Source organism: Castor canadensis, chromosome 4 (assembly GCF_047511655.1).
Source record: "Castor canadensis chromosome 4, mCasCan1.hap1v2, whole genome shotgun sequence".
Taxonomy (NCBI): Eukaryota; Metazoa; Chordata; class Mammalia; order Rodentia; family Castoridae; genus Castor; species Castor canadensis.
Genome location: NC_133389.1, coordinates 68,605,682 through 69,182,397, shown reverse-complemented (window position 1 = coordinate 69,182,397; position 576,716 = coordinate 68,605,682). Strand labels below are relative to the sequence as shown.

Genomic DNA, 576,716 nt, shown 5'->3' with positions numbered 1-576,716 from the left:
TGACCCATCCTGTCCTTCCATTTGGATGTATGAAACATTAGAAGTCACTGTGCTTCCTGATAGCCTCCCCAGTCTCCCCATGTGTACTATGCAGATCAAAATATCATCTTTTTCCTAGGATGTCAAAGTTGTGTATGGCCATCACATCCTATATTCCCTGTGAAACCTCGTGTTGGTGTCACTCATTTCTAATACAGTAACATAGAAATGGAGCATTTACAAGAAGGCTAATGTCAAAGAATGTGAAACCAACCAATTGTGGTAGTCATGTCTATAGCCCCGGAACAGCAGGTGGTGAGGCAAAAAGGTAGCTAGTTCATGGTCAGGTGGGCTACATAAACATACTCCCTCTCAAAAGGAAAATATAGGTAAACACATATTCGTACAGAGAGACAAACACATTGGAACCCACAACCTCTCCAAGGTGACTCCATACCCTCCAATCTTCTCTCAGGAAAATAAGCTGCTGGTAATTCTCTCAACTTCATGGTCCAAAGGACTCCAACACCACTCTCTAACCTTACCACACAAACCCCTGGCCTGAATCCAACCTGTTCACTTACAAAGGGACTGGAAATAAGCAAGTAAGGCCTCATCCACAGTCATGAGATTCTGGGCATATGTGTCAAATGAATATAAGGGCATGTTGATCTCAGGACTGGGAAAAAGTAAGGGGCATGATGTGGGAGTCATGTGTTCAGAGGTCCTGTGGTAGTCCCATGCCTATGGGGTAAGTACCAGTACTAACTACCAACTGGTTTCTGGAGAATCTTGATGAGTTCAATCCTTAGAGAAAGTAGAACCAATATGAAAGGGGGAAAATGTGGACCCATGGCAACCACATGCTATGCCCTATAGATGCATTCAGTAAAAAGACAGGAGTTTTCCACCACAGGGGGACTTGCTTCTGGATAACTCTTAAGCAGATGATATGCTCATTTAAGTATAGCAACAAAGCCTCTGTTTCCTTCAGAATATTCTTGCCTTATGCTCAGTTATAAAGGACACCAGACTGAACAAAGTCATGTCCTGGACTTGCCATTTGGATATGCATTTGGAGTAACATTGGGAGATCCATAGCAGGACCTGATCTCTGTTGTGGGAAACAGATTTGGTTGGGATGGATCTCTGCATGTCATGAACATGGATTGAGAGCTGATTTTATATTCTGTACCTGCCTGACTTTTTCCCTGCTTCTTCCATGAGGAGCACAGAAAGGATAGACCTGTCTTCTGTGGCAATGCACATCCTGGGGCACTGGCCTGCTGTTATTAAGGAGGGCTGGGCAGAAAGGCCTGAGCCCCACTCACTAGACTACAATTATAAACTTACAATGGCATCATGAAAGCCTATGTAGCCTGCTGCGGTCTTTCTTCAGCTTGTGTTCCTGCAGCTACTGCTCATAACCAATTTCTCCTGGCACCCTAGGCTGCAGGAGTCTGGGCTATGAAAGGGGCTCCTGATAAGTCTAGCAGCCCTGTGGAAGAGCATGGGATAGCTGGGAGCAGTTGGCAGCTCATATCGTTCTGAAGGATCTTTGGGTGTTAACAAGGAAGGATTCAGGCTGTGTCTAGGAGAAAATCGTGCTTGAATTCTGTTACAGGAAATCCTGTTGTATGAGTTAAGTTCAAGTTGTACCTGGTTATAAGACTTGACCCTGCCTTCTTCCTCACTTGTAATTAGGCAAAAGAGAGTTCTTTCAGTTCAGGTTCACCAAAAGACCCAAGGGACACAATTTATAGGCATGTCCTATACATCAACTTCATGCTAGGGAAGAATCATCTCATTGCATCCTTCAAGGGCAAGGTGGATACTACATTCCACCATTTGATGATTCTCATGGTTGCTTTCTAGAAGTTTCTGAACTTGTGGGAAATGTTCTGGACTCCCTGGGTGTTGATCCTAGATGGAATTAACTGCATTCCTATGCAGCTCTCTCCAGTTCCCCTCCAAGGAGATATTCCTTGAACTCCTAGACTCCATTGGAGAGGGATTTGTAAACTCTGCACTCTCTGAACGTTTTCTAGCATTTTTGAGCCAATGATCTTTCTAGATGAGGATTTTGTCTTGGCTGCCTCCCTTGCACTTTTACAACCTTAACCTCTTGTCATCACTCCCCTCTCTGGCTACCACTGCCCTCAGCTTTCTTACAGAGTGGTGCCGATAAGTTCCAGGGATAGCCTTGTGGGGAGTCAGCCTGGAGAAGGCAGATATGCACAGAAACAACCAACATGAGGTGTAGCCCTAACCTCACTGCATGGCACTGATCTCAGAATCACTCATTGCTGTCTAGTTGTCCACAGATCATGTACCACCTTCCCCTTCAAGTTTGAATCTCTCATCCCTCATATGGTCTAGTACAGAACAACCACCCACATAATAGGGCTCAGGGCAGGGTTATTCCTGTCCTATGACGGTCTCCAGACAGGATTTGGGGTGGCATATATACTTCGATCAGGTAGGGCCTTAGCATTTAGCTTATGCAACCAGGTCTCTGCAGGAAGAGTTGCAGCAAAACTGACAGCACAGAGTGAAATTCTTCCTCTTCATAATAGTGTGCTCTGGGTACAAAGGATGGGTTCTTATGGGTTAGGGCTGGAGGAGAGGTCCAGATCAGGAGGGCTGGGAGATGACTTTATAGGAGGTATATTTTCAGTTATAGGTGGACCCCTCCACTTTCCAGTTTATGCTAATACAAATTATGAACCTTAAGGCTTCCCTTAGAAAAACACAAGGCATGATAGTACATGGTGTCCCTGAGCCAAAGATGTGTGGTACAAGAGAATCTACACTCATGCATTGTTCCTCAAAACCAGCACTATTAGGACCAAGTTACTGTGGAGCCCTCGGAGAAGGGAATCACCACCAGCTATCAGCTTTGCAGGAGGCATATCCTTCCAGGTGACTTGTGTTCTAAACATGATGCAACACCATTCTTCCCTGAAGGCTCCCACTGGCTGACCTCCTGCTACGAAGATTCAGGCTGATGATGCTTCATCACTGGCTGCCTTTAAGCAGAGTACAGTCATCTCAGTGCCCAGAGGTACCTGCAGAAATTGTGGACACCTTGCCTGTGATTAGAGCCCAAGTGATCCCTTCTCATGTGCTCTTACACCAAGGGACCCTGCATTCCAAATCACTGTCACCCCATGTGCATTCAGTTTACACCCCGGATGCTGACTAAAGTTGAGAATGAAAGGTCTGAATAAAAAAGACATCATTCACTGTCTCTACATTGGTAACAGTAAGGGTTTTGTCTCATTTCTCATTGCCTTTATTGTGATTCAATTCACCTGGGGAGGGAATGTACTTTTGGTGTTTCCTTCTTACTGTAAAATGATGACCAAATAAACACCCGTGTCTGCATATTGTCTCTTTCTGGTTCTGAAGATACCTGGACACACATGGAGGAGCTCCACAAAAACTTTCCTGGGAATAGGATCTAGAAGCTCTGGCACCATCTCCGCACTAGAGGCAGAACTTCTGTGGCCAAATGATACCAAGGGTTACCACACAATATTCTCAACATTCTGTGAGATAGGTAGTCTTGATTTTCAATTTTTTTAACTTGAGAAACACCAGGACATTAGTGAAGCACACCTCTGGATGTTTCTCTTAGTGCATTTCCACACACAATGAGGTCATGAAACCTCTTACTCATGAATGGTTTAATCTATTGATGGAATCAAAGTTTGTACATACTATTGGTAGACAGTGGAAAAGCAGGGTAGAGTCTATTAGGAGAGGAAAGTCAAGGTAGGCATGCCCATCAAGATTATATCTTGGTCTTAGCACCTTTCTGTTACTCTCTCCTCATGCTGGCTACAATGTGGTGAATAAGATGCCTAGAGAACTCAACAGGCCTCTTCACAACAGAAATTGTGGGCCAGCAAAAGGATGCTACCTCTGCCCAGAAACCTACACACACCAGGGTCAGGAAAGGCCATACATTGTGCTACACAGACACCCAGTTCAAGGACAGGCTACCACCAGTATTGCAGGCATCCTGGGCCCTAAAGCAGTATAGGCCAGCCATATACCTGAGGTTTGGAGACAGACCACAGCTCCAGCCAGGGATAGGCAGGACCGATTCCCTGGAGAAACCTGGGAAGGTGTATGAAATGGCTTTGACCCTGCCAACACGTGGAGCCCCCAGACATGCAAGGGTTGAGAACAGGCCAAGGCCTCTGAGCTGCACACACCTGAGTGCTGTGACAGCACTCAGTTTGAAACAGGGCACAGCCTCTCCCATGCAGATACTAGAACCCCTCTAATGGCTGTTACACATGCAGTCAACCTGTATAGAGACAGGCCACTGTGTCCCCCTTATAGACACCTAAGGTGAGGGTACTGGGTCTCTGCATGAAAACACCCATAGCCCTCCAACATCCTGTGCCCTCCAGTCACATGGAGCCTGCCCACATCCTCTGTACTGTAGACATGTGGATATGGGGAACAGAAAATAACCTTATCTCTGTAGATGCAGGTGCACCAGGGACAGGCTACAGCCTCTGCCCTGCAGACACTATAACGTGGGGCATCCTTTGCTATCCACACAACTAGGGCTCAGGGAAAATGCATCACCTCTGGACTGCAGAAACATGAGAGTCAGAGAAAGACCATCACCACAGCCCTGCAGGCATAAATGCATGGGGGACAAGCCAAGGCCTCCATCTTGCAGAAACCTGGAGAACTTCAGCAACCACTACCCTCCACACACCTACAATTAGCAAGCACAATAAATCCTCTACCCTGCCTATTCCTAGTGTCAGGAAAATGTTCATTGCCTCTGCCCCATAGGCACCTGAGACAAGGATACAGGGTGCAGCCTATTCTCTGTAGATACCTTCATGGTGGAACACACCATGTCCTCTGTCCTCCCTCTGGAGAGGGTTGGATCAGACCTGTACATGTACACATGTGAGCAAGAAACAGACCACAGACTTCCCTGCACACACCAGAAACAAAAAGTAGTCTCTGGCATGCTGACACCAAGGGACGAGATAGGCTGTGGCTTCTTCATAACAGTACCCTGAGCCAAGAATAGGCTTCAGTTGCTGCCTTACAGACATCTGGATCAGAGGACAGACTAAGACCTCTGCTATGTGGATATACAGAGGCCAGATAGGAGGAAGATGCTGGCATGAAAATAAGTGACCTGGAGACATCTGTTGCTACTGCCCTGCAGACACATAGATTCATCATGGCCTCTGACATGAAGACACCAGAATTCCTCCAGCATGGTCTGCCTTTAAGAAACCCAGAGACCAGGGAGAAGACAAAACCTATGCTCTGAAGATACCCAGAAAGGGGGAACAGTCTGAGGCCTCTGCACCACTGCAGATATTTAGGCTAGGAACAGACCATAGCCTCTGCCATACAACACCAGAGCCAACAAGTGGTCTATGCCCTCAAGATACCCAAGGAAAGTACAGGTTGCGTTCTCTGCCCTAGAGACAACTGCAATCCAGGTACAGGGTACAGGCCACAGCTTCTGTCTTTCAGACTCCTGGGACAGGATAGGCCTCAACCACTGTCTTATACACAACTGTAGGCTGTAGAGATGATGTATTCTCTTCTCTGAACAATGCAGAGTGGGGAGCATAGCCTCTGCCCTACATACATTAGTGCTAAGAAGAGGCCACTGCTACACCTTAGCTGATATATGGGAGCTGAGTATAGGATGCAACATCTGCCCTGCAGAAAACCAGAGACAGTGATTTGGCACTGGACTCTGCCCTAGAGACACCTTAGGGTCAGGAACATGACACATTTTCTGGCCTGTAGACACCATGCACACTCAAGTGGTCTCTGTCCTACAGAGTACCCTATAACAGAGACAAAATCCAACAACCACCCTGCAGACACACTCAGGGTGGTTAACAGCTTAGTCTTCTTGAGAACAACTGTGGCTAAGGACAAACTGTGGTCTCTGCTATCCAGACACCTGTGGGACGGAGACAGGCTGCAGCCTCTTCCCTGATTATACCCAGTCATGAAACAAGGTACAACCTGTACCCTGCAGATATCTGGATTCCTCCAGTGACATCTGCCCTAGAGATAATTTAAACTCTTTCCAAAGCCTTCCAGGTTTCTGTTTTTTCTCCCACCACTTAGTTAATAGGGATTCCATGACACAGTAGAAATTTTATTGCAAAATGAGCAACTACCCTAATACAGGAAAATCATGCTGGTATCCAGGTCCCGAGCTGGGTTGACAGCTAGAAGGTAGCATGGCATCATAGGTGAAGGTGCCAAGAAAGGCTCTTAGGAAGTGAGAAGAGTGAGTACATGACTGGAGTTGTTTCAGGAGAATGGTATATTCATAACTCAAGGTGTGTTCTGCAAACAGCAGAAAGATCTGTGGTAGAAGCTGTGGGGTGATTCAGAGTCTTCATTTTACCATCACCTCCAGCTGGCACTTTTTGTTTACCATAAGCTAGAGTGGACAGTTCCCTGAGGACACAGACTTCTGATCACAGTGTCCTATAACAAGCTCATGCTGAGAATATTTGCATTTGCATCTGCCCCTCCTCTGAAGCAAGTTTGCCCTGGGAGGACTTTATCACAGAGTTAGCACCCAGAGCCAGTGGGTGTGGTAGAAATGTTTATCCTAGGGTCTGGAACCACTTCAGTATTCAAAGAGGGCTAGTTTTATTCTCAGAAATCAATTTTTCCCTCATGATGCCATGCAAATAAAATTACACTTAAGCTTGGAGTCTTGGGTTCCTGAGATCTGTCTCATCTTCAACCTTCATATAATCTCCTTTCCCTTGAAACTTTTTGGCAAAAGATATAACTGTGCCTTTCTGTAGCACTCACAACATTACTTTAAGGGTCAAATGAGATGATGAATGTGAAAATGGTTTTACATGTGGCTGGCACAGGCAGGTAGTCAACAGATGGCTACATAATCACAGAACTTAACGATATCATTTCTAGATTTTCAGATGATAGTCCCACATTGGAATTTACTTGCTTTCATGCTAGCAACGGCTAGGCCGTGCTCCTCACATTTAGTCAGTCCTTGGAAGCTTGTGCTTTTATTTTGAGAAGTGCCATTTATGCATGCTGTAGCATGGTTATTTGAGTAACTTATATATTTTATACCTTGATTATGTCAGTTGGAGGAACTTTATACTATGACTTTTAATAACATCTATAAAGAGTTTTATAGTGTCCACAGCATATTATATTATAAATGTACTCAAATTTATACCTGTGCCTGATGCTAAATGCTTAGCTGGTTTTCAGTTAATTAATATAAAATCAGTGCAATAACATTAATGCATATTAATTTTTATTCTGTTACTTGATTGGGTTTGCTGAGACAGAATTTTAGAGGTAAAATAATTGGGTCAATAATTGGGTCAAATTTTATAAAGCTCTTTCAGTATATTTTATAATGGCTTTTATAAAATTGTAATCATTTAGGCTAGGGGCTTGTGACTTTTCAACACATTCTTCACAGCATCCAGCACAGGAATCCTCCCATATGTATAATTTTGCTCTCTGCACTTTCATTTACAGAGCATCAATGGCTCCCCAAAAGTTTTAAATATTAAATGGGTCATTTAAGAAGTAAATAATTTTATATGTTTCAAATTTTATGGCATTCTGAATTGAATGATATCTCCTTCAATCTTGCCATAAAATGTACCCTCTGTTACTTATTAATGGTCCTTCAGTGCAAGAAAGGTGATGCTGAAAATGTTTTTGTGGCAAATTATCATCTATTTTATTACTATTTATTTATAATCTATTATTCTTCTGAATGTATAAACTTCATCATCGATATGTTTATGTAGGAAAAACCACAGAACATGCAGGATTTGACATTAAACAGAGTTTTAGGAATCTACTAGTAGTCTTGTAAAGTATCCTCCTAGGATAAAGGGTGATGACTGTAATAGGTCCTGTTCATTGTTCCTGTTTGGTACCAAGGTGGTTCTTTATTTTCATTTACTTTTTCTTTACAGGTGAAAATGATATAATCTTCTGAATTACTTTAGATATATAAAAATATGAAAATAACTGACAGACTAAATCAAATGTTTCACAGACTTAGTTTTTTACCTGTCCCTGCACAATATGGTGTGGGATCCCTGGAAACTTCAGGCTGATCTCAAATCCCTATTTGGTTTTGATGAGCTTGAAATGGAAGAAACCCAGAATTTTTTAGCTGAACTAAAGAAAGTATGCATGTCTGTTTGCTTCTGATACCATAGGGTCTCTACTTAAGAGTGTCACTACAACAGTCAGCCCTCTCTATGTGTGCACTCCACATCCATGAATTCATACAACAAAGACATTACAAAACTAATTTGCAACTGCACTGAAATGGAAACACTTTTCTTCTCACTATACTCTAAACCATACAGCATAACAACTATTTGCATAGTATTTATATTGTGTGAGCAATTATAAGAAACCTAGGGATGATTTAAAGTAAGGAGGAGAACATTGTAGGTCACATGGAAATGCTATGCCATTTTGTGGAGAAGACTGGGATTGGGATGGTTTGAGGGGGTGGAAGGTGATTCAAGTCTGCACCAGGAATAAGCCCGTGGCCATGGCCATAAAGAGGATAGGCACCAGCAAGTCAGAGACAGAGCTTTACCAGACTTCCAGAATGCAATGTAGTCACTTCCTCAGGAGGGTGGTCTACTGAAAGAAGAAACTGGTGGGCCTCTGCAGATGCAGACAGAGTCCATGCAGGTGAGGCCTTTGCAGGTGGGTTTCTCCCTGGAGAGCCACCTGTAGGGGAGAGATCAGTAGAGTAAGCTGGATGTGTGTAGACAGTCTCCCAGACAGTCTTCTAGGTCTAATGATTCTCTTCATTTATCTGTAGGAGACACTGGAGCTCCTCTCAGCCACAGGAAGTCAAACCATGCTACCTCCCCACATTTAGTAAGAGCAGACTTCTCTATCAAAAGGACCGCATCTGAGCTCTGTGCATCCATGCTCTGGAAAACTAAAGGAGGAACCCACATCTCACCATGTTATATCCAATGACCAAATGCTGCTATGTTTTATCTTACCTTACCCTTAGGGAATGTTGAATGGAGAATGGAAAGTCCTCTTACTTACCTTATTAGTTGAAATTTTTGGTGCAAAGTTTGGTGTATAGGCAAATTATGATGCAACAAAGAAAAAGGAACAGCCTTGCAAGGTGGCTTGTGCCTATAATCCTACCTACTTGGAAGGCTGAGATCCAGAGGATCACATTTGAGGCCAGTCTGGGTACATAGTTCTGAGACACCCATCTCCAATATAACTAGAGCAAAACAGACTAGAGGGATGGCTCAAGTGGCACAGCACCTGCTTAGCAGAGAGCCCTAAATTCAATCCCCAGCACTCCCGCCCCCATAAAAAAGACAAAAGAAATGCAGGAGACTGTGTGTCCCAATCACTCTGATTGAGATGGCTGAGGAACAGGTTGCTGAAGGCTACACTCCCTTAGACAGACTCCCTCTCCTATATTCCTCTCTTTTTCTAACCTGAGGTCTCTCCTGAGGAAGTCCAAGGTTAAAAGCTATGAGTGAGTGGGTTTCAGAGAAACACCTCTGACACCTGCCTTCCTTGATTTCCATCTGCCACAGCCCATCCTCCACCTTCTACCTTCCCCACTAGGGCAGAAAGAGCTGCTCAGCCCTCCAAGCAACAGTGCCTGTGAGCCCCTTAGACTTCAGAAATCCTGCTCCTTCCTCTATTTGGACTTTTTCTGTGACCATAAAAGTCAACAAGTGAAAATAAAACTCAAAAAGAAAAAGCAAACTGTGCATCATTGATCTATCAGTCATTTTGCTGAAAGGAACTCCACAAAAAAATCTCTACAAACCTGACCCAGGTTAAGCCACACATTCTAGACAAAGTGGTTGAGAAGGAAAGTCACTGACAAAAATTTGCTTAATGTAACAAACACTCTAGAAGCACATACACCCTGCCATGATACCAAATGTAACCAGGCACATTAATATGTATGCAGAGACCCTTAATTTATACTGAGCTTTATTCTTCCAGGGGAAATGCATCCTGGATTATGGAGGCCAAAAACCTAATTAGAAACTGTCTCCCAGAAAAAGAAGAAATCAATGACATTAGACAGAATGGAATCCAATTTAAATGGAACTATATAAACAAGAATTTATGAAACAAAAACTCTTTGAGAGGACCAGATGTTTGTTCATGAGTTCTCAAATATAGCAAGACCTGCCACTGACAGTGAACTCTACATCACACAGATTTGAGAAATGTTAGGATCAGAACTATGAAATTGTTTTGTACAAAGAAAGAAGAAGTGGTAGGAAAAGCAATTGTCTGGGAGCTTCTCGCATGTGTATGAGAGAAGTGAGAAGGATGAGATGAGAGAAGGAGACAGAGAGAGAAATGAGACAGAGAGAATAAGAATGAGAATGAGAATCACAACCCCTTTGGGGGAAATCCTCCTACCCACAGACTACTGTCACACAGTGATTCCCAATTTGCTAAGACTCTCTCAGAATGTTTTACACATGTGGCAAAGGTCACATTTTATTGACACAGTGAATTGGTTGGGGTTTTTTGTTTGTTTTTCTTTTAACTTTTACATTAAGTTTCCCTTTCTTTACAATCACCTTGCAGGGAAAATTATCACATATAGCTCCAAAGAACAAATGCCCCTCTAGAAATTCTGATTTGTAATTTTAATTCTATAGGACACATCTCCTAAGAGATCCAAACAAATTCCCAGATCAATGTCTTCCCCCAACCCTTAATCATCTTTTCTTTTCCTGCTTATCTTGAGCAGGTTGTTTAAAACCATCACTACTGTGTTCTTTCTAGAAGCACATACATTCTGAGCTTCTGTGCCCAGAATAAACATGTGGATATGTGCACCTAGGAAAGCAGGCAAGTATCAGGGGCACAGAATGGGCACTAGTTCATAGATGGTCCTGGCAACATAGTAAGGACAGGAGATGAAACTGAATCAGACCATGATGTATAGTCCAAAGTGGTGCAGCATCTGCATCAGCTTGGTGTGCAAGTGGGCAAGTTTTACCAGGTAGAGGGTGCCTCAGACATCCTCATAACTCTCCAGTGACTTATGTTGATCAGCTGGATGGTGTAGTGCAGGAGATTTTCCAGCACAGCCACTGAGATTCACTTCCCACAGAAATTGAAGGTTGTGAGCTAGGAGCAGTGGCTCAGGGCAGGCAGTGTGGTAGTGACCTAGGGGCCCATGATCCCATAGTCATTTAAGACCAGGTCCCACATGATGGTGGAGTCTCTTTCTAGCAGAACTTCCAGGGGCTCAGCATCAACGTTGTTCACATTGATCCCATTTAGTTCCAGGTCCTTTAGCTGACTGATGCTGAGGCACTGGGACAGATATATCAAGTAGGACTCCCAAAGCAGGCAGTTGATGATAGAAAGGGTCTTCAAGGGGATCTTTAGGTACCTGAGCCTGTGGTCCACATGGCCTTCAAAGCAGAAGATAGAGTCCAAATGTAGCTGCTGGATGTGATGCAGATGAGGAATTGAGAGCTGAATTGCTTTACACACTGCTTCTCCTTCTCCAGGGAAGTGTCAGGAAATATATGGTTGCAGAAGAATAGAAATCTGATGCAGATCAGATATTTGGCTAATATTAAGAAATCTGTCTTACATAAGAAGCCAAGTTTCTCAGGGTGAACAGTTTCCAGGTACTGTTTACTTCCAAATAGTTCAGCTGCATGGCACTGGAAACATCCTTAGCTCCATACAACATAAGTGTAGTAAACCTTTTGTTTACTTGACCTTCTCAGTGAGGGAGGTGAGCAACTCATCATGGCTGCTTTTCTTGAGGCACAGATCTATGAGCACCTCCACAGAAGCAAAAGGCTGTTTTACACCCATTTGTCCAGGATCCATTTACTTTTCCCTTTTTCTTCAAGAGCTGGGTGGCCTCTGACTCTATTGTTGAGCACAAACTAGCCCTGATTCCAGACCATATGGTCCAGAAGTCCTGATGAGAACTGTTGCATAAATCATGTCCTTGTAGTTCCACGACCTGGAATGAACATTCAGAGCAAGAGGTATGGCCAGCCCATTGAGCACAGCTTGGAAGGTCCCCTGGTGGTGTTCCCAGTCTTTCTTCAGGGGCCACAGAGGAAGGCAGGAAAAGGGCAGGGTCTTGCTGTGACTCCCATCATAGGCCACCCAGAAAAGAGGTGAAAAAGAGCTCCATGGACATCTCCTCCTCCAGAGCAGCGATGGCCTGGGCCTTGTCTTCTCCAGGCTCTGCCCAGTCAGCTCCAGGAATCTCATCCTAATAAATCTGCTCTGAAAGGAATTCTTTTCTTCCACACCTCACACCTCACACCTCACCATATGACCTTGCAAAGGAGAGAAACAGACACTAACTTAGCAAGTTCCCTGGTGTTCCCTACTGGAACCACCAATCCTTAGAGATTCAACAAGGTCTAGCAGGGACTCTGGAAAATTCCCAAGAACTCAAAGGGGTAGGAGAGGGGGGAGTTCAGGGGAAGGGAGGAGCTTGGTATGTGCCAGCATATGGCCACTCCCACCTGACAACATTGGGCAAGGGATGGAGGTAGTGGATAAACTGAAGAAAGGGTGCTTGGGTAGCAGATACAATGGCAAGGCAGGGTGAGTTAAATTAAATAATACATTTTATTCTTTTTATTGGGAGAAACCAACAGACCAGAAACAGCTCCCACTGAAAGACAGTTTGCTATCCACAGTTACCCAGGAGAAAACACAGCATGCCACATAGGTCAGGAAATAAGAGGGAATAAGGGGAAATGTGAACTTGATCTGTATGGGGTTTTCCAAGGGAAGAAACTGGTGAGGAAGTTCAAGAAAGCTGAGAATCAATGAGTTTATATAATTTCACCACACTGTGATTCATAAGCGCTACTGGCTTTGCCTGGTACCTAGACCTGGATGCCAATGCCCCAGAATCTGAATTTTTCACATGAAAATTTTGTTATTCATTAACCTAGGGAAAATACTCTACTTTATGTATGAATTCTGTGAGGCTGATACATACAAATGGTAAAATAAGGAGAAAGAAATAAAGCACACAAAGTGTGAGACTGCATCCCAAGACAACATATAACAGTGAGAGAAAGGCAGAATCAACAACAAAGGAATAAATCTATGATTAGTAGGGAAGAACCCTTCACAGATATCTCAATAAAACTGAAAAGGTGCATGTTTCAATCTGGATTATGGCAAATCTAAAAAATGTCCTCATCGAAACAGCAGGCATTTTGTGGAAGTTATTTTGGGAAATAAATTTTTCAATACAATTATCATGAAGTTATCAGCAGTGATAAAACCATTCCTCCTAGAGTGTCTGTCCAAGATTAGTGCATTAGAAGGGGAAATACAGCAGCAAATTAATTCTGGCAACATCTTGGTTCAGGAAGCTGAAACTCAAACATTTTCCAGAGAGAAACATTGAGGATGATTTGGAATCTTCACTGTGGATTCAGGAAGGATCTTGAGGACTGGCAGAGTGGCTAAAGCAGTAAGATCACCTGTGTAGCAAGCCTGAGACCCTGAGTTCAAACCCCACTGTCACCAAAAGAGAGAGGGCAGAAGGAAGGGAGGGAGGGAGGAAGGGAGGAAGGAAGAAAATCAGTCATGAAGGATCTAGAGAAAGTGCTGGAGAAGAAGACACACAACACAACTCAGAAAGTGACTTGAGAGATCACAGATTCCGTAAGTGCTGTACATTATGCAGGAGGTCCTAATACCATCATGGACCAAAGCTACAGAGTCACTATGGGATGGGGGAAATAATTGTGCCTCCCATCTCCTCAGTGAGAGAAGAGAAAGCAGCTCTTCTCCACCAAGTACTGGAAACTGTTCATCTAGTTGTAATATTCGTAGCACAAGGCTATCCACCCATCTTACACAATCCTGCTTAATGAGATCCAGAGACAGTCATTCTTCTTCCTCACTTAGGCTTTCACAAAGAAAGGAATTGAGAAGAGTTGAACATATGTGGAACCATACCAACATGTTGAAGAACAACCATAACACTTACAAACCACACAGAAAATCAAAAATTCTAGATAAAACTGCAGCATGAAAGAGCTGGTAGTTGTCAGTGTTTACTCACTTGCCAATGGGGCCCATATATTTTACTCTCAAGTAGAAGCAGGACATCAGCTTCTAATATACCCTATTTTCCCAAAGCACTGAAAAACAACTATGTTACAATTTACCCCCATGAGAATAGCTCAATCCACAATCCACAAATGGGAAAAGTGACTGAAACATGCAGCATTCATTTCTGTCCAGTTTCATAATTTACAATTTTGTTTTTCTTTGGGGGGCATGATACTGGGGTTTGAACTCAGAGTTTAAGGTTTTGTAGGCAGGGACCCTAGCATTTAAGCCATGCTTCCAGCTCTTTTTGCTCTGGTTATTCTGAAGGTGGGGTCTTGCTTTGTAACCAGGACAGCATGGACTGTGATACTTCTATTTTATGATTCACAACATCACTGGGAAGACAAGAATACAGTATCACACCAAGCCTTGTTCTATTCAGATAGAGTCTGGTAAACTTTTATGTCCAGGCTGTCCCAAAACTGTGTCAATCTCAGCCTACTGACCAGTTTGGAATGACATGCACATGCCATTGTGCCAATTTCTTTGTTAAGAAGGGTCTTGAGAAATTTTTGTACAAGCTGACCTCAAACCACATCCTACCTATCTCAGCTTAAGCAACTAGTAAGGATGGAATGCTGTCATACTTCACAAATTCTAAGGTTTAAAGGAAGAGATTCAGGACGGTTAGATAGTAGAAATAAAAGGATCCCCAAAGTCAGAATCTTCTGTCTCTTTGTTCTGAGTTCTCACACCTAAGAAGCTTTCCAACAGTGAAAGATCTGGGCATACATACTACAAACAATCTCAAAGTTGCACAGGGAATTTCTGAACCTCATAGCCATGGCATGGCTTTGGCACTGACTTGAAAGACTTGAGGGGATGGCCAGTGGTCTGGCTTGGCTTCCATTCAAGGTTCACTGGAGCCAGACTCTCCTAACTCAACAAGAAGGCATAGGGTATTTGATTTAAAGAGCATCTTAGGGTCACTGAGCCCCTTTGGCCTAGAGATGGAAACATGAAATTTCTACCACTTTATCCACACCCACACCAAAGCACAAGATTTCTGCTGTCTACTGTTCCTTGTGGCCTAAGGATCAGACAAAGAGGATCACTCCCCAGTAGTCACCTGTTCATGTTTAATCCTCATCTCAATTATAAAATGACAATAACAACAATCTGTTCTGCAATCACTGTCTAAAAATAAAGAAAAAAAAGAATGTAACACCTCTGGCACTCACTGTTTCTAGTACAGAGTGAACACTTAAATCAGTGTTTCATAGTATTGTAGCTGACATAAAACATAAAATGGATTTCCAATAGAGACACAGACAAAGCACATTGCCTTTGTCTTGCTCTATGACTCACAAAGCAGCTTAAATAACATTGCAAGTCAAAGCATTGTTCTATGTGCCAGGTAGATGTGTTCAGGTTTCCAAACCAATACCTACCCCAACCAAGATGGAAAGTATGGCATGCCAATTAATCTGTTGTTGATACACAGCTGGACTAGACTGACTAATGCAGGAGAAACATGACAGCTGCATTAATTAGTATTTTCTAGTTTGTTTTCCCTGTCTATGTCCTTTTCCAAGATGGCACTTGTCAGGTTTCAGTGCCTCATTTGTAGTAAACCAGGATATAAGAAAACCTTTCAACATGTAAGACCTCAAAACAAGCTAATAGCAAAAATCAGTAGCAATGATAAAACAACACCCTAAACATAAGAAAACAATTTGTTTAATGGAACGAAAAATATCACAGAAATAATAAAAAAAATTCCCTTAATTAAAGGATAATAGTCCTCAGCTTAGAAGAACTTAAAAAATTTCTGTCAAGAGTAGTAAAATTTTGAAAGGGAAAATGGGCAAATCCACAATAGTAATGGAAAATAAAAGTATATACCTCAAAGACTGATAGAACAAGCAGATAGTAAGGGTATACAAGATTGTACTGGATAGTTACCAAACTACCATGTGCAAAAACCAAAGCTGACCATGTGTAGATCATTAAAGAAAATCTCAACAAATTTCAAATATATGAAAACATATTGATAGACCACTGTGAAAGCTAGAAATCTGAGAAACAAACAGAAATAGAGAAGGCTAGGAGTGTGGCTCAAGTAGTAGAGTACCTCCTAGCAAGCGAAAAGTCCTAAATTCAAATCCCAGTGCCACCAAAAAAAAGTATAAATGGTAAATTCCAAATATGCAGAAGCTATAGTCTTTCAAATAACTCAAATCTCAAAATAAAAGAAATTTTACTAGATATGAAAACACACTTTTAATTGAATGATAATGAAAATGGAACATATGAAATCTGGTGAGATGAAACGCAATTAAGAAGATACACAAGGGGGGAAGGAAGGAAGGAAGGAAGGAAGAAAGGAAGGCAGGCAGGCAGGTTATCTGAAGGAACAAGGGTACTGGAAATAGAGAAGATGTGCTGGAATGCTGGTGAAAGGGCAATGGGTAGCAAATGTCACATGTGAAAATAAGGGAAATATTTTAAAAAGGAAATCTCATTATCATGAACTGCCTAGCTCTGCAATGGACAATATATATCGAGTCATTATGATATTTGAAAACAAAAATTGTCATATAGCTTGAGTGGGTACAATCAGGCCTACAAGTGATATGTTGCAAACTAAATCTGCATCTTCCTAACAGGAAATCAATGGATAATTTATATAATGAATGAATCAGATACACTACTATAGATGCATCATTTAAGGATATGATGATCAATTCACAAGAATTTACTAAGTAAGTTTAAAACAATTCATTCTGGGGAGTGAAAATGGGAAGGAGCTTGGCTAGCAGACTCTTTCCAAGTTACAGCATTAGTTCTTATGGATATGAAAAACCTTTGCAATAGAGTTATTTTTCAAATACTACCTACGAATGATATGGTAGAATGATCACTATGTGAAGATAATTGTATCTATGCTCATACAAGTTCATATAAGTCTATCTGATAAAGAATTTTAAAGCTTTTATAATAGGTATTTGTGATGAGATGATGAATGGATTTTTTTCAGAATTATTTGTAGCTTCTAATGTTTCTTGCAAAGAAAACTCTTGTTTTTTCTAATTAGCAAAAAGTTATTTTAAAAAAGTACACAATCAATAAAAAAGATATAATGAGTAGATAAAAATTTCCAAGGTTCACATCCATAAAACTTCAAAGCCACATTTTACTACAATGTCTAGATAACAGTTACAGGATGAAGAAAACTATGTATGATATAGGTAAAATTTTCAAAGACTTGTGCAACAGGGAGAGCTAATTCTGAGCTAGAGAGTTACATATGGAGATTTACAGGACTGGGGGTGGGGTGTTGCCCACTGGTAAAAGCACTATCCTAACATGTACAGAGCCCTGGGTTTGAGCCGCAGCACCACATAAAACAAAATAAATGGAGATGTGCTTCTAGTCTGATTAATCCCACATCACCCAAAATCTATCTTCACAATGTCCCTGTTCATGGAAGGTTGACTGGTGTTGAACAAAAATAACTATCACCAGAATCTTTAGTCTCAAAATTCAGGTGTGGGCAAAAAAGAAGGGATCCACTTCATGATGTCAAAATTCCACAGGAATCCCACATTATGTGTCCTGACAGAAACAGAAAAAGATCAGAATCTCTAACTTTTTCCTTAATTTTATAATAGAAATTTACATGTGGGAAGACCTACCCAAAAGTGGTGTTGGTTGTTTCTCAGCAGCATATTGAACACATGTGGCTCTAGTAGGTTTCACACTTTGAGGCATCCACATCAACACCAACACCATTTAAGAGGCAAAGTAATGAGGTTGTTGGTGTTTGCACGGAAAAATTTCTCAGATCTACATTAGTCCTTGGATCTAATAACAGAAGAGGGGACTTCAATTTTTTAAAAGGTGCTTTAATTGACAAAAAAGCATTGTCATTTATTTTAAGACATATATTGACAGCATCTCTGATCAGAAAATCTTACTGTATTCAATCCTCCACACCATACATACAAAAAAATTTAATCAGAAAATCTAAAATCTGAAATGATCCAAAAACTGAAACTTTTGTGACTGCTGAAAAGAAGCCATAAGTGGAAAACTCCCATGCCCTAAAATTTGGTTTTGTGCATAAAATTACTAAAATTACTGTATATCTTCAGGCTAGGCACACAAGGTGTGTGAAACACAGAAGAATTTTATGTGTGTATTCAGGTCCCATCCCCAATGTAGCTCATTATGAATATGCAAATACTTCAAAATCTGGAACCAAGCTTTTCAGAAAAGAGACACTCAACCCGTATTTACAACCAGTGTAGAGTAGTAAATTCAACAAAAATATTTTTATAAAAGGGAAGGACTGTGCCTAATACAATGCTTTACCTTCCTTTAATTTTCATTCTTCACCTACATCTCAGTCCCTGTCCTGTAGATCTCCCCCTGCAGGTTCAAGTTACTGAGTGTGAGCCTGCCTGCCTATAGCAGAGTCCTGAGTCTTACTTGCTATGACTGTTTCTCAATCCAGGCATCCTCTTTTCTGCTCTGTATGGTGGAACAGGAATCATTCATGAACTGCCCCAGATCCTTGCATGGAACTGGCTCTCCTGTGTGTAGAGTAAGTAAGTGTTGAGCTGGGCATATTGGTTAATACCTCTAATCCCAGCACTAAGGAGGATGATCCTCAGTTCCAGGCCTGCCAGGGACACATAGTAAGGTCCTGCCTCAAAATAAATATAAAATTTGCTAAACACCTAAATAAAGTCATGTATTATAGTGGAGGTGCAACAAATGTTGGCTAATTGATAGTGTTTTTTAAATCTGATGTCTATATTTTCAAATCACAGCAACTGCTTTTATGTTACTGTTAATTCAACCATAATTTCTTTTATTACCTTGGTTTATAACCCATAATTTTTGCATTGTCATCAAAGCCTTCCTTTTTAACTAGGTTCTTTACAAGTTAGGCTCTGAATCAGCAACTAAGAAAATTTCAGGTGTGAACAAACTTCAGAGTGTATTTAGTTCAAACCCTCAGGATAAAAAAGTAAAACCCCAAAGAGTAAAAATAATGTGGCAACGTCCCTAACATCCTTTTGGCTCATGGAGGGAAAGCCACTGAGCAAATGTTGCCAGCCTTCATATGAGCTCACTTACCATATGGCTGTTGGATTTCAGTGTTGTTGTCCACATCAACTTGCAGTTGGAATTCTATAAAATTTCTTTTAAATTTGTTTCTCAGAGTCTCCTAAAGGAAAATAATATAGCTTAACAAAAAATAATTTCATCATATTCTTTTATTGAATAATACTTCTTAGATTTATTCAAACTTTTGTTACATAGGGAAAACACACAATGTATGTGATTCAACTTGAAAGAAGTTCCAAAACATCACAATAAATAATAGGCTTTGAAAAACAAAAGTAATGATTATGAAAAGTTGGATTATAATTTTAATTATGCAGTAATACTATAACAAAAGGTGAATTAATTAGTGGTTTATGGACAATTCTTCTAATAAAATTACTTAGTGATCTTTTACTGCTATAAGATTCCTTGCTTTATCTTGCCTTATCATGGTCAGTTGTGAAGAGAGTCATTGTAACAAAAAACTCTAAAGAAGGACTTCGGCATTTCCTAAGCCAGCTCTTAAATCCTGAGATGGGCAAGCAATGCCTTTGAAATATCTTTCATTACATCATCTCATTATTGCTGGTTCCAACATAGTCTCTCATTTGCAATGGTTTTGCTATGCAGACTTATCCAAAATTAAAAAGTGGCATGCCTATTTCTTTAGAGATAAAAATACTCTATCATAAGAAAATAATTTAAATGAAATGTATAGCTACAGCTGTCAGTTGTAACATTATTGTACTTAGTATCCACAATATTCTCTCTCAATACTAATTAAACCATAACAGAGAAGGGATTGGGAATCTGACCATGTCTCACAAGGGTCACTAGCAGACTCTTAACGGTGGCATAGGAACTGAAGAACAATCACTATAGCAAACAGAGGAAAACCTTCAATCCTCAAATTCTGTCTTCAAGTAAAATAGGGGTGAGATTGCTGTAAATAATAAAATAACTCAGTATTTCAATATATTCTCACCAGAGATTATAAATACTTAATGCAAGCTAATGCCAGCCATGCTGGTCAAAAAATGTACAGAGACATGAAGAGGTCTGAATGCTACTAATGCAAATAATTTAGAAGATATATAAAAATATAAAATCTGAAAATAGAGAATATATACACACATGCAAAAACATTTAAGTTTATGAATTTATCTAAATATACAGCAAGTTGTTACAACTTAAATAAGTATCAATATCCAAATTTATTTTACATACACACACATATTTACTTTCCAAACACCCAAGAAAAGACTGGAAGTGTGACAAAAGTGGTAAAGCACCTGCTTTGTAAGTGGGAAGCCCTTAGTTTAAACTCCAGTCCCACAAAATATAAAAAAAACAAAGAATCAAATGCCTAAGAAAAATTGACTAGGCTAGCATATAAGAAAAACACTCCATGAGCACCTCACTGCACAGTGAGGCAGCCATCAAAGAACACTAGAGTAACATCAGATGGACCTAGAAAAGTCTTTCCAGACAAAATGAGAGAAATTTGTTTCTCCCTGCTCCTATCCACTAAATACCTCTACATCCCTTGGAAAAGTGCAAGAGACCTCCAGCAAGAGGAGAGAAGTGGGAAGATGAAGACAAACAGGCCAGGGACCTCAGGACTACAGGAGTAACACAAGGAAGGAGTCTTAGGACCACCACTCAACAGAATTTGACAAATCCCTGTATTGCCCAACCAACAGCCTAGTAACAGAAGGAGGCAGGGCCAAGAGCACCACCCCAAGTGCAAAGTGTTGGAGAAACTCCTTTTGAAGACCGATTGTGGACATGACTGAGATGCCAAGGGCCAGAGGATGTAAGTATTTGTTGGTGTTTGTCTGCACCTTCTCAGGATGGGTGGAAGCCTTCCCTACTCAGTCTGAGAAGGCCTAGGAAATGGCCAGGTGCCTGTTAAAGGAAACCATTCCTAAATTTAGAATACCTGTGGCAGGAAGGCAGCGAGGAGAAAGGGAGATTAATGACTGCTACAGTGAAACAAAGGAAAACTAGATTTGGGGAATGTTACCTGGAGACCAGAGAAGGGTCACCTTGTCCCAGAGGTTAGAGCAGCCAATGAAATGACATGTGATTATACATGGGATGAGCTGAACCCCCCCATTACTGTAACCTGCCCTAAATGGTGTATAATGAAAGCCCCCTTTGTTCTTAGGGCTCAGCCTTTGGACTCCAGTCCACTAACTAGCTACCGGCTTGCTTAATAAACTTGCTTCCTGAAAGTTTTTGTGCTCTCCCAGTTTCTGTCTAAGCCCTCCTACAACAGTGATGGTCAGTATATTTGTTTTAACCCAATCTATAGCCCTTGGGAGCAACAGCTAGAGGTCTGAAGCTTCACGGGCACAGGGGAGCTTATTAGCCTGACACAAGTTTACAACCCCAAAAGACCACTATTATATACTTTGGTGTGTGCTCTGTAATACCTAAGAAGTCCATCTATTGACCTCAGGGTATTGGAAACACCTGCAGAAGCCTAGCCTGGGAGAAAATTTATATGTCAAATGATCAGTATATGTGCTGGGAAGACAGCTGCTCATGTAATGACACTGTGGAAATATAAACTCCTAAATCAAGATGATGCTCTTTGACCCAGAAATGGGTCATTTCTGAGCATGAAAGGGGGGAATGTGGCAGGAGGGGAAGGGAGATAATGAGTGCAACAGTGCAAAAAAAACAAAACCAGATTTGAGGAATGTCAAGTAGAACATGGGGTGAGACCACAGAGGGTCACCTTGTCCCAGAGATTAAAATGGCCAACGAAATAGTATGTGACCATGTATGGGACAAGCTGCACCCCCCCATTTCTGTAACCTGCTCTAAATGGTATATAAGGAAACCCCCCTTTGTTCTCAGGACTCAGCCTTTGGATGCGAATCCGCTGAGTTGCTGCCAGCCTGCTTAATAAAGTTGCTTCCCAAAAGCTTTGGTGCCCCATCTCTCTGTCTGAGCCTTCCTAAAACACACTGACCCCAGGGTGAGGTGGAAAGTTGGCTGGACCAGATGGCCATGGAAGGGCCCTAGTCAACCCTGCTTAGGACTCAGTTACCAGCAGGATCATCCTGTGTTAGGGAAATTCCTCTTTCTGGGAGTTAAGTACCAAATGTGCCATGGAATCCCTTCCAGCTAAATGGAGGGATAACAAACAAACCTAGAGAGCTTTGGGCAGAGGGGAATGTGGAATGCAGGAATGGCAGTACTGAACTACAGGTCCTGCTGGGGTCTGCAATGGGCATATCACATCCAGTTCCCCGGCACTGTAAAGGGAAACCCTGGAGTGAAGGCCTGGGGACGGACAGCTTCCCTGAAAACTTACAGCCAGCACCTTGTAGCCTTCTACACAAGCCTCTTGTTGGCCTTTGAAGTACTTGCTCCCCTTCAAGTGGAGGGGACCCAAGGCCACCCTGGTCCTTCACGGGAGCTTTGACTGGAATACTCCCCATGGCACCAGCTAGGGACATAGCTGGAGTCAGAGACCGGGTATCCCTCAGTGTCCCTCAGCCCACATGGCCAGACCTTGGAGAGACCCAGGCAGGTTCCGAGCTGGCTTGAAATGGGTATCTGAGCAACGACAGGGGTGCCCATGTACACAGCGCACCCGTGCCACCATGCCACCCTCAGCCCGCCATAAACGCCTCAGTCCCTGCATAGTCGCCCCAGTCCCCACCGCAATAACAGCGAGTCCACCCAACGCTGCTTACCCTGTGAGGAGTTTGACTGCCAAGAAGCTCAGAGCCTCCATTGTGCCAGACAGCGCTGGCACACGGAGTCATTCACTTCTGCCCTCCCAGGCAGGACCAGTGGAGGACATCACGCCAGCCCAGAAGATGACCCTAAACCCGGTGGGCGGGGTCGCGGGCCACTCAAGAAGAGGTGGGAGCGGCCTGGGCGGGCGCTCACTGCTTACGTCAGCTCTGCGCCGCCTCCGGCCCCTCCCCGCGCAGCACACGTCGCCGCCCACCTCAGCTGGTTCAGTCAGCCCTGGCCCGCCCCAGCCCCTGCATCGTCCTGGCTCCGCCCCGGCCCCGGCCCCGCCCAGTTCCCCACTGGCCCCGCCCCCTCCCTGTCCCTGCTCCACTTTAGGAGCAATAAATAGCAATAAATAGCCCTGTGCATTAACCATTGTAGGTTTTGGCCAAGAAGATTTTATACTTCCTAAAAGTAAAATTTCCCACACATCCATGTATATTGCAGCACTATTTACAATAGCCAAACTATGAAAACAGCCAAGATGCCCCACAACCAACAACCAACGAATGGATCAAGAAAATGTGGTATTTATACACAATAGAATTTTACTCAGTCACAAAGAATGATATTTTGTCATTCACAAGTAAATGGATGGAACTAGAGAACATTATCTTAAGCAAAGTTAGCACGGCTCAGAAGGCCAAAAATCACATATTCTCCCTCACATGTGGATTATAGACCCAAAACAAATACAGTAATATTATTGGATATGGATCACACACTAAAGGGAGAACACACACAGAAGAAACAGGGAAAGAAAAGGAAACCTAAAACTTCAATGTGGTTGATGTGCTCCCTGTTGAGGAGTGAATAAAGTAATCTTAAATTGGCAAAGGCCACTATGGGCAGGTGACCAGGAAATAGTGAAGAGGTCTGGTAGAAATGAACCAATGTGGTTTGTAATACACAAGAGCATGGAAGCAACACTAGGAATCTCTCTGTATAGCTATCTTTATCTCAAAGTAGCAATAACGCTATGTCTTTCTTATTATCTCTAATGTTTTCTCTTCAGCATAATCAGAGAAGAGAGCAGAACAGATTCTGCCCCAGAGGTGGCACAAACAATATATATGCATTTAAGTAAATGTAAAAAAAAAAAAAACAATAAATGAAAAAAGATTTCTGGGTCAAAGAATAAATGCATATGTAATTGAGTTTCATAATGCCAAATTGTTCACCATAACGCTGTAGCATTTTGCATTGTTCTCAACAATATGTATAAGGTTTCCCATCACTTAGCCAAAAAATTTTATAATCAATCTTTTACAAGTCTAAGAAGTAATACATGGAAGGCTGTTGTATATTTAACTAACATCTCTCATTATGAATGTTTAAATTTTTTTCATTTATTTGTGTCCTACCTACATCTCTGTTTTCTCTCCATTCTCTATTCATACCTATCTAGGTTACTTCATCATCCTCTCTCTTTCTAAAAGCATTTGGATTTTTATTTTGCTTATAGTATTATTTCTTTTTTTTCTGTCCAATTCTTACAATTCTTTTTTCTTTTTTGTCATTCAACAAGAATTTTGTTTTCTTCAAAGCCAAATTCAGCAACATTTTCCCTTAGCACATCTGGATTTTGAGATACAGGAAGGAAAATATTTTCTTGCTTTTTCTACTAGTAATATGCATGTCTTCATTATGCACATCTACATTTCTCATCCATTTGACTTATTCCTGTGTGTACTGTGAAAACTTACACATTTTTTTCTTTGTCTTTATAGCCACTCAATGACCCCAACCCCACTCATAATTGTTTCCTTTCTTCCACTGGTTTGAGATACTGACTGTATTGTATTCCATATTTCCATATACAATTGGCTTTTGGTTTTTCCTATTCTAGTTCATTGTGCTTCCCATAGATTCAAATTTTTTTTAAATGCTTTAAAATCTATTTTAAAAACCAGGCTTACCCATCCTTCATGCTTTTCAGGGTTTCCTGGGTATTCTTGCTTTTTTGTTTTTCCAAGTAAACTTTATAATCAATATATTTGGTTCTAAATCAAAACATGATTGACATAATGATGTTGAATCACCCTGTCTAATAAGGTGGTATGTTTCCATTTGTACAATTCTACTGTCATGTGTATTTGTAGAATTTTACAATTTTCCTCATGAATGCTTTTTAGATATTTTCTATAAAGCTTTTACATAGGTCCTATTGATCTATCTGTCATATATTGATCCGTTTATTGATCATTCAGTAAATCTATCCGTCCATTCAGATGCCATTTATGCTATGAATATGTTCTTCTGTTATGTAAATGTAAAAGAAAATATCTCACACAAATTATCATTGCTCATGACAAAATTTAAGTCACCATTGATTTCTGTACAAATGTTATAATACCTTATTACATTACAATAGCCAAAAGGTATATGATGCCAAGCCCTTCCATATCACAGTTTCCTTGTTCAAACACAAGTAACTTGTAAAGTAAATGAAATATTATGAAATATTTTCCAACTGCTTGTGGATAAAATAGACTAGAGAATGACAAACCTTAAAGATAAATAAGCCTATGGGCATCTCAAATCATCCTCTGTTGATTTAAGCCTGTGTAATAGCAAAGAAAAGATCATGGCTGATATGATAAGCTCAGATAAAGACTTACTTAAGATTACAACTGAAGGAAAGAGTTCCTTAAAAGCCAATACATAATTTTATTCTGGCTGAGTGGACTCATGTGGGGAAGGTCATGAGCATTTCTGTGTGGCTGCACAACAATTGGGCTCAAGGACAGCCTTAGTTCCAGGGACACACATTAAATGTTCTTAAAACTGGAAACATTCTCATTCACCACAAGGTTTAGTGCAATAAAAGTTGAGACCTGATTTTCACAAAGCATTAAAATGAGGCCACTAAATGGAGGAAATGGAATTAAGTTCAAAGCACTGAGTTCTTTTTTAAAGTGGAGTGTAAGGAAATTATAACATCTCAATGCAGCTACTGCGAGACTCAGAAGTCAGGTAGTTATCATGGGCCCCTATTAACTTATTTCCTATATTTCAAAATATAATTGGACTTTTTGTAACAAATGTAAATTAGACCTGTTTTTTGGTACAATAATTAGGGGCTCTTTTTCCCAATTAGTTGATATGACAGACATTTTGTATGCACTGAATTAGCTAAATCTCCTTAACTCAAGTCCTTAACAAAAATAAAGCCAAGATCTTGACAAAAATAAGTTTAAGTTCTTCACAAAAATAAAGTTGAAGTTTAGGGTAATAAAAAAAATCATTAAAAACTTGCATTTGCAAAAGTTAGCAAAAACTAATAATATTACAATTTCTTCAGCCCAAAATGATGATACAAAAGGCTTAGAAAGTGACGAGAAGCAAAATAGCAGAGTATAATGATTATTTGTAATATATTGATATAGAAATTCTGTTTCTTATACTTCACAGAAGCCAGAAGGCTTCCAATTCTCAGCAATTGACAAATTTCAAAGATAAACTATTTAGGCATAGATTTTTTTTTAAAACAGATTCAATATATAGTGGTACCGGGGTTGAACTTGGGGCTTCACACTTGCTAGACAGGTGCTCTACGACTTGAGCCATTTCACCAGTCCACTTTGCATTGCATATTTTTGAGAAAGGATCTTGCTATTTCAGTCTGAGCTGGCCTCAAAACTCAGTCTTCCTGATCTCTGCCTCCCCAGTAGCTACCATATCCACCATAAAAATAATTTTTGAGCCAGGAGTGGTGCTGCACACCTCTCATTACAATGGGGTTGAGGCAAGAGGATCAGGAACTCAAGGCCAGAGTTGGCTCAAAAAACATACAAAAACTAGTAACAGGTATGTTTTGTTTTGTTTTTTTATCATATATGGCTATGCTTTTTTATATGTTAAGTGGAAAGACCTCAAAGAATGGAAAGACACTCCTTAACACAACTTTTTCACCCACAGATACTATTTATATAAAACATTCCTGGAGCTTACACCAATAAAAATGAGAAGAGGCACAGTTAATTAATTTTGATCCTTTTTTAGTTTTATCAGTAAGTTCTGTTCATCAGTGGACACATGGAATATGTGAAAGACAAATCACTTTGCTTCTTATTTAGAAATGTCTTCTCAAAAAAGATTTACTTCTCATACTTAATGATTTTATAACAATAATTAGAATATATTTATACTGTTTTGATTATTTTGCAATTGTTGTAAGAACTCAGTGCAGAAAATTTTCTTTAGATAGATTTTTTAATCAGATTTAATTTCAAGTCTTCATAAAAGACTTTCAAACACAAAATTTATTTTCAAGAGAACAAAATTTGATATAAGACTAATGAGGAAATGTGAAATTAAAAGAGTAAGGATGCAAAATTTCTACACATTATAAAATGGTTTGTCCAGTGTCAGCTCAAACCTCTAATCCTAGCTTCTTGGGAGGTGGAAATCAAAAAAAAATTGCCCAGGTAATTTTTAAAAGGTAAATACCCAATTTTTATTGGATACATTTAAAATGTCGATGTTTATAAGATGTCATGAATTACATTTTTTAAATGTTTAATATGAGGAAACTTTATACATGCCAACTTTGAAATGTGAGGACATACGCAGTTTAAAAAATTCTTTCAAAGTGTATTCTCAGAGCTTAATAACTGGCAGGTATATGCTACCAGTTATACCAGAAAATAGCACATGTATCTGTAAACTGTCAGGCTACTCTGAGTAGTATATGAAAATAATTTCAGAAAGTGTAAGTTCAGCTAACCTAATGAAGTAATCTCCTGATCATACTGAGTGGAGCAGAGAAGAAGAGAAACTAAAATATTGCACATTTTTCAAAAATAACATGGGGCACTAAGAAAAGGAGTGATTTGTAGTTCTGTGACTCTATCTAGACCACAAAAACCAACCAAACCAACAAAATGAAGTTCATCTGCAACCTCATTCTCTGGACGGTCCTGCAAAACAGTGAGAAGTTCTGCCCAGTTGGCAGAAGCACCTGCAGCTGTTAGTAGCCACATTCATGCCCCTTCTGAGGCTGACTGGGCAGTCTCCTCATCACTGTCTGTACCTGACAGTCCAAGCTACACTGCCTGCAACACAGACATGCACCTGCCATCAACTCCAGGTGAAAGTAAGTTCAAACAAGTACAGGAATCCTTAGCAATCATTAAGGGAAAAGTGCCCTCAGGACCAGGCTTCCTAGCAGCAGAATCTGTACCCAGTGGTGGTGGTAGTCCTGGCCCTCCCCTCAGCCTATGAACTGGAAAACATTGTAAAAATAGCTCCTAATCCCAGTGCTTGCTGATCTGAAAATTGCAATGTCAGAATCCACAAATCCTGGCAACATGTTTTCTTTCTTTTTTCTCTTTTTCTCCAAGGCACATCTTTAGCTTAGAAAATACATAATATTAAAAATAGTAGAGGACCCAATCTGATGGATAGGTCTTAGCTTGGCAAATCCATTCATGAACCACTTTTTGAGGATTTCAAAATTTTAATCTCTTCATAGTTAGTTGCCTGGGTGTACTCAGAAATAATTCACCAAACAGTGCATTCCATATCCATAAAAAGCACTCCATATCCATAAATGATAATATACCACCAACCATTGAATCAGGTGGGTATAACTACTAAATTCAGTTCCCGGATCTCTGATTTTTATTTCCTTCCAATGTAAAACTTTGGGAACATGACCAAAGAGTCTGAGTTTTAAACTAGGTCTAAGATGATTCTTAGGTATTTTTGAGAACCACTGGTTAAAGACAATAAGCAATGTCAGAATGATACAAAATTCTCATGGTTTAAAAACATTAAAACATAAAGGATTTGAAACAAAGAAAGATAATTTTCCCTCATTTGCTTGAACCAAAATAATGTACCTTTAATTGAATATTCTATTGAGACTTTATAAACACACACATACACCTGCACACATGTGTATTTTTCCTTAAATATAATATACTGAAAAGTCACTTTAGTTTAAATGTTTGATAAATCTTCTTTCTTAAGAGTTTGTTCTATACTGAAACATATGCATACTATCTGGTATCACAGAACTTTAGGGAACATTTTTAAAGTTATATAATCTAGACCATTTTTATTGATGAATAAATTGAAATTCACACTTGGTAAGTATTATACAATGTAAATAAGTGACTAACAGCAAGAGCTTTGGAAAAGGCAAGCCTAAGCTTAAATTTTGGTATTTACTAATACTCCCACTAGCTTCAAAATATAAACACAAGAGATGTATGTCCTTATTTGATAAAGGTATTATTATTGATAATACCTTTATCACAAGGTTACTAGATAGACTAAGGTTGCATTTAGCACAGTATCTCAAACAGTAAAAATGGAGAGAAAAAATACATACCACAGGTAATGTAATACAGACAAAACTGAATAAGAGACTGTCTAGAGCACAGTAAAATTAAACTAAGAAGGAAAGTTAATATATAAGTGAAAAATGATTCTCCCAAGCCTGAAACAGAAAAAAAAAGAGAAACCATTCAGACAACACTGAGAAAATTCCTTTTTAAAAAGTCCCTTATAGCCAAAAGGCTAGACATTGGAGGCACTGGGGTTTGAACTCAGGGCCTCTTACTTGCTAGGCAGGCACTTTTACCATTTGATGCACTCCACCAGTGAACAGGCCAGACCTTGTCACTTGTGGTACTTCCATTGTCTTTCCCCAACACCTACCCTACCCTCTTTTCAACTATCAGAAGTCAGAGGGTCTCCAAATCTCTGGTTCCTTGAGCTGTCTTATTTGCTAAACCAAAAGCAACTCTCTATTTTTGACTTACATTGTTGGCAGTTTCCTCTTAGAGGAAGGAAACACAGAATATGTGCTTGAGCTCTAAAGGGAGGAGTGAGGATGGGGAATTTACTCTGAAAGGCCTTGTGAGGACCACAGGGGAGAACAATGGACACGGTCCCAGCAAACTCATCTCAAAAGTTTCAGGAGCAACAAAACAAATGCAATGGTGGAAAACGCAAGCACAAAATTCTACTTGCATTATTTCAGTAAATAATGACAGGAAAGGAAAAGTGGTCAAGAGAGGAGAAGGAAGAGGAGAAGAGAGGGAGGAAGGAGAGAAATGCCCAGGGCTCACAAACTTTGATCAATTATGTGTTTATTTTTATTTAGATTAAAATGTTTTTAAGTTTCTCTGGAGACTGCTTCTTTGATCCATGTGTTACTTGGAAGTATCTTTTTAATTTCCAAGTATTTGGGAATGCCTGTTGCTGACTTATAGTTTAATTCTCCTGTGGCCTGGGAGCAGTCCTTGCATGTTATCAATACTTTTATACATGTTAAGTGTGTTCTATGGCCTAGAATGTGGCCTATCTTGGTGCATTATCCCTTGGAATTTGAGAATGGTTGAATGAGTGGCCTTCAGCTGTCTGATAAATTCAGTTGGTTGGTGGTGAAGTTCAGCTCAATTACCTCCTCACAAATCCTGCTGGATTTGTCCATATCAGATAGGTTATTGAAGCTTACAACTCTAATAGGGGATTCATATATTTTTCCTTGCAGTCTCATCAGTTTTTGCTTTATGTATTTTGATGCTCTGTTGTTAGGTTCAATACATCCATGGTTGTTGACTTTTTTGGAGAACTGACCCCTTTATAATTAAATAATGTCCCACTTTGTGTCTCCACTTTTCTTGCTCCAAAGTCAACTCTATGTGAAATTAGAATGCTATTCCTGCTTTCTTTTGGTTAGGGTTAACATGGTGTATCTTTTACCGTTTATTTGCTTTTGACCTATGTGGGTCATTATATTTAAAGTGTGCTTCTTATAGACAGTAGAGAGTTTAGTCTTATTTTTTGACCCAAACTCTGTGATAATCTCTTTTTATAGCATTTTCATTCTGCTGCCCCTTTTACTTTTTAAAAAATGGTTGCCTTAGAGTTTGAAATGTGCAACTATAATGAATTCAAGTCCACTTCACTTTCTCTTCTTACTTTTGGTGTAATGGTATTTGAACTCAGGGTTGACTAAATTACCTTTTTAAAATAATTTTAATGATTTTTGGGTGGAGGTGGGATTGAATCCAGGGCCTCATGCCTGCTAGATAAGGACTCTACCTCTCAGTCCCCATGTCCAGTTTTAAATAATATTCTATTGCTTCATGGGTGGCATGGATACCTTATAATAACAAAATACAAAATGTAAAGCAAAAGGTCTCAGTGTGTGACTCAAGTGGTACAGGGCCATGGCTTGAATCCATAGTATCTTTCTTCCACCAAAAAAAAAAATACATAAGAAAAAAGAAAAAAAGAATTTCTTGTAGTATTTCTTGTAAATCAGGTCTACTGGCAACAAATTCCATCAGTTTTTCTTTGTCCAAAAAAGCTTTATTTCTCCTTCGCTTTTGAAAGATAACTTTGCAAGTACAGAATTCTTGATTGGGGATTTTATCTCTGAACATCTTAAATATTGCTCCACTCTTAGACTCAGGCTGTCACTTGAGCAGGCTATAACTTGAGCTGCACAACCAGCCTTGTTTTGCTTGTGTTATTTTTTTAGGTATGTTCTTGCTTTTTCTGGGGCTGGGCTCAGACCAGGATCCCTCTACTTATGCCTCCCACATAGCTAGGACTATAGAAATGAACCACCATGCATGGCCTTTCTGCTAGAGTTTTTATCACTCACACTTGTCCACACAATCCTCCAGTAATTTGTCAATTACGTTTCAGGATCCCTTACCTGGGCTCTTGTTCCCTGCTGCGTTTTCTTCTCTACTGTGATTCTCTGTGTTCACCTGTGGCTCTCTCTAATTTGGAGGGGCAGCACTTTGTTCTATAATCTTATTGCTCTTATGTTTCTAAGAAGAGTTGGTGGATTTTTAGTTTGTTAACACTTTATTCATTGTTAGGACAGAATGATGACTTTCTACATACTTGACTAGAAACTGAAAGTCCCGTGACTGACGTTTTTTCTCTGTTAATCTTGGGCACACATAATCTGACATTCAGGAAGTTTTCTTTTTTTTAACTTTGTACAGAAGTGTGATTCAACCCAATAAAATCATCAAGCTATGATGTGTGTACAGGAACCCCATAATAATTGATCACAAGGAGGCCTTGCTTTACTTCCCAGTAGGAAATACTAGTTCTCACTAGATGAAAATATTGTAGGGCAACAATATGTGATCTTCTTGCTTGTTGAACTTCTGTGCAGAACAGAGATGATGAATGCTATGAAGACAGTTCATAGATGGACACTGACTTTCAGCAGTTCATTCTCATTTTTCCTTCTTTTTTATGACCATACTGGGGTTTGACCTCAGGGCCTCACACTTGCTAGGCAGGCATTCTTCCACTTGAGCCATTTCACCAGCTCTTATTCTCATTTTTTTCAGCAAATATTTACCAAGCATTTTTCACCAGCCAACTAATAGAGTTCCAAATTTCAAGGAGACTGATTACCAGTTACTTGTGAGAGGCCAACATATGAACAAATAAATATAATTTTGAGTAATGAATGTCACAGATAAATGTAATCAAAACTCAGCAGACATGATTAATCCTTCTTCCAGGTTTTTGCAGGCTTGAACTCCAGGGGTTGCTACCTGGTCTTGAGTTTGTGGGTGTCAAACACTGTAAGAGCACATGAAGTAGACATACTTATCAATTTAGGACCAGTCTACAATGCCAGTATTTCCATCATCAAGCCAATTATGGACATTCTAGACCTATTCTGGCTTGGCAAATTCATCATAACAGGAAGCCAGCTGAGCTACGTTAGGCTTGCCAAACTTTACAAGCCACCTGGTAAGTCTTCTTAGTAGTGGCAGGAATGTGTCACTGTGTGTGTGTGTGTGTGTGTGTGTGTGTGTGTGTAGAGAGAGAGAGCTATGATAGATGATAGATAGATAGAGAGAGAGATAGAGAGATAGATGATGGATAGATAGACAGATCAATCTCCTATTGGTTCTGTTTCTCTGAAGAACCATAACTAATTTAGTAATATATCACAATTCTGAAGAACTTGTAAAAGATGGTAGCCTGAGGAGGAGAGCTATGTGAAAAATGTGATTTACTCTGCTTACCACCAGGCAATGCAGATGTCATGGACAGATGTCTTGGACAGGTGTCTTATGATCTCTTATGTTCTTTAGTTGTCTGGGCATTTGTATTGTCATAGTTGCCCAGGGTCTTCTACAATCATTCCACAATCACTCTGTTTTTAGATCCATACAATTTCATTCATGATCAAATATATGTACCTTCTCAATATGCTATAATAGTGTTTATAGATTTCATAAAGAGCTAGTACTAAAGAACTCATGCCATAACTTACATTTTGGTTTTTTTTCCTGACAGAGAATCAGGTAAAGAAAATGGGCATTCTGAGAAGAGAAACATAAAGTCTTTTGGATCTCTTGTTGCAATCTCTGTACTAATTTCCTGTTAGAAAGCTTTTACATTCATGGTCTACTACCCTCTGGTTTAGAATGTAATTGTATTCCATGAGGATTTTGAGAATCACATTTCTGAGAGAAATAAACTTTCCCAATGTTTCCAGGGCATTTCTCAGCAATGTGTAAGTCCCATCATCTCAAGCACTGGGTTTACTGTTGTTGGTATTTCCTTGGGTGAATGAGGACCACAGGTAGACCAACAAGCAGAGGCAGAGACAGCTTCCTGGGATCAGACTCCCAATGCCATGATGAAGCCTGTAAAGGATTTCTAGGGGCCAGATGCAAGTGATGAAAACCAGAAGTATGCTGGACCAGTGTAGCTTCTGCAATATAGTCTCACTGACAACAGAAAGAAACTAAATGTAAAGGCATCCATTTGCTATAAGCAAAATGCATTTTTTTGGAGTTGGTTCAGCAATGACTCAATAATTTTCCATGATGTTCCTAGTTAGGCTCTCACCATATGCTGTACTTAGGGTTTAAAATAAATTCCAGTGTTCTAGGAACTGTTGATTTTTACTCTTCCTGCCTCCATTTTTTCTAACTTCAAATAACAGCTGTCTGTTCCAATATATAGAATAGTTAGGTATTTCAGTTCAAATCTCAGCTCACAAAACCAGATGTGCATGATCAGGTCTTGCTTTGTTAAAGGGTTTCACTTCATTTTTTCTGTAACAGTAGTTATTTTATGTCTCCATTCACATAGGTATAGAAATTTAATTGCAGTTTATTCACGATGAACCATTCTTACTCTTAGGTTTGTGTCTAAGCTTACTAGTCCCAATGTATCTGGAATGCCCCATCTGATCATTGATATCATCTGTCTGCACAGGCATCCTATGAAAACTAACCCTCTGTGTGGTCTTTCATTTTCATCATAGGAATTGGAGATATCCTTCTGTGGAGATATCCTCATTTCTATCCAAGTGGTCCTTCAGGCCTGGTGGCTCTGAAACTTTATTATTCTTGACTCACAGGAGTCACTCTCCTCCCTAGATGTTCTTTCTCCTGTAGAGTAATATTGCTTCCTTGTTGTTCTAGCCAAGAAATAGGCCCATTTGATGTTGGATTCTACAAATTATCAGGAGAATCTCAGGGAGCAAGTGAGGGATTAATCCACATTCCCCCTCTGTTTTTGTGCTAGGGATCAAACCTAAGACCTCATACATGCTACATAAGCACTCTACCACTGAGTGATAGTTCCATATTTTGGAATTTTTTTCTTCAGTGCTGGGAATTGAACCCAGGACTTTGTGCATGCCTGGAAAATGTTCTACCACTGACCTGCACTCTCAGTCCTTGGTTTCTTGAGATATGGTCTCACCATGTAGTCTATGCTGTCCTTGAATTCACAATCCACTTGCCTCAGTTTCCTGAAAGCTGGGATTACATTGATGAATCACCATATTCAATCCATATCTACCATTTTAAACTCTGCTTTTTAACCCTCATCCTATCCTCAGAGAGGGAGGGACTGCCTGCTTGTCTTCAAAAAGCATCCTACCAAATTGCTTTTCTATGCCACATATTTTTTTTGTATTCCTTTCAATTGGCACAGGATGAGGTGAACATCAACCTGGAGAAGAGGGAGGAAAAAATGTAGGATAAATTATTTTAAAATTGTTAATCTGTATGTGAGGGCAGTGAATCCATGGAGACTGAGTTAATATGTTGTTTCTAAGAGAAGTTACCTCAAGAAAGGAAGGAATGAGTGAGAAAAAATAAGGAGATGGATCAAGGACATTATTTTATTAGAAAATTAGTGACTATCCCCATTTCTGCATCTTTTACCCTAAATCCCATCTTTTACAAAGCTCCTCCTATGGTCCACATAGCCCTCGTGAGAACTTTCAGGAGTGAGATACATCGTTATTTTACTATTTTACATTTGAGCATAGAATATGGCCAATTTTAGGTAAATGAGTGGATTCTTCCTTTATTCTACTTTTGAGGCTCTCACTATATGTAGCCCATGCTGGCCTTGAGCTCCTGATCCTCCTTTCTCAGCTTCCTGAGTGTTGAGATTATGGGTGTACACCATAACACCTAACTACATTAATGGATTTTATAATTCAATAAATAAAAAATTATTTTTATATTAAATGAGTGATGAAAGCGGTGGGCATAACTGGATATATTAAAGCAGTACAGGGCTATGTGTACAATAGGAGGAGCTTTATAAATGTTTAATATGTGATAAATGAAGATTAAAAATTAATTTAATATTTTCTTTTGCTCAATTGGTAATTAGCAAATGACCAGAATGTATACATTACAGGATGCATTTCATTAATAATAGCCAAGTTCATTACCCAAGAACTTAGCTATTAGATATTGTTAGCACAGGAAGAAAGAAATGAAGGAAGGGAGGAAGGAAGAGAGGGAAGGGAAGAAAGAAAGAAAGAGAAAGAAAAAGCAAGGAATAAACAAACAAAGAAAGGAGAGAAGGAAAAAAAGAAAGAAATTAGGAGCAAAGGAAAATAAGAAGGAAGAAAAGAAAGAAAGATGCAAAGGAAGACTGAAAAGTGAAAGAAAGAAAGCAAAGAAGGAAGGAAGGAAGGAAGGAAGGAAGGAAGGAAGGAAGGAAGCCTTCCAGTGAGGTGTGTTAGGGATTCCAGACTTTAACTCCTTGATTAGAGGTTAGTACAGCATTGAGCTGACCTACACAATGGATAATTGAGATCAAAGGCTATAAATTCTGATGTTTGCTTTTAAAAAGGCAACTGTATTCTGAACATAATGGCTTGCAACTTTCTTTTTTTTTTTCTTTATTATTCATATGTGCATACGAGGCTTGGGTCATTTCTCCCAACTGGAATCTACAACCTGAATTCATGATGTCTGTCTTGGTTTCTGTTCTTTGGCACCCTTCTCCTGGTTTCTGGCTTGATTAGACAACAATTAGAAAATTTTGGGATAGTTGACACCAATCATTAAAAAACAATGATTTGTTTATTTTTTGTTTCTTATATATTTCAAAATGTTACTCTTAAATGAGTGTTTCTATTGGCAGGTAGGTGCCTGCAGGATATAGTGTGTGAAAAGCTGTCTTGCCATGGAGAGACAAAAAAGACAGATAAAATTTGTTTTCCCTTTCAGGTTCATTGTTCTGTGACAAGTTCCATTTTCTCTGCTGAAAATACAGATCTTAATACAGATTGCTGCAAGATTAACTTGAGACATGAATGAAAAGACTGACAAATGTCACAGTCACAGTCAATACTTACAGATTTATAGCATAAGATTTTTCTCTGTGTCTTTATGTGGATAATCAAACACCAGGAGAACCTAGGGCATACTCAATTCTAAGCATAATGCATGATTGCTATGCAGAATTGATGCATAATTGCATATGTCAAATGGATGCATGATTGCATTGAGCTCTAATCTAACATTGGCTTTTGTTTACTTATCAGAGGACATTTTATTATTCATATTCTAGGGTCCCTGTGCTCATCAGTAAAATAGATGAGGGTACAGAGAAGGTCAAATACAGTGATGGACACATAGACATTCCATAAAGCTTACTATTATTGTTTTTGCTATTTTATGTGAAATCAGATTAACTTGATAATACAGTCCTTATTCAATTATACACCTAGAGATTTGGCCATGTTTCTTCTCCTTTTTGCAACTTAGAAGTGTAATCCAAGTTTAACTTAAGAATTCTGCTTGGGTTACAAGGTATAAAGCAAGGGATATACACTTATGGGTAGACTGAGCTGGTTTGACCAGTTTTAGACATTTGTTTTATATTTAATTTATTCATCATTCTGGACTTCCAAATTATACTCAGTTATATATTAAATGATTAGTTTCATATGCCTAAGATCATACGACATTCAAAGGATTGGGGCAGAACAGAGTTTGTATGCAAGAGCTTTTTCTAGTCCCCACCTTGCCTCATGGGAGGTTTTCAGTTGATTAATTAATCAATGAATGTTGAATCTGAATGTAGAAGATATTTCCCCAAGGCAAAATAAACTTGTTTACTTCTAATTATATAATTGATAAAGATTTTTTCCTTTCATAAACATAATGTTCAAAGTGTTTTTCCTTTTTTTAGCTAAAGATATAAATAAGGGAATTGATCAGGTTATATTTGATATCAATGAAGGTTTGTGGATTTTTTTAACCTTCTAGTACATTGATAATTTCAACTCAATTTACTAACATGAATTTTTGTCTTCACTCTGCTCTTAGATTTGGAACTGGATCTTTTTGAAGGAGACATCAGTCTCAATGGCGTGAATCACAACAGTGCAAGAATGATTTTTATTAATCACTGAAATCTAAACACAGACTAGCTAAGAATGAAAAGAAAGCTTGAATTCTGTTCAGCCCAATAATTTCTAAAGGCACAGAATCAGGGTGACACATTTATCCAATAAACACATTGTCCTTGAAAGGACTGAATTTGCCTTTCTGTTTCAAATATTGCCATTCCATCATCTTTTCCACCTTGTACCTTTCCCCATCCAGTTGATTTTTTTAGTGTTACTGGAGTTTGAGCTCAGAGCCTACTACTTGCTAGGCAGGTGCTTTATAACTTGAGCCACTTAGACAGACCCAAAGTCACATTTTAAATAAGCAAATCACCATTTCTTTCCTGGCTTGAAACTCTTCAACAGCTTCCTATTGCATTTAGAGTAACATCTACATTTAGCCTAGTGCTCAAGGCCTTCATGGTTCAAGTCTTGCCTTCTCCTCTTATCTTGTGTCCTCCCCTTCTCTATCCTTTTCCATTTTTCTCTCCTTCCTCATTAGCTACTGGCCTCAATACATATTCGAATTATACCACCTTGGAACCACCTCAGAACCAGAATAACAATTGTTCACTGTGCACTAAAGGACACCCCCAGAGCCCCTTTCAGTCCTGCCACATCTGATTGCACAGTCAGAGGCCTATCCTGACCACTTTGTTTAATGTACTCTGTCCTCCATCAGCTTGTCCACATCTCTCTTTTAAAATTCCTCCCCAGCTGTTAAATTCAACCTGTTAAAACTTCATTTTCTCTCATACCATTTGTCTCCCCGTTATATTTAATTTCCATGAAGGTAGAGACCTTGGTGAGCTTATTGCTAAGCTTACCAAGAAGAGGAATGTGTTGCCTGGATGGATACATTAATGAAACATTAATCATATTTTTCATTATAAAATTTTAAATCCTTCAAAACTTTGAAAATTTTATCCTAGCTCATGTCTCATTTTTATGATATAGTACGATTCAGATTTTTGAAGTTTTGCTGTAACTTCCTTTTTCTAGTGTTTTTAATTTCTAAAAGTCTGCAATATTTATAGTTCAGTTTCCAATAATCAGTTTTTGCATTATTTCTTCACATTTTTCAACAAAATCAGTGCGAGAACTTAATCTTTTCTTTCTAGAAACTTTATCATAAGGTGAAAAAAGTTCTGGCATACCCAGAGTTCATTTGGGAGAACTTTAAACTTCAGTCATTTCAAGATGCACTATTGATTGTTTTTGCCTAATTCATTTAACTAGCTCTTTCACATTTATTCTGTTTTGGCATGCACAAGATAGAAATTCCATCACTGGAGAAACATATAGATGGCCTTGTACCTTTCCATATGTTCTAGATGATATCTTGGTTAGTACACACCTTGGAGTATGCAAAATTACTGTATGTTCCTAAGAGAACATGGTTGATCACAGTGTTTACTTGTATGGCATTTAAGGTTATGTTTTTTTTTCCGCTGTGTGGTTGTGTATATGTGCTGTAAAAAAAAAAAGAACCAAATGAACAATGAAAAGATCTTGAATGATTCTGCCTGAATATTTTCTAGTGTTTTGATCAATATAAAGATCAATTCATCTAATATTTATGATCAGCTTACTTTGTATCAGATGCCATGAACATAAAGATTAGGAATCTGCTCTTTACTTTAAAGCAGTGTTTTCCCAGATATTCAGGTTTTAAATATGAGTGAAAACATAAAAAGAACCAACCAACAAAATCTTAGGGAGTCATAGTTTTGCCAATATTTTATTTTGCCAAGTCAGGAATTTAACAACAGGAACCCACTATCTGTTATCATTACCTTTTCATAAACTATATAATGTTATTAGGTGAGTATTAAACTACTCAAAAGTCAGAAGAAGAATCTAATCCAAAAACTATGGGTTTTTTTTTAATTGTACTGGAACTGAACCCAGGAACTCATGGTAGGCAAGTGCTTTACCACTGAGCCATGCTTTCAGCCCTTGTGTGTCAGAATGTGTATGTATGTATGTATGTGTGTAAATTTTTTTGAGATAGGGTCTTGCTAACTTTGTCCAGGTTTGCTTTGCACTTGAGATTCAACCACCACTAATTGCTGACTATCTGAGATTTCAGGCATTCATCACTAGAACTATCAAGGAACTTTTTGCATATAAGAAATATAGTTGTGATGAGAAGTTCTAAACATGGTACTCATTTTATCTATGGACTGATGACTGCAGTGTCACTGACCAGTATTAGATTGGGAGATACTATTTAGGGGAAAATGACATTTCCTAAAAGATCATACATTTCAATGGAGACTTAGCTAAACCAAAGTTGAATTGTAATACAGTGTTATGAATGTGATTAGCAATACATTCAAAGAGCTAATGAGAATGCATTGAAGGGACATTTAACTCCACCTAGATATAAAGACATGTGTACCAGGGAACAGGTGACATCATGAAGCAGGGTTACCATGAAGGTTGTGAGTGTTTTACATGCTGGTGTAGGGGCACAAGTGAGGCTGATACCAGGTTTGCTTCTGTTCCCTAAGAGGCATTTGTTTCTCTGCCTGAGCATGCTGTTCATTCACTTGGCCACCAGTGCTTGCAGCATTGCTCCTGCCCCGATGAGGTGTCTCTTGCTAATTGGCACAAAGGCACCATGTGGGTTAGTGTAGTCTTTGGAGAAGGTGCTTTAGGCACATGGACCACTGTGTGCAAAGGCATAGAGAAGGGTGAAAATGCCTATCTGAAATTTAGATTGGGAGTGGGGGATAACGCTATTGAGCAGGTAGGTGAGACCCAGATTGAAGAGAACTTTACTTTTTCCCATATTAGAAAATTTGGTATAATCTACTGCCATACAAACCTGAATGCTCCCGATCTCATCTGATCTTGGAAGCTAAACAGGCTCAGGCCTGGTTAGTACTTGGATGGAAAAAAATTGGTATATATACCGATGGTAAAGTAGAGCTATCAAAAAAACTCATTGTGAAAAGGGTGCTGGTGGCTTCCACCTATAATCCTAGCTGATCAGGAGGCAGTGATCAGAAGGCTTGAGATTCATGGCCAAGCTGGGCAAATAGTTCACAAGACCCTATCTTGGAAATACCCAACACAAAACAGTGCTGGAGGAGTTGCTCAAGTGGTAGAGCACCTGCCTAGCAAACTTGAGGCCCTGAGTTCAAACCCCAATACTGTCAAAAAAATCATATTGTGGAAGTGAGGAAGTTATTATTGCATTTTAGGATAATCTCACTGGTTATAGTCTAGGAGATATGTTATTTGTGGGGTGACAGACAGTAAGGAGATTAAGTAGAAGACTATTGAAGAAATTCAGGGAAAGAACGAAGAGTTTTGGAACCAAGTCTCTCTCAGGTGGGATAGACAAGGGTGGATAAATCTAAAGAGATTAAGGAGACAATTGTTATATTTGTTAATTGAGTGTAAGAATTAAAAATAAGGTCTTGGGTGACTGGGTGGATGCCAGTGCCTTTAACAAGAATGAAGACTATATCTTAAATGGGGTAGGATAGAGAAGTATGGTGGAATTTAGTTGCTGGTGTGTAGAATTTAAGTTGCATCAACATTACAATGGTAGATATCAAATAAAGCGCTGACATATGGTCTAATAATTCAAGATAGTGAAATATTTGGGAGTTATTGGGATGGAGAAGATGAGGGAAGCTATAGGAATAGATGAACATGTCTCATGATTTTCTTGGATAGAACTGGAACTCCACAGACAATTGGAACTCATTGAATGATCAAGAAGATTATGTTGAGTGGAAGAGTAGTGAAGAATAGAACTCAGCTCAGAACAATTGTTTTGGAACAACTGTTTTGTTTCCCCATGCCCTCTATTTTTCAACAGCTTTCAATTTATTGCCTTGTGGCATTTCATTTTCATACATAGACACAATGTATTTTGGCACTGTCCACTTCCCCTCATTCTCTTGCTATCTCCTCTTTGTCCCCTCAAGACAGACTTTTGATTATATTCATGAACATCCAATCTTGGTAGAAGCCTATTCTGTTTTGGTTTTGTTTATTTTGTGGCACTGGTGTTTTAACTCAGGACTTCAAGCTTGCAAAACCGGTGCTCTACCACTTGAGCCACAATTCCAGTCCTGAGGCCAATTCTGTTTGCAACACTTTCACATGTATTCCCGTATTTAATCCTCAAAACAACTCAACACAAGGTGGAAAGTCTCCTCTTTAGATTAGCATGTCCCATTTTCATGTGTTCTAAAACAGTGAGGTGGTGCTGAGATGGTCAGTGCCACCTGCCTTCATTTAAGGAAGCATTAGATTTCAAATAATGATCTAAATATAATAACAAATAATACAAAATATTTTGAGACAACTTGAATAATATTTGACAAGAAGTTATTTTAAACCCATGATGTGTACATTAAAATTACTAAATCTGGAACAGAAGTTCCAGAATGCCATGCACAGTATTCCATCGCTCCTTTCTGTGCAAGTGCAAAGGGTCATCAGTGATTTACTGGCCACTGATCCTATTAATACTGGAATACATCATGGGGTACTCATGTCACATCCAAGGTGAGGAATTCTCACAGAGTTGTTCTAGGGAACTTCCCAAACCCCAAGATCCCACCAGCCTGGCCATAATGCCTCACATAGCATATAACCCACAGGAGGTCTGTGAATCTTTAGTGAGCAAAAATTCAGTGAGACAATGGCCACATATCTCATATTCAGCAGCAAATATACCAGGGTGTTGTCTGCACCAGCCAGGTTAAGCTGCTGCCTCAGTGAGTTATGTCTTAGCCATCCTCTGCAGCACTTTTCACCTTGGCTTTCTCCACAAGAAGCAGTTCCATTGCACCTGCTGTTTGTCCCTCCATCTTTTTACCCTGTGATCATCAGCATAGTGATGACAAACAGAGGAGAAGGGCAGTTAAAGAATAAATGTGTCTGACATCCCTCTCCTCAGGCTGCACATTTAGAACCATTACATACCTGGTCTTGTGGCTCCTCCCTACATCCTCTGTGCAAACAACAGTGGGAGCTGACTAACAGCAGTAAGAACTCCAGGGGTCCATTTTTGTCAGAAAAATCATTCCCAGGGGCAATCCCATGGTGTAAAAATAGCACTTACACCTTAAAAAGAGCTAATAATGGAAAAGGGTGGCTGGGAAGTTTGCCATCCATATTGCTGGGATGTTTTGCTGCGTGGCAGTCCAAAAGACACACCAAGGAATGAAAAGCAATGAGGCTCCAGTAAAAGGGATGAACCTCAGAGACAGATAGATCACCAATTTGTCCTTTCCAACTGACAAATCACAATGATATATGTTTACGGTGATGCAGTTTGATATTTGGCTGTATCTGTATCCTGTGGCATGATTGAATCATGCTAATCAATATTTCCATAACCTCAGAAAGACACTTCCTGCTGGTTCTCAATTATGTAAAATCTAATGAAGATGAACCAGAAGGAGAGAGAAGGAGGATGGTTACCAGAGTGTGGGGGGTGAGAGGGAGACAGGGAGGAAGGGGATGTTGGTGATTAAAGAGAACAGCAGGATGACCATGGTCAAGAATAACGCACTGCCTATTTCACAGCCACTAACAAAGTCCATCTCTCCTGTATCCCTGCAGTGTAAGAGGAGAGCCAGAGGAAACTGGGTTCTGTGGATCCTGACATCTTGGCATGCAGATTGGTCATATATGAACATAAGCTCTTGTAGGAGGTAGCCAGGAAGCACTCCCATTCTGCTGTGTGACCTGCTCCCCTGATCCAGAGGCCACTGCCCAGTTTTGTGCAGGGGGGCGCTGATCTCCAAGGGTTTTCCCACAGGGGCTTCCAGTCAGAGGTTGTGAGGTACCACAGGACTTCCAAACCATTCTATGCAGAGGGGCTGAGACCAAATAATGTCCAAAGCTGCCTTGAGCACAGAGACCTTCCCTCCATGTATTCCTTCTGCTCTTTTTGTTTCTTCTCTTATGTTTCTGGTAGAGCAAAGACCTCTGAACTGTCCTTGACCTCACTGAAAATTCCCATCCCTTCCCACCATGCTTTTCTAACATCTATCCTGACATTTGTGAGGGGATGACATTTATTCAACACTGTACTGTTTGCTTTACTACTGTCCTAATAATAAACATTAAGCTTGCTGGCGATTTGAAGTCATCATACGTGATGATGCAAGGAACAGTTAGTGTGTAAGTGGTTTTCAATGTCTCTATTCTTTTTTATTTTTTGGATGTTCCTGAGGTGTTATGTCAGGGTCTGACATGCTGTATCCTGAAGCCATGCCTCTAGCCTTTTTTTGTTCCTTTTGATTACTTCACAGGTGTTATCTTGTGTTTGGCCTCAGGCCAGCCTTCTACTGCTATCTTCATTATACAGCCTCCCACATAGTTGGCACCATAGCTGTGGTGCTGTGTACCACCATTCCTGACTTATCTATTAAGATGGGATATTGCTAAGTTGTTCCATGGGCTGACCTCCAACTGCTATGTTCCTGATCTCAGCCTCCCTAGTAGCTGGTATTACATGCCTGGGCTACAGCACCTGGTAATTATTTTCTTCATAGGATCTATAGCTAATGTCACTGGATAGGGAAGGTACACACTTTTCAGTTTTTGAAAGTCTATTATTCTCCACAAAAGTGTGACCAGGATTGTTTATGCATCAGAAGTGTGAAATCCTGTTTCTACAGTGTATTCACCACCATCACTCTGTCATTGTTCTGAGTCCTGGCCAGCTAGGTATTTGGGAAATGGAATACAATGCCCAAATTGATGCACCTGAAGAGCTCTCTATGGAGGAGCTGAGGTGCAGTTCTCTCAGGGACTTTGTGTGGATCTATCAACCCTGCATGCACTCTTCCCCACAACACTACCTTGGGATGAGCACAGGTGGGGAAGTCAGTGAATCTGGACCTGTGTGTAGTCTCCCAGTCAACAAGCCTTCAACTGCTCCTGTTCTGCACTTTGCTCATGCCCTTTCCAGTCCCTCAACTGTTACCTTAACCTGAAGGATCATGTCATGGCTGGGATGCATCCCACCAGGCATGTGGCAGCAAATCTAATGAATGGCCCTTCTCTGTCTGGGATTTTCAGCTGAAAATTCATTTTCTAGGACAATGAATCATGAACTAGATTTACCTCACAGATAAAGTTTGACACATGTGAGCTCTGGCAGGGAACAGTCAGGAGTGGGAGGGACATTAAAGGGGTTGAAGGGGACAACCAGGTGGTTCCTAGTAGCAGTGTACATTTTCCTTTAGAGCATTTAGCTACTCAGAATTTTGTCACAATGACAAAGTTTCTAAAATAAACAACATTGGCTGGTCCCCATTACCTTATACCTATAATCTTGGCTACTTGGAAAGTTGAGATCTGCAGGCTCAAGTTTTAAGGCCAGCACAGGCAAACAGCTAGGAACACCCCACCTCAACTAATGGCTTGGTACAGTGGCAAAGGCCTGTCTTCCCAACTGTCAGGGAGGCTGAAGTCAGAAGGATCATGGTTCCACATAGCTGTGGAAATAAATTTTTGAAGACTCTCTCTCAATGGAAAAAATCCTGGGCATGTCACAGCTATGGAGGGAAGCACAAATAGGAGCATGTCCAACCAGGTAGGGCTAGATAAAAAGGAAGAATCTGTCTCCAAAAACAACCAGAGCATAAACTGCAGGAGGAAATGCACCAAGGAGTAGAGTGCAGCCTGCTTATGAATCATGACACCCTGAGTTTGAACCCAGAACATAGAAGAGCAAAAAGAATCAAACTATGTCATGCACTTCAGCAACCCTGAGGCTGGTCAGGAGACCATCCAAGACCAAACCCCTCCCAACTCCTCTCAGACAAAATCTGTTGTGACTCTGCTTTCCCTCCAGGGGTACAAGGGCTGATTTTTGCCACTTCTGGGCTGTTTTCACTGGGGAGAGTCAGGCCTTTCCTTTTTCCCCTGACCTGTCCTACTGCTGGACAGGGAACAGAGGCTGGAACTCAGAGTTCCTGGCTGGGAGGATGTGTCTCCTCTGGATGACAGGATCACGTTACAGAAAGACTTCCTGTGCAGCTCTGTTCATGCTGGCTAGGACTGTCTGCCTTTAGACAAAGATGCCAGAGAGGCAACTTTGCTGCCCTCATCTAGGCTCTTTGTTTCACCAACAGAGCTTCATCCTGACCACCCAGGAGACTTGCTGGAGATGTTTCTGTGCAATTCACTTTGGACAGGTTGCTCAAAGCACCCTATCATTTGAGCTTAGAGTGGAATCCAGGTCCTGCCCATTCTTCTGTCCTGAAAATGTCATGTGTGAAGATCAAGACCCCTATCTCAGGTTGTCCAGAGCTCACCTCTTCCAGACCATAGCTTATTCTTCTTCTCACACTTAGTGGAGAAGGTTTGGTAGTGTCATTGCCTGTTTCTATGGTAAGACTTGTAGTTTCTAGCTAAGAAGTCAGGGAACAATTTCCCACATGTGATGTAACTTGAAATTCGCTAGGTATGTGAACTGCTGAGTTCCCTCCTAAGCTCACAGGTTGAAGTGTTTTCTTGGAAACTCTTTCCCACTATCTGTGGGATGATACAGGCAGAGGTGAAGCCTGAGCCAGGTCAGGGTCTAGCTTTACACCCTGAAGAGAAGCACTTCTGAAGTCCCAGGTGTCTGGCCTTATCAACACAAGATCTTCTCTACCTTCCATCCAGTGAATCTGCAGTTTCATGGAGAAAGGAATGATTATGTCACCTAAACTAGGAATCTGTTAGGGATATTGGAACAAAGGCAGAATTCATTGACTCTTCATTTGTTCACTCCTCGGTGTCTCCAGACTGCCTTCTCCATTAGGACTGATGAACTTCAGGTATAAACAGACAAATAGATCAGGAGGTGTCAGCCACTGAAGGACAGTTTACTACTCACAGTTTTAAGAGTAGGAGTTACATTTCAGAGAGGGCCACATGCAGTAGGTGGGGTGGTTCAGGGGCAGGAGGAAAGGGGAGATGTGAGCAAGATCCCTCATGGCCTTTTCACATGGGAGAAATGGGGCAGGGGGGCCATGCAACTTGTGTTCTGGCCGGAAGCCCAAATCTTGTGGCTGCACACACAGGTCTGACCACTTGCCCAAATAAGCCCAAAATAGCCACAGTATTGAAGGTCAGAAAAGGGGGTTTTATTATGCTACATGAGCAAACTACAGGAAGAGGCAGAGTAAGCACTTAGTCCATTTTCAGGACATACATATTTCACTTCATGGAAATTATACCCCATTGCATGTATGACCCTTAGAACAGGGGCAGCCATCTGGGGCCCAAGTTCAAGCACAGGCTGGTGGGAATACACACTGCAAGTTCATACATCTGCTTTCTGTGGCTTCTTTTAACACCAAAGTCCAGTGTTGGGATCAAAGAATCTATGTCCCCTCAACTTAGAATACTCATGTCTGCCACCTTCAAGGAAAAGCATGATTGCCCTTAGAAGTAAGTGACGCTAACCACAACAATAACTTTCCCTGGGCAGGTGCTCATATCCAGGTTGCCCATGGCTATCCTAGTGAGACCCCACTTACTCTAATTATTGCTTCCCAGCCCTCAGAGCAAGGCTTCTGTCTTCCACCTCTGGATGAGAAACCTGAGGCTCATCTTGCTTTGCTGACATGCCACCAGCTGGAGCCAGTTTTGAAGCCCTGTTCCCTGACTTCACAGCTCATTCTGAAGCATGCTTTCTGGAGGACAGACCTGCACATGTGGCTTGCTATTAATAAGCATCTGCAGCCCAGATCAATCCCTGTGTGCTAGGTCCTTCTAGGGCCAGGCCATTCCCTTCTCTGGGGCTTGTGTCTTCCTGAGCCACAGGAGCCCACACACAACTTGTTGTGACAGTGGATCACAAGGTCCCCTGTGCCTTCATGTCCTCAGTGTCTCTGCTTATTCCTGGACACCCAGAAGGTGGATATTGAATGACAGAAGCCCTGAGTTCAAATCCTACCACACTCCTGGCCTATCTCATTCTCACTTCCAGCCTCAGTTTTTTCTCCATAACCTGAAGTACACTCATCCTCAGGAGTGCCACAAGTGCACATCAGGCATCATCATAGTTCCCTGATGACAATAGTGACAGGCATCCAAAGTTTGGGGGTAAATGGGGTGTGGCCCAGGTGCTTTGTCCAGACCTTGCTGTGTCTTCCTTGCAGGCAGGCAATGGACTGTTGCACAGTCTTTCCCTGGGCCTCTCATCAATCCACAGGGAAACCACCATGCAGAGGTGTTACACTGGAGCTGAGTGTCCAGGACACAGGCAGAGAGGGACACAGCCTCTTCTGGGATGTGGGTATGTGGGCCCCAGGAGACCAGACAGAGACTATTTTCTCAGAAGTATATGGCAGAAAGACCTGACACACCTGTGAATGGGGACTGTGTATGGGATCCCAAAGTGTGATAAGTAGAGTTCCAAAGGTGAGGTATAAGGGGCCAGCAGACAGAAACTTTGACAGATATTTGGCTGAGCTAAGCAGGCAGAGGTCCCCACACTCATGGCTGACAGTATAGTGGGAATTCCTAGAAGCCATAAGAAACACATGTGGTGACACATCCCCTGGACAAAGTAGTCAGAGGAGGCTTGCATAAATCTCCCGAATGTATTGAGAGAGCAAGCAAAGGATTGTGGAGTGTTCTTGGCTGAGGGAACAGCAAGTGCTAAGGCCCTGAGGAATGTCATCTGCCTCCTTAGAGCTTTGAAATGCTTTGAAAGCAGTCACATCCTTCACTAGCATCCTAAGATTGATGAGCTGCCATAGGCAGGATCTAGGTCAGATGCCTGGCCCTGGGTCACTCTCAGATTCTGTGGCTATTGGTTCTGACCTCTCATTTGAGTCCCCATGTCTCTAGGACTGGTCATATCCTGAAACTTGTGAGTATGGCAAAGGGTGTGTAGGACAGGTTTTGAGGTGATATCATGAGAGGACAAGAGATACTCCTCAGGAAAATGATCAGCTGAATTTTTGCACACATTTCCCAGCATGCTGGTACCTTATACACCCATCCCCTGCCTCGCACAGAAGCACACACACACATATGCACTCTTATTTAAAGAACTCTTATTTATATGAACTTTTATTTACAAAAACTCACACATGGACTCACACACAGATATTCACACATTTCCACTCACAAACACATGCTCACACACGGATATATTCCTACCCTCAGATACACATGAAGAACACATACACTCTCACACACTCATAGGCTCATTCACATACCCTCATGTACACTCATAAAAACAGGCACACTTGGTTCTTTTCAAGTCCTCAAGAAAGTTTAAGAGTGACACAGTCCTCAGAGGTGTCCTACAGGCTTGTTGAAGGACAGCTTCTCCACCTAGTTCATATGCCCAAGGTCAAGCTGCTACTCGATCTGGTCCTCACTCACTAGGTGCCAGAAGTGACAGCTTCTTGCCTGTCTCACCAAAGTTATGGTTTTCTTGCTGCCACAATAGCCTGTCTGTACTCTGTGCCAGGACAAAACTCCTTTCTTCCCAGACTTCCAACCTCCCATGTGGCCTCAGAATCCTGACCCTCTGGAGATGAGGAGAGGAGTCATGTGCAACAAAAACAGAGTGGGGTGAATGACAGGGAGCCCTGGGGATCACTGGGTGGATCACACCAAGGGTAAGGAAAGTGGGCACAGGTGGGGAATGAGACTCCAGGTTCTTGTTAGCAGATCTTTCCCTCACTAATGGTGAAGGTGGGGTCAGTCCTGGGTCAGGGCCATTCTCGTGTGAGACATGCTGACTGGGAAACTCGGTGACATGAGGCAGAGGAACCTGGGTAACAGGACATTGAGCCTGGAAATGTGGAAGAGAGTTTGGGATACAGTTGTGACCCATGTGACATAGGAGAGGATGATGAAAGGGAAGTGAGCACATGAGTAAGTACATTATATGCAGATGTCCCATCACTGGAGAGGAGCTCTGCAATCACATTTGGAGACACAGTTGAAATGTCACAGTGGGAGTTGTTCACACAGGGACTGGAAACCCCCATACCCAGCTTGATCCTGGCTCTAACTCCTTAGCCCTTTGATCCAAGGTCTCCTTCCCATTTCCTGTGGTCACCCCAGGCCTTGGTCTGCTGAATCCTCTTCCTTCAGATGCCACAGCAGATGGGTGAGGATGTGGTGTCCTGTTCCTTGTCTATGACACTAGGTCTGTATTCTGCTGATAAGCAGGTCCCTGTCTAACCTTCACAGATGGAAAACAAGTCTGAAAAAGGGAACTGTCTGCTCCTCCATAGGAGCCAAATATAGATGGCCAAATATCTGGCATAAGGCTTCCCAGAGAGGAAAGTGTAGGCAGAGGCTCAGGGTCAGATGAGCCTCTGGTAAAATGGACATGGCCTGGTGAAGGAGGGAAAGGTCTGTTAAGAGACAGGGCTGGAGGGTCCCAGCAGTCAGTTGAAGAAGCTGAACTTGTCCTGAAGTGGGCAGGATCAGGGATGGATGTTAAGGGGAGCAAGGACAATACAAAACAAAACCCAATAAAAGTACATGTTTAAAAATTCTGACTCAGTTGAAAGATAAATATCTCTTAGTCATTTTCCTTGGATTTGATTGCAAATGGTTTAGAAGGATCAGAATTCCAATGACAAAATTATAATAGCCATAGGTAAAATTTTGAAAAATGGTGTAGCAATTAACAGAACAGTCATTTCCATTGTATACTGTATTTTAGGATAATAATTAGAATAGACAGCATTTCATCAGCACCATTAACCTCTCTGTGTTATAGTTATGAAAAACTGCACACAAACCTGCAAAAACTAATGTTTACTTTGTAGGACACCAGCTTGGTATAATGTTTTTCTAAACTTTGCATTTTAGAAGGCTTGTATCCTTGCAGAATACAAATACAAAAGAACAAGAAATAGTTAGCATCACAGTTTTGTGGACACCCTATATACATATTAATTTAGTTGTTGCACTTGGAGTAAAACCTTGAGTTTCTGGATGGGTGAAGTAATAGATATAGCAACATTCATTAAAATCAAAATCTTAGATTTCCCACAAGTTAAGGAGACAGTGCCAGTGACCCCAAATAGTTTCAATTTTTGACAGTATGAAAAATTACACTATGTTCCTAAGAGAATATGGTTGATCACCCTGTCAGGGACTTCTCATAGGAACTCTCCAAGTGTGAGACCTTGGCCTCTTATGCCACATCATCTCCTCCTTCTGACATTAGCATCAGGCAGCATCAGAGGCTCTAGTAGGTGACACTGAGAGTGACAAGGAGTAAAGATGAATGTGACCCAGATGAAGCAGACAAGAAGAGTTGAAATCTCACACTTAAGAATATCTGGAGCTTGCCAGGCATGGTTCTTAAGCCTGTAATCACAGCTACTTGAGAGGCAAAGATTGGTAGTGAAACCCAACTTAACCAGTAAGCTGGGCTTCACAGAGTGTGCATGTCATCCCAACTATGATGGAGGTAAGTAGCAGGATCATGGTTCAAGGCAGACCCAGGGAAAACATGAGACCGTATCCAGAAAAATGAAGAAAAATGGCTGGGGGCATACCTCAAGTGGTAGAACACTTACCTAGCAAGCATGAGGCCCTGAGTTCAAAGCCTAGCATGGTGAAAAAAAGCAAAGAAGAAAGAAAAAGAGAGTGATTTGTGCTCTTTACATACGAAGGTTTCAAAAAAGGGAACCCTCAAAAAATGAGTGTGTCTTTATTACTGAGGAATTGCTGTACCTCAGATAAAAAAATCCCAATGAGATCAACTTGTGTTAAATCATCAGAATGATCTATGAGTTCAGTATTAAATAGTCAAAGCTGTATTGAATTCAATTGAGATGGGAACTGTGGAGACTAACTTCCCTATTGATGACACAAAAACATTCTAAATAGACATTATTTTTCAGGTCTCTCAGGTAAGGGAATTGAGATGGAAATAGCTAGAAAACAAATAACCTGCCAAGGCCAACTCAGTAAGTGGCCAGCCTGGGACCTGAAGCAGATGAGCTCTTCAAGCTCCAGCTTATCCTAGTGCTTTTTTGAACAGGGTCTCACCTGGACTAAAGTGATGCTACTGCCTCAGCCTCTGGAGTACCAAGTAGTGGAGTAACAAGTGTGCATCACAGTGCCTGACTTCACCAATCTTAGGACAGAAAGTACTGTTCATCACATTCCTAATCTGCTTGTAAAAATTTTCTCTACAGGGCCCATTAAACAATTCTAACTCCTCAGCCACTTTTAATCAATAATCCTGGCTGCACACACTTATCCAACCACTCTTCCCACCAATCCCTTACACAAATCATGGGCTGCAACCAGGCTGGTCCCTTTCTATTCCTGCTAAACGCCATGTGTCTTCCAGCATCCAAGTGTCTACAAGGGATTTTCTTGGCCTATTGGTCTCCATGTATGTACAAAGGCAGTTTATTCATCGCTAATCATCAAACACTTAGGATACTCATAAGATTGGGTCATAGGATGTCATTTGTAGAGGTCAAAATCTTAATTCAACAAAAATGTTTGTTAGGGCTGGAGGAGCAGCTTAAGTGGTAGAGTGCCTGCTTAGTAAGCATCAGGCCCTGAGTTCAAACCCCAGTACTATCCAAAAAAAGTTTGTTAAAGAAATTGTTAAGCACAGAATGAAAAGGGCTGCTGCCACAAGATTCTCAAGGACCTTTGGCATGTCATGCATCTTCTTAGAAGTCTTGTGATGCCAGCTTACTCACAAGGGTCCATTCCATCATTACACAACTTGTGGTCAGGAGAACACCTTCTATTCATCCAACTTGATGTCCTGAACTCTACCTGCACATGTTTTCTTTGTTTTGCCCCATGATGTCACAAAGGAATCTACTCTCCTCTCACTAATTCCTTCAAATATTTGAAACTGCAGCCTATCCCCATATGATGGCCTGGCTCTTCCTGGGTTTCTATAGTGAAATATAAAAACATATTGATAAAAGTGAAGAAAGAATTGTTACATCAAAAATTGTGAATCCAATTGAGTTGGGTCCCAGGAAGAAGACTAGTAGGTGGCTCCCCCCACACACTTGGACAATTTCCACCTGCCAGTTGCTAGTGCAGTGTTGCTTCCTTTTCCATGGAAGGGCAGATTTGCTCCACCTCCAGTCCTTCCCCCACTCCCAATAAGTACATGTGTCTCAGGTAAGGTTCTGAGATACAGCTATGGCCCACATCATTGAAAATTCCTTTCACTGCACCCAGCATTCTTTCAAAAGTTTATAAATTCTCAATAACTGTATCCAAAGATACTGAAGTGATTGACATGCCAGTCAAAGAAATAAAAAATGTAGCTTAAAAATGATTAAAGGAAATTCAAACAAATAGATGAATGAAGTAAGGAAGTCAATTCAAGAACCTGGTTGAAAAGTTCAGCAATGTGGATAAGAACAGGAAATGTTGAAAATGAAAAAGCCAATAAACCAAATTTAAAATCACAGGAGAATGTATCATCAACAAAGTAGCTCAAGCAGAAAAAAAAGAGTATCAGGGATTGAAGCAAAGGTTAAGGAATTCAGATGGCAATAAAGAAAAAATAAGCAATCATGATCACAACTTTCAAGACCTAGGAACATGATTAAAACACCAAACATAAGAGTCCATGTGGTAGAAGGAGCCAAGATAAAAAATAAAGAAATGAAATTTACTCAATGAAAATATAGCAGAAATCTTCCCAAATCTAGGGAAAGATAAGGACAGTTATGTAAAGGAGGCAGTTAGAACCACAAATAAGACATGACCAGGAAAGAACCTTTCTAGGTCACAATATAGTTACAGCACCAAGAATACATAACAGAGACAATTAAAAGCTAAAAGAGAAAAATGCTAACTTAATTACAAAGACAAACTCATAGGAATTAATTAGACCTCTCAGCAAAACTCTGAAATGCAAGAAACATGGAATAATATATTTCACACAATGAGACCAAATAAGTGCCATACATGATTACTATATTCAGCAAAGTTACCCTTTAAAATTGATGGTGAAAGAAGATCTTCCAAGATAAGCATAAGCTATAGCAATATATTACCTCCTAGCCAGCACTGTAGAAGATACTTATGGGAAGCCTACGCAGATGAGGAAGAAAGTCAGTCACAATCCCAAGAGCTCAAGAAAGACTAAGTTTCATAAGAGAAAGAGGAAAACAAATTAGGAATTAGGAAAGAATCAAACATGTTCAACTCTAAATCAGCAAAGATGGTTCCCTAAGATGAAGAAACCAGGAAGAAAAAACAATACTCAAATCAACCAGGAAAAACAGCAACAAAATTACTGCAATCAGAAACATCTTTTAATAATAATGCTAAATGTAAATCTAACTCTCCAAAACAGGTCTGGGTGATTGGATTGCATACAAGATCCAACTGTTTGTTGTCTGCAAGAAACATACTACAATGGGAAATAACACAGATTTAAAATGGAAAGGATGGAAGATGATATTCTAAGCAAAAGAAATCTAAAAGCAAACAGGAGTAGAGATATTCAAAAGGCAGACTTCAAGCCTGAGAAGAGATAAGGTCATTATATACTAATAAATGGAACAATCCAACAAAAAGATAGAACAATTGGGAAAATACATGTACTGAGTATCCATGTACTCAATCTCTTAAATCAAATACTACTGGATAAAAGGGATAAATAGGCCCAAATACAATAATGGTGGGAAATTTCAATACCCCCCTCTCACCAACAAATAGATAATCTAAGCAGGACACTGGTAGCTCACACCTGTAATCCTATCTACTCAGGAGGCAGAGATCAGGAGGATTGTGGTTCCAAGCTAGCCTGGGTAAATAGTTCCACAAGACCCTATCTCACAAAAACCCTTCATGAAAATGGGCTGGTGGAGTAGCTCAATGTGTAGGCCTTGAGTTTAAGTACCACAAAAAATAACAAATAAAAATATAGATCATCCAGGCCAAAACAAAGAAACTTCAGAGTTAAACTGCATCACAGGACTTAACAGGTAGCTATAGAATATTCTATCCAACATCTGTGGTGTATACATTCTTCTCAGCAGCCCATGGAACATTCTCCAAAACAGCTCACATTTTTGGTCATAAAAGAAATATTAACGGCAACAACAACAGGACTGAAGGTGGGGCTCAAGTGGTAGAGCCTCAGTTAAAAACCTCAGTACTGCCAAAACCAAGTATTAACAAATACACAAAAAATTGAAATAATTTCTTGTGTCTTATTGGATTATAATAGAATAAAACTGGAAGGAAGCAGCATGAGAAAATACAGAAAACACACTAACACTTGCAGATACAATTCACTTCTGAATGACCACTACGTCATTGAGGAAATAAGAAAAAAAATCAGTACTTCTTATAATCCAATGTAAATGAAAACAGCAGTAACCAGCATCTGCAGAATACAGCAAGCAACATTCTAAGAGGAAAGCAGATAGTGATGAGTGTCTACATTTAAAAAATAGAGATATGACAAATATATAAACTCAAGGTTGATACACCTGAATTCTTTAAAAGAATAAGCCAAACCCAAAATTAGTAGAAGGAAAGAAATAATAAAGATCAGAGCTGAAATAAATGAAATGGAAACCAAAAGAAAAATACAAAGGATCAATGAAACAGAGCTGGCTATATGTAAAGATTAACAAGATTGACAAACACTCAGCCAAAGTAACCAGGTGAAAGAAAGAGAAGACCCAAATTATTAAAATTAGTGCTGAAAATGAGGCTACTGTAAAAGATACCACTAAAATACAGAGGAGCTTTAAGGAATATTTTTTAAAACTATACTACAATAAATTGGAAAGGCAAGAAGAAATGGATACATTACTAGACACAGTTGATCTACTAAAATTAAACCAAGAAGATATAGGAAACCTAAATATATCTGTAAAGAGCAATGAGACTGAAGTAGTAATAAAAGTCTCTGAACAAAGAAATACCAGGACTGGACAGAAAATACCAGGACTCACAGCTGAGTTTGACCAGACCTTTAAAGAACTAACAACAACGTTTCTCAAACTATTACATCATATAGAACTGTAAGAAATGCTTCCAAACACATTATATGAAGCCAGCATTATTCTGATACAAAACTCAGATAAAGACAGAATAAAACAGAAAGCTATAGACCACATTCTTCAATGAACATAGATACAAATATCTTCAATGATATCCTTGCAAACTGAATTCAACAAGACATTAAAAAGATCAAATACCATCATTGAGTACATGTACATGTAATCTCAACATATACATGTAATCTCACAAATATGTGTAATCTCAACATAAGAAACCAATAAAAATAATATAGCACAAAATTAAAATAAAGAACAAAAATTGCATGATCATTTTAATAGATTCAAAACATACCTTGGACAAAATTCAACATCTCTTCATGATTAATCCTGAAACAATTAGGATTATAAGGAATACACTTTTAACTTAATAAAAGCAATATATAACAAATGAATAGTTATCATTATGCTGAATGGTAAAAAGCTGAATTTTCTGTAAAATTAGGACTGAGACAAGGATGTCTACTCTTACATCCCTGAGTCAATACAATCCTAACCAGTGCAAGAAAGCAAGAGAAAGAAATACAAGTGATACAAAAAGGAAAGGAAGAAGTCAAATTTTCCATTTATAAATGATATGATCCTACATGAAAAAGACCTGAAAGAATCCAGCAGAACACACATAGATACAATAAATGCTTTCAACAAATTTGCAGGACACAAAAGTAATATATAAAAATCAGTAGTTTGTCCATACACCAATAGTGGACTCCCTGAAAAAGAAATCACAAACACATTCCCATTCACACTAGCCTCAAAAAACCAAAACAAAAACAAAAAAGGGCTGGGCACTGGTGGCTCATGCCTGTAAGCCTAGCTACACAGGAGGCAGAGATTGGGAGGATTGCTGTTCAAAGCCAGCCTGAGCAAATTGTTCAAGACCTGATCTCAAAAAAGAAAAAAAAATCACAAAAAAGGGCTAGTGGAATGGCTCTAGGTATAGGCCCTGAATTCAACCCCCAGTACCACAAATTCAACCAAAGGTTTTGAAGATCTCTACAATGAAAGTGGTAAAACACTGAAAGATTGAAGAAGACACTAGAAGCTGGAAAGACTCCCATGTTCATGGATCAGAATATTATGAAAATGGTTATACTATCAATAGTGATACAGATTCAAAGCAATTCCCATCAAAATTCCAGTGACAGTCTTCATGGGATTAGGAAAAACAATCTCAAAATGCATATGGAAGTGCAAACCATTCTGAATAGCAACAGAAATCCAGAGTAAAAAGAGTACTGCTTGAAGTATCACATATGACTTAAAACTACATTACAGAACCATAGTAAAGACAACATAGCACAGTACTGGTGCAAAGAGAAACATGTAGACCAATGAAACAGAATAGAAGATCCAGAAATAAGTCCACACAGCTACAGTCATCTGATTCTCAACAAAGGTGCCAAAAACATACACTGGAAAAAAGCTTCTTTAATGAGTGGTACTGGCAAAACTGGATATCCATGTGTAGAAGGTGGACACTACATCTCCATCTTCACTCTGTACAAAAATCAACTCAAAATGGATCAAAGACTTTAATGTAAGACCTAAAACTGTGAAATGACTACAAGAAAATATAGGGAAAACATTTCAGCAACTTTCTGAATAGGACAGCAATAGCTTAGGAAATGACAGCAAGTATTGACTGACTGGCAGCATGGCTCAAGTGGTAGCATGCCTGCATAGAAAATGTGAGACCCTGTGTCCAAGCTCCAATACTGCACTAAAAAAGAGGAAAGAAAAAAAAAGTTGGCAAGGTTTCACAAGTGAGACTGCATCAAACTAAAAAAGACTTCTGAACAGCAAAGGAAACAATTACTGGAGCAAAGAGACAGGTATGGAATAGAGACAATCTTTGCCAGCTGTACATCCACCAGGGGATTAACACCCAGGATATATAAAGAACTCAAATATCAAGCACCACAATATCAATCCAATAAATTATATGAGCAAATGAACTAAGCATACACTTTTCAAATGAAGTAATACAAATGGGCAATATAAATACATGAAAACATGTTTAACATCTTTAGCCATCTAGGAAATACAAGTCAAAACTACACTGACATTCATTCTGACTTCAATCAGAATGGCTGCCATTAAGCAAAAAAACCCCAGCAAATGCTGGTAAGGATGTGAGGACAAAGGAACCCTTATACACAGCTTTGTGGAATGCAAAGTAGTTTAGCCCCTATGCAAATCAGTATGGAGGTTCTGCAAAAAAAAATTCAAAACAGGACTTCCATATGATCCAGCTATACCAATTCTGGGTATATACAAAGAGGGACCAGGTCAGCATGCAACAGGGATGCCTGCATTCACATGTTTATCACTGTAGTACTGGAGACCCAAACTGAGGATGCATCCCCTGGACACCTGTGGTGGAAAGAAGGAATGAAACAGCTGGTAGAAATTTAAGACTGAAAACCAGAATCCAAATACATAATATGCTTATCTATAAAAGCAAGGCACATAAATCTCAGGCAACTTGTGTCCTCTAAGGTACCTGTGTATCAAGGCAGTAGAAAAGGAGTGTTAAGTCATGCAAAACTCCTGACTCCACCCTGAGATCTGTCCAGCAGCAATGCCACCCAAGTGGTGAATGAACACACTCAGCTTTGGTGAGCACTATGAGCATTAATAGACTCAATTTTTATCTGAGTCAAAATGCAAGGTGTGGAAAATGTGGAAGAAATAGTTTGAGTTGAAATAACACTATAAATGGCAGGCACAGTGAGTAGAAATAAAGAAAGCAAATAATGTCATTGATTTCCTCAGTTGAAGTAGAATGGTTTCATGGAAAACTTACAAACCAAATATCAGATGTTTGTCAATTAAAGGATGCTAAAGATGTCAAAAACATTATCAGGGTAATGCTAAAGACAAAGCTATCTGATGCTTCTTAAATGCCAACCCCCCACCCACATTCACACAAACATGGAGAAAGAACTATAATAAATCCCATCTACTACCTATGGAAAACACAGCCTAAATTATATGGAAGATCTTGTGCTCATTTATATTCTTACACCAAAAACTCATTATAGTAATAAAAGAACTTCAATAAAAACATGAGTCCACAGTGAGGAACACAAATGTTTTAATCATTCTGGTTAATATTCACTTTGGATTAAATTAAAATTCTGGGAGAAAATGTCCTCTTTAAAACAGAATGCCAGCAAAACCAAGTATATGGAAAGAACTGAATTTTAGAACTTCCAGCATATAAACATGAATGTTCAATTTTGGTATAAAACAAAAACCAAGATGTGCACAAGGTGGAATGATGGACAGTAGTATTTTCAGAGGAAGATCATTGGAGAAAAGAATATTTTTCCATTCTCAAAGTATCACTCTCCACATTGCTTAACAGTTTTAAGGAAAACAACAAGTCATTTTCATGAGCTCCCACAGTGGATGCCTCCTTCTCCAAGTGACAGTCCTAGATAGAGACATGAGTGACAAACACTGGTAGGTCTTGGTCTTCAAGTAGGATGCTACAGGAAGCATATGGAATTAGCTATACATGGGATTTGCTAAAAGTTTAGGCTAAATTAAATTTAGCCTAAATGCTGAGGAAGTTATGAGACAACTGAAGAATGTGGGCCATGTTGCCAGACACCTGACCTGTCCCCTACAAACAGATCAAGGTCACCACAGTCTGACAACAAAAAAGAGAGGAGACAGTTTTGATTCAAAAAGACTAAAAAATTTATCTTTTTATTCTTTTTCAACCAAAATGTCTCCTCTCCTTTGTTGTATCATTTATGGTGACCCTGACTGAAGAAGATAGGTCAGTAGTCTCGTTTACTGGTCTATATTCGTAATGTGTCTGAAAATTTCCTGTGCTTAAATTCATGCTAAACATCTTTAGCAAAAACACTACAATGCTAATACTGCCTGCTTATAGCATTTGTGATCCTGAAATGGTCCAGTTTCATCTGTTCTTTTCTTCCTGCTGTTCCTGCCTTTGCTTTTCTATAGAGTGGGAACTTCAAGGGGTGGGATTAAGGTCACTCAAAAGTGGTTACAGACCTTGGTCTTGGTCTCCGATAGTAATCACAATTAGAGGCTCAGAAACTGTTAATTTCTCCAATAAAACTGGCCTTTTGGAGTGTCAAGAGACATTCATGGTTCTGAAATTCAATGATCATGAAAGATGTCTTCAGTGTTCTATTTGGCCATTCACTTGGTTTGTTGTTTTATATTTCTTCAAGTGTAAAAGGCACTTTCTGTGATGCATATTTGTGTAAATCACCATTATTTCTTCTTGTTCCAGCAACATTTGGTATCTGAGAGAGGGAGATAGAAATCAAATGAGAGTCTTGGTCAGGAATGGTTGCCAGGAAGTACTCCCAGTGATAACAGAGGACAGAGACAACCTGAGCTCCCTTGTGAGAAGGAGCCGAATTGCTGGAATGCAGGCTGGCTAAAGTGGAAGGTGGCATCCACAACAATGTAGAGAAAACCCTCCCGAACTTTCAATTCAGCTTGTGGTACAGGAATCAGGGCCCCTTCCTTGTCCCATACAGAAGCTTGTGGTCTCAGCCACATTCCTCCTATCCTTTTTATCCTAACCAAATCAAGGGCTTTTCACGCCTCTCAGTGCTCATTGTTCTTAACACCCAGGATACACATTCAGAAACAGACTGCTGTGGGAGAGAGAAACAACTCTTATGACTCCAAAAAGGGAAGAGAGGGTGGGCAGTTGGCAGAGCCATAGGAAAGAGAGATAGCAGGCTTCAGACCACATCCAAGTCCAGTCCCACCTTTATTAAAGAGGAGACAGTGATGCCTGGGGGCTGATCTTTAACTGACTCTTTTCATTAAGAGTTCATGAACACCTGAACTCTTAAAAACACATGAACTCTTAAAACCTTGGAGCAGACTCTCTTCATAAACATTTAGGAAGAGCAAGAAGGCACCCAATGGGAGCAACATACACAATGGATGTTGGGTCACCTTTTCTAGACAAGGACAAAAAATTTAAAGAAAGATTCATAGTGTTTTTCCACAGCAGATTAGGAAAGACAAGAACAAGGATTCACTAAAAATGGAAAGAATGAAGGGAGAGCAGTGAGTTCAACCACAGCACAACTCTTTTCTCTGAATTCCCGAAGACTATTCCACACCAGGTCACACCACAAAGCATTTCTCGGAATAGTCTCAATAGCTAGACCCATAAATCTCTAAAACAAAGGGACTGCCCTGTGTTTTACTGTACTCTTCTCTGTTTGTATTTTTCTTTCTCAATATTGCTCCTTCAGAAAAGATTCCTTTTAGTTTTTCTTGGCAGTCAAGAATGGTATAGAAGCTGGGCACTGGGTTTCATGCCCACCTGCTTAAGAGGCAAAGCACAGGAAGATCCTGGTTCAAATCCAGTATGGGCAAATACTTTTAAAAACCCTATTTCAAAAATACTCTACACAAAAAAAGGGATGGTGGAGTCACTCAAATGGTAGAGTGCCTGGGTAGCAATTGTGAGGCCCCAAATTCAAACACCAGTATCACCAGAACAAAAAATAAAAAGAAAAGAATGACAAAGAAGTTTAAGTGTAAAAATATTTCTTGACATTCAGTTTTGATGTATTATTATATGTCCTTCAAGGAAGGGAGACTGAAAAGCTTTATGTGGGGATTTTCTCTGACCAAAAGTAAAAATTTTAAATTGTGGTCCTAATCACATTAGAGGACTGGGAAGTTAGCAATATATAATGCAAACTGCCAGATTTATGGTAAAAAATGAAAAAGAAAAACTAAAAACCATTATGTGTAATTGGAGGAAATATTTTTTTGGACACTGAGTTTTAGTGTAGGTACTATTTCTTAGTTCATCTTGTTACCACTTTGTGCACATGTGCTTCAAGTATGGAGGCTACAGGCCAAATTCATTCACCACCATGTTTTTCTGTGATATGCAGAGTTTTGTGAGAGGGAAATACAAATTTCATCAGCAGTTAATGGATGTCAGCCTTTTCTATGGAGTAAGCCACACAAGTGGGAAAATTCCATATTGACAACTTGAGATCATCATGAATCAGTGTTCCTAATGTTCTAAATATGTTAGAATCACTTGAGATCTTCTTAAAATTACCGATGCCCATATGTCATCCCAGACTATTTACATGAGACACTCATGTGTGCATTCAAGGCACTCATTACCTCAGGTGCTTGTATTAGGGCATCTTGATCTGGAGATACTGAACAGACCACTGATTCCATAACTTCATTTCATCTCCCCCATCTCTCTCATCACTAGCTCCTGACTTACTGGCTCTATGGATTTTACTCTTCATTCTGAGAGTTTGAAGCAAATCGTCCTTTTGTCCGTTGAAATGGATTGGTGCAAAGCTCACCTTGTTTTTTCAATCAATCATATTAGGTCATGATATACATGGGGTTGGACTCTATCTTACATTAAGTTAATTAAATAAAAGACCCATATTCGCAACCTCCAGATTCACTGGCATTGTATTTTTGACACCTACCTGAACATGGTAAGTGAAAAAGGAAATAATGACAGAACACAGACTACCTAAAGATCTCATGATCATTGCAGTTGTGAAGTTGTGCAATTGGCATCTCATTTTTGATGATTGTCCCTTCACAGTACCGTTTAATATCCTCCAGGTAATGTAAGAATCCAAGAGGTAAAGACAATGTGTCCTGGAAAACCCATGAAAATGGGCACAGGGCTCTATACACTGGGCTGAAGATAACAGTGTTCCCAGGTCATTATGTGCCTCCCACCTAAAGCCCAGCTTGCAATTTAGTTTTTTTTAATCAGAGCACATTACTGTTAATTTTAACCATTTTCATGTGCATGCCCAACTTAAGAATAAGGGATTGATGTGGTCTGGTTCCCTGAAGCAGGCACAAGAGGAGAAACTGAACAAGTAATTTTAAAGGGCATGGACCCAGAAGAAAGAGGCAGTGGAACTGGGAAGCTGGGAAGACAGGTGAAAAGCCAAGAAAGTATGGGGTTATGGGAAACTATATGTACTAAGAACCTCAAATAATGCCCTCCATAACATGAGAATAACATGGGTTGGGCTTACCTGTGACACTTAAAGTATGAGGACGACAGCACTGGGGAGAAGCATTCAGAATGCAAACAGGAGATGTGGATGGAGGACCAGACAGGCTAGCAGTCCTCAGAAATCCAAGGTAAGGATAGATAGAGATTACATCACTTGTCAGACTGAACATACCTTAAAGAGAAAACACAGTAGAAGAATGAGCTCAAACCTACATTGAGAATCATAAGGATTAAGTGCATCCAAGAGCCATAGGGGTGACTACCTCAGTATGTTGATCCAGGGAATCTGCTCTCTATTATGCGCTTGCTGAGCAATAGTATTCTTTTGATAACCTTCTGCTTCAGGACATCTGGAGTGTCAATAAGCCATGGTGAATCCCATGTGTGTGGTCAACTGAGCCTTCTGGAACATCACCTTCTAACTTGGGAGGTTGTTTCATTCCAAAGAAAGCATTCAAATTCAGCTCTGAAAACAAAACCATACCCATTGTTACCTATGTCCTTACTGGGGTATACGATGGACATAAGGAAAAGAAAGGCCAGGACAAGGAAGCCCAGGAGGGACATGAAGTCTGAAGACAACTTTGCTATTTCCGTAATACAGATAGTTTTAACATATCCAGTCAAGTTAAGATTGCAGAAGACAAATGTACTTGCAATTTATTAAAAATTCAAGAAAAACAGGACTAGTAAAACCAAACATCTCCCAAGAATATGAGACAAAACCAGGGAATGACACCAGATATGGGCTGTGCTCTTAGAATGGAAGAGAGGATAAAAATGAAGCAAAATCAAAATCCACAGAAAAGAAAACTGGGGGAGAATAAACCTAAGGAATTATTATCCCATGCAAAAATATTTGATATCTTTTCAATTGCACAACAGGTATAAAACACCTACCACAAACGTAATACATGGGTTTCAGATACAAGTTTCATTATTCATATCTGGCGAGTACATCATGTACATATACTTAATTATCTGAGCATGAATTTTTACATTAGAAACAGGAGGAATAAAATATACTATCACAATTACTATTTCAGTCAGTTGAATCAGAAATGAAATAAAAATATGAAAATAAAATGAAAAGGAAGATGCTGTGCAAAGGAGATGACCTGTTACACATTAAAAAAACTCATAGCACAGGTCAATAACTGAAGATGTACAACAAACTTCCTCCCCAAATGTCACCTGAGCAGTCTTACTGCACTACAATCAAATGAAGGCTAGCAACAGATACTGTGTCTGAGCCAGGTGATGAGTATTTGTTGAGAAAGCAAAAAGCAAAAGGAGGGAAAACACAAGCCATATGGCTGATGAGAAGACAAGCAAAAAGCAAACAAAGAGTGGGGTGCAGGGAAATTAGTTGCATGTGCATAGCAGGCCAAAAAATGCTCTTCGTATAGTAATGATAACATAGGGTGCACTTACTTATGACACTAAAAATGTTGGGACACCAGCGCTGGGTGGGAACACAGTTCACAGTACAAACAGGAGATGAAGACAGAAGTCCAGACCAGGTGGCGGCCCATGGAAATTCAAGGTATGAACATGCAGATATAACAGGAGCTGTTATAAAGGACAAACCTTGAGGAGAAAACACAGTAGGGGGATGAGCTCAATCATACATGGAGGGTCACAAGCAGTAATAAGTGTATCCAAGAGCCACAGGTGGGATTACCTCTTTGTCCCAGTTCAGTGAATCTGCATCCTATTTGGCACCTGCTCAACAGTCGTTTTGTCTTCAAGAGCTTGTGTTTAAGGACGTTTCTGGCATCAATGAGGCCATGTTGAAACCCCAGTGTGTGGTCACCTGAGCCTTCAGGAGCATCACCTCCAGCTTCATTTCAGAGTAGGCACCTGACTTCAGCTCTGAAAATACAAACACAGACATTGTTCTCTATGCCCTGATTGGGACAGAAGAGCATCATCAAGGAAAAAAATGTAGGCTGGGACAACATAGTCCAAGGCTGGGAGAGGAGGCCTATAGACACACATATTTTCATGATGGTTGATGTTTCTCACATATCCAGTAATGACAAGATGGCCAGGAGCCAAAGGCAATTCCAATTTATTAACATATTCAAGAGAAACTGGACTAGTAAAACCCAGTATCTCCCAAAAATATATGGCAAGACAAGAAATGACACTGGCACAGGCTGTGATTTTGGAGAAGAAGAGATTTTAACACCAAGCAAAATCAAAGTTCAAGGAAAACCCTGCGACAGAAACTAACTGGGGGAGGTTAATCCTGGGAAACTTACAGAATTTGCGTAAGTATCTGATATACTTCCTGTGTGCTCAATCTGTTCAGAAAAAACACCTGCCACAAATATATAATGTGTATGGTCCAGATACAAGCTTCATTCATTCACATTTGCTAAGGATAGAAATGTACATGCATTTAATTATAAGATTTCACCAATTCTTACATTGGAAAATGGAAGGATCTTATATGAGATTACAATTCCTATTTCACAGAGCTGAAATTAGAAATTGTTGAGAAATATGAGAAGAAAGTAGATAAAGAGCTTGTGAAAAGCAGATGGCCCGTTAAGACATCAGGAAATGATAGTGTGGAACAATAGACCAAGGATTCACACTCTACTTGCTCACCAAACATCCTCTGAGCTGGTTTATTGCTCCAGCATCTGTGGAATTCAAGCAGGAGACAGAGTAAATGAGTCCAGTTGCTGAGTATTGTATGGGCTTGTGGGAAGCCAGTGGCAAGGAAAAGGCATGCCAGATGGATGGCAAGATGGTTAAATGCTCCAAGTTATTCACACAGGTCAGGCACTGCATGTCCCCAAAGACTCAGGAGTACTTCCCATAGGAACACTCCAAGTGGGTGACTTAATCCCACATCACCTTCCACGTCCTGACATCACCACCAGGAAGGATCCATGGGCCAAGGTGTTGTCATTCGGAGTGACACCGAGGAAAGATAGGCAAGACCCAGATAACGTGGACGTGAAGAATTTAAACCTCAGTCTTAAGAACATCTGGAGCAAACCAGGGGTGGTGGACCAAGCCTGTAATCCAAGCTACACAGGAGGAAGAGATGGCAAGGACAGAGTTTGCTAGTGAGACCTATTTAAGAAACCAGGCAAGAGGGGCTTTGTGGTATGCACCCGCCATCCCAGGCTTTTGGAGTCTCTGAAGTGGTAGAGGCCCTAACATATGGGAGGCCCTGAGTTCAAATGCCAGCAATAACAAAAAGAAAGACGGAAACCTTTTCTAAAAGAAATTCTCCAGCATGGAATGGGAACACTGAAAAAGGCCCCTGGCACAAGATCCAAGTGCAGCCCTGCCTTTTACTAAAGTGGAGACACTCATTCCTAGGCGCTAAGCTTTTAATGAACCCATGTGACTTCTTCACAAACCTGGAGCAGACCCTTTCCATAAATGTGGATGAAAAGCAATGGTGGGTCACCTTGGCTACACAGGAAAAGTTTGGGAGTCCTTTTCCAAGCAGATCAGAAAAGCAGAACAATGGAGAATGAAGGGAGAGCAGAGTTCAACCAGAGCACAACTCTTTTCACTAATTTCTGGAAGGAAATTCCATACCAGGTCTCCCGTAAAGCACTTCTAGGAAGAGCTCGAATATGTAGACCCACAGATATTTAAATCAAAAGGCACTGCAGTATGCTGCTGCCTTTTTCCATCTTCAAAGCACTCCTTCAAAAAAAGATCCCTCTCTAGTAGTTGATACCATTCTAGAATGGCATAGAAGTGTAAACATACAACAACTTACTACATTTCACATTTGAGGTGTATCATTTTTTCATGAAGGGAGGACTTTTATTTCATGAGTTTTGAGGATTTTTGTTTCAGGAAAATCATGGACGAAAAATAAAACTTTTATATTGTGGTCCCTATCTCCTCAGAGGACTGCCAAGTAAATGTGGCAGAAGGCAGGCTACAAGTTTTATTGGAAAATGAAAAGGAAAATACTAAATTCTACCATGTGCACTTGAAGGAAGTTCTCTTTATACTTTCAGTTCCAATAGAACTATTATTCTTATCTACTCTTGTACCCAAACACTTTGTGCACATGTGCTACAAATACGGGGACTACATGGGCCTCTCCCATCCATCTCCACGTTCTCCTGTGGCACTCAAATAGTTTTGTTCAGAGGGGAGTACAAATGCAATCTTTAACGGATGCTATGCTTTCTCTATGGCCTGTGCCACACAGCTGGGACAATACCATCTTGTCAACCTGCCAACAGCTTAAGTCCATGCTCCACAGTTCATGCCATATATTACAGTCACCTGGGAGCTTTTTCAATACACTGATGAAATAACCACATCTCAGACTATCAGAGCCTGCAGTGGGAACTTGCCTGTGTGAGTCGGCATTTGGCCTTGTAGGAAAACTATAAGGAACTGAGGCAAAGGCCTCGGAACTGGACTGTGCCTGTGTGAGGTGGTATCTGGCCATGTAAGAAAGCTCCAAGGAACTGAGGCAAAAGTCTCAGACCAGACCTTCCCTGTATGATCTGGTATCTGGCCTTGTGAGAAGGCCAGACATCCAGAAAAACAGTATTCCAGGTTCCCAGATGGCTTCGTATCCTTCAGAGGTAAATAAGAAAGTTATGTTGACCATGTGCTTCTCTTGCTTCTCTGTTCCCGTTTTAAAGGAGACATAACAAAGAGTTAATTTTAACTGTGCTTCCCTGTACTAATATAACCTTGACATGTAATACTTGGCATGCTTTTTCTGACCAAATGCTGTGTAAAAGGAGTTTATAAAAAGCAAAGGATGCTTCATTAAAGTGGCTATTGAGCAGGATTCAGTAGTCCCCTATCTTTTTCAGCTTCAGTCACCCAGATTCTGCAGGTAAATGGCTTACACCAGACTATTTCATGAGCTCCTCCATTCCTTCTTCCCGGCAGCATGATCTGAACATAGGGAACGGACCACTCTCGTTCCATCCTCCCATCTCAATCATGCCTGGTTCCTTACCTGCTGGCTCTATGGATTTTGCCATTCCTAATGACAGTTTCAAGCAAATCACTCTCATGTCATCTGCACTGGCATACCCTGATGCAAAGTTTGTTCTATATTCACAATCAATTTTATTGGGTCTTCATGTAACTGACCCCTGACCCACATCCCTTTGAGTGACTTAAATGAAAGGCTCTCTTAGTCTCAGTCCTCAAGAGTCAATGGGGTTGTATTTTAGACTTGAAGTTGGACATGTTAATGGAAAAGACAATAAGGAGAAGGAGAAGACAAGGACTGCCAAAGTTGTCCTTAATCTATGTGGGTTTGTGGTACTGCCCTTGGCATCTCCTTTTGGACTGACATAACCTTTAAAGTTCCACTCAGTGTCCTCCAGCTAACGTCAGAGTTCATGAGGTAGAGATACTGACTCCTGATGAAAACATGTACATTGGCCTAGGCCTGGAGACATGGTACTGAGGACAACAGTAGCACCAGGGCCTAGCCTTCTCTCAACCTTATCCCCAGTTTGCAATGTAGTTTTTGATGATCAGGGCTACTTCTCATCATATTAGCACTTTTCATGTGCAGGTCCAATTTAAGAATTCATGAAATGACATGGTCTGTTTCCTGAAAGCAGGCACAAGAGGAGAATCCCACACTAGACACTGGCTTAGGGCATGTTTCCAGAGGAAAGCTCCCAGTGGGAGTCTGGGTGGCCGGGAAGACAGAAAAAAAGCCAACAAAGACTGGGATTCTGTGGAATCAGTTGCGTGTGCTCAGCAGGCCAAGATACTCTTCATACAGACAGGGCTTACCTATGGCACTTAATGTGTTGGGACACCAGAGCTGGGTGGGAACACAGGTCATAGAACAAACAGGAGATGGAAACAGACATTCAGACAAGATGGAAGTTCATGGAAATTCAAGGTATGAACATACAGAGGTTACATGAGCTATTGGACAGGACAAACCTTGAGGAAAAGCATAGTAGGATGATGAGCTCAATCCTACATGAAGGGTCACAAAGAGTAAGCACAAGAGCCAGAGGTGGGATTACCTGTTTGTCCTAGTTCAGGGAATCTGCATACTATTTGGCACCTTCTGAACAGTAGTTTTCTCTTCAGGATCTTCCATTTTAGGACACTTGTGGCATCAGTGAGGCCATGATGAAACCCAGGTGTGTGGTCACCAGAGCCTTTGGGAGCATCACCCTCCAGCTTCATTTCAAAGAAGGCCTCCAAATTCAGCTCTGAGAATGCAACCACAGACATTGTTCTCTATGTTTGTTTGTTTGTTTTGTTTGTTTTGTTAGTTTTACTATAGTCAGTTAGCTAATACTAAATTAAACACAGACCAGGGACAGAAATAGCATACATACACTAATCTAAAACCAAACACACCCACAAAACAAAATTAAATTAAGGGAAAGAAAATAGGTGACTGAAACCATCAATAGTCTATCAAGGACATAGTTACACAGTACCAAATGGAGCGATGGGAAGACAAAAAAGGGATGGAGACCATTCTTGCCTCAAAAATAATTTAATAAGAGGGAAATAAAGAAAATGGATACCCAGTTCCAGACTCCAACAAAACAAAGAGAAGGTACACCAAAGAACCCAACAAAGCCCATAAGAACACCTAAAAGAAGAAATCCTGCAAGTAATCACTGAGAGTTTAATGGAGATGTTACTACACATGGTCAAGCAAAACATATAAGAGATAGTCAAGAAATTCCAAGACACCAAAAATAAAGAATATGAGAAGACACAGAAACGAATAAATGAACTCACAGGAGCCCTAAATAAACACCAAAGTGAAACAGACAACACTATAAATAGAGAGAGAAATGAATTAAGGGCAAAAATTGACAATATTAAAGAGGAAGGGAGCCACAATATGGAAAACCTCAGAAAAAAGAATGAAACAGAAATGCAAAACAATATGGAAGGCCACTCTAGCAGACTACAACAAGCAGAAGACAGAATCTCAGAACTTGAACATGAAACAGAATTTAAAGTAAAAACTGAAGAGCTATTAGTCAAACAACTCAAGACCTGTGAAAGGAACATGCAAGAACGCACCAACTCCATCAAAAGACCAAACCTGAGAATCATGGGCATTTAAGAAGAAGAAAAGGTGCAAGCAAAAGGAATTTGTAATATGTTCAACAAAATAAAAACAGAAAATTTCCCAAATATAGAGAAAGCTATGCCCATTCAGGTACAGGAAGCCTTGAGGACACCAAACAGACTTGACCAAAATAGAACTACCCCACAACATATTACCATTAAAACAAAAAGCACAGAGAATACAGAAAGAATATTAAAGGCTGTAAGAGAGAAAAAACAAGTAACATACAAAGGCAAACCCATCAAAATCACAGCAGATTTTTCAACGGAAACCTTAAAAGCAAGAACTGTAAGGGCTGAGGTATTCCTCACTGGATGAAAATAACTTCAACCCTAGGATACGCTACCCAGCAAAACCATCATTCGAAATAGATGGAGGAATAAAAGTCTTCCATGGTAAGCAGAAACTAAACAATATATGACCACCAAGCCACCACTACAAAAGATTCTCCAAGGAATTCTGCATACAGAAGATGAAAGCAATCAAAACCATGAGAGGACAGGAAGTACCATACCACAAGAGAAGAAAAGACAAGGAAACAGAGAGTAACACTGATGCAGCTGCATGCAATCAAACCCTTAAACCACAGAAACAATGAAATGACAGGAATCACCACATACATATCATTAGTAACACTGAATGTTAATGGACTTAATTTCCCCATCAAAAGACACCGTTTGGCAAACTGGGTTAAAAAGGAAGATCCAACACTTTGTTATTTACAGGAGATCCATCTCATCAACAGAAACAAGCACTGGCTCAGGGTGAAAAGCTGGAAGAAGATTTACCAAGCAAATGGCCCCCAAAAAAGAGGCAGGAGTACCAATACTTGTATTAGGCAAAGTAGACTTCAAACCTACATTGATTAAATGATATAAAGAAGGACACTCCATACTAACAAAGTAGAAATACACCAAAAAGAAATAACAATTTTCAACCTATATGCACCTAATGTCAGTAAACCCAATGTCATCAAACATAATCTGAAGGACCTAAAACCATATATAGACTCCAACACAGTGGTACTGGGAGACTTTAATACCCCACCCCCTTTCACCAATAAATAGGTCATCAAAAAAAAATTCAATAAAGAAATTCCAGAACTAAATTACAAAATAGATCAAATGGACCTAGTTGATGTCTACAGAATATTTCATCCAACTTCAGCACAATGTACATTCTTCTCAGCAGCCCATGGAACCTTCTCCAAAAATGATCATATATTAGAAAATGGAAATAATCCCATGCATTCTATCTGATCATAATGTATTAAAACTAGAACTCAACAACAAAAACAACAGCAGAAAATATGCAAACAATTGGAAGATGAACACATTGCTCAATGACCAGTGGGTCACTGATGAAATAAAAGAGGAAATTAAAAATATCTGGAAGTTAATGAAAATGAAAACATGACCTACCAGAACCTATAGGACACAGAAAGGCAGTCCTAAGAAGAAAGTTTATAGCCATGAGTGCATATATTAAAAGGACAGAAAGATCTCAAATCAGTGACCTAATGCTACATTTCAAACTCACAGAAAAACAAGAACAATCAAATCCCAAAACATGCAAAAGGAGAGAAATAATAAAAATAAGGGCCAAAATTAATGAAATAGAAACAAACAAACAAAACATACAAAGAATCAATGAAACAAAAAACTGGTTCTTTGAAAAAATAAACAAGATTGACAGACTCCTGGCAAACCTGACTAAAATGAGGAGACAAAAAACCCAAATCAGTAAAAGCAGAAATGCAAAAATGGTGATAACAATAAACACCATGGAAATCCAGGAAATCATCAGAGACTACTTTGAGAACCTATATTTCAATAAATTTGAAAATCTTGAAGAAATGGACAAATTTCTACATACTTATGACCATCTAAAATTGAACCAAGAGGATATTAAACACCTAAATAGATTTATAACACAAAATGAAATTGAAGCAGCAATGAAGAGACTCCCAAAAAAGAAAAGGCCAGACCCTGATGGATTCTCTGCTGAATTCTATCAGACCTTTAAAAAAGAACTAATACCAACTCTCCTTAAATTTTTCCATGAAATAGAAAGGGAAGGAACACTGCCTAACTAATTATAAGAAGCCAGCATTACACTCATCCCCAAACCAGAAAAAGATACCTGCAAAAAGGAGAACTATAGGACAGTCTCCTTAATGAACATAGATACAAAAATCCTCAATAAAATAATGGCAAACTAAATCCAACAACACATCGGAACGATCATTCAACACAACCAAGTCAGCTTCATCACAGGGATGCAGGGGTGGTTCAACATATGCAAATCTATAAATGTAATACAGCACATTAATAGAAGCAAAGACAAAAACCACTCAATCATCTCAATAGATGCAGAAAAAGCCTTTGATAAGATCCAACATCACTTTATGATAAAAGCTCTAAGAAAACTAGGAATAGAAGGAATGCACCTCAACATTCTAAAGGTTATATATGACAAACCTATAGTCAACATAATTAATGGACAAAAACTGAAACCATTTCCCCTAAAATCAGGGATGAAACAAGGATGTTCACTATCCCCACTACTATCCAACACAGTCCTGAATTCCTAGCCAGAGCAATTAGGCAAGAAAAAAATGAATACAAATAGGTAAAGAAACTGTCAAAATATCCCTATTTGCAGGTGACATGATCCTATATCCTAAAGTCCCAAAAATCTCTATCCAAAATCTCCTAGACACCCTAAACAGCTACAGCATGGTGGCAGGATACAAAATCAACTTACAAAAATCATTAGCTTTTCTATACACCAACAACAAACAAACTTAAAAACAATACATGGAAACAAAGCCATTAACAATAGCCTAAAACAAAATCAAATACCTAGCAGTAAACTTAACCAAGGATGTGAATGACCTCTACAAAAGAACTAGAAAACCTTGAAGATAAGAAATTGAGGAAAACTACAGAAGGTGGAAAGACCTCCCATGCTCATGGATTGGTAGAATCAATATTGTAAAAATGGCTATATAACCAAAAGCAATCTACATGCTCTATGCAATTCCCATCAAAATCCCAATAACATTCATCACAGAGATCGAAAAATCTACCCTAAAGTTCATTTGGAAACACAAGAGACCGTGAGTAGCCAAGGCAATACTCAGCAAAAAGAGCAATGCTGGAGGTATCACAATACCCAACTTCAAAGTCCATTACAAAGCAATAGCAATAAAAACAACATAATATTGGCACAAAAACAGACACGAAGACCAATGGAACAGAAGAGAGGACCTGGATATGAATCCACACAGCTATGACCACCTTATTTTTGACAAAGGTGCCAAAAACATATGATGGAGAAAAGACAGCCTCTTCAACAAATGTTGCTGGGAAAAGTGATTATTCATCTGCTAAAAACTGAAACTCCATCCATGTTTAACACCCTATGCTAGTATCAACTCAAAATGGATCAAAGACCTTATTATCAGACCTGAAACTCGGAAGTTTGTACAGGAAAGGGTAGGGAATACTCTGGAAGTAATAGATATAGACAAGGACTTCCTCAACAGAACCCCAGCATCTCAGCAACTAAGAGAATGGATGGACAAATGGGACTATATAAAATTAAAATGCTTCTGCACAACAAAAGAAATGGTCTCTAAACTGAAGAGACCACCCAAACAGTAGGAGAAAATATTAGCCAGCTATACATAAGACAAAGGACTGATAATCAGAATATACAGTGAACTTAAAAAACTCAACTCTCCCAAAATCAATGAATCAATAAAGAAATGGGCAACTGAACAGAACTTTCTCAAAAGAAGAAATTCAAATGGCCAAAAAACACATGAAAAAATGCTCACCATCTCTGGCAATAAAGGAAATGCAAATCAAAACCACACTAAGATTCCACCTCACCCCTGTTAGAATAGCCATAATCAAAAACACCAACAACAACAGGTGCTGCAGAGGATATGGGGAAAAAGGAATCCTTGTACACTGCTGGTTGAAATGTAAGCTAGTGCAACCACTCTGGAAAATAATATGGAGGCGTCTCAAAAATCTAAACATAGATCTGCCATATGATCCAGCAATCCCACTCCTGGGGATATACCCAAAGGAATGCAACACAGGTTAATCCAGAGACACCTGCACACCCTTGTTTATTGCAGTGCTATTCACAATAGGCAAGTTATGGAAACACTCAAGATGCCCTACTACAGATGAATGGATTAAGAAAATGTGGTACTTATATACAATGCAGTTTTACTCAGCCATGAAGAAGAATGAAATTTTTCATTCTCAAATAAATGGATGGCTCTGGAGAACATCTTTTTGAACGAGGTTAGCTGGCTCAGAAGACCAAAAATCCTATGTTCTCCATCATATGTGGACTTTAGATCTAGGGAAAATGCAGTAGTGTTGTTGAACTTGGGTCATATACTAAGGAGAGAGCACAGCACATACAGGAGGTATGGAAATGGGTAGGAAACCCAACACTTGAAAGTTTTTGATGTTCCCTATACAGAGGAGCTAATACAGTAACCTTAATGCAACAGAGGTCAATAAAGGAAGGTGAATAGGAGCTAGTGAAAAGGTCAGGTAGAGATGAATCAATTCGGGATGTAATACACTTGTGCATGGAAGCAATGCTAGGAATCTCTCAGTGCAGCTATACTTATCTCAACTAGCAAAAATGTCTTTCTTATTATTGCTTATGTCTTCTATTGAACAAAATTGGAGAAAAGGGCAAATCAGGTTCTGCCTGGACTCGAGGGGGTGGGGGGGAGAGGGAGGGGATTGGGGCCCAGGGGGGAGAAATTGCCCAAACTATGTATGCACATATGAATAAATGAATAAATGAAAAGAAAATCTTAATTAAAAAGGAGGAAAGAAAGAAAAAAACAAAAAGAAAAGCACCTGAAAAAGAGAAGCACACTCTCTCAGCCCTCAGATTCCACCAGGGCTCCACCACGCTCCCCTTTGTATTTTCCTCAACTAACTTTTGATGAACCCCACTTACACCCCCAAAAAATTGTCAAAAACAGTGTGCAAACACTGAAAATCACTACTGGCACAAAATCCAAGTCCAGCCCTGCATTTGCTAAAGTGGAGACACTCATTCCTAGATGTTGAGCTTTTAATGAACCTATGTGACCGCTTGACAAACCTGGAGCAGACCCTTTCCATAAATGTGGATGAAGAGTAATGGTGGTTCACCTTGTTAGACAAGAAAAGTTTGAGAGTGCTTTTCCAAGCACATCAGAAAAGCAGACCAAAGGAGAGTGAATGGACAGCAGTGAGTTCAACCATAGCACAACCCTTTTCACTAATTTCTGGAAGTAATTTCCACACCAGGTCACCTGTAAAGCATTTCTAGATAAAGCTCAAATATCTATAACCACAGATATTTAAATCAAAAGGGACTGCAATATGCTGCTGCCTTTTTCTGTCTTCAAAGCGCTCCTTCAACAAAAGATCACTCTATAGTGGTTCATAGCACTGTAGAGTGGCATAGAAGTGTAAACATACGACAACTTCCTGTGGTTCATTTTTGAGGTGTATCATTTTTCCTTCAAGGGAGGACTTTTATTTCAGGAGTTTTGAGGACTTTTATTTCAGGGAAATCACAAACGAAAAATAAAACTTTCATATCATGGTCCCTATCTCCTCACAGGACTGCCAAGTAAACATGGAGGAAGGCAGGCTTCAAGTTTTATTTGGAAATAAAAAAGAAAAAACTAAATTCCACCATGTGCACTTGGAGGAAAAATTTTTATACTTCCAGTTAGAGCTATTATTCTTATCTACAACTGTACTCAAACATTGTTTGCACATGTGCTACAAATATGGGGGCTACATGGGTCTCTCCCATCCATCTCAGAGTTTTACTGTGGCACTGAAATAGTTTTGTTCAGAGGGGAGTACAAATTCTATTGTTAAGGATGCTGTGCTTTCTCTATGGCCTGTGCCACACAGCTGGGACAATACCATCTTGTCAACCTGCCAACAGCTTAAGTCCATGCTGCACAGTTCATGCCACATATTACAGTCACCTGGGAGCTTTTTCAACACACTGATGCCCTAACCACATCCCAGATTATTTCGTGAGCCCTTCCATTCCTTCTTCCTGGCAGCATGATCTGGACATAGGGAATGGACCACTCTCATTCCATCGTCCCATCTCAATCATGCCTGCTTACTTACCTGCTGGCCCTATTGATTTTGCCATTCCTAATGACAGTTTCAAGCAAATGACTCTCGTGTCATCTGCACTGGCTTGGCCTGATGCAAAGTTTGTCCTCTATTCACAATCAAATTAATTGGATCTTGATGTAATTGACCCCGAACCCACCCAATCCCTTTGAGTGACTTAAATGAAAGGCTCTCTTAGTCTCAGACCTTCAGAGTCAATGGGGTTGTATTTTAGACTCAAAGCTGGACATGTTAATAGAAAAGGCAATTAGGAGAAGGAGAGGACAACGACTGCCTAAGTCATCCTTGATCTACCAAGTTTGGGGTACTGCCCTTGGCATCTCCTTTTGGACAGACATACCTTTAAAATTCCACTCAGTGTCCTCCAGCTAACGTCAGAGATCATGAGATAGAGATACCCGATCCTGATGAAACTATGCCCATTGGCAAAGGCATGGAGACATGGCACTCAAGACAACATTGGCACCAGGGCCTAGCTTTCTCTCACCAATACCCCAGTTTGCAATGCAGTTTTTTGTAATTGGGGCTACTTCTAATCATATTAACAGTTTTCATGTGCAGGTCCAATTTAAGAATTTGACAACTGACATGTCTGGTTCTGAAAGCAGACACAAGAGGAGAATCCCACACTAGAGATTTGTCTAGGGTGTGCTCCCAAAGGAAGACTCCCACTGAGAGCCTGGCTAACAGAAAGATGGGCAAAAAGCCAACACAGACTGGGGTTCTGGGGAATTAGTTGCTTGTGCTTAGCAGATAAGAGCTGCTCTCATACAGTAATGAAAACAACAGGCTGGTCTTACCTAGGGCACTTAAAGTGTCAGGACACCAGCACTGCCTGGGAACACAGTCCACAGTACAAACAGGAGATGGAGATGGATGTCCAGACCAGGTGGAGGCCCATGCAAATTCGAGGTATGGACACACAGAGATTAGATGGGCTGTTGGACAGGACAAACCTTGAGGAGAACACACAGCAGGAGGATGAGTTCAATCCTACATGAAGGGTCACAAGGAGTAAGTGCATCTAAGAGCCACAGGTGAGATTACCTGTCTGTTCCAGTTCTGGGAATATGCATACTATTCGGCACCTGCTGAACAGTAGTTTTCTCTTCACGATCTTCCATTTCAGGATATTTGTGTCATCAATGAGGCAATGGTGAAACCATGGTGTGTGGTCAAATGAGCCTTTGGGAGCATCACCCTACAGCTTCATTTCAAAGCAGGCACCTGAATTCAGCTCTGAAAATACAATCACAGACATTGTTCCCTGTGCCCTGATTGGGATAGAAGAGCATCATCAAGGAAAGAAATGTACCCTGGGACAACAGAGTCCAAGGCTGGGAGAGGAGGCCTATAGACATCCTTATATATTCATGATGGCTGGTGCTTCTCACATATCCAGTAATGGTAAGATGGATAGGAGGCAAAGGTACTTACAATTTATTAACATATTCAAGAGAAACTGGACTAGTAAAACCCAGTATCTCCCAAAAAAATATGGCAAGACAAGGAAATGACACTGGCATAGGCTGTGATTTTGGAGAGGAAGAGATTTTAACACCAAACAAAATTAAGGTTCAAGGAAAACCCTACAACAGAAACTAACTGGGGGAGGTTAATCCTGAGAAATTTACAGAACTTGCATAAGTATCTGATATACTTACTGCATGCTCATTCTGTTTAGAAAACACACCTGCCACAAATATATAATGTGTATGGTCCAGATACAAGTTTCATTCATTATTCACATTTGCTGAGGATAGAATGTACATGCATTTAATTATCTGATTTCACCACTTTTTAATCTGGAAAATGGAGAGATTTTATATGAGATTATAATTCCTATTCCACAGACCTGAAATTAGAAATCAGTGAAAAAAGTGTATAAAAAGAGCTTGTGAAAAGCAGATGGCCCATTAAGACATCAGGAAATGATAGCATTGAGCAATAGAGCGAGGATTCACACTCTCCCAGCTCCTCAAACATCCTCTGAGCTAGCTTATTGCTCCAGCATCCATGGAAGGTGACCAGGAGACACAGTAAGTGAGTTTGGCTGCTGAGTATTGTCTGGGCTTGGGGGAAGCTAATGGCAAGGAAAAGGCTTGCCAGAGGGATGGTAATACAGTTAAATGCTCCAAGTTATTCACACGGGTCAGGCACTGCATGTCCCCAAACATGCAGGAGCACTTCCTATGGAAACACTCCAAGTGGGTGATGGGGGCCCCTAATCCCACATGACCTTCCACCTCCTGACATCACCACCAGGAATTGTAAATGGCTCAACATGTTGTCATTGGAGTGACACTGTGGAAAGATGTGCAAGGCCCAGATAAAGTGGATGTGAAGGGCTGAAACCTCAGTCTTGAAAACATCTGGAGCAAGCCAGGGGTGGTGGACCAAGCCTGTAATCCAAGCTACATAGGAGGCAGAGATGGAGAGGATGGAGGTTGGAGTGAGACCCCATTTAAGACACCAAGTAAGCAGGGATTTGTGCTGTGCGCCTGCCACCCCAGGCTTTTGGAGTCTATGTGGTGGTAGAGACCCTAACATGTGGAGGGTCCAGAGTTCAAATGCCAGCAATAACAAAAAGAGAAAGATGGAAACTATTTATTACAGAAATTGTCAAGCATGGAATGGGAACACTGAAAAAGGCCACTGGCACAAGATCCAAGTGCAGCCCTGACTGTTACTAAAGTGGAGACACTCATTCCCATGTGCTGAGCTTTTAATGAACCCATGGTGACCTCTTCACAAACCTGGAACAGTGCTTTCCATAAATGTGGATGAAGAGCAACAGTGGGTTACCTTGTAGCCAACAGGAAAAGTTTGAGAGTCTTTTTCCAAGTAGATCAGAAAAACAGAACAATGGAGAGTGAAGGGACAGCAGTGAGTTCAACCAGAGCACAACTCTTTTCGCTAGTCTCTGGAAGGAAATTCCATACCAGGTCTCCCATAAAGCACTTCTAGGAAGAGCTGAATATGTAGACCCACAGACATTTAAATCAAAAGGGACTGCAGTATGCTGCTGCCTTTTTCTGTCTTCAAAGCACTCCTTCAAAAAAAGATCCCTCTCTAGTAGTTCATACCATTCTAGAATGGCATAGAAGTGTAAACGTATGAAAACTTCCTACATTTGACATTTGAGGTGTATCATTTTTCCTCAAGGGAGGACTTTTATTTCAGGAGTTTTATTTCAGGAGTTTTGAGGACTTTTGTTTCAGGAAAATCATGCACGAAAAGTAAAACTTTCATATCATGGTCCCTATCTCCTCATAGTATGCCAAGTGAACATGGCAAAGGCAGACTACAAGTTTTATTTGAAAACGAAAAAGAAAATACTAAATTCCACCATGTGCACTTGAAGGAAGTTCTCTATGTACTTTCAGTTCCAAAACAGCTATTATTGTTATCTACTCTTGTACTCAAACATTTTTTGCACATGTGCTACAAATATGGGGGCTACATGGGTCTCTCCCATCCATCTCTGTGTTCTACTGTGGCACTAAAATAGTTTTGTTCAGAGGGAAGTACAAATTCAATGTTTAACAGATGCTATGCTTTCTCTATGGCCTGTGCCACACAGCTGGGACAATACCATCTTGTCAACCTGTCAACAGCTTAAGTCCATGCTGCATAGTTCATGCCACATATTACAGTCACCTGGGAGCTTTTTCAACACACTGATGCCCTAACCACATCCCAGACTATTTCATGAGCCCTTCCATTCCTTCTTCCTGGCAGCATGATCTGCACATAGGGCATGGACAACTCTCATTCCATCATCCCATCTCTATCATGCCTGGTTCCTTACTGGCTAGCTCTATGGATTTTGCCATTCCTAATGACAGCTTCAAGCAAATTACTCTCATGTCATCTGCACTGGCATGGCCTGATGCAAAGTTTGTCCTGTATTCACAATCAATTTTATTGGGTCTTGATGTGACTGACCCACGACCCACATCCCTTTGAGTGACTTAAATGAAAAGCTCTCTTAGTCATGACCTTCAGAGTCAAGGGGGTTGTATTTTAGACTCAAAGCTGGACATATTAATGGAAAAGGAAATAAGGAGGAGAGGACAATGACTGTCTAAGTCCTCCTTGATCTATGCAGGTTTTGGTACTATCCTTGGCATCTCCTTTTGGACTGACATAACCTTTAAAGTTCCACTCAGTGTCCTCCAGCTAATGTCAGGTTCATGAAGTAGAGATACTGACTCCTGATCAAACTATGCACATTGGCAAAGGTTTGGAGAAATGGTGCTCAGGACAATACTGGCACCAGGGCCTAGCTTTCTCTCACCAAGACCCCAGTTTGCAATGTAGTTTTTTATAATAGGGGCTACTTCTCATCATATTAGCACTTCTCATCTGCAGGTCCAATTTAAAAATTCAGGAACTGACATGGTCTGGTTCCCGAAAGCAGCACAAGAGGAGAATCCCACACTAGAGATCGGTTTAGGGCATGTTCCCAGAGGAAAGTGGCACTGGGACCCTGGGTAGCTGGGAAGACAGGCAAAAAGCCAACAAATACTGGGGTTCTGGAGAATTAGTTGCTTGTGCTTAGCTGACGAGAGCTGCTCTCTTACAGTAATGATGATAGGCTGGGCTTACCTAGGGCACTTAAAGTGTCAGGACACCAGCGCTGCCTGGGAACACAGTCCACAGTACAAACAGGAGATGGAGATGGATCTCCAGACCAGGTGGAGGCCCATGCAAATTCGAGATACAGACACACAGAGATTACATGAGCTGTTGGACAAGACAAACCTTGAGGAGAAAACAGAGTAGGAGGATGAGTTCAATCCTACATAAAGGGTCACAAGGAGTAAGTGCCTCCAAGAGCCACAGGTGGGATTACCTGTCTGTCCCAGTTCAGGGAATCTGCATACTATTCAGCACCTGCTGAACAGTAGTTTTCTCTTCACGATCTTCCATTTCAGGATGTTTGTGTCATCAATGAGGCCATGTTGAAACCCTGTTGTGTGGTCAACTGAGCCTTCAGGAGCATCATCCTCCAGCTTCATTTCAAAGCAGGCACCTGAATTCAGCTCTGAAAATACAATCACAGACATTGTTCCCTGTGCCCTGATTGGGATAGAAGAGCGTCATCAAGGAAAGAAATGTATCCTGGGACAACAGAGTCCAAGGCTGGGAGAGGAGGTCTATAGACACCCTTATATTTTCAAAACATCATTCTGAGTGAGGTTAGTCTGGCCCAAAAGACCAAAAATCATATGTTCTCCCTCATACGTGGATATTAGATCAAGGGCAAACACAACAATGGGATTGGACTATGAGCACATGAGAAAAGCGAGAGCACACAAGGGAGATATGAGGATAGGTAAGACACCTAAAAAATTAGCTAGCATTTGTTGACCTTAATGCAGAGAAACTAAAGCAGATACCTTAAAGCACCTGAGGCCAATAGGAAAAGGGGAACAGGTACTAGAGAAAAGGTTAGATCAAAAAGAATTAACCTAGAAGGTAACACCCACGCACAGGAAATCAATGTGAGTCAATGCCCTGTATAGCTATCCTTATCTCAACCAGCAAAAACCCTTGTTCCTTCCTATTATTGCTTATACTCTCTTTACAACAAAATTAGAAATAAGGGCAAAATAGTTTCTGCTGGGTATTGAGGGGTGGGGGGGAGAGGGAGGGGGTGGAGTGGGTGGTTAGGGAGGGGGTGGGGACAGGGGGAAGAAATGACCCAAGCCTTGTATGCACATATGAATAATAAAAGAAAATAAAGTCCCTTATAGTCAACAGTCTAGACATTGGAGGCACTGGGGTTTGAACTCAGGGCCTCTTACTTGCTAGGCAGGCACTTTTACCATTTGATGCACTCCACCAGTGAACAGGCCAGACCTTGTCACTCATGGTACTTCCATTGTCTTTCCCCAACATCTACCCTACCCTCTTTTCAACTATCAGAAGTCAGAGGGTCTCCAAATCTCTGGTTCTTTGAGCTGTCTTATTTGCTAAACCAAAAGCAACTCTCTATTTTTGACTTGCATTGTTGGCAGTTTCCTCTCAGAGGAAGGAAACATAGAGTATGTGCTTGAACTCTAAAGGGAGGAGTGAGGATGGGGAATTTACTGTGAAAGGCCTTGTGAGGACCACAGGACAGAACAATGCACAGAGTCCCAGCAAAGTCATCTCAAGTTTCAGGAGCAACAAAACAAATGCAATGGTGGAAAATGCAAGCACAAAATTCTACTTGTATTATTTCAGTAAATAATGACAGGAAAGGAAAAGTGGTCAAGAGAGGAGAAGGGAGAGAGGAAGGAGAGAAATGCCCAGGGCTCAAAGATCAAACTAGATAAAATCCTTGAAGAAAATTAGGAAGAGAAGGAACATACCTCAACATAATAAAGGCTATATGTAACAAATGTACAGCCGTTATATGGAAAAACTGAAAGCATTCCTTATAAAATAAGGAACAAGACAAGTGTGTTCAATAGATAGGTCATCCAAACAAAAAATCAACAAAGAAATCCTAGAACTAAATGACACCATAGATCAAATGGACCTAATAGGAGTATACAAAATATTTCATCCAACAACAACAAAATATAAACTCTTCTCAGCAGCCCACAGAACTTTCTCCAAAATAGTTCATATCTTAGGGAACAAAGCAAGCCTCAGCAAGTTTAAGAAAATAGAAATAACCCCTGCATTCTATCTGATCACAGTGCAATAAGACTAGAACTCAACAACAAAAACAGCAGCAAAAATATGCAAATAATTGGAGGCTGAATAACACTTTACTCAACTATCAGTGGGTCATAGAAGAAATACAAGAGGAAATGAAAAGATTCATGGAAGTTAATGAAAATGAAAACACGACCTACCAGAAACTATGGGACACAACAAAGGCAGTCCTATGAGGAAACTTTATAGCCATGAATGGATATATTAAAAGGACAGAAAGATCTCAAATAAATGACCTAATGCTACATCTCAAAGGCCTAGAAGAACAAGAAGAAGCAAAACCCAAAACAAGCATAAGGAGAGAAATAATAACAAGGGCCAAAATAAATGAAATAGAGACCGAAATAAAAAATGCAAAGACTCAATGAAACAAAAAGATGGTTCTTTGAAAAAATAATCAAGATTGAAAAGTCCCAGGCAAATCTGATCAAAACAAGGAGGTAAAAGACCCTAATTAGTAAAGTCAGAAAAAGAAAAGGGAGATAATAACAAACACAAAGGAAATCCAGGGAACTATCAGAGACCATTTTCAGAACCTATATTCCAATAAAAATGGGCAAATTTCTAGATACTTATGACAATCCAAAACTGAACGAAGAGGATGTTAACCACCTAAACATGTTATAGATTTATAACATGTAATGAAATTAAAATAGCAATGGAGTCTCCCAAAAAAGAAAAGTCCAGGACCTTATGGTTCTTTGCTGAATTCTACCAGACCTATAAAGAAGAACTAACACCAACACTCCTTAACCTTTTCCACAAAATAGAAGGTGAAGAAACACTGCCTAACTCATTCTCCAAAGCCAGTATTACATTCATCCCCAAACCAGACAAGGATACATCCAAAAACAAAAATTACAGGCCAATCTCCTTAATGAACATTAATGAAAAAATCTTCCATAAAACAATGGAAAACAGAATCCAACAACCTATCAGAAAGATCACTTACCATGACGAAGTTGGCTTCATCTCAGGGATACAAGGATGGTTCAACATATTCAAATTAATAAATGCAACATAGCACAATAATAGAAGCAAAAACAAAAAACACTTGACCATCTCAATAGATGCAGAAAAAGCCTTTGATAAGATTCAACACCGTTTCATGATAAAAGCTCTAAGAAAACTATGACTAGAAGGAATGTGCCTCAATATTATAAAGGCTATTATGACAAACCTATAACGCACATCATATTTAATGGGGAAAAACTGAAATCATTTCCCTCACAGTCAGGAATGAGACAAGGATGTCCACTCTTCACACTCCTATTCAACATTGTCCTGGAATTCCGAGCCACAGTAATAAGGCAGGAAGAAGAAATAAAAAGAATACAAGTAGGTAAAGAAATAGTCAACATATCCCTGTTTGCAGACAAAATGATCCTATACCTCAATGACCAAAAAAACTCTACCCTAAAACTTCTAGTTTCAGCAATGTAGCAAGATACAAAATCAGCTTACAAAAATCAGTAATATTTCTACATATCAACAATGAACAAATTGAGAAAGAATAAAGGAAAACAATTCTATTGACAATAGCCTCAAAACAAAATCAAATACTTAGGAATAAATTTAACAAAGGATGCAAATGATCTCTACAAGGAGAACTACAAACCACTGAAGAAATAGATTGAGGAAGACTACAGAAGATGGAAAGATCTCCCATGCTCATAGGTTGGCAGAGTCAACATAATAAAACTGGCTGTACTACCAAAAGAAATCTACATATTCAGTGCAATTCCCATCAAAATCCTAAAGACATTCAGCACAGAGATTGAAAAGTGTAATGTAAAGTTCCTTTGGAAACCCAAAAGACCATGAATAGCCAAGGCAATACTGTTCAAAAATGATCAACACTGGAGGTATCACAATACCCAACTTCAAACTATACTACAGAGCCATAGCAATAAAAACATCATGGTACCAGCACAAAAACAGATATGAAGACTATTGTAATGGAATAGAGGACCCAGATATGAATCCACACAGCTATGCCCACCTTATTTTTGACAAAGTTGCCAAAAACCTATGGTGGAGAAAAGACAGCCTCTTCGACAAATGGTGCTGGGAAAAGTGGTTATCTGCCTACAGAAAACTAAAATTAGATCTATGCCTATCACCGTGTACTAGTATCAACTCAAAGTGGATTAAGGACCTTAATATCAGACCCTAAACCTTCCTGTTACTACAGGAAAGAACAGGGAATACTCTGGAAACAACAGGTAGAATTCAAGTGGCCCAGCAACTAAGGGAAAGGATAGACAAATCAGACTACATGAAATTAAAAAGCTTCTGCACAAAAAAAGAAATATTCTCTAAATTGAAGAGACCACCCACAGAGTGGGAGAAATTATTTGCTAGTTATACATCAGACAAAGGACCAATAACCAGAATATACAGAGAGCTCAAAAAACTAAACTTCCCCAAAATCAATGAACCAATACATAAATGACAACTGAACTAAACAGAACTTTCTCAAAGGAAGAAGTCCAAATGGCCAAAAAACACATGAAAAAATGCTTACCATCCCTGGGCATAAAGGAAATGAAAATGAAACCACACTAAGATTCCACCTCATTCCTGTTAGAATAGCTATCATTAAGAACACCACCAGCAACAAATGTTGGTGAGGATGCAGAGAAAAGGAACCTGCATACTCTGCTGGTGGGAATGTAAGCTAGTACAACCACTTTGGAAAACAATATGGAGGCTTCTTATAAAACTAAACATAGATCTGCCATATGATCCAGGAATACCACTCCTAGAGTTATACTTGAAGGAATGAGACTCAGGTTATTAAGAAAGCACCTGCACACCTACACTTATTGCAGCACTACTCACAGTAGCCAAACCTATGAAAACAGCCAAGATGCCCCACTACTGATAAATGGATTAAGAAAATGTGGTAATTATACACAGTGGAATTTCCTTTAACCAAAAAGAAGAATGAAATTTTGTCATTCACAAGTAAATTAATGAAGCTGAAGAACATAATCTTAAGGAAAGTTAGCCAGTTTCAGAAGGCCAATAGTCACGTGTTCTTCTCATATGTGGATTATAGAACTAAAACAAATGCCGTAATATTGTTAGATATGGGCCACACATCAAGGGAGAATATGCATGGGAGGAATAGGTTAAGGGAAGGATACCTAAAACTTGAATGTGGTTCACTGTAGAGGAGTGAATATAGTAGTATTAAATTGGCAGAGGCCACTATGGGAAGAGGACTAGGAAGTAGTGAAGCAGTCTGGTAAAGATGAACCAATGTGGGTTTCAATACACATATACATGGAAAAAATGCTAGCAATCTCTCTGTACAGCTGTCTTTATCTCAATGTAGGAAAAATGCTATCTCTTTCTTATTATCTCTTATGTTTTCTCTTCAAAAAAATCAGAAAACAACTGGGTGGAACAGGTTCTGCCTGGAAGTGGGGGAAGGGGGCCCAAACAATGAATACACATGTAAGTAAATGTAAAAACAACAAAATACAAAAAATTATAGAACAGGAGGGTAGTACAAGTCCTGCCTGGTTGTGCAGTTGGTATAAGTGGGAGGGGGAAGAAATGGGGAAAGAGTATGGGAGTGTGAATATAGTGCAAATACTGGGTACACATATGTTTAAAATGAAAAATGATACATTCAAAAACTATTCTAGGAAAGGTGGGATGGGGAGATAAAGGACAATGATGGAGGGAGTAAATTCAAATATGAGATATACTGTAAGAATATTTGTAAATGCCACAATGTACCCCCATCCCACACAATAGAAAAGAAAATCTTTGAAAAAAGATGGTGAGTATGGGTAATATACTTCTTAAACAAAAATGAACATAGAAATTTTAAACCTGTTGAAATCACCATAAGAAGGGTACTAATGTAGAAAGGAGAAAAATAAAGGAGATGAACAATTTAGGTTATAATACACAAATACATGGAAACATCACAAGGAAACTCCCTGTAGAGCTATCTAAAACAAAAATGCCTTGTTTTTCAAAAGCAAAAAACAGGGAGTTAAAACAGGTCCTATGTGGGGGCTGGTACAAATGGGAGAGGGGAAGATATAAGGAAAGTGTGAATGAGGTTGAATGTACTGGAAATACTATGCTCTCATGTATGAAAATGGAAAAAATGAGACATGTTTAAACTACTCAAGGAATACAGGAGAATAAAGGAGAATGATGGAGGAGGGTGAATCCACTATGGTATATTGTAAAAATTTTTGTAAATATCACAATGTACCCCCAATAAAATAATAAAATTGCAAAGGAAAAAAATTAAAATATACCTAATTTTATGAGTTGCATTATAAATATTATAGAGAGATGGATGATATGGAGATAGAAATGATATAGATACAGAAATATGTGTATATATAAAAATGAGAGAGAGAATGAATTGGCTCATATGACTGAAGTCTGCACAAGAGACTGGCAAACAAAAGAACAGGGAAGAGTTGTTGGTTGAAATTATAACTCAAATTCAAAGGGGTCTGGAGGATTTGATTGGAGAATCTAGTTTTGGTATTTTGCATATCTCTATTACTACATCATGCAACAGGCTAAAAGTACTCTATGACCTAAAATTGAGTCTGTATTGGTTGTAAATCTAGGCAACTCAGAGAAACAATTACAAAAAACCCAAATCAATTCCCAAGCCTTACCTTAAGATTCTGTTCCTCTAAAACCAGTTTCAGTACTAAGACATCAACTCTGAAAAAAAAAAGACAAAGGTGTTTATTCTCTCCTCTCTTATTCAATGCAGTGCTTGAATTCTTAGCCAGAGAATCAACCCAATAGAAAGAAATAATAGGGATACAAATAGGATTAGAAGAACTCTACCTATATTTGCAGATGATACAATCCTATATTTAAAATACCCTAAAAACTCCATCAAAAACTCTTAGATCTGACAGGATTCCAAGATGGCAACTATAGGGAGGAAGCAGAAAGCATACTTCCTAAAGTAAAATCTTGGAGAGATGCTAGAGATACACCTGGCAGGAAAAACCACCAAGAAGAGGCAAAACTCTGACACCTCCACACCCCCAGCCCACGACTAGCATCCCCATTCCATGTTAAATGGAGGAACAAGGAAGGTTCCCATGCCACCAGATGCCAGCTCGTAACCTGCTTGGCAGACTCTCAGGTGAGCAAATAAGCAGCAACCGGTACTCCCACAGACAACCCTGGGACAAATCAGCATAACCCCCTGAACAGACTGACCCCTGCCCAGGGAAAACAAAAGGAAAAAAACAACCTAAATAATAAACAAACAGCTGAAAAAAAAAAGACAGGTAGTAAAGAGGGTGGGGTGCCCTGAGCTCTGCAGAGTGGGAGAGGGGCACTCCCCTACGTGAACTGTAAATAAACAAGTGGATCAGAGAAGGCAAGAGCAGTGGCACCTGCCCAGTAACCTTGGAGTGGGGAAAGCTTGTAACAGTGGCTGTCATGTAGCAGGCTCCACAGGAGAGTGGGGGAGGGGCACAACCCCACACCAACTCTAAATTAAAAAAAAAGACTGCAATTGCAACAGGCAAGTAGGGCTGTATACTGGAAAAAACAAAAGGGGCATGCATCCAGGAGAACTCTAAAGAAACAAAGCCTGTGGGGCTGGGTAAGTGTAAAGCTCATTCCTGAGATCTGCAATAAATAAATCCTACAGGAGCAGCTGGCTGATAGTAGGTGGCAGGTGAGACACAGCCTCAGAGAGACATTCACAAAGCTGTCTCCAGACACATTTTTTTTTCCTTTAATGAGACAATGACAGAAATACTACTCAAACACCAACACTAGGACTGGATGCTGAAACAGTATTGCATTTGATCTTGGGATTTTTTTCCCCTTCGATGAGACAATGACAGAACTACTAATCAGACACCAACACCAGAACTGGGTGCTGAAGGATTAACACCAAAACTATAAAGACTGAAACTTTATTGAATTTTAATTTGGGGATTTTTTTCTTTTTATCTTCTTTCTGTCTCCCTAGTGCCTGTTTAGCTCACCATTGATTAGTACACTATCTCTCCCAGTTTATTTCTTTGGCTCTGTTTTGTGTGTGTGTTTATTTGTTTGGTTTGGTTTCTTTCCCTTTTACTTTACCTTCTTTGCTTTCTCTCTCCCCTCACCCTTCCACTCAAGATATCACAACTGTTATTATTACAAGCTAGACAATACTGAATTACACACAGTACAGGGACAGAAACAATACCAAGGGCAATGATGGGAAGATGGAAAAAAAGGGACACCATTTTCCCCCAATAATAAATTAGTACAGGAACTAGAGGGAAATGAAGAAAACAGATACCACTATGCAGGCTCCAACAAAATGAAGATAAACTTTGCCAAAGAACCCAATGAAGCCCACAAGAACACTCTGAAAGAAGAAATCCTGCAAATAATAAATGAAAATTTTATAGAGATGATACTGGATATGGTCAACCAAAATGTACAGGAGACAATAAAGAAATTCCAAGACAACAAGAATTTGAGAAAGCACAAGAACAAATAAAAGAAACTATAGGAGCACTGTATAAACACCAAAGTGAAGCAAACACTATGATAAATAAAGAGATAGATGAATTCAGGGCGAAAATAGACAATATTACAGAGGAAGTGACTCAGGATATGGAAAACCTCAGAAAAAAGAATGAACCAAAAATGCAAAACAAAATGGAAGGCCAATCCACCAGACTAGAACAAGCAGAAGACAGAATCTTGGAACTTGAAGATGAAATGGTAATTAAAGGAAAAACCAAAGAAATATCAGGTAAACAACTCAAGACCTGTGAAAAGAAAATGCAAGAACTTACTGACTCCATCAAAAGACCAAACCTGAGAATCATGGGCATTGAAGAAGGAGAAGAAGTACAAGCAAAAGGAATGCATAATATATTCAACAAAATAATAACAGAAAATTTCCAAAATCTAGAGAAAACTATGCCCATACAGGTATAGGCTACCTCCAGAACACCAAAGAGACCTGACCAAAATAGAACTGCCCCACGCCATATTATCATTAAAACAACAAGTACAGAGACTAAAGAAAAAATATTGAAGGCTGTAAGAGAGAAAAAAACAAAAAACATGCAAAGGTAAACCATCAAAATCACAGCAGACTTCTCAACAGAAACATTAAAAGCAAGAGGAGCTTGGGTGAGGTCTTCCAGGCACTGAATGAAAATAATTTCAACCCTAGAATACTCTACAGAGCAAAACTATCATTCAAAATAGATGGAGCAATAAAAGTCTTCCATGATAAGCAGAAACTAAAACAATACATGACCACAAATCCACCACTACAAAAGATTCTTCAAAGGATTCTGCACACAGAAAGTGAAACCCAACATAACATGAAAGGGCAGGCAGTACCAAACTACAGGAAAAGAAAAAGCAATAAAGTAGAGAGTAACATTGTTTTAGCTACACACAATCAAACCCTCAAACAACTAAGACAGCTAAATGACAGGAATCACCACACAGATATCAATACTAACATTTAATGTTAACAGACTTAATTACGACATCAAAAGACACCAATTGACAAACTGGATTAAAAAGGAAGATCTAACAATCTGTTCTTTACAGGAGACCCATCTCATCAATAGAAATGAGCATGGGCTTAGGATGAAAGGCTGGAAGAAGATTTACCAAAGGCAGGAGTAGCAATACTTATCTCAGACAAAGTACACTTCAAACTTACATTGATCAAACAAGATAAAGAAGGACATTCCATACTAATAAAAGGTGAAATAGACCAAGAGGAAGCAACAATTATCAACCTATAAGCACCCAATGTCAATGCACCCAATTACATCAAACACACTCTGAAGGACCTAAAAGCATATATTAACTCCAACACAGTGGTTGTGGGAGACTTTAACACTCCACTATCAACAATAGATAGGTCATCCAAACAAAAAAAATCAATAAAGAAATCCTAGATCTAAAACATACCATAGATTAAATGGACCTAGTTGATGTCTACAGAACATTTCACACAACTTCTACATGATATACATTTATCTCAGCAGCCCACAGAACCTTCTCCAAAACAGATCATATCTTAGGACACAAAGCAAGACTCAGCAAATAGAAGAAAATAGAAATTATACCATGCATTCTATCCAATCACAATGTAATAAAATTAAAACTCAACAACAAAAATAAAGACAAAAAGCATGCAAACAGCTGGAAACTGAATAACTCATTGCTTAATGAAAAATGGGTCATTGATGAAATAAAAGAGGAAATTAAAAGATTCCTGGAAGTCAATGAAAATGAAAACACAACATACCAGAACCTATGGGACACAGTAAAGGCAGTCCTGAGAAGAAAGTTTATAGTCATGATTGCGTATATTAAAAAGGCTGAAAGATCTCAAATCAATGACCTAATGATACATCTCAAACTCCTAGAATAACAAGAACAAGAAAATCCCAAAACAAACAGAAGGAGAGAAATAATAAAACAGAATAGCTGAAATCAATGAAATAGAAACCAAAAAAGCCATACAAAGAATCAATGAAACAAAAAGTTGGTTCTTTGAAAAAATAAACAAGATCGATAGACCCCTGGCAAACCTGACTAAAGTGAATAGAGAAAAAACCCAAATTAGTAGAATCAGGAATGCAAAAGGGGAGATAACAACAAACACCATGGAAGTCCAGGAAATTGTCAGAGACTACTTTGAGAACCTATATACAAATGAATTTGAAAATCTTGAAGAAATGGGCAGGTTTCTAGATACTTATGATCATCCAAAACTGAACCAAGAGGAAATTAATCACCTGAATAGACCTATAACACAAAATGAAATTGAAGCAGCAATCAAGAGTCTCCCAAAAAGAAAAGTCCAAAACTTGATGGATTCTCTGCTGAATTCTATCAGACTTTTAAAGAAGAATTGATACCAACCCTCCTTAAACTGTTCCATGAAATAGAAAAAGAAGGAAAACTGCCTAACACATTTTATGAAGCCAGTATTACACTTATCCCAAAACCAGGCAAAGACACCTCCAAAAAGAAGAACTATAGGCCAATCTCCTTAATGAACATTGATGCAAAAATCCTCAATAAAATAATGGCAAACCAAATTCAACAACACATCAAAAAGATCATTCACCATGACCAAGTAGTCTTCATCCCAGGAATGCAGGGGTGGTTCGACATACGAAAATCAATAAGCATAATAAACCACATTAACAGAAGCAAAGACAAAAACCACTTGATCATCTCAATAGATGAAGAAAAATCCTTTGATAAGATCCAACACCATTTCATGATAAAAGCGCTAAGAAAACTAGGAATAGAAGGAAAGTATCTCAACATTATAAAAGCTGTATATGATCAACTGACAGCCAGCATCGTACTTAACAGTGAAAAACTGATACCATTCCCTTTAAAATCAGGAACCAGACAAGGATGCCCACTATCCCCACTCCAATTCAACACAGTACTACAATTCCTAACCAGAGCAATTAGGCAAGAAGAAGGAATAAAAGGAATACAAATAGGTAAAGAAACTTTCAAAATATCCCTATTTGTAGGCAATATGATCCTATACCTTAAAGACCCAAAAAGCTCTACTAAAAAGCTCCTAGACACCATGAACAGCTATAGCAAGGTAGCAGGATATAAAATCAACATAGAAAAATCATTAGCATTTCTATACACTAATAATGAACAAATAGAGAAAGAATATATGAAAATAATTCCATTTACAATAGCCTTAAAAAAAATAAAATACCTAGGAGTAAATTTAACAAAGGATGTGAATGACCTCTACAAGGAAATCTATAAACTCCTGAAGAAAGAGATTGAGTAATACTATAGAAAGTGGAGAGATCTCCCATACTCATGGATTGTTAGAATCAACATAGTAAAAATGTCTATACTCCCAAAAGCAATCCACATGTTTAATGCAATTTCCGTCAAAATTCCAATGACATTCATCAAAGACATGGAAAAATCTACCGTTAAATTTATTTGGAAACACAAGAGACCACGAATAGCCACAGCAATACTCAGTAAAAAAGAACAACGCTGGAGTATCACAATACCCGACTTCAAACTATATTACAAAGCAATAGCAATAAAAACAGCATGGTGCTGGCACAAAAACAGACATGAAGACCAGTGGAACAGAATAGAGGACCCAGATATGAAGCTACACAACTATAACCAACTTATCTTTGATAAAAGCACTAAAAATGTACAATGAAGAACAGAAAGCCTCTTCAACAAAAACTGCTGGGAAAACTGGTTAGCAGTCTGCAGAAAACTGAAATTAGGTCCATGTTTATCACCCTATACCAATATTAACTCAAAATGGATCAAGGACCTTAATATCAGATCTCAAACTGTAAAGTTAGTACAGGAAAGAGTAGGAAATACTTTGGAATTAATAGGTATAGGCAAGGACTTTCTCAATGGAACCCAGCAGCTCAGCAACTAAGAGACAGCATAGATAAAATGGGACTTCATAAAACTAAAAAGCTTCTGCTCAACAAAAGAAATGGTCTCTAAACTAAAGAGACCACCCACAGAGTGGGAGAAAATATTTGCCAGCTACACATCAGACAAAGGACTGATAACCAGAATATATAGGGAATTCAACAAACTAAACTCTCCCAAAATTAATAACCAATAAAGAAAAGGGCAAGTGAAATAAATGGAACTTTCTCAAAAGAAGAAATTCAAATGGCCAAAAAACACATGAGAAAATGCTCACCATCTCTAGCAATAAAGGAAATGCAAATTAAAATCACACTTAGATTCCACCTCACCCCTGTTTGAGTAGCCATTATTAGCAACACCACTAACAACAAGTGTTGGTGAGGATGTGGGGAAAAAGGAACCCTTTTACACTGCTGGTGGGAATGTGAACTAGTACAACCACTCTGGAAAAAAATTTGGAGGGCTCTTAAAAACCTAAACATAGATCTACCATATGATCCAGCAATACCACTCTTGGGGATATACCCAAAATAATGTGACACAGGTTACTCCAGAGGCACCTGCATACCCATGTTTATTGCAGCACTATTCACAATAGCCAAGTTATGGAAACAGCCAAGATGCCCCACTATTGATGAATGGATTAAGAATATGTGGTATTTATGCACAATGGAATTTTATGCAGCCATGAAGAAGAATGAAATTTTATCATTCTCAAGTAAGTGGATTGAACTGGAGAGCATCATTCTAAGAGAGGTTAGCCAGGCCCAGAAGACCAAAAATTATATGTTCTCCCTCATATGTGGACATTAGATCAAGGTTAAACACAGAAAGGAGACTGGACTTTGATCACATGATAAAGTGAGAGCACACAAGGGAGACATGACTTCAGCAAGATCACAACTGAAGCAAACCTATGAAGGATAAGGATGCATAGAGTTCTTTACCACATTGTTGATGTTTGATTCATTTTTTGCCACAATGCCTACGATCCAACTTCTGCTAAAGACATGCCACCTCTCAACACATCTCACATTTGACTTCATCCCTTAAATGAAGCACATTCACTGTTACCTTGTTTGGGGCAACATTTGTTTCTTTGGGAGGCATATTTTCACAAAGTTGGGCACAAAGAAACACTCAACAGATCACATAAAAAGTTAAACAAAACAGAAAAATACAAGAGCTAGACGATTGAGAGCTTCACCAATAAACTGAGCTATGTAATGCATAGGTGGGAATTTAAAAGTTTTGTTTTTGAATTTTTATGGTGTGGATGATAGCTCAAGTTAGAGTGCTTGCTGGCAAGTGTGAGTCCAAGAATTCAAAACCCCAGTACTGAAAATGGGATAGCTCAATGCAGAAAAGTAAAACTATATACTCCACACTGTACAAGTATCAAGTGAAAGCAGATTAAGGACTTAACATAAACCTGAAACTTTGAAGCTAGTACAGGAAAGTGCAGGAATACTCTGGAATTTATAGCATAGGCAGTAACTTCCTAAATCAAATCCCAATTGGCTTAGCCACTCAGAGAAAAGATTGGCAAATGGGACTGCATGAAACTAAAAGGCTTCTGCACAACAAAAGAAATGGTCACCAGAGTGAAGAGGTGGCCCACAGAAAGGGGAAGACAATTTTTGCCAGCTGCACATCTGATGAGGGATGTACTATGGAAAACAGTATGGAGGTTCCTCGAAAAACTAATAGAACTGCCATTTGATCCAGCAATACCTCTCACAGGGATATTCCCAAAGGAATGTAAGTCAGGTTACAATAAAGGAACATGGACACCCATGTTTATTGCAGCATTAGTCACAATAACTAAGCTATGGAAACAGCCAAGATGTCCCACTACTGATGAATGGATTAATAAAATGTGGCATTTATATACAATGGAATTTTATTCAGCCATAAAAAAGAGTGAAATTTTATTGTTTGCAGGTAAGTGGATGGAACTGGAGAACATCATCTTAAGTGAAGTTAGACAGGTTCAGAAAGCCAAAGGCTGCATGTTTTCCCTCATACGTGGAATATAGGTCCAGTACCAATACAAGCAATATTATGAAAAACTGGTCACACTAAGGAGAGATCACATACTAGAGAGGGAGGCTGAAAGAAGGAAGTTAAGAAGGTGAATATAGTTATGTACTTCATATACAAGAATGAATATAGAATTTTTAAATCTGTTGAAATCACCATAAAAGGGGACTAAGGTAGAAAGGAGAAAATTAGGGGGAATAAACTAATTAAGGTTGTAATATATATATGGAAATGTCAAAGTGAAACGCCCTGTACAACTATAACAAACAAAAATATCCTTTTTCAAAAATGGAGAACAGGGAGGCAAAACAGTTTCTGTCTGGGGTTGGTACCAGTGGGAGTGGGGAGGATATAAAGAAAGATTTTAGGTAGGTGATTGTGAGAGAAATATTGTGTACTTGTGCATGTAAATGGAAAAATGAGACCTGTTGAAACTATTCTAGGAATTGGGGGAGGGCAGATAAAAGAGAATCACAGGGTGTAAATTCAACTATGATTTTTTAAAAAAATATTAAAAGGCAAGAAAATATTTCTAGCATTCAATTTTAAATTACTTAATTACTTGGAAAATATATTTATATACAGTCAAACAACATCATGAACAATGTCTTTAAGAATATTTTCCAACAACAAAGATAATGCTGTATATTTTCTTTTTTAAAAAATAAATCCCATCTCAACCAACAGATTACTGTGGAGCATATATCTTTTGTCTCAGTTGCCCAGGAAGAAGAAATATAAGGATCATGTCTATGGCTAGCCTGAGCAAGAAAAAAAAGTAAGAGCCTACCTACAAAACAACTAAACCCAAAAAAGAACTAGGGTTATTGTAGAGAGCCTGCTTACCAAGCACAAGGCCTTGACTTCAATACCCAGTACCACATCCATAAAACAAAGAGAGAGAGAGAGAGAATGAGAGAAAGAGTTAAATAAAAAAGCAAACCTAAAATTCTAGGACAATTTCTTTTCAAATATATTTTACCACAAGAGATAAATATTCAACACTGAACTCCATGGGTAGGAAATATAACTGCATTAATTGTCTGCTACATGTGGCCAAAAGAATTACAATTTAAACTACTAGAAAATCTTTGAGATTCAATACAGAATTTTATACGACTAGATAGTAACAAAGTCAATGTTAAGCACAAACACAAATAAATGAAACATGCCTGACAAGGAGACTTTTAATAGATTTTGTTATGTCAGTTTTCTTCAAATGTTTTATTCTGGAATTTTTAAGTCTATAGAATCATTCAAAAATAGCATCAAGACCTTCCATCACTATACCATGTTACTATTGAATCTAAAGAGAAAGGAAAGGGTCTTTTCCCACATATCGAGGAAACATTGGGTATATTCAAGAAATTTAACTTTGATATATTATGAAACATTCACTATTGAAAATTTTTAAATAACAGTCAATAATCAAAGTACACCAATTTCTCTAATAATGCTGTTCTCTTTTTTATTTTTTGGTGAAACAGGGATAAAGTCAGGGTCTCCTGCTTGCTAGGTGTTTCACCATGCACCTAGCACCTTTTTGTTTTAATGATTTTTCAGATATGGCTTCAGAATGCCATCATGATATCTACAGATTCCTGTGTAGCAGAGAAGACAGGTGCATGTCACCAAGCCAGCTTATTGGTTGAGATAAGAGAACTTGCTGATTTTTTCCTGGGCTGATATCAAACTTGATCTTCATGATCTCTGCCTCAAGAGTAGGTGGAATTATTGGCATGAGGCACCACTCCTGGAAGTCCTGTATTCTTAGTGTGGGCAAATGGGTGTTAGTTCTGTAATATGAATAGAAAAATTCAAAAAACTTATAAACATATGTATTCGTTGTGTTTGTGAGTGTGTGTATGTGTATGTGTATGTGTATGTGTATGTGTGTGTGTGTGTGTGTGTGTGTGTGTGTGTGTGTGTGTGTGTATGTATGGTTTGATAGGGAAGAATACCAGGCCTCGGACATCCCACTCTAAGACTCAACTACCACTGAGGTACAACCTCAGCCCTATATATACTTGTAAATTATAACCATAACTCACCTCTTTTGCAATCACTAATAAATTCTCTCATTTTGGCACAAAGAAAACCTCAAAAATGTCCTTGCAAAAGAGAATATGGCCTACTTTCTCTGACAGTGTAATTAACAATGTAAACAGCCAGGCACTGGTGGTACATGCCTGTAATCTCAGCTATGGTAGGAAGCATCAACAGGAGGCTCAAGATCCCCAGGCTGGTCTGAGCATAAGAGACACGATCTCAAAATTCAAAAAGGTTGGAGATGTGGCTCAAGACATAGAACAGGTTTTAGCAAGCATGAACCCATGAGCTCAAACCCCAGTACCTTCCAAAAAGAAAATCTAATAAAGGAAAGCCAGGAGAGGTAGCACAGGTCCATAATCCCCACATTTGGGAGGCTGAAGGAGGACCATGTGTTTGAGGTCAGCCTGATCCACTAGTGACAATCTGTGTCAGAAAACTACAAAAAAACAGGAAAGGAGAAAAGGAATAATAACAGCACAGGGAAAATAAACTTGGAAAACTTAGAGAATGATTGGTAGAAAATAATACTAATACATGAACCATGTGATGCAAAGATAAGACCAGCTGAAGAAAAAAATCATGGCCTCCAATGCTTTTATTTCTGTGTGTGAGTGAGTGTGTGTGTGTGTGTGTGAGAGAGAGAGAGAGAGACATTGGGATTTGAACTCAGGCCTTTGTGTTTACAAAGCAGGTACTCTACAGTTTGAGCCACACCTCCATTCTATTGTGCTCTGTTATTTTGGACATGGGTTCTGAAGAACTATTTGCCAAGGCTGACCTCGAACTACAGTCTTCCAGTCCAGACCTCAGCCTCCCAAGTAGCTATTTCCCTGTTAAACAAAGACCTATGGTTTTTCTTTTTTGTGTGTTTTTGCCAGGGCTGGGATTTAAACTCAGGGTCTCACACTTGCTAGGCAGGCAGTCTATCACTTGAGCCCTGCTTTCATTCTTTTCTAAGCTAAAAAAAATGTAAGAATTCTTCAAAAAGGAAGTTGCATAGAGAAGTTTATTTTTTTATTGTTTTATTATTCATATGTGCATACAAGGCTTGGGTCATTTCTCCCCCATGTCCTCACCCCCTCCCTTACCACCGACTCCACACCCTCCCTCTCCCCCCACCCCTTCAATACCCATAAGAAACTATTTTGCCCTTATCTCTAATTTTGTTGAAGAGAAAATATAAGCAATAATAGGAAGGAACAAGTGTTTTTGCTGGTTGAGATAAGGATAGCTATACAGGGAGTTGACTCACATTAATTTCCTGTGTGTGTGTGTTACCTTCTAGGTTAATTCTTTTTAATCTAACCTTTTCTGTAGTTCCTGGTCCCCTTTTCCTATTGGCCTCAGTTGCTTTTAAGGTATCTGCTTTTAGTTTCTCTGCATTAAGGACAACAAATGCTAGCTAATTTTTTAGGTGTCTTACCTATCCTCACCCCTCCCTTGTGTGCTCTCGCTTTTATCATGTGCTCAAAGTCCAATCCCCTTGTTGTGTTTGCCCTTGATCTAATGTCCACATATGAGGGAGAACATACAATTTTTGGTCTTTTGGGCCAGGCTAACCTCACTCAGAATGATGTTCTCCAATTCCATCCATTTACCAGTGAATGATAACATTTCATTCTTCTTCATGGCTGCATAGAATTCCATTGTGTATAGATACCACATTTTCTTAATCCATTCATCCATAGTGGGGCATCTTGGCTGTTTCCATAACTTGGCTATTGTGAATAGTGCTGCAATAAACATGGGTGTGCAGGTGCCTCTGGAGTAACCTGTGTCACAGTCTTTTGGGTATATCCCCAAGAGTGGTATTGCTGGATCAAATGGTAGATCAATGTCTAGCTTTTTAAGTAGCCTCCAAATTTTTTCCAGAGTGGTTGTACTAGTTTACATTCCCACCAACAGTGTAAGAGGGTTCCTTTTTCCCCGCATCCTCACCAACACCTGTTGTTCGTGGTGTTCCTAATGATGGCTATTTTAACAGGGGTGAGGTGGAATCTTAGTGTGGTTTTGATTTGCATTTCCTTTATGGCTAGAGATGGTGAGCATTTTTTCATGTGTTTTTTGGCCATTTGAATTTCTTCTTTTGAGAAAGTTCTGTTTAGTTCACTTGCCCATTTCTTTATTGGTTCATTAGTTTTGGGAGAATTTAGTATTTTAAGTTCCCTATATATTCTGGTTATCAGTCCTTTGCTTGATGTGTAGGTGGCAAATATTTTCTCCCACTCTGTGGGTGTTCTCTTCAGTTTAGAGACCACTTCTTTTGACGAGCAGAAGCTTTTTAGTTTTATGAGGTCCCATTTATCTATGCTATCTCTTAGTTGCTGTGCTGCTGGGGTTTCGTTGAGAAAGTTCTTACTTACACCTACTAACTCCAGAGTATTTCCTACTCTTTCCTGTATCAACTTTAGAGTTTGTGGTCTGATATTAAGATCCTTGACCCATTTTGAGTTAATATTGTTCAAAAAGAAGTTACAGAAAGAAGTTTAAAATAGTTTGGAGGCAGTATTCTTTCTTCTAAAAAGGGAATCAAAAGAGTAACAGCAAAGTGAATGCTTTCCAAGTCTTATTGACTAACTAAGCTTATGAAGGCCTTTTCACCATGTTCACAAGAAATTTGGATCTGCTGCTCCCTTGGAGAATAGCACAAGGACTTGCTTCCTGTACCATGAGGAAGAAAACTGGAGAGAGGACTCTCTGTCTCCCTAGGGGGACAAGGTGAGGGATCTGTATCTAAATAATCCTTCTTAGGATTAAAGATGCCCATGCATTTCTGCTGGTGGGGCCACAGCCCATCAAGTATGAACACTCCATAAGGAACCAGAAGCTTCTCTCAAGGTGAATAGGCCAATTTGGAACAAATGTGCATTTGTGCCACTTGAAAATCCTGATGGGCAGGTGGTATTCCTTTCAAAAACTGACTCAGTTCTCACAGGGTAACAATGTGCTAGATGCTCCACCTTCTGACATAAATGCTTTTCTTACAAAAATACATGTTTCTTCAATTCACCTGAATAGTTCTATTTGGAACAAAATGTGTGTTTCTCTTCCTTGAAAAACCTAAGCTTCAGGAAGTCTTCCTTTCAAAAACTAACTCAATTCTCACAGGAACAGTGTGCTATATGCTCCACCTTCTAACGTAGATGGTTTTCTTTTGAGAGATACATGTATTTCTTCAACTCAGCTGAATAGCCCTATTTGGAACAAAATGGCCTTGGAAACTTTGAAGCACAGGCAGCATTCAGTCAAAAACTAACTCAATTCTCAGAGAGAAACAATGTGCTAGATGCTCCACCTTTTAACATGGATTCTTTTTTTTTCAAGATATACATGTGTTTCTTCAATTCAGCTGAATAGGCCTAGTGGGAATAATATGTGCATTTTTCACCATAGAAAACCCTAAGTTTCAGGAAGTATTCCATTCAAAAACTAATTCAATTCTCACAGGGAAACAATAGCTAGATGTTCCACCATCTAATGTAGATGCTATTCTTTAAGAGATAGATGAGTTTCTTCAATTCAGCTGAATAGGCATATTTGGAACAAAATGTGCATTTCTCCCCCTGAAAAACCTAAGTTGCAGGAAGTATTCCTATAAAAACTAACTCAATTATCAGAGGGAACAATGGTCTAGATTCTCCACCTTCTAACATAAATGCTTCTCTTAAGAGAAATACATGTGTTTCTTCAATTCAGCTGAATAGGCTTGGAACAAAATGTGCATTTGTGCCACTTGAAAATACTTATTGGCAGGCAGTATTCCTTTCAAAAACTACCTCAGTTCTCACAGGGTAACAATGTGCTAGAAGCTCTACTTTCTCTGTTTCTATAACTCAGCTGAATAGGCCTATTTGGGGAAAAAATGTATTTTTGGCCCTCTTGAAATCACTGATGGGCTTTCAGTATTCCTTTCAAAAATTAACTCAGTTCTCACAGGGAAGCAAGTGCCTTGATGCTCCTTCTTCTAACTTTGATAGTTTTCTTTTGAAAGATACATGTGTTTCTTCAATTCAGCTGAATAGGCCTATTTGGAAAAAAATATGCATTACTCCCCCTTGAAATCCCTGACTGGCAGGAAGTATTCCCTTCAAAACTCACTCAATTCTCAAGGGAAACAAGGTGCTTGATGCTCCTGCTTCAAAGTAAGATGGTTTTCTTAGAGAGGTACATGTGTTTCTTCAACTCAGCTAAATATGCCTATTTGGAAGAAATTGAGAGTTTCTCCCACTTGAAATCCCTGATGGGCAGGCAATATTCCTTTCAAAAACTAACTCCATTCTCACAGGGAAACAATGTGCTAGATGCTCCACCTTCTAACATAGATGCCTTTCTTTCGAATGATACATGTCTTTCTTCTAATCAGCTGAATAGTCCTATTTGGAACAAAATGAGCATTTCTTACCTTTGAAAACCCTGATGGACACCATATTCCTTTCAAAAACTAACTCCATTCTCACAGGAAGCAATGTGCTAGATGCTCCACCTTCTCACATAGATGGGTTTCTTTCGAGTGATACCTGTGATTGTTCAATCAGCTGAATAGGACTATTTGGAACAATATGAGGATTTCTCACCTTTGAAAACCCTGATTGGCAGGCACTATTCCTTTCAAAAATTAACTCAATTCTCACAGGGAAATAATGTGCTAGATACTCCACCTTCTAATGTAGATCATTTCCTTTCAAGAGATACATGTGTTTCTTCAATTCAGCTGAAAAGGCTAATTTTGAACAAAGTGAGGGTATCTCCACCTTGAAAACACTGATTGGCAGTCAGTATTCCTTTCTAAAAGTTACTCAGTTCTCACAGGAAAACAATGTTCTAGATGTCCCTGCATCTAACTTTGATTGCTGTCTTTCAAGAGATACATGTGTAACTCAGTTCTCACATGAAAACAATGTGCTACATCATCCTGCTTCTAATTTAGATGGTTTTTTTCAAGAGATACATGTGTTTCTTCAACTCAGCAGAATAGGCCCATTTGGAACAAATTGAGCATTTCTCCCCCTTGAAAATCTGATAGGCAGGCATCATTACTTTCAAAAGCTAACTCAATTCTCACAGGGAAACAATGTGCTGGATGCTCCACTTTCTAACATTGGTGGTTTTCCTTCAAGTGATACATATGGTTCAGCTGAATAGGCCTATTTGAAACAAAATGTACATTTCTCCCCCTTGAGAACCCTGACAGGTACGTAATATTCCTTTCAAAAACTAACTCAATTCTCACAGGGAAACAATGTGCTAAATGCTCCACTGTAATGCCGTTTACCAGTGGAACCTGAGTATCTGAAGCCAGAAGAGATGAGCAGACTACTGAGTCCTGCCCAATAGACACTTTAATGAAGTATATGTAGCTTTTTATAACTCCTTTTACACAGAGAGCATTTGGTCAGAAAAAGCATGCCAAGTGTTACATGTCAAGGTTACATTAGTACAGGGAAGCACAGTTAAAATTAACTCTTAGTTATGTCGCCTTTAAAACTGGAACAGAGAAGCAGGAGAAGCACACGGTCACCATAAGTTTCTTATTTACATCTGAAGGACACGAAGCCATCTGGGAACCTTGAATATTGTTTTCTGGACACCTAGCTTTCTCACAAGGCCAGATACCAAATCACACAGGCACAGTATGGTCTGAGACTTTTGCCCCGGTTCCCTGGAGTTTTCTCACAAGGCCAAATGCTGACTCACACATGCACAGGCACAGTCTGGTCCTGAGGCTTTTACCACAGTTCCTTGGAGCTTTCTCACATGGCAAGTTCCCATTGCTGGCTCTGACACTCCACCTTCTAAGGTAGATGCTTTACTTTCAAGAGATAGATGTGTTTCTTCAACTCAGCTGAATAGTCCTATTTGAACAAAATGTCTGTTTCTCCCCCAAGAAAACCCTGAAAAGAAGGAGTATTCCTTTCAAAAACTTAGTTCTCACAGGGAAAGCAGTTGCTTGATGCTCCTCTTTCTAACTTTCATGGTTTTCTTTTGAGACATACATATATATCTTCAAATCAGCTGAATAAGTCTATTTTGAACAAATACGTGTTTCTTCCCCATGATAAACCTGATAGTCAGGCACTATTGCCTTGAAAAACTACAACAATACTAACAGCAAAACAATGCACTGGATCCTCCACCTTCTTATGTAGATGGTTTTCTTCTGAGAGACACATACGTTAACTCAATTAAGGTGAAAAGGCCTATGTTGAGCAAAGTTAGGGTTTCTCCCCCTTGAAAATCCTGATAGGCAGGCAGTATTCTTTTCAAAACCTAATTAAATTCTCAAGGGGAAACAATGTGTTAGAAGCTCCACCTTCTAATGTTGTTGGTTCTCTTTCGAGAAATATGTTTCTTCAACTCAGCTGAATACACCTATTTTGACAAAGTGATGGATTTTCCCCTTGAAAACCCACTTTAGCAGGCAGTATTCCAGACAAATTTTGCTCAGTTCTCAAAGGGAAACAATGCATTAGATGCTCCTGCTTCTAACTTAGATGATTTTCTTTTGAAAGATACATGTGTTTCTTCAACTAAGCTGAATAGGCCTATTTGGAACAAAATGAGTGTTTCTCACTTTTGAAAAACCTGATTGGCAGGCAGCATTCCTTTCAAAAACTAATTCAGCTCTGATAGGGAAACAAAGTGCTAGATGCTCCTGCTTCTAACATTGATGGTTTTATTTTGAGAAATACATGTATTTCTTCATCAGCTGAATAGGCCTATTTGGAACAAAAATGTTCATTTCTCCCCTTTTTCACCTGGATAGGCAGGCAGTATTCCTTTCAAAAACTAACTCAAATCTCACAAGGAAAGAAAATGCTAGATGTTCCATCTTCTCACATAGATGGTTCACTTTTGACATATACATGTGTATCTTCAACTTAGCTGAATAAGTCTATTTGAAACAAATGTGTGTTTCTCACCCATGGTAATTCTGATAGTCAGACAGTATTCCTTTGAAAAACTAACTCAATTCTCACATTGAAACAATGCACTGGATTCTCCACCTTCTAACATAGACGGTTTACTTTTGAGAGACACGTTTTGACTCAATTCAGCTGAATAGGCCTATGTTGAACAAAGTGAGGGTTTCTTCCCTTTGAAAGCCCTGATGGACAGGCATTGTTCTTATCAAAAAATAACTCAGTTCTCACAGGGAAACAATGTGCTAGATGCTCCACCCTCTAACGTACATGGTTTTCTTTCAGGAAACACATCTGTTGACTCAATTCAGCTGAAAAAGCCTATGTTGAAAAAACTGAGGGTTTTTTTCCCCTTGAAAACCTGATGGGCAGACAGTATTCTTTTCAAAACCTAACTGAAATCTCACAGGAAAACAATGTGCTAGATGCTCCACCTTCTAATGTAGATGGTTTACTTTCAACAGATACATGTGTATCTACATCTCAGCTGAATAAGTCAGTTTGGAATAAATGTGCACTTCTCCAACTGATAGTCAGGCAGTATTCCTTTCAAAAACTGACTCAAATCTCACAGCAAAACTAGGTGAGAGATGCTGCTGCTTCTAACTTAGGTAGTTTTCTTTTGAGAGATATATGTGTTTCTTCAACTCAGGTAAACAGGCCTATTTGGAAAAATTTGAGCATTTCTCCCCATTGGAAAACATGATGGGCAAGCAGTATTGCTTTCAAAAACTAACTCAATTCTCACAGAAAAACAATGCCAGATTCTCCACCTCCTTACATAGATGCTTTTCTTTCAACAGATACATGTGTTTCTACAGTTCACCTGAATAGGCCTATCTGGAAGAAAATGAGCATTTCTCACCTTTGAAAACCATGATAGGCAGGCAGAATTTCTTTCAAAAACTAATGCAATTCTGACAGGGAAACAAGGTGCTAGATGCTCCTGCATCTAACTTACATGGTTTTCTTTTGCATTTCTCCTCCTTGAAAGCAATGATGGGGAGGCAGTGTTCCTTTCAAAAACTAACTCAATTCTCACAGGGAAACAAGTTGCTTGATTCTCCTTCTTCTAACATTGATGGTAATCTTTTGAGAGATACACGTCTATCTTCATCTCAGCTTAATAGGCATATTTGGAATGAAATGTGCATTTCTCCCCCCTTTGAAACCTGATAGGCAGGCAGTATTCCTTTCAAAAACTAACCCAATTCTCACAGGGAAGCAATGTGCCAGATGCTCCTGCTTCTAACTTAGATGGTTTTCTTTGGAGAGATAAATATGTTTCTTCAACTCAAATGAATAGGCCCATTTGGAACAAAATGTGCATTTCTCCCCCTGAAAACCCTGGTGGGCAGGCAGTAACAGTTTCAAAAACTAACTCAATTCTCACAGGAAAAGAATGTGCTATATGCTACACCTTCTAGCATAGATGATTTGCTTTCAAGAAATACATATGATTCTTCAATTCAGCTGAGTAGGCCTATTTGAACAAAGTGATGGTTTCTCCCCCTTGAAAACCCTGATTGGCAGGCAGTATTCCTTTCTAAAAGTTATTCAGTTCTCACAGAGAAACAATGTCCTAGATGCTCCTGTTTCGAACTTAGATGGTTTTCTTTCGAGAGATACATGTGTTTCTTCAACTCAGCTGAATAGGCCTATTTTGAACAAAGTGAGGGATTCTCATCCTTGAAAACCCTGATTGGCAGAAAGTGTTACTTTCAAAGACTAACTCAGTTCTGAAAGGGAAACAAGGTGTTAGATGCTCCACCTTCTAACTTAGATGGTTTTCTTTCAACAGATACCTGTGTTTCTTCAACTCATCTGAAGGACTATTTGGAACAAACTGTGCCTTTATCCCCCATTATAACCCTGATAGGCAGGCAGTATTCCTTTAAAAACTAACTCAATTCTCACACTGAAACAATGTGCTGATTCTCCACCTTCTAACGTAGATGTTTTCTTTTGAGAGAAACACGTGTATCTTCAACTCAGCTGAATAAGTCTGTTTGGAACAAATGTGTGTTTCTCCCCCAGGATAACTCTCAAAGTCAGGCAGTATTCCTTTGAAAAACTAACTCAATTCTCACAGTGAAACAAGGCTCTAGATTCTCTACCTTCTAATGTATATGGTTTTCATTCAAGAGACACATGTGTTGACTCAATTCAGCTGAATATGTCTGTTGAACAAAGTGAGGGTTTCTCCCCCTTGAAAACCCTAATGGGCAAGCAGTATTATTATCAAAAACTAACTCAGTTCTCACAGGGAAACAATGTGCTAGATGCTCAACCTTCTAACATAGAAGCTTTTCTTTCAAGAGATATATGTGTTTCTACAATTCAGCTGAATAGGCTTATTTGGAACAAAATGAGCATTTCCCTCCCTTGAAAACCCCGATGGGCAGGCAGTATTCCTTTCAAAAGCTAACTCAGTTCTGACAGGGAAACAATGTGCTGAAAGCTCCACCTCCTAACATAGATGGTTTACTTTCGACAGATACATGTGTATATTCAACTCACCTGAATAAGTCTATTTGGAAAAAATGTCCTTTTCTCCCCCATGATAACCCTGATAGTCAGACAGTTTTCCTTTTAAAAACTAACTCATCTCTGTCAGAGAAACAAAGTGCTATATGCTCCTGCTTCTAACTTTCATGGTTTTTTCCTAGAGATACATGTGTTTCTTCAACTCAGCTATATTGGCCTATTTGGAACAAAACATGCATTTCTCCTCGTTTAAAACCCTCATAGGCTGGCAATATTCCTTTAAAAAACTGCACCACCTTATAACGTAGATATTTTTTTTTGAGAGATACATGTGTTTCTTCAATTCAGCTTAATAAACCTATTTAGAATAAGTGAGGGATTCTCCCCATAAAATCTTTGATTTGCAGAAACTATTCCTTTCTAAAACTCACTCAATTCTCACAAGAAATAATATGCTAGATACTCTTGCTTCTTACTTAGATGGTTTTCTTTCAAAAGCCACATGTGTTTCTTCAATTCAGCTGAATAGGTCCTTTTGGAACAAAGTGTGCATTACTCCCCCTTGAGAACCCTGATGAGCAGTGAGTATTTATATCAAAAACTAACTCAATTCTCACAGGGAAATAATGTGCTAGATGCTCCATCTTCTAACATACATGGTTTTCTTTTGAGAGATACATATGTTTCTTCAACTCAGCTGAATGGGCCTATTTGGAACAAATTGAGTGTTTCTCCCCCTTGAAAACCCTGACAGGCAGGCAGTATTCCTTTTAAAAACTAACACCATTCTCACAAGGAAACAATGTGCTAGATGCTCCACCTTCTAATACAGATGCTTTTCATTCGAGTGATAGATGTGATTCTTCAAATCAGCTGAATATGCCTATATGGAATAAAATGATGATTTCTCACCTTTAAAAACCCTAATTAGCAGGCAGTATTCCTTTCAAAAAGTAACTCAATTCTCACAGGAAACAATGTGCCAGATTCTCCACCTTCTCACATACATACTTTTCTTTCAAGATACACATGTGTTTCTACAATTCACTTGAATAGCCCTATTTGGAAGAAAATGAGAGTTTCTCACCTTTGAGAACCATGATTGGCAGACAGTATTTCTTTCAAAAACTAACTCAATTCTGACAGGGAAACAAGGTGCTAGATGCTCCTGCTTCTAACTCAGATGGTTTTCTTTCGAGAGATTCATGTGTTTCTTCAACTTAGCTAAATAGGCCTAAATGGAACAAAATATGAATTTCTTCTCCTTAAAAACCATGACGGAAAGACAGTATTCTTTTCAAAAACTAACTCACTTCTCACAGGGAGACAAGTTGCATTTTGCTCTTCCTTCTAATTTTGATGGTTTTCTTTCAAGAGTTACATGTCTTTCTTCATCTCAGCTGATTGCGCCTATTTGGAACAAAATGTGCATTTCTCCCCCTTTTGAAATGTAATAGGCAGGCAGTATTCCTTTCAAAAACTAAATCAATTCTCACAGGGAAGCAATATGCTAACAACTCCTGCTTCTAACTTAGATGGTTTTCTTTTAAGAGATACATGTGTTTCTTCAACTCAACTACATAGGCCTATTTGGAAAAAATGTGCGTTTCTCCCCCCTTCAGAACTCTAACAGGCAGGCAATATTCCTTTCAAAAGCTAACTCAATTCTCACAGGGAAACAAAGTGCTAGATGCTTCACCTTCTAAAGTTGGTGGTTTTTTCGAGAAACATATGTGTTTCTTCAACTTAGCTGAATAGGCCTGTATTGAACAAAGTCATGTATTGTCCCTCTTGAAAACCCTGTTTGGCAGGCAGTATTCCTGATAAATTTTGCTCAATTCTCAAAGGGCAACTTTGTGTTAGATGCTTCTGCTTCTAACTTAGATGTTTTTCTTTCAAAAGAGACATGTGTTTCTACAACTCAGCTGAATAGGTCTATTTGGAACAAAATGAGCATTTCTCACCTTTGAAAAACCTGATTGGCTGGCAGCATTCCTTTCAAAAATTAACTCAGCTCTCACAGAGGAACAAGGTTCTAGATGCTCCTGCTTCTAACTTTGATGGTTTTCCTTCAAGAAATATATGTGTTTCTCATCTCAGCTGAATAGACCTATTTGGAACATAATGTGTTTTTTTTAACCCAGATAGCCAGGCAGTATTCCTCTCAAAAACTAACTCAAATCTCACAAGGAAACAATGTGCTACATGTTCCACCTTCTAACGGAGATGGTTTTCTTTTGAGAGACACATGTGTTGACTCAATTCAGCTGAATAGGCTTATGTTGAACAAAGTGAGGGATTCTCCACCTTGAAAACCCTGGTGGGCAGGCTTTATTCTTATCAAAAACTAACACAATTTTCACAGGGAAACAATGTGCTAGGTGCTCCACCTTCTTACTTAGATGGTTTTCTTTCAAGAGATACATGTGTTTCTACAAGTTAGTTGAATTGGACTATTTGGAAAAAAATGAGCATTTCTCCCCCTTGAAAACCATGAAGGTCAGGGAGTATTCCCCTCTAAAAGTTACTCAACTCTCACAGGGAACAATCTCCTAGATGTTCCTGCTTCTAACTTACATGGTTTTCTTTCGAGAGATACATGTGTTTCCTCAACTCAGCTGAATAAGCCTATTTGCCAAAAAATGTGTGTTTCTCCACCTTGAACACACTGATGGGCAGGCAGTATTCCTTTCAACAATTAACTCAAATCTCACAGGGAAACATCGTGCTAGATGCTCCTGCTTCTAACTTAGGTGGTTTTCTTTCAAGAGAGACATGTGTTTCTTCAAGTCACCTGAATAGACCTATTTGCCTCAAAATTTGCATGTCTCCCACTTGAAAACCCTACTGGGCAGGCAGTATTCCTTTCAAAAACTAACTCAATTCTCACAGGGAAACAATGTGCTAGGATCTCCACCTTCTAACACAGATGATTTTCTTTCGAGAGATACATGTGTTTCTGCAATTCAGCTGAATAGGCCTATTTGCAACTAAATGAGCATTTCTCCCCCTTGAAAACACTGATGGGCAGGAAGTATTCCTTTCAAAAACTAAATCAAATTTCACAGGGAAACAAGGTGAGAGATGCTGCTGCTTCTAACTTAGATGGTTTTCTTTTGAGAGATATATGTGTTTCTTCAACTCAGGTAAACAGGCCTATTTGGAACAGTTTGAGCATTTCTCCCCCTTGGAAAACATGATGGCAGGCAGTATCGATTTCAAAAACTAACCCAATTCTCACAGAAAAACAATGCCAGATTCTTCACCTTCTCACATAGATGCTTTTCTTTCAACAGATACATGTGTTTCCACAGCTCACCTGAATAGGCCTATCTGGAAGAAAATGAGCATTTCTCACCTTTGAAAACCATGATAGGCAGGCAGAATTTTTTTCAAAAACTAATGCAATTCTGACAGGGAAACAAGGTACTAGATGCTCCTACATCTAACTTAGATGGGTTTTTTTCAAGAGATACATGTGTTTCTTAAAATCAGCTAAATAGTCCTAATTGGAACAAAATATGCATTTCTCCTCCTTGAAAACCACAATGAGGAGGCAGTATTCCTTTCAAAATCTAACTCAATTCTCACAGGGAAACAAGTTGCTTGATACTCCTCCTTCTAACATTGATGGATTTTTTTCGAGAGACACATGTCTTTCTTCATGTCTGCTGAATAGGCATATTTGGAATGAAATGTGTGTTTGTCCCCCTTTTGAAACCTAATAGGCAGGCAGTATTCCTTTCAAAAACTAATTCACTTCTCACAGGGAAGCAATGTGCTAGATGCCTGTGCATCTAACTTAGATGGTTTTCTTTGGAGAGATAAATGTGTTTCATCAACTCAGCTGAATAGCCCTATTTTGAACAAAGTAAGAGATGTGCCCCCTTGAAAGCCTTGATTGGCAGTCAGTATTCCTTTCTAAAACTTACTCAATTCTCACAGGGAACAATGTGCTAGATGCTTCTGCTTCTAACTTAAATCTTAGATGGTTTCCTTTGAGAGATACATGTGTCCTTCAACTCACCTGAATAGGCCTATTTGGACAAAATGTGCATTTCTCCCACTGAAAACCCTGATAGGCAGGCAGTAATCATTTCAAAAACTAACTCAATTCTCACAGGTAAACAATGTGCTAGATGATACACCTTCTAGCATAGATGATTTGCTTTTGAGAAATACATATGTTTCTTCAATTCAGCTGAATAGGCCTACTTGGAACAAAGTGAGGGTTTCTCCCTCTTGAAAACCCTGAATGGCAGGCAGTATTCCTTTATAAAAGTTACTCAGTTCTCACAGGGAAACAATGTGCTATATGCTCCACATTCTAACATAGATTCTTTTTTTTCCAGGAGATACATGTGTTTCTTCATATCAGCTGAATAGGCCTATTTGAAAAAAATGAGCATTTGTCATCTTTGAAAGCCCTAATTGGAAGGCAGTATTCCTTTCAAAAACTAACTCAATTCTCACAGGGAAAGAATTTACGAGATGCTCCACCTTGAACATAGATGGTTTACTTTCAACAGATACATGTGTTCTTTCAACTCAGCTGAATAGTCCTATTTGAACAAAATATCTGTTTCTCCCTATGAAAACCCTGATAATAAGGCAGTGTTCCTCTCAAAATATTACTCAATTCTCACAAGGAAACCAGTTGCTTGATACTCCTCCTTCTAACTTTGATGGTTTCCTTTTGAGAGATACATGTGTTTCTTCAACTCAGCTCGATAGGCCTATTTAGGAAAAAATGTGCGTTTCTGCACCTTGAAAACCCTAATGGGCATGTGGTACTCCTTACAAAAACTATCTCAGTTCTCACTGAGAAACTAGGTGCAAAATGCTCCTGCACTTAATTTAGATGGTTTTCTTTCAAGAGATACATGTGTTTCTTCATCTCAGCTGAATAGACCTATTTGGAACACAGTGAGGGATCCTCCCCTTCAAAACCCTGATTGACAGGCAGTATTCCTTCTCAAAAGTTACTCAATTCTGACATGGAACAATGTAATAGTTGCTCCTGCTTCTAACTTAGGTGGTTATCTTTCAAGAGATACATGTGTTTCTTCAACTCAGCGGAATAAGGCTATTTGGATCAAATTCAGAATTTCTCCCCCTTGAAAACCTAATGGTCAGGCAGCATTCCTTTCAAAAACTAACACAAATCTTGCAGGGAAACAAGGTGCTAGATTCTCCTGTTTCTAACTTAGATGGTTTTCTTTCGAGAGATATATGTGTTTCTTCAACTCAGCTGAGTGGGCCTATTTGGAAAAAATTGATCTTTTCTCCCTTTTGAATACCCTGATGGGCAGGAAGTATTCCTTTCAAAAACTAACTCAATTCTCCCAGAGAAACAATTTGCTAGATTCTCCACCTTCTAACATAGATTATTTTTTTTCTATAGATACATGAGTTTCTACAATTCATCTGCATAGGCCTATTTTGAACAAAAAGAGTGTTTTCACCTTGAAAATTCTGATTGGCAGCCAGTATTCCTTTCAGAAAATAACTCAATTCTCACAGGGAAACACTCTGTAGATGCTCCACCTTGAACATAGATGGTTTACTTTCAACAGGTACATGTGTTTCTTCAACTCAGTTGAATAGTTCTATTTGAACAAAATGTCTCTTTCTCCCCCATGAAAACCCTGATAAGAAGGCAGTATTCCTTTCAAAAATTTACTCTATTCTCACAGGAAAACCAGTTGCTTGAAGCTCCTCCCTCTAACTTTGATGGTTTTCTTTTGAGAGATTTATATTTTCTTCAACTCAGCTCAATAAGACTATTTGGGAAAAAATGTGCATTTCTCCACCTTGAAAACCTGACTGACAGGTGTGACTCCTTTAAAAACTAACTCAATTCTCAGAGGGAAACGATGTGCCAGGTTCTCCATCTTCTAACATAGATGCTTTTCTCTTGACAAATACATGTGATTCTACAATTCAGATGAAAAGGCCTATTTGAAAGAAAATGAGCATTTCTTACCTTTGAAAACCCTGATTGGAAGGCAGTGTTCCTTTCAAAGCTAACTCAATTCTGACAGGGAATCAAGGTGCTAGATGTTCCTGCTTCTAACTTTGATGGTTTTCCTTTGAGAAATACATGTTTTTCTTCATCTCAGCTGAATAGGTCTATTTGGAACAAAATGTGCATTTCTCCCCCTTTTTAACCCTGATAGGCAGGCAATATTCCTTTCAAAAACTAACTCATATCTCAAAAGGAAACAATGTGCTAGATGTTCCACCTTCTCACATAGATGGTTTGCTTTCAACAGATACATGTGTATCTTCAACTTAGCTGAATAAGTCTATTTGGAAAAAATGTGCATTTCTCCCCAGTGATAACCATGATAGTCAGGCAGTATTCCCTTGAAAACTAACTCAATTCTCACAGCAAAACAATGCACTGGATTCTCCACCTTCTAACATAGATGGTTTTCTTTCTAGAGACACATGTGTTGACTCAATTCAGTTGAATAGGCCTTTGTTGGACACAGTGAGGGTTTCTCCCCCTTGAAAACCATCATGAACAGCAGTATTCCTTTCTCAAATTTACTCAACCTTCACAGGGAAACAATGTCTTAGATGCTCCTCCTTCTAACTCAGAGGCTTTACTTTCAAGACATACAATTGTTTCCTCAACTCAGCTGAATAAGCCTATTTGCAAAAAAATGTTTGTTTCTCCACCTTGAAAACACTGATGGGCAGGCAGTATTCCTTTCAAAAATTAACTCAAATCTCATAGGGAAACATGGTGCTAGATACTCCTGCTTCTAACTTAGGTGGTTTTCTTTTGAGAAATACATGTTTTTCTTTAACTTGCAAAATAATGTGTATTTCTCCACCTTTAGAACCCAGACAGGCAGGCAATATTCTTTTCAAAAACTAACTCAATTCTCACAGGGAAACAATGTGCTAGATGCTCCACATTCTAACGTTGGTGGTTTTCTTTCAAGAAATATATGTGTTTCTTCAACTCAGCTGAATAGGCCTATATTGAACAAAGTGATGGATTGACCCATTTCAAAAATAAGTCAGTTCTGACATGGAAACTAGGTTCTAGATTCTCCTGCTTCTAACTTTGATGGTTTTGTTTCCAGAGATACATGTGTTTCTTCATCTCAAGTAAATAGTGGTATTTGGAACAAAATATGTGTTTCTCCCCCTTAATAACCCTGACAGTCAGGCAGTATTCCTTTCAAATAAACTCAATTCTCACAGCAAAACAATGCACTAGAATCTCCACCATCTAGCATACATGGTTTTCTTTCAAAAGACACATGTGTTGATTCAATTCAGCTGAAAAAGCCTATATTGAACAAATGAGGGTTTCTCCCCCTTGAAAACCCTGATAGGCAGGCAGTATTCTTATCAAAAACTAACTCAATTCTCACAGGGAAACAATGTAATAGGATCTCCACCTTCTAACACAGATGCTTTTCTTCAAGATATACATTTGTTTCTACAATTAAGCAGAATAGGCCTATTTGCAACTAAATGAGCATTTCTCCCCCTTGAAACCCCTAATGGACATGCAGTATTCCTTTCAAAAACTAAGTCAAATCTCATGGGGAAACAGGAGCTAGATGTTGCTGCTTCTAACTTAGATGGGGTTTTTTTTTTTTTTTGAGAGATATTTGTGTTTCTTCAACTCAGGTGAACAGGCCTACTTTGAACAAATTGAGCATTTCTCCCCCTTAGCAACCATGATGGGCAAGCAGTATTACTTTCAAAAACTAACTCAGTTCTCACAGAAAAACAATGGGCCAGATTCTCAACCTTCTCACTTAGATGTTTTCTTTTGACAGATACATGTGTTTCTACAATTCACCTGGATAGGCCTATTTGAAAGAAAATAAGCATTTCTCACCTTTGAAAACCATGATTGGCAGGCAGTATTTCCTTCAAAAATGAACACAATTCTGACAGAGAAACAAGGTGCTAGATGCTCGTGCTTCTAACTTAGATGGTTTTCTTTTGAGAGATACATGTGTTTCTTCAACTCAGCTAAATAGGCCTTATTGGACAAAATTTGCTTTTTACCTCCTTGAAAACCATGATGGGGAGGCAGAATTCCTTTCAAAAGCTAACTCATTCTTACAGGAAAACAAGTTGTTTGATGTTCCTCCTTCTAACATTGATGGTTTTCTTTCAAGAGATACATGTTTTTCTACATCTCAGCTGAATAGGCATATTGGAATGAAATGTGCATTTCTCCCCCTTTTGAAACCTGATAGGCAGGCAGTATTCCTTTCAGAAACTAATTCAATACTCACAGGGAAGCAATGTGCCAGATGCTCCTGCTTCTAACTTAGATGGTTTTCTTTGGAGACATAATTGTGTTTCTTCAACTCAGCTAAATAGGCCTATTTTGAACAAAGTGATGGATTCGCCCCCATGAGAACCCTAATTGGCAGTCAGTATTCCTTCCTAAAACTAACTCAATTCTCACAGGGAACAATGTGCCAGATGCTCCTGCTTCTGCCTTAGATGGTTTTCTTTTGAGAGATTCATGTGTTTCTTCAACTCACCTGAATAGGCCTATTTGGAACAAAATGTGCATTTCCCTCCCCAAAAACCCTGATGGTCAGGCAGTAATCATTTCAAAAATTAACTCAATTCTCACAGGTAAACAATGTGCTAGATGAGACACCTTCTAGCATTGATGATTTGCTTTCGAGTACTACATGTCTTTCTTCAATTCAGCTGAATATGCCTACTTTGAACAAAGTGAAGATTTCTCCCCCTTGAAAACACTGAATGGCAAGCAGTACTCCTTTCTAAAACTAAATAAGTTCTCACAGGGAAACAATGTGCTAGATGCTCCTGCTTCTAACGTAGATAGTTTTCTTTCAAGAGATACATGTGTTTCTTCAACTCAGCTGAATAGGTCTATTTGGAACAAATTGAGCATTTCCCCCCCTTGAAATCCCTAATTGGCAGGCAGTATTTTTTCAAAAACTAACCTCATTCTCTCAGGTAAACAATGTGCTAGATGCTCCAAATTCTAACATAGATGCTTTTCTTTCCAGGAGATACATGTGTTTCTTCAATTCAGGCGAATAGGTCTATTTTTTAAAAAATGAGTGTTTCTCATCTTTGAAAACCTTAATTGGCAGGCAGTATTCCTTTCAAAAACTAAGTCGATTTTCATAAGAAAACAATGTGCTAGATTTTCCACATTCTACCATAGATTATTTTCTTTCAAGAGATACATGAGTTTCTACAATTCCTCTGCATAGGCCTGTTTGGAACAAAAAGAACATTTCTCACCTTTGAAAGCCCTGATTGCCAGGCAGTATTCTTTCAAAAAATAACAATTCTCACAGGGAAACACTAAGTAGATGCTCCACCTTAAACGTAGATGGTTTACTTTCAACAGGTATATGTGTTTCTTCATCTCAGTGTAATAGTCCTATTTGAACAAAATGTCTCTTTCTCCCCCATGAAAACCCTGATAAGAAGGCAGTATTCCTTTCAAAAACTTACTCTATTCTCACAGGGAAACAAGTTGCTTGATGTTCCTCCTTTGAACTTTTACGGTTTTCTTTCAAGAGATACATGTGTTTCTTCAACTCATCTCAATAGGCCTATTTGGGAAAAAATGTGCGTTTCTCTACCTTAAAAACCCTGACAGACAGGTGGTGCTCCTGTAAAAACTAACTCAATTCTCAGAGGGAAACAATGTACCAGATTTTCCACCTTCTAACATAGATACTTTTCTTTTGACAGACACATCAGTTTCTACAATTCAGATGAAAAGACCTATTTGGAAGAAAATAAGCATTTCTCACCTTTTATTACCCTGATTGGAAGGCAGTATTCCTTTCAAAAACTGACTCAATTCTGACTGGGAAATAACTTGCTTGATGCTCCTCCTTCTAACTTCTATGGTTTTCTTTCAAGAGGTACATGTGTTTCTTCAACTCAGCTGAATAGGCCTATTTGGAACAAAATGTGCATTTCTACCGCTATTAAATCCTGATAGGCAGGCTGTATTCCTTTTAAAAACTACTCAATTGTCACAGGAAAAAACGTGCTTGATGCTCCACCTTCAAACATAGATGGTTTTCTTTAGAGAGATACATGTGTTTCTTCAACTCAGCTGCATAGGCCTATTTTGAACAAAGTGAGGGATTCTCCCCCTTGAAAACTCTGATTCACAGAAAGCATTCCTCTCTAAAAGTCACACGATTCTCACAGGTAACAATGTGCTAGATGCTCCACCTTCTAACTTAGATGGTTTTCTTTCGAGAGATACATGTGTTTCTTCAATTCAGCTGAATAGGTCAATTTGGAACAAAATGTGCATTACTCCTCCTTGAAAACACTGTTGGGCAGGCAGTATTCTTATCAAAACCTAACTCAGTTCTCACAGGGAAACAATGTGCTAGATGTTCCATCTTCTAACATACATGCTTCTCTTTCAAGAGATACATGTGTTTCTACAATTCAGCTGAATAGGCCTATTTGGAACAAAATGAGCGTTTCTCATCTTTGAAAACCCTGATTGGCAGGCAGTATTCCTTTTAGAAACTTATTCAATTCTCACAGGGAAACAATGTGCTAGATGCTCCACCTTCTAACGTACATCATTCTTTTTTGAGAGATACATGTGTTGACTCAATTCAGCTTAATATGCTATTTTGAACAAAGTAAGAGTTTCTCCTCCTGAAAAACCTGATTAGCAGGCAGCATTCCTTTCTAAAACTTACTCTATTGTCACAGGGAAACAATGTGCTATATGCTCCTGCTTCTAACTTAGATGGTTTTCTTCTGAGAGATATATGTGTTTCTTCTACTCAGCTTAACAGGCGTATTGGGAACAAAATGTGTGTTTCTCCTCCTTGAAAACCATCATAGACAGGCAGTATTCCTTTCAAAAACTAACTCAACTCTCAAAGGGAAACAATGTGCTAGATGCATCACCTTCTGATATAGATGGTTTTCTTTCCAGAGATACATGTGTTTCTTCAACTCAGCTCAATAAGCCTATTTGGAACATAATGTGCGTTTCTCCACCTTGAAAATTCTAATGGCATGTAGTACTCCTTTCAAAAACTAACTCAGTTCTCACTGATAAACTAGATGCTAGATGCTCCTGCACTTAACTTAGGTGGTTTTCTTTCAAGAGATACATGTTTTTCTTCATCTCAGCTGAATAGGCTATTTGGAATAAAGTAAGGGATGGTCCTCCTTGAAAACCCTGATTGGCAGGCAGTATTCCTTTTCAAAAGTTGCTCAATTCTCACAGGGAACAATGTAATAGATGCTCCTGCATCTAACTTAGGTGGTTTTCTTTCGAGAGATACATGTGTTTTTCAACTCAGTTGAATAGGCCTATTTAGGACAAAATGTGCATTTCTCCCACTATTAAATCCTATATTCAGGCTGTATTCCTTTCAAATACAAACTCAATTGTTACAGGGAAACAACGTGTTAGATGCTCCACCTTCAAATGTAGATGGTTTTCTTTCAAGAGATACATCTGTTTCTTCAACTCAGCTGAATAGGCCTTTTTGAAAATGTAAGGGATTCTCCCCTCGAAAACTCTGATTGGCAGAAAGTATTTCTTTCTAAAACTCACTTAATTCTCACAGGAAACAATGTGCTAGATGCTCCAGTTTCTAACTTAGATGGTTTTCTTTTGAGAGATACATGTTTTTCTTCAATTCAGCTGAATAGGTCAATCTGGAGCAAAATGTGCATTACTCCCCCTTGAAAACCCTGTTGTACAGGCAGTATTCTTACCAAAACTAACTCAAATCTCACAGGGAAACAATGTGCTAGATGCTCCATCTTCTGTCATAGATGCTTTTCTTTACAGAGATACATGTGTTTCTACAATTCAGCTGAATAGGTCTATTTGGAACAAAATGAACATTTCTCCCCTTTGAAAACCCTGATCCCCAGGTGGTATTCCTTTCAAAACTAACTCAAGTCTCACAGGGAAACAATGTGCTAGATGCTCCACATTCTAACGTAGATGGTTTTTCTTTGAGAGCAACGTGTGTTTCTTCACCTCAGCTTAATAGACCTATTTGGAACAAAATGTGCATTTCTCCCCCATGAAAATCCTGATAAGCAGGTCATATTCCTTTCAAAAACTAACTCAATTCTCCCAGGGAAACAGTGTGCTAGATTCACCACCTTCTAACATAGATAGTTTTCTTTCAACAGAAACATGTGTTTCTTCAATTCAGCTGAATAGGCCTATTTTGAACAAAGTGAGGGTTTCTCCCCCTTGAAAACCTTAATTGGCAGGCAGTTTTCCTTTACAAAACTAACTCAATTCTGACATGGAAATAAAGTTTTACATGCTCCTGCTTTTAACTTAGTTGGTTTTCTTTTGAGAAATACATGTGTTTCTTCAACTCAGCTGAATAGGCCTACCTGGAACAAAATGTACATTTCTCTTCCTTGAAAACCATGATCTGCAGTCAGTATTCCTTTCAAAAATGAGCTCAATTCTCACAGGGAAACAATGTTCTCGATGCTCTTCCTTCTAACATTGGTTGTTTTCTGCACCTAGACTGAATAGGCCTATTTGGAACAAAATGTGTGTTTCTCCCTGTTTTAAACCCTGATAGGCATGCAATATTCCTTTCAAAAACTAACTCAATTCTCACAGGGAAACAATGTGTTAGGTGCTCCACCTTGTAGTGTAGATTGTTTTCCTGTGAGTGATACATATGTTTCTTCAACTCAGCTGAATAGGCCTATTTTGAAGAAAGTGAAGGATTCTCCCCATTGAATGCCCAGATTGGCTGAAAGTACTCCTTTCTAAAAGTTACTCAATTCACACAGAGAACAATGTGCTAGATGCTCATGCTTCTAACTTAGATGGTTTTGTTTCAAGAGATACATCTGTGATTCAACACAGCTGAACAGGCCTATTTTGAACAAAGTGAGGGTTTTTTCTCCTTGAAAACCTGATTGGCAGATCATATTCCTTTCTAAAAGTCAGTCAGTTCTCACAGGAAAAATTATGCTAGATGCTCCTGCTTCTAACTTAGATGGTTTTGTTTCGAGAGATACATGTGTTGCATCAACTCAGCTGAATAGGCCTATTTGGAACAATATGTGCATTTCTCTCTCTTGAAAACCCTGATAGGGAGGCAGTATTTCTTTCAAAAACTAAGTCAATTGTCACATGGAAACAAAGTGCTAGATGTTCCACCTTCTAACATAGATGCTTTTCTCTCGAGAGATATAAGTGTTTCCACAAATCAGCTGAATAGGCCTATTTGAAACAAAATGAGAGTTTTTCACCTTTGAAAACACTGATTCCCAGGCGGTATTCCTTTCAAAAACTAACTCAGTTCTCATAGGGTAGCAATGTGCTAGATTCTCCACCTTTTAATGTGTATGGTTTTCTTTCAAGAGATACATGTGTTTCTTCATCTCAGCTGAAAAGGCCTATCTGGAACACAATCGCATTTCTCCCCCCTGAAAACCCTGACAGGCAGGCAGGATTCCTTTCAAAAACTAACTCAATTCTCACAGGGAAACAATGGGATAGATGCTCCACCTTCTAACATCAATGCTTTTGTTTCAAGAGATACATGTGTTTCTACAATTCAGCTGAATAGGGCTACTTGGAGCAAATTGAGTATTTCTCACCTCTAAAAACCTTGATTGTCAGGAAATATTCCTTACAATAACTAACTCAACTCTCACAAAGAAACAATGTGCTAGATGCTCCTACTTCTAACTTAGATGGTTTCCCATCTAGAGATGCATGTGTTTAATACAATTCTGCTGAGTAGGCCTATTTGGAACAAAATGAGTGATTCTACCCTTTGAAAACCCTGATCTGCAGGCAGTATTCCTTTCAAAAACTAACTCAGTTATCACAGAAAACCACTGCGCTCTATGCTCCATTGTCTATCGTAGATGGTTTTCTTTCGAGAGGTACATGTGTTTCTTCAACTCAAATAAATAGGCCTATTTTTAAGGAAGTGAGGGTTTCCACCCTTGAAAACCCTGATTGGCAGGCAGTTTTGCTTTCTAAAAGTTATTCAGCTCTCACAGGGAAACAGTATCCTAGATGTTCCTGCTTCTAGCTTAGTTGGTTTTCTTTTGAGAGCTACATGTGTTTTTTGAACCCAGCTGAATAAGCCTATTTGAACAAAATGTGCATTTCTCCACCTTGAAAACCTTGATAGGCAGGCAGTATTCCTTTCTAAAATTTACTCAGTTCTCACCGGGAAACAATGTGCTGCACCCTCCTTCTTCTATCATAGATGTTTTTCTTCCAAGAGATACAGTGCTCCCACCAGTCACTTGAAAGGAGCTGTTTTGAACAATGGTTATGTTCTTGACACTTGAACCCTGAGAAGTAGGAAGTATTACTATCAAAAGGTAACTCAATTCTCAGAGGGAAACAATGTACAACATACTCCTCCCTCTAACACAGACTGTATTGCTGCATAACATACATGTGTTTCTCCATTTCATCTGAAGAGGTTATCTTTCATGAAGTGAATGATTCTCCCATTTCAAAAAGCTTTCAGATAGCAAGAATTCCTTTCACAAGGTAACTCTATTTTTTCAGAGAATCAATGGGCCAGATCATCGTGCTTCTAACATAAGTGGTTTTCTTCCAAGATACAGAGCTTCTTCCTTTCACATGAGTGGAACTATTTTGCACAAAGCTTATGTTCCTCACACTTAAAAACCCTGAGAGGTAGGCAGTATTTCTTTCAAAAGGTAATTCGAATCTCATAGGGAAACACTGTGCAAGAAACTCCTTCCTCGAACACAATACTGTATTGCTACATAACATACATGTGTTTCTCCATTTCTTCTGAAGAGGGTTTTTTTTTCCAAAAGTGAATGATTCTTCCCCTTCAAAAAGCTTTAATATCACAAGTATTCCCTTCACAAGCTAACTCAATTCTCACAGGGAAACAATGTGCCAGACCCTCCTGCTTCTAACCTAGATGGTTTTCTTCCAACATATACAGTGCTTCTTCCATTCACTTGAATGGAGCCTTTCTCCACTAAGCTACTGTTCCTCACACTTGAAAACCCTGAGAGGTAGTCAGTATTCCTTTCAAAAGGTAGCTCAATTCTCCGAGGAAAACAATTTCCATGAAACTCCTGCAATGAATACAGATTGTTTTGTTTCATAAGATACAGGTGTTTCTCCATTTAAACTGAAGAGGGTATTTTTAATAAACTGAATGATTCTCCCACTTCAAAACGCTCTCAGACCTCAAGTATTCCTTTCACAAGATATCTCAATTCTCACAGGGGAACAATGTGCTTGACACTACTGCTTCCAACATGGATGGTTTCATGCCAAGAGATACAGTTCTTCCTCAATTCACATGAATAGAGCTATTCTTCAATAAGGAGATGTTCCTCACAATCCTGAGAGTTGCACAGTATTCCTCCCAAAGGTAACTCAATTCTCATAGTTAAACAATGTGCCAGACACTCCTGTCATTAACAAGATTGTATTGTGCCATAGGATGCATGTGTTTCTCCATTTTATCTGAAGAGGGTATTTTTCATAAATTGAATGATTCTTGCTTTCAGATCACAAGTATTCCTCTCACAAGCTAACTCAATTCTCATAGGGAACCAATGTGCTAAACTATCCTGATTCTAACATAGATGGTTTTATTCCAAGAGATACAATGCTTCTTCCATTCACTGAATTTAGCTATTTTGTACAAAGGTGATGTTCCTCACACTTGAAAACCCTGAGAAGTAGGCAGTATTCCTTTCAAAAGCTAACACAATTCTCCCAGGGAAACAATGTGAATGAAACTCCTGCATGTAACCCAGATTTTTTTGTACCATAAGTTACAGGTATTTCTCCATTTCATCTGAAAAGGGTATTTTTCATAAAGTGAATGATTCTCCCAATTCAAAACACTTTCAGATAGCAAGAATTCCTTTCACAAGGTAACTCTATTCTCACAGGGAATCAATGGGCCAGACCATCCTGCTTCTAACATAGATGGTTTTCTCCGAACAGATACAGAGCTTCTTCCTTTCACATGAATGGAACTATTTAGCACAAAGGTTATGTTCCTCACACTTAAAAACCCTGAGAGGTAGGCAGTATTCCTTCAAAAGATAACTCAATTCTCATAGGGAAACAATGTACAAGAAACTCCTGCCTCTAACACAGACTGTATTGCTCCATAAGATACATGTGTTTCTCCATTTCGCCTGAAGAGGGTCTTCTTCTAAAAGTGAATGATTCTCCCCCTTCAAAAAGGTTTCAGATCACAGGAATTCCTTTCACAAGCTAACTCAATTCTCAAAGGAAACAATGTGCTAGACACACCTGCTTCTAACCTAGATCGTTTTCTTTCAAGAGATATAGTGCTTCCTCAACTCACTTGAATGGAGCTATTCTGCATAAAGGTGATGTTCCTCACACTTGAAAACCCTGAGAGGTAGTCAGTATTCTTTCAAAAGGTAACTCAATTCTCCTAGGAAAACAATTTCCATGAAACTCCTGCAACTAACACAGACTGTATTGTTCAATAAGATACATGTGTTTCTCCATTTAGACTGAAAAGAGTATTTTTTCATAAAGTGAATAATTATCCCACTTCAAAACACTCTCAGACCACAAATATTCCTTTCACATGGTACCTCAGTTCTCACAGGGAAACAATGTGCTTGACACTCCTGCTTCTAACATGGATGGTTTCATTCCAAGAGATACAGTGCTTCCTCAATTCACATGAATAGAGCTATTCTTCAATAAGGAGATGTTCCTCACAATCCTGAGAGTTACATAGTATTCCTTCCAAAAGGTAACTCAATTCTCATAGTTAAACAATGTGCCAGGCACTCCTGCCTTTAACAAAGATTGTATTGTGCCATAAGATATATATGTTTCTCTATTTCATCTGAAGACAGTATTTTTCATAAAGTGAGTGATTCTCTCACTTCAAAATGTTTTCAGATAGCAAGTATTCCTCTCATATGCTAACTAAATTCTCACAGGGAAACAATTTGCTAGACCCTCCTGATTCTAACATAGATGGTTTTCTTACAAGTGATACACTGCTTCTTCCATTCACTGAATTTAGCTATTTTGCACAAAGGTGATATTCCTCACACTTGAAAACCCTGAGAAGTAGGCAGTATTCCTTTCAAAAGGTAACACAATTCTTCCAGGGAAACAATGTGTATGAAACTCCTACATGTAACCCAGATTGTTATGTTCCATAAGTTACAGGTATTTCTCTATTTCATGTGAAGAGGTTATTTTTCATAAAGTGAATGATTCTCCCACTTCAAAATGGTTTCAGATGACAAGTATTCCTTCACAAGCTAACTCAATTCTCACAAGGAAACAATGTGCTAGACCCTGCTGCTTCTAATATAGATGGTTTTCTTCCAACAGATACAGTGCTTCTTCCATTCACTTGAATGGAGCTATTTTGCACAAAGTTGATGTTCCTCACACTTGAAAACCCTGGGAGGTAGGCACTATTCCTTTCACAGGTTACTCAATTTTCCTAGGAAAACAATGTGCATGAAACTCCTTCATCTAACTCAGATTGTTTTCTTCCATAAGTTACAAGTATTTCTCCATTCCATCTGAAGAAGGTATTTTTCATAAAGTGAATGATTCTTCCAATTCAAAATGCTTTCAGGGACCCCCTCCACACCTCCAGCCTGCACAGAGCATCTCCACTTCATGTTGAATGGAGAAACCAGGAGGGCCCCCGGGCCACCGCCAGACGCCCACGCCCAGACGGCTTGGGAATATTCAGATGACAAGGTGAGCTTAGTGGTACACAGTACTCCACAGACAACCCTAGGATCAGCATAGCCCCCTTGGACAGACTGACCCCCACCCAGGGACAAAAAGAAAAACTGAGTAATAACCAATAAGAACAATAAAGACATGTAGCAAAGAGGGTGGGGTGTCCTGAGCGCTGACAGGGGAGGAGGGGAATCCCTCACAGAACTGTAAATAAACAAGCTGGGCCTGGCCAGAGAAGGCAGGAGTGGCAGTGCACGCCCAGCAACCAGGAGCGGGAAAGTTTGTGAGAGTGGTGGAGGGAGGAAAACTGCACAGGAGAGGAGGGAAGACCCACTTCCCACAAGAACGATAAATAAACACACTGGTCTGAGAAAGCAGGTGCAGTGTCACCTGCCCCAGTGTACTTGGAAAGGAGAAAGTTTGTAGCAGCAGCTCCTGCACAGGAGAACTCTGAGTAAACAAAGAGATAGCATAGATAAATGGGACTTCATAAAACTTAAAAGCTTCTGCTCATCAAAAGAAATGGTCTCTAAACTGAAGAGAACACCCACAGAGTGGGAGAAAATATTGGCCAGCTACACAACAGACAAAGGACTGATAACCAGAATATATAGGGAACTTAAAAACCTAAATTCTCCCAAAACTAATGAACCAATAAAGAAATGGGCAAGTGAAATAAACAGAACTTTTTCAAAAGAAGAAATTCAAATGGCCAAAAAAACACATGAGAAAATGCTCACCATCTCTAGCAATAAAGGAAATGCAAATTAAAACCACACTAAGATTCCACCTCACCCTGTTAGAATAGCCATCATTAGAAACACCACAAACAACAGGTGTTGGTGAGGATGTGGGGAAAAACAAACCCTCTTACACTGCTGGTGGGAATGTAAACTAGTACAACCACTCTGGAAAAAAATTTGGAGGCTACTTAAAAAGCTAAACATTGACCTACCATTTGATCCAGCAATACCACTCTTGGGGATATACCCAAAAGACTGTGACACAGCTTACTCCAGAGTCACCTGCACATCCATGTTTATTGCAGCACTATTCACAATAGCCAAGTTATGGAAACAGCCAAGATGCCCCACTACTGATGAATGAATCAAGAAAATGTGGTATCTATATACAACGGAATTTTATGCAGCCATGAAGAGGAACAAAATGTTATCATTCGCTGGTAAATGGATGGAATTGGAGAACATCATTCTGAGTGAGGTTAGCCTGGTCCAAAAGACCAAAAATCGTATGTTCTCCCTCATATGGGGACATTAGATCAAGGGCAAACACAACAAGGAGATTGAACTTTGATCACAAGATAAAAGCAAGAGATCACAAGGGAGATGTGAGGATAGGTAAGACACCTAAAAAATTAGCTAGCATTTGTTGCCCTCAATGCAGAGAAACTAAAGCTGATACCTTAAAAGCAACTGAGGCCAATAGGAGAAGGGGACCAGGAACTAGAGTAAAGGTTAGATCAAAACGAATTAGCCTAGAAGGTAATACACATGCACAGGAAATTAATGTGAGTCAACTCCTTATATAGCTATCCTTATCTCAACTACCAAACACCCTCATTCCTTCCTATTATTGCTTATACTCTCTCTTCAACAAAATTAGAGATAAGGGCAAAATAGTTTCTGCCGGGTATCGAGGGGGTGGGGGGAAGAGGGAGTGGGAGGAGTGGGTGGTAAGGGAGAAGGTGGGGGCAGGGAGGAGAAATGACCCAAGCATTGTATGCACATATGAATAATAATAAAAAACAACAAAAAATGCTTTCAGATCACAAGCATTCCTTTGCAAGCTAACTCTCACAGGGAAACAATGTGCTGGACCATTCTGCTTCTAACATAGATGGTTTTCTTCCAAGAGATACAATGCTTCTTCAATTCATTTGAATGGAGGGAATTTGCACAAAGGTTATGTTCCTCACACTTAAAAACCCTGAGAGGTAGAGAGTATTCCTTTCAAAAGGTAACTCAACACTTATAGGGAAACACTGTGCAAGAAACTCCTCCCTCTAACACAGACTGCATTGTTCCATAAGATACATGTATTTCTCCATTTCATCTGAATAGAGTATTTTGTAAAAATGAATGATTCTCCCACATCAAAACCTATTATGGTTGCAAGTATTCCTTCACAAGCTAAGTCAATTCTCACAGGGAACCAATATGTTAGACCTTCCTGTTCCTATATAGATGGTTTTCTTCCAAGAGATATAGTGCTTCTTCTATTCAAATGAATGGAGTTATTTTGCACAATGGTGATGTTCCTCACACTTGAAACCTGAGAGGTAGGCAATATTGCTATCAAAAGGTAACCCAATTCTTATTGAGAAACAATGTGCACAATACTCCTGCCTCTATCACAGAATGTATTATTCCATAAGATACATATGTTTCTGTATTTCATCTGAAGAGGTTATTTTATAAAAATGAATCATTCTACCATTTCAAAACGCTGTCAGATCGCAAGTATTCCTTTCACAAGCTAACTCAATTCTCACAGGGAAACAATGTGCTAGACCCTCCTACATCTAACATTGATGGTTTTCTTCCAAAAGATACATTGCTTCTTCCATTCACTGAATGGAGCTATTTTGCACAAACGTGATATTCCTCACACTTGAAAACCCTGAGAAGTAGGTAGTATTCCTTTCAAAAGGTATATCAGTTCTCCTAGGGAAACAATGTGCATGAAACTCCTGCATGTAACACAGATTGTTTTGTTCCATAACTTACAGGTATTTCCCCATTTCTTCTGAGGAAGCTATTTTTCATAAAGTGAATGACTCCCCCACTTCAAATGCATTGAGATCACAAGTATTCCTTTCACAAGATAGCTCGATTCTCAGAGGGAAACAATGTGCTAGACCCTCCTTCTTCTAGCATAGATGGTTTTCTTACAAGAGATACAGTGCTTCTTCCATTCACTTGAAAAGTGCAATTTTGCACAATGGTTATATTCTTGACACTTGAACCTGAGAAGTAGGCAGTATTCCTATCAAAAGGTAACTCACTTCTCATAGGGAAACAATGTACAAGACATTCCTGGCTTAACACAGATTGTAGTGTTCAATAAGATACATTTGTTTCTCCATTTCATCTGAAGAGGGTGTTTTTCATAAAGTGAATGATTTTTCTACGTCAAAATGCTTTCAAATTGCACATATTCCTTTCATAAGCTAACTCAATTCTCACAGGGAAACAATGTACTAGACCCACTGGTTTCTAACATAGAGATACAGTGCTCATCAATTCACTTGAATGGAGCTATTCTGCAGAAAGGTGATGTTCCTCACACTTAAAAATCCCGAGAGACTATTCACAATAGCCAAGTTATGGAAACAGCCAAGATGCCCCAGCACTGACGAATGGATTAAGAAAATGTGGTATCTATACACAATGGAATTTTATGCAGCCATGAAGAAGAACGAAATGTTATCATTCGCTGGTAAATGGATGGAATTGGAGAACATCATTCTGAGTGAGGTTAGCCTGGCTTAAAAGACCAAAAATCGTATGTTCTCCCTCATATGTGGACATTAGATCAAGGGCAAACACAACAAGGGGATTGGACTATGAGCACATGATAAAAGCGAGAGCACACAAGGGAGGGGTGAGGATAGGTAAGACACCTAAAAAACTAGCTAGCATTTGTTGCCCTTAATGCAGAGAAACTAAAGCAGATACCTTAAAGCAACTGAGGCCAATAGGAAAAGGAGACCAGGAACTAGAGAAAAGGTTAGATTAAAAAGAATTAACCTAGAAGGTAACACCCAAGCACAGGAAATCAATGTGAGTCAATGCCCTGTATAGCTATCCTTATCTCAACCAGCAAAACCCCTTGTTCCTTCCTATTATTGCTTATACTCTCTCTACAACAAAATTAGAGATAAGGGCAAAATAGTTTCTGCTGGGTATTGAGGGGGGGAGTGGGAGGGGGTGGAGTGGGTGGTAAGGGAGGGGGTGGGGGCAGGGGGGAGAAATAAACCAAGCCTTGTATGCACATATGAATAATAAAAGAAAAATGAAAAAAAAATCCCGAGAGGTAGGCAGTATTACTTTCAAAAGGTAACTCAATTCTCATAGTTAAACAATGTGCAAGACACCCCTGTTTTTAACACAGATTGTATTGTGCCATAAGATACATGTGTTTCTCCATTTCATCTGAACAGGGTAGTTTTCATAAAGTGAATGATTCTCCCACTTCAAAACTCTTTCAGATAGCAAGATTTCCTTTCACAAGGTAACTCTGTTCTTACAGGTAAACAATGTGCCAGACCCTCCTGCTTCTAACATACATGGTTTTCTTCCAAGTGATACAATTCTTCTTTCATTCACTTGAGGGGAGGTATTTTGCACAAAGGTTTGTTCCACACATGAAAACCTGAGAGGTAGGCAATATTCCTTTCAAAACGTCACTCAAAAATCATAGGAAAACCAAGTGCCAGACACTCCTGTCTTCAACACAGATTGTATTGTGCCATAAGTTACGTGTTTCTCTATTTCTTCTGAAGAGGGGATTTTTCATAAAGTGAATGATTCTCCCACTTCAAAACATGTTCAGATAGCAAATTCCTTTCACAACATAACTCTATTCTCCCAGGGTAACAATGTGCCAGACCATCGAACTTCTAACATAGATGGTTTTCTTCCAACAGATACAGAGCTTCTTCCTTTCACTTGAATGGGACTATTTTGCACAAAAGTTATGTTCCTCACACTTAAAAAACCTGAGAGGTAGGCAGTATTCATTTCAAAAGGTAACTTAATTCTCATAAGGAAACATTGTGCAAGAAACCCTTGCCTCTAACACAGACAGTATTGTTTCATAAGATGCAGGTGTTCTCCATTTCGTCTGAAGAGGGTATTTTTCATGAAGTGAATGATTCTTCCATTTCAAAACGCTTTCAGATTTCATGTGTTCCTTTCACATGCTAACTCAATTCTCACAGGGAAAGAATGTGCTACACCTTCCTTCTTCCAACATAGGTGGTTTTTTTCCCAAGAGAAACAGTGTTTCCTCAATTCACTTGAATGGAGCTATTCTGCAGAAAGCTGATGTTCCTCACACTTGAAAATCCCAAGAGGTAGGCAGTATTCCTTTCAAAAGGTAACTCAATTCTCCTAGGAACCAATGGGCATGAAACTCCTATATCTAACACATATTGTATTGCCCCATAAGATACATCTGTTTCTCCATTTCATTGCACAGGGAATTTTTCATAAAGAGAATGATTCTCCCAATTCAAAACCCTTTCAGATCACAAGTATATCTTTCACAAGCTGACTCATTTCTCACAGGGAAACATGGTGCTAGACGCTCCTGCTTCTAACATAGATGGTTTCCTTCCAACAGATATAGAGCTTCTTCCTTTCACTTGAATGGAGCTATTTTGGCAAATGGTGATGTGTCCCCACACTTGAAAACCCTGAGAAGAAGGCTGTATTCTTTTAATAAGGTAACTCAATTCTCATTGGGACACAATCTGAAAGACACTCCTGCTTCTAACACAGATTGTAGTTCTCCATAAGATACATGTGTTTCTCCATTTAGCCTGAAGAGGATATTTTTCAAAAAGTGAATGATTCTCCCACTTCAAAACACTTTCAGATCAAAAGTGTCCTTTCAAACCTAACTCAGTTCTCACCGGGAAACAATATGCTAGACCCTCCTGCTTCTAAAACAGATTTCTTCCAAGAGGTACAAGGTTTTTTTCATTTCACGTGAATGGAGCTATTTTCCACAAAGGTGAAGTTCCTCACACTTGAAAACCCTGAAGGTGACAAAATTCCAATCAAAAGGTAACTCAATTCTCATACAAAAATAATGTACAAGACACTTCTGCCTCTAACTCAGCTTGTATTGTGCATAAGATACATGTGTTTCTCCATTTTTTCTGAAGAGGGTATTTTTCTAAAGTGAATGATACTCCCACGTCATAACACTTTCAGATCACAAGTATTCCTTTCACAAGGTAGCTCAATTCTCACAGGGAAATAATGTGTTAGACCCTCTGGCTTCTAACATAGATGGTTTTCTTCCAGTAGATAGAGTGCTTCTTCCACTCACTTGAAAGTTGCTATTTTGCACAGTGGTGATGTTCCTCACACTTGAACCCTGAGGGAGGCAAAATTCATACAAAAAGTAACTTAATTCTCATAGGGAAACAATATTCAAGACACTCCTGCCTCTAACACAGATTGTACTATTCCACAAGATACATATATTTCTCCATTTATTCTGAAGAGGGTATTTTTCATAAAGTGAATGATTCTCCCACTTCAAAATGCTTTCAGATTGTGAGCATTCCTTTCAAAAGCTATCTCAAATCTCACAGGGAAACAATGGGCTAGACTCTCCTGCTTCTAACATGAATGGTTGTCTTCCAACACATACAGAGCTTCTTCCATTCACCTTATTGGAGCTATTTTGCACAAAGGTTATGTTCCTCACACTTGAAAACTCTGAGAACTGGGCAGTATTCTCTTCCAAAGGTAACTCAATTCTCATAGGGAAACAATGTGCCAGACTCTCCTGCCTCTAACACAGATTGTATTGTACCATAAGATACATGTGTTTCTCCATTTCACATGAACAGGGTATTTTTCATGAAGTGAATGATTCTTCCACTTAAAAACACTTTCTGATTGCAAGTATTTCTTTCACAAGCTAACTCAATTCGCACAGGGAAACAATGTGCTAGACCCTTCTGCCTCTAACACAGATGGTTTTCTTCTAACGGATACAGAACTTCTTCCATTCACTTGAATGGAGCTATTTACACAAAGATGTTTTTCCTCACATGTCAAAACCCTGATAGGTAGGTAGTATTCCTTTTAAAGGGTAACTCAATTCTCACAGGGAAACAATATGCAAGACATTCCTGCCTCTAACACAGATTGTATTGTTCCATAACATGCATGTGTTTCTCCATTTCATGTGAAGAGTATATTTTTCATAAAGTGAATGATCCTCCCACTTCAAAATGCTTTCAAATCGCAAATATTCCTTTCATGAACTAACTCAACTTTCACAGGGAAACAATGTGCTAGACCCACCCTCCTGTTTCTAACATACATGGTTCTTCAAAGAGATACAGTGCTTCAACCTTTCATTTGAATGGAGCTACTTTGCATAAAGGTGAAGTTTCTTACACTTGAAAACCCTGAGAGGTAGGCAATATTCCATTCAAAAGGTAACTCAATTCTCAAAGGCAAACAGTGTCCCAGACACTCCTGCATCTAACACAGAATGCAGTGTGCCATAAGATACCTGTGTTTCTCATTTTGTCTGAAGAGGGCATTTTTCATAAAGTGAATAACTCTCCCACTTCAAAACGCTTTCAGATATCAAGTGTTCCTTTCACAAGCTAACTCAATTGTCACTGGGAAACAACATGACAGACCCACCTGCTTCTACCAGAAGTGGTTTTCTTCCCACATACAGAGCTTCTTCTGTTCACTTTATAGAGGTATTTTTTACAAAGGTTATGTTCGTCATACTTGTAAACACTCAGAGGTAGACAATATTCCTTTCAAAAGGGAACTCAATTCTCATAAGGAAACAATCTGCAAGCACTTCTGCCTCTAACACAGACTATATTGTTCCATAATATACATGTGTTTCTCTATTTTGCCTGAAGTGGGTATTTTAAGCAAGTGAATGTTTCTCCCTATTCAAAGCACTTTCAGGTCTCAAGTTCTCCTTTCACAAGCGGACTCAATTGTCAGATGGAAACAATGTGATAGACCCTCCTGCTTCTATATAGATGGTTTTCTTCAAAGAGATATACTGCTTCCTCAATTCACTTGAATGGATCTATTCTGCAGAAACCTGATATTCCACTCTTGAAAATCCCGAGATGTAGGCAGTATCCCTTTCAAAAGGTAACTCAGTTCTCATATTAAACAATATGACAGACACTCTTGTCTTTAACACAGATTGTATTGTGCCATAGGATATATGTGCTTCTCCATTTCTTCTGAAAGGGGTATTTTTTATGAATGAATGATTCTCCCACTTCAAAACGCTTTCAGATAGCAAGTACTCCTTTCACAAGGTAACTCTATTCTTGCAGGGAAACAATGTGCCAGACCATCCTTCTTCTAATATAGATGGATTTCTTCTAATAGATACAGAGCTTCTTCTTTTCACATGAATGCAATGATTTTGCACAGAGGTTATGTTCCTCACACTTATAAACCCTGAGATGTAGGCAGTATTCCTTTTAAAGGTAACTCAATTCTCATATGGAACCACTGTGCAAGAAACTCCTGCCTCTAACAAAAACTCTCTTGCTCTATAAGATACATGTTGTCTATATTTCATCTGAAGAGGTAGTTTTTCATAAAGTGAATGATTCTCCCACTTCAAAATGCTTTCACATCGCAAGTTTTCTTTCAGAAGCTCACTCAATTCTCACAGGAAAACAATGTGCTAGACCCTCCTGCTTCTACTATTAATGGTTTTCTTCCAAGAGATACATTGCTTATTCAGTTCACTAAATGGAGCTATTTTGCACAAACATGATGTTCCTCACACTTGAAAACCCTGAGAGGTAGGCCATATTCCTTTCAAAAGGTAACTCAATTCTCCTCAAAACAATGTGCATGAAACTCCTAATCTAACACAGATTGTTTTGTTCCATAAGATATAGGTGCTTCTTCATTTTGTCTGAAGAGGGTATTTTTCAAAAAGTGAATGATTCTTCCACTTAAAACGCTCTCAGATCTCATGTATTCCTTTCACATGCTAACTCAATTCTCACAGGAAAACAATGTGCTACACCTTCCCTCTTCTAACATAGATGGTTTTCTTCCAAGAGATACAGTGCTTCCTCAATTCACTTGAATGGAGCTATACTGCAGAAAGCTGATGTTCCTCACACTTGAAAATCCTGAGAGGTAGACAGTATTCCTTTCAAAAGATAACTCAATTCTCCTCAAAAGCAATGTGCATGAAACTCCTAATCTAACACAGATTGTTTTGTTCCATAAGATACAGATGCTTCTCCATTTCGTCTGAAGAGGGTATTTTTCAAAAAGTGAATGATTCTTCCACTCAAAATGCTCTCAGATTTCATGTATCCCTTTCACATGCTAATTCAATTCTCACAGGAAAACAATGTGCTACACCTTCCTTCTTCTAACATAGATGGTTTTCTTCCAAGAGATACAGTGATTCCTCAATTCACTTGAATGGAGCTATATTGCAGAAAGCTGATGTTCCTCACACTTGAAAATCCCAAGAGGTAGGCAGTATTCCCTTCAAAAGGTAACATAAATATCATAGGAAAACCAGGTGCCAGACACTCCTGAATTTAACACAGATTGTATTGTGTGCCATAACATACATGTGTTTCTCTATTTCATCTGAAGAGGGTATTTTTCATAAAGAGAATGATTCTCCCACTTCAAAACGTTTTCAGATAGCAATTACTCCTTTCACAAGATAACTCTAACTCACAGGGAAACAATTTGCCAAACCATCATACTTCTAAAATAGATGGTTTTCTTCCAACAGATACAGAGCTTCTTCCTTTCACATGAATGGAACTATTTTGCACAAAGGTTATGTTCCTCACACTTAAAAACCCTGAGAGGTAGGCAGTATTCCTTCAAAAGGTAACTCAATTCTCATAGGGAAACACTGTGCAAGAAACTCCTGCCTCTAACACAGACTGTATTGCTCCATAAGATACATGTGTTTCTCCATTTCATCTGAAGAGGTTTTTTTTCTAAAAGTGAATGATACTCCCACATCAAAAAGCTTTCAGATCATAAGTTTTCCTTTCACAAGCTAACTCAATTTTCATAGGGAAACAATGTGCTAGACCTTCCTGCATTGAACATACATCATTTTCTTACAAGAGGTTCAGTGCTTCTTCCATTCACTTAAAAGGAGATATTTGGCACAAAGGTATGTTCCTCACACTTGAAAACCCTGAGAAATAGGCAATATTCCTTTTCATAGGGAACTCAATTCTCAGAGGGAAGCAATGTGTTAGACCTCCTGCCTCTAACACAGGTTGTATTATTCCATAAGATATATGTGTTTCGCATTTCATCTAAAGAGGTATTTTCATAAAGTGAATGATTCTCTCACTTCAAAACGTTTTCAGATTCCAAGTATTCCTCTCACAAGCTAACTTAATTTTCACGGGTAAACAATGTGCTAGACCCATGTGCTTCTAACCTATGTTGTTTTTTCCAACACATACAGTGCTTTTTCCATTCACTTGAATGGAACTATTCTTCACAAAGGTGGTGTTCCTCAAGCTTGAAAACCCTGAGAGATAGGCAATATTCCTTTCAAAAGGTAACTCAGTTCTTCTAGGAAAACAATGTGCATGAAACTCCTGCAACTAACACAGACTTTATTGTTTCATAAGATACATGTGTTTCTCAATTTCATCTGAAGAGGGTATTTTTCATACAGTGAATGATTCTCCCACTTCAAAACACTTTCAGAGAGTAAGCATTCCTTTCACAAGTTAACTCTATTCTCACAGGGAAACAATATGTAAGACCATCCTGATTCTAACACAGATGGTTTTCTTCCATGAGATACAGAGCTTCTTCCATTCATTTGAATGGAGCTATTTTGCACAAAGGTGATGTTCTTCACATTTGAAAACCCTGACAGGTAGGCAATATTCCTTTCAAAGGGTAACTCAATTCTCAAAGGGAAACAATGTGTGAGACACTCCTGCCTCCAACACAGATTGTATTGGCCCATAAGATATATGTGTTTCTTCATTTCATCTGAAGAGGGTATTTTTCATCAAGTGAATAATTCTCCCACTTAAAATGCTTTCAGATCCCAAGTATTCCTTTCACAAACTAACTCCATTCTCCCAGGGAGACATTGTGCTAAATCCTCCTGCTTCTAACATAGTTTCCTTCCAAGAGATACAATGCTTCTTACATTCACTTGAATGGAGCTATTTTGCACAAAGTTGATGTTCCCCACACTTGAAAACCCTGAGAGGTAGGCAGTATTCCTTTCAAAATGTAACTCAATGCTCATAGGGAAACAATGTGCCAGTCACTCTTGTCTTTGATACACATTGTACTATGCCATATGATACATGTGTTTCTCCATTTTGTCTGAAGACTGCATTTTTCATCAAGTGAATAATTCTCCCTCTTCATTATGCTTTCAGATCCCAAGTATTCCTTTCACAAACAAATTCCGTTCTCCCAGGGAAACAATGTGCTACATCCTCCTGCTTCTAACATAGATGGTTTTCTTCCAAGAGATTCAATGCTTCTTCCTTTCACTTGAATGGAGGTGTTTTGAACAGAGGTTATGTTCCTCACAATAGAAAACCCTGAGAGGTACAAAATATTCCTTTCAAAGGGAAATCAATTCTCACAGGGAAACAATGTGCAAGACACTACTGCCTCTAAAACAGATTGGATTGTTCCATAAGATACATGTATTTCTCCATTTATTCTGAAGAGGGTATTTTTCATAAAGTGAATGATTCTCCCACTCCAAAACGCTTTCAGATTGTAAGAATTCCTTTCAAAAGCTATCTCAATTCTCACAGGGAAACAATGGGCTAGACTCTCCTGCTTCTAACATGAATGGTTGTCTTCCAACACATACAGAGCTTCTTCCATTCACCTTATTGGAGCTATTTTGCACAAAGGTTATGTTCCTCACACTTGAAAACTCTGAGAACTGGGCAGTATTCTCTTCCAAAGGTAACTCAATTCTCATAGGGAAACAATGTGCCAGACTCTCCTGCCTCTAACACAGATTGTATTGTGCCATAAGATACATGTGTTTCTCCATTTCACGTGAACAGGGTATTTTTCATGAAGTGAATGATTCTTCCACTTAAAAACACTTTCTGATTGCAAGTATTCCTTTCACAAGCTAACTCAATTCTCACAGGGAAACAATGTGCTAGACCCTTCTGTCTCTAACCCAGATGGTTTTCTTCCAACAAATACAGAACTTCTTCCATTCACTTGAATGGAGTGTTTTGCACAAAGATGTTTTTCCTCACATGTCAAAACCCTGATAGGTAGGTAGTATTCCTTTTAGAGGGTAACTCAATTCTCACAGAGAAACAATATGCAAGACACTCCTGTCTCTAACACAGATTGTATTGATCAATAATATACATGTGTTTCTCCATTTCATCTGAACATGGTATTTTAAGCAAGTGAATGTTTCTCCCAATTCAAAACTCTTTCAGGTCGCACATTCTCCTTTCACAAGCTGACTCAATTATCACACACAGGGAAACAATGTGCTAGACTCTACTGCTTCTATATAGATGATTTCCTTCAAAGAGATACAATGCTTCTTCCATTCACTTGAATGGAGTTATTTAGCAAAAACGTGGTATTCATCACACTTAAAACCCTGAGAGGTAGGTGGTATTCCTTTCAAAAGGTAATTCAATTCTCATAGGAAATAATGTGCAAGACACTCCTAGATCTAACACAGATTGTTTTCTTCCATAAGATACATGTGTTTCTCCATTTCATCTGAAGAGGGTTTATTCAAAAAATGAATGATTTTCCCAAGTCAAAACACTTTCCTATCACAAGTATTCATTTCCCCAGATAGTTCAATTCTCACAGGGATACAAAATGCAAGACCTTCTTGCTTGAAACATAGATGGTTTTCTTCCAAGAGATACAATTCTTCTTCCCTTCACTAGAATAGAGCTATTTTGCACAAAGATGATGTTCCTCATACTTGAAAACCCTGAGAGGTAGGCAACATTGCTTTTGAATGGAAACTCAATTATAATAGGGAAACAACAGGCAAGAACTCCTGCCTCTAACACAGATTGTACTGTTCCATAAGATACATGTGTTTCTCCATTTTGTTTGAAGAGGTCATTTTTCATAAAGTGAATGATTCTCCCTCTCAAAACCCTTTCTGGTTGCAAGTATTCATTTCACAAAGTAGCTCAATTGTCTCAGGGAAACAATGTGCTAGACCCTCGAGCTTCTAACATTGATGGTTTTCTTCCAAGAGATACCTTTGTTCCTCCCTTCACTTGAAATGAGCTATTTTGCACAATGGTGATCTTCCTCACACTTGAACCCTGAGAGGTAGGAAGTATTCCTATCAAAAGGTAACTCAGTTCTCCTAGGGAAACAATGTGCAAGATCCTCCTTCCTCTAACACAGATTGTATTGTTCCATAAGATATATGTGGTTCTCCATTTCAGCTGAAGAAGATGTTTTATAAAAGTGAATGATTCTCCCATTTCAAAACACTTTCAGATCACAATATTCCTTTTACAAACTACTCAATTCTCACAGGGAAACAGTGTGCTAGACCCTTTGGCTTCTACCATTAATGGTTTTCTTCCAAGAGATACAGTACTTCTGTAATTCACTTGAAAGGATCTATTTTGCACAATGGTCATTTTCCTCACACTTGAACCCTGAGAGGTAGACAGTATTCCTATCAAAAGGTAATTCAATTCTCATGGGGAAACAATGCTCAAGACACTCCTGCCTCTAACACAGATTGTAGTTTCCCATAAGATACATTTGTTTCTCCATTTGATCTGAAGAGGGTGTTTTTCATAAAGTGAATGATTCTTTCACGTCAAAATGCTTTCAGATTACATGTATTCCTTTCATAATTTAACTCAATTCTCACTGGGAAACAATGTGCTAGACCCAGCGGCTTCTAACATAGATTGTTTTCTTCCAAGAGATACAGTGTTTCCTCAATTCACTTGAATGGAGCCATTCTGCAGAAAGGTGTTTTTCCTCACACTTGAAAATCCCGAGAGGTAGGCAGTATGACCTTCAAATGGCAACTCAATTCTCATAGTTAAACAATATGCCATACACTACTGTCTTTAACACAGATTGTACTGTGCCATAAGATACATGTGTTTCTCCATTTCATCTGAAGAGGGTATTTTTCATAAAGTGAACAATTCAAAACGCTTTCAGGATAGCAAGATTTCCTTTCACAAGCTAACTCTATTCTTAATGGAAACAATGTGCCAGACCATCCTGCTTCTAACATACATGCTTTTCTTCCAACAGACACAGAGCTTCTTCCTTTCACATGAACGGAACTTTTGCACAGAGGTTATGTTCCTCACACTTAAAAACCCTGAGGTTAGGCAGATTTCCTTTCAAAAGGTGATGCAATTCACATAGGGAAACACTGTGCAAGAAACTCCTGCCTCTAGCACAGAGTGTATTCCTCCATAAGATGTCTGTGTTTCTCCATTTCATCTGAAGAGGGCTTTTTTCTAAAAGTGAATGATTCTCCAACTTCAAAAAGCTTTCAGATCACAAGTATTCCTTTCATAAGCTAACTCAATTCTCACATGGAAACAATGTGCTAGACTTCCTGCTTCTAACATACATGGTTTTCTTACAAGAGATTCAGTGCTTCTTCCATTCACTTGAAAGGAGATATTGGACACAAAGATTATGTTCGTCACCCTTGAAACCATGAGAGGTAGGCAATATTCCTTTCGAGAGAGAACTCAATTCTCAGTGGGAAACAATGTGTTAGACCTCCTGCCTCTAACACAGGTTGTATTGTTTCATAAGATATATGTGTTTCCCATTTCATCTAAAGAGGTATTTTTCATAAAGTAAATGATTCTCCCACTTCAAAACCTTTTCATATTCCAGGTATTCCTCTCAAAGTCTAACTCAGTTCTCACAAAGAAACCTAGACCCTCTTGCTTCTAACATAATTCTTTTTCTTCCAAGAGATACAGTACTTCTTTCATTCACTTGAAAGGATCTATTTCCACAATGGTGATTTTCCTCACACTTGAAATCTGAGAGGTAGGTTGTATTCCTAGCCAAAGGTAACTCAGTCCTCATGGGGAAACAATGTGCAAGACACTCCTGCCTCCAAAACAGATTGTATTGTTCCATAAGATACATGTGTTTCAACATTTCATCTGAAGAGATTATTTTTCATAAAGTGATTGATTCTCCTACTTCAAAACTCTTTCAGATCAAAAATATTCCTTTCAAAAGTTAACTCAATTTTTACAGGGAAACAATGTGCTAGACCCTCCTGCATCTAACATTGATGATTTTCTTCCAAGAGATATATTGCTTATTCCATTGACTGAATGGACCTATTTTGCACAAGGGTGATGTTTCTCACACTTGAAAACCCTGAGAGGTAGGCAGTATTCCTTTCAAAAGGTATCTCAATTCTCCTAGGGAAACAATGTGTATAAAACTCCTGCATCTAACACAGATTGTTTTGTTCCATAAGATACAGGTGTTTCTCCATTTCGTCAAAGAGGGTATTTTTCAAAAACTGAATGATTCTCCCACTTCAAAACACTTTCAAATCACAAGTATTCTTTTCACAAGGTACCTCAATTCTCACAGGGAAAACAATGTACTAGACCCTACTTCTTCTAACATGGATGGTTTTCTTCCAACAGATACAGTGCTTCTTCCATTTACTTGAAAGGATCTATTTTCCACAGTGGTGAATTTCCTCACACTTGAAACCTGAGAGGTAGGCTGTATTCCTAGCAAAAGGTAACAATTCTTATGGGGAAGCAATGTGCAAGACATTCCTGCCACTAACACAGATCATACTGTTCCATAAGATACATCTGTTTCTACATTTATCAGAAGAGGTTATTTTTCATAAAGTGAATGATTCTCCCATTTTAAAATGCCTTCAGATCACATGGTTTTGTCTCACAAGCTAAATTAATTCTCACAGGGAAACAATGTGCTAGACCCTCCTGCTTCTAACATACAGGGTGTTTGTCCAAGAGATACAGTGCTTCTTCCATTCACTTGAATGGAGGTATTTTGCAGAAAGGTTTTTTGCTCACACTTAAAAAACATGAGAGGTGGGCAATATTCCTTTCAAAAGGTAACTGAATTCAATAGGAAAACAAGGTGCAAGATCTCCTGCCTCTAACACACATGGTATGGTTGCATGAGATACATGTATTTCCCAATTTCATCTGAAGAGGTCATTTTTCATAAAGTGAATGATTCTCCCACTTCAAAATGGGTTCAGATCACTAGTATTCTTTTCACAAGGTAGCTCAGGGAAACAATGTGGTAGACCCTCCTGCTTCTAACATATGGTTTTCTTCCAAGAGATTCAGTGTTTCTTCCATTCACATGAATGGAAGTAGCAATATTCCTTTCAAAAGGTAACTCAATTCCCATAGGGAAACAATGTGCCTCTTACACAGATTGTATTGTTCCATAAGATACTAGTGTTTCTCCATTACATCTGAAGATGGTATTTTTCATAAATTGAATGATTCTTCCACTTCAAAATGCTTTCAGATCACAAGTATTCCTTTCACAAGGTACCTCAATTCTCACTGGGAAACAATGTGCTAGACCCTCCTGCTTCTAATTTACATGGTCTTTTCCCAAGAGATTCAGTGCTTCTTCCTTTCACTTGAATTGAGATATTTTGCACAAAGTTTATGTTCCTCACACTTGAAAACCCTGAGTGATAGGCAGTATTCCTTTCAAAAGGTAACTCAATTCTCATAGTTAAGCAATGTGCCGCACACTCCTGTCTTTGACACAGATTGTATTGTGCCATAAGATACATTTGTTTCTCCATTTCATCTGAAGAGGGTATTTTTTGTAAAGTGAATGATTCTCCCACTTCGAAACACTTTCAGATAGCAAGTATTCTTTTCACAAGGTAGCGCAAATCTCACAGGGCAACAATGTGGTAGACCCTCCGGCTTCTAACATAGAGATACAGTATTTCTTCCATTCACTTGAAAGGAGCTATTTGTACAGTGATGATTTTCCTCACTCTTGATCTCTGAGAGGTAGGCAGTATTACTATCAAAAGATAACTCAATTTTCAAGGGGAAACAATGTGCAAGGCATTCCTACCTTTAGCATATGATATATTTTTCCATAAGAAACAATGTTTCTCCATTTCTTCTGAAGAGTGTATTTTTCACAAAGTAAGTGATTCTCCCACTTCAAAACATATTCAGTTCACAAGTTTTCCTTTCACAAGCTAACTCAACTCCCACAGGGGAACAATGTGCTAGACTATCCTGCTTCTAACATAGATGGTTTTCTTCCAACAGATACAGTGCTTCTTCCTTTCACTTTAATGGAGTTATTCTGCACAGATGTGATGTTCCTCACACTTGAAAACCCTGAGAGGTAGGCAGTATTCCTTTCAAAAGGTAACTCAATTCTCCTAGGGAAACAATGTGCATGAAACTACTGCATCTAACACAGATTGCATTGTTCCATAAGATACATGTGTTTCTCCATTTCATTTGATGAGGGTATTGTCCCACTTCAAAATGCTCTCAGATTGCAAGTATTCTTTTCACAAAATAACTCAGTTCTCACAGGGAAACAATGTGCTACACCCTCCTGTTTCTAACATTGATAGTTTTCTTCCAACTGATACAGAGCTTCTTCCATTCACTTTAATGGAGCTATTTTGCACAAAGGTTTTGTTCCTCACACTTGAAAATCCACAGAGGTAGGCAGTTTTCCTTTCAAAAGGTAACTCAATTCTCATAGGAAACAATGTGCAAGAAACTTCTGCTTCTAACACAGATTATATTGTTCCATAAGATACATGTGTTTCTCCATTTCATCTGAAGTGGGTATTTTTCATAAAATGAGTGATTGTACCACTTGAAAAAGCTTTCAGATCACAAGTATTCCTTTCAGAAGCTAAGTCAATTTTCACAGGAAAACAATGTGCTAGATCCTCCTGCTTCTAACATAGATGGTTTTCTTCCAAGAGAGTCAATGCTTCTTCCAGTCACTTGAATGGACGTATTTTGCACAAAGGTTATGTTCCTCACACTTGAAATCCCTGAAAGTAGGCAACATTCCTACCTCTAACACAGAGTGCTAGACACTTCTGCCTCTAACACAGATTGTATTGTTCTATAAGATGTATGTGTTTCTCCATTTCATCTGAAGAGGGTATTTTTCATACCCTCATCACAAAGGTGATGTTCCCCAGACAAGAAAACTCTGATAAGTAGGCGTATTCCTTTCAAAAGAGAACTCAATTCTCATAGGGAAACAATGTGCAGGACACCTTTGTCTTTAACACAGATTGCATTATGCCATTAGATACATGTGTTTCTGCATTTCATCTGAAGAGGGTATTTTTCATAAAGTGAATGATTGTCCCACTTCAAAATGCTTTCAGATTGCAATTATTCCTTTCACAAGCTAACTCTATTCTCACAGGGAAACAATATGCTTGACACTCCTGCTTCTTGCACAGATGGTATTTTTCCAAGAGGTACACGTGTTCCTTCAACTCAGCTGAATAGTGCTATTTTGAACAAAGTGAATGTGTCTTCTTTTTGTAAACACTGAGAGCTAGGCAGTATTCCTTTTCAAAACTAACTCAATTCTCATAGGAAAACAATGCGCAAAACACCCTTCCTTCTAACACAGTTGGTATTGTTCCAAGAGATACCCATGTTTCTCTAAATCTTCTGAGTAGGGCTATTTTCCATTAAGTGAATGTTTCTCACACTTAAAAATGGTTGCAGATATGGAGTATTCCTTTCACAGGCTAACTCAGTTCTGCTAGAGTAAACATTGTCAAGACACTCCTGCTTCTGACATAGATGGTATTCTTCCAGGAGATACATGTTTTTCTCTAATTCATCTGATTTGGGCTAGTTTTCATAAAGTGAATGTTTCTCCTACTTAAAAATGCTGAGAGCTAGGTAGTATTCCTTCCAGTAGCAAACACAATTCTCATGGGGAAACAATGTGCAAGACTCTCCTGATTCTAACATTGATTGCTTTGTTCCAAAAGATACACGTGTTTCTCCAATTCAATTGAATAGGGCTATTTTTCATGAAGTGAATGTTTTCCTACTTGAAAACACTGACATACGGGAACATTCCTTTCACAAGCCAACTCAGTTCCCATAGAAAACAATATAATAGACACTCTTGCTTCTAGCACATGTGGTATTTTCCAAGAGATACATGGGTTTCTTCAAATGAACTGAGGTGCTATTTTGTACAAAGTGAGTGTTTCTCTCACTTGAAAATGCTGAGTATTCCATTCACATGCTAACTCAGTTTTCATAGGGAAAACATTGTTAAATGTTTTAATTACATTGTTAAATACTGCTTCTCTTCTAGATTGTGTTCTTCCAGGACATACAAGTGTTTCTCCATTTCAGCTGAATAGGGCTATTTTTCAAAAAGTGAATATTTCTCCCTCTTGAAAATGCTGAGAGGTAGGGAGTATTTCTGTCACATGCTAATTCAGTTCTCATAGGGAAACCATTGGCAAGACACACCTGCTTCTAACATAGATGGTTTTCTCCCAAGAGATACACGTATTTCTCCAATTCTCCTGAATTCAGCTATTTTTCATAAGGTGAATATTAATCCTACTTACAAAAACAGACAGGGAGTATTCCTTTCACAATCTACTCAATTCTCACAGGGAAACAATGTGCTAGACACTCCTGCTTCTAGCACAGATGGTATTGTTCCAAGCAATACACGTGTCTCATCAATTCAGCTGAATAGTGCTATTATGCACAAAATAAATATTTCTCCCACAGGAAAATGCTGAGAGCTAAGCAGTATTCCTTTGAAAAGCTAACTCAATTCTCAAAAGGAAAATATGTGCAACACACTCCTGCCTCTAACAAAGATTGTATTGTTCGAAAAGATACAAGTGTTTCTCCAATTCATCTGAACAGGGCTATTTTTCATAAAATGAATGTTTCTCCCTCTTGAAAACGTTGAGAGCTAGGCTGTATTCCTTTCAAAAGCAAACTAAATTCCCATAGCGAAACAATGTGCAAGACAGTCCTGCCTCTAACACAGATTGTATTGCTCCACAAGATACACATGTTTCTCCAATTTGTCTGAAGAGGGCTATTTTTCATTAAGTGAATGTTTCTCCCAGTTGAAAACACTGACAGAAAGGGAGCATGCCATTCATAGGCTAACTCAGTTCTCATAGGGAAACAAGACACTGCTGCTTCTTTTTTTAAATTTTTATTTTATTCATATGTGCATACAATGTTTGGGTCATCTCTCCCCACTTCCCCCCACTCCCTCCCTTACCCCTACTCCCTCTCCCTCCCTTACCCCCTCGATACCAGGCAGAAATTATTTTTCCCTTATCTCTAATTTTGTTGAAGAGAGAGTATAAGCAATAATAGGAAGGACCAAGGTTTTTGCTAGTTGAGATAAAGATAGCTATACAGGGAGTTGACATGCATTGATTTCCTGTACATGTGTGTTACCTTCCAAGTTAATTCTTCTCGAACTAACCTTTTCTTTAGTTCCTGGTCCCCTTCTCCTATTGGCCTCAGCTGCTTTAAAGTATCTGCTTTAGTTTCTCTGTGTTGAGGGCAAAAAATGCTATCTAGTTTTCTAGGTGTCTTACCTATCCTCATACCTTCCTTGTGTACTCTCGCTTTATCATGTGATCAAAGTCCAATCCCCATGCTGTGTTTGCACTTGATCTAATGTCCACATATGAGGGAGAACATACAATTTTTGGTCTTTTGGGCCAGGCTAACCTCACTCAGAATGATGTTCTCCAATTCCATCCATTTACCTGCAAATGATAACATTTCATTATTCTTCATGGCTACATAAAATTCCATTGTGTATAATTACCACATTGTCTTAATCCATTCATCAGTAGTGGGGCATCTTGGCTGTTTCCATAACTTGGCTATTGTGAATAGTGCCACAATAAACATGGGTGTTCAGGTGCCTCTGGAGTAACCTGAGGCACATTCTTTTGGGTATATCCCCAAGAGTGGTATTGCTGGATCATATGGTAGATCAATGTTTAGATTTTTAAGAAGCCTCCAAATTTTTTTCCAGAGTGGTTGTACAAGTTTACATTCCCACCAACAGTGTAAGAGGGTTCCTTTTTCCCTGCATTCTCACCAACACCTGTTGTTAGTGGTGTTTCTAATGATGGCTATTCTAACAGGGGTGAGGTGGAATCTTAGTGTGGTTTTTAATCTTTATGGCTAGAGATGGTGAGCATTTTTTCATGTTTTTTTTTTTTGGCCATTTGAATTTCTTCTTTTGAGAAAGATCTGTTTAGTTCACTTGCCCATTTCTTTATTGATTCATTAATTTTGGGATAATTTAGTTTTTAAAGTTCCCTACATATTCTGGTTATCAGTCCTTTGACGTGTAGCTGGCAAATATTTTCTCCCACTCTGTGGGTGGTCTCTTCAGTTTAGAGACTATTTCTTTTGTTGAGCAGAAGCTTTTTAGTTTTATGAAGTCCCATTTATCTATGCTATGTCTTAGCTGCTGAGCTGCTGGGGTTCCATTGAGAAAGTTCTTGCCTATACCTATTAATTCCAGAGTATTTCCTACTCTTTCCTGTACTGAGTTTAGAGTTTGGGGTCTGATTTAAGATCCTTGATCCATTTTGAGTTAATATTGGTATAGGGTGATAAAGATGGATCTAGTTTTGACACTGCTGCTTCTAACACCGATGGCTTTGTTCAGAGATACAGGTGTTTCTTCAATTGAGCTGAATAGTGCTACTTTGCACAAAGTGAATGTTTCTCCCACTTGAAAATGCTGACAGATAGTGAGTATTCCTTTCACATGCTAACTCAGTGCTCCTAAGGAAAACGTTAAGACAATTTTGCCTTATGCATTGAATGTGTTCTTCCAGGGGATACAACTGTTTCTCCATTTCAGCTGAATAGGGCTATTTTTCAAAAAGTGAATGTTTCTCCCTCTTGAAAATGCTGAGAGATAGGGAGTATTCCTGTCACATGAAAATTAAGTTCTCAGGGAAAGCATTGGCAAGACACTACTGCATGAGAAACATAGTGAGACAACATCTCAAGAGAAAATAGAAAATATCATTTGACATCTCAAAAATTCTTCTCATTTTTTATTAGAATGTATTCAGTATACAGGGGGGATTTATTGTGCCAATTCCCAATAGTCTTACATTGCACATTGACCCCCCACCATCTCCCTGCTCCCACAAACACTGCCCCACCCTGCTTAAAGCAATTGCAAGAGGTTTCCTCCTTCTAGTTCATGTATATGAATATGGTCCATCAACCATATTTCCTCACTTTCATCTCCTCCATTCACCCTCCCATAAGTACCCACACTGTAACTATTTTATAGTCCTGTCTTTCATTATTAATTCCAAAATCAATATTCAAAGGGGTAGTTTGTGATGTATATCAACTATGAATATTCCTAACTTTGGTCAGTTCAACCCCCTCTGTTACTCTCCCTTACCCCTTTCTCACAAACCCCATTACCCAACAGTTTTCAGTACATATCATTATGTCCTCTACCTGCAGAAACGTAATGCATTTCAATATTGTTGACTCTCATCATTCTGTTTTAATTTCCTTCCTCCTTCAAGTGCTATAGAGTAATTACACTATTATAAACATTCTACATAGGAATGTGTACACCATGTTTGTTTTTGTACATACATTTATCTTTTGGATCTATCTTCTGCATATGAGAGAAAACATCCCATCTTCGTCTTTCTAAATCTGTATTATGTCACTTAACATATGTCCTCCAATTCCATTCATTGACCTTCAAATCACATAGTATCTTTCTTCCTTATGGCTGCATAAAGCTCCATTGATATATACACCACATTTTCTTAATCCATTCATCAGTTGTAGAGCATCTGTGTTGTTTCCATAACTTGGCTGTCATGAACAGTGCTGCAATAAACATTGGTGTGAAAGTATCTCTATTGTATCCTGAATTACATTCCTTTGAGTATATGCCCAAGAGTGGTATCACTGGATCATATGGCAGTTCTATTTTTACTTTTCTTAAGGATCTCCATACTTCATACTACAACATAATGGTTGTACTAATTTACATTCTTGCCAACAGCATATAAGGGTTCCTGTTTCCCTGCATCCTTGCCTACATTTGTTATTGCTTGCATTCTTGATGATAGCCATTCTAACTGGGGTGAGATGAAATCTCAGTGTGGTTTTGATTTGCCTTTCTTTTATGGCCAGGGAAGTTGAGCCCTTCTTCATGTGCTTATTAGCCATTTGTACCTCTTCTTTTAAAAATTCCCTATTCAATTCATGTGCCCATTTCTTCATTTGGTTTTTAATTCTTTGGGTGTTGAGTTTTTGAGCTCCCTATGTATTCTGGATATTAGTCCCTTATAGATGAACATTTGAAAAAGATTTTCTTGCATACTGTGGGCAGCCTCTTAAATCTGGTGGTGATTTCTTTAGCTGTGCTAATGCTTTTAGTTTCATGTAATCCCATTCATCAATCCTGAGTCATTTGAGTTCTATAAATAGGAAGTTATTGACTATTTCTATAAGTTCCAGTGTATTGCCTGCTCTTTCCTTCACTAGCTTCAAAATTCCTGATCTTATATTGATGTTCTTGATCCACTTTGAATTGTTACTTGTACAGGGTGAAATAGTTGCATCTAGTTTCAGATTTCTACATGCAGATATCCAGTTTTCCCAGAAACATTTGTTGAAGAGGCTGTCTTTTCTCCATCATAAGTATTGGGCAACTTGTCAAAAATCAGGTAGACATAGCTACATGGTTTCATATCCGAGTCTTCTATTCTATTCCACTGGTTTTCATGTCTGTTTTTGTAACAGTATGAAGCTGTTTTTATTGCTATGGTTTTGTAGTATATTTTGAGGTCAGGTATTGTGATACCTCCTGCATTGCTCTCTTTGCTCAATACTGCCTTAACTATTTGTGGTCTTTTGTGCTTCCAAATGAATTTTAGGCTAGATTTTTCTATCTCTGTGATGAATGCCAATGGAATCTTGATGGGGATTGCATTGAACATGTAGATTGATTTTGGTAATATAGCCATTTTCACTATATTGCCCTTGCCAATTCATGAGCATGGAAGCTCTTTTCATTTTCTGTAGTCTTCTTCAATTTTTCTCTCAGTGGTTTACAGTTTTCATTGTAGAGGTCTTTCACTTCCTTTGTTAAGTTTATTACTTAGTATTTTGCCTTTTTTAGTCTATTGTAAATGGAATTGTTTTCCTATATTCTTTCTCAGCCTGTTGGTATATAGAAAGGCTACTAATTTTTGTAAATTTATTTTGTACCCTGCTACTTTGCTAAAGGTATATATGATGTCCAGAATCTTTTGTGGTTCTCAGGACTTTAAGCATAAGATCATGTCATCTGCAAATAGGGATAATTTAACTTCTTCCTTTCCTGTTTGAATTCCTTTTATTTCTTCTTCCTGACTTATTTCTCTAGCTAGGAATTTCAAAACTATGTTTAATAAAAGTGGAAAGAGTGGACACCCTTGTCTCATTTCTGACTTTAGAGAAAATGTTTCAGGTTTTCTCCAATTTAGTATGATGTTGTCAATAGGCTTGTTGTATGTAGTCTTTATTATGTTGAGGTACATTCCTTCTATTCCTAGTTTCATTAAATTTTTCATCATAAAAGGATATTGAATTTCATTGAAGGCTTTTTCTGCATCTATTGAGATGATCATGTGATATTTTACTTTACTTCTGTTAGTATGCTTTATTACATTTAATGATTTGCACATGTTCCTCCATTCCTGCATCCCTGGGATGAAACCAACTTGTTCATGATGTATGATCTTTTTGATATGTTGTTAAAATATGTTTACCAGTGTTTTATTGAGAATTTTTGCATCTAAGTTCATTAAAGAGATTGGCCTGTAATTCTCATTTTTTTGTTGTGTTTTTGTCTGGTTTGGGGATAAGCAGAACACTAGCTTCACAGAATTACTTTGGCAGTGCTCCTTCCCTTTCTATTTCACAGAAAAGTTTGAGCAGTGTTGGTAAAAGTTCTTCTTAAAAGGTCTGCTGTAATTCAGCAGTGAATCCATCAGGTCCTGGACTCTTCTCTTTATAAGACAATTGCTGCTTCAATTTCGTTACTTTTTACACATCTCTTTGGGTGATTTATATCCTCTTGGTTCAAATTTGGTTGGTTATATGTGTCTTTAAATTTATCCATTTCTTCTAGATTTTCCTATTCATTTGAATACAGGTTTTCAAAGTATTCCCTAATGGTTCCTTGGATTCATTGGTGTTTGCTGTGATGTCCCCTTTTTCATTTCTAATTTTATTAATTTGGGTCTTTTCTCTCCTCATTTTAGTCAGATTTGTTAAGGTCTGTCAAGCTTATTTATCTTTTCAAAGAATCCACTTTTTGTTTTGTTGACATTTTATATATTTTTTGGGGGGGACATCTCTATTTCCTTGGTTTTGGATCTGATTTTTATAATTTCTCTCCTTCTGCTAGTTTGTGGTTTAGCTTTTTCTTGTTTTTCTAGGAATTTCAGATGCAGCATTCTGCTGCCTACTTGAGATCCTTCTATATTTTTAATATATACATTCATGACTATAAACTTTCCCACTAATAGGGCCTTTGCTGTGTCCCATAGGTTCTGGTAGGTTGTATTTTCATTTTCATTAAATTCCAGGAGCATTTTAATTTATTCCTTACTTCTTTGATGATCTACTAATCATGGAACAACATCTTGTTTAGTCTCCAAGTGTTTGAGTCTTTTCTGCTAGTTCTTTTGTTGTTGAGTTCTAGCTTTATTCTGCTGTGGTCAGACAGTATACAGGGGATTATTTCATATTCCTTATATTTATTAAAACTTGCTTTGTGACCTAAAATATGATCTATTTTGGAGAAAGTTTCATGGGCTGCTGAGAAGAATGTATATTGTGCAGGACAGAATACTCTGTAGACCTCTCTCAGGTCCATGTGATCTATGGTGTCACTCAATTATAAAGTTTCTTTGTTGGTTTTTTTGTCTAGATGACCTATCTCTTGGTGATAGTGGAGTATTAAAGTCTCCCACTCTCACTGTGTTGGGGTGTTTCTGGGTTTTTCAGTCCAGTAGTGTATGTTTAATGAATCTGGGTGCACCAGCAGTGACTGCGTATAAGTTAGCAATTGTTATTTCCTCTTGATGTATTGCTTCTTTTATTGGTATGAAGTCTTTTTGTGTCTTCTGACTAATATAGGTTTGAAGTCTACTTTATCTCATACAAATATAGCTTCTTCTGCCTACTATTAGCTTCATAAATATTTTTCCACCCTTTTATCCTAAGCCAATGTTTGTTTCTACCTTTGAGGTGGTTTCTTGTAAACAACAAATAGTGGGGTCTTCCTTTATAATCCAATTTGACAATTGATGTCTTTTGATAGTGGAATTGAAGCCATTAACACTCAATGTTAATATTGAAAGACAGGTGGTGACTCCTGGTATTACTTGTTTTGTTGTCAAAAGGTTTTATGTGTGTGCAATTAATTATATGCTACTCTCTAATTACTTCTATGCTCTTCTCTTGAAATTCAATAATTGCCATCCTTTCATGGCTATGTTTATTTTCATCTTCTATGTATAGGATTGCTTTGAGGATCTCCTGGAGTGCTGGCTTAGTGGTCATGAATTTAGTTTCTCTTTATTATGAACACTTTTTATTTCTCCTCCAATTTTGAATGCTAGCTTTGCTGGATAGAGTATCCTAGGATTGAACTTGTTTTTATTTCAGTACTCAAAACACCTCACTCCATGGCCTTCCTGCTTTCAAGATTTCTGTTGACATATCTGCTGTTATTTTGATGAGTTTACCTTTATATATTATATGATGTTTCCCCATTACAGCCTTCAGTATTCTTTCCTTGTTCTCTGTGCTAATTGTTTTAACTACAATATGCCATGGAGAGGTTCTATTTTGGTCATGTCTGTTTGGTGGCATAGAGACTTCCTATACATGGGTGGGCATCTCTTTCTTGTGATTCGGGAAGTTTTCTGCTATTATATTGTTGATCATGTTTCCTATACCTTTGTCTTGAACCTCTTCTCATTCTTTCAGGCCCATGATTCACAGACTTGGTCTTTTGATGAAGTCACATAATTCCTGTGTATTCCATTCACAACCATTCCATCTTTTCTCTAAGTATTCTTTTGTTTATTCTAATATTCATTTTGTCTTTGAGTCCTGAAAGTCTGTCTTCTACTTCTTCCAGTCTCCTTGAATGTCTTTCAACTGTATTTACTTGACTTACAGAACTTTTTGTTTCCAGGGTTTCTGCTTGATTCTGGTTTTTTGAGACTTTTCATGTCATTGTTAAGATCCTCTTTTGCATCTTATACTGCCTTATTTATTTCATTTATCACATTCTTTATCATTTCCTTGGTTTCCTTCTTATGTTTGTTGAAATACTTTGAGTTCATTTAGTTGTTTCTATGTCTTCTCAAGTTTTTTATCCATATGGTCTTAGAATTCATTGAGTTGTTCTTTTAGGTTCTTTTAAAGCTCCTTAAGCATTCTTGTTCTCATTCTTCTGACCTCAGCAAATGAGGATTCATCTCCTTCACTGTATACCAAATCCTCTATTGTGTGATTGTTAGCCTTTTGAAGAATTATATTCCCCTCCCTTGCTCTAGTCCCCATGCTTCTATTTTGAGATTTGTGCATGTGTTGTTGATTAGTTTGTTGGGTGTTTTACTCACCTGTTATCTTTCCTTTGACTTAATTTCTATGTTCTTTCTAGCTTGGTGTTAGCTAGGTTGTTGTATCATTCCTGTTCACTGATCTGTAGGTACAGCTTAGCAATAACAAACTCAAGATTCAATTCCAAAGTAGTTATTTGCTATACATATATATTGGCAGTATTATCTATAAGAGATTAAAACTTAGGTACTAAAAATAATGTCATTGGGGCAGAAATGAGGAGGAATGGGGATGGGGAAAGGGGAAGAGAGGTGAGGTGTGGGGACTACAGGGTAAAAAGATACTAATGTGTGTAAAGGTGTAGTTCAGTCACTGTGGAGTAGTGTGCTATTGTAAGGGATTGTAGAGGGATAGAAAATATGGGAATAATGTATAAAGTTGGTATAATAAACTACTCAGGAAGTGGTTTGTGAGGAAGAGATAGGGACAGTGGGAAGAAAGGGAGGCTGAGAAGATGAGGAAGATAAGGAGAAAGAAGGAAGAAACGGAGAAAGATGAGAAAAGACAATGTAGCAAAAGAAGTGAGACAAATTAAAATGTCAGCAGAATGAAGGAAAATTGTCAGTATTAAAAATTATTTAAAGTCTGAATTTCTTCCTTGTTGTGGAGAGGAGTGGGTTTCCTCTGTGTTCAATGAGTACATGGGGCACTCCCCTCTGATTTCTGATCTTCAGGTGATCTGCCCCTCCTTGGGATATACTGGGATAGGTGGCAATCAGTATTTCCCCTTCTACCTCTACAGGTTTGGGGGGGAGGGTTCAACTCAGAATGCTCTGATGCAGGCTCCTAGAAGAGGGTAGGAATAATATTCAGCTTGTTTGAGTAGGCAGGTTCTCTGAAGTGGTCCCTCTAGAGCTGATGTGAGAGGAGCAACCTGACCCTCCTGCCCCCTAGGCAAGCCTAGGAGCTATAGCTTAAGTTGTTTATTCATAATTTCTCTGGGAAGGCAATTAGTTTCAGCTCACTACTAGATTCTCTGAAATGGTTGAATGAATCACTATTTTCCACAGGTTGTGCTCAGGCTTGGGGGCCTTCTCCAGAGCTTTGTAAAGAGGGGCAGGGCTGAACTTCCATCCCCCCACCAGGCAAAGCAGGAGATTCCACTCTATTTATTAGGCCAAAAGCTTTTTCCTGTAGAGGTGAAATCTGGGCCCACAGGCTGAGCTGGACTATGCAGTTTCCTCCAGGACAAAACACGCAGGAAACTCACCTAAATGGGTTCTTGTCCTCTCTTGGTGGTATCAGAGGTCAGCATTTCTGAGTCCATGGTTCTTGTTCCTTTTCACCAGAGTCTGGGTTTACCCACACACTTTCAGGGCTCAGTCTGCAGTCCTGCACATTGAGTTTTTGCAATTCAGAGAGAGAGTGAAAAAAGAGAAAGAAAATAACTGCTTCCCAGCTGCAGGTGGAGAGGCTGCAACAGCACAAAAGTGCCACATGTCTGGGGCTGTTTTACACTTTTAAAAACTTATTTAAAGGTAGGTCATTGTAGATTCGGTCTGCCTATATATTGGCAACCAATTATTTGGTGGACTAGCCAGATCCCCTATCCTTGCTACCACAACCTAAGGTTTTCTTTCATGTATGTGAAAGCTCAACGTTCTAGGATCTCTCAACAGTCCACCATATTGGCTCCTCCTCCCATAATTTTGAATAGAATAATTTCAATTACATTATCAACTGTGACCAAATGATAAGTATAAATTTAAGAACTATAAATATTATTTTAAGCTAATATTTCATCATGGAATAAATGGATCATGAAATTGTGAGTCATGCATTTTATTGAGGCATTTAAATATAAAATGTCAAATTATACTTATTTTTGAAAATACATATGGACTATGTTATTATGAATGTAATATTAAGGTAAAGATTAAACTAAAAATAAAGACAATATAAAGCCACAAATCTTCCCTTACTCATATTAATTCTAAGACCAAACCTTAGAAAGCTGTAGAACTGCAACTTTAAAATTGGATTTTTACTTTTATGAAAACCTTCAACCAATCACCAGTGGTTCTAAACAAAAAAAAAATTGCCTCAAAGCAGGATATGGAACATGAGAAATTGTTAGTTAATCCATAAAATGAGTCCAGGGCCAAGATAAAGGGCCCATGCAGAGCTAACTGCCTATTTCTGCCTTTTCTGTCTTCTTCTGCAAACAGATTTCCCACTATAGATGCCCTGCTGCCCATTCCCTCCTTTCTTTGTCTCCCTCTGTAAGCTGACTTTCTGAAACAGGCCCCCCTGCTGCTCCTACCTAAACAACCCCAGGTCCCCAACCTCAGTGTGAGCCCACCTATTAGCAACCAGCACGGTCTCTGCAACCTGAGACCCAGCATGGCCCTCTAAGAATCCTGTGATTTCACTGCTGGAGGTCCAGAATTTTGAGTATGAGCTCATCTGGGACATCCTGCATAAAGTAAAATAAAATAAAAATCCAAGTTCTCCTACTTCTCTGAGTGTCACTTCATTTCTTGTCTAACAATATTTCCACACTTCTGGAGGCCACAGTGAGATACCAACTGTTCTGACCCCTTGAGTCACCAGCTGGCAGCTGGGCTGCACCAGAGTAGGGAGAGACTCAGGACTGAACAGGGTGGCATGCCACCTGATGATATTCTGGGTCCTTCTTCACCCTAAAGTTCCAACCCTCTGAGTAGTCTTGCCATGATTGGACTCCAAAGAGAAGTGGACCAACTGACCTGGCAATTTCATCTGGACTCAGTAAGCCCCAAGGGAAAGTCAGACCTCATGCAGGTCCCATTCCACTGGGCAGATGAAGAGTCTTATCAACTCCTAGTATTCTCTGAGAGGAATTCCACAGGTCATAGACTTTCCCAAAAGGGGGGGAAGGAAAACTGTAATAATTTCTGGTGTGCATGTGTGAATGAGCAGCCTACTTTGTCCTTATTTTGGGTTTGAGTTTGTAGCTCCATGGCCGAAAGGCTATGGAGTCCAAGTGGGTCTGTCCTGCAGTTTTGTGGTGATCCTCATATGGCTTAGGGTGGCATCAGGGCAACCCGATCTAGAGTCACAAGTCTGACCCCGCCATTGATGCTAAGAGGCACCTACAGTCCTTCAGGACACAGTGAGGAAGATACCTGACAGGTCTCTTCTCTGGAAGGGGAACCCATCCTTGTTTGTCTTTGTGCCATCAATTCAGGGAGTGAATACATAGGGTAGATATAAAGGACACCTCTAACTGCCATGGGCAGAAGTTTCTCAAAACCCACAGTCCTAGAGTGTATGCTTAATAATTTTAAGAAGGGATTCTTGGGAGATTATGGGATAAAAATGTCTTCCAGAAGGCTGTGCACACTGCATGAGTTTAAGTGGCTCACTTTTGTGGTCAACAGGTCCCTTGAAGGTACCCTAGATTTGCCCACTGTCAGGGCCATTTATCAGGTCATAATAGGAGCCCCGATCAGTTCCCCTATATCTACTCCTGGCATCAGGTGGCTCAGACCATACCGCCTTGTGTCCAATTCTGCACCAACAAAAAGGGACAGCGCAGAGTTTTCATGGACCAAGTAATGAATCCTAAGGACCAGAAGCTGACCAAGCTTGTTCTGCAAGGGGACCCAGAAGATGAATCACCTGTGCCCTGCATTACATTCCCAACACACTGCCACCATCAGAGTAGCCAGTGCCAGCTCTTCCAGACATTCCACCACCTTCAGTGAGTCCCCCTCAGACTTGTCAGCAGCCTCCCAACCCCAGCAATGTCCCACACCCATCCCAGGCTTGGATTCCAAGTTTACAGGCACTGAGCTGCCACCTTCACTCATCCCAGACACCAGCCCCTCAGACCAAGGCCCTGCAAATGCCATTCCATGAGATACAAGAGCCCCAGCAGATTGCTGCTGATGGCACAGTCCAGCCCAGGCACTATCCTCTATTACCAGCCTTTCAATACAACTGACCTCTTAAATTGGAGAAACCTTATTCAGAAAAGCCCCAGGTCATGATCTACCTCCTAGAATCCATATTTCAGACCCATCAACCTACTTAGGATGACTGCCAACAGATCCTCCTGATATTTTTCAACACAGAACAGCGATGACAAATCCTGACAGGTGCTCACTGTTGGCTCCAAGGGAAGACCCCCGCAGGAACTCTAGATGCAGAAGCTTGGGCAAGAGAGGCAGCCCCTGATGCTCAACCTACCTGAGACTTCAATACAGCAGAAGGACAAGGAGTCTTCACTCAATATCGCACTGCCCTCCTACATGGGCTCAGGGCTGGAGCTAAGAAGCCAACTAACATGTCCAAAACTGCAGCAGTTATCCAGAAGCCAGAGAAAACACCAAATGATTTTTATGAGAGACCTTATGAGGCATTCCAGGTGTACACCCCCTTCAGTCCACAAGCACCAGAAAACCAGCAGATGGCAATACAGCATTTGTGGTCCAGTCACACACTGACATTAGGTGGAAACTTCAGAAACTTGAAGGCTTCACTGGAATGAATGCCACGCAGCTAGTAGAAGTAGCAAATAAAGTCTTTGTGAACCAGGACCATAAGGAAAAATGAGAGGCCAATAAAAGAATGAAAGCCAAGGTGTCATTGGCTGCAGCACTGGGGGAGCCAGACCCAACCAAACAGTCAGCTCCACCACAGAAGAGGAGACCCAGTGAAAGAACCTCACTCCATTGAGACCAATGTGTCTATTGCAAGGAGATTGACCACTGGAAGAATGAATGCCTCCATCGCAAGAGACCAGCATCAGAGCCTAACAAGATTACTCCAGGAAAGAAGACAGGATGGCAACCCAAAGTAGAGGCCCAGAACCTCATTGGCCTAGCAGGAATTGAGTCAGACTAGGGAAGACCAGGCTCCTTACTACTAGGCCCCAGAGAGCCCACAGTCAAAATGAAAGTGGGGGGGCCAACAAATGATCTTCATGGTGTACTCAAGCACTGAGCATTCTGTGGTTACTAAACATGTGGCCCCACTCATCGAGCACAGGACCATAATAGTTGGAGCCACCAGACCCAAACTGCCTGGCAGTTCTGCTGAAAATGGACATGCCAACTAGGAGGGCACATGGTGACTCACGACTTCCTGTACCTACCAGAATGCCCAATTCCTCTGCCAGAAAGGGACTTACTAACAAATCTCAGAGCATAAATCACCTTCACCCAGAGAGGACCCACAGCCTTACAGTGAAAGGATCAAACAACCTCATTCTGGCAGTGACTATGCCTACAGAATATGAATGGTAGCTCTACTGCCAAGAAAAGGGGGACCTGATGAAGCCCATCTACCTGCTGGAGGAGTTTTCGATGTCTGGGCTGAAATGGGGCTCCCTGGCCTGGCTTGCAACCATGCACCCATAGTGATAGATCTCAAACCTGAGGCTCTTCCTGATAGACAGAGACAATATCCAGTGCCACAGGAAGCACATCTGGGAATTCAGGCCCACCTACAGTGGCTGAAGGATGCGGGGATATTGATCAAATGCCAATCACCATGGAACACCCCACTGTTACCCATCAAGAAGGCAGGAAAAAATGACTACCAGCCTATCCAGGACTTATGGGGAATCAACAACACCATTATCAGATTGCACCCAATAGTTCCAAACCCCTACATGCTCCTGAGCATTCTACTACTGCAATCAAGCTGGTTCACCTGTCCGGACCTAAAGGATGCTTTCTTCTGACTCTGCCTGGCCCAGGTTAGCCAGCCTCTGTTTGCCTTTGAATGGGAAGACCCCTATACTGGAAGAAAAACATAAATAGCCTGGACCAGACAGCCTCAGGGATTCAAAAACTCACCCACCTTGTTCAGGGAAGCCTTACCAGCAGATTTGCCAACTTTTCTGGAAGAAAATCCAAGCTGTACCTGGCTCCAATGCATGGATGATCAGCTCCTGGCAAGCCATGAGTGGGAGAAATGTTGGAAGGGGACAAAAGCATTGCTAGCTCAACTCTCTGGGATAGGCTACAAAGATTCCTGGAAAAGGCCCAAGTTTGCCAGCAAGAGGCCTGATACCTCAGGTTCATCATCTCTGAAGGATAATGTGCCCTCAGTCCAGAGAGAAAACAGGCCATCTGCTCCATCCCACAGCCAAAGACAAAAAGGGAGGTCCAAGAATTCTGGGGAGAGACTGGATTCTGCTGCATCTGGATACCTGGACAAGCTCCATAAAGGACCCTCTAAACTGGGGAGCAGACCAAGGAAAGACCTTCCTGGACATAGACTGTTAACTGTAGGGCTGCCGGATGTAACACAACCATTCAATCACTTTGTCTGTGAAAAAAATCACACAGCTATGGGGATCCTCACCCTAATGGTGGGTCCATGGCAGTGGCCAGTTGTTTACCTGTTGAAACACTTGGACCTAGTGGCCTCAGGGTGGCCTCCATGTCTTTGCACCTTGGCTGCCACAGTAGCCCTAATCAGGGAGGCTGACAAGCTCACCCTGGAACAGGACATAAATATTAGGGTCCCTCATGCAGACATGGCCCTAATGAATGGGCAGGGTCATAAAGGCTAACCATTCCAGAATAGCCATTACCAAGGACTACTGTGTAAGAATTCTCAAGTCATACTTGAAAGTACGAACTTTAAACCCTGCCACCTTCCTGCCAACAGAGGAAAACTGCAAAGAGGTAGTGGATGAAATGTACTCCAGCAGGCTGGACCTAATGGACACTCCCACTCTGATCCAGACCTCAAACTCTTCACTGGTGGAAGCAGCTTTGTCTAGGGTGGATGGCAAAAGGCCAGGTTTGCAGTCACTACTGCTAACAACATCATACAGGCTGAAGCCCTACCACAAGGATGGTCTGCCCAATAAACTGAACTTTGAACATTGGTCCAGGCATCACAATATGCAAAGGGAAATCAGGTGAACATTTACACAGATTCTAAGTATGCCTTTGCCACCCTGCACGTGCATGGAGCAATATACAAGGAAAGAGGACTGCTGACAGCAGGGAGAAAAGAGATTAAAAACAAAGAAGAAATCCAACTGCTGGAAGCAATCTAGGAACCATCTCAGGTGGCTATTATCCATTGCAGAAGCCACCAAAGGGGCACAGACTATGTCAGTAGAGAGAACTGCCTGGCTGACCAGGTGGCAAGATGGGCAGCAGAAGAGCTAAGCTCCCCTGGAGTGCCGAAGCGAACCACCAAACTTCTGTCGGCTCCATAGCTGCCTCCCACCCCGAATTACATCAAGGAGGAAGAACTATGGAGAAAAGATGAAAAAGGAATAAAAGAAAAGAGTAGGGGAGGCTGGTGGAAGTTGTCTGACTAAAGACTCTTTATCTCCAGTGCTGTAGCAGCCCCTCTGGTAAAACAACACAAGCTAACACATTTGGGGAAAATGGCCCTGGAAAAACTGCTGGACAGATACTATTTCATTCCCAAACTCCCTACATTGTGCACCTAAACAAGTGCTAGGTGCATTACATGTGCACAAAACAATGCAAGTCAAGGGCCTAAGCCAAGTCCTGGGATACACACAATGGGCACCATGCCTTTTGAGGACCTGGTAGTGGACTCACAGAGGTAAAGCCCTGTCAAGGATACCAGTACTTCTTGGTCCTTGTCTGCACTTACTCAGGGTGGGTTGAGGCTTACCCACCACACACAAAAAGACACGAGAGGTAGTAAAGGCCTTTTTAAGAGAAATTATCCCCAGATATGGGCTCCCCCTTTCTATCAGATCAGACAATGGGCCAGCCTTCATGGTGGAAATAATCCAGGGCTTGGCTAAACTTTTGAAAATAAAATGGAAGCTCCACACAGCATACAGGCCTGAGTTCAGGGGAAGTAGAACACATGAACTGGAACCTCAAAATTACCTTAACCATACTCTACCAAGGAACACAATCCCCCTGGATAGACATGCTACCATTGACCCTGCTCAGGGCATGCTGTACCCCTAGACCCTCCAGCTTAAGGATTCTCTCAAACTTTAAGATTCTCTATGGCAGACCCCCTCCCATAATAAACATGCTCAGAGGGGACTGCAGGCAATTTGGAAATTTAGATATGTCCCAGCATCTCCAGGCCCTAAGAAAATCACTATACCACAGCTCCTGGGAAGTCTTAGAAAAGACCTGAATCCCCATGGGTAACTGGGCCCATTCCCACCAACCTGGGGATATGGTATGGGTAAAAGATTGGAGAAGGGAGCTACTCCAACCAGGTTGGATGGGTCCCCATCTAGTAATATTAGCAACTTCCACAGCTGTAAGTTGCAGGTATCACTCCCTGGATTCATCACTCCCAGATAAATGAGGCTGTATCCTCCACAGACCCCAGAGACTGGCAGGCTGTCCATGACCCAACTAACCCCCTCAAGGTGAGATTCCAGAGGATATCAGAACAGCATACAATCACCCAAGAGAGCTCCAGCCCTGCTTCAACCACCTCCTGGAAGCTGGTTGGTCAATGCATGGTAGAAGCCTGAGTATTCACCCGCCAGGACACAAATTTATTCCCCTTTCTGCCACCTTTACCCTATCCTGCTGATTAGCATTGTTGCAACACTGTTCACACTAGGACAGGCTGTCACTGCTCCCCAGTTTAGGAACATAAGCCGAAGAATACTGCTGGCTTCCTGTTATCTCCTCATAGTAGGAAGACTTACTGCTGTTTGGTGCTATCTGTAGCCCAGACTCCAATCTCAGGCATGATGTCTCTGATGTGTTTTTGCCTTCTGACTCTATTACATTTTTTAAATTTATATCTTCATAAAATGTTTGGGTCATTTCTCTCCCCCTTCCCCCCCACCCCCTCTCATATCCCCTCATCCTCTCCCTCTCCCCTGCTACCCCCTCGCTACCAGGCAGAAACTATTTTGCCCTTATCTCTAATTTTGTTGAAGAGAGTATAAGCAATAATAGGAAGGACCAAGGGTTTTTGCTAGTTGAGATGAGGATAGCTGTACAGGGAGTTGACTTGCATTGCTTTCCTGTGCATGTGCATTAATTTTCTCTAAATTAATTCTTCTCGAACTAACTTTTTTAAGGTTGTCCCATCTAGAGGCTGGTATGACTGCTCAGCTTGCATAAAACCTCTCTCCTTCCAGGGAAAACTATGATATGCCTTCACCTATTACCAATACCTGTTACCCGCATGCAGTACATCAATTTCTGAATGCACCAGAGGAGGGACAATTTACTATAAGGGAAAACTGACAGACCTGATGGGGTCCTGCAAAAACAAAATCACTATAGGGCAGACTTTTTGCTCGAAGAAAGATGGGGACCCCTTAAAGTCATGGAATGATGAAATGACAGGGGGAGGAAATAAACCTTGTTATGTCTGGGCACCCTACACATCCACCCTGTCCCCATATCAGTCTACAGAGGGAAAAGCTGCAGATACAGAGAGGCCATCCAGAGATGATTACCTAGATGGCTATGAGCCTATAAAAGACATTGATCTGCCACACCATGACTCCCATTAAGGCATCCTTCTGGGACAAGGAACTTAGAACCCCAACTGTACAACCTGTTAAATGAAACTCACTGCCTCCTTAATCTTATGAACCTACCATTGGCAGGTGACTGTTGGCTCTGTCTGTCCACAGGTCCCCTCCATTATGTAGCAGCCATGGTGAGCTTACTTAACCAGAGCATGCATGATGTTATTCCCAAGTCTACCAGCACAAAACCCAAAGTAAACAATATACAGCTATCTCAGATGGCCCCTAATTGTATCTACAGTTCAAGAGGATACTATCCAGTAGGGGAACTGGTTGCTAGCCAATGTGCCCAAATCCAAAACTGTACAGCCACCACCATTAGATGTACAGTTGACAGACCATGGTGCAGCAGCCCAGAAACCTTCTTTGTATGCGGAATCCTTGCTTATCAGTGCTTGCCAGCTAACTGGAAGGGCATTTGCCCATTAGCATTCTTCACCCCCCAGATCAACATACTGCCTAACAATCAGACCCTCCCGTACCTTCGATGGCCCACACATGGTCAAAGAGAGCTATCCAACTCATACCTTTACTAATTGGATTAGAGATAATGGCTGGAATAGGAACAGGCATAGAAGGCATTGTCTCATCAGCCTCCTATTATAATCAATTATCTGTGGACCTAACAAATGACATAGAACAAGTGGCTAGGTCCATAGTGAACATGCAGGACCAGCTGGACTCCCTAGCATCAGTTGTCCTCCAAAATCGGAGGGAGTTGGACTTAATCACTGCTGAAAAAGGGAGACTGTGCCTTTTCCTAAATGAAGAATGTTGCTTTTATCTAAATCAGTTGGGAATAGTCAGAGACATGGCTCAATAACTACAGGACCAGATCACATGTAGGAGACAGGAATTAGCAAATTCCTGGAACAGATGGAGCAGCATCTGGAATTGGGCCTCATGGCTTCTCCCCTTGGCTGGTCCTATTTACATGCTCCTATTGGCTCTCATATTCAGCCCTTGCATTCTCAATGCCATAACTCATTCATTAGCTCATAAATGGAGGCAATAATGTTACAGCTCTTGGTGACCAAATACAGACCCTTGGGACAGGAGGAACCTGATAGAGAAAGGAACCTATGGTCCATTCTTGTTCACAAGTAGGAAAAGCATCGAAAGGGGGGGAATGTACAGGAAAATTGCCTCAAAGCAGGATATGGAACACAAGAAATTGCTAGTTAAGCCATAAAATGAGTCCAGGGCCAAGATAAAGGCCCCATGCAGAGATAACCACCCACTTCTGCCTTTTCTTTGTCTTCTTCTGCAAACAGATTTCCCACTATAGATGCCCTGCTGCCCATTCCCTCCTTTCTTTGTCTCCCTCTGTAAGCTGACTTTCTGAAACAGGCCCCCCTGCTGCTCCTACCTAAACAACCCCAGATCCCCAACCTCAGTGTGAGTCCACCTATTAGCAACCAGCACGGTCTCTGCAACCTGAGACCCAGCATGGCCCTTTAAGAATCCTGTGATTTCACTGCTGGAGGTCCAGAATTTTGAGTATGAGCTCATCTGGGACCCCCTGCATAAAATAAAATGAAATAATAATCCAAGTTCTCCTACTTTTCTGAGTGTTGCTTGGTTTCTCATCTGAAAATATTTCCACAACAGCTCATTCTAACTACTCAGGAAGCAGAGAACAGGAGGATCACCATTCAAGGTCAGCTAGGGCAAAAATAGAGACCCCCATCTCAAAAGTACCAAACACACCAAAAAACAGGGCTGATGGAGTGGTTCAAGTGGCTCAAAGGCTGACAGAATGGCTCTACTGCACATGCCTAGCAAGCATGAGGTCCTGAGTTCAAGGCCCAGTACTGCAAAAAAAAAAACTACGTATTTTGGGATTAGTTAAATAAACAAATCAAACTTCGTTTCTTCTAGATTTTATCTTACATTTACATTTGTTATACATATTGGAATGCAAAAATATAGAATATGTCTTATATACATACAAATATACACATATGTTTTGCCTCACAAAAATTAACAATAGGAGGTAATAAGAAAATATACACCAGAAAAATAAATAATTATATCACTCAAATATCTTCTTAGTGATTAGATGTATCGGGCAAAATGGAAAACTAAGCACAAAACTTTCTAGATTAGCAACTGCTACAGGGAAAATGTTCCCTATATTCTCTTTATTTTCTTTACTTTTCTCAAATTGTTTTATATTTAGATTCAGGTCATGGGCAAATGAGGCGAACAAAGGGCCTTATGACACTTTCAAACTTAGACCATTACTGTGGGTAATACTTCTCTAAGCATTGTTTCAGATCTGCACATCTGGAACTATGAACTATACAATGATATGTTTGCAGAAGGTAAGTAGCCTGGACTTCCAAGTCACTGTTTGAGGAATACGGGCCCTCACCCACATCAGATCATGATCTGAATGGGAGCCTCCACCATATTCACTAATTGCAATGCAGGGTTTTCTCTATTGCTTCAGAATATCCTGGCCTCTGCTGACTAATGCAAATACTCAAAGAGGTAAAGCTAAGAATACCTCTTCACCTTGTTTCACATACTTGTTCTCTTGAAAGCTGGAGAAAAATTAGTTTTCTTATAACTAATTAATTCACATGATACATTGTTATTAAAGTTTCCTCAAGAATTGTGTTTAAAAACTAATTTATCTAGTTTTTGTATGAGAGTCTATTTTGTTTTATCACTTAAGTTAGACTCATCACTTTCTCATATTTGTTTAATGAAACAACACTCTTAGATAATATTGGTAATATATAAATGTTAAAGTATACATAAAAATTGAATTCTTAGTTCTTTTTTTGTGTATATGGCACACCGTGCATAATTGCTGTCTCTTATTTATATTTTGATTTACTATTTCTACTTATCAAATTTATTAGCTTTTGAATTTGGTTTTCAGTGACTTTTCTGTATTTATTCTTTTTGCATGGAGAAGGAAATCAGAAGGTGTTTTCTTCTAAGTATGTGCCTATATGATAAGACCATGGATATGTACAAATTACTGATTTGATTTGGCTTACAGAATAATTTTTTGAAAATTTTTACATTTATTTACACCATGAAAACTACTAGTCAACAAATGGTTATTCACTGTTTGGTGGGTACTCGACACTGTTTCAACACTGTTCATTTGGAATGGCCAGTCAATGTAATGGCTTGGTCTCTGTAGGTCCATCTTCTGAAAAGAACCTAGATTGCCTTAATGTTAGATACCTATTTCATATTACACACACACAGAGTCAGAATCTTGAACAGTGGTTTCTTCCTCATTCTGCCCTTCTTATCTATTATTGCTGTGTATTTTATTTATTGCCATGAAACCTTCTATCTAGGGAATCAACTCTTGCTTCAATGTACAGTCATCATCCTCAGTTCTCTAATTATGATGAAATTGCATGTCTCCCATTCCTGGAAAGAGGCCCATGGTTTACAATAGAGTGGTTTGGAATTCTCACAGTGCTCTTTACAGGAATGAGCCTGCAACCCATTTGAGGAACAAGGCCTTTGCCTAAGTTTTAGAGATTTGGGGAAGAAGGGCGAGAGAACATACTCCCTTGAAAATGGAGCCAACAGGAAAAAAGTATTGCTATCTGTGTGTTCACCCATTGTACCCAAACTATACATGGGTCAATGTAGTCTCCTTCTTTATAAAACAAATTTATATCTGTTTTGCAATGTACTGTGGACCAATACCAATAAATAGTATTGAAATTGTTGTAAGAAGTGGCGAGGCATAAAGGAAAAAAGAAGGAGAGGGTGAATAAGATAAGATTGTAAGGACTTTTGTAAATCTCACAATGTACCCCTGGCACAACTATTATGTAAATAGTTGTGTCTATGACAATGATGCAAGAAATAATCATGAGAATTCAAAGGAAAAAGATGTGCATAATGACAATAAATGAAATATTGCCTTTATGAGATAGCCTGCATTATTTAGAGTTGATATTTTAATTCTGACAGTATTTTTGAAGAATTTATGAGTGAAACACAAAAGGGAGAATGGCAGGTGCCTGTGTTGAGGAACTCACACACGTCAAGACATGAACATAAATTAAAACCACGCTAAGATTCCACCTCACCCCTGTTAGAATAGCTATCATCAGCAACACCACCAACAACAGGTGTTTGCGAGGATGCGGGGAAAAAGGAACCCTCTTACACTGTTGGTGGGAATGTAGACTAGTACAACCACTCTGGAAAAATATTTGGAGGCTACTTAAAAAGCTAGACATCGATCTACCATTTGATCCAGCAATACCACTCTTGGGGATATACCCAAAAGACTGTGACACAGCTTACTCCAGAGGCACCTGCACACCCATGTTTATTGCGGCACTATTCACAATAGCCAAGTTATGGAAATAGCCAAGATGCCCCACCACTGACGAATGGATTAAGAAAATGTGGTATCTATACACAATGGAATTTTATGCAGCCATGAAGAAGAACAAAATGTTATCATTCGCTGGTAAATGGATGGAATTGGAGAACATCATTCTGAGTGAGGTTAGCCTGGCCCAAAAGACCAAAAATCATATGTTCTCCCTCATATGTGGACATTAGATCAAGGGCAAACACAACAATGGGATTGGACTTTGAGCACATGATAAAAGCGAGAGCACACAAGGAAGGGTTGAGGATAGGTAAGACACCTAAAAACTAGCTAGCATTTGTTGCCCTTAACGCAGAGAAACTAAAGCAGATACCTTAAAAGCAACTGAGGCCAATAGGAAAAGGGGAACAGGTACTAGAGAAAAGGGTAGATCAAAAAGAATTAACCTAGAAGGTAACACCCATGCACAGGAAATCAATGTGAGTCAATGCCCTGTATAGCTATCCTTATCTCAACCAGCAAAAACCCTTGTTCCTTCCTATTATTGCTTATACTCTCTCTACAACAAAATTAGAAATAAGGGCAAAATAGTTTCTGCTGGGTATTATGGGGGGAGGGAGGGGGGGAGTGGGTGGTAAGGGAGGGAGTAAGGGCAGGGGGGAGAAATGAACCAAGCCTTGTATGCACATATGAATAATAAAAGAAAAAGGAAAAAAAAATCCATAGCTGTGTAAAATTTATATTAACTTTAGCTGTTTACATTAAATGTTCACCACTTATGTTTAATTATTCTATAATAAAATAATGATTAGAAAATTTTTTAAAAAGACATGAACATAAAATATGGTAATATTTTTAAAGGTTGGCTGTATCTGTCAGAAGAAGAAATACCACACTTCTTGGTTAGTGTCTATCTTATATAAGGTCAGCAATCAGGCCACATGAAGAAAATCACTTCTGTGCTAACCAGAGTAGTAAGTATCGAAAGCCTGTCTCTCTTCCTGGCCATAAAAACACTGGATCCAGTACTGAGCCAGCTATACTCAACCTACCTCAATTTCTTTCTTCAAGGTTTGTGCTTTTAGTTCTTTCAATCAATTTATTTGTAGTTGCAGCTGGAAGAAAAAGACACATTGAAGATGGTTATCTTACTTTTATATTCACCTAGATTTATAAAGTGTTCTCCCCCTTCCCAATAAAAATACAACACAAAGTTACAGAGATAAATTAACCTACTTTATAACAATGACATTATAGAAGTCAAATCTAGGGAATATACCCAGATAGAAAATAAGCAGGCTACCTGCCACCCTCAGCTGCCCCAAGGGTAAGAACATCAGAATGGGCCCAGAAATGTTCATAGAAGACTACTTACCCAGTACTTATTTGGTTTCTTACCTGTTTCCTGACCTTGGCCTTTGACTCAGTCATAACCTTGACCATAGCTTCTCTCTGTCTGATATTTACAAACTGTTTCAAAATGCTTGTACTTCAGCATTCATCCTCTCCCACACTGCATGTGAATTTTGCATTTCCAACTGCAGCAAGAAGAGGTAGTGGTTACAGCAAAAACAGTAGCACTGACCTTCCAGAAAGAAATGTCTTGACCCATATAGGAAAGAAACACTTTTACAAGATTTTTTTTTACACTACTGGGGCTTGAAATTGGGGCCTACACCTTGAGCCGCTTCACAAGCCCTTTCTAGTGATGAGTTTTTTCGAGATAGGATCTCAAGAACTATTTGCCCAGGCTGGCTTTGAACTGAGATCGTCCTGATCTCTGCCTCCTGAGTAGCTAGGATTACAGGCATGAAAGCCCCCAGCATCCAGCTACAAGATTTTTTTTTTTAAACAAGATCTCACTATGTAGCACAAGATGCCCTCAAACTTATGATCTTTTTGCATCAGCATCTGAGTGCTTAGGATTATAGGTGCCTATCATCACTCCTGGAAACTTTATTAAATAGGCTTTGTATTAGATGATTTTGTCCCACCATAGACTGTGTTTAAAGCACATTTAAGGTAAGCTGAGCTAACCTGTGATGTTCAATAGGTTAGGTGTATTACATGTAATTTTGACTTATGATAGGTTTATTGGAATGTAAGTCTATTGTAAATCAAGGGACATCTGTATTATTGTTCATTTATCACCATGATTGACCTCCAGAACTCATTTTGTCTTGCAAAATTTAAACTCTATATTCATTTAGCTGTAGGCCCCTATTTTTCCCTCCCATCACTCCAAGTCCCTAAAAACCACCATTCTATTTTCTGTATCTACAGATTTGGCTATCCTAGGTATGAGGGCACTTTTGCAAGAGACATAAATGTTCTGGAAAGTTTGCATTGGGTTAGTTGAAAGGTGGTATATCTACAGCATAATGTAATATGCATTCTAATAATCCTATGAACATTGCTTTATGTATGAAAATAAATTTAGCAGTAACTTCTCTATTCCTAACAAATACAGGAAGAGAGGGTGCATGGTAGTTATATAGTCTACAAATTTACACAATTTTATTTATCATCTTTAAAATATAAACTGTCATGTGAACTAAGGAAAATGTACATCTGTGTACCTATCTTCTTACCTAACTTCACATTGAAAGTTTATAGAACAAAAGATGAAAGAAAGAGAAACTTGTCCAAAGTCAATTTTTTGTGTCATTTATGTTCTCCACTGATGCCAGGTTCTTCCTAATGCTCTTGACTACCAGGTATCCATTATGCCAGCTTTTTTAAAGTGGCCTCTTCTCTAGGCTGCTCCTTCTAGAGACCCAGCAGTTAGTTATTCCTATAACATGAGAAGGACCTAAGAACCTTATCAGTACATCATTACCTTTCCAAACCCCCATATGTCTGAACTTTTACAGTCCTCATACTATTCTAAGCAGAGAGATGTTTCTGGGCCCCATCTACTGGATCCTTACTCAAGTTCCTGATTTTCATGGGACCACAATAAAGCAACCCCTCAGTTACTTAAACACAAAATTTTGTCCTGCTCTGAACTGGACCGTGAGTTCCTGATACTCAGCTTTTGAGACAGTTCATCTCTGGTAGCCATTTGATTCATTAGTGGGAAGTTTCATTTTCTTATTGTTGTGCTAGGGGTACATTGTGACATTTACAAAAGTTCTTACAGCTTCTGTGTATGAAAAGAACTACACAGGATGGGGAGGTTATTTTTCCTCACATCACTACTCACTTACTTCCTAGGTATCCCTTTTATTTCCCTTCAGATTAAGAGCAGCATAGCAACCATCTGTGCCTACCCTTTCCACAGAGTTGATTAAAAATGTTAATGTGAGCTAGGCAGGGTGGCTCACCTATAATCTTAGTTACTTGAGAGGCAAAGATCAGGAGGATAGTAGTTTGAGGCCAGTTCAGACAAATAGTTTGAATGACCTCCATCTCCAGAATAGCCACAGAAAAATGGACTATAGGTGTGGTTCAAGAGACAGAGTGCCTGCTTTGCAAACACTGCAAAGTAGAACTACATGAAGAAGTTTTTGATTAGCTGCTTTGTATCCCAAAATAGACACTGTCTACATATATGAGAATATTTTTCTGGAACCCATTACCCAAGCAGCATATACTGCACATGTTCCAGGTCTAGCACAAGGAGACCTTTCATTTCGGTCCTAAGCATCACTTCTTCCTAAATCTCAGATTCAAACTGTACCTCCTGAGACTTTGGGCTACTACACACCCCAAAAAGCCCAACATCTAACTCTCTGAACAACGTGTTCAGCTCTTCTTCAGAGACAAATACATTTTTGGTAAGGCTTTACATCAGGCTTTCCTCTTTATCATTGATCCTATGCAGGAGATATTATAAGAGTGAAAACAATCCATAAATGTTTTGGGGCCATGGGGGAAAAAGCCCAGTGTCAATACCAAAAGCCTCATAATTTCAAATTGTTCAAGAGAACTTGAAAACAAGCAAAAACAGGAAGAGTCTGTGATATTCTAGTGTGGTTGACCAGATGTCACTTCTGCCTCAAATCTCAGGTGAGATACCAACATCCCTATCCCTGTCCAACTGCAAATATACCAGTACTATTCAAGGCAATTTGATAGTGATTTTTACAATCCCAGTTGTTTGTAATAACTGGTTATTCAGAAGTTCATCTAATCCACATCTTTCCCAAGTATGATTTAAGTTTTCTGGAGACATACTGTGTTAGGCTCATGCAGTCTCTGATCAGAAGATTTTGGTCCTTGAACTCTAACAAGGAAAAATTCAAGTAGAACACATGCATGTAGTGAGGAAGATAATGGACTTTTATTGTAAGAAAGGGGGAGGGGAATACAGGTGGGGTCTCTGTGAGGTGGAATGGAGGTGTTATGTGCATGAAAACAAATGGAAGAATTCTTATTTTAGATGGTTTTTATATCATCCTTAATTTGGAGGTGGGGAGGAAACTTGCATCACTCCCTTTCTCCAATGGCTTTCAGGCCAGGGGAAGGATCTAGGCAGACTCATGCATACACCTACACTAATTCTCAGGTATCATATTTCCACTCTAACTTAACAAAGGATTTGCAATTGCAATGGATTTCTCTGGCTCAGAAGGAATGGGTAAATGATGGATAACTGAGGTGCTCTAAATCAGGCCCAATACAAATGCAAGCTATATCATATATACATATAAATATATGCAGAACATGTACCCAAAAGTGGAAGGAGGAAAAGAAAGAAAGAAAGATAGTGAACTGTAACAAAATATATCACATATGTGTAGTAACAAGACACAGACAAACACACCAGAAACTGTTGAACATCACAGGGTGGGGGAAAAGGGTGAGGAAGAGTAGTAGGGGGAGTTAGACTGATTTAAGCACAATATACTTACAGGTAAAATACAAAGGCACAGTCATCACAGAACAATGAAAAGACATTGAAACAATGAAGGACAGGAATGTAAGACAGGTCATGTTAAGGGGAGGGTGCTATCAGGAGGCGGAGGGTAAATGAAGAGAGTAATGGAAGGTGAATATGGTTGAGGTACTTTTATACAAGAATGAATGTGGAACATTGAAATCCATGGAAGTCAACTTAAGAAGGGGAATGGGGCCATGTACCACCATTGGCTTACACCTATAATCCTATCTACTCAGGAGGCAGTGATCAGGAGAATCATGGTTTGAAGCCAGTCCCAGGCAAATAGTTCCAAGACTCTATCTCAAAAGTATTCAACACAAATCAGGGCTGGAAGAGTGGTTCGAGAGGTAGAGAACCTGTCTAGCAAGTATAAGGCCCCAAATTCAAACTTCAGTATTGAAAAAAAAAGGGGCGGGGTGGAATGGGGTGGAAGGAAGAATAACGGAAGTGATGAACCAATTCAGTGTATAATACATGTATATATGGAAATGTCACAATGAAACCCCATGTATAACTATTATATACTAACAAAAAAATTTTTTAAATAAAGGACAGGAAGGTAAAGCAGGTCCTGTTTGGGGGTTGGTAGGGAAAGAGCATAAGGAAAGGTCTAACAAGGGTGATATGGTGGATGTGTTTTGTATTCATGTATGAAATTGTTCTAAGAAGGCAGATATGGGGTGAGGGAGAAGATGGAGGGGTTAATCTAATTAAGATATGTTATAAGTACATATGTAAATGTCACATTGTATCTCCCTATACAACTATTATATGATAACAAAAGAAAGCTATCAAGTGCTAATGAAGATGAAGGAAAGACTGGTATATTGTGTAAATTGGTACAATTATTTTTAAAAATTTTGGCAACCCAGGTGTGGTAATACACATCTATAATACCAGCTACTTAGGAGGCAACGGCAGGAGGATTTTGTGTTTGAGGCCTGACAAGGGAAAAGGTAGTGAAATCCATCTTAAGCAAAATAAAAACAACTGGTTCAAGTAGTAGAGCACTTGCCTCAGGGTGCACATGCACACACACATGCACACACACACACACACAAGAAAAAAATCTGTAGGTAGCATCTACTAAAACTACACACACAGTACCACTTCAATGTATGTACTTAGAAGAAGCACACACATATGTTCACCAAAGACACATAAGAGTGATCAGAGGAGCATTGTACATATAGCATGGAAATTCGCAGCCCAGATGTCTATCAACAAAATAGATCAGTGCTACACTTCTACAACAGACAATACAGAGTAAAAATGAACAAATTACACATCATAGAGCTGAAACTCAAAGCATTATATTGAATTATGCCACCTGAAAGAAGGCAAACACACATGCCACATCTTGTGAAATTCCAGAAAAGGCAAAACTATAAGAAAGCAAGTTAGAGAGATTCCAAGATGGCAGCTAGAGAGAGGAAGCAGAAAGAGAGCCTCCTATAGTGAAATCTTGGAGAGACGCTGGAGACACACTTTGCAGGCATAATCACTGAGAAGAGGCATAACTTTGACCCCTCCACACCTCCAGCCAGCGCAGAGAATCTCCACTTCACATTAAATGGAGAAACCAGGAGGGCCCCTGGGCTGCCAGTCACCCACGCCCAAATGTCTTGGGACGATGTGGACCAGGTGAGATTTGCGGTACCACGGTACTCCCACAGACAAGCCTGGGCCAGAGCAGCATAGCCCCCTGGACAGACTGACCTCCACCTGGGGAAAAAACAGAAACTGACTAATAAGCAATAAGAACAATAAAGTCACACGGGAAAGTGGGTGGGGTGCCCTGAGCAACGAAGACTGGGGGAAAGGAATCCTCCCCGGGACTGTAAATAAAGAAGCTGGGAGGGCCAGAGAGGCTCTGGCAGGAGCGGGGGCATGCACCCAGCAACCAGGAGTGGGAAAGCTTGTGAGAGTGGCAGAGGGAGGAAAACTCCACAGGAGAGGGGGGAAGACCCACCTCCCACATGAACTGTAAATAAACATGCAGGCCTGACAATGCAGGTGCAGTGTCACCTTTCCCAGTGTGCTTGGAAAGGGGAAAGCTTGTAGCAGAGGCTCCCACACAGGAGAACTCTGAGCAAACAAAGCCTGCGGGGCCAGGTGAGTGCTAAACTCACCCCAGAGATCTTCATAAATAATGCCGCCAGCAACAGCAGGCTGACAGCAGCAGGCAGGCAAGCCACAGCTGCAGATACCATTCTCAGAACTGTCTCCAGACTCTTTTTTTTCTTTTTCTCCCTACCTTTGATGAGACAACAACTGAATTACACCTGCATGCTGAAAAACTTACTGAAACTGTATTGCATTTCAACTTGGGACACTTGGTGGGGTTTTTGTGTGTGTGTGTAGTTTTGTTCTACTTTATGCATCCCCTTTGATGAGACAACTACAGAACATCTGAGGCACCTAATCCAGGATTGGAGACTGAGACAGACACCCAAATTATTAAGACTGAAACTTCATTGCATTCGAACATGGAAGTTTTTTGGTTTTGTGGTTTTTTGGTTTTTTTTTTAATTTTTCTTTTTTTCATTTTATTTTAACTCATTTTTATATATAGATGTTTCTTTCACTTACTTATTTTTTATTTTTATTCTTATCTTTATGTTTTTATTTTTGATTTTCAATCCTCTCTCTGTCTCTATAATGTCTGTTCAACTTACTGTCAATTAGTATACTAATGCTCCCTGTTTATACCTTTGAAACTTTCTTGTGTGATACCTTGTTCTGTTTTCTCCATCTCGTCTGTGTATTGTTTTCTCCTTTTCTTTAACTTCTTGCTTTCCATCTCAGCTCACCCTTCCATTCTAAATATTACCATTGTTATTATTACAAGATAGAAAATACTTAACTGCACACAGTACAGGGACAGTAACAACACCAAAGACAATGACGGAAAGACAGAAAAAACAGGGAAACCAGTTTCCCCACAGCAAAAAATTAGTACAGGAACCAGAGGGGAAGGAAGAACACAGATACTCAGATACAGACTCCAACAAAATGAAGACAAACTATGCCAAAGGACCCAATGAAGCCCATAAGAATAATTTAAAAGAAGACATACTACAGATACTCAATGAGAATTTTATAGAGATGATACTGGATAGGGTCAACCAAAATGTACAGGAGACACTCAAGATATTCCAAGACAACAAAAATAGAGAATTTGAAAAAGCAAAAGAAGAAATAAAGGAAACCATAGAAGCACTGTATAAACACCAAAGTGAAACAGAGAAAACGATTAATAAACAGATAAATGAACTCAGGACAAAAATAGACAACATTAAAGAGGAAACAACCCAAGATATGGAAAACCACAGAAAAAAGAATGAAACAGAACTGCAAAACAAAACGGAGGCCAATCCAGCAGAATAGAACAAACAGAAGACAGAATCTCAGAACTTGAAGATCAAATGGTAATTAAAGGAAAAACCGAAGAACTATTAATTAAACAACTCAAGACCAGTGAAAAGAAAATGCAAGAACTCCCCGACTCCATCAAAAACCAAACTTGAGAATCATGGGCATCGAAGAAGGAGAAGAGGTGCAAGCAAATGGAATGAGTAATATATTCAACAAAATGATAACGGAAAATTTCCCAAATCTAGAGAAAGATATTCCCATACAGATGCAAGAGGCCTCTAGGACACCAAACAGACCAGATCAAAATAGAACTACCCCACGACATATCATCATTAAAACAACAAGTTCAGAAACTAAGGAAAGAATATTCAAGGCTGTAAGAGAGAAAAAACAAGTAACATACAAAGGTAAACCCATCAAAATCACAGCAGACTTCTCAACAGAAACATTAAAAGCAAGAAGGGCATGGAGTGGGATCTTCCAGGCACTGAATGAAAACAACTTCAACCACAGGATACTCTACCCAGCAAAACTATCATTCAAATGGAGCAATAAAAGTCCTCCATGATAGGCAGAAACTAAAACAATATGTGACCACAAAGCCACCACTACAAAAGATTCTGCAAGGGATTCTGCAAACAGAAAGTGAAACTCAACTTAACCATGAAAAGACAGGCAGCACCAAACTACAGGAAAAGAAAAAGCAAGACAGTAGAGAGTAACCTCAACTTAGGTACACACAATCAAACCTTCAAACAACTAAGACAACTAAATGACAGGAATCACCACATACCTATCAGTACTAACGCTTAATGTTAACAGACTTAATTCACCCATAAAAAGGCACCACTTGACGAAATGGATTAAAAAGGAAGATCCAACAATTTGTTGCTTACAGGAGACCCATCTCACTGACAGAAATAAGCATAGGCTTAGGATGAAAGGCTGGAAGAAGATTTACCAAGCCAATGGCCCCCGAAAGCAGGCAGGAGTAGCAATACTTATCTCTGACAAAGTAGACTTCAAACCTACATTGATCAAATGAGATAAAGAAGGACATTCCATACTAATAAAAGGGGAAATAGACCAAAAGGAAATAATAATTATCAACCTGTATGCACCCAATGTCAACACACCCAATTTGATCAAACATACCCTGAAAGACCTAAAAGCATATATAAACGCCAACACAGTGGTTGTGGGAGACTTTAACACCCCATTATCATCAGTAGATAGGTCATCCAAACAAAAAATCAATAAAGAAATACAAGATCTAAAATATGCAATAGATCAAATGGACCTAGTTGATGTCTACAGAACATTTCATCCAACCTCTACACAATATACATTCTTCTTAGCACCCCATGGAACCTTCTCCAAAATAGATCATATCCTAGGGCACAAAGCAAGTCTCAGCAAATATAAGAAAATAGAAATTATACCATGCTTACTATCTGATCACCATGCAGTAAAAGTAGAACTCAACAACAAAAGTAAAGACAAAAAACATGCAAACAGCTGGAAAATAAAGAACTCATTACTTAATGAAGAATGGATCATTGATGAAATAAAAGAGGAAATTAAAAAGTTCCTGGAAGTCAATGAAAATGAAAACACAACCTACCGGAACCTATGGGACACAGCTAAGGCAGTCCTGAGAGGAAAGTTTATAGACATGAGTGCATATATTAAAAATACTGAAAGATCCCAAATCAATGACCTAATGATACATCTCAAACTCCTAGAAAAACAAGAACAAGCAAATCCCAAAACAAATAGAAGGAGAGAAATAATAAAAATAAGAGCTGAAATCAACAAAATAGAAACCAAAAAAACAATACAAAGAATTAATGAAACAAAAAGTTGGTTCTTTGAAAAAATAAACAAGATCGATAGACCCCTGGCAAACCTGACTAAAATGAGGAGAGAAAGAAGCCAAATTAGTAGAATCAGGAATGCAAAAGAGGAGATAACAACAAACACCATGGAAGTCCAGAAAATCATCAGAGACTACTTTGAGAACCTATATTCAAATAAATTTGAAAATTTAAAGACTTGGACAGATTTCTAGATACATATGATCAGCCAAAACTGAACCAAGAGGAAATTAATCACCTGAATAGATCTATAACACAAAATGAAATTGAAGCAGCAATCAAGAGTCTCCCAAAAAGAAAAGTCCAGGACCTGATGGATTCTCTGCTGAATTCTCTCAAACCTTTAAAGAAGAACTAATACCAACCCTCTTTAAACAGTTCCATGAAATAGAAAGGGAAGGAAAACTGCCTAACACATTTTATGAAGCCAGTATTACGCTTATCCCAAAACCAGGCAAAGACACCTCCAAAAAGGAGAACTATAGGCCAATCTCCTTAATGAACATTGATGCAAAAATCCTCAATAAAATAATGGCAAACCGAATTGAAAAACACATCAAAAAGATTATTCACCATGAGCAAGTAGGCTTCATCCTAGGTATGCAGGGGTGGTTCAACATACGAAAATCAGTAAATGTAATAAACCACATTAACAGAAGCAAAGACAAAAACCACTTGATCATCTCAATAGATGCAGAAAAAGCCTTTGATAAGATCCAACACCATTTCATGATAAAAGCTCTGTGAAATCTAGGAATAGAAGGAAAGTACCGCAACATTATAAAAGCTATATACGACAAACCTACAGCCAGCATTATACTTAACGGAGAAAAAATTAAACCATTCCCTCTAAAATCAGAAACCAGACAAGGATGCCCATTATCCCCACTCCTATTCAACATAGTACTGGAATTCCTAGCCAGAGCAATTAGGCAAGAAGAAGGAATAAAAGGAATGCATATAGGTAAAGAAACTGTCAAAATATCCCTATTTGCAGATGACATGATCCTATACCTTAAAGACCCAAAAAAACTCTACTCAGAAGCTTCTAGACATCATCAATAGCTATAGCAAGGTAGCAGGATATAAATTCAACTTAGAAAAATCATTAGCATTTCTATACACTAACAATGAGCAAACTGAAAAAGAATGTATGAAAACAATTCCATTTACAATAGCCTCAAAAAAAATCAAATACCTAGGTGTAAACCTAACAAAAGATGTGAAAGATCTCTACAAGGAAAACTATACACTTCTGGAGGAAGACTATAGAAAGTGGAGAGATCTCCCATGCTCATGGATTGGTAGAATCAACATAGTAAAAATGTTGATACTCCCCAAAGTAATCTACATGTTTAATGCAATTCCCATCAAAATTCCAATGACATTCATCAAAGAGATTGAAAAATCTACTGTTAAATTTATATGGAAACACAAGAGGCCACGAATAGCCAAGGCAATACTCAGTCAAAAGAACAATGCAGGAGGTATCACAATACCTGACTTCAAACTATATTACAAAGCAATAACAATAAAAACAGCATGGTACTGGCACAAAAACAGACATGAAGACCAGTGGAACAGAATAGAGGATCCAGATATAAAGCCATACAACTATAACCAACTTGTCTTTGACAAAGGAGCTAAAAATATACAATGGAGAAATAGCAGCCTCTTCAACAAAAACTGCTGGGAAAACTGGTTAGCAGTCTGCAAAAAACTGAAACTAGATCCATGTATATCACCCTATACCAAGATTAACTCAAAATGGATCAAGGATCTTAATATCAGACCCCAAACTCTAAAGTTGATAAAGGAAAGAGTAGGAAATACTCTAGAGTTAGTAGGTATAGGTAAGAACTTTCTCAATGAAACACCAGCACCACAGCAACTAAGAGATAGCATAGATAAATGGGACCTCATAAAGCTAAAAACTTCTGTTCATCAAAAGAAATGGTCTCTAAACTGAAGAGAACACCCACAGAGTGGGAGAAAATATTTTCCAGCTACACATCAGACAAAGGACTGATAACCAGAATATATAGGGAGCTTAAAAAACTAAATTCTCCCAAAACTAATGAACCAATAAAGAAATGGGAGAGTGAAATAAACAGAACTTTCTCAAAAGAAGAAATTCAAATGGCCAAAAAACACATGAAAAAATGCTCACCATCTCTAGCAATAAAGGAAATGCAAATTAAAAACACACTAAGATTCCACCTCACCCCTGTTAGAATAGCCATCATCAGCAACACCACCAACAACAGGTGTTGGAGAGGATGCGGGGGAAAAAGGAACCCTCTTACACTGTTGGTGGGAATGTAAACTATTACAACCACTCTGGAAAAAATTTGGAGGCTACTTAAAAAGCTAGACATTGATCTACCATTTGATCCAACAATACCACTCTTGGGGATATACCCAAAAGACTGTGACACAGGTTACTCCAGAGGCACCTGTACACCCATGTTTATTGCAGCACTATTCACAATAGCCAAGTTATGGAAATAGCCAAGATGCCCCAGCACTGACGAATGGATTAAGAAAATGTGGTATCTATACACAATGGAATTTTATGCAGCCATGAAGAAGAACAAAATGTTATCATTCGCTGGTAAATGGATGGAATTGGAGAACATCATTCTGAGTGAGGTTAGCCTGGCCCAAAAGACCAAAAATCGTATGTTCTCCCTCATATGTGGACATTAGATCAAGGGCAAACACAATGGGATTGGACTTTGAGCACATGATAAAAGCGAGAGCACACAAGGGAGGGGTGAGGATAGGTAAGACACCTAAAAAACTAGCTAGCATTTGTTGCCCTTAACGCAGAGAAACTAAAGCAGATACCTTAAAAGCAACTGAGGCCAATAGGAAAAGGGGACCAGGTACTAGAGAAAAGGGTAGATCAAAAAGAATTAACCTAGAAGGTAACACACATGCACAGGAAATCAATGTGAGTCAATGCCCTGTACAGCTATCCTTATCTCAACCAGCAAAACCCCTTGTTCCTTCCTATTATTGCTTATACTCTCTCTACAACAAAATTAGAAATAAGGGCAAAATAGTTTCTGCTGGGTATTGAGGGGGTGGTGGGGAGAGAGAGGGGGCGGAGTAGGTGGTAAGGGAGGGGGTGGGGGCAGGGGGGGAGAAATGACCCAAGCCTTGTATGCACATATGAATAATAAAATTTTTTTAAAAGATATTTCCTTTTTAACACTCAACAGATTGTCTTCCTTTATATTGTTATCTTTTTATTTTACATGTTGTTTTGATATCAGCCTCTTTGCCTGGTGTATGATAGTTCTGATGTTTTATTGTTTATTGGTAAACATATCTTAAAAGTAAAAAAAAACTCAGTGAGTAATTTCTCTTCATAGTCCATTTAAAAACATCTATTATTTTTTGCATTCTGCCTAAATTACTCTTTTGCCAGATGCAAGAACTCTAAGGTATTTGTCTGGTAACACTGAGCAAACTAAGTTTAAGCTAAGTAAAACTTCTTTTAAATGGTTCTAATACTGGTAGTGCCTTGTACTTGTAGCTAAATGTTATAAAGTCATTTATAGAGTTAAAGGTGTATGCATGTAAACAGCTATACTTCTTTTATCTAAGATACATTCTATCTTACAAGGTCTCTGACACTTCTGAGTTTTATGACAAATGCTAAAAGTTCTACCATTTAGGCCTGACATCTGTTTGTCAGATAAATATTGGTTTGCTTTACCTGACATTGGCTAGGTAAACATTGCACAATGCAATTGAGCATTAAAACAGGGGCTATTACAAATTACTGACACTATCTTCTCCTAACCATTGGAAAATTTAAGGCTTTTCATTGACAGTACTGACAACCACTAACTTACTTTACCTAAATGACATTCAAGGTTTAAACTGTGATGCTGCTATTGGTTCCTTTATGTGTTAGGTATGATTTGTATTCAAGTATATAAGCCTTCTAAAATAGAATTATAAAAAGCACTGTACCAAGCTGGTATCTTAGCTTCCTTTACAAGGTTGTGCCAATGTTCCCAACTGTAATAAGATAGGTTTAGTAATATTGTATGCAGTCAAAAGTAATTAGACTGTTATGTTAATTACTAAACTGTTAACAATAGTTTAAGTTTTGTCATTACAGTTGTAATCCTACTGAGACATTTCAGAAAAGCCCATGGAAAATGACTGACAAGTGCTTATCTGTCAACTAGGACAGACATTTTTAAGTATTGTGGTCATTTTTTATTTTCTTTGTAAAGCTTTACAACTTGTCTGTTGACACTTCACAAAAATGTAAAGGTATCAGTATGTCCTCTATGAGACAATTAAGTTTTAATTAAGCCCAGTCTAAAAGCCATTTTTAGTAAATCTCTTTGTGACTTAATTTGACCAGAAAGGTTCCATTGGCACTGACTTCTGATCTGTTTTATGTGTTACTACTCCTCTGTGGGAAAAATCTGACTTTCTGGAAGCTATGACTTTCCAGGAGAAGCTACTCCTGACTCCAGGGGACAAAACTGCCAAACTGGCAAAACCTTCAGATGCAACTGTTCAGAAAAACATCAGCATCTCCCAACTTCTTAGAGGAAGAAGAGGTGTTCAGCCTCTTGAGACAGATCAAAAGGACAACACAAATGAGGGGATTTCTCTGGATCTAGATAAAGTCAATTATGCCAGACCTCTAAAAGTAAAAGTTGAGAGATTTTTTAAAGGGGCTCTTATGCATGTGCTCTAATATTTAAGCCTTCTAGGCTTCTGGCAAAAGGCAAAGCCATGTCTTTGGCCAAGGCCTTCTGTTTAAGTAAAGGCAATATAACTTTCAATGGTCTCTAACTTCTGCTTAGGGATACTGAGTCCTTTCTATACAGAACTGACTCCTATTGAAGTTTACCCTCTAATTGGACTGGCACCTGACCCCTAATGTAAATATTACCCCAAATAATCAGTCCTTAACTGCCCACTAGTGGCAGTCCAAACAGGGCCATCCAAAGGGCAAAAAGAGCTACAGGTATAGACACCTATAAAAAAATTAACCAAAGACTGCCACTTTTCAATATGAAAAGTTACATTCTTTATCTGTCATGCTACACCTGGAAGAGCCCCTTCTGATGCTCTTATCAATGTTCATGTTCAGGTCATGCCTTCTAAATTTCTCTCTCCCAGAATAAAAATCTTTAGGATACAAATCATGAGGCAACAGGGCTATTGATCTTTACAGATGAGAGCTCCACGAACAACCTAAATCTCCATGAGAAGCCTTGACTGTTCTTGACAATAATTCAAATACCTTGTGCTCAAATGGGCCCCAAGGGAAAGAAGCAGGAGAGAGAATTTACCCTTGTGGGTTGGGCCTGCTGCCTCTTGTCAGCTCAAAGAAGATTCAGAAGAAAAAAGGACTCCAGTTACTCAGCAACCTCAAAAAGATTTTTGGGGGATCTTATCTCTCAGTGAGAATTTGAGGCAGACTAAAATTAGGGAAAGTTTGGGACTTATAGAAACTTAAGATTACATTTCAGAATGACCATGCTCTGGTTCAGGGACCCCCTCACCTAGTCTGGGAACTGCCCATGCCCCTCCCCAGTCATGGATTATTGGATGGAAATCACGTGGTTCTTCCTTCCCATAGGTTAGCATAGACTTTTTAAGCACCTGGAGAAGAGAAGCACAATTTCTTGGCCTCCAAATACCACCTGGGCTCTACCATTCTCCCCTTTGTATTTCCCTTCCCTAGCTTTTAATAAACTCCTTTTACATCCACGTGTCCTGCCATGGATTCTTCCACATGGGACACAAAGAATTTGGAAGCCTTCTGATCACAGACTCTATCATCAGACACCAACAGTTCCCATGAGATGATTGCTTCTGCTCCAGGGTGCAGCCTCATCATTATAGGTAATTGTCCTCATTTGAGGAGTGGTCTGTCCTGCAAGTTTCCACTGTTCCTTATGGGAAGTTTCAGTCCCTTGTCATAAAGATGCTATCAGTTCTGTCCATTCCAAAATCCAAGGTGATTGCAAAGTGACTGCAAAGAGAATGGCTTAGAGAAAAGACAGATACAAAAGGGAGGCAGGGATCCCAATCTTCTCCTGTTTTTAGTTAACTCATGTGCCCAAGTAAGGCGTCAGTGCTTTTCAGCAAAAGGAATTTGAGTTCCTCTTACTGGGACAATGGTAGATTGACTGAGCTGGAGAAAGGTGAGGGAGGAAGAGGCACTAAAAGGCAGTGGGGGATGAGGAATGACCATTCACTGTCCACTGTGGTCCTGTGCAGGACCACTATGGGAGCCTGATAGGTAGAGGCAGTTCAGAGGTGTTGAAAGAGGGTGGGGAGACCACCAGAAATTGCCAGTGGCAGGTGACACTTGTTCCACCTTAGGATGGAGGAAAAAGAGACAGAGCTTAGGAGCTGGACTGAGAAGAGGCTGTCCCAGGAGGTCTGGAACTGTCCATGGTATAACTGGAACTGTGGAGGGACAAACTGTGGAAGCAGAGAAATGTCTAACTATCTACTGGCATAGACATCATAAGCCTGAGGAGAAAGTACCCTGGCTTCTCTTCTCCCTTCCCCAGTTTCCAATAGTAGCTTTCATGAGCAAACCTGACAGGAAGTCAGCAAGCAAGGATCCTGGGAGGTGTAGATTGCTGGTGCACAGCACTGGAATAGGAGAAGAGCAGAAGACAAGCCAGCAAGCAGGCTGTAATACTTGACATCTCTAGAAATACTGTAAGAGTTTAAGAAGAGTGAATAATACCAAAATACATTGCGTCTGTGTATGAAGATGGCATAACAAAAGGCACAGCAATCTTGATTAATAGGGGGTAAGGAGGGCAAAGAAAGTAATAGAGAGGATTAACTAAGTACAATATATAAATGTGTGAAATACCACAGCAAAACCCCATTTGAACCCCTTAAAAAACAAAGGACAGAATCAACACCAGCGACTCACACCAGCAATTCTAACTGATTGGGAAACTGAGATCCAAAGGATTATGGTTCCATGCTAGCCCCAGCAAATAGTTCTTGAAAATATCTCCAAAATAACCAGAGTAAAATTCACTAGAGGTATGGTTCAAGTGGTAGAGAGCCTGTTTTGCAAGTGTACAGCCCTGAGCTCAGAACCCAGTCCTACCAAAAAATGGACAGGAATGTAAAACAGGTCCTATCTGTTTTAGTGGGAGGAAGGAATGGAAACAGAGAGGGTAATGGAGGGTGAACATGGTTGATAAACTTCATATGCTCGTATGAAAAGAGAACAAAGAAACCTGTCAAAATTCTCTTAGGAAAGGGTAGAGAAGAGATGAGGGAGAATGGAGGGGTGAATCTGATCAAGGTACATTGTAAGTACATATGAAAATGTCACAAAGAAAGCCCCCGGTACAACTAAAATATACAAATAAAAATGTTTTTTAAAAAAGTTAAGGATTCTCCCTCCAGGGATACCCACATTTTAAAAGCCCTATTCAAAGGGCTACATCTCTGAAGAGGGGATTCAGACATTAGGGACAGGCAAGTTTAGGGGCTGGGGAGTCACAAGTGTCTGTCCTGGTTCCCCTACAGGATGTGACCTGTTCCATCTAGGCTGGGTTTGCCTTGGAAGTCAGGACTGCCTTGTTCATATTCTAAGAAAGTACCCCCCTCCTCCCCTTACCACCCCAGCCTCATCTCCAATCACTTCTGCTATTTTTGTAGGGAGATGAAACAGCAGACTTGTCAGAAATCCTGGACAGAAAAGAAACATTGATCAGAAGAATGAGCAGGAAGCTATGACGACAGCAGCTGCTTAACGTGGGGAAAGGATCCTAGTTACTGTTTGGACAGGCAGGGAAGTAACAGAGCTGAATAGAGGGTAGACAGCATGTCAGACTGCCCCTGCTGAGAACCCTCCCTTCACAAGGTGTGGAAGCCTCTGGCTGAAGGGTGGGGAAATGGGACCCAGGGGAACTAGGCCAACTGACCAACCATCCAGATGGGAATCCCTGACTCCAGGAAGCACAGGCTGACCCTAGCATTAGGCTTATTCTAGCCAGAGAGCAGGGGTTCTAGGGAGCCACAACAATCTGCCTGGACTTAGTTACCTCATCTGTAAAAACCCAGATGTATCCAACTTCCACAGGCCAGGGACTGTACCTCTTCAGCACCCAGTGCTTGTGAAAAGTCCAGTCTTTATAGGTTCTGGTTCCAAAGTGGTTCCAGGACCACCATAGAATTCTTGCCCATCTCCCAAATCCCATGGTAGCTGCTTAGCCAGCATCTCACTCTGATTGACAGACATTTCTCAAGCTCTGCTGGCCATTTCCCAACTAGGCCAATTGCTTCCTTCTCAAGCTCCTTCTGTCCAAGCTGGGACACAGGTCTAATTCTCTTTAGGGTTCAAGGAGGCCAAGTGAGGAGGGAGGGAGATGGTCTGCATCCCCTACAGGCTTTTCATTTGCCCTTTTCCAGAAAAATCACTACTATACCTTAGAACTTCCCCAGGTGCATTTAAATAGAGAACAAAGGGAAAGATCAACCTGGGAAATAACATCCATGGAGGAGGAGAAAGGAGAGTAGAAGAAGAAGGGAAAGGACAGAAAGAAGAGGGGAGGGGGCAAGCAGAGGGCAAAGAAGCCAGTGTGGTGCAGAAGGAGGAGCTGGTCATGTTTCTTGCTGCTATCTAGGCCTGCAGCTATCACCAGAGAGGGTCACTTCTGATCTGGGGGGACACCAGGCATAGAGGTATTCAGTTCCTACTTCTGCTGTAGTGCACTTACACACATTTGACATCCCAATGGGTTGACCTTCAAGTCTGGGCACTGCCTGTCACTGCAGTCACTTCTACTCAGTTCCCTGCCACTGGGGAAATGATGACACCACCATGCCAGGCCGCAGCTGAGCTGGGCTTTTCCTACTTCTCTCCCTGTGGCCTAGAAGCTTGTGGCTGAAGCTCTGAGGAGGGTTTAGAGAATCTCTAGGCCAGGCAGGTAAAAGCTGGAAGGGGCATGTAGGCTTTGACCTGAGGCTCTGTGGTCCCTTGCTGTGGACACTCTATCCCAGGCCAGCCTCCTTCTGGCTGGATCTGAGGGTGCCTTTCCCTAGGTATGAATGAGGGTATACAGAGATGGTGTGGTGTAAATACAGGCCAGAGGTGAGCAAGGAAGGGAATGCTTTGGGGAGGTGGAAAGTAATCTTCCAACCACAGAATGTGCTGAATAACAAAGCCACCAGGTGTCCTGTTAGCTCACAGAGAAATGGAGGACCTCAGTCCCTGTTCCATTGACTTCAGGCAAGGACTACTTGCAAGCAGGTGATGGTCCTAATACCTTCCCCTAGTGGCTCAGCTCCCTGTTGCAGGGATGAGCCCAGGCCCTGGGGAAGAGGGAGAGAAGGAGCTCAAGGGAGCCTTATCTCCTGGCTTCTGAGAAGGAAATAAACACACACCTGCAGCTGGAAAAGCCAGTCCCAGGTAATGAGGTAGTCTTGGAGGGACAGGCAAGAGACCATAGAACTGCAGAATAGAGCACACAAATGCAGCAGGAAGGCCTCAGGTGAGACCTGCAGTGGGAAGAGAGTGAGGTGTCTCATACTGTGGAGTCTACAGCAGACCCCAAGGTGCTGCCCACTTACCTTCCTCCAGGACATAGTGCCCATATTCTGGCTGTGGAGTGCTGAGAACCTACAATTGCAAGCTGAGCCGCCCCTTCCCTGTGGAGGCCCTTGGTAGAAAAACTCCCCCTCACTGGTGTCCAGTGACTGATAGATGCAGAAGTATCCCACGTGGGACAGCCAAAGGGGCAACTCCTCACAGGAAGCTGAGGCGTGTGACTGCATCACTGCCCACCTTTTCCCTCTGCCCTGTTCCACCTCCTCCACTCCTCACAGGCATATTCTCAAGAGCTTTTTCCAGGAACCCTACATGCAAATCCCCATCTCATAGTTAACTCCACAGAAACATGAGTACATGCATATACATGCACATTTACATTTTGGAAGGAGACAGCTCCTGCTTCTTATACATGCCATGGAAGCATGTGTATAAATGCATGTAGACAGATCTGGTATATGTTGTAAGTGTTGCTTGTGTGTGACTACAGTCAACTAACTCACTGAGGACACCCTCCCTGTGTACTTTCTTCCTCACCAGCTCCATCCTCTCTAAGCCTCTGATCCTGTGCCTCAGCTGTCTAGAGACAGGTCCTTCTCCTTCCTTCTCAGACTCCTCCAGGAAGCTCTTCTTGTTGTAGCCAACACCAATTCCAAACCAGTCTTTCTCACTTTTACCAAAACATGGATTTCATGTCTTTTGTCACTCAAATCAGAACTTTAAGGCTTACCTAAAAGTTCTGTACTTGCCAGTGTCTCCAAGCTGGGAGCTCCCTGCCATCCATCAAACAGGGAGGTCCACAAGCCTAGTAACTCTGTCTCCCTTCAAGCCAAGATGTTCCTCAAAAGGAGACTGAACCTCCTTTTAATTCCACCTCCCAGACTGAACTCAATAAGCCCAGATGACACCCAAAGAGCAAACAGAGCTGGGGATAATATTCTCAGCACCAAACTTGGCCACCTTCCTACAAAGTGGGCATGCCGACATCTGGGTTCCAAGCTTGCCTCTGAATGGGACTTGGTAAAGCTTTCACTTTCTGGGCTCTAATTGATTCATGTGTAAAGTGTGTGTGGGTGGGGCGGGGCGGGGGTGGGGGTGGTTAAGCAGATAGCCCTGCATTGCTGATATCCACTCCTGAGGGTCTTCTCTGCCCTCTTGTCATTCACCATAATTGTGGCCCACCTGCCCACGCCCACTGTAAACTGTTCAGTTTACAGGGCTGCCAGTGGTACCCTCCCCCTCAGCCACATGGAGGGAATGAGCAGGTTGGCAGGCCACATGTCCTGGGTTATTACATTGAACAAGCTGACAATAGCCATGAGAAGATACATTGTTTCATAGGAAATCAAAAAAGCCAACAAGATAGGCCAGGGTTCTGACTCAGACCCTCTGCATTTTTTTAAATTTCTTTTGCCACTCAAGTCAGAACATTCTTAAAAAATAAAAGTGGTTGTGTTTGACCAAAGATTTTTATCATCTCCAGAACACACTTCTTTTAAGCCTTAGGTGAGCCACAATAAAAAATCAGCCAGGATTTCCTCTGACCCTTAGCAAACCTGAACCTGGGGGAGGCAGCACCTTCAGAATCAGGGAACACTCTATGGTAGGGACAGGTTTCCACACAGCCCTCCTCGTCCAAATTTGTACAGTTCAGTGGAGAGCTACAGAGCACTGGGCATGTCTGGACTTCTGGTTGCTTACCAGTTCCTCTGCACTTCTATTCCTTCTCCCCTTCTGCATCACTGTTTCTTAGTCTCAAACTTTAGTTTCTTTGCAGCAGACATGCTGACCTCCTGTCTTCATGCCTTCTGAAGAATTATTCTCTATCTGGTTTAAAATCCCTGGGTGTCTTAGTCCCTTTTTCTGTTCCTAATACCACCGTCCCACATGCAGGGTAAGTTACGAAAAGAAGAGATTTATCTTGGCTCACAATTCTGGTTTAAGGTCAAGGGGCCACATCTGGTGATGGCCATCTTGATGGCAGAGTCATAAGGTGGCACAGGGCATCACATGGCAAAAGACAGGGAGTACATGTGTATGTGCCCTAGTCTCTTCCTCTTCCCACAAAGCTACCAGGATTCAATCACAGAGGCAGAGGCTCTACTCCAATGACCTTATTTAATCTTAATCCCCTTCCAAATGCTACACCTTTAAACACCACAGTTGGACTGAGATTTCACCCTTTTAAAGTCTCATGATGGTGATTACACTCCAACATGAGTTTCAGGAAAACAATCCACACTTAAACTACAGCACCAGGGAAAGACTGATTGGCCTGACTTTGATCAAAAGCCTAAACCCGGACCAATCACTGTGGCCTGTGAGCCTGGATCAGATAAGAGGCTAGCAGCTTGCATTCAGACCACATGGCTAGAATGGGTGGAAAGTGAGGATGGTGAGGAGAATCTGCTGGATGAGTTAGTATCTCCCCGATAGGGAAGGCAGACAGGGCCACCTACCCAAATGAAATGTCCTAATATATAGAATAAAATTTATTGAGACACTGGTGACATTTAGTTGTAGTTCATGTGACTATTCCATTTAGGACGCAAACACTTCAGTAGGAGCATAGCAAAGCTACTTCACAGAGGAAGAAAGTGGGAGCAAACCTATGGGAATTGATGGCATTGTAAAGAGGAACATGTTCGCGAGAGTCTCCATGAGACACAGTTTTCTGCTAACTAAATTGTCAAATGTGACATCCCCTTGGAGATGTGGGAGATGTAGTCTCCATATCAGTCTCTACTGGCCCTTAATACCACCACTTAGAAGCACAAAGCAACAGATCCAGCAGATGTGCTTTGGGGAATAAATCCCCAGAGACAATCTCACCTCTGCACAAAAGAAACCACAAGGCCCGCAGCATTTTAAACTAAAAAAAAAAAAAATTCCTAATCATAGCTGTTTAACAGGCCCAGGAAGCATCCAGCCCAAATTATAACTATGAGGTCTCAGAAGGTTTTTAAGGAGAAAAATGAGTTTCCTACAATAAATGGTAACATTAAAAAGATGGATGTTCAGGGCCTGGGAAAACCTGCCCAAGTTGGAGATGGCTGGATGATTAGAGCCAGAGAACTCGGCAGAGCCAAAGACACCACCCCCCCACACACACACACACACTAGACTCAAAGGCACTATGTAGTGGACCTCAGAGAAGCAAGGAGCTTGTCTATATGCAAGGTGTTTGGGCCAGAGACAAACCCTTGTAAGAACTGTCTTGCATCTCCTTGAAGCTACTCTGAAAATGAACTTGGATCTCAGTCAGAAAGGCCTTGATGGCCATGCTCAGTGGTGTTGAAGGGAACTAGACTTCTGTTCTAAATCTGGGGCTTGCTCTCACGTTGGCTGGAACTGCTGAGGTTGCCTTTGCTCCTTTAGTCAGCCTCCCTCCAAGGACCTGTGTAAGAATCAATTTAGGTTGGGTCTTTTCTGCCAAAGGAGTTAATCCATAACAACCACTGTTACAAATGTTAGTCTCACTAATTTGTTTCTCATATATTCACTTCATGGACTCTGCTTAACCTGATAAAAGTTTCTATTAAGAACAAAGGGTTATTTTCCTTAGCCAGGCAAGTTCCTGTTTCCACTAGATGCCCTGGCTCTGGAACTGATAACCTAAAACAATTATTGTTTCCCTGAGATTTTAATCTTCTTTGTCTCCAAAGCCTCCTTCCCCGACCTGTCCCCTTTCCAATTAGCCAACTGCATAGACTGTGAACCCAAAACCTGCCCAATCCAAGCAAGGGGCAGTACTGCATTAGAGATAAAGCCTGAGCAGACTTACCAACCAGTGTGCTTGCTTCCCAGACTCTTTTGTCAGGGTGCACACCCTTCTACAGAAGTAAATTTTGCCTTGTCCAGTGACTTCCAAGTTGTGTCATGTCTTTCATGACACCCCAGTATATTAAAGATATTTCTAACACCTATAGGAGGCCATCAGCCTGGTGGGCATGGGCCCAGCTGCCTCCTCCACTGATCAGTCCATCAGTTGCTACTTGTCCATGTCCTGACCCAGAACCCTCTGCCTGGAGCTGGTCCATCTGCTTCCAAGAGTGGGGCTGCCTTTTGGGAGAGGCTGCTGGCCACTGGAAGTGTGGGAATCATGCAGCTTGGGCTGTGTGCAGGGAGGCTCTCTAGCAGGATTGGATCACAAGATGTGAAACAAAAGTTCAAAGGAAATGGAAAAATAAACAAAAAGATGTTCTTACTGATAAGCTGAATATGGGTAATATAGTAAAAATTAATAAGTGATTGCAATAATATCATTCTCTTTTCTCTGTCTCCTCCAAATTTTTGTTACCTTTATTTTCTTTGGATTGCATACATCTTTTATATATTTATTTCTTTTATATCTATAAACTACTTGAAGTTATGTAGTTACAATGCTGGAAAAGTGGTTTTCTTATGTAAGAATTTTCTGTGCACAAAGCAGTGAGAACTTAACTGGAGTCACAGAACACTGAGGTAAAGTGTGAAGTGGTATGAAGACCATGTTGGGAGAGCAAGAAAAGAAGGGTGTCCTAAATTACTTCCCAGAGAGACATTCTGAGGTAGAGATGGCATGCAGGAGGTCTCCAGGGAAGTGCTCTCAGCCCTGTACCAACAAGGGAAGAATAGACAGGTTGTGTTGTGATGGTGCTGCCCTTGAAGAGGCCACTGCTGGTCCTGGGAATTCTGGAACTGGCAGGATCCTTCAGTGGCCCAAATTGAACCAAGGGAGCTGGGGTGTTGAACACCTACATTGGCCAATCCTGAGAAGAGGGCTGCCCAGGAACAGGAATATAATCTTGTCAATTCCAAGGCAGACCCTGTTGGCATAGGACAGTATCCCAAGGGGGTCTGAGCTGTGAGCTACCAATGTCAACATACATCATGATGAAGGCATTGTCCTGAAATGGAATCACAGCTGTGGGTGATGACAGCATCCACTACGGCATGCTCATGGGAATCTAGAGGTTCCAGCCCTTCTGTCATGCACTGTGGAGTTTAGATAAGGGAAGTGTCTGAATAGGATAGCCCAATTTCTTCTGCTTTGTTTTGTCAGCCATGCTAAAGCATCGTTCTTTGCCCCATCTGTTTGACTTTTGTTCTGCTCATAAATGTGCCTAAATCAGGGGCAAGTATGTGGGGGGAATCCAGAGATACCTGGTGGCCTAAAGTCCAGAACCCAGAAGTCAGATCCATGAATTCAGCACATGTGGTGTCCTGCATTGAGGATCAAAGCCAGGGAGACTGGAGTATGTGGCCACAGAGCTTATGGAAAGAGTAGCTGGTGGGTTGTGATGTGCCATCTTGCCAAGCCAGGCCTATGTGGCAGGGGTAGAGGCCTTTCAGCCTTCCCAATATAAGAGGTGCTGAAAGGGGCACTATCTAGTCTGCCTCAGGGCAGGAGTGAGATGGAGACTTGTGTAGATGGAATCTTTGCCCCCAGCCCTCAATCTTTCTTGACCCAAAGGTCTTTTGCTCATGAACTATTATAACTGAGAGCTCACATTGAATTTCAAACAGGTCCAGCACTTGTTTTGCACTGTTGCAACACCCTGTACAGTATCTGTACCATTTATAACTGGGTACACCAGAGGTAGCTTGAACAGACTTCAGATGGTCACATGTGTCTTTGTCTCAGTGCCACCCATGATCCCTAAAGTCACACCTGTAGCCTGAAGTTGGCCACATGGGACTACTTACTCCATTGAGATGGTTAAATCCCTCAAATGCACTTTCTTCTAGCTGTTAAATCCTTACTAGGCTCCACTTCTCCTCCAGGACTGGCCTTGTGATAAAAAGGCCCAGTGCAAGATTAAAATGCTATGATCTCTGCTCAAAAATTAAGTCATCAAGTCTGCAACAGCAGAGCATCAACTCAAACAGAGCCCTTCTAAGAATGGGCCCTATGTGACTATCCCATCACATACCTGTTTCACCCACCCACTCATTTTCTATGTCCACAAGAGAACTCTAAGAGATCCAGGACCTTATTTGTCTTGTTCTGTGACCCTAGAGTATGCAAGGGTAGTTTCTGTACCAAATGCTTCTGATCAAACATTCCAAAATACCCAAACAGGACCCCTACATTTGTAAATAGTGTGACTATAAGACAGTATTTATTTCTTCTGTGCTGGGGATGGAACCAAAAGTCTCATGTATACTAGGCAAACACTTAACCACTGACCTACATCCCCAGTCCCAAGACAGTACTTTTAAAAACCTCAGTCAACCACTTTAGTGATTGCCTCTACCAGGATGAGCAGTGCATTGTGCAGTTCTCTTCAGGCAGGAAACTCCAAGAGCACCGTTGTGATGACCTTACCTATGTCAGTTCTGAGAACATGAAACAAATGATTGAGAAGACTTGCACAACCATGTAGTAAATGAGCATGCATATAAATTAATAAAATTAGTGATAAGTATAATAATGGAAAACATGAATAGCCTCTTAAGCAAAATTACCTTTGACAATTGTAAAACATCTTTGTATACCAAGTATGTGGTTTTTCAGAGTAAACTTCGTGCAGATGCTAACATGCGTGACACTATTGAACATACTGAAATATTTCCTCAGGTTTGTGATTACTGTGGGGAAGGCTTCTCAAGGCTGCTAGAATATTTCAAGCATTTAAATTCACACTTGTCTGAGGAGGTTTATTTATGCCAATACAGGACAAACTGAAGATCATAAAATTCATCTAGATTTCAAGAATACATCTGACTTACCTCAAAAATGTAGTGACTGCTTAGTGGCAATGAAAGGGGATAATAAGTCACCATTCAATCCATTAAATGAATTGATTACTTTCTTTACACAATGTTTATGTAAAATAATACATTCATCTGTTTTGGAGATGTTAAAATGAATGCTTTTAGATACAATTTATGAGATTTGCCTTTAACAAGTTCTTTTTTTGACACAACTACATTTTTTTCAGTATATAATTATACCTTAATTGTGATATTTTTAAATAAATAAAAGGCTCATGGAAAATCAGGTTGGAAACAATCATGAGAGCATGATCCATCTTTTTTTTTTAAATCTACATTTTTGCATTCTTCTAGTTATATTATTGAAGGACTGTTCCATGATTATACCTGTGGGATAAGGCCAGTTAAAAGCATCTTTAAAAAATATTCTCTGTTCTTATTTACATTTTCCAAATTTGATAAACCTCAATTCTTAATTTTCCTTTGGAGAAAAACATTATCCTATAAAAATTATTTTTATCATACTATTGTGGAAGAAAGTCCCCACTTTGGAGCGTCAGTTTCCCCACCTAAATGACTTTATTGTGTTCTATCACTAGACATACCATTAATGTTTTTGGAAGTCCTAGAAGTTGGTGTGTACCCAGAAATCTCTTCTGGTGGCTATCAAGGAGGAGTCTCTCTTTCCAATTCCCAAAGACTATTCATGGCTGAAGCCAAAGTCCCTAAGCATGGAGGCTTACATGCTCATATGCGTCCACTGGATCTGGAACGGCAGGGATATCTTAGAAAATTATCCAGTGCTGAATCTGTTTTCTGATCTGTATCAAAATCTCAGCATGACAGGGATTTATTTCAATTTTATGGGCACAACAGGCCTAAATGTTGCATTCTGCTAAATGAGCAATAACTTTCTTCTTGAGTCCTACCAACTATGAAGTGGAGTAGGAAGGCAATAATTATACTATAGATCACTGAACCATGACCCAGTCCTTCCTCTTAGCCTATCCTTGAAGGACACACGTGGTCTGTAAAGAAGGTGGTCAAATGAAATTTGGAGGAGTGGGAATTTGAAAGCACCCAGAAGAAACACTTATATGCATTTTGGAATGCCCCTACATGGAGAAGTGACACATCCCATTGTGTTATACTTGACAGGTGCTCTATAGGTGTTAAAGAAACCCATCCCATCCCCACTCCCATTCTCATCCCAGTCCAACAGCCAGTTCATGCTCCATCCAGGAGATCCCAATGACTCCGGCATCTTCATTCTACTGAAAATACCAGTTATTCCCCAGATCATCACATAGACTTTGACTACTCTAGCCTGCCTCCTCTTTCTGCAGAAGCATTTTAAATCAATCAGTATTTCATAGGATGCATATGAGCATTGGTTGTGCATTGGGTTTAGAAGCCTGCTCCTAACCCTGACTTGCAAGTGACCACTTGTCAGGAGGTGGAGGTAGGGAGATCTCAGTTCAAGGTTGACCTGAGCAAAGTAAGAGCAAAGTTAGAATAGGAGCCTATCCAAAAATCAAACTAAAAGCAAAAGAACTGGGGCAATGGTTCAAGTGGCAGAAAACTTACCTACCAAGTTCAATGCCCTGAGTTCAATCCCCAGTACCTCAAAAAGAAAAAACCTGAACTGGGGCAATCCATGCCTCACTCCTGGCAGGACTACATGAACCAGCTGGCAATAAGAGTTGGGTGAGTCAGAATGAACAATGAGGCAGTTTTCTGTTTGCAATTCCAAGAATAACTGGTTGTCTTTTGTTGATAATTTCAATAACACTACCATGCTAATATTGAGAGTGGTCATGATGGCTTTTGATTTAGCCACATGAAGAGTTTGATTATGCTGAAGTGGCAGATAAAGCCTCCAAGTTAGTGGATCATTCACCCTGTACAACACACTTACTTATGGAAGCAGACATTCTCTACATTAGTGTTACCAAGGACAAGACTTGAAAGTACCAAACTAGATTATGGATCTGAACCCAAGGCTATGTCTAAAACCCACCATCTGGATTTGTTTTCTGCAAAATGGCATCATCCATCATACTAAAATTCTGTCGTTAATTTTTATTTTAAATCTTGTTTATATTTAACTTGAAAATGTGTTTTGGTTTTTTATTACTAAAAGGATCATAAGCATGAGTAAGCAAATTTATTCTGAGTTTTGCATTGTAGACAGTTAAGTAACATGATGATTGTTGGGGCACTAGTTCTCAGAATCCTAGCTAGAATAACTGCATCTTGCAGAAAGCCACCATTTAGGTGTTCTGTGTGTCAGACTGCAGCAAAACAAGTCATGATGCAAAGTGTTTGCTGGGACCAGCAGAATTCCCAATAAGAACAACAAAGTGGGAGATTCCAAGATGGCGGCTAGTGGGAGGAAGCAGAAAGGGTGCCTCCTAAAATAAAATCTTGGAGAGATGCTGGAGATACACCTTACAGGAAAAACCACTGAGAAGAGGCAAAACTTTGACTCCTCCACACCCCCACCCCACGCATACCTTCTCCACTTCACATTAAATGGAGAAACCAGGAGGGCTCCCATGCTGCCACCAGATGGCAGTGCCCAGATGGCTTGGGAAGATGCAGACCACCAGGTGAGCTAAGCAGCATGTGGTACTCCCACAGACAATCCTGGGCCAGATCAGCATAGCCCCCTGGACAGACTGACCCCCACCCAGGGAAAAAAGAAAAAAAACTGAATAATAAGCAATAACAACAAAAAAGACACGTGGCAAAGAGGGCAGGGTACCCTGAACACCAAAGGGGGGGAGGAGCAATTCCTCATGGAAATGTAAATAAACAAGCTGGCTGGAGAAGGCAGGAGCAGCGGCACATGCCCAGCAACTGGAAGTGGGAAAGTTTGTAAAAGTGTCAGTGGGAGGAAAACTCCACAGGAGAGGGGGGAAGACACATTTTCCATGTGAATTGTAAATAAGCACGCTGGCCTGAGAAAGCAGATGCAGTGACACCTCTCCCAGTGTGCTTGGAAAGGGGAAAGCTTGTAGCAGTGGCGGTCACGCCCAGGAGAACTCTAAGGAAACAAAGACTGCGGGACTAGGAAAGTGTTAAGCTCACTCCTGAGATCTGCATAAATAAAGCAGGAGGCTGACAGCAGCAGGCAGGTGAGCCACAGCCTCAGACAGCCATTCACAGAACTGTCTCCAGACTCTTTTTTTTTCTCCCTACCTTTGATGAGACAACAACAGAACTACACCTGCATGCTGAAAAACTTACTGAAACTGTATTGCATTTGAACTTGGAACACTTTGTAGTGTTTTTGTTTTGTTTGGTTTGGTTGGTTTTTTCCCCCTTTGATTAGACAACGACATAACTACTTCTGAAACACCATCTCCAGGATTGCAAGGTGAGCAACTAACACCAAAATTATTAAGAGTGAAACTTTATTGCACTTCAACTTGGAGATTGTTTTATTTTTTAATTTTGTAATTTTTATTTTTATTTATTTTTTTTCTCAATCCTCTCTCTGTCTCTCTAATGCCTGTTCAGATTACTGTTGATTAGTACACTATCTCTCCCTGTTTATATCTTTGGAACTTTTGTTTGTTTGTCTGGGGGTTTTTTTGTTTGTTTGTTCACTTGTGTTTCCCTCTTTCTTTAACTTCTTTGCTTTTCCTCTCCTCTCACCCTTCCATTCTAAATATCACCATTGTTATTATTACAAGCTAGAAAATACTTAATTGCACACAGTACAGGGACAATAACAACACCAAGGGCAATAATGGGAAGACAGAAAAAACAGGGAAGCCAGTTTCCCTACAGCAAAAAATTAGAACAGGAATCAGAGGGAAATGAAGAACACAGATACTCAGATCCAGACTCCAACAAAATGAACATAAACTATGCCAAAGAACCCAATGAAGCCCACAAGAATAATCTAAAAGAAGAAATACTACAGGTAATCAATGAGAATTTTATAGAGATGATACTGGATATGGTCAACAAAATATACAGGAGACACTCAAGAAATTCCAAGACAACAAAAATAGAGAATTTGAAGAAGCACAAGAAGAAATAAAAGAAACCATAGAAGAACTGTATGAACACCAAAGTGAAACAAAGAACACAATTAATAAAGAGATAAATGAACTCAGGACAAAAATAGACAACATTAAAGAGGAAAAGACTCAGGATATGGAAAACCTCAAAAAAAAGAATGAAACAAAATTGAAAAACAAAACGGAAGGCCAATCCAGCAGAATAGAACAAGCAGAAGACAGAATATCAGAACTCAAAGATGAAATGGTAATTAAAGGAAAAACCAAAGAACTATTAGTTAAACAACTCAAGACCGGTGAAAAGAAAATGCAAGAACTCACCAACTCCATCAAAAGACCAAACTTGAGAATCATGGGCATTGAAGAAGGAGAAGAGGTGCAAGCAAAGGGAATGCGTAATATATTCAACAAAATAATAACAGAAAATTTCCCAAATCTAGAGAAAGATATTCCCATACAGATGCAAGAGGCCTCCAGAACACCAAACAGACCAGACCAAAATAGATCTACCCCATGGCATATTATCATTAAAACAACAAATACAAAGACACGAGTAAGAATACTAAAGGCTGTAAGAGAGAAAAAATAAATAACATACAAAGGTAAACCCATCAAAATCACAGCAAACTTCTCAACAGAAACATTAAAAGCAAGAAGAGCATGGGGTGAGATCTTCTGGGCACTGAATGAAAATAACTTCAACCATAGGATACTCTACCCAGCAAAACTATCAATCAAAATAGATGGAGCAAAAAAAGTCTTCCATGATAAGCAGAAACTAAAACAATATGTGACCACAAATCCACCGCTACAAAAGATTCTTCAAGGGATTCTGCACACAGAACGTGAAACCCAACATAACTATGCAAGGGCAGGCAGCACCAAAAAACAGGAAAAGAAAAATCAAAAAAGTAGAGAGTAACCTCAACTTGGGTACAAACAATCAAACCTTCAAACAACTAAGACAACTAAATGACAGGAATCACCACAGACCTATCAGTACTAACACTTAATGTTAATGGACTTAATTCCCCCATCAAAAGGCACTGTTTGATGAAATGCATTAAAAGGGAAAATCCAACAATTAGTTGCTTACAGGAGACCCATCTCACCGACAGAAATAAGCATAGGCTTAGGAAGAAAGGCTGGAAGAAGATTTACCAAGCCGATGGCCCCCAAAAACAGGCAGGAGTGGCAATACTTATCTCTGACAAAGTAGACTTCAAACCTACATTGATCAAATGAGATAAAGAAGGACATTCCATACTAATAAAAGGGGAAATAGACCAAAAGGAAATAACAGTTATCAACCTATATGCAACCAATGTCAATGCACCCAACTTCATCAAACATACCCTGAAGGACCTAAAAGCATCTATTAACTCTAACACAGTGGTCATGGGAGTCTTTAACACCCTATTATCATCAATAGATAGGTCATCCAAACAAAAAAATCAATAAATAAATCCTAGATCTAAAATATACAACAGATCAAATGGACCTAGTTGATGTCTACAGAACATTTCATCCAACTTCTACACAATACACATTCTTCTCAACAGCCCATGGAACCTTCTCCAAAATAGATCATATCCTAGGTCACAAAGCAAGCCTCAGCAAATATAAGAAAACAGAATTTATTCTATCTGATCACAATGCAGTAAAAGTAGAACTCAACAACAAAAGTAAAGACAAAAAACATGCACACAGCTGGAAACTAAATAACTCATTGCTTAATGAACAATGGGTCATTGATGAAATAAAAGAGGAAATTAAAAAGTTCCTGGAAGTCAATGAAAATGAAAACACAACCTCCTGGAACCTATGGGACACAGTAAAGGCAGTCCTGAGAGGAAAGTTTATAAAGTTTATAGCCATGAGTGTATATATTAAAAAGACTGAAAGATCCCAAATCAATGACCTAATGATACACCTCAAACTCCTAGAAAAACAAGAACAAGCAAATCCCAAAACAAATAGAAGGAGAGAAATAATAAAAATAAGAGCTTAAATCAATGAAATAGAAACTATACAAAGAATTAATGAAACAAAAAGTTGGTTCTTTGAAAAAATAAACAAGATTGACAGACCCCTGGCAAACCTGACTAAAATGAGAAGAGAAAGAAGCCAAATTAGTAGAATCAGGAATGCAAAAGGGGAGATAACAACAAACACCATTTAAGTCCAAGAAATCATCAGAGACTACTTTGAGAACCTATATTCAAATAAATTCAAAAATCTTAAAGAAATAGATGGATTTCTAGATAGATATGGTCATCCAAAACTGAACCAAGAGGATATTAATCACCTAAGTAGATATATAACATAAAATGAAATTGAAGCAGCAATCAAGAGTCTCCCCAAAAAGAAAAGTCCAGGACCTGATGGATTCTCTGCTGAATTCTATCAGACCTTTGAAGAAGAACTGATACCAACCCTCCTTAAACTGCTCCATGAAATAGAAAGGGAAGGAAAACTGCCCAACACATTTTATGAAGCCAGTATTACACTTATCCCAAAACAGGCAAAGAAACCTCCAAAAAGGAGAACTATAGGCCAATCTCCTTAATGAACATTGACACAAAAATCCTCAATAAAATAATGGCAAACCAAATTCAACAACACATCAAAAAGATCATTCACCAAGACCAAGTAGGCTTCATCCCAGGAATGCAGGGGTGGTTCAACATACAAAAATCAATAAACATAATAAACCACATTAACAGAAGCAAAGACAAAAACCACTTGATCATCCCAATAGATGCAGAAAAAGCCTCTGATAAGATCCAACACCATTTCATGATAAAAGCTCTAAGAAACTAGGAATAGAAGGAAAGTACCTCAACATTATAAAAGCTATATATGACAAACCTACAGCCAGCATTATACTTAATGCAGAAAAACTGAAACCATTCCCTCTAAAATCAGGAACTAGACAAGGATGCCCACTATCTCCACTCCTATTCAACATAGTACTGGAATTCCTAGCCAGAGCAATTAGGCAAGAAGAAGGAATAAAAGGAATACAAACAGAATACAAATAGGTAAAGAAGCTGTCAATATATCCTTATTTGCAGACGACATGATCCTATACCTTAAAGACCCAACAAACTCTACTCAAAAGCTCCTAGACACCATCAATAGCTATAGAAAGGTACCAGAATATAAAATCAACATAGAAAAGTCATTAGCATTTCTATACACTAATAATGAACAAACTGAGAAAGAATATATGAAAATAATTCCATTTACAATAGCCTAAAAAAAATCAAATACCTAGGTGTAAACCTAACAAAAGATGTGAACGACCTCTACAAGGAAAACTATAAACTTCTAAAGAATGAGATCAGGAAGACTCTAGAAAGTGGAGAGATTTCCCATGCTCATGGATTGGTAGAATCAACATAGTAAAAATGTCGATACTCCCAAAAGTAATCTACATGTTTAATGTAATTCCCATCAAAATTCCAATGACATTCATTAAAGAGATTGAAAAATCTACCGTTAAATTTATATGGAAACACAAGAGGCCACGAATAGCCAAGGCAATACTCAGTCAAAAGAACAATGCTGGAAGGTATCACGATACCCAACTTCAAACTATATTACAAAGCAATAACAATAAAAACAGCATGATACTGGCACAAAAACAGACATGAAGACCAGTGGAACAGAATAGAGGACCCAGATATGAAGCCACACAACTATAACCAACTTGTCTTTGACAAAGGAACTAAAAATATACGATGGAGAAATAGCAGCCTCTTCAACAAAAACTGCTGGGAGCACTGGTTAGCAGTCTGCAAAAAACTGATCCATGTATATTACCCTATACCAATATTAACTCAAAATGGATCAAGGATCTTAATATCAGACCACAAACTCTAAACTCAGTACAAAAAGAGTAGGAAATACTCTGGAGTTAGTAGGTATAGGTAAGAACTTTCTCAATGGAACCCCAAGCAGCACAGCAACCAAGAGATAGCATAGATAAATGGGACTTCATAAAACTAAAAAGCTTCTGCTTATCAAAAGAAATGGTCTCTAAACTGAAGAGAACACCCATAGAGTGGGAGAAAATATTGGCCAGCTACACATCAAAGGACTGATAACCAGAATATATAGAGATACTCAAAAAACTAAATTCTCCCAAAATTAATGAATCAATAAAGAAATGGACAAGTGAACTAAACAGAACTTTCTCAAAAGAAGAAATTCAAATGGCCAAAAAACACATGAAAAAATGCTCACCATCTCTAGCCATAAAGGAAATGCAAATTAAAAACACACTAAGATTCCACTCACCCTGTTAGAATAGCCATCATTAGCAACACCACTAACAACAGGTATTGGCGAGGATGTGGGGAAAAAGGAACGCTCTTACACTGCTGGTGGGAATGTAAACTAGTCCAACCACTCTGGAAAAAAATTTGGAGGCTACTTAAAAAGCTAAACATTGATCTACCATATGATCCAGCAATACCACTCTTGGGGTTATACCCAAAAGAATGTGACTCAGGTTACTCCAGAGGCACCTGCACATCCATGTTTATTGCGGCACTATTCACAATAGCCATGTTATGGAAACAGCCAAGATGCCCCACTACTGACGAATGGATCAAGAAAATGTGATATTTATACACAATGGAATTTTATGCAGCCAGGAAGAAGAATGAAATGTTATCATTCGCTGGTAAATGGATGGAATTGGAGAACATCATCCTGAGTGAGGATAGCCTGGCCCAAAAGACCAAAAATCATATGTTCTCCCTCACATGCAGACATTAGATCAAGGGCAAACACAACAAGGGGATTGGAGTTTGATCACATGATAAAGCGAGAGCACACAAGGGAGGGGTGAGGATAGATAAGACACCTAAAAAACTAGCTAGCATTTGTTGCCCTCAACGCAGAGAAACTAAAGCAGATACCTTAATTGCAATTGAGGCCAATAGGAAAAGGGGACCAGGAACTAGAGAAAAGGTGAGATCAAAAAGAATTAACCTAGAAGGTAACACACACGCACAGGAAATTAATGTGAGTCAACTCCCTGTATAGCTATCCTTATCTCAACCAGCAAAAACCCTTTTCCTTTCTATTATGGCTTATACTCTCTCTACAACAAAATTAGAAATAAGGGCAAAATAGTTTCTGCTGGGTATTGAGGGGGTGGGGGGGGAGAGGGAGGGGACAGAGTGGGTGGTAAGGGAGGGGGTGGGGGCAGGGGGGAGAAATGACCCAAGCCTTGTATGCACATATGAATAATAAAATAAAATAAAATAAAAAGAAGAATTAACTTAGAATGCAACACACATGCACAGGAAATCAATGCGCATCACCTCCCTGTATAGCTATCCTTATCTCAACTAGCAAAAACCCTTGGTCCTTCCTATTATTGCTTATACTATCTCTTCAACAAAATTAGAGATAAGGGCAAAATAGTTTCTGCCGGGTAGCAAGGGGGTGGGGGGAAGTGGGAGGGCTCAGGGGAAGGGGGGAGAAATGACCCAAACATCGTATGCACATATGAATAAAATAAAAATTAAAAAATAAATAAATAAAAATTTAAAAAAATTTGAAAGGATAAAACAGTTTAAAAATAAATAATAAATAAATAAATAAAATTAACTCAGAGATCCAGGAAAAAAAAAAAAAAGAACAAAGTACCTGATTTGTGCCCATAGTCACTTCTGCTATTTTAACACTAAGTGGTGGTTGAGTCCAAGTTTGCATCAACTCTGCTTCAGTCTTAGAGCCTTGTTAAAATAAGAGTTTAGGCAGGAGGTGTTAGGAAATTGGGGGAATGCAGACTTAGGTAAGTTATCTACCACTCCATTTATTATCCACCACTCCTAAGTAACTCATAATGCACTCATTTACTCATCAGCTGGACTTTTCTAAGTCTTTTTGTACTGCACCAGTTAGGAAGCATGTATTTCTTTTACCTCTTCCCAGGAAATCCATGCAAAATTTGGAGCTAAAACAGTGGCCCAACCAAAAGATGAGTCAGGATGGAGCATCCTCGGGGGGAATCCCTGAGTGGTGGTCCTCCTCCGTATGGTATGGATGAGTGGAGAACGCAGAGTAAATACAGGAGGCCTTGAGAGTGGCTAATGGACTAGAAACATGCTGCAATATCTGAAAATAGGCCATTTGGAATGGATTACAGATTTGTGCTTTGCTTATGTGGCCCCTGCTATAGGTGATAAGATATGACATCAAGGCTGAGCTATCTTCTCAGAAGAAATAGCTGGCTTGAAAGAGAAACTCCAACTAGAGAAGGATATGGGAATGATGTTGGCAGATTGAGAAGATGACAATGTAGGGTGATAAGAAGGCATAACTGTAGAGAAGACAGGTGCTCTCCATACAGCGTGCAGCCACCACACTCTATCTCTCCTGTTCCTCTAGGGAAGAGTAGTCATTTGTTATCTCTGCCTGCTCTCCAGAGGATATGCCTTTTGTATCCTAAACTACAATTTCAGGGTTAACATATAAAGTCCTTTTGGAGCCCACATGATAGCACAAACCTGTAATCTCGGCACTCAGGAGGCAGAAGGATCCCTGAGCTACATAGTAAGACCTTGTACAGAAAGAGAGAAAGACAGAGAGAGAGAAAAAAGAGAAGAGAAGAGGAGGGGAGGGGAGGGGAGGGGAGGGGAGGGGAGGGGAGGGGATGGGGAGGGAAGGGACAGGAGGAAGAGAGAGAGGAGAAAGAGAAAGAGGAGGAAGGAAGGAAGGGAGGGACAGAGGGCAGCTACAGCAAAGGCTTCAGGTGGAGGAGCTGGACACTTGATTCATATAAAAGTTCCTTCCTACTTTACTGCCAAGGCATTAAACCACACATGCAAAGGCATAGGCTTGCTAAATCAGGTACAGTACAAGTGAGGAAAGTAGTAATGGCCTTGGAAAATGCTTACTCCTGCCCACGGAGGCACCACATATGAACTTACATCCCAGATAATAAGCTAATATCACAGATGCTTTAAACCAGTTAAAAGGAGATATTCATGAGATAGATCATTTAGATAGCTATGATGATTTGAACTTTTCTGTACATGGTAGTTAGGATCATGTACCCTAACTGGTACTCATGTACTCTTGACTGGTATTTTGTGTTGCTGTGGCCTGTATTGCTGCTGTGCAATAACGGCCCAGTGCTCAGCTCTTGGCAAAAGGAGATAACCATATAATACCTCCTCCAAGGTCAGAGAACATTAAGGAAAAGGGAGTCAAAAGAATGTAAGAGCTACACTGTTGGTGGGAATGTAGACTAGTACAACCACTCTGGAAAAATATTTGGAGGCTACTTAAAAAGCTGGACATCGATCTACCATTTGATCCAGTAATACCACTCTTGGGGATATACCCAAAAGACTGTTACTCCAGAGGCACCTGCACATCCATGTTTATTGCGGCACTATTCACAATAGCCAAGTTATGGAAACAGCCAAGATGCCCCACCACTGACGAATGGATTAAGAAAATGTGGAATCTATACACAATGGAACTTTATGCAGTCATGAAGAAGAACGAAATGTTATCATTTGCTGGTAAATGGATGGAATTGGAGAACATCATTCTGAGTGAGGTTAGCCTGGCTCAAAAAACCAAAAATCATATGTTCTCCCTCATATGTGGACATTAGATCAAGAGCAAACACAACAAGGGGATTGGACTATGAGCACATGATAAAAGCAAGAGCACACAAGGGAGGGGTGAGGATAGGTAAGACACCTAAAAAACTAGCTAACATTTGTTGCCCTTAATGCAGAGAAACTAAAGCAGATACCTTAAAGCAACTGAGGCCAATAGGAAAAGGGGAACAGGTACTAGAGAAAAGGTTAGATCAAAAAGAATTAACCTAGAGGGTAACACCCACACACAGGAAATCAATGTGAGTCAATGCCCTGTATAGCTCTCCTTATCTCAACCAGCAAAACCCCTTGTTCCTTCCTATTATTGCTTATACTCTCTCTACAACAAAATTAGAAATAAGGGCAAAATAGTTTCTGCTGGGTATTGGGGGAGGGGAGAGGGAGGGAGCGGAGTGGGTGGGGGCAGGGGGGAGAAATGAACCAAGCCTTGTATGCACATATGAATAATAAAAGAAAAATGAAAAAAAAAAAAAGAATGTAAGAGCTAGAAGAATGGGTGGTGTGTAGGGAGATTAGCTCTTTGAATTGTAGCCAGAGTAACTCCATCTCCCAGCAAGCTACCATTTTACTGTTCTGTGTACTGAGGCTATGTGCCAGACTACAGCCATCCTTCTCACAGCCTGACAGTGTTTGCTGAGAGTAGCAAATCCCTGAAAACAATGACCAAGTACACAATAAACATGTAACTTTCCCAGAGTCTGATTTTGTCTATGTCTCATGCTATCTGAGCCTCTGCTTCTTTAACAGTAAGTGGAGCTCTAAGTCCAGTTTTGCATTAATTTTGCAGCAGTGGTAGAAGTATATAAAATAGGAACTGGAGGAGGGGGTAATTTCCCTGAATGCAACCATCATAATTGTCCACTGCTTCATAAGCAACGCTTAATAAACTCGTTTACTCATCAAGTTGTACTTGTCTGAGTCATTCTTTGGGTTGTCCACACCATTGCAATACAGAGGCTGTTTCTTAAATATCTACCTGGGAAATTCACACAAGCCACGGAAAGTTCTTTACATAGACAAGGCAGGAATTGTGGGTCACACCTGTAATTCTAGCTATCAAGGAGGCCAAGGTCAGGAGTATTGAAGTTCCAGGCCAGCCCAGGGAAAAAGTAGGTGAGACCTCCCCCCATCTCTACAAATAAAAAGCTGCGCATGGTGGTGCAAGCCTGTCATCCCAGCTAAGTGGGAAGCATAAATAGAAAGATTGCATTCCAGACCAGCCCAGGTATAAAAGAGAGACAATATTGAAAAAATAATGAAAGCAAAAGGACCTGGGGGCATGGCTCAAATAGTAGAGCACTTGGCCAACAAACACAAGGCACTGTGTTCAAACCCCAGGACTGCCAAGAAAAAAAGTTATTTACATAAACACTGTGGTAGGTATTGTTCCTTCCATATTTCCAGTTTATCAGTGCCTCTGAAATTTTTGTTTGCTTTTAGTGCAGCTATTTGTTAAACCTAATAAATCCCTGAATACTATCCTCAAAGAACTCATTCTAATCTTTAATCTCAAAAATACCCTTTGATTCCACATCTTACAGCTTTAAACAACCATTCATGTCTTTGTTCTGGTAACCTTACTTTACTAAGCAAAAGTCAATTTGCATTCATTTTCATAGTGAATATATTCAATCATGTTTTGTCCTCCTTCTCACATATTTCTCACGATGTATAGCCACCTAGACAATCAGAAGATAAACTTTCTTCTGCTTTATTCCTTTCCTAGCTATAAAACAGCTGCCATCTCACCAAGAGAGATTTTTTTCCTCCTTTTGCTGTGGATCTTGGGCATGTGGGGAGTTATCTTTGGTGGTACTGGGGTTTGAACTCAGGGCCTTGTGCTTGCTGGATAGACACTCTACCATTTGAGTCATAACCCCAGATCCAATCTTTCTTTTTAATTACAGCCATCCTAGTGCCTAAAACTTGGCAGTTCTCTGTGCTTTTCATTTACTTCTCTAATGAACAATAATGTTGAGAATTCTTGTGCTTAGTGGGACTGGGTGTTTCTCCAAAGAAAATACCCAGTCTAGCTAGGTCCTTTTCCCATTTTTTTATTGGATTTTTTTTGTATCGTTGACTTGTAAGAGTTCAATATATATTCTATACACATGTCCCTTACTAGATATATGATATTTCATTATTGTCTCCCATTTGATAAACTATCTTTTCACTTTCTTGACGCAATCAATAGATCCACGAGTGAGTCCCATTTACTTATTTTTTTTAATATACTTGTGGTGTCACATCTAAATGATCTTTGCTCTATCCAAGATCAGAAAGATTTTCGTGGAGGGAGGGGGTTGAGACAGGGGTCTCACTATGTAGAATTTTTTTCTTAGTCATACCCACCAAAGAAAATTCTGTAGACACAACTGGCTGCAAAGTAAAATACCCACTGTTATTGAGGTTTATTTTCAAATAGTTTTAATTTTTTAAGTGTCTATTAAGACCTGATTTCTTTTCTTTTTTTTTGGTGGGGGGGAGTGGGATTGGGGTTTGGACTCAGGGCTTCCCACTTGCAAAGCAGGTATTCTACCACTTGAGCCATACTTGCAGTCCATTTTGCTCTGGTTATTTTGGAAATGGGGTCTCTCGAACTATTTCTCCAGGGTGGCTAGGAACCATGATCCTCTGAAGCTCAGCCTTCCCAGTAGCTAGAATTATAGGCATGAGCCACCTTGCCTAGCTCAGTTTTAAATTTTTCGAAGGTCTGAGAAGAAAAAAAGTTAAGTTTACAGATTACTTTTAAAATTCTATTCATGGTTGCTGACAACTGACTTTCTCAAACAAACACAACCATATTGTTACTAAACAATAAGTTTATCATGAAAAGAAATTTAACTCACTACTATACTTAAAGACAGGTATAATCATCCCCACTCCACATAAGAAGAAACTGAGGACCCTGAGTTTATAAGACCTGCTCATGACATAGAATCAATAAAGGTGGCCTGCCTTGACCCCTACATCTAAGGAACAGTCAGCAGTGGCCCTGACACCAGTCAGGAGCCCTCTTATGGGTTCTCCAGGAATCCTCAGAATGCCTGCCTCTCAGATGGGGGCTATCAAGACAGTATGAGAATGCTGATTCATGTCTTAGCAAGTCCCTTCAAAGTCCCCTCTTTCTCATTCTCACCCTTTACAGCTCAAGGTTTATACTTTGAAATAATCTAGCTCTCCCCCATCCACATGACTTGTCTTCTCCATTAGGAAAAAAAAAAAAAATCCATGCTGGGCACATGGTTCAAGTGGTAGAGCGCCTGCCTAGCAAGCACAAGGCCCTGAGTTCAAATCCCAGTACTGACGCAGGAGAATAGGGAAGTACAGTTTGGCCAAGAAGGGGTAGAGACTGACCAGATAAGATGTTATAAAAGTCCCACTTAGGAGCCAGGTGCTTGTGGCTCACTTCTGTAATCCTTGCTACTCCAGAGGCAGAGACAAGGAGATTGAAGTTTGAAGTTAGCCTGGGCAAATAGTTCTCAAGACCCTATCTCTAAAATACCAAAACACAACAAAAGGAATGGTGGCTTGGTTCAAGTGGCAGAGCGCCTGCCTAGTAAACATAAAACCCTGAGTTCAAACCCCAGCACACACCCACAAAAAATTCTCACTGAGGACATGCCCCAAGTCTGCTCTAGAGTATGCCCCCTTCAGGAGACATCTGGTTGGGAATGTCCTTGGAACACCTTTTTGTGGCTAACTCAATAGCCACTACATTATGATAAAAAGAAGTCGTTTGTGCAGAAGAGAAAGTCCTGGACCTTGGCATGTGCTTAGTGCTGGGGAGTCTGTCCTCAGATGACCTTTTGAGAACTTCCCCAAAGAAAATTAAAGCTTCATATGCACTACATTTTATGCATGTAATTATAACATATACATTATGGGTGGGGACATGCACAGTCAAAAATAAGTTATGTAACATCGTCCTTTCAATCAAAACTGTCAATCATCCCAACCCCTCTTACAAAGATTGCCCAGATTTTTTCCTGCTATTCACCCTTACACCCTATAAGTTACCCTTTTAACAAAGATCAAGGCTTCTGTGCCATCTGACCAGAGCCCATCACTCTGTGCAGTGTTTTCTCCTGTCTATATTTTTTTTCCTTTCAATAAAATTTTACTACTGCTTTGCAATCTGTTATCTCTGTTTAATGCTTTGTTCCAAGATGCAAGGATCTTCTGAGACCGCCCAGTAACAGTACCAACCCACCCCCCCCCAAAAAAATCCTCACACATGAATTTCTCTCTTTGAAGATATTTAACTCAAGTAGCTTTAAAAAATGTTTTTTGGAATGGGCAAAGTGGTTCACATCTATACTCCCTGCTACTTGAGAGGCAAGGATCACAGTTGAGAGGGAGTATCACAGTTCAAGGATATCCAAGGCAAAAAGTCAGCAAGACTCCATCTCAACCTATAAAATGCTGGGCACTGCAGGACACTGGAGGCTCAGGCCTGTAATACTAGCTACTAAAGAGGCAGAGATCAGGAGGATCACAGTTCAAAGCCAGCCCAGACAAACAGTTCGCAAGACCCTATCTAAAAAAAAAAATCCATCACAAAAAAGGGCTGTGGAGTGGCTCAATGTGTAGGCCTTGCGTTCAAACCCCAATACCAAAAAAAAAAAAAGCTGGGCATAGTGGCATGTATGGAACTAGGAGGATAGAGGTCCAGGCCAGCCCTGGCAAAAATTCAAGACCCTACTCCAAAAATAACAAAAGTAAAATGGACTGGAGCAAGGCTTAATTGATAGAGTACTTACCTAGCATGACATTCTCAGCTCAAAACCCCAGTACCACCAGAAAATAATAACAATATTTTTAGGTTCAAATGCATCTTTGAGTTTATCCTTTTCCCTCATAGGTATTTACATATTCTTTAGTAAATTAAAATGTGGCAAACAGAAAGGTTTTCTGCAGTAGTTGTAATATTGTTAAATCCCACTTGGGTGGTAAACCACTTGAGTTCTAGTAAGTGCTAGGCCCTGAGTTCATACCCCAGTACCATAACAAAGAAAATGAAGGAAAGTAATGTTGCTAAATTCAATATGATGTTTCAGACATGAAAGAAATTTATATATGTAATAATTTTTCTTTTTATGATGGTACTGGGTTTGAATTCAGGGTTTCATGCTTGCTAGGCAAGTGCTCTGCCACCTGAACCATTTTGCCAGCCTTATGTGTAATAATTTATTCCCAACGATATAAAGCTTTAGTACTTGTTCTTAAGTAAATCAGAATAGTAAGCAATTTACAATTATCTGATTGTTTGCCTACTTGGGTTTTAATGACCACATATTCTTACCTATTTAATGGTGTAAATTTTAGCCTTCAGGTTCACAAATAGCAATGTGAAATTTGATTATTTTTCTGATATTCCTTGGTGTCAGCCTGATAATTTACTGTTTTCTCCCAAACAAAGCAAAAAGCTAGACCCTATTTCCCAAATAACCAGAGCAAAAAGGGCTGGAGGTATGGCTCAATTGTGAAGCCCTTCTCAGCAATTGTGAAGCCCTGAGTTCAAACCCCAATACCATAAAAAGAGAAGGAAGAAGGAGGAAGAGGAGAAGGAGAAGAAGAAGAAGAGGAAGAAGAAAGAGAAAGTAAATAAATTAAGCCAGGCATAGTGACCCACACCTGTAATCCCAATATTCAGGAGGATCACAAGTTTCAGGCCAATAGGGAGATCTTATCTCAATCAATCAATCAATAAAACAATAAACTATGGAGGCAGGATGACTTGTATGTAATCTTTCAAGAGGAAAAAAATAAACATAAGGTGAAAGATATTTTCAGCTAACAGTGAAGTACTGTTTCAGTTGTTTGTTTGTTTCTTGTAGTACTAGAGACTGAGCCCATGGTACTCCACCACTTGAGTCATACCTTCCAGTCCTTTTGTTTGTTTGTTTGTTTTGAAATCAGGTTTCACTAACTTTGCCCAAGCTGTCCTTGAACTCTCAGTCCTCCTCCTCCACCTCCCAAGTGGGTGGGATTACAGGCCTGCACCACCATGCACAGATAAATAGTGTTTCTTAATATTCCACTTCATTTTTCAGCTTGAAACAGCTTAAAAACAACTGTAATGTAATAAATTGAATAGGAATACATGCATAACTATAAATCCTTATTTCTGGGGAGTGGGAAAAGGGTGGGAGAACAGAAGAATCACTATTATTTGCATATTCGTATATGCTAATTGGCCTTTTTACTATATACACATTATTTTCACAATTTAAAAAGAATTATACAGTAAAAATAATAAATGAGTTAAGCAAGCTGGTAGGACATAAGACGAATATACAAAAAAGCAAATATATTTCTATATACTAGCAATGAGCAGTCCAAAAATAATTAAAATTAAGAAAATCCTTACACTGGGGGCATGATTTTTTTTTCATTTTTCTTTTATTATTCATATGTGCATACAAGACTTGGTTCATTTGGGGGCATGATTCAAGTGGTACAGTACCTGCTTAGCAAGAGCAAGGACCTGAGTTCTAACCCCAGTACTGCCAAAAAGAAAAAAAAGAATGAAAAAAGAAAATCCTGGTCCCCTTTTCCTATTGGCCTCAGTTGCTTTTAAGGTGTCTGCTTTAGTTTCTCTGCATTAAGGGCAACAAATGCTAGCTAGTTTTTTAGGTGTCTTACCTATCCTCACCCCTCCCTTGTGTGCTCTCGCTTTTATCATGTGCTCAAAGTCCAATCCCATTGTTGTGTTTGCCCTTGATCTAATGTCCACATATGAGGGAGAACATACGATTTTTGGTCTTTTGGGCCAGGCTAACCTCACACAGAATGATGTTCTCCAATTCCATCCATTTACCAGCAAATGGTAAATTCTTCTTCATGGCTGCATAAAATTCCATTGTGTATAGATACCACATTTTCTTAATCCACTCGTCAGTGGTGGGGCATCTTGGATGTTTCCATAATTTGGCTATTGTGAATAGTGCCGCAATAAACATGGGTGTGCAGGTGCCTCTGGAGTAACCTGTGTCACAGTCTTTTGGGTATATCCCCAAGAGTGGTATTGTTGGATCAAATGGTAGATCAATGTCTAGTTTTTTAAGTAGCGTCCAAATTTTTTTCCAGAGTGGTTGTACTAGTTTACATTCCCACCAACAGGAACTAGAGAAAAGGTTAAATCAAAAAGAATTAACCTAGAAGGTAACACACACGCACAGGAAATCAATGTGAGTCAATGCCCTGTATAGCTATCCTTATCTCAACCAGCAAAAACCCTTGTTCCTTCCTATTATAGCTTATACTCTCTCTACAACAAAATTAGAAATAAGGGCAAAATAGTTTCTGCTGGGTATTGAGGGGGTGGGGGGGAGAGGGAGGGGGCGGAGTGGGTGGTAAGGGAAGGGGTGGGGGCAGGGGGGAGAAATGACCCAAGCCTTGTATGCACATATGAATAATAAAAGAAAAAATAAATAAAAAATAAAAAAAAGAAAAATAGAAAATCCTGTTTACAATAGCATTAAAAATAATCAAATACATATGAATAACTTTTAAAGAAAGAAGTGCAAAACTTTTATTGTGAAAAACTATAAAACATTCTTCAAAGAATTTAAAGAAGATCTAGATAAACTGGTAAGTATCTCCGGTCTATAGACTGGAAGACTTAATATTGTTAACATGGCAATATTCCCCAAATTGATGTACAGATTCAACTCAATCTTTATCAAAATCTCAGCTAACCTTTTTGAAGAAGGTCCTGTTCAAGAATGGGTCATAGTGCGGGGAGAGAGGGTGAATGGAGAGGGTGAAGAAGAGCAAATATGGTCAATGTACTTTATACTCATGTATGAAAATATGACAATGAAATCTGTCGAAATTGTTCTAAGAAAGGGGGAGGAGGGATGACGGAGAATGATGGAGGAGGTAAATCTAATTAAGATATACTGTAAACAGCCAGGCACTGGTGGCTCATGCCTGTAATCCTAGCTACTCAGGAGGCAGAGATCAGGATGATTGTGGTTCAAAGCCTGCCTAGGCAAACAGTTCTCAAGACCCTATCTGGAAAAAACCCTTCACAAAAAATAGGGCTGGTAGAGTGGCTCAAAGTGAAGTCCCTGAGTTCAGACCCCAGTACCACACACAAAAAAAGATAAACTATAAACATATATGTAAATGTCACAATAAATCCCCCCATACAACTAATATTTGCTAATAAGTAAAAAAAAGTTTTTTAATTTCATGTTTCAAAGGATACCATCAAAAGTAAAAAGACAACCCATAGAATGCAAATCATATATCTGAAAAGGGACTTATACAAAGAATATATAAAGAACTTTGATAACTCAATAATGAAAAGATAAAGGCCAGACATGGTGGGGCACACCTGTAATCCCAGCTACTTGGGAGTTGGAGGCGGGAGGATCTTGAGTTCAAGGCCAACCCTGGGCAAAGTTAGTGAGACCCTATCTCAAAACAAGGGCTGGACTTCATGATAAAATCTCTAAGAAAACTAGGAATAGAAGGAATTTATCTCAAAATTATAAAAGTTATATATTACAAACCTATAGCCAACATCATACTTAATGGGGAAAAACTGAAACCATTTTCCATAAAGTCAAGAATGAGACAAGGATGACCATTCTCCCCACTCCTATTCAACATAGTCCTGAAATTCCTAGCAAGAGCAATAAAGCAAGAGGAAGAAATAAAAGGAATACAAATAGTTAAAGAAATAGTCAAAGTATCCCAATGTGAAGATGACATGATCCTATACTTAAGTGACCCAAAGAACTCCACCCAAAAACTCCTAGACACCAAAAATAGCTTCAGCAATGTAGCAGGATACAAAATCAACTTACAAAAATCAGTAGCCTTTCTATACACAAATAATGAACGAACTAAGGAAGAATATAGGAAAACAATTCCATTTACAATAGCCACAAAAAAACCCAAATACTTAGGAATAAACTTAACAAAGGATGTAAAAGACTTCTACAAGGAGAACTACAAACCACTGAAGAGTTTGAGGAAGGCTACAGAAGGTGGAAAGATCTCCATGCTCATGGATTAGCAGAGTGAACATAGTAAAAATGTCTATATTACCAAAAGCAATCTGCATGTTTAATGCAATTCCCATCAAAATCCCAATGACATTCATCACAGAGATTGAAAAATCTACCCTAAACTTCATTTGGAAACACAAAAGAACACTAAGAAACAAGGCAATACTGAGCAAAAAGAGCAATGCTAGAGGCATCACAATACCCGACTTCAAGCTATACTACAGAACCATAGCAATAAAAACAGCATGGTACTGGCACAAAAACAGATATGAAGACCAGCGGAACAGAAGAGAGGACCTGGATATGAATACACACAGCTATGCCACCTTATTTTGACAAAGGCACCAAAAATATATCTGCCTGCAGAAAACTGAAACTAGATCCATGTTATCACCCTGTAAAAGTATCAATTCAAAGTGGATTAAGGACCTTAATATCAGATCCAAAACCTTGCAATTAGTACAGGAAAGAACAGGGAATATTCTGGAAGCAATAGGTATAGGCAAGGAGTTCCTCAGTAGAACTCCAGCAGCCCAGCAACTAAGAAAAAGGATGGACAAATGGGAATACATGAAATTTAAAAAGCTTCTACACAACAAAAGAAATGGTCTCTAAGTTGAAGAGACCACCCACAGAGTGCGAGAAAATATTTGCTAGCTATACATTAGACAAAGGACTGATATGTAGAATATACAGGGAGCTCAAAAAACTAAACTCCTCCAAAATCAATGAACCCATAAAGAAGTGAGCAACTAAACTAAATAGAACTTTTTCAAAGGAAGAAGTCCAAATGACCAAAAAAACACATGGAAAAAATTCTCACCATCCCTGGCCATAAAGGAAATGCAAGTCAAAACCACACTAAGATTCAACCTGACTCCTGTTAGAATAGCTATGATCAAGAACACCACCACCAACAAATGTTAGCAAGGATGATGAGAAAAAGGAACCCTATTGCACTGCTGGTGGGAATGTAAGCTAGTACAACCACTTTGGAAAACAATATGGAAGCTTCTTAAAAAACTAAACATAGAGCTGCCATATGATCCAGCAATCCCACCCCTAGGGATATACCCAAAGGAATGCGACTCAGGTTACTCCAGAGGTACGTGCACACCCATGCTTATTGCAGCACTATTCACAGTAGCCAAGTTATGGAAACAGCCAAGCTACCCCTCTACCAATGAATGGATTAAAAAAATATGGTATTTATACACACTGGAATTTTATTCAGCAAGAAAGAATGAAGTTTTGTCATTTGCAAGTAAATGGATGGAATTGGAAAACATAATCTTAAGCAAAGTTAGCCAGGCTCAGAAGGCCAAAAAATCATATGCTCTCCCTAATATGTGGATTATAGACCTAAAACAAATGCAGTAACATTACTTGACATGGATCACACACTAAGGGGAGAATGTGCACGGGAGGCATAGGGAAAGAGAAGGAAACCTAAAACCTGAATGTGGTTCGTGTACTCACTGTAGAGGAGCAAATAAAGTAATCTTAAAGTGGCAGAGGCTGCTATGGGCAGGGGACAGGAAGTAATGAAGAGGTCTGGCAGAGATGAACCAATGTGGGTTGCAATACATATGTGCATGGAAGCAACACTAGGAATTTCTCTGTATAGCTATCTTTATCTCAAACCAGCAAAAATGCTATGTCTTTCTTATTATCTCTTATTTTTTCTTCAATAAAATAGAAGAACAAGAGGGTGGAACAGGTTCTGCCAAGAAGTTGGAGGGGATAGGAGGGTGGCCCAAACAATGTATACACATGTGAGTAAATGTAAAAACAATAAGATAAATAAATAAACTAAAAGAAAAAAAACCCAAGGGCTCTGGGGGTGGTGTAGCTCAAGTGGAGAGCACTTGCCTACCTTGTTGAAGGCCCTTGGTCATTCAATCTTAGTGCCAGAGGAGGGGAAGGAACAAATGAAAAGAAGGATAAAGGAAGAAAAAGAGGGAGGGAGGAAGAGATGGAGAAAGGAAGGAAAAATAACCTAATTTTAAAATGAGAAGTACGGCTGAGCACCTGCTGAGCACTGCAAGGCCCTGGGTTTGACCCCTAGTACCCAAAAATAAATGAATAAATGAAAAGTTTTTTAAGATACAAGTGAGTAAATGTTTTGAATAGATATATAAATGGCCATTGAATTCATGAAAAGAAGTCAATGTCATTAGGAAAATGCAAATCTAAACTACAATGAGATACATCGTTTCACACCCACTTAAGATAGCTATGTTCGCAAAAAAAATGTACAGCTGGGTGCCGGTGGCACACGCCTGTAATCCTAGCTACTCAGGAGGCAGAGATCAGGAGGATCAAGGTTCGAAGCCAGCCCAGGCAAACAGTTCCTCATGACCCTATCTCGAAAAACCCTTCATAAAAACAGGGCTGGTGGAGTGGCTCAAGGTGAAGGCCCTGAGTTCCAGCCCCAGTACCACTAAATAAAAAAAATAAATAAATGTACAGGAAGTGTTTGCAAGGAATGGAGGAGTTGGAATCCTCATGCATTGCTGGTAATAAGTCCTCCTCCATCCAACCATACATCCTCCAGATTGACAATGAGATGAAAAAAGAGAATTTCAAGTCTTTCTTGGTTTCCTCCAACATCCTGGAGTGTAAGCACCTTATGCACAATAATTCTAGTACATATTTGGGTCAAAATGGTCAGATTCTGAACTCTGACCATTTTCCTCTTGTGCTCAGCCAAAGGCACAAGAGTTCATGGAGAGAAACTAACTGGGTTCTTGTTGATCTCTAATGGGTTCCCTTTGTAGGGATTTTTCCAGAGGAGTTTTACAATGTTACCTTAGACACAGATCCCCATTAAAACTGAGACTGCATCTTACATCTCTAACATTTCTGCAATGTCTTCATTGGGCATTCCCTTTTTGGCAGAGGAGAGGGGGAACACCATAACACAGGCTCTTTTTTTTTTTTTTTTTTTAGGGACACTGCAACAATTTCCCAGCTAGTATTCTTACTTCTTGTGTTCCCTCTCCAATTCTTCTAAAAGTCCTTCCGAAGTGAAGATATGCTTATGTCACTTACTTAGGTTAAAATCATCAACATCTTTCAATGTAGAGAAGAAAATCTCAACTCAACCTGCCTTTCAAGACTGTTTCTCCTTCTCCTGCCACACAAGTTGCCACATATGACCTGAAGTCCCCCAGATCATGACATCGCTTCTCCTGCCATTCTACCTTCCCTCAGCCTATTCCCTCTTCCTGGGTGACCCTTACTTTGTCACCCTCTCCACTTGCTAAACTTCTGCTCATCCTCCAAGATCTTGCTCCAGGGATACTGGAATTTTCACTAGTCATTTCTAGCTAAACAAATGGCTCTTTCCTCTGTGAAGTCACTTGTTCACATCCCTCTACCTGCTCCACTGTGACCTCTGTGAGCCTGGGTCCTGTCCATTCCTTCCCTCTCCCCAGGGCCAGGTAGAGTTGAAAAATGTGCCCAGGAGGTGGTGAATTGAGGAAATGGGATCAGCCCCCTTTCCTAGGAATGCTGCTTATTTTTCTTGGACTCTGGGCAACCGCTAGTCCTTGAAATTGAATCTTCACCTGTCTCATCAGAAGACTTGGTTGTGTAGATGTGGGGGTTTTGTCTCCTGCAGGATTTTCTCAATGTGTTGAAACACTGGGGGTTGGGGAAAGAGCATAATGATGTGAAATTACCCCAATGCAAGATTTATGGAGGTGGATGGGGAGCACTTCATCCTGAGGCTGTCGGATGGGAGGTGCTGCCGATTTAGGCACATGTGACACCTAGATCTCAGGATTTATCCAGTGATCAGAGGTGTATATAAATCATCCCCACCCCAACCCTCCACCAACATTGGTGGACTCAGCAGAAACCACTGACAAGGAGAGCTCAGCTCAGGCCCTTTCAGCTCACACCCTGAGCTGCTCTTCTCATCCCACTGGTGTTGAGACTTGGTTTTCCCCCTACTTGTTATGAGAAATTTGGTTTTGTCTCTGGGCCCACTCTATAGAATGAGTAATGATGGCACAGATGGAGAATGAGAAGGGCAGGCTGGGTTTACACTGGGTGAGAAAATAAGTGTTAGATGATAATGGCTGAGCCTGGGGGGTGCTGACGGCTCTGAACCAATGAAACCAGAGTCTTGGGCAACAGTTCTTTTGTGTGAAAGACGACAGATTTAACTCTGAGAAGTTTTACTAAACTTTGGCGTCCCTTCTCTGAAGCTGTCACACTCTCTTGTGCCCTGCTGTTATGGAAGACTGCAAGAGAGGCAGACATTCCTTCTTCTGGGTATGGGTTGATATTTTCTTGACTATCTCAAGATACTGCATATAGAAGTAAGACTAGAGTGGACTCTGTCTTGCTCATCTTCTGCAATGGACCTGTCCCCACTCTACACTGCATAGGTACTATAAGCTGTAATTGCTGGTCCAACCATGGCACATCTGAGGTGGAGGAACACGCCGCCGAGCCACCATCATGCCTGGGCACCTACAGGAAGGCATCAGCTGCGTAGCCACCAACCGATTCAACCAGTTATTTGACGACGAATCGGACCCCTTTGAGGTGCTGAAGGCAGCAGAGAACAAGAAAAAAGAAGCCGGCGGGGGCAGCGTTGGGAGGCCTGGGGCCAAGAGCGCAGCTCAAGTCGCGGCCCAAACCAACTCCAGCGCGGCAGGCAAACAGCTGTGTTAAGAGTCCCAGAAAGACCGCAAGAACCCACTGCCCCTCAGTGTTGGCGTGGCAGACAAGAAAGAGGAGGCACAGCCGCCCGTGGCGCTCAAGAAAGAAGGAACAAGGCATGTTGGAGGAAGGCCTGATCAACAACTTCAGGGTGAAGGAAAATAACTGATAGAAGACCAGAAAGGCAACCACCTCACGAATGAAGATTTGAAAAGCCACTTGAAGAAAAGGGTGAAGGAGGCGAATTTTCAGTTGATAAACCAATTATTGACAGACCTATTCGAGGCCGTGGTGGTCTTGGAAGGGGTCAAGGAGGCCGTGGACGTGGAATGGGCCGAGGAGATGGATTTGATTCTCATGGCAAACGTGAATTTGACAGGCATAGTGGAAGTGATAGATCTTCTTTTTCACATTACAGCGGCCTGAAGCATGAAGACAAACGTGGAGGTAGCAGATCCCACAACTGGGGAACTGTCAAAGATGAATTAACTGACTTGGATCAATCAAATGTGACTGAGGAAACACCTGAAGGTGAAGAACATCCTGTAGCAGATACTGAAAATAAGGAGAATGAAGGTGAAGAGGTTAAGGAAGAGGGTCCAAAAGAGATGACTTTGGATGAGTGGAAGGCTATTCAAAATAAAGACCGGGAAAAAGTGGAATTTAATATCAGAAAACCAAATGAAGGTGCTGATGGGCAGTGGAAGAAGGGAGTTGTTCTTTATAAATCAAAGAGTGAAGAGGCTCATGCTGAAGATTCTGTTTTGGACCATCATTTCCGGAAGCCAGCAAATGATATAATGTCTCAGCTGGAGATCAATTTTGGAGACCTAGGCCGCCCAGGACGTGGTGGCAGGGGAGGACGAGGTGGCCGTGGGCGTGGTGGACGTCCAAACTGTGGCAGTAGGACTGACAAGTCAAGTGCTTCTGCTCCTGATGTGGATGACCCAGAGGCATTCCCAGCTCTGGCTTAACTGGATGCCATAAAACAACCCTGGTTCCTTTCTGGACCCTACTGTTCTAAGCTTTTTGCATGCTTAAGGATCCCAGATGACCAAGAAATTAAAAAAAAAAAAAAAGACTGTCATCCATGGCACACCTGACACCCTCCAAAGGGACATTGCACAAACTTCTCAGATGGCCTCAAGGGACCCTGGCCTCCTCCCCATGCCTGTGCCTACTTGCTAACACTCCTGGAAAGACTACTTGTGTGATCTTAGGCTGTTTACTGATGCCTTCTGAGTTTGTTTCCTCTTCTGTAATGGGAAAATATCATTACTGGCCTCACGTGTGTGAGATAATGCATTTAAAATGCCAGGCTCATCTTGGGAAGTCAATAAACAGCCACACACACTAATCCTGATTGGTAGAGGTATTTTTGAAGAGAAGGACTGAGAGCTTTCTGCCTTTCCAAAGGCAGGAGGGAGAACTATAGACTTCAGGAGGCCCTCACTGGAGGCTGCAGGGCATAGGCTGCAGTGAGAGGGAGGAGTCAGAAACTCTCTAGGCCAGGCATGCTGGGAGGGGGATGGGCAGAGCCTAGTGAGTCCTTGGGGTCTCCCGCCCAGTCCTGGCCAATCTGAGCTAAGCCACACAGCTTGTTCCCTCAGGTCTGGGTGGTTGCAGGTGAGGCCAGTCTAAGTATCCTTAAGCAGAATCTCTGGTCCACTTTGTGGCCCCCTCAGCAACCCTGGCACATCCTCCACCTGGGCCCCATCTTGCAGTGGAGGAAGAGCTGGAAGTCTTTGCTCTCTGAGCTCCCTGGCAGCCTGGGGAACTAAGACAGATGTCTGGGCTACTGGCAGCCAGCTTCCTACCCTGTTGGCCCCCTCTGGCTAGACCACAGCCAACCGCAGTTGCAGGAGCCCAGACCCTCTCAGTGTCTGCGCTGGGTTCTATTGAGTTCTGTGTTATGCGGGCCCTGTGGCAGAGTCTCCTGAGCCTTACTTCCCACCTTTGGAGGGTTTTGTCCTTTGTCTCCAGGATGAGAGAAGAGGGGGACAGAGACCTGCAGCTTAGGCCTGGGCGCAAGAGCCAGTGGGGACCCAGGCAACACCTGCCTGGGTCTTACCCACCCCTCACCTGGGGAGGGGGCTGCCTGCAATGACATCTGACTCCTGCTTGCAAGGTGGCTGGTACTATTTGGGGAAGAGCCTGACCCTGATGGACTGTGAATACAGGGTCAGGTGTCTACAGACACCTGCTGTTCTGTATTAGCCTCCCCATCTGACACCTGTTTTCCTTTCTCAGGGCTGGCAGCCCCAACTGCAGGGCCAGGACTGTCAGGGGCTTGGTTCTCAGAACAGCAGGTGCAGAAGGGGTCTGCCCCTCCTCCTCCCCAGCCCCTCCCACTCCCTTCCCAGCCCAGGCACCCCCAAATTGTGGGTCTCCCACCTCTCAGGAGCCCCTGCAGAGGGAGAATTACTGGAGTTTTAGGGCAAAAGCCTGGACTCCAGTTCCAGGAGTCCTAATGAGCCAAATTAAAGAGATGAGTAGTGGAGAAGGGCCAAGAAAGGAGACTTAATCAATGTGGACACTTTGAGAAGAGCAGATAAAGGCATTCAGAGACTTCCATCCCAAGTTGGTGTTCAGGATACTAACATGAGCTTCCAAATTATACAGATGCAAAACAGAGGTAGAGATGCCTAGTTTTGATCCTGCTGTCAGTTATCCATTGGACATTTGCAGGCCCAAGTGAAGTCAGTGCTTTTAGCAAAAGCAGTTTCTAAGTACTTATTACATGAGGGAGGCCACAAGGAATGGGCAGGCTACAGCCTGCCTCTCATTGTTCCTGCTCCCCCCACAAAAGGAACACTGGCTTGTAGCAGGCTATGGATTCTAGAATTGGGTGACAAGGTCAGAAGTTGTCACCTGCTAAGCTAAAGCAAATACTAATTAACAACCTTACAGAAGGTACTTAACTTTCATTGATTCCTGTGTGCAGACCAGTGGACCAGCTGCTGTCTGTCCACATTATCATGCAGTCTTTTAGCAGCTGTGAGGTGGCATTATTATCATTTCTGGTTTACAGAGAGGAAGCCAGAGAGAAGAGATGAGAGAATACTTGCCCAAGACCATTGGCTACTCCATGTGAATCATGGTCTCTCTCCCTTTAGGGGGGACTGGAGGACACACCTAGAGATGGTTGAAAATGCACTGTTAACTAGACTTAGATATTTTCCTTAAGGAAGGTTTTGCCAAAAACTTTCAAGATGTCTTCCTTTCATTTTATCAAGGAGCTAAAAATAAGAGACTTATCAAATGACCTGGGCTGGGCTCTACCCCTGCTCCCCACCACTGTCGCTCTGAGTCAATGCTATGCTGCATGTTCTGGTCTATGCAGGATACAGTCGAATGGGAGCTTGGGGGAGAAGGGGGTCCCAGCCTGCCAGGGAAGACGGAGGACTGGTAAGGCTGGGGCACAGACAGTGGATGGCACCATCCCTTCCCTTTACAGGGACTTTACTTGGAACCTTTCTGTGATGCTCAGAGTGTGTTGATAAAATAGCATTGGGGGTTTGCAATCTAGCCACCATGACTTTGACTGGTAGGAGTCTAGTTATCAGATCCAGATCAGCATCTTTGGGGAAATGTAGTCCCTGATGGCAGAACTAAGGCTTGTCCAGGTAGCAGCTATTTCAGAGGCTCAAAATGGGTAGCTTCTGCCACCACCTCTTTCTCTTGATTGTCACTTACTGAACACTGAAAGAGAACCACAGGGAAGTCAATGTGAAAGAATGGAGCCTGGCTTTCACAGCGAGGCCCAGCTCTACCACAGTCTGGGAGAGGTTGGCCAGGAATGGGAGGAGGGGGATGCTTGCTGGCTGGCACTCTTCTGTCCCCGGCCTCTTCAGGTCAAGATGGACTTTGAAGGGACAAAATGTCCCACTGACCCCATAACCTGAAACCCCACCCAAGTCTGTCCTCTCTTCTCCAGGCACCCAGCAGGGGGCTCTGGTGACAGACAAGGGGCACAAGGCTGCTTGGAGGGCAGGGCAAGGAAGCTGAGAGAGACCAACACCCGCAGGACAGGGCAAGTGGCTGTGCTGGCCAGCCTCACCATGGGCAGCCTAGGCTGAGGGGTCTCAAAGACTCAGCTGCAGTCCCTGCAGTCCCAGGAGCAAAGCTGTCAATGCCTTTTAGGGCCAAAGCATGGGAGTCGGGGAGTCAAACTCAGACCCAAAACAAGCTGGCTGGGAGCTCTGGGCCTCTGGCCCACACCCCTGCCTCCTCACACTCAGCAGGCCCCCCCACTCTGCCTATAAAGCCCCCTTGGTCTGGCCCACTGAGGATATTAATTCTCAGTTCCCTGCACCATCTGCCTCACCCTCCGGTGACTGACCGCAAGGCCAGGCTGGGTAATAAGTGTCCCTGCCTGCCTGGACACTGGTCTGGGATCTTTGGCGGTCATCCTGACACACACATGCCCTTGTTCCATTGCCCATTTCAGGGAAGGTGAATTCCCACACCTGTTCCTTCTGATTCTACTCCTGTCCTGAACATGCCTGCCTCTCACATGACTCATCACATACCGGTTCATGTGATGCTCCTCTCAGTTTGGCCCTGCCAGGGTTAGGACACAAGGGCAGTGGGCAGTACAACCAGAAGCCACCCGTTAGTGGCTGTTAATAGGGAAAGAGTATATTTGACCCCTTCTTGGTCTTCACCAGAGTAGGTCAGCCTCTTGGGTAGCATCTGGGGTTCAAATGCCTTTTCTAGAGCAGTGAATAAGCAGGTCAGTATCCTCCTCCTGCTCCGCACTTGCCTGGTGCATGGCACTTTGAGTAAGCAACAGGAATCTCCACTGTGTTCCCACCCGCTAACCCCCAGCCAAGGGCTTCAGAATCATTTGCATATAGGATATAGGCTGGATCCTGGCCACAAGAAGTAGCCCTTCTCCCTGCCCCTCTGCCACCCGCTGCTGCCTGTACTCACTGCCATCATTCTGTTGGGGTGGCACGGTGCTTCCTTGTGTTCCTGATCTTCTGGTCCGGTGTCTGCCTCTTTCAAGCTTTCTGGGCTTCTGTTTATGTCTTTCTCCGTCTGGCTGTTTTCCTTTGCATCTTCCTGTGCTAGCTCTGATTTCGGTACTCTTGTCCTCTTTCCTGGGTCCATCGATCTAGGCCGGACCTGGAGGACCACACAAGTTGCCCTCTTGAGACCAGCTCTACTCCTGGCTTGGTTCTGACTTCTGGTTCCGCGACTGCGCAGCCCCAGGTCTCAGCCCACCGTGGCGAGGGCACAGAGAGGCCGCGGTGGGCGCAGTTCAGAGCACTGGGGAAGGGGAGGAGCGCTGAGGCCAAGCGGGGCGGAGAGCCTCAGCAGTGCCTCTCCCGTGGATGAATGGTCTCTCCTGGCGCATCTGGATCCCATGGCGTCTGGAGCCTCCTCGCCTCCAGGTGGCGCGCTGGGCCAGGGAAAGGGTTAGGTCGGCTGGACAGCGAGGCGGCAGACCCGGTCGGTCTGCCCATCTGCAGGGAAACCTGGCTAGTGGTGGCTGGGGAGGGGTCGGAGGGAGTTGCCACGGTAGGGGCTGCAAGGAGTGAGCCAGGCTGGGCGCTGGAGGGAAAGCGGCCCAGTGACAGGCAGGAAGGACGGAGCCAGGCGGGGGACTCGGCGTCACAGAGCTGCCAGGGCAGAGCCCTTCCACGTGCTGGTGGTGTGGGGCTCCGGCAGCCGGCCAGTCGGACAGCCGAACAGCCGAACAGCCAGGCAGTAGGGCGGAGACCCGAACTCTTGTGTCCGGGTTTTCTAGGTTGGGCTCTCCCTGTGTCCTCTGCCGTAGCTTTGGTTTGCTGTTGGAGAGGCCCTGACACAGCTAGAGAGAGCAGGGAGGGGGTCCCAGGACAGGATGTCCTAGGTCAAGCAGCCAGCACTCCTTCCCCGCGCCGCACTCCACACCCCCACCCCACTGCGCGACAGGCTGTCAGGCTCTGGCCACCGCTTCCTTGTTCTCTTTCATTACTTGGGAATGATGAGACCAGTAGGTCCCTTGGGTCTTGGTGCCCGCCTGTCTTGCTCACTCACACATGTCTTCATCCCATGCTAAAGGGCTGAACACTTATCAGGCCACTAGTTTTCCAGAGTTTGGTTAAAAAGTTCCCTGGGGTTCAGGTTGAAGTCAAGACCTGGACTGAGGCCTCTTCCTTCTTTTGACAGGCACCCTCCTTTCCAGCCCTATCCCGTTTTGGCTCCAGGCAGGTGCTTTGTAAACTGTTTCTGACACTGCTGTATTTCCCTGGGGCTGGATGTGTTCAGTTCTCTCTGTCTGAATCTCTTCCTCCTTCCCTTCAGCCAAAGTGTGTTTCCTAATTATAACCTTCAAATCCAGGATGGGCATGGGGTAAGGGATGAAGGTCATTAAGCATGAGTCCCTTGGATTTTCCCCTACCAACACATCATGCCCATATGTCTTCATCCCCACCAGGCGGCCCAGTTTGGGATGGATGGCTTTTGATTCCCCCAGGTTCTCATCTGTCAAGGCAACAGTCCCATTCTCAAAAGTAGCCAGCTTTACCTGTTATGATGGCTCACACCTGTAATCCTAACACTCAGGAGGCTGAGGCAGGAGTATTATGAGATCCAGGCCAGCCTGTGCTACATAGGGAGACCCTGTCAGAAAAAAAAAAAAAAAGGCTGGCTGTCACAGAGACACATTGGCATCCAATTTGAATCTTGATTATATAAATCATTTCACCTCCAAACTGGATGCAAAGGGCCCACAATGTGATTGGGCCCACCCCAAGGTAACTGGGAACGCCAAGGAACTGTGTCCCAGGTTTTGAGAATAAAGAGAGCAGATCTCTGATATAAAATTCTGGATTTGAAGGCCTCAAAATTCCCTGTGAGTGGGTGAGGGAGTTGTTAGTGTTCCGTTTTATATAGAGGTTCAGACCTACTCAGTGACATTGCTGGAGCTAAAACCCATTTCCTGACGGTTGGCAGTCAGGGCACAAGATGAAGCTTGGGAAGGAAAATTATTAGGAAGGTGGCTTTATGATACCATGACAGGCTTGTGCAGGTCCCAGCTGAAGCAAAGGGGTACTAGATGTGAGGAACAGGCCTTGTGCATGGGCAGGGAACTTCTTAGTCCACTATGCAGATGTTGGTTAGATGTTCTACCACAGTTACTGAACAGTTACTCTCTGTGCTAGGCTAGAACATTTAAAAAAAAAAAAACCACTGCAGGCATCAACCAACTCATTTCATTCTCATGACAAAGCTGTGAGAAAACTACTATTGCTAAAGTGACTAAACTGAAGCCAGAGAGGCAAAGTTCCCTAAAGTCACACAGCTAGAGAACAGCAGTCTGATTCAAAAGCCTGCCCTCCTAACCAACATGTTATATGCCAATGAGACAAAGGCATTTGCTGGAAGAACTTCTGGTACAGTTGAGATGTACAAGTTCTTTTTCTTTCTTGGTAGGTTGTCATCTGCATATAATACTTGCTGCAGCCATCTTGTGACCATCATATGAGTCAAAGCAGGAGGCTCTAAGATTTGAGGGCAGCCTTGAGCAATGGAATTAACCCTGGAACCGCTCTACCTTTGGAATGCTTTCATGTAAGATACTGAACATAATATTGTTTAATCTACTTTAGTTGGGTCTCCCACTATCTGTAGCAAAAAGCACTCCGATACACATACAAATAATCATAAATTCCAGTTAGAGAAGCTTTTTTAGATAGGCAGAATATTTGCCCTCTGTATGTGATTTTCATTCTGTAGGAAAAGAAATTCATTGAATGCCTTCCATATTTCAAGTATAAGAGCAAGATGGTGAACCAAACAAGATGGGAAGGACAGATTTCTGCCAGTGGAGGTTATAATCTGGTGGTAAATGTAATGAGAGTGGAGGCAGATATATTTTGGAGGTTTTTTTTCTTTTGTACTGGGGCTTTGAACTCAGGGCCTACACCTTGAGCCACTCCATCAGCCCTTTTTTGTGATGGGTTTTTTTGAGATAGGGTCTCACTACTTGTGTGAGCAGGCTTTGAACCACAATCCTCCTGGAACTCTGCCTCCTGAGTAGTTAGGATTACAGGTGAGAGCCACCGGCTCCAGATGTGGAGGTATTTTTGAGGAGTAATGTGGAGTGGGAGTTCAGAGAAGACCCTAATAAAATACTGTAAAACCAAATTTAAAGAATTTATGTCATACCAGTATCAAAGAATTTATGTCATATCAGTATCATCCATTTGTAAGTTTATTTGCATTTAATTTGTGACTAGACACACAAGGAAAAAAAAAGCAGTGAAGAGAAACACCAAGAGGCAAGTTAAACTGTCCACAGAATCAAAGTGCTGTGCGTATTACAGAAGTTACTGAATAAATACTTGTTGAAATGTCCAAAAACGAACAAACATCAAAAGGAAGTGGCTTTTTTTTTTTTAATTATGGAAAATTTCTAATGCATACAAAAATAGCAAGAATAGTAATAAGAACTACCACGCAGTTTCAACAGCCATCCCTCAAGGCCAATCTCGCTTCATTTTTAACTCGCACTCCTCAGTAAATTCCAGATATTCTATCACTTCACCCCATATCTATCTATCTATCTATCTATCTATCTATCTATCTATCTATCTATATGCTGGCACACATCTCTAAAGAAAAGGAAAGGGAGCCAAGGCACTTGATGTCTTGGCATAGACATGCCTAGTTCACTGAGCGGCAGCACAATGTCTTGAATTACAATCATTTGTTTAAAAAAAAGGATTTATGGTGGGTTGCAACGGACTTTTTTCTTCTAAAGTAACTGCGATACAAAAGGAGGTGCTTGGCCCTCACAAGACTCTCCAGGAGGCTCTTCCGTCGGCGTTTCATACCCCAGGAACGCAAGGAACCACTCACCGACGCTTATTTTCCAGCCCAGGATACCAGCAGCTTCGCTGCTGGCTGCGGATGTCTCAACCCACTGACGTTAGCAGCCCCCGCGCGCCCTTGCGCGCCCCCGTCGGCCACCGCCCCTCCGTTTAAGGAGCGGTGCGCTGTCCTGTAACTCGGGCCTGGACGTGTTCGGGAGCGCGCACGTTGTGCATCTGGTTCAGGAGTGCGCACGCCGTGAATCTCGGGACTGCTCGGGATTCTCGCCTGGCGCGGTCGGGAAAGGCGAACAGGTCGGTCAGCCATGTTCTCCTTAGCGCTCCGGTTCCGGGAGGCCGGCCTTGTTGCCCAGCGGATAAGGAGGCTCGGGGTAAGCGCAGCCACTGCCGCCACCCTCTTCCACTCTTCGTGCGTCCCCTTGTTTTGGGTATAGGAGACCCCTGGACTCTGCACAGGCCATCAGGCGGCGGCAAGGACGCTGTGGCCTTCGCCCTGTCTTCAGGGAAGCCGCTGAGGTCCCTTCGCTAGTGAGGAGCCCCGAGGTAGGGTGGGAGTGTGCCCCTAATTTGGCAAGGACAGGACCGGAAGGAGGACGATGGCTTCAGTTTGTGCTCCAGTGGAACCCAGGCCTTTCTGGGGTCAAAGGCTGTTTCCAGGACCCCCGGCCGCTGGAGAGGTTCCTTTTACCGCAGTGCGTAAGACTCCAGTGAACCGGAGAAAGCTGACTTGTGTGGCAAAGACCTAGGAGTGAGTGACCAGCGTTTCACTTATTGCAGTTGTGCTCTGCCTGTCGGAAATGCTTGGTCAAGAATCGTACCAATTAACTGAAAGAAGAGCATCACAAATAACTGCACGGAGAACTAAAGAACCGCAAGAGACTTATGGTCTCGTATAGGCAGAGGTTGAAACACTCAAGTTAATTTAAAAATGCTAATTCCAGAAGTGACGGCTAAAACAACTGCATTTACTGGAAAGAAAACAGCCTAATTTGTGTTTGGTTGATTTTTTTCCCAGAGGTAAAATAGAAAGGTTGAGTCATTTCTCAGCAAGAGAGGGAGGTAGTGTATATTAGTGTAAAATAAATTCAGGGGTTTAGAGTTAGCCCGAGTTTGGATAGCAGTTTCACCACCACTACCTTTTGTAGTTATGTGACCTTGGAGTGTTAAAATATTTTCTCTTTCCTCAACTGTAACCTGGGAATATTCCCACTTATAGTTTAGTCTTACCAGTAAACATTTGAGGCCCTATTTTGGGTCATGCACTGGTGGTTACAGATAACAGTGTGGATTATAATGACAGGTAACATTTGGTGACTGTTTCTTGTGTGCCAAGCACTGTGTCAAACATACATGTTTTACATCTCATTTTTTGAGGTTGGTGCTATTTTTTTTCCTAATTACAGATTAGAAATGAACTTAGATCCTTGTTCTTGTGGAGTTGTTAGTCTCATGTAAGAGGAACATCAGGTAAATATAGACACAGTGTAAAAATGCAGTCTTAGACATCTGAATAGGGCTATCCAATTTGGTTTGAAGGTGGAATAAAATTTTTTCTTGGAGGTAATACAGATTGTGGGAGGGGTTGGAGAATATTCTAGGTGTACAGGACATGAAAAAAGACTTGTCAATAAAAACTTTACTGTTGGAAGTAAGATGTGTTCCCGAATGACCGGCAGGAACCAGATCATGGAGCTCCTTGTGTGTCATACTAAAGAATTTGATTTTATCTTAGAGGCATTAAGGAGTCAGTGAAAGGTTTTACAGTAGAGGGATGTGGTCATGTTTCTGTTTTGTGTAGATCACCGGATGAGACTGAGGGTAGAATGGGGTTGATGGGAGACAAGGGAGATAGACAGCATAGATGATAAGCTCTTGTTAAAACTGCAGGTGTATTCCCATAATACATTTTGATCAGTTTATCAGTAAACTTTTCTGTACTGTCATTTTAATGCTGTATAGCATTGCATTGTGAGAATGTCCCATAATTTACATGAGCAGGCCGTTCTGACCTTTCACATATAGTGGGATTTCAGAATGCACCTAGTAGAAATTAGGAAAAATATGAGTAAGGCCTAATTAAGAAAGTTCTTTTTCTAAGAAACTTGATCATTTACATTCTCAAAGAAATTGCCTATTCTGTTATAATTTTTGCTGCCAATCTCTACCCAAAAAAATCTGTTTTAGCTTATAGCTTAAAAAGATAGCTAGGGCTGGGGGTGTATCTCAGTAGTCTAGCACTTGCCTAATATGCTTCAGGCCCCTCAGTTCAAGCTCCAGCAACCACTTACACGCACAGAAGCCCCAAACTTAGTACTAGTTGTGACCTTGAGGCATTTTTTACATCTGTCTGAGCCCCATTTTTTTTTTCTGTAAAGTAGGTTTTGAAGGATTATAAGAATTGACTTAAAAATTAAATATGGCCTATGTGGGGGTCAGAGTAGGCTTATTCTCTTCTTGCCTTTAGTAATTGCCCATAGTTTTCTATTGAAACCCCCCCCCCTTTTTTTTTTGGTTGAACTGGAGTTTAAACTCAAGGCTTCCCACTTGTAAAGCAGACGCTTTACCACTTGAACCATGACACTACTTTAACAATTTACCACTACCTTATTCTCAAGCTACTACTATTTAGTCTCTGAGAAGGTTGTGGTTGCTTTTTTTTTGTTTGGTGAGACTGGGATTTGAACTCAAGTCTTCACATTCGCAAAGCAAAGCATTCTGCTTGAACCACATCTCCAGTCCATTTTGCTGGGTATTTTGGAGGTATGTATGTTGGGGGGTGTCTCAAAAACTATTTGCCTGAGCTGGCTTTGAACAGCGATCATCCAGATCTCAGCCTCTCAAGTAACTAGGATTACAGAGCTACTGGTGTACGACTGTGGTGGCATTTTAAAGGTATATTTTCTCACTCATTGACAATATTTCCCTTTATGTCTTTATGCATTTTTTTTTTTGGCACTGGGACTTGAACTGGGGGCCTACACCTTGAGCCATTCTACCAGCCTTTTTTTGTGAAGGGTTTTTTCTTTCTTTTTTTTTTTTTTCTTTTATTATTCATATGTGCATACAAGGCTTGGGTCATTTCTCCCCCCTACCCCCACCCCCTACCTTACCACCCACTCCATCCTCTCCCTCTCCCCCCCACCCCCTCAATACCCAGCAGAAACTATTTTGCCCTTATTTCTAATTTTGTTGTAGAGAGAGTATAAGCAATAACAGGAAGGGACAAGGGTTTTTGCTGGTTGAGATAAGGATAGCTGTACAGGGCATTGACTCACATTGATTTCCTGTGCGTGTGTGTTACCTTCTAGGTTAATTCTTTTTGATCTAACCTTTTCTCTAGTTCCTGGTCCCCTTTTCCTATTGGCCTCAGTTGCTTTTAAGGTATCTGCTTTAGTTTCTCTGCATTAAGGGCAACAAATACTAACTAGTTTTTTAGGTGTCTTACCTATCCTCACCCCTCCCTTGTGTGCTCTCGCTTTTATCATGTGCTCAAAGTCCAGTCCCATTGTTGTGTTTGCCCTTGACCTAATGTCCACATATGAGGGAGAACATAAGATTTTTGGTCTTTTGAGCCAGGCTAACCTCACTCAGAACCAATTCCATCCATTTACCAGCGAATGATAACATTTTGTTCTTCTTCATGGCTGCATAAAATTCCATTGTGTATAGATACCACATTTTCTTAATTCATTCGTCAGTGGCGGGGCATCTTGGCTGTTTCCATAACTTGGCTATTGTGAATAGTGCTGCAATAAACATGGGTGTGCAGGTGCCTCTGGAGTAACCTGTGTGTGAAGGGTTTTTTCAAGGTAGGGTCTTGGTCTTGTCTTTGAACAGCAGTCTTCCTGATGTCTGCTGCCTGAGTAGTTAGGATTACAGGTGTGAGCCACTGGCGCCCAGCTTTATACATGGTTTTAGCTGCTTGGAAATTGCTAATCTCTTTTTTTTTTTTTTCCTGTCTCCACTGTGGGTTGTACGTTTTCCCCAACCCTCTGAATAATTTTGGATTGTATCCTGGACATTGTGAAGGATATGTTATGGAGGCTGTAAGTTGTATTTTATTCCTTTAAAGAGTATGTTTTGTTGTTTTTGTGGTGAGCCACAGATGAAATACTGTTTCCATTCTTTTTGCTGGCTGCTTGAAGTCTGTTGCGCTTGCACAGAATCGGTCAGAGATTGGGGTAGAGTATGTACAGAATGTGGTGTGTCCCGGTTGGCACTTCCTTTTCTGGGATATCTCACTTTCCCATGCCTATGGTTGTCCCAAATTTTCCTTTGGTTCTTCAAGCCGCTGGGTTCTGCCTTCAGGCTAAAAAATGTAAAGAAAAAACAAACCTCACTGGCATCTTCTCGATGTAGGCTCCTGTTCTGTGTCTGTTACCTTCAGAAAGATTTTTTTGGGTTTTTTGTTTGTTTGCTTTTTGGTGGTACTAGGGTTTGAACTCAGTACCTTGTGCTTTCTAGGCAGGTACTCTACCACTTGAGCCACCCCTCTAAACCAAAAATGTGGGGGGTTTTTTTTGTTTGTTTTTTGAAATATTTTGTCCAGACATTATAGATACTACCCAGCGGTTTGACTTGATAATCTCTCTCAGCCATCCTAGATATATGACACCTTCAATGATGACATTTTTCTTTCCAGTTTTTAAGTTTTGTTGTATAAAATGTTTTCCCATTCTATTAGAGATTCTTAAACCTAATTTTGCAACATTACAACTGATCTCCATTTTGGCTTAAGGACCCTAAAGAAGTTCTCTCATTAATCCTAGCTACTCAGAGGCCAAGATCAGGAGATGGCAGCTTGAAGGCAACTCAAGCAAATAATTCCTGAGATGCTATCTCAAAAATATTCAACACAAACAGGACTAGTAGCATGAGACCAAGTTCAAACCCCAGTGCCACAAAAAACAAAACAAAACAATGTCCTTGATTTAAAATGGGCTTATATCCAGACAAACCCATTGTAAGTTGAACATTAATTTAATACATTTATTAAGCACAGTACCCTGCCTGTAGAGTGTTGGTTATTCACCCTGGTGATTGTGTGGCTATGTTTGTTTGCAAGTCTTGCCTTTTTAAATCTTTCTTTCTAAAGTTGCTCAGGGTACTAAGGGAAATTGGTATATATGGTGCTGTAATAATAGAATGATGTGCTAGTGTGAGCAAAGATTATAGAAGTGATTTCCCTTTCCATAGGGAAAAAGAAATGTAAGTTTAGGGGCCTTACATGGACAAGAGGAGGTTATAGTTGTCATAGTGGGTGAGTGGAGGTATAAATTGAGATATTGTTGTAGATGTGTGGCCATTGCAAGTTCTTTATTCCATTTCAATCTTATTACTAATATCCATAACACTCAAATCAAACATCACACTTCATAGAAAAGCTTGGGGGGAAAAAAACCAAAGAGGCCATAGGATTAAAAAGTCAATGCAAAGAGCTCATATAGAAAGTCAATACAAATGCAGAGAATCACTGCAGGTGGTCAGGCATTGCGTGAAAAAGAAACCTTTGGGTCTTGGAGAGGTTGGGAAAGGTCCCATGGCTTAGATGGTTTAGAAGTGGACCAGCATTGGCATCCCTTTGGTATGGATTGTGTTGAGCTGAATGCCTGGCAGAATTCAAATGGTGCATGTCCTAAGCAGAGGCCATGACAAAGTGACAGGTCAGTTTGCTTGCTGTGCTGCAATCTGAGGTGTCTCCTTTTTTGTTTTGGGGTTTTTTTCCCTCCTGTTTTCCCATATTACCAGCAAAGTACCTAACTGTGTCCTGAATATAATGGTTCTTCTGCATTTTTTTCTTTTTTTTGTGGTGCTGGGATGGAACCCAGGGCCTCATACATGAAACACTTTAATACTGTGCTATACCTCCAGCCCACTTCTATGTGTTTGAGTGAGGGAGTTGCATCATTTGTTGGCCTAGTGTGTCTGTAAGCTCATAGGTGATAATTTTTATTAGTATGAAGAAGTCAGTTTTCAGTCTGTCCCTTATAGTTTATTGGCAGATGATGGTATTCATGCTTACAAACAAGGTGCAGAGTCATTCTGTCTTAACATTTGTATCAAAAATGGAGTGAGTCAGGGCAGCCTGCTGCTCTATACAAAATGGAGTAACTCAGAGTAGGTCACAGCCTGCTCCATACAGTCTCAAATCACTTTTAACTCAATGGGATATTTTTTGCAGGTATGTGTCTTGTGACCCTGCACCAGTGAATACACCTCTTGGTGGATTTAATCCATAAATGTTAGGGATTATCTAAAAGATATGTATCTTTTCTAGATTAGCTACTCATAAAGGAAAAGGTTGTTTTTCAGCCTTTTGACTAATATTGATCCTGCCAATTTTGTCTTGCAGACTCCTTGTCCTTTATTAAGTTCTTCTGGTTGTGTGTGACCTTTTATAATACAAATGCATGATAGACTTGAAATGTAAACTGAGTTGGATACTATTGTTTGAGAAATGGAAGAAACTTAGAAAAAGAATAGGACCCATGAAAAAGTCATTAAGGGATACTGTCTTGGGGGAGAATATAAAATTTTAATTTTTGTCATTTTTATCTGTTGGTGTTGGTATCATCATGAGAAGGAATGGCTAGTACAAAAGCATTTGACTTACATTCAAAGGGCTTGGGCTCAAAATCCACAAATTACTGTCACTAAGCCTGAGTTCTTTTAAATGTAAAAAGGAAATAATAACTAACTGTAGGTCTGGAAGTAGTTGGGGGAAGGAGGGATAACTTACCATAGTTTTGAGGAGGTATGTAGATGTATTCAACACAGAGCTGATGCACAGATGACATGCACAGGAATTTCAGGTGTTCAGCGTTCTTAAGTCCACTCTGAGAATGAAAGCACAGGCGGCCAGCAGCAGAGGTCTGAAAGGTTTTATTTGTAGAAAGGAGAGGAGAAAAGCTGTATAGGGGCATGCAGGGGGACCCTGAAAACGGTGGTCCCTTGGGTCAGGTTGGAGATTGGGTTTTTGTAGCCTTTTTTTAATTGTCTGAGGGCAGAGATGTCTCTCAGATGCAAACAAGTTTCCTGGGGAAGGAGAAGTGTGTCCTTAGCCAATTATCACCTTTTGGGACTTCATTCTGTCCTTCAGAGCTACTCTAGGTAACTTGAATCCAAAGAAAATGCTGCCACTGTTTACCTGCTGTAAGTTTTCTCTGTTCCTTCTGAAACACTGAAAAAAGAATAAAGCTGCACTTCAAGACCACTATAAAGTCTGTGCTGTGTAACGTTACTTGAATTTTCAATTGGAGTTTATGAATTCAATTGGAATTTATTTAGGTATAGACATTTCAGTCTAGTGAGAAACTGCAGCCTACTCTAAACAGAAAAGTAGACTGTAGTCTGGGGGGGGAGGGGATCAAGGAAAAAAAAGCTCAGCTTATTCTTTGAATCAGTCCATTCTAGCTAAGTTTATTGTCTGTCCCTGGCCTGTCCCCATGCCCGCCCCCCCCCCCCCGCAACCCCCCCTAATTCTAAATCTCATCCAGAAATGCTTCTTTATTCCAAAGTAAAACTGAGCTAAAATGACTCATTAAGGCAGTATAAAGATGTTAATAGAAACCATTTCATTTTTTCCTGCATTGAAAAGTATCTGATATGAATATCACAATGAATGTAAAATAGATGATATAGAACATACCACAAAATAGGGCAGCTTTGAAAACAGCCACATGTAATATACTACGTAACAGTTTGTGCCAGCTGAAAAAAATGAGATCTGATATTTATGAGTTTCTCCTCACTATTTTGCTTGCTTTTTTTCATTTCTCTTCGATTTTGAAGATGGTGACTTCAGATACTGAAATTATGTAGCTCAAATACTACGTACATGTGTGTATGTGTATATTCGGGTTTTCTGTAGAAATAGGGGACAGGAATTTAACAAACATTAAATAACTTGCATTCTCCTCTTTAAATTAGAGCTTTATAAGCCAAGGAGGCAGGCAGGCCTTTTCACTTCATTTCTGTCTCCTTACATATGTGTATACCCAATTTTCTTCTTTAAACACCTTAGTTTCTTATATAAACTCTGTTCCTCTAGAACTTTGATATTATCAAATAGTTCCATTCAGCTAGCTGATAGTAGGTAGCTTTTGTAGTGATAAGGCCCTAGACTTTAAGGAGAATTTTCTGCTACTAATTGGTGATATAAATTTGAGAAGTTTTCATAACTTTCTTAAATCTCTCTTTTCTGGAAATACTACCTGGTAGGAAACTTAAGGCTTAAATAATGTGTAAAAATCTTAGTGCTTGACACATAGTACTTACAATAATACTAGCTAATGTTCAGTAAACACTGGGGTAGTACTTAACACAGCCAGGCAGTGTATTAAGCACTTCATGTCAAATATCTCTTCTAATCGTTTTAACAACCTGTGAAATATATACTGTTATGCTCTGATTTTACAGATGAAGAAACTGGCCAGAGCTGGGTTGTAAGCCACTTTGGTAGATTATCTCTTCATACATAGAACATTAGATACTAGTGATTACCCCCACCCCCCCGCCATTTTCTGAGGTATGTTTGAATATGGAAAACAGTGCTTTTTAGAAACTATAAAACTGACACTTCCTATACTTCAACATGTTTGGTGTTGGTCCTCTTTCACTACATCTGCCATCAAGAAGAGAAAATTGAAGATTAATTTGGTAACATTAGAATGTTTTGGATTGAAGAAGTCAGCTGGAAGACTTACAGTTATGTTACATTATGTTACAGTAGTGAAACTGAAAGGAGTCATGAGAGTAAGGAAGTGAAAAGACTAAAGACACTAGATTTTTAAAAAGTAAATGTAATAAATGGGCAGAAAAAAATTCAAACAAGAATTTATAGTCATAAATATGACAGATACAGAGTAGGAATATAAGGATATACAGTATGATTAAAAGGTAATACATATTATCTTTTGAATATATTATATATTATGGAAAAGAGCATATCATCCCACTCCAGATCCTTGGTTCCTTCACACACACTCCAGTCAGTCTCTGGTATTGGTTTCTTTTATAATAATCTATATCCATAGAGATACTTTGATAGAAAAATTAGTAGGGTGTGGAAACTGGCATTGTTTTAGATTTTACTGACTTAATTGTTAAGAATTCTGAGATTTTGCCACCTGTAAGTTAACACGTTAACTTCCTTGGTTTCATGGATGTTGTCTGAAGACACAACAGGCAGCATGAGCTGCTGTTCTGGTATAAGTTCCCTTTGACCTCAAATCCCTAGATGCAGCATGGAGCAGTAAGGAACTAGGGTTGGAGAACTTCAACTATAAGAAAATTCACCCAACTTTGGGGAATGGGGAGGGCAGTATTCTTTTAAAAGAAATCCCTGAAAAATGGTGGAACAAAAGCTATCAATGCCTTTAATCATAAGATGTGCAGAAACCCAAAAACCACGGAAAATTTTCTATCAGCAATACTTTTTTTCTCCTTCACCACTTTCTTTAAATAAAAAAGAATTTATATGTTAATTCCATTGGAGAGGAAGTAGGTGGTATTTATCAACCATTTAGAATATTTCCCTAGAAAATTCACAGTCTTAATGTAGATATAAATAAAAATAATTATGTGTAAGTACAAGAAACTCACTAATATGTCTGTTTTGACAGTGACTATTAAAATCAGCCTGGTTAATCTGTCTAGTTTTAAAAATGCAGTTTAAATTTTTTTTCAGTTATTAAATGTTTAATTCTGTCCCTGTTAAATAATAATGCTTTAACAACTTATACAGTTCTTTCAGAGAAATGTCATTATCTCAGATAATGAGTCTAATAAGAAGACAGCCCTATTTTTATAGGTAAAGAAATTGAGGCTTAAAAATATTAGGTGACTTGTACAAAGTCACAGTGTTAATCTAGTGGCAGAGTGTTAATCTAAACTCATATCTTAAAAAAAGAATTGAAAGTCATGGATTTTTTAATACAACTTAGCTGTTTTTTGTAACCCTTCTCAAGCAGTCTGTCTTCAACTTTCTTTTTTCATTTTTGGGCAGTACTGAGGTTTGAACTAAGGGCCCTCATCCTTCCTAGGCAGGTACTCTACTGCTTAAGCCATGCCCATAGCCCTACAATATTTTATTTTTGGATAGAAATGTGTATCTAAACTTAATATAACTATTCAGAGTTGCAGGTCAGCAAGAAAGTGCATCAAAAATTTTCCAATGTGTGTCTGCATGGGTCTAAAGAATAGCTTTCAAGATTACCTCTCTTTTTTTATTTTAAATGAAAATACATGATAGTCCTGGATTAATGAAAAAGGGATCATGCATTGATCCAAAAAATATAACACATTATTTTATTAAATATTTTAGCTTAGAGATTGGTGGTATTTAATTTGCTTCTCAAAAGAGGTGATTTTTTTTTCATACCTAATGAATGTTTTATGTGTTTTCCATTTTGTTTTGTTTTTCTTGTTAGTTGTATATCCAAGCTAAATAGGAAGTTTGGAAAACAGAAAAACTTATAAATGGCTGGCAGCATGGCTCAAGTGGTAGAGTACTTGGACCTTGAGTTGAATCTGTGGTACTGCCAAAAAAAGAAAGTAAAGGAAGAAAAACGTAGGAGAGTCCTTATAATCTTGTTAAATCATAATAGTGGATGGACGTTCCATTTTTCTCATTACTGTGTATGTTTATTCAGAATGAAAATTTATGCTTTTCCCCTCCCCCTCTTGTTTAGTTTAACTCTGATACTTAACAGATGTAATTTCGGCCTCAATATTTTTCCTATGTTAATTTTTAGGAAATTTATCAGCTACTTAATATTCCAATATAGGAATTTTTGATATTAAAACTTCCCTATGTTGCTTATACTTTTGCAAGAAACATGACATAACATGTTTTTTATGTAAACCTTAATCCTTATTTTGTAGTATTCTTTAGGATAAATTTCTAAAAATATTTCTAGGCTAAAAGGTGGCAGTGTTTTTAAGCATTCCATAAATGATGCTCGTTTGCTTCTCTAAAAGGCCGTATGAATTTTTACTACTAAATTAGCAAGCCTTTTTCTGCATACACTCAACAAAATGGAATGTTATCTTAAAATTTTTTTTAAACTTGCTAATTTGATAGCTAGACATTTTACTTTATATTGATTGATTGATAGATTGGTAGAACTGGGGTTTGAATTCAGTGCTTCTTTGCAAAGCAGGCATTCTACTGCATGAACCACACCTCTAATCCATTTTGCTCTGGTTATTTTAGAGATCAAGTCTTGAGAACTATTGGCCTTGATCCTCCCAAGTAGCTGGGATTACATGTGTGAGCCACCAGCACTTGGTGTGGACATGTTATTTTAAATTGCATGTTTTAATTACTAGTAAGTTTTGAACCTTGGGTGTTCATGATCTTTATTCACTTTTCTCATTGACTTTTATATTTTTATGATCTCTTCATGCTGTTAACCTTTTATTATCAAATGTGTATAAGATTTAAGAGTTGTCAGCTTACAGTTAATAGATGATAATGTCAAAGACAAAGGATTTATAGAGAAAAGACATAGGAGGGATAACTGAGCCCAGAAGACAATCTACAGGAGTGGATAAAAGCCAATAAAGTGAGTATGTTAGGGTGCAGAAGTTAAGGAAATAAAGGATGAAATACCTTTCCTACTTATAAATTAATCTTTTATATTGGGGTTTTAACTCAGGACTTTACAGTTGCAAAGCAGGTGCTGTAGAGCCACACAACCAGTTCATTTTTGCTGTGTTTGTTTTGGAGATGGGGGTCTCACAAACTATTTGCAGGGGCTGGCCTCAAACCTCATCCTCCCCATCTCACCCTACCAAATAGGTAAGACTATAGGGGTGAGTCACCGGCACCTGATTTAAATTAATCCTTACATTAAAATTAATCATTACCTTATTATGGGTTAATTAATCAATTAGAGACAGGATCTCACTATGTATTCCAGACTGGCCTCAAATTTTAATTGAACTCACAATTCTCCTGCCTCAGCTTCTCTAGTGGTAGAATTACAGGCATGTACCATCAGCGCTGGTGTTCTTTTCACTAATGTTACTCAAAATGGTTAGGATTTTAAAAAATTATGTTCTCAGCTAAAGTGACTGTCTTCTTAATTTTGGTTTCAGTTAATTTTTCAAAGCTTTATTAATGATATTGTGCTGTATTTCTTCTCTTAATCTTTTCTGTTAGCTTTTTATGAATCATTCAAGTTTTTGTCAGTTCCATGCTTGGTTTATTCAGTGTTCTGCCATCTCTGGTTCGTAGAACTCAGAAGGGGAGAAGCCAGAGAACAGAGAGAACTGAAATACAATAGAATAATCAAATTCCGTCCAAAGTAGTTATACATTGTTAATCTGCACAACATTATAGGTAACTTTCTGAAACTGCTTGTATGGTTGGAGTTGCTGAACTAATTTAGTAAGAGAATTGAAAAGGCACCTGGGTGTGGTGGTGCATGTCTATAATCTTAGCACTAGGGAGGCTGAGGCAGGAGGATTGTAAATTTGAGGTCAGCCTGAGCTCCATAGTGAGATCCTGTCTCAAAAAAACAAGAATCAAAAAGCAGGATACTGTTGACTCATTTGTACTCAAATACTTCTCGTGTGAGTTGTGTACACTTAAGAAGGGTCGTATTAAACAAAAGCTGGCATTCAACTCAATTCAGACAAAAGTGAAATGCAATAAGTTAATGGTACATTAATTCTGCAAATGCATGCAGCAAAGTGTAGTAGAAATAGCATACAAGTCAGTGGGTCTGGGTTGTGCTCATGGTGCTTCCACTGATGCTTTCCCTGTGATTTTAGGCAAGTTATAACCTTGCCTTTGGATCTCCATTTTCTTGTACCTCTAAGTGAATACCTCTCTTAAGATCCTTAATTTTTATAACTTAATTCCATTGTTTTAAATTGTGAATTTTAAAGTATTAACTTTGAAAAATTTCTTATGGTTTGTGACTTACTAAGCTTTCTTAAAATTTTAAACTTTAGGGAAGACATATAAGGAATTTGCATAAGTCAACTGTACAAAATGGTGCTGGAGGGGCCTTATTTGTGGTAAGTAATAAAAATTCTTCAAATAGGGAGGTGGGAGTATCGCTTAGTGGTAAGGCACTTCTGACTAGCACATCTGATGCTCTGGGTTCAGTCCTCAGAACTACAGAGGGGAAAAAAAGAAACTTAAAACATTGGTGTTTGGTATATGTTGGCCATTGTGGTGATTTAAATAGAGCTTACTGAATTCACTACATTTCAAAAGATGTGTGACTCCAGCTGAATCTCTCAAATATAAACTGGCAACAGGGAAACTCTGGGAATAAGAATTTAGATTCTTCTTTAGTGAAATTACTGTGAGCCCTAATCTGATGCTCACAAACTTTGGGGTCTAAAAAGTATTCATGTTGGCTTGCTGAAGGTCCTGGGATTGACACTTGGGAAATCCTAAAATGGCACTAGTTTGAAACAGAGTATAGTAATGTGGATATATTAGAATTGGCCTTTATTATTTTGTTTCCATGGTTTAACTACTGATAGAAGTCTATGAAACACCCCAGTTTTTGTTGAACAGAGAGGAATTAGATACTGTGTCTATTTATTTTGATATGATGTTTTTAGGAATTAATCTAATTCCTAAAGGCAACGAAGTAGACTTGTATGATGATTTAGAGTTAGTAGTATAATTAGTAGCATTCTGCTTTATCACCTGTGACTAAAAACATCAAATTGGCCACCTATTTGAAATGATTGTCAAGTTCCATTTTATTTCTTATTTTGGTTGAATGTCCTTTTAAAAAGCAAAAGTCTGAAAGTTATCAAGACATTCAATTCTGTATTCACCGTATATACAAAACATTAATTGATGTGTTAATCTCAGTTTAACTAACTTAATTTTCTGTTGACATGCTAGTATCAGGGTTTTTTTTTTTTTTAAGAAAGCCAGCTCTGCTCTTAAGGAGAAGAACTAAAGCTTTTTGGGAGAGTGGGAGTGGGAGGAGTGAAGGTACTGGAGTTTAAACTCAGGGCCTTCTGCTTGCTAAGCAAGCACTTTAGCAGTTGGGCTACATAACTAGCCCTTCTTGCTTTCGGTATTTTTCAGACATGAGAGCTTTTTGTCTGGATGAGCCTGGAATGTGATCCTCTTGTTCTTCCTGCCTATCTGGGCTTACAAATATGAACCACCATGCCCAGCTTGTTTGTTGAGATGGAGGTCTCACTAATTTTTACCTCAGCCTGCTGTGAACTGCAATCCTCCTAATTTCTACCTCCTGAGTAGCTGGGATTATAGGCGTGAGCCACCCACATCCATCCCTAAAGTTTCTTAAGAGCTTGTTTGGAGATTCTAGCAGGAGAGTACAGCTACTCATATAACCTTGACTGAAGAAGGATCCTCCCCTATTGGGGATGGTCATCCTCTTCAAGCAACTTTCAGAGGGATGCATATGGAGACAAGACCAGCTGAATCAACCCTAGCAATCAGTGGGGTGACAGATGTCACAGCCACATCTCCTTCACATCCCTAAAGCTTCTTAATTTGGCTAGTGTCTGTTTTTTGAAAACGTGGGGAAGATGTACTTTTTTTACCTCTCTAAAACCTTTTTGGACCTCAGATTCCTTTGTTAATCTGATACCCTGGATTTTGAAAAAATGCACAAATGTTCATACCCAAAATTTTGTGTCTGGGCTGCAGAAGGACTCAAGTGGTAGAGCACCTACCTGGCAAGTGTAAGGCCCTGAGTTCAAATCCTAGTACAGCAAAAAAAAAAAAAAGTGTCTTTAATTTCATAAGACTTCAGTAATTGGTAATATTTTGGTGATTGAATTAGAAGGTCCTATTCCTGATGAAGTTGGATAACACTTTTTTTTTATTGAAGTTATTTCTCTTACCCTTTAAAGGGTGCTTTCTAAGTTTCTAAAATTTTGAATTCTAATTTTTCCATTGTAATCAGTCATCAAATGTGTATTTTAAGTTATTCTTCTTACAGAAAGGATAGATAGACATGGAGCTAGACCCATAGTGTGTTGGACTTAAAGTGGAGATGAAATGATCAGTAATAGTAAAGTACAGCGTTACTCACATTTTACAGATAATTTTGGAAAACTTTTTTTTTTCTTTGTGAAGCACAGAGATACTCCTGAGAATAACCCAGATACCCCATTTGATTTCACACCAGAAAACTATAAGGTAAGACTAAATTAACACTATAACTAATATAGAAAATATTTAGTATCTTCCAGACATATAAAATGGATGCTTTTTCTTTTATACAGAGGATAGAGGCAATTGTTAAAAACTATCCAGAAGGGCATAAAGCAGCAGCTGTGCTTCCAGTTCTGGATTTAGCACAAAGGCAAAATGGGTGGTTGCCTATCTCTGCTATGAACAAGGTACTTAATTCATTTTTGCTTTAGAAATGACAGATTGTGTGTGATAGATAACTACCTATCTAGAAATCACTGATAATCATTAATGTCAGAACTCAGAAGTTTAGAGCCCCTTAGTCATGTATGCCTCTTTGAATTATATTTATGTTTTTGTTCGTTTCCTTAATACAGCTTCTATTCTTGTAGGAAATAGTGAAGGCATCATGGTGAAAAAGATGATTTATTTTTTTTCCTTTCCCTTTTTGAGGAAAATGGTCTTAAAAAGATAAAAGCGCTTAAATGTATGTAGTGTCAAGATATTCTAAAAATTAATATATTTCAATACTAGAATTATAGAAAATCCCACAGCAAGTATGAGCCTTTTTAATATTTTGCACTTTTAGGTACTGGCTTTAACAAAATTCTGTACAATATGTGGCAGTTATGCCACTTTTTTATGCCACCTTGAAAATAACAATTCACAGAAATGCTGAGTGACCCATTTTATATTATATATGAAATTAATCTATTCATGCATATTTTAAGATTCATTTTTTAACAGTTTTCAGCAGTAATTCCAAATTTCAAGTTTCCTCATATTCTTTTAATACAGTAATTACATTTGTGTGATAATAAAGTGTGTCATTTATAAAGTGCCATACAAAAATGAATTAGTGTGTTTTTTTACTTGACCAGCTGTTGTAAAGATTCTGCTGTTCTTCGTTCTTACTGCTTTCATAACTTTGTTTGGTCATAACTGTTAGCCTAGGCCATCATCCTTCTTGGGAGAATATTCCCCACTATCTAATAGAATCCCAAAGGCAAATTTTAGATTTAGTTGATTGATATTTTATTTGTACAGTGCCTCAATATTGAGAAGATTTTTAGTATTTTATTACTATGAAGAAAAGTTATAAAGCTAGTATAACAAAATATTGTCCTTAGTAAATTGAGTAGTTTTTTCAATAAATTGGATTTCTTTGATTGTTAACATTGTTTTTAAAATTTGTAATATAGTCTGCTTTTAAAATGCTGATTTAGGTACATGTTTTAGATATATGTGTGATTAGATGAATGTTTCTAATCATACTTTTTGGTTTTGGAAGAATTTATTTTTAATAATGGTAATCCTGTTGTCTTGTTGAGTGGCAAGCTTAGCAGAGCAAAATTAAATAAGCAACTAGTATGAGAGCATTTAAAACATATTATCCAACTCTGTCTAAATAGAGTTGGGTATATATAAAGAAGACACAAGAGATAGAATACGGAGAAAAGAATCAAGATTCTTGCCACTATACATTTGAGACTATTACTTTAATGTTATTGTCCCTCCTTGCCCCAACCCAAGAAATGCCCACCATTACAACAAAAATAGGTGAGAAGCTCATTCAGTTCATTGGTTTAGCTCTGTGTAGCAGAATTGTAGAGGGAGCTTAGTGGTAGGGCTTTGGCATGTGCATTTTGATAGATAGGTTCCCAGATTCAGAGGTACATCCCTGGTTTAGAACTGCCAAATTAAATACCACAAGTATTTTATCTTTCACAAGTGACTCATGATTAGATGTGTTTTGAGATTATCTGTTTTATCATCTGTCTGGTGGCACTAGGGATTGAACTCAGGGCCGCCTATTTGCTAGGCAGGCACTCTACCACTTGAGCTATGCCCCTGGTCCTTCAGAGTTTTCTTTTTTTTAGCGTGGTACTGGGGTTTGAACTCAGGTCCTCATGCTTGTGAGGCAGGTGCTTTACACTTGAGCCACTCCACCAGGTTTCAAGAGTTCTTAATACGAAACAGTTCAACATGTTTGTCATCTGAAATGCCATTTAATGAGCTCTTTTTTCATATGGAAAACATAATTTTTAAGAATGCTAGTTATTTGAGCTGGAGGCATGGCTCAAGTATGAGCCCCTGAGTTCAAATTCCATATGCCAAAAAAAAAAAAAGTCTAGCTATTTGGTTTGTTTTCATTTTTGTTTGGTGTATGTGTGTTGTTTTTTTTTCTTTGCTGTACTGGTGTTTGAACTCAGGACCTTGTACTTGCTAGGCAGGCACTCCAGCCACTCCACCAGCCCTTTTTTTGTGTTTGGTACTTCTTTTGAGATAGGTTCTTAACTTTTCGCTCAGATTGGCCTCCAGCTGTGATCCTCCTGATCTCTGCCTTCTGAGTAGCTAGAATTAACAGGCATGAGCCACCTGTGCCTGGCCCAGATAGCAAGTTTTAAAACTCAGTTGATAAATGATACTAAGTTACCTAGAAAGTTCTAGCCACAATTAGTCATAATAATTGTACATGGACCAGCCCTAGAAAACAGCTTAGAACACCTTGGTTTTTTTAACAGTCTTGTCCTGAGTAACAGAGGTATGCTGAGGGTGATACACTTAGACATAAAACCTAGGACATTAAAACAAGTATTTTCTATCAGTTCCTTGAAGAAACAGTAAAGGGTTGGGACATGCCGGTTGATAAGATTTAGCTTTTGTGATATGAAATAGAAATAATATGGTTTGGATTACTCTGGAGAGAGGTGTATGTGCCTCTTTTGAGTTTACTTATCTAAAAGTAGAAATATGTAAACAAGTATGGTGATCTTGAGTCTTTGTTTTTTCTTTGGCATACCACTTGCTTTGTGTACAGTATAAATCACCAGTGACATCAGGCTTTTATTGAACATTGGTGAAAGGTTGAAAAAAACCTCTTAACTTTTTGGCGGTTGGCCACCAAATTTTAGGCAATTTAAATTATAAGGTATATAAAAATTGAAATGATCAAAGTAGAAATTCCTAATAGTTCAAGACTTAAAGAATTAAAGAAGATGCCCTTCTGGGGAAGTGAGAAGAAGGGTAGGAGGAGGAAGAGGAAGTGCTGTAACTTCAAGTTTCTGTGTGGTTTAAGTTTATATAAGGTGTTTGCAAAAATTGAAGGTCTTTTGTCACGACTACCAGACATGGATTCAGCTCTTGAAGAACTTTTCTGTTTTTACCAAATCGAGCCAATGTTGAAATTTTATTTTTATGACATACCTAAAGCTTAGTTAATATACACTGTAATTACATTTAATAATTTCCTAATATTTTAGGTTGCAGAAGTTTTACAAGTACCTCCAATGAGAGTATATGAAGTAGCAACTTTTTATACAATGTATAATCGAAAGCCAGTTGGGAAGTATCACATTCAAGTCTGTACTACTACACCTTGCATGCTTCGAAATTCTGACAGCATACTGGAGGCCATTCAGAAAAAGCTTGGTATGGGCTATATATATTTATAACTTTTTTTTTTTTTTGGCAGCACAGGGGTTTGAACACAGGACCTCATGCCTGCTAGGCAGGCACTTTTACCATGTGAGCCACTTCACCAGCCAATATTTATAACTTTTAAAATTAGAATTTTTTTTCCCTGTTAGTCCTAGTGTTGAACTTAGGACTTCATATTTGGTAGGCAGGTGCTCTACCACTTGTGCTACACCTATAACCCTAGAGTTGTCTTTGTAGGTTTCATGTATTTATACCTAAAAATTTCTGCCATCTATTTTTTTTTTACTATGTATATTTATTTACCTTTCCAGTAAATTTGTCTTACTGTTGTTTGCTTACCTTTCTTTCTGTTTTGTTTGTAATTCTCAGTCTCAAATCTGACTTTTTCCTTTTTCTATTTTAATCTTTAAATATGTTTGTAAAGACCTTCTAGAGGCATTTTACATTGTTTAGAAATGTAAATGGCTTCATTTATTTTATGATAGCATGTGGTATGTAAAAAGCAATTGTATTGTCCATGTGTTCTTCCAAAGAAGCTAGAAATAAATAAAATATGAGCATAGCAAGAAGGTTTCTTGGGGAGGGAAATTTAAAATAGATGTATTTATAGTATTATAGTAGTATTTATAAAACAAATAGGCATTTTCCATACAAAACTGACATTGTTGTGCAGGTTGGGGTTATAGGGTAAAGGATTTACAGCTAAAAAATTTAAAAGAAAAAATAGAGTTAAAGGAAGTAACTTTAAAATTTGTTATTGAATAGACGTACTTGAATGTTGTAAATATAGTTGGGCAGTTACTGAAATATATAAAGCAGAAAGTCCAACTTGGCCCCAAAATCCCACCTCCAAGGTATAAATTCTAATAACTGGTATGTTAATTACAGATTTTATGTATCTTTTAATTAGTACATAAATGTAATATGTCTGTGCTTGCTTTTGACACCTTATTTTTGATCATGTCGGTACAATATGTTTGTCTCCCTCATTTTTCTATTATAAACTAAATTATTCTACAGTTACTTTTGCATACATGCGTTTTTGTACACTTACCCTGTTGCATACTGAGGTGGTTTACAAGAATTGTTGGGTCATAATTTACCATATTTTGCCAAAATGCCTTCCCTAAATGTATGAGAGTACTCATTTTCCTTACTTCCTTAAAAATTTCAGACATTAGGAGTTTTCTGAATCTTTGCCAATCTGATAGTGTGACTGTGATACTAGTAGTCTAGTTTTATCACAATCAAAGTAAAAACAATAATAGTCTGATGCACTGTTACATAAAAATAAATGCTGGAGATGAGTCCCAAAATTTTATTTCTTTCTATTTTTATGGCAGTACTAAGGTTTGAACTCAGGGCTTCAAGATTGCTAGACAAGCATTCTACCACTTGAGCCATGCCTCTAGCCCCCCAAATTGTATTGTTTTTAAAAGAACACTTAAGAAATAATAGACTGGCTTCAAACTTGAAATCCTTCTGCTTCTGCTTCCCAAGTGCTGGTATTAAAAGTGTGCAACACCTTGCCTTGCTCTTTTTTTGTTCTTGAAAGAAGTTTTAGGTTCTTAAATACTTCTTTATACTGCTGTAATACAGAATGGGTTTTATTTTTTGTTTTGGAGTTCCCTTATACTACATGGCTATTAAGCTGTAACCTGATCCTTATAGTGATTATTTATATTTCCAGGAATAAAGGTTGGGGAGACTACGCCTGACAAACTTTTCACTCTTATAGAGGTGGAGTGTTTAGGGGCCTGTGTAAATGCACCAATGGTTCAAATAAATGATAACTACTATGTGAGTATCCCACTTAATGTAAACTAAAGTTCTTTGTGATGTCATTTTTAAAATATTTGTAGATGTAGTTTTCTGAATTGTTCACTTAGAAGAAACCATTACCACAAATATATAAGTTTCAAAAAAATCTTCTTTTTGCACTTTTTTCCAGAACATGACTAATTTTAAAAACTTAATTATAAAAAATTTAACCATTTATATATGAATATAAAAATAACCCTGGTATACAAACCAAGTAACATTTTGCCATATTTACTTCCAGGTATTTATCATCACTATCATCATTATTATTACTTGTAGAAAAAAATTACAGATATAGGTAAAGCACTCCCATCTCAAATCCTAAGTTACTTCCTTTTATCGCAAGATACTCACTACCATAAATTTAGTCTTACTCATTGCAAGATACTCACTACCATAAATTTAGTCTTACTCTGCATATGCATATTTTGAAAGCTTTTTTCTATATGTAAATACATTCAAACTAGTATGTTAAATTGTTTATTTTAAAATGTCATACCTCTAAGTACTGTTTAGCTGTATCTCACAAATTTTGCTAATTTTACATTTGACCTCTTTGTCATTGGCCTGTAACTTTTTTAGAAATGATTTAATATCCAAATGTGTGGAGTTTTCTAGTTAGCATTTTTTAATTGCTTGCCACCCTAATTTTATCATGGTTTTCATTTGTGATATCTTGTTAGCTTGTTTTTCTTAGAAATTTGTTTCTGGAAATTCTTCGGGGTCTGTATTAATAGGCCTTCAAGAACGGATTTGTGGACAACAAGGTGTGGCTCAAGTGCTAGCATGCCTGCTTTGTAAGCATGAAGTCTTGAGTTCAAACACCAGTACCACTAAAAAAAAAAAACCAAAACCAAAACTCAGAAAGGGATTTGCTTTGCTTCTTTCTTGCTCCTGGAGGAAGTACTACTGGCCCCAATAAAGCCCATCTCCTTGTACCCTAGGCCTCCCGGACTCCCTAGTACAAAAGGTTCCAGAGTAACGATTTTCTTTAAGAGGCAGATTAATTTCTAGTTTACACTTACCCTCTCATCTTTGAAACCTGAAGTCAAATTTGCTTGGTGTTTCACTTGTCTTCCTCGGTTTTCATTGAGTTTTTGCCTCTGCATATGTATTTCTCAATTTAGATAGTAATTAGTCAAGACTTTGAGGCATTATCAGTCTAAGTACAGTGTCCTGCAGTAGATTTGTCCAAAAGTTAGAGATTCTTTCAGTTAATAGGAGTTAGATCTGTTGATTAGGGATGGGTATTAGGCATTGTAAGTCACTGCTTATAAGTCACTATAACTATTGGTACTGATTATTATTGATATCTCACCTTTTCTTCAACTTGTGTCTAGGTACTGTTCTGCTTTATATTTTCTCATTTTAAATCCTTAAAAACAGGTTCAGCTAGATTTACAAATAAACAAACTTGAATAGACCAAGAGTAACTTGTCCAAGATTACTAGCTAGCAAGTAGTGGAGCTACCAGGACTCAAATGTACATGTTTCATTTCAAGCACACTCTGTATTACTGCCTCTTCAGTTAGAGCTCTTGCTGCATTTTACACTCGGTAGTGTATACTATAATTGGAGTTACTTAGTTGTTACTATTTTGGTAACTATCTGGTGAGTTTTGATAGACAGTAAACTAATTGGTATTAGAATTTATACAGATTCAGCAGTAGGAAATAATTTCAGTGACTACTATAAATTTTTTTTAGGAGGATCTGACATCTAAGGATATTGAAGAAATTATTGACGAGCTCAAAGCTGGGAAAATTCCAAAACCTGGGCCGAGGTATGCTTATATTCTCATATAATAAATTTTAATGGCTTAACCTAAATTGAATTCATCTTTCACATAAAATTAATTTTTAAAAAATTTATTCTGCTGGATGCTGGTGATTGACACCTGTAATCCTAGCTACTCAGGAGGCAGAGATCAGGAGGATCATGGTTCAAAGGCAGCCCAGGCAAATAGTTCTCAAGACCCTATCTTGAAAAACCCTTCACAAAAACAGGGCCGGTGGAGTAGCAGGCCCTGAGTTCAAACCCCAGTACTGGGGGGCGGGGGGGGAAGTTATGCTGTAAGTTCACAGGTCTTAGCAGGAACCTTGGATACCCTAAGTCTTTAAAGTCCTATCAGATGGGCTGAGAGCATGACTGAAGTGGTAGAGTGCTTGCCTAGCATGTATGAGGCCTTGGGTTCAGTCCCTAGTACTGCCCAGAAAACCAAAAATTACCCTATCAGGTAATCATCTGATAGCTACATAAATTTTTATAGAGAAGGATAATTTACAAATAGAAATCTGTTATTTAAAAATTCACATTGCTAAAGGATTAACCCAAAGTCTGTCTTCCTCTAATTTCTACCTAAATGTCTAATTCTGCTCTTTTTTGGTGGAACTGAGGTTTAAACTCAGGGCTTCACACTTGCAAAGCAGTCACTCTTCTGCTTGAGCCACACCTCCAGTTCATTTTGTTGTGGTTTTTTTGTTTGGTTGGTTTTTTTGGCACTGGGATGCTCTGGTTTTTTTGGAAATGGGGTTTCGAGAACTATTTGCTCCAGCTGGTCTTGAACTGTGACCCTCCTGATATCAGTTTCTAAGTAGCTAGGATTACAGGTGTGAGCCATGGGCATCCAGCACAAGATAATTTTAGAACCTCCTCCAAAAGATAGTTCTACAGTTACTTTAAAGAATTATCCCGTCTTTCCCAAATCTTTTTGTGAGATTGAATATCCAATAGTTTTGGTCTCCCTTTGCTGTGGAATTTCTAGTTGTCTTATGATACTGAGACTACTCACAGTACAGTCATACACCACATAATATCATTTTGGCCAGCAATGGAGTATATATACAATGTGGTCTCTTAAGATTATGATGAGCTGGGTGCTGGTGATCACACTTGTGATCCTACCTACTCAGAAGGCAGAGATCAGGAGGATTGTGGTTCAAAGCCAACCTTGGACAGTTAGTTCAGGAGACCCTATGTTGAAAATATCCAACACAAAAAAAGAGCTGGCAGAGTAGCTCAAGTGGTAGAGTGCGTATCTAAAAAGCATAAGGCCGTTGACTCCAAGCCCCAGTACCACAAAAAAAAAAACAAAACAAACAAACAAAAAAAAAACTTACAATGGAACTGAGGAATTCCTGTTACTTAGTATTTTTATAGTATTTTTTCTGTGCTTAAATGCTTAACATTGTGTTATTTGTAGCCTAAGATCTGTGGTATGATACTGCCAAGGTATATTAGGCTCTCTAGGTTTGTGTGAGTATGCAATGTACAATGTCAAAATTGCCCAGTCAGGCTGGAATGTAGTTTAGTGGCACAGCACTTGACTAGCATGTGCAAGGCCTTCAGGTTCAATCCTCAGTACCAGAAATGACAAAAAAAATTTGCCTAATGGTGCATTTTCCATTACATCTTTATGAGAATATATACAACCATTAATGACACTTATAGTCAGTTAGAATGTCTAGCTTGTTTTCAGCTTATCCACTGTGTAGCTACTCCCATCCAATAGTTGTTACACTAATTACTTTTTCTTTCAATTATGAACATGAAATTTTACTGCTAAACAAACTATCATTCTATATCTAAGTGTTCAGTTACTTGAAATTCTCTTTTTTCTGGGGCTTGGGACTAGAGTTTAAACTCAGGGCTTCAAAAGCAGACACTGTTCTACTTGAGCCACACCTCCAGTGCAGTTTGGTCTGGTTATTTTGGAGATGGGGTCTCACAAACTATTTGCCTAGGCTGGTCTTGAATTGCTATTCTCCTGATCTCAGTCTCCCAAGTAGCAAGGATTATAGGCATGAACCACGGGGTGCCCAGCTCAAAATTAAGAGTATTTAATACTAGAAACAGTTTTTACATAGTTTTATTTAGTCATAATCTCTGTACTTTTTTCTGTTTACTTCATATAAACTTCCTTATCTCAAGTCATTTGAAGATTTTAATGGCCATACAGTATTTTGATACCTGAAAGAACTATGCTGTGCTCTTTATTTCTGTTTTAAAATATTTTTCCTAATCTTTATTTCCATATAAATAACAATTATTTTCAGTGTAGATTTGTTTATAACTAATTTTAAATCCAATTTAAATTCTTCATACTTAATTTTATAAATATATATTTTACAGAATTTGGTGGGGTTCAGGTATTATCCAAAATGTAAAACATAGAAGGTAGGCTATAGTTTTAGTGCAATTGCTGATAGATGATTCTAAACAATAAAAGTCACTTTGGGTTTTTAATACTACAAATAGAGGCAGTGGTATGGGTGTGTGTTACTGATAGTTAAAAGAAAAACACTTTCATAAAAACAGTGTCAATAAGTATGTAGTATCAGGAAATCACTTTTTAAAAAATTGTTGTATTTGGGTCATCGTTGAATTCACCCCCCTCCAGCATTCTTCTTTGCCCCCCTCCCCCGAAATAACTTTTACTAAGTGATTACAGGTGTCTTTGAAGGAGTATGTAGCCTGTGTACTATTTTAATGTGCACTTATTGTGGGAATGGCAAAGAAAGGTTTGTAGCCTGATATACTGGTTCACTAGGTCCCTTGTTTTTTTTCTCTAAAGTATATTGGTGTGATTAAAATTTTCATGGAACAAACTTTAGGAAATTTTGGAGTGTATTCTTTTCCTTTGTGTTAGTAAAGATACCAATATTAAGCAGCTCGTTAATTTTAAAAGACCCATATCCAAATTGGCAAGATGCTTTAAGACACCAACTGCTTAGCATTCAGTAGACTTCTAAAATGAAATAGTTAAATCACATTCCATTCTGACATTTGAGCAAGAGAACAGTTGTAGATAAAGAAAAAATTTTGAAGGGGTAACTGAGCTTAAAGCACAGTGGAACCTAGTAATGGAAATGAAAGTTTCCTCAAAATAAATTAATTTCATTATTGGGAATTAAAGAGCAGGAAGTATATTACTAGTTTTTGTTTAAAAGTTACAAAGCCAAAAGCTGGTGGGTTTTTATTGTTTTTAAGTTTTAATACCCTGCATTATAGGTCAGTTTTAGGCTCTGACAGCTATTGTAGAGTGACAGCTTTTTGATCTGACTTTTATAGTGGACAGACTTTTTGTGGGCTGGTGGTGTGGCTCAAGCAATAGAATGCCCGCTTTGGAAGCTTGAAGCCCTGAGTTCACACCCCATTCTCACCAAAAAAAAAAAAAAACCTTACACTGCAAATATATTACTAACTTCTGACTTTATAGCCAGAATAGCCATTATAGTACATTACTTAATTCCTTGTATTATGTACTGTGATAGATTGAAAGATCTCATGATTATGTAGTGTCATTTTCTAGTGTCCTAAACAAAAAGTGGGACTTACAGTGTAGATAAAAAAATATGAACGGTAAAGCCAAAAGGGATTGAAAAGATATAAATTAAATTCTTAAGTTAAAGTCTGTGGCAGGAACAAGATAAATTAGCGAAGCCAGGGAATGGGGGACATGTGTAGCGGATGAAATCCTGTGGAGGAGGTGCTAACCTGGGCTCTAGAAACAGGGCAGAGGAAAGCCTGGGAAAGTATGTGTGGGGGTAAAAAAACAGGTTCTTTGAGTCTCTTGTACTCTGTCTCTTCATAGAGTGCTCCATTGGGACCTGTTTTTTTTTTTTTTTTTTCTTTGTGGCTGTGGTGGTCATTCCAGCCTGGAACCTTTAAACAACAAAAAGTTAGTACTAATGTAGGCTTCAAAAGTAATATAGACTTAAGAGTCTGCTGCTTCTGGGCTGGAGGTATGGCTAAAGGGGCAGAATGCCTGCCTAGTAAGAATGAAGCCCTGATTTAAAACTCCAGTACGACTTTAAAAAAAAAAAAAAAAAACCCACGCTTTCCTAAGGGGCATCTTCAAAGTTCAGATGAAGGAATCCAGTTTTTATTTCCAAATGCATTTTACAGGTGTATTTTTTTTTTCTATTCACTGTAACAAAGGATTTCTTTCACTCTAAAGAAAACTCAAGTATAAAAGGAATAAATATGTCTTCTGGAGTTGGGTTTATTTTTGTTATAGTTCTTAGCTCTGGCCCTTGGGCATATGTATTTTTAATTCCCCTAATCTTGGTTTCAGTATCTGTAAAATAAAGCTAGTTTCACTTATTTAATGACATTGTTATATAAGTTAGATGAGCTAATGTATGTACACTGCTTAATGCATGAGAACTACTTAGATTATGTATTTTTTTATTTATAGTGAGTTTTGATACATCTTTTCATATTATAGCATATGTGCTGCACTGTCTTTTCCTGTTTAACTTTTGGAAAAGAAAATCTTGCAGCAATTGAAAGTTTGGATTAAATAATTTAATGGTGGTTCTTTGGGGGAAGAACAATAGTTAACTGGGCTGTTGTAACAATTATAAGTTTTAAAATAAAAATTTACAAATGTTAATCATTAGTTGTCAACTTAATGTTACTTGCTTTCTTTTTCAGGAGTGGACGTTTCTGTTGTGAGCCAGCTGGAGGTCTTACCTCTTTGTCTGAACCACCCAAAGGACCTGGCTTTGGTGTGCAAGCAGGCCTTTAATTTATATTCAACTAAATATGTCACTGGAGAAATAAAATATGAATCTTCTGTATACATTAACTTTATTTTGTTTGCTTATTCGCTTTGTATATATCTTGGTAATCTAGTAACTTGCAGTTATAAATACTTTGTTAAAATGACAGCACCATTTTTAAGTTCTATTAATATTTTATTATGTAAGAGTTACTCCAGTGTCATTCAGGTCAATTGCCATGTTACTTTTATCAATAATATTAGGATGTTGTGAAGCAAAAATTCTGCCAAATTTCAAATATATTTTGCTTTCCCATCTTTTTTTTTTTTTTTTTTTGGTGGGACTAGGGTTTGAACTCAGGGCTTCACCTTTACAAAGCAGGCAGCCAGGCACTCCACTGCTTGAACCATACCTCCAGCCCTACTTTCCTGCGTTTAACCACAGTCAAGTTTTGTGGCTCGTTTATGTTAGTACTTTCATTAAACATTTTAATATTCACAGCACCCAGTTGTCACTGTATTTCCAAATGGTAAGTAAGACCTTAATCCCAGTGTAGATAAAATAAGGGCAAAAGGTAGTTTTCTCTAGAAGCATTACCATTTTTAAAAAAAATTTAAAACACTTTGACATTATCTTTGGTTATTTTCTAAAACTGCAAGTATACAAAAAAATTAATGAGAAAGAAATTGAAAGTATACTCATGAGTTGGAAAGGCTGGTGGGCATGCAAAATATACTCTTCAGTAGAATGGATATTACAATTTACAAGAAAGGATAAAACTTTTATTAAGTTCACTTTAACAAAAGAAGCTATACCAGCTTGGTCTGGGAAACATAGGGAGAACCTGTCTCAAAAAACCAAAACTCGGAACTAAACTATGGTTTAGCTATCGTACATTAATTTTGTAAACTAAGAGAAAGAAGAGCCAACTTTTAATACATGGATGAATCATGTTTAAAGGTTAAAGTCACTGGTCTTATTCTTGGAACAAATTGTTTACTAGTAATTATGATACCTAAAAAATGGACGTGTGTCCTTTAAAATTAGTTTTGCAAAACAATAAATAACAGTAATTTTTCAAGGTCCTCAAAAAGGTAACATATTATCTTCCAAACTAGAGCCCTCTTGACTTCTCACAGACAACTATGTTTCTTCACATTTTATGGTTACATACGAAGTTAAATGTAGCACTATTCCACTTCTCTCACTATTTATATTGAACCTAATGTTGTATACAAGAAGTAAGGAGCCAAGGAAAAGAAAAAAAAAAAATCCTGGTCTCAAATGTTTTATATAATTGTTGGAATTTATTCTTTGAACGTCATACGGAAACTCAGTTTATTAGTAACATAAAGGACAATGTTAAGCTATAACTGTACATATTAAGGCACAAACTGATTCTTAAGTTCAGAGCCCACGAAGAAGGAGATGGTTTTCAGGTCAGTATATATGTAACACCTTGGGTGGTTAAGGCATGTACAGATTGCTGCAGACTTATCTCTCTATAAAAAGAATCCAGAAGGAGTACAAGATGCTGTTGAGTAAATTTTTCTCACACACCCTCCGTTGGTATCTGAGCAGTTCCCTTGAAATCCTCAATACCGTATGTTGGAAAATGTACTGAAACTTTTGGTTTAAAAGATCACTGAAGGAGTGGCTTGGAGAGGGCATGCCCAAGACCCTCGCCACAGGGGCACGCTACTACGCCGGCAGGACAGAGGCGCAGGTGCAAAGTCGCGCCAATACGCAACCCCACTTTGGTCCGCCCCACAGCGAAGCGATCTGCGGTTGCCCCGACCTCGGCCTCAAACCGTGGTCCTAACGTCGTTTTCCCGCCTCCGAGCCCACAAACTCGGCCACCCCGCCCTACAAAAATAACGTGAATACCCTACGTGTAGCCTCTTCATCGCCGCCGCCATTTCCACAGATTTTTTAGAAATAGTTAATGCTGTGATCGCAAAGACAGACTGTGGTCCATTTGCCCGCCGGCGCCTGCGCCGCCGCTCAAGTTCCGCTTCCACTTCCTCCGCAAAGCCGGCGAAAGGAGGCGGACCAGGGCGGCCGAAGAACTTCCGGGCCGCGTCCCTCGCCACTTCGCTCGGCACGTCCCGCCTCCCTGTCATTACTTGCTAGGCATCTCCTGAGAGCCGCAGGCGGGGCGGGGTGCGGGGGGCGGGGTGGTCACGCCGCGGGTCCCGTGCCCGTGGGAGTCACGTGTCCACTGTGGTCACGTGCCGGTGCCGCAGCCAATCGTCGGGGACGCTGCCCGGGAGCGAGGAGGCTGTGGTGAGAGACTGACCGAGACCGGAGATGTTTTCAAGCCTGGCCGCGGCGGCGTTAGGGGCGGTTGCAGCGGCGACTAAGACACCGACAGCTACGACCACGCGGAGGCACTCGTTCAGGGGGTGAACCCTCCTGCGTCCGCTGTGTATAGGGTCTGTGCGGGCGAGGGGGGCGTGGCGACAGTAAGGGAGGAAGGAGGGCGCGGTTTCGAGTCTGATTCCGGCGCCTGGGAGGAGACCCCACAGTTCTGCGTGGTTCCCGACCCCTCCCTAGAGCCAGGTAGGGCTCACGTTTTGCCTACCCATCCCACCCCGCCCGAGCCACCAGGCGCCGCCCGGCCGACGCGGCCCTCGGCACTGTCGGCCGGACAGTGACAAGGCCATTAGTGGCCGGGGCGAGGGTATGTCGTGCCTGCCGTCGCTCCTAGGGGCCGCGGCGCAGGTGGAGTCAATGCCGGGCGAGGGGAGGGCGGGGGCTGGTGCGGGTGCTCTGGCCGCCGCCTACCGGAACATGGCGCGGTCGGGAACGAGTGCGAGCGAGCTAGCGCGGCCGAGAGGGCGCCGTCATCGCACCGGGCCGGACGGCAGGGCGGGGGCGCGCCCGCCCTCCGCGCGCGCCCTGCTCCTACTGCGGTGCATGCGCCGACGCTGACAACTCGGAGCGGCCCGCGCGCTGGGGCGTCGGAGGCATGGTAGGCTGGGGAGAGGTGAGTGAAAGCCAGAGAGAAATTGCTAGCCCAGGGGAAAGGCGAGCGGCCGCGCCGGTGTTCCGTCCTAAATGCCAGTGTGACCTACCCTTCCCACATTGGGCCGTCAGATCTCATCGTTGTTCAAGTGTCCGTTGGAATGATGTTCAGACATTCGTAGAGGGCGTCGGGTCCTTAGATCCTTTTTGGGGGAGTAATACGAGATTATGCGTCCTCGAAGATCCCAAAGCGTTGAATAAACGATTGTACAAAGAGGTTCCAGAATCCCAGCTGACAGCTGTTTTAATAATAACAGTAAGAAACAGTTTAGGACGGGAAGTTAACGATATTGCACCAGTTGAAACCGTAGGAAACACTTAAAGCAGTTATTTCCACTGAACACCCGCGGCTAAACCGCGGTGTTTGAAATATGTGACAAATCCAGTGATCCGCAACGCTTTGGGATTTTCTCTAATCCCGAAGTTGAAGTGAGCCTGCGTTCTTCCTTTTTATTTTAGAATAGTCTATGTAAATTATTAAAGGAAGGCGAGCTAGTAAAATAGCGATTTGGGGGTAAGTTTATTTTAAAAAAATATATATGCAAGGAAGCTGTTAAAAATTTGGGGCACTGATGTGTTTCAATTTCTTCAGTCTTACACAGAGTTTTTCCTGGAGATTAACTAAGAACTGTCAGGACATATGCTCTATTTATGCTAAGTGGCTTAAAAGCAAAATAAGATAGCGTTGACTGAGTATGAAGAAGACGTTATATTAAGTAATCTTGTCGAGAAGTCTTTAATTGGCTTTAAAGCAAAAGTATAAAGATTTGAAATGGTTTTTCTGGAGATTATAGATACTGGGAGAAAGAGTCTACTTAAGAATGTTTCTGCATTAAATTTGTAAGTCTACAAAACAGCTTGACTCAGGTCAAACTTCACTCTTCAGGGTGTGTATTTTGTTCAGAGATGGGCAAGATTTTCTGGAAGGAAACCCAGAGTGTTAAGTGTATTCGTGGAAGGAAAATTAAAATTCAAAGTAGCATGCTTTATAATTTCTGTAGTCACTCAGAATTTGTAATTGTTAGACTTATTTTATGAACTAAGCAGCACTGGAAAAGTGGTGTGTATTCCATGAAGAATACTCGAGTAAAGAGAACAAAAATAGAAGAGGAAAGAAAGCTGAAAATACGTTTTTCAGTCTGTTGTATTGGTTCAAGAAGAAAAGCTAGCATTTTACTTGGAGACAAGTGTCCAACCAGTAAATGAACTGAAAAAGAAGATTTTCATTTTTAATCAAGATTCCAACGTTACTTTTTTTCTCCATAGAAGTTGTTGAAAAACGTGAAAATAGGCCTGTGAGGTTGACTGGAGAAATGTTAGCCAGTTGGGATATCTGGGAAACACTTTACGGGAAAAGATTTTTAATCTAAAAACTGTAAAGAATGATTGTAAAATATTTCAGTCTTCTGGTGTTAGCTGACTAATACGTAAATTTTCTTTAAACCATTCTTATGTTGGTAAGAGCATTTCACTCAAAGAAAATGGTTAAAGAAATTAGTCATTTTTGTCATAGTTCATAAGAGGTTTAGACTGCTTCCTGTGTATAAACTTAAGTATTGAAGTAACATGTATCAGATATGCATGAGGAATTTCTCTCATAATTTCAATAGGTTGCCCAAGAGCTGTTGGTGCTACATTTTGAGTTGGAATTCACTGCTAACAAAATGTACTTGTAAAATGTCTGTGCCCGGTAAAGGGTACACTTGAAGATTTATCTTTACAACCTCAAATTGTTCCTTAGACTTCAAATTCTCCATCCATGTCCCTCATTTTACAGATAAGAAAGTAAAGGCCTGCTCAGGTGAAATGACTTATACCTAGTCTATAGCTACTTAAGTTAGGCTATGGTTTGGCCTAGAAATTTTTCTGTGAGATGCTGATTTACCTCTTTCTTTAGAAGTAGTTTTATGGAGTAGTGGAAAGAACATTGAAAAATATGTGAAGCCAGCATTGGTCGCTCACACCTGTAATCCTACCTACTTGGGAGGCTGATGATTGCCATTAGAGCCAGCCTGGGAAAATAGTTCCAGAGACCACCATCTCCAAAATAACAAAAGCAAAATGGATTGGAGGTGTGGCTCAAGTAGTAGACTGCCTGCTTTGTAAGCAGGAAGCCCCACTCCCACTCCAATCCCCAAAAAGAAAGAAATACACACAAGAAAGCTTGGATTTAAAGTTCTTGATCTTTCACTTCCTAACAATGTTTTGTTGTTTTGGCAATACTTGGAGTTGAAATTGGGGCTTGCTGCGCAGGCACTCTACCACCTCTACCACTTAAGCCACTCAGTCAGTGCTTTTTTTTTTTTTTTTTTTGACATACCACAGTAACTTTCAGAATTTTACTTCTTAATCTACAAAAACATTGTTGGATGGGCCAAATGAGAAAACTGTAGAGAAAGCCTATTGTGTGCTATACACTTTTGTACAGATAAAAAATGTTGATACAATTTTTAAAGAAAATACAGTTCTTTAACTGTTGGTTAAAGTTAGGGCTACCTTTGTGTTTAGTCCTAACTTTATTGTAAAATGGCAGTGTAAAATGGCACCTGCCATTTTACAGATTATAGCTCCCTGTAGGTACATTTTTTTGATTCCCCCACTTAGTTCTAATCTCAGTAAAGCAATTTATGAACACTTTAAGAATTGCAGTTGTTAAATCCAGAATTCCCCTGAAGAATATAAAGTTTCTTCATATAGTATTTGAAAACATTCTTGTTTTCATACATGCATAATCCGTTTCTTTGACAGTGGCTTTTTAAAAGTAATAGTGAAAGTTTCTTATTAGCAGTGTTAATTTGTTTCTGGCTAGTTTCCAGATTGTCAATATCATGAGATCTTTTCCTTTATAAACAGTTATAAACTGTTTTGAATAGTTCATATTCAGGTCATATGGTGGGTCTAAAATATATTGAATTTTTTTGAAAGTTTTTGTTTGCCTTAGGTGTTGAGTTTTAAAAGCCTTTCCTCTCTAGTACTTGCTATTGATAATACCTAAAATCAATGTTAATTCAGTATTACATCAATTATCAGTATTTACAACTTTGAACATAAAAAGTAATGATAATCATAGATAGTATTTGCTGAACACCTAGAATATATGAGTCAGTGTTCAAAGTTTTAAGTGAAGTATTTCGGATGATTTTCATAACCCTGTAAGACAGATACTGTTAGTCTAACATAGCAGAGCAAACTGAGACTATGTACAGTTATGTGATGTTAGATATTCACCAGCTAAATAAGTAATAGCCTCCCATATCCTCTTAACCTTTTCTCTGTGCTGTGCCTCTAATTAAGAGTAATTAGCTGTCTCTCCCTCTTTGCCTTTTTTTCTTTTGCTGCTCTGCTGTCAGCAGCCTGTGGTGAGCAGTCTTTGAAGAGTTTTAAAGCAGTGTTTCTTAAATTTCAGACTATGAAAAATGCTTGGGGACCATCTACTCTTAACTTCTGGGTGGTCAGAAAAGAAAAAGGTCAGAAAAGAAAAATATCTTATTAGAATCATAGATAGGCCAGCAAGCCTTTTTATGAGATGCTGATTCAGATTTGTTTTTGCTTTGTTTTGCTTTGTAAGGTACTTGGGATGGAACCCAAGGCCTCGTGTGTACCTGCTTGCTAGTAACCACTCTACCACGAAGTTATATCCCCAGCCTGAGATGCTGTTACAGTTGTGTTGTGTTACTGTTATAGTAGTTGCCAAAAGCAAATTCCCACCAGCTACAAAAGGACAATAATTGTTACACAGGCTATCCTAACAAACTCCATCCTAATATTGAAGTCATTTTAAAGTGGTGTACTGTAATCACAGTGACTAAAGAAAAAAAGATAACTCACTGAACTATTTAGTAGTTTTGTAAGTATCTAGACCCAGCAATAGAAAATTTGAGTTTGTCCAGGTTAGGAAATAGCATACAAGTGTAGGTTTTCTTATTAGTGAGAATCTCCAAAATTCTATCAAATTTAAAATGAATTTGAATTTTTAGAACATTAAGTTTATAGAAATGCTTCAAAATTGAGATAAGTAAGCAAGATAAATTACAGGGTAGAAATAATTTCTTTTTCTTTGGTTTTTAAAAATTCTGAATATTGTGTGGTCTGTGCCAATCCCCTTATTGCACTAAAATTGATTCAAAATATGTAGTAGTTTACCTTTCTGATTATCAGTTTGTATTTAGGCCATAATTGGGGGAAGTATCACAAATATTAGCAATAGATAGATTTTTCAAGCTACCTTATTTCTTGAAGGAGTTTTATGTGCACACCATAACTTCTCAGATTTCGTATTGGTCTTCCTACTTACACGTTTTTTCAGCATTCTGTCTTCTAACAGAGAACAAAAACCATGTGTGGCTTGCTCTCTGCTTAGAAATAGCTATATTGACTCAAGATAAAAGAAAAATAGGACCTTAAAAATTATAGTGGTTTGTAGTTCACAGAGCACTTTTTGCAGCCAATCTCTTGAATCTTACAACTCTGTGAGATAGGCAAAACAAGATTTGTTAGCTAATATCATGATTTTGAATGTGGATTGGATCTAAGTTATAATTATCTGAAGTAAGGCTAGACTTCTTTAAAATTAACTCATGAAGGAGAAGCATTAAGAAACCTAAGGAAAGACATGTTCATCAAATTCAGATTATATACTCTTGTTTCTCTTTGGTTACACTTTCTGTGCTATAGAGTAGGGAAGAAGAAAATACTAAACACATCCTTCATTTATACAACTAATTAGTGGTGATGGTTAATGATATTAAAGACAGTAAGAAAATTAAAAATTCATTGAATGCCTCATACCATAATTTAGCATAATATTTTATTTGAATTCTTAGAAAATTAAGGGTTTTGGGGAGAGAGGGGATAGTTACTAGGGTTTGAACTTGGGACATCTTGCTTGAACTCTGCCACTTCAGCCATGCCCCAACCCTTTTTGCTTTGATTACTTTTGAGATAGGGTCTTGCTTTATGCCTAAGCCACCCCAGACTGTGATCCTCCTGTTTATGCTTCCCATGTAGCAGAGATGACATGCTTGAGTCTTGGCACCTAGCTGCATAAGAATATTATAACTTGGAATTGCCATCCAGTGTTTAATACTAAAGTTTTGCAACCTGGGTTAAAATAAATCCTTTTTTCCAAAGTGTTAATTTTCACTGTTTAGAAATTACTTGGCAAGCAAAGAAAGACCTTCTAATACTAGGTATTGTAAGATACTGTTGCATGTTATTTTAATATATAATGTGAGTGGGAATCTTGCATATCTAGTTAAGAAAACACTTCAAAAAGTTGTTACTGGAATATTTCCAAATCAAGAACTAACTTGAAGTTAAGGAGTGCTATATAAGTGTCAGTCTGTTAATTTGAAAATTTGGGGGGAGGGGGTTGAATGAACTCAGGGCCTCAGCTTGCCTAGGCAGGTGCTCTACCACTTTAGCCACTCTCCCAACTCTTTTTTTTTTTTCTTTTTTTCTTTTGGTAGAACTGGGGTTGAATTTAGGGCTTCACTCTTGCAAAGCTGGCACTTTACCGCTTGAGCCACAGCTCCAGTCCATTATTGCTCTGGTTATTTTTGGAAATGAAGGGTCTCATGAACCATTTGCCTGGGCTGGCCTCAAACTACAGTACTCCTGAAGTTAGGATTGCAGGCATGAGCCACTGGAGCCAGGCCTCCCTTTTGTTTTGCCTGGTGCTGGCCTCTGACTTCAGTACTATTACCTGTGCCTCCCTGTTGCCTGAAATTACAGATGACCATGCTCCACTTGTTTGTTGAGATGGAGTCTTACTAGTCTCTGCCTCCTGAGTATCTGGGATTATAGACATGCACCACCATGCTGGTTCCTTTTTAATATTGGTGATACTTTGTATTTAACCCCGGGTTTGTAAAACATCTCAAGAATAAAGAAGAGTATTATATTTAAGCTACAGTGGAACAGGAAAAAATTACCTCTTTACCAAGTTTCTGTTATACTTATTGAAAGTATACAAGAATGGTTGGCAGCATTTTGGCTTATTCATTCTCCTTTGTCCTTTTGCCCCTTTATGGCTCCTTGTCCTTCAGGCATTAGTATTATCTTGCTTTGCAGACACCAGTAAAAAATAAATCTGTACTTATATAGGTACTTACATGTACTTACATTTGTGTTATTAAATGTAAATTATGTTACCACTGTACTTTTACATTTAAAATTATTTTATTTTTATTCGCATATTGTTGTTGTACCTGGGGTGCATTGTGACATTTACAAAAATGCTTACAATATATCTTAGTTAGAGTCACCCCTTCCATCTCCTTTATCCCCCATACCCACCTTAGAATAGTTTCAGCATGTCATATATTTCCATTTTCGTACATGAGTACATAGTATTTCTACCATATTTCCCCTTCTTCACCCTTTCCTTATATCCTCCCCTTCCCACTAGTACCTACCCCCATACAAGACCTGTTTTCCTTTCCTTTGTTTTTGAAAAAAGACATTTTTATTTATTTCAGATAGCTCTATACAGGGAATTTCATTAAGACAGTTCCATGTACATATATGTATTATATCCCAAATTTGTTCATCCCCTCCATTTTTCTCCTTTCTATCTTACTCCCCTTCTTATGGTGATTTCAACAGGTTTAAAAATTTTGTATTCATTCCTTTTTTTTTCTATATTCATTCTTGTATGGAAAGTAGTTAAACCATATTCACCTTCTTTTCTTCCTTCTTTAGCCTCCCCTCTGGTTAGTGCCCTCCCCTTAGTGTGAATGATCTTATCCTTCATTGTTTAGGTGCCTGTTTGTTGTTCACTGTGCTTTTTGCCTTGGTTTTATACCTGTACATGCATTGTGATTTAAGTCAATGTAACTCCCCCTCCACTGCATTTCTTTTCTTTCCCCCCATTCTGTGTTTTAACAGTTTTCGGTGTATTTAATTGTGTCGTTCCTACACAGATGTGATTTTTTTCATTATTATTCTCTGTCTTTTCCTGTTTTTTTTTTGTTTGTTTGTTTTTGTTTTATGATGGTACTGGGGTGTTTGAATGCCAGCCCTTTTATGGGTATTTTTGAGGTAGGGTCTCAGGAACAATTTGCCCAAGGCCAACTTCAAATTGTGATCCTTCTGATCTCTGCCTCCTGAGTAACTAGGATTACAGGCTTGAGCCACTGATGCAGCTGTTCACTATCTTTCTTTCCTCCTTTTCCCACTCTCTTGGTCTCCTCTACCAGTCCCACTTTTGAGTACGTGTCCTGTAGATATTTGTGTGTATATATCATGTTTGTATTTGTGTTGGGTCTATATTCCACATATGAAAGCAAACATATGCAGCCTTTGACTTTTGAAACCTGGCTAACTTCACTTAAGATGATGTCCAGTTCCATCCATTTACCTGCAAATGACAAAATTTCATTCTTCTTTATGACAATAAAATTCCATATAAATGTATATAAATACCACATTTTCTTAATTATTTCATCAATTGTTGGCTGTTTTGGTTGTTTCCATAGTTTGGTTATTGTGAATAATGCTGCAGTAAACATGGGTGTACAGGTGCCTTTATTGTATATCCCTAGGATATACAGTTGATATACCCTCCTAGGGTATATCCCTAGGAGTAGTACTGCTAGATCATATGGTGGTTCTTTTTAGTTTTTTGAGGAGCTTCCATACTGTTTTCCATAGTGGTTGTACTAATTTACATTCCTACCAAAGTGTATGAGGGTTCCTGTTTCCTCACATCCTCACCAACGTTTGTTGTTGTTTTGTATTCTTGATGATAGACATTCTAACAGGAGTGAGGTGGAATCTTAATGTGATTTTGATTAGCATTTCCTTTATGACCAGGGATGTTGAACATTTCATCATGTGTTTTTTAGTCATTTGTACTTTTCCTTTGACAAAACTCTGTTGAGTTCATTTGCGCATTTCTTCATTGGGTTATTGATATTTGGGGAGTTTCATTTTTCGAGCCCTCTGTATGTTCTGGTTATCATTTGGGAAGGTGGAGAATTCTGAGTTCAAGGTCAGCCTAGTCTACATAATGAAACCCTATCTCAGAAACAAACAACAACAAAAAGCCTAAGTACACACTTTTTTCCCCCCTCATTGGTGTTGGAGTTTTCAAAGTGCCAGTCTTTTTGTATTATTTTGTTACAGCTACACAGTGAATTTGCTGTGCTCTGGTCCCTCATTGCCTTGTTTCTCCTTATCATTCTTATCAGCATGCTTTGGCAGGAAAACAACTTATAATTCTTAATTGCTCTGGCAGGAAGAGCTAACAGTGACACACACTACTATTACTTTAAATCAATTTAGAGTGTATTTTCCTTTGAATACCTTGGAATATATTGTTGTCCTGAATTCTTGTGTATAGTGTTGGAGGTAGGTTTATGTTGAAGAGTGAGTTGAGAGAGAGAGAGAAATAAAATGTGAGACAGCAGATTAGGCCTAAAGTTAAGACCCAAAGCAATTCAATCTTGGTATGAAGTTATGAAAGTGAGAGTTTCAGGCTGCAGTTGAAGTAGTCATATAATCCATGATGTATTTTGGTCTGGATGGGAATAGAATGTTACAAGAATTAGAAATAACGTAATGTTTCCTTTAACATTGAACTTGTAGAGCTGATTGTAGCTCTCCATAACTGAATAAAGCATTTAGGCAGAAGTAAAATGTTTTCAGGATCACAGGGATATACTGTAGCAGCATGGATTATTGTTAACTCTTCTGCTTTTTTAAATTTAATTACTCATTTATTTTTGCAGTGCTGGGGATTGATTCCAGGGCCTCATGCATGCTAAGCAAGTACTGTACCATTGAGCTACATCCCCAATGCTGCTTTTTAACAAGATGACCTTTTTTTTTTGTTTTAAATCTCAGTTTGGTTTGAATTTTCTTTTTGTACCATTGTTAAAACTATGCCAGACATCTAAGCAGTTAAAAATTAAACTTTGGGCGGGAAGTGTGGCTCAAGTGGTAGAGCCTGCCCGCTTTGCAAGCACAAAGCCCTGAGTTCAAACCCCAGTTCTTAAAAAAAAAAAAAAAGTTAAGCTTTCATTTAAGGCTCAAGTATGTGCTTATCATCTTAAAAGGAAGCAGTAAAGTTGAGATTGTGTCTTTATTGGGATTAAGCTGGGAGTATCTGGGTGTAGTACTTAGAATGTCACCAGGCTTACTCGTAAGTGTTAGGATATGTTGAAAATATTGGCTATAATAGCTTGCCTTTGGGCAGAGAAAATGGGAAAGAAGGCAAAATTAAAATATTGAAAAATTGAAATATTTCAGGTAATTTTAAAGGTACAAAATAGCATAATGAATTTAAAGATTAAACATTGCAATACAATTGAAATTCTTTATTACTTCTCCTTAATTCATTATCCCATGTGACTTTCTGTTTCCCTGCTTGGACACTTTCCCAGCAGCAGCTAGTCTCTTCTGATAGTCCTGTGTAATTCTTTTTCTTTAAAGTTCAAGTATGATCTATTCAATGAAACCTAGCCTTTTCCATCTTAGCATGTTGAATGTTGTGTATAGCAGTTAAGAGTGTCTGACTACGAGAGTTGTAAATATTGTAGAAATTTATCTTGAAATTTAGTGAAAGGGAAATTTGACTTCTGCACTGCATTATATGCAGAACAGCTGTGAGACTAACCTAAAAAATAATCATTTTAGGAAGAAAAGTTTTGTAGCAGCAGTGTGGAGCAAGGGGTCTGAAAGGAAGTGGTAAATTGCTAACTCATTTTAATTGATTTCCCACGGCTTGGTTACTTTGTGTGAGGTTTTACTTGCCCTTTAAACAGATTGTCATTTTGGAAAAAAAAAAAAAAATGAAAGTAGTGATAGCAGAATTCTTACTTACAGCTCTTTCTGGTTTTTAGGGTTTGTGTGATTGCTCCCAATCCCTATTAGAGTCTGTAAGCTTTTTCCAGTATTGATGGTGAAGTTACTATAGTGACTATTAGATTTTTACTTTCAGTGTAAGGCAGTTTTTCAGTTTCCAGTGCCAGAAATGCAAGAGATGCTTCATAACCATTTTCTCTGATCTGTTGCAGCCCTCTACTGGTTTGTGGAGGTTGTAACAGTTTTAGAACAAACTCAGCAACTGGTTTTTAGAATTTTAGACTCTTGTGTCATCTGTGTCAACCCTCTTGATTGCAGATGAATAACCATTCTGAAGGGAAAAACATAACACATATACATAGAAAACCGATAGTAAATAGGTAATTCTACACTCAAGTTCTTGTGTGACTGTATTTATAGACTCTAAATGTATTGTTAGAATGGAGTCCCTTATACTCAGATGTTTCACAATGTCAAAATCTTTTAAAAACTATTTTTAATAAATATCTAATAAGGTAATGAAAATTTTATTTTTTACACATTTGAGGTATTGTTTATTACCATTAGATGATAAATGCAATGGATAAATGCTAATTACTTTAAATTATTTCCAAAGCATTTTTATTTATTCCTGGTACTAGACATTCAGCTGTCATTCTAGCTTCCTCGCTCTTGCCTACTCTAATACTCACCTCAGAAACTGGTTATTATACTTTAAGCAGTCTCCTTATCTGCAGCTAATTCTTAAGTCCAGCTTCTAGAGTTTCGTCAGGGCAACTTTCTGAACACTACTTGAATTACGGCTTTTTTAAAGCCTTAAATTAGTTTTTGTAACCATAAAGTTCAAACTACGTTATGACAGTGTGCTGCTGCTGCATGATATGTTTATTCCCTCCCTACTTTGTTTAGCCTCATTTTCTATCTTACTGTGCTTCAATTTTTTTGTTCTCCCTTCAGTATGGCCTGGTTTCTTGAATGAGCACGTGCATCTCTGTGCACCATTTATCCTCCTCAATTCCTGCCCCATATGTATCTACCTGCCTCATAGTCATGCTTAAGACTACTTTAGTGCTGCATCTTATTCCCTGTCCTTACACAAAGCACCCTGAGATGGGTGATCTTCATGTGCTCCTATTTCATATCTCAATAGCATTTATTTCAGATGGTAATTCATCTTTTGCCCCTTAAAAATTTCAGGCTAGATTGTGTCTTGTTTATTTTAGTTCCATTGTGTGGGATATACACACATGGTAAATGTTAAATAAAAGAATAATTGCATTAGCAAACTGGGGTATTATAATTAAGCAAATACCCATAGTTAAATAATTTAACATCGCAGACTTAATTTTTGTTTTGTTTGTTTTGATGGTACTGGGGTATGAACTCAGGGCCTTGAGCTTGCTAGGGAGGTGCTCTACCACTTGCACCACACCGCGAGTCCTTTTTCACTTTATTTTTGGATAGGTTCTTGTGTTTTTCTTTCTTTTTCTGTGGTACTGGGATTTAAACTCAGCTTCATGCTTGCTAGACAGGCGCTCTTCCACTTGAGACACTCTGCCATTTTGTTGGGTATTTTTCAGATATAGTCTCCAGAACTGTTTGCTGGGGCTGGCATAAAAGTGCAGTCCTCCTGATCTCTGCCTCTTGAGCAGCTAGGATTGTAGGCACAAGCTTCTAGCATCCATGTAGGGTCTTGTGTTTTTGCCTGGGCAGGCCTGGAACAGAAATCCTCCTACCTATGCCTCCCATGTAGCTGGGCTGACAGGTACGCACCACCATGCCCAGCTTTATTGACTCAGATTGTGGCAGGAGGTCTTGCTGACTTTTTGTCTGGGCTGGCCTTGAACTGTGATTCTCCAGATCTCCACCTCCCAAGAAGCTGGGATTGCAGCATGAGTTGCCACACCTGACCCTGAGTTTTATTTTTCCCCAAAGTTTTGAGCAGAATTTATTTCTAGACCAACTAGTTGCTTTACTGGACATAATTTCATGATACATCTCTGTTGAGTAAAGAGAGGGAAGAGATAAAGATTGGTAGGATTTTAGAGCTGTAATGGATCTTATTTTAAAATGAGAAATGTGGCACACCAAAGGAAATGGTTACCAGACTGAAGAGGCAGCCCACAGAATGGGAGAAAAATCCTTGCCAGCTATAAATCTGACAAGTTATTAGTAATGGGGATTTACAGGGAGCTCTAAACTCCCAAAGAATCAATAACCCAATGAAGAAATGGGCATATGAACTAAAGAGGAAATTTTCAGAGAAGAAGTACATACAAATGACCAAAAACACATGAAGAAATTGTTCAACATCCCTGGCCACAAAGGTAAAGCAAATCAAACCACATTAAGATTCTCCCTCACTCCTGTTTTGTATCATCAAGAACACAACAAATGGTGAAGATGTGGGGGGAAAAAGGAACCCTCATACACTCTTGATGGGAATGTAAATTAGTACCACCACTATGGAAAGCAGTTTGAAGTTTCCTCAAAAACTAAAAACAGAACTGCCGTATGATCCAGCAATACCACTCCTAGGGATATAGCTGAAGGAATGTAAGTCAGGTTATGATAAAGGCACATATACACCCACGTTTATTGCAATATTATTCACAATAGCCAAGCTATGCAAACAGCCCAGGTGCCCTACAGCTGACAAATGGATTAAACAAATGTGGTAGTGCAGCACCAGTGGTGGCTCATCCCTGTAATCCTAGCTACTTGGGAGGCTGAGATTGGGAGAATCATGGTTTGAAGCTAGCCGGTACAAAATAGTTCACAAGACCCCAACTCCAAAATAACCACACCAAGATGAACTGGAGGTGTGGCTCTAGTGGTAGAGTGCCTACTTTTGTAAGCATTGAGCCCTGAGCTCAAACCCTAGTCCCACAAAAAAAAAAAAAAGAAAGAAAATGTGTGTGTGTGTGTGTGTGTGTGAGAGAGAGAGAGAGAGAGAGAGAGAGAGACTTCTCAGCTATAAAGAGGAATGAAATTTTGTCATTCACAGGCAAATGGACAGAACTGGAGAACATCATGTTAAGTGAAGTTAGCCAGGTTCAGAAAGGCAAAGGGTGCATGTTTTCTCTCAAAGGGTGCATGTTTTCTCTCATATGTGGAAGATAGATCCAAATACAAGCATTGTCATATATATGTATTGTCTTTGTGAATATATGTGTGTGGTGTATAAATATATATATATATATATATATATATATATATGTATGTACGTATATACACATGTTTCCAAGAGTGGGGCTATTAGAGAAGACAAAGGGAGGAAGAAAAGAGTGATAGAGAGTGAATAGTACTGAAATACATTACATCTGCATAGGAACTAGGCACAATGAAACACACTGAAAGTTGTTGAACAATACAGGGGGAAAAGGTAAAAGGAGTTACAGAGGAGATTTGGCTGATTGAAGGTCAGTTTATTTACTGGTAAAATACCAAGGCAAAATTCCCACTTGAGCAGTAAACAGACACTGAAACAATGAAGGGAAGGACAGGAATATAAAAATAGGTCAAGTTAGCAGGGGGTTGGGTGGTAAATGAAGAGGGGGAAAGAGTGAATGTGGTTGAGGTACCACATATGTAGTACGAATATGTGTATGAATATGGAGCATTGAAACCTGTCAAAAGTCATTTTAAGAAGGAGATTGGGGGAAGAAGGTGAAGAATGGAGGGGATAACCAAATCAGGGCACAATATATATGCAAATTTCACAACAAAACCCCTTGTATAAGTATCATACACTAATAAAAATGTTTAAATAAATAAGAAATAAAATTGAATATAAATAGTTTGCTAGAAATTTTACAATACTAGAGTTCTAATTTTTTTCATGTTTTTTACTTTGCCAATTTTCTTCTAATATATTTTGCCTTAGACTTGGCTTGGATTAGTAGGTTTGTGTTGTTTATGTTTTAAGCAATTGGACTAATGAAATATAAACTATAACTGTGGATTTACCTGTGTAGAAATTTGAAGGTTATATAGACATACAGCTGTACCAAATTGGCTGTTTATAAAGTCACTTTGCATATAGTCTTCACAATTATCTACCTTCCCCAGATTCTTCAAAGATACAACATTTAGCAGTACCAGCCTCTCCCAAAACCATTGCTAGGATTAGTGTTAGAAAACATACAAGTACCATTTTCTTCTTGCTGTCTATTTCTCTTTGAAGCAGTATCTTACCTTCATCTCATATGTTCTTTTCTCTTGGGTTCTGTCCAAAACACTTACAGATATTAGAACAAATCAAGTAGAAATAAACCTATTTTTATTTTCATTTTTTGCATATTGTTAAATTTTGTGATTTTTGTTTAAATATTACTAATATCTTGATCTAGAGTACAACTATTAGGTTCCTGTGTGGAAATGCTATAAAATACCTGACAGAAAACATTGTGGTAAAATTAGCTGTTACTTCCTTTGGGACAGTGTGATAAAGCATAGTCTTTGACATAGGCCAAGTTCTCACTTGAGAGGCTTAAGTAGTTTAGGGGAAGAGTGTTCCATTAATTATCCAAGAAGCATGACCATTCATTAAGGCCTTTCTGTTATTTTTTCAAAACCCCTTTTCAAATGTGAGAAAATCTTTACAATCTGTTTGGTCTTTAAGTAGGAAGTAATTAGGGTTTATGTCAGTAATAGCTTATTTTTTGCATGTGGGATAAATAGCAATTTATGTCTCATAATTTAAGCAATCATGTTTGCATTCACAGAAAAATTAGGATTTGAAATTAAATTGTTCTAAAGCTCTTATTCTCAAATCTGAATTTTGGCATATCATCTAATCTAACTTTCAAGAAGAAGAAACAAATATTGAGAAATGGTGGAGGTCAACCAAAGTCAGTGGATAGATCTCAGAATAGAATCTTGGGTTTCGAGCTCCCATATCAAATAGAGAAAGTAATGATCACTTTCCTAATTGAATGTCCCTTAAGGGCCACTGAAATATGTTTCTGTGATTTTTGTCCTTTACTAGTTGCTTTTCTTTTTCCCAGATCAGTTTTGGAAGAAGTATTTTTACCTCCAAAGCCTCTGTGTAGCTCAGTAGAAACTGGAACCAAGATAAAGTTAAGAACTCTGATTCCATGCTCAGTTACTGATGTACTTTCATTAAGTGGAATGTAAAGTTGGTAGTAAATCAGCCTTTGAATACTTTGTGTGCACTAGGAATTATGCTCAGATGTAATTTCAGTTACTTCTCATAGCCTTGTGAGTTGAACTTTATCATTTCATAACATAGATGACAAAATTAAGTAAATGTTGATTTTAGTTGTGTTTAATCTAAGAGAGTGTTTAACCTAAGAGAACATTCTGGGGACTTCTGTATGAGATGCCAGACTAGGGAATCCACTTCTTTTTTAAATATATTGTCACGGGCACAAGATGTCATGGGGGAATCCATGGACACACTAAAGGGTTCTTGCTGTCAGAATACTCTCAAGAATAAGACGCTGGAGCACCGGAGTTACAGGCAGGAAAGAAACTTTATTGATAGAAAAAGGCTGAGCAGAGAGACACACAGCAGGGTCCAGAAACTGGGTGCCCCCCGAACGCTGGAGTGGGGTATACGTATGTGTGTATGTATGTGTGTGTGTGTGTGTGTGTGTGTGTGTGTGTCTTCCCCTCTAACCTAAAGAACAGTTCATAGTGGAATGCTGTGGGTCCATTCTTGGCATGCATGGGCCTCCTGTACCTCCTGGTCCTCTGGCCAAGCTGGTTTCTCCGCTTCTCCAAGGTCGCAGGGCCTTCTGCACTCCTAAGCTGTCATAGGGCTGATTTATGTTGTAGGAATGCTACAAATCCCCCTATGGGGTGGAGCCCCTAACTGATATTAGGGAGATGGGACATCGAAATCCAGTCTTTAGCTACTTTCTGCTGAGAGAGGGCAAAGAAGGGCCCCGACAGGAGACAGGGATCCAAACCCAAGGGGGTGTCAGAAGGTCCACGCGAGTAAGAGTGGGTGCAGAGTAACATTTGGAGTTTGATGGAGTCTAGGCAAGAAGAAATGAAAGCACAAGAAGTTTAAGGAGGCATGGTCCAAAGCACGGGACAGCTGCAATAACAACAATGGGTCCCAGGAGAGGGAAAAGCCATGAAAACCAGCTGCCAAACCAATTGTTAGGTTTCCACCCATCCCAAATTTATATGAGGATGTGGGCGATTTTTCTGATGTCAGTAGCAATGTTTGTTACCACTTGTCCATTGTTATCAATTTGAAGGCAACAGTCTGAATGGTTGAACTTGCCACATACGGTCCCTTCCTCAACTAGAAAGATGGTCTAAGGCCAGGCACTTTTGATATATAGTGGCATGCATTTGGGTCTGTTGTCTGACCAGTAATTCTAAGGCAGAAGCAGTCTGGTTGCTGATAATTTCTGCCACTGCTTGTAACCTAGTGGTTTGATTGAGCATGTAAATGGGAGTCCAGTAACCCAACTCCTGTCCTGTGCCCAGAGATCCTTGGGACAAACCCAGCAGTTGGTGAGATTAGTAATTTTAGCCAGGTAGTTGATGGTGGTGGTCCATGGGTGGTGGTGAAAGACCTGTCCCATTAGAACAGGGAGGAAAAGAAGTATAAATCTCATAACATAAGGCAGATCATGGATGGTAGAATGCACAGAAAGAGGAAATTGAAAATTAGAGCCCCACGGTTAGGCAGATCCACTCTTGGGGAGAAGTCACCCATAGGCCTATGTGTAGAATATGGTTAGAGTGAGAGAGAGTGCAATGAAGAGATAGGGGAGGATATCTGAGATAAGTTACTTTCCTGGTGGACTGTTCTTAAAGAGAAATTTAAGATCTGAGATGGGCTCACGTGATTAGTGAGTCTCCTCAGGAGCAGGTTTAACGGTGGCCATGTCGGTAGGGGAAATTCAGCATTTGACTCTGGAGACGTGGATCCAAGATTCCAATCCAGCCATTTGGACTCCTGTTGGGGTGGAAAGAAGCACAGGTTATGGCCCCTCCCATAGGGGCTCTGAAGGCTCCCTGGATATGTGAGAAATTTTAACACGCACCAAATCACCAGGACAAAAGGGTGGAGGAGAATAAGAGGGGGCATGAGAGATGCCTTGGTGTAACTCAGTTAGGATTTGTTGAAACTTAGATAGCTGGGTGATATGGGAGGTAAGATTGGCTGTTTCACAGTCCGGAATGAGGTCATTAGTGAGAAACAGACCATCATAAAGAGACTCAAGGGGTGATACCTAACTTGCCCAGGGTGTTTCTGAGGTGGAAGAAGAAACTGCCAAGGGCAGAAGTTTGGGTCAGGGAAGATGTGTTTCCTGGGCCAGTTTGGCTAGGTGGACCCGTTTCACCTTCCCCAAGGACTGGGGCCTCCAAGCACAGTGGAGGTGATCTTTTAGTTGAACCTGAACAGGAGGGGCTGTGCTTGCCCTCCCAATAGTGGAGCCATCTGTCCAGATTGACAGGTCCACTTGTTCCTCAGGGGCACGCAGAAATATTCTCCATAGGGGGGAGTAGTATTTGGACTTTAAGTTTGGACAGGAGGTCTCTTCCCAACATGGGAATAGGGGTCTCAGGGACTAGTAGAAACAAGTGATAGAAGTGGAGGTTTCCCTCAGAGCACACCAAAGGCTGGGTAAAATACCATTCTAGGGGTTGGCCCAGTATGCCCCAAACACTGACTTTGTTGTTAGACCTGGGACCTAGAGAGAAAGGAAGACAGAGAAGGGGGTCCCACTATCCAAAAGGAAGATGACCTGTGCAACCGTTAGGACTACCCGAGGCTCCTCGATCTGGATGTCAACCAGAGCCTGGACAGGAGCCCCTGGAACCCATCATTCAAGGGAGCCATCTGACCTGTTCTCCAAGTAGGAACAGGGACAATGTGACTTCCAGTGGTTACCCCTACAGAGAGGGCAGGGTCCTGGAGGGGGCTGCCCCCATGGATACTCCTGTCCACATACACATGTCCTGACATTTGGTCCCCGTAGAGAGGGGAATTCTCTAAGACCTGCCACTAGGTCATGGTGCCTTCTGTCTTTTTCTCTCTTTCTAGTAAGGTCCTGATTCTAGTATACAGAAATAGCCATCTGTACCAGCTGGTTTTGTCACCCTTAGCCACCAGCTTTTGAAGTTTTCTATGAATTTCTGGGGCTGATTTGGTAAGGAGCTGATTGGGTAAGGAGGTCTTAGGAGGACCTCCTGACCTGCAACTTGGTATCCACGGTGGTGTGTTTTGTAATGGCCTCTTTTAGATGCTGTAGGAGGGCTGTGGGGGATTCATTGGGTCTTTGTTGGGCAGCAGTAAACCTGGGAGTAATTAAGGGGTTTGACTCTAGCCCTCCTTAAACCTTCAGTGGTGAGGTGAATGAAATAGTGTCTAGCCCATTCGTTGGCCTCACTTCAGAGATCCATCTGGGAACCGCTTGGGCCCGAGTTGGGACTCCAGGGTCCTCAGCTTCCCCTTCTAGGGATGCCAGCTTAACAGAGGATCATTATCACCTTATAATGATTATAGGTGATAATCATTGCCTGCCTGAGTGGCCTGATCCAGGCCTCTTTGCTGCTCCAGGAAAGTGAGGGTTTGATCTAGGAGCAGCATGACATCTTTCCAAGCCAGTTCAAAAGTTTGGATAACAGTAATAAAGGCTGGAATGTAACGATCTGGGTCATTGGTAAAGCTGCTCAAGTCCCGTTAATTTCCTTAAGTTTGCTTAATCTGAAGGGGACATGGAATCTTTCTGGGCAGCTGTCCAGCTGGAGGAGTTAGCAGCTGACAGCCACTGAAAAAGGAGGCAAGCAAGCTGTGGGGGTTGGGTGGCCACTCTTCTTACTTCCCTTGGGTGGAGAGGGGTAAGTGGCTTTCTTAGAGGTAACTGGGGGTGTCTTAGAGGTATCCCCTTCTTTAGGTGTGGTTTTACAAACCATGGTCAGGGTTTGAGTACCTCCCTTACACCGTTTCACCCATTGGGGATGTTCTTTAAGGAAAAAGAACAGCTGCACGTAGGGGATTTCTGTCCATTTGCCCTCCCTCTTGCAAAACAAGTCTAAGTGGAGAATAGTGTTGTAGTTAAGAATCCTGCCCTCAGGCCATTTTTCCTGATCTCCAAGGGGATATTGGGGCCAGGCCTGAATGCAAAAGAAAATCGAAGCCTTTTTGCAAAGGTTGTCAGGATCGATGTCCTTCCAACATTTTAGCAGGCAGGCAAGGGGAGATCCCTCTGGAACTTGAGAGGAGGATGTTCCCATCTGGAAAAAGAACATGCGATCTACAATGGAGAGGGTATTCATATTTATCTGCTTCCCGATAAATCCCTCCTCAGGAAGAACATCCTCTCCCCTTCATTTTGTCCCTTTTGCCGTCTGTGACCAAGACTAAGGGAAAAGCTGAAAGGGCCTTCCGGTTGTGGTCACCCCACCAGCATGGCCCGGACCACATGTCACCCTGCTAGCCATAAAGTCCCAGTACTTATAATGTCTCCAGTTAGTGAAGGTGTCCATTTCAAAAAGAGCTCGCCAGAGGAAGGGCTCAGTGAGAGACCTAAGGGCACAGAAGGCCAGGGGGGTGTTGGGTGAGCCTGGGATCAGTCATGTCTTCTGAAGAAGACTGAGAGGAAAGGATGTGCTTTTGGAAAATATGGTCTCCTGTGCACTCTGGGGGTGGCCATGGGAGAAAACCTATGTGGTGCGTGTTGTAACAAAAGGGCAAATACATTTACTGAGGCAGTCCTGAAGTATAAAGATGGGGCAGCAGGGGTGTAAGGGAGGGCAGTGCTTGGTGAGGTGTCATTAAAAACCCCCAAAATTGGCACTCAGTCAGAGGGAACATACGTCATCCAAGGAAAAGTGGGGATTGTAAAGGGAAGGGAAACTTCTAAGGGAAAAGATGCTTTATTAATCTCCCTACCAAACGAAGGCATGGTGTCTCCTATAAGTCCCTGAGGAAGGTCACCCAGTTTTGTCAGGGCCAAAAGGGTCATTGGGTCATACTACAGAAATGAGAGATGGAGAAAAGGCCTGGCAGCTGGAGGGTTCAGACTTGCCCATGTGGCAGTAGAGCAGTCCTGTATAAACCCTGGGACAGGCTCAGCACAATGCACTCCAAGGAGGGATGTACTGGATTCTACAGGAAGCCTTAGTGGGCTCGAGAAGTTCCCACTCAGCTTTCAGGAGAAACCTTCCTACCGACAGAAAAGAAGGTGGCCAGAGAGTTCTGCTTTTGGCTACTCCACAGCAGGGTGGGCTCTCCCTGTAGGCAGAATCCATAGGCATGCCGGAAATCATGGTCACTTCCCAGGCAGACTGTCTCTGGTTAGGCACAGCTGATACCTTTCACCCTGGAGAGAAGAGGGTCCCTTCATTGGTCACCAAAATGTCACGGGCATGAGATGTCATGAGGGAATCCACAGACGCACTAAAGGGTTCTTGCTCTCAGAACTCTCTTAAGAATAAGAGGCTGCAGCACCAGAGTTACAGGCAGGAAAGAAACTTTATTGATTAAAAAAAAAAAAAAGGCTGAGTGGAGAGACACACAGCACTGTCTGAAACCAGCTCCCCCCCCCCAACCCCTGAGGGCTGGAGTGTGGGGTATATATGGCTTCCACCCTAACCTAAAGAATCGTTCATAATGGAATCTTGTAGGTTCATTCTTGGCACCTGCGGGCCTCCTGTACCTCCTGATCCTCTGGCCGAGCTGGTTCCTCTGCTTCTCCCAGGTCACAGGGGCTTCCGCATTCCTAAGATGTCATTGGGCTGATTTATGTTATGGGACTGCTACAATATGAAATGTTACTGGAGCGCTCAGCTATAAAGCTTGGCTGTGCATCCAAACACTCACCCTCATTAAGAGAAAGCAACATAATATAGAGAAAAATGGAAAAATGAATTTATTTACAGTTTTGGCCAAAACTGGGGAGAGAGAACTTCTCAATCTGTCTTCACGTTCCCCATAGCAGTGTCACAAGTTATAGAAAAGATGAAACAAAAACCAGGAAGAGCTAGTCTTACTCCTGGAAGGGACTATCTTCTGGCTTCAGGACTCCTGCAGGTGGCCCATCTTCACTCTCAGCATGGAATTTCCTGTAGGAATCCTAATTCCTAGGACACCCTGTCCCCACTACAGGCATTTTAGCTAGAAATAAAACATATAAAAATATACAGCTGAGCTTGGAAGTAGGAAAGGGTAATGTGCATGTGCTTAAAATGAGAAAGAACTCAAAAGTGATGGCAGAAAACAAAATTGAAGCCCTGTCTTACAGGGAAAACAAACGATACCCCTCAGTATATGAACTTTAATACAGTGGTGAAATTCACAGGCCTAAGAATGAGAGTTAAGACTGGGCTTCTTGAATAAGGAAGACCAGGAAGACAGAAATATTCATAAATGGTGCTCAAAAAAGATTCATCTACCAACCTGAGTTTATATTTCCCTGGTAACTCTTCTTCCTATTCTTGTATTTTACAACCATCTTAGAGTCCTTTGTATACTCTTTTTAAAAAAGTGTATGACTTGGGCTGGGAAATGACTCAGTTGGTAGAGCACCTGCCTAGTAAGTACAAGACCCTGAGTTCAAACCCCAGTACAAACCCCAGTACCATCTAAAAAAAAAAAAAAAAAACCCACAATGTGGGTACTGGGGTTTGAACTCTTAGGGCTCTGCACTTGCTAGGCAGGTGCTCTGCTGCATGAGACATGCCTCCAGCCTTTTTTGCTCTAATAATTTTTGAGATAGGGTTCTACGTTTTGCTGGGGCAGCTGAATGTCATCCTTTTATTTTAGGCTTCCTGCCATAAGCTGGGATGACACGTGCACTACTACCATGCCCAGCTATTGGTTGAGATGGTTTCTCTCAAAGAACATTTTTGCCTGGACCTTGAACCACAAACCTCCTGATCTCAGCATCCCAAATAGCTAGTGGACTGAAACTCTTATCTTTTGATTGTCAAATCGTATTTATTGATGTAAATAATTGGAAATTATTTATATTTACCATATTTTAAAAATATCTCTGGCTTTTGTCACACGGATTGAATATTCTTTTGTTATCAAGGGTATGCATTTGACGTATTTATTGGGCCTATATTTCTGTTCATTTACTAGAGTCAATTTTTTTTAATGTGCTCCTTCTAAACCATATTAGCACTTGAATTATTTTCTCACTTTCCTTTGGTCTCCTCCTTCCTCCCCACCCCTATCTTCCCTCATCTTTCCTAGTAGTTATATTAATGTTCTGTAGAATTTTAGGGCAGGTGGTTATGTTACTGATGGTTGGTTTCTAAAGGCTCTGGTCAAAAAAATAAAGGCCAGGTCAGAAGACTTCGAGGCTCATGCGTCCTGATTGAGAAGAATCCAAGTGAGATGTGAAAATGTAGTATAGTTTATTGAAAGTGAAGGAAAGGCACCATAATAAGCAGTGGTGGGCCAGTCTTTGTTTGAAATTGGATGGGCAAAGGGTAGGAAAAATCTGGTCCATCTTTGCAGGATAGGCTGGGGTGATTGACAGGTTTGATTGACAAGGTCTTGTCATATAACATGGGGCACAATTCTCAGGTATTTTCATTACGTGTATGATAAGTCTTTTACCTCAGAAATAATCGAAGACTTCCTGTCTTGCAGCTGCAGAGGATTTACAATTGAAAAGGGCTCTGCAACTGCTAAGATTTTATAATTAAAAAGAAAATTACAACTGCAAGGACAGCTTTGAGTTGAGAGAGGAGAGGTCTAACATGAAATGTACTGGGAAAAGTTATATGGAGCCTGAAAGTCCCAGCTTCTTCATGTATTTCCTAGCCTTCCTTAGTTAGGGGTATTCTTCTACCCATCCATCTTTTTTTTTCTATGTAATATACTTTATAAGTTATTTACTGATTCTGTTTCTATGCTTACTTGAGTGCCTACTCAAAGCAATTTGCAAACTAGGTATTTATTTGTATGTAAACATTCTAAGTCCTTTTTATGCCTGAAAATACCATTCATTGACTCTTACTTTTAAAAATACTGGACTAATAATTTTGGTTTGAAATTTGTTTAACATTTTGAAAATACTACTATCTTGTTTTGCCTCGGGTGTTGCTTTTTGGAATTTCCAGTATCAATTTTGTTTCTTTTCATATGTGTGAGATCCAGTAGTTCTGTTACCAGAGGGTGGTCTCTGGAGACCCTGGTGGAGAAGATCTTAGGTCCTAGCTGGCACCAGTGGCTCATGGCTGTAATCCTAGTTGATCAGGAGGATCTTGGTTCAAAGCCAGCCTGGGCAAATAGTTCATGAGACCCTATCTTAAAAAAAAAAAAATCCAACACAGAAAAGGGCTGGTGGAGTGGCTCAGGGGGTAGGCCCTGAGTTCAAACTGCAGTACCACCCAAAAAACTAAAAAAAAAAAAGATCTTAAGTACTGTATCTGTTGAATTGCAAAGTAATAGTAGATTACTTTGCACAGATTGCAAAGTAATAGTAGAATTTTATTGAAAAGTATATAGGCAATACAAAAGAAAGGGCAGAGGGCTCTGGCCAGATGGCACAGAAGCCCTGATCTTTGTTCAAAGGGCAATTTATAAGTTAGAGGGGCAAGTGGTGGGAAAAAATCTGGGTAGTCTTTACAGGGCGAGCTAGGGTGATTGACACATTTGTTTGACAAGGTCTTCTTATTCTGCAAATGTATGTATGCTGATTTCCAGGTCTTTAATTGTAAGTATGAGATGAGGCCAGTACTTACAAGTTCTTAAATACAGGGCTTTACCTGAGAAGTCAGATTGAGTACATATTTCCCTTTAGTGGGTCTGTGTTGGGAACTGGCCAAGAGATTCTCTTGTCTTTTGGAAAACTTATAGCTGCAGAGGAATTTTACAATTGAAAGAATTTACAACTGAGGAGATGTCTTAGGGTGGCACTGTGAGGAGACTAGGAGAAATTCAGCATGGGGGTGACCTGCTGAGGAGATGGCATCCCATAGTAGGTTTCTTCTTTACCTGTTACTAGCCTACTTTAGTTTCTCCCTTGAAGATTTTTGAGGTTTTTTGTTTTGTTTTGTTTTTTGTCTGTTTCAGTTTTACCATAATGTGTCTTTACTGTTCATTTCCTGTCTTGTTTGGCTCTTGGACTCATTTATTCATTCATTCAACAAATGCTTGTGGAGCACCGATGGCTCATGCCTGTAATCCTAGCTACTTGAAAAGCAGAGATTAGGAGGATCATGGTTCAAAGATAGCCCAGGCAAATATTTCTGGAGACCCTATCTTGAAAACACCCAACACAAAGCAGGGCTGGAGGAGTAGCTTAGGTGGTAGAGCACCTGCCTAGCAAGCTTGAGGCCCAGTGATGAAATCCCAGTACCACCAAAAACAAACAAACATAAAAAACATAAGTGCTTAATTTGTTGGGAGCCGCACTATGTGCCAGGGTATATTTCAAACACTTTAATCTAGGTCTTTCATCTTTGATCAGTTCTGGAAAATTACTGGTCATTTTTTCAGTTACTTTCTTTCTGGTAATTATATCAGTCATGCATCTCTTGATGATGGAAATATGCTCTGAATTTGTCACTTAGGTGATTTTTTTTCACTGTGTGAACATGATAGACTATACTTTCATAAACCTAGATTACCATCTAGGTAATAATATTATTATTATTATTATTATATATGTTATATATATATTATATTAACATATTATATATTATTAATATTATATTATATTATTATTATATTATATATTATATATTATATATTATATTATTATATTATTAATATTAACATATTATATATGTTATATATATATATTATTATTATATTAATATTATTATTATATATATTATTATTATGTAGAAGGGTATTATAATAATAGCCTTCTACACAGCTAGGTTATGTTATAATCTTAAGGGACTACTGTTATATATGCAATCTTCTCTTGACTGAAATGTCATTATATGGCATATAATTGAATTCTTTCACTTATAACATCTCATTTCTTTATCTGTTTACTTTAATATTCATCTTTTTTATTGTTTCCTATTGCCTTCTGGGACTATCCTCTGCTTAAAATCTTCTAGCTTACCAATTTATTCTTTGGTTTGTCTATTCCATTATTTTCCTCATCTTTTATTTCAACTAGTCCATGTTCATAATCCTTTATTTCTTGCTGTTTTTTGTTTGTTTTGTTTGTTTTATAAGATGCTGGGGAATGGAAGTCAGGGCCCTATACTGGGCAGGTGCTTTCAATTCAGTGGGAAAATAGTTTTTAAAAATCCAAGTAGACAAGAGGTGTTGCTCAAGTAGTAGAGTACTTGCCTAGCAAGTACTAGGACCTGAGTTCAGACCCCAGTACCACCAAAAAAAAAAAAAAGATCTAAGCAAAGCAATGATAGTCACATGTTTAGTTGTTTTGATTTGGTTTTTGAGACAGGGTCTCACTGTTTTGTATTAGGCTGGCCTTGAACTTGCAGAATCTTTTTGCCCAGCTTCCTGAGTGATGGGATTAGGGCATGTACTACCTTGGCTCTAGATGCCTGGCTAGATGTTTAATTTTGTTTGTGTGGTACTGGGACTTGAACTCAGGGCCTACACCTCAAGCCACTCCAACTTTTTTTTGATGGGATTTTTCGAGATAGGGGCTTATGAACTATTTGTCCAGGCTGGCTTCAAACTGCAGTCTTTCTGATCTCTGTCTTCTAAGTAGATAGGATAACAGGTATGAGCCACCGGCACCCGGTTAGATGTTTCATTTTAAAACATGGTTCTTGTGCTGCCTATAGAAGGTGTGTGTATAAGCAGGGAACAGGGATAAGGATGGAAGCAGGGAGGTCATTTGAAAGTATGTATGTCTGTGCTTTTTTTTTTTTTTTTTTTAATTAACTTAGGGCTTTATGCTTGCAAAGCAGGCACTCTACTGTTTGAGCCAAACCTCCTGTCCATTTTGATCCAGATGTTTTCTGGAGATGAAGTCTCCCAAAACTTTTTGACTGAGATGGCCTTGGTTCACAATCCTTCCGAGTAGCTAGGATTACCTACACCTGGCTTCATTTTGAAATTTTTTTTTACAATCATTTATTCAAGAAGTGTGGTTTGGGACTAAGATGGTAGCAGTTGGGATGGGCAAACATTGATTTTATTTGGCCTCATGTTTAGAGATAGAATCCACCTTTCTGAGTCTTTTTGTTTAATTGATGCACGGATAATGGTGCCCGTCAGTGAAATGGAGAAGATGGTTAGTTAAGTGTGAAGGAGAGGTTTGATGGGGAAAACCAAGAATTGTCTGGTCTTTTTTGTTTGATATGCCTGTTAGACATTGATGTAATGGTATCAAGTAGACAGTTGGATGTAAAAATCTGGAGTTTTAGATAAGGTCTAAGACTAGAGATACAGATTTGGACCTCAATAGCATATTAATAGTGGTAAAGCTATGATACTGGGTTAGGTTTTCTTACTCATACATTTAGGTAGTATGCCAGTTAGAAAATAGGAATCCAACACCAGGTGTTGTGGCACTCCCAACATTTAGAAGACAGAGATTTAAAAAAAAAAAAGGAAGCTACATCTCCTTTTTAAGAGTTATTCTTTCTATCACTTGAAAATTTCCAGCATAAAAATGTCACAATTTGTTTAATAGATTCTTACAGATAATTAGCTTCTCTCCCAGTGTTTTGAGCAAATTAATAATACTTTCTTGATTGTCTTTGTATATTATCTCATTACATATTTGTATAAATACAAATACTTCTTAGAAGTTGAATTACTAGGTCATTGCTGGTTTTCCTGAACCTTTGCCAACACAGCCTTAATCTTTGTCAGAATTTTTATTTATTCGTTTTTTTTGGTGGTAGTGGGCATTAAACTCTGGGCCTCATGCTTGTTAGGCCAGGCTGGCCTCTCTAATCATGATCCTCCTGATCTCAGCCTCCCAAATAGGCTTACAGGCATAAGCCACTAGCACTGACCCTTTTTCTTTTTTTCTTTTTTTTTTTTTTGGCAGTACTGGGGTTAGAACTCAGGGCCTTGCACTCTTTGCTAGGCAGGCACTTCACCACTTGAGCCACATCCCCAGCCCTTTTTGGTCATTTGTTATTTTTCAAATAGGGTCTAGCATTTTTCATGGCCTGTCCACAATCCTATTTAAACTTCGAACATAGCTGAGATGAAAAGCCCCCATCTTCTTATCCAGCTTTTATTGGTTGAAGTGGGGTCTGGCTTACTTTTTGCCCAGGCTGACCTCAAATCTTGATCTTCTGGATCTCCTAAGTAGCTAGGATTACAGGTATGAGCCTCTGTCTAGGCTTCTTTGTCAGATTTTTTTTAAAGTGAGAAGTTATATTATTATAGTTTTAAAATATGAATGAGCTTAAATATTTATGTATGTTTCATTAACTTTTTTTTTTTTTTGGCAATACTGGTGTTTGAATTCAGGGCCCTGTTCTTGCTAGGCAAGCTCTCTTAACACTTGAACCATGCCTCCAACCCTTTCTGCTTTAGTTGTTTTTCAGATGAGGTCCGAGTTTTTTCATGGGCTAACCTTGGACTGTGAAACTCCTACCTATACCTCCCTTGTAGCTGGGATTACAGGCATGAACCATCACTCCCCAGTTTGTTTGTTGAGATGGGCGGTCTCACTGACTTTGGGGGGAGGGATTGGGAGGCCCTTTAACTGCAGTCCTCTCAATCTCTGCCTTCTGAGTAGCTGGGATCACAGGTGAGAGCCATAATGCCTGGCAACATTTTTATTTGCTGTTCCTTGAATTGCCTCTTATGGTTTCTGATTTTTGTAATAAATTGTCCAATTTTTTTTTATTTTATTGATACAACGTTTTTGTTTTTCAGCACTGGGGATTAAACGTAGGGCCTTTTGCATGCTAAGCAAGTCTACTTCCACTTTTAGCCACACCCCTAGTCCTTTTGGATTTTTTTAAGTTCCTTTTCTAGATAAAGTCTCATAGGAATTTTGCCCAAGATAACCTTGAACCAAGGTTCTCCTGTCTCTGCCTTCCAAGTAGGTGGGATTAGAGGCCCATGCTACCATACCTGGCTGTTATAAGTCATTGATTATTCATTTTCATATATGTAGCAAATGTTTTCATTCATCTTCTGTTTATGATAGTTGTAATTACAAATTTTAGTTAGGACTTACTAAAATTTTTAGTACTGGGGAGATTTAACTCATGGCTTCATGCTTGCTAGGCAGGTGCTATACCATGTAAGTCATACCTCTAGCCCAGTTTTTTAGAGTCTATATTACTGGGCTGAGAGGTCTAAGAAGACACTAGTTCAGAAGACCCCAAGTTTTTGTATCACCTGAACAGAGAACCAGACAGAGACATGAATTGCAAAACAACAGCAAAATCTTATTGAAAGAAAAGGGAAGAAAAGTAATAGGAACCACCACAAGAGAAAAAGCAGTGGGCCTCCTGCAAGGTGCCCTCAGAAGCATTAATCCTTTGTTTAAAGACTGATGTGTAAGTTTTAAGATGGGAAATATCTGGGCAGTCCTTAGGGAGAGTATAGGACTCCTGGCTGGCAGGTTTCATTAACACAGCCTTATCACACAGCAAGGGGTATTCTGTGCATGTACTGATGCTAATTTCCAGGTCTTTATATGTATGAGATTCGGCCAATATTCCTAAGGTCTTACATAGAGAACTTTGCATAAGAGGCCAGATTGGGAGCAGACCTCCCTTTTGTCAGGCAAACCTGGTTCAGAGGCACCCCATTGGAAGCTGTCTTACAAAAGTATTTACAGCTGCCAGGATATTTACAACTTAGAGGGGCTTTATCATTCTAGAGATGGCTCAGAGAAATGCTGAGGGAGTAGTGAAAGAAAAAAGTCTAGCATGGGGATATCTGTTTGCTTAAGAGAAGGGAGTCCCATGGTGGGCTATTTTTCCCTGTTTGTTAGCCTTCCTCAGTATCACATTTTGGAAAGGTTTTCCCCACCTAAGGAATTTTTTTTTTTTCTAGCTCCTCTCTGGTTTAATTTTTATGGTTATTTCTTTTGCTCAGATACCAGCCATCTTAAACTTGCTAGAATTAGTTCTAAAAGTCATTTCATGAGAATTGTCAAGAAAATTTTAAAAAAGAAAAATGAGGAGGAAGAACTAAAGTCAGTATTAGGAAGTTCTGTCGTGAGTAAACCATGCCAGTTATGTAGGCCAACATGTTTATGTGTTTCCACAATGTCAGAAGTTTTTAATATGACAACAAACTTGCATTCTTCATCAGTTTCATAGGCCTAACCTTTGCTGAGTACTCAGTTTCAGTTGCTAGCCATGACCAAGGCAATCACAAGTTCTTCAGGTTGTTTTTCATTATAATTACTAATATTTATAATAGTCAGGTTGCTGTCACACAATATTAGGTTTCAGAAAGGCTGGAAAAGTGTTAAAGTAGCCATAGTATTTAAAGAGGGCTTACTGAGAGCAAAGATAGTATATACAAATGCAAAGAGTCACTGTAGGTGCTCATATAAGGGCTTAACAATTGGTCCCTTGTTTTTAGGCCCAGAGCTGTACAGGTGCAGGTCCTGGGTCCTGACCACTTGGCTGTGAAGTGGGCAGCATCAGATTGGGGGAAGGGATTCTGATTTGAAGGTGGGTGGGGATAGTTCATAATCTGATAGGTATAGGGTTGGCATATGCCACTGTGACACAGTCTTAGGTGCTCTTCTTCTGCCCTGTATGTTTTAGGTGAGGAAGTTACATTACCTTTCTAATCTTGGAGTGGAGAAAGTTAAACTTAAAAGCAAACCAGAGCCCAGTTGATGGTTGGGAGCTTCCATTATGTCACTTCTGGCCACATGCCCCAAAGAAAGCAAATAGAAATAATGATGAAAAGGTGGTTTTAATTGAGATAGCTGTGTTGAGAATGTGAACTATATTTGGGCATCTCAGCCTATTTTTAGGGTACTAACATGAGCTTTAGGTTTACACAGAGGAGTAATTAGGGCACAATGCAAGGGTATGCATTATTAAGCAGTCTTGGTCAAAATATGGCCTGGTTGATCATTATTTGAGTTCTGTATCTACAAGGTGGTCCAAAGAAGTCCTTATGCTTGAGACAATAGTCCATTTCCCTTGAGGTGATTGTTTCTGTTTTAGGGGTGATCTGTTTGTGAGGCCCCTGCTGTTCCTGGAATCCAAAGTGACTGCAGGTTTAGAACAGTGACTAGAGACTTTTAGGCACCTTTGTGGGAGTCACAGGACATTGTAAAACCTGACAATAAAACACCTCAGTAACTTTTTGTAACTTCTGCCTTGAAGGAGGGTGGGGTAGCTTATGTATCACCAGATTTTAGATACTCCTTAAGTGATATCATAGACAACAGGTGGAGACGGTGATCGGAAGACTCCAAATTCTTTGTGACCCACAGGGAAGAATCCTTGGCAGCACCCATGGGTGTTAATGGAGTTCATTAAAAGTCAGGGAAGGGAAATACAAAAGGGAGCATTATAGGGCCTTGGTGGAATCTGGAGGTAGAGATAGTGCATGCTTCCCTTCAAGTGCTTTTCAAACTTACTCAGACCATGGGAAGGGAGGGACCAGGTGATTCCAATCCTGTAATCAGTGAGTGGGGAGAGGCATGGGTAATTCTGGGGCCAGGTGTTGGTGGGCCCGGAGCGGAGAGTGTGGTTTATCACCTTAAACTTGGAGGGGAGAGATTATGTATCATTACCTGGCCCAATTGACCTTTGAGTTGGGAAGGATCTGAGGGAACTCCCTCCTTACACCTATGTTAATTCTCAGGTGCCCCACCCATGAGGGAGGAAGTTCCATTTTTTCTAACTTACTGTAATTAAAATGGAGCTCTTCAGGTGAGTCAGGGAGGGTTCTCAGTCCCAAACTTTCCCTAATTCTAACCTGCCTCAATATTAACATGCCTACACACAGAATGAAGCAGGAATCTGATCCTGAAGGTCTTTACTAAAAGTTGAGTCTCTGGACTTGATGTTGATTTATGGACTTGATGCTGATTTATAAGTAATGAGAGCTGGGTTTTTTTGAGGAAAACAAATACTATGATTTTTTTTTTAATTCATTAGGTAAATAAGGAGGACAGTGAGATCCACTCTTAAAATGCTGTCACCCTCCTGAGAGAAAATGTCTGGCTTCTGAGGAAATGTGGCATCAGCTCTGGGGGTGTGTGAAGCAGTACATGCTTCAAGACTACATGGTGGACTTGGCTCTTAGCTCCTGGTTTTCTGGTACCACATCTCTGAAGTTGTTTGTTTTGTTTGACAGGTTTTTTTTCTTCCTCTAGTCAAAGAGAGATAAGGGGGTTAGTTGAAAGAATGTTAATCTTCAGCTTACCAGGATGGAGGAGAGAATAAGGAAAAGATGTCAGTTTGAATCTTTGAATAAGTAGTACAGTAAAGTAGTCAGCAGTGCAGCCAGCAAGCACCAAAATCCTTTTGGTTGTCCTCCTTATGAAAGGAAACAGATGCAAAATGAAATAAAGAGATGTCAGACTTTTACCTGCTTTTAGTTACTTTGTAGACCCAAGTGAGGAGTCAGTGCTTTTTAGCAAAAGCAGTTTCTAAGTACCTGTTATGTATTTACATTATATACTCATGTTTTTAGCAGCATTTGTGTGTGTGTGTGTGTGTGTGTGTGTGTCTGTTTGTGTGTAGTGCTTGGGTTTGAACTCAGGGCCTACTCCTTGAGCCTCTCTAGCAGCCCTTTTTTGTGATGGACTTTTTTCAGGTAGAGTCTTGTGAACTATTTAACGCAGCTGCCTTCGAACCTTGATCCTCCTGATCTCTGCCTTCGGTGTAGCTAAGTTTACAGGTGTGAGCCACCAGTGCTTGGCTAGAAGCATTATTGACAGTAACCAAGAGATAGAAACAACCTAAGTTTCCAGTGATGGGAACAAAAACATTCTATGTTCAGAACTTTGAAGTTGTAAGGAACTGCCGAATAAAGACCGTGCGGTGTGTGGAAAAGAAAGACTTATTACAGACTGCTGGGCTGTCCCCCTCGAGATCAGGAAGCAGCAGTATGGCTGCAGTGGGTAGTGGGCTTTATAGGAGGGGCCAAGCCATTGGGGAGGGAGAAAGTCTCTGGTCTTCGATTATCTGTGATCACCAGATGGAACATGTCGACATGCCCAGCTAGTTGAGAAAGTTCCTGAGATTTTGCAAGCAGGGAAACAAGCAGGGGAACAAGCAGGGAAGTTCGGCAAGCAATCACAAATTAGGGGGTCTGGTTTTGGTGTTAGCCTTGGGACCTTCCACTGCCCCAAGAATGCCAGGGAACTAACATTCCAGCCGTTTATTGGTATTATGGGCACTGATTGATCTAGCTGCTTTGTGCTGAGTGGGGGCATCATTAAGGGGGGTTCTGCTGGAATTTGGAAATTTGTGAGGTCCCCAGAAGCAGAGGCTGATGGTTTTTCCCAGGCTTCATTTGCAGACAAAGCCAGGTGTTGGGAGAAGGTTGTAGTAACATCTGGTGGGAAGTCTGCTGAGTTCCCCTAGGCGATCCTGGAGGCATCTAGGATTAAAGAGCATTTTCCTGGTTTAAGGGTTTGTATCTCCATAGCATCATTACATGTGCAGGTGTTTTTCTTTCTGTAGTAGCCTCTATAATGGACCTAATAGATCATATAACCAAGGGAAGGAAGCAGGGAAGTACGATGTATGGTCCCAGAATTAGGCCCACTGCCCCTATGTGTGTTTTAAATCCACTTATGGCAGAAAATCGAGAGCCAGATGAGTACTAACAACTTATGTAGGAGTGGAAGAGGGAGAGAGTTTGCGGGAGAGGTGTAGCTGTGTGGGGCCGAGCGGTATGCAAGAGTATTCATCCTTTGTTATAGTGGAAGAGTCTGAAGTTGGTAGGCAATGTTTTATCCTTGAAAGGTGCTGCCACTGGGGGATCCCATTTAGCTTGACAGCAGTGGGCATTGTGAGGATGACCAGATGAGGGCTGGTCCATTTAAGTCCCAATGGAGAGGGTCAAGATCCTTTAGGAGAACAAGATCCCCTGGTTTAATAGAAATTGTTATAGGGCCCTCTGAGGGGTGGGCAGGATCTGGTCCGCATGCTCTCTGAGAAGTTCCCGGAGGAGGTTAAGAGAAGGTAGATAGTCAGCCAGAGGAGCAGAGTCTGTTGGAGGCAAGTTTCCTAAGAGATATGGGTGGCCATACATTATTTCAAAGGGGCTCAAGAAGGAAGGGCTTTGGGGGATGGTCTGGGGTGGTGGGTTTTTCTCATTAGCCATGGATTTGTGGACTTTCTCAGGTGAACTGGTTTGGTTTGCACCTTCATAGGGGAGGGGAAACAATCTTGAGAGCATTTATTATGTAAAACCCAAATAGAAATATTAGAAGGAGCATAAAAAGGTGTGTGCTAAGGGCTGCATATCTAGGGATCCAGATTCTGCAAAATCCTGTAACTCCCAAGAAAGCTATAAGCTGATATTTGGTACAGGGAAGTGGGAAATAGAGGATTGGGTCAATTCCCTCATGACTCAGGGAGTGAGTCTGTCTCTTTAAGACCACGCCTAGGTAGGTGACCTGAGGGAGGCATAATTTAGCCTTCTCCTTAGAGACGTTGTATCCCCGGAGGCCAGAAAGTTTAAAAGGGACTCTCACCCTGCAGATCAGGGGCTCTGTGGCTCTGCACAGAAATAGGTCATCAACATATTGAAGAAGGGTGGCCTCTGGGTAGTGCCAATCTAATCAGTCTCTGGTTAGGGTCTGTCCAAAAAGATGAGGGCTGTCTCTAAACCCTTGTGGTAAAACTGTCCAGGTTAGTTGCTGTGAAGGGTTTGTGGAATCTTTAAAGGCAAATGGGCTGACTGTCAAGATGCAGGTTAAATGTAACACTTTTGGATAAAAGAGTGCTTTAGCTCATTATTTTATATAAATTTACATTTTTAACTTTGTAAATGTTTGTGCCATATTTAGATAAGGTATAGACACAACACTGTTATAAGGTGGTCATTTAAGGCACATGAGCAAATACATAAATGAACTCTGATTTAGTAGTGCTGACAGCTTGACAAGGTCAACAGAAAACACAAATAAATTTCTTTGATAAAATGCTTCCCTATAATATTTTTTTGTAGATGTTACTCAGAGCAGAACAGTATTAAAATAGCCTTGTTATTTTATGGACATAGAGAATGAGATTTTAGTTTGACATGACATTAAAAATCTTTTAGGCAATTCTTAGATTATAGCCAACTTTAACTTTATTACACATTGACGTTTACCCCGTAAGAATTTTAAATTTAAATAAAACTGTCTTTTTTTTTTTTTGTCTGGTGGAGGAGACCATTCACCCCCACCATGGAGATCTGTGCAGGATAAAGCTTACCTGAGAAGTCAGGTAGCACCAAGCAGGTGATTGAGGCCTACCTGCTACTTGGACCATTACTCTGGGCTCCTCTGAGGTGATCTTGAAGGGGACCGAGGTCCCAGGGCCATATCAGTCTTCTGCCACCAGGCCCAAGAGGTCCCTCGTGAGGCCTTCACTCTGTTGAGAGTGGGAATGGGAGACTGACCTACCTTGCAGAGACAAAGAGCGTCAGTTGTCCTTCCAGTGTCCTCTCTGACCACATTGTGGACAAGGTCCTGGCAGCGGGTAAAATGAAGGGCAGTTTTTTGCCCAATGTCTTGTCTGATTGCACTTGAAGCAGGCCCCTGGAGGTATGTGTTGTTGTCCAACCCATCTCGAAGTTGGAGGAGGTGGCCTCAGGGCAGCCGCCAAGAGCTGGGCCTTTCGCTGGTATCGGGCCTCCTCTCAGCTATTAAATACCTTAAATGCCATTTTCACAAGATCTCCCCGGAGAGGGGGTTGGGGGCCACTCCCTGCCTATTTAAGTTTTCTTTGAATATCAGGGAAGGATTGGGAAATAAAATGAGAGTTGAGAAAAATTATTCCATCCTTGGAAGATGGGTCTCATGCCAAGTCATATCACATGCTTGGGTTAGGTATTTAAATTCTTTAATATAGGAGGCTGAGTCATTAGAGAAGGAGCCAAGTCTCTTTTCAGTTTGAGAGAGTTCAGTCATGGAAAAGGACACATGGACTCATAATGCCATCAGCTCCCGCCACTTCCCGGAGTGGGTACAGATGGGCTGGACGTGCCTGGGAGGAGGTATGGGACGCAAGTAGGAAGGAGAAGGGTGAGGGTGTAGCAGTGGCTGAGGGCAATGTTGGCGGTGTTGGTCCCCGAGGGGCTGATGACTCAGGGTCAATTGTGACTACTACAGAAGGGGAATAGGGTGGCAGATGTTTGGAAGAGCCAGCAGGGGTGGAAGAAGGGGAGTCTGAGTCATGGGAGGATGGGGTGGGAGAAAAGATTGATGTAGAGGACTAGCGGGAGGAGTTGGGAGGTGGGCAGACAGGGCCCGTGAGGTCACAAGTAAGAGAAGAGCCTTCAGGAGAGGGTTCAGTGGGAGGAGAGACACAGACTTTGAGGGGGCTTGTCACTGGCAAGGAGGATTCAAACGGCGTTACAAGATTGGAGCAGGGAGGGTCAAAAGCGGAGAGAAGGAAAAGCTTGGATGAATGGAATTTCGGACAACTTGCCATTGTGATGGCAAAAATTATCAAGATCTAAAAGTGTGTGAAAATTAGTCACTTAGGTTTTATGTTGTCTTGGAGACTAAGGGGAGGGTGTGGAAAAGGCATCCCAGTGGACACATCTAATGTAGAGTATGTGGTCCCCATAATGTAGAAGAAAAGAGAGAGAGAGGCAGGTGCCTTGGTGAGTTTACTCTTCAGGCCAATATAGAGCTAGGTCAAGATCTAGCCTCCCTTACATGACTCAGGCAAGGAGAGCAGAATCATCTGGTTGCTGTTTGGTCAAAGTAAGCTGAGGGGGCTGTCGAGCTCTCACCCTAGGCGGAGGAAAGGAAAACAGAGAAGGAGAGAGAGAGAGAGAGGGAGGTTCCCAAGGGCGGGCGTCCAACAGAGAATGCCCAACCAGTTACCCAGGCATCCCTGTGCTAAGTGGTGGGTGCCCCAGCAGGCGTAGGAGGCATATATGGCAAGGCACTATGACTTCTGATACCAGAGAGAGAGAGAGCAGGCAGCCCCGAGAAGGGTGACACTTACCAAGTCTGAGGAGAGGAGTTGGTGAGGTGGAGAGCAGTGGAAGAGAAACTAATGATGGATAGGAAAGCCAGCAAGGCAGTAAGGTCCGAGATCCATAGTCCATAATCACGTGGGGTCATTTCAGCAGTCTGGGTTCAGGAGAGGGTAGGACAAGAAAGCCAAGGGAGCAGCCCTGGGCCAGAGCATCCTGTTAACCTCTCCCAGGTTTCAGCACCAGATGTAAGGAGCTGCTGAATAAAGACCACACCACGTGTGGAAAAGAAAGATTTATTACAGACTGCTGGGCTGTCCCCCTCGAGATCAGGGAGCAGTAGCTTGGCTGCAGTGGGTAGTGGGCTTTATAGGAGGGGACCAAGCCATGGGAGAGGGAGAGAGTCTCTGGTCTTCAATTATCTGTGATCCCCAGATGGAACTGGTTGACATGCCCAGCTAGTTGAGAAACTGGAAGTTCCTGAGATATTGCAAGCAGGGGAACAAGCAGGGAAGTTTGGCAAGCGGTCACAAGAATGCCAGGGACCTAACAGAAGTCATTATGCTAAGTATAAAGAGCCAATTACAAAATACAGGTATTTTATGATTCTTTTGAAGTTGCTGATGATTCTGATCAGAAGATTTGGTTCCTTGAGCTCTGGCAAGGAAGAATCGAAGCACAACACATGGTTGTTTGTAGTGAGGAAAATAATGGAATTTTATTATAGGAAAAGAATTAGGGGATTACAGGTATGGTCTCTGTCAGGTGGAATGGAGATGCAGCATGCAGGAAAAAAAGGGAAGAATTTTTATTGTAGGTGGTTTTTATATCAACCTTAACTTGTCATTGGGCAAAAATGTATCATTCCCTGTCTTCAGTGGTCTTGGGCCAGGGTGAGGAACTGGGGGCACCCATGCATACACTTACACTAATTCTCGGGTACCCTATTTCTACTCTTACTTAACAAAGGATCTGCAATTGAAATGGAGCTCTCTGGGCACAGAAAGAATGAATAAGGGAGGGGCGACTGTGGTGATCTAAGGCTGTACAGTTTTTAAGTCCCTGAACTTTCCCTAATATATAGTCTGCCTAGTTCCACTTATATTAGGTACCTAGAGTAGTCACATTCATAGAGATAGAAAGTAGAATGTTGACTACCAGAGGCCGAGAGGAAGGAAAGAAGAAAATGTTCTGGAGGTAAATGATAGTGATGGTTCTACAACAGTGTGCATGTTCTTGATGCCACAAGACTGTATGCTTAAATATTGTTGTAGGATGGCTGAGACAGAGAGGCAGAGCACCAAAGTTTTTGGGAAGCAAGTTTATTAAGCAGGCCAGCAGCAACTCAGTGGATTTGCATCCAAAGATTAGCCCCAAGAACAAAGGGGTTTCTCCTTATATACTATTTAGAGCAGGTTACAGAAGTGGGGGGGTACATCTTGTTCAATACATTGTCACATAATATTTCATTGGCCAATTTAGTGGGGCAAGGTGACCCTTCTGGTCAGGTGACAGTCCTCAAATCCATGTTTTGTTTGTTTGTTTCACTGTTGCACTCATTATCATTTCCCTTCCCCCTCTCTGCCTTCCTGCCACAATCCCTACTTTGATGCTCAAACCCACTTCTGGGTAAAAGAGCATCATCTTAATCTAGAGATTTATATTTTCACAGCATCATTACACCAGTAGCTGTCTTTCTTTTTATAATGCCTTCCATAATGAGGTCCTAAAGGACCACAGTACCAGGGGGAATAGGCAGGGTAATATCAAGCATGCTTCTAAGACAAGGAATGTTGCCCCAATTAAGGTCTTGAACCCACCTAGGGTTGAGAACCAGCCCCTGAACAGGTCACAGGACTCTGTCCCTTCCAGGTCTATACAGAGACATGAGAAAGCTGTTTTCATCTTGTTGGTAATCTTTTTAATTACATTCCCCTCATCATCAAGCTGTAATCAGTAGTTACTCAGATTGAACTTTTTACATACCCTGCCCTCTAAGGCTAGCAAATAGTCCAAAGCCAAATGGTTTTGGTAGATGGCATTGTGTATTTTAGTTTGTTGTTTAGCTAATATGTTAAAGGCTTTTGCTTTTTCATTAGTTATAATCTCAACCTCTGCCTGGAAGCCAAATGATGCAGTTGAGCATATAGATCAGGATTGTAAACCTGTGTCCAGCTAATAAGCTCCCCAGTGCTGGTGAAGCTTCAGACCTCTGGTCATTGCTCCCAAGGGTGATAGATGGGGTTAAAATAGATATACCATCAAGAGAGCACACTGAGTAGGTGGTGTGGTTGTGGGTGCATGACCCAACAACTGTGCCTGCACAAGAATAATAAGTATGGAAAACCAGAGTTTTGATAGCAACACTTCTTGCTCAGGTAGTGTGCATACATGAGTCACAGTCTAAGGCCTGGGGGTCCACAGGTGGAGAGCTGACCAAGATTAGCAAGAAGAAAACATAGAAGGGACTCATGCTCAAAGGTGAAATGGGCAACACCTCAAGCTTCTGCCGTGCATAGGCTAGTCAGCTTGCGGAGTGACAAGAGCAGGGCTGACATCTCGTTTGTTTGTGGTCTCCTGTTGTCTCCTGGGAAGCAGAGTCTTGCTGGAAAGGGCACAGGTGTTCCAGAAGGTGATCTTGCACAGTGAGGCTGGTCAGGGATGCAGTCCCATTCGAGTGAAGCAGGCTTCACTTGGCTGTGGTGGATCCAGGGAATAGTCTTTGCTACCTTAACTTACAGACCCTTGATTAAAGGGGGGTGGGTGCCCAAAAAGAATTTTAAAAGGGGAGAAACCTATCTGCTTGATGGGACTAGACCTAATCCTGAGCAAGGCTCTGGGCAGTAACTGATCCCATTGTAGATGGGTCTCCTGGCATAGTTTTTCCAATTGCAATTTTAGAGTCCTGTTTATATGTTCTACTTTCCCTGAACTCTGGGGGCACTAGGCTGGGTGCAGCTTCCAAGTTTTTCCTAAGCCCTTAACCACCAATTGTACCATCTTAGCCATGAAGGCTGGCCCATTTTTCGATCAAATAGACACAGGTATTCCGAGCCAAGGGATGATTTCCTTTAACAGGCACCTGGGCACTTCCTGGGCTTTCTCAGTCCGAGTAGGGAAGGCTTCCATCCATCCTGAGAAGGTGTAGACAAACACCAGCAAATATTCATATAGTCTCGCCCATGGCATCTTAGTAAAGTCCACAATCAGGTTTTCAAAAGGAGTTCCTCCAACACTTTGCACCTGGGGTGGCACACTTGGACCTTGTCAGGGAATGTTTTTGGCACACAGACTGCACCTCTCACATACTGTTTTACAGTGGAGGGCTTGGGGACATAAAAATGCTGGGCAAGATGGTCTTGAGTGATGTCTATACTGAGTGAGTTTCTTCATGGTACTGCTTGACAAATGTGAGAGCCAGTGACTCTAGAATTGGCCATTAGCAAATTTCCATTACCCTCCTGGCAGGAAACTTTCTCCATCAGTCTCAAACCAAGCCTGTTCTGGTGAAGTATAACATGGTTTCCTTTCAGATAAAGGGAACAAGAACAAGGCAGCTGTCACTGAGGCTGAGGTTTGTCCTCCTGTGAGGGCTGCTCACTTGGTTTCCTATCTGCTTTTTTGGTTTCCCCAAACAGCTGTTGTCTTCCCCTTCTGGTGCCCTCAGGAGTGCATGACTGCTACTTGCTTAGGGGCCCATACAGCTTCTAGCAATTCCAGAATGCCTTGTCCATAGTTAACATTTTTTTCTCCTGAGTTAATGAGCCCCCTTTTCTTTATATAGGGCTCCATGGACATAAATGGTAGTAAAGGCATATTTAGAGTCCATATAGATGTTTATCCGCACTTCTGCCCATGTGAGAGCAGTGAGCTCAGCCTTTTGTGCAGAGGTTCCAACAAGCAGCAGACATGCTTCAGTGACAGTGTCCAGAGTCACTATTGCATATCCGACAAAACATGCTATCTGATAAGCTGATCAGTCAAGTCCAGCCAGCTGGAGAGCACCTCATCCATATCCTGTAAACAGTCATGGTCCGGAGGGCCTGGATCAACTGGCAATAGGGTGGCTGGATTTAGAGTCTTAACAACCTCTAATTGGATACATGAGTTTTCACATAACACACTTTGATTTGGGGAGTTTGTCAGCCAGTGATTTCCTTTATATTCCATGAGCGTCAAAACAGAGTGGAGAACATGGACTGTGAGTTCTTGCCCTAAAGTAAGTTTGTCTGCTTCAGTCACCAAGATGGCAGAGGCCACCAGAGCACACAGGCAGGGTGACCAGCCTTGGGAAACTGCAAGTTGCTTTGATAATTAAGCCAGTGGGTGATGCCAGGAACCTAGCAGCTGGGTCAAGACTTGCTGTCCCCAGTCTCTCGTGTACATACAGGAAGAAGGGCTTCATTAGATCTGGCAAGCCCAGAGCAGGGGTATTTGTGAGTGCCCTCTTAATTTCTTTAAAGGCTTTTTTGCTCCTTTGCCCTTATTATGGGTTCCAGTTCTCCCCCATTTGTGGCTTCTTTAAAGGGGTTTTGCCAAGAGAGAATAATTGGGGATCCAGATTGGGCAGAAACCTGCAGCCCCTAGAAATTCTCTAGTCTGTCAACAGGTCTTCAGGGCCAGAGTGGAACAGACAGTCTGTTTCCTGTCACAAACCAGTCTACGTTGTCCTTGTGACAGGTGAAACCAAGGCATCTGATAGTATCCTGGCAAATCTGAGCTTTCTTTTAGGAAACCTGCCTTCCTCAAAATTGAGAGAAGGCTGCAAGTTCCTTCCATACAATCCTCCTGAGTTGGTCCAGCCAACAGAAGTTTATCTGCATACTGGAGGAGTGTGCAGCATGGTGGTTGGCCAAGAAAGCCTTTAGGTCAGATGCCAAGGCAGTCCCAAAGATAGTGGGAGAGTTTTTGAAGCCTAGTAGCATCTGAGTCTAAGTCAATTGTCCCTTCTCTCCAGTACTAGAACTTTCCCATTGGAAGGCAAAGATGGGTTGGCTGTGTGGGACCAGGCAGATGCAGAAAAAATGTATCCTTAAGGTCCAGGCAGGTAAAGAACTTTACCTCAGCTGGGATAAGGCCCAAAAATATATACGGATTTGGGACCACAAGGTGTAAACCAACAGTTTCTGAGTTGACTACACAGAGATAGTTTGGCAAGATGCTTTTGGATCTCAAATTGGGCCTTGCGAGGAATGTTGTATTGCCTCTGGCTAACAGGAGTGGCTCCTGGCTTTAATTCTACCACCACCTATTCTGAGCCAGCCCACTGGGTTGTCCTCAGCCCATACTCCTGGAATCTTAAAAGGGAAGCTCAGGCATCTCAGGAATCCCTTTCTTAGAGGCACAGAGTCAGCATTCCTCCTTCTCTGCCACCAAGAGAGTTAGAATCTTGGCTTCAGACCCTCAGCTTTAAGGCTGCCTTGCCATCAGAGTCAAAAGTTATCTGTGCCCTTAGTTTGCATAACAAAGCTCTGCCCATCAAGGCCACAGGGCATTCAGGAAGGTAAAGGAACTCATGTCTTACTTCATGTTTTCCCTTCCAAGGGTGGAGGTGAAGGAATGGTACAGTGGCACATAATAGGACAGGGTCTCCTCAGGGTTCCCTGCTAATATAGGTTTCTCTTGTTTTTACCTTTTCCCCTGCACTTGGAAGCTGCTGCCACCTTCACTACCATGACCGTACATGCTTCCTCTAGGTGGGGCTTTAGCCATGTAGGCTGACTGAGGATTGCATCCTGCCAGTAATCAATAAGGAAACTGTTCTGGGTGTCCGGGCTCCCCTGCAACTACTTCAAAAAGTCTTTTGACTATGACTTTATCTAATGACCCCTCCAAGGGCCATCCTACACCAAAAGCAGGTCAGTCTATTTCACAAAAGGTCCTAAGCTTGCCAGGAGTCAGCTTGACTCCATAATCTCCTTTAAATCCCCCTTTAAAGTTTTTAAGCATGCACTCTAGGGGGTTGTTCTTACTCTGACCTCCTCCCATTCCTTCTGTTACCAGACATCAAGACAGAGACAGAAATGGAAGAGATGAGGGGTTGTGGAAAGGAGGTAAGGGGTCCTCCTTTCTGGCACACAGAGAAAAATAACACCACTTGCTTCGTGGTCGCCAGGATTTAGGTGTCTCCAAGCCATGGTGAGTCCATATAAACCCGGGATTGGAGGCCCTATTAGGGCTCACCGTAGACCATATGAGTTCACCATTGACCCATGGATCAGGATTCCACACTGGCTTTGTAGCCAAGCTATGTATCATTCACACATGTTCACATACAGACATCCAATACTTCCACCCCTCACCCTGAACCTGAAAAACAAGGTTTTACCCCAAAAGGTAGTTATTAGGATGTCTCTGGGAGTTAACCAGGCTCCCCTTCTGCCTCCTAAAAGCAGGCCTATTATTCGAACCAGGGTTCTTACCAGTCTGATGAATGGGGCTCCCAAATTGGTTCCTGAGCCTTTCCAGGTTCCTTTGTGCAACCGAAACTTACCTCCTTTGTTCACCAGGAGAGAGTCTCCCTCCCCTTGGATCAACACATCTGGTGGCGCCTGGCAGAGGTAGACCTCCTTGGCAGGCCAAGGACACTGCACCAGCGGCAAGGAGGTGAAAACACCACCCACTGGATCCCAGACGAGCCTCCAGAAATGTTGTAGGACAGCTCAGGCAGACAGATGAGGCACCAAAGCTTTCAGGAAGCAAATTTATTGAGCGGGATGGCAGCAACTCAAAAGATTTGCATCCAGAGGCTGAGCCCCGAAAGGAAAGGGGGCTCTCCTTATATACCATTTAGAGTGGGTTACAGAAATGAGGAGTATAGCTTGTCCCATACATGGTCACATGCTATTTCATTGGCCATTTTAACCTCTGGGGTGAGGTGACCCTTTTCTGGTCTCACCCCAGGTGACATTCCTCAAATCCATTTTTTTTGTTTGTTTGTTTCACTGTTGCACTCATTATCTCTCCTTATCTCCCTTCTCCCTCCCTGGCTTCCTGCCTCATTATGAATAAAATGGTAAGTTTTGCATTGTAAATATTTAATCACAATTTTGAAAAAATTGCAAGTAAAACAACAGCATAGATTTTCTTTTATAAAAAAAAGTAGGGAAATTATGATTACCACAGTACAAAAATGGTAAAAGGTATTAACAGTTCTGAAGAGGAAAACTAGAAAATGGCTAAAGTAGATTGGAAACAATTTTTGATAAAAATGAAAGAATAGGGGATGGCATACACACATGAACTTTGAAGAAAACCAGAATGAATGAGGGGCAGGATTTTAGGTAGAAATAAATGTTGTGACAGAACATCAGTATGAGGTAAAGTGATTGGGAGATAGATGCTTCCTCTGAAAAGATAGGAGGCAGTTCTTGCTTCATGTCTTCCAAACTATCAGTATCACCTAGGGACCTTTTTTTCCCCCCAATACTGGTGTTTGAACTCAGGTCCTACACCTTGTGCCACGCCACCCTCCCCCACCCCCTGCACGTTTTTTTGTTGTTTTTTGTAATGGGTTTTTTTGAGATAGGGTCTCAGGAAATTTTTGCCTGGGGCTGGCATCAAACCATGGTCCTCCTGATCTTTGTCTCCTGAGTAGTTAGGATTGTTACAGGCTCCTGTAACAATACTTTTTTTTAAATGAACTTTTAACTTTAGAATAGTTTTACTTACAGGAAAATTGCAAAACTGGTATGGAGAGTCCTGTATACCTTCAGTTTCCTCTTATCAATAACTTTTATTATAGTACATTTGTCAAAAATGATAAGCCAGTATTAATCCATTATTATTAGCCGAAGTCCACATTTTATTCAGATTTCCCTGGTTTTTATATATTTTCCTTTTTATATTCCAGGAGCCCATCCAGTATGCCACATTTAGTCATATCTCCTTAGGCAGTTTCTCACACTTTTCCTTGTTTTTTATGGCCTTCACATTTCTAAGGAGTACTTGTTAGGTATTTGTAGGGTACCCCCATATTGGAATTTGTTTTACTGTTTTTCTCATACTTAGCCTGAGGGTATGGGCTTTAAGGAGGAAAATTAAAGAGGTAAAACATCATTTTCATTACATCAGGAGTATATACTGTCAGTGTGACTTATCACTATTGATGTTAACTCTGATAACCTGGCTGAGGCAGTGTTTATCAGGTTTTTCCACAGTATAGTTACTCCTCCCTACCTTCAGTACTGCTTATGGACCAGGTGCCAGTGGCTCACACCTGTAATCTTAGCTACTTAGGAGGCAGAAATCAGGAGGATTATGGTTTGAGGGCAGCCCCAGCAAATAATTCACAAGACCCTATCTCAAAAAAGTCCATCACAAAAAGGGGCTGGTGGCTCAAAGTATAGGCCCTGTGTTCAAACCCCAGTACTGCAAAAAAAAAAATGCTTGTGGAAGAAAGACACTATGTCCTACTCTATACTTGCTGAGTGAAGAATTATGCTCTATTGCTTTGAGAGAATAGCTACATAAACTACCTGCATTTTTTCATGGAAGATTTGTTTATTCCATTTATTCAATCATTTATATCAGTGTGACTGGATGTTTATACCTTGGATTATAATCTGATATACTTTATTCTGGCTTTTCCCATTGGGAGCTATTTCACTTAACATTTGTAATATGCCTTTGACATGTCACCGTTACTGTGTTTGTATATTTATGTATACTACCCTTGGGATGAAGGGCAATTCATAAACCCAAAAAGTTCATGTTTCCTGAAGAGTCAGTTTAGTTACTAGTCTGTCAAGCAAGATTTGACATTGTAATTACCTCTGCTTTCAAGAAGGATGTTTATTTTCTTATCACTGCGGTTGTCTTGAATTAGTTATGCTGGTCTTATTAAATTATAACTCAGTATTAATTTAGTAATATTGCTATGATTATGATATTGAGTTAAGGTAATGATGCTAGCCAAACAGAAATGGCTTGTGACTTCCTACTGTGATAGAAAGTTTTGAGGTTTTTGACAAAATTTTGACTGAATTAAGAAACATCTGTGAGCTGGGCACCAGTGGCTCACGCCTGTAAATCCTAGCTACTTGGGAAGCTGAGATCAGGAGGATCATGATTCAAAGCCAGCTTGGGGCAAATAGTTCACAAGATTGCATCTGCAAAATAACCAGAGCAAAAATGGGCTGGAGGTGGCTCAAGTGGTAGAGCACCAGCTTTACAAGCACAAAGCCCTGTGTTCAAACCCAGTCCCACAGCCCCCCCCCCAAAAAAAAACCTGTGTCTTTAAGGCACAGTAAAGCAATAAAAGCTGTATATACATCTTCACCCAAATGTTATTCACACCAGAGATTTTGATGTATCAATATAATATCCTAGTTCCTCATAGTAGTCATTAGAATGTTTTTGTTTGTTATAAATAACATTATTCAGAGACAGTAGTAAGATTAAAAATATATTTTTAGTATCCCTTTGGTCATCACAAATGGTAATGCCACTAATGAAGACCACAAGAGAATAGAGGGGGTTATTTTGTGCTAGAACAAGATAGCTTTTACTGCTGTAAACTAAAGAGTAGAAAAATTCTTAATAGCATACATTTATAGAATGCTAGTCCTGGAAGTGAGTTGCTGTTAGATACATACATAGATTCTCTGGTTTGTAAGAAGCAAGAATGATTTTGTTGTTGTTTTGTTTTGTTTTTTGGGACAGTCCTGGTAGGCAGCCCTCACTGGCCTTGAACTCAAGATCTTTCTACCTCAGCTTCTTGAGTGCTGGGATCACAAAATGTGTGCCACCACATCTGGCTCAAGAATATATTTTAAAGAAAGAAATATCTGTGAAAAGACAGAATCAAATATTTAAACTGTCATTTGGCTGTTGGATAACAAATTTATTTCACTAGGGCTTACTGCTTATTGACTCAAATAAGATGACAGCTCATAACAAGTATTGATGCCTCTGTGCGTACCTTAGGGCAGAGTATAAGCAATATAATAGCCAACAAGGCTGTAAAAGAATGGAAGAATATAAATAGCTTCTTTGTCACATGAAGATAACCTTCAGTTATTTTCATTTATTAAATGACTATACCATTATGCATTTTCCCTTGGCCCCCAGCACTGCAGGAGAGTTCCAATTTCTCTACATCCTTACCAACTCTAGATCTTCTTAGTCCTTATTTTATCCATTTTGGTGAGTGTTGTATAGTTGGCATCTCATTCCTATATTGTATGATAAACTATCTGTTAGAATCTTTTACTCGTTTTAAAATTGGATTTATCTTACTAATTCATATATGTGTGTGTGTGTGGTTTTTTTGTTTTTGGTTTTTTGTTTTGGGTGGTACTGGGTTTGAACTCAGGGCCTCATGCTTGCTAGGCAGACATTCCTTGAGCCACTCATCAGCCCTAAATAAGCTTATTTTTATGCACTGGGTATAAGTCCTTTCTAGGCAGGCACTCTACTACTCAAGTCTCAACCCCTCCCATGTTAGTATGCTTGGCAAGTATTTTCTCCCTATATGACTTCTTTTTCATTTCCTAACAGGGTCGTTAAAAGAGTAAAAGTTTTTACTAATGAAGTCTGTTAGGAAAAACGCCACTCACAAAGAAGGTCATGAGAAAAGTCTCGCATCCTTAGAGCACAGTTTAATGGCAGACCCAAACTGCCAGGCTGGCCGGGGAAAAGATGGCGCAGCAGCAAACCTGGGCCAGGTGTGGCTTTTATAGAAGAGGAAGGTTAAGGAAGTTAGCACATGCGCGGCAGTCTCTTCTAGGGGTGGGGCTGTCTTAGAGTACAGGAATTTGTCCTTGGGAGTTTCTCAAGTGAGGACTGAGGGTAAAATGACGATTTAGAAATGGCGACATTATTGTTCTATCATTCCCCCATTTTTTCTTTAATAATGATGCGGGTAGGGGCTGAGGATAAGGAATTGGGGCAGAGCATCGGTCTCTTTAGCTGCTTCCTGCTAGCAGGGGGGCATTGTATGGGGCAGGATCCTCAGGCTCCTGTGTCCTGGTGGGGGGCCCTCATAGCAGTCCTCTGGACGGTTTTGGAGAGGTTGATATCCCTGGAGGTACAACTGGTTAAACTTTTGATTAGCAATAGCAGACATGTAGTATGATACAAGGGAGGAAGCTTAAGAATATGAGAACTAGAAATATAGGCATAAGGATGGGCATTAGCCAGGAGAACCACTGTGAAATGTTATTCCCTGGAGGATTCCAAGAGTCTTCCAACTCTCTTCTCCATTTTTCTAACTGTTCCTTGAGAGGTGCTGCCACTTGGGGATCCCATTGAGCTTGACAGCAGTGGGTGTCATGAGAATGACCAGATGAGAGCTGGCCCACCAGATTTGCCCCGAATGATAACTTTTGTCACTGGACTGGGGACCAGGAGAAAAAGATAAAACAGTGAAACAGACTCCACTGTCTAGGAGGAAAATGACCTTTCACCTCTCTACCATTATGACTACCTGAGGCTCCTCAATATCGATATTAATAAGTGGAGCATGGACAGGAGGCCAGGAGCTATCAATCCCTAGGAGGTGGTGCCTCGCCTTCCATCTGGTGATGGGGGCACTTAGATCTCCAGTGGTTACCCTTGCAGAGAGGGCAGGGTCCTGGTTGGGAGTGGGGCTGTCTCCCTTAAGCATTCTCTGCAGAAGTGCCCATCCTGTCCACCATGGTAGCAAACTTGAGATGTGGGCCCCAGTTGTGGGGGGAGGGGGCGGGCAGCAATGAGGTCATGTCTCTTATCTTTCTGTTAGTAAGGTCCTGGACATACAGACATAGCTATAAATACAGACATGGCTAACTATATTACTTAGTTCAGTGACTTTTTCCCTTCAGCCACAGTCTTTGAGTTTTTTACGAATATCTGGGGCTGACTGTTAGACATTTATCTTTGAGGAAAACCTCTCTCACCTGTGACTCTGGGTCCACCCTGGTATGTTTTTTGATAGTATCCTTAAGATGTTGTAGAAAGGTAAGGGGATTTTCTTTAGGGCATTGCTATAAAGCAAAGTTGTTATTTTACATTGACATCTGACACTGGAGAGCAGGTCTCTGAACTGTTCTGGGCCTCAGTTTCCTCACTTGAAGAGTGAGGGATCTGGTCTAGATTAAACTCCTTTCTTCCACTATGAGATGGCTGTGACATTAATGACACTTACCTTCTTTACCATTTTTTTTTTTAATTTAGTAATGCTGGAGAATTGAACCTAGGGCTTTGCACATGCTGGGCAGACATTCTCCCATTGAGCTACTTCCTCAGCCCCAAATGTTTTTTTTTTTTTAACTTTAGCTGTACTGGGTTTGAACTCAGGACTTTATGCTTGTAAAGCAGCACTCTACTGCTTGAGCCATATAATCATTTCCAACCTGAGTGGCCTGGGCCAGAACCCATTGCTTTTCTAATGAGATAAGTCTGGTGTAGTAGAAGCATAATATCCTTTCATGTCAGTTGAAAGGTTTGGATCACAGACATAAAGGCTTGAACGTATTTGGGCATCAGTATAGCTGTCCAGATGTTTTAAAATTTCCCTTAGATCTGATAACTGGAAGGGGACATAAGACTTGCCCTCTTCCTACCATTACCTGTTGAAGGGGGAAGCACCCATTAGGTTGTTTTGAATATTGGGGTGACTTAGAAGGTAGGGCAGAGAGTGGAGCAGTAGGGCTGGGCTTTGTCATTGATAAGGGGCTTTTCTGGTCCTCCTTTCCATGTTTATTTTAGCCTGTGGCTTACAAAGAATGGCCAGTGTTTGAGTATCTAAATAGTAATTGTTGAGCCAATCTGAGATGAAAGAAAAGTTGGATAGGGGACCTCAGTTTATTTTTTCCCTTTTATAGAAAAAGGTCTAATTGGAGTATGGTATTGTAATTTAAGGAACCCTGTGAAGGCCACTTCTCTTGGTCACCTGAGGCATATTGAGGCCAGGCCTCAGTACAAAGCTTTTAATATTTTTTTTAACATTTTAATAGACAGGCCAGAAGACTGGAATGGGGCAGGTCCATCTAGAAAGAACAAAATGTTAGGATCCTGTCTTTTAGCTAACAGCAGGCAGCTTCTTTAATAAAGGCTACCTTTTAACAAAGGAACAAATTGTCTGTAAAGTTAGAGAAGGGCATTCAGAGGGCATCTCAGGCCAATAGCAGTACCATTTGGGACAACCAGTGTTAATACTTGGAGGGAAAAATTTATGCCAAGGCTGAAAGTATAGAAAGTTTTAAAAGAGAAGTTTAGAGACCACAGTAATGTCCATTTTGCTATTTCTGGAAGTATAACCTTGAGCTAACAATTGGCTTACAAGGGCTGGGTTTGATGTCCCGAGGTGTGAGGTGGGGTTAGGAGCAGGGCTTGTACAAGGCACCACTCCCTCCACACAAACCTGGAACAAATGACCCTGTCTACCTAGGCCTGATCCTGTGGCCCATCGCCCCCCCCACTTCCTGTGTACTCTGCACGCGTTTATTCTAGGCGAAGTGGCAGGGCCACAGCCACTGCCATGTGTGGCTGGTGGCCCAGGATGTGCTGGGTCCTCTCTATGGATTTTCTTAGTTATGGCAGGCGTTTTTGCTGTGTCCAGGAGCCAGCATCCCTGAGCACGAGTGCTCCTGTTTGGTTTCCCTCCTCCCCCTGTGGGGGCAGAGTTATGGCGTGAACATGGCAGCCACAGTTTTTTGTAAGCGCATTTTGTAAAGCAGCTGACTTAAAGTTACTTTAGACTGAGAGGCCTGGCAAACTAGTTCGAATAATTTAAGTCATAAGGTACCATGTTACAAGTTTTTCATGGGAGACAGGGTCCCAGTAAGCCCAGGGAGGGGAAGGCAGACAGAGACAAAGGACATGTGGTGAGACCATGGAGGAAGCAGAAAAGGTGTCCTGCCCTCTTAGGTAAGAGAGGGGAAGGAAGAGCCTGGAGGCATGACACACGCCTGAGGGATTAGCCATCACCTGCGTCTCTAGGATGCTCCCATTGACTGGTACTGGAACACTTTCAGCAACGTGAAACCTCCACTCTCCGATTGCTGTCTCAGGAAAAAGGGACATTAGACGGGAAAAAAGAAGCAGTCATCAGATGCCATAATCAATGAGGACTCCCCCAACATAGCATGAGGCATACCGGAATAAACCCCAGGCTTGGTCTCAGCCCACAGGGAGGGAGTATGAGCTCCCCAGAGCCAGGATCACCATGAGGCCAGAGTTGGCAAGGAGTGGCTGGTTTAACTCTGTGACGGGAAAGTCCCTCAGAAAGATAGGAAGAGACAGGCAGAGCAAGCAATGCAAGAAGTCTGTTTACATGGGAAGGAGGAGGTTCAGGAGAGGAACTGGTTGATTTAGAAACTGGTTTAGAGACTAATAGAATAAGCACAGGGGAACAGAAAATATAGAAGGAGGGTTTGGTGCAGAGATAGGGAAAGGATTGGACATAGGAAAGTTCCTTCCACTTACCAGCACTCTCACAGGAATTGTATAAATCCCTTAAAATATTGGGATTGAAAATGCCATTAAGTGGCCATTTGGAGGCATTCTCTAATGGGTATTGGGGCCAGGCCTGATTACAGAGAAAAATGAGCTTTCAGGGCTTAAGATCAGGCATGAGGTGTCGAGGCCCAAGGTTGGCCAGGAGACATCCCAATGGGGAATCTGAGGGAATTTGGGACAGTCTAACTCCCATGGTGAGGCCTGACCTGAGGAGAAATATGGAGAGCATCCCCAAGATATCAGTTCCTCAGGAGAGAGAGAGAGAGTAGATGTGGAGCACCCAGAGGGAACGTCTTCACCACAGGGCGGGGGCGGGGTCCACAGTCCCTAGTGGGGAAAGCAAGCTGCGACCTAGCACTATGTTTTTGAGGAAATGAGAGAGAGACCACAGCTCAGCATGCGAGGAGGACTCAGAGAGAGAGAGGAACTTGAGGGAAGATTGGCCGGAGGTGGATGGCAGGTGGAGGTGCGCTGGGGTGGAGGAACTTCCCTGTGAGGTAGTGAGAGAGTGGCGTTTTCTAGGATTGGGGGTTCTGGCAAGGCAGCTCAGATCCTGGAGGAAGGGAATGGGAGTTGAGAGAGAGAGAGAGCAGGATGGGGTGGGGGAGCCCGGGAGAGCAAGGTCAGTGCCAGGAGCTCACCCAATCCGAGTCATGGCACCAAATGTTAGGCAAAACACTGCTCACATAGAAAGCTCACAAGAAAAGTCTCACATCCATAGAGCAAAGTTTAATGGCAGACCCAAACTGCCAGGCTGGCCGGGGGAAAAGATGGCGCCGCAGCAAACCTGGGCCAGGTGTGGCTTTTATAGAAGAGGAAGGTTAAAGAAGTTAGCACGTACATGGCAGTCTCTGGTAGGGGTGGGGCTGTCTTAGAGCACGGGAATTTGTCCTTGGGAGTTTCTCAAGTGAGGTCTGAGGGTAAAATGGCCACAGATTTAGAAATGGCGACATTATTGTTCTATCAAAGTCCAGTTTATTTAGTTTTTCCTTTGATTGTTTTTATAATAGCTGTTTGAAAATCAGTTTTGTTTGTTTGTGTGTGTGTGTGTGTGTGTGTGTATAGATGTATTTGTGAACTTTATTAGGTTTCACTAATCTGCATGTCTGTATTTACACTAGTGAACACTTCTTGCTTACTCTTTTGTTTTGTTTTTTTTTTTGATAGGACCAGAATTTGAACTCAGAACTTTGCACGTTCAGAGTGGACACTCCACTACTTGAGCTATACACCTCCAGTCCATTTTGCTCCAGTTATTTTTGGAGATGGGTTCTGTCAAACTATTTGCTTGGGCTGGCCTCCAGTTGTGATCCTCCTGATCTCAGCCTCCCAAGTAACTAGGATTACAGGCCTGAGCCATTGGCACCCTGCTTACTCTGTCCTTAGAGTAAGTATGAAAGGAAATCATACAATTCTTTTTTCCCAGAATTGTTTCAACTTTTATAGGTCTCTTAGCTTGCCTTATTGAACTAATTAGGGTGATCAGTAAGTATAATGTTGAATAGAAGTGGTGGGAGCAAACAACAAATGCCTCATTATCAATCTTAGAAAAGAAAGCATTCAAGTATTCAAGTTCCCTTTGATTTCTAGCTTACAGAGTTATTTTTTTTTTAAATAGTGATTTATGTCCATTGGTCATAATGCAATGTCCTTTTTATATATAGTTGGATTTTATTTTGGTTAGGTTTTTTTGGGAGGGAGGGTGGCACTGGGATTTGAACTCAAGGCCTCACACTTGTTAAGACAGGCACTCTTCCCGCTTAAGCCAGTGTGTCAGCCTTTTTTTGTGATGGGTTTTTTTAAAGATAGGGTGGGTCTCTGTCTGCCTGGGGCTAGTTTCAAACTGTTTGCCTGGGGCTGGCTTTGAACAGCAAACCTTCCTGGATCGCTGCTTTTTGAGTAGCTAGGATTACAGGCTTGAGCCACTGGTGCCCTGCTAAGAGTTCTTTTTCTTTACACATATGAGCCATATTGGCCTGTAGTTTTCTTGTAAAAGATTTAGTCTGCTTGTATTAAGGATAATAATGGACTCATAAAATGTGTTCCTGCCATTTTTCTCCAGGAGGATTTGTGTAAAATTGGCATTATTTCTTCCTTAAACATTTTATAGGTTTCACCATTGAAGCCATCTGCACCTTGTGTTTTCTGTTTTTAACTATAAATTTAATTTCTTCAATAAATACAGGTTTTTCAAGGTTGTCTTTTTCTTCAGTAAGATTTGGTGATTTGTGTCTTTCAAGGGATTTGTTTCATTTAACTTACTGATTTTATTTACATGCAGTTGTTCATAACATTCCCTTCTTTTACGTGTTTGTGGGATCTGTAGTGATGTTTTCTCCTTCATTATTCACATTGGTAATGTGTATTTTTTTTTTAATATGGAATGCTTCATGAATTTGCATCTCATCCTTGTACAGGGGCCATGCTAATATTCTCTGAATTGTTCCAATTTTAGTGTATATACTGCCGAAGGAAGCACAATAATACGTATTTTCTATCTTATTTCTAATTGATCTGTCTAAAAAATTACCAGTTTTGATTTTTGTAAAGAATCATTTTTCAGTATCATTGACTTTTCTTGCCTTTTTTTAAACTTAGAGATATTCCTGTTTATCCTTCTGTAATTGATTCTGACTTCTTTTTTCTAAGAACAAACTCTATGATTTAAAATATTTTAACTTATATTAAAATGTCGGGGAATGTGGCACATGTCTGTAATTGGGAGACTTAGGTAGGAGGCCACATAGTAAAACTATGTCTCAAAAAAGATTTTGTTGTTAAAATGTTTTTCATGATTCAGTATGTGGCCTATCTTTGGTGAATATCCTGGGTGCTTTTGAAAACCGTGAGTATTCTGTTAAGAGTTTTCTGTAAATGTGATTAGAAAGCTATTATTGCTGGCATATTTCAATTATTTATATCTTTGCTAATTTACTTTCTTAATGAGAGTATAGTCAAGGCCTGTAACTATAATAATTAATTTATTCTATCAGTCTGTCGTGTGTGCGCGCGCGTTTGTGTGTGTGTGTGTGTGTGTGTGTCTGTGTCTGTAGGTATTTGAGACAGTGGGTCTCTGTGTAGCCCAGGCTGTCCCCAAGTTTATAATCCTCATTGCCTTGCCTCAGCCACTTCAGTGGTTGAATTACAAGTGTGCACCACCACGCCTGGCTTTCTGTCAGTTTTTTGCACCTCTGTCATTTGGTTGCATACATGTATAAGATTAATATGTCTAAGTGAATTGGCCCTTTCATCATTGTGTAATATGTATTGTCCCTGTGCTCTGAGATCTGTTTTGTCTGATAATAATATAACCATTCAGCTTTCCTTTGATTAGTGGCTTACGTGTGTATTTGTTTCCATTCATTTATTTTAACCTAGATATACCATATTTGAAGTGAATTTCTTCTTGTCCATTCTTTTCCTTTCTTCTGACAGTCTTTGTGTTTTTGTTGATAGGTTTTAACCATTTGTGTTTCATATAATATTGATACATTTGGCTTAGATCCATTTTATTATTTATTTTGTATGTATGTATGTATTTATTGGTGGGGCTGGGGTTTGAACTCAGGGCTTACTGCATGCAAAGCAGGCACTCTACCACTTGATCCATGCTTCCAGTTCATTTTTCTTTGGTTATTTTGGAGATGGGTTCTCTAGAACTATTTACCTGGGCTGGCCTTGAACCTTGATCCTCCCAATCTCAGCCTCCCAAGTAGCTGGGATTACAGGGTAAACCACTGGTGCCTGGCTTCCCCTGTATTTCATTTCTTAGTTTTCCTTTTCCTGCCTTCTGTTGGGTTATTTTTACATTTTTAAATATCCTATTTTAATTATCTAGTGTGAGTTTTGTTTTCTTTTTGTATAGTTCGTGTAATGGTTGCTCTAGTGATTATAGTTTACATTGGGCCTAAAGTAACTTCATATTAAATTCTTAATACTTTTTGATTGAAGTAATATTTTTGAAATATAATTTTGATTATAATTAATGTTAGTGCTAAATTTTTTCCAAATAAAGATATTTAGAAATGATGTAATCTTCTCTAATTTACAATCTACTTAATATTATATTACTGCTCTGTAGTCTTTTCTCAAAAAATATTCATGATGCTTCTTTAGGAGTATCTTGTATTGCTTCAGATTCAGCTTGCTTTATCTTCAGAGTCTCACTTAGGCTGTTATCTACTATTATACAGCTCAGTTTTCCTTTTGAGTTCCAGTTTTTTTATGACTCATACCTCTTAATTCCGTGAGCTTTACACATGAGCAGCTTTGGGAACAGTATTATGTTTAAGTGATTGTGTATATAGTAATAGTTGAAACAATTGAATGGTTCCAAGGTAAGCTCAGACTCTTCTGTGTTCAAAAATAAAGTAAGTTGCTTATTATATTCAAGTTTGTTTCCACTTCTATAAAAGGAAAGATTTAAACTTTAGCAGGTTTTTTGTAAGTTGCTGGGGATCAAACCCAGGGCTTTATTCTTACCACTGAACCACACCCTAGCCTTTGAGTTTGTTTTAATTTGACTCTCCACAGATCAGTTTACTATAATTTTGATAATTTAGTTCAGTTTTTGGTTTGGTTTCTATCAAAACCACACAAATTTTCAAGCACCAATAGAATGATTTAGCAAGCACAGCAGATTTTACTAAAATTCCATTGAAAATGACGAGGTTTTTTGTTTGTTGGATTGGTGGGTTTTTTGGCTGTTTTTTTTTTTTTTTTTTTTTTTTTTTTTGGTGTTGGTACCAAGGGTTGAACCTGGGGCCTTATGCTTGTTAAGCAGGCTCTCTACCATTTGAACCACTCCATCAGCCCAAAGGTGTCTGAGTTTTAATAATTCACATTAGAATGACAGTTTGCTTGCACCTATGATATCCATTTATAGTAAATGTATAGGAAAAAGGAGTTAAAAGTAACTTGTAATTACTGGTTGTGACTCCAGTAATGCTCTTCTTGGCCAGGAACCTTGCTCTAACCCATTGCTGTGCTTTCCATGGTAATAGAAATGTGTATCTGCAGTGGACAGTACAGTAGCTACTTTAATTTCATCTAAGTTTTATCAGCTTAACCTTAAGTGGCCATATGTAGCTGTGAGATCATCAGACAGCAAAACAGGTCCAGCCTCATAATTTCCCCTTTTATATGTATACTCCTTAGAATTTTTTTCAGATCTCAAAGCATAGCTTGTCTAAGTTTCTGGGAGGTCCTTAGCCTGTTAAGTTAGTTTGCAGAGTAAGAAAGAAGGCCAAACAAATCAGAAAGAAAATGTTGTATAATCATTACAGTACAACATAAGTATTACATGAGTGATAAGTAGACAAAGTTAACATATACCTGGGGCTATTCAGGGAAGGAAAGGAAACCACTCTAGGTATTTTTCATACGAAGGGTTTAATAAGGGGAATTAGATGTAACTGATCAGCCCTATCAGGTTCTTGTTCGAGTATTCAGAAATTATTTAGAGACTAAGACAGAACTACCAGGGAAATATAGTTAGAGCTCCCACATCTGGTTTCATGCTATAGTGAAAAACTTTTAGCCACTGCTCTATTACCACTGCTTTTGGATATCCAGAAAACTGCAAATATTACTAGTTTAGAGAAAGTGGGAAGAAGTATAAAAGTATATCTCTTTTTTTCTTTTTAATGACAAGCTGATTGGGCTTGAACAAGAGATCTTAATTAGAAGCTCAAATTGTTATGTGAAAACTTGTTTTGGGTTAGGATATCCTTTCTGAGAAATTGCACCAATTGTGACACATAAATTTTAGGTAGGTTTTATTGTATGTGTGCATAAATAACCCTTGTATATCTATTCTTTACAGATCCATAATGAGAAGACTGATAAAAGAAGCAGCAGCTAGTCAAACAGCTTAAAATGCCCAAAACTGGGTTCACAAAACCAGTTCAGAGTGAAAATTCTGACAGTGACAGCAATATGGTAGAAAAATCATATGGAAGAAAGGTATATAACTCAAATTTTTTTTTACTCTTTTGGAACTTGGAAAAAGTAATCACTCATCAAATACAAAGCAACATGACTAACAGCAGATGTGTTAGTCACCTTCTATTACTGTAATACCTGACATACAAGGTAGAAGGAGGAAAGGTTTATTTTGGCTCAAATTTTGGAGGTTCAGTCTATGGTTACTTGGACCCCTTGTGTTTAGGTCTGTGGTGAAGCAGCATATCGTGGCAGGGAGCACTTATCAGAGCAAAGTCATTCACCTTATGACCTGGAAATAGAAAAGAGAAATAGGAAAAGTGGGATTCATACTATTTGAATAGTATGAATGAACACGCCCCCAGTGACCTAAAACCTCCCAGAAGGCCCCACCTCTTAAAGGTTCTACTACCTCCAAGTAGCACCAAACTTGGGACCCAAAGCTTTGATACCATGGGCCTTTGGGAAACATTGCAAATCAAAACTGACAAATAGCACCAGTAAAATACAAGCCCTCTAGAAATAATTTGGGTTTCTAAGGATACTATTCTATTTCATTTCTGAGATGAACACAATTACTAAGTAAAACACAATAAGGAAGATAACATATGGTTAACTGTTGGAAGAGGGAAGTAGTCCAAGACCCCACAGTCATTTGGCATTTCTTTTCTTGCCCCCTAAGTCAGCCTTAGTGGCAATACATACTAGCTGTTCCATTTTCCAGATCTATAATCTTGAGTAAATTTATTTATGTAACTTCTCAATCCTCAGTATCTCTCATAGTAGAGAACAATAGTACCTTAAAGAATTGTGCCACAGAAATGCTTCATACAATGTTTGGCACATTGTAGGTACTTAGTAAATGTTAACAGTTTTTGCTATTAGTTGTAGCTAGTAGCCTATGATCCTTTTTCCTATCCTCCATATCCTTTGTTCCTGTTTAATTTAGATACTCAGGAATCTTCATTCAGAATTTTGCAGTTGTCTCCTAATTGATCTCACTCTTGTTTATTTTTATTTTTATTTATTTATTTTGGCAATACTGGGGTTTGAACTCAAGGCCTCAAGTTTGCTGACAGGTGCTCTATAATGTGAGCCACTCCACCAGACACAGTGGTTAGTTTTATACATTATCTTTAAAGTTTTTCTTTGTTTTCTTTTTTCATTTTAAATCTTTTTTTTAAAAAGCCATTTTCTTGTTGAAGGACATATGAAGTATTCTTAGTTTTTAACTAATAGATTTGTGCAGCCATCATCATGTTGGCGGCGCAGAGTCTGTGATCAGAAGACTTCCAAATTCTTTGTGTCCCATGGGGAAGAAGCCATGGCAGGACACATGGATGTTAATGGGAAAGGGAGCCCAGGTGGGGCCCAGGTGGAAGTTGGAGGCAGAGAAAGGGTGCTTCTCTTCTTCAGGTGCTTTTAAAACTTCTGCTAATCTGGGGGAAGGGAGAAACCAGGAGTTTCCCATCCAATAATCAATGAGTGGAGAGGGACATGGGTGGTTCCCAGGGAAGATGAAAGCAGTTCTTGAGCCAGAGCCTGGTCAGATTAAAATGCAATATTTTTCTGAGTAATCTTTCCATAATCCTAGCCTGCCTCAGTCACAATTTTGTTTTAGAATACTTCACTTGTTGTGAAAATATCCTTGTTAACCATTTGCAGTCAGTCCCCATTCTCACACTAATCCCAAACAATGTAGAATCTTTTTTGTAATAAATGGGCTTTGAACTCAGGGCATCACAGTTGCTAGGCAGGTGCTCTGTGACTAGAGCCATGCTCTGCCCCCACCCTCAAGTGTGCTTTCAAAACCTAGGAAGCATAAGTTTTTAAACTTTGTTCTCTTCAAAATTGTTTTGATTACTCAGAGTTCCCTAGCATTTCCATATAAATTTTAGCATCTGCTTGCCAGTGTCTGCAAAAATAGTCTGCTAGGATTTTGATAGGAATTTTATTGAATCCATAGATCACTTGGGTAGTATTGCTGTCTTAACAGTATCGTCCTTCAGTACACAACCATGGAATGTCTCTTCACTTATTTAGATCCATTTCGGTTTCCCTCAGCAATGTGTTAAAGTTTTCAATATACAGATGTTGTACTGCTATTTTAAATCTTTTCAATGCTATCATAGATAATTTCATTTTGGATTTTTATTGCTAGTATAGAAATACAGTTGACTTTTATATAGTGGTCCTGTGTCTGTGACTGTGTATTCTTTCATTGGTTCCAAAATTTGTGATTCTTTGTAGAGTTTTCTACATGTGAGAGAGATAAACTAGAATTTTACTTTTTCAGTTTGGATTTTTATTTTTCTTACCTGATTGCACCAGCTGTCTGTCTATTGATTGCATTTTTAGTTTACATTTAAAATATAATTTTAATATATTAAAATATTATATATATTTTATATATATTATACATATCGGATATTTTAATATCCGATATTAATTTATATCTGCTATTTTCTTATGTTTCATGTTTCTGTCTTCTGTGCTACCTTTTTTTGGTTTTAAATATTTTTACATGTACTATTTTTTTTTTAAATCTTAGAGATCAGTTTAGACATTGGAATACGTATCATCTCCTAATTTGACACAATCTACTATAGTTTAATACAGTAATTTAATTTTAGTAAAATACCACTTTCTTCCAGTATAGTACCATTTCTTCACCTTTTTTGTGTTGTTTATGTAATGTAGATTACATCTGTATCTTAACCCAGTAACAAAAGGTTATAATTATTGTTTTATATAATCTTATCTATTAAAGAAATTTATATTGGCACAGTTCTTTGCAGTTACAAAGTTACCAGTTTGGGTACTCTTAAATTTTTCCCTATGGATTCAAGTTACTGTCTGATGTAATTTCTTTGTAGCCTATTAGAATTTTCCTTGATGCTTACTAATAAGCCATGTCTTCAGCTATTAATTCTCCTGGTCATCTTTTCTCTACACTGGACTTTGTTTGTTTGTTTGTTTATATATTTATTGTGGTATTGGGGTTTGAACTCAGGGCCTACACCTTGAGCCACTCCACCAGCCCTTTTTTGTGAAGGGTCTCACCAACTGTTTGCTCAGGTTGCCCTCATACCACAGTCCTCTGATCTCTGCCTCCTACCATTTTTATCCACTTTATTGGGATATTATTCACATACCATAAATTTAAATTGTACAGTTCAGTAGTTTTAGTGTATTTACAGAGTTATACAGTCATAACCACAATCAATTTTAGATCATTTTTCCCCAATATGCACTCTTGAGAGAATGAGAAAGATAAGTATTTAACCTGCAGGAAAGTGGGAGTGAAAGTAGTCTAAGCCAAAGAAACAGCAATTGAAAAATAGATATGAATCTGTTGCACTAGTATATACTAAGTTGAGATGTCATTCATTAAAGGGATAGGCTAGCATTAGGCCTTTTGTGCCCTGCAAAGGATTTTGGATTTATTCTACAATCAGTAAACTAGAAGGGAAGAACCTAGAGAAGATCAAAATGCCATTTTTAAAAATCCAAGCAAGAGGCAGAGTGAATAATGGCTTTGGAAATGGAGACAAGTGGCTGATCTTAAAAAATGTTGAATGAGTTAAACTAAATATGTGGGGGTGGGGAAGGTACTCTGAACCTATTCTGAGGTTTCTGTTTGAACAACTAGGTTATGTTACACTATTCCTTGTAAAAGAATTTAAGAGAATAAACAGGTTGTTTTGAATAAGCTTGATTTGTATTTGTTGAGTTGGCTGTCAGAACCTCTGAGTTTTTAGTAGGTGTTTGATAGGAGTTTAAGAGCTCAAAACAGAAGTCTAGATTGGAAATAAATATGTGAAGATTTGTGGAAAAAGTAAACCACAGGTATGGAGATATAAGAGAGGATATAAAGTGGAGCAACAGTGGAATTGGGTATATGCTGAGGAATTCAAATATTTTAGGAGAAACGAGATGAGGAAGAGGACAGAGTGAACCAAAAGTTTCCACAGAGAAGAATGGCAAAGGAGAAGTCTCCAGTGCCAGATGCCACCGGGAGGGTATTAGCAAAGATGAGGCCTTGAGAACATGACCACGGTAAATGTTGCTTCAGTGGAATTGTGGGGGAATAATACAGTACTTCATCTGGGCTGCTTGATGTCAGTTTCTGGGACTGAATTTGTAAGGCCAAACCCATTGAAGCTTGTATCTTTTTTTTTTTTTTTTTTAATATTGAACGCTTGATGAATTTATGTGTCATCCTTGAGCAGGGGCCATGCTAATCTGTGTCATTCCAATTGTAGTATATGTGCTGCTGAAGCAAGCACGCTTTGTATCTTTTGAAAGCTGCCACTAAGAAAGTGGTGCCTGAGTATTACTGAAGGTGTAGTTTCTTAAGAGTGTAGCGATAAGTAAAAAGCACTTTGCACTATCTTTCTATTAATATTTTTTTGGTAGGGGGAAATACTGGGGTTTGAACTCAGAGCCTTGTGCTTACTAGGCAAGTGCTCTTCCACTTGGGCCACACTTTCAGTCCTTTTCACTTTATTTTTCAGATGACGTTTGGGCCCAGCTTGGGCTGCTTTCTTACCTCCTCCTCCTCCTAAGTAGCTGGAACTACAGATGAGAACCATCAAACCCAGCACCTAGCTTGTTTTTTATGATAGGGTCTCACTAACTTTTTATGTCTGAGCTGGCCTCCTCTACCCCTTTCCATCCCTGTGTATGTATGTGTCTTGTCTCTCAGAATCCAGGGCCTCAAGCATGCTAGGAAATTACTCTACCACTGATTTGCACCTGTATTTTTGCAGCGCCTTTTTTGTTTTTTTTTTTTCTTGAGAGAGGCTCTCACTGTGCAGCCCATGCTGACCTCAACTTCTCAATTCTCTTGCTTTCAGTTGCTGGGATTATAGGCATGAACCACCACACCTGGCTTTGATTATCTTTTCATAGTGAGTGACTGACCCTGCAGCCAATTTCTGGATTCTGCTAAGTGGTTCCCTGTTTTCTTGTTGTTTGTTTGTTTGTTTTGTTTTATTACTTTGTTTCATTTTTTGCACTACTAGAGATTGAACTCAGGGCATCAAGTTTGCTAGGCGAGTGCTCTACCAATTGAACCCAGATCCCCAGTCTTTTGTTTTTTTTGCTTTGTTTTTCAGATAGGGACTAGATCTTACTTTGGCCAGGCTAGCCTCAAACTTTGATCTTCCTAGTGCCTCTCAAGTAGCTGGGACCATGGGCATGGGCCACCACACCCATCTTTACCACCTCCACCCCTTTTTTTCATAACATTGCAGTAATGAATATAGTTGTTCTGTTATATTAATACAGATCTCATTTACAGTTTAATATGAAAGAATATTGCTGTTAGGTGATCCTAAACCTGAAAGCCTAGATCAAAATTTAATTTATTAAATACACTTAAATAGAACTTAATTTAAATAATAATTATATTCTGTACCAGTTTCATTTTTATATAAAGTGCTTTCATTGCCTCATTAAATATTACAGTAGTCAGGGTTTCATCAAGAATGTCAACCCACAATTTTTGAATTATTTTACCCTTTCACTACTAATCTGTGGTCTTTTTCCCCCCATTAGTTTTAGTTTACTACAGGAATTTCTCTACTGCTGCTTTTAACAATAAAGCAGTATTTATAGCTTGAAAAATAAAATATTTTATAAAACTTCATGTGATAATCTAAAACCTGGGTTAATTCATAGTGTGAAAGGATATTAATTATTTTAATCTTTTGAATAGTTCTGCTCTATCATCAGTATAATTAAGAAAGATTATTTTCTATCCAAATGATTATCAAGAACTTTTTTCTTAGCCAGGCACAGGTGGCTTACGACTATAATCCTAGTTACTCAGGAGGCAGAGATCAGGAAGATCACAGTTTGAAGCCAGCCTGGGCAAATAGTTCGTGAGACCCTATCTTGAAAAATGCCATCACAAAAAAGGGCTGATGGAGTGGCTCAAGATACAGGACCTGAGTGCAGACCTTAGTACCACCAAAAAATAAGACTTTTTCTTGACCAGGCACCGTTGTCTTATCCCTATTATCTCAGCTTCTCAGGAGGTAGAGATCAGAAGGATCATGGTTCAAGGCCAGCCTAGGCAAAAAGCCAGACTTTATCTCAAAAAATACCCAACATAAAAAAAAGGGCTGGTGGAGTGGCTCAAGTGGTAGAGCACCTGTCTAGCAAGCATGAGGCCCTGAGTTCAAACCTCAGTACTGCAAAAAAATTTTTTTCTTTTATCACTCAAGTAATACATGCTCATTACAGAAAAATTTACATATAAAAATAATGAAAATAGAAATTTCTTTTTCAGAAACTGTGAGGGATCTGAGAACTACCCTGCTTGAAACCTAATCAGTTTTATGGATACTGATAGAAGACATGAGATTCCTGGGTCAGTGCTAAAGGAACATTTACTATTCGTAGCAATAGCAGTGATCTGAGTATTAGTGTCATGCCTATTCCCAAGCCTTATTTCTTAAAAGGAGTATGCAAAGGAGGGCCAAGTGACAGATACATATGCAGTAGGTTGCATTATAGGAGAAGGAACCTCATCTTTTATGATGGGCAATGAGTCTACCTACCTTTTGCTCCAGAGGGAGATGCTGTCTAGCTAGCTATCAGTACATTGTGTAATAGCAATAACCATGAATGACCTTCATTCTTGTGTCACCATCGATGTTTTCATTTTGCATGTGACAGTTGCTGTAGGTTGAATAAAATAAGATTAAATGAAAAAGTGTCTTTTTTTTTTCTTTCTCGGTACTGGCGTTTAAACTCAGGGCCTACACCTTGAGCCACTCCACCAGCCCTTTTTTGTGATTTGTATTCCGAGATGGGGGTCTCACTATCTATTTACCTGGGACTGGATTTGAACCGCAATCCTCCTGATCTCTGCCTCCTAAGTAGCTAGGATTACATTACATTACGTGCTGAGTCACCAGCACTCGATACTGTGGTTAACATTGAGATAGGGTCTCACTTTTTGCACTGTTTGAACCTTGATCCTCCTATTTATGCTTCCTGTGTTAGCTGAGATGAGAGGTGCTTGCCTTATTTATTTTATTTTATTTTTTAAATTAATTAATTTATTTAACAGCTCAAATGCCAGCACAGGGTTTATTCAGGAAGAAATCCTTGTGGAGGGGAGAATCTACCCAATGCCAGAACCCTTAGTTAATCTTTTCAATGGCAATTCTCTCCTTATTTGTTAGCCTCAGCACACTTGAATATGAATAAAACCTGGTTTGGGATTTTTTTTTTTTTTTTTGACGTTTTCGTAAGGATTTGTTTTAGTATAGTAGAATAAAGTATGAAGAAAGCTGGGTAGAGAAAGAGAAACGTTTCCTATTCCGCATGCAGAAAATTGGAGCAAAGACTCCCTATGTTTATGTTTTAAAATAACCTTATAAGCAAAACACTTGCCTATTAATCTTCATTTCATTGACAGAGTAAAAAAACACCTCAAGCAAATTTTACTTTAAAACTTGAACGTATAGATGAGGTACTGTTTTTCAGTAATGTTCACCAGTTAGTCTGCTCATTTTGCCTTTTCTTTTTTTTATTATGACCTAATAGATATGTTGTCCCAATTAGATGGTGGGTTATAGATGAAGGCCATGAGAGTGGGCCACTTCACTTGACTGGGTGGGTACATAATTTTTTTTACCCATTTTCTAAATTAAATTAGAAATATATCTTTGCTTTTCTGATTTAAGAAATGGGGTTGTCATCTTTTAGCAAACAGGATTGGTTTTCCTTTGGCTCCTGAGATCCTTACATATTTACCTCTTTTATTGATATTGAGTAGGTTCTTAAACTTTAGTGTGCATCAGAATCACCTGGAAGGACTGTAAAACAGATCATGTGCCCTCCGCCCCCAGAGGTTCAGATTCAATAAGTTTGGGATGGAGCACAACCTTGGGAGTTTTGTTTTTTTAGTAAATTTCCAAGTGATGTTAAAAGTGTTAGTCCAATGACCACTTAAGTACTAGTGTTGTAGAGAATTGTGCAGCCAGGTATCTGCAGTCAGTTGGTTCTAATATGTCCTACTGATACACAGGGATGTTTATATTAGCACAAAATGACATAGTATTTGCATATACCCTACACATGTAATTTAACCTTAGATTCCCAGTACCTAACACAATGTAAATGCTATATAAATAGTTGTTATTGTTTAGAGAATAATGACCAAAAAAATCTACGTAATCAGTACACATGCAATTTTTTTCAAATATTTTCAATCCATGGTTGGTTGAATTGATGGGTGCAGAATCTGAAAATACAGAGAACAGTGTTTTTTTTTTTTAATAAAAGTCTGTCATTCAGTCTAAATTGCATTTTCATATTTATATATTTATGCATTATTATATAACCAGGCATAAGATCTACTGTACAGTCAGGATATTTTACTGTTATTTTAAAATTCTGTTAGGTAAAAGCAGGGAAATATGAAAAAGTTGGAAAAAAATGTTATGATTTTTTGAAACTGGGTCTTGAGTACATTGAATATGATGAATATCCCTTTATTTTTGTGTGTCTGAAATTTTTCTTAGTAAGGTGGGTTTCTTTAGTGCCATATTGACACAACTTTGTTCATATTTGTTTTGTTTTGGTTTTTAATAGTGTAAAGACAAGATTGCAACTTACAGCAAAACGCCAAAAAATGACCGAAGTGATGTGGGCAAGGAGATGAAAGAGAAATCATCCATGAAACGTAAACTTCCATTTACCATTAGCCCATCAAGAAATGAAGAACGAGAATCAGACACAGGTAGAATACTTATTTCTGGTAAAACATAATCAGTTTTTTACTGTGAATTTTTTTCTTTCATTTGCACTGTTCATTTTTACACCCAGTTAATAGAAAAATATTTGTATTTCAATATTTGAAATTTATTATTTGGGGCAGAAGTTCATCTGTTTATCACCCAAATGTCAGAAAACTATTTGCTTTATTCCCCATTCTTAATATTCATTTCAAATCTCTTTTACCACATTTCAGAGCTTCAGAACTTAATTTGTTGGGGAGTACTCCAGTGATGAAAATTTGGTTGATAATAAAAATCACAGGGATTTGGTAGATTGGAGAAAAAGTTGTTTTATGTGAATCTGTTGGACACTTTAAATTTATAAATAGGGTTAGTAATACGCACCACCAAAAACAAAAAAAAAAGGAAAGGAAAAAAAGTGAGGCTAACTGCTTAAGTGCTATCCATCGTACTTTTATTTCTCAAAATTTTATATACCAGAAGTTGGTACTTGAAATCAGTCAATCTCAATTATTCATGATAGTTGAGAGCCTTCTTACTACCATCTAATCAATTACAAGATTGTACTTTAGCTCTGGACCAGTAATTTCTTAAAACTAATATAAGCTTGAATATTCTGTATTTGTCACAGATATTTTATTTCTTGTAATATAGTAATAATAAACTGTTCTAGAAAATGTTTTAGTTTCACTCACAGAAAATTAGTGTTCTGTTGTGAATACAGAAGTTTGTATCCCACCTACATCTTTCTAGTAGACTTCAATCATCAGTACCAGATATCATGATTTTGAAACACCCTGTGCTAACATAGCTTTAGAAAATGGTATAAATTTAATACACACATTTAGTAGGTAGTTCTCCTTTTGTATATTTGCTGTCTCTCTTAGTTTGCATTAGAAATAGTTTTTATGACATTTTTTAAACTTTGAAGATTGCTCTTCCTAGCAGTGATTAAGGAATTATGTGCTTTTTTAGTGGTAGAGGACTTGCCTAGCATGTGTGAGACTCTGGGTTCAATTCCTGTACACCAAGAAAAAAAAGAAAGCAATTAATGTGTTTTCATCATTTTAAGTTACCCTAGCTTCTTCTAGAAATTCAGAAACTTTTTTTTTTCCCATTAAACATGACCCTTCTTATCCTTGATATTCTTAAGCAATTACTAAGTAATTGCTTAATTAATTAATTAATTGTAATAGACAGTTACATTCATATGCCAAATAATATTTCCATGAACAAGAGATTGCATATACATTGGTGGTCCCATAAGATTTTGTCACATAGGAATGTTGCAGCCATATTAGTTTGTAAAAGTAGACTCCATGCTGATTGCATAGGAATGGAATTGCCCAGTGACTCAGAACATACTTCTATTATTAAGTGATGTATAACTGCATATGCCTTTAGGTACCATTTAAGATCTAACACTTGTCATAGTTTCTCCTTGGAAGTCCCTTTGCTGGTCATTTTTAAATTACATTATCCAAATTTTATTTTCCAGTAATATTTCTAACAGTAGTTTGAGGAAGAAGGGATTTTGATAAATTCAAATATTGTTAACATTTTTTAGGAGTAAAGTTTCGAAATAAACTTTCCATGACATTCTTTGTTACTAGATCATGTAGATTATTTTTCTTTTATTTAGACAAAAATTAAGGACAAAATGTTACTTAGGAAGACATGAACTTTAAGAACTGAATAAATGAAGTCTTTCTTCCCATTTTCTCCATGGGGAACAGGAAATGTTTCTCTTTTTTTCCCTCACTTCTCCCCACTTTATCCTGTTATACTAAAATGAATTCTTGCTAAAACTTTAGAGAAAGAGAACTGAGTAAATATAATCTGATTCATAATTTAATAATTGGATTATATATACTCTTTACCCTGATAAATCTTTTTGACTGTTTGCATTTAGTAGGGTGCTGCTACTGTGTTTAAGAGTATTTCATTAAGAAATTCTTACCTTTTCTTTTAAAAAAAACTTCACATGTCTTCATCAAACAAAAGTTTGGTGGATATAAAACATGTTTTTGTTAGGCAGAATTTATAAATTTTACTAAATAAAATTAAGAAGAATTTCCTAGGTCCAAAGCCAAAATATGTTATTTATAATTTAGCTGTCTTTTATTTTTCATTACTTAAAAAAGATAGACTCCAAAGTACCATTTAAGTGACATGTTCCATATGAAAGATAGTTACAGCATCAGACTATATTTTTTTGGAGTTCTTTTTTTTTTAAATTGTGATGAGGGTAAAGTTCTTAAGAAATATCAAATATATCATATTTGAATTTACCCCCTTGTGTTTTAAACTATTAGCTGAAACAAAGGGGGGAATATTTACTGTATGCATTAATGTATTAAGTTTTATATATAAATATTTGTAGCTTTAAAAAATTTCTTAAATGTGAAAAAGAAAAGCACAAAAATGGGAAACTGGACAAACGATTGGATTCTATATTCAAAACAGTATAAGTATATGAAAAAACATACCAACAGTAATCAAAGTAATACACTTTATGGTGATTGACAGAATTATTAGCCTTAATTATAGCCAGTGGTCATGAAATGAAGGTAGGAATTTGCTTTAGGAGTTTAATCTAAATTGTTAATGGTAAATATGACAACATATATCCCAAGCGAAGCTTCTAATTTGACTAATTTTTTACTTTTTTATAAATGATTATTGATGAGAGCAAAAATTTATCAAGACTGTTTATTTCAGCTTTGTTTATAATAATGACAACCCCCCCCACACACAAAACCAGGAAAATAGTGTCATGTAATAAAAGATTTGTTAAGTTATGGTAAATCAAATAAGGTAATATGGTTTTTACCCTTACAAAATAATATCAGAATTAATGGTATGGAAAGATATTCATGGTATGTATTGGAAGTGAAAAAGTAGATTATAAAATAGTATGTACTATTTGATTGCATTAAAATCATAATTTGTATATTTCTATATGTGTACATGACATACACACAGACATAAAAAGATAAAGCTGGTATGGTGGTGCACATCTGTAATCCCAACTATTTAGGAGACAGATATTGGGAGGATTACAGTTCCACGATAGCTGGAATAAAAAGTTGACAAGACTCATATGTTAACCAATAGGCAGGGCGTGGTCCCAGCTATGTGGGAGGGCCATAAGTAGGTGGATCTCAGTCCAGGCTGGCCTCAGGTCAGAAACATAAAAACACAAAGCTCTATTGGAAAATAACCTAAAGCAAAAAATGTGTGGGGATGTCCTGGAGGTAGACTTCCCTGAGCCCAAACCCCAGTTACCCACTCCCCAAGAAAAAGAAAGATAAAACTGTTTAAATACTAAAGACCTTTTCACTAAGCCTAAAACTGTTAGGTGTATTTTGATTCAGAACCAAATGTAAATGATATAAATCCTGACTTGGCAAAATAAAAGAACAGGATGGGCAATAAAGAGAATATGATAATAATGCTACTTAGCTCATCCTTTCTCTGAGCAAGGCATGAACTGATACTGTCTAAACTGAAATGCATAGTTTTAAAAAATGTTTACTTAAACTTTTTAATGTTTTAATATTGCTTTATTTGAAATTTCTTTTAATGTTTTTGTTATATACACTGTCTCTTACAGAGAAAAATCATTCCCTTTAGTTTCCTTTTATTTTGAAAATAATGAAATTAATCTTAACTTTTTTTTATTTTAAAATAGCATAGTCCTATCTCTTCTCTCTGCTGGTTCCTTTGTCTTTGTGTATATTCAGAAGGATGTTTAGAATGGTATCTACACTGTATTTCCAGGGTTTGGAATATTTATTACTTTCTTCTTTGTACTTTTTGCATGCCTTGTGTTTGTAAAATAGTAAACATATATTACTTCTGTAAGGTCATTGCTTTTCAAAGAAGGTATGTATTCATATCATTCTCCATGGAAGGTCCACTGGTCTCCCAAATTAGCAATAATAGTATCAACCGAACGAGGGATTCTTAGTCTTCATTTTGTGACAGGCTAGTGGGTCTTAAACTTTCTAAAATTTCAATTATTTAACACTTACTAATTTTTTAAAATATAGTTGTCTAAAAAAGTAGGTAATTGACTAGACAAATAAAATTTGGAAAATAATTAAAGCATAATTTGATCTCATGCCAGTGGTTCCTTATAGCTGCATCATAGTACTATTTGTTGTGAATTACCTTATTTCAATAAAACACCAGTGTATCTGCTTATATCATTCCAGTATCTAACTTACCTTGACCTCTTCTTTCAGAAAATTACCATAAAGTTTGTACTATGGAATATTAAGAAGCCTATAAAGCCAGTGTATCAAAAAATGACCCATCGAATCTGTGAAAGCATAAAAGCAACTACCTTATGTAGAAGATATTTCTTATACCTATACATTAACTTGCTTTATCACTTATTTTTAGCTTTTGAAATTTACTTTCAAACTGTCTTAATCAAGAATATTGGCAGGATGTATAGTTATAATAGAAGTAAATAATAGCATAGTGTTTATCAAAGATTTTGGAGTTTAAGTCTCTGCTCAGCCTCCTACAAACCTGGCCAGTTTGAGCTTTTATCAGTCCCAATTTCCTCATGTTTATAAGTCCTGATTCCTCATCTACATATATTCATTTCATGATACATTAATTAAACATGACTGAACATGGATTAACGTTGGCTCAAGTAGATAGGAATGGAGTTTTTAATTTAATGCAATGAGAAGGATAGGCAGAGGCAGTCCATAGTTGGTATAACAGCTCCATAATACTAGTTGAGACTGGATCCGTTTCTTCTTTTTGCTCTGCCTGTTTTGGTTCATACATGGTCTTTATCCTTAAGTATTTTTTTAATCACAGGGTTGTAGCTTCCTCCTGGCAAAAAGTAGAGGAGAGAAGACCAAGAACAAAAGTATCTTTTTCCCATCGAGGCTTGGCCTTTTTATTGATGAAACAGCCTTCCTAGAAACTTGAGCCTGCATCTCTTTGGTTATGCTTCTCTACTTACAAGTTAGTTTGAAAAGTCAAATATTTTTAGCAGGGTATATTGTCACTTTGATCATAATTGAGGTATTACTGGTGAAAGAGGAAGAATGACACTGGGTAGGTAGCTTACAATATCTGCCACTGAATGTAAAGTGTAGAGTAAGCAAAACTCTTGTCTTGTTTTTTTCATCTTTAGTTATTAAGGTTCCTACCTAAGTCAACTTACCAGTCAAAAAATAGTACTTCTTTCTTATCTCATGTCATTAGGAAAAGTCATAAACCCTTAGTGCAGAAGTATTGACCAGCTATCTGGAAATACCATATGAAGTCTCTTCTTAGCCTTCAAACTAAATGTACAATTATTTTGTCACAAGTAATACCATCAAGAACATCTTTGCAGACTGCATTTTTGTCATACTCTGAATTATTTATTTAAAAGGGTGAAACATTTTTATGATTCTTCATGTTTCTCCAAAATAATCAGACCTAGTTACCAAGCTTCCAGCAGTTTATGAATGTTCTTTAACCTCAAACAGAATTTGAGGGGTGTGTTTTTCTTTCATTTTGATAGCTCTAATATTGTATAGAGATAAACCAGCAGTACTTTTATCATTTCCGTTTGAATATTTATGTAACTAGATAAGAGTATCCTTCACTTTTTTCATGATAGCCTCCTTTTAGTAAGCATTACTTATTTACTTACTATAGTATTTTCTTTTGTCATTTTTAGGTAGTATGATTTAAGAAAATTCAAAGACATAGAATGATCTGTCCCTAAAGTCCATATGGCAGTTGTAGTGTTGAAATTTCATAAACTAAGCCTTCTCTTCCAGCCAACCTTAGAAGTTCTGTTTTCCTGAAGTTTTAGATGCCATTAATCAGCCTGCCTTAATTAATGTGATTCAAATAAATTGGGAGAGATGGACATTGTAAAAAGAAACCATGTTTTAGGTAACAGGTAAAGTCAGTGTTTTCCTTAATAAGAACAATCACCTTTGGTGATTTTCATTGCAATTACTTCTTACAGAATAACTCCAATCCCCTTCCTAATGTTTTATTATAAAAATTTCAAACTACAGTGTAGAGTTTTAAAATCATTCCTGTGTTTTTCTCTTTTGCAACCTAAAGAGTAGGATTAACATTTAAAATACTGCTTTTAGTCTGGTATGGTGGTGCACACCTGTAATTCCAGAGCTCGGGAGGTCAGGGTATGAGAATTCAGAGTTCAAGGCCAGCCTGGGCTACAAAGCAAGACTCTGACTCAAAAAAACCAAACAGGGCTGGCAGAGTGGCTCAAGTGGTAGATCGCCTTCCTAGTAAATGTGAGGCCTTAAGTTCAAACCCCAGTACCACCCAAAAAAAAAAAATTGTTTTCAAAATATTACAAGTTTTGGCTTGCCTTACCTTACTTACTATAAAGAACATATCAGGGAGAGAGAATTGCTCTACTTAACCGTTGGCCTTCTATATCAGTCTTGTAGTCTCATATAGCCTAGTCTTGGTGTAGCATACTAGGAAGAAGTAGTAAGTAAATGGATAGGATATGGAAGCTTTAATTCTCTAGCTCCTGAATTAAATCTTTAGAGAACACATATTCAAGTGCCCCAAATATAAACATACTTATTTGAATAAAAGCCAAAGGGTGTATGAATTCAGGGTGGATTGGATACTTCTAAAGGAAGATTTGGGTGAACTGTTAAACTGCTTCCTTATATTAATGTAATTGAAAGTTCATTTCATCCACTGTGCTTTGATCTGCTATTAAATAATACCTGCTTTCAATAATCTATTCAATCCATTTGATTCACTTCATTGGTTGCCACTTTTTCTTTGCCATGCAATCTATGGAACCCATTTAAAATTTTTTGCTTATCTTTGTATGAAATGCCAAATACTGTTTTTATGGAATTTTTTAACTTGCTTGCTTTTATGTATTTGATTTTCAAATATGTGTTCATGGAAATTTATGTCATTCAACTATTTACCCACTTGCTTTAAAATAGGTCTCAGTGTTATTTTATAAATGATCCCCTTTTTGGTTGAATGGACCATCTCATCACTAAACTTACCTTTACTTGTTCTCTAATTTGGCTCCCCCCCAACAACTCTTTAATTACTTACACCTAACTGAAGTCATGAGTACTGACTTTAATAATGATTCTGGAAGGAAAAGTATGCATCAATGAATTAAACCCGTGAAGATCAGAATAGTAATATTATGAGATGGCATGGCATATTTTTTAAATATCATCAAAGTCAGCTCTCCATATTCTTATTCTGTCATGAATTGTTAGTCAGAATTCCATAGTCTTAACTAATAAACTTTGTTTTGATTTAGTTGCTTTCTTCCTAAGATGTGTTTAATATTGATCACTGTAATAATTCATATGATTTGAAATGTATACAGTTTGTAGAAAGGCCTGTGGTATAGGATGATACTGCACTCTAAAGTGTTTGTTTTCAGAATACTTTTTGCACTCATAATACAAAAAGTGTGATTCAAGTTTTTCAAAGACAAATTCTAAACAGAAAACCAGTGGTAAGAATATTTCCTATTTTATCATTATTCAGAGATTTAAAAAAAGATATAGCATCAAAAGAGATGGTATGTTTTGATAAGCAACATCAGTAATGTTTGTTACTAAAGTACATGGTCATATTTCTCAATTTTAAGATATTTCAGTTGAAGAAACTCACATTGTAGGTATTGACCAAACCTGTGTTAAAAGTACTTTTGGCTTTACCTTAAAAACAATCTTTTGGAAAAAACAGTGATAGATCATTGCCTAACTAACTGGTGGTCTTTTGAAAAATGTTGGTTTGTTGACTTCTGCATTTCCCTCGTGTGCCTTTTTCTTTTCTCCTGTCTCTTCTCATTCTGTAGATTCAGACCCAGGACATACAAGTGAAAATTGGGGGGAGAGACTTATATCTTCTTACAGAACATACTCAGGTAATTAGATTATCAGGTGCTCTATTCAGACAGTGGTTTCTGTCACATTTACAGTTATTGAACTATAAATAACTTATTTTCAAACCAGCTTATAGATATTTCTGATAAAATAAGTGAGCCCACAAAATTTTCCAGTTTTTGTTCTGAGATGTCTAGTGCATCATATCCAACACATGCTATTTGTGAACACTGTAAGAGGGACTGTTGTGTATCTCCATTTAGGTTTTGTATTGCACAGTGTGGGGACACCCTTCTGGTAGAAAGCAATATGAAAGTCAACCCCTCCCATGATATTGGTGCAGTACAGCAACCCCTGTGGAAGGATGATAAATGTCCTTAATCTGCTTTATTGTATACCCTTCACAAAGTACATCAAGTGTACTTAATTTGATAAGGTTGTATCATTTTATCCTTCAGTCATGTGATCTTTTTTAAAAAGCAGACATTTAAAAATTTTTTCTCACTGCATTTTTCAGTCTTAATTGCCTTTGCTTCCAAGGTTGATTTTAACTGTAAGTGGATTAAAATACCAGGTTACCTGGAGAGGTGACATGACTGTTAACTGTGTTGGAACCTGTATTTGGCTAGGGCTGCAGTTATATGTTACTGATTCATAATTACTCAAAATAAAAGAATATAAGAGAATATTTAAGTACCATCATTTTTAAATAAAATGAGTTAGAGTATTCTCTAGCATATGAAAACTGTTTTGATTGTCCTATTTTATTGTTTCTAATGAGTCAACATTCCTATCTCTAAACTTTTCAAAATGTAAATATTGTTTAGTCCCTGTGTAAAACTAAATAAACCTTCTGTTGATGTTACAGTTTTTATTTACTTTGAAAATTTGTGTGGTTCGTTGAAGATAGAAACTAATCATCCTTAAAATTACCCTGAGAGTTAATTGATTTATTAAGTTAGTAGTTCTAGTTACCAAAATTGGGTAGAGGAAGTCATATTTACATTCCGTTACTGTGGAACTAGGCCTGCCTACCTTTCTAAAATGTAACTTCTAAGGACCAGGATACACGTAAAAGCTGTATGTGATGAAGCCATCTGTGATTTCAATATCATTGCTGGAAATCAAGATACATTTCAGTTGTTAGAGACTCATAATATTTTAGAACCAGAGCATAATAGCAATTTTTTTCCCTAGATTGAAATATGCACAGTGCAAATGTGATTGATTTAATTATATGTCAACCCATATTTGGATTGTAACTCCATCGTTTCATTTCTTCTGTAGAGACTGATTTTTGAGACACTGATAGGTTGATGAATCAAGTGCTCCAAGGAAAACTTTTGTCTCTTCCCCATGATATACTTTACTTCTAACAGGGAAGTGACAGCGTTGAGCGTTGTTTATTCTGACAGGACCCGGAAAGAAAGACATCTCCGTATTTCTGAAGTTCTGAATCTTGAAAGTCTTTTCAAAATTCTGTCAAGAATTTTACTTGATAAGAATCCATTTTGCTTTTGTTTTGAATAGTGTTTAAGTGAATTTGGAATTTTCCTTAAAAGTCTCTAGGTTACAGGACTACATATGTTAGCAAAATGGTAGAGCCCTTGTCTAGCATGCTGGGGCTCTGGGTTCAATCCCCAACAACACAAAAGATAAAAGGAGATCCTGACTTAAAAAATACCTAGGTTGGCTGAGAGGAATTTCAGGTCTAAGGTAGACTGTGCTAAATGAACTTGTTTTTCAGTGTACCTGTGTTTAAAGTTTTGGCTATTATTGGAACAAATAGATACATTTTTTAGTTACTAAAAGCAGGGGAACTGTTTTGTTGTTTTTTTTTCAGACATGCAGTATATCATCATTTTTTACTTATGATGGTTCAGAGGAAATAAATCCTGTACAAGATAGATTCCAAATGAAGTCTCATTGACTGCTTTCAATTTGAAAAAAGTATACTTTGTAAGATATTAGTCTTAACACTTAACAGTTTTGGCTAATGGTGCATTTATCAAGCCTAGGTACCTTGCATTAGCTACTACTCACTTTCCTATCTCATACAAAACATAAATTCAGACAAATGACTATTGTAACTAAATTAAAGAAAAATCATAGTTCTTATTGGATGCATGCATCCAATTTGAATTTTTATTTAAATAGTTGGAATATATCCAATGAGGTTATTCATTTCCAAAATGTAACAGTTACATATTTGATTATTTAGCAGCATAATAATTCTAATAATGGAGCTTATAATATCCTCATTCTGTAATCCAGGTATTAAGATGGTAATCTTTTGTAAAACATTAAAATGCAGTTTTGCAAATAGCAAGTAAAAGGCAAAAATTTCTCCAGAATTGTAGAAAATATTTTAGGGAGAGATACCAAGCAATTTTTGTTTATATTTATTACTAGATTTTACTTTTTTTCCTTGAACTATATTTTCTTTCTATAAAATTTTCACAATGCTAAATATTTTAATTTTAGAAGACAAATGCATTCATTATATTTAAAATTGTTTTTTCGATGGGAAAACAATAATAATTATAGTTCCTACCTAAATACTAGAGGACCAAGATGGTATAGAAAAGTATTGAGAGTTTACGTTTCAGAGAAACGGTTATCTCTAGAGACCCATGAAGAACTTTTCTAATAATTTTCATAATGGATTAACTATTCTGCAGAGATTTAAATATAAAATTGGATAATTAATAAAATTGATATAAGAATTATGAAAATGAAAGATTATATTAGAAATATTAATAAGAGCTGATTTAGTAAGTCTTGAAATTTTGAGTTTTTTGTTATATAAAATCAAATGTTCAACAAAATGGAGTTACAGATTTTTGAATGATTTGTGGGCAGCAGACTTCAAGTGTTAGGATCTTGAATTTTTTGAGGCTATTAGTTACCAGTTTATCCTAATATCTGCAGTGGTACACTGGAATAATCATTAATTCTTATGCTTACTGAAAATAATCAGACTTTAATTCCCTAAACCTTGCTAGCTTAATAAATGCTTACCTCTTAGAGTATTCTACTTGCCAAAAAATACAAACCCACTGTATTGACTACTAAAACTTTCATTCCCTCTCATTTTTACTGATTTTTAAATTTATTTTTTATTTTATTTATTTTTGTAGGTATCCCTAAACCTGAATAAAAAAATTCCAGAAATTGATGCCTAGACAGGTAATAGCTAGACCTCTGCATTTGCTTGCACAGGGCATCTGCATTAACTCCAGAAAATTACTAAAGAATGACATCTGTATCTCTTAACTATATAATTCAGTGCAGTCTGAGTTCTACACATTCAACAGGAAATGCTATCTGCATTTCCAGAGGATTTCCTATAAAGCTAACTCTCATCCTTGTGACAGATAAGATCTCTTTGGAAAGGACGTTTTCAGGATCTTTTGTTAACCCACAACCACAATGAATCTTTAATTTGCTCATTGTTAGCTTTAATATCATTCCTTGTTCAACTGTCCAATCACTGGAATAAACTGATTTGGCATAATGAGACTTGTCTTAAATACTTAGCTTCTTGGAAGATTGTAGAAGTCATGACTGGAACTAGGGAAGTAATTTGAAGGAGCACTAGTATATAGGTTTAGCAGTAATAATAAAATTATAATGACTGAAAGAGAAGTTTCAAAAATCTTTATCCACAGAGTCAACTAACCACAGGTCGAAAATATTCAGAAAAAGTTTGCATATGTACTAATGATGTACAGACCTTTTTGTAACAACTATTCACATAATATTTACATTATATTAGGTATTGTAAGTAATCAAGAGATAATTTAAAGCAAATAGGAGAATTTGCACAGTTAATGCAAATACTACACCCCCCACAACAGGGCTTTTTAGAACCCACAAACCCTTGCAGATAGGATAACTGTACTGAGCAATATTTGAGATGTTATTCATGAGAAATTGTTAAAATACAAATTTTACTAGTAATAAATTTCCAAGTACCTGAAAATAATAGAATTAAGAATATATTTTTCCAGCCAGGCATGATGGTGTATGCCTGTAATCCCAGCTACTTGGAACGTAAGAGACCAGCCCATGCAAAAAAAGTCAGCAAGACTCTATCTCAAAAACAAGAGTCAGGGCATGGCTCAGGTGGTAAAGACTTGCTTAGCATACAGACACAAGGCCCTGATTCAGTCCTCAGTATTACAAAGAAAAGGAAAGGAAAAAAAAAAGTGTATTTTTCCAAATCTTTCTGTAAAAAAAATTGCTTATACAAGTCCAATGCTCTTTTTGTTTCATTCATGTTATATACATTTCTCACATGTATAACGAGATGCTACTCATACATAGATCTGTCAAAAAAGTTGTCTGATGTTTTCTTTTGGATAGTTACTATTTGTTTCAGATTCTTACATGTTTATTAATAATTCCAGAGAAGGAAGGTCCAGAAAAGAAGAAAACAAAGAAGGAAGCTGGAAACAAGAAATCCACACCAGTTAGCATTCTTTTTGGTTATCCACTCTCTGAGCGAAAGCAGATGGCGCTTCTTATGCAGATGACAGCAAGAGACAACAGTCCAGGTGATTGATATCTACCATCATTAACTTAATATGTATTCTTAGTTTTCCTCAGGCCAATGTAGCTCTGTCTTTAACAGTTATTTTTAAACTAGTTTTCCTTTTGGTCTATTCTTAAATTTAATCAGAATTTTTTCTAACATCAGTTTATAGTTTTCTGATTGTGTTACAATTTATTATCTGTACCCTCCACTAGACTAGATGCTATATAAGAGCAGGGATCTTTGTGCTTACTAGGTATTGAGTAAAGGGTTGTTAATTGAGTAATTTACAAATGGCTTAACCCTCCTTATCTCTCAGCACCTTGTCTGCTCTTAGCACTTTTCTTTTTTTTTTTAGTGTTTTTCTTTTTTCTGATTGATCCAAAAAAGTAAGTCAGTTTTGTCTGGAGAAAAGTTTCAGCTCTGAATTCAAGGCATCTTTTCATATAAGGCCAATGCATTGGGAAAAAAAAAAAGTTTTTTCAGTGAGCTATTCCTGTATTGACTGTTTAATAAATAAGTAAACTGGGACAACATATTTAAATTCTTATATTTCTAAGTGTCATAATTTCAATCAAAGCATTTATATATCTGATGTTTTTCACTACTGAAAACACTTTAGGGCTGCCTGCTTTTTAAATTACAGTGTATTGTTTTGGTTACTCTTTCTGTTATTATCTTGGGAAAGTCTGTGGCTAAATTAAAGATATTTCACACAGTGCTAAAACAGTAAATGCTTCTCTGAAATGTTGGCTTTGAATCAGACTGAATAGGTAGGCAGACTTTGTTTTTAAAAACTGATTTTTTAATACCATGAAAGTTCGTCCTTAGAATAAATTAATGTATACAATAAGACAAAAAGTAGAAGTCATTTCTCATCTCCAATGACCCCCCCCCCGCAGATAGCAATCGCATTTGAGTTTTTTATCTATACTTCCAGGGGGTTTTCTAGGTATAAACATATACATACATATTTTTGTTATAACTGTTCTTTTCAGTATGAATACAATTATAGTATTGATCAGCAAACAGTTGGTTCTTTTCATTTAGGAGTAGTTCTTAGTCAACTAGAATGGAAAGCTTTTTGAAATATTGTTTGGATTGTTTTATCCATTGATGGGACCTTCAGTTTTTAAGAAAATTAACAAACTGATTTCTTAAATAATTTGACTATCAAGATTACAATGAAATTCATTCAAAGAATGTGTCTTGAGTTCCACTGTTTACCAAGAAGTCTTTTAAGCCATTTGTGATACAGTGATGAATAAGATAGATGAGGTTCTTACTCTTGTGGAGTGTACATTTTAGAAATACTTAAATAGCAAACTCTTACTGAAACAGTGTACTGGAAAAATCCAAAAAGGTAAACCTTTGAACTTTTTTTCTGTTGAGGAAAGGATGATAATGCTTTAGAGTAATAATCATGACAGTTTACAAGACTAATAAGGAAAATTATTTTCCAGGATTTTTTTTTCTCTAGAGCAGTTTTTTTTTTAATACTTAAAGATTTTCAGAATTAACTCTTTCTTTAACTGTTAATTGGTTAAGAAGCCAGTTATTTGTTTTTTTTTTTTCTACACCAGTATTGAAATCAGAGAAGGAGATGTCATCTAGTTTAAATTTCTGGTTTTTGATGTAGAAAGTAGGAAAAAAAAATCAGAAGATGAGAATCAAAGCAAAACATAATCTACAACTGTAGTTTTCACTTAATATCAGGACAGAACTTTAGTGCTTTGTTAAAGTCAGAGGTGTGAACTACAGCTTTCAGTGTACCTATTACCTATATCTTAGAATAATAGTATAACATGCCAGGAAAAATACAGTTTTTTGCAATTCATCAAATCACTCATTATGTGGACAGTTTTAAGATTGTATCTTCATTAAAGTACTTAGTACCATATTATTTTAAATAAGAATAAAACATTTTGACAGGATAAAACATTTTCCTGAATTGGTTTATGATATATGACATTCATAAAGGAAGATATTGTCAAGTTACTAACAAATCATCCAAGTTAAGTATTTTTTTAATTAGCATTCATTAAGTACATGGGGGTTTTAGTACAAAGGGGTTTTATTGTGATAATTCCATAGATGTGTATGGTATACTTTGAACAAGCTCATGCCCCTTATTACTCCCTGCCCCCATTTTGTTTAGTTTTTATTTTTGTGTGGTGATACTGGGGCTTGTACTGAGGGCTTCACACTTGCTAGGAAGACACTTTACCACTTGAGCTACTCCACTAGCCCTTTGTGTTGGGTATTTTCGGTATAGGGTTTCTTGAACTATTTACCTGGGCTGGCTTCAAACTGAGATCTTCCTGATCTCTGCTTTCCAAGTAGCTAGGATTATAGGCTAAGCCACCAGTGCCCAGCTCCCCTCCCCATCCCACTCCACCCCCCCCCAAAATCCCATTTTCAAACATTATGCTCTCTTTACATATATGTGTAACGTACTTTGATCTTTTTCAGTCTCTGGTACCTTCTGCTTTCCCTCTGCCTCCTCCCACTGATCTCCCATTTATACTTATGTCCTATCATCATCATCATCATCATCATCATCATTATCATTTTAGATATAGCTTCCACATATATGAATGAAAATACATGATATGTGGCTTTTTGAGCCCACATGATGATCTCTAGTGCATCCATTTTCCCACAAATGACATAATTTCATTGTTCTTTATGGCTGAATGATGCTTCATATGTGTATTTACTATATTTTATCCATTCATTGGTTTTTGGGCACCTAAGCTGATTCTACATCTTGTTTATTGTGATAGTGCTGTCATAAACATGAGTGCACAGGTCTCTCTCTTGTATGTTGGATATATGCCCAAAAGTAGTATACCATAGTCATAAGGTAACTATTTTGAGGGTTTTTTGAACCTCCATAGTAATTTCCATAAAAGTTCACTAGTTTAATTCCCACCAATATGTATGAGGATTCCTTTTCCCTCTGAATCCTCACCAACATTTGTTGTTATTTGTTTTCTTGATGATTGCCATTCTGACTGGGGTGAGATGGAATTTCCATGCAGTTTTGATTGGTATTTCCTTTATGGCTAAGGATGTTGACCATTTCTTCATGTGTTTATCACTCATTTGAACTTCTTAGGACTGTTCAGTTTATTTGCCACTTATTAATTGGATTATTTGTTCCTTTGGTGTTTAATTTTTTGAGTTCTTTGTATATTCTGGATATTAATCTTTATCCGTTGAATAGCTGGCAAAGATTTTCTGTCATTCAGTGGCTCATCTCTTCATTCTGATTTCTTTTTTTTTTTTTTTTCAGGATTGGAATTTGAACTCATGGATTCCTGCTTTCACAGCAGGCACTCTTTAGCTTGAGACCTATACCTCCAGTCCATTTTGCTCTGGTTGTTTTGGAGATAGGATTTCATGAGATATATGCCCAGGCTGACATCTAGGCATATAGCTCATGAAGCTTTTTATTTAATGTGGTGCCATTTGGCAGTTGTAGTCCTATTCAGATAATAATTTCCAATATCTGTGTCTTCCAGTGTTTTCCTGTAGTAATTTTGTTTCAGATCTTACATTAAGATCTTTGATCCACTTTGAGTTAATTTTTAGCATCTTTTTTTTTTTTTTTTTTTTTTAAGCCCTGGGGTTTGAACTCAAGTCCTTATGCTTGCTGGGCAGGTATTCTTACTGCTTGAGCTACTCTGTCAGCCCTTGAATTGATTTTTGTACAGGGTGAGAGACAGAGTCTAGTTTCAATCTCCTAACATGTTTTCACAGAACCATTTGTTGAAAAGGCTCCTGTGTCAAAAATTAGATGGTTGTAGCCATGTAGGCTTTATTTCGGATCTTGTATTTGTTCTGTTGGTTTTCATATCTGTTTTTATGCCTGTACCATTCTGTTTTTTTTACTGTGGCTGGGTAGTATAATTATGATACCTTCAGAATTGTGCTTTTTTGCTCAGGATTGCTTTTTCTATTTATGGGACTTTTATATTTTCCATATAGGATTTTTCTGTTTCTGTGAAGAATGACATTGGGATTTTGATGGGAATTGCATTGAATCCGTGTTGAGTTATACAGCGATTTTTCACAACATTCTGCAAATCCATAAACATGGGAGGTCTTTCCATCTTCTGGTGTCTTCATTGTAGAGGTCTTTCACCTTCTTAGTTTATTACTAGGTTTGGTTTTTTTGAGGCTATTTTTGAATGAAATTGTTTTCATGATTTCTTTCTCAGCCTGTTCATTGTTGGCATATTAAAAAGCTACTGATTTTTATGTTAATTTTATATCCTACTACACTGTCAGAACTGTTTATCATATCTAGGAGTTTTTTAAGATAATCTTTAGGGTCTTTTAAATATAGGATCATATCTTCTACAAAGAGGGATCATTTGCCCTCTTTCTCCCCTATTTGAATCCATTTTATCTCTTTCTCCTGCCTTATTGCCCTGGCTAAGAATTATAGCACTATATTGAATAAGATTCTTGTTCCTCACTGTTGGAAATTATTTCGGTTCCCATTTAGAATGATGTTGGCTATAGGTTTGTCATATATAGCCTTTATTATATTGGAGTATGTTTCTTTAATTCCTAGTTTCTTCAGAGCTTCTATCATGAAAGATTGTTGAATTTTATCAAAGGTTCTATTTGCATCTGTTGAGATGATCACATGATTTTTGTCCTTGATTCTGTTTATGTGCTATATTAAATTTATTGATTTGTGTGTGTGTTGAAACCAACTTGATCATAGTATATGATCTTTTTAAAGTGTTGTTGAATTCATTTTGTTGAGAATTTTTACGTCTGTGTTTATCAAGAAAATTGGTCTATAATTTTTTTGTGTGTGTCCCTATCAGGTTTTAGTATCAGGGTAGTACTGATTCCATAGAATGAGTTAGGTGGCGTTCTTTCACTTTCTATTTTGTTGGACTAGTTTGAAGAGTACTGGTGATAGTTTTTTAAAGTTTGGGTAAAATTTTGCAGTGAATTCATTTGGTCCTGGGCTTTGCTTTATTGTATGAGTCTATTACTGTTTCAGTCTAATTGCTTATTACAGATTGGTTTAAGTGGTTTCTATTCTCTTAGTTCAATTTTGGTAGGTCTAGAAATTTATCCATTTCTTATTATTAGAATATAAGTTTTCAAAGCATTCCCTAATGAGTTCCTCTAGAATTCATTGTTATTTGTTTTAATATCCACTTTTTGTCTCGAATTTTATTAATTTGGATTGTTTCCCTCTTTTTGTTCCATTGGTTTGTTGATCGTATTTTTTTCAAATAACCAACTTTTTGTTTCATTGATTCTTTGTATTTTGTCCCTGTTTCATTAATGTCTGTCCTAATCTGTATTATTTCTTTCTCTCTAATAATTTTCAGTTTTGTTTGTCTTATTTTTCTAGGAACTTGAGGTATCATTAGGCAGTTTATTTGTGATCTCCCTATTTAATGATGTAGGTGCTCATATCTGTAATCTTTCCTCTTACCACTGCATTTGTTGTATCCCAGAGGTTCTCTTAAGTTGTGTTTTTATTTTGATTAGACTCTAGGAATTTTTTAATTTCCTCCCTTATTTCTTCAGTGACCCACTGATCATTCAGCTATGTATTATTCAGTATCTATATGCTTAATATCTTTTGAAGTTTCTTTTGTCATTGATTTCTAGTTTCATTCCATTGTGGTCTGATAGAACACAGAGATTTTTTCAGTTTTCTTTTGTTAAGACTTTATGTCTTAAAAATATTTATTTAGGAGAAAGTTCCATGAACTTCTGAGAAAAATGTTCGTTATGCAGCTGCTAGATGAAATAGTCTGTAAATGTTTGTTAAGTGCATTTGGTCTACAATGTCATTAAATTCTAAAGTCTCTTTGTTGATTATTTGTATGGATTGACCTATCTATTGGTGATTGTTATTGAAATCTTCTGCTATTGTTGTGTTGGAGTAGTCCAGTAGTATTTGTTAATGAAATTGAGTGCACCAAACTTTGGTGCTTATATGTTAACAGTTATCTCCCCTTGATGAATTATTCTCATCATTAACTTGCAGTGACGTAATTTGTCTTTTCTAATTTTACTCTGAAGTCTCTTTTATCAGATAAGCATATAGCTATTCCTGTCCATTTTTGGAGTCTTATTTCCTTGGAAAATCTTTTTCCATATTTTCACCCTAAGCCAATATTTGTCTGTCAGTGAGATGCATTTCTTGTTGGCAACAAATAATTGGTCTTACTTTTAAATTCAACCCACCATTCTATATCTTTTGATTGGAGAATTGAGATCATGAACATTCAGTGTTTATATTGAAAAAACAAATAGTATGTCCTGCCATTTTGTTGTTTTTATGGTATACCTTCTGCAGCACTAGTTTATTGATCATGAATTCCTTCAATTTTTGTTTTGTCATGGAAGGTTTTTTATTCTCTCCTTCAATTATGAAAGATAGCTTTGCTGAATACATTAATCTAGGTTGATAGTTATTTTCTTTCAAGGCTTGGAATATATCATCCCATGCTGTCCTTGCTTGTAAAGTTTCTCTTGAAAAAGTCTGTTATTCCAAGGGGTTTGCCCTTGTATGTGACTTGTTTCTTCTGACTTGAAGTTTTCAGTATTCTTTTTTCTGTTTATTGAGTGCTTTAACTATAATGTTGTAATGTGTCTGTTGGTATTTCTGTTCTGATCTTGACTGTTAGGTGCTCTGAAAGCCTTTCTCAAAATTGTGGAAGTTTTCTACTATTATTTTATGAGATATTTTTTCTGTGCCTTAGCTTTTACCTCTTCTATTTTTATTTCCATGATTAATAGGCTTGATCTTTTCAGGGGTCTTGAATGTTCCATTCATATTTTCTTTTTTTTTTCCTGTCTTTGTCTGATTGATGTAATTTCTGCCCTTCATCTTCAACCCTTAATACTGTTTTTCAACTTGTTCCATTCTATTAGCAAGGCTTTCAACGGATTTTCTTGTGTTATTGAACTTTTGTTTCCAGGGTTTCAATTTTTTTCCCCAGGATTTCTGTCTTTATTGAATTCCTCTTTCATATCCTGCTTGTATTATCTTCCTTATTTCATTCAGCTGTTTATTTTAATTTTCTTTGAGTTCATTTAGCTGTTTATTTGTATCCTCTGATTTCATTCAGGTACTTATACATGTCTTCTTTAATTTACTGATCATTCCTGTCATTGCTATTTTGAGTTCATTATTTGAAATTTCATCTGCTTCACTATAATTCAAGTGATTTATTCTGGACTTGTTGACTTTTGGAGGAGTCACATTTTCTTTTTTTTCTCATATTACTTTTGTTTCTGTGTTGGGATTTACACTGAAGTCAAGTCATTGGAAGTTTTAATGACTTACAGTCTTTCAGTTGAAATAGTCTCAGTGTTCAGGCAAGACAGTGTAGTGGCTAGGTTGAAGTGCTATTTGTCACCACTGGACTGGGGCGTATGACCCAGTCGCCAAGCATTTGCCACTGTGCTCAGGGCACCAGGCCTCAGTCCCAGCACAGCTTGGAGGCTTTTGTATAAGCGTCCCTTGTCCTCCTTCCGGGCTGCTTTCCACTTATGCCTCAGGCATTGGGACTTAAGCTTCTACTTAAACTTGTCTGCAGGACCACATCACAATCCTCCTCTACTACCTCATGCTTGGTTCCCACACAGTCTCCCAGAGCAGTGGGTGTTACTTGTTTTCAGGCCCCTAGACTATCTCAGTCTTAAACAATAAACCCTCTCTCAAGATGACACCTTGCTATCACTCTCTAAGACAGGGGGAGCTACAAAATGTCTTCCTTCACCAAAGTTATTGTTTCATGATGTAGCAGTTGCTATCTCACAAATGTACCACTAGGTTTAAAGTTTGTGGGAGCTGTGGACTTACCTTCTAGCTAGCTTCCACTCCTCCTCCCAGAAGGCCAAGAACAGGCTTGAAACTGTTTGCTGCTCTTCTCCATTTGACTTCTCTATGCCTTTTTTTTTTTTTTTTTTTTTTTTTTGCTGTCATGCCCCCTCTTTCACAATTTCTGTTGCTTTTATTATTCTCTCTTCAAAATATAGTCTATCCTATGTTACCTGCATCTTCTCATTTTCAGAATCAGAAACATGGATTCTTCTAACCTGTCATCTTGCCCTGCCTCTCCCAAGTCAAGTTTTAGGTTACTAGTGTGAGAAGGTATTCCCCATGTTCTATGAAATTGGCACATTATTATTAAAAAGTTTCAAATAAGTATATAAAATAGTCTAGAATTTTTGTGAACTTTCTTCTTTCTTACAGATTCGACACCAAATCATCCTTCACAAACAACACCAGCCCCAAAGAAAACTCCCAGTTCTTCATCTCGACAAAAAGATAAAGTTAATAAAAGAAATGAACGAGGTGAAACTCCTTTACATATGGCGGCTATTCGAGGAGATGTGAAACAAGTCAAGGAATTAATAAGTTTAGGGGCAAATGTGAATGTGAAAGACTTTGCAGGTAAGACTAGTAATTCATGTCTACTACTGAAGAACTAACATGGAAACAGATAATGATTATGGTTTAATTCATACTCTTTTATTCCTTCTGCTGAATGAAAACAAAAGAATTATGAAAGTATATTTTATTTAGAACCTTTGGAGTATGTACTTAAAATCCAGTCTCTGCTGTATTTCCATGTCAATTACTCAGACCTTTACATATTCAACTTACTTTCCAGTTGACATACTACTGTATAGTTCTTTATTCAAATTAGTTTCTATTCTAAGTAAGTATATGTTTTCAAAGTAGTTAATACTTTAATTCTTTCAAGAATGCTTATTAACTTGGACATGAGGACTATAAAGGTGGTGTTACTTTTATTTTAATTACTCAAATAGCATACCAGTACATTTCTACTACAAAGAATTCAAACAGAAGGGCTAGAGCACATGCCTAATAAGCACAAGGCTCTGAGTTTAAATTCCAGTGTGGAGGGGGAAGTATGCAGAAAGTAATATAGAAATTGCCCTCAATTTCACATACTATACTACCCTGCCTTCACCACCAGATTTTTTCTCTTCCATAGAAGTATTAATAACAACTTCAAGGTTATCCTTTCAATGCATTTTCATGATCATATAAATGAAAATTTACACACACACACACATGCTTTTAAAAAGAATTTTTCCATCCCTTCAATCTACAGTTCTGCAACCCACTTGTAATGTCCAGCAGATATTTCTGTCAGTATATATAGATAAGCCCACTTCATTTTTAATAGCCTCATAATATTTTTATAGCTTAGTTTTCCTTAAGCAATACTGTAGTGAACACCTGGTAGAAATATCTTTGTGTATATAGAAGTATTTCAGTAGAATTGAAATTGCTAAATCAAAGGAGATGCATCTTAAACTTTTTTGAAATAATGAAAAACTGCTCACCAAAAAATCCTGTATTGATTTATACCACCACCAAGAGTATATCAAATCCTTGCATGGTGGCTCATGGCTGTAATCCTAGATGAGACAGGAGAATTGTGAGTTAAAGGCCAGCCTAGACTATATATTAAGACCCTGTCTCAATTAAAAGGTCTTCACTAAAGCTACATATCATCAATTTAGTTATTGATAATCTGGTAAGAAATCTTATCTTAATTTGGACTTCATAATCAGTAGTGACAGTAAGTGTTTCTTGAGTTTATTATAATTTATCCATATTCTGTGAATTGTCAGATTCTGTCCTTTGTTCATTTTCTTTTGGTTTAGTTATGCTTTTAATAGAGCACGTCATTTAATCTAGTTTTTTTTCCTCTATTAAATGTGTAAAGATTTTCACTGTGTATAGCTTAATGTTGAACCTTAATTGCCCTGTTGTTTCTTACACTGAAAACTAAAGTTTTACACTTAGGTAATCGTATCAATTGATTTTTTTTTTTTTTTTTGTATACGAGTTTTAACTTTGGTATTGTATATAAGAAGGCCTATCTCTACCACAAAACTATATTCCTAAATTTTCTGTTTTCCAAATTTTGTTCTCATTTTGTTTTCACATGTAGTTCTATACCTGGAATCTACTTCTCTATTTTGATTTAAGTGGGGAAAGGAGTGATATACAGGATCCACTTTAAGCATGAGACTTAAAATACACAACATCCTAGAGAAAATGACATTATTACATACCTAAGAAATATGCTTTCAGTTTGACTTCACAATTCCACTCCTAAGGATATATCTTAAATATTTAATCAAGGATGCAGAAGAAGATTAGTGATAGTTGTTACAACTAAATGGAAAAACTAGCAATAAGCCAAATTCACAATAATAGGTGCTTGTTGATATAAAATATGTCATATTAGGTCAGTACAAGACTGTGTACTAGAACAATGTAGTAACATGCAGAATCATTTTCACCTCAGTGTGTAGAGGAAGCAGGTGAAATATCCATCCAAGTTTTAAATGTGGGGAGGGGAGCTAGTAGGAAATTATTATACCTGGGTGATAGGATTATGGGCAGTGAGTCTTTATTTTTTTGGATTTTTTAATGTTTTCTAATATTTCTTTTGTGAAGATGTAACTTTTATTACAAAAGTAATTTTTTTTTTGAGACGGGGTCTGATTACGTTGTCAAGGCTGTCGTTGAACTTAAAATCTTCCCCCCACAGCCTCTCAAATGCTAGGATTATAGGCATGTGCTACCACTTCTACTATTGTAAAAGTACTTAAATGATAAATTGATTTTTGTTAAAATGATACTAAGTCCAGAAAAGATTACATCAGTTTAACAGAACAAAGGCCATAAAATGGGATTTAGTTTACTGAAAATCTCCTTTTTCCATATTTTTCTACAGTTCATATGATTATCATAAATTATGCCAATTTTATATTTATTGGATAAGCTTGATACTTAATACTTTTGTCAAACAATTTAACTCTAGTGAAACTAATATTCCCTCAAATGAGCCTTCTGTAAAATTGGTAGCATTTGTTTTCAGTTTCTTCTTCATCATTGTCTTTCCCCTTTTGAACCATGTATGATTTAAAATTGGTATATCACACATAGGTATGTATATGAAAAACATATATCTTGATTTAGTGCAATGACCTATATGTTAAATTAATACTTAAACTTTAGGTTGGACACCACTGCATGAAGCTTGCAATGTTGGATATTATGATGTTGCTAAGATACTTATAGCAGCTGGAGCAGATGTTAACACACAAGGATTAGATGATGACACCCCACTTCATGATTCTGCCAGCAGTGGGCACAGAGATGTAAGTATGAAGGAAAAAACCCCTAATGTGAATATTCAAAATACAAATTCAACTCAGAGCAAATTAGTACACTTAGTTGTGTGATCTCATGTCATCTTTCATTCATTGCCTGATCAACTCATCTATATTTATTTTCCCTTTTTTCTACTTTATGACTATTAATTTAGTACACTTAGTTGTGTGATCTCATGTCATCTTTCATTCATTGCCTGATCAACTCATCTATATTTATTTTCCCTTTTTTCTACTTTATGACTATTAATTTGTATTCAGATTTAGCATAATCTTTTCATAAAATAGTCCATTTAATTTGGTAATTGAATAAGTGGTTTAGTAGAAATTTTATCTCAAGATTTTCCACTGTCATAACTAGATGTAGACAGCACATTTTACTTACAGTAAAAACTTTATGTTGCTGTGCTGCCCATCTTTTTTTTTTTTTTTTTAATTTTATTATTCATATGTGCATACAAGGCTTGGGTCATTACTCCCCCCCTGCCCCCACCCCCTCCCTTACCACCCACTCTGCCCCCTCCCTCTCCCCCCTACCCCCTCAATACCCAGCAGAAACTATTTTGCCCTTATTTCTAATTTTGTTGTAAAGAGAGTATAAGCAATAATAGGAAGGAACAAGGGTTTTTGCTGTTTGAGATAAGGATAGCTATACAGGGCATTGACTCACATTGATTTCCTGTGCGTGGGTGTTACCTTCTAGGTTAATTCTTTTTGATCTAAACTTTTCTCTAGTTCCTGGTCCCCTTCTCCTATTGGCCTCAGTTGCTTTTAAGGTATCTGCTTTAATTTCTCTGCGTTAAGGGCAACAAATGCTAGCTAGTTTTTTAGGTGTCTTACCTATCCTCACCCCTCCCTTGTGTGCTCTCGCTTTTATCATGTGCTCAAAGTCCAATCCCCTTGTTGTGTTTGCCCTTGATCTAATGTCCACATATGAGGGAGAACATATGATTTTTGGTCTTTTGGGCCAGGCTAACCTCACTCAGAATGATATTCTCCAATTCCATCCATTTACCAGCGAATGATAACATTTTGTTCTTCTTCATGGCTGCATAAAATTCCATTGTGTATAGATACCACATTTTCTTAATCCATTCGTCAGTGGTGGGGCATCTTGGCTGTTTCCATAACTTGGCTATTGTGAATAGTGCCGCAATAAACATGGGTGTGCAGGTGCCTCTGGAGTAACCTGTGTCACAGTCTTTTGGGTATATCCCCAAGAGTGGTATTGCTGAATCAAATGGTAGATCAATGTCTAGCTTTTTAAGTAGCCTCCAAATTTTTTTCCAGAGTGGTTGTAATAGTTTACATTCCCACCAACAGTGTAAGAGGGTTCCTTTTTCCCAGCATCCTCACCAACACCTGTTGTTGGTGGTGTTGCTGATGATTGCTGCCCATCTTTTGAAGGTTTTTTTTTTTTAAAGTTATCTTTGAGGTCGGGAAGATCCTGGTTCTAGTTCAGCTTAGGTGGATAGTTCATGAGACCCCCCATCTCAAAAAGAACCAGAGCAAAATAGACTGGAGGTGTGGCTCAAGTGGTAGAGCACCTGCTTTGCAAGTGCAAGGCCCTGAGTTCAAAATCCCAGTATCCCAAAAAAAATCAACAACAAAGAAAGAAAGAGCCAGGTGCCTGTTGCTCACATCTGTAATCCCAGCTGCTTTGGAGACTGAGATTGGGAGGATCACTGTTTGAGGCCAACCCAGGCAGGTAGTTCAAGAGACCCCATCTCTAAAATAACCAGAGCAAAATGTACTGGAGGCATGGCTTAAGCTGTAGAGTTCCTGCTTTGCAAGCGTGAAGCCCTCAGTTTAAACCTCAGTTCAGGGGGATGGGGACAGAGAAGAGGTAGAGGGAGAGAGAGAGAAGAAAAAAGGTGTTTTATTTTAGCTAAGACAAAAATGGAATTTGGAGTGAAAACAAATGAGTTAAGTTCTGGTTTGACAAGTTTGCTAGCTTGCTAGCTATATGATCTCGAACAAGTTACTTCTCCCCTCTGAACTCCGTTTCTCTTTTTCTTTTTTTTTTGGTGTGGGGGGGCAGGCAACACTGGGGTTTGAACTGACCATGTTCTCATCTTAAAGTTACATACTAAACAATACATTTAATTGGATATTGTGAAGGAAAAGAAGATCTTGTTCATGCAAGCACATCTGGAAATCTAAAATGTTACAAAAATGTCAAGGAGGAAAAATTTAAAAGACACTTTTATGTTTCTTTACTTCAAATATACCTAAATATTTTAGAAATGAAAAATTAAAAATTTTAAATACTGCTTTTCTCATTTATATTTTTCTGTATCTTTTCCTGTGTCTCATTAAAGAAGTTCTAATATTAAATGAAAAAAATGTAACCTGTAAATATTATTTTTCCTAAACTAACCTCCCCCCTTTGGCAGTACTGGGGTTTGAACTCAGAACTTTGCACATTGAGGAAAGTACTCTACTGTGTAAGCCACACTTCCAGCCCTTCCCTACTCCAGTTATTTTGGAGATAGGGTCTTGTTTTTTGCCTTTGTTTGCCAAGACTGCAAGCCTATTCCTATAAGCTTCCCACTATTGCTAGGATGACAGGTTCATACCAACACACCCAGCTTTTTTGGTTGAGATAGGGTCTCACACTGTTTTGCTCAGGCTGGCCTAGAACTGAGATCCTCTCAATCTCAGCTTCCTTGGTAAGAAAGGCACACAATTCTGCATCCAGCAGAATTGGTTGACATGGGGTGTTGCCGTCTTTTTGCCTAGCCTTGTCTCAAAATGCAGTCTTCCCATCTCAAACCCCCAAGTAGCTAGTATTATAGGCATGAGCCACTGGCACCCAGCCTAAGCTACTTTTGATAACCATTGAACTACTTTTTCCTTTCTGCTTCCTTGATAATTTATATATACTTATATGATAGCGCTTGCTACATTGTTTTTTACTGTTTACTACTGTTGATGTTTTCTGCACCAGAGTCACCATGCATAATAGGCACCTGGTGTTGCTTTCTGTTACTAATACTGGTAGTTCCTGTCATATAAAATATGCTGAGTAAATTCTGCATAGATGCATATTTGGATGGATGGATGAATGGATAACTGACATACATAAGGTCTGAGAACACATAGGGTGCCTCTTCTGAATTTATCAGATGCAGCTTTATTTTCTGGCTATGATATTTTAAATACTGTACTTTTGCCCTCTTTATTTTTGAAGTTTTCCTAACTTCTAAGTATAATTTTAAAGAATTATACCTTGTGACTAAGATATGTCTATGAGTACAAGTTTCTAAATATGCACATAGCTGTAAAATATTTCCAAATTGGCCTTTGAGCTGATGTGCTTACAAGGACTCAAACACTTAATTTAGTCTCTTTTCAGAGAGAGTCTGATGTGGTGTTTTCCAAAGACCTTTGATTTTCCTCCTACCAACATGCCTAGGATAGGAGGCAAAATTCAAGTACTATTGAGAGCTATTTTCTCCTTGTTCTTTTACTTGTGTCTAAGAAGGAGAGAAATGAGAGCTGCCAAAACTCTAAATTTCTGTATATCCTATCTATATGCTTAAATCCTGTCTTTTGAGTCTCTACCTAAGAACTGAATTTCTTTCAGTCAGTAGTAATAAGTACAACTTCTCCCACCTATAAAACATTTCTAAAGCAGGTCTCAATTATTTGGGCTAAGAGAAGATAAACATGACTACCAATAACCTAGTCTGACCTGCCAAAGTATATTATACCTCATAATAACACTTTTTGTTGTTACTGTTTACTTGGTGGTACAGGGGTTTGAACTTAGGATTTCATGCATGTGAGGCAGGCATGCTACCTCTTGAATCACTCTGCCAGACCTTTTGTGTTGGGTATTTTCTAGATAGGGTCTTGAGAACTGTTTGCCTGGACTGCCTTTGAACCACAGTCTTCCTGATGTCTGCCTCCTGAGTAACTAGAATTACAGTCATGAGCCACTGGCGCCCAGCAAGCAGTAACATGTTTTTATACTGCCTTATTCCTGACTCTGTTTTAAATACGTATTATTTCTTGTGTCATTTTTACCTATGTCTAATTTGTTGCCTGTTATATTTTAAGAAACTTTTAGTTGTCTTAAAACCCTTTTTGAATAAGTATTTGCCAACTAGCAAATATTTTCAGCTTTGCAGGCCATGGTCCATCTCTGCCACCTTTTCTTCCATCCTCCTTCTCCTTTTGCCGCCTTGTCTCTCCTCTTTTAACAAATTAGAAATATAGAAAGTATTCTTAAGTGGCAGACCAGATTTGACTTACAGGCCATAATTTGCCCACCTCTGATTTAAAAGAAAAAAATCAAAACCAAAGTTGTTATAAAGCACAGAATCTCAAAGAAACTTGGAATTGATGGGCATCAGTTACCTCTAGAAGCACTTCCAAAAACATGGTGGAAACATGATGATTGAATCAGTCTTTTTTGTCCTTAGCCCCTTCCCAAACCCTACACAACCATATGACTTTACTTATTCCACCTTGGTAGATACTTGGGATATGGAGATAAGAATCAGAGACATTTCTTCAGCCTTGCACAGCTAGTTGACCTTTTGAAATCATAAGCATTCGTAATTTGATTTAAATAAATAAAGAGGAATAAAATAATAGAATCATAGCAATTTGTTTTGTTTATACATTCTTATATTTCAAAATTTCTACAATAACCTGTATTTTTCATTGTGTAATTCATTGTGAATCTTCATTCTTAAATACTTTTATTAGAAAGTTTTTATAAATGATCTTGCTTTTAATTGTCCCCTTATTGGTAAATTCAGTTAATTTTCATGTTTTATGTTATTGTTTTTACATTCTACAGACCTAATTCCATATGCAGCTTATATGTAAAATAAGTGTGGGGGGGATATGTTAATAAATTATATTAGATTATAGGTTTACATGTGATAATGCATATGTAACACATCATTGTCAGTGGAAATAGAAGATTACAACTAGAAGAGATAGTAAGGAGGCAGAATTAACACTTGGCTATTTCTGTGATGTTGAGTATAAATGGAGAAGAAGAGTTTGTAATGACTCCCAGGATTCTGACTTTGGTGACTGAGTAGGTTTTAGAACCAGTCGCTGAAAATAGATAAAAACAGTAAGGGTACAAATTTAGTGAACTCCATTTGGGACTTACTGGGTTTACACTTTTGTATTAAAATGTACATATATTCAATTGGATGTACCCAGTGAGCATTTGAATATTTGGGTTTAGAGATTAAGAAAAGGCAGAGGGAGAGAGAGAACGCGCACAAACAAGAGAATGGAAATGAATGAATTGCATACACATCATGACACTCATATAGAATGAGTGACATCTCTAAAAGTGATACATACTATGTCATGAAAAAGTAGATCAAGGACAGAGTCATAAGAAAATAATCATTGGTTTAGATCTCTTCACATTTAGAATAGCCGTTTCATAGAACATGGTAACAGAGCTGTAGGTAGAAGAATGAAAGGATAATTTAAAAAAAAAATCAAGGTTAAGCATCTTTTTGAGGAATTTATGAAGAAATGAAAGCTTTAACTAAAGGAGAGGGGAGTGTAGGTTTCAACGTTTCATTCTTCGTGTCTCATTTCTTTCTTGCAAGTATTTTTTAAGGTGAAAGATACATGAACTGGAAAGATTGTCTTTTAGATAAAAGCCAGTCAAAAGAGGTTAAAAATATAGAAAGGAAGATGATAAGAAAAAATGAAATGAGGTGGCAGCTGACTGCACAGATGCTTGTTTTATGGAACTTGAAACATAAATTGTTGGAGAAAGAGAGGGTTTTTGTTTGTTTTAATGGTACTGGAGTTTAACCCCGGGCCTCACACCTGCTCAGCAGGCACTCTACCACTTGAGCCACTCCACAAGCCATTTTTTGTGTTTTGGGTATATTTGAGATAGGGTCTTGCTTTTTGCCTGGGCTGGCCTCAAACCGTGATCCTCCTGATCTCTGCCTCCTGAGTAGGTAGGATTATAGGGATGAGCCACTGGTACCCAGCCCTCAAAGTAGTAAATACAAAATTAGATACAGGGTCTTGTAAGGGACCCATGAAAACAAAGGGCCTTGAAGGTTACTCTTCATTCTAAGTAAATCCATGTAAACTAATGACAGTTAAAGTCCCTGGGAAATGGAGAACAGGTAAAATTCAGAGCATTGATAGTGATGTTAGCCTTAAACTGAAGGAAAATACTTCTTTTGAGAGACCTTCTAAAATATACATTTCAAGAGGCTAGAGAGCTTGTTATTCTTATTCGTGGAATTACCAGCAGAAGTTGGAACAGTGCTTATTAATACATGGCTCAATAAATATTTTTTTGGCTTTATGATGAAAAAGGATGAGATTAAGTACTAAAATAGCCCAGTTTGTTTTAAGGAGGAAATTTGTTTGTAGTAGATGAGGTCATCAGATGAGGTGAGGATTTAATGAAAATGGAACCAGGAGCAAGTATTTCAGTAAATACTGATTTATAATAGACACTGAGTAATGGATGCACAGCAGATGAAATAATATTTAGAAGGATATTGTGAGTGTTAATCAACAAAATGGTGAAAATGATAATATCTATAAAGAGACTAACTTACTACTATTTAACGTTGCAGATAGTGAAACTGTTACTTCGTCATGGTGGAAATCCATTTCAAGCAAATAAACATGGGGAGCGTCCAGTGGATGTAGCTGAAACAGAGGAGTTAGAGTTGCTGCTGAAAAGAGAAGTGCCTTTGTCTGGTGATGATGAAAGTTACACAGGTTTGTTTTAGATAATCTATATTCAAAATACAGTTTATATATATATATATATATATATATATATATATATATATATATAATTTATATCCAGATACGATATTTGGTAGAACATTTTGGGTTAGTGTATAATAACATGACATGTTTGAGCTCTGTAGAATAATGCTAGCTAGCTGTTATTAGAATAATGTTTATCTAGCTAGCTAAGAATAGTAGCATTAGTAACCTACATGTTTGCCACACCTTGTGTGAATGGAGTCAGCACTGTTGCCCTATTTCTAGATATTCTTTTCTGTAAATTGCTGTATTATTTCTTTATTACATTCAGCCTTATTTTAGAAACCTCCTCCTATCCCCCAGTGCTACTACTCTGACTTGTTTTCATTCTGTTATATACTGTGGAGCTACTAACCAAATCTTTCACTTCCTTTTCTGACATTAAGAAGTCATCTTTGCATTTTTGCTTGTGATTTAGTTGGACATTGTTGCAGGGTAGAGGCACTTTCTTTAAAAACACAGTTCTTTAAAAAGAAAGACCTATGTTAATATTTTAGAAAATGTTTGGCATACTTGTAGTTAAAAAAAAAAAAAGCAAACAAAAACTGTAACAAAGTTTTCCTATGTTGAAGAATGTCTTTTCTGTACAGATTGGAAGGACCTATCATACTTCAGGCAATAATCAATGAAAAAGAATTATATCAGTCTATGGCCATGTCCTCATAAAATTTTAAAGAAGTCCTATAAACAGGTAGTATTACTTTTGTAATATTGCATATGAGGAGTTTAAAACCAAATCATGCTCATTTAATCTCAGCTGTTTTCAGAGGGCAATAGAAAAATCTCTGTAGTTTTCAAGCAGAAAGTTTTACCATTTACTTTTCTGTAATACACATTAATTGTCTTTCAGGTACAAGCACACCTAAAAGAACATATGTTCAAAGGCTGAGGATGTAGCTAAGTTGTAGAGTGCTTGCTTGGCATGTGCAGGGTCCTGGGTTCAATCTTCAGCAGTGCAAAAAAATTTTTGAAAAAGAGTGTAGATTATGAATATTAATACTTTATCACTATTTTCTTTTCAGTATTGGAAGTTTGAACTCAGGGCTGGCCCTTGTGCTTTCCTGGCAGGCAATCTATCACTTGTGCCATGAACCCAGCCCAAATAGGGTCTCACTAACTTTTTGCCTGGGCTGGCATCAAACCATGATCCTCCTGATCTCTACCTCTCAAATAGCTGGGATTATAGGTGTGAGCCACTATCCCCTCTGGAGCAAGATTTTTACATAGCCTTTTAATCTGAAAAGAGGGAGAAACAAAACAAACCAATGACAATATAGTACAGAAACCTAGTAATGCCTAGACTGTATAATCAGAATAAATATCGTCAAAAAAGGAGAGTTGTACATCCTGTGCCTCCAGATATGATACTAGAGAAATAGAGTGTCACCACTGAATTTCTAGCTGAGTTTGTATAATCATGCTGAATGTTATATATTTTTTTTAAATAAAGACAGTGTCATGTCATAAGAATGAGAAATGGCAGTATTATGAGATATCAATAAAGTAATAGAAATGTTTCAGATTTTTGTGTTTTGTTTGAGACAGTGTCCCACTGTATACCCAGGCTGGCCTTGAACTTGCAATCCTTCTGCCTCTTTCAAATGATGGGATTACAGGTGTGTACTACCATACTCAGCATGTTTTAGAGTATTTTAAAGGGTGATAATAAAGGCAATATTTGCTCCTAAAATGGATCCTGTACTGGAGGGGAAAAATCATTATGAATAGCATTATTAGATCATTTAACAAGGAATATGGACAGAAGATATTACTGTGTCAGTGTAAACTTAGAGCTTGACAATTGTACTGTGGCAGCATAACATTTTTGCTATCAAAGGAAACACTATTTTAGGAAATACTGAAGTATATATGAGGATTGGGCCATGATGTATGTGCTTACTCCCATATTCTTCAGGAAGAATTATGTGCATACATACATACACACATACATACATACATACAGATACTGAGAGAAAGGAAATTATAAGTCAAGGTTATAAAACATTAACAATAGGCAGATCTGAGTAAAGGATATTTAGTGCTTAGTATTTTTATATTTCTAACAATTTATGAATTTATAATTATTTCCAAATAAAATTTAAAATATATATGAACACATAAAATTTCCTGCTGTGTCCATTAAAAAGACCTAAAAGCAATGAGCAATAATCATTCCTAGCTCCCACATGACCTTAAAATACGTTCTCCTAGAAGAAACTCAGACTTTCTTAGAAAAAGTTCATTCACTGTCAGAGGCAGAAAATATATAAGATGAGCTTAGAACATCTTTTCATTCCAGATGTCCAGAAAGTATCAAAGACTACTCTTAAGGGGCTAGTGGAGTGACTCAAGTGGTAGAGCACCTGCTTAGCAAGCATGAAGCCCTGAGTTCAAACCCTAGTGCTGCCAAGGAAAAAAAAAAAAAGACTAAGAAAAGTTCTTACCAAAAGGTCTTAGGACACAACTTAAAGCTGTTTATCATTGGCCAAAGATGAGATAATGTGATATCCAATAAGGCTATTAATTGCAAAGGTTTGGAATCCATTTTAATAATTTAAAGATTAATTTGTCATCAGAATGTAATACAGAGCCAGTTTATCTTAAAAATTAAATAAGCAAAAAAAATCCTCTTTTCTATGTGGTTATGGATTAAAAAGTATTTTTTCAGCTAAAATAAGTGAAAAAAGTTAAAATCTGACAATCTTACTTAATACTTCTAGTTAGTTAATGCTTTCTTAGCATTGAGCATCAGCAATTTCTAACATTAAATAAAATGAAAACATTTTGTACTTTTGATGAAAGAGCATACTACCACTCTGGACTTGTCAAAGGAAACCTTAGTGTCTTCAGTCCTAAGAATCCAGCTGCCAGTTTACAGGAAGTTCCAATTTCAGAGCAGCCTATTGATCTACACCAAGAGTAGGCAAGTCATAAAACCCAGATTGTGAGAAACCCAAAGGATCTGATTCTTTTTTGTTTTTTATTTTTTGGGTTTTTTTTTGATACTGTGACTTAAACTCAGAACCTTGTGCTTACAAAGCAAGTTCTTTACAACTTGAGCCACACCGCCAACCCAAAGGATCTGATTCTTGAACAGATAAATTATATAGAAAAGAAAAAGGAGAAAAAATAAGTGTCTTGGAAGGCATATCAAACTTTTAAAAACTGAGCAAGACTAAAAAATTATACCTGTTTTTAATAGATAATTTATTCTTTGGGTGAATTTTACACAAAACTTAGTTAAAGTAAATGGCACATGGAAGGTTCAGGATATTATTAAACTCATTTTTTTAAATACTAAGAAATTCTTAAGATGGTATATTAAGGGAAAAGCCTGATACATATTTCATAATTTTCAGAAGAGACCAGCAAAAAATGGGATTGTTCCTTTGTTTCATTTAAGAAATTACCAGAGGTTCCTCTCGATTATCACCCATCTCAAAGTCGGGCTGATTATAAGAGGGGGAGACAGTGTGAGAGCTGAAAAAGAATGAAAAATATAAAAGATTGACATCAATTAGTATTTGAAGAAAGTAATGTTAATGAATGGGACTAAAACTATAATCAAAATTGTAAATGTGGTAACTTTGGTAACTTTGCTTTTAGTGTCTGTTTTTATCTCTTCACTCTTAAAAAAAATGAGCTGCTTAAGTGCTGGGTAAAATACTGCTCAGTAAATATGTATTGAAATAGGTTAAGAAACTGGCCCTTAAAGATTACATCAGGTTTTTCCATTCCCTGAACCTCTGTGCAGGCTGTATTAGCCCATCATTAGGACTAGGAAAGTATCAGAAGACCTGACATTAGATAGCAGGCAGGCTTCCTCTTGGTGTTTCAGCTGCTGACTTGGAGCCACATGGGTTAAGGCTATCTTACGTTCTACTACTTGCAGGAGGTCTGCCACTTGGACTACTTCAACATTAGATTGCAGTGAACTGGTGGAAAAAAAGGTAACAATCCTCCAGTGTTGCCTAGAAACAAGAGAGGTCAGTTTAAACAAACTGTTCAAACAGTTTGAACAAACATGTTAACCCCACTAAATGAAGTAACTAGAAGAAACCTAACTTCAGCAACAAAACTAGGAACTTAAGGAAATTCAGATACTGCACAAAAAGACATTAAAAGCTAGCAAAACATTGCTAGATAGCTAAACAGTTCACATGATGGAGCAGTCACTATTGAGACTTAAATCATGTTATTTTTGTATGATACAGCAAACATACAAAGAGAAAGAATCATGAAAGAAAAGATAAAAGAGAATAGACTCAGGAAACCTAACAGATCTAATGTCGGTATAGGAATTTAAAAGAGAAAAAGAGACAGATGGTAGATGTGCAATAATTATACAAATAGTAGAAGAAAAGCAGATTTGAAAGAGTCAAAGGTATGAAAACTCGATGAACTCCAGGCAAATTAATGAAAACATACATAACATATTCAAAATATACATTGGCCAAATTCCTTAGCTCTGAACTTAACAAGTTGCTTACAAAGAAATATAATCAGATTGGCATTGGGTTTCTAGTTTGCAATGGTGAAAGACAAGACTAGTGAGAGAAAAGAACTAGAACATAAGAATCTTGTGTCTAGCTAGGATTTACCTGTCAGGTTAGGAAAACAGCTTCTCTTTTCAAAGAGAACTTTAAAAAGGATATTGATATATTTTCTTGTATTTTTAAAAGAAATAATGAAAGAATAAACCAACATAAAAGTGATTACCTGATAGAAGGGATATGTGAATTGTTACTATCCTTTGGGAAAAGTCTGGCAGCAGATAGCAAAATACAAGAGCCCTTGTCATTGTAGAGACACATACCAAAATATTTATGGATGGGATGACAGGGTGAATGGGATCTACTTCAAAATGATAGAGGGATGAAGTGAATGGAGGTGTAAATTGGCTGAAGATTAATAATTATAGGAGCTGAAGTGGAATGTCCATAAGATTCTACTTCTGCATAAGTTCAAATTTTGCTGTCACAAAAGCATTCTTTAGACATCTTGGTCTAGCAGGCACATTTCTGGAATATCCTATGGTTACTAGAGTACTTTTTCTTTAGTGGAAAAAAAGTATATAATTATCACTAGTGGATGGGTTGAATAAATCAAGATATAGCCACATTATGGACTGTAAAATCACGAAAAATAGTATGTCATTGTTTTACCTGGAGTTGCTATTATTTGGACAGATTTTCATAAGGTATTGTCGAGTTAGAAAACTCAAGATGAATAATCATAGCTCATTTATATTAGGTGAACATTGTTTGGTGTTTTTTTTTTTTTTATTTTGTTTTGTTTTGCAGTGCTGGGGATTGAACCCAGGCTCTCACACATGCTAACCAAGCATTAACCAAGCATTCTACCATTGAGCTACATCTCCAGCTATGAACAGTTTTCAAAACCTATATGTATGCTTATACATATATGTGTATCATGTCTGTGCAAAATGTGGAAAAGATGTATACCAGGCTGCCAATGAGACATTGTTGGAGAGTTAGTGACAGAGGAGGTAATGGTTTGGTTGGAGGGAAAGGTGGTAGATAAGTAGAATTGGACACAATAGTGATATTTTTGTGCACATATCAAACATCCCTGTTTATGTAATCTTTTGTGTTCTCCTCACAGCTAAGCTTCTTTAAGTACAATATACTCCACCTATACTGCATTGAATCTATTTAAACTAATACCACACTTGATTTTCTCACTGCAAGATCCCTTTGTGGTATTTTAGTCTTTGTCCTTTCAAATTCTCTACAGAATTTGACAGTGTTGACCATATTCTTCCTAAAATTGTCTTGCCTTGGTTTCTGGGACATAATTCTCTCTAGTGGCTTCCCAGGCAGTTTCCTCTCAGTTTCCTGATAGAATCTTGTTCGTATACCTTTGTTTTCCCAAAGGTTTTACTTTCTGGACTCTCTTCTCATGCTACATGGAATCTTCCATAAAAGATTTACCTACCCTTGCCATTTTAACTACCATTTATATGACTAGGAGTTTCAAATATATCTCTCTATCCCAGTCTTTAAAGCTTCAAACTTAATTTAGCTAACCTTTGGATATTCTCACTTAGATTCCCTCAGTTAAACCTCAAAGATCAGCATACACAAATGAAACTTTTCTCCCCTTTTATACTCCTTGTTCTAATTAGTTTAATGGTAATATTATTCATCTATACATTTAAGTCACATTCTTGAAAGTCACCTAAACTCATTTTCTTCCTTTTCCTTCAACTGTTCAGCTATTTTTAAACATGGAGATAAGAAATAACATCCACTAACCTCCGTGAATTTCTACTTCATACATGTTTGTAAATGCATCTACTAGGAGCAAGCCCTTTGAACATCTTTGTGCCATGTGGAATCAGGATTAGTTTAACTAAAATTGCATTGTCTTCTATGAGAAATTAAGGAAATAAGATTAAAAGTAGAAATTTTTTATGTAGTATGTTAATTCTGTTAGGCTCTGAATTCTTAATTTTGGTCTCTTTGGGAAACTGCTGCTGTGAAAAGCATCTCTTATTATAAACCTCACGTTAGAAATGCTGCAACAAATTTTTCCCAGAGAAGAAAGACATTTTAGTTGAACTTACATGTGTAATTAGAGTAGAACACATCTTCTAGAACATTTTTGACTTTCACTGATCTTTATTATTTCATGTGTTCATCAGCTATGTATTGATTTTTCAGAATATTTATTTTCTACATGGTGAATGTGCCTGAATTATTGCTTGATCAAAGTGCCTCAAGGAATGATGCAAAAATTATCAGTAAGTATCATACAAGGATTTTGGAGTTGCTGAAAAAGACTGATGAAAATACCCAAAATTTATTCCTTAATTTACATGAGGTCCTTGTTAAATTTAACTCTATCAAATTTCAGCCAGTCTAAATTCAGAACACATTAATATTTAATTGGTAATTAACTGCCCATAGATGTTTGTATGTTAAACCCCATAGCACTGTTATCTGATATGTCATCCATGTGACAGATACACTTTAAGTTTGTAAAGTTAGAGAATAACCAAGACACTGAATTTCACAGCTAAATAAATTTAATACATTTGTAATAAATAAAAGGGTGTCATACATGTAGCTTTCCAAATACAGTTTATTCCATTAGACATTTTGCTTTATGTCAGTTCTGCTCAGGGTTAGCTTCCTATAAATTGCTTGTTTTCAAGATAAGGCTCTTGTGCAAAATGTAAATCAGTGTACTGCTTCCTTCATCAAAAAGGAAACATCAGCTGAAAGATAAAGTACACGTAGTAACATAATTGATTTCCACTTTTAGTCAAGCTCTTTTTTTCATAAACAATTTGCAGACTGGCTTCACTTCATGGAGCCCACTTCACTTCATAGAGCAGTTTTATGTTATTCATATAAGACATTTATAATGATATTGCAGTAATACATGTCCTGCCTCCTACATTTATTTGTATATAAATGTGTGATACCTTTAAATTTGCCTAATTCTTTAGTCTTTTCCTCCCTAGAGCTGTCTGTTCTCCATAGTCTTATTCTACATTACCTCCCTGTACAAAAATCCTATCTAATAATAGTGTTTGTTACAAATTCTTGCTTTTTCCTATCATGCTAAGAACTCAGTCATATTCAGAGAGCCAGATCTTGCTCATAAACCATGGTTATGATAATGGAGGACAGGGTAACTGTGTCCCATAGTGCCCCATCCATACTTTCTGACACTAACTGTCAAAGGAAGGATTTTGTTAACAACTTTGCCAGACACTGGTTTTATCATTTTACAAAGAGTGCTCACTGGACAAAGGTTAAAGTGTCAGTCACTATCATAAGAGCTATTTACTTTTTTTCTGATCTTTCTTTGCCAGTAATCTGGCCTTGTTTTTAAGCAGCTGCTGTAATTTTTCCTCACTTGCATGCTTCAACTTTACCAAAGAAATATTCTGTCATAGTAGATAAATTACTTTTAGTCTACAATAAGACAAATTAAGAGACTTTTGAAAAGACAGTGATATGTTATTACCACTGCTGTTTACTGAGTACATTTCCGTGTTGTAAAAAACACAAAATGCCCAGTATTATGAATCCTCATTTTCTCAGTGTTAAAATAGTAAATTGTACTATTACACATAAAGATATTGTCATAATTTGTGAACCTCATTTCCTCAGTTTTATATTCCAGGAACTATGAAAATGTAAAGTATTGGTACATGCTTATGTGGAGTTATGATAGTTAACAAATCAAGAAATCCAAAGAAACAAATATTTAAGACATGATACACCAGAATTTCTTTTTTAAATCAAGTGGGTTATGTGATGTTAACATTCTAACCATAAAGTAGGAAGAAGCATCACCTTAGGATGTTTAAAGCAACCTTTGAACCTTAGAAATATATAGACTACAAGAAAAGATTATATAGGGTGTTTTATAGTGTCCAAATATATATCAGCCTATTTGCTTATTAGGATTTAGACTTGATATAGAACATTGTATAAAGAGTTTGCATATTAGTATACCTAGAATTAAAGATTCTCAATTTAATATGTAAAGTTAAAATGTACTGGTATTTTTTGTTCCTTTCCAAATAGCATGTTTTAATATGTTAGGTAATAGGGTTTAGACCTTGTTTGGGAAAAACACAATCCATTTATGACCCAAGAATTTTGTTTTACTTAACTAAGACTATTAATAGCATCTTTGATTAAGACTGTTTCTGAAGTTACTGAGTAGTAACAAGCACACGTTTGGTGCTATTTTTCACATTTCCTTGTGCTTAGAAAGAAATGAAATAGCTACTTCGGAATCTTGTGTGTAGAGGGCTGAGCATACACCATAATAGGCAATGAGGTATTTATTTAATGACCAAGTAAAAGAAAGTCTACAATACTGTTTTTTATGTTCTCCTTTTTCTCCTCTGCTTTATAACATACCTGGTATACTTTACACACAGACTTTTAAGTTTTAATTTCTTAAACTTTTTTTTACATAATATCATCAATTTGCATCTACCAATATCTTAAAGGAACAAAACCCATTCCATTTTTTTTTTCAAATGAGTAAATCAATGCAGATTTTATCCTGTGTTTTATGTCGACTTGGCCCAAAACCTAAGAATTTTTAATTCTAGGTGGAGTGCTTTTGAAAGATAAATATATTTCAAATTTTAAGTAGGGGGGGAAAAGAAATTATGAATACCTAAGCTACTAAAGTTCACTCTTTAGTCATGACTATAAAAATAGTGTTCTGTTCTCTGACTTGTGTATACATATATATACATATATGTATATATGTATATATATGTATGTCTATATAAAGACATACATACAAACATATATATGAAATATAAGTGGGAAAATTGTGGTTGCAGCCACACTATACTCTGGGTGACTTCAAATTTACATATTGTAAGTTTTTTAATTTTGTTATATAGAATAATAGTCTGCTAAATACCTGTCTTTGAAGTTCATGTATATATAGTAATCAAGAAATTTAAAGTACATTTGCCCAGAAAATGTAAAATTTATTGCAAATACCAAAGTTAATGTGTTTTTTTTAAAAAGCTACTTTGATGATTTCCTTAAAAACTGAACTTCTACCAGTGCCTAGCAACTTAAAGTGAGTCTGTCACATTATTATAGCAGTGAGATATTGGTGAATATTTAAGACTAAAATTCTCTATAAAAGGTACATTTGGGCAGAACACTCAAAAAAAAAAACCCTTTCACTTTAAAATACTAATTATATATGCATATATTTAAATGAGTTCAGTTTTAGCTATATCATCCTGCCTGTAGAAAAACATAGATAGTCATGGTTAAAAGGACCTCCAAGAAATGTATGCATTTATGATAGAATATCTGACCCTGGGTGATTTTGTCAGTTTCCTTTAGTGACATCAAAATTTTTGTAGTGATACTTGACATTTCCAGAGGAAGAAGAATCTTGATTATTATTTATAGAATCAATTTCTGTGTTACTGACAATTTAGTAGAACAGCATTGATGGTATCTATAGAGTACTGTGGTACTTGATTTTATTTCTCGTATAGATTTTACTTTTAGTATTTTCAGCTTTTGGTTATATTATTTTTCCTTTTTCCCTCACCCCTAAACTCTTAACAATAATTCTGTCATTCTATGCTTCTCTCCATCTCTGTCTGTCTCTTTAGTTTGATTTGGTTTTTTTGAGACAGAGTCTTCTTATGTAGCCCAGGTTAGTCTTGAACTCGGTGTCCTCTTGCCTCAGCTTCCTAAGTGCTAGGATTATAGGTATGTGTCACCATACCTGACCTTAGCTATAATTCTCTTAACAATAATTACTATAGACATAAAGTGAAAATAAGTTATTATCTGGTATGCTGATTTCCAAATAGATGTATGACTACTTTTCTTCTATAAAGTAGAATTAAAACACCTAACATTTACAATGAAAATTAAGGATTAAAGTGGAAATTTAGAAGAGACTATATCATGTTACCTAATCCTTTATTTCCTTGTCTCCATGATGCATTTCTCTAATCAATTTGAGGATGTGAAAGCTGTAAAGAATGGTCTCTTAAAATGCAGGTACATTTTTCTAATGTTACTTCCTTGCTAGGTGATATAATAACAGTTGAATTTATATTACTAACTCTTAAATTTATAAGTTTCTGTCACTCAAGAAGAGGGCTGCTGCAGTTGTAAGATATTTTTTCCAAGTAGGCCTCAGAGAATTTCTAAAACCTCAGAGTCAACTTGATCAGGAGAAGACTAAGGTTAAAGATAACCACAGATACTGCAAACAGACCTCTCAGTCAGAGGAAACTCCACAAAACTGCTCAACAAGTAGGTTTTCCCATAGGAAAAAAAGGGTAAATTCTTGGTATCTTTACAAAAAGGTAGAAAAGGCTGCTGTGGAAAAGTAATCAGCAACCAAGAAAGTCTTTGAAATTAAAGATGTACATAATTACTAAAGTAAATACTCTATATAGGACTAAAGAATAGACCAGACATTGCTGAAGGTCTAATTTGAGATCTAAAAAAGGGCAGTCTATGAGATAATACAGAAAACAAAGACACTGGAAATACAAGACACAAAATGGCATTTTAAAAATGCCCAGGTCTTACATTATTTTACTGTGTAAAAGAACAAATACTGAGGGAGGAAGGACTTTTCAATTAAAGAAAGGGCCTCCTTAACTGAAGAAAGATGTTTTTTGGACTGGAGGTGTGGCTCAAGTAGTAAATGCAAAGTTCTGAGTTCAAACCCCAGTCCCACCAAAGAAAAGAGAGTGAAAGACTTGTTTTTTAAATCAAAAGGATTGTTGTTTGTTGTTTTGTTTTTTTGATAGTACTGGAGTTTGAACTCAAGACCATGCTAGGCAGTGCTCTACCACTTGAGCCATACCTCCAGTCCTTTTTACTTTAGGGATTTTTTAGTAGGTTTCACCATTTATACCCAGTCTGGTTTGGTTTGTATGGTCCTACTTATGCTTCCTGTATAACTTAGGATGGCTGGACTTGTACCATGATCCTCCCGATCTCCACCTTCAAGGTAACTAGGATTACAGGCATGACCTACCACACCCAGCAAAAGAAATTTTTTTTTAATGGAAGAGAGATGGGAAAAAAAGAAGGACCCACAGCTAAATACATCATAACTTCAAAAATAAAGTTGGTTTTAATGTCCCATAAGCTCCCAGAAACAGAAGGAAACATGTTACTGACAAAGGAAAAAGATGTAAGGACTAGCTCAGGATTTTGATCAAATATTCTGAAATGACAGCAGTAAGCATTTAGCATATCTTAGAACATCAGAATTTTGTAGAAAACATTACCAACAAAAAAAATAGATCTGCCAGATGTGGTACAGCACTTCTTTAATCCTAGCATTTCAGAGGCTGAAACAGGATGATCATGAGTTTGAGAACAGTCCTAGCTACATAGTAAGACCCTGTCTCAATAAAACCAAACCAAACAAAAGGATAGATCCTAATACACATGACATAAATTAAATTCTCAGCCAAGTTATGGAAACAGCCAAGATGCCCCACTACTGACAAATGGATTAAGAAAATGTGGTATCTATACACAATGGAATTTTATGCAGCCATGAAGAAGAATAAAATGTTATCATTCGCTGGTAAATGGATGGAATTGGAGAACATCATTCTGAGTGAGGTTAGCCTGGCCCAAAAGACCAAAAATCTTATGTTCTCCCTCATATGTGGACATTAGATCAAGGGCAAACACAACAAGGGGATTGGACTATGAGCACATGATAAAAGCTAGAGCACACAAGGGAGGGGTGAGGATAGGTAAGACACCTAAAAAATTAGCTAGCATTTGTTGCCCTTAACGCAGAGAAACTAAAGCAGATACATTAAAATCAACTGAGGCCAATAGGAAAAGGGGACCAGGAACTAGAAGAAAGGTTAGATCAAAAAGAATTAACCTAGAAGGTAACACCCACGCACAGGAAATCAATGTGAGTCAATGCCCTGTATAGCTATCCTTATCTCAACCAGCAAAAACCCTTGTTCTTTCCTATTATTGCTTATACCCTCTCTACAACAAAATTAGAAATAAGGGCAAAATAGTTTCTGCTGGGTATTGAGGGGGTGGAGGGGAGAGGGAGGGGGCAGAGTGGGTGGTAAGGGAGGGGGTGGGGGCAGGGGGGAGAAATGACCCAAGCCTTGTATGCACATATGAATAATAAAAGAAAAAAAAAATTAAATTCTCAGAGTTCACTGTGTAATGCTGTTGATGACAGGAAGGCATTTTGTCCTGATAAAAAGAAGAAAGGCAAACTACAAATAATATAAACTATGCGCATATTGTGGGTTAAATACACAGTAAACTAAATGTGGGATAATTTTAGACTGCTTATGGAGTATAATGGACATGCCTTCTAAAAAAGCAATAGCAGGACTGGAAGTGTGGCTCAAGTGGTACTGTACCTTTCTAGCAAGCAGGAAGCCCTGAGTTCAAACCCCAGTACAGGAAAAAGGAAAAACAAAAGTAGGCCACGTAACTTAGAAGGGCCAAGATGACAGACCTGAGCTTTAGAAATTCTATTTATTAGTTCTAACTTAATTAAATTAAAACTAAATCTAATACTTTTAAATAAGTTATAAAAATGGTTCTCTGGGGTGGTGAGATTATTTTAGAATGGCTTTTATCCTCTTCTTTAACCATCTCCATAATTTCCTGATTTCTAACATGAACCCTTTTGTAGCAAAAAGAACAAATGTTGTTTTAAGGTAAATGAAACAAAGGTCATTAAAGTATAAAGAGCTCAGATTTTAGCACTCCTAAACTATCTAGATTTAATTCCTGGCTTTCTCTTGGGCATATGAGTGGGACCTCTGCAAATAAGGGATCACAGTACATACCTCATGGAGATATGATAAAAATTAAATGAGTTAGTAAAAACATGACTCACAGAGTTAGCATTTGATAAATATTAGCTTTAAAAATAGTGAAAATCTAGCCAGGCCTGGTGGTACACACCTGTCATCCCAGCACTTGGTAGGAAAATCCAGGCCAATCCTTGGCTACATAGCAAGATCCTATCTCAAAAAAATTTTAAAAAATAAAAAATAAAGATCTGAATTAAGGTTGTAACATTAGGCATTTATTTAAAAGAAAATATGTAAACTACATTTTATATGATAATTGCAATATAGTTTTAAATTGTTTTTATTCTACGTTTTATATGATATTGCAGTGTAAATTTTTTACTCAACGCATTTTACATGTCAATTAATAACAGTGAGTCATACCTTATTTAAAATAATATCTTATTGTTGAGCATAGATTTATGTGGCTGAATTGTTTTCTTAATACATTCAATCATTTGAAAAGATGATATTCACTCAAATGCTTCTGAGAAGACCACAGAGTTACTAGATATTAATGCAGTTCATCTTGCCTTCCTTCAGTGCCTCATACATACTCAGAAATAACAAAGCATGGTAGGTGTGAGTACCAGTTTTCGAGTCAGAAAACCTTGGGTTTGAAGACCTAGATCTGCCACATAGTATATTTTTGATCTTGGACAGATTTATTTGTATTATTAACATTATTATATAGTAATATTCTGAGCCTATAAAATGGGCACAGATAAATGAGACAATTTATAGACTTGCATAAATACAGTGTTCATTTCACCAAGACTTGTTTTCAATAAAAAGTTCTCTTACTTAGCTGTAGAAACCCTTTTTTTTTTTTAGATCTTTACATACTAGCCTTAAATTGCAGTTAGCAAATGAAAGTTTTTTATGATTGTTACTCCTTTGCCCTCCCTTTCTTTCTCCATTCTCATTTCCCCTCCCTCTTCTTTGAGGAGTACTAAAAATGTATTTATATAAGTGGTGGTCAATTATGACTCTCGTACTTTTATTATACTGCTACGTATAAAACTAAAAATTTGGAGCCAAGCACTGTGGTTCATACCTGTAATCTAGAGGAAGGATCAAGGTTCAAGGCCACCCCAGGCAAATTATGCTCAAGACAAGACTCCATCTCCAAAACTAACTAGAGCAAAATGGACTGGAGGTGTGGCTCAAATGGTAGAGTGCCTACATTGCAAGTGTGAAGCCTTGATTTCAAACCGCAGTCCCATCAAGAAATATATATACGTGTGTGTGTGTGTGTGTGTGTGTGTGTGTGTGTAAATTTGGTGGTATGTATCTGTAATCCAAGTATTCAGGAGGCTGAGGCAGGAGGATTGCAAGTTTGAGCCAGCTTGAGCTATAGCAAGACCCTGTCTCAAAATATAATTGTAAATATACTCAAAATATACTTATAAATTTGAACTAGGTAGTGCTCATAGCTCAGTAGTAGTATTCTTGCCTAAGTTCAGTCCCCATCACAGCAAAAAATACAAATGAAAGATATAAATGTAAATTCCTCTAAACAGTAATCCATGGAACATAGAATGTCAGAAAATAGGGGTTTTTGTTCACTCTGTTTTCTCTTTCCTCTCACTGCCTCTCTACACGATAAAAGCCTACTTCTCCATAATTCATTAGGACTGGTGGTTTCCACTGCCTTCATTGTTTTATCCCTATAATATATGTAATATATTGAAGCTGGAGGCAGGTTTTTTTTCAGCCTTACAGTACAAAGTTAAACAAATGTGAAAAGTTATGAGATTGCACATAGGGCTTCTTAGATGACTGTTTGATTTGTTGTATTTGGCAGTAGTTGATGTTACACATACATGTTACTTCTGATTTTTTCCTAGGCAGTGAGTTAATATTTATCACATGCATGCTAAGTGCCAGATATACACCAGGTACTCTACATAAATTAGTTCATGTAGTCCTCATAACAGCCTTGTGATTATTAATGTTTAATAACAGAATACTGACTTAAGTCAGTAATCATATGCAAAGATTTGCATCTAGGGCTAATGCCAGAACCTGCGTACTTCTCCTCTACCCGAGGCTGACTGTTACTTTGGGAAGTTCAGATTCAGATGATCCTGAGATCGGTATGTAACTGAAATATGAAATTACTATGTGCTTACATGACTTAATCATACCTAGTATGAAATGTGCAGTGACTGAACTCTTCTTCACTTTGTTTAAATGTAACACTTTTTAGCAGAACAATAATGGTACTGAAAATGAAATAAATCAGTGGTGTTTCTTGGTTGGGTTTTTTTCTGTTTTGGTTTTTTTTTTTTTTTTTTTTTTGCCATAAAGCCTATTAGTGACTAATTCAAAATCTTTAGTATGCTGGGCACAGTGGCTCAAGCCTATAATCCCAGGTACTTTGGAGGCAGATATCTGGAGGATCAAAGTTCAAAGCCACCCCATCTCAACCAATGGTTGAGCACAGTGTCATGAGTCTGTCATTCCAGCTATGCCAGTAAGCTCAAATAGAAGGATTACAGTCCAGGGCCATCCTGGTATAAAACAAGACCCCATTTCAGAAACAAGCAACTCTGTAGAAGGGTTGGCAACTTGGTTTATGTGGTAGAGCACCCGACAAGCAAATGCAAGGTCCTGAGTTCAATCCCCAGTACTGCTTAAAAAACAAAACAAGACTTTAGGAAAGAATACAGTTTCTGAATATATGTTTCCATGTTCCATGATTTTGCACTAAGAAAATTATAAAACCTTACATATGTTTAGAGTTTTTGGTTCTATACCTTGCATAATTCATTATATAAAACATTTTTTAAATAGATTAAAATTTCATTGTAAACAAATTAATGTTTTTACTTTCTTACTATAGAAAAATTTCAAATCCTGAACCATATGTGATGGTGCATGTCTGTCTTCCAGCATTCAGAAGGCAGAGGCAAGAAGGTCATGAGTTTGAGCTCAGCCTGAGTTACCTAGTGAGAACTTGTCTGAAAACTAAAACCAAATTTTTTTCCAAATACTTACAAATGTACAGAAATAGTACTATGAACACATATGTTCTTAATATCTGGTTGTACTCATTACCATCCTTTTTTAACCGTGTTGGAGCTTGAACTCAGGACTTCACATTTGCTAGGCGGGTGCTCTACCACTTGAGACACACCCCTAGCTCCTTTTCCTTTATTTATTTTTAAGATAGGGTCTCGTATTTTTCCCCAGGCCAGCCATATACTGCAGTCCTCCTACATACACCTCCTGCATAGCTGGGATTACAGGTATGAGTCAGTGTGTCTAACACAATAAGTACCATCTGATAGCTGATTGCTGTATTCCTCTCCATCCTTCTCCAGTCCATTTTTAAGTCATTTCATAGAACAGTGTTTCAGTAAGTATCCCTTAAAAAAAGAGAGCAGACAGGTGCCAGTGGCTCACAAGAGTAATCCTACCTACTAAGGAGGCAGAGATAAGGAGGATCATGTTTGGAAGCCACACTGGGCAAATAATTCAAGAGACCCGATCTAAAAATGACCCATCACAAAAAAAGGACTGGTGGAGTGTTTTAGGGTGTAGGCTCTGAGTACAAACCCCAGTACTATGCCAAAAAAGGAGGGGGGCAACCTTTTCTACTGCTTAAATGTAATCTCACTATCCTTATCATGCTTAATTCTTATTACTATTAAATATCTACTTAAAAAATCACGTTCTAAGTGAACATGAAATCATATTGTAAAGAAATTTTTTTAACGTCAAAATCCGAGTTAAGTCCATATATTACAGTTTGTTGATAGGTCTGAGTATTTTTTTAATCTCTAGATCTCATCCTACATTCTTTCTTAGGGTCTTGCAATTTTTTTGTTGAAATAACCTGATCAGAGCTGGTGGAGCTTCTCAAGTTGTAGAGTATTTGCCTAGCAAGCCTGAGGCCCTGAGTTCAAACCCCAATACTACCAAAAGGAAATAATCTGATCATTTTTCTTGTAAATTTTCCCAAAATCTGAATCTTGCTATTGCATCTGCATGGTTTCATTTAAGGCAAAAAAAAAAGAAAGTATTAATCATTTTTCAAATGTTTACCTGCAGTGATTACAGTTGGAAAGAAAAACGTGTTCATGGTAAAAGAGGATTTCAGTGGGAGTTAACAGGTGACAATATTAACTTTCATGGTTCTGATCACATTTTTCTCAAGACCAAGGTGAATGGGGACTTCTTTGAAACAAATTTATAGCACTTAGTATTGGCAGAAGCTCTTTGTATGGATAATTGCAATCCTTTAGATACAGATTTTACCCATAATTTTTTAAATCTTAGACAGTATGGCATGCTTGCTTATGTGTGCTCTCTATTTATATATGTATATAGTTTTTCAATTTTCCTTTTGTTCACAGTTGAGAAATCTTCAGTAAGTTTCTGATAGAGAATAAAGACTTACCACTTTTATTATACCAGTTTCCATTGGCATCTTAGTTGTAATATTAGTAGCATCAACAGTTTTTTCATTTTCATGCAAACACCATATGTTTCTTCAAATAATTATATGAACACTGATGAACAGAAAAAGTGCTATTTTGTAAAATAAACTTTTGGCTGAATTAAAAAAAAAAGGCTTGTCATCTAATGTATAAAAGTGAGTTTAATACAGGAGATAGGCACATCCATGTGGCATGTCGGTGTGAAGGGCCTGCCCTGGGAGCTAAGGGTGGCTTGTGATACAAATCCAACATGACAGGTGCTATGGAAAGTAAGGACATGTGCTTGGAATGTTTGCCACCTCTTCACATTGTTGAATGTGAAAGAGAAGTCAGCAGTGAATAAGATCCGCAGTAGTTACCACTGGGACATAACTCTATATTTGATGTGTTTATTTCTGTGTTTTTCCTGTTCTACCATAAGCCCTGCTGTGTAACTTCTTAATATCTGAATACAGTTCTAAAATTTGCTATTTGTGCATTTACTTAGCATTAAGCATCTACTATATGTTAAGCATATGGAAGTCTCAAGTATAATTCATGAACATATTTAATATCTGTTGAGCAATATGGAAAACAGAAGCAGAAAATTACAGGTACCTCACTATATGTTACCTTCCCCCATTTAAAGACCCCCCAAATTCCATAAATGGGACTTTCCCCCCTTCAGTAGCCACATTTCCTGTCCTCTCATCCCTCCCATCTTCCACTCCACTGTGGGTGCTACAGATTTAGGCAGGTGCTATTAGTAAAGGGGTATACTTTATATAAGTTTGCAGCAAATTACTGTGTATGTGTGCACACATGCTTAAGAATTCCTCAGAATATGTAAAACACATTGGGAATATTGTTAAATTCTTGGAAATGAACATTTTGCTTTAACCTCCTTCCAGACCACTCCAAATACACTTACATTTTTTTTTTAGGTGGATGGGTATTGGATTATTACAAGTTCATAAAATAAAAGAGAGTGCTACTAGACAAATGATGGAAATGTGTCATGGACCAACCATCCTCATCAATTTCTTTTTTTTTTTCTTTTATTCATATGTGCATACAATGTTTGGGTCATTTCTCCCTCCCGAATACACTTATAATATAAGTTAATTCTGATGCAAATGTATTCTGAAGACAAATCCCCTAACCATCATCCCCACATAAGGATTACTTACCCCTAAGCCGTTGGTATATATAAGTTCTTGAACTGCTCCTCTTTGTGATCATGATTCTAAAATACCTCCTGGTTAGGCAAATGAAAATAATGAGCAAGTGATTAGAATCTACATAAGTATGCATGGAAATTTGAGGAGGAGGAGGTAGTATGCTAGTATGGCCTAATGTGCACAGCAAGAAGGAGTGAAAGGTAGGGGGCAGTATACAATTATGAAGTCAGATGAAAACACCCTTAGTAGGTGGCCTTGGTTAGATCCTTAATGGTTCAGACTATTTACTTGTCACTTAAATAGGGATAATAATAGCTGAGAATTATTTGCCTACCAAATAATAGGAATCAGTCGTGGTAGTAATGGAGGTGATGGTCTAGATGTTGATTAGTTCTCTTCTATCTTTGAAATTATTTTAGCCTAGAATGGGAAGTTCTCAGGTGAGAAGACACATAATGTGGCCCAGAGTGCCAACTATGTTGTACTTAAGGTGATTACTGATCTAGGCAAAAACTGATGAGAACCTGAGCTGAGACAGATGCAAGAAGATGTATCTAAGAGATACCCTAGAGACCAAAACTAAACAGTTGAAAGTTGAGCAATTAGAGTTTCAAATGCCTGTGGGGTTTTTAATTTGAGTAAATGAATTCATTATTATTGTCACAGAGGTAGGGAATGCTGACTTGAAGCATGGAAGTTATAAGAGAGAAAGTAATGAGTTGGGTGTATTCGCGGGGGTGGGGCGGGGGATAGTACTGGAATTTGAACTCAGGGCCTCAATGCATGCTAGGCAGGTACTCTGTCAAGTGAGCCATGCTCTCACCCCTTTTTTGCTTTAGTTGTTTTTAAGGTAGGGTCTCAGCATTTTTGCCTGGTACAGGCCTCAGACTAGGATCCTCAAACTCACAGCCTCCTGAGTAGCTGCAGTTACAGGCTTGAGCCACCTCACCCTACCCAATCGAATGTTTTTAAACCTGATTTTTGAGGGGGTGAAATGGAGCCCAGAAGTTAGTCAGTTGATTGTTGAGTTTCAGAGTAAATATGAGAAATAGATTGAACTTGAATATAAATTCTTTAAGTTCAGAATTTAGTTTTATAACATTACCATCAACTCCTGAAACATATGTGATGGTAGTAGGATAATTGTTTCCTTAAAAATGTATAAAAATGCAAACTGGGGCTTAGAGTGTAGCTTAAGTCGTAGAGCACCTGCCTATCAAACAGGAGGCCCTGACTTCAAATGCCAGTACCGCTGAAAACCAAGTAAAAATGCAAGCTGTTTCAAAACCTTGTCAGCTGTTGACTTTCTTATTAGGCCTCTGAAGTGTAATTGTTTTGTCAAGTGTCGACATGAAAATATATACCACATATCAAAGCCTCTTGGTTTGTTATTTTTGAAGACCTTTTCAGTGAGGAACTTCTAAATATCCTGTCATCACTCAACATAGGTTCATTCTGCTCTGTTTAGTTGCTGCTCCATTTCAATACTATACAAGAAATGATGGAAGTTTATGGTAGGCTCAGTAGGGAAAAGTCAAGCCTAAAGATTTAAGAGATCTCAAATAACACTTAAACATTCTTTAAAAGTCCACAGTCTTAGCTGCAGGTATCTGAACTGCCTTGAGATACTTACTGAAGGGTATTTGCCAGGTTATTTTTTCATAGAGAAGAAAAGTGCTTTAAGAAAAAGTTTAAGTGTTTTAACAATTTACTTCTCATTGTTCTTACTAGTTTTCCAAATAAAAGGATAAGAATAAATTGAGTTGATAAACATTTTTTTTTATGATGGTACTGGGCCTCACGCTTAGTAGACAGGCACTCTACCAATTGAACCACTCTGCCAGTCTTTTTTTTTTTTTTTTTTTTTGTATGTTGGGTATTTTCGAAATAGAGTCCCTGTTTCCCTGGGCTGGCTTTAAACTTCAATCCTCCTGATCTCTGCTTCCTGAGTAGCTAGAATTACAATCATGAACTACCGATACCCGGCTAACATTAAAATTTTTAGAGGAGTTTGGCACAGTAGCTCATGTCTGTAATCCTAGCTACTGAAGAGCAGAGATCAAAAGGATCCGACGTTTGAAGCCAGCCCAAGCCAATAGTTCACTAGACCCTATCTCAAGAAAAACCTTTACAAAAAAGGACTGGTGGAGTGGCTCATGGTGTAGGTCCTGCATTCAAACCCAAGTACCGCAAGAAAAAAAATTAGAGGAACATTTTTGTCAGAAATAATTTTACAAAATACTTTAAACACAGATTCAAATTTAGTGATTAAATAGGCAATATTCCAAAATTTTATAACAAAATGGAAAACAACTTTGTATAATAATAGCTATGGACATTTTTGACCATAGAAATCTGAGGATTTGGAGATTTTAGGTGATTTACTCCATGCAACAATCATCTACTAAGAAAGAACAAACATCTTTTGAAAAGTTACACACTGGAATCTAGAACCAGGTCTATTTATATTCCTGTGTGAAATTAAAAACCTGGGGCTGCTGGCTGAGTGTGATGGCTCACCCCTGTAATCCTGGCTACCCAAGAGGTAAAGATTTGGAAGACTGCAGTCTAGACTGGCCCAGGGAAAAACACTAGACCCTATTCAAAAAATAGCTTTAAAAAAAGGGCAGAGGACATGGTTCATGTGGTAGAGTACCTTCCTAGCAAGCACAAGTCCCTGAATTCACACCCCAGTACCACCCAAATAAATAAATAAACAGTACAACCACCCCAAAAAAAGGAGTAAAAACAAAAAAGAAACAAGAATTGAGGGCTGCTTAAGGAAGGAAAGGGATTTCAGCGTCTGTAGGCAGCACGGAGTCAGCACAACAAGCTTTGAGAAACTTGAAGTGAGCCTGTTGGGCATGTGACATACCCAGGCACAAATCACACTTGTTCACAGGAAAATATCTAGGCTCCTATCATGACATTAGTGTCAGGCTAACTTACTATAGGATTTAGAGTTTTTCCTTTAAAACTTTATGCATCTTTTTTTAAATTAGGAACAAAGGCATGTTTCTTGCAGAAGATGCCCTTCTGTTGATCAATCAGAAACACCAGTGATGAACTGTGAGGCTCTCAGTGTATACATGTATGTGCAACTCCAATAGTGTGAATATTCAAAACAGTAATAAGCACTGTAGTATAATGTCAAGTATTGTGCAGTATAATTGAGATAAGGTAATGTGATAGGTGTGAAAAGACCAGAAGAAACTACAAACTGACGTTACACAGGAGGAGATACCAAGTGCACAGAAAAATAAGCCACACCAGTAATCAAAAAGTAAGCTAAATAATGTTAACCATTGTATAGTTATTAGTGAACTTTGAAAAAACTTTTTGGTGGTAAAATTAATACATCTGTTGTGCTGGGAATTTGGAAAATGTACAAAAGTCCAAAGAATCATCTGTAATTATCCAACCAGATTTTCCTAACAAATACTATTTTAGTGTTTCCCTTATTTTTTTTCCTATATACATATACCTTTTTTCCAAGTAACAGTGTATGCTAAAATTTTTCTATGTCATTAAATATCCTTAATATCAAGTAATCGGAAGCACCCTGAATGCCTCTCTGTAAATAAATTAGCTTAAATATTTACATACAAACTCAACAGAACAACATACTATTAAAAAGAATAATGAGGCTCTGGAAAAGAAGTTGTATGTGAAATGGTATAAATGCTATAATTTTAGCAGGGTTTTCTTTTCATGTCCTTAAATCCTACCTTAAATTCCTGTACATTTTTCATGCCTCTCTTTGGTGCTATTTCTCTGAGAAACCTTCCTTAATTCCGCATTTCTTATAAGCTGACTCCTTGACTATACTCTGTGGTCCTAATATCTGTTGCCATTTTAGCAATTACCATGTTGTATAACTGTTAAAAAGCACAGTTGTCTCTTCTGGTAGAACTGTGCTCTTTTCATCTTGCTTCCCCTAACCTAGTACACTAGTGGGCTAGTGTATAGTGGAGCTTAATAAATATTTATCAAATATAAACTATTGTATGGGGTTGTATAGTATATGCAAAATAAAATACTTTGAATTTCCAGTAAAATAAACAATCTAATTAGAAACAGACTATAAGTAGAAACCATAAAAAAATCTTTAAGGACTGGTGGAGTGGCTCAAGTGGTAGAACACCTGCCTAGCAAGCGTGAGGCACTGAGTTCAAATCCCAGAACTGCCAAAAAAATTTAAAATTTGGGGTTTGGTTTGTTCTTTAAAAAATAAATAAATAATAAAATAAAATCTTTGAAAACTGCAATGGGAGAACAGCTCTCAAGACCAAGTTATGAATAAAGCATTAGCAAGAGTAAACAGGACTTGTTAAGCAAATACAGCATATAAGAACACATTCTTTGATTCATTTAATCAAGAACCAAAATAATTACCTCTAAAATAGGTGTTCCTTTTGGTGGTATAAAGTTCTATAGTTTGATATTATGTATTGCTATATTGATAAATGCAAATGGCATTTTTAAACATATCTACAAGCAGTTACAGTTTCAAAATTATTCTTTTTGTATACCATATATGTGAAATTAATGATATCATTTAGTGGTACTTTATAATGATATTTTCTCAAAATACTAGATACAAGCATATATCTAATTGAAAAAACAGTTGTGATCTTTTAGAAATAGTGCCAGCTACCTTGTAGGCATGAATGCTTCTGAAATTTGACTTTTCTTCTGATGGCAGTATTTGACAGATTACTGTAGAGGAAGCTTCATGTATTAAAGCATCATTTTAATATGTCAAACATTTAGCAAATCAAGTATTTCTTGTTATTCGTTGGAAGTACTGTTTCCCCTGAGTCAGAGGTCTCAGTTTTCTTTTTACTTTAGAGTCCTTGGTGCTCTTTTTGGCTAGAGACCCCAAGTGTACAACAGCATTTTAGCTAGATAAAGATGCCAACCCAGGAAGAAAAAAATCTTTTTGATAAAAAAGAGTGAAATACAATCTAGTAATACTTTGACTATATTTATACAGTTTATAATTTCATTAATCTAAATTTTCCTGTACTTAAAAATATGTGGGGATTAGGACCTCTCGTACTACAGCCTATGTTAATATCAGGTCTAAATTGTAGGTAGCAAAACTAAGAGCAGCTTTTTTCAAATTACATATCTATCCAATTTATCTGTAACAATCTTGATTATATAATTGGGGGTTATATTTCTTTCATCTTTTCTAACTTTTTTCTAAATAGTTATGTTGTATAATTAAAACCACTAACCTTTAATTACATTATTATCTTTTGCGGTAATCATGTGTGATCTTTTACAGTTTTGCTAATATTTTGAAACACATAAAAAATTTGTCAGTATATTTAATTGAACCTTGTAATTTAGTGGTTTTTAGTCTTTTTTGTGCCAAAGAATCTTACATAAGTCATTCTCTTACCAGAAAAGATGTATGTGTATGTATACATATATATATGACATAACATTTTAGTAGCTAATGTTTCACCTGAATCCAGACACCTGGATTATAAACCTCTGCTGTATATTTTTATATCATATATTTTATGATTTTGACATACCCTTTTAGAAGTATCAAAAGGATCTCATCATAAAGCAGTCTACAAATCTGTTCTAGAAATAACAGAATTCTTACATTTTCCTATTGTATTGTTTACATGTAAATCTAAATTGATTTTTTTCTGAATTGTTTGAAATATTTACATATAAGCTGTGTTTCTTATTCTAGATTCAGAAGAGGCTCAGTCTGTAAATCCTTCTAGTGTTGATGAAAATATTGACTCTGAAACAGAGAAAGACTCACTCATCTGTGAAAGTAAACAGATTCTTCCCAGCAAAGCACCTCTTCCATCTGCCCTTGATGAGTATGAGTTCAAAGATGATGATGAAGAAGAAGTAAATAAAATGATTGATGATAGGCATATTCTTAGGAAAGAGCAACGAAAAGAGAATGAATCTGAAGCAGAAAAGAGTAGTTTATTTGCAAAACAGGAGAAAACCTTCTATTCAAAATCATTTAAAAATAAAAAACAAAAGCCATCTAGGGTTCTATATTCAAGTACTGAAAGTTCTGATGAAGAAGTTCTTCAGAATAAAAAGGTTTCTACTGCATGTTCTATTCCTGAAACATCAAATTCTGATACACAAACCAAAAGGGAATATGAATACAAGCATAAAGGCAAAGTTAAAAGGAAATTAAAAAACCAGAACAAAAATAAAGAGAACCAAGAGCTGAAACAAGAAAAAGAGGGGAAAGAAAATACTAGAGGAACAAACTTGACAGCTAATGCTACACTAGATTGTTCAGAAAAGACCAGAGAGGAGGGGAGTTTTAGGAAATCTTTTAGCCCAAAAGATGATACTTCATTACATTTATTTCACATTTCAACTGCCAAGTCTCCTAAACATTCTTGTGGATTAAGTGAAAAACAGTCAACACCACTAAAGCAGGATCATACTAAAACATGTTTATCCCCAGGAAGTTCTGAAATGTCCTTACAGCCTGATCTTGTTCGCTATGATAATACAGAATCTGAATTCTTACCAGAAAGTTCAAGTGTAAAATCTTCTAAGCATAAAGAAAAAAATAAACACCAGAAAGATTTCCACTTAGAAATTGGTGAAAAATCAAACACCAAAATAAAAGATGATGATCATAGTCCAACATTTGAAAATTCAGATGGCACACTGAGAAAAATTGATAAAGAGGGGAAAACATTAAAAAAACATAAACTGAAACATAAGGAGAGAGATAAAGAAAAGCACAAAAAAGAAATAGAAGGTGAAAAGGAAAAATATAAAAATAAAGATGTTGCTAAAGAACTGCAGCGGAGTGTGGAATTTGATAGAGAATTTTGGAAAGAGAATTTTTTTAAAAGTGATGAGACTGAAGATCTCTTTTTTAATATGGAACATGAGTCCCTAACATTGGAAAAAAAATCAAAATTGGAAAAAAACATGAAAGATGATAAGTCAACTAAAGAAAAGCATGTCTCAAAAGAGAGGAACTTTAAAGAAGAACGGGAAAAGATTAAAAGGGAAAGTGAGAAATCTTTTAGGGAAGAAAAGATAAAAGACCTAAAAGAAGAAAGAGAGAATGTACCCACTGATAAAGAGCCAGAGCTCAGCTCTTTGGGTTTAAGTGTAAGTGAGGAATCTATAGGACTGCATTCAATGGAAAAGGAAATAGACATTGAAAAGCATACAAAAGAAAGTAGGGAAAAATCTGACAAACGATTGCAAACTAAAGAAAAAGAGGTTGAGAAGACCGAAAGAAAAAATTCTGAAAAAGAGAAGAAGATAAAACATGAACATAAGTCAGAAAAAGAGAAATTAGATTTTAGTGAATGTGCTGACAGAGTAAAAGAAAAGGACAAATTATATTTACATCAAACAGAAAAATGTCATAAGGAAGGTGAGAAGATAAAAAATACTGTTAAAAAAACTGATGACAGAGAGAAAAATAGAGAAAAGATGGATAGAAAACATGACAAAGAAAAACCTGAAAAAGAGAGGCATTTAGCAGAAAGCAAAGAAAAGCACTTGATGGAAAAAAAAAGTAAACAATCAGATAATAGTGAATATCCTAAATCAGAAAAGGGCAGAAATAAAGAAAAAGACAGAGAATTAGATAAGAAGGAAAAATCTAGAGATAAAGAAAGTGTAAATATAACTAATTCCAAACACTTACAGGAAGAAAAAAAGTCTAGTATAGTAGATAGTAGTAGTAAAACACAGCATGAAAAAACTTTATCCCTTAAAGAAAAGGCAAAAGATGAACCTTTGAAAACTCCAGATGGAAAAGAGAAAGATAAAAAAGATAAAGATATAGATAGATACAAAGAACGAGACAAACGTAAAGATAAAATCCAACTAAATACTTTACTCAAATTAAAATCTGAAGGAGATAAGCCTAAACTTAAGTCATCACCAACATCAAAAGACATTCGGCCTAAAGAAAAGAGGTTAGTGAATGATGACTTAATGCAAACAAGTTTTGAACGAATGCTAAGCCTTAAAGACCTAGAAATAGAACAGTGGCACAAAAAACATAAGGAAAAAATTAAGCAAAAAGAAAAGGAACGATTAAGAAACCGTAATTGTTTAGAACTTAAAGTAAAAGATAAGGAAAAATCAAAACATACAATAGCTGAATCCAAAAATAAAGAACTTGCTAGGTCAAAGAGTTCAGAGTTGACTGATGCTTATACTAAGGATAAACAATCTAAGGATGCTGTAAATAATAGATCACAGTCTGTCGACATCAAAAATGTAACATGTTTAGGGAAGTCAGCCTTCCTTTCAGATAATAGCTCAAACAGGTCTCCTAGATCAGAAAGTGAAAAGCCAGGTCTCAGCTCCAGATCTGTGTCCATGATTTCTGTTGCTAGTTCAGAAGATTCCTGCCATACTACGGTGACAACCCCAAGGCCTCTGGTTGAATATGACTCTGATTTTATGTTAGAGGGTTCAGAGTCTCAAATGTCATTTTCCCAGTCACCATTTTTGCCAATTGCCAAATCTCCAGCCTTTCATGAAAAGGAGCTGGACAGCCTGGCTGAACTACCAGAGCGGATTAAACCATCATATGCAAACAGACTTCCAGGATCCCATCTCAGGTCATCTTCTATAGAAGACGTTAGACTAGTTATTAACGAGGGGAGACCTACTGTAGAATTTCGAAGATGTAGCATGTCATCTGTCATTTGTGAACATACCAAACAATTCCAAACAGTATCAGAAGAAAGCAATCAAGGTAGCTTATTAGCAGTGCCAAGAGATACTTGTCCTTCTCCCAAGCCTGAGATGTCTTCAAGTATGCCTGAAAAAGACCTTTCAAATATGTCTAACATACATTCCAGTTTTGCAGTCTCCCCAACAAGATCTGCAAACAGCAAATATACTTCATCTGATATAAATGTAATCAAGAATACTGCTCCAGTGAGCACTTTAACAGACAGTGCTGTGCATGTAGAGCCATCTCATCAGGTTGGTGTTATCCAAAATAAATCATGGGAGATGCCTATGGATAGAATGGAGTCATTAAGCAGCAATGACTTTATCTGCCCAAATTCTAGTATGGTTGATCAAGACTCCTCTGTTCAGGGGTTTTGTAGTTCAGAAAACAAAATAATGAAAGAGCAGAATACTGATTTTTCATCCCTACACCAGACTGAACTGCCAGAAAACTCTTATGCTCAGGATCCAGCATCCTTTCTGCCTTTACAACAACCATGCTCTTTTTCCAACCAATCACTTTCAGATGCTGAATCTGCCTCTAAACCTATGTCTTTGTCATATATTGCCAACCAAGAGCCAAGTATCTTGCAACAGAAAAATGCAGTTGAACTGATGAGTTCTGTTTTAGATACCGATAATGACTCTACAAAAGATGTGGAAAATGCTTTTGTCCTAGCAGATGTTCAAAAGTCAGATAGTTTTGTCCCAGTATACTCTAAAAGTGTTATTCAAGAAGCATCACCACACTTTGAGAAGGTTAATACTTTGCCTGAATTAACATCAGAAAAGGATTCTAATGGCAGTGATGCCTCCTCCCAGCTAAATACACATTATGCATTTAGCAAACTAACTTACGAGTCTTCCAGTGGTCATGAGGTTGAGAAGAACACAACTGATACTCAGGTTATTTCACATGAAAAGGGAAATAAACTGCAGAGTTTAGTCTTAACTCATTTAAGTAAGTGTGATTCTGATTTATGTGAAATGAATGTAGGAATGCCAAAAGGAAATGAGCAAGATAATCCAAAACATTGCCCTGAAAGTGAAAAATACTTGCTTTCCATCGAAGATGAAGAATCTCAACAAAGCACTTTATCAAGTCTGGAAAACCACTCACAGCAGTTAGTTCAACCAGAAATGCAGAAATATGGTCAGTTAATTAAAGTAGAATTAGAAGAAAATGCTGAAGATGATAAAACTGAAAACCAAGTCCCTCAAAGAATGACTAGAAACAAAACAAGTACAATGGCAAATCAAAGCAAACAGATTCTTGCTAGCTGTACACTGTTATCAGAAAAGGACAGTGAATCTTCTCCTAGGGGAAGAATAAGATTAGCTGAAGAAGATGATCCTCAAATTCACCATCCACGGAAAAGGAAAGTGTCACGTGTGCCTCAGCCTGTGCAAGTGAGTCCCTCTTTACTACAAGCAAAAGAGAAAACTCAACAGTCTCTGGCAGCCATTGTAGATTCTCTGAAACTAGATGAGATTGAACCATATAGTTCAGAGAGAGCAAACCCATATTTTGAATACTTGCACATAAGGAAGAAAATAGAAGAAAAGCGCAAATTATTGTGTAGTGTTATTCCTCAAGCACCTCAGTATTATGATGAATATGTAACATTTAATGGATCATATCTCCTGGATGGAAACCCCCTAAGCAAGATTTGTATTCCCACAGTAAGTAACATTGTCATTTTGAGTGTTTCAAACACAGCTGCAGCACTGTTCAGTAGAAGTGTAATGCAGGGTTTGGGGGTGTAGTTCATTCTGAGTCCATTTGTCTAGCAAGGCCCTGGGCTCAATCCCTAGCACTACAGAAAGGAAAAAAGTGTAATGCAAGTCACATAATGTAATTTGAAATTTTCTAGTAGTCAACATTTTTTAAAGTAGAAACAAAAAGGAAAACCAATATAATATTTTGTGTAACTCAGTGTATCAAAATATATTTAAACATATAATCAATATAGAAAAATTATTTACGAGCTATTTTCCCTTCTTTTTTCTACTGAATCTTTGAAATCTAGCATGTGGGTTAATGGCTTTCTTACTAGCACCAGTGTACTGTATTTTCTTTTCCTTACCTGCTTTTTTTTTGTTTGTTTCAAAAAAGAAGTGCTTTGATTTATTTGAAGGTTAATGCCTCTACATACACTTTTTTTTTTTTTTTTGAAACAGAGTCTTGATATATCCCAGGGTGGTCTGGAACTTATTATGTAGCCCATGCTGGCCTCAAACTCAAAGTTTTCATGCCTCAGTTTCTGAGTGCTGGAATTACAGACATGTACCACCACGCCCTGCCTTATATATGCTTTTGATCCCACTCATTCTAGTCTCTCTGGAATTTTCCTCTATTAAAAAAAGTCATTCTTGCCAGCTTATTTTTTTCAGTTTCCCCTCTCCATTGGCCTTCACTCATCCACTCAGAATATATTTGGTTCTCCTCTGTCTTGGAGAAAAGAAGTTCTCTTGACTTTTCCGGCTCACTAAGCTCTCTCCCGTCTCCTTCACTGCTATACTTATGCAGAGTAGTCTGTATGTGACATTTTTTTCCACCTCATCTCCTTCTCATTCCTTAGCTTTATGTACTGGCAGAGATCACCAGTGAGCTCACAGTTGTCAAAATTATTGACCTCTCTTTATTGTTCCATATGATCAGTCAAATTCAAACATTATTGTCCTCTTATTCTTCATAAAATCGTCCTCTCGCTGGCCTTTGATGATGGTGCTTTCTTCTAATTCTTTACCTCACTGGCTGGTCTTTTCCTGTCTCCTATAATGACTTCTGTTCTCTGCCTGGCCTTTAAACATGAGTTCTCTAGCTACCCGTTCTTTGTTCTATGTGCACTCCAAATGTGGAAATTATCTATTTCTTTGGGTTCAGCATTCTTCCAGGTATTGTGTAATCCTCACAAAAGTTCTTACTTGGCCAAATCATTTCTGTTGACTTCCAGAATCAAACATAGGTGCCTTCTGGGCGTAATTGCTTACATATCCTTCAAATATCTAGGTTGGGTTCCCCAGGAAGCAAGCTCTGAATGGTGTGCAAGAGGCTTACCAGTGAATCTGTCAGGAATAAGTAAGTTTGTGAGGGACACAGAATTGGGCAGAATGAGAAGCTAAACTAAAATGGAGTTGCAACAGTGATCTCAAGTGGAACCCATAGAAGCTCTGGAATGTGATGACCTGTCTTACGGGTGGCATGCCCCAAGGGAGGGAACATACCCTTGGGCATGCCAGCACTTTTCCCTGGAAGGTAATTCTAGAAGAGGGACTCCAGCACTTCCAGGAGCTAGGGATGAGTGCCTTATTCTTGCACAAGACCTTTAAGCTGAACATGTGCCAGAAGGGTTTCTCACTTCTTTCATCCTCAATAACAAATCCTATTCATTAATGTTGACACCACTAAGTTCTGACCATTCTACCTTAGAACTTTTAAAATATCTACCTTCTACTGCTGCTTTGGTTTAGGGCCAAAATCTCTCACTGAGATCATTGTAACGACTTTCTCTTTTTTTTCTTTTGGTTTCTTTCTGCTGGAGCTTTTTCTCTTGCTTTAAATTTCATTTGTTTATTTAAGGCAGTGTCTCACAATGTAGTAACTCAGACTGACCTCAAACTCAAGATCCTCCTGCCTTGGCTTCCCTAGTGCTGGGATTACAGGTAATAGACCACCACCCTGGCAATTTCTTTTCCTTTTAAACAATAGAAAACCATTTCTTTATTCAAATATCAAGGTATTTAAATAGGTAACTGAGTAGTTGCCTTCCCGTAGCCTACAGATTAAAGTCTTAAGTTTTTAAGTATGGCAGAATTCTACATTTCATAGTCTGACCCTACTCTGCCTCTCTAGCTTCATTTTCTCACTACTTCTTGCAGACTAATCCAGCATTTCACCTGGATTCACGCCTATACAGGAATTTCTGGTTCCATGTTTTTAATACCTGGCAGTGCTGTCCTCTCCCCAAAGTATTCTGTCACCCAGCCCTCAATGCATTTCCATACCTTGGTTCTCTACCTTTAAGCTATAATCTCATTAAGGGATGGGATACTGTCTTCTTAAAGAATGAGTCCCAAATTTTTCTTTAGCCCTGAATATACCACTGAGGCCCATAACTGTTTACCACAGATCCATAGAATCATTGTGTCCAATACAAAACCCATTTGTCTTTTCTCAGAGGGCTTTTTATCCTTTATACTTTAGTTGCTATCATGATCTTTCCAATTTCCTAGACAGGGAACCCAGATTCATCTTTAATCTCTTCCTCTCTATCCTCCCATCAACTCAAATTGGTCCCTGAGTCATATTGAATCACCTCACCTCCTTTCCTCTTTTTATTATAATATACTGGCATATACTAATTAAGTTGTACATAGTAAGAGGTTTCATCATGATATTTCTATACATGCATGTAACATACTTTGATCATAATCACTCCCTTTCTCCTTTTTTTTTTTCATGGTACTGGAATTTAAACTTAGGACCTCATGCTTACAAAGCAGGCACTCAACCACTTAAATTGTGCCCCCAGCCATCTTTGCTTCAATTATTTTTCAGATAGTGTCTCACTTTTTTTTTTCTTTTTTTTTTTGCTGCAGCCTATCTGAAGAGCAGTCCTTCTACCTTTGCCTCCAGCATAGCCTAAATGAGAGGCACCATGCCTGGCTTTTTTGTTAAGAGGGTGTCACTAACATTTTGCTTGGGCTGGCCTGGAACTGCCTCCCCAATTAATTGGAGTGATAGGAGTGAGTCACCCTTCCTGGTCTCCTGTTTTTGTTTGTTGTGTTTGGTGGTAGTTTTGAACTCAAGACCTTGTCTTTGCTAGGCAGGTGCTCTGTCATTTAAATCATACCCTTTTTGCTTTAGGTAGGCTCTCACTTTACACCTGGGCCAGCCTGGGCCATGATCCTCCTATTTGTACTTCTCACATAGCTGGGGTGACAGGTGCACAACACCACACCCAGATTTTTATTGGTTGACATGGAGTTTCTGTGAGCCTTTTCATCTGGGCTGGCCTCAAACAATAATCTGCCCGATCTCTACCTCCCAAGTAGCTAGGATTAACAGGCATGAGCCACTGTATCCAGCCACCCCATTATTATTCTCTGCCATGCAAAGATTTTATTAATTCCTTCAACTGGTTACTCAGATATGTGAATATTGCATATTCGAATATCCATCATATTGCACGTGCAAATAATTCATAACTCTACTGAGCACTGCACTAAAATCTAGATATCAGAGATGAGCAAAACAGACACTAATTTTCTGCCATAGCTCCCTGATTCATGTCTAATCTCATCTCAATCTAGTCTTTTTTATGGTCTAGATTCATTATAAAACAATCTGATCATGTGACTACCAGGAGAAACATCTTGAGAAACTCCCAGTTTTCTGTAGACTGAAGTCCCAATTCTTTATTGTCACATATAAGATCCTTACTATACCCTTCTAGATTTGACCCTAGTTACCCTGGTGTACACAAAAAAAGGGCTATTCTCAGACATCCCTGGCTTTATGTGTTGTTTGTATCATGTGTTTGCAGATGTTCCATTTTTCAATGCCCAGTTTAGAAAAGATCAGAAAGTCAGAAGAAAGCTGGCTTTATAGTCCCACATCCACAGAGTGTACCTGACTCTAGTGCCTTTTAAATATTAAGAGACCAATTCAGATGGCAGTAGTTGTAGACTAAACTTCATGAGTTGTGAATAAGTTTGTCATTGATATTCTTTCAGTCAAAGCATGCATTAATGATTCAAAGAATATCAAGCTAGTAACTTTTTTGTTTCTTTTATTGCTGTATTTTATCCTTAACGGGTAAGAAATTTTAGCTGAAATAATGTATATCATAGCCTTGAATTATGGATATAACTATAAAGTACACATTTAAATTAGAATTTCGAACAAACTAAAAACAATGTCAAATAAACCATGTTAGGTTGCCTTCTTTATGCAGGCTGTCTTTTGACCAGGGAGAAAGAGAGTATAAGAATGAATAAAATATGTTACAGTGTGTACTATCGTTTTATTCATGGAAAAGTGATATGAAACAAGTTCAATTTCCTTGAAGCAATTCTGGGGAAGTATCTATGATTATATTAAATTTAAGTAAATCAAATATTGGTTCAAAAGAGGCTATAAGCAAAACTAAGTAATTGAATGTGGTGTGGAGTTTTGGGGTTTTTTTTAACAGGAATTATTAGAGAAATATAGCACCATATATTGGAAAGAGAGATTTCCAATTAGCATACATGAATTAAAGTCTAGATTTTGTTACACAGCAGCTTTGTGATTTTGAATGATTCACTTCTCTGGTACTTAGCTTCCACACTTGTAAAGCAAGAATGCTGTCTACCCTGTCCCCAAAACAGGTTGAAATACTACATGCCAAACCCCATTAGCAAGTTTAAAACAGTGTGCAGACATAAGGGCTACCATTATAGTATCTAGTTCTAAGTGATTTTTAAGGATCCTATTTACTAAGGCTAATAGGTGAACTCCAACTTGCTGCTCATAAAAAACTGTACTTTTGAGTTTAGTGGTCTGAAACTCACTTGTTCAAAGTTTGGTTTGAAAAAATAATAAAACTCATAACAAAAATCACTACTAGCACATTTTTCATACTTAGCAGTTTTGTTTTATCCATTTGTTTTCTCCCAGCCAATAAATTGCTCTTTTATCAAAATAACTTTCACACTCATGTTTGTTGCAAAACCTATTGAAACCATAGTAAAACATCCCTAAAGTCAGCTGTGGGTAAATGCTTTCCTCACAACTTAACCAGAATGCTACCATCTTTTCCAGAGGAAAACCAAAAAAACTGCAGATCAAATTGCCTAAATCAAATGAACAGGGACAAAAAAAAGATACCACAATTTGGGATGTACTGTGGTCACTGGCAACAACACACTTTACAGAAACCCTACAGACATGTTCTAAGAGTGGTTGATAAGAAGAAAGTATATATACCCCTAAGAATCCACCAAGAAAATAATTATTTCCAAGGCTACTAGGACTCTGATATTGAAAGATAAAATCTGTTAAAGGTAGATAAGCAAAACAGCAAAAGGAAAGCTTCCTCAGAAAGTCTGCATAGATTCCTTTGATTTTAACTTCCCTCTATATGTGATCTATATTAATTTCTAGATTTGTATATTCTTCCCAAACCTCTTCTTGGCTTCTGTTTTTGCTGAGTGTGTAGCTCTACCTGCATGTGCCCTAAGCTTCACAAACTCAGGTGTCAGCACTGGACTGAATTTACCCAAACCTGCTTCTCTTTTTTCCCCTGTGCTCTGTGTCTCTATTAGAAGCCTCCTGTTCTCACACTGAAAATATGTGAATCTCCTCAACTATTCACTCCTTTTTATCCCTTGTATTCAGTCAGTCACCAGTACTTTTAAACCCCATCTTCTCCACCCTGTCATCCACTTACACCAATATAACAGTAATTACCTTCCTTAATTCTTGGCCTCAGTCTTATCCCATTTGTATCTGTTTTCCAGATACAGCAGTAAGCTATAAGACCTTTCAGTAGTTCTCCATTACATATAAAATCTGTCCTGTTGTGTTCTACATAATTCCATAGCATGTAATAAATACCTTCTGTGTGGATTGGGGGAGAGATTTCATGGTCAAAAAGTTTGGAGAACGCACTGTTATTCTTAAATTGAGTAGGTTGTTTCACTTCAGAACTTCCTAGAACCTATAATGTGTTGTGCGACCCCTAAGCAAATGTATACAAATACACAGTATATAATGTTTCCCAAAATTATTCCAGGGACCATTTCTTGGAGGTTATCTTGATGGGAACATGTTCTGTGAGACATATGCTTTAAGAAAAGCTGATTAACAGAATAAACTAACCTTCATGCCTTTCACCAAATTTAACACTCACGAACTCTAGATTGCCTGCAGTTACCCACACATACCATCCTATTTCTTTGTTTCATACCTTTGATAACTCATCCTCTTTTCTAGAGACACTTACCTCCCTTCTTTTCCTTTGTTCTCCACGACAGCTTATTTCTCTAATTTTACTTTGCTCTTTCTTTAAGATGCAGCTCAGATATTGCCCTCTCACAGAAGCTTGCTCTGGCACCCCAATCTTAGATGAGTAGATTTTCTTCCTCTGTGCTCCTCAAGGTAACTAGAATAAAATTAAAACAATGGCATCTCTGGGCATGGTGATACATGCCTGTAATCCTACCTTCTCGGGAGGCAGAGGTCAGGAAGATTGCAATTTGAGACCAGCCCAGGCAAAAAGTCAGTAAGACCCCATCTCAACAATAATTCGGTATAGTGGTGTGCACCTGTTGTCCAAGCTAAGCAGAAAGACTAACTAGGATCACAGTCCAGGCTGATCCTGAGCAAAAATCAGTGAGACCCTATTCCAAAAATTACTAAAAGCAAAAAGGGGCTCATGCCTGTAATCCTAGCTAGTTGGGAGGCACAGATCAGGAGGATCGTGGTTTGAAGCTAGTCCAAGCAAATAATTTGTGAGACCCTATCTCGAAAATACCCAACACACAAAAAAAGGACTGGTAAAGTGGTTCAAGTGGTAGAGCACCTGCCTAGCAAGCACAAGGCCTTGAATTCCAAACTCCAGTACTTCCCCCCCCCCCAGCCCCGCAAAAAAAATGGCAATAGTAGCACCAAACTCTTTAAGTAGCTCTTGCTATTAAAAGCAGTTCACAGGATATAAATCAATCTATTATTGCAATTTAAAAATTCTCATCCCCAATAAGTTAGTCTGTAGAATTTGAATGATTGAGTCTTTGTGATGTTATCTAACGTTTTTTTGGTTCCCCATATTCCTGTTTGCTAGTTACAAAGTCTTAGTAAATCCAGGTTTGGTTCTTTGATAAGAGCTTTTCATATACAGTGTCCTGTAGTTCCTATGGTACCACATCATTAAGCAGATAATAAGTGGTTGTCCCACTTCCTAATAGAGTTGACAGTTAGCTTACTTTTCCCAGTACACTGATGGTAATCATATAAACAAGGGTAAGGTAATAGCAGGGTAGGGAGATTTCAGTGTCACAGATGGTTGTTGCCATACTTGCATGTCTCTTTACATTATCAGTACAATACATGCAAAGATTGAGTCAACTTCCTTCACCTCTAGCATCTACCAGAAAGCACAATCCACTATAATACCAAGTTAGAAATGAATCATTAAATTTTTAATTATGGTAGAAAAGTGATATGAGATATCACATTTAATAAATTTGCAAACAACAAATTCATTAGACCATTTCACCTACTTTTATGTGAGATATTTCACTAAATGGAACACTAGGACTTTTATTGTTTGATTTTTATCATGTCTACAAAGAGTCTTATTAGGCTTATTGGACTGCTATAATCCTTAGGAGTGTTTCCTCTGTTTTTATACCAGCTTTTCTGTTGATGTGATCGCTCTCTCTCTCTCTCTCTCTCCCTGTGAGCTATAACCTACTGTTCTAAAATATCTGTCTGTAGTAAATAACTTTCTTAGTCCTTCTAATACTATGAAATTTACTGTAGCCTCAGAATCCAAACACCTAAGCATGCTAGAATGCTCTGCTATGTTTCAGACAATTGGAATTGGCTGAGAAGTAACAACCAATTGTATAATTGGTTCTTGTATTAGACTTCCTAGTGTGACAGACACCTGAGAAAAACAATTTAAAAGGAGGAAGGATTTATTTTGGCTCAAGAATTTGGAGGTTTCAGTTCAAGCTTGGCTGGATCAAGTCCTTTGGGCTTAAGGCAAGGCAGGATATCATGGCAGTGTGAATGTGTGACAGAGGCTTCTCACTTTATGGCCACCAGGCAGAAGAGGGGAAGACAGGAAGGGCCTAGGACAAGATACACCCATAAAAGACGTGCTTCTTTATCCCACTTCTAGCAGCCCACTTCCAGCTAGGCCTCACCTTCCACAGTTCTACCACATCTCAGTAGTCTATTCAGATTTTGAATGGGTCGAACCATTGGTTAGGTCAGATCCCTCATGATCTGTTTGTCTCTACAAACACTCTTATACACAACACCCACAGGTGTCCTTTACTAATCTAGTCATTTTGCAATCCAATAAAAGTAAACCACCACAATACTGTATTATTTAATCCATGGAACATCAGAATTTGTTACATGCTAAAAGTTTAAAAGAATAACCTATTATTCTAGGGGGGAAGTAATACAGAGATAAGAGGATGTCAATTTAGCCAAAAGTTAGCAAGGCACTATCTCAGAAATAAGCCAGACGTGATGGTGTAAGCCCAAAATCCCAGCTACTGGAATGCTGAGGTAGGAAGATGTTAGTCTGAGGTTGGCCTGGTCAAACATGCGATACCTTAATTGAAAAACAAACTTTAGTTTTTTTGCTTTTAAGCAAAATGACTGAGGCATTGCTCAAGTGGTAGATTGCTGTTTGAGGCCCTAAGTTCAAACCCCGGTACCACAAAAAAAAAACCCTATTACTATAAATAAATCCAAATATTTAACCATGTATGTTTTCTAATTAGATTACACCACCACCTTCACTGTCAGATCCACTTAAAGAGCTTTTTCGGCAACAGGAAGTTGTAAGGATGAAGCTACGTTTGCAACACAGTATTGAAAGGGTAAGATGCATTTAAATATATATTTACCTGTACAATAAAATGGCCTACAGGTTTTCACCAGTGGATTTTCCTTACTTAGAGTCATTTTGAGAAATATTTTGATTTTGTTGCCTTGTGCTTATTCAGTTAAAAGGAGAGTTTTTATACCTATTTTAGGATTGTTGCTATTGTCTTACAATTCATGTTGGAATAATATATAGATAGATATCTATGTATATATATCTGTATATATTGTGGGACTGGGACTTGTACTTAGGGTCTTGTGCTTGCTAAGATACATTTTTTGTAATTTATCATCATTTGTTTAATTTGCAGAACTAGAGAAATAGAGTCCTAGTAGGACCCTCAGATTTCCAAAATGGCTGCTTAACGCACCAACTGCTTCAGAGTTGATGTGCAAAGACTATTTGTTCTTACAGTTCTACCTTAGTATCTGATTTTCAGTCTTGGCATGCAATGACAAGGAAAAAAAACTATCTAGTTTTTTATAGAAATCACGAAAATTATTTCGCTTGAATTTACAAAAGTTTAACACCTTAATCTTGTAGGAGGGTTTGAAGGATTCTGGAAGTATAATGTAAGCTGTGATCCTTCATTACAGAAACATGCCTATTTTTATCTTTGATTTTTTACACTGTTGGTCCCCAGAGCAGAGACTTACCTTTTCTTATACAGTAATCCTCTGTAACGATCTGGGAAATTTGAAAACTTTTTAGAATAATGTTTTTAAATGAATGAAGTAAAATTCATAAGATTATAAAGAGAAGCAACAAATAAGAAAAAGAAGCACTGGTCATTGTCAGTGAGCAGTTTGTTAGCAGTAAGCAGTAAGGTTATATAAACACGTCGATAGTTCTTTCAGCCATCACACACACACATTTGAAGCCACCTGGTAATAATACTCATCTACACTGTAGTCCAGGTTACTGAAGACCTTGCCACCCTAGAGACAATTAAGAAGTCTCACTTGAACTATTCAACATGCAGAACTTTTAACAGAGAACAAAATAACACCACCTTCCTCATATATTTACAAATAATTTAGAGTTACACACACTAGGAAGCATCTTAAATGTCTGGCCAGTATAAGAATAAACAGCTTTAACGTTTGGTGGCTGAATAACTACTAACTGCAGAATTGCTTAGTACCTAGCAAATAGCAGTAACCTAATACTATGGAAGATACATTCCAAGACATCCAGTGGAGCCTGAAACCACAGATATTGCCACCTCCTATATATAGTTTTTCCCTATACATACACACCCCTGGCAAAGTTTAATTGATAAATTAGGTGCAGTAAGAGATTAACAATAATAGCTAATAATAAAATGGACGGTTATAACAATAGACTATAATAAAAATTACGTAAATTTGATCTCTCTCCTCAAATGACTTACTGTGCTGTATATACACTGTGGCCATATTTTGCAGTTTGAGATGGCAAAGCAAAACTAGCAAGAAAAATTTGTTTTTACTTCAAAATTTCACTGATAGAAGATTTACTGTTACTTTAGATCATAGCAACCTCAGCATATGATTTCTTGTGAGTCAAGAACTTACCATGTTTTCACTTCCTGGAGTCTCTGGCTTATCCAAATTGTCAGCATCACTACCCTTGAACTTTGGGGCCATTATTAAGTAAAATTAGGGCTACTTAAAACACAAACACTGTGATATCATGACATCATGATAACCAACAAGGCTACTGAGCTACTAATAAGTGAGTAGTCTATACAGTGTATATGCTGAGCAAAGGAATGACTCATGACCCAAGAGGAACAGAGCAAGATGATAGAGGTTCATCATGCTACTCAGAATGGCACACAATTAAAAATTTATGAATTGTTTATTTCTGGATTTTTCCATTTAATATTTTCAGACCATAGGTAACTAAAACTATGGAAAATAACTTCAAAGGGAGGGGGGAAGAGAGAATACTGCAACTGCTGAAATTTTGAAGAAGAAATTAGTGTAAAAATTTGGGAGAACATTTCTAACAGCTGTGATATAAGTTGAAAATATCATATCCATTCTGTGGATGATTTGGTGGCAGGTAGTTCTGATTTTATATAATTTGTGGATTGCATTCATAAAGAAATGCTAACTGGACGTTAGTAAAAATATAGGCAGTCTTTTGAATCCAAGTTCACAATCCACCCCTGCCCCATACATTGGCCTCTTTGGAGTATGAGGACCCTAAGTAAAGAACTTTTGTTCTAGTTCACTTTCCCTTCAGAAAATACAGTGCAGATACTATACTAAATGAATGAACAAGGCTTGTAGCCAGAGCCCTGGCCTCTTTCCTCAGAACTTCTCCCTTCTCAAAAACTTCAGCACACCCATAACTTGTTTGAGGGTTAACTCAAATAGCACACCCATAACTGTTTGAGAGGGGTTCAAAGACACAAAGTTGAGACTGATGTATAATGAGATAGTTGGACTATCAATTAAGCAACATATCTCTATTATTTAGGAAAGAAGGAGTTTAACTTTAGAAAATATATTTCTTGTGGAAGGAAATACATTTCTCATACGGTGTTTGCTTTTGAGGTATTATGGTTATTGCTTTTAATTTCTGTAGGACTTCAACCAGTTTATTTTGTTTTGTGTTTTGTTTTATGGTGCTAGGGATCGAAACCAGGACCTTATACATGATAGGAAATACTCTACCACTAAGCTATATACCTGAGTATATAGCTTATATATACCCTCAACCAAGTTTTTTAGACAGTAACTCCTAGCTATTTTTTTCTTACTATCAGATCAAATTTTTAGATATTTATTACTTGAAATTATACTTTAAACTTAAATTAATAAATTATAAACAGACAGCACTTTTTTAGTGTTGTCACATAATAATTAGTTACTGTCATATTTCTTTGTCTTTTCACTAAATTCTAAATACAGTAAAACTCTACAATAATGCACATAGTTGTATAATGGCCTGCATTCTCCAGTGAAAGAACTCTTAAAGTTCTTGTCATTTGAGGACAGAATTTTGAGCATGGTAGTAAAGAAAAGACAAAAATGTTATCATTTGCTGGTAAATGGATGGAATTGGAGAACATCATTCTGAGTGAGGTTAGCCTGGCCCAAAAGACCAAAAATCGTATGTTCTCCCTCATATGTGGACATTAGATCAAGGGCAAACACAACAAGGGGATTGGACTTTGAGCACATGATAAAAGCGAGAGCACACAAGGGAAGGGTGAGGATAGGTAAGACACCTAAAAAATTAGCTAGCATTTGTTGCCCTCAATGCAGAGAAACTAAAGCAGATACCTTAAAAGCAACTGAGGCCAATAGGAGAAGGGGACCAGGAACTAGAGAAAAGGTTAGATCAAAAAGAATTAAGCTAGAAGGTAACACACATGCACAGGAAATTAATGTGAGTCAACTCCCTGTATAGCTATTCTTATCTCAACCAGCAAAAACCCTTGTTCCTTCCAATTATTGCTTATACTCTCTCTTCAACAAAATTAGAGATAAGGGCAAAATAGTTTCTGCTGGGTATGGATGGGGTGGGGAAGAGGGAGTGGGCGGAATGGGTGGTAAGGGATGGGGTAGGGGCAGGGGGGAGAAATGACCCAAGCATTGTATGCACATACGAATAATAAAACAATAAAAATTTAAAAAAAAAAAGTCAAAACATATCCTTTATATTCTCCCAGTCCAGCCTCCCAGTGAATGACAACAAAATTAGGAATGTCATATACCTGGGGAGTTCCTGGAGTCACTACTCTGTCCTTGGCATCCTCATCAGCCACAGGTTTCCCCATTGATATTTAAGCCCAAAATAGTTAGCACCAAGTTTATAGCAAGGATCAGGAGGGGTTGAGATTTGCAACTGGGTCTCTGGAATTTCCACTCTGCTAAATGCAGAAGATTGCTCATCGCATTTCAGAAAATGTAGGACTCTGCCTATTATGTAACTGGGAGTTTTGGACCCCACTTAATTCATTAAAGCAGGGTATGTTTATTTCCGTGATAGTATTCAACATAAAAGAGAGTTGGCATCACAAGAGGATACAACTTTACCTCTGCCAAAAAGACACAATGACAAGTGTTGAGAAGGGTTTAGGGAAATTTGAATCCTCATTCATTACTTGTGGAAACGTAAAATGATACAGTCTGCTGTGGAAAATAGTTTGTTCCTCAACAAGTTAAACAGACTCTACAACCAGCAATTCCACTCTAGTTATGTACCCAAGAGAAATGAAAACATATGTTCAAACAAAAACTTAACTGTGAATGTTCATAACAGCATTTTTTTATAATAGCCTCAAAAGATAACCTGTAAAGGAAACAAATTTACGTCTGCTCTCTGAGGTCTTCTGCCTGGGCCTGAGAATTAAATTGACATGGGTAGATTAACGAGAAAAAAAGCATACAGATGTGTGCTTTTTAAGTTTTTCGTGATCCAGGAGCCCTATTAAGAAAATGAAAACTCAAAGAAGTGGTGAAATATAAATGCTTTTATGTTAGGTTGGACAAAGAAAGGAAATAATGCAAAAGACACTAAAGAAAGCTAAAAGAAGATAAAAGTTATTTTAGCAAGGTCTGTTTGCAGAGTTGATTCCCCATCTCTGGTGATAAGGATGTTTTTCTCATGTATGGAGAGGACATCTTTTAAATGGCAGTAATATCTCCTACATTCAGGAAAGAAGAGGGAGGTCAGGATGCTCTTGCACTTGCTTGTTTTTCAAGTGACTTCAGCTCAAAATAACCCTATGCCAAAGTGGCATGTTCTGCCACCCCAAACCCAAATGATTGACTAATGTATCGGGCAAATGTTATTTGTCCATAGACAGGAATGAAGTACCTAGTATATGCTGCAGTATGGACAGAGGTTGAAAATATGCTAAGTGAAACTAACCAGTCACAAAAAGACCACATATTATATGACTTTCTTCATGTTAAATGTCAGAATAGGTATATCAAAAAGTACTCTGTGAAGCAAAAGCTACTCCGAGGCTAAGATTATTTAGCACATCTTAAGTGATTTTATCTTATTTCAAAAACAAGTCATTGAAGAATTGATTTGTTAATTCTTTTTCAACCAGGAAAAACTTATTGTATCCAATGAACAGGAAGTTCTACGAGTTCATTACAGAGCTGCAAGAACATTGGCAAATCAAACACTGCCATTTAGTGCTTGTACTGTCTTACTGGATGCGGAAGTATACAATGTGCCGTTGGACTCACAGGTAAAGTGCTTGTTGATACATACAAAATGCTTTCAAGTAATACAGTGCGGTTGGTTTTAGAATCAATTTCCATAGAAGAATGTTAAACAATCATTAAAACTCAGGAGAAATACAATTCTTAAATGAAATTACTTCCAGAGAAGCTGGTCCTCTAGATAATCATAATACACACACATATATTTAGGATAGTGCCCTCACAGATAACTACAATTTGACATTGTTTCTAATGTAGATGTTTATTATATGGTTAGTTGTGACCTTCAACTAGCTGGAAAGCTATTGTACATGAAAAACAGTATAGACAGGTGGAACAGCAGGTATAACAGAGCTCAGACAGGACCAGTTTCCCATTTTGGTCCTTGAATGTTGATGTTGGTGGAATGAAATAAACTGGAAAATTGGAAGTGTATCTTTAATAAAGTTTATTGCCACATACAAATTACGTGAACTTAGAATCAGCTATATCAGTTTTTATAACTTTTTGTGCCTCATAAACCAGAAAGAAACTCATCGATGAAAAGAGAAAAAGGTACAACTAAAATTTTAAAATACAATCAGTGAAAGATTGTCACCCAAAAGCAGACTGTGAAATGCTATTTTAAAACAAACTAACAATATAAAGGTTATAGGGGATAGTCCAGAGAAAGATACAAAGTCCTCTTTGGACCATATTTTTCTCATCTATATGGAAAAGAAATTGAACTAGATCAGTAGATTTCAGCTTTGAACTACTAACTTTTATTTCATCTGAAAGTGTTGGGGTTTTCTGAACAGACTATTATATAATTAGTTCTTAAGAAAAGTATTTGACTTTAGGAAATACAGGTGAAAACATACAGTGGTGATACAGAGCAGAGTGGGGAATGCTTAGCCTCATATGAGATTAAGGGAGAACTTTAAAAAAAAAAAAAAGTAGTTTGGAGCTGGAGATGTAACTCAGTGGTAGAGCTCTTGCCCAACATGCACAGGCCCTGGGTCTAATCCCCAGTACTGCAAAAAGAAAAGGAATTTAAAAAAAAAAAGTTTTCCTGGTTAAACTGAGAATGATCCCAAAATCAGAGATGAAACAGGTTGGAAACAATTGATCTAATAATTAAAGGACTGGAAAACAATCATCCTCTTGGGCTGGGGGTATGGCTCAAGAGATAGAATGTCTTCTTAGCAAGTGTGATGCCCTGAGTTCAAACCCCAGTACCACCAAAGAAGAAAAAGAGTAACCATCCTCTTAAGGAAAAATGTTTTTCACATTAAGCTGAGAAATTATTGCTTTAGACTACTTTTACTTTTCTTGGATTTCTACCTGACTTTCTTTATTCTCTCCTTTTAAGAGGGGTTTTAATAATTTATTTATTAGACCTTGCCCCACATTTCCTGATTTAAAATCAGATCACCTGATTTTAAATTAAGCTTGATGAAATAGCAAAATGAGACTTATTCTCCTGACAGGAAAATTTATTCTAAAAGCAATTCTGAATTTTTAGGCTTAATTAAATACAGAACACCATGGCTTTAGAGCAGATCTGAGTTGCAGGCTTACTTCTTGTGAGAACAATCTCTGAGGAACTAAGGCAGGAAAGTCGGCCCTGGACTTAGATCATCCACTTTCCTACTCTCCTATCATACTTCCTCCTTTTCAAACTAAACTTGTAATATTAAAAAAGATTCAACAATAAAATTTTAAAGTAGACAAAATACTTTCCTTGGGGATCAAAGAGGAAGTAATGATTGCTAAGAATATGAGTAGTGTGACTATGGATTTCTGGTGCCCAGATGTCATGACAGTGTTGGTAAACGGGAGTAATAATAGTGCTTGGAGTGATTGATTGAGTGTTCCCTACGCACCAGCATTGTGGTGAGGGCTTTGGGACACTCTTTCAAAGCAAGCTGAGAAGTGTGTATTAGTTCAAGATTACACAGAAAGGTACAGAACAGAAACTTAAGTGTAGCCTGTCTTAATTCCAAAACAGATATACTTGAAGAGTTGGTACAGAATTTCTTTATTAGCACTCCAAAAGATTGGTTCTAAAGAAATGTGAAGTACAAAGGCAACTGTCTCTCGCCTTTTTCTCCCCTACATATGGTAAATTTTTAACATTAAAATTCTGAAGTCAGTTATCCTTTAATAAGGATGTCACAGATTGGGCACTGATGGCTCACAGCTCACGCCTATAATCCTACCTACTTGGGAGGCTGAAATCAGGAGAATCACAGTTTGAGGCCAGCCCTGACCCCTGTCTCCAAATAACCAGAGCAAAATGGACTACACGTATGGCTCAAGCACTAGAGTGCCTTCTTTGTAAGCATGAAGCCCTGAGTATAAACCCAAGTCCTGCGGGGGGCGGGGGTGGGGAATGCTGTCACAGGCACATAATTCATATGACATGCCTTTTTAAGAATCATGTTTAACTTGAAGAGCAATAGGTTTCTGTTTAGTAACTATGAACCTCATCCTCTGCCCACTTTCCCTACTCCTATTCAACATAGTCCTGGAATTCCTAGCCATAGCAATAACTCAAGAAGAAGAAATAAAAGGAATACAAATAGGTAAAGAAATAGTCAAAGTATCTCTATTTGCAGATGAGCCTATACCTCAAAGACCCAAAAAACTCTACCTAAAAACTTCTAGACACCATAAATAGCTTCAGCAATATAGCAGAATATAAAATCAACTTAGAAACATCAGTAGCCTTTCTAGTGAACAAATTGAGAAAAAATATAGGAAAACAATTCCATTTACAGTAGCCTCAAAAAAAAAAAAAAAAACCTAGGAATAAATTTAACAAAGGATGTGAATGACCTCTACAAGGAGAACTACAAACCACTGAAGAAAGAGATGCTCATGGATTGGCAGAATCAACACAGTAAAAATTGCTCTACTACCAAAAGCAATCTATATGTTCAACATAATTCCCATCAAAATCCCAACGACATTCATCACAGAAATTGAAAAATCTACCCTAAAGTTCTTTTGGAAACACAAGAGACAGTGAATAGCCAAGACAGTACTGAGCAAAAAGCAATGTTAGAGGCATCACAATACCCGACTTCAAACTATATTACAGAGCAATAGCAATAAAAACAGCATGGTACTGGCACAAAAAGAGATGTGAAGACCAGTGGAATAGAATAGAGGACCTGGATATGAATCCACACAGCTATACCCACCTTATTTTTCACAAAGGCACCAAAAAACATACCTGTCTGCAGAAAACAAACTAGATCCATATATTTATCACCCTGTACTAGTATCAACTCAAAGTGGATTAAAGACCTTAATATCAGACCCGAAACCTTGCAGGAAAAGGTAGGGAACACTCTGGAAGCAAGGACTTCCTCAGTAGAACTCCAGCAGCCCACCAACTAAGAGAAAGGATAGACAAATGGGACTACATGAAATTTAAAAGCTTCTACACAACAAAAGAAATGATGTCTAAATTGAAGAGACCACCCACAAAGTGGGAGAAAATAGTTGCTAGCTATACATCAGACAAAGGACTGATAATCAGAATAAACAGGGAGCTCAAGAAACTAAGCTTCCCCCAAAATCAATGAACCAATAAAGAAGTGGGCAACTGAACTAAACAGAACTCTTTGAAAGGAAGAGGTCCAGATGGTCAAAAAAACACATGAAGAAATGCTCACCATACCTGGCCGTAAAAGAAATGCAAATCAGAACCACACTAAGATTCCACCTTACTCCTGTTAGAATAGCTATCATCAAGAATACCAGCAACAACAAATGTTGGTGAAGATGTGGGCAAAAAGGAACCCTCATGCACTGCTGGTGAGAATGTAAGCTAGTACAATCACTTTGGAAACAATATGGAAGCTTCTTAAAAAACTAAACATAGAGCTGCCATATGATCCAGCAATCCCACTCCTAGGGATATACCCGAAGGAATGCGACTCAGGTTATTCCAAAGACACATACACACCCATGTTTATTGTAGCACTATTTACAATAGCCAAGCTATGGAAACAGCCAAGATGCCCCAGTACAGATAAATGGATTCGGAAAATGTGGTATTTATACACAGTGGAATTTTATTCAGCTACAAAGAAGAGTGAAATTTTGTCATTTGCAAGTAAATGGATGGAACTGGAAAACATAATCTTAAGTGAAGTTAGCCAAGCTCAGAAGGCCAAAAAATCACATGTTCTCCCTCACATGTGGATTATAGACCTAAAACAAATGCAGTAATATTATTGGACATGGGTCACACACTAAGGGGAGAATGTGCACGGGAGGAATAGGGCAAGAGAAGGAAACCTAAAACTTGAATGTGGTTCATGTGCTCACTGTAGAGGAGCAAATAAAGTAATCTTAAAATAGCAGAGGCTGCTATGGGAAGATGACTGGAAGAAGTGAAGAGGTCTGGCAGAGATGAACCAATGTGGGTTGTAATACATATGTGCATGGAAACAACGCTAGGAATCTCTGTACAGCTATCTTTATCTCAAACTAGCAAGAATGCTATGTCCTTGTTATATCTCCTGTGTTTTCTCTTCAACAAAATTGGAAAACAAGAGGGCCAAACAGATTCTGCTCAGAATCAGGAGGGTGGGAGAAATAGGAGGAGTGGGGAAGTGGCCCAAACAATGTATACAAATGTAAGTAAATGTAAAAATGATAAAAGAAAGAAAAATAAATAAATAAAAACCTCACCCTCAGAATTCTAGTAAGTATTCTGTCTACTCAATATGGAAATAAAAGCTTTTTCAAACTTTATCTTCTTTGAAGTATATTTCCAGCATTACTAAAAATGGGACATATGCCATAAAAAGATATTATAAGACAGGATCCGGATTTTTAAAGCAGTTTATTGTATTACATTATTCAACTTTATTTAACATTCTCTTTCAGTCTGATGATAGTAAAACTTCAGTGAGAGATCGCTTTAATGCCAGACAGTTCATGTCCTGGTTACAAGATGTGGATGATAAATTTGACAAACTAAAGGTATGTGTGTTTAACATAAAATGAGTTCATCCCCTCCTTAGACAGAAACTGATATTCTGTTAGGAAGAAATAATTAGGAAAGGACATACCAGTTGGTCATACCAGACCACAATTGAGAAAATAAAGGAAAGTTGAAACTGCCACAGAAAGAGTGGTTTCCATTGTGGTTCTTTGTGCTTACTTAGTATGCCTGTCTAACACATGAAGAATGGGAGAGCAGTAAGGAAAGCTCTATAAACAAAACTGTTTGATTTGAGATTTTGAATCATTTCTCCCTACATTATATGATCCCTTTGATAATTTGAAATTTCATAATTTAAAAGAATATTATGAAATCAGTTTTTAAGATGAATATGAAGTTGCAGACCCAGACATGGTGTGTTGATACAAACAGGGCAGAACAGAAATAGACTTACAATTTATACCCTTTTAGTTTCCTGATGTATTCATATTAGTCCCTGAAGAAAACTGTGGATGAGATTAGGTTTAAACAGAGCAAATTTAGCAGAATAATTGACTCTTCTTTTCTTTTAAATAGACCTGTCTTTTAATGAGGCAACAACATGAAGCTGCAGCTTTAAATGCCGTCCAGAGGTTAGAATGGCAGCTCAAACTCCAAGAACTTGATCCTGCCACCTACAAATCTATCAGTATTTATGAAATCCAAGAGTTTTATGTTCCCCTTGTTGATGTCAATGATGACTTTGAGTTGACTCCTATATAGCAGTTGGTACTTCTTGACTGTGTTGTCCTTTACTTGGTGATACTCAAGCGTTACACTATGGAATACAGCCTTTTGACAAAAATATTGCTTATGCCTTCATGTTAGTAAGGGTCAGTTAAGTTGGTTAAGTAGTAAACACTGTCGTTTTATTAAAAATGAAGAGAAATATTTTGGATTTTAAGCCCAAACACAGTTTCTAACAAAACTATTATTTATATTGGTAAAAAGTAACTGTTGGATTAGAGCATGTTGGCAGACCATAGTAGGTATTTTAAAAAGTTGAGACTCTGCTAATAGCGCTGGAAGTTGTTAGCACTCTAGTAACATGATAACCACTAGTATTCCAATCTCTTTTAGGTTTTATTAAAAATATGTCAGTAAACTAAAATGTTCAATTCCTACCGAATAGTTTCTAATGTGGAAGAAAAACTTGGCACAAAATTCTTCAGTTTAAGATCTCTGTAAATTAACTGTACAGTTTTCCTTTTGAAAATTTTAATATCGTCTTCCTTTTTAATAACTTATTTTATACATATTGTGCAGTTGTACATCTTGTAATTAATGGTCAAAATGTATACAAAGGGATTGGTAGTCAAAATATGTACAAAGAAATAACTGTAAAACTGTTTTGTCTGTTTTATTGGACCAAAGTTGTAGTTTTTTTGAGGTGTAATAGCAGTGTGTTCAGGTAGCAAAACCTTTATATAAGGCATGCATGTGTTGGAGTTAGCTTGTGTTCATCCCCATAACTGTAAAGATGGTGGCTTAGTTATATTGCATGATTCTTATGATTTAACTCTCTCCATAAGTGATGCCTGGGACATTGTAAGGTGTTTCATAACCAGTGTCCTATGAGAGAACCTGTGACTACTATGTTGGACACATAATTTAGAATTAAGTCATACAAATAAATTTTAGCTCTTTTTCATGTCACAGGAGAGTCTCTTTCCCCCTGGAGCAGAAAAATGCCTTTGAATGAAAATTCTGAAATTGTAAATGTCTATTTTAATACTCAACTATGAAAGAATCTGTGGATATATGTAAATATGTTTAATAAATTTTATTGGCCATGTTAAATCATTGTAAACTTTTTTACATTGCTTAAATTTAATGTTTTAAGCTTAATAACCTTTGCACTTTTAAAATAAGACTAAGTACTCAAATCAAAAAAAGAGATACTTAGTAGTCAAAATAAGTAAAAGATTCTTAGGAATATTCCAGTAAATCTCTGAAATGTTAGTGAAAAATTGATATATGTATTTTTCTTTGTATCAAGACACAAAACATAATTTGCAAAATTTTGTAATTGAAAATAGGATTTGGTATGCTTTTTATAATAATTAGCATTGTACTTAGAAAAGTACAGTTTCTCCTATAACATGTAGATTAAATATTCAGGAATATTTCAGATGTAAAACCTGCTGCTAACCTTGCAAGACAGTTTTTGAAAGGAAAATTAGGGTAGTGTAAAATTCATCATAAGTATATGCAATAAAACTTATGAAACTTTCCACAATACTTTCCTGAATTATAAAAATAGTACTGAATGTTTTTTATTTTGATAGAGAAAGTGGAAAGAATATGTGAGTAATGAAGTGGTTTAATTCAACTTGCAAGTTGGAAATCCCAGCTAATGAAAGAGAATGAAAAGGTTTTGAGTGCAAAGGTACATATTAAGCTTAGGGAGTTTTGAATTTTTACATCAGTTTATATTTTCATTCTTACTGTACTTGGCATGCGCAATAAAGCAGCAGCACGTGTACAAAATACACAGTGCAAGGACTTATTATAAAGGCTGGATGTAGTTTTCTTTAGAAATATAGATGAGAGATTTAGGGCTTTTTTTATTGGGTAAATGGAGCCAGAAAGGCAGGGTAGATTTTGAAGCACTGGTTTTCTTGCAGTTAAGTTTATTAATGCTGGGAACATTAAAACTAATTTATAAAAGCAATACTTTTTAATATGAAAAACTTAATGCAAGTTTGTTTATACTTTAGCCTAGAAAGAAAATTTGATGGGGTCATGTAGCAAATCATAAAAATAAAAAACCAGGTTATTGAACGTTGAAGTTACTAGAAATTTGTAGAGCATTTTGTTCTGATGGTCTCAACTAGAGAAAGGATGGGGGAAAATACCACTGGCCAAACAGGACAAGCTGTCAAAGGAAAAAAAAGCAGGAAGCAGGATCCTGATGACTTAAAAGCAGGCATCTGGCTTTTTAGTCTTACCTACTGTCCTCACCCTTTTCCATGGCACCTCAAAAAGCTGGAGCCTCCTCCATGATTCTGCATCTACAGATTTTGTCTGTAAAGTGACTCAGAGTTTATCAGGATAGCTTAAAAGTTACTGCCTTCTCATTGGAAATTTATAAACAAGTAAGTGATTAAGGACTCTTGATATTAAAAATACTCTCTGAAGCTGTCAAATGCTAGGACAAACTTGAAATGGAGTATATGAAAGAAAGTAAAGGATGGTTAGTTTCAGCAGTGATTTTTTTAAAAAAAAAAACTATTCAAATATCATGAACAAGATACTAAATTGTACCTAAGCATTTGTATTTCTTTAAATCTTGTTCTAAATTATATCTGTTTAAGAAATGACTAGTTGATATTTGTGCATGTTATTTAATAAAGAGATATATTTTTATAGAAAAAAATAAGAGTGAAATGTGTGCTAAGTGTTTTTTACTTAATGTTCCATTTAGTTATATACTAAACTAAACACCATTGTTTACTTGGGCTATTGTCAAAATTGCAGAAATACTCATCCTGAAAAAACAATCTCTGAGGAATTAACCCTTCACATTTAAATCTATTCAATAATGAAGGGTCTCACAGATTTTTTTTTTTTTTTTTAAGCTCAGGTCCTCATGCGAGGCAGGTGCTCTATCACTTGAGCCACATCTCCATCCCTTTTTGGTTTAGGTTATTTTTCAGATAGGGTCTTGCATTTTTGCCCAAGGCCAGCCTCAGACTATGATCCTCCTACCTATACCTCCCATGTAGCTAGGAATACCTTTTAATTCATCGTCTTGTGGCTCTTTGGAAGTCCTCTTTGTACCTAAAATAGAGTTTTAAGACTCTACAGAAGTAGTCACCCAGAATATTTCCAACCATGAAACCAGGATTCATACAAGAAACTAAGGCAAATAAAATGTAAACAATACCATTAGTTCAAACAGCTAAACAACAACAACAGAAGTAGAATTGTAAGTATTAGCTTAAAAAAGCAAACAGTACAACCAGAAGATTGGCTGGGCTTTTTCAGTGATCAAATGCTATACAGTATCTACAAATAATAGAATTTCCTTGTACATATGATGTATCTCCATCAGAAGAAATAGCATGTCATTTTATTCCTAATGATGAACAGTCTGCTCACATGGGGAATCAATTTTATTAAATGAATTATCCAGCAAACCTAAGAAATACATAAAGCACATTTGTTTGTTGAGTTTTTAAATGAATTTTTTAAAAATCTGGATGTCAAGCTGGGCATGACAATGCATGCCTACAATCCTAGCCCTCAGTTTGGGGCCAGCCTGGGCTACATAGTTTTAAATCAGCGGGTGGGAATGCTGTATCCAAATTTCCAAATAGTACTAGATAAAAGCTTTTAGATAGCCATCTCTTTTTCTCACTTTTAAAAATAGTGTTGCTGTTAATCTACATGAGACATATCTAGCATATGTTTACAGGTTAAAAAGTACCACCTGCAACCCATTATTCAGATCAGCATTTGTCAGCACCTTTCCTCATTACTTTTTTTGTAATAGTTATAATTTATATCCAATAAAAAATACCCAGATGTTAAGTAGGCAGTTTCATAAATCCTTAACAAATCCTTAACACTCAGTATTACCACCACCCAAATTAGAATATTGTGAAAAATTTCTGTCACCCCAGAAAACTCCCTCATGCTCAGTGCTTCCTACCCAGGGCAACCAGTGGGCCGATTCCCTTCATCATATATTAGTTGTACCTCGTATACTCTTGTATCTGCCTTCTTTCTCAACAAGGTTTTAAAATTCATTCATGTTGCATTTATCAGTAATTAGTAGTATATTGTGCAAATTTGTTTTTTCTCTTGTTAATGGTATTTGGATTGTTTACACACTATTGTGAATAAACCTATGAACATGCAAACCTTTGTTGTGGTCATACTTTTTATTTCTTTGGGTCCGTACTGTGAAATGCAATTAATAGGTCATAGAATAGCTTAGTGTTTATTAGAAAAATGATACTTTTCTTATACCTCTATCAGCAGATGAGAATTTTCTGTGAACCCTTATCAATGGTATTGTTGGAGTTAGAGCTTTGTGGTAGAGAACTTGCTGGGGGAAAGGGAGAGAAAACTGAAAAAGAAAAAGAATGAAAAAAATATATTGTCCCTTGTGAATTTTAGCTCTTCTAGTGGATGTGTATTTATACTTGTGATTTGGGATTGTTATTTTTGAGACAAGTCTCAAAGGTTGTTTTTGATTCTGCTGTCTCAGCCTCCCTAGTGCTAGGATTGCAAGTAAGTGCTGGGATTATAGGTATGTGCCACCATGTCCAGCTCAGTACCTGTGGCTTTTATTTGTATTCTTCCAATGATTGACGTGGTTGAGCATATCTTTCCATGTGCTTATTTAAGCTACTTGTATCTCTTGTTTCTATAGGTATTCCATTCATTTCTTATTGTGTTGTCCATCTGTTGGTTTGTAGAAATCCTTTCTATAGTCTGCATAAAAGTCCTTTTTCAGATATAGTCATCATTACAGTGTGTAGCTTACCTTTTTGTTTTTCTTTTTTTTTTTTTTTTTTGCCCTTTTTTGTGATTTTTTTGTTTTGTTTTGTTTTGTTTTTTGTGATAGGGTCTCCCAAACGCTTTACCTGGGCTGACTTTGAATCACGATCTTCCTGATCTCTTCCTCCTGAATAGCTAGGATTACAGGTGTCAGCCACTGGCACCTAGTACCTTACCATTTTCCTTATTGACTAATTTTCTCACTTTTTTCCTATATTTTTGCTTTTATTTCTCTTATACCACCATTCTACATTGAGCTTCAGTCAACTCTTGCTTAAACTGTTTCAGTAGCCTGGTGTTGGGCCTTAAGTTTTCTTTCTCTGAATTCATCCAGCACATTACTGTCAAATTAGTCTTTTCAAACACCACTTTCATCATGTATAAGCTAAAGAAAATTCAAATGAGTCATGCTTTCTGTGTCATGTACTTGCTTTTTCTCTGACCTCTCCTTTGACTTTCTCCCCACCTAACTCTGCTTGACCATGTCATGTTTCTTTGGAAGCTTAAGTTAATTCAATGGCACCTTCTTGAGGAAGCAGACTGAAGCTTCCCAACTCTGTTCCCTTTTCTCTCAGGTCACTTTATCTCTACCTTTGTAATGACAGAAAGAAACTATACTTGTAACTGTCTCATAGCTGAAAATCAGGAGAGGAGGAAATGAGCTAGAGGAAGATTGGAACTGCCTTTGTTATAGAAAAACCTCAGCATGCTGAATGAGACCAAAAGATAGCTAAATATGTACAGAGACTTGGGAGGGTTTGAAGCAAAGATAATTAGAGGAAAAGAAGAGAGTTTTAGAGAAAAGTAAAGGGCTTAGCAAATTTAATGAATATCAGACCTGATGGAAGAGATGAAGATGGAAGGAGGTGGTTTTCTCACTTTTTTTTTATTTCTTATTTTTCATTTTTTATTTTATTGTTTTTACATTTACTTACATGTATATACATTATTTGGACCACCTACCCCCCATTTTCTCACTTTTAATAACACACTAATAGTTTTTTCAGTGTGTTAGTAGGTATCTTCATTCTCCACAGAACATTTTTTCCTTTTAATTACTAGCAACAATGAGGTCACATGAGTATACAATCATACCTTTCAGTCTCTTAAAACACCACCTCCATTTTAAAGTCTTGAGTATTTGTTTCCTGAATTAACCTGCCATTTCTTAATGCTCTATGTAGGTTGCAGAGCTACTCTTTGTGCATTCTTTCCCAATTTTGTGTGGCTTGGCAGAGTTTGGGGGTCAAAAAACCCAGGGTCATTGATGTATTTTGAGAAGGGCCATTGTCTGAACTGTATTCATTTCATAGTTTCCAGCTCCTGTCCCTGGTGCTCACATAATCTATCTCCGAAGTCACCAGCACCTCAGAGCATGTCAGGGACTGTGCTTCACCTGGATGACTGATGACCATCAAGCTCTTTGGTTGTAGTTCTAAAAGTATATCAAGAGTGGTCACATGAGATATCTGATATTAGAAGTCAAGACGTCTAAAACAATAAACCCATTTTGTGTTTATTTTTTAAATATATTTCCAAAGATAAGAAATAATTGTTATTTTACATTTTTGTAAATCTTATGCATCCTAGAAGGTAGCTAGAATTTTATATCTGCTTCTACACTTAATGTGTTGGAATCTGTTATGGAGGAAAATCTATCCTCACACAAATATTGGAGAGTTTAGGAGTTTCTTGTTTGTTTGGCAGTATTGGGCTTTAAACTCAGGTCCTCGCACTTTGCTAGCCAGGCACTCAACTACTTGAACTGTACAAGAGAGAAGGGCCAGAAAAGAAGCAAGCAAGTCAGGTGGGGAGGGGATGGCATAGCAGAGAGATAAATCTAAACATGAAAAAGGTAACATAGCATTTGATGTGGCGGTAAAGTAGCCATAGAGTTGCATGCAACCATATATGGGTTAAACCTTGCTTTTTGCTTCTGTAACCTGCTTGCAAGGTATATAAGGAAAGGCCCCTTTGTTCTCGGGGCTCAGCCTTTGGACACAAGTCAGCTGGGTCTGTGCTGTCACAATAAAATGTTGCTTCCTGCTGAACTGCCTCAGTGTCTTGTTTCTCTGTCCTTGAGTATCCTGCAACAGAACCACTCCACCTAGCCCTTCACTGCTTTAGTTAAATTTTAATAGGGTCTCACCTTTTTGCTGGGGCCAGCTTCAAACTGCTGGGATTACAGGCTTGAACCACCAATCTGTGACTTGTTTCTTGAGAATATATCTGCTAACTTTACCCACACTGGCCTCAAAATGCAAGCCATGTTATTCCCAAAAAGAGAGAAATCCTTTAATAGTTTTTCAGGTAAATATGAGTATTATTTGATTCCACATTTAAATACTACAAGTAGTAGTGTGTAGAAGGTTAATTGCTTTATGGAATCTGAAACCATGTCAATGATTCTTATGAGCATTTCCTATTCCTAGTTCATTAGTCCATGGTCTGTACTTTGAATGGGTTTTACTGCATGGATTTCCCTGGGAGATTGATGCACAGATGACACGCACAGGAATTTCAGGTGCTCACAGTTCTTGAGCCCTCTCTGAGAATGAAAGCACAGGCAGACTCCAGCAGCAGAGGTCAAAAACATTTGTAGAGAAGAGAAAGACTGAATAGTGGGGGAGGCAGGGGTATCTGGAAAATGGTGGTCCCATGGGTCAGAGTGATGATTGGGTTTTATAGCCTTTTTTGTGTATTGCTTGAGGGCAGAGATGCCTTTCAGATGCAGACAGACGTTTTCTGGGAAGGAGAAGTGTCTCGACCTCCTGTGGTCCGTCCTTCAAGTCCCCCCTCCACCCCACCCCCACCACCCGCCCCAGTGATCCCTAACTACTTACTGTTAGGAATAGGGACGATGAAGTCTGTTCAGTAACTGCTTCCTGCTGACGGGGCAATGGAGGGGCCTGCAACATCAGTGCTGACCATGAGAGGGGTTGTCAAGGGGACCGTGGTAGTAGGTAGTAGGGCACCCATCAGGGGCATTTGTATTTTGATGGATTCTAGGCGAGAAGAAACAAACTTGACAAGGTTAAAATGCAAGGCCCAAAAACAGCCAAGAGAATAATGGCAACTGTAGGCCCCAGAAAGGGTAGGAACCAAGTCCTGGAAGGGAGCCTACCTGTGCAGAAACCTGAGTTTCAAGAGATTGCTCCTGGAACCACTTAGCCTATTGGAGAATGTAGTCTGCACATGCCTCTACAAGGCCTGAGGTGTTTATATATGTGCAACAGGAAGTATTGGCAATGGCACATACCCCTCCTTGAAAATCTAGGGCCAGGCGGTGGTCCATGACCATACAGGCAAGGGACGACAAAGACCTTTGTATGTCCTTAATGGCAAGGCCTACCTGGTCTGAGGTGTCCTCTTCTATTTTGGTTACGTTTTTTGCAGTTACATGATTGGCAATCATCCCATGGCTGATTCCAGCTAGGGTTGCAACTAATGCTATTATCCCTAAAACTATTAAAGTAACCTCTCTTTTATCTCTATGGGAAGTTGTTCCTGTTGTAGTTAGCATTCTCCTTTCCTTCCAGATGGCTGCATGAGCATGCGGGATCAGGAAGGCATACTTAGAACCTGTATAGATGATGATGACTGTTCTTTTGACAGTCTTAGGGCTTCTGTTAGAGCTAGTAATTCTGCCAGTTGAGCACTTGTATTAGGAGGAAGAGGACTGATTTGAGGATACCAAATTCTGTCACAACTACAAACCCTGCATGTCTGATACCATTCTTAACAAAGGAACTGCCATCAGTGTATAGTTCTAGATCTGGGTTTTTTAAGGGCTGATCAGTTAAGTCAGGTTGGGCAGCATAATTTTCTATAAGTACCTCTTCACATGAGTGTTCAGGATTTCCCTCTGCCCCTGGTAGAAGGGATACAGGATTTAGGTTCTGACAGGTCCTTAAAGTTATTTCAGTCCCTCCCAGAAACTGGGCCTGGTATTTAAGTAGATGGCTGTCAAATAGCCAAAGTTCTCCTTTTGACTTTAAAATTCCCCCTAAGTCATGTGGGGTATAAACCATTAGGGGAAGGTTTAGGATAAGTTTTTGAGCTTCAAACACTAGGCTTACTGCAACCACTGCTCTAAGACATGCTGGCTATCCCTTCACTACCTGATCTAATTCTTTGCTTAAGTAGCCTACTGGCTGGGGAGTGATGCCCCAGAGCTGAGTCATGACCACTCCCAAGGCCAGTCCTCCCTTTTCATAGACATCTAATTGAAACTTGTCTTATACTGGGAGACCTAGGGTGGGAGCTGTCATAAGAGCCTTTTTTAACTGGTGGAATGCATTTTCTGACTTGTCATCCCATTCAATAAAGGGTTGGGTATCCTTCTGTGCTTCCTTAATGATTTGATACAAAGGCCTGGCTAAGTCTACATATCCCAGGATCCAAATTCTACAGTATCCCCAAAAAGGCCCTCAATTGCTTTAGAGTTTTAGGTAGGGAAAACATCAGGATTGGACTGATTCTATCTTCTCCAAGAGCCCTCATTTTTCTCTAGGACAAGACTTAAATATGTAATCCTAGACTGACAGAATTGGGTTTTTTCTTTATAGATTTTATAACCTCTACCTGCTATGAAGTTTAGTAAGGATTCAGTGGCTCATGAAATGACAGGCTCAGTCAGTCAACAGAGCAGGAGCTCATCTACGTATTGTAGCAGAGTAGCTTGTGGATATTGCCACTCTGCCAAGTCTTGGGTTACACCCAACCCAAAGATGTGGAGGCTGTCACTGAATCCCTGGGGGAGGACAGTCCAGATGACCAGTCCAGACTTTCTTGTGGGGTCCTCAAAGGCAAAGATAGGTTGACTTTTAAGGTGTAAGGGAATGCAAAAGAAGGCATGCTTTAAGTCCAGGACAGAGTAGTAAGCAGTACCTGGAGGTATTTTGGCTAAAAGTGTATAGGGATTTGGAACTACAGGGTGGAGAGGCACTACTGCTTTATTGATCAGGCAGATTTCCTGGACTAGCCTTCATTTGTTAGGTCCCTTCCTGACACTGAGAATAGGAGAATTATATGGGCTGGAGCATTCTATTAGTAGTCCCTGTCTCTTTAAGTCTTTGCTTATGGGAATTAGCCCCTCCTTAACTTCTGGCTTTAAAGGATATTGTTTTTGATGGGGAAACCAGGAGGGGTCCTTGAGATGAACTAGGACTGGGATCGCAGTTTGTGCCCATCCCACAGTGTGTCCATCCATCCACACCATGGGGTCTACTTCTTCTTCTATCAGGGGCAAGCAAAAGTACTCTCCTGGGGATAAAAAGAACTGTATCCCCAATTTAGATAGAAGGTCTCACCATAGCAGAGGAGTAGGGGTTTCTGGGACAATTAAAAAGGAGTGACAAAATTGGAAATCTCCCCAGGAGCAGGCTAGAGGCTGAGTGAAATAACAATCTAGGGTTTGGCCTGATATGCCCTGAACAGTAATTTTCTTGGAGGACCTGTGTCCAGGAGAGAAAGGAATAGCTGAAATCCTGGCTCCAGTGTCAATAAGGAGGCTGACCTTGTGTTTTTCAATAGTGAATATAACCCAGGGCTCCCCTGCTTTTACAGTGGTCACAGGAGCCTGGATGGGAGATATCAGGACCCGTTATTGGGTAAGAGGTTCTGGCCTCAGTTCCCCTGGGAACTTGGGACAGTGTGCCTTACAATGTTTTCCCTGACAAATTGGGCAGGGTCCCAGAGGTACCTTTCTCTGGGGGCACTCCCTCCTAAAATGGCCTGCCTGTCCACATTGAAAGCATGTCCTCGGGTTTGGACTTTGCCCTGGGGGAGCCTCTCAGAGCGCTGTGATCAGAGCCTCCTGCCGCTTATCCTTTCTCTTTTCCTTTTCCAGGTCCTTCTTTTCTTTTTCTAAGTCCTTATTATAGTATATGGACGTTGCTACACGGACCAATTGGTCTAGATCTCTGCTCCCTTCAGCCACCATTTTTGAAGACTTTTACAGATATCTGGTGCTGACTGTGTTAGAAATTTATCTTTTAGGATGGTTTCCTCTTCCTGTGACTCTGGTATAATGTTGGTATGCTTTTGTAAAGCATCCTTAAGTCTCTGTAGGAAAGCTACTGGAGTTTCTAAGGGTCCTTGCTGTACAGCTGTGACTTGGGAGTAATTGAGAGGTTTTACCTTGGCTCTCCTTAGTCCCTCAAGAATGCAATGGATGAAATGATTACAACTCCATTCATCCTTGTCATTTCAGGGTCCCACTTAGGGTCATACCTAGGTACTGCCTGATCTCCGGTTGGAATTGGGAATCGAGGTTCCCTTTTAGGTATCCAATGTCTTTGTCTTTCTTCTCCCTCCCCCTCCTCCTCCTGTGAGGGCCCAGTCTGAGACAGGCATGTAGGGCTGCTTTTAAGTGATAATTGTCTCCAGCTGTGACTGCCTGATCTAGAACCCGATGTTTCTCCAGAGAAGTGAGGGTCTAAGATAGCAATAGCATTACATCTTTCCAGCTCAGCTCAAAGTTTTGGCGGACTTCTCTAAATGCCTGGATGTACTGATCTGAGTTTTTTGTGTAATTTCCTAAATCCTTTTTTATTTCTTTAAGTTCACTCACTCTAAAAGGAACATGAGCTCTGTCCCCTCTGGGAATTAACTGGAAGGGGTAGAGTCCTGTGGGACAGTGTCTAGTGTGTGAGGTGGCTGGGTAAGGGGGAAGAGGGGGAGCTGATGGAGCATTAGATGGGTTTTTTTGCTCAAGGGAGTTTGGGGGCTTTTTGCAAAGGGTTACCATGGTCTGGGTATCTAGCCTGCATTTGTTTAGCCATTCTGGGTGGTCTCTTAGGAAAAAAAACAATTGAACTTCGGTTCATTTTCCCTCCTTTTTACAGAACATATCTAATTGAAGAATGGTATTATAATTAATGCTCCCTCCTTCTGGCCATCTTTCCTCATCTCCCAGAGGATACTGTGGCCAAGCCTGGGTGCAGTAAAACTTGAGTCGCTTTTGCTGAAGACTTTCTGGATCAAGATCTTTCCAATGTTTTAATAAGCAGGCAAGGGGGGATCCTTCCTGGATCCTTGAGGCTGGATTTCCCATCTAAAAAGGGAAACAAGGGAAAATTGGTCACCTTAACAGAGGTTTCTCCTTTTATCTAAGCGTCCCCAGATAAGGAGAAACTCTAGTGGGAGAGGGCATCCCACTCTCTCTTGCTCCTTCCACTGCCACTCGTGGATAGAGTCGTGGAGGATTTACAGATAGATATCTCAGTTGCACCCACCCCCCTGAGATGATCTTTGACCAATCTCTCATCTATTTGAACTTGCCTGTTTGCCCTGTGACCCAAGTAGGCCTAGTTCTCCTCTACCAGCTGAATGCTTGTAATTAAAAAAAAACTCTATCAAAGTAACCAAGAGGGCTTGCATGGCCAGAAGGAGGACCCCTTTAGAGGCATGGATGGGGACTCTTGATGAAGTAGACTTTTGTTCCCCTATACATCCTGTGAGGCATATATGCTTTCTATGAAAGGAGAGAGAGCATCTTACCAGAGCTTAGGGGCAAAAATGGAGATCTGAGGTTTTTGCCTTTTAGCTGTTTTTTTTTTTCTTTTCCTGAGGGCAGTCTGTGGAACCTGTTTAATCTGATGCTTGACAAAGACAGTTAAGCCTAAATTGGAGACTAGCACTTTCTGATGCCTGTAGGGATTTTTCCCAAACTCCCTGAAGAAAGAAGCTCACTGCTATTTACAGCAAAGGTGGGGAGGGGGACACTCATCCTGAACTGCCTGGGAAAGGGGAAGGAGAGGCTGAGGGCTGGGGAAAAAGAGAGTGTCCAGGCTCAACACATGAGGGATTATTGATCATCCCTGCTGTCCAGGTCGATCCTGCACAAAGGCAGTAATGGAGCACTGGAAGCAAGAGGTGACCTCCACTCTCGGGCCACGGAAACCATTAAGGAAGCATGAGAGGTCTGATTGTCTGTTTGCCACGGACATGGCTGGGGAGGTCCAAGACTTAGCCGCCTTTGGGGCCTCAGGGCGGGTCAAAAACTTGTGTCTCCAGCCTTTGGGTGACACAGGGGAATACCCCAGCCAGAACACCTTTTATAGCTTGAAGACAAACTTTCCTTTCCACTGGCTGTTTTCGGATCTCCCCTTAAGCTTGTCAGATCTTGAAAGACAGAGTTTAAGGAGAGGGAAAAAAAGGCCTGGTGCACTGAAGTCTGGCTCTGCCCATGTAGCATAGGCAGTCTGTTATAATCCCCCAGCTGGCCCCTGAGTTCTCTCAGGTTGCCTGCCTTATAGCTTTAAGGGGCCCAGAGCTATTCCTCAGATTCCCAAGGGGGAAGCCCTCCTTAACAAGAGAGAGAGAGAGAAGGTTGGCCTGAAAGGTCCACCATAGCTAGGCCATGATGGGGGGACTTTCCTGGAGAAAAGACTCCATCAGAGTGCTGGATGGCCATGGTCACATTCCTAGGCAGCCTTTCCCAGAGTATTAAAAAGGTGTAGGGAGCCGGGGGAAGAAATGGCCCAAACAATGTATGCACATATGAATAAACTAATAAAAAGAAAGGTGTAGATTTGAGGGCTGAGATTTAACAAAATCAGTTTTACTGCTTTATCAAGGACATTCTTAGGTGAAGTGGGGTTTTTTTGTTTTGTGTGTGGCTGTCCTGCCACTGGCAGTTGTCACAGAGATAATGCCCTCCTCTGTTAGTAATATCACTGGAGCTGGGACTTTGCAAAATGACCTCAGGGCCCCAGCCCAAGAACTGCTGTGGACCACACTTCTGAGGCCTGATCTAGATTATTGTTTCTGTAAAATGGCTGGAATTAGGTTGCCAATGAGTTACTACTGCATGGAGATGATACAAGGGAACGCAACTAGATTTATGTGGTTGGGTGGTTTGGGCTACAAGAAGAAATACAGAAATCTGCATTTGCTGCTGATACTATATATTAATTAAATTCTCCCATGGCTTCCAGAGTTATAGATCTGACAATCTGTGCTCTAATACTTTAAATTGTAGTCATACTTTTCTAAGTTATTTCTGGGCAGCTTTGACTGTTAGAAAGCTCTTTTCCTACAAAAAGTTTAAGTCATACCTAGATGATACATTGCCCTCTGGAGCAACACTTCTAGCAAGCCAAAGGACCTGTATTAATTACATCATGACAATAGTCTAACCCAAGTTACACTACTGAAGTACTAAAGGACTGAAGGACAGACTGCGGGAAGTCCCAAAAGGGCAATAAGTGGTCAAGGAGACACTTCTCCTCCCTAAGAAATGCCTGTTTGCATTTGAAAGGCATCTCCACCCTCAGGCAATGCAAACTAGGCTATAAAACCCACTCCCCACCCTGACCCACGGGATCACCGGTTTCCAGGTACCCCTGCATTCTCCAATATGCAGTCTTTCTCTTCTCTTTTCTCCAACTAAATTCTCTATAAATAAAATCTTTCTGACCTCTGCTGTTAGAGTCTGTCTGTGCTTTCATTCTCAGAGCAGGCTCAAGAACCCTGAGCATCTGAAATTCCTGCGCGTGTCATCCGTGCATCATATTTGGCGAAGCACGAAGGGACCAGCCTTCACCTGAGGTCGGTATAGGTTGTGCCAAACTGGGAAAGACTGCCTAGGAATGTGACCGTGAGAGTCCGGCACTCCGGTGGAGTCTGTTTTCCAGGAGAGACCCCCCCACCACGGCCTAGCTACGGTGGAACTCTCAGGTCGGCTTTTTCTCCCTCTCTCTCTGTCTTGTTAAGGAGGGTTTCTTCCTCGGGAAACTGAGGAAAAGGTCCAAGCCCACTACAGCTGTACAGCAGACAATCTGAGGAAACTCAGAGGCTGGGCAGTGGTTTGTACTGCACTGCCAATGCTACATGGGTGGAACTCGACTTCAGTGCACCAAGGCTTTTTCTTTTTTCCTCTCCTTAAATGCTAACACTCTCTTTCAAGATCTGACAAGCTTAAGGGGAGATCCGAAAACAGCCAGTGGAAAGGAAAGTTTGTCTTCAAGCTATAAAAGGTGTTCTGGCTGGGGTATTCCCCTGTGTCACCCAAAGGCTGGAGACACAAGTTTTTGACCTGCCCTGAGGCCCCAAAGGCGGCTAAGTCTTGGACCTCCCCAGCCATGTCCGTGGCAAACAGACAATCAGACCTCTCATGCTTCCTTAATGGTTTCCGTGGCCCGAGAGTGGAGGTCACCTCTTGCTTCCAGTGCTCCATTACTGCCTTTGTGCAGGATCGACCTGGACAGCAGGGATGATCAATAATCCCTCATGTGTTGAGCCTGGACACTCTCTTTTTCCCCAGCCCTCAGCCTCTCCTTCCCCTTTCCCAGGCAGTTCAGGATGAGTGTCCCCCTCCCCACCTTTGCTGTAAATAGCAGTGAGCTTCTTTCTTCAGGGAGTTTGGGAAAAATCCCTACAGGCATCAGAAAGTGCTAGTCTCCAATTTAGGCTTAACTGTCTTTGTCAAGCATCAGATTAAACAGGTTCCACAGACTGCTCTCAGGAAAAGAAAAAAAAAAACAGCTAAAAGGCAAAAACCTCAGATCTCCATTTTTGCCCCTAAGCTCTGGTAAGATGCTCTCTCTCCTTTCATAGAAAGCATATATGCCTCACAGGATGTATAGGGGAACAAAAGTCTACTTCATCAAGAGTCCCCATCCATGCCTCTAAAGGGGTCCTCCTTCTGGCCATGCAAGCCCTCTTGGTTACTTTGATAGAGTTTTTTTTTAATTACAAGCATTCAGCTGGTAGAGGAGAACTAGGCCTACTTGGGTCACAGGGCAAACAGGCAAGTTCAAATAGATGAGAGATTGGTCAAAGATCATCTCAGGGGGGTGGGTGCAACTGAGATATCTATCTGTAAATCCTCCACGACTCTATCCACGAGTGGCAGTGGAAGGAGCAAGAGAGAGTGGGATGCCCTCTCCCACTAGAGTTTCTCCTTATCTGGGGACGCTTAGATAAAAGGAGAAACCTCTGTTAAGGTGACCAATTTTCCCTTGTTTCCCTTTTTAGATGGGAAATCCAGCCTCAAGGATCCAGGAAGGATCCCCCCTTGCCTGCTTATTAAAACATTGGAAAGATCTTGATCCAGAAAGTCTTCAGCAAAAGCGACTCAAGTTTTACTGCACCCAGGCTTGGCCACAGTATCCTCTGGGAGATGAGGAAAGATGGCCAGAAGGAGGGAGCATTAATTATAATACCATTCTTCAATTAGATATGTTCTGTAAAAAGGAGGGAAAATGAACCGAAGTTCAATTGTTTTTTTTCCTAAGAGACCACCCAGAATGGCTAAACAAATGCAGGCTAGATACCCAGACCATGGTAACCCTTTGCAAAAAGCCCCCAAACTCCCTTGAGCAAAAAAACCCATCTAATGCTCCATCAGCTCCCCCTCTTCCCCCTTACCCAGCCACCTCACACACTAGACACTGTCCCACAGGACTCTACCCCTTCCAGTTAATTCCCAGAGGGGACAGAGCTCATGTTCCTTTTAGAGTGAGTGAACTTAAAGAAATAAAAAAGGATTTAGGAAATTACACAAAAAACTCAGATCAGTACATCCAGGCATTTAGAGAAGTCCGCCAAAACTTTGAGCTGAGCTGGAAAGATGTAATGCTATTGCTATCTTAGACCCTCACTTCTCTGGAGAAACATCGGGTTCTAGATCAGGCAGTCACAGCTGGAGACAATTATCACTTAAAAGCAGCCCTACATGCCTGTCTCAGACTGGGCCCTCACAGGAGGAGGAGGGGGAGGGAGAAGAAAGACAAAGACATTGGATACCTAAAAGGGAACCTCGATTCCCAATTCCAACCGGAGATCAGGCAGTACCTAGGTATGACCCTAAGTGGGACCCTGAAATGACAAGGATGAATGGAGTTGTAATCATTTCATCCATTGCATTCTTGAGGGACTAAGGAGAGCCAAGGTAAAACCTCTCAATTACTCCCAAGTCACAGCTGTACAGCAAGGACCCTTAGAAACTCCAGTAGCTTTCCTACAGAGACTTAAGGATGCTTTACAAAAGCATACCAACATTATACCAGAGTCACAGGAAGAGGAAACCATCCTAAAAGATAAATTTCTAACACAGTCAGCACCAGATATCTGTAAAAGTCTTCAAAAATGGTGGCTGAAGGGAGCAGAGATCTAGACCAATTGGTCCGTGTAGCAACGTCCATATACTATAATAAGGATTTAGAAAAAGAAAAGAAGGACCTGGAAAAGGAAAAGAGAAAGGATAAGCGGCAGGAGGCTCTGATCACAGCGCTCTGAGAGGCTCCCCCAGGGCAAAGTCCAAACCCGAGGACATGCTTTCAATGTGGACAGGCAGGCCATTTTAGGAGGGAGTGCCCCCAGAGAAAGGTACCTCTGGGACCCTGCCCAATTTGTCAGGGAAAACATTGTAAGGCACACTGTCCCAAGTTCCCAGGGGAAACGAGGTCAGAGCCTTCCACCCCATGATGAGCCCCAGGGCCTCCCATACAGGCTTCTCTGACCACCATAAAAACAGGGGAGCCCTGGGTTTTACTCACAATTGAAAAGCACAAGGTCAGCCTTCTTATCGATACTGGAGCCAGCATCTCAGCTATTCCTTTCAGTCCTATTAAATTTCACTCAGAGTCCCTTCCCTTCGTTGATATTCAGGCCAGACAATTTCTACTATGCCATGGTTCCTCTTACAGGGGTCCCATGGAAGAACCAGCCTACTATGTCTTACTCTTGGCTTGGGTTCATTTCTCAGATGAAAATTTGGATGTTTAACGTTTCTGTCCCAGACAACTATATGCCAGTCTGTCATAGTCAATAAGAGACCTAGGGACTACATCCCAAAAAAACATTTTTGACTTCACCACCCTTAAAGGTGACTATCATCTCACTGCCAGTTGGTGCTGTATGAATAACTCTAAGAGCCCCACTTTTAGGAGTCCCGATATGTTTAGGGCTAGTGCTTGTAATGGGAGCCTTGTCTCAGAGCTAAACGAGTCCTCAAGCCTCACTGTTAGAAACTCTTATTGCATACTTATGACTGGCCATCACAAATGTATCTTAATGAAATATACGACGAGATTAGGAAAGCTGTATAACTCTACCTTTCCATCCTCTGCGTCTCCATCTTTTACCAGCAGCCTTAATGTCTCTGACTACTTGTTTCCAGGAGATACCTCCCAGGCCCAGGCCAACAACACCCAAGGTATCTTATGCCTTGAGGAAGGATATCTCTTTGTAGGGAGGTCATGGAAAAAGGACCAGGTATGGGGGCTGCCATGTCTACACCCAAACCATAGTAGAGGAAATTGGGCAATTGCCCAACTAATACCTAATCCTGAACAGATCTCTTTTTGGAATAATACTATAATTCAACAAACTGAATTTTCCCAACGAACAGGAACAGCTTCCCATACGGATAAAAGGGAGATTACTCTAATAGTTTTAAGGATAACAGCATTAGTTGCAGCCCTTGCTGGAATCAGCTATGAGGTGATTGCCAATCATGTAACTGCAAAAAACCTAACCAAAGTGGTAGAGGACACCTCAGACCAGGTAGGCCTTGCCATTAAGGACATGCAAAGGTCTTTGTCGTCCCTTGCCTGTATGGTAATGGACCACTGCCTGGCCCTAGATTTTCTTTTGGCTAAACAAGGAGGGGTATGTGCCATTGCCAATACCTCCTGTTGCACATATATAAACACTTCAGGCATTGTAGAGGAACGTGCAGATTACATTCTCCAACAGGCTAAATGGCTCCGGGAGCAATCTCTTGAAACTCAGGTTTCTACTCAGGTATGGGAACAAATAAAATCCTGGCTCCCCTCCAGGACTTGGTTCCTACCCTTTCTGGGGCCTATAGTTGCCCTTGTCCTCTTGCTTGTGTTTAGGCCTTGCATTTTAAACTTACTTGTCAAGTTTGTTTCTTCTTGCCTAGAATCCATCAAACTACAAATGCCTCTGGTGGAGATGAAAATGACCTACTACCGTGGTCCCCTTGACAACCCCTCTCATGGTCAGCCCTGACGCTGCGGGCCCCTTCATCACCCCCTGTCAGCAGGATGCAGTTACTGAACAGACTTCGTTGTCCCAATCCCTAACAGCAGTTAGGGCTACCATTGAGAGGGGGGAATGAAGGACTGAAGGACAGACTGCGGGAAATCCCAGAAGGGCAATAAGTGGGCAAGGAGACTCTTCTCCTCCCTAAGAAATGCCTGTTTGCATTTGAAAGGCATCTCCACCCTCAGGCAATGCAAACTAGGCTATAAAACCCACTCCCCACCCTGACCCACAGGATCACCGGTTTCCGGGTCCCCCTGCATTCTCCAATATGCAGTCTTTCTCTTCTCTTTTCTCCAACTAAATTCTCTATAAATAAAATCTTTCTGACCTCTGCTGTTAGAGTCTGTCTGTGCTTTCTTGAGCAGGCTCAAGAACCCTGAGCATCTGAAATTCCTGCGCGTGTCATCCGTGCATCAGTACAAACAGCTGTGTGCTGAGAACTGTCTTAGCCCTAACCAGGAGGGGCTCCTACCTGTGTTTCTGAGGTCCTCATAGGACAGCCAGTTCCAGGGCAAGGCAACATGCCCACTGAGTTCACATGCATCCCCTCACCACCATGCACCAGCTACCCAGGACTGTAATTCCCTCTCAGCCCTGAGTCCACTTTCAGAGGCTATCTAATCCTCTTTTCTAGCTCTGCCCTCTGAGGGTGTGAACACCCAAAAGGGCTGCTGTTTGGAGGTGTGGACAGAAATGGGATATTCAGGAAAGGAGAAAGAGACTACTGTCACTATAGAGGCTGGGTTAGAATATCTGCGAATTCAACTGTTTCTTGCACAAATTCACCAATCCAAAATACAATTCACAATAAACCTTTCATGAATACTATAATTTGTCACCTTCATTGGTAACTGAGGCCCAGAGGGTTAAATAGCTTGCTGGAAAGTAGATATTACACAGCCAGGAAGTGACAGAAATGGATTCAAACACAGGCAGTCTGTCTCTAGCATGTGTGACCAAAACAATTTCACCATACTGCCTCCAGTATAAAGTCTTCAAAGTTCTAAGAAGGAAGCTTTCTGTATTAGTTTTTCTATTGTTGTGGCATCAGACTATTATATATCAATTACTTATAACAAAATTCTGTAAATTTAGCTGTTTAAAACAACACCCAGTCTCACCCAACATGTCTGTGTGAAAGGAATAAGAAGGAATCAGATGTTTCAGCGGACCCCACCCCCCTGTTGGAGAAACCAGTACCAAATGCCCCCATGTAGATAAGATAAGCAGGGCAGCAGGCTCGGCTCGGGGATATAGAATGTGAGGAATGTGAGAAGGTTGCGAAAGATGACGGGATGTACGTGCAAGATGTGCTCTGCCTGCTTGCTCAATGTTGATAATGAAAATACGCGCGCAACTGCTGACCTTTTACTCTGTGTTACAAAATCATTGGTTAAGTGTTGCTACTCTGTGTTACAAAATCATTGGTTAAGTGTTACGTGGGCTTTTGCTGTAATGGCAGGTAGTGGTCTATATAAGATTTCCCCTAAAGAGGCTCAGGGTCATATCTCCTAACCGGCCCTGCGTGTCCGTGTGGGAGCTCGACCCTGGCTAGCCAGCCCAATAAACTCTGCTTTGTTGATTGCATTCATGCATGGCTCTCTGTCTCTCAGGGGAATAGGATTCCCGTTCCTAACATTTGGAGGTCCCACCGAGATTCCATTTTTCTCGAGAGACAGAACTTGCCCGCGAGAAAGCAGGGGCGATCTCAAGTCCTAGGCGTTGGGAGGGGATCCAAGACCCTCATTTGGAGGAACTTGAGTGTTCCATTTGGGCTGCGGTGGGGATTCAGCCAATCCCCAGGGAGTTCTATTCTGAGAATTTCATTAGGAGGACCGCAGGGTCCTGCCAGGAGAGGTTCTCCTCTCATTTGGGCTCGAGCATTTTAGGAACCCTGGCGCCAGGTGAAGAACTAATTGAGCTAGTCGACCAACCACCCATCAAGTGGACGCCTTTCAGCCTGATATCCAAGTTGGACGGTGAGGAGGTTGAATGGGGTGCGCACCAGTGTGAGAGAAGGACTGGTCCGAGCGAGTGCTGGAGAGTGTTTTGTGTGTGTGGAATTATTGTTGTCTTCACCCTTTTTGTTCTATCTCTCCTGGTGTTTGATTCTCCTTCCACAATGGGACAGGGACAAACAACCCCAAAGTCTCTGATCCTTTCTCACTTTTCAGAAGTTAAACAAAGGGCCTTAAATGCAGGCTTGGTCATCAAGAAAGGTAAGTTTGACACCTTTTGTTCTGCAGAGTGGCCCACCTTCGGAGTCGGATGGCCCATTCAAGGTTCCCTCTCCCTAGACCTGATCACTAAGGTTAAAGCAGTCATTTTTCGGCCAGGCAATTGAGGCCATCCAGACCAAGTTCCTTACATTTTGGTTTGGGAGGATCTGGCGAGGAACCCCCCCTCTTGGTTAACAGCTTTTCTGACTCACCCCTCCAGTTCGGCTCCCGGGGCTAAAACCCCAGTCACGCCCACCTTGGTCATAAAGGAGGAGGAGAAACTTCCTCTTCCCACCCTGACCGGTCCTCAGAATAGGGCACCTCCCTTACCATCTCCGGTCTTACCAGAGAGTTCCCCCCTTTACCCATCCCTCGCAGGGGCGGAGGAAGATCAGCCGCCTCCATACGTGACTCCCTCTGGTCAAGCCAGTGCCCCGGAGGAGGAAATTCCCTCATCCTCCTCAACTGGACTAGCAGCAGGAGGAGGAATGGGTCGAAGACTCCGCCCCCGAGGGTTCCGGGAAAGGGAGGGGAAAGACGGGCCCTCCTCATCAACACAGGGGGAGGAAACTGTCCCTACACTTCCAGTCCGGATGGTAGGCCAAGGGGGACCGGGAGGGGGGCAACAATTTCAGTACTGGCCCTTCTCCTCCAGTGATCTATATAACTGGAGGACGCAGAACCCGCCCTTTTCAGAAGACCCCAAGTGTCTCATAGACCTCTTGGAGTCCATCATGCATACACACCGTCCCACTTGGGATGACTGTCATCAGCTGCTCAATACTCTTTTTACGACAGAGGAACGAGAGCGCATCCTCAACAAAGCAAGAAAGAACGTCTTGGGGGATAATGGGAGACCCACAACTCTCCAACCAGCTATAGACGAGGCCTTCCCCCTATGCCGCCCTGATTGGGATTTCGGGACCACAGAAGGTAGGGAGTGTCTCCGAATTTACCGCCAGACTCTTATGGCCAGTCCCCGAGCGGCCGCTAGAAGGCCCACCAACTTTGCAAAAGTAAAAGCAGTCGTCCAAGGGGAAAACGAAAGTCCGGCCGGTTTCTTAGAGCGCCTCTACAAGGCATACCATCAGTACACCCCTATTGACCCTGAGGTGGAGCTCCACCGGTCTGCTGTGGTACTCTCATTCATTAATCAGGCAGCTCCAGACATTAGGAGAAAACTCAATAAACAGGAAAACTTAGGGGAAATGACCATTAGGGAAATGCTACAAATAGCAGAGAAGGTCTTTACTGCTAGGGAAACTCCAGAAGAAAGGGAGGAAAGGCGGAGGAAGGAAGACAGGGAGGTCCAGGAGAAATTGAGAAAGGAGGACAGGGAGTTCCAGGCTAAGGAAAACCGAAAGCAACAAAGAGAAATGGCCCGTATTTTCCTAGCGGGTGTCTGGGACCAACCCAGGGGAGGGGGCCACGCCAGAACCCCAGATAAGGAACACTGTTTTTACTGTAAGGGGACTGGGCATTGGAAGAGAGAATGCCCTAAGTTAAAGGGAAGAAGAGGGTTAGGCAGGAGACTGGGGGATAATAGGGAAAGGGAACGAGCAGTAGAGCAGGCCAGAGTCCTCCTAGCTGGAGAAGAGGACTGAGGGAGATGGGGCTCGGACCCCCTCCCCGAGTCCTGGGTAACTATATCCGTGGAGGGGAAGCTGATGGGGTTCATGGTGGATACCGGCGCCCAGTATTCGGTCTTAAACAAGACACATGGACCTTTGAACAAGGAACGAACAAGTGTCATTCAGGAGGCTACCGGTACACAGTTATGTACATGGACTACCAAAAGAAAGGTAAACTTAGGAAAACACCCGGTCACACACTCCTTCCTGGTCGTTCCTGAGAGCCCCGCTCCCCTGCTCAGACGGGACCTACTCACCAAAGTAGGGGCCCGTATCTATTTTGAACCAGATGGAATAATTGTGACTGATCAGGAGGGGAGCCCGATACATGTCCTGTCCCTATCATTGGCTGGCGAGTATCGGCTGTTTGAGGACCGACAGGAGCCAGAAGGGGACATAGCCCAATGGCTAAAAAGGTTCCCCACGGCCTGGGCAGAGACTGCGGGAATTGGGCTCGCCAAACACCTCCCTCCCGTAGTTATACAATTGAAGGCTTCCGCTCTTCCCATTCAGGTGAAACAGTATCCTATGCCCGAGGAGGCTCGAAGAGGCATAGCCCCTCATATCCGCAGGCTATTAAAGGAAGGAGTACTGCGGCCTTGTCGGTCCACCTGGAATACACCTCTGCTCCCCGTTCAAAAGCCAGGAAGCAAGGACTATAGGCCTGTGCAAGACCTGCAAAAGGTAAACGAGCGGACGGAGGACATTCATCCCACTGTTCCGAATCCCTATACCTTGCTCAGCCACCTACCCCCCTCGCAAGTGTGGTATACAACCCTTGATTTGAAAGATGCTTTCTTCAGCATTCCATTGTCAGAAATTAGCCAGCCGCTATTTGCTTTCGAATGGCACGAGGATGGGGGCCAATCTGGACAGCTTACTTGGACCAGACTGCCGCAAGGATTTAAAAACTCTCCCACCCTGTTTAACGAGGCCCTGAGCCAGGACCTGGAGCCCTTTCGCCGGAGCCACCCGCAAGTCACTCTATTACAGTATGTTGATGATCTATGGTTAGCAGCAGAAACCCGAGAGGAATGCAACGAGGCTACTGAACACCTGCTAACGGAATTAGGTGAGCTGGGATATCGGGCGAGTGCCAAGAAAACCCACATCTGTAAAAGGTCAGTGACATATCTGGGTTATCGGATCGCAGACGGGGCAAGATGGCTGACTGATGCCATGAAACAGACTATTTTGGCTATCCCATCCCCCACATCCACTAGGGGGGTGAGAGAGTTCCTGGGCTCCGCAGGATTCTGTAGACTCTGGATTCCGGGATTTGCAGAGATAGCCAGACCCTTATATGAGGCCACCAAAGAGGCTCCGGATTGGAGATGGGGGGAAAGAGAAAAACAGGCCTTTGACCAGCTAAAGGACGCTCTTTTACAGGCCCCTGCCTTAGCCTTGCCAGATCCTACTAGACCATTCACTCTATTTGTAGATGAAAAAAAGGGGGTAGCCAAAGGAGTCCTGACCCAACAACTAGGCCCCTGGAAGAGACCTGTGGCATACCTTTCCAAGAAATTAGACGCAGTAGCAGATGCCCTGCCTCTGCATCATAGCGGCCATCGCTATGCTAGTGAGAGAAGCCGATAAATTAACCTTTGGACAAGCCCTTTGGGTAACGGCCCCTCACCCGGTGGAGGGAATCCTTAAACAACCCCCTGGGAAATGGATGACGAATGCCAGGCTCACCCACTACCAGGGGCTCTTGTTGGATTCCCCTCGGATCACATTCACAGATCCCGTAATCCTGAACCCTGCCACCCTGTTGCCTAACCCGGAACTACAGACACCTGTCCATGACTGCAAAGAATTCCTCTCCGAAGTTACACAGGTACGGGCTGACCTAAAGGATACCCCCCTGTCCGGCTGCAAATTAAACTGGTACACAGATGGAAGCAGCTTTGTCCAAGATGGAGTCCGAAGGGCAGGGGCAGCTGTAGTCGACCAAGAAGGAAATACGGTATGGAGCAGCGCCCTCCCACCCAGAACCTCAGCCCAAAAAGTGGAATTAATTGCCTTGGCAGAGGCCCTGGAGAGGACAAAAGGAGAGCGAGTCAATATCTACACCGATAGTCGCTATGCTTTCGGTACCATCCATGTCCACGGGGCCATCTATCGCGAAAGGGGATTCTGTACAGCAGAAGGAAAAAATCTAAAGAACCTGGCCGAGGTCCAGCGCCTATTAATGGCAGTGGAAAAACCAAAGGCAGTGGCAGTGATGTATGTCCCAGGCCACCAGTCTGCCAAGACGCCAGAAGCTGTCGGTAACAGCAGAGCAGATCAAGAAGCAAAGAGAGCAGCAATGGTGAGTCCTTCCATGGTCGCGGCTGTAGACGTGCCGGTCCCAGAGCTCCCTTCACTGCCCCCCTGACCAGAATACTCCACGGAGGATTTCACCTGGATGAGAGCCCACTCCCCCATTAGAGAAGGGGAAGACGGATGGAGAAGCGACTTGGAAGGCAAGTTAATTCTGCCCGAAAACCTTGGACGATTCCTGTTGGCTAACTTACATAAGTCCACCCATTTGGGGCAGAAAAAATTGCTAGACCTGTTGACATCTGCGCAGCTCCGATTTCCGAACCAGACTGTGGCAGTCCGTCAAATTGTGGAAGATTGTGCCAGCTGCACAGTCATGAAACCAGGACGAAGGGAGGGGCACCATACAGGTACTCGGGAACGAGGGAGGGCTCCGGGAAGAAGTTGGGAAGTGGATTTTACTGAGGTAAAACCAGGAAAGTTTGGGTACAAATATTTGCTGGTATTCATAGATACCTTCTCAGACTGGGTGGAGGCTTTTCCTACAAAGAAGGAGACGAGTCAGGTAGTGGCAAAGGCCTTGCTAGAGGAAATCATACCCAGATATGGGGTGCCCGAGGCAATTGGGTCAGATAACGGTCCGGCTTTCGTTAGTAAAGTCCTGCAGGGACTAGCCCAGGCTATGGGGGCCAATTGGAAGCTACATTGTGAATATAACCCCCAGAGCTCAGGGCAAGTAGAGAGGATGAATAGGACACTAAATGAGACTTTAGCCAAATTGGCCCTGGAGACTGGCGGTGATTGGGTGACACTCCTTCCCCTGGCCATCTTCCGAGTCTGGAACTCCCCTTATGTCCATGGGCTAACCCCCTTTGAGATCCTGTATGGGGCTCCACCCCCCATCATTCAAAGGACCTTAGGCCTGAGACTAGATGATCTGGCCCCAAATTATCTGATTATGCTACAGGCTTTAGCTAAAGTACAACAACAAATATGGCCCCTAATTCAAGCATACCATACTGCTGAGAGGACCCCGAACACGAAACATGGCATAGTCCCGGGGGATATGGTATGGGTTAAAAGGCATCAGTCCAAAACCCTAGAGCCTAGATGGAAAGGACCTTATGTTGTACTGCTTACTACCCCTACCGCCCTCAAGGTTGACGGCATCGGACCTTGGATCCATTACTCCCACGTGCGTCGAGCCAATCATCAAAAACAAAAAGGGGCTAAAGAGTGGACCGTACGGCGGCACCCAGACAACCCATTAAAGCTAAAGCTCTTGCGGCCCCAAAAACATGCAGAGTCTTCAGGAGCCGTCACAAATGAGTTGGGTGATCTTCCTGATCCTGCTCATTGCTCGGAGCAGGAGCCTTGCCGAAACCAACCCTCACCAGCCTTATAAACAAACCTGGATACTCACCGATGGGGAGACACATACCACCCTCAGCGAGACTACTCACACTGCCCCATTGGGAACTTGGTGGCCGGAACTACAATTCTGCTTCAGAGACATCAATCCTGCCTACAGGGCCACCGCCCCAGACTCAGCTCGACGCTATGGTTTTTATGCTTGCCTGGGCCACCAAAAGAGCAAAGACTGTGGGCGGATACAATACTCTTTCTGTAAGTCATGGACATGCGTCACATCTAACGATGGTGAATGGAAACGGGGAGTATCAAAACCAGACCTGCTCACATTTGCCTTTGTAAATGGGGTACCATGGGGACGCAGATGGGGTGGGGGGCTGAGCCTTCCGCATATCACCCGCGATTGCCGGCCCGCAGATCTAGATAGAATCAAGGTCACTTTCACCGAAGCTGGCAAAAAGGACACCTCAGGATGGATACAAGGAAGGGCATGGGGAATTGTATTTTATAAATGTGGTGGACACTCTGGCTCGACCATAGTAGTCAGATTGAAAATTGAGCCCACGGGGCCACCATCCACAGCAGTAGGCCCTAATAAGGTACTTAGGCCACCCTATGTAAAGCCACCTCCCCGACCTTCCACAACTCACCACCTTCCCTCAACCATAGCCCGGGCTAATGTTACAACTCCAAGACCATCAGGAACCAGCCCTCCCCTGGTGAGACCCAGTCTCATGACCGGATCTAAAGACCCCCTCTGGGACCTAGTGGACGCTGCATTCCTGACGTTAAACCACACCAACCCTAACATGACTAACTCCTGTTGGTTATGTTATGATGTGAGGCCCCCATTCTATGAGGCAATAGGGCTAAATGTCACCTACAATGTCTCGACTAGTGACAACCCCACTCAGTGTTCCTGGGGAGACCATAAGAGAGGTCTGACCATACAACAAGTAAGCGGCCAAGGAACCTGCTTAGGAAAAGTGCCAAGGCATAGACGAGACTTATGTACTGTTATTAACACCAGTCCTACCTGGGAAAATACTATTAAATGGGTAATTCCAAAGGACAATGGGTGGTGGCTATGCTCGCGGTCCAGACTCACCCCGTGCCTATCAACTAAGGTGTTTAACAGCTCTAAAGAATTCTGTGTTATAGTGGCTGTGCTGCCCCACATCCTCTATCATTTGGAGGACAGTCTATATTCATACTGGAATACAAAAATGGTTGAAAAAAGGAAAAGGAGAGAACCTATTTCTGCAGTAACTATTGCTACCCTACTCAGCCTAGGGTTAGCGGGAGCAGGAACCGGCATAGCTTCTTTGGCCACCCAGCAGAAAGGGATGTCTTCGCTGCGCGCAGCCATAGATGAAGATATAGAGAGAATAGAAACCTCCATTAGCCACCTAGAAAAATCCCTCACTTCTCTGTCTGAGGTAGTACTTCAAAACCGACGAGGTCTGGACTTGTTGTTCCTCCAAAAAGGGGGACTATGTGTTGCTCTAGGGGAAGAATGTTGTTTTTACGCTGACCATACCGGAGTTGTTTGAGACTCCATGTCCAAACTTCGAAAGAGCCTGGAACAAAGAAAACGAGAAAAAGAGGCCGGAGAAAGCTGGTTCGAGTCTTGGTTTAACCAGTCCCCATGGTTAGCTACCCTTTTATCTGCACTGGCAGGGCCAATAATAATCTTCCTATTACTTGTTACCATAGGACCCTGGATTCTAAACCGACTTATGACTTTTGTCAAAGGTCGAATTAATACTATCCAACTTCTGGTCCTCCGCCAACAATATCAGGCTCTTAATCCCCTTGAGAATGATTCCTCAATTTAGGCCATAAGAAAAGGGGGGAATGAAAGGAATAAGAAGGAATCAGATGTTTCAGTGGACCCCACCCCCCTGTTGGAGAAACCAGTACCAAATGCCCCCGTGTAGATAAGATAAGCAGGGCAGCAGGGCTCGGCTCAGGGATATAGAATGTGAGGAATGTGAAAAGGTTGCAAAAGATGACGGGATGTACGTGCAAGATGTGCTCTGCCTGCTTGCTCAATGTTGATAACGAAAATACGCGTGCAACTGCTGACCTTTTACTCTGTGTTACAAAATCATTGGTTAAGTGTTACGTGGGCTTTTGCTGTAACGGCAGGTAGTGGTCTATATAAGATTTCCCCTAAAGAGGCTCAGGGTCGTATCTCCTAACCGGCCCTGCATGTCCGTGTGGGAGCTCGACCCTGGCTAGCCAGCCCAATAAACTCTGCTTTGTTGATTGCATTCATGCATGGCTCTCTGTCTCTCAGGGGAATAGGATTCCCGTTCCTAACATGTGCTCTAGGATCTCTCAGGGAACATGGGGTTGAAAATCAATGTGTCAGCCTTATCTGGAGGTCCTGGGGAAATTCCGCTTCCAAGTTCTTTGTTCTTATTAGCAAAACTAAGTCCCTTGAGGTTGTAAGACTTAAGTGACCTTACCTCACTGACTATCAGCCAGAGGCTACTCTCAGTTTAGGAAGGGCACTCCTATCTGTGCCACGAGGCTCCCTCCATTGACAGGCCACTAATGATGCCCAAACCTTTCTTGTGCATTGACTCTCTTTGCCTTCCTCCATCACTAACTTCCAAACTCAGATTTGAAGGGCTTTTTTGAGTAGCTCAAGCCCACTGAATAATGGTGGCTAAGCACCACCACACCTGGCTTCTTTCCCCCTTTTTTGGTACCAGGTAAATTCATATATCCTTCCAGGAAAAAAAAAGTTAAGAATGCACTTGAACAAAAAACAAAACAATGCCAATGCACTACAGAATGTTTAGAGAACCTGAACTTTTCAACTCTGCAAGATGGACATTTACTGTTGGCCGTTGTCAGGTCTGATGGTGTTTCAAAGGAATATTGAGTGCTGCAAATAAGAACTGAAGGGGTCAGCTTATTAAACCCAGTAAACCTGTGATTGATGATGTTTTCCTGTCATTTTAAGGGTCTACTGTGGAGATGTTAAAACTTGTGCAATTTTAAAATTTCACAATCAAACATGAGCTGATTTCTAAAACAAATGGAGAGGCTGTATGAATACCTTCCAAAAGAGAGTAGATGTGTATCATATTGACTCTGCAATTGAAGACTGGGAAAGACAGTGGTTGGGACAGAGACACAGATGTTTTCTGACCAGCAAGAAAAAGGCATTCATAAGGAAGTCTGGTAAGGGACTGATGCAGCTCAGTGGTAGCCTAGCATGCACAAGGCTCTGGGTTCCATCACCAGCACTGGAAAGACAAAAGGAAACAGTCTGGTGAAATAAGTTCTAAAAAGAAAGATGCACTGTAAATATAGACAAAGTAGGTGCAATTTGCTAGAATATAAGAAACAATGATTTCTGAAATAAAGCCTAACCTCCATTAGGTGAAAGCAATTTACTTAAATGAGAAGAGAATATAAATGATACTTTGGATTCATGTGTATGTTTTATTTTTAAAAATTTATTATAATAAATAGTGTTGCTTATAGTCTTTTTCTCTGGTGTGCTTATTTGCTTTATTTTCCCCCAAAAGAGAGTTGACATTTCTAAGAAATATTTTTCTTGAAGATAAATAATTCCCTTTAAAAACTTCTTTCAAAGGATCATTGCAGAATTAGGCTAGTGCTTTAACTTTTCTATCTTTTTTTTGAAGTGGGTGGAGATACTGGGTGTCTAACTCAGAGCCTCACATCTTCTAGACACACGCTATGCCACTGAGCTGCATCACAAGCCATATTCATTTTTTCTTAACTTATAAGATTTTTATGATTTGTATGAAACAGTTGAGTAGTTCTTACCAACTAGAAGTCTATGTGTATATACATTTTTAAATATTTCATTTTAAAATATGCATTCCAAACTCTAAGGATTTCCTTATTCTCATTTTAAAGTTAGAATAAACTTTTAGAGACATTTTGCTAATATTAATAAGTACTTATCAAAATCAGTAATTATTTTTCTTCTATTAAGTACAGATGCAGTTAAATGCAATTTTAAAGTGATCAGTGGATATTTATGATATTGCAGATTTTTTTTTTTAAATTTCAGGCTTTGTACTCTTGTAGGCAGTGAAAGTCAATTCTTAAGACTGTTCTTAAAAAACCAGGTTGCTGGTTTGTATTCTTCATCATTGGCATATGGTTTTTTGTTGTTGTTGTTTGTGGTATGGGGTTTAAACTCAGGGCCTTATGCTTGCTAGGCAGCCTTTCTACCACTTAAGCCACACCTGAGACACTTCTCTAGCCATCTGTTTTTATTTTAAACCTTCCCGAATCCCAGCAGTTGCCCCACTCGCACATAAGCATACTTTTTTTTTTTTTTTACAAAAGTACTAAATTTTACAAAGGTAGTGTGTAGTAGTACACACCTGTAATCTTAGCACTTGGGAGGCTGAGGCAGGAGGATCACAAGTTCAAGGCCAGCCTGCACTACATAGCAAGACCCTGACTCAAAAGTCAAAAAACATTCCAGCCACCAGGCTCACACCCATAATCCTAGCCTACTGGTTAAGTTGGAATTGGGAGGATCACATTTCAAGTGTAGCCCCTGGCTCCAACTACAGATAAGGACAGAAAATAGCTGGATGTGGGGGCACACACCTGTCATTCCAGCTATGATGAGAAGCCTGCTTTAACAGGAGGATTGCAGTCCAGGACAGCCTGGGCAAAAAGCAAGACTCTATCTCCAAAATAACCAGAGCAAAAAGGCCTGGAGATGTGGCTCAAGCAGTAGAGCACCTGCCTCGTAAGCACAAGGCCCTGAGTTCAAACCCCAGTGCTAATAAATGAATAGGTAAATATTCTAATGTAATTCTAAAAATATGATTTTCTAATTTAGGGGGTGACTTTACAATTGTATTTTTATACTGTCTGTGCAATATTTTGCTCTAAAGTATATTGTCAGTAGGTTAGGGTAACCTCAACTCTCCTAATCTTGAGGCTCCAAATTATGAGCAAAAGTGGTTACTGAAGCAAATACCCTTTCTGTGCATTCATTTTGAACATTTCATGGTGGCACCAGTATTCCCCTAATTAACAATTGTATTTCCAGGAAACAGGCTGCAGTGGAAGCTTGTTGATGCTCTTAACTGAAGGGTATATTTGCATGAGAGCTCACAGCCCTCTCAGCCAGCTCTGTACAAGGATAATACTTTCTACTATAATTCTAACAGAGGTACATTTGGCTTAGGAGATTTATTCTTTCATATCCTAAAAGAAATGCTCACAAACTTCCACTTCCATCAATAATGAAGAGGCACAACAATGTGTTCCCAACATGTAGGAAGGACAGATTCCTAGTACACAGGGCATCAAAGAGCATGTTCAGAAGGATCCTGGTTTGGTAGTAGGCAAACTCACCCTGAACCCACCAGAGAAATCTCAAAAAGGAGCTCCAAAAGGCTCAAACTGGTCATACATGGTGGAGCACCACTGCATTATCAGATACTCTGGAAACTGATCAGAAAGACTGAAGTTTGAGGCCAGAGAGGGGGAGAGTAATGAGACCCTATCTCAACAGATAAGCCAGCCATGGGGACGCGAACCTGTGATCCCAGCTCTTCAGGAGGCTTAGATAGGAGGATTCCAATCTGAGGTAGGCCACAGGCAAAAGCAAGACACTGCACAACAAAATAACTAAAGCAAAAAGGGATGGGGTTGTGGCTCAATCGGTAGAGCACTTACCCTGACTTAAAAAGAAAAAAAAAAGAAGAATCAAACTGATTCTAATTACCTTCATTGTATATCAGAAGCAAATCCACTACTGTTTAAGAAATACAACAAAATCCAACAACCAAATATGGAAAATTCACAAAGTGTAGCATTCAGTCAAAAATGATCGGGGGAATGGAAGTGCAGTTCAATGATAGAGCACTAGCCTGGCATGAGTAAGACTCCAGTTTTAATCCCAAGTACCACACACACATAATTAGACATGCAAAGAAAGAAAGTATGACCTCTAACCAGAAGAAAATTAATTAAGAGAAACAGAACTAGAAATAAAAGACATAATGGAAGTAGCAAATAAGTCATTTACTGGAGCTATTATAAATATTCTGTGTGCATACAGAAAGTACAGGGAAACCTAACCATAATAAGGAAGAAAGGGACACAAATTTTTTTAGTTCCCAATTGAACCTCTGCTAAAATGAAAAATGTAGTATCTGAAATGAAAATACCCTGGATGCGATGAACAAATCATATCCTTTTGAGATTTTTAGGGTGAATTCAAAAGAAAAGACCAGTGAATTTTAAAACACAGCAATAAGAAATTATCCAGGGCTGGGGTGTAGCTCAGTGGTAGAATGTATGTTTAGCATGCCAACAGGCCCTGAGTTCAATCCCCAGCACAGGCACAGCAAGGAAGGGAGGAAGAAGGAAGGAGGAATTGACCCAAGTGAAAAACAGAGAGGAAAAAATGGGGTGAGCAACAATAAGCTATGACACCAAATAGCCCCATATATGTAACTAGTATCTGAAAAGAAGAGGAAAGGGAGAGACAACAGGAAAAGTATTTAAAGAGATAATGACTGGAGAAAGCTATCAACCTAGAATTTGTATTTATGAAAAATGAAAGGTAAATTTTGCAAAATCTGAAAAATTTGGAACTACACAAAGGTATAAAGCATCCAAAATTATTATATATATATATTCAGGAATTTAAATATATGTGGAAGTAAAATATATGAGAATAATAGTATAAAATCTGGGAGAGGGGAAGGAAGTATACTGTTATTAGTCTTCATGAAATGCAGGAAGTGATATGATAGTAGTTAATTATAATAAATTATAAGGTGCATGCTGTAAATGCTAAAACAGTCACTTAAGAAAAAACACATAGCTAATAAGACAATTATGAAGAGTCATGGAATCTAAGAAACACTTTACTGGGCTGGCAGAGTGGCCCAAGTAGTAGAGCGCCTGCCTAACTACCACCAAATCTTGAGTTCAAAACCAAACAACCCACCTCATGAAAAAGAGGGCACGAATGAGCTGAGGATGTGGCTCAATGGTACAACACTTGCTTAGCATGCGTAAGGCCCCAGGCTCAATCCCCAACACTGTCAGAAAACATACACACTCACACACACACACAAAGAAAAGAAAAAAACGTGAAAAGAGGAAAAAATAATTAAGTACAGAGGACCAATAAAAAACAAACGTCAAGATAGCAGGATTATGGACTTGGCTGAGTGCTGTTGACTCACGCCTGTAATCCTAGTGACTCAGGAGGCAGAGACCAAAGGACCACGTTTCCACACCAGCCCAGGCAAGTAGTTCTCGAGACCCCATCTTGAAAAACCTGATCACACAGAAGAACTGGTGGAGTGACTCAAGGTGTAGGCCCTGAAGTACCACACACACCCCCAAAAATGGTTATGGACCTAGAGCTGGACGCCTGTGGCTTATAAATGTAATCCTAGCTACTCAGGAAGTAGAGACAAGGAAGATCGCAGTTCAAACCCAGCCTGGGCAAATAGTTCGCGAGACCCTATCTTGAAAAAAACCTATCACAAAAAAGGACTGGTGGAGTGACTCAAGTGGTAGAATGCTTGCCTACCAAGTGTGAAGCCCAGAGTTCAAACCCCATTATAGCCAAAAGAAAAAAAAATGATTATGCACTTACACGTGACAATATGAATGATCATATTAAATATAAACTTAGAGTTAAAGATTCTTTGAGTGGATAAAAAAAGCAAGCCCCAACCTTCTGGTACCTAGAAGTCTAGAAGAAACCCATTTTAAATATAAAGGTAAAGACAAGTCAAAAGGGTAGTAACAACAAAGATAATAAACACCTACAAAGAATGGCCAAAATTCAAAGCACTGATATCAAATGCTGACAAATGTGTACAGCAACATCACTGGTGGGAATGCAAAATCATGTCCTTGCTTTGGAAAATGGTTTTACAGTTTTTTAGAAAACTCAGCATATGATCCAGCAACATGTACCTTGGTAGTTACCCAAATGAACTGAACACTAATGTCTATACAAAAACCTTCCCTTAGGTGTTTGCAGCAGTTTAATTCACGATTGCCAAAACTTGGAAACAGGCAAGAAGTCCCTCAGTAAATGAATGGATAAATAAACTGGTATATCCAAACCATGGAATATATTTACCACAAAAAGCAAATGAGCAACCAAGTCATTTTTTAAAATGAAGAGCTTTAAATGCACATTGCTAAGTAAAGACACCAATCTAGAAATCTTACTCTATGACTCTAACCATATAACATTCTGGAAAAGGGAAAACTATAGAACAGCACAAAGATCAGTGATTGCCAGGGTGATGGGAGAAGGATGGAAAAATAGGTGGATCACAGGGATTTTTAGAACAGTGAAACTATTCTCTATGGTATTGGAATGGTGGGTTATGCTATTATAAGTTTGTCAAAATCAGTAGAATTTACATCAAGAATGAACACTAATGTAAATTACAGATTTGGGTGATAACGACATGCCATGATGGTTGAAATAGCAAATGCACTACTGGGATGAGGATACTGATGGTTGGGGTGGCTGTGAGATGTGCATGGAGACAGGAACGCTTTGTTCTTTCCACTCAATTTGCTACAGGCTAAAACTGCTCTTAAAAACTATAGTTTTAAAAATCCAAGAATGGAAAAAAATAATAAGCTAATAATATTGATCAAATGAACGATGGAGTGGATTTATTAATATCAAGAAAGTAGATTTCAGAACAAAGAATATTACCAGTTACAAAGAAGATAACTTCATAATAATAAAAGGATCAATTCATTAAGAGGATACAACAGTACTAAACAATTATGCATCTAATAACAAATTGAGAGAACAGGGTCAGATAGCATCTGTGTGTATTTCCAGCTACTCAGTAGGCTGGCCAATAGTTCAGGGCCAGCCCAGGAAATACAGCAAGTCTCTGTCTCTAAATAAATAAAATAAATAAAATTAAAAACAGAAGTGAATGTGGTTTGGGTCTGAAATGTCCCCCAAAGGCCATGTGTTAAAGTATTGGTCACCAGCCCATGGTGACCTTTAGGAGATGAAAGAAAGGTCACATGGTGGGGCATGGAGGGAGTTTAGGACCCTACCCTTTCTCTTTTTGCTTCCTTGATGCCATAGGTACGCAATTCTGCTCTACCACATGTTCTTGCCTTGATGTTCTGCCTCACCACAGGCCCACACTGAACTGAAACCTCTGAAACTGTGAACTGAAATCAACTATTCTTTCTTTTAAGCCGAATGTCTCAGGTGTTTTGTCATAGCAATGGAAAGCTATCATAAAAACTGAAAGGAGAAATGAGTAATTCACAATTGTAGTTCAAGATTTCAATACCCCATTTTAAAATTTTGTAGAAGTAAAAAGAAAATCAGTAATGATATAGAAGATATGGACAAAGTTAACCAATATTCCATGATTGGCGTTTATAGAATGTGTCCAATAATTTAAGAATTCATGGGGTATTTTTCAGGTGCACTTAGAGCTTTACTATACTTTCTATCTTATTGTCCTTCAAAGGTCCATGTGTTAAAGGCTTCATCTCTAGCTTGTCACTATTGGGAGGTGATGGAAACTTTAAGAGATGGGGGTCTTAGGATCGGGCTCAATAGCTCATATCTATAATCCTAGCTACTTGGGAGGCAAAGATGAGGGGGATTTCAGTTTGAAGACAGGCCAGGCAAAAAGTTAGCAAGATCCCATCCAACAAATAAGATGTTATCCAAACTACAGAGGAGGCCATAAGGAGAAGGATCATCACCCAAGGTCAGCTCCTGGGCAAAAACATGAGACCCTAAAAAATGACCAAAGCAAAAAAGGCTTGGCATGGCTCAAGTGGTAGGGTGCATGCCTAGCAAGCAAAAGACCCTGAGTTTAAACCCCAGTACCAGCAAAAAAGAAAGAAAGGAAAGGAAAGGAAAGGGAAGGGAAGGGAAGGGAAGGAAAGGGATGGGAAGGGAAGAGAAAGAAAAGAAGGAAGGGAGATAAGGGGAGGAAGGAAAGAAAAGAAAGAAAGAAGGGAGGGAGGGAGGAAAGAAAAAGAAAGAAAAAGAAAGAAAGAAAGAAAGAAAGAAAGAAAGAAAGAAAGAAAGAAAGAAAGAAAGAAAGAAAGAAAGAAAAGAAAGAAAGAAAGGAAAAAGAAAAGAAAAGAGGTGGGGCCTACTAGGAGATTTTTAAGACACTGTGGACATGCCCTTAAATGGAGATTTTGAGACCCAAGTCTCTTCTGTCTCTTACATCCCAGCCACAAGGTGAGCAGCTTTGATCACCTATGTGTTATCTTGTCACAGATCCAAAAGCAATGGGCCAATCAATCATGGACTGAAACCTCCAAAACTGTGAGCCAAGATAAAATGTTTCTCTGAATATATTGATTATCTGTGGTATTTTTTTTTACAGTAAAAGAAAGCTGATTGCACAAATATCTTCCAAACTTTGTTATGATTTGTATATTAAGTGTCCCCTGAAAAGGGTCATGTATTGAAGGCTTGGTCCCCAATGCAGGTAGGACTTTTGGGAAGTGATTGGATTAATCCATTGATGGATTCATAATTTTACAGCAATGTTGGGAGGTGGTGGAAATAGGAGGTGGGGCTTGAATGGAGGAAGTAGATCAAAGGTGTGTGCCTTTGAAGCTTACATCTAACCCTCAATTCTTTCCTTCTTTTTTGCTTGCTGGCTGCCATGAGGTGAGACTCTTTGCTCCATCATGCCCTTCCACCATGATGTTCTGCCTCCCCACTAAATTGTAAGCTAAAATAAGTCCTTCCTCCCTTAAAGTTGTTTTCTTATATTTTGTCTCAGTAATGTAAGTCTGTCTAACACAAAAATTTTCTGGATAATAAAATGTATCAATAAATGTAAATGGATCATACAATGTTTATTCTTTAGCTACAACAAAATTAAGTTAGAAATGAATAGCAGAAAGATATCATCAAAGTCCCTAGCAGTTGGAACTGAAAGAATACACTTCCAAATGATCCCTGTGTCAAAGAAGAAATCATAGAGGAAAATTATAAATATAAAGGTTTTTTTGTGTGTGTGGTACTAGGTTTTGAACTCTAGCACTTGTTCTTGCTAGACAAGTGCTTTACCACTTCAACCATACCCCCAACCCTTTTTGCTTTAGTTTGTTTTTCAGACATGTCTTGTGCTTTTGCCCAGGCTGGTCTGGATGGAGATATTCCTACCTCTGCCTATTAAAAAGCTGGGATTACAGGCATGAGCCACCATTCCTGGCCCTAAAGTATTTTTTAAGTGAATGAAAATGATCACACAATATGTCAAAAATCAAAGAAAATTTGTCAGGCACTGGTGGCTCATGCCTGTAATCCTAGCCTACTTGGGAGACTGAGATAAAGAATCATAGTTTTAGGCCAGCCCTGGCAAATAGTTTGCAAGACCCCATCTCCAAAATAAAATGAGAACAAAATGGACTGAAAGTATGGCTCAAGCATAGAGCATCTGTTTTGAAAGCATAAAGCCCTGAGTTCAAACCCTAGTCTCACCCTCCAAAAAAAATCAAAGAAAATTTATATCATTAAGCATTTTTATTAAAAAAGAGAACGTATTGGCCAGGTGTTGGTGGCTCATGCCTATAATCTTAGCTACTCAGGAGGCAGAGGTCAGGAGGATCACAGTTCAAAGCCAGCTGGGACAAATTGTTCCAAGAGAACCCATCTTGAAAAACCTTTCACAAAAATAGGGCTGGTGGAGTGACTCAAGGTGAAGGCTCTGAGTTCAAGTCCCAGTACCACAAAAAAAGGAAGTATTGAACCAAGCGCCAGTGGCTAGCCTGTAATCCTAGCTACTTAAGAGGCAGAGATCAGGAGGATCAAGGTTTGAAGCCAGCCCCGGACACAAAGTTCCTAAGACCCTATCTCAAAAAAATCCCATCACAACAAAGGGCTGGTGGAGTGCCTCAAGAGGTAAGAGTACCTGCCTAGCAAGCATGAGGCCCTGAGTTCAAACCCCAGTAACGCCAAAAAAAAAGAAAGTGTTGGGAGTCTGGCATGATGATGCACACCTATAATCCCAGCACTTGGGAGGTTGAGGCAGGAGAACCATGAGTTCAAAGCCAGATTCACCTACATAGCAAGTTATAGTCCAAACTGTACTACGTAGTGAAACCCCCATCTCAACATCCCCCCCTGAAAGAAAGCAGTGGGCTAGGGATGTGACTCAGGGTAGAGTCCTTGCCCAGCAATGCAAAAAAAAGGCTATCGGTTTTAGCCTTAGCCACAAAAAAGGAAAAAGAATATTAAAAAGAAAAGAAAACCAAGGACTTTAATTATCAAAGCTTTTGTCTTAGGAGACTGGAAACATGAGTAATTAAACACAGAGTAAGGGCTGGGAACCCGTGGCTCGCGCCTATAATCCGTGCTATGTGAGAGGCTGAGATTAGAAAGTTTGAGGTTTGAGGCCAGCCTGGGCAAGTAGTTCAGGAGAGACCCCATCTCCAAAGTAACCTGAGCAAAATGGGCTGGAGCTGTGGCTCAAGAGTAGAGCGCCTGCTTTGCAAGAGTGAAGCCCTGAGTTTAAACCCCAGTTCCACCAAAAAAAAAAAAAATGTGAAATACCAAGGTGAACCCCCCTGAACAAACAATGTACAGGTAAAACAAGTCCTGTTTGATGGTGAATATCAATGGAAGGGGAAGTTAAACAGAAAGGGTGAATATGGTGGATGTACTTTGTATTCCTGTGTGAAAACAGAATGATGAACCTTGTTAAAAATTGTTCTAAGAAGGGGTGGGAGGGATGAGGGAGAATGATGGAGGGGGTGAATCTAATAAAGATACATTGTAAACACAAATGTAGATGCCACAATGAACACCCTCTCCCATACAACTAATATATTTTAATAAAATTATACTCAAAACCATTAGGAAATTCCAACTAAAGCCACAAAGGAAGTATAACAAGGAACTATTCAATCCCTCTTTTTCCTAACTTCTTTAAGCAATATCTAATCATGTCCCTTGTAATTACGTTCCACAGAACATTTTTGGGGCAAACTGATTTATTAGTGTCATCCTATCTGGCAGACCCAGAACAGACAACATCAAAGGCATTTTAACTGAGCTAAAGGGAAGAAAAATGAGCAATTATTTTTGGTGGTACTGGGGTTTGAATTTAGGGCTTCTCACTTGCCAGGCAGATGCTCTACCACTTTAGCTACTCTGCCAGTCCTAAAACAAATTTTAAAAAGGACCCAATCTTGAGTTTTGTGGTGGAAAATTATATTTTGAAAAGGTGACCACTATATCTCCCATTCCATATGCTCTTCTAATAACTACACTCCTTTCATCTGGTGTGACTATAGTAGAAATTATGCTGTCTGACTCCCAAGTTAGGTCATAGTAAGTACTTCTGTTCCATGTTGGTTCTACTGGGGTACTCATCAATCCTCAGCTACCAGAGAAGTAATTCAAAACCAGAAGGCCACCATATTGTAAGGAAACCCAAGAGAGCTCTTTCAAGCAACTACCTGAGAAAGAACAAGCTGGGCGCCTGTGACTCAAGCCTGTAATCCTAACTACTTTGGATCTGAGATCAGGAGGATCGCAGTTTGAGGCCAACACAGACAAAAAGTTAATGAGACTCCATCTCAACCAATAACTGGGCATGGTGGTATACCTGTCATCTCAAGCTACGTGGGAGGCTGAGAGTGGCAGGATGGCAGTTCCAGGCCAGCCTGGGTAAAAAAGTTTGCAAGACCCCATCTCAAGGGAAAAAAAGCTGGGTGTGATGGCATGCATCTGTCATTCCAGCAACAATAGGGAACATAAAATAGGTGGATCACAGTCTAGGCTGGCCTGGGCTAAAAGGGAGACCCTCTCCCCAAAATAACCAGAGAATGAAGGGGTGGGAGTGTAACATAATCAGTAGAGTACCTGCCTAGCAAGTGAGAAGCCCTGAGTTCAAATCCCAGTCATCCCCCAAATAAATGCCCAGCTCACCCTTAACTGCTATCAACAACTTCCGAATTATTCCCTTCTAGCTCCAGTCTGACTGCCAGAACCTTCATGAGAGACCCCAAGAACAGAATTACCCAGTCAAGTGACACAGGTTACTCCAGAGGCACCTGCACACCCATGTTTATTGCCAGCACTATTTACAATAGCCAAATTATGGAAACAGCCAAGATGCCCCACTACTGACGAATGGATTAAGAAAATGTGGTATCTATACACAATGGAATTTTATGCAGCCATGAAGAAGAACAAAATGTTATCATTCACTGGTAAATGGATGGAATTGGAGAACATCATTCTGAGTGAAGTTAGCCTGGCCCAAAAGACCAAAAATCGTATGTTCTCCCTCATATGTGGACATTAGATCAAGGGCAAACACAACAATGGGATTGAACTTTGATCACAAGATAAAAGCGAGTGCACACAAGGGAGATATGAGGATAGGTAAGACACCTAATAAATTAGCTAGCATTTGTTGCCCTCAACGCAGAGAAACTAAAGCAGATACCTTAAAAGCAACTGAGGCCAATAGGAGAAGGGGACCAGGAACTAGAGTAAAGGTTAGATCAAAAAGGGTAACACACATGCACAGGAAATTAATGTGAGTCAACTCCCTGTATAGCTATCCTTATCTCAACCAGCAAAAACACCTGTTCCTTCCTATTATTGCTCATACTCTCTCTTCAGCAAAATTAGAGATAAGGGCAAAATAGTTTCTACCGGGTATAGAGGGGGTGAGAGGGAGAGGGAGGGGGTGGAGTGGATAGTAAGGGAGGGAGTGGGGGCAGGGGGGAGAAATGACCCAAGCATTGTATGCACATATGAATAATAAAACAATAATAATAAAAAAAAAGAATCACCCAGTCAAGCCCTTACTGATTTCCTGAAGCACAAAACACATGAGACAATGAATTGATTGTTGTTGTTCTGGGCTACTGAGTTTTAGAGAACCAAAATATGGGACAATCATGGAAACATTCTGAGATGACTTTGAAAGGTAAGGAAAGAAAAGGCTAGCTGCTACCTGGGCAAAGATTTATTTATACCTAACTCCAGTTAAAATGCTACAAATTTCTATCGCCAACTTTTTTTAAATGGATTTAAATTATTCTCCAAACTTGGGCAAGATTCATATGTCTCTTTGTAGGGACATTAGTTTATTAAAACACCTGAGTACCTATATTTTGTGCCAGGCACAGGGCTCTGGTATCCATGAATGATCAGTTTCCCAGTATAGGATATAACATTACCACATTTTTCTCTGCTGTATACACTGACTTAGGTTTCCAGATAAAAAAGATATCAGAAAGACAGTCACTATAGGCTTGAGGAATAGCAACTATTATTCAGCTTCAGTTGAAAGTACTGATTGTAAAGTGATACTCACAATTTGTAGGAAAAGAGACCAAGTTCCAGAGTGACTCTGGTTTAGATATAAAAATGAAGTTAGAGCCAAATCACCCTCAAGGCTCACATAGCACAGAATTCACATCTTTGTTGGAAAACTTGGCCAGATTCTCTCACTGATTACTTGTTTACAGCTCTCTCCTTGGTCTTGCTCTCCTTTGCCCTGCGCCAGACACACAGTACTCAGGACACATCCACACTAGGGGCCTGATATCCACAGTTATGTTGACCACAAACTCTCCTGGCATCCCTGGGCAAACCCCGGGGCTCCCTGGTTTCCTCTGCCTTAGCTGCCCCTTGAGGGGGTTGAGCTTCTCCCATGGATTTTGGGGAGCCATGGATTGATGAAAGAATTTACCAAGGCAGAGAGTAGGAAAAGGTCAGTCAGTCAAGGGTAAAGAACTACACGAACCAAGCCACATTAATTTGGTCCCTCATAGAAAGGCCCAAAGCTTCTGTATGATGCCCCTCTCTATTTAGGATGCCAAGAACAACAGCTCCTAAACCAGAAAAGGAGCCACGAGTGACAATCATGATTTTCCTACTACTTCTTGCCAACCATTGGGTTAAGAGTTGCCTGTGGCTCAGTCTTCTCTCCTTCACTCATCCACTTCCATGGCTTTCCATGTCCCTGACACCCCTAAGTTTAAACCACAAGTCCAAACCTCTCTCTGCCTGGCAACTCACTGTCATTTCCACGCAGATGCCAAAAATCATCTCAAACTTGACATGACTCACACTCTTTCCTCTTATCACCATTTACTTAAATGGCATGACCAGGGCTCAAGCCAGAAAACTGTAAGTCATCTTCAGTCCATTTTCTCTCTCCTTCAACCCTCCCATTTCTACTCTGTCACCAAGTTCTTCTTGTTTTTCCTTGAAAATACATGTCATACTCCATCTATACTGCCACCAAGCCAGCCCAAGCAGCATGAGAACCTAAGTGGTCTCCTGGTTCTAGCCTCACCCTGTTTCAAACTTTGTTCTCACACAGTGGCCAGAGTCATTTTTAGGACCATAAGTCTACAGATGCCAGTTCCTGCTTAAAATCTCCAGTAGCTTCCTGCTGCACTTAGAATCCTTCCAAAGTTAGCATGATCTGGGGCTTCCTACATGGGTTTTTATTGTTTTATTTTTCCATTTTTGTTTTTGTTTTGTGGTTCTGGGGAATTGAACACAAGGCCACAAGTGTTCTACCTGTAAGCTGCACTCGCAGCCCAGCCCTCTTGCCTGTCTTTTTAGTTTTACTTCCTGTTTCTTCTCTTAGAGACTTAGCATATGCTGTTCTCTCTGCCTAGAATTCGTTTCCTGACTCTGTACTCCATGTAACTGCCATGGACACCTTTCCATCACCCTATCTAAGTGACACACTCCCTGTTATTCTTTCTCCTGGCATGCTCTTAATTTCCTTCCAAGAGCTCATCCAATTTTGTAGTTATAGACTTAGTTGTCTACCTATTTATTGTCTATCTCCCTTTTTAAAGGTCAGGTACCATCTTCTTCATCATCATCACTATCATCCTGTCAATAGCTTTTTTATTTTGGTGGTACTAGAGGCTTCTTTTTTATTTTGGTGGTACTGGAGGTTGAACTCAGGGCCTTGCACTTGCTCCATAAGGTGCTCTACCACTTGAGAGAGCCGTGTGTGTGTGTGTGTGTGTGTGTGTGTGTGTGTGTGTGTGTGTTTGGTAGGAGTGGGGTTTGAACTCAGGGCTTTGCACTTGCAAAGCAGGTGCTTTACTGCTTGAACCATACCTCCAGTCCATTTTGCTCTGGTTATTTTATTTATTTATTTATTTTGCAACACTGGGGTTTTGAACTCAAAACCTCACACTTGCTAAGCAGGTGCACTTACTGCTTGAGCCACTCTGCCAGCCCTTTTTTGTGATTTTTTTTCTTTTCAGATAGGGTCTTGCAAACTATTTGCCCAGGGCTGGCTTTGAACATTGATCTTCCTGGTCTCTGCCTCCTGAGTAGCCAGGATTCCAGATGTGAGCCACAGGTATCTGGCTGCTCTGGTTATTTTGGAAATGGGGTCTCCTGAACTTCTGCTGGTCTTGAACCGAGATTCTCCCAGTCTTAGCCTCCCAAGTAGCTAGGATTACAGGAGTGAGCCACTGGTGCCTGACTTTTGTTGATTATTTTTGAGATGGGGTCTTGCTTTATGCCCAGGTTGGCTTGGACCACAAGCCTCCTATTGTGCTTCCCTGCATAGCTGGAGGTGATAGGCATGTGCCATCTCTCCCAACCATTGGTTGAGATGGAGGTCTCACAAACTTTTTATCCAGGCTGGCGTCAAACCGTAATCTTCATGATCCATTTCAGTCAGCACCTCACTTTTCTTGAGAGCCTGTTGTGTGCCAGGCACTTGACCTTATTTAACCCTCAAAACAATCATATCAAGTGAATACTGTATTACCTCCATTTTGTAAGTAAGGACATTCAGGCATTGAGATAATAGGTTATTTGTCCAGAATTATATACCTAGCAACAGTAAATGTCTAACACAGTGATCAGCACATAAAAGATCCTCCACTGATTTATCAAGTACACATCTCTGTTGAATCATTCATTGTAACTTTTTCCGGGGGAACCCATATGTTAGCCATGCTTTTCATCATTGTAAGAAAATACCTGACATGAAGAACATAAGGGAGGAAAGAGTTATTTTGGCTCACAATATTTCACTCAGCCCCTTTCAGAGGACTCAGTACATGGTTGGCTGGCTCCATTGCTTTATGCCTATTTACAAGGCAGAGACATCATGGGAAAAGCCATGACTGAGGAAAGCTGCTCACCTCATGGCAGCCAGGAAGTAAAGAGGAGAAACAGGAAGGGATCAAGAGCCACCATTCACAGACACGCCTGTAGTGACTTGCTTCTCCCAACAGACTCTACCTTTCACAGTTCACTACCTCCCAATAGTCTACTCAAATTTTGAATCCATCAGTGAATTAAACTATTGATTAGATCACAGACCTCATGATCTAATTGTCTCTAGAAACACCCTCACATACATACTAGGCTGTACTTTACTAATTTCCTGATGGTCTTTCAATCCCATCAATGTCACAGTCAAGATTAAATAACTTTTTTCCTCATTACCAAAGTAATACATGCAAGACATGAGAAAATGCAAATGAGCATCATCTACAACAAATAACACTCGGTCTCACTGAGACAATCATGTCAACACCATGATTCTCTTTCTAGATCTTTAAAAATGATGGTACATGCATTAAAAACTTAATCATTCTAAAATATATGTACTACTATAGAATTTCTTTTGTGGTATTGGTGTATTGGGGTTGAATTCAGGGCTTTGTGCTTGTTAGGCAGGTGTTCTACCTCTTGAGTCACCTCTCAGGCCACACTACAACACAATTTTTATAAACTGTGACTATCATTCCATGTTAACAATATTTATCTGCAACACTAGTACAGAAAGTGTGATCTGTGAACCTCTGGGCATCCCAAGACTTTTTCAGAGGTTCATGAGCTCAAAATTACATTTATTTAAATGCTAAAACATTATTTGCCTTCTTACTCTCATCTTCTCACAAGTACACACTACAGTGTTCTAGAGACCACACTATATATAAAATTGCAACAGTTTGAACACCACCACCAACAGGTGTTGGAGAGGATGCAGGGAAAAAGGAACCCTCTTACACTGTTGGTGGGAATGTAAACTAGTACAATCACTCTGGAAAAAAATTTGGAAGCTACTTAAAAAGCTAAACATTGATCTACCATTTGATCATGCAATACCACTCTTGGGGATATACCCAAAAGACTGTGACACAAGTTACTCCAGAGGCACCTGCACACCCATGTTTATTGCGGCACTATTCACAATAGCCAAGTTATGGAAACAGCCAAGATGCCCCACTACTGACGAATGTATCAAGAAAATGTGGTATCTATACACAATGGAATTTTATGCAGCCATGAAGAAGAACGAAATGTTATCACTCGCTGGTAAATGGATGGAATTGGAGAACATCATTCTGAGTGATGTTAGCCTGGCCCAAAAGACCTAAAATCATATGTTCTCCCTCATATGCGGACATTAGATCAAAGGCAAACACAACAAGGGAATTGGACTTTGAGCACATGATAAAAGCGAGAGCATGTAAGGGAGGTGTGAGGATAGGTAACACCTAAAAAATTAGCTAGCATTTGTTGCCCTCAACGCAGAGAAACTAAAGCAGATACCTTAAAAGCAACTGAGGCCAATAGGAGAAGGGGACCAGGAACTAGAGAAAAGGTTAGATCAAAAAGAATTAACCCAGAAGGTAACACACATGCACAGGAAATTAATGTGTTCCTTTCTATTATTGCTTATACTCTCTCTTCAACAAAATTAGAGATAAGGGCAAAATAGTTTCTGCCGGGTATTGAGGGGGTGGAGGAAGAGGGAGGGGGCGGAGGGAGGGGGCGGGGGCAGGGGGGAGAAATGACCCAAGCATTGTATGCACATATGCATAATAAAACAATAAAAATCAAAAAAAAAATAAAATTGCAACAGTTTGAATATAGAAGCAAATATAAAAATAGAACCACCTTTAATTGTTTGACATTAAGGAGAATAACAAAAATCTAAAGCCAACCTATGCTTTCCACTATTTTATTTGTTTTGAAATACATACTTATTTTTCATAAAATGAAATGGGTTCATTGATGTTTTAAAATGAAATAATAATATTTTTTAATTTCCAAAGTATTGATAAATGTAGAACACATAACCAACCTCTTTGGAGTCCTCCATAATATTTTTTTTTTGGTAGTACTGGGGTTTGAACTCAGGGCCTTGTATTTGCTAGGCAGGTGCTCTACCACTTGAGCCAGGCCCCCAGGCCTCCCTCCCAAAATTTTAAGAGCATAAAGGATCTTGACAATCTCAGATCTACTATATCATTTGTTTAACATCCGATTAGACCATTAATCTGTAGTATCCTAATTCCTTTAACCAGATATCCTCATTTAAATCTGTGTTTACTTATTGTACAAAAATGAAATAAAATCAATGATGCAATGCACCCTTCAGCCAATCAGCTATTTCCATTCGTTCTTTCCAGTAAACCAAAGGGAGTGGAAAGCATTTAAGACTTTCTAAAAAGCTTAAGGGTTTTACACTAGATTATCTTTTCAAAGAAAACCCAGGCATGGTGGTTCTATAATTCCGGTTACCGTAGGCATAGGTAAGAGGATCAAAGTCCAACGTGAGCCCTGGGCAAAAACTCTAGACCCTATCTGAAAAACAACCTGAAACCAAAAGGGCTGGATGCGCGGTTGGAGGGGTAGAATGTTTGCCTAGCAAGCCTAAGGCCCTGAGTTCAAATTGCAAGGGTAAAAAAAAGGCTTATTCCTAGGATTGTGGGAAAGAATTTAGTGCAATTCTGGATTGCCTTTATCTACATGCTTACTACTGGTTGATGAGCATCAATTTCCTAAAACACCACATGAAATAGTGCCAAGTGCAGTGTCAGACACTTGCAGGACTCAGCAAATTTTAATGAACTGCTAAACTAAGTCTGGAAATCTCTAGTTTTGGAAAGCCTTACCTAAGGTAGAATTAAGAAACATGAGTTTAAATGAATCTTGCCTCTGAGGTCAAATAAGAAGGGTTCAAGTGTCAGCCCTATTCTATTAACTGCTGTCTCAGCCTCGCATCCCGACAAGGGGTCAATAACTGTACCCTTGAAAGGCTGCTGAGGGTTAATGCAGCCCCTTCCTGAACTTAGTGACTAAGTCATGGAAAGTCTGGTATCCTTGGCTGCTGTTAGCCTCTACACTGCAGGTTAGGGGTACTCGACAAAGGGTCTGAGAGGACTGTCAGCTGGAGCTTAAGATAAAATTAACCAAGAGGTCGCAGACACGGGCGGAAGCCGGCGGGAGGCGAGCCGACTCACACACAGCCAAGTGCCTCTGCAGGGAGTAAGAGTGGGAGCGGTGGGCGTGGCCTTCAGGGTACGCGCCCGGATCTCCCCGAGGTGGGCGTGGCGTGAGGGGGGGCGGTGCTTTGGCGGGCGCTTTCTGGCGGAAGCTGGTGGCGGCAGAACCTGGGCGAGGGCTGAGGGGAGGCAGGAGTGGTATCGCAGGAGTGGTATCGCAGGAGTGGTATCGCAGGAGGGCGGCTGGCGGCCTGTCTCCGGTGCCTCCGGCTCGCGGGCGCTGCGCGCAGGGCACGGTGGAAGGTGCGGCCTGCCTCGCTTGCACTGCCGCCGCGGCGAGCCCCGGGCTTGGCCGGCCGCGTGGGGACCAGAGAACTCGCGGCGCCGCGGCCACGGTGAGCGAGTGGGCCCCAGCGGGCGGTCGGCCGGGGCGGGGCGGGGCGGGCTCCGCGGGGCTGAGAAGCCTGGTTCTGGGGCGCGGAGGACCGGGGACGGAGGGGGTGGGGGGGCTTCGCGGAACTTCGACTCCGCCGGGCTCCGCGGGCTCCGCAGCCTCCGCAGCCCACTGCAGGCCCAGGTGCTGGCCCTGGGCCCGGCTCGGCTCCGCGGGGTGCACAAAGGACCGCCTCCTTAGGGGAGGGGGACGTGGGGCCGGGCGTCTCCGTCTCCGTCCCTGTCCCTGTCCCTGTCCCGGAAGCCAGGGTGGACTCCAGCCGGCCCCGGGAGGTTTTTCCTGGAAGGTGTGGGAGTAAGACAAAACGTTGAACCCCTCAGAAGACAAGGGAAAAAAAGATGGGCGGTTCCCCGGTTTTAGGGGCAGTAGGAGGAAAGAGAGGTTTGGACATAACATTTTTCACACAAATATGTGCTGGAAATCTGGAAGCCCCCCCAAGCCTCTTTAGTATGTGGGGCTAAATGAGTGAGAAAATTGGGTTACTAACGGTCTTTCGGGAACGTTTTGAGTGTTTCAAAATTGAGTCATACCCCATTCAGAGCCCTTTATTCCAGTCATTTTTTGACTCCATAATACTGAGCAGTCCTTACAGACCCGTTCTTTTACCCCTCTTACAGCAATATATTTTAGGGTATAAACACCACCCCTCCCAGCCCATGTATTTTTTAAGGTTTAATCGCCTTGTTGGCTGTTTAGCTCAGAATTTATGCTGGCCTTTTATCTTTTTCTTACAAAGTCTTAATTTTGAGGAACTGGTGGTACTAACAGAATTAAAAGAATAACTTCACATTTATCCAGAGTTGTTAATACAATTAATAATTTACTGCCCCCTTTGTTATTTGTTCAACTGTTTAAGGAATGACTGGACTCCTCTCCTTTCTTTAGATTGCTTTATTCTGTTAAGAGACAAAATAAGATAATCATTAAAATAACTTCCACATCCAGATTTGGAAGATCCATAAGATTTAAAAGATTGGGATGGGGTTGTAGCTCAGGGTTCAATCCACAACATATCTCTCCTCCCCTCCCTCCCTTCTCCTCACCTCTCCCCCCAACCCCCCCAATTTAAAAAGTGACTTTCAGGTTACTGAGGGCTTAGAATGTTGACTTTTACAGTCCCCATTTCTGGGTAGATTCAGTAATTAGATCTTTGAAGGTGACCATTGATAGCTTAATATTTCAGTGTTTAAGTAATCTTTCACTAAGATCCCTTAGTTTTTTAACACAAACTGTGAGACTTGGTTTATGTTTGGTGTTCCTTTTTGTGTTTGTTTTTACCCTACCACTGCCTTCTAAAGTTTTCTATTTGTTTATTTGTTTAGCTTCCTGGGATTTACTGATTGGCTTCTTTGAAGAATCATGAAGTCATACTGTGTTGTTGTGCTTACTCTAGCCTTCCTGATATTCCTGATGTGGCTCCCTGTGTCACTGAGCTGTAACAAAGCACTCTGTGCTAGTGATGTGAGCAAGTGCCTCATTCAGGTAGGTTCATTAATGCTAAAATAGAAAAGATACATAATGTAGAGACACAGAAAGCAAGTATGTAAGAATATGGAGTAAGGCCCAAGTATTAGGTTAGGGCCTGAGTCACTGAACCATGCACTCTAGATTTTTACTCTTGTAATTCTCTTGCATATAAGCAAGTAGGGTTCAAGAAGTATAATATCCTGCTTTATAAGCATGCTATTAGAAGGTGCTGAGCACTCTATTCTAGTCATCAAGACAAGCCTGCTAACAGCTACCACCAGAAAACAAAACAAAAAAACACCTGGACATGGTGGCGCATGCCTGTCATCCCAGCTAAGTGAGAAGCATAAGTAGAAGGATTGCAGACCAGGCCAGCCAGGGCATAAACATGAGACCGTATTTGAAAAATAACTAAAAGCAAAAAGGCATGGCTCAAGTGGTACAGCACCTGCCTACCAAGCACAAGGCCCTGAGTTCAAACCCTAATATTGCCAAAAAAAAAACAATAAGGAAAATGTAATCAGTCCCCCAATTGTGACTATACAGTATATAAGATTCAAATATAATTAAAATTAGTGATTATTTGGTGCCAGGCACTGCTCTAGGTACTTCATGCTTAACCCTCAGTGCCCCACAGATTTGATGCAACCCATCAGAAGTCATGCCAAAAGTAGAAAATTTTGAGGTCAGTAGTCACAGAGACAAGAAACTAATCTCTTTGCTTTCTTTTATTTCTTTTATTCATATGTGCATACAATGTTTGGGTCATTTCTCCTCCCTTCCCCCGCCCCCTCCCTCTTCCTGCCTACCCCCTTGCTACCAGGCAGAAACTATTTTGCCCTTATTTCTCATTTTGTTGAAGAGAGAGTATAAGCAATAATAGGAAGGACCAAAGGTTTTTGCTAGTTGAGATAAGGATAGCTATACAGGGAGTCTACTTGCATTGCTTTCCTGTACATGTGTGTTACCTTCTACATAAATTCTTCTTGAGCTAACCTTTTCTGTAGTTCCTGGTCCCCTTCTCCTATTGGCCTCTGTCAGTTTAAAATTTCTGCATTTGTTCCTTTGCATTGGGGACATCAAATGCTATCGTGGTTTTTTTGGATTTCTTGCCTATCCTCATACCTCCCTTGTGTGCTCTCGCTTTATCATGTGATCAAAGTCCAATCCCCTTGTGTGTTTGCCCTTGATCTAATGTCCACATATGAGGGAGAACATACGATTTTTGGTCTTCTGGGCCAGGCTAACCTCACTCAGAATGATGTTCTCCAATTCCATCCATTTACCACTGAATGATAACATTTCGTTCTTCTTCATGGATGTCTTTGCTTTCTGTGACATTAAGTGTGGCCACCATTGTTAGGTTTACATGATCCTGAGACTGTTTACAGCTCCAACAAATTCCCTTTTTTGATTTCCAGAAGAAATGCACTATTCTTAATACTTGATTTTACTGTCTCATTGCTTAAAAAAAGAAAATAAAAATTTAAAAGTGAAGAGTGGTGATATTAATCTTTTCCTTTTATGTCAGGAATCAAGGAACAGTGTGTAGTTGATGGAATAGAAAGGTTTAAATATATTGTAGCAATTGAAAGCATGACCAAGAGATAAAACAGTGATATAACTGCTACAAGATGGGGTGAGAAAGTAAGTGAGCTATGTCCTTATCTATTATAGCAGAAAGGTAGTTTCACACATGTAATATCTAGAATTAATACATTAAGAAATAGTAGTAAAAGCTTATTATTTAGTGAAATGGCAAAAACCACTAATAGAAGTAAAAACAGAAGCAGTTAATACATTAAATAAGCAGTTTATAGAAGCAATTAGTACATTCTCCCTACTTCTGTTACCTATGTTTATAGGCGTGTGCCACCATACCCAGCAACATTTTTTTTTGGTGCTACTGAGGTTTGAACTCAGGACCTTGCTCTCCCCTTGAGCCACCCTTCAGCCCAACACTTGTGTTTTTTTTTTTTTTTTTGATTATAGCTAGCTCAGTCAGTGTGAAATAATTATGAATTGCATTTCTCATGGCTAATGATGTTGAGCATCTTTGCATGTGCTTATTGATCATTTGTATATCTTTGCAGAAATATGTATCAGAACTCTGCCAGTTTTTAATTAGGCTTGTCTTTATTGTTGAGTTGTAAGAGTTCTTTATATTCTGAATATAAGTCCCTTATATATATGATTTTCAGATATTTTCCCAAATTCTGTTGGGTTGTCTTTTCACCTTTCTTTGGTATCGCAAAAGTTTATTTATTTATTTGTTTAGTTTTTGCAGTACTGTGGAATGAACTTGATCTTACACTGAAAAATTTTAATTTTGATGAAGTATTGTGTACCTGTCTTTAGTTGCTTGTGTTTTGGTTGTCTGTCTAAGAAATCATTAGATAACCAGAGCCATAAAAATTTACCCTATATTTTCTTCCAAGAAAAAGTAGATCTTCCATTTAGGTCTATGATCCATTTGCAGCTTGGTTTTTGTGAATGTTGTGAGTAGAGATCCAACTCCATTCTTTTGTACATGGATATCTGGTTGTCCCAGCACCATTATATTGCCATCCTGTTCAAATCATTTGCTCACAAATGTAAGGGTTTGTTTATGAATTTTTGTGGGGGAAAGATCTATAGTTTTCAAGAGATTCTCAGAGTGGTTGATGACTCTGAAAAGGTTAAAGATTGCTGTAGCTTTGCTTTCCATCTGAGCATACCGAGTCCTCCTTTCATGATCAAGAGAGCACAGTCATGTTGACATTTTAGGTGAGAGTAATAATAGCTTTTCTCTTTGAATTTGCCAAGGAGCATATAAAGAAATGACTAATGTAAGGTCAGAGATTAAGTACATTAAGACAGACAAAGATGCAATGCTATAGAAGTTTAAAGAACAATATTGCTTCCCCCTTAGAGAATTTAGAGTTTTTGTTAGTTTAGTTTAGTTTGGACAACATCTGTAGTGCTGAAGTGATGTACTGTGAGGATAAGTTAGAATATTTGTTTATATTGAGCCATCTACACTCATGAAATAACTAAATATGAAAAATTTCCTTGGATGCTGAGTTATGTAAATATTTTTTACCAACATGGTTACAAGGCAATACAGTAATTCCTGCCACTCCTACTAGTTGCTATGCATAAGGGTGGTCCCTATGTAAATATTTTGTGCTTTTGGGAAAGAAAGCTAACTTTAAACATCAAAAAAGTAAAATTGTTGTCTTGGTATATACTTCCTTTGTTCATATAATGAATGGTTTTAACTGTCCTGTTTGTGGAAAAATATTGGTAATATAGGATTTTGGTTTTAACAAAATCATTACTATTTTACTGCTTTTATTAAAAAAAAAAAAACCCTTAAAATTTTAGATAAATGTTTTGTTTACCATGGTGTGTTAGCTTCCTGACACTATGACAAAATCCTGAGATAACTTAAGGAGGAAAGGTTATTTTGGCTTACAGTTCAGACATTTCAGGTCATGGCTGCCCTGTTGCTTTGGGAATGTGAGATGGGAAGGGATTTATTTACTTTTTGGTGGCTGGGAAGCAAAAGGAAACCAAAAGAGGTGGGGAGTCCCAATATCCCCTTCAAAGGCATTCCCTCAGTGACCTTACTTCTTTCCACTAGGCCCCATCTCCTGATGGTTCCAATATTTCTCAGTGGCACATATGGGCCTTTGAGGGTGGCATTCACATCCAAACCCAGACATCTCAAGACCCATTTTGTGTTAAGAATGGAAAATGCTCATTGATTTGTGAATACTTTTGGCTAATATTAATGGCCATATTTAGGATAATAGGAGCATTATATTCATGAAAATATCCAAACTTAGGTTTAGAGGTCCTTGCTGCATCATTTTAGTACCTTACTGGTTATCTGAAAATTTATTTGGTACTTTTATGTGCTAAACTAATGATCTGTTTTTTATTATAAAACTTAATATAGTTATTAAATAAATTATAATTTTTTTGAAACCCATTAGAATTTTTCTTTCTTTCATACTGGGGATTGAACCCAAGACCCATACTCCCATACTTAAGGCTTTTTGTATATATTGTTTTTGAGGTAGGTTCTAGGTAATTTTGCTAAGGCTAGTCTCTGAATTTGTGATCCTCCTGCCTTCACAGTAGCTGCAATTACATGTGTGTCCATCCATGTCTGCCCCCAAATACTTTCTTTTAATAAATCTACCTTTTAAAACTATATTTTGTCTTAAGTCAAAAATACAAGTACATGTAACTTTAAAGTTTATATTTATTGATTGATTGATTGATGGGACTGGGGTTTGAACTTGGGTTTCTGCTTGCAAAGCAGGCACTCTCAGACTTTGCTGGGGCTAGCCTCAAATCTCCATGCTCCCAATTTCAGGCTTCCAAGTAGCTAGGATTACAGGCATGAGCCACCAATGCCTGTCAAGATTTTATTTATTAATTTAGGGATAGAGTCTCCCTATATAGTCTAGGCTGGCTTGCAACTTGGATCCTCTTGCCTCAGCCTCTCTGGTACTGGAATTAACAGCATGTGCCACCATGCCTAACTCTTAAAGCTTTTTTTTTTTTTTTTTGGTGGGACTGGGATTTGAACTCAGTTAAAGCTTTCTAATTACAATAAACAAATTAACTTTGTCTTCCTTTTTCCCTTAATGCAAATTAGATTCTACATAAGACTCTCTTCATTTATCTTGACTTGGTATCATACTAGTAATATTTTGGCTCACAATAGAAAATGTTTTCTTTTGTGAACATTATTTTTCTATATGTTTTTTGCTCTTCATAACATTTTCCTGCTCTTAAAAGTTGTGCCTCTAACCCATTTTGTCCTGTTTTGCTTCAGTTAACATCCCATGAAAATCTTTAAAATTAATGTCCAAAGGTAATGTTAGGCCTATGTAATTTCTCTCTCTCTCTCTCTCTCTCTCTGTTTCTCCCTCCTTCCCTCCCTCCCTCTCCTTCCTTTCCTTCCTTACTTCTTTCCTTTCTTTCTTTGGTTTAAGCTCAGGACTTCATGCTAGGCCTATGTAATTTAAAGGAGGACTAAGCCATTGTTTCCTTCCAAATGTTTAATGTGTCTGTAATACCTGCTAAAATGTTTTAAATACAGATTAAAAGATACTCTTACTGACTGTTTTACCTACTGAATTACTAACATAAAAATGAGGACTTCATTGGGACACTTGAAAATGTTCAAACTTACTAACAGAGGAAGAATAGTAAAATAGCCCCCGTTACTCAGTGTTGGCAGTAATCAATATATAACCAATCTCATGTGTACCTACCTCTAGATAGCCCCAGCTGGATAATTTTAAAGAAATGCATGAGGCATTTTATTTTATTTTTTGGTGGTATTGGAGTTTGAACTCAGGGCCTTGCACTTGCTATGCAGGCAGGCACTTGAGCCACTTTAGCAACCCTGCATGAGGCATTTTAAGTAAAGAAGATTACATACATTATTAAATTTTTGTTACTAGGTTTATATAAAAAAAGTGTGCCAAAGATGTATTTCGGTAGTTCATGGTATTCAGGAACAAAAATAAATTCTGTTTTCAGTATTGATTCACTTAAGTTCATGTTATTTTGGGGGCAAAAGTTTACCTATCAATAGAAACTGTTGTGTACTAGGGATTGAACTCAGGGCCTTCCTCTTGCTATGCAAGTGCTCTATCATTGGAGCCAAGACCTGAGTGTCCTTTTTTTTTTAAGTTTTTTTTTTTTTCCGGATAGGGTCTGTGCTAACTTTGCCCTGGGCTGGTCTTTGACAACATCCTCCTACTTCCTTCTTTGTAGTAACTGAGATTACAGAAATGAGCCACCACACCCAGTTTGTTTTTGAGGTAGGGTCTTGCTAACTTTTTGCCAGATCTGGCCTCGAACTGCCATCTTTTTTTTCTGCATTCTGGCCAATCAGAATTTATGAGGAACAACATGATAATAGATTGGTTAATATTTCTGTTCTGAGATTGAAGATTTGTGTGATATCCTCCTCAAATAATATTAATATGTCAAAACATTTGTTTTAACCTAATCTAATTATAATTGTGTTCATTCCCTTGAATAAGGGAATAATTATTTGAGGATGTCTTATTTTTAAATGCCCATTTGACCAAGTAAAGGTTGTAAAAATACTGTCAGCATAGGTATAATCTAGTGCTGTGTATAATGTAATGACTGATGCTTACACAATGTACATTTACTTAATTAGATTAGTAATTACATTCCTGTTTGTTTTAGATCAAGATATAAATACTTAAGAGTTTGCTTCATTTAATATTTAAGAACCTCAGCTTGTGTTTTTGAATGTCTTATTTTTTATTGTACAAACATTAGTTAAGCTAGATCGTAAGTCTATACAAATAAATGTTTATTTGCCATCATAAAAATATTTTCTACTGAAAACTTCAGAAAATACATAGAAGTAGAAAAAGGAGAATAAATCATTTATAGTCCTGTTATCCAAGTACAGACTATTCTTGCTATTTTGGCATAGTCTGTCCTATGTCTTTATGTTTATTTATTTATTTTTTGGCAATCAGGGTTTGAACTCAGGGTTTGAACATCACTTGAGCTATGCCCCAAGCCTTTTTTGGTTTTTTGGTTTAGTTATTTTTCAGATAGGATCTTCAGTTTTTGCCGGGGCTGCCAGGACCGTGACCATCCTACTTATGCCTCCCTCCTACTGCTAAGTAGCTGGGATAACAGGCATGGGTGCCATCATATCCAAGGCTTTGGTTGAGATGGGGGGGTGGGTCTCACTAACTTTTTGCCCAGGCTATCCTGGAACCCTAGTCCTTCTCATTTCTATCTCCCAAGTAGCTGGTATTTACAGATAAGAGCTAATATACCCAGTTTGTCAGATGCCTTTTAACAATTATATATGCAAACTTTTGTGTTGTGTTTTTTGGCAGCCATGTTTTATGTTTCTTTGTTTTTGGGCTCTTTTGTTGTTGCAGTACTGGGGTTTGAACTTGGGGCCGACACCTTGAGCCACTCCACTAGCCCTTTCTTGTGATGGGTTTTTTCAAGATAGGGTCTCAAGAACTATTTGCCCGTGTCGGCTCTGAACCATGATTTTCCTGATCTTTGCTCCTAAGTAGCTAGGATTACTGCCGTGAGCCACTGGTGCCTGGCTTTATGTTTCTTTGTAAAAGAAAAGTATTTGTTTAGAAAAGCTCTGTTTTAGCTTAAAAGTCAAATAGAGAAATGTGTTTCCAGATTTAGAACTATCTTCTGCTTTGCTTTCTTAATATCAACTTGCATTTAGATAAGCTTTGTATTTGCCAGTTCAGGTTTATTTTAAACAATGCTAGTGGGAGAAACCACAGTGTGCCATACTAGATTTTCAAAATGAAAGAAAGTATTTCCTAATCTCCCAAAGCATTTTTTTTAATTTGATACAGGGTCTCACTGTGTATCCAGGCTGGCCTTGAACTTGATGTTCACTGTCAGGAGGCATAAGTAGGAGGTTCATGGTCCTGGCAGCCCTGGCAAAAACTGAAGATCCTATCTGAAAAATAACTAAACCAAAAACCAAAAAGGGCCTGGGGCATAGCCCTCACCATCTCAAGTTATGCCACCTCTGGGCAGAACCTGCTCCAGATTTTCATTTGATTTAAGCTTTTTAAGCAGCTTGCCAAGTACTCTCTAAACACTCCTGCTGGTCAATAGAGAACAGTGTTAACAGTATACATTTCACTATTCCATTTAGTGTAAGTTTTCAGTAGTTGCCATTATAAAATTATCAAACATTGTGATCACCAAACTTTAAGAACATGTAGGCCATTACTTCACACATGGATTATATGTCTTATTCCATGTTACACTGCTTCTAACATGCAAGAGAAGTGCTGGTAGAAAAAATCCTTGAGTTGGAAGACCTGGTGTCAAAGCAGCAGCTGTGTGATCTCAGCAAGCACTAAACCACTCCTTCTCAGTCTTTTCTTGTGCACAGTGAGGAACAACCACACTGTCTTTGAGTCTTTAAGACTGAAGCAGATGATACAAGCATTGACTAGTTGAATCAGTGAAAGGATTAAGCAACTCTTAGCCAGTGATACCTATTTCACCTTTATACACAAGACTAAACTTGGGAAATAGCACTAGTAATTATATTCTGGTACCAAGAGTGAATGATGTCTTTGATTAAATGACCTAAAGGATTATCTGAGTTTAATTATGGGGCTCATTGTCTCTGAGAATAATAACTATAATTATTGAAATGCTAATGAATGAGAAATAAACTTTGTGTTTCTTATTCCAATGTTCAGAAAACAGGAATATCTACAATCATGGATAACTAATCCCAGTTACTTACTAATTAAATGATGTTATATAAATTTCACTGCTTCATTTAAAAAATGAGAATAATAACTTCCTTGATTGGGGTTGTTTTTGGTGGTGCTGCGTTTCCAGCTCAGGGCCTCCCTCTTGCTAGGCAGTTACTCTGTCACTTAAATCATGCCCACAGCCCTTGATTGATGCTTTGTGAGATTCATAATAATACATCTAAAACACTAGTACAGTGCCTGTTAGTGTTAAACAGAACTCACTTAAGAACTTTTGTAGGAGGTGGTGGCAGTAAATAATTGGAAGCTTTGGGTCAGTCCTTATTTTGGACTTTTGTGAATTTTATGTTTGGTTTGACCACATGTTCTATTCAACTGAGCAGTACCCAAGTGTAGTCTTAGTGAGGTTGGTAAACTATATAAATAACCCAGCCCAAAGAAAATCCTAAATTTCAATTCACGTGTTTTGCGTTTAAGAAGTAAAGACTCTGAAATATAGTAACAGTAAAATGAAAGCTGGCAAAGTTTGGGCGTTGGTAATAAAGAATGAGAAAGTTGACAATGTGTGGAAGAGATTAAGAATTTAATGATTATTTCTGAATTTTTGGCACATAGGATGTACTATTATGCAGCTATTAAATTATGTGGACAGACTTATATAATAGTGAAATGCTTATTTTTTTAGTTTAGGATAGTATGAAATCATTACTTTGTTATAAATGCATGGAAATTTAACAAAGTGGGAGGAATTTAGGTGTTATTCTCCCTTTCTATTCTAGTATTTTCCAAAGTCATTTATAATTAAAAAAAGTTTTAAAATTTTTGGTAAAACATTTCTTTATATTTTGACTTTTACATTTCTGACTATAGAAAACTCATTTTTGTTTCATAACTGAAGTAGCTAAAGGTAAAATGTTTAAAAAGTGACCCAAAAAAAAGATTCTGCTTGATTTAAATGGGGTAGTTTTTTTGTACTTCTGTAATACTTACTTAAAAAACAGTTACTTTTTGAGGGTTTTAAAAAATGTATTTACAATACTTGAGTGCAGAACATTTTACATTTTTTTAAAATTTAGAAACATTCATCCTAACCAGTTTGCTTAATGTCAAAAAAACTGAAGTATTCTTTTCCAAATATGTTTATGACCAGACATTGTTCCATAATGCTATGTTTAGAGACATGCAAAGTGAATAGAATAGACCAAATTATTTGACTTACTTGGGTATCCTTCATAATTATTTACAGTGGAAATCCATTGTTTCAATTTGTTTCTTGCTTTGAAAATAATAGTCATAAATCAAATAATTTCCATATACTTTTGCTCTCTTGATTTGCAGTGATACTTCTGCTATTCTTTTTTTTTTTTTCTCCCCCCTGCCCCCACCCCCTCCCTTACCACCCACTCCACCCCCTCCCGCTCCCCCCCTCAATACCCAGCAGAAACTATTACTTCTGCTATTCTAAATGTCATCTTATTGCTGATGGAGTAGCTCAAGCTGTAAGAGCCCCTGCCAATCAAACATGAGGCCCTGAGTTCAAACCCTAGTGCTGCCAAAAAAAAACCCAAAAAAACAAAAAACAAAACCAGACTCATCTACTAAACTTGCTTAGATAGTATTTTAGTTCTGAAAAGTGAGAAGTGTGTTTTTGGAAATAGAACAGGCACAAATGGTCTCTGAAAGATTGGTTTTAGAATCTCCTTCTAGTTCTCATTCTCCTAAAATGAATGCTAACACAAATTATGATGAATAGGAAGTGTTAGATATACTTGGAGACTGACTTACTCAAATTACTAAAATTTATGTTATTAAATTTTTGTGTAAGCTAGCCTGGGTTATGTAGTGAGTAGCCTGGTCACATAGTGAGGCTCTGTCTCAAGAAAAAAATTGTTTATGTTTTATGAAGACAAATATTTTTTTCTGTAGTATGGTGGAAAGAAAGAAAAATATGAACTAAGATATTATTGTTTGTCATCCAACCAGTTTTGGCAGTAGTATTTACCACAAAGTCTGGATTTTTGTCTTTCTGTTTTGTTTTGTTTTTTTGAGACAGGATCTCTCTATGTAGCAGAGGCTGGCGTGGACCTGAGATTCTCCTGCTTCAGCCTGCCAGGTGCTGGGATTATAGATGTGGGCCTATAATAAATAGTACTGTAATAGAACTTTTCTTTAAGTCATTTACTTGTGTCTCTCTTTTTTAAGGTTTTCACTGTTGTCTACTACTAAATTATAAATAGATAAGCACATCATTGCTATGTATTCTCCTATTACAATGACAGGCAAAAGTACAGCACAGGTGTCTATGAAGACGATGTGGAAGACATTTGATCTACAGGGCTAGATAACCCAGGCAAACTCAAGCAACTTTTAAATAGGCTACTAGTTTTAACTTTCCATTAGTTCTGCAGTAATCTCACCGTATCACCCACCCTTTGTCAATCAAATTTAAAACACCTCACAAATACCTGACAATAAAAGGCATAATAAATACTTTAAAAATTGATTTCTCTAACGGATACTATTAACTTGACATTTGTTTTAAGATTATTTAGCAGTAGTAATTCGCTTAATAAGCTACAGTTTGGAAACTGCATAAAAAAGGGAGACACTATATATTTTTAAATCAATTCTAATTTATTTCTCTCAACAAAGTTGTCTTAAATAACAATGTAAATTAACAACTAAGGGGGTGAAGGAATATTTCCTATGTGTAATGTAAATTAAAATTTAAAAGAAGCTTTATTTATTTTATTTTATTTTTTTATTGTTTATTTTTTCTCTTTTTTATTAGCATACATTAATTGTAAAAAGGAGGTTTTACTGTGACATTTACATACATGAACATAGCATATGTTCTGTGGTCAAATTCTCACTCCTTCTTTACCCTTTCATATCTCCCTCTTCAATTTATAAATAAGTTTTAATTGTTTTATTATTTTACTTTCATACATAGCTATGAAATACATTGATCGTAATCAATCCGCTTAACCATCTCCTTTCACACATACCTGTTCCACTCTTCCCAACATGCAAGCTGTCCCCCAATATTATACTCATGCCATTTTTTTCAAGATCTAAATTCCCCATGTGAGAGAGAATGTGTGGTTTTTGTCTTTCTCAGTCATGCCTATTTCACTTAACATGATGATTTCCAGTTCCATTTATTTTCCTGAAAAACACACAATTTCACTCTTCTTTATGGCTTAATAATACTTCATTCTGTATCTATACATTTTCTTTATCCATTTATCAGTTCATGGAAATCTAGGCTGGTTCTTAATTTTACTATTGTGAATAGTGCTATAATAAACACGACATGCAGGTATCTCTATCATATGCAGACTTGCATTCCTTTGAATGTATGCCCAGGAGTGGTATTGCTGGATCATATGTTAGTTCTACTTTTAGTGTTTTGAGGAACCTCCAAACTGATTTCCATAGTGTCTGCACTAATTTATATTCCCACCAACAATGTATAAGGGATCCTTTCCCCCACATTCTCACCAAAGTTTGTTTTATATTTTCTTGATGGTAGCCATTCTGACTGGGGTGTGATGGAGTCTTGGTGTCATTTTAATTTCCATAAGAAGCTTTATTTTTTGTAACTAAGTGACAACTTTTATAAAACTAAAAGCCAAAAAACATCATCATCCTTAACGCTAATGATTTTTTTTTTAAAAAAAATTGGTATTCATAGAATATTCTCTTGCTCCAAAGACAGGACAAGCGGGTTTTTATGGAGTTAAAATAAATTACAAACTGTATATCTTCGGCAAATTTAGTTTTCTAAGTATTCAGCTATGCTTGAGTTTTTGTAGTGTTTTACTTTGTTTTATTTTGTAGTGATGGGGATAGAGCCCAGGGTCTTGAACATGCTAAGTACACACTCTGTGTGGTGCACGTTACACTGTCACTGTATGCCTAGTCTAACTGACTGTCTGAAACATAGGAAGACAGGCTGAGTATATAGAATTTTACAGAAGTAGCATATTATAACTCACATGTATTATTCACAAGACATACATTAAACTAATTAGAAAACAGCATAAGTATTGACTCTTGAAAATGCTACAGAATAGGGGAGTTTTGGAGGGAGAAAAGGAATTAAAATCAGTGTTCAAAAAATGTCACGTTACAATGGTGGACTATAGTCTAAAATGTAATGAGATGAATTTAAAAGGGACAAATACTATATCCTATTTAAAATTTTGAGAAACAGGTTACATAACACTAGTTAATTTTTTAAAACGTACTGGCATTGGGTTTTACATTTAAAAAAAATCTTTCTGAAATTGTTGAAATAGTTTGAAAATAGCAGTTACGGACAGTATATTTGTACTCAAAAAAAAAAAAAAAACTGTAGGCTATCTTAATCTTAAAAAGGAAGTATCTAGGTTCAAGGAGGCAACAGACTTGCTCTGCTTTTTGGTAATTACATTTTACCCTAAAGGGTTATGATAATTGTGATGATGAAGACAATGATAATGATTATGATCACCATAGTTTCAGCTAAGAAGAAAACTAATCGTCAGGACTGGGATTTATGCTCAGTGGTAGAGCACTCAAGAATGCTCAAGAACCTGAGTTCAATTCCTAGTACTACAGAAAACAAATCCCAAACACTTAATTGCACAGTGATACAGTGTTATGGGGAATGATTGAAGAAAGTAAGGGAGAATTTGATCTGAAATGAGCAGAGAAGGAGAAAAAGATAGACATTGTTTTGTTTTCAACTAGGCTTTTTTGGTTGGAAGTGACTCCAGTTGAAGTTTACTCCAGTTAAAGGATATCTCAACAGGTAAGAATATCTTCAGTTATAAAAATAATTCAAGAGCAGGAAGTGCAGATAGGCCTCTCAAAGGATTAGAACCAAGAATTAGAGCCTTATTAGAAGTAAAGTGACTTTTTCCTCCACTATCCAGTCAATGCTCTTCTCCTTGGGACTATGTAGGTGGCCTAATATGGTATCCCAAACCCAGCTTTCCATCATCTCCCAGTTGATGCTTCTAATAAAAATTGACAGATATTGGTGTCCCACTCCCATGGTCTTGGAAGAGAATCAGGTCAGTGGGCTATAATGTATTTGTTACCCTGTTCAATTATTTGTAGCCTTGAAGAATAGTTCTGTAATACAAATGATAGCTATAGAAATCCAGGAGGATGGGATTCAGGGTTGGCAGTAACCAAGCAAGGTAGACATTCCAAACTGTAGTACAGATAATATGAAAAATGAGAATGATTGTGTTGAAGAGGAATTATATTTGGGGGCAGGGGATTTTAAAGAGCAAATTTCAGACTTCAGTTCAACTTAAGGAAGCAGTAGTGTTACAAGTGTGACAGGCTGTTTTGAGTTAAATTCTTCATTAGCTGTGAGTTAGAACAAGTTAGAACAAGACCACTTGTTGATGAAACAATATAGAAGAGATTCAAGTCTTATATGGAAGGGTAGTCCAGTAGACCTGTGAAGTTCTTCTCACCTGAAAGTAAAATCAGTTTTGTCCTAAATTACTGCCCCTAAATAGTAAAATATTGATGTTTTCCCTGAAAATATATGTGGTACCTCTTAAACCAGGGACCTGGTGTTGACAGAATTGTTCAGGAAGAGCAGCCTGGGAGCAAGGGGGTAGGGCAGAGACAAGAGCTTAAGTAATTGACTGACTGACTTGGTTTTATTTGCAAAACAAGATGCATTAGTTAGCTCTTACGGAGTAACAAACCACTCAAGTATCATGGCTTAAAACAGCATTTTCTTGGCTCCTGTTTCTGTGGGTTAGCATTGTGGGCCTAGACTACCAGCTGGGAGGTTTTTGGACCTCATCCTATGTTTGTTGTCAGTTGCTGCATGATTGGAGGATGCTGTTGTAGGTTGGCTTCAGGTGGACTGACCTGTCATGTATGTGATCTTATCCTGGGCTTCACATGCAGCTGAGGCAAAGTTCTAAGAGAAAAGTTGTGCATAATTCACGCTTCCTGAGGCTGAGAAGCAGAACTAACATGAAGTCACTTCCACTGAACTCTGTCTATCAAAATGAATCTCAAGATCATCTAAATATAAAGATACTGTTCCTTGATCAGAGGAGCTGTGATTTTACAGTGCAAAGAGGGACAATACAGGGAAAATAATTGCCACCTTTTTTTTTTCTTTTTGAGATACTAGGATTTGAATTTAGGGCTTCATGCTTTCTAGGCATGTGCTCTACCACTTGAATTGCTTCCTTTTTTTGTAAATAATCTACCATAGTAAGTATACTATTTGAATGTGTTATGGGTTAATAAAAATAGTTTGTTCATTTTCCTGGTATTAAGAATTGAACCTAGGGCCTTGTACATACTGGGCAGTACTCTGTTGCTGAGTTTCACCCCCAGCCCCAAAATAACTTTTTTTTTTTTTTTTTGCAGTAATGTGGATCGAATCCAGGGCCTTCTGAATGTTAGGCAAGTGCTCTATCACTAAGTTACATCCTAAGGCCTTGTTTTTTTGAGGCTTTTTGTTTGTTTCTTTTGTGTGGAGGCAAGGTCTTATGTATAGCTCAGGCTGGCCTGGAACTCTCTGTGTAATCTAGGCTTGCTTTGAACTTTCCATACTTCTGCCTCCACCTTCCAAATGCTGGGATTACAGATGTGTACTACCACACTTGACTCCAAAGTGACATTTTTAAAAAGATGGCTTTTACCAGGCTCTGATGGCCCACACCTGTAATCCTAGTTACCTGGAAGGCTGAGATCAGTATTGTGATTCAGCACTAACCAGGACAAATAGTTGTTGAGACTCTTATCTCCAAAATAACCAGAGAAAAATGGGCTGGAGGTGTAGCCGAAGAGTAGAGCGCCTGCTTTGCAAGTGCAAAGCTCTGAATTCAAACCCCAGTACCACCAATAAATGAATAAACAAATAAAACTTTATTCACATTTTTCATTTTGAGAAACCACAGCTCCCATTACAAGTTGACTGTTCTTTTAGATTAATTTGGGCAATGAATTCAATAGTGGAAAAGTAGGTTTTGTTTTTCTAGTAAATTACATGTTGAAGTGGTGTGGAAATTAAAGTTATGGGTTATAAAATAAAATGTCTTGTTTCAAAGTAAGATAAGCATGTAATATGTGTTCATTGAATGTATCCAAAAAAGAAAAAAATCTACTTGACATTGTAGATAGTTGTGTTCCTACAAATAATTAGTGATACTGATTAAAAGATTGTATCAGTAAATTGTTGTAAATGCAAATATTGTGGGTTTGGGTTTTTGCTTTTAAACAATCTTAAAGATAGTTATTTGGAATTTTAACTTTAAATGTCTCTTCTATTTCCAGGAGCTCTGCCAGTGCCGGCCTGGAGAAGGAAATTGTTCCTGCTGTAAGGAGTGTATGCTATGTCTGGGGGCCCTTTGGGATGAGTGCTGTGATTGTGTTGGTAAGTTGACATGCAGTGCAGTTTCCTAATATTTCTTACAACAGAATCTATGACTTTAAATAATATAAATGTATTTTATGTGTATAAGTGAGTATGTGTAAAAGATAAGCATATAGAACATCGGGTTATTATATTTGCTTATGTTGAGTTATATTTACATTTATGTATTTTTATAGAAAAAGATCTGGGAGGAAATTTAAAGTGCTTATCCTTGGGATGTAGGAATGGGGTAACCAATGGAAAAGTTTTTGGTTTTTGTTTTTAAATCTTACGCTGTGTAATTTTTTTATAAGAAGCATTTTGTTTTGGTTTTTAAAAGAATTCATGTTTTATAAGAAACATCTGAGAAACATTTTCGAAGATATACTAAGTAAAAAAAAATCTAGGTGCACAAGTGTGTTTATAGAATGCCATCATTTGGATTTTAGAAAGAAAAGTTGCATGCAGAGCTGGGCATGGTGATGCACACCTATGATCCCAGCATTCTGGAGGTTGAAACAGGAGGATTGCAAGTTCAAAGCTATTCTAGGCTACAGTAGCAAGACCATGTCTCAAGCAAACAAACAAAAATGAACAAACTTAAATGCATAGACTGTTGCTGGAAGAAACACCCAGCATCTTTTCTGTGACCAGTAAACTCTTTTTCACCTATTAAGACCCCCTTTATCAGAAGCCTTTCTCATCTCACTGACAGGGGCCTTTGTGCTTCTGTCTCCCATCCAAGTACTAACCAGGCCCGACCCTGCTTAGCTTCCGAGATCAGACGAGATCGGGCGCGTTCAGGGTGGTATGGCCGTAGACGCCTTTGTGCTTCTGTAAGATCACTTTTTTACCTTCTGTAATTTTTGTTTGCATGTCTCTTCATTAAGAACAGGGGAATCTTCATATTGATCTTTTTTACATTAATTTCTGTTTTTAGCAAAATGAGAATGTGCACATACATTAGCAATCAGGTAGTAAATCAGTGTTACATACTGGTTTGATGCATAATAGTGAAAGTGCTTATTAAGTAAATTATACTATTATCTTTTTATATTTTAGGTATACTTCCTGAGAGTTTTCCTAATCTTTTAGCCTTAGTGTTGTTGGGGTGCGTGTGTGTGTGTGTCTGTCTGTCTGGGGATCAATCCCAGGGTTTCAAGTATGCTAGGTAAGCATTCTACCACTGAGCTATATTCTCAATCTTCCTCGTATTAATTTTTAAATCTTTGACTTTATTAATTTTTTTAATTTCCAAATGCATTTTTCCTCAAAAGGGGGAACTACTGTTTGTGTTAAGTATGATATTTTTCTTCTTTTTCTGAAACTGTAATTACACAGTTTTGTTTTTGCTGTTGAGATTTTTTTTCTTCTACTCTTCATTGTACTTTCTCAAATGTCTGGTGACCCTTGGCCATCTATTTCCATGTAATATTTCAGTGCTGCTGAGCTGACTGGGACCTGTGCTTGTAACAGGGCATGGAATCTAGTTTCTTCATGCAAAGGTAATTAGAGAATAAGCTGCTTTTCCCTTGAGGAGTCCCCTGTTTCATGTCTACAGGCCTTTCCATTTACGGTTGTACAGCATTTTCAGGAAGGATCTTCTTGCTTGGGGTGAGGGTGAGAGTGGGGGTCATATGTCAGGCCACAAGTGCTCTGGGAACTTGAGGGATTGGTTAAAAAATTGTATCAATGAGGGCCGGCGCCCATACGGCTTGGGAAGACGCGGACCAGGTGAGCTTCGCGGTACCGCGGTTCCCCGACAGACAAGCCTGGGCCAGAGCAGCATAGCCCCCTGGACAGACTGACCTCCACCCGGGAAAAAAAGAGAAACTGAGTACTAAGCAATAAGAACAGTTAAGACGCTGGAAAGAGGGTGGGGCGCCCTGAGCGCTGAAGATTGGGGGAAGGGACTCCTTCCCGGGACTGTAAATAAACGAGCCGGGCGGGCCGGAGAGGCTCTGGCGGGAGCGGGGCGCGCCAGCAACCAGGAGCGGGGACGCTTGTGAGAGGAGGGAAGACCCACTTCCCACGTGAACTGTAAATAAACACGCAGGCCTGACAACGCGGGGCAGTGTCGCCTTTCCCAGTGCTTGGAAAGGGAAAAGCCTGTAGCAGAGGCCCCCCGCCCCTGCACAGGAGAACTCTGAGCAAACAAAGCCTGTGGGACCAGGTGAGTGCTAAGCTCACCCCAGAGATCTGCATAAATAACGCCGCCAGCTACAGGCTGAGAGCAGCAGGCAGGCAAGCCACAGTTGCAGATACCACTCTCAGAACTGCCTCCAGACGCTTTTTTTTTCTTTTTCTCCCTACCTTTGATGAGAGAACAACCGAATTACACCTGCAAGCCGAAAAACTTACTGAAACTGTATTGCATTTGAACTGGGGACACTTGGTGGGGCTTTTTTTTTTTTTCTTCTGTGTGTGTGTGAGTGTACTTTTGTTCTACTTTATGCATCCCCTTTGATGAGACAACTACAGAACAACATCTGAGGCACCAACTCCAGGACTGGAGATTGAGACGGACATCCAAATTATTAAGACTGAAATTGCATTGCATATAAACTTGGAAGTTTTTTGGTTTTTTGGGTTTTTTTGTTTTTTTTAATTTTCTATTTTCCATTTTATTTTAATTCATTTTTATAAATAGATATTACTTTCATATACTTATTTTTTATTTTTTTTATCTTTGATTTTCAATCCTCTCTCTGTCACTCTATTGTCTGTTCAGCTTACTGTCGATTAGTACACTAACACTCCCTGTTTATACCTTTGAAACTCTCTTGTCTGATACCTTGTTCTGCTTTCTCCCTCTTGTCTGTACATTTGTTTTCCCCTTTTCTTTAACTTCTTGCTTTCCATCTCAGCTCACTCTTCCATTCTCAATATTACCATTGTTATTATTACAAGCTAGAAAATACTTAATTACACACAGTACAGGGACAGTAACAACACCAAGGACAATGACAGGAAGACAGAAAAAACAAGGAAACCAGTTTCCCCACAGCAAAAAATTAGTACAGGAACCAGAGGGGAATGAAGAGAACAGAAACTCAGAGCCAGACTCCAACAAAATGAAGATAAACTATGCCAAAGGACCCAATGAAGCCTACAAGAATAATTTAAAAGAAGACATACTACAAGTACTCAATGAGAATTTTATAGAGATGATACTGGATAGGGTCAACCAAAATGTACAGGAGACACTCAAGAAATTCCAAGACAATAAAAATAGAGAATTTGAAAAAGCAAAAGAAGAAATAAAGGAAACCATAGAAGCACTGTATAAACACCAAAATGAAAGAGAGAACACAATGAATAAATGGATAAATGAACTCAGGACAAAAATAGACAACAATAAAGAAGAAAACAGCCAGGATATGGAAAACCTCAGAAAAAAGAACGAAACAGAACTGCAAAACAAAACGGAAGGCCAATCCAGCAGAATAGAACAAACAGAAGACAGAATCTCAGAACTTGAAGATGAAATGGTAATTAAAGGAAAAACTGAAGAACTACTAATTAAACAACTCAAGACCTGTGAAAAGAAAATGCAAGAACTCACCGACTCCATCAAAAGGCCAAACTTGAGAATCATGGGCATCGAAGAAGGAGAAGAGGTGCAAGCGAAGGGAATGCGTAATATATTCAACAAAATAATAACGGAAAATTTCCCAAATCTAGAGAAAGATATTCGCATACAAATGCAAGAGGCCTCCAGGACACCAAACAGACCAGATCAAAATAGAACTACCCCACGACATATCATCATTAAAACAACAAGTTCAGAAACTAAGGAAAGAATATTGAAGGCTGCAAGAGAGAAAAAACAAGTAACATACAAAGGTAAACCCATCAAAATCACAGCAGACTTCTCAACAGAAACATTAAAAGCAAGAAGAGCGTGGGGTGAGATCTTCCGGGCACTGAATGAAAATAACTTCAACCCCAGGATACTCTACCCAGCAAAGCTATCATTCAAAATAGATGGAGCAATAAAAGTCTTCCATGATAAGCAGAAACTAAAACAATATGTGACCACAAAGCCACCATTACAAAAGATTCTGCAAGGGATCCTGCACACAGAAAGTGACACCCAACTTAACCATGAAAAGGCAGGCAGCACCAAACCACAGGATAAGAAAAAGCAAGACAGTAGAGAGTAACATCAAGTTAGGTACACACAATCAAACCTTCAAACAACTAAGATAACTAAATGGCAGGAATCACCACATACCTATCAGTACTAACACTTAATGTTAATGGACTTAATTCACCCATCAAAAGACACCGTTTGACAAAATGGATTAAAAAAGAAGATCCAACAATTTGTTGCTTACAGGAGACTCATCTCACCGACAGAAATAAGCATATGCTTAGGATGAAAGGCTGGAAGAAGATTTACCAAGCCAATGGCCCCCGAAAACAAGCAGGAGTAGCAATACTTATCTCTGACAAAGTAGACTTCAAACCTACATTGATCAAACGAGATAAAGAAAGACATTCCATACTAATAAAAGGGGAAATAGACCAAAAGGAAATAATAATCATCAATCTGTACGCACCCAATGTCAACGCACCCAATTTCATCAAACATACCCTGAAAGACCTAAAAGCATATATAAACGCCAACACAGTGGTTGTGGGAGACGTTAACACTCCATTATCATCAATAGATAGGTCATCCAAACAAAAACTCAATAAAGAAATCCAAGATCTAAAATATGCAATAGATCAAGTGGACCTAGTAGATGTCTACAGAACATTTCATCCAACCTCTACACAATATACATTTTTCTCAGCAGCCCATGGAACCTTCTCCAAAATAGATCATATCCTAGGGCACAAAGCAAGCCTCAGCAAATATAAGAAAATAGAAATAATACCATGCATACTATCTGACCACAATGCAGTAAAAGTAGAACTCAACAACAAAAGTAAAGACAAAAAACATGCAAACAGCTGGAAACTAAATAACTCATTACTTAATGAAGAATGGATCATCGATGCAATAAAAGAGGAAATTAAAAAGTTCCTAGAAGTCAATGAAAATGAAAACACAACCTACCGGAACCTATGGGACACAGCTAAGGCAGTCTTGAGAGGAAAGTTTATAGCCATGAGTGCATATATTAAAAAGATTGAAAGATCCCAAATCAATGACCTAATGATACATCTCAAACTCCTAGAAAAACAAGAACAAGCAAATCTCAAAACAAATAGAAGGAGAGAAATAAGAAAAATAAGAGCTGAAATCAACGAAATAGAAACCAAAAAAACCATACAAAGAATTAATGAAACAAAAAGTTGGTTCTTTGAAAAAATAAACAAGATCGATAGACCCCTGGCAAACCTGACTAAAATGAGGAGAGAAAAAACCCAAATTAGTAGAATCAGGAATGCAAAAGGGGAGATAACAACAAACACCATGGAAGTCCAGGAAATCATCAGAGACTACTTTGAGAACCTATATTCAAATAAATTTGAAAATCTAAAAGAAATGGACAGATTTCTAGATACATATGATCATCCAAAACTGAACCAAGAGGAAATTAATCACCTGAATAGACCTATAACACAAAATGAAATTGAAGCAGCAATCAAGAGTCTCCCCAAAAAGAAAAGTCCAGTACCTGATGGATTCTCTGCTGAATTCTATCAGACCTTTAAAGAAGAACTGATACCAACCCTCCTTAAACTGTTCCATGAAATAGAAAGGGAAGGAAAACTGCCAAACACATTTTATGAAGCCACTATTACACTTATCCCAAAACCAGGCAAAGACACCTCCAAAAAGGAGAACTATAGGCCAATCTCCTTAATGAACATTGATGCAAAAATCCTCAACAAAATAATGGCAAATCGAATTCAGCAACACATCAAAAAGATTATTCACCATGACCAGGTAGGCTTCATCCCAGGGATGCAGGGGTGGTTCAACATACGAAAATCAATAAACGTAATAAACCACATTAACAGAAGCAAAGACAAAAACCACTTGATCATCTCAATAGATGCAGAAAAAGCCTTTGATAAGATCCAACATCATTTCATGATAAAAGCTCTAAGAAAACTAGGAATAGAAGGAAAATTCCTCAACATTATAAAAGCTATATATGACAAACCTACAGCCAGCATTATACTTAACGGAGAAAAATTAAAACCATTCCCTCTAAAATCAGGAACCAGACAAGGATGCCCACTATCTCCACTCCTATTCAACATAGTACTGGAATTCCTAGCCAGAGCAATTAGGCAAGAAGAAGGAATAAAAGGAATACAAATAGGTAAAGAAACTGTCAAAATATCCCTATTTGCAGACGACATGATCCTATACCTTAAAGACCCAAAAAACTCTACTCAGAAGCTTCTAGACATCATCAATAGCTATAGCAAGGTAGCAGGATATAAAATCAACATAGAAAAATCATTAGCATTTCTATACACTAACAATGAGCAAACGGAAAAAGAATGTATGAAAACAATTCCATTTACAATAGCCTCAAAAAAAAATCAAATACCTAGGTGTAAACCTAACAAAAGATGTGAAAGACCTCTACAAGGAAAACTATACACTTCTGAAGAAAGAGATTGAGGAAGACTATAGAAAGTGGAGAGATCTCCCATGCTCATGGATTGGTAGAATCAACATAGTAAAAATGTCTATACTCCCAAAAGTAATCTACATGTTTAATGCAATTCCCATCAAAATTCCAATGACATTCATCAAAGAGATTGAAAAATCTACTGTTAAATTTATATGGAAACACAAGAGGCCACGAATAGCCAAGGCAATACTCAGTCAAAAGAACAATGCAGGAGGTATCACAATACCTGACTTCAAACTATATTACAAAGCAATAATAATAAAAACAGCATGGTACTGGCACAAAAACTGACATGAAGACCAGTGGAACAGAATAGAGGATCCAGATATGAAGCCACACAACTATAAGCAACTTATCTTTGACAAAGCTAAAAATATACGATGGAGAAATAGCAGCCTCTTCAACAAAAACTGTTGGGAAAACTGGTTAGCAGTCTGCAAAAAACTGAAACTACATCCATGTATATCACCCTATACCAAGATTAACTCAAAATGGATCAAGGATCTTAATATCAGACCCCAAACTCTTAAGTTGATACAAGAAAGAGTAGGAAATACTCTGGAGTTAGTAGGTATAGGTAAGAACTTTCTCAATGAAACCCCAGCAGCACAGCAACTAAGAGATAGCATAGATAAATGGGACCTCATAAAACTAAAAAGCTTCTGTTCATCAAAAGAAATGGTCTCTAAACTGAAGAGAACACCCACAGAGTGGGAGAAAATATTTGCCAACTATACATCAGACAAAGGACTGATAACCAGAATATACAGGAAACTTAAAAAACTAAATTCTCCCAAAACTGATGAACCAATAAAGAAATGGGCATGTGAACTAAACAGAACTTTCTCAAAAGAAGAAATTCAAATGGCCAGAAAACACATGAAAAAATGCTCACCATCTCTAGCAATAAAGGAAATGCAAATTAAAACCACACTAAGATTCCACCTCACCCCTGTTAGAATAGCCATCATCAGCAACACCACCAACAACAGGTGTTGGCGAGGATGCGGGGAAAAAGGAACCCTCTTACACTGTTGGTGGGAATGTAGACTAGTACAACCACTCTGGAAAAAAATTTGGAGGCTACTTAAAAAGCTGGACATCGATCTACCATTTGATCCAGCAATACCACTCTTGGGGATATACCCAAAAGACTGTTACTCTAGAGGCACCTGCACATCCATGTTTATTGCGGCACTATTCACAATAGCCAAGTTATGGAAACAGCCAAGATGCCCCAGCACTGACGAATGGATTAAGAAAATGTGGTATCTATACACAATGGAATTTTATGCAGCCATGAAGAAGAACGAAATGTTATCATTCGCTGGTAAATGGATGGAATTGGAGAACATCATTCTGAGTGAGGTTAGCCTGGCTCAAAAGACCAAAAATCGTATGTTCTCCCTCATATGTGGACATTAGATCAAGGGCAAACACAACAAGGGGATTGGACTATGAGCACATGATAAAAGCGAGAGCACACAAGGGAGGGGTGAGGATAGGTAAGACACCTAAAAAACTAGCTAGCATTTGTTGCCCTTAATGCAGAGAAACTAAAGCAGATACCTTAAAGCAACTGAGGCCAATAGGAAAAGGGGACCAGGAACTAGAGAAAAGGTTAGATTAAAAAGAATTAACCTAGAAGGTAACACCCACGCAGAGGAAATCAATGTGAGTCAATGCCCTGTATAGCTATCCTTATCTCAACCAGCAAAACCCCTTGTTCCTTCCTATTATTGCTTATACTCTCTCTACAACAAAATTAGAGATAAGGGCAAAATAGTTTCTGCTGGGTATTGAGGGGGGGAGTGGGAGGGGGTGGAGTGGGTGGTAAGGGAGGGGGTGGGGGCAGGGGGGAGAAATGAACCAAGCCTTGTATGCACATATGAATAATAAAAGAAAAATGAAAAAAAAATTGTATCAATGAGAGTACTTTGATTTACTTGCCTTGTTTCTTTGCTGTCCTCATCTCTACCTTCTGCAATTCTTTGGCATTCCCCATTCAAGGCTTCTTTGGCTTAATTTCTGTAGAGAATAACCCTCTTGTGTCCTACAGTCATGAAAGAAGAGTTGGGAACCTGAAAGTATCTTCCTGCAGAATGGGCTTGCCTCTAGCTGGTGCCCCCAACTTTTGACTCTCCCAGGATCCTTGGTGAACATCATCCTATGAACTGCGTCCACTTGGACATACTTAGCTTGTGGGTTCTTCAGAGATGAGTTCATGTTTCAGCTTCTAAAATTGTTTTTCCGTACTGTTTTGGTAGTAAATTCTGAGAGAACACAGGCAGAAGTGTCTTTTCCTGTATCCCCTTAGTTCATCTTGGTACCTCTAACAACTGGTATAGTTAGTGTTTGGCCCAGGAAAGATACTTAAAGGTTTTATGATTCTCAAAAAGGAGTTTTTAATGCCTTAAACTCCCTGAGATAAACAGTTTATTCTATGCTTTCGATAACGTTTTTATTATTATTGTACTGGGGGTACATTATGGCATTTACAGAAGTGCTTACAATATATTTTAGTTAAATTCACCCCCTCCATCATTTTCCTTTATCTCCTCTCCCTCTATTAGAATAATTTCAGCAGGTCTCATTTTCATACATGAGTACATAATATTTCTACATATTCACCCTTCTACACTCTTTCCTTATGTCATCCCCTGGATAATTATTTTTTTATGTCAACTGAAATAAAAGATTATTTTAGAATATTAAATGTGAATTAATTTAATATGTACAATGAAAGTAAAAATGAGAAAATAGCTATATTAATCCCTAATATACACGTATAAGTATTTAATTTAAACATAGATGCTAGAGTGCATGAATATACTGTTTTTTGGAGACATGATCTCACTATACATAGCCCAGGTTGATGTCGAGCTCAAGATCCTCCTGCCTCTGCCTCCTGGGGGCTGGGATTATGGGCATGTGTCATCACACTGGGCATATAAGGTACTTTTTTTTTTTTTTTTAAGTGGGATTGGGGTTTGAACTCAGGGCTTTGTACTTGCAAAGCAGGTGCTCTGCCACCTGAGCCACACCTCCAGTCTATATTGCCCTGGTTATTTTGGAAATGGTCTCTCGAACTGTTTGTCTGGGCTGGCCTTGAATTGCAATCTTGCCAATCTTAGCCTCCCAAGTAACTAGGATTACAGGCGTGAGCCACCAGCGCCTGGCACAAGTGTCCTTTTTTTCTTTTGTTAGTGGGCCTGGGTTTGAACTCAGGACTTTGTGCTTACAAAGTAGGCAATTGCAGCTGGGCGCTGATGGCTCATGCCTGTAATCTTCAAAATTAGGTTGTTTTACAGTCTTTTCACAAATCTGTGACTGCTTCTCCCTTCTAAGTTGAAACTGCCCCCATACTTTTCACGGGTGGGTTGCAATCTATGAGAGAACCCAAATTAGAGTACAGCCCTTTTCCTGTCTTTGTTCTGTGTGCTTTAACACCAATTTGTCTAGCAAGTTTTCTCCTCTATCTCCCTTGAGTAAGAGAATTAATTTCTCTTTTCTGATTTTTCTCTTAAGGTCAGAATAACCATCATAGTTCATTTTCATTCAACATAACCTCAGCTCCAGTGACTTGGATTCTAGATCTCTACTCAACATGTGGTTTTGTTGTTGTTATCTTGTTTCTTTGGGCTTTTGTTTTTTCTCCAAATGCATACAGAAACAGAAAATACAATGAACTGCTATGTACCCACCACGTTGATTCAACAATCATTAATACATTGCTATACTATTTTCTTTTTATCTGTTTTTCCCTCCGGTCTTTGTTTTGCTAGGGTATTGTAAAATAATTCCTTTCACAATACCCCCAGAATACTTTATCTCAAAATAAGTATTTCTTACCATACCCTCATAAGTAAAAATACTTCTTTAATATCATCTAATACCCACCTATTCTGTACTTAGATTTTACTGATTGACTAAATGATTTTTTTTTTGGTACTGGGGCTTGAACTCAGGGCCTATACCTTGAGCCACTCTACCAGCCTTTTTTGTGAAGGATTATTTTCAAGATAGGGACCCTCAAACTATTTACCTGGGCTGGCTTCAAACCACGATCCTCCTGATCTCTGCTTCCTGAGTAGTGAGGATTACAGGCATGAGTCACTGGTGCCTGACGACTAAGTGATTTTTATAGTTTTATTCAAGTCAAGATGCAACTAAACTTTCTGTATTTGTTTGTTAGATTTCTTAAGTTTCTTTTATTCTATAACAGTCCCTCACCCCATCCCAATCTTTCACTATTCTATTGGCTTTCTGAAGAAACTAGTCAGTTATGATGGAAAATAACCACGTTCTAGATTTGGTTGATTGTTTCATATGGTTATTTAATTTACTACTCTGAACTTTCTTTCTTTTTGTGGGACTGTGGTTTGAACTTCAAGCTTGCAAAGCAGACGATTACTGCTTGAGCCACACTTCTGGTTCATTTTGCTTTGGTTATTTTGGGTATAGGATCTCAGGAGCTATTTGCCCAGGCTGGTCTTGAACTGCAGTCCTTCCAGTTTCAGCCTACCAAGTTGCTATTCTGTTCTCTCTTACTTCCTAGAGATTGGACATCTAGATGCTGATGGAAGTGTTCAGATGGTAAAAATCTGATCCCTTCATGTAAAGTTCCCCATGGTTCTTTCCACTTGGTGATTTCACCTTTCACTGGTGACCATTGCCTGAATCATTTATTTCATTAGATGTTGTAAAACAGTGATTTTCTGTTTTTGTCATTACTATTGCAATTATTAGTATTAGCAGAAATTATTCTGTATAGAAGAACTTTCTCTCATCCAATAGGGCCTTTTGTTTACCCTGAAATAAAGGATAAATAAGCAAATGCACAGTAAATATTTAATTCTTTTTCTTTATTCATTTTCAGAGTACTGACTTTATGTTGCAGCAGATTCCAAAAAGTTTCAATACATTTTGTTTTGCTTTTTGCTAGTTTTCTTTCTTGCTTTTCTTAAGTATTATTTTGAACTTATGATTTTTTTATTTTTATTTTTTGTTTAGACTAAGGCAGTTATATTTTAATTGGAAAACAATTGTTGAAGTCATTCAGAAAATCAATATTGTAAATGGCAAAGTCTCTATTTCCCACCTACAACATTTCCATAACTTGTATTACATCATTTTTCAACAGTCTTCTGTATTCGAAAGTATAAAATCATATGTTGGACAACACATTTTCCTTCCCTTTACCTCTAGCAGGTTCTGTCTTTCTAGTTTGTTTTGGTAATGATATGGTACTAGCAAGAGTACTGGCAACCACCTGATGATGTTTTAAAATACAGAAATGCACCATAGTGTGCAAAAGAGTCTCATAGTCACTGATTTTCTCTGAGAAAGAAAGATTAAGTGACTTTGTCTTGGTATAATTTCTGGGTTTTTTTTGGTTCATTTATTCATATGTGCATACATTGTTTAGGCCATCTCTTTCCCCTTTCCCCCATCCCCTGTCACTTCTAGGGAGAACCTGTTCTTCCCTCTTCTCCAGTTTTGTTGAAGAGAAGACATAAGCAAAATAAGAGACATAGCATTTTTGCTAGTTTGAGATAAGGATAGCTATACAGAGAGATTCCTAGCATTGCTTCCATGCACATTGTATTACAACCTGAATTGATTCATCTCTACCAGATCTCTTTACTACTTCCTGGTCACCTTCCCATAGTGACCTCTGTCAGTTTAAGCTTACTATATTAGCTCCTCTATGGTGGGCACATCAAATACTTTCTCAAGTTTTGGGTTTCCTACTTTTCCCTATTCCTCCTGTATGTGTTCTCCCCTTAGCATGTGACCAATGTTGAGCAGTATTATTGCATTTGTTTTAGATCTAAAGTCTACATATGAGGGAGAACATATAATTTTTGACCTTCTGAGTCTGGCTAACTTCGCTTAAGATGATGTTCTCTAGTTCCTTCCATTTACTTGTGAATGACAAGATTTCATTCTTCTTCATGGCTGAGTAAAATTCCATCGTGTATAAATACCACATTTTCTTAATCCATTCATCAGTAGTGGAGCATCTTGGCTGTTTCCATAACTTGGCTATTGTGAATAGTGCTGCAATAAACATGGGTGTGCAGGTGCCTATGGAATAACCTGAGTCGTATTCAGGAGTGGGATTGCTGGATCATATGGCAGATCTATGTTTAGTATTTTAAGAAGCCTCCATAATTGTTTTCCGGAATGGTTGTACTAGCTTACATTCCTACCAGCAGTGTATAAGGGTTCCTTTTTCCCCACATCCTCGCCAACATTTGTTGTTGGTGGTGTTTTTGATGATAGCTATTCTAACAGGAGTGAGGTGGAATCTTAGTGTGGTTTTGATTTGTGTTACCTTTGTAGCCAGAGATGGTGAGCATTTTTCATGTGTTTATTGGTCATTTGGATTTCTTCCTTTGGAAAAATTCTGTTTAGTTCAGTTGCCCATTTCTTTATTGGTTCGTTGATTTTGGGGGAGTTTTGTTTTTTGAGCTCCCTGTATATTCTGGTTATCAGTCCTTTGTCTGATTTATAGCTAGCAAATATTTTCTCCCACTCTGTGGGTGTTCTCTTCAGTTTAGAGACCATTTCTTTGGTTGTGAAGAAGCTTTTTAATTTCATGTAGTCCCGTTTATCATTCCTTTCTCTTAGTTGCTGAGCTGCTGGGGTTCTATTAAGGAAATCCTTTGACCCAAGCCTTGTATGCACATATGAATAATAAAATTAAAAAAAAAAAGGAAATCCTTGCTTATACCTTTTGCTTCCAGAATATTCCTGCTCTTTTCTGTACTAGCTTCAGAGTTTTGGGTCTGATATTAAGGTCCTTGATCCATTTTGAGTTGATACTAGTACAGGGTCATATACATGGATCTAGTTTCAGTTTTCTGTAGGCAGATAACCACTTTTCCTAGCAAACTTTATTGAAGAGGCTATTTTCCCTTGTATGTTTTTGGCATCTTTATCAAAAATAAGGTTGGCATAGCTGTGTTGGTTCATATCCAGGTCCTCTGTTCTGTTGCACTGGTCTTCATACCTGTTTTTGTGCCAGTACCATGCTGTTTTTATTGCTATTGCTTTGTGATATAGTTTGAAGTCGGGTATTGTGATACCTCCAGCATTGCTCTTTTTGCTGAGTATTGCCTTGGCTATTTGTGGTCTCTTGTGTTTCCAAATGAACTTTAGGGTATGTTTTTCAATTTCTGTGGTGAATGTCATTGGGATTTGATGGGAATTGCATTAATTAAACATGGAGATTGCTTTTGGTAGTATAGAAATTTTTACTATGTTGATTCTACCAATCCATGAGCACAGAAGATCTTTCCACCTTCTGTAGTCTTCTTCGATCTCTGTCTTGAGGGGTTTGTAGTTCTCCTTGTAGAGTTCATTCACATCCTTTGTTAAGTTTACTCCTAGGTGTTTGATTTTTTTTGAGGCTATTGTAAATGGAACTATTTTCATACATTCTTTTTCAATTTGTTCATTGTTGGTATGTAGAAAAGCTAATGATTTTTGTAAGTTGATTTTGTATCCTGCCACATTGCTGAAGCGGTCTATGGTGTCTAGGAGTTTTTAGGTAGAGTTTTTTGGCTCTTTGAGGAATAAGATCATGTCATCTGCAAATAGGGATATTTTGACAGTTTCTTTACCTATTCGTATTCCTTTTATTTCTTCTTCTTGCCTAATTGCTCTGGCTAGGAATTCCAGGACTGTGTTGAATAGGAGTGGGGGTAGTGGGTACCCTTATCTCGTTACTGATTTTAGGGGAAATGGTTTCAGGTTTTCTCCATTAATAGGTTTGTTATATATAGCCTTTATAATGTTGAAGTACATTCCTTCTGTTCCTAGTTTTCTTAGAGCTTTTATCATGAAGTGGTGCTGAATCTTATCAAAGTCTTTTTCTGCATCTGTTGAGATGGTCATGTGGTTTTTGTGTTTGCTTTTATTAATGTGGTCGTGGTGAATGATCTTTCTGATACATTGTTAATTCTGTTTGCCATTATTTTATTGAGGATTTTTGCATTGATGTTCATTAAGGAGTTTGGCTTTTAGTTCTCCTTTTTTGATGTGTCTTTGTCTGGTTTTGGGATTAGTGTAATGCTGGTTCATAGAATGAGTTAAGCAGTGTTCCTTCCCTTTCTATTTCAAGGAAAAGTTTTAAGGAGCATTGGTATTGGTTCTACTTTAAAGGTCTGATAGAATTCAGCAGAGAATCCATCAGGTTCTGGACTTTTCTTTTTTGGGTGCTTCAATTTCATTTTGTGTTACAGATCTATTTAGGTGGTTAATATTCTCTTGGTTCAATTTTGGATGGTCATACATATCTAGAAATTTGTCCATTTCTTCAAGATTTTCAAATTTATTGGTATATAGGTTCTCAAAGTAGTCTCCAATGATTTCCTGAATTTCTGTGGTGTGTTTTTGTTATCTCCCCTTTTGCATTTCAGATTCTACTGACTTGGGTTTTTTCCTTACTTATGTCAGATTTGCCAGGGGTCTGTCAATCTTGTTTATTTTTTCAAAGAACCAGCTTTTTGTTTCGTTGACTCTTTGTATGGTTAAGTTAAGTCTGTTAACATTCAGTGTTAATATTGATAGGTATGTGGTGATTCCTGTCATTTAGTTTTTGTTGTTTAAGGGTTTGATTGTGTGCAGGTGAATCAATGTTACTCTCCGAATTCTTGTCTTTTCTTCTCCTGTGGTTTGATACTGCCTGTCCTCTCGTGGTTTTGTTTGCCTTCATTTTCTGTGTGCAGAATTCCTTGGAGAATCTTTTGTAGTGGGGCTTGGAAGACTTTTATTGCTCCATCTATTTTGAATGGTAGTTTTGCTGGGTAGAGTATCCTGGGGTTGAAATTATTTTCATTCAGTGCCCGGAATACCTTTTAAGTTTTCCGTTAAAAAATCTGCTATGATTTTGATGGGCTTACCTTTGTATGTTGTTTGTTTTTTCTCTCTTACAGCCTCAATATTCTTTCTCTATTCTCTGTGCTTGTTGTTTTAATGATTATATGTCATGGGGTAGTTCTCTTTTGGTCAAGTCTATTTTGATGTGCTGGAGGCTTCCTGTACCTGAATGGGCGTAGCATTCTCTATATTTGGGAAATATTCTGTTATTATATTATTGAATGTATTACGAATCCCATTTGCTTGGACTTCTTCTTCATTGCCCATGATTCTCAGGTTTGGTATTTTTGTGGAGTTGGTGAGTTCTTGCATATTCCTTTCAGCGGTCTTGAGTTGTTTGACTAGCAGTTCTTCAGTTTTTCCTTTAATTTCTACTTTTATGTTCGAGTTCTGAGATTCTGTCTTCTGCTTGATCTAGTCTGCTGGAGTGGCCTTCCACTGTGTTTTGCGTTTCTGCTTGATTCTTTTTTTGGAGTTTTTCCATATCACTTCCTGTTTAATATTTCCTATTTTCATCTTTAATTGATTCATCTCTCTATAGTGTTCTCTGTTTCACTTTATTGTTTATTTAGGGCTCCTATGATTCATTTGTTTCTGTGTCTTCTGGTATTCTTTATTTTCGGTGCCTTGAAATTTCTTGAGTGCATCTTGTACATTTTGGTTAACCATATCTAGTAACATCTCCATGAAATTCTCAGTGATTACTTGTAGGATTTCTTCTTTGATGGTGTTTTTGTGGGCATTGGTGAGTTCCTTTATGTCATTTATGTTTGTTTTGTTGGAGTCAGGAACTGGGTATTGTTTTCTTCATTTCCCTTTGAATCCTGTGTTAAGTTATTTGGGAGTGGGAAATGGTTTCCATCCCTTTTTCTTCTTACTGTTGTTCCACTTGGTACTGTGTAACTGTGTTCTTGATAGGCTACTTGGTGGTTTTAGTCACCTGTTTTCTTTCCCTTGATTTAATTTTTGTGTTGTGGCTGTATTGGGTTTTTAGCTAGGTTAGTGTGCTATTTCTCCCCTGGTCTGGGTGTAATTTAGTAATAACTAATTCACAGGTTTAATACTCAACCAGTAGTTTAATATGTTATATAGAAGACCCATTGGTGGTTATATCTATCTATAAGCATTGGGAGTTGGGCAGTTAACATTTGTAAGGGTAGCTATAGAGATTTGGGGAGTTGGATTGGGTGGCACTAAAGGGGGAGGTATGAATTGGGGTGGGTGAGTGAGGAAGCATTGTGGGGGCTGCTGATTTTTGTGGTCCTTCTGTGTGTTTAGGTGTATTTCTGTTGTTGTAGTAGAGGGTGCTTGTGTTAGGGATTGCAGGGATTTGGGGTTATGTAAAGTTGGTATAGTAGGTTGGTCAGTGGGTGATGAGTGTAAAGGAGGGAGGTGTAGTCTGGTTATAGGTTAGGTGAAAATGGGAGAGGAAGGTGAGGGCTGGGGTAAAGTGTAGGTGAGAAGGGGCATAATGAACTGTTCGAGAGGAGAGCAATGGATTTTACCACAGGAGAAGGAGGGAGAGTGAAGGGGGTGATGGTAGGGATGAGAAGATGATGATGGTAAAGTTGATAATATAGAAAGACAAAGGATAATAGGAATAAAAATAAAAATAGAAAACCTACCATAACAAAACAAACCAAAAACAAATCAACAGGAAAAAAACAAACAACAAAAACAAACAAAAAACAAAAACATCAGGTTCAGGAACAATAGAATTTCTGGAGTTTGAACTCAGGACCTCATGCTTGCTAGGCAGGTGCTCTACCACTTGAGTGATAGCACCAGCCTAAGAATTCTTTTCTTTCCTTGACATGACAGGTGCTGTTGATGAAAGACTTCCCAACTAGACCTAGCTTTTGAAAACTGATTCTCCAAAAAGTTGTTAATGTATATGCAAGAAAGAAAGCTAACTTCATTTTTCTTGGATAATTAGGCCAGTTTTTCAGAGCTCTTCTCCAAAAATTCAGAAACAGAACCATTAAGTTTCTGTATAATTAAATGTGGTTTTTTTGGGGGGAGGGGATCTGACATTAGACTGGTTTTGTAGAATAATGTGCAACAAAAATATTTGGGTCTGAAGCTGGTTGTGATTATACATGTCTGCAATTCCAGCACTTGGAGGCTGAGGCAGGAGGATTATAATTTTGAGGCCAGTCTGGTCTGTGTAATGAGACCCTGTTTCAAAACAAATAAACAAATAAATGATTTGAAAAATTGAGTCCAACCTTTTAATTTTTCCTTTATTAATTTCACAAAGGAAGGTATTCATTAAGGAATACAATAAGATGAAGGCAAATTTTTCTTTTTTTTTTTTACTGGGGCTTGAACTCAAGGCCTATACCTTGAGCTAGTCCAAGGTAGTTTTGTGATGCACTTTTTCAAGATAGGGTGTCAAGAACTATTTGCCTGGGCTGGCTTCAATCCACAATCCTTCTGATGTCTTCTTTCTGAGTAGTTCAGATTACAAGCGTGAGCCACTGGCATTGGGCTCAAAATTTTCTTAAGATGTAGTAACACGAAGTTACATCCAGGTTGAATGATCTAAAACCATTTCCTGCATGGTTATGAGACCTACATCTCAATGGAAAAAAGCTGGGTGTGGTGACATACACCTGTCATTCCAGCTATGGCAAAATAGGAGAATTTCTGTCCAGACCAACCTGGGCAAAAGTGAGACCCTATCTCCAAAATAACCAGAACACTAAGGGCTGGAGGTATGACTCAAGTGGTAGAGCACCTGCTTAGCAAGGATAAAGCCCTGAGTTCAAACACCAGTTCCATCAAAAAAAAAAAAAAGAAAAGAAATTGTAACTTGAATCCATGTTTAATGTGCTTAAGTTAAAAATTCTGTGGTAAACATTAAATTATAAGAAAAATTAATAACTTACTCCATGAATTAGAAAATGTAATGAGAATCAACTTTTCCATCTTGGATCATTTGTTTATCATCTCAGGCAACAGTTGAATTCACTGGTGAATTTTTTGAGTAATGTTTATTGATCTGGTAATACTAGATTGTTTCTGGTAGCAAAGTCATTTTTAGGTTTTAGGAGAGTAGAAGCTTTATAAGTGCCAAAGACCAGGCTGAGAAGCTTGCTAAAAACACACTTAGCCTGTTTGCTATACTATGTCATCATTCCAGACATCACCCTGGTGACTGGAGGAAAAGGGAAAGAGCTGAAGATGGTGTTTGGTTTCAGACAGTGGATTGTGCCTGCCATACCCAGGGAAACAAGATCAGGTAGCTCTTTGCTTGATGCTTAGAACACAACCCAGAGCCTTAGACAGGCTCTGCCACTTACTGGATCAAATGTTTTTTTCTCTAAACCTGTTCTTTATTAGGGAAATGTCTTGACCTCTTTGAATTTGTGGCTGTAGTTCTAATACCAACCTTGATTGTACCTTTGCATCTTCTTTTTTTGGAATATCAGGCTTTTTGTTAAGACTTTGTATCTTTCTTGACTCCTTGCACATGCTAGGCAAATACTTTTCTGTTGAGGTATATCCTCAGGCTATTATTTTTTTAATTTTATCGTTTTACATTTACTCACATGTGTATACATTGTTTGGGCTACCTGCCCCTCTGGCCCCCATTATTTTTAATTAAGTAAAAATTGTATATACTTTTCCAATATGACATGTTGTTTTGAAGTATGTATACCTTGTGTGATCTATAAATTGAACCAGTTAACTTATGCTTACATATTTGTACTGAGAACTCTTAAAATCTTCCCCTTTAGCAGTTTTCAAGAATATAGTACATTGTTACTAACTACAGTCAGTCACCATATTGTGTAACTGATCTCCTGAATTTATTCCTCATATCTTATTGAAATTCTGTACTCTTTTGTTTGTTTGGGATTTTTTTGTTGTTTCGTTTTGTTTTGGCAGCACTGGGGTTTGAGTTTAGGTTCCCTACCTTTGCTATGCAGGTGTTCTATCACACAAGCCATGCTTCCAGCCCTTTTTTGCTTTAGTTATTTTTTTGGATAAGGTCTTGTGGTTTTGCCTGGGCCAGCCTTGGACCGAAATCTTCCTATCTATACCTCCCTCATAGCTGGGATTGCAGGTATGAACTACCATGTCCAGCTTACTTATTTAGATGGGGTTCCACTAGCTTTGCCTGGGCTGGCCTTGAATCAGAATTCTCTGATCTCCACCTCCAAGTTACTGTGATTATAGGCATGAGCTACTGGGCCTGGCTAAATTTTGTATCCTTTGACCAACATCTCCCCAACTCCCTCCCTCCCCCCAGCTCTGGGTAATTGTTCTACTCTCTAATTCTGAGTTCAGCTTTGTTAAAATTCCACATAGGTGAGTTCAGTGGTACTTGTCTATCTGTGCCTTATTTCACTTAACATAAAGGTTCATCAGTGTTACACGTGACAAAATTTCTTTTGTTCTTAAGAGTGAGTAATAGTCTTTTATACATATATATTTTTGTACATGTACATTTTCTTTATCCACTCATCTATTAAGGGATACCTAGATTGATCCCATTTCTTGGCTATTATCTTGCAGTGAACATGGGAGTGGAAATATTTCTTTCACATAATCATTTGATCTCCTTTGTATACCCAGTAGTAGATTGCTGAATCTATTTTGTAGCTCTTTTCTTAATTTTTGAGGAACCTCCATACTGTTGCCCATAATGGCTGTACTAATTTATACATTCTGACAAATAGTGTGGAAGGATTCCCTTTTCTTTGTCCTATCCGGTACTGGTTGTCTTCTGTCTTTGATAATAGCCATTCTGACAGACATAAGGTAGTGTCTCATTGTGTTTTTAATTTATAGTTCTCTGATGATTAGTGATTTTGAACATTTTTTTTCCTATGCTAGTTGACCATTTGTATATCTTTTTTTGATGACTGCTTCTTTAGATCTTTTGTCAGTTTTTTATTATTAATTTTTCTGTTTTCTCACCATTGCATTGTTTGGATTCCTTCTGTGTGTGGGATATTAGCCCCTGATCAGATGTATCTCTTTGTATGCATTTGCAAATATTTTCTCCCATTCTGTGTTGTATCTTCAACTCAGTCAATTATTTCTTTTTGGCTGCGCATGTGTGAAATTATTCCTTTTGTCAATTTATGCTTTTTTTCCCCCTGTGCTTTTGAGTCCATATCCAAAAAGTCATTGTCCAGGGCCTATGGGGTTTTTCTCCTGTGTTTTCTTCTAGTTTCAGATACATCATGATCACTCCCCAACCTGTCTCTGAGTTCAACCATTGTAAATATTGAATTTCATTGAATTCATTGAATTGGTATGTCAAAGGAATATGCCTTATGTGCTTTTTTTGTTGTTGAGTTTTGTTTTGCTAAAGATGTTTGGTCTAGTTGTGATTATTGCCCAATAATATGGGCTTATTCATAGTTCTCTTTTAAAGGTAGTGTATTGATTCAGAAAACCAATTCAGAAACAAAAGCTGAATTTAATTTATCAGTTTCGTCAAATAACCCAGAACGTAATCCCAAAAAGAACCCCAGTTACTGATTATCTTATGTACAAAATCCAAGAAAAGTGATTGAAAATTTCTTGGAACCAATAAGTGGTCAGAACAAAGTTGTCAGATACAAGGTTACTGTACAGGAGGATTGCAGGTCAAGTCCAGCCTGGGCAAATAGTTCTTGAGATGCCATCTCCAAAATAATCAGAGCAAAATGGAGTGGAGTTTCGGCTCAAACACTAGTGCGTCTGCTTTGCAAGTGCAAAGCCCTGAATTCAAACCCCAGTCTCACCAAACAAACAAAAAAAAACTATATTGTTGGGGATATGTCAAATTTAACCAGGAGCCAACTTGAAAGAGTTCCTAATGGCCAAAGCTGGAACAATTTAAGCAACAAAAATCAATAAAATAGGGGAGGTGGAAGGGATAATTTAACGAATGTACAGTGTAAGAAAGCTATTCAGAATTGTCACCAATACGACTCAAAACTGACAAGGTCATCAGAAACAAAGTTTGAATAACTGCTATACCCAAGACAAGCCTAAAGAAACTTGATGGCTAAATGTAAGGTGGCATCCTAAGTGGAATCCTGGAACAGAAAAGACATTAGATAAAAACTAGGGGACTGGTGGAGTATCTCAAGTGGTAGAGTGCCTTCATAGCAAGTGTGAGGCCCTGAGTTTAAACCAAAAAAAAAAAAAAAAAAAACTAGGGAAGTCTGTATAAAGAATGGATTTTAGTTAATAGTGTGTCAGTGTTGATTTATCAATTGTGACACATGTACCGTACAATACAAGATGTTAATAATAATTGAAACCTGGTGCTGGGATACAGAGGTTCTGTAAACCTGTTGTTAAAAAAAAAAGAGTCATTAAAAACAGATTGTAGGGCTGGTAGAATGGCTCAGGCAGTAGAGTGCTTGGCTAGCAAGTGTGAGGCCCTTAGTTCAAACCCCAGTACTGTCAAAAAAAAAACCCCAAAAATGAAAACAGATTGTAACCAGATGTATGGTTCATACTTACAATCTCAGTAGTGGGGAGGCTAAGCAAGAGTTTGAAGTCAGCCACACTACATAGCGAGACCCTGTCTCAAAAAAAATTTTATACACACACACAGACACACACACAGCTGCCAAACATATTCTTACCATCTATTCTTCTAATGAAGCTATTTTCAGAACCCTTTTCTACTCTGAAAAATTCAGCCTCACTATGTCATTGGAAAAGAGAAAAGCATTTTAGTAGCCTTTTCTGATAGTTGTGTATATTCTTTATATTACACCAGAATTGGACAACTGATGATTTCGTAAATGGTATTTGCAAAGTAGAATCTGCAAGTCTTCATACTGTTACATCAAATTCCTCTGGTCTTTCTTAAACCTTGAAAAACTTACCCATGCATAATTTTATAACATTACACATTGGTCACTGAGAAGTTACGGTTTAGTGAGGTACACAGATTTTCCAAATATTGATGCATTTCATTGTACAATATTGAAAAAATTAGTTTTACCAGTATCCCTTAGGAAAAGTATATAATTACTGGGAAACTGTCAAGTCATGTTAGCAGATACAAATTTTCCAAAATTCTTACTTGCATTTTTATAATCATCAAAAAAGTAATACTGTGAGTTGTATCCTTGAGATAATATGCTCATTTCATTCATTTTTAATAAAATGTCTGCCAGATACACAATTCTTCATAGTCATAGCTTGTCTGGTAGTAAAAAGTGGCTAGTTCAGCTTGAAATTCAGTGGTGCTTTTCTTGAGGACTAGCTTTATACTTCAGTGTATAGAAAGTATTTTCTGTCTTAAAACTTGTGTGTTCAAGAATCTCCCATTTCATAAAATTAATGATTCTTACTACTTTATTAAGTATTTTTTGATGTGAACTGACTCTTTCTTTAAACTGTATGTAGGGGTGCAGGATACAGTGACTACTAGTAATAGGTACCACTGTCTTGAGTCATGCTAATACATCAAGTTTTACCCATTTTTGCACTATTGATGCAAGTATTAGAACTATAAAAACAAGCAAGCAAACAAAACGTCTTAGTGTTAATATAAAAATTATTTTGGCTGGATGTATTGGCTCACACCAGTAATCCTAGCACTAAGGAAGCAGAGGCAGGAGGATTGCAAGTTCCAGGCCAGCCTGAGCTACATACCAACATCCTGTCTCAGGAAAAAAAAATGATTTTGACCTTATGAAACCCCAGAAAGGATCTTGATTACTCCAGGAAGTTTATAGATTATACATTGGGAATTGCTGTCTGAATGGATTCTTTTTGGCTATCCAGTATATTATATTAGTGGATTCAATTTTTTGAAAAACCTACTCATGAAATAATATTTTGCATTCTACATAGGTTATGTAAAGTTCAAATATCATGTTAAATTTTGAGAAAATACAGAAAAGAAAGATATCCAATGTCTACTACTACTAACATATATTTTTCCTTAAAATAGAATTTTTTTTTCATTTTTCTTTTATTATTCATATGTGCATACAAGGCTTGGTTCATTTCTCCCCCCTGCCCCCACCCCCTCCCTTACCACCCACTCCGCCCCCTCCCTCTCCCCCCCCCTCAATACCCAGCAGAAACTATTTTGCCCTTATCTCTAATTTTGTTGTAGAGAGAGTATAAGCAATAATAGTTAGGAACAAGGGTTTTTGCTGGTTGAGATAAGGATAGCTATACAGGGCATTGACTCACATTGATTTCCTGTGTGTGGGTGTTACCCTCTAGGTTAATTCTTTTTGATCTAACCTTTTCTCTAGTACCTGTTCCCCTTTTCCTCTTGGCCTCAGTTGCTTTAAGGTATCTGCTTTAGTTTCTCTGTGTTAAGGGCAACAAATTCTAGCTAGTTTTTTAGGTGTCTTACCTATCCTCACCCCTCCCTTGTGTGCTGTCGCTTTTATCATGTGCTCATAGTCCAATCCCCTTGTTGTGTTTGCCCTTGATCTAATGTCCACATATGAGGGAGAACATACGATTTTTGGTTTTTTGAGCCAGGCTAACCTCACTCAGAATGATGTTCTCCAATTCCATCCATTTACCAGCGAATGATAACATTTCGTTCTTCTTCATGGCTGCATAAAATTCCATTGTGTATAGATACCACATTTTCTTAATCCATTCGTCAGTGGTGGGGCATCTTGGCTGTTTCCATAACTTGGCTATTGTGAATAGTGCCGCAATAAACATGGATGTGCAGGTGCCTCTGGACTAACAGTCTTTTGGGTATATCCCCAAGAGTGGTATTGCTGGATCAAATGGTAGATCGATGTCCAGCTTTTTAAGTAGCCTCCAAATTTTTTTCCAGAGTGGTTGTACTAGGCTACATTCCCACCAACACTGTAAGAGGGTTCCTTTTTCCCCGCATCCTCGCCAACACCTGTTGGTGGTGGTGTTGCTGATGATGGCTATTCTAACAGGGGTGAGGTGGAATCTTAGCGTGGTTTTAATTTGCATTTCCTTTTAAAATAGAATTTTAAAACTAAAATTACTACTAGCATACAAGAAATTCAAACAATACAAGAAGGTTTGTATAATGAAATCTTTTCCTTTATTAACCCTTCTACTTCTTATATGATTCCTCTCCTCAAAGTTCAGTGCTTCTCATATATCCTTCCAGTCGAGAACTACATGTTTTCAGGCTTTTTCATGAAATTTGATATATACTCAGAAGGTATACATCATAAGTGTACAACACAATGAATTTTCACAAGCCTAACTCAACTTTGTAACTGGCAACCATACTGAAGACCAAAACATTGCAGCACCACAGAAGGCCTCATTGGACTTATTTGTATGTTTTAACAGTTGTACTTAGCAGTCTCAAAGAATCCTTTAGAACAACTTTATATTTACTTATATCAAAAGACATCTTTTAATAATACTTTCCTTTTTTTACTTAATGAAATCCAGTACTAAAAATCTAACTTTCAGAAGAGTTAACATGTAGATTAAATAACAAGGATCTATCTTAAGAAAACAAATTTAAGAAATCAGTAACTGAGGTAACTATAAAAAGGATTGATGTAAACCACTTAATATCAAAATATAAATGTCTATACAATGGTTAAAAATACAAGTCTGAAGAATAGAAAGATGCCCAATGTGGCTACATGATAGTAAGCAAGAGGAAGAATGAGACAGATGAGCAGGTGAGGTAGGGTAGGGCCAGTTCTTGGGCCCCATAGAGAGGAGTTTGGACTATATCCTGAATGTGATGGAACTCATTGGAGAGGATAGATTGTGATAGCTGAACTAAAACTTAAATTGATCCTTCCGACTGTGTATGTGGAAGATATACTTAAGTCATGTGAAAAGAAAAGATAGGAATTAGGAGACTGTTGCAGTAGTTTAAGTAAATGATGGTCAATAACATTATAGCAGAGGAAATGGTACAGCTCAGACCTACAGAGAAAGACTCAGGGATAAATTGTCAGAGTTTGATTTGAGTTAGATGCAGGATGTGAGGAAAGAAGAGAAATAAAGATTGACCTGGAGCTAATGCAGTGGCTCAAGTGGTAGTGTGCCTGCCTAGCAAGTATGAAGCCCTGAGTTCAAACCCCAATACCACCAAGAAACCAAAAATGAGATTGACCTGTCAGGTGACTGAGGTGAAGGTGAACTTAAAAATCATGACAGTAGCAGAAAAAGAGGGATAAGAGATAGTGAAGTGCAATAACGTGCTTTATAGGAGGTGGAGTTTCTGAAGCGGAATGGAATCTATCAAAAAAGCCTCGTTTCCATGTTCAGTCAAAATGTGATTGGAGCTTGGTTTTATGGTGATAGCAATATCACCAGAAAGATGAAGAGGTTTGGCCTCACTGGACAAAGAACGAATAAGGTTAAACTTGACTAGCTTTCATGATACTTTAAAAGTGGGAATTGGAATTAAGAACAACCTCTGTATTTCTGTTTTGACTTTACTGGATAAATTGTGACAGGGAACCAGGATAGAGGATGCTGACCTAAGATCTAGATAATGTTGGGTAAGATGATTGAGACAGTTGAGTTTGAGGTTCCTGTAAGGTTCTCAAATGGACATTCTGTAGGAAGTTACATATAAGTATCTGGGATGAATAGATGGGTATATTGATTACATTTTCCATCTCTTTCAAATAAATGTGACTTCTGGTTTCACTTGGTGGTCTAAGTTCACATTTTTCCCTTCCATTTAAGACTGCAGTAAAATGAAATAAAGGGATATAATTGGAAATAAGCTAACAGTAAAAAAATAAAAGACAAAATATTAATTGCAGATTGCATTAGATATCTAAAAGGAAAGATGGACACCAAAACATTTTGCGTAAGAGTTATGGTAGAAATAGGACTGACCTTCCCAGCTAAACCCATAGAAACTCTAGGTGCAACATTTTGTGAAGTGTAGGAGTGAGAAACTCAGATTAAACTAAGGACTGGGGCCACCGATATGTTGTTGGAACCCAGAGTCAAGTCTTTGAGGTATTGTGGCATTTGAAGATGTCTCCATCCCAGTGACTAGATATGCAAGAAAAATAGAACAGGTACCTTGAAAAAGAGAGCAGACCAGCTGACCATGGAGGAAACCTTCAGGAAGTAAATATTTAGCTGATTGTCATCTTTTTGAGAAATTTGAGAAAGTATGATATCCTTATTATGGAAAAAAATCATCCAGAAAGCATTTTCAAGTTTAAAATTTGATTGGAATATTTATAAATTAAAGGGGGATGAAAATAATACCGGAATGTCATAGTATATAGAGCAAGCCGACAGATAAGAAATACAATAGAAAGAAAATAAATATTCTAGGAAAAGACAATTTAAAAATAGGAAAGAAGGCCAGGCACTGGTGGCTCACACTTGTAACCCTAGCTACTCAGGAGGCAGAGATCAGTAGGATCTCTGTTCAAAGCCAGCCTGGGCAAACAGTTCCACGAGACCCTATCTCGATAAACCCTTCACAATAGAAGAAAATTTCTTAATGCTAAGGGGAAAAAATGTCTTCAGATTGAAAGAGTCTATAGAATGCTGAGCAAGATGAATTTTAAAAGACTTGCATCTAAACACATCCTTATAAAAATTATAACTTCCAATTTAAAAAGAATGTTCTAAAAATTTTTAGAAAGAATAGTAGCTGCATACAGCAGTGCTTAGCTATAGTATAGCTACTTGGGAGGTCGGGGTAGAAACTCACGGGCTCATCAGTTTGAAAAGAGCCTGAGCAATATAGCCATACCTGGTTGACAGGGAAGGAAGGAGGGACAAAAAACAATAGTTTGCATATGCAAGAAATAAAAATCACACTGCTCTCAGACTTCTCATCAGTTTTGCTGGAACACTGACTACTTTACTGCCTTGATTGGTCAGTGGGAAAATTATTCTGACTTGCCAAATCAAGAATGTGAATGTAAAATAAAAAATATTACACAAGAACTCAAAGTTTATTTCTCAGGCAGCATTGTTTTCCTTCTTTATTAGTGTGTTTTAAGTGTAGAAAATAATGGGTTTCAACATGAAATTTTCATACATGCATATATTGTACTTTGGCCATATTTACCCCTTCCCTCCATCCCCTCCCTCTTCTAAATAGTTTTGGTCCACTTTCATGTTTTTTTTCTTTTAATCCAGAATGTGCATATGAGGGAAAACATATCACAACTATTTTTTTTTTAAAGTGCAATAGAGGACCAAACAAAATAGGGCAGAAAAACAAGAAAGAGGAAAACTGGTTGACGGAAACAATAGCTTTAACTGGGGGTTCAGTTAAGGACAATTAGGGAATCACTGAGCAGTAGGCCTGGGAGACAGCCAGTCCTGACTTAAGCATTGAGCAGGGCTCTGAGACTTACTCCTCTCAGAAGAACCTAGGCCCTTGGAGCTTTGAGCATATGTCTGAGAAACAGTAATTTTTCAAGACGTGCTGAAACCTTATTTTGTGGTCTACAAGAAAGAAAATCTAAAGCTGAGAAAAAACAAGAAAAAAAACAAAAACTGAAGAAAGTAATTGTCTAGCTAGAGGTGTGGCTCAAGTGGTAGAGTGCTTGACTAGCAAGTACAAGACCCTGCATTCAAACCTTGAGGGGAAAATAATGTCATCAGGTATGGGTGGCTCACGTCTGTAATTCCAGCTACTCTAGAGGTGGAAATTGAGAGGAATACGGTTCAAGGCCAACCCCAGACAAAAAAAGTTAATAGGACCGCATTTTAATAAACTGGGCATGGTGTTGCGTGTCTGTAATCCCAGCTGTGAAGGAGACCTAGGTAGGAGGCTCCCCATCTTAGGCTCGTCCTGGGCAAAAGTGCAAGACCCTACTTGGAAAAGAACTAAAATAAAAAAGGACTGGGGGCGTGGTTTAGTAGTAAAGCACCTGCCTACAAAGCACAAGTTCAAACCCCAGTTTCAAAAAAGAAAGAAAAGATTTGTCCATAAAAGATTTGTTGAAGTTTATTTTTTATGATAAAAAATCTCAAGTATACACAAAAGTAGAAACAATAGCACCATAAGCACCTATCTGTCCACCACTCAATTCAACAGTGATTGAGAACATGGCACATTTGCTTTATCCTTTTTCCTCTCTTTGGTAAGTGCATAAAAGTAAATTATAGACAGCAAATAACTTTTATCCCTACATTCATCAATCTCTAAAACAATGGAATTTTACTTTTCTAATGATAATGTCATCATGACATCCTAGCAAAATTAACAATTTCTTGGTATAGTCTAAAATCCTGTTTAATGATGTTTTATTTTTGTGGTACTGGGTATTGAACTCAGGACCTTGTATTTGCTAGGCAAATGCTGTACCATGTGAGCCATACCATCAGTCCTTACACTTTTAATTTGTTGCCAGGGCTAACCTTGAACCACGATCTTCCTACACCCATTTCCTGAGTTGCTGGAATTTACAGGCTTTGGCCACCATACCTGGCTAAAATTCACTTCCTGATCAAGCTTCTCCAGCTATCTCAAAAAATGTGTTTTCAGACTTACTCAAATTGATCCCAACCAGGTCCTTCAATTGCATCTGAGTGTTGCATCTTAAGTCCAGAAGCACCCTCTTTTCGCTTTTCCCCATGCCATTTGACATACTGAGGAAACTGCTAGCTAGAATACAGAATATCCCATATTCATGTTTTGACTGCTTTCTTGATATCTTTTAACTAGTTCTTCTGTCTGTTTTCAAGTAATTTTAAACTAATTGTAAGAGTTTGGTTAGATACAGTTTTAATGCAGTGTAGCATGGTTTATCTTTTCTTGAAATTAGAAATACAACATTGGCCAAGGAAATCCTACAGTGCTACCTATTCTGTAGCGAGCAGTACTTAGAGGATCATATTGCAATGACTACTGCTTACTGATTTTCAATTTTCAGAATCAATATATAAGAAAAACCTTCATTATGCATTTCCAACAGAATGTAGCTTTTATGCATTTCTGTCAGAATATAGTCTTGTCAATGTGAAACCAGAGTTTTAGGCTGCAGGCCCAAACTCCTGGGCTTCCACACGTCAGGTCCAGCCACTTACCCCTATACAACAAATAAAGAGGCGTGGTGAAGGGCAAAGGAAGAAGATTTATGACATGGTCTGGACACACCTGGAGAAGAGGTAATTTTTAGCCATCTTCAGGGTACAGACATGAACTTTAGCTTTATGTATAAATACACAGCCCCAGGTACAGGTATGGCCTGATGGAACATCATCTCAGTCCTTGTTTTTGGAGGGGGTTCTTCAGAAGTTACTAGAAGTAAATCATCACTGGTCCTGGGGAAGCTCTGAGGTTACCTTTCTTTGGGGCAGTTTCCTCCATTCCTCCTTGTAGTTAGGAAAAATGCCACATGCAAAGAAAGCTCATGAGAAAAGTCTCACGTCCAAGAGCAAGGTTTAATGGCAGGCTCAAACCGCCATGCTAGCCAGGGAAAGATGGCGCAACACAGACTCTGGGCCAGGCATGGCTTTTATAGAAGGGGGAGGTTAAGGAAGTTTGCGCATGTACAGTAGTCTCTGGGGTAGGGGCGGGGCTGTCTTAGAGCACAGGAATTTCTGTTAAGGGGCGGGGCTGCCATTTTGGCCGATTTACAAAGGGTGACATTATTGTTCTAACATTCCCCCATTTTTTCTTTAATAGTGATTAGGGTAGGAGCTGAGAATTGGGAATTGGGGTGAAATGTCAACCTCTTAGCTGCTTCCTGCTGCCAGGGGGCGCTGTATGGGGCAAGATCCTCAGACTCCTGCGTCCTGGTAGGGGCCCTCACAGCAGTCCTCCAGATGGTTTTGGAGAGGTTGATATCCCTGGAGGTACAACTGGTTAAACTTTTGATTAGCAATAGCAGACATGTGGTCTAAGAGAAATCTTTGTACTGTTTTTATGATACAAGGGAGGAAGCTTAAGAATAGGAGAGCAAGAAACATAGGCATTAGGATGGGCATTAGCCAGGCAAACCACTGTGAAATGTTGTTCCCTAGATGATTCCAAGAGTCCTCTAACTCCCTTCTCCATTTTTCTAATTGCTCCTGGAGTTGTCTAATTTTATTTTTTACTACCTCCGACTGATTAACATAGAAGCAGCAATCTTCTTGTAAAAATAGGCAGAGACCAACCCTTCTCTGCAGTGAGCAGGTCAAGGCCTCATCGGTTTTGGTGTAGCATCATTACATGTGCAACTGTTTTTCTTTCTATAGTAGCCTCTATAATGGACCTAATAGATCTTATAACAAAGGGAAGGAAGCAGGGAAGTATTTATGTATGTTCCCAGAATTAGGCTTACTGCCCCACCAGTGTTTTTTGTCAATACTGGGGCGTGAACTTAGAGCCTCATACTTCCTAGGCAGGTGCTGTGCCACTTCAGCCATTCTGCCAGGCTCCCCCACCACCAGAGTTTTAAATCCACCTATGGTGGAAAATTGAGAGCCAGATGACTAAGAACTGTGTAGGAGTGGAAGAGGGAGAGGGTTTGCAGGAGAGGCGTAGCTGCGTGGGGCCCAGCGGTGCACAAGAGTACTCATCATTTGCTGTAGTGGAACAGTCTGAAGTTGGTGGGGAATGTTTTATCCTTGAAAGGTGCTGCCACTGGGGGTTCCCGTTGAGCTTGTCAGCGGTGGGCATTGTGAGGATCCTTTAGGAGAACAAGATCCCCTAGTTTAACAGAAATTGTTATAGGGTGGGGCAGGATCTGGTCTGCATGCTTTCTGAGAAGTTCCCTGAGAAGGTTAAGATAAGGTAGATAGACAGCCAAAGGAGCAGGGTCTGTTGGAGGCAAGTTTGCTAAGAGAAATGGGCGGTCATACATTATTTAGAGCATTTATCATGTAAGACCCAAATAGAAATATTAGAAGGAACATAAAAAGGTGTCTGCTAAGGGCTGCATATCTAGGGATCCAGATTCTGGAAAATCCTGTAACTCCCAAGAAAGCTCTAAGCTGCTTTATGGTATGGGGGAGTGGGAAATGGAGGACTGGGTTGATTCCCTCATGACTCATGGAGTGAGTATGTCCCTTTAAGACCCTGCCTAGGTAGGTGACCTGTGGAAGGCAGGGACTGACTGTCTAGATTTAGGTTAAATATAACACCCTTGGATAAAAGAGAGCTCTAGCTCATTTTTTATGAAACTTTGTAAATGTTTGTACCATATTTAGATAAAGTATAGGCACAACACTGTTATAAGGTGGTCATTTAAGACACATGAGCAAATACATAAATGAACTCTGATTTAGTAGTGCTTAAAGCTTGACAAGATCAACAGAAAACACGAATAATTTCTTCAATAAAATCTTTTTCTGTAACAGTATTTTGTAAATGTTACCTAGAGCTGAACAATATTAAGATAACCTTGTTATTTTATAGACATAGAGAATTTGATTTTAGTTTGACATGACCCTAAAAATCTTTTAGGCAATTCTTAGATTATAGTCAACTTTAACTTTTAAAACTTATTCAGACCTTCATATAACATACTAAACCCTTTGATGGTTTGTCCTTATCCCTCCTATTTGAAAGAATCTTTAGGACAAACCCTTCTTTACCAAATCCTTTCTCATCTAAAAAACATTCCCTTTTCCTTTAACTTCTCAAAAAATACATTTAATACCTATCTATATCCTTTCCAGTTGTTTACTTTGTAACTTGTATTTTAAAATTAACTTTTATAAGAATTTTAAATTTATTATTGGGGCTAGAGCAACTAATTAGTAGCCCTTGGTTTTTTTTTAAGGAATTTATGATAGGCATAAGGCCTATCAGGCTTGAGGGGATATTGTTTTGGGCGTGGAAACTGTGAGAGATTTTTGAGTTTTACTTGAATAGGGAGGGCCATCCTGGCTCGCCCTACAGTCATTCCATCAGTCCACACTGTGGAATCTTTTGTTCCTGAAGGAGGGGGCAGCAGAGATAGCTGCTGGGGGAGGAGAATTTGAGCTTTTAGTTGAGATGGTAAATCCCATCCCAGCAGAGGCACTGGAATTTCAGGAACTATGAGGAAAGAATGACAGAAGAGGAGGGCTCCCCAAGAGCAGGTCAGAGGCCGTGTAAAATAGTGCTGTAGGAGCTGGCCAGATTTGCCCCGAACGATAACTTTTGTCATTGGACTGGGGACCGGGAGAGATAGGTAAGAAAGAGAAATGAACTCCACTGTCTAGCTGGAAAATGACCTTTCGCTTTTCTGCCACTATGGCTACTCCGAGGCTCCTCAACATTGATGCCAAGAAGTGGAGTGTGGACAGGAGGCCGGGACCCATCAATCCATAGGAGGTGGCACCTCGCCTTCGATCTGGAGACAGGGGCACTTAGACCTCCACTGGTTACCTTTGCAGAGAGGGCAGGGTCCCGGTTGGGGGCAGGGCTGACTCCCAGGCTGTCCCCTTTCTGAGCATTCACTGCAGAAGTGCCCCTCCTCTCCAACCATGATAGCAAGTTCAGGATTCAGGCCCCAGTCGGGTGGGGACTTCTCTGAGAGCAGCAGTGAGGTCATGATGTCTCTTATCTTTTTCTCTCCTGTTAGTCAGGTCCCAGACATACAGAAATACATACATAGCTATACATACAGGCATGGCTAGCTGTATTACTTGCTTCAATGACTTTTTTCCTTTCAGCTGCAGACTTTGAGTTTTTTACAAATATCTGGGGCTGACTGAGTTAGAAATTTATCTTTGAGGAGAACCTCTCTCACCTGTGACTCTGGGTCCACTGTGGTATGCTTTCTGATAGCATCCTCAAGATGCTACAGAAACGTAAGGGGATTTTTTTTAGGGTGTTGCTGTAAAGCAAAGTTGTTATTTTACATTGACACCTGACGCTCTGGAGGGCAGGTCTCTGAACCGTTCTGGGCCTCAGTTTTCTCACTGACGAATGAGGGATCTGTCTAGGTTAAGCTACTTTCTTCCACTATGAGATGGCTGAAGTGACATTAATGCCATTTATCTTCCTTACCATTTTCTTTTTTTTTGATTTAGCAATGCTGGGGAATTGAACCCAGGGCCTTGCACATGCTGGGCAGACACTCTCCCATTGAGCCACGTCCTCATCCCCATATATTTTTTTCTTTTTTCTTTGGCCGTACTGGGACTTGACTCAGGACTTTATGTCTACCAAGCAGCACTCTGCTGCTTGAGCCATATCACCAGCACCTTTTAGTGTGGATCTGTCAAGGTGACTGCCTGTGCCCCTGTAGGTATAGGCACATTTATTTCTCATTTTTAGGTGCCAATAGTATTGGGGCTCATTGTAAATGGTAATCATTTCCAACCTGAGTGGCATGGGCTAGAACTCATTGCTTTTCTAATGAGGAAAGAGTCTGGGCTAGTAGATGCATAATATCCTTTTATGTCAATTCAGAGATTTGGATCACAGAGATAAATGCTTGAATGTATTTGTCTGGGCATCAGTATAGCTGCCCAGATCTTTTTAAATTTCCCTTAGATCTGATAACTGGAAGGGGACATAAGACTTGCCCTCTTCCTACCATTACCTGTTGAAGGCGGAAGCACCCATTATGAGGTTCTGAATGTTAGGGTGGCTTTGAAGGTAGGACATAGGGTGGAGCAATAGGGGTGGGCCTTGTCATTGATAAGGGGCTTTTCTGGTCCTCCTTTTCAAGTTTATCCTGTGGCTTACAAAGAATGGCCATTGTTTGAGTATCTAAATCATAATTATGGAGCCAATCTGGGTGGTCTCAGAGATGAAAATGAGAAGTTTAGAGACTACAATAATGCCCATTTTGCTGTTCCTGAGACTATAACCTTGAGCTAACAATTGGCTTAGAAGGGGCGGGTCTGGTGGCACGAGACGTGAGGTGGGGCTGGGAGCAGGGTCTGTAGAAGGCACCGCCACCCCCCATACACCAGGGACAAGTGAGCCTGTGTGCCTAGACATAATCCTCGGCCTGTTGCCCCTCCCCCCTTCCTATGTACTCTGCATGCATTTATTCTAGGGGAAATGGTGGCAGGCCGCGGCCACCGCCATGTGCTGCTGGTGGCCCTGGATGTACTGGGTCCTCTGCATGGATTTTCTTAGCTATGGCAGGCGTTCCTGCTGTGCCCAGGGGCCATCATCTGTGTGCACAAGTGTGCCTGTTTGTTTTCCCTCCTCCTCTTGTGGGGGTGGAGTTAGGGCAAGTGTGGCAGTCTCAGTTTTTTTGTAAGTGCTTTTGCCTCGCTGGTGCCTAGTGGTTAATTTAAAGTTGCTTTAGACTGAGGGGGATGACAAAGTAGTGGGAATAACTTAAGTCATAAGGTACCATGCTACAAGCTTTTCATGGGAGGCCAGGGTCCTAGTAAGCCCAGGGAGGGGAAGGCTGACAGAGACAAAGGACACGCACTGAGACCATGGAGGGAGCAGAAAAGGTGCCTGACTTCTTAGGTAAGGGAGGGGAAGGAAGAACCTGGAGGCATGACACACACCTGAGGGATTAGTGATCACCTGTGCCTCTAGGTTGCTCCCATTGACTGGTACTGGAACATTTTCAGCAACATGAAACCTCCACTCTCTGGTCACTGTCTCAGGCAGAAGTGACATTAGACAGGGGGAAAAGAGAAGCAGTTGTCAGATGTCACAATCAATCAGGACTCCCCCAACGTAGCATGAGGCATACCCGAATAAACCCCAGGCTTGGTCTCAGCCCACAGGGAGGGAGCTTGAGCTCCCCTAGAGCTGGAATCACCGGGAGGCCAGAGTTGGCAAGGAGTGGCTGGCTTGACACCATAATGGGAAAGTCCCTCAGGAAGATAGGAAGAGACAGGCAGGGCAAGCAGCTCAAGAAGTCTGCTTACATGGGGAGGGAGGAGGTTCGGGAGAGGATTTAGTTGATTTAGAGGATGGCTTATAGGCTAATAGAACCTGCGCAGGGGAACAGGAAGTACAGAGGGAGGGTTTGGTGTGGAGATAGGAAAAAGATTGGATGTAGACTATTTCCTTCCATTTACCAGTGTGCTCACAGAAATTGTATAAATCTCTTAAAATATTGGGATTGAAAGTGCCATTAAGTGGCCATTTGGAGGCATTGTCGAGTGGATATTGGGGCCAGGCTTGATTACAGAGAAAAATGACTTTTCAGGGCTTAAGATCAGGCGTGAGGTGAAGGGTCCCAAGGTTGCCCAGGAGACATCCCGATGGGGAGTCTGAGGGAATTTGTGACAGTCCAATCTCCATGGTGAGAACTGACCTGAGGAGAGATATGGCGGGTGTCCCCAAGATATCGGTTCCTCAGGGGAGAGTAGAGGGACGTCTCCGTCACTGGGTTCCACAGTCTTAGGGGACCCAGTCCCCAGGGATGAGAGCAAGCTGAGACCTAGCTCTAGAGGAAATGAGAAAGTGAGATCACAGCTCTGTGTTTGAGGAGGACTCACCGAGAGAGGACCTTGAGGGAGGATTGACCGGTGGTAGATGGCAATTGGAGGCACGCTGGGGTGAAGGAAATTCCCTGTGAGCAGTGTGGGCATCTTCTAGGATCAGGGGTCCTGACAAAGCAGCTCAGATCCGGAGAAAGGGAATGAGAGTTGTGAGAGAGAGCAGGATGCGGGGGTGGGGTGGTGCTGCAGGAGAGCAAGGTCATTGCAAGGAGCACACCTGATCTGAGTCATGGCACCAGAATGTTAGGAAAAATGCCGCTTTCAAAGAAAGCTTGCAAATAAAAGTCTCACGTCCAAGAACAAAGTTTAATGGTAGGCTCAAACTGCCAGGCTGGCTGGGGAAAGATGGTACAGTGCTGACTCTGGGCTAGGTGTGGCTTTTATAGAAGAGGGAGCTTGAGGAATGCACGGGAGTCTCTGGTCATGGTGGCACAAGCCAGCAGTCAACGAGACAAAGAAGTGAGGCCTGAGGATAAAATGGCTGCTGATTCTCAAAGTGGCGACCTTATTACTCTATCACTTGTAAACATGGTAAGTGAAAGGAAGTGAAGAAGCTGAAAAGATAGACATACTGAGAAAGAATCTGCAACCTTCATAAGTAGCAGGTCTTTATTAGGGAGAGGAGACCTGAGAGGGACCCTCCACCATCAGAGTAACACTCTGAGAGTGGCGAGAGCATGCCTTTCTTACAGGCTGGGGATTTTAACCATCCTGTGGTGGGAAAAGAGGTTGGAGGGGGATGGGCATTAGGTAAGATCATTGGGAAGGAGGATGGGGGAGGTGCTGGACATTAGCAGGAAGGTCATTGGGATTGAGCAGCTGTGCCTGTTGTTTTTCTCTGGCTCTCTTGTTGGAGGTAACCATGTTTGTATTGTTTCAGTGTTTCTCGACATTCCAGCAGTATGGACAGGAATTCTGTCCTTACTGGATTCCAAAGTGACTGTAAGGTGAATGGCTTAGACAAACACATGCAAAAGGGATACCTAGCTTTTTTCCTGTTCTTAGTTAATTCATGGGTCCAAATAAGGAGTCAGAGCTTTTTAGCAAAAACAGGTTAAGCATTCTTAGAAATATAGAAGTTAAAAGTTGGGTGGTGAAAACAGGAAGGGTCCCAGAACTCTTATCTGCAAATCAGGGAATTAAAAATGGTGAATAAATTAGAGATTTAAGTATATTTAAAATTACAAAAGAAAAAATTGCAGAGTTAGACTGCTGTAATTTTTAGAAATATGGTAGAAATAGAAATAGTGTTAGTATAGATGAACATCATCTTTCATATAAAAAGGTTTGTAGATGCTGTCTAAAGATGGTTTTGCTGCTACATCATTTTTATTTAAATTCTTGTAGATAGCTACCAGAAAAACTTATTATCAGACTTCTAAAGTGGCTGTGTCTGAGGAGTTGCATTGGGGTAGGAGGAATAGAAAGGACTGCTGCTTTTGGTTTTAAGCTCTTTCTGACTACTTGTTACCATTGTGATACAGGACCCAATGAACTTTCATCCCAGCAGTAGCAAAATGGAATGGCTGAGATAAACTCTCTGGAAGAACTTAAGTGGAGGCTTTTTCTCAAGAAGTGGAGTAGGGGCTTTAGGAAGGGAGATGGGAAAGGTTTGTAAAGGACAGAATTGACAGAAGAGAGAGATCAGTTTTTATCCCTGATCAGAGGGAGGAACAGATGCTTTTCTGGTTGCTAGAATTGGCTAGGGTCTAAAAATTTTTCACTAGCTGTGAGGATGGCTTTTTTTTTTATTTTTTAGGAAGCCTCATGGTTTAAGAAGCTTTTTCTGTGTAAGATACAAACCAGCAACCAGTCCTATAGGTGGCTCACACCTATAATTGTAGGTACTTGGGAATCTGAGATGAGGAGGATAGTGGTTCAAAATAGCTTGCGAGATCCCATCTTCAAAATAACCAGAGTAGAATGGACTGGAGGTGTAACTTGAACAGTAAAGCATTTGCTTTGCCAGAGGGAAGGCCTGAGTTCAAACACTCTCTCTCTCTCTCTCACACACACACACAGACTAACCCCAGCACTTGGTAGGCTTAGGCAAGATGATCACCAGTTCCAGGGCAGCCTAGGCAACATAGAAAGACCACATTGTAAAAAATTAAAACATATTTCTATGTATGTGTGTCTGTCCAGATCTGCGGGTGTTTGTCCTTGTATGCGCCGTAGTGTCACCCTGCACCTTGTGAATGTTTTGTCCCTGCTTAAGAATAGGAAGAATGGGGAGCAGGGATGGGTATGTTCTATATCTTGTTCACAAGGGAGGACTTTACTTTTAGTAAATCACAGATTATTAAGGGCTCCAGTACCTCACTCTTGCCCCCATAGGGTCCCTGCTCTCCTTTATGTATTGTTTTTCATCCATGCACATTCATCAAAGAAAGTGATCATTTTTCCCCTTAATCTTAATTTCTACCCTAAAATACGGTTTTGTCAAGTAAACCCTTGTTTTCAAATATATGGTAACAGCAGTGGGATATGTGAAAGAATTAAGCATTGATCAATTACAGCAGAAATATTCTTTGTATTTAGGGCTGGGGGTGTGACTCAAGTGGTAGGGCACCTGCCTAGAAAAATTCTTTGTATTCTGTAGTTCTAGATCAAGAGGATAATGGGGGTGAGTTTTGACTTGCTAAAATAAGTAGTATCTAAAATTGTTTCAGGTAGAATTTGAAATGTTTGTCTTCTAATTATTGCCATTTGTATTTAAATTTCTGTGTAGTGAAAGAATGCAAAAAAGCAACAAAATATTTCAAGAAAATAACCATGAAATGAAAAGAAAGCTCCAAAAACAATTTCTGTAGTTAGAGAAAAACTCTAGTAATGATAAACTTCAGAGCTATGACAAGATGCTTCTGGAAAGCATTTAATAATTGGACTTACATCTCAAGTGGCTGATGACTTCCACCGTAAATTGATCCATTGTTCACAATGAAGGTGGATAACTAGAATTTTCCAGAAGGCCTGAAACATGGGTCAAGTGATAAAATACCTGCCTAACAAGTGTGAAGCCTTGAGTTCAAACCCCAGTACCACCAAAAAAAAAAAGTTTTCCAGAAGTTTTAAAAAGGTTTCTTTTCCTGAGTAGGAAAACTCCTACACATCATTAGAGAATCAGATTTCATAGTTCACTGTGCTTCAAACAATGCAGAAAAAAATTGGGGGCTGACTTGGGATTTGCACTCAGGGCTTCATGCTTACTAGGCATGAACTACCACTTGAGCCACACCTCCAACCCAGAATGCAGAATTTGAAGGGAGCTTAAGGCAGGGAATGAAGGGTTAAAATCAGAATGCCTAAGACTGTTGTGTCTGATGGATATAATCCTAATAAAAAGAGAAGATGTGGCCGGGCACTATGGCTCAGCTCTATAATCCCAGCTATTTTGGAGGCAAAGATCAGGGGAGAATCGTGGTTGGAACTAATCCAGGCAAAAAGTTAGCAAGACCCTATCTCAGTCAATGAGCTGAGTGTATCAGTGTCTGTAATCTCAACTATGTGGGAGGCTGGAAGTAGGAAGAGATCCCGACTTGTTCTGGGCAAAAACATGAGATGCTATCCTTTAAAAAGATAATAACCTAAAAGCAAAGAGGGATGGAGGTATAGCTCAAGTGGCAAAGCACAATGGTAAGGTATTATAGTCAAATCCCAACTCTCCCCCCGCCCAATAAAAAAGAAGACAAATTTTATAATATGGAAAATATAACCTAGGAAGCATTTACTTCATGTCTAGTTTTAATGTAACGTTTTAGGATTTAAATTATAAATTTCTGGCCTAAGTTTGTTAAATGCACAAAATTCCAAAAAGTTGGTGAGGTTTCTTTTCTTTCTTTCTTTTTTTTCTAATGGTACCCACAGTCTCATGCTTGTTAGCCAGGCACCACCTGAACCACTCTCCCAGCCCCTAAAGAGTTGTTTTAATCTAATGAATTTCCCAATAATAAATATTAATGTTCCTTTGAAGTCTTAAGTAGATGTTGAATTTAGCTCTTCTAACCTTTGGACTCAGTTGTTTACTCCTTTTCATCTCTGGTTGCCAATTTTCATCATCACAGAACCTGGCAGAAGATCCATCATGAATATTTCTGTATTAGAACCATTCTAAGCATTATGTACTTTTTAATGCCACTTAAAAAATTGCTTATAGCATGTGGTTATTACAAAGAACAGTGGACATGAAGACAGGAGGCTGAATCACAATCTTGACTCTAATCCTCAATTATGTAATAATGTTGGACAAGTTATTAACTTACCTGGTCCTGTTTCCTCATTTATGAATTAAGAGGTCAGATCTGATCATTTAATCCATGTTAGACTAAGTTATTAAAGTTCAGGTGTTTTTAAAAAATTGTGAAAGGCATGCAGTTTATCCTTGTCATCTCTTGTCATATTCCCTTAACAAAATGTGGAAAACAAGATTATTTTTATCCTCTCTGAATTTATAAAATTTGGAATTTATAAATTTGGTTTAACTTTTCAAACTTTTAATTCAGGGTAAGACATGAATCATCTCCATTTATACCCAATAGATAATGAAACAAAAATGTAACATGATTTAACTTTTAAAACTACAGTGTTAACAAAAGGAAACGCAGAGAGCTCTGTTCCAGTTCCTATTCCTTCTGAACAACCTATCTCAAAGCATAGTGGTTTATTAGCACAATAATTTACCTCACAAAATCTGCATTTGGAGAGAGAAGCTGAGGTGGCTTCTCTCTGTTCCATGAAGTGCCAGCTGGGACCACTGGGGCTGATTGAATATTATCTCAGTTCTTTCCTTCATAGCAAAACTCCTGAAGTTTTGTATAATCACTGACACCAGTTTTCTCCTTTAAAAATTATTTTTAAAAAAAATTCATTTTGAAATAATTTCAGATATGTAGAAATTTTGCCAGAATGGTAAAATGACTCCTGTATTCACTCACCAAGGTTCCCCAATTATTATTTTTTATCACATTTGTTCCATTGCTCAGTATTCTTCCCTCTCTCTCTGTGTATGTACACATACACTTTAAAAAAATTTTAAAACACAAGCTTTACCATTGATGTCTCATCACTACTAAATACTCCAGTCTGCATTTCCAGCAATACAGACATTTTTCTATAAAATACTATACACCCCTCCAAACCAGGAAGCCAACATTCGGACAATATTGCCACAGAAACTGCAAACCCCATTCAAATTTCACCAATTATCTTGTTTCTCTTGTTACTTTGTGGTTCAACCAAGATCGTATCTCGGAATATGTGATGGGTTTAGTTGTTGTGTCTCTTCAAACTCATTCAATTGAAAATTTTCCTTAGTCTTTTCTTTGGCAGTTTTAGAATATTGTGTAGGGTGGATCTCAGTCTCTGCCTATCAGATGCTCACCATGACCAAACTTAAGTCACACATTCTAGGGAACACCATCATTGAAATGACACTAGATGCTTGCATCAGGTGACATACAGCATCCACCTGTTCCACCACTAGTGATGTTACCCTTGATCTTCTGATTATATTGATTTGTGCAAGATTTCTTTACATCACGTCAGCATTAACCTCTTTGTAACTCATAGTACTTTATGGAGAGTTTTCCAGGATAACACCAATACATTCCTCATCAAATGGATGCATTAACATCCATTGACAATCCCCGTTTGATCAAACACCTCTGTGATGGTGACAGGTGATGATTTTCTGTTTCATCCTTCTACATTTAATTACTTGGTACAGAAGAGCTTTCCCTTCACTTACATTTGTTCATTTATTTATACAAGGACTCACTGAATCCTGTTTATTCTCTAGGTAGTAACTCACTGTTAACTACTTTAATGCTCAAACTATTGATTTAGTCAGTGGGAGTCCCTTCAGATTGCCTCTTGTGTGTTTCATTCATTGAGCACTTCTTTACTTTTCTGACACCAAAAAATGTTCCTGATTCACAGCATATTTGTACTACCCCAGCTCTGGAATCACTTTTTCTTCAAAGAGTTCTAGTGACTGTTAGTGAAGCATAGGTATTCAGAATACAAGATCTGGGTACCCAGTTTCTCATAGCTACTTGGGTGGGTGCCATTACTTCTAGGTTCTCTTGGGATTAAAAAAGGGTAGGAAAGTAATCTCCATATATTAGAAGTCACACAATTTTAATATGTGGACCTTTGTTTGCAGGGGAGTAACTAACAGAAGTCTAAGATGTTTCTGTCAGTGAAAAAAATAAATTTACTCTCTTTTTCTCTCCCAGGTATGTGTAACCCTCGAAATTACAGCGACACACCTCCCACTTCCAAGAGCACAGTAGAGGAGCTGCATGAGCCCATCCCATCCCTCTTCCGGGCACTCACGGAAGGAGATACCCAGTTGAACTGGAACATCGTTTCCTTCCCTGTTGCAGAAGAACTTACACATCATGAGAATCTGGTTTCATTTTTAGAAACTGTGAACCAGCCACACCACCAAAATGTATCTGTTCCTAGCAATAATGTTCATGCACCTTATTCCAGTGACAAAGGTACCTGCCAAGTTGAGTCTTCCTATTTTTCCCCTTGTGTGTTCTGTTGTTATGATTTATGAAAGCTGCATTGGATTATCTTTTGGAGCAGCTTTTTGGTTTTTGAATTTGTATAGTCTGAGGTAGATTCTAGATTTCTATAATCTGGATCCCTGAGTAGATGATGAGGCATCTCGACATATTATCTAGATTGCTCTGTACTCCTGGTGATAAGAGACAGTGTAGGAAAAACAGGTAATTGTTCCTAATTCTGTTATTTATTTATGTTAGGCGTTAACTACTTTTTGGTGTTTTTTTTTGTTTTTGTTTTTGTTTTTGTTTTTTAATAAGATGGTGTCTATGCTGTTTACCTAATACAGCATTGCTCACCATCGGGTAACAGTTACAGTGTCCTGTGATGAAGTCAAGCTTTTATAGTAGCATTGGTGCTGAAGATGATAGTTTTTTATGAGCAAGTTTGTATTGCAGGCATCCCATTTCCATTTATAAACTATTCCCTACCAGCTCTCTGCAAATGGGTGCTGTTGGTCACAAAGGGAATGACTTACATAAATCTGAGCTCTTTTACTAATGAGGATAAATCATACTATGATTTTGGAATGTAAAGGGCATGTAAGCTTTGTAAAGTCTTTGATATGATCTAGTAAAAGGTACCACACAATTTATTATAGAAAAAATAAGACAACTAGGAAAATTGCAGCTATGTCTTAAAGCATGAGGAGAATTACGTAGAAATAGCAGAATTTGTACTCTTTATTTGGCTATTTGTTGTGCCCTTCATTACAATCCTACCTATACAAGGACTGGAGGTGTGTCTCAAGTGGTAGAGTGACATTCCTACCTATAATAGAACTTTGGATGTTAATAGTAAAAGCAAAACAGCTTTTGTTAAATGACAGTAAGAAGTTTTATTTTCTGGGGTAGTGGGGCATAGCTCAAGTGAAGCCTTGGGTTCAATTTCCGGTAGCTTGGGGACAGGGAAGAATTCTTATTTCATTTATTTGCTTGCTTGCTTACTTACTTATTTATTTATTGGTGGTACTAGGGGTTGAGCTTAGGGCCCAGTGCTTGCTAGGTAGGGGCTACCACTTGAGCCTCTCTGCCAGTACCTTTTGGGTTGGTTATTTTTGAGACGGGGGTCTCACTTCATGCTCAGGCTGGCCTGGCCTAGGATCCTCCTGTTTGTGCTTCCGCATTTAGCCATGGATGACTGGCTACTGTCAGCATCCCCAGCCATTGTTTCAAATGGGGTCTCGTGACTTTTTACCCAGCTGGCCTTGAACTTCCATCCTCCTAATCACTTAGTACTTAGGCCAAAGTACTTTATAAAACAAATTCTAGGTCTTTGAAAACATCAGAAATATGTGGAACAAAATAATAATAAAATGTGCTATCATTTCCCTATTATTAAAATGTAATGAAATCATAAATATTTAATAATTTATAAATTTTTCTCAAAGTTTCTTAAGTTAATGAAAGTATTAGCAAGAAACTAATTCTTGAAAACCCATGTGTCCTTCCAAACAGCTAAAGGTTCTCTCCATGACACCTTTCCTAAGTGCCTCTTCCTCCAAATACTCAGCTACTTCCTTCTCTTCCTCCTGGCATTTGTGGTTCTGTTTTTAACAGATAGGTCTACTTTTTTCTACTCAGTTCCCAGTTCTCTGATTACTCTCTGAGTCCATAATAGCTAACCCATGTTAGGTGTTGATAAGTAGGTGTTGAATAAACAGATGAAATGAATTTAGTAGGTTCCAGTCACTTGGAAATTTGAACATGTTCACTTCCTGTTCACTGTCAGTTGCTCTGGTTTATGTCGTCTGGTGCTATGCTACCTCTTAGGTTTCTTTTTGTTGTTGTTTTAGTTTGTTTTTTAGGTTTTGGGCTAGCTTTGCCAGGGCTCCTTTTTCTGCTTCTGAAGTAGCTGGGATTACAGGTATGTACCACCACAGCTGGCCTTTTCTTTTTTTTTGAGACAAGGTTTCACTGTGTAGCCCAGGCTGGTCCCAAACTTGGGATCCTCCTACCTCAACCTCATGAATACTGGAATTACAGGAATGTGCTACTATACCAACCCTGTGTTTCCTCTTTTAACCAAGTCCATCTTAGGTTCCCAGTGATGGTCCTGCATTTCCCTGAATTGGGCTTGGCTCCCCCTTGTCCCCATGTAAACCATACCTACCTTTTTGGACATTCCTCTTCTGTTGCCTCAGAGCTTTGCTTTTCATTCTTCTTTCTAGCACAAATCCAGTTTTTTCTATTACGCCTTCTTACTATTCAGATCTTAGGTGATAACAGTTCTGTAAGTGGCTCTGTAAAAGATAACTGAGCCTTTGATCATGTAGCCTCTGTTAATGGTTTCTATTGCCCTTTGTTTATTTCGTGTACCTTACACTCCTAGCTTGGTAGTTCTATGGGATTAACCACCAGGAGAACTGAAAATGGAAACAGTCAATCCAGTCAAAAGTGATTGTCTTGTTGGAAAGTAGAGCTAAAAATCATTACTAATATTTTTTCGGAAGTATTGGGGTTTGAACTCAGGGCCTGTGCTGGTTGACCAGGTGCTGTAACTACTTGAGCTACATCTCAAACCCTTTTTGCTTTATTTTTCAAGTACGGTTTTGTGATTTTTGCATAGGCTGACCTCAGACCACCACCATCCTACCTACACCTCCCACGAAGCTAGGATTAAAGGTGTATACTAACATACCTGGTTTGTTCTTTGAGATAGCATCTTGATAACTTTTTTGGCTTGGCTGCCTTCAAACCTTGATCCTCCTGTCATTGCCTCCCTAGTTGCAAGGGTTAAAGCTGCGAACCACAACAACCTGCCTCGTTATTAGTATGATTTAATGACTAATGTGTATTGCTAAACACTGCATCATTTGAATTACCTAAGTAATTCTACTTTATTGATTTATTTTTAAGCCATTTACAATTTATTATTTATTTATTTATTTATTTATTTAATTTTTTTATTCATATGCGCATACAATGCTTGGGTCATTTCTCCCCCATGCCCCCACCCCCTCCCTTACCACCCACTTCGCTCCCTCCCTTACACCCCACCCCCTCAATACCCAGCAGAAACTGTTCTGCCCTTATCTCTAATTTTGTTGAAGAGAGAGTATAAGCAATAATAGGAAGGAACAAGGGGTTTTGCTAGTTGAGATAAGGATAGCTATACAGGGCATTGACTCACATTGATTTCCTGTGCGTGGGTGTTACCTTCTAGGTTAATTCTTTTTGATCTAACCTTTTCTCTAGTTCCTGGTCCCCTTCTCCTATTGGCCTCAGTTGCTTTTAAGGTATCTGCTTTAGTTTCTCTGCATTGAGGGCAACAAATGCTAGCTAATATTTTAGGTGTTACCTATCCTCACACCTCCCTTGTGTGCTCTCGCTTTTATCATGTGCTCAAAGTCCAATCCCCATGTTGTGTTTGCCCTTGATCTAATGTCCGCATATGAGTGAGAACATACCATTTTTGGTCTTTTGGGCCAGGCTAAACTCACTCAGAATGATGTTCTCCAATTCCATCCATTTACCAGCAAATGATAACATTTCGTTCTTCTTCATGGCTGCATAAAATTCCATTGTGTATAAATACCACATTTTCTTGATCCATTCGTCAGTAGTGGGGCATCTTGGCTGTTTCCATAACTTGGCTGTTGGAAATAGTACTGCAATAAACATGGGTGTGCAGGTGCCTCTGGAGTAATCTGTGTCACAGTCTTTTGGGTATATCCCCAAGAGTGGTATTGCAGGATCAAATGGTAGACCAATGTTTAGCTTTTTAAGTAGCCTCCAAATTTTTTTCCAGAGTGGTTGTACTAGTTTACATTCCCACCAACAGTGTAAGAGGGTTTCTTTTTCCCCGCATCCTCGCCAACACCTGTTGGTGGTGTTGCTTATGATGGCTAGTCTAACAGGGGTGAGCTGGAATCTTAATGTGGTTTTAATTTGCATTTCCTTTATTGCTAGAGATGGTGAGCATTTTTTCATGTGTTTTTGGTCATTTGAATTTCTTCTTTTGAGAAAGTTCTGTTTAGTTCACTTGCCTATTTCTTTATTGGTTTATTAGTTTTGGGAGAATTTAGTTTTTTAAGTTCCCTGTATATTCTGGTTATCAGTCCTTTGTCTGATGTGTAGCTGGCCAATATTTTCTCCCACTCTGTGGGTGTTCTCTTCAGTTTAGAGACCATTTCTTTTGATGAGCAGAAGCTTTTTAGTTTTATGAAGTCCCATTTATCTATGCTATCTCTTAGTTGTTGTGCTGCTGGGGTTCCATTGAGAAAGTTCTTACCTATGCCTACTAACTCCAGAGTATTTCCTACTCTTTCCTGTATCAACTTCAGAGTTTGGGGTCTGATATTAAGATCCTTGATCCATTTTAAGTGAATATTGGTATAGGGTGATAAACACGGATCTAGTTTCAATTTTTTGCAGACTGCTAACCAGTTTTCCCAGCAGTTTTTGTTGAAGAGGCTGCTTTTTCTCCACTGTATATTTTTAGCGCCTTTGTTAAAGACAAGTTGGTTATAATTGTGTGGCTTCATATGTGGGTCCTCTATTCTTTTCCACTGGTCTTCATGTCTGTTTTTGTCCCAGTACCATGCTGTTTTTATTGTTACTGCTTTGTAATATCTTTGAAATCAGGTATCGTGATACCTCCAGCATTGTTCTTTTGACTGAGTATTGCCTTGGCTATTCGTGGCCTCTTGTGTTTCCATATAAATTTAATGGTAGATTTTTCAATCTCTTTAATGAATGTCATTGGAATTTGGATGGGAATTGCATTAAACATGTAGATTACTTTTGGGAGTATAGACATTTTTACTATGTTGATTCTACCAATCCACGAGCATGGGAGATCTCTCCACTTCTATAGTCTTCCTTGATCTCTTTCTTCAGAAGTTTATAGTTTTCCTTGTAGAAGTCGTTCACATCTTTTGTTAGGTTTGTACCTAGGTATTTGATTTTGTTTGAGGCTATTGTAAATGGAATTGTTTTCATATTTTTTTTTTCAGTTTGTTCATTATTAGTGTATAGAAATGCTAATGATTTTTCTATGTTGATTTTATGTCCTGCTACCTTGCTGTAGCTATTGATGATGTCTAGAAGCTTCTGAGTAGAGTTTTTTGGGTCTTTAAGTAGTAGGATCATGTCATGTGCAAATAGGGATATTTTGACAGTTTCTTTACCTATTTGTATTCCTTTTATTCCTTCTTGCCTAATTGCTGTGGCTAGGAATTCCAGTACTATGTTGAATAGGAGTGGAGATAGTGGGCATCCTTGTCTAGTTCCTGATTTTAGAGGGAATGGTTTCAGTTTTTCTCTGTTAAGTATAATGCTGGCTGTAGGTTTGTCATACAGCTTTTATAATGTTGAGGTACTTTCCTTCTATTCCTGTTTTCCTTAGAGCTTTTATCATGAAATGGTGTTGGATCTTATAAAAGGTTTTTTCTGCATCTATTGAGATGATCAAGTGGTGTTTGTCTTTGCTTCTGTTAATGTGGTTTATTACGTTTATTGATTTTCGTATGTTGAACCACCCCTGCATCCCTGGGATGAAGCCTACTTGGTCGTGGTGAATAATCTTTTTGATGTGTGGTTGAATTCGGTTTGCCATTATTTTGTTGAGGATTTTTGTATCAGTGTTCATTAAGGAGATTGGTCTATAGTTCTCCTTTTAGGAGGTGTCTTCTCCTGGTTTTGGGATAAGTATAATACTGGCTTCATAAAATGTGTTAGGCAGTTTTCTTCCCTTTCTGTCTCGTGGAACAGTTTAAGGAGGGTTGGTATCAGTTCTTCTTTAAAGGTCTGATAGAATTCAGCAGACAATCCATGAGGTCCTGGACTTTTCTTTTCAGGGAGATTCTTGATTGCTGCTTTAATTTCATTTTGTGTTATAGAGCTATTCAGGTGATTAATTTCCTTTTTTTTCAGTTTTGGATGATCATATGTATCTAGAAATCTGTCGGTTTCTTTAAGATTTTCAAATTTATTTGAATATAGGTTCTCAAAGTAGTCTCTGATGATTTCCTGGGCTTAAATGGTGTTTGTTGTTATCTCCCGTTTTGCATTCCTGATTCTACTAATTTGGGTTTTTTGCTGTCCTCATTTAGTTAGGTTTGCAGGGGGTCTGTCCATCTTGTTTATTTTTTCAAAGAACCAACTTTTTGCTTCATTAATTCTTTGTATGGCTTTTTTGGTTTCTATTTCGTTGATTTCAGCTCTTATCATTATTATTTCTCTCCTTCTATTTGTTTTGGGATTTGCTTGTTCTTGTTTTTCTAGGAGTTTGAGATGTATCATTAGGTCATTGATTTGGGATCTTTCAGTCTTTTTAATATATGCACTCACGGCTATAAACTTTCTTCTCAGGGACTGCCTTTGCTGTGTGCCATAGGTTCTGGTAGGTTGTGTTTTCATTTTCACTGACTTCCAGGAACTTTTTAATTTCCTCTTTTATTTCATCAATGACCCATTGTTCATTAAGTAGTGAGTTATTTAGTTTCCAGCTGTTTGCATGTTTTTTGTCTTTACATTAGTTGTGAGTTCTAGTTTTATTGCATTGTGATCAGATAGTATACACGGTACAATTTCTATTTTCTTATATTTGCTGAGGCTTCCTTTGTGCCCTAGGATATGATCTATTTTGGAGTAGGTTCCATGGGCTGCTGAGAAGAATGTATATTGTGTAGAAGTTGGATGAAATGTTCTGTAGACATCAACTAGGTCCGTTTGATCTGTTGTATATTTTAGATCTAGGATTTATTTATTGATTTTTTGTTTGGATGACCTATCTATTGATGATAATGGGGTGTTAAAGTCTCCCACAACCACTGTGTTGGAGTTAATATATTCTTTTAGGTCCTTCAGGGTATGTTTGATGAAGTTGGGTGCGTTGACATTGGGTGTGTATAGGTTGATAATTGTTATTTCCTTTTGGTCTGTTTCCCCTTTTATTAGTATGGAATGTCCTTCTTTATCTCGTTTGATCAATGTAGGTTTGAAGTCTACTTTGTCAGAGGTAAGTATTGCTACTCCTGCCTGTTTTTGGGGGCCATTGGCTTGGTAAATCTTCTTCCAGCCTTTCATCCTAAGCCTATGCTTATTTCTGTCGGTGAGATGGGTCTCCTATAAACAACAAATTGTTTGATCTTCCTTTTTAATCCATTTGGTCAAACGGTGCCTTTTGATGGGGGAATTAAGTCCATTAACATTAAGTGTTAGTACTGATAGGTCTGTGGTGATTACTGTCATTTAGTTGTCTTAGTTGTTTGAAGGTTTGAATTTGTGTACCCAAGTTGAGGTTACTCTCTACTTTCTTGCTTATTCTTTTCCTGTAGTTTGGTGCTGCCTACCCTTTCATGGTTATGTTGGGTTTCAGTTTCTGTGTGCAGAATCCCTTGAAGAATCTTTTGTAGCGGTGGCTTTGTGGTCACATACTGTTTTAGTTTCTGCTTATCATGGAAGACTTTTATTGCTCCATCTATTTTGATTGATAGTTTTGCTGGGTAGAGTATCCTATGGTTGAAGTTATTTTCATTCAGTGCCGGGAAGATCTCACCCCAAGCTCTTCTTGCTTTTAATGTTTCTGTTGAGAAGTTTGCTGTGATTTTGATGGGTTTACCTTTGTATGTTATTTGTTTTTTCTCTCTTACAGCCTTCCAATATTCTTTCTCTAGTTTCTGAACTTGTTTTTTTAATGGTGATATGTCGTGGGGCAGTTCTATTTTGATCTGGTCTGTTTAGTGTTCTGGAGGCCTCTTGTATCTGTATATGAATATCTTTCTCTAGATTTGGGAAATTTTCTGTCATTATTTTGTTGAATATATTACTCATTACCTTTACTTGCACCTCTTCTCCTTTTTCGATGCCCATGATTCTCAAGTTTGGTCTTTTGATGGAGTCGGTGAGTTCTTGCATTTTCTTTTCACAGGTCTTGAGTTGTTTAATTAATAAATAGTTCATGGTTTTTCCTTTAATTTACCATTTCATCTTCGAGTTCTGAGATTCTGTCTTCTGTTTGTTCTATTCTGCTGGATTGGCCTTCCGTTGTTTTGCAATTCTGTTTCTTTGTTTTTTCTGAGGTTTTCTATATCCTGGGTCGTTCCTCTTTAATGTTGTCTATTTTTTGTCCTGAGTTCATTTATCTCTTTATTAATCATGTTCTCTGTTTCACTTTGGTGTTTATACAGTGCTTCTATGGTTTCCTTTATTTCTTCTTTTGCTTTTTCAAACTCTCTGTTTTTGTTGTCTTGGAATTTCTTGAGTGTCTCCTGTACATTTTGGTTGACCATATCCAGTACCATCTCTATAAAATTCTCACTGAGTACCTGTATTATGTCTTCTTTTAAATTTTTCTTGTGGGCTTCGTTGGGTTCTTTGGCATAGTTTATCTTCATTTTGTTGGCGTCTGGATCTGAGTATCTGTTTTCTTCATTTCTCTTTGGTTCCTGTAGTAATTTTTTGCTATGGAGGAACTGGTTTCCCAATTTTTTGTCTTCCTGTCATTGCTCTTGTTGTTGTTATTGTCCCTGTACTGTGTGCAATTAAGTATTTTCTGGCTTGTAATAATAGCACTAGTGATATTTAGAATGGAAGGATAAGAGGGGATGCAAGGCAAAGAAGTTAAAGAAAAGGGAAAAACAAATAATCAAGTAGAAAAAAAAACAAAACAAAAAACAGAAAAAGTTTCAAAGACATAAACAGGGAGAGACAGTGTACTAATCAACCGTAAGCTTGTCCGTGTCTTCCCAAGCCGTCTGGGCTCGGGCGTCTGGCGGCCCGGGCGCCCTCCTGGTTTCTCCATTTAACGTGAAGTGAAGATTCTCTGTGCACGTTGGAGGTGTGGAGGGGTCAAAGTTTTGCCTCTTCTCGGTGGCCTTGCCTACAAGGTGTGTCTCCAGTGTCTCTGCAAGATTTCACTTTAGGAGGCATGCTTTCTGCTTCCTCCCTCTAGTCGCCATCTTGGAATCTCCGTAGTTTTACTTTATTGTAAATTCTCTGTATAACCTTAGAACAGTATTTTTCAGACTTCTTTTTGAATAGAGATTTATCTCTTCATAGGAAGCCTATCAGACATACTCAGCTGTATAGTTTAACAGATCATTTTAAAGCCCAATAGTCTGTAAGTCACATTCTGAAGTTTGATAGCAGCCATTAAGAAAGCCCTTTGCTTTGTTCATCTGAAGTGGAAGAACTCTCAATGTAATTAACAAATGAAGATCTTTTTTTTTACACCTCATCTTTGTTCTGTACAGACCAGCAATAAGAGAACTAACACAAGTAATGGTTGGCATTATTCAGTTGTGTAGCAAAACATTTTGTTTTCATTTTCTTGTGCTAAAAATTGAGAAAAATCTTAATTTTTTATTTTTCAGAGCACATGTGTACAGTGGTTTATTTTGATGACTGCATGTCCATACATCAATGTAAAATATCCTGTGAGTCCATGGGAGCATCAAAATATCGCTGGTTTCATAATGCCTGCTGTGAGTGCATTGGTCCAGAATGTATTGACTACGGTAGTAAAACTGTCAAATGTATGAACTGCATGTTTTAAAGATGGAAAAGAAATGTAAACCAAAGCAATTTAATCAAAAAGAAACATAAATTACTCAGTGAGTCTACTTGGTTGTAGAAGAATGCCAACAAGTTGTGAAGATGTAAAGAATTTGCAGTAGGTTACCTTTAAAGTATATATTCAGGAATATGTTAAATTATACGATTATAACTGCTCTTGCTAAGTTTATTTCCCAGGAGCAAAATGTCTTTTCCTTTGGGTCCATGTATAGCTTTGGTCATATGGGAAACAGGTGTTCAAAATGTTCCTGGAAAGATCTGAGATTTTTAAAGAAAGCCTGATGCTGTTATGCTGTTTTCTTCTGGTGTTCCAAAGCTTTCTGTTTTGAAAGTATTAGCAAAAGACTATTAACCTGAGCTGTGTTTTCTTTTACTGCTACTCCTAAGACACTGAGTGCATCATTCTTCAATGTGCCTTATAATATTCATCTGTTTTATAAGTAGGTTATTCAGATATATCACTCTGACAACTCACATAAAAATTACCATGAAAAACTTAATTTCAGGCTTTTTTTTATATTGGTTTTAGAAAGTAAATACTTACTGTGGTTTGCAGTCAAAAACTGTTACGTGCCGGTAGCTCTTGCGTTTAATCCTGGCTATTTGGGAGGCTGAGATTGGGAAGATTGCCGTTCAAGGCCAGTGGGCAAATAGTTTGCCAGACTCCATCTGCAAAATAACAAGATCAAAATGGTCTGGAGGTATGGCTCAAGATGTAGAGTGCCTGCTTTGCAAGCATGAAGCCTTGAGTTCAAATCTCTGTCCCACATGGGAAAAAAAAAAACCTCTTACATGGTAGAATCTATACTATAATACACATACTGACAGTGCTTTACAGAGAGTTTCTTAGTCTCTTCTATTCCCCATCTAAAGTGCTGATCTAGCCAATAGAGTCATCTCTGCCAAGAATTTCAGGGTACACCTTTGAAACTGTATAAATACATAGTGAGGGTACTTAGTGAGTTAAAGTATTTCCGTCAGCTAAAGTCCTAGCTTAAATAGCACTGGGGCTTGGGAATGACTGCCAAATCAGATTCCACTGAGAGCACCCAGGAAGGAGCTGTCCTCTTGTAGGGAATCAGCATAGGTAAAAGCAAGGCTGTGTTGGGAGAAGGAATCAGCCAAGTATTAGCACGACAGAACCAGGTTCCTCAGTAGGTATGTGATGAAAGGGGAATTATGGAAATTTGAGGAAATGAGCAGGGGAGGATAAAAATGCTGGAAACTATAATGGAGGTTAACTTAATAAATATTTATGTTCATTTTTGTTATTTTGTAATCTTTCACTTGGATCTGTTCTATTTGGATCTAATGTTCTTATAAAACAAGTGTATTGTGGAAGACTAGGATTCTGAAATTGAAAAATATTTCTATTCAAGATGTTCACTCTAAATATACTACAGAATTATTTAGTTGTCTTATATGATGTTTCAATAGAAGATAAGCTAAAATACTGTGTGGACTTCATAGTAATAAAATCCTCATATTCAAGCATGAATCAAAAAATAAGTATATTGCAGACTCTTAAGTTTTATGAGTTGCTTATTTCTCTAGTGCATATTTGAATTATAAGTAACTTTTTAGGAATACCTCTATATGTCACATATTTTAGTATCTAAAAATAGTGCTCTTGGATGGATACATTTTATATTATTCATTATTTGAACAGTCGTTAGTGACAAGATTATTTGTGATATTATGATTAAGTATTACAAAATTTAAAGCCTTGACACCTTTCCTGCTCTTTCAGATAACTCTAATGAGTATTCAAGATACTTAGCCTTTTAAGACTTTGAGAATTAGCTTATGGGTATATTTGATAGTTAGACATTATGGTATCCTTTCTTACTTTTATCTAGGGTGCCTCTGTTTAAAGTGCCTTAAATACTTTTAAGACCCTTCGTCATTAGCACCTAGAGAGCTGAGGGTTCTCTTGAATTTGAGAAGAAGTTTTAAAGAAATCTGCAACAGGCTGCTTTATTTCAATTTTGCTAGTTTTCAAGTAATTTCACACCTATGAGTGGAGGAATGCTTTTGTGTTCATTGGCCGCATGCTTCATGTTTTCTTAAGATGACAACAAACATTTTAAAAGAGCATTCATCTTTTTTTTAGCTCTTCCTTATTAAATTTTAAAATGCAATCTCTTTTTTGCCCGCTACATTTCTTAGTGGATAATTTCTTAACCATATTATTTTAAGTGATTTTTCTTATCTCTAGTTCTCCCACTAGAAATTAGCCCCAGTGAGGTAGTGTCTTTACATTCAAATTTTGCTTATTTCTTCTGGTCTACCAAGGGCTTGAGAAAAGTTCACCTATAAGATTCTATTTCTAGTTCTGCAGTGCATTCAAGGTTTTGAATAATGTTTTTCCATTATAATAATGTTGAAAGTACAACATTTGAGAAGCCAATGGCCTCACTAAAATTTGGACCCTCTTTACCATTCTGGCATATTCACTGCTATATTGAAGCTTTGGTAAAAATTCATTTTTCTTTTTTAATCAAAAACTATGTTGTTTCCTTTATTATAATCAGATCAAAAAACATCAGATTTTAAGGGATAGGGATGTAATTCAGTGGTAAAGCCCTTGCCTAGCATGTGCAAAGCCCTGGATTCAATCCCCACAAAATAAATAAATAAATAAATGAAGACCAAAAAAAACCAACCCACTAGATTTTAAATTAGGAAGTCCTTTCCTATAATAAGACATGCTTGCTAGCAGGTTTTTCTGTTGTTTTCTCCCCCCATAATATTAATTGTTATTTTAAGTGTATTCATAATCATAGTACAAAATCAAATGATAATTAAGTAAAATCTAGTGGGTTTTTTTTACATGAGATGCTATAAAAGAGAGGTCTTCACGTAAAAATATGACTTCTAAAGTTGCAGAAAACACATTGATAAGATACTAGAATATTTGAACAATATATCTATAAATCAGAATAACATCAAAATGAAACAAACTAAAACTGTTCTGGATAATGAGGTAATTATAAATTAGCCACATTTTAAAAATTCATTTTTATGAAAGCTTCTTTGAAGATGTTAAAATCTATTCTGCATTCCAAAGAGTCTATGTTTATTGTATTTTACATGATCTACAATATAGAAAATTGTATTTTTTCTTTAGTTGTCTCTAAAAACAAAAAGTATTTTAATAAAAAAATTGAAATGAATGTGAGTCATGGTTTCGTTAATTTCAGCATAGACCACCAAAATAAGACTGACATTCCTGTCTAGTGAAGTTACCATTTTAAGGATCAGTGAAGCAAGTCCTTTTCTCTCTGACTGTCCCCACAGATTCTTTTGGAATGGGGACCTTTGAAGTTTGCTCTCAGCTTCCTTGGGTGTTTCATTTATGGGAGAGCCTTTGAAACAATACTCCACCATTTTGCTTCTGTGTGCCTCAGGATATCGGCCAGCTTTACAAGACCGATATAGTGACTTGAAGGAGGCCTGAAAAGATCAAGGAAGGAAGATGACTTTCCCAGTTCTCCCACAACCTTCTCACAGGCCAGTATTACTGTTAGAATTGAGAGGCAGAGCTGCGCTGATGTAGCAAAATCCACACAGTGGCAGCTATATTGTACAGGGGAACCTGGAAAGGGGTGTTGTTGCAAGAGGGTGGCTGAGTACTTAAGAGAAGGTGCAGCTGAGGAATTCAGGAGGTATAGTTCCAGGGAAAACAGAACATTTGTTAGGAAAGTTGTTCTTCTGCTGAAGTAGAAGCTGGTCTTGTGGAAGGAGAATTGGAAGAAGATAAAGCTAACATGCAGAGTCGGAGGACACACCTGTCTGAAGCTCAAAGACCTATGCAGCTTGACAGTACAGGGTACCTCCTGCCCCACCCGGCTGTCTTTTTTTAAGTTAATATGTTTTATTTTTAATTTACACATAGTAATTTTATATATTTGTTGGGTGCAGTGTGATTATTCAGTACATGTGTATGATGCATAATGATCAGATCAGGGTAATTAGCGTATCTGTCACCTCAGACACTTATTTCTTTGTGTTGAAAACATTTAGAATCCTCTCTGCTAGCTATTTGAAATGCTCAATTAGTTGTTGTTAACCTTAGTTATCCTGATGTGCTTTGGAACATTAGAAATTATTCTCCATCCACATGTACCTCTGTATACACGGGCTATGTCTGTCCAACCCCTTTCACCCTTCCCAGCTTCTGGTACTACTTTTATTTATGTATTTATTTATTTTGGTATTGGAGTTTGAACTCAGGGCCTCATGCTTGCTGGGCATGCGCTGTTCAGCTTAAGCCATGCCTCCAAACCCTACTCTCTGCTTTGAGGGTAACTTTTTCCTTTCCACATGTAAGTGAGAACATGTGGCACTTGTCTTCTTTTGCCTGACATATTTAACTTAATATCCACCAAGTGCATCCATACTTGCAAATGACAGTATTTAATTCCTTTTATGACCAAATAACAGTCCATTAGGTATATGTGCCACACTTTTTTTTTTTTTTTTTTTGTGGTATTGGGGTTTGAACTCAGGGCCTTGCATTTTGCCAGGGAGCCTGTACCACTTGAGCTGTTCCACCAGTACTAACCATACTATCTTTATTCATTCATCCATCAGGCTGCTGGGTTCAGTAAGCCAGCCACTTACCTTCATTACCTGGTGGGTCTTAGAAATTAGTGTTCTTTGTTGTTTCAGATATTTCCTATCCAGTACAAAGTAAAATCATTTTATCTCGTGTTAACCAAAAATCATGGGGCATCATTGTTTGGGCCATTCTCCTGCCCCAGCAGCTAGGCCAGAATAGTTACTCACACTAAATACTACTGAGTCAAACAAGCTTTAAGGAAGCAGATCCCAAGACTCAAGACAGACTAATTTTTCTTGAAATTGGGAGACTTCAATCTAACTGAACATAATAGAAAAGTTCCCTCTGCTTTAACCTTCACAAAACGTAACCAGAAGTACCCAAATCAAACTAGTCAGGTTTTTGTTGTTTTCTATTTTTCCTTTTTCCTAACATGTAAAACTCATGTCCTGCCATTGCATAGCAGGAACTCTTTATGTTTTATAAAATGGAGGTTGCCCTGCTTGATGAATCTCAAGGAAAAGCCAGTAAGATCTATGATTAAATTTGTTGTTATAAGATCTTTTGACTTCCCTTTTATTTACTTACTTTTACTATTATTTTTTGAGACATAGTTTCACTATGTTCCCAGGCTAGTGTTGAATTCCTGGGCTTGAGTGATCCTACTGCCTCAGCTTCCAGGGTAGCTGGGAACTATAGGCTCCCACCAGCTCTTTTTATTTTAAAGTCAGTGCTTAAAGCATGGAGTAAGCAATAATCCTGAGGTTCATCTTTGGAAATGAGAATTAATTTTCTGGGGCTTGTATGTAATGAAGCTTGAGAAAGTGGAGGCTGCCTTACTTCCTCTGGTCAAAGTGACAGAAATTCCCTCATTTGACTGCTAGGAGCTGAGGCTAGACATAGTCACCATCAAAACACACAGCAAAAATGATTCTCCTGCTCTCCTGTCTTATCTCACACTGCAGCCAGCACTGTCTTTCTAACACACCTGTGCAGGTGATTACTACTCCCACCCCGGCAAACAGCAAGTGTTTGAGGTACTCAATGGGAATGCAACGGCAAAACAAAAACCTTTTGTTTTCCAGAAGCCTTCCCTGCTCCAGTATTCTGCAGGCGGAGGGGACGGTGAGGGGATGGTGAGAGTGAGAATCCAGGGAAAGGCCCTATCCCCATGGCCTGCACCTCAAGATGCCCCAGTCATTACCTAGAAGAGGCCCAAGCTCTGGCACCAACCCAGGGCTCACAGGGTGGCAGCTTCTGAGCTACAGTTGCCTCTTTCTGTGGGCTTTCATTTGGGGATTTTGGTAGCCTCACTAGCCCTCATTGTCCAAGGCCCCTAGACCAACTGCCAGGATTCTGTTAGTGCCAAGATGGAGGACAGAAGGTTGCTTCTGGCCAACATTGGGTGGGATGGGATTCAGATTCAGATTTTACTTGATTTAAAGAAACAATGAGACAGGATGTGTTGCAGTCCTGTGTTTGCAGAATGGCATCTATGACTGTCTCACACCACCTCCCCATTCTGCTCCTGCACTGCTGTCCTTACCCCTCAGCACACCAAATCCATCTCACCCTTGGGTTCTGTACAGGATGTTCCCTCGGCTGGGTCTGCTTTTTATGCAGATTATGGTTCTTGTTCTAACTTAGGTCTTAGCTCAAATATCACCTTACAAAGGTCTTCTCTAACCACCCTGTCCACAATAACCACCCTGCTCCTCCCACATCTCAATTTTGCTGACTCATTTCTCATAGCAGGTATCTCTCCAAAGGTACTCACTGATAGATGTTTATCTTCTCACAGATGAAAAGGCCAATGAGAATAGGACTGCTATGGTTTAGGTATGATTTGAGTATATCCCCAAAGGTTCTTGTGCTAGAGGCTTTGTCCTGAGTATGGCAGGGTGGGAAGGTGGAGGAGCCTTTAAAAGGTAGGACCTAGTGGGAGGTATTTAGGCCAAAGGGGCCTCTTCCTCTTTTTTTTTTTTTTCAGTATTGTGGTTTGAACTCAGGGTCAATCTGCCACTTGAGCCATTCCACCAGCCCTGTTTTTGTGTGGGTTATTTTCGAGATAGGGTCTTTCAAAGTCAGGCTAGTTTCAAACCACAATCTTCTCAATCTTTATCTCCTGAGAAACTAGGATTACAGATGTGAGCCACTGGTGCCTGGTGTGGGGGGGGGGTGTTCTTCCTCTTGAATGGATTAATGCTGTCTCTTAGGAGTTCTGGCTCTCCATGGAACTGGATTAGTATCTCCAGAGTGGGTTATTAAAAAGCAAGGCCACTCCATACCTTAGTTTTTTCTGTACACTGCCAGCTGGTTCCCTTTCTGTTTCTCTACCATGTTGTGATACAGCCAGGGAGTCTTTACCAGGATACTAGACTATGATATTTGGGCCTTTCAGGCACAAAAATCATGAGACCACTAAATCTCTTTATAAATTACCCAACCTCTGATGTCTTCTTATAGCAACACAAAATGGACTAATACAGAGACATTTGTTCTTTTGTTTACGACCACCTTAAACCACTCCTAGCACCCACGAAGGCACAGACTTTCACTAGTGGGTCATTGACGGCAGAAGGCCTCTCAGGAACCTACAATCGGGTCCTGCTTGTACTGCCACACCCATCCCAGGACTCTGCATTGACAGTCCAAGCTTCAGTCCCACTGCACTGCTGTCATGCCCTGCAAATGCAGTTTACACATTCTGAAACACTTCTCCTTCTGCCTGCCCTCCCCATTACTGACTGGCCCACTAAAGTCTTGGTTTAACCTTGACCAGGAATTCCCTCAGCAGCATCTTAACCTTAGTCATCATCTTGCTTAAGAGGTAGCCAGGCTGTGAATTGCCACACTTCTGCTTGGTGTCCAGAGTGGGCCATTTGCAGGTGTTGCCAATATACTTTACCCTTGTGGCTTCGGGTTTTTCCAGACTGCTGACAAATGGAAGTTTTGGTGGAGACTAAAGGACTTCCTGAACAACCTAGCAAGAACACCATGTGTGTTGTTGATGTGAATTTTTTTTTGGTGTCCTTAAGGGCAAGTTTTATTTGCAGAAAAAGACTATGAGAAACTAATATTCATTTTAAAATAATGTTCAGCAGATTGTGGTGGTACATTCCTGTAATCCCAGCTACTTGGGCAACTGAAGCAGGAGAATGGAGAGTTAAAGGCCAGCCTGAGCCTGGGAAACATAGCCAACCATGTCTCAAACAAACAAAAAGTTCAATATTTTTGTGTGTGGGACTGGGGTTTAAACTCCAGCCTTCACATTTGCAAGGCAGGTGCTCTACCACTTGAGCCACACCTCCAGTCAAAAAAAGTTCAATTTCTTTAACCTATAGAATAGTGAACCTAGTTCTTCCATCAATGGTTAAAAGGTGTATACAATCCCTCAGCCAAACACTAACTGATACTTGAATATCTCTCTCTCTGTCTCTCTCTCTCTCTCTCTCTCTCTCCCCCCCCCCTTTCTCTCCCCCTCCCTCCTGTGCTGGTTTGAACTCAGGGCTTTGAACTTGCTACTCTACCACTTGAGCTATACCTCCAGCTCCCTTCCACTCTCCTAAGATACTATATTTCCACTTTCTTTTACCTTTTATATTTAGAATTTGAAACTGAATGTTTATTATATTCACTGACCAATATTTGTTTTATGTTAGTGCTAAATAAGGGTATAAGAAGTCAGGCACCAGTGCCTCACGCCTGTAATCCTAGCTACTCAGGAGGCAGAGATCAGAAGCATTGTGGTTTGAAGCCAACCTAAGTAAATAGTTAATGAGACCCTATCTTGAAAAACTCAGTCACAAAAAAACGGATGGTGGAGTGGCTCGAGGTATAGGCCCTGAGTTCACACCCCAGTATAGCCAAAAAAAAAAAAAGGTATAAGAAATAAACACAACTTTGGATATTTGATTCAGTAAAATACATTTTGTTCAATTTATTCACTTTATAGGTAGAGACATAAATTTAGTTATAAATTTAGCTAGCAAGGGCCAAATTAATTTAATATTCTACAAATTATTCTAAACAGTTTAAGCTGAAATGCTGTATGCCTAATGAAGAACAAAGTATCAAAAAGGTTATGAATATTTCTGTTTAGCAACCTAATGCTCTAAATGTGTGTATCTGACAGTCACTTTTACAGGGCCCTCATTCAGTGTTTGCTGGGTACTTAAGCAACTAATAAACTCACTCTTAAGGTGAACCTCTTGGACATACCAATGCTGCACACAGACTTGGGAAGATTTCAACTTAAAATCAACTCTCAGTGGACACTGCATTCTAATAAGCCAAATCCTCTGCAGTATTCAAATATGTCAGTTCTTAACAATACAAATAATATGGTTTGATCCAATTATCCTAAATCTTGTAAATCATACCAGTGTTGAAAAACAGGCTCTCAGAAAGCAAAATAGTTCATGGAGATTTCTAATCACCTTAGTAAAAACAGGTGACAGAGAACTTTGGGGGGTACGCTCAAAGATCACAGATTGTTGACATTTCTGTAGCAAGCGGCGATCAACCAGCCTGAAAAAGGAAGATCAAATGACCAGAAAAGGCACCCGCGGGGTCCCATAAACAACAAGAATCAAAGCCCTCTCTGAATACACAAATAGAGAAACAACTAACACCTGGAGGAATGGAAAGAAAGACTCATAGCTCAATACTCCCGAACCCTTGCCTCTGAGGTTTCCTGTGGCTTCAGGATCTGTTACTGGGTGGTAAGTCCCTTTCCCAGGCACACACAGGAACTCGGAGCTCCCACACTCCCCCCTAATACAGGACCTGCTACCTTCATCCTGAAAGACCAGGGAAACTGGCACCCCTGTGTAAGCAGGTCCCATGATTCCTGATGCTCCATGGGTAACAGAAGGCTCCCTGAAGCCTTTGTGGAAAATCAGGCTCCAAAACTCCCTCTGCACACAGGCTTTGTTCTCCTGAGCAAACAGCAGAGCCTCAGAACTGTACTCCCAGAGGCTTATATGGGAAAGCAAGCCCTGGAACTCCCACTGCCTGCAGGCTTTATTCTCCTGAACTAGCAGCAAAGCAAGGGACTGTGCTCCCTGAAGCTCCTGTGGGAAATCAGGCCCCATAATTCCAGCTGCCTGCACGCCTTGTTCTCTCATGCTTACAGCAGCTGCTGTGAAAAGCACAAGCCACAACGCAAGTAGACTCCAGGGCCTCTGCTGCCTTCTGGGCACCAGGCAGTTCAGCCCACTGGCTTTGCTGCCCCATGGGTACCCTCATGCTACACAGTGCCAGGAGCCTGCCACCACACACCCAAGTGAACCCCAGGCTCCAGGCCTTGATATTCTGCTGGCGCCAGGAGGCTTTCATCCCCATAGAGCACAGAGGCCCAGAACTCTCTGTTGAGAGTCCTGTGGTTCCTCGCTCCCCCTTCAAAGAGCAAGTATGCCAGATTCTCAACTAAGGGGAGGAAACCTACAACCTACTCTGCAGGCAGCACCAGAAACCCTAATCCCCCAAAGCACACAGAAGTCCAGCACTTCACACTGCACCTCCCTGCAGGGGAGTCAAGAACTGGTATCCAAGCTTCTCCATGGAGTGGCAATCCACTGCCCTGCTGCTACTAGGAGGCCTACTCCCCACACAGCATAGAGATCCAGTGCTCCCCACTGTGACTGCAGGAGGGCCATTGTGCCCCCATTAAAGAGCAGGAGTTCCAACCCCTTCACTGAGGGGAGAAAAGAAGTAATAGGCACCACAACAAGAACTCTGCAAGGGGTAATGTATCCAGCACACCCCTCTCTGAGAAACACTGCTGGAGCTCCAGAAGAAAAAAAATCTCAGAACACCACCTAAAGAGGCACAAGAGATTAAAATGATAACCAAAAACACTTCCAGATGCATAAATTTCAATGCAGAATGAAACTGCAATACAGTTGCTCTCCATCAAAAGCCAATTTCACTACTAAGGATCCAGACACCTGCATAGAGGAAGAGCTATTGAATAATGAAATAAAAAAAACAGTAGTAAAAATTATTAATGACCTCAAAGAAGAAAGACAAAAGTTAGTATTTCAAGTAGTGGATTAGACCAAACAGTAAAAGATAATGAAAGAATGCTAAGAAAATATGAATGGAACATGCAAGATATCAGGAACACCATGAAAAGACCAAATCTAACCATAGGTGTAGAAGAAGGAGCAGAGATACAAACTAAAGGCATAGGTAACCTACTCAATAGAATAACAGCAGAGAACTTTCCTAAGCTCAAGAAAGAGAGTCATCCAGGTGCAGGAAGCTTACAGAGCACCAAACCATTAGGACCAAAAGAGAAACACACCAGACACATCATACTCAAAACACTCAGCACACAGAGCAAAGAAAGAATACTGAAAGCTGCAAAAGAGAAAAGACAAATCACGTACACAGGCAAAGCCATTAGAATAACAGCAGATTTCTCAACTCAAACTATAAACACAAAAAGGCATGGAAAGACAATTCAGGTCCTGAAAGAAAGCAACTGTCAACTATACTAGTCTGCCCAGTGAAACTATCCTTCCTAATTGAAAGAGAAACTAAAACCACAACAAGGAAAAGCTAAAGGAATATGCAATCACCTAACCAGTACTACAGAAGATAGATAAAGGACTTTTACATACAGAAGAAGAAACTAGAGTAAGACAGGTAGACTCAAGAAAGAATAAACCCTTTTGAGCAAGCAGACCAGTAAACAAGGACTAGGTAAAACTAAACAGTAAAACAAAAATGACTGGAAACAACAGGCATCACTCAATATTAGCACTGAATGTGAATGGCCTCAATGCCCCAATCGAGAGACATAGAACAGCAAATTGGATGAAAAAACAGGACCTAACCATGTGTTGCTAACAAGAGACTCATCTCACTGAACAGAATAAACACTGGCTTAGAGTCAAAGGGTGGAAAAAGTTTTCCAAGCAAATGGATCCCATAAACAAGAGGGAGTAGCTATACTCATATATGACAAAGTAGACTTCAGACTAAAATCAATTGGAAGAGTCAATGAAGGTCACTTCATATTAATGAAAAGTATTCATCAAGAGGAAATATAAGTCCTTAACATATATCCACCAAACACGGGCAGCCATCTACATTAAAAAAAAAAAAAAAAAACCTCTAATGGCCCTAAGAAAACAGATAGATGCTAACAGTGATAGTGCGTAATCTGAATACTCCACTGTCACCAATAGATATCATCCAGACAAAAGATCACCAAAGAAAGTTCAGAGGTACCTCACACAATAGAGCAAACAGACATGGTTGATATCTACAAAGTATTTCACCCAGCAATTAGGCAATATACATTCTTTTCTGCAGCTTATGGAACTTTCTCCAAAATGGATCATATTTTAGGACACAAAGCAAGTTTGTTGACAAATTCAAGAAAATTGAAACAACCCCTGAGTCATATCTGATCACAATGGAATAAAACTAGATCTCAACATCCCCAGAAAATATTCAAACACATAGAAACTGAATAATACACTCCTATAAAACCAATGTGTGACCAAAGTAATAAGGGAAGAAATAAAAAGTGCCTAGAATCCTATGAAAATGAAAATATCACCTACTAGAATCTGTGGGACACAGTATAGTCCATGCTAAGGGGAAAGTTTATAGCTATTAGTGCCTATACAAAAAAAAAAGACCTGTCAAACAACCTAATCATGCACCTTAAACTCCTAGAAAAACAAAAATAAACCAAACTAAAAACTAGTACATGGAGAGAAATAATAAAATTAAGGGAAGAGATTAATGAAACTGAAACCAAACTATACAAAGAATCAATGAAACAAAAAGTTGGTTCTTTGAAAAGATTAACAAGATCAACAAACTCTTAGCCAACATGACAAAATGGAGGAAGGAGAAGACCCAAATTAATTAGAGATGAAAAAGGAGATATAACCACAAATACCAAAGAAATCCAGGGAATCATTAGAGAGTACTTTGAAAACTTATATTCAGGTAAACTGGAAAATTAACAAAATGGATAAATTCCAAGACACATATAAACCAACCAAAATTGACCCAAAAAGATATTAACCACTTAAATAGTCTCTTTACGTGCAATACAATTGAAGCAGTAATAGTGTCTGCAAAAAAAGTCCACAACCTCATGGATTCACAGCTGAATTTTAACAAACCTTTAAAGAACTAACAGCAATACACCCCAAACTTTTCCAGGAAATAATAGAAAGGGAAGGGACACTACCAAACTCATTCTATGAAGCCAGCATTACACTCATTCTGAAACCCAATAAAGACATAAGTAGAAAAGAAATATAGACCAATATCTTTAGTGAATATAGATGCAGAGATTCTCAAAAAAATACTGGCAGACAGAATTCAACAACATGTCAAAAAGACCATACACCCTGACCAACTCAGTTTCATTCCAGGGATGTGAGGTAAATCCACAAACTTAATATAGCATATAAAGAGAAGCAAATACAAAAACCACATGATCCTCTCAATAGATGCAGAAAAAGCCTTTGACATAATCCAAAACCCTTTTATAATAAAAACTCTGAAGAAACTAGGAATAGGAGGAATGTTCCTCAACATAATAAAGGCCATATACAACTAACCTAGAGCCACCATCATTCTAAATGGCAAACAACTGAAACCATTCCCGTTAAGGTCAGGAATGAGACAGGGCTAGCTGCTTTCTCCACTTCTATTCAATCTAGTTTTGGAATTCCTACCCAGAGCAATAAGACAAGCAAGAAATAAAAGGGATTCAAATAGGGAAGGAAGAAGACAAACTATCCCTATTTGCAGATGACATGATCCTATACCTAAGAGACCGAAAAACTACTAGATATAAACTTTTTCATCAAAGTAGCAAAACACAAAATTAATATACAAAAATCAGTAGCTTTTCTATATATAAACAACATGGAGACTGAGAAATCGGGAAAATCCCATTTACAATAGCTTAAAAAACAATAAAATACCTCAAAATAAATTTAACAAAAGAAACCAAAGACCTTTTTAATGAAAACCAAAAACCACTTGAGAGAAATTGAAGAGGACATCAGAAGATGGAAATACTTTCCGTGTTCATGGATTAGTTGAATCAACATTGTAAAAATGGCTATACTACCAAAAGCAATCTACAGGTTCAGTGCAATACCTATCAAAATTCCAATGACATTCTGCACAGAAATAGAAAAGATAATCATGAATACATATGGAAACACAAAAGATCTCGAATAGCCAAAGCAATTTTGAACAAAAAGAACTCAAACTATAATACAGAACCCCCAACAATAAAAACAGCATGGTAGCGGCAGAAAAACAGACAGGAAGACCAATGGATCAGAATGGAAGATCCAGCATAAACCCACACAGCCAGCTGATCTTCAACAAAGGAGCTCAAGGCACACAATGGAGAAAAGACAGCCTCTTCAACAAATGCTGCTGGGAAAACTGAAACTAGATCCCTGTCTTTCACTCAGTACCAAAATCAATTCATGGTGGATCAAAGACCTTAACATAAAGCCTGAAAGTTTGAAACAACTCGAAGAAGCAGTAGGAAATACACTGGAACAGATCGGTATAGGGAACAATTTTCTTAAACAAAACTCCAAAGGCTCAGCATCTAAGAGAAACAATGAACAAAAGGGACTGAGTTAAACTAAAGAACTTCTGCACAGCAAAAGAATCACCAGACTCAAGAGACAGCCACAGTATGGGAGAAAATCTTTGCCAGCTACTCATCCAACAAGGGTCTAATATCCAGAATCTATAGGGAACTCAAAAAACTCAACCCCCAAAGAATCAACACCCCCAGTGAAGTAATGGGCACATGGATTAAACGGGGAGTTTTCAAAGGAAGGCGTACAAATGGCCGGTAAATATAGGATGAAGTGTTCGACTTCCCTGGTTACAAAAGAGATGCAAATCAAAACAGTACTTACATTTCATCTCACCCCAGTTAGAATGGCCATAATCAAGGGTAATAACAATAACAAATGCTGGCAAGTATGTGGCGACACAGGAGCCCTTACACTCTGCTGGAAGGAATGCAAGTTACTACAACCACTGTGGAAAGCGGAATGGAGAGTCCTCAAAAAACTAGAGATAGAACTGCCATATAGTCCAGTGATACCACTCCTCGGTATTTTTCCAAAAGAGCCTAAAACAGAATACAATAGAGACAGCTGTACACTGTTGTTCATCACAGCACCATTCACAATAGCCAAGCTTTGGAAACAGCCCAGATTCCCTATAACGGATGAATGGATCAAGACATTGTGGTATACGTACACAATGGAGTATTACTCAGCCACAAGGAATAATGACATTGGGTTTGACGGTAAATGGATGCAATTGGTGGACATCATGTTAAGTGAGTTAGCCAGGATCAGAAACACAAAAGACGGATGTGTTCTCTCATATGTGGAAGATAGATCCCAAGATTAACGTATACACAAAAACAAGCATGATCGTGTACAAACTCAGAAGTAGAACATGTTTGTAACAGTGGACTACTCTATGGAACTCGGGGAAAGAGGAGTTCCATAGGAACAAAGAATGATAGAGCATCAGTAATATTGCATACCATAAGATGTGAAGGCAGAGGATATAAGGATGTGTATTGAAAGTTGTTGAAAAATGGAGGGTGGGAGGTAAAGGGGTAAGGGAGAGTATTTGAAGGGATTGAATAGACCAAAGTAAAGCACACCCACAGAGGGCATACATTGAGACATCCCTCTGTACCTCAACTTAAATATTAACAACAAAAAGGAGGACTGAGAAATAGGCATATTGTGTGCAAGGGGGAGGTTAGTATTGGGAGGGCGGAGGGTGAAGGAGGACATTAAGGCGATGGTATATGGTTGTTGGACTTCACATACCTCTATGAAACAGAACTAAAAAACCTCTTGCAATTGCTTTATTTGTGGTGGGGAGGGGTTTGAGGGGGAGAGACATTGGGGCAATGTAAATAATGTACAATATATGTGTAATCTGAATAGTCACTATGAATCTCCCCTCCAGAATAATGAGTATATCCTAATAAAAAATATGTTTAAAAAAAGGTGCCAGAGACCTTGAAAAGCTGTAAATGACAGGACTCAACCAAGATTTATCTAGACATGTCCCAAATCATGGGTCCATCTGAAGGGCCTACTTATGGACAAATGGGGCAAAATATAGTTCCTGATGGACAACTCAATACAAAGAGAAAGAGTGTGCCCAGTCTTCTCTACAAATTTGATGATTAAGGTACTTCTCTGCTCAGAGACAGGACAAATAGTGCACAAAATGATCTCCTATGAAGGTAGAAAACATTAGGTATGTGTTTGTGGGGGTGTTGTCATTGCATAGTCCAGTAATTCAAGCACCAAGGGCCCAAATGAAATACATTACCTACATCTCCCCAGCTTCTCAGAGAAGTTTGTACTTCATACTCAGATCAATGGCAGGATTAAATTTTGCCTATCTTTTGCTCTTAAAATATGTTTTTTGTTAGTCAGCACCAGCGGCTCACATCTGTAATCCTAGCTATTGGGAGGCTGAGATATGGAGGAGTGAGATTTGAGGTCAGCCTGGGCAAATAGTTCATGGGACCCCATCTCCAAAATAACCAGAGCAAAATGGGCTGGAAGTGTGGCTCAAGAAGTAGAATGCCTGCTTTGCAAGTGTGAAGCCTGGAGTTCAAATGTGAGTCCCACCAAAAATAAATGTGTGTGTGTTCTCTAAGAACCCTTTGATGATGTTCTCAATTATGGAAATAAGTGGTTTTTGGAAGATCTGATGTAATCATATCTCTTCATGTTCCAAGGATCATATAATTCTTTCTAAATGACATGTTGTTGCAGGTGGCTTGTCTAACTACTGGCTACACTTTTAAGGTCTTTCTCTGGAAACCTATAACCATTGAGGAATTTCAGGAATTTTATTTTCAAGAGTTTATCATGGCAGACTACAGTACAGGTATGCCTTTCCTGAGCTCTCCTTCCAACCATTTGGGCCTCTTATTTTTTGTAATGTCTAATAATAGAGATGGGAAATAATTAACTATAGTTTAAACAACTAGAGTTTGTTTGATGTCAGAAAACATGAAATTTGAAGATAGACTTCACAAGATACAACCACCCAATCTACAGCTTCTCAGTCTTCAGAACCATGGGCTAAAAAAACTTAAACTTTATAAACTTATAGTTTATTCCATATAAACTGCTCAGTCTGTGGTATTCAATTATAGCAGCAGAAAATGGACAAAGAAGACACTTTCCAAGGAGAAAGATTACTGCCAAAAACAAAAAACAAAAACTGCACCTCTGAGCCAAGTCAACTGACCTATCCAGCACTTCTGCTGGGGTCTGGTTGGCATCACTGTATCTGAATGCTGAGTGGCTACTACTAGTTGCAAGAGTGACAAGGAATTAGCACCTGAATAAAATGGAGAATTTTATAATAAGTAGAGAGTTGAAAAGGAAAGAATGATAGGTACCAAAAAAATCCCTGCCAGGGTGCAGATAGCATCAAGAACTCCTCATGTTTGCAGTACTTTTCACTCTGTTGCAAGGACTTCTTCACTTGCTATATATCCCTTTCCCAGAATGGAAGGTGCATATCTGGCTTGAAAGCATGAAACTGGCCCTGGTCCACCTAAGAAAGCACCAGTTGTTTACTGAGTAGCCAAAGGGAATGACTACTGGGCACTGGTGGCTCAGGTTTGTAATCCTAGCTACTTGGGAGGCTGAGATCATGAAGATCCTGGTTTGAGGCCAGCCTGGGAAAATTGTTCAGAAGATCCCATCTTTAAAATAACCAGAACAAAATGGACTGGAGGTATGGCTTAAGTACTAGAGTGCCTGCCTTGCAAGCATGAAGCCCTGAGTTCAAACTCCAGCACCCCCCCACCCCAAAAAGAAAAGAATGATCTAGAGGAAGCTAGCTAATAACAACTTTCCATTTGGTTGATATTGCTTTGAAGAAGTGTATGTGAGTTGTATAACTTTTTTTAAGTGTTGATAGTGGCCTTTTAAAGTGTGTAAATAGAGCTCCTCATTTAATACTGTTAGATCTTTTACTTTGGCTGACTCCTCTAGAAAAGATCAAAATATTCTTTTATTTTAAGGTGAAATAAATTATTTCTTTCAAGCAAGGAAGGACAAGTAATTGACAATTGAACCAGTTTGTTGAAGCTTCATTGATAGTCTTGTTACAATAGCCTCAAACAAAATCAAATACCTAGGTGTAAACCTAACAAAAGATGTGAAAGACCTCTACAAGGAAAACTATACACTTCTGAAGAAAGAGATTGAGGAAGACTATAGAAAGTGGAGAGATCTCCCATGCTCATGGATTGGTAGAATCAACATAGTAAAAATGTCAATACTCCCCAAAGTAATCTACATGTTTAATGCAATTCCCATCAAAATTCCAATGACATTCATTAAAGAGATTGAAAAATCTACTGTTAAATTTATATGGAAACACAAGAGGCCACGAATAGCCAAGGCAATATTCAGTCAAAAGAACAATGCAGGAGGTATCACAATACCTGACTTCAAACTATATTACAAAGCAATAACAATAAAAACAGCATGGTACTGGCACAAAAACAGACATGAAGACCAGTGGAATAGAATAGAGGATCCAGATATGAAGCCACACAACTATGAGCAACTTATCTTTGACAAAGGAGCTAAAAATATACGATGGAGAAATAGCAGCCTCTTCAACAAAAACTGCTGGGAAAACTGGTTAGCAGTCTGCAAAAAACTGAAACTAGATCCATGTATATCACCCTATACCAAGATTAACTCAAAATGGATCAAGGATCTTAATATCAGACCCCAAACTCTTAAGTTGATACAAGAAAGAGTAGGAAATACTCTGGAGTTAGTAGGTATAGGTAAGAACTTTCTCAATGAAACCCCAGCAGCACAGCAACTAAGAGATAGCATAGGTAAATGGGACCTCATAAAACTAAAAAGCTTCTGTTCATCAAAAGAAATGGTCTCTAAACTGAAGAGAACACCCACAGAGTGGGAGAAAATATTTGCCAATTATACATCAGACAAAGGACTGATAACCAGAATATACAGGGAACTTAAAAAACTAAATTCTCCCAAAACTAATAAACCAATAAAGAAATGGGCAAGTGAACTAAACAGAACTTTCTCAAAAGAAGAAATTCAAATGGCCAGAAAACACATGAAAAAATGCTCACCATCTCTAGCAATAAAGGAAATGCAAATTAAAACCACACTAAGATTCCACCTCACCCCTGTTAGAATAGCCATCATCAGCAACACCACCAACAACAGGTGTTGGCGAGGATGCGGGGAAAAAGGAACCCTCTTACACTGTTGGTGGGAATGTAGACTAGTACAACCACTCTGGAAAAAAATTTGGAGGCTACTTAAAAAGCTGGACATCGATCTACCATTTGATCCAGCAATACCACTCTCGGGGATATACCCAAAAGACTGTTACTCCAGAGGCACCTGCACATCCATGTTTATTGCGGCACTATTCACAATAGCCAAGTTATGGAAACAGCCAAGATGCCCCAGCACTGACGAATGGATTAAGAAAATGTGGTATCTATACACAATGGAATTTTATGCAGCCATGAAGAAGAACGAAATGTTATCATTCGCTGGTAAATGGATGGAATTGGAGAACATCATTCTGAGTGAGGTTAGCCTGGCTCAAAAGACCAAAAATCGTATGTTCTCCCTCATATGTGGACATTAGATCAAGGGCAAACACAACAAGGGGATTGGACTATGAGCACATGATAAAAGCGACAGCACACAAGGGAGGGGTGAGGATAGGTAAGACACCTAAAAAACTAGCTAGCATTTGTTGCCCTTAACGCAGAGAAACTAAAGCAGATACCTTAAAGCAACTGAGGCCAATAGGAAAAGGGGACCAGGAACTAGAGAAAAGGTTAGATTAAAAAGAATTAACCTAGAAGGTAACACCCACGCACAGGAAATCAATGTGAGTCAATGCCCTGTATAGCTATCCTTATCTCAACCAGCAAAACCCCTTGTTCCTTCCTATTATTGCTCATACTCTCTCTACAACAAAATTAGAGATAAGGGCAAAATAGTTTCTGCTGGGTATTGGGGGTGGGGAGCGGGAGGGGGTGGAGTGGGTGGTAAGGGAGGGGGTGGGGGCAGGGGGGAGAAATGAACCAAGCCTTGTATGCACATATGAATAATAAAAGAAAAATGAAAAAAAAAAAAAGTCTGTAGTGACTTTAATCCCTAAACAGAAAGCCCTGCCTTGAGATGCTTTCCATATTAAAATCATGGAGCAAGGACTCTTCCCTCTGGTTTCTTAAGAGTTTTGCAGGACTTATCGAAAAACAGAACTATAAAATAGGTACAGTGTATGTGGGAGGGGGGTACTAGTGGGAGGGGGAGGAGGAATGAAGAGATTAAGGTGAGGGTATATGGTTGATGGACTTCATAATTCCTATGTGAAATAGAACTAAGAAACCTTTTGCAATTGCTTTAAGTGGGGCAGGGAAGGAACTGAGGGGGAGAGACGATGGGGGTGATTGTACAAGTCTAATCAGAACTGTCACTATGAATCCCCCCTGTAAAATGAATATATCCTAATAAAACATTTTTTTAAAAAAATAGTTTCGCAGGACAGAACTATTTAGAACAGTGCTGTCTGATAGAAATACAGTGCAAGTCACAAATGTGAATCCATATTAATTTAAAATTTTCTAGTAGCCACATTAAAAAAGTAAAAACAAACAGGTAAAATTAATTCTAAGAATACATTTTTTAACCTAGTATATTCAAATTAGCATTTTGACGTGTAACTCACATAAAAATTATTAATGGTATATTTTATATTTTTGGAATTAAATCTTTGAAATTGGTGAATGCTTTATGTTTATAACACATTCCAACTTTGAGCTAGTCATGCTTCAAGTGCTCAAAAGCCACATGGCTAGTAGTGCACATTGGTCACTTATTATCTTGTGGATCCTCTGTCTAGTTGGTTAACAAGCTATACATTGTTCCAAATTAGATACTGCACTTTCCAGCTGGTCATGTGTCACATAACCATGGGAATGCAAAACTGAGAAGTTCATCATTAGGGAATCTTATTGCTGTACAAACAGCATATACCTACATAACTAAAATGATATAGCTGACTACACATCTAGGTTATGTGCATGCATGCATACAGATGTACATATGTGCTATAGCCTACTGTTCCTAGGATCATGATGAACAAACAACACCACATTAAATAAAGCATAAGAGAAATGATGCAACAAGAGATATGGTGAAGGAGAGATGTGTGAAGCTGCTTCTCGGATCATATAGCAGACTGTTCAGACTGTTTACAGTAAACTTTTTTTTTATAAGTGGTGTATACTCCAAAATAACAGTAAAAAGTATATAATGCAGTGAATACATAAACCAGGAACAGTCATTTATTATAATCAAGTATTATGCAATATTCATAATTTTATTGTTACACATTTTTTTTGCCATACTGGGGTTTGAACTCAGGGCCTTGTGCGTGGTAGGCAGGTGCTCTACCACTGAATCACACCTCCAGTTACTGTATTGCTATACTTTTATATGATTGACAACATAATTGTTTTGTTTACACCTGTATGAGCTGTGAGCAATGTGTTGGACTATGATGTTAAGACATCTATGATATCATTAGGCAACAGGAATTTTTCAGCTCCATTGCAATGTATGGACCATCATTGTGTATGCAGTCTGTTCTTGACCAAAAAGACATTATGCAGTGTCTGACTGTATTACTGTTGTCTATTTTCTTCAGTTCTATCAGGCTTTGCTTAATAGATTCTGGCATTCTTGTTAGGTTTAGGTGTATGTATGTATGTATGTGATTGTTGTATCTTCTTGATGGATTGATCCCTTTATCACTATCATGAGAATGCTCTTTATCTTAATCATTATCATCATGATTTTCTTTGTCTCTAGAAGCAATATTTACCTTAAAGACTTTTTTTTTCTGATATTACTGCTTTCAAGCTCTCTGTTGGTTACTGTTTGAATGGCATATTATTTTTATATCTTATTACTTTCAAACTATTTGTGTCACTGAATCCAAGTTGTGTTTTTAGTAAACACTGAACGGTTTATTTTGTTTTAAGTCTATGCTGTCAATCTCTACCTTTTAATTGCAGTTTTTCATCAATTTACTTTTAATGTAATTACTGGTGAGGAAGGATTTCTGTCATTTAGCTATTTGTTTTGTATGTCATTTTTTTGGTTGTTCCTCTTTTCCTACATTACTGCCTTTTTTTCATTAAATATATATTTTCTTATGTACTATTTTAATTTTCTTGTCATTATTTTCTTAGTAGCTGCCCTGAGAATTGCAATTAGCATCTTAATTTATAGCAATCGGGTTTGATTAGTATCAATTTAATTTCAGTAGTATGTAAGAACTTTGTTTTTATGTATCTCCATTCATTCCCCTCTGTTTGTGATGTCATTGTCATACAAATTACATCTTTATACTTTGTATACCCAGCACAAAGATTTATGATTATTGTGTTATATAGTTGTCTTTTAAGTGAAATAGAAAAAATGCAAACAAAAAAATAGTCATGCTATCTCTTCTATTTGCCTCTAGAGTTAGCTTTACTGATCAGTGATCTTTATTTCTTCATGTGGATTTAAATCAATGTCTACTGTCTTTTCATCTCCATCTAAAGGACTACCTTTAGAATTCATTTCCTTCTTTGTTTTTTTTTTTTTTGGCAGTACTGGGATTTGAACTTAGGGCCTTGCTAGGCAGGCGCTCTCCCACTTGAGCATGCCTTCAACCCCTTTTGCTTTAGTTATTTTTGGGATAGGGTCTTTCTTGCATTTATGCCCAGGCCGAACTGGATGGCAGTCCTCCTATTTATGTTTACTGTGTAGTTGGGATGACAAGTGTGCACCACCACATCAACTTATTTGTTAAGATGGGGTCTTGCTAACTTTAGGCTAAAGCTGGCTTCAAACCACTACCCACCCCCCCAAACTTCACCTCCTGCATAGCTAGGATGATTATAGCTATAAACCACTATGCCTGGCTTCCCTTTAGCATTTCTTATAGGGTATTTGTTGCAAATGGTGGAAACCCAATTTATGCTTGCTCAAGAAAAGAAAAATAAAAAGGTGAAGGAAGGGCTCACACACCTGAAGAGCACAGGAATTCTCAGCCTCAGGCATGGCCAGATACGGGAAATGGGCTCTCTTGAGGTGCTGCCACATTCTCAGGAGCCCTTCCAGACACCAGGGTCACACATCTCTAGGTGGTAATCCCAGCAGTGATCCAGAAGTGCCAGAAAAAGGACTTCTTACACTGGCCCAGGGGAGGAGTTAGTCCTCACAGATCACTGGACAGAATGGGGAAGTTGTAGGCAACCAAGGAAAATACAGAGACTATCAGAAGAAGGGCTTTAAAGTCAAAACAGGATCTTCACTGGGTCTGCTTTAGGAAGAATATCAGCTTTATGAAGTTCTTCTTTTAACAAAAATTTTTATACAAGCCAGACTTTAGAACAGCTGGAAATCCACATGTTAAAATTAATGTCTAATATGTACTATTTAAATTACATATTTCACTTGAGGCCTGGTGACTCACTTTTTTTCCCTTGTCTGACATGTTGGCATGTTAATATAATCTAGTAAGCCAGTCAAGAAATGCTCCTTCAGCTATAAGTATGAAATGAACTTCTATGAATAACAATTCGAATCTCAAGTATATAATACACTTTCTGAGGAAAAAATGTTTTGAGTTTTAAAAAAGGGCATTTTATAAATATTCATAAATAATGACTTATTCCTCAATTGCTACAGATTATACTATCATTTTTAACCTATTCATAATTCATGAAGAAGTAATGCAATAATAATTTGTTATAGGGGGTTTTTTACTTCCTCTACCTAGACATATACTGGATATAGGCAGCTGAAAAATTTAAGGACTCTGTCAGCAACAGGTAAGAAAGCTTACTGATTCTTAAGTCCTCACTGTACAGTATAAACAGTTATGTTTGATGTTTTGATGTCAGTCTAATCATGTGTTCACTGTCTTCAGATTGAAGCCCAAGATCATGTTCTGTATTTTCTTAAGTATTTTCAGTATGCCTCTTATTTAAGTGGCTTTTCCCATGGATTGTTCCTTCGATTTTCTACTAAATATTGCTAATAGATTCTGCAGGGAATGGGAGGAATTAGTTGATGATTTGTTTTTTTCTTGGATTTTGTTGTTTGAGATGAGATCCTGTTCATATGGCCTCAAACTTGTGGGTGTAAGAAATCTTCTTGCCTCAGCCTCCCAGGTAGTTGGGACTACAGGTACCTGGTGTGTGTGTGTGTGTGTGTGTGTGTGTGTGTGTGTGTGTGTGTGTGTGTGTGTGTGTGTTTTGATACAGGATCTTACTATATCTCCTTGGCTGGCCTGAAGCATGCAATCCTCCTGCTTCCACCTAACAAGTGCTAGGATTATAGACATGTACCAACATACTCTGCCATTTTGTTTTAACGTAATAAACTGGGGCATTGGTAACTAAAATTTTTAAATCCATGCCTATAGGTATTTGAGAAATGAAGCATATATTGGTGGAATCAGTGTCTAGACTGGGTATAGAACATCAACAAGCACTGAAAGGAACTGTGGCGTTTCTGAATTTTTATTGGTGGTAACACTTGTATTTTGAGGATCTCAGCATAAGTGTGTGTTGACAAATTGGATGGTCAAATGAAATGGGTAGTCAGAAAATCAGAAATGATACACAGAGGTGGTTGTTGCAGCTAAAAACTTTGCACAGTAGAATTCTGATGTGTTTAATTCTGATGTTTACTCTTTTCTCTTTCTAGTTCACTTATGGTAATCTATTTATTCCACCATGGGCTTTATACTTTTGGAATGTGAAGACATGTTCAGTAGAGATTTGTGCCATTTTTAAGAGACCTGTATTGTAGATATATGATTTCTGAAAGGAGTTCTGTTGCTTCTGTTACAGCTTCAAGGTCCAACTCAACAACCTTTTGTGTTAATGTCTTGGTTTATAAGAATATGTTATAAAATGATTGGATACATTTGAACCCCAGAATAGCATGAATGCATTTCAAAATCATGAACTTTCAGGGAGACATTTGCCTCATCCATTGCCCACACCAACAGTTGTTCTTTTGTCATTTGTTCTACCATTGTCAGAAGGAGAGCTTCTTCTAGTCTGTCCTTCTGCAAAGGCTATAGGTTTCAAGGGCTCAACTTCATGAGAGGTAAGAAAGGACCTTCAAGTTACAATCCCTTTGTTTCTTGGGCCTCTAAATACTTCATCATCCATCTTCTTGTCCCCAGTAAAACACATGTCTTTTGGCTACTGGAATCAGCTCACGCCCTCGGGCAGGGTACTGCTATGATTTGAATCTGTTAAAAGTTCATGTATTGGAAACTCAATCCCCAAATTCATATGTTGATAGCATTTGAGAGATTAGGATTAGATGAGAACATGAGGTTAGTCCCCCCACGACAGCATTAGCAGCTTTTTGTTGTGGTGTTGGTCCTTGGTGATCCAACCCAGGGCCTTGCACAACTACTCCCAGCCCCACATTATAAGATAAGAAAACAGACCTGAGCTGGGAAGTTTGCTCTGTCTTGCCATGTGATGCCCTTTGTCAAGAAGGTCCTCACCACATGGACTTCCCAGCCTCCAGAACTCTGAACTAAATAAAATTTTATTCTTTGTATTACCCAGTCTATGTGTTATGGCTTGGATCTAAAGTGACCCAAAAGCTCTTTGAAGGCTTGTTTCCTAGCTGATGGCACTATTGGGAGGTGGTAGAAGCTTTAGGAGGTGGGATCCAGTTGGAGGAAGTAGGTCACTGGGGGTGTGCCTATTAAAATGCTAGGGGCAGATTATGAATTTTTTTTTAGTGGTAGTGGGGTTTGAACTCAGAGCCTTGTTCCTGCTAGGCAGGTGCTCTGTCACTTGAGCCACATCTCCAGCCTGTTTTTGCTTTTAGTTATTTTTCAGTTTTGAGTTTTTGCCAAGGGCCAGCTTCAGGTTGTGATCCTCTTACCTATAGCTCCCTCATAGCTGGGACCACAGCTGTGCCACCACTCCTGGCTTTTTGTTTGAGATGGGATCTCGCTTTTTGCCCAGACTAGCCTCGAACCATGATCCTCCTGATCTTGGCTTCCCAATCCCCACCTTCCAAGTAGCTAGGATTACAGATATTAGCCACCCTTCCCAGCTTAGATGTGTGAACATTTACATTTCAATAAAAAATGTATTTATTAACAGTGTTAAGGACTCAAAAGTGAATGTGTTCAAAACATTCACTGGAGTAACTTCCTTCTTGCTGTGACCTCTCAGTGGCCTCTCTGTGTTGTAATGTCCCTGCATCTTAGTCACACTTGAGTGGACCTGGGGTCAAGACATCCCATGTACAGACAAGTCCAGAAATAGCTCAAGATGTGTAAAATGAGAGGTATAAGATGAAAGTAATATTATATACCAGTGGAAAATTGTAATTAAATAAATGTGGGAACACTAGATAACCACCTGAAAAAGGGTAAAGGTGAAATCATACTTCACCTTTTATGCTAAAATAAATCCCATACCAATCAAAGATTGGATGCAAAAAATTGAACCACAATCATAGACAAGAAGAGGGAATTATCCCTTTGGGAAAGGCTTTTCTAACTACAATCTTTAAAAATCTAAAAGTCAGTAGTAAGGAAATGATTAATTCATTTTACTACAAAATTGAAATTTGAATTTAGAAATGACAAAACGGCACCATAGATTTTTTAAAATTCCAAATGAGAAATTTGGGGTTTTTTTCTTAAGTCAGTGAGAATAAGAATAACAGCCTGCTTTTTTTCAGTACTGGGGTTTGAACTCAGGGTCTAAACCTTGAGCCACTCCACCAGCCCTTTTTTGTGGTGGTTTTTTTGAGATAGGGTCTCATGAACTATTTGCCTAGGCTGGTTTCAAACCACAGTCCTCCTGACCTCTGCTTCCTGAGTAGCTAGGATTACAGATGTGAGTCACTGGCGCTCAGCTAACAGCCTGCTTTTTAAAAAGAAAAACAGTGACTCATGCCTGTAATCCTAGTTACTTGGGAGGCTGAGATAGGGAGGCCAGCCTAGGCAAATAGTTTGCAAGATCCCATCTCCAAAATAACAAGAGCAAAATGGGCTGGAGATGTGGCTCAAGCAGTAGAACACTTGCTTTCCACTTGCCAACAACTACTTTGCAAGTGCAAAGCCCTGAGTTCAAACTCCAGTCACACCAAAGCCAACCAATCAAACAAACACACAAAAACCCCCACTGCTTCCTTCTGGGCTGGGGTGCAGCACAATGGGAAGTCCCTTGCCTAGCATGCCAAGGGGAGGGCTTGGACTCCAGCAGATACATTCACTGAAAAACAAACAAAAAAATGTTGTTTCCCTAACAAGTCCTTGTGGGGGTTTTAATTATTTTTTCTATGCTGAGAATTGAACGCAGGGTCTCACTCAAGCAGCTCAGCCCCAGAGCCACATCCTCAGCCCAGTCACGTTTCTGATGGACAGTGACTTAGATTCATTTCTCAAACTCTAACAAAAGTTTCCAAATAGAATCTTATGTTTGAGCAATACGATGTTAGGACAGATATTCCTGTAGTTTGTAACTTCTCCTACCATGAAATTTACCACTTCTTCCTCATGGAGGAGTTAAAGAATATAAATTCAGTTCACAACATCATTTACACAGTTGCATTCCAACATCCTAAGTTAATTAGAACCAATGAAAACTTCAAGCTATGGTTTTACACTCCTTGAGAATGATCTTAAAGAAGAATGTGATTTTGATCACATAAAATGCATTAGTGAATGGTTCAAATCCATTGTTACATTACAATCTGTAAAACACTTACTGCCTTTCACAGCTTTCCTCCCTTCCAGTTCATGGGGCCCCATTGCAGTTATATAAGAATTCAGTACATTTGGCAGGGTCCAGTGCTCCCCATACAGGGAGGAGGAGGCATTGGAACATACTCACTTTAAGGTAACCTAATTTATTGGAGCAAACCTTGTCTAGCAAAGTGCTTATGACTGGTTCGTGAGTTGTTCTGAATGGATCTTTCAGAGCACAGCCTGACCAGGCCAGTTGTTCTGGCCTTTCTCTGAGGCCCTAGAACCTGTCTGATCTCTTCAAAGGACACTTCTTCCTACAGATTAGGAAAAGTGAATGAAATTCAAGAGGAGCAGGTGTTCAGCAGTTCTGAAGATGAATTTGAAACAGCAGAGCCGCTGTCTTCCCATGGCCTGAAGGTACCAGCTGGGGAATGACAGCCTTCCCTCATGCTTGAGTCTCCAACACTGTCCTATCCAAAGACTCTGCAAAAACAAAATAAGCATCCACTTGTAAGAATCAGCAGAGGTTGGGCCTTTTCTGTCAAAGAATTTAATCAGTAATAACTGCCTCACTAATTCACTTCCCATATGCTTGCTTCCTGGTCTCTGCTTAACCTGATAAAAGTTTCTATTAAAAGCAAAGGGTTGTTATCCTTAGCCAGACAAATTCTGCTAGATGCCCTGGCTCTGGAACTGATAACCTAAAACAGATAGTTATTCCCTGAACTTTTAAACTTCTTTGTCTCCAAAGCCCAATCCCCACTCCCAAACCTGTCCCCTTTCCAGATAGCCATCCATGTAGACTGTGAACCTGAAACCTGCCCAATCCAAGGGAGGGTAACATTGCATTAGAGATAAAAACTGAGTGGACTTCCTGCTTGGTGTGCTTGCTTCCTACACTCTTTGTCCAGTGCACACTTAACAAATTTTGCCTTGCCTATTGACTTCTGAGTTGTGTCGTCTCTCGTGATACCGCAATATCTTAAAGATATTTGTAACACACTGAAAGTGGGGGGAAAGGAACAAATTTCTAAATTAAATCCTTGATTCTTCTGATGATAATGGGTACATAAATGAATTGAAAAACAACCATTCATAATTCATTTTTCAAATTTAAATCTTTCTGCTGGGAACCAGGAGCAGACAGGCTTGGCAGCTAGGACTCTTCTCCAGCAGAGGCACAGACAGCAGGGACAGAGCCGTGCACAGGCTGCCAGCTATAGGCTGCACGAGGGCCTCTTCTGGGTCTGGGAGCCCATCAGGAAAACTGCATGCCAAGGCAGGGTACCTATGTTCTCAGTATGGGGCAGCATCCTTTCCATTATTCACACAGTTCTGATGGCATACTGTTCATATTGTCTGTATTATTTGCATCTGATTATACCTGCAATTCTTTGTGAAGCCCCCATGGCCACCAGCTGGGAGTAGCTAAGGGAAAATAACTCACACTGCTTTGGCAATTGGGCCACAGAGTAAAGGTGTCCCAGAGGCTGGACTGATGATGAGACTGTGCATAAACAAGGGGCACAGCATGGATATTCTCTACCAAGAGAGTAGGGCAGCTAGCAGTGAGAAGGCACATGGCTAAAAGACTGTAATCACACTGGGGAAGGTGACTAATAGGTCGTGTTGGCCACAACTGTGAAAGGATTTTCACCTAATAAGAGGCCATGAGAAAATGGGCAATCTGCCACAGGCTCCTTCGCCAAGGCCTGGGACCTGCCTGGATTCCAGAATGATCCATGGCCTGAGTGCTGATGGCCTTTCCTGACTCCATGAGTTGGTGGTATCTCCTCACGATGATTCTCTCTGATTTGGGAAACTTCAGTGAATCTCTGTTCTGTACAAAATCCTAAGAAATACCATTTTCGCCTAGTCTTTTTGTCTTCCTCAATAAATGAGATGAGATGGAAATGTTATAACAAGTTGTAACATGCCTTTTTTGTAATACAATATATTGCGAGCATTCTCCTACTATCATCACAACTTTATTACTTCCAAATATCTGAACAGTTGTCATCAATACACTGAAGTCAGTTTGCTGCCATCCTACTAAAAATGCATTATCTGTTCTGGAAACCTACAGCAGAGTTGAGTGGAGTTCTTTCTAGGTCTGCCTGCCTTCCCTAAACCCCAGCAGCTCCCTCCCTTGGGCAGGTGTGGCCTTTCCAGAAGACCCTGGTGAGTTCTAGCAATGGTCCAAATGCAATTTCTCAATAGCAGAAACATATTGGACTATCAAAAGAGACATACACACAACACACACACGCAGACACACACATACACGCAGACACACACATACACAAACCAGGAAGCATAACTTACAATTCTATTAGTTCTGATTTTTTTTTTAAAAAAAGAAATAACAAATCTGTCATCAAGATCAAGAACCAAAGCAGAAACTCTTAAGCACTCTGACGAATGCAAATGAAGGTGACCCAACAGGACCATGGGCTCCTCCACAGCTCTCTGAGTGGGCAGGACCCCATCCAAGCCCCTTCTTCAAAACCTGCCCACCCTATCCCTGCAGCCTGTGTTCCTATGTGCCATTCTGCCTCTGTTACTCACCTTGGCCTGCTATTGTCATGCTTCTGTGGCTTCCATCATCAGATCCAGAAGCTTGTGTTGAGGCAGCTGCAGCCCACAATCCAGCCTCAGTCAGAGGGCCCTAGCACAGGGTACCATCTGTGTCTGTGGCCCTCCACAACCTGGTGCTATTCACTGAGCAGGCTGCATGATGGCTTCTCCCTCTGATCATCATTGACCTTGGCTAAGTTCCAGCCCTATGGCCAGCCTCTATCCTGGTCCCTGAACTCATTGTATGGAGCTGATGTCTTTGGTCACTACATCAGAAATCTTTACCTAGAGGGCTTACTGGGTGAACACAATTTGAACTGGGAGTTTCTGAGAAGTATCTCTTGTACTTTAAGCTCTTGTTCATTTCTGATTGGCAAGAAGTCATCATATTTTTCTTTGATTTTCCTGTTAGCATATGGCCTCCTCCAAATCTCACCTTCTCCAGGGGCAAAATCAATAGCTCCCAGAGAATTTTATTGTCTAGTGATGAGGCCTGTGCCATTGAGAGGATTAAACACAATGTATTTGCACCAGTACTCAATTCGTATCTGCTCCTGTCCCTTCTTTCATAACTTCTTCAAGGTCACGTCAGAGACTGTAAAAAAAAAATAAAGATATTAGAATAGCAACCCATCTTAGGCATATGGAAAAAAAAAAAAAAGAAAAGAAAAGTTACTTCTCAGTGTCCCTGCCTGGAGTTTCCTGTCAGGCAGAAGCACTTAGCTATGTCCCATCCTGATGGTTGCATAGGTCACATGATTGTCAGAGCTCATTGGGTTGAACACTTCCTACTTGTGCATAATATGTTCATTATGTCTTGGCCATTTTTTTTTCAATAAAAAAGCTAAACCAAAGCAAGGTTACATCTGCTGTGATTAGCATTATATTAACAGAGGAAGCAAATAAACTGGGATTTCTCATGGCCCAATTTTGATTCATCAGCCTCGTGGCTACCAGGTGACCTTCATATGTACAAATATTCTCATATTAATCTTTTCTTAAGGGCAATCCTTCAAGCCAGACTAGGTGCTAACGCCTGTAGTCCCAGCTACTCAGGAAGCTAGGGTGGGAGGATCATTTGACCCCAGCAGTTTGGGACCAGCTTGCATAGCAGAGCAGGATCCCATTTAGACAGAGAAAGGAGTGGGGGTGGAGGAGGGAAGGAAAAAAGGTGGAGAGGGAGGGAGAGGGAGAAAGGGAGGGAGGAAGGGAAGGAAGGAACCCATAGAGTCAAAGCCAAGTTGTTTGCAGGGCCTGCAAACATCTTTACACTGCCTGCTCCCACTTCACGCTCTGGAAATGGCGGCTACCTCTGATTGCCCACACACACACAGTGTATTACCTATTCCTGAAGTGCTCTTTCCAAATGATGCATGAAGACTGGTACCAGGACAAGCATATACTGTGCTTCTAAAAGGGTGGTCCCATTTCTTCCTGTTCTCATTCTGTAGGAATATTCACCCAGTTTTGTACTTGGCCAGCTGTGCTGTGAAGTGGAGCTCTGGGCTTCTTGCCAGACCATCACTGAAGTCCTAGCTTTGTTCCTTAGTCACTGCAGGCCTTGGGCTTTGTGCCTAGAATGCCCAAATCTCATCGCATTTGAAATAAAGGTTACAAATATTTTTCCTGTGTGGAGTGTCACATAATGTGGTGCTGCACAAATGCATTCTGAGCTAAGGCGACCTGATGCAAGCAGAGTCCATTGCTAGATGTAGGCAATGGGTGAGTTCTGTTGGAGGGTGTCTTGAATCCCAGGAAGAATTTTCTTTGGCCAGCTCTGGTATGGGCCACATGCTGTCTGCTCCATCAAACTCCATAAGGATTCCTTCTCCAAGGAAAATTGCCCCCAATTATGGGTAATGACAATTCATCCAGTGCAGACACATGTGCTGCAGTGTGGACAGGCTGCTGGAGGATGTGGCAGCAATGATGCACAGAGTATTGTGTGCAGGAAAACCAGACTCTGATCTTGTCTCTGTCACCAGTGTGACCTCCAAGCTTCACTTGTCATTCCTCTCAGGGTTTGACTAACTTAATACTAAGATCCCTCCAGTTCTTGCAGTCTATGTATGGCCAAGATAAGAGTGGTGCAAAGTGAGTAATTTAAAAGCCAAGGTTGGCTGCTATTTGGGAGGTGGAGATGGGGAGGAATATAATTTGAGGCCAGCCTAGGCAAAAGTTAGTGAGACTCCCATCTCAACCAATAAGTGTGATAATGTACATCTGTACTCCCAGCGATGTGGAAGGCATAAATAGCAGAATTGTAGTCCAGAATGGCCCAAACAAAAATGCAAGACCCTTTCCAAAAAAATAACTAAAGCAAAAAGGGCATTGAAGAGCACCTGCCTAACAAGTGTGAGGCTCTGAGGTCAAACCCTAGTACCACCAAGCCAAGCTTGGAATCTCACCCTTTTTAGGTAGCTCTGTGAACAATCAACCCACACGTATAAATTGAGGTGCAGAGTCCAAGCAGATCATTTTCATCAAAGGTGCTGTCCATGGCGACACAGAAGGAAAGCTCTGGCTGTGCACTTGCTAGTTTGTCAAGAGGATGTTTCTTTTTGTGGGTATGAGCAGTTCTTCACTGAGGAAACTAGTTTGGACCTATTTCTAGTCCTTTCTTCTGAGGGGGAGAAAGGAAGCAGTGTGCCTTACCTTTAATTATGTCCTTTCTGTTTGTATTCCTATTATTTAAAATAACCCCTGAAGTATTTACTTACGAAATGATCTGGTGTTTGGGACATGCTTTCTTGTCCCACTGGGACACTGGGGTTCCTTAGACTGTTCTGACTAGTTTGGATTATGTCTAAAATACTCCATTAGGAAAATTTCAAATAATAAACATTTTAATTTGTTAAAAAGTACACTTAAAATAGTGGGCCAAAGGCTGCAAGGTTTGGCATTTTTTAACCTTTCCCTTGAATTTTTTTTTTTTTTTTTTGGTACTGGGGTTTAAACTCAGAGTCTGCACACTTGCTAGGCAGGTACTCTACCACTTGAACCACTCTGCCAGCCCCTGGTTATGTTTTTCCAGGAGGTGTTAGAGAAACCAGAGGAGGCTGGAGTGGGAGGTTGGCCTCTTGATTTGAAGACCAAGAAGCAAAAGTACCAGATGCCACTTGGGGACATGATCTCCCACTCTTCCTTGGCCAAGTTGGAATCAAGAAAAGACACAAGGCTGGACTGTCCGCAGTTACTGCTGAGCAGGGACTTCTTTGTGAGCACTTAGCTCATTCCTTGACCCTTCCAAGGTAGGACCCTAACAGGAGAAAAATGGTTGAGTAGCCTCTGTGTTAGGAAAAACAGTGTCTTGTTTTTCCTCTGCTTTCACACTCCAAACAATACAGATGTGTGGGAATTTTCTACCTACACCAAACAAATAAGCAATCAATTCTGCAGCAGTAGACAACAGCAGGGTGTCCTGTAATCCATGAGGTTCTGACACTGTCTACCTGGAGGTAGCACCAGATCCCACAGGTTGAAGGTTTGGTCCCCAGCACTCTCACCCCCATGCCCACCACAAGCCCCAGGTTGTTTACTTGTGCTTTTGACTGACCGGCTGTAAGTGAGGGTCCCACCAGCCCCTCTCTTTGATTTGTTTAACTTGCTCAAGTGGCTCAAAGGAATCAGAGCAACATTTAGGGACATTTACCAGTTTATTATACAGAACATAACAACGGATACAGATGAAGAGACAAACGGGTGCCCCACCCTCCAGGAACCTTCATGTGTTCAACCACCTGGAAGCTTTCTGAACCTCGATCTTTTGGTTTCTATGGAACTTCACTGCCAGCATGGTTGCTGATGGGCTGATGGGGAGTCCCATCAAGGCCCATCTGCTCAGGGTCCTTTGGCCTCTCTAGCATTTCTCACTGCAGGGCTTGGGGCAGGACCCTCAAGAAGGAGGAGGGTCTTATGATTTGATCAGACAAGGTAGGTCAAGAATTTCTTTATGACCAGCAAAGGCAGGGGAAAATTAGAGTCTATGTGACCTGCCTTGAGGAAGAGAAATTCTGGTTTCTATGGCCTGTTTAGAGGAGGATGTTTTGAACCAGGAACCATGGACAAACCCCCTTAAAATCCGTAATATCACAGTTTCAAGCGTGTATTTCAGAACTGAGAAAATGGCTTTGTGTTTCATCACACCCAATCAAGAGATGCTGCTATGTTTCTGATTTATTTAGCAGTGAATAAAAAACGAGTTTACAAATAAGGATTTCTGGCATCAGGCAAACTGCTGAGCTGTATGAGCTCAATATCAGTTGTTTTAGGTTTCTATTGATGCTTAACAAGTCACCTCTTGTTTCACAGGACTGAGGTCAAGGTTTCTTCTGGAAGCACTGAGGGGAGAATCCATTTCCTTGCTTTTTCCAGCCTCCAGTGGTCACCTGCATCCTTGGCCCATCACCCCTCCCCCATCTTCAGAGAGTATCCTTCCAATCTCTGCTTCCTTGATCACATCACCATACATTCTAACCTGACTACTCCTGCCTCCCTCTGAGGACTGTTGTGATTAAATCAGGTCCAACCAGACAACCCAGGATAATCACTCTCTCTCAAGATGCTGAATTTAATCACACCTGTCAAGTGCATTTTCCATATAAGGTCTGATTCACAGGAGACTAGGAATGTGGACATCTTTGGGCAGCCAATGTTCAACTGACCACACCAGGCACAGTGTCGTATCACTAGAAGCACCTTGCTGATGGTCTACACCCAAGTCATGCTTCTCTCTCCCAGGGATGTTCACACTGGCATAGGAGCAAGACCATTCTCTCTGTCACAGGAACAAGAAGTAGCACCACCTGCATTTCAAGAGAAGTAATTCAGGCTACCATTAATAAAATTCAAATAAACACAGGTATGTGATTGAAGAAATTGCAAAATTCTCACAAACTTTACAAAAAAAAGTAAGTCTTCAAAAAAAGAAATTCCCACTTATCGTAGTTTCTTTGAGGTTTATTCATTCTTTGCCACTATTGCAGCTGCTCAGTGGAAGATATTGGGAAGCACTTACTGATGGAGACACCTCCTTGATTTACACATGGGGAAAGGGACACCCAGTGGCTCATCCTTCTTAGAAGCACAGAGGTGCAGACAAGGGTTGGAGCACAGCACCCCAGCTCATGGGAGTCAGCTGTATGTTTGCTGCAGAAATCCTGACTCTTGTGGCTGACACAGGCAGGAATGGAAGAGAGATGGAAAGAACAGAACAGATGTTTCTGACATCCACCAAGATTGGACTCTGAGAAATATGCTCACCTGTCCAAACTCAAAGAGGATTCAGAGACAGGTGGAGTACAGAGAAAGTGAGACTTTAATGGTGATCTTGCAAGATCAGATGCCTGATGGAGCAGAGACAGTGGAAAAGGTTACAACAAGCATTATATTGCCTAGTGTGCAGGCCCCTCCTCTGGTTGCTCATTGGCTGATTATGATGGAGTTTGCATTCTTCCCCCATTGGTTGTCACCTAATTCCTATTGGGTTATTTTAAAATAGACCTCTCTTTGTATTGGCCAAATTTTAGAAGTGGTATCTGCCTCTTTCTATGGCAGTAAATACATTTTTTACCTATTTTCTCATTTTATTGTGATTTACCCTCCTAGTTTAAGTTTCCATATGAGTGGCCCCTAAACCAACATTTGCAAACTGATACACAAGGAAGTGGCTAGGGTTAAATGCCTTTCCTTGGAAATGGACCATCAGCGAGGATCCAAGATGGCAAGTAGGGTGCAGAATCAGACAGCGTGAACTCCATGAATCAAAAACCTTTCTGAGAAGCTGGAGTCACATGTGGCAGAAATAAAGCACCAAGTAGAATCAAAACATTGACACCCTGAACCCCTAGCCTATAGAAAGCTTCTCCATGCCACGTTACATGACTAAACAGGTGGGCTGCTGCTGCCACTAGCTCCAAACCTGATTGGGAGAAATTCAGCAAACCAAACAGGTGAGCGCCAAGTGTCACACAGTATTCCCCCAGCCACCTCTGAGATAAACCTGCATAGCCCCCTGGGCAGACTGACCCCCCCTCCAAAATAAAAGCCTAAACAATAAACTGAAAACTAGCACACAGCAGAGGGGACAAGAACTCTGAAAGCACACCAGAGAAGGCTGGAAGAGCAAGGAGCTGATCTCCATGAGAACTTTCAGTAAACAAAGTCTGGAAAGGCAGAAGGGCTGACAGCAGGTAGGTGATAAGCCCTTGCCTGAAATAGGGCAGATAGTGGCCCACAAAGCTCATCTGAGCCAGTGAGCAACATCCAAAGTTAAATGACACTGCAAAATTGAAAAATAATCAGCAAATCATCACAACATGCTGACAGCAGGGGGCCAGTTGACTGACCTCTGACCTTGCCCCACAGAAAGGGGGCAAGGCAAAGAAACAAGCCCGCAGTAAACAAGCACAGAGAAAACCGAACTCCAAAGCAGGACAGCTGGTGGACTACAGAACTGATCTCCTGAGCCTGAAGACAAAATACAAACTTAGATGGTCATACCTCACTGAGGGAGGAGCTGACTAAGCAGCTGCTGTTGAAAGACAGAAAAAAAAAAAAACACTACCCACGAGTCAACCACCTGGCAAGACGATGACAGAGCTTCTGCTTAAATAGCAACACCAGGACTGGATACTGGAGGAGTAATACCAGAACTTAAACTAAGACTGAAATTCTAGGGAAAAAAAAAGACTGAAATTCTATTATTCCTGAACCTGGAGGGTTTTTTGTTGTTTATTTGTTTGTCTGTTTGTTTTGTTTCTTGTTTGTTTATACATCTCTCCCCACTGATTTCTTTGGGTTTTTTGTTGTTATTTTTATTATTGTATTAGTTAATACTAAATTACACCCCGACCAGGGAAAGAAACAGCATACACAAACACTTAGCTAAAAACCCAATACAGCCATAAATCAAAATTAAACCAAGGGAAAGAAAACAGGTGACTGAAACAACCAACTAGCCTATCAACAACATAGTTACACAGAACCAACTGGAGTGATGGGAAGAAGAAAAAGGGATTGAAACCATTCTCCTCCCCCAAAATAATTTAATATAAGATTCAGAGGGAAATGAAGAAAATGGATACCCAGTTCCAGACTCCAACAAAACAAAGATAAATGATGCCAAGGCACCCAACAATGTCCACAAGAACAACCTCAAAGAAGAAATCCTTCAAGTAATCACTGGGAATTTCATGGAGATGTTACTAGACATGGTTAACCAAAATGTACAAGAGGCAGTCAAGAAATTTCAAGATGCCAAAAATAAAGAATACAAGAAGACACAGAAACAAATAAATGAACTAATAGGAGCCCTAAATAAAAACCAAAGTGAAACTGAGAACACTATAAATACATAAATGAATTAAAGATGAAAATAGACTATTAAAGAGGAAGTGACCCATGATATGGCAAACCTCAGAAAAAAGAATGAAACAGAAACACAAAACACAATGAAAGGCCACTCCAGCAGACTAGAACAAATGGAAGACAGAATCTCAGACCTTTAATTTCCACTTTATCTTCATTGAAGATAAAGTGGAAATTAAATTTTATCATTGAAGATAAAATGGAAATTAAAGGAAAAACTGAAGAGCTATTAGTCAAACAACTCAAGACCTGTGAAAGGAATATGCAAGAACTCACCAACTCCATCAAAAGACCAAACCTGAGAATCATGAGCATTGAAGGAGAAAAGGTCCAAGCAAAAGGGATTCATAATATATTCAATAAAATAATAACAGAAAGTTTCCCAAATCTAAAGAAAGTTATGCCCATTCAGTTACAGGAAGCCTCCAGGAAACCAAACAGACTTGACCAAAATAGAACTACCCCATAACATATTATCATCAAAACAACATGCACAGAGAATAGAGAAAGAATAATGAGGCTGTAAGAGAGAAAAAACAAATAACATACAAAGACAAACCCATCAAAATCACAGCAGATTTCTCAATGGAAAACTTAAAAGCAAGAAAGGCATGGAATGAGGTATTCCGGGCACTGAATGAAAATAACTTCAACCCTAGGATATTCTACCCAGCAAAACTATCATTCAAAATAGATGGAGCAATAAAAGTCTTCCATGATAAGCAGAAATTAAAACAATATATGACCACCAAGCCACCACTACAAAAGATTCCCCAAGGAATTCTCCACAAAGAAGATGAAAGCAAACAAAACCACAAGAGGACAGGCAGTACCAAAGCACAGGAGAAGAAAAGACAATGAATCAGAGAGTAACATTGGTTCACCTGCACCCAATCAAACCCTTAAACAACAAAAACAACTAAATGACAGGAATCACCACATACCTATCAATATTATTACTGAATGTTAACAGACTTAACTCCCCTGTCAAAAGACACCATTTGGCAAACTGGATTAAAAAGGAAGATCCAACAATCTGTTGTTTACAGGAGACCCATCTCATTGACAGAAGCAAGCACTGGCTTAGGGTGAAAGGCTGGAAGAAGATTTACCAAACCAATGGTCCCTGAAAACAGACAGGAGTAGCAATACTTATCTTGGACAAAGTAGATTTCAAAAACTTACATTAATCAAATGAGATAAATACAAACACTTCATACTAATAAAAGTAGAAATACACCAAAAGGAAGTAACAATTATCAACCTATATGCATCTAATCTCAGTTTACCCAATTTCATGAAACATAATTTAAAGGACTTAAAAACACATACAGACTCCAATACAGTGATAGTGGGAGACTTTAATACCCCCCCATTGCCAACAAACAGGTCATACAAACAAAAAATAAAGAAATTCTACAACTAAATCACACCATAGATCAAACAGACCTAACTGATGTCTACAGAATATTTAATCCAACATCTGCACAATATATATTATTCTCAGCAGCACATGAAACTTTCTTCAAAATTGATCATATCTTAGGGCACAAAGCAAGCCTCAGCAAATATAAGAAAATAGAAATAATCCCCTGCATTCTATCTGATCACCATGCATTAAAACTAGAATTCAACAACAAAAACAACAGCAGAAAATAAGCAAACAATTGGAAGGTGAACAACGCATTCATTGTTCAATGATCAATGGGTCATTGATGAAATAAAAGAGGAAATTAAAAGGTTCCTGGAAGTTAATGAAAATGAAAACACCACCTACCAGAGCCTATGGAACACAGCAAAGGCAGTCCTCAGAGGAAAGTTTATAGCCATGAGTGGAAATATTAAAAGGACAGAAAGATCTCAAATAGACAACTTAATGCTACATCTCAAACTCCTGGAAAAACAAGAACAAGCAAAACCCAAAACATGCAGAAGGAGAGAAATACTAAAAATAAGGGCCAAAATTAATGAAACAGAGACTAAAAAAAACCCTACAAAGAGTCAACAAAACAAAAAGCTGGTCTTTGATAAAATAAACAAGATTGACAGACCCCTGGCAAATCTGACTAAAATGAGGAGAGAAAAAAACCCAAATCAGTAAAATCAGAAATGCAAAAGGGGAGATAACAACAATCACCAAGGAAATCCAGGGAATCATCAGAGACTACTTTGCAAACCTATATTCCAATAAATTTGAAAATCTTGAAGAAATGCACAAATTTCTAGATACTTATGACCATCCAAGATTGAACCAAGAGGATATTAACCACCTAAGTAGATCTATAACACAAAATGAAATTGAAGCAGCAATCAAGAGTCTCCCAAAAAAGAAAAGTCCAGGACCTGATGGACTCTCTGCTGAATTCTATCAGACCTTTAAAGAACTAATACCAACACTCCTTAAACTTTTCCATGAAATAGAAAGGGAAGGAACACTGCCTAAATCATTCTGTGAAGCCAGTTTCACATTCATCCCCAAACCAGAAAAGACACCTCCAAAAAGGAGAACTATAGGCCAATATCCTTAATGAACATCAATGCAAAAATCCTCAATAAAATAAAGGCAAACTGAATCCAACAACATATCAGAAAGATCATTCACTACAACCAAGTCAGCTTCATCCCACAGATGCAGGGGTGGTTCAACATATGCAAATCTAAAAATGTAATACAGCATATTAATAGAAGCAAAGACAAAAAACTCTTGATCATCTCAATAAATGCAGAAAAAGCCTTTGATAAGATCCAACACAACTTCATGATAAAAGCTCTAAGAAAACTAGGAATAGAAGGAATGTACCTCAATATTGTAAAGCCTATATATGGCAGACCTATAGCCAACATCATACTTAATGGAGAAAAACTGAAAGCATTTCCCCTAAAGTCAGGAATGAGACAAAGGTGCCCACTCTCCCTGCTCCTATTCAACATAGTCCTGGATTTCCTAGCCAGAGCAATTAGGCAAGAAGAAGAAATAAAATGAATACAAATAGGTAAAGATACTGTCTGAATATACCCATTTGCAGACGACATGATCCTATATCTTAAAGACCCAAAAATTGTACCCAAAAATTCCTACAGCAATGTGGCAGGATACAAAATCAACTTACAAAAATCATTAGCTTCTCTATACACCAACAATGAACAAATTGAGAAAGAATATTTGGAAACAATTCCCTTTACAATAGCCTCAAAAAAATTCCTAGGCGTAAACTTAACAAAGGATGTGAATGACCTCTATAAGGAGAACTACAAATCCCTCAAGAAAGAGATTGAGGAAGACCACAGAAGGTGGAAAGATCTTCTGTGCTCATGGATTGACAGAATCAACATAGCAAAAATGGCTATACAACCAAAAGCATTTTACATGTTTAATGCAACTCCCATCAAAATCCCAGTTGTATTCATCACAAAGATTGAAAAATCTACCCTGAGGTTCATTTGGAAACACAAGAGACCATGAATAGCCAAGGCAATATTCAGCAAAAAGAGCAATGCTGGAGGTATCACAATTCCCAACTTCAAACTATACTACAAAGCAATAGCAATAAAAACAGCATGGTACTGGCCCAAAAAGAGATATGAAGACCAGTGGAACAGAATAGAGGACCCGGATATGAATCCATACAGCTATGCTCACCTTATTTTTGACAAAGGCGCCAAAAACATATGATAAAGAAAAGACAGCCTCTTCTACAAAGGTTGCTGGGAAAAGTGGTTATTTGCCTGCAAAAAGCTGAAAATAGATCCATGTTTATCACTCTGTACTAGTATCCACTCAAATGGATCAAGGACTTTAATATCAGACCCAAAACTCTGAAGTTAGTACAGGAAAGAGCAGGGAATACTCCTGAAGTAATAGGTATAGGCAAGGACTTCCTCAATAGAACCCCAGAAGCTCAGCAACTAAGAGAAAGGATGGACAAATGGGATTACACATGAAATTAAAAAGCTTCTGCACAACAAAAATGGTTTCTAAACCAGAGAGACCACCCACAGAGTGGGAGAAAATATTTGCCAGCAATCCATCAGACAAAGGACTAATAACCAGAATATACAGGGAACTCAAAAAATTAAACTCCCCCAAAATTAATGAACCAATAAAGAAATGGGCAACTGAACTAAACAGAACTTTTCCAAAAGAAGAAATTCAAATGGCCAAAAACCACATGAAATAATGCTCACCATCCCTGGCCATAAAGGAAATGCAAATCAAAACCACACTAAGTTTCCATCTCACCCCTGTAGAATAGCTATCATCATAAACACTACCAACAACTGGTGTTGGTGAGGATGCAGGGATAAAGGAACCCTCATACACTGCTGGTGGGTATACAAGCTAGTGCAACCACTCTGGAAAACAATATAGAAGCTTCTTAAAAAACTCAACATAGATTTGCCATGTGATCCACCAATCCCACTCCTAGGGATATACCCAAAGGAATGTGACTCAGGTTACTCCAGAGGCACCTGCACACCCTTGTTTATTGCAGCACTATTCACAATAGCCAAGTTATGGAAACAGCCAAGATGCCCCACTACTGATGAATGGATTAAGAAAATGTATTTATACACAATGGAATTTTATGCAGCCATGAAGAAGAATGAAATCTTATCTTTCGCAAGTAAATGGATGGAACTGGAGAACATCATCTTAAGCGAGGTTAGCCAGGCTTAGAAGACCAAAAACCATATGTTCTCCCTCATATGTGGACTTTAGATCTCGGGCATATGCAACACTGTTGTTGGACTTGGGTCACATGCTAAAGGGAGAGCACATACCAGAAGAATGAGGATAGGTAAGAAACCCAAAACTTGAAAATGTTTGATGTGCCCAGTGTAGAGGAGCCAATACCTTAAAATGACAGAGGTCAATATGGAAAGGTGACCAGGAAGTAGTGAAGAGGTCAGGTAAATATGAATCAATTTGGGTTGTAATACACTTGTACATGGAAGCAATGCTAAGAATCTCTGTATAGCTATCCTTATCTCAGCTAGCAAAAACACTTTGTCTTCCTTATTATTGCTTATGTCTTCTCTTCAACAAAATTGGAGAAAAGGGCAGAAAAGGTTCTGCCTGGATGTGAGGGGGGTGGGAGGAGAGGGAGGTGGAAGGGGGTGGGGGGTGAGAAATTTGCCCAAACAATGTATGTACATATGAATAAATAAATAGAAAAAAAAAAGAAAATGGACCATCAATGATTTTATTTCTAAAGGTTCCATTTATATGCATCTTGTTCTTTCCTCATACCTCTAACTTTACCTGGAGTCGAACACCAACATGTCTTATTATTCTCCTCACATCATCCTGGGCTCAAGGAAAGGGTGCTAGACCTTCAAAGGGATAAGCAGGTCACTCGCAATTGAAAGACACTTGGGTGCAATTCTCCTCCTACATAGTACCCCACTCCCATCTTCTCTGGGTGTTTTTCCATTCTTTGCCTAGGAGATTTAGACATTTCTATTGTAGCTGTCATGGGCAGCTGTTGAACTGCTAACTTGCTTCTGCCAAAGTAGGGTGCTGTCACATGAAGCACATTTTTAAAATGGCAAATTGAATAGGGCACGATGGCATTCCAGCAACCCAGGAGGCTGAGGCACAAGAATTGCTTGTGCCCAGACACCTGAGATCAACCGGGGCAGCATAGCTTGACCCTGTCTCAACAAAAATCATAAGAAAGAAATTAGGAGGCAAATTAAAGGTCAAATAGCTCATTTGCCTTAACTCTCTCCATGTAAGCAGCACATGAACAGCAACCCCCTATCCCAAACACACACCATCTTGGTTTTTTTTGGCAAAGTCTGATACAATTTATGACAATAGTAAGAGTGGCCACATTTGCAAATCACCGCTTCAGGCATTTTTACTTTTAGTTTTTACTCAATTTTGTTCCCAAGGAGCATACTTGTTTAGTATGCATTTGATTTTACTAACCTGTCAAGTGGAAACTCAGTATTTACTCCCCCTACCCAGACAGGGTCTCTGCATCATCCAAGCTGTAGCACCGTGTGCTCAGGTGATCCTGCTGCCTCAGCCTCCCGAGCAGCTGGGACTCCAACCTTGCACTACAATGCCCACAGCTCACTATTTGCTTTTGGGGTCATACTCTCTAGGTTGCATTTTCCATTCATTGTTTAAATGTTGCTATAGTAACAAAGAGCGAGGATAAAAATGTGCTATGCAGAACACTTTCTGGCAGCAAGGGCAATTGTCTCCTATTTCATACCCACTGTGTCCCTAACTTTCTGCTATTACATGGGGCCTGTTTTCTTTCATCTACATAACCTGTTAAAAGGTAGACCAAGGCATATTAAAAATTTTTTGGTTTAAACAATAGAGATTTTTTTTTTCTCACAACTTTGGAGACTGGAAATCTAAGATGTAGGTATGGGCAGTGTTGTTTTCATCTACTGCTCTTTTTGGCTTACAGATTGCAGTCTTCACTCTGTCTTCAAATAGTTAATCCTCTGTGCATGTCTGTGTCCTCATTTCCCTTTTTAAAAGCATATTTATTGTTTTGCAGTACTGAGAATTGAACCCAGGGTCTTACACATGCTAGGCAAGAGTTCTACCACTGAGCCCTACTTTTATTTTTACTTGACACATAATTGTACATATTTATTGGGTATAATGTGACATTTCATTATATGTATATAATGTTTAATGATCAGATCAGGATAATTGGTAATTCCATTAACTCAGACATTTATCATTTCTTTGTATTGGAAACATTCAAAATCCTCTCTACTGGCTATTTTAACATAGAGAATTATTGTCAAATATTTTAAAGAGGTTTTTGAGCATACAGTGATTCATGAGTCAGGCAGTACTAGATGAAAAGTGGCTGGGCAAGAGGAACAGACACACCAGGGAGGCCCAAGGGGAGGTTTCTACAGGTGAGCATAGAAGCAAGGCACAGAAAACAATCACTGGGATGTCCCTAGGGAGAGTAATTTCTGATTGGCTCAGTTTAACTTCTTAGTTAGAAAATAGTTGGGGGTTACCAATTGTAAGTAGAATACAAGAGAGAGTCTAAACAACTCTTAACTGTTATTAAAAGGACAGATCTGGAGCCAGTAGAAATGGACATATTGTCTTTGCTTAAACAAAAGGCCTTGGACAAAGTTATGAACTTGCGTTTTGACAGAAACACAAATTTATTTAAGCCTAGAAGGTTTACATATTAGAGCATATGCATAAGAGCCCCTTTTAAAAATCTCTCAGCTTTGGTTAATTTTAGATGTGTTGACACCTTTAAATTATTATAAAGTATCAGCAGACAACAGTTATAAAGTTTTACAAGGAAAATACAAAATGACTCCAATACTTAAGAATGTCCTGGTTAATAGATAAGCACTTGTCAGAGTCATTTTCCATGGGGTTGTCTGTAAATATTTCAGAAGGATTAGAACTGTAATGACAAAACTTAAAGTAACTATAATTAGCAGTTTAGAAATTGACATAGTAGTATACTATTACTAACCATCTCTTATTATAATTGGGAAATATGTGCTAACTTGTAAAAGAAGCCAAGACACCAACTTGGTACAGTGCCTTTTTACAGCTCTATTTTAGAAGGTTTATATACTTGAAGAACACAAAAATGCCTAACATATAAAGGAGTCAGTTGCAACAACACAGTTTAAACCTTGAATTTTGGTTAGGTAAAGTAAAGCATTAGTTTTGAAAACCCTAAATTTTTAATGGCTAGGGGAAGGCAGTGTCAGTAATCTCAAACAGCCTCTGTTTTAATGCTCAATTGCATATCATATGTATAAAACAATATTTATCTAGCCAATGTCAGATAAACCAATGTTTATTGACAAATAGATGTCAGGCCTAAATTGCAGAACTTTGAGTACTTGTCATAAACAGCAGCAGTGTCAAAGACCTCATTAGATAGAATGTACCTTAGATAGAGGAATCATAGAAGTTTACATGTATATAATGATTTTATAACATTTAGATGCACACACAAGGTATATGCAGTGTTACCAGAAAAATATCTTAGGGTCTGTGCATCTGGCAAGAGACTAATTTAGGCAAGATGCATAGAATAGTAAATAATTTCAATGGGGTATGAAGAGAACTTACTTATTGAGTTTGATGAATGTAAAAAAAAAAAAAACTTTTAAGATATGTTTGCCAATAAACATCTGAACTACCATACACTAGGCAAAGAGGCTTATACCAAAAACATGTAAAATAATATAAAGGAAAGCAATCTGTTGAGTGTTAAAAAGGAAACATCTTAATACAAACTTTTAAAAATAGTAAGGAATTAAGTACCAGATCTAAACCACACCTACGTAAACCAACACGATTAATGCCTTAAATTATTAGATACAGAAACAAAGATAAGAGAGCAAGCATAAAGTTAGGAAACCCGATGACTGAGAGTCATGGAGCAGGCTCAGACACTGAAAGTTAATGATATGCACAACCCAGTATTTTAGGATTAATCATCTTTTATTAAACCCTAATAAAAACTTAAGGTTTAATCATCCCATCTGGAAGGTGAAAATTGTTTGTTTTGGTAAAATTTTGTATCAATCTATAGCACCAAAAGTCCCTCACAGCTGTTTTGATAAAACAGAAACCCATTTTGAAATACACATTAGTACCTTAAATTTTGACTCCAGGATACTTTCTAGGCAAACTTTCAACTATAGCCAACCCAAGCACACATATATAAATTTATAAGCTCTAAGAACTTAATTTGTATCTTGGAATAACCTTTGCAAAAACCTGAATTTAGATAACATTGTTTTTAATAAAACTCTTAGCACCTCATACCTTAAAAGACTCATGAAGAAAAGTAAATTACAAGAACACATGTGTTAATAAACTTAATTATAGTTAAATGTAAATTACACTTATGATAGCATGAAACAGATTGAGATTATTGTCCATAAAATTTTTAGTCCTAAAGCAGAGGATAGTTAGACCCCTTTGGGATTAGAACTGAGATAACTAAGGAAGGATTTGATTTCATAGCCTCACACTTGCTAGGCAGGCATTCTACAATTTGGGTCATTCTGTGAGTCCTTGTTAACTTCCCTAAAGAAAGGAGGCTTAGAAACTATCTATCTTTGAATCTGGCAAATAATGCCATTAGTCTCATCAGTGAAGGGTGCCAGCCACTTAATGGTGGACCCCAAGCACGTGTCCCTGGGACAAGGGAATGTGATCTTGGGGTGAGGGCTTCCACAATCCCTGCAGGCCATGGGGACAAGGAGAGTGCAGGTGAGAATTGAGACCATATGTCCAAGGGCAAACAGAGGTATAGCGGGTAGGCGGGCAAGGGAGCAGGACAGAGAAGCAAGAGGATAAAGCCTGAGGACATACAACGGCCACAGAAAAGAGAGGTCCACCCTATGGCCTGGGACTGTGGCCTCTGAAGCTGACACCTTTAGCTTCCCTTTTGGCACTTGCAGTGGTGGCAAAAGAAGTGGTAGCCATGGAGCCCAGACCATGCAGGTGATGGGTCTTGAGGTGTGCCCAGCACTGGCACTACTTTTTGTCTGCACTGCTACCTACTGTCTGCTAGGCTGCATGGCATCCAACAGCAGTAGAGAGTTCCCAGGCCTGACTTGGCATAGGCATGTGTAATCTGCTGCTGCTGCTACTACTGTTGACAAGGCCTAGGCTGTTGGCCACATTGCCCGTAGTGTCATAAGCCTCCCAGCTGCTGATCCTTACCTGCTGGTCCTGGGTCCTCAAGCCTCCTGGCTGCTGAGCTGATGATTCCAGGTTGGCACGGATAGGCAAGGCCAGAGACTTGGGGCATGGGCACACATCCATGGTCCCTCTGCTAGGTAGAAGATAGGCATAAGTGGTGACCCCAAGAGGAAGATAGGAAGAAATCATTTTAATTTAACTTCACAACTTCACTAATCTCTATTTAAGATCAGGTATCTAGAGGCCAGAGGCTAAGACACAATGCTCTAAAGGTAGCCACTACCCTAAAACTTAATTCCCTCTCTACTGAAAAGTAATTCACACCCTAAACATCAACTATGCGAGGAGCAGGGAAGTTTTCAAAAGTGTTTTTAATAAAACAAAGACCCAAACCTAGGAGCTAGACAGAGCAAAAGTTAAGAATTTAGAATTCAGAAATTATCAATTTGAGCAGGAACTAGTAGATTATTCAATGTCTCTCTTAACAAGACAATGACCCAAATCCAGAAAATTACCCCAGTGGCTAGAATGACCCGTCCCTGTTTTAACAGCCATTTCAGCTGTTACCCATTACCTTTGACCACATGTCAAAGTACATGTGTCTCTAGTACAAGACTAGGAGATGGGGATCACCACCCTGAGTTTTTGCTCCCATTTCCCATGTGAGGAACAGGAAATGTCTCTCTCCTTCTCTCCCCCATGACTCTATTGCTCTCACTCTAGAAACTACCCATGCTGGGGATCCAAGATGGCAATTAGGGTAGGAAATCAGAACTCCTGAGCTCCATGACTCCAGAAACCACCTTGAGATGTTGGAGTTACACTTGGGGAATTCTGATTGCTTCTAGCCAAAATAATAACTGCCATCACATTAGGTGCACATAAAATTCAAGGACTGACTCTTAAATCAGCTTTTAATTACACCTAACTGCCACAAAAATCCCATGCAGCAAGCCAGCAAGGCATGTCCTGCCCTGAGAAAAAAAGCCCCCTGTCATTTCTTTTTCTTTTTTTTTTTTCCTCCCAACAAGCAGAAGACAAGAGCATCAATCAGAATCAAACTCTGCAACATCCTGGACCCATAATGCATGGAAAGCCTCCCTATGCCATGCCATTTCTCCCCACTGGACAGTTCCAAAACTGCTTGCATGGATCTGCAGAATGAACAGATGAGCATCACGTACAACACATGACTCCCCTACCTAACTCCTGGGAACATAATCCAGTGCAGCCCCTGGGCAGACTGAATCCCCTGCCAACAAAAGTGAAAAGCAAAAACAGGGAACTGTAATCTAACACCAACAGCAGAGGTGGTGGTGGAACACTGAATCTGCCCTGGAGAATGGGGGTGGGGCAAGGAGCTGAAACATCAGTGCCAAACTCTCAGTAAATAAAAAGCAATAAAGGCTGAGAGCGGGGATGTGGTGACAAGCCAGCCTCCCAGAGGAGCCACTAGCACTGAGCAGAGGTTGGGAGAGACAGAAAGGCTGAGAGCAGGGATGGGGTGACAAGCTAACAATGAGCAGAAGTTGGGAAAGGCACAAAGGCTGAGAGCAGGGGTGGGGCAACAAGACAACCTTCCAAAGTGGGGCAGGTGATGGATCCTGGAGCTGGTCTCATGGGACAGAGGGCAATATTCCAAACTGGTTTGCTCCACCTTGTGGGGGTGGGGGAGGTGACCAAACAGAGTTGCAGCTGTAGGGCAATGCAGCTGCCATCTGGTGAAAACAACAGCTCTAACCACCCTGCACAAATTGGCAGAATTACCTCAGCTACCAATTGCAATTTGCTCTGTGGACAGAAGGAAACAAATACTACTTACAAGCCAGTCACATAGTGAGACCATATCAGAGCTCCTGCTTGTATGCCAGTACCAGGATTGGATGCCTAAGGAATAACTCCACAACTTTTACCAAACAGACTGAACTTTTTGTTGTTCCTGTACCTGGTGGTTTTATTTCTGTATTATTAACTTCACCATCACTATTTTCTTATCCCTATTCTTATCCCTTCACTTTTCCTCCTTTTCCTGTGCTATAATTCATTGTTTTACCTCCTAACTACTCTTTTTTTTTTCTACAAATGTGTGAGGGAGGAAAACAGGGCTGCCTGGGTAGGAGCAGTTCTGACGACAGTGTTTGAGGCTGATCTTGGCCTCCTGCCCTGGCTGAGGAGAAAAACAACCCCCATTGCCAGCTACTGTTTATGCCCCTTCTCATCCAGTCTCTCCCGCTGTCTTCACCTCCCCCTCCCATCTCTCCCCAACCTGTCAACACACTGCCACTCCCTCCTACACACTCACCACCCGCTGACTAGCCTCTGTACCAACTCTATACAACCCCAGCCAATTTCAATCCTTGACACAAGTGCCCTCCACTACAACAGAAATACACCCAAACACACATAAGGGCCACAAAACCCAGCAGCCCCCATACCTCTCCCCCCACCCCCTACCCTTTTCCCACCCCTCTTTTTTTGCCACTTTAACAATTACCCAAATTTCTATTTCTAGCCTAATAACAATTACTCCCCCTCCAACTCCCACTGTTTATAGATATTATAACCAGAAATATTTTATATAATATGTAAACAACTGGTCTGCATTGAACCCGTGAATTTGTTATTGCTAAATTACACCTCCAGGCCAGGGACAGAAAGGGCACATCAACCTAGTTAATAACCAAGTCAGTCACAACACAAAAATTAAATCAGGGAAAGAAATCAGGCAATCAAAACCACCAACTAGCCTATCAAATATATAGTTGCACAGCACCAAGTGGAGCGATGGGAAAAAGAAGGGATGGAAACTACTCTCCTCAAAAAAAGAAGAAGAAGAAAGAAACAAAACAATTCAATACAGGATTCAGTGGGAAATAAAGAAAATGGATACCCAAATCCTGACCTCAACAAAACAATGATAAATGTCACTAAGAAGCCCAGTGACATCCACATAAAAATCCTCAAAGAAGAAATTGTGGAAGATATCACTGAGGAATTCATGGAGAAGATACTAGACATGGTTAACCAGAATATATGAGGTGCACTCAAGAAATTTCAAGACACCAAAGATAAAGAACATGAGAAGACATAGAAACAAATAAAGGAATTCAGAGAAGACTTCAACAAACACTAAAGTGAAACAAGGACACTATAAAAAGGGAGATATATGAATTAAAGATGTCAACACAAACTATAAAATAGGAGTGGAGTAAAGATATGGAAAACCTCAGAAAAAGGAATCAAACAGAAATCCTGGAAATAAAAATTCCCTTTAGTCAAACAAAAGGTCACTCCAGCAGTGGAAGTTCACTCCAGTAGACTAGGACAAGTGGAATACAGAATATCAAAGCTCAAAGATAAAACAGAAATTAAAGAAAAAGCAGAAGAAATCCCAGTCAAACAACTCAAGAGCTGTGAAAGAAATATGCAAGAACTCAGAGGCTCCATCAAAAGACCAAATCTGAGAGTCATGGGCATTGAAGAAGGAGAAGTGCAAGCCAAAGGGATGCATAATATACTAGTACAATAATAATATACTAGCACAATAAATCTCAAGAAAGTTTTGCCCATTCAGGCACAGGAAGCCTCAAGGACACCAAACAGACTTGACCAAAATAGAACTACCCCATGACATATTATCATTAAAACAAAAAGCACAGAGAACAGAGAAAGAATATTGAAGTCTATAAGAGATAAAAAACAAATAATAACAGATTTCTCAATGGAAACCTTAAAAGCAAGAAGGGCATGGAGTGAGGTATTTCAGGCACTGAATAAAAACAATTTCAGCCCTAGGATACTCTATCCTGCAAAACTGTCATTCAAAATTGATGGAGCAATAAAAATCTTCCACAATAAACAGAAACCAAAACAATATGTGACCACCAAGCCACCACTATAGAAAATTCTACAAGAAATTCTGCACATAGAAGATCAAACCACAGGAGAAGAAAAGACAAGTAATCAGAAAGTAGCATTGATTCATCTGCACACCATCAAATCCTTAAACAACATAAACAACTAAATGACAAGAATCACCACATACCTATCAATATTAACACTGAATGTCAATGAACTCAACTCCCCCATGAAAAGTCACCATATGGCAAACCAGATTAAAAATGAAGATCTGAAAATGTTGTTTACAGGAGACCCACTTTATTGACAGAAGTAAACATTGGCTTAGGATGAAAGGCTGGAAGAAGATTTACCAAGCCAATGGCCCCCCAAAACAGGCAGAAGTAGCAATACTTATATCAGACAAAGTGTACCTCAAGCTTACATTGGCCAAACAAGAGAAAGAAAGACATGTTATACTAATAAAAGGGGTAGTACATCAGAAGGAAATAACAATTATCAACCTATATACATCTAATATCAGTGCACCCAATTTCATCAAACATACACTAAAGGACTTAAAAGCACATATAGACTCCAACAGAGTGGTAGTGGGAGACTTTAATGCCTTCTATCACCAATAGATAGGCTATCCAAAAAAAATCAACAAAGAAATCCTAGAACTAAATGACACCATACATCAAATGGACCTAACTGATGTCTACATGATATTTCATCTGACAACAGCACAATATACATTCTTCTCAGCAGCCTATGAAACTTTCTCCAAAATAGATCATATTGTAGGGAATAAAGCAAGCCTTAGCAAATATAAGAAAATAGAAATAATCCCCTGCATTCCATCTGATCATAATGCAATAAAACTAGAATTCAACAACAAAAGCAACAGCAGAAAATACACAAATAATTGGAGGCTGAATAGCACATTGCTCAATGATCAGTGGGTCAAAGAAGAGATAAGAGAGGAAATCAAAAGTTTCCTGGAAGTTAATGAAAATGAAAACACCACCTACCAGAACCTATGGGACACAGCAAAGTCAGTCCTCAGAGGAAAGTTTATAGCCATGAGTGCATATATTAAAAGGACAGAAAGTTCTCAAATAAATGACCTAATGCTACATCTCAAACTCCCAGAAAAATAAGAGCAAGCAAAACCCAAAACAAGCAAAAGGAGAGAAATAACAAGAATAAGGGCTGAAAATAGTGAAACAGAGACCAAAAAAAGTATACAAAGAATTACTGAAACAAAAAGCTGGTTCTTAAAAAAAAAAAAAAAAAAAAAAAAAAACAAGATTGACAAGCCCCTGGCAAACCTGACTAAAATAAGGAGGGGAAAAACCCAAATTAATAAAATCAGAAACGAAAAAGGGGAGATAACAACAAACACCAAGGAAATCCAGGGAATCATCAGAGACTACTTTGAGAACCTATATTCCAATAAATTTGAAAATCTTGAAGAAATGGACAAATTTTTAGATACGTATGACCATCCAAAACTGAACTTAGAGGATATTAACCACCTAAACAGATCTACAACATGTAATGAAATTAAAGCAGTGATAGTTTCCCCCCCAAAAAAGTCCAGGACCAAGTCTGGTAGGATGAACACATTGAGAAAGAATATAGGGAAACAATTTCATTCACAATAGCTTTAAAAAATCAAATACCTAGGTATAAACTTTTTCTTTGAAATTACCAGAACAAGAATTTAATATAACTTTGATTAATATGCTATGGGTTCTGATGGAAAAATTGAAGATACAGGAACAGATGGGTAATAGATGGGTTTTTTTCAAGAAAGAGTCTCAAGAACTGCTTGCTTGGGCTGGCTTTGAACTGAAATCCTCCTGATCTCTACCTCCAGAGCAGCCAGGACTACAGGTGTGAGTCACTGATGCCCAAGCTAGTTTATTACTATTTTTTGACCTTCATTACATTGAAAAAAAAAGAGCACACACACATACCCCTTGAGCATATTACATTCAATCTGTAGGAAATAAAAAATGAAGAAAAAATATTGAAGTTAGAGGAAAACCCATCTTCAAACTAAAGAGCAAGGATGATTACCTTGGACTACTCTTCTGAAACCACACAAGCCAGAAGACTGGGAGACATTGAGAAGGAAATAAGGGGTTGGGGATGTAAGTCAGTGGTACAGTTCTTGTCTAGTGTGGATGAGGTCCTGGTTTGAGCCCCAGCACCACAATTATTTCTTTTTAAATTGAAAAAGAGCTGGGTGCTGGTGACTCACACCTATAATCCTTGTTACTTGGGAGACCAAAGCCTTCTGGGCAAACAGTTCATGAGACTCCATCTCCAAAAAAAGTAGCCAGAGCAAAATGGACCAGAGGTGTGTTTCAAGCAGTAGAGTGCTTGTTTTGCAAGTAGAAAATCCTGAGTTTAAACCCAGTCCCACCAAAAAGAAAATTGCAAAAGATTTATCTGATAAAGGACTGTTATGCACTATACAAAAAGGCCACTTGAAATTCACTCAACATCTCCTACCTAGGTATAAACTTAACAAAGGATGTGACCTCTACAAAGAGAAAAACAAACCAAGAGATGCAAGAAGACTACAGAAAATGAAAAGATCTCCCATGCTCATGGATTGGGAGAATGAACATAGTACTGGCATACTGGCAGGAACTTCTTCAGTAGAACACCATCAGCCCAGCAACTAAGACAAAAGATGGACAAATGGGACTACATGAACTAAAAACCTTCTGCACAACAAAAGAAATGGTCTCTAAATTGAAGAGACCACCCACAGAATGGTAGAAATTATTTGCTATCTGTACATCAGACAAGGGACTGATAACCAGAATATACAGGGAGCTCAAAAAATTAAATCCCCCCCAAATCAATGAACCAATAAAGAAGAGGGCAACAGAACTTTTGCAAAAGGAAAAAGTCCAAATGGCCAAAAAACACATGAAAAAATGCTGACTATCCCTGCCCGTAAAGGAAAAGCAAATCAGAACCACACTAAGATTCCACCTCATTACTGTTAAAATAGCTATCATCAATAACACCACCAACAACAAATGTTGGCAAGGATGAGGGGGAAAAAGGAACCCTCATACACTGCTGATGGAAATGTAAGTTAGTGTAACCACTTTGGCAAACAATATGGAAGCTTCTTAAAGAACTCAACATAGATCTGCCATAAGATCCACCAATACCACTCCTGGGGATATACACAAAGGAATGAGACTCAGGTTATTACAAAGGCACCTGCACACCCATGTTTATTGCAGCACTATTCACAATTGCCAAGTTATGGAAACAGTCAAGATGTCCCACTACTGACAAATGGATTAAGAAAATGTGGTATTTATACACAATGGAATTTTATTCAGCCACAAAAAATAATGAAAATTTGTCATTCGTAAATAAATGGATGGAACTGGAGAACACCATCTTAAGCACAGTTAGTCAGACTCAGAGGCCAAATATTGCATGTTCTCCCTCATATGTGGATTATAGACCCAAAACAAATGCAATAATAGTTTTGGACATGGGTCACACACTAAGGGGAGAACAGGCACATGAGGCATAGGGAAAGGTAAGGAAACCTAAAACTTGAATGTGGTTGATGTGCTTACTGTAGAAGAGTGAATATAGTAATCTTAAACAGAATGAGGCCACTATGGGAAGGGGACTAGGAAGTAGTAAGAGGTCTGGTAGAGATAACCAGTGTGGGTTGTAATACACAAGTGCATGGAAGCAATGCTAGGAATCTCTCTGTATAGCTATATTTATCTCAAACTAGCAAAAACACTCTGTCTTTCTTATTATTGCTTATGTTTTCTCTTCTTTTTTATATCAATTTTTATTAGGACATATTCATTATATAGGAAGGCATTCATAGTGTCAATTCCAATTAGACTTACATTGTGCATTATTTATATTGCCCCCATCGTCTCTCTACCTCAACCCCCTACCCAACCCACTTCAAGTCATTGCAAGAGGTTTTCTAGTTCTGTTTCATAAGGTATATGAAGTCCATCTCCTATACACTGTCACTTTAATCACCTTAATTCACCATCCCCACGCCCCGTAGTAACTCCTCCCAAAAAATTCACTGCCTATTTTACAGTCCTGGTTTTCATAATTAATATTTGAGTTGAAGTACAGAGGGATGTCTCAATGTATGCCCTCTGTGGGTGTGCTTTACTTTGGTCTATTCAATCCCTTCAAATACTCTCCCTTACCCCTTTACCTCCCACCCTCCATTTTTCAACAACTTTCAATACACATCCTTATATCCTCTGCCTTCACATCTTATGGTACGCAATATTACTGATGCTCTATCATTCTTTGTTCCTATGGAACTCCTCTTTCCCCGAGTTCCATAGAGTAGTCCACTGTTACAAACATGTTCTACTTCTGAGTTTGTACACGATCATGCTTGTTTTTGTGTATACGTTAATCTTGGGATCTATCTTCCACATATGAGAGAACACATCCATCTTTTGTGTTTCTGATCCTGGCTAACTCACTTAACATGATGTCCACCAATTGCATCCATTTACCGTCAAACCCAATGTCATTATTCCTTGTGGCTGAGTAATACTCCATTGTGTACGTATACCACAATGTCTTGATCCATTCATCCGTTATAGGGAATCTGGGCTGTTTCCAAAGCTTGGCTATTGTGAATGGTGCTGTGATGAACAACAGTGTACAGCTGTCTCTATTGTATTCTGTTTTAGGCTCTTTTGGAAAAATACCGAGGAGTGGTATCACTGGACTATATGGCAGTTCTATCTCTAGTTTTTTGAGGACTCTCCATTCCGCTTTCCACAGTGGTTGTAGTAACTTGCATTCCTTCCAGCAGAGTGTAAGGGCTCCTGTGTCGCCACATACTTGCCAGCATTTGTTATTGTTATTACCCTTGATTATGGCCATTCTAACTGGGGTGAGATGAAATGTAAGTACTGTTTTGATTTGCATCTCTTTTGTAACCAGGGAAGTCGAACACTTCATCCTATATTTACCGGCCATTTGTACGTCTTCCTTTGAAAACTCCCCGTTTAATCCATGTGCCCATTACTTCACTGGGGTGTTGATTCTTTGGGGGTTGAGTTTTTTTGAATTCCCTATAGATTCTGGATATTAGACCCTTGTTGGATGAGTAGCTGGCAAAGATTTTCTCCCGCTGTGGCTGTCTCTTGAGTCTGGTGATTCTTTTGCTGTGCAGAAGTTCTTTAGTTTAATGCAATCCCATTCGTTCATTGTTTCTCTTAGATGCTGAGCCTTTGAAGTTCTGTTTAAGAAATTATCCCTTATACCGATCTGTTCCAGTGTATTTCCTACTGCTTCTTCGAGTTGTTTCAAACTTTCAGGCTTTATGTTAAGGTCTTTGATCCACCATGAATTGATTTTGGTACTGAGTGAAAGACAGGGATCTAGTTTCAGTTTTCCCAGCAGCATTTGTTGAAGAGGCTGTCTTTTCTCCATTGTGTGCCTTGAGCTCCTTTGTTGAAGATCAGCTGGCTGTGTGGGTTTATGCTGGATCTTCCATTCTGATCCATTGGTCTTCCTGTCTGTTTTTCTGCCGCTACCATGCTGTTTTTATTGTTGGGGGTTCCATACTATAGTTTGAGTTCTTTTTGTTCAAAATTGCTTTGGCTATTCGAGGTCTTTTGTGTTTCCATATGTATTCATGATTACCTTTTCTATTTCTGTGCAGAATGTCATTGGAATTTTGATAGGGATTGTGTTGAACATGTAGATTGCTTTTGGTAGTATAGCCATTTTTACAATGTTGATTCTACCAATCCATGAACATGGAAGTTCTTTCTATCTTCTGAAGCCTTCTTTGATTTCTCTTTTTAGTGCTCTATAGTTTTCATTATAAAAGACTCTTGTTTATTGTGCTAAATTTATTCTGAGGTATTTTATTGTTTTTAGACTATTGTAAATGGGATTATTTCCCTGATTTCATTCTTTGTCTGTTCATTGTTGGTATATAGAAAAGATACTGATTTCTGTATGCTAATTTTGTATCTTTCTACTTAGCCAAAAGAGTTTATGATTCCTGGTACTTTTTTGATAGTTTTGGAGGTCTCTTAGGTATAGGATCATGTCATCTGCAAATAGGGATAGTTTGACTTCTTCCTTCCCTATTTGAAACCCTTTTATTTCTTGCTCGTCTTACTGCTATGGCTAGGAATTCCAAAACTTGATTGAATAAGGTTAGAGAAAGCAGCTAGCCCTGTCTCATTCCTGACTTTAACAGAAATGGTTTCAGTTATTCTCCATTTAGAATGATGCTGGCTCTAGGTTTGTCATACGTGACCTGTATTATGTTGAGGAATTTCCTTCTATTCCTAGTTTCTTCAGAGCTTTTATCCTGAAAGTGTGTTGGATTTTGTCAAAAGCTTTTTCTGCATCTGTTGAGTGGATCATGTGTTTTCTGTCCTTGCATCTGTTCATGTACTGTATTACATTTATCGATTTATGTATGTTGAACCATCGTTGCATCCCTGTAATGAAACTGACTGGTCATGATTTATGGTCTTTTTGATGTGTTGCTGAATTATGTTTGCCAGTATTTTGTTAAGAATCTGTGCATCTATCTTCATTAAAGATATTGGTCTATAATTTTCTTTTTGGTTACATCTTTATTGATTTTTGGAATGAGTGTAACGCTGGCTTCATAGAATGAATTTGGTAGTGTTCCTTCCCTTTCTATTTTCTGGAAAATCTTGAGGTGTATTGGTGTTAATTCTTCTTTAAAAGTTTGGTAAAATTCATCTGCAAATCCATCAGGTTCTGGGGTCTTTTAGGGAGAGACTCTTTATTACTGTTTCAATTTCATTGCATGTAATAAGATTATTTAGATGGTTAGTCTTCTTGGTTCAATTTTCATTGGTTGCATGTGTCTAGGATTCATCCATTTCATTAGATTATTCCAGTTTACTTGAATATAAGTTTTCAAAGTACTCTCTAATTATTTTCTGGATTTCATTAGTATTTGTGATTATGTCCTCTTTTTTTCTCTAATATTATTAATTTGGGTCTTCTCCTTCCTCCATTTTGTCATGTTGACTAAGGGTTTGTTGATCTTGTTAATCTTTTCAAAGAACCAACTTTTTGTTTCATTGATTCTTTGTATACTTTGGTTGGTTTCAATTTCATTAATCTTGGCTGTGATGTTTGTTACTTCTCTCTGTCTGCTGGCTTTGGATTTCGTTTGGTTTTGTTTTTGTAGGAGCTTAAATCTCATCATTAGATTGTTTATTTGAGAGGCCTCTGCTTTTTTAATATAGGCACTTATAGCTATAAACTTTCCCTTTAGCATAGACTTTGCTGTGTCCCACAGATTCTGGTATGTTGTATTTTCATTTTCATTGGATTCTAGGAATTTTTTAATTCTTCCCTTATGACTTCAGTCACCCATTGGTTTTTTGTTTTTGTTTTTTATTTTTAGCAGTGTGTTGTTCAGTTTCAATTTAGTTCAGTACTTTCTGGCAATTCTTTTGTTGTTGAGGTCTTGTTTTATTCCACTGTGATCATATATGACTCAGGGGGTTATTTCAATTTTCTTGAATTTGTTGAGATTTGCTTTGTGTCCTAAAATATGATCTATTTTGGAGAAAGTTCTGTGAGCTACAGAAAAGAATGTATGTTGCCTAGTTGCTGGGTGAAATACTCTGTAGATATCAATCATGTCTATTTGGTCTAATGTGTGTAGTTGATCTGATGTTTCTTTATCTTTTGTCTGGATGATCTTTCTATTGGTGACAGTGGGATATTCATTTCTCCCACTACTACTGTGTTAATATCTATCTGTGCTCTTAGGAACATTAAGATTTTTAATATAGGTGGGTGCCCCTGTGTTTGATGCATATATGTTAAGGACTGATATTTCCTC

General features: G+C 39.2%; 3 protein-coding genes, 2 long non-coding RNA genes, 3 other non-coding genes and 2 pseudogenes across 21 annotated transcripts; 5 read left to right on the top strand and 5 right to left on the bottom strand.

The window, feature by feature from the left end:
• Positions 1 to 58,726: 58,726 nt before the first annotated feature.
• Positions 58,727 to 69,015, bottom strand: LOC141422359 (uncharacterized). The gene is made up of 5 exons (XR_012446906.1): positions 68,731 to 69,015; positions 64,404 to 64,594; positions 62,983 to 63,185; positions 62,739 to 62,891; positions 58,727 to 59,972 (listed from the first exon to the last, which is right to left on the bottom strand). It is a non-coding gene; the product is annotated as an uncharacterized lncRNA (long non-coding RNA).
• A 59,494-nt stretch (positions 69,016 to 128,509) lies between these two features.
• On the bottom strand, positions 128,510 to 222,877 carry LOC141422541 (uncharacterized). The gene is made up of 5 exons (XR_012447159.1): positions 222,465 to 222,877; positions 167,117 to 167,256; positions 166,771 to 166,833; positions 153,145 to 153,266; positions 128,510 to 130,555 (listed from the first exon to the last, which is right to left on the bottom strand). It is a non-coding gene; the product is annotated as an uncharacterized lncRNA (long non-coding RNA).
• On the top strand, positions 172,237 to 193,444 carry LOC109680098 (zinc finger protein 639-like; annotated as a pseudogene).
• LOC109680099 (SERPINE1 mRNA-binding protein 1-like) lies at positions 217,303 to 218,615 on the top strand (annotated as a pseudogene).
• Positions 222,878 to 226,566: 3,689 nt separating the features above from the next.
• Positions 226,567 to 253,356, top strand: Ndufv2 (NADH:ubiquinone oxidoreductase core subunit V2). The gene is made up of 8 exons (XM_074070431.1): positions 226,567 to 226,725; positions 239,318 to 239,383; positions 241,446 to 241,508; positions 241,595 to 241,711; positions 244,766 to 244,934; positions 246,634 to 246,743; positions 248,471 to 248,547; positions 253,203 to 253,356. Exons 1-8 carry the CDS (start codon positions 226,660 to 226,662, stop codon positions 253,294 to 253,296), a joined length of 762 nt encoding a protein of 253 aa, XP_073926532.1. The 5' UTR covers positions 226,567 to 226,659; the 3' UTR covers positions 253,297 to 253,356.
• Positions 253,357 to 255,564: 2,208 nt separating this feature from the next.
• Ankrd12 (ankyrin repeat domain 12) lies at positions 255,565 to 405,011 on the top strand. 14 transcript variants are annotated; one of them, XM_074070427.1, is made up of 14 exons: positions 312,364 to 312,503; positions 316,409 to 316,541; positions 318,781 to 318,861; positions 321,096 to 321,243; positions 329,094 to 329,162; positions 333,534 to 333,680; positions 341,910 to 342,110; positions 344,724 to 344,866; positions 351,472 to 351,619; positions 376,355 to 381,045; positions 389,872 to 389,970; positions 395,035 to 395,178; positions 400,043 to 400,138; positions 400,677 to 405,011. In XM_074070427.1, exons 4-14 carry the CDS (start codon positions 321,162 to 321,164, stop codon positions 400,860 to 400,862), a joined length of 6,006 nt encoding a protein of 2,001 aa, XP_073926528.1. In that variant the 5' UTR covers positions 312,364 to 312,503; positions 316,409 to 316,541; positions 318,781 to 318,861; positions 321,096 to 321,161; the 3' UTR covers positions 400,863 to 405,011. The 14 variants fall into 14 exon arrangements, with proteins under 14 accessions (XP_020040486.1, XP_020040490.1, XP_020040495.1 ...); XM_020184903.2 differs by lacking the exon at positions 316,409 to 316,541 and adding an exon at positions 317,342 to 317,395 and having other exon boundaries at positions 312,367 to 312,503; XM_020184897.2 differs by lacking the exons at positions 316,409 to 316,541; positions 318,781 to 318,861 and adding an exon at positions 255,565 to 255,705.
• On the bottom strand, positions 308,912 to 309,018 carry LOC141422816 (U6 spliceosomal RNA). Its single transcript, XR_012447539.1, has one exon. It is a non-coding gene; the product is annotated as a U6 spliceosomal RNA (small nuclear RNA).
• LOC141422834 (U6 spliceosomal RNA) lies at positions 316,670 to 316,771 on the bottom strand. Its single transcript, XR_012447555.1, has one exon. It is a non-coding gene; the product is annotated as a U6 spliceosomal RNA (small nuclear RNA).
• A 43,549-nt stretch (positions 405,012 to 448,560) lies between the features above and the next one.
• Positions 448,561 to 521,068, top strand: Twsg1 (twisted gastrulation BMP signaling modulator 1). Its single transcript, XM_074070424.1, has 5 exons — positions 448,561 to 448,823; positions 450,205 to 450,364; positions 465,934 to 466,033; positions 508,035 to 508,301; positions 517,691 to 521,068. The coding sequence occupies exons 2-5, from the start codon at positions 450,242 to 450,244 to the stop codon at positions 517,870 to 517,872; spliced, it is 672 nt and encodes a 223-aa protein (XP_073926525.1). The 5' UTR covers positions 448,561 to 448,823; positions 450,205 to 450,241; the 3' UTR covers positions 517,873 to 521,068.
• Positions 521,069 to 567,056: 45,988 nt separating this feature from the next.
• On the bottom strand, positions 567,057 to 567,186 carry LOC141422992 (small Cajal body-specific RNA 20). Its single transcript, XR_012447671.1, has one exon.
• Between the last annotated feature and the right edge of the window lie 9,530 nt (positions 567,187 to 576,716).

Bases quoted from the DNA above. Each gene is read 5' to 3' on its own strand.
- Twsg1 (XM_074070424.1), top strand. From the start codon at position 450,242: ATGAAGTCATACTGTGTTGTTGTGCTTACTCTAGCCTTCCTGATATTC. The intron at 450,365-465,933 runs GTAGGTTCATTA...TTCTATTTCCAG, and splicing joins TGAGCAAGTGCCTCATTCAG to GAGCTCTGCCAGTGCCGGCC. The intron at 466,034-508,034 runs GTAAGTTGACAT...TTTCTCTCCCAG, and splicing joins TGAGTGCTGTGATTGTGTTG to GTATGTGTAACCCTCGAAAT.
- Ankrd12 (XM_020184897.2), top strand. From the start codon at position 312,417: ATGCCCAAAACTGGGTTCACAAAACCAGTTCAGAGTGAAAATTCTGAC. The intron at 344,867-351,471 runs GTAAGTATGAAG...TTAACGTTGCAG, and splicing joins CCAGCAGTGGGCACAGAGAT to ATAGTGAAACTGTTACTTCG. The intron at 381,046-389,871 runs GTAAGTAACATT...TTTTCTAATTAG, and splicing joins GCAAGATTTGTATTCCCACA to ATTACACCACCACCTTCACT.
- Ndufv2 (XM_074070431.1), top strand. From the start codon at position 226,660: ATGTTCTCCTTAGCGCTCCGGTTCCGGGAGGCCGGCCTTGTTGCCCAG. The intron at 241,509-241,594 runs GTAAGACTAAAT...TCTTTTATACAG, and splicing joins TCACACCAGAAAACTATAAG to AGGATAGAGGCAATTGTTAA. The intron at 244,935-246,633 runs GTATGGGCTATA...TTATATTTCCAG, and splicing joins GGCCATTCAGAAAAAGCTTG to GAATAAAGGTTGGGGAGACT.